At 49.1% G+C, this 576,716-nt stretch overlaps 1 protein-coding gene across 1 annotated transcript; it reads left to right on the top strand.

Moving 5' to 3' along the window:
- Positions 1–128,872: 128,872 nt before the first annotated feature.
- On the top strand, positions 128,873–402,862 carry SPAG8 (sperm associated antigen 8). The gene is made up of 8 exons (XM_086960019.1): positions 128,873–128,971; positions 158,134–158,224; positions 166,946–167,123; positions 209,142–209,187; positions 374,930–375,044; positions 378,831–378,893; positions 401,317–402,259; positions 402,358–402,862. Exons 1-7 carry the CDS (start codon positions 128,904–128,906, stop codon positions 401,437–401,439), a joined length of 684 nt encoding a protein of 227 aa, XP_086816145.1. The 5' UTR covers positions 128,873–128,903; the 3' UTR covers positions 401,440–402,259; positions 402,358–402,862.
- Positions 402,863–576,716: the final 173,854 nt, after the last annotated feature.

Raw genomic sequence — 576,716 nt, 5'->3', positions numbered from 1 at the left:
GGTCCCCCATCCTCAAGATGGCGGGGACTCGAGGTTGTGCTTCACCTCGCCTTCCCCACCCTAGGGGTGGAGTTGGCAGAGGTGGGAACACCACTCTTCCTCACTTTGTCTTTCCCGCAGGGTCTCCCACCCAAAGTGGGGGGTAGAACCAGTGGGGACCAGTTGCTGAGTACAGCAAGTGGTCTGGAGAGGCTCACAAAGTGGTATGCCTTTGTAGCTTCTCCTTCGTGAACCCTGCCCATCCCGGGGGAGGAGCCTAGGCACCTCGTCCCACTATGTTCATTGTTTCAGGCCCTCGAGAGCGGCAAGCTCTTGACCCAGGGGTCCAGAAACATGTCTGGGGATGGCAGCCTCGGCAGCCACTCAGTCAGGCCACTGGGAGTTGGTCGAGTTTCAGGGTGCATCTCTAAGATGCCCTCTGTCGTGCATTTTACATTAAATCCCACACTGGCATCAGTGTGGATTTAATGTGCTGAGATGAGAAGTTTAATACAAAACTTCTTAGTCTTCAGTGTAGCCATTATGGTGCTGTGGAGTTCGTAATGACAACCTCCCAACACCATATACTCTTAATGGCAGCACTGCACTTACAGTGCCCAGGAATGGCCCTGGGTACTGTAGGAGTACAGGGCTCATGCACCTGTACCCTCACCACTGGCATAGGGCACTCAGCTAGAGCGGTGACTGATATATGCCAGGGCAGTGTTTTGTGGGCATGGCACACAGGGATGTGTGCCATGTCGACTCTTTGTTTTGTTCTGCACCAAGACACGCAGCCTGCCAAGGCAGTGTGTGTGGGTCAGGGTACATGGCCTCTAAGGGTGGCACAATAAGTGATGCATCCCTTAGGGGCCTTCTCTGGTCACAGTGCCCTGGGTTCGTAGAGTACAATTTACCAGGGGCTGGCATGTGGCCAGAGATGCCAATTGGGTTTAGGCTTCAATGCAGTTTTAGGGTAGGAACACAGGCCCTGGGTACCTGATTGGCAGGAGCCCAGGGCACACTCAGTCAAAGCACATCAGCAATTCAACAAAAAGTAGGGGCATACCATGCAAGAAAGAGGGCACTTTCTCACACAACCCCCCCAAACGAAAGATGATGAGACTAACCTTGCCCTAGGGAGTCTTCATTATCTAAGTGGAAGAACCTGGAAAGTCCATCTGTATTGGCATGGGCAGCCCCAGTTCTGTGTTCTACTTCAAAGTCCTTTCCCTGTAGGGAGATGGACCACCTGAGTAGGTTAGTATTTTCTCCTTTCATTTGCATTGGCCATCTGAGAGGTCTGTGGTCAGTTTGAACAAGGAAGTGAGTACCAAACAAGTATGACCTCAACTTCTTCAGGGACCAAACCACAGCAAAGGCCTCCCTCTCAATGGCACTCCAATGCTGCTCTCTGGGGAGAAGCCTCCTGCTTATAAAAGCAACAGACTGGTCTTGGCCTTCATTATTGATCTGGGATAGGACCGCTCCTATCCCTAGCTCAAAGTCTGCACTATGAACTGCTTGGAATAATCTGGAGCTTTTAGAATTGGTGCTGAGCACATTGCTTCTTTCAGGGTGTCAAAAGCCTTTTGGCAACTAACTGTCCAGTTAACCTTCTTGGGCATTTTCTTGGAGGTGAGTTCTGTGAGGGGAGTCACAATGGAACAGAACAATTCACAACATTGGCAGTAGGGGAAAAGTGTGCGAAATAGTGTACCATTTTTCTTAATATTCCAAGATAGCATATGCTCAAAGGTAAGAATACAATCACTGCCAAAAGTTGTAAATACAGATAGACACAAGTCAATCCTAAAGCACAGACACAATTTCAAAACCTGAGCAACGCTAGCATAAATAAATGTACATATAATTAACAATACACTCTTCCAAAGAGTAAAGTTTCTATTCTTCTTTCTATTGTTCTATTGTTCTAATTTCATGATTTCTTCATATTAAATCAATTCTCAGTTCTTTCCAGCCACAGGGTAACCAAATTAGAGATTCTTGCCACAATCCATAGAAAAATTCTTCAGCAAATGGAAAGCCAAAAGATCTTGCCAACACGTGTTTCATCAGACGCCGCTTTGATACACGCGCTGTGGATCACTACTCCACTTTACACTCCGGTTTGAAATCAGGTGCTTACCCGGTTCTTTGATATATCTACTTGCTCTCCTATGATGATAGATGGCAGCTTCTTTTTATCGAGGAATTTGAATTAGTATGGGCGTATGGCCTTTGGACCATTCACTGTATTGCTCTGTCATCTGTTAAATAATACACGTATCTTTGCCCTGACGAAGTCTGTTGGCAGAAAAGCCTGATGAAACACGTGTAGTATCCAGTCTGTGAACTTTTCGGCAGCTTCATTTACATCTGTCGGTAGTGTAAATATAGAGGATGTGAGCCGATCCTCCAGTGCCCTTCCATCAAGCTCTTTCCAAGGTCTATACAGCTTGGCTGGCTTCCTATCCTGACTGGCCCTGACCAACTGGGGCATTTGAATGTTAAAAAGCACCACTGAGTGATCTGACCAGGCCATGGGCTCTGTATGACTAAAGTGTAGGTCCGGATTATTTGTAAAAATGCCATCTAAAGTGTGCCCTATTGTATGTGTAGCTCCCCTTACCACCTGAGTCAGTCCTGCCACCTGCATTACATCGACCAGAGCTAAAGTGTCTGGGTCTGCGTCTCCTTCTAAATGAAAATTAAAGTCTCCTAAAACTGTAAAGGACTTGGTGCAAAGGGCTTCTTCCAGAAAAGTACCCACCGTATCGAGGAACTGAGACCTAGATCCAGGTGGTCTATATAAAAGGCAGCCCTGAAAGGTATAATGATTAGATATGGAAAGCTTAAATCCCAGTGCCTCGTGGGTCTGTGAGGACGCCGCCTGAAATGATCCCTGGATCGATGCATGATAGATAATAGCAAGCCCACCCCCTCTTTTACCGGTTCTGTCCAGAACACGGCTACAATAGCCTGCAGGTGTTGCAATGACTAGATCCGGTCCCGATGCTGCATCTGTCCAGGTCTCCGTAATAAATGCAATTTTGGCCTTTTTATCCTGAATCAATTCTGCGATTCTGTACTATGTTTAACCAGGGACCTGGCATTAATGAGTATACAGCTGATTGTATTCTCCTCCCTATCCTCCCTGAGGTAGTGGGACCTAATGAGTCCCTTAATTGGGGTGCATAAAATAGCAGGTAGGCGAGAGCAGAATGCTGGGCAAACAATAGGTCCAGTCAGCATTTTCTTGTCTGGTATTATACAGGTGCAGTCATTCTCCACCCTTCCCCTTAGACTCAGTAGCAGTTCACGATTGTAAACTCTCTTGGACTGCTATTTTAGGAAAAAATGATCAGGGGTCCTGGCGCATGGCGCTGTACTGGCGCGGACGGGCGCAGACGGGCTTGCCTTTGGCGCGCGTTCGGTGCGCCACCGGCGTGCCCGCTGCGCCCGCCCGCTGCGCGGTCGGGTGGTTGAGGTCATTTTATAGGAGGGGAAGGAGGGTGGGAGGCAGCCAGCAGCTAGAACGCTGACCTTGGCGTCCACCCAAAATGGCGTCCACCCCTGTATCCTAACGCGTGAGCACGTAGTCTGCTACGCGAGGAGCGGGGTTCGAGATGGGGCAGAATGGTTATCAGCAGCAAGTAAGTTTTTATAATGAAAGTGAGCAAATAACATTAAAACAAAACGTAGCGTTTTAAAAACAATAGCGGTACTCTAGAGCCTATCCCCCGGCTTCCGCCTCTGGGGAGATATCACAATGAATCTAAGCGCCGCTGAAGAGCGCGATTTAAGTAGCCAGGAGGGGGGGGGCAGCCAGCAGCTAGAATGCTGACCTTGGCGTCCACCCAAAATGGAGTCCACCCCTGTCTCCTAACGCGTGAGCACGTAGTCTGCTACGCGAGGAGCGGGGTTTGAGATGGGGCAGAATGGTTATCAGCAGCAAGTAAGTTTTTAAAATGAAAGTCTTAATAATAATCAAGATATTTATTTTGACCGCTAAATACGTCATGCCTATCTTCTCTAGATTGTTTGATAATTGGTTCGGCCCGGACCGTTTATTAGAGGTCAGTCATCCGGCACCACCGGAGGGCACCCCTAATAAGGACATGTATGTAAAATACGGATTGACCGCTGTAGCTTATAGCAAACTATGGCATAAATGCACTAGGAAGGATCAAGAAAATCAGTTGCCACTGACGGGATCTTTCGACCCCGCTAAAATGGAAGCGCTAGAAATAGCCCTTCACCAAAAGAAAACTACACCGACTATGCTTGATAGCTTCGGTTTGTGGCAGAAAGAAGCAGCCCAACGAAAGAAAAGAGATGAAGCTAGAATAGATAAAGAACTACGAAAATCAGCTCACCTAGCCTGCAAAAAGTTAGAAGAAGATATAAAAGAAGAAGAAACCGCTAGACAGGAACAAGAGTCAAAGATTTCAGGTCAATACCCTGTTAGAACACCCTTGACTCTTTACCCCGAGTTACCAACGAAACAAAGAGTAGATGATGATTTGTTATTAGGCCCACCGATCATCTACATGCCACCTCCTTATGCCCCTACTCATCCTGAAGTACAATGCCAGGAATCCCAAAACATAGCAGAAGGTAGCACCATTGCCTCGGTCTCCACGGCCTCCGCGCCGACCGAGCCTCTTGTGCCTAATGCCTCATCAAAAGAAGCATCTACAGGAATTGAAGCAAAGGAGAAAGGGTTGTCGAGGGTCCCACGATTGAGTAAGAACGAACGAGCAGGCATAGAAAAAATAGTTAAAACCCTCGTAGATAGGAAGGAGACAGAAGAGTACATAACCGACATATGCAACTCCTATGTTGAGAATCATAAGCGACACTTTGTTGTACGTCTCTGTTACCACACTCTCACTGCGTACGAAGAAAAGTACAAGGATGTAGGGCCCGAACGACTCATGGCTCTTTATAAGAAAGTGGATACGGGAGATGAAAAGAACTGTGACGTGGCAGAGCTCTTCTCGTACACACTAGAGGTATTCCGCCACCTCATAGAACAAGGACGGGTAGTCAAGGACACGACATCTATAAAGACAGGGCCCCCGATAGAAAAACCAGACAACATGATGCTGATAAAGGAAGCTGCCCCTTATTGGGTCCCCCCTAGAGGGCAAGGGAATAATGACGATATAAACCACCAGGACGCTAAAGGGAGGGTGGTCTACAATTGGGTATGTCAACCCAGGGACTGACAGGACATTCTGACATTTCGTAAATCTTTACCGGATTTACGAAAGAATCCCACCGCATTTTACACTGAGTTAGGTACTGCTCTGGGATCAACCATCATGACCCTTGCTGACATCGACTTATTCTTTGGGCTATGTCTGCCAGCAGATGTGTGGAAACAAATCAGGAAAGTAGACCACAAAGAGCTGCTCGGCCATACCTGGGAGCAACTCGGTGTACTAGACAAACAACGAAACCCTGGCCAGAAACCGGTAAAAGCCATATTAGACCTCCCCGACAAAATAGTACAAAAGGTGAAGGCCATGATCCCGGAGAAAAAGATAGACTGGTCCATAGTAACTGCGTGCCGCCAGAAACCACAAGAGGATGTCTCGGAGTATTTTTCCCAATTCGAAGCGGTGTTCTCCGATTACAGCGGACAGGACATGTCCACTGCAACCGGACACCACTTGTTCGTACAGAATTACGTTAAAGGACTACTACCGGAGGTATGCAAGAAACTGCAGACCAGCGAAAGTTGCTGGGAAGCCTCTAAACCAGCGGCCATCCTCCAGATGGCCAAGTACTACGAACACCAGAAAAATGAAAATGATAGGGCTACAGAAAAGAAAAAGAAAGACTTGAAGGAAAGAGTTATGATCGCGCAGCTTCATGGGGTGAATACAGGGAGGGCCCAATACAAGGGAGGATATCAGCAGAATGCCCCTAGAGCGCAGCCACCCAGAAAAAATTAATTGACGCCATACCCAGGACGCCAAGACGTAGGACAGGATCAGTGCGCGTTTTGTAAAGAGTATGGACACTGGAAGTCCCAATGCCCGGTTCTGTTAGGAATTGGTAGGGGGAGAGGGGCGAGGGAAATAGTAAGTGGACAGAGAGGAGGGGGACGTGGAAAGGGGCGCATGAACGACGCTAGTGGGGGAAGGCCAGGAAGAGCGAATGCATTTGATCACCCCAGACAGAATCAGTACCAACAGTGAGATTACGACAACACGTACAACTTCGCATAGGACAGCCAAGGGCAAGGGAGGGATCCAGTCGAGCTCTATGTGGACCAGCAAGGCCCTTATGTTACCACAACGATCCTGGGCACAAAGTCGCCATTTCTGGTAGACACGGGAGCAACACGCAGTGCACTATCCAAACGACTGATTCCAAGAGCACCCTTGTCTGGCTCACATGTGACCTCAATAGGATTTGATGGTACGCCCTCCACCAACCCTTTGTCCAAACTGATCCCTTTCAATCTTGAAAATAATATTATCGACACATCATTCAACACTCCTCCAATACCCCAGACGCCATTATGGGTCTTGATCTGTTGAAGCATTTCCGTGCGACTATCAGATGTTCGCCGGACGGGGTACGAGTCATCTTATATGACAACCACCAACACCTGAGACATAATCCTTCCCAGCGTATGTATCCCATTTCCGAAGCAGACACGCCCCTACTGGACACTTTACCATCACACTTGTGGGCTAGGGCTGACTCAGACGTAGGACGAATGATGATTGACCCAGTGCACGTGACAATACGACAAGACGCAACACTACCGAAAGTACCGCAGTACAAGATATCACCAGAGGGTGAGAAGGCGCTTACAGAGATCATGGTAGAGGCAGGGGTGGTAGAAGAGGTAGTGAGCAATGTGTGTAACAGTCCTATTTTACCGATCATAAAGAGACAGGGGGAGGGAGATGGGAAAGCCTACCGCTTTATCATCGACTTGCGGGAGATCAAAAAGATTGTAGTGCCTCAGTACCCAGTCGTTTCCGACATCATCACCATTCTGACCCTCATTCCGTCCACTGCTACCACTTTCACCGTCATCGACCTCAAAAACGCGTTCTTCTCCATACCTATCCACAAGGACAGCCGCTATCTTTTCAGATTTACCCTAAGATCCCGCTCATATAGATTTTGTAGAGAACCCCAGGGGTATACGGAGAGCCCGAGCATTTATAGCCAGGCGCTCAAAATACAGTTGGATGCCGTACAAGTACCCGACGGAGTAGCACTGATACAGTATGTAGACGATATGCTGCTAGCAGCAGGCACCACTCCAATTGCTGTTGCAGCCACCATCCAGCTACTACATTTCTTTGCCGAGAATGGTCACAAAGTCTCCCGAAAGAAATTACAGTTCTGCAAACCACAAGTAACATACTTAGGTCACCTTTTATCGAAGGAAGGGAGAACACTCACACCCGACAGGATCCAGACAATTCTAGACACCCCCATTCCCAAGAATCAGAAACAAGTCCGCTCTTTGATAGGCCTCACCTCGTTCTGCCGACAATGGTTGCCGAACTTTAGCCTCATTGTCAAACCCCTTCTCTCCCTCCTAGCCAAAGACATCCCATCACCACTCCCTTGGACACCCGAATGCCAGTCAGCATTCAAAGAATTACGAGATGCCCTTTGTTCAGCACCCGTTCTAGGAACCCCAAACTACTCCAAACCATTCTCCCTCTACACCAGAGCTTTCTAAACTGTGTGTCCCGACACAGTACTGTGTCGCCTGCGAATGGTGGGTGTGTCGCGGGCACTTAGCACATAAGTGCTGCTAATTAAGAGAGGCATTCCTGACACTCTGCTCTATGGTCTTTTAAAGACCTGTGAAGTGCCCCGGTGCGGCTGTGTGTGTGCTCGGGAAGCTGGGATTAGGTGCAGATAAAATCCAGGAAGTTAAGTGCGGGACTTTACTCATTTACGTACAGTATGTAATGTTTGGGGTAGACTTGCCATGCAAGATCATGTTTTACCACCGGATGAGAAAGAAAATCCTAGTTCCGCTGAGATGGCGTACTTTCGATGGGTCACTGACAGCCCTGATGAAACTCACTGAGATAAAGATAGATCAAGATCACCCCTGTATCCCACAAAATGAAACGCTGCTAATGTGAAACATACAATAGAGGAAATGTTTTTTTTTTGTTATCGTTGCCTGGGCCATCTAGATCGTATGTAAGTTGGCACAGTCCATGTCCATCATTACTTTTTGCTCGTCATCAATACATTCGAGAGTCACCATCTCCACTTTCATACTGTCTACAGTAGAACTCGTGATAAAGGTCAAAAATTGTGGATTGCAGTTGCGATAAAAAAATGCCACTGCTGACTCGAGTATATACCCACCTGTATTCGCTCAAAGGTAGAACATTTGTTAATGAAAATTGCTTGTTATGAGAAATGAGAGATAGAAGAAACACAAAGTAAGCTTCGTACATGCTTGTCAGACCAAAAAGTAAATGCCTTCCTCGTTCCTGTAATAATGACGCTGGTAGTATAATCTCATTAAGACAAGGGCAGCGATTTTGCCACCCTCAGTGAAGGAGGTGCACTGGGCAGGGGATGGGCAGCGGATGGAGGCCCCCCCACCCACCCCGGGACCCCGGAATACACTCTTCATCGGAGCGGCCTGTCCTGCCACAGATCAGGGGGCACGGACATTCTCAACTGGTTCTTTTGTAAAGCGCTCTGACACCTTTGGGTAATGTTCGCGCTATATAAAATCACATGAAATAAATAACAAGCATTTGCAATGCAATGGTCTCGGCATCATTAAAGGTAGAGCTATTGGCATTGCTCATGACATTTTTTTTCTTTAAATCACAAATAAATGGCCATTGTCATTAACATTGCCAATACACAGCACTCTGCACTCAACAGCACACAATGCTCTGCACACTTGCTCTGCACACTCACTACTCTGCACACTCACTACTCTGCCCTCACCACTCTGCACACTCACCACTCTGCACTCACCACTCTGCACTCACCACTCTGCACTCACCACTCTGCACTCACCACTCTGCACTCACCACTCTGCACTCTGCACTCTGCACTCTGCACTCTCCACTCTGCACTCTGCACTCTCCACTCTGCACTCTCCACTCTGCACTCTCCACTCTGCACTCTCCACTCTGCACTCACCACTCTGCACTCACCACTCTGCACTCACCACTCTGCACTCACCACCATTTTGAGGATATACAAATTTCTTGGAAAGCCAACAATAAATAACATTCTTAGGTCGGTCCCCCGGGAATCGGTAAAATGCTGATCTGTACAAATAAGTCTTTACTTAAGTCTTTACTTTTGTAGCTCATTCTCCTTTGACAAGTGTAGTAAGGATTTGGCTCTTTTCAAAATTACACCGGAGTATCAATCAAAAAGTCCCCATTCTACGTCCGTCTTGTCGGGTCTTAAAGTTAATTCCTCTGTTCGTGGAAGGAGGAGCCACGCGTGTGACCAGGATGGCCGCGTGAGAGCTCGGCTCCGCCGACCTCCGTTACCAGCCTCCACATACTGGCATTAATCCTGTGCTATAAACCCGCTCCCGTAAAGATCTGGCAAAGCGACGACTCCCGCTGTTTACCCGGGCCACCTACGGTACTCGAGACCGAAGTTATACCGAGTTGTGGTCTGCGGCCTACTAGCATCTGAAGCAGGGGGCTTGAGTGGACGAGGAGCCCGTCACTAAGTGTAAAAACATTGGGGCCGCAAACCGAAGTCAGCGGTCCGGCCACGTGAACTACCCCAAATGCGCCTCCAGCGCGATGGCAGACCTAGCGGGAGTGAGGTGGTGGCGATGCGGCCATTGTGAGGCCGTGGCGCCGTGAACTCCTCCTGATTTGCCCTGTGAGGTGCACGGAGGGGGCTACCCGTCGTGGACATGAAGCACCCTGCTCCGGGGCGGCGAGCCAGTGCAGGCGGTGCTTCAGCGCTACTCTAGGGAGAGAGGAATCATGCACAGAGGCTCCGGTGAGCAGTGTGTTGGGGGTGCCCGTGCCGCCCCTCCTTGAGGCATATATAAAGCCCCATGGTGCCTGTGTGTAGCGAGGTGGGCAGGTTGCACAGTTGGTGCGCACTAAATTGGCTGTGTGGCGAGCAGTGGTGGCCAGGTTGGCGCCCTGTTTGGTTGTACAGAACTGTGGGAAAGCGGCTGCCCTGGGGACTTCCTTGTAGGCAATGCCCTACCTTGCTGCGGTGTGTCTACCCTGCTAGTAATGTTGTGGGGTGAGCCGGGCAGCTGATTGGAGACGCGGCGCACACACAACCCCAAGCATTACAGTCCCCGTTCCTTCCGCGCGTTCAGCCGGCGTTGACGGCCTCAGCCCCGGGTCTGCCGCGGCCGGTCCTGCAGTAATGGGCACGGCGCATGCGTAAGCCCGAAACCTTCCATTGGGCACGGCGCATGCGCAAGCAGCGGGAGGTATTGCTAGCGTCTCAGCTTCCGAGGAGGACAGCGCGTTCGCGTGCGCGTGGCCGGCGCAAATCGCCTTGCGCGCGGCCAGTGCTGTCGTCCTGGGAAGCTGAGCCGCTAACAATAAGGTCTCTGGCGAGAGCGAGCTTCGCTCGCTTCTAGCCGAGACCTAAAAAGGTGAAAAAGGGTGGCAGAGGGAGACGGAGGGAGGAATACAGAGGGAAGAAGACAGAGAGAGGGAGACAGATGGTGAGAGACAGAGGGAGGGAATCAGAGAGAGACAGATAGAGGGAGGAGGGCGACAGAGCGAGGGCGACAGGGGGAAGGCGACAGGGGGAGGGCGACGGGGGGTGGGAGACGGAGGGTGGGAGACGGTGGGAGGGAGGCAGAGGGCAACAGGGACTAGGAGGGAGGCGGAGGGTGACAGGGACAGGGAGGGAGGGAGGAGGGTGACAGAGGGAGGAGGGTGACAGATGGAGGAGGGTGACAGAGGGAGGAGGGTGACAGGGGGAGGAGGGTGACAGATAGAGGGAGGGCAACAGGGGGAGGAGGGAGACAGGGGGAGAAGGGCGACAGGGGGAGGAGGGCGACAGATAGAGGGAGGACGACAGATAGAGGGAGGCGACAGATAGGGGGAGGGGGACAGACAGAGGGAGGGCCACAGACAGAGGGAGGGCCACAGACAGAGGGAGGGCGACAGACAGAGGGAGGGCGACAGACAGAGGAATGGTTACAGACAGAGGGTGGGCGACAGACAGAGGGTGGGCGACAGACAGAGGATGGGCGACCAGACAGAGGAAGGGCGACCAGACAGAGGAAGGTAGACAGACAGAGGGTGGGAGATAGACAGACAGAGGGTGGGAGACAGACAGACAGAGGGTGGGAGACAGACAGACAGAGGGTGGGAGACAGACAGACAGACGGTGGGAGACAGACAGACAGAGGGTGGGAGACAGACAGAGGGAGGGAGGGAAACAGACAGAGGGAGGTAGACAGACATACAGAGGGAAGGAGACAGAGAGACAGAGGGAGGGAGGGAGACAGACAGACAGAGGGAGGGAGACAGACAGACAGTGGGAGGGAGACAGACAGAGGGAGGGAGACAGACAGACAGAGGGAGGGAGACAGACAGAGGGAGACAGACAGACAGAGGGAGGGAGAAAGACAGAGGGAGGGAGACAGACAGACAGAGGGGGGGAGACAGACAGACAGTGGGAGGGAGACAGACAGACAGAGGGAGGGAGACAGACAGACAGAGGGAGGGAGACAGACAGAGGGAGACAGACAGACAGAGGGAGGGAGACAGACAGACAGAGGGAGGGAGATAGACAGAGGGAGGGAGACAGACAGACAGTGGGGGAGGGAGACAGACAGACAGAGGGAGGGAGGGAGAAAGACAGACAGAATGAGGGAGACAGACAGACAGAGGGAGGGAAGAAGACAGACAGACAGAGGGAAGGAGGGAGGGAGGGAGGGAGACAGACAGACAGAGGGAGGGAGACAGACAGAGGGAGGGAGACCGACAGAGGGAGGGAGACAGACAAACAGACAGAGGGAGGGAGACAGACATACAGAGGGAGGGAGACAGACAGAGGGAGGGATGGAGACAGACAAACAGAGGGAGGGAGGGAGACAGCCAGAGGGAGGGAGACAGACAGAGGGAGACAGACAGACAGACAGAGGGAGGGAGGGAGACAGACAGACAGAGGGAGGGAGACAGACAGACAGAGGGAGGGAGACAGACAGACAGGCAGAGGGAGGGAGATAGACAGACAGAGGGAGGGAGACAGGCAGACAGAGGGAGGGAGACAGACAGAGGGAGGGAGACAGACAGACGGAGGGAGAAAGATAGAGGGAGGGAGACAGAGGGTGACAGAGGGAGGGAGACAGAGGGTGATAGATAGAGGGAGGGTGAAAGATATAGGGAGGGAGACAGAGGGTGACAGATAGAGGGAGGGAGACAGATAGACAGAGGATGACAGATAGAGGGAGAGAGACAGATAGAGGGAGACAGACAGACAGAGGGAGGGAGACAGACAGAGGGAGACAGACAGACAGAGGGAGGGAGACAGACAGACAGAGGGAGGGAGATAGACAGAGGGAGGGAGACAGACAGACAGTGGGGGAGGGAGACAGACAGACAGAGGGAGGGAGGGAGAAAGACAGACAGAATGAGGGAGACAGACAGACAGAGGGAGGGAGGAAGACAGACAGACAGAGGGAAGGAGGGAGGGAGGGAGGGAGACAGACAGACAGAGGGAGGGAGACAGACAGAGGGAGGGAGACCGACAGAGGGAGGGAGACAGACAAACAGACAGAGGGAGGGAGACAGACATACAGAGGGAGGGAGACAGACAGAGGGAGGGATGGAGACAGACAAACAGAGGGAGGGAGGGAGACAGCCAGAGGGAGGGAGACAGACAGAGGGAGACAGACAGACAGACAGAGGGAGGGAGGGAGACAGACAGACAGAGGGAGGGAGACAGACAGACAGAGGGAGGGAGACAGACAGACAGGCAGAGGGAGGGAGATAGACAGACAGAGGGAGGGAGACAGGCAGACAGAGGGAGGGAGACAGACAGAGGGAGGGAGACAGACAGACGGAGGGAGAAAGATAGAGGGAGGGAGACAGAGGGTGACAGAGGGAGGGAGACAGAGGGTGATAGATAGAGGGAGGGTGAAAGATATAGGGAGGGAGACAGAGGGTGACAGATAGAGGGAGGGAGACAGATAGACAGAGGATGACAGATAGAGGGAGAGAGACAGATAGAGGGAGGGAGACAGACAGAGGGAGGGAGACCATTTGCCCACTTTTATTTCAGAATTTTCTTCCGGGACGAGTACCCCCCCTCCACCCGCCGAACCCCACTTAGGTGGTTTGGGCTCACTTGCTCGCTACACTGCCTTACTGTCACAAAATTATGCATCTCCAAAAAGTGTGTCACCAACATGAAAAGTTTGGAAAGCTGTGCTCTACACACACGAAAGGCAGGAATGTGCATTATCTGTCTTGACACAGTCGATTGGTCGCAAGCAACGTCCCTGTGCATATTTCTCTGCCACCCTTGACCCAGTAGCTAGAGCGCTGCCAGCGTGCTTGCGCGCTGTAGCAGCTGCAGCAGTATTGATACGCCAGAGCGAGGGAATAGTGCTCTCCAACCCCATTACAGTGTTAGTACCTCACGCAGTCGACACACTACTGAACCAGACCAAGACGCAACACTTGACTAGCGCCTGACTGACAGGGTACGAGCTGACCCTGCTAGCACCACACATCACTCTGAAACGATGCACCAACATCAATCCCGCCACATTGCTACTGCTACCCGAAAACGACCCTGGCGTGGCTCCATTGCACGACTGCGTGACACTGACTGACGAACAGACAAAGAGTAGGGTAGATCTCCGAGACACAGATGGGGAATTATGGGTAGATGGTTCATGCATCAAACTCCCCGACGGCACCACCTCAGCTGCATACGCTGTCACCACAGCCCAGACAATCCTACAGACAGCCCGCATCGCCCAGCGATCCGCACAAGCAGCAGAACTCATTGCCCTCACACGAGCATGTATTTTAGCAGCTGGCACGACAGTGAACATATACACCAACAGTCAGTATGCCTTCGGGGCGGTTCACCATTTTGGGCTCCTGTGGAGAGAAAGAGGGTTCCTGACTTTACACGGTACACCATCCTGCATGGAGATCTGGTCTCCGCCTTAACAGAAGCAGTCCTCCTCCCTAAGCAGCCAGCAGTGATTAAATGCCAAGCACATAAGAAAGTGACAGAACTCATTGGACAGGGAAATGCACTAGCCGACGTTACTGCCCGAGCCGCAGCCGAAGACTGAACCACGACACGAATGTACGTGACCAGGTCACAAGCTGAACGATGGACTGACGCTAGAACTACTGTAAGGGATATACAAATGACAGGCAAACTGACTGAGTGGGCCCAGGTAGGACTAAAAGATGAGGAAGGCTGCTGGAGGACTAAAGAAGGAAACCACTGGCTATTACCGAATGCCTATTTGATCCCCATATTGACCTAGGCACATTTACCTGCACACATAGGATCTGCCCCCATGACCGAACTATTCACCAGGGTATGGCATAACGGCGGGATAGCAGACTCAGCAAAACGCCTAGTACAACAATGCATAGTATGCCTACAACACAACTCAGAGAAAGGGACAGTAGTGCCACAAGGAGGGGTTGGAGTCCCCGACCACCCCTTCAAAATCCTCCAAATGGATTACATCCAACTAGAAAGGTGCAATGGTCTGAAATATGTCCTCGTGATTGTGTGCGCCTTTAGCAAATGGGTGGAGGCATACCCCACCCGTGACAATACCGCCTTAGCTACTGCAAAGATATTGCTGAAAGAGTTCTTCCCCCGATATGGCCTTTGTCGAATTTTATGGAGCGACAATGGCCCACACTTCATAGCAGAAGTAATACAGAACATACTGAAGGGGTTGGGGGTAAAAAAAAGTTCGATGCCGTCTTCCACCCCCAGTCTGCAGGTCTGGTAGAGAGACACAATGCCACACTAAAGTTGAAACTGGCAAAAATAGTCGCCACATCTGGGTTGAAATGGCCCGACGCCCTCCCATTAGCATTGCTATCAATGCGCTCCACCCCAACCAAACAGAGACTGACCTCGTATGAAGTAGTCTTTGGCAGGCCTATGAACATTTGTGCGGCTCCAAAACCAACCTCCATTAATGATGCCCCAGGCATATTAATGTCTGATTATTTGTACAAGTTAACAAGTGAATTAACACTTATCCACCAACAGGTGCAGCAAGCCATACCAGACGTATCCAGGGGCCCAGGACATGATATCATGCCTGGAGATTTCGTGCTGACCTAGAATTTTCAAAGGACGAAGAGTCTGGAACCCAGGTGGACGGGCCCCTGGCAAGTTTTGATCACCACCCGAACTGCTCTTCGAGTGGAAGGAAAGCGAAACTGGCTGCATGTACATCATTGCAAGAAGATTTCCCCGACTCTGACAACCTGCGAGGAAGTGGACGTCCAAGAAGAGCTCTTGTTGAAAGATCGACCGGCCCTGAGTTGCTACCCACAAACAGAGACACTTGAACTGGCAGAGTTTCCCGACCCCACAGTACTATCCAAGAAGGGGTACAACTTGAGATCGATGAAAGGAGGGTGCTTCGACAAGCAGGCCACTAACTGAGTCAAAAGTTTCAGATCGGTAGCTAACACTGCAAATCCTGCCAGGAGAAACACTAGCCAAAGGTATGTGGTCCTGCAAGTCATCGAGCCCATTGAAGGTGATGGAAGAACCCGGACGAACCGCCGCCGCCAAAACTGCCAAACTGCACAGCACAAAGACAATTGCACTCATAGCCGCATCTCTCACCTGTCTCTTGCTAATGGTCACAGTCTGCATCATTGAAGAGATTGCTCCTGCATACAGAACAATGTCACCTACCATGCAACTAACCACTAAGAAAGAACACTACCTGGTATCACTGTCACCACGCCTACGAGAATGGCGCAAAGAATTCTGGAATAACTCTTTCGTCCAACTATTGCACTAGCACAACCTTGCCACAAATGCCACAAACTGTTATGTCTGTGGGCTGCTACCACATGCCACTGAACATTCCTTTCCTTTCATCCCTTCACCCTTCTCTGTTCATGGGTCCTGCCTCGCTTGGTTAAGGCTTCTAAAAGAGAGCTACAGAGACAATGCCACATCCGATGAGACAATCAAACAATTCTACAACAAGTTCTGGCTGAACAAAACAGGAAGAACAACCACTCCCTTTTGCCCTCGCAACTTTCCCAATGAACATCCCCACCAAAGAACGAGTAGAAATGCAAGTGTTCAACAACCCAACCAGACCTACCTTATCCTACTTAAAGAAAAGAACTGCCACAACCATGACAGTGGCCCTATCTGTGGTGAACGTTTCAGGCCTTGTCTGCATTGAAGGCCACAGGACAAAGATCGTGGGCCACAGCATTTGTCAAATAACAAGAACTCTGAACACTGCCGACCCCCCTTCATTTGTTGCATCACCCAATATGTACTTTGTCTGTGGTACAAAAGCCTACACCTTGCTCCCAAAAGGTTGGGGGCACGTGCTACATCGCCTTTGTTCTACCTCCAACCTACACAGCACTGGCAGGACCCCACTGAGAAAGGCACGGACCAAACTGACTCTGCCGCATCCCAGTTCCTCGATGCAGCGAAAGGACTTGTCCCACTCTGGGGTCCGATGGCAAACAGCCGGACCATTCGACATCTGTCCCAAGCAGTAGAGACAGCCTTGAACGTCACAGCTGGCATCCTCACCAACAACACTGCTGATCTTCAGGCGGTCCGCCTGGTGGCTTTAAACCTTGTTCTGGACGTGGTACTAGCAGATCATGGAGGAGCATGCTGCATCATCGGTGCCAGCTGCTGTACTTTTATCCCTGACGACTCACCCTCAGTTTACAAGGCAATTGAACATCTTCACAGGTTGGCATCAGAGATCCATCACGAATCAGAGACTTGGACACTTGGAAGCTGGTTTTGGGGTACTTTGAAAGAATGGGGTTGGAAAATACTGATGGTCCTCTTGGTTCCAATTTTTGCAATATGTGGCTGCTGTCTGGGGATATACTGTGTACCGCCCTTGTGCTCTCTTTGTCTAAATTCTTTATGCCCTAAGACTGTGGATACTCAAACAGAAAAAATGAAAGTAATGTCTTTTCAGAGAGATACAGAACATTATGGACATTGAAGTAAATTGACAAGCTGGCTAGGGTCTGTTCAAAGGGGCAACTGTTAAAATATAAATGACAAATATGAACATCGCCGGCGCCATCGTGCTTAGCGATAACTTCTGCGTGCGTGTAAGCGGCACCCATTTTAGACATCGCGGCCATTTCGTACTCTGTTGATCACCCATGTCTCACCCTGACCCCGCTATCATCCCCAGCGCTCTGACTAAGCATGACCAAGCGTAGTGGGGTTGTAAAACCTTGTCCTCATGACAAAGCCCCAGAGCTACTTCCCGCCCTAAACCCGTTTGTCCTTTCATCCTCCGCACGTGGGCAAACCCTTCTGATAACCTCCCTCACCGCACCTGGCTGCTCAATCCGGTCCCAGGAACTAACCGACCCTTGTGGACATAGTGTTATTGCCCCCACACGGCAGGACTTGTACTAACAAAGACGCCTGCTTTCATCAATAGAACTGTCAGATCTGACCGATCCCACACATTTTCGGATCCTGTCGGAAAGTCCAGCTGCGAGATAGCGATCATCTGTTACATCTGGGTAGGGGACGATTGCGGCTGGGTTTGTGTGGGAACCTGCTTGGAGCGGGAATTCTAAAGATGTTTGACCTACTAATAAACTGATGCAAATGTGTATAAAAGACCAAGCCACGGAGATGTAGTTAGAACACCTCCCGAAGACATTCCGTGTGTCCAAATTGATGTGTTCTCCTCTGGAGCAATAAACCTGTTTCTTGCCTTCCAGTTACCAGTGCCTGCCTCTTTATTTTTGATAGTTAATATCGAAGTGAATTAGAGGCGTCTTGCGCCGGGCAACTTTGTTATTCATAAGAGAGTTTGCTGCTTTTCACACAACTCCTTCTACTGACCCATCTTTTGGGCTGTAGGAGAGGAGATCAGGGAGAGGTTCAATCTCTGCTACCTGTTCCTCATCAGTCACCATCAGCATGGTGATATCAGCCCTGCCATTGTAGAGCTTGAGGCGGTTAACATGGATAACCCTTTTGGGTGTCCTGCTTGTGCCCAGGTCAACTAAGTGACCTCACTATTTTCCTCTAGGATAGGGCAAGGGCCACTCCATCTATCTTGGAGTGCCCTTGGTGCCACTGGCTCCAAAACCCATACCTGTTGCCCAGGTTAAAATTCAACCAGTGCAGTTTTTTGGTCATACCAGTGCTTCTCAAGATCCAGGCTGGCCTCAAGATTCTTGGATGCTTTTTTCATGCCCTTCTGGACCTTGGGCCAAGCACATAGTCCACAATTCTTGGAGAGGCCTCTCCCAGCCCTCTTTCACAGGACAGAGTGGTCCCCACCCTCACAGGATGACCAAAACAGAAGTTCAAAGGGGGAAAACCCTACTCCCTTCTGTGGCACTTCTATGTAAGCGAAAAAGGCCTGGCAACAGGACATCCCATCTCCTCTTGAGCTTTTCAGGGAGTCCCATGATCATGCCTTTCAATGTCTTGTTGAATCTCTCATCAAGGCCATTGGTTTGTGGGTTATATTATGTAGTAAACGTGTACTGCACTTTACACTTCTTCCACATGTGTTTCAGGTAAGCAGACATGAAGTTAGAACCTCTGTCTGAAACCACCTCCTTAGGAAATCCTACCCTGGTGAAGATACTCAGGAGGGCTTTGGCTACTGCAGGAGTTGTAGTAGTCCTAAGTGGAATTGCTTCACGGTACCCAGTAGCATGATCCAATACTACAAGAATGAATTTGTTCCCTGAGGGAGTGGGAGGTTCAAGTGGACCCACTATGTCCACATCTACCCTTTCAAAGGGAACCCCCACCACAGGCAGGGGGGTCTTTGGGTGGCCACCTGTCTTGCCACTAGCCTGACAGGTAACACAGGAGCTGAGAAAACTCCTTCCCCTTTTGGTGCATCTGAGGCGAGTAAAAGTGGCTAAATAGCCTTTCCCAAGTTTTGGTTTGGCTCAGATGTCCAGCTAGGGGGATGACATGAGCTAAAGTTAGGAGAAACTCCCTGTACTTTTGTGGCACTACCACTCTCCTGATGACTCCAGGATTGGGGTTTCTTGCCTCAGTGTACAGTGATCCCTCTTCCCAATAAGCCCTGTGGGTACCACTGACATCTCCCTTTGTTTCTGAAACAGCCTGCTGCCTCAGGCTTTCAAGAGTGGGACAGTCTTGCTGACCCTGACACAGCTCTTCCCTAGTGGGGCCCCCTGGGCCCAAGAGTTCAACCTGGTAAGGGTCAAGCTCCATAGGCTCAGTTCCCTCTGGGGTATCCAAATCCTCTCCCTGAGGAGAAGAGGGGTCCTGATTTGTTTGCTATACAGAAACTGGTCCCCCATGTCGTGTTGTGACTTCAATAACAACATACACATGGATATATATTTATAGGAACTTTATTGCTTGCCTCCATTCACGTCCCTGTCCCTACACTAACTGCCCTTTCCTTCCCAGTCTCCTCCTCTTCCCTTCACCCACTAACTCCGCCCACCCAGCTACTAGGCTGCTCACAACATCACATCTCCCCCTTTGTTAACAAAACAAACATGACTGACTTGGTCATAGTTCTTCACTTAGCCATCGTGGCCGTTGACTGTCTCGCTGAGGTCGGAGAGACACCTCCAACTTCAGAATCATCTCCTACTTGATTGTCCTGTCTCTGCACTACTGTAGCCGGATCAGGCCTTTCACTCTTCTCACTCTCCGATTGTCCAATCATACTCTGGAGAGACTTTCTCAGGTTCAGGGCAGGAGTCCACGTTTGAGAGTGCGACACATCTCTGGTGATACGTCTGCTTTCCGATGCCGCCGTCACCATGGTGCCTTTCGGATGAGCAATAGTCGAAACTTCCACTTTGAAACGAGACACATCTCCATTTCCTTGGTGTGGTTTTATCTTGCCTTGCTGGGAGTCTCCTTGTTTGCAGGAGTGCACCTTTTTGAGACTGCGAAATGTATCGTGTGTTATCCTTTTTTCCAATTTGTGGTGGTTTACGGTAAGTTTCTGGATCATCCACTCATTCCGAGGCGATCACGAGGGCCCCTGTTGAGGTGGCTGTGAAGGGCTTGTCGTGATAGTGACAGTTCATTTTCCTTTGCGGCCCTGATGCGATAGATGCTCTATATTCTTCATCAGTGTGAGCTGATCTGGTTCTCTTACCAGCACCCACATCTCGTTTTATCTCTCTTTGTCTTGTCTGGTTGAGGGCAGCACTGTCCTCCTGTCCAACGTCATGCATCCCGGACTGGGAGACCTCATTTGAAACGATAATTCTGGTTCGGTTTAGGGACTCAATCGCTTCCTCGGGTTGGCCCACCCATTCTCGCTCACGCCTGAGACTGGGGAGCCCTTTGCCTATATGAGGAGGTGTACGTTCCGTTCTCACCGGAGGATGACTTGTCTCTGTCAACACGTCAGGTTTCCTTCGTAGAGTGACTGGATAGTCGTTTGTTATCCAGTGTGTGACATCTGTTCTCTCTATCTTTGTTCGGTAAGTCCTTCTGGTCAACCTCACTGATCCCTTCAGGGGTGACGGTATATACTTTATGTTGTGATGTCCCGGCGACCGACATGACAGGTTGGCTTGTGTGGTTATGGAATGTTCAGGAACGTTGGTGTGAGGTAGGTTGCTCTTGACGGGAAGAATGTCATTCGGTTGCGTGAGGTGTTCGGGTGTTTGATGCCGTGGTCGTTGGCGGAACACTGACCCCGTCGACTCAAAGGATCGGACAGACATGCATTCGAAATCAGAGGAGTCTTGTGTTGATCCCCAGGATCGGACAGACATGTCTCCGGAGTAAGAGGAGTCAGGTGTCGATTGTCTTTGAGGACGTTCCTTGTAGAATGTTTTGACTGGTGAATCTCTGACGTGAGTAGGCCATGACAAATTGCTGTTCGCGTCAGAGTTATTTTTGGGATGCTTCTCCGCGTATCTTTCTTGAAGTATCTGCGGTGTCATTTCACTGGAGAAGTTGTTTGACAACCATGTATTTGTTTCTCGTGTTATATTCTCAGTTTCCCCGTTATCTCGGATGTCATGGATGCGAGAATCAGCCCAGCTTCTGTGCTTGACTTCTTCTTCCCCTTTGTTTTGTGCACTGCCATCTGCGCAGCGGGTGTGCTGTGTTCTCCAGCTGGATGTTTCTTCGTAATCATCTCCAGCAATTGGCAAACAGTGAGGTGCTCGGGCGTGGTCAGGTATCAACTTCCGGTGATGACATGACCGGTTCACTCTCTTATAGTTTGTCTTCCTCGCCTGCTTGGGGGGCAGACTGCCGTCTTGTCCATGGGTGCGATCTGTCCCACTTGACACTTCATCCTCTTCAGAGTATTTTGTGCCATACTTTGAATAACTCCTTAAGGTTGACTCATTCCTCGAGGTTGTGTCAGTGACACTATCACAGTCCTGTATTATCTCGGTCATTTGTGTTGTTGACTCTGAGCATTCTCTGTCATTTTGTCTCTCCCGCCGTCTTCTCTTCGATCTACCTTCATCCTACATCTTTCTGGTTTTGTTCGTTTCGGTGACTTTATTCTCAGACATAAGGGATGCCTCTTTCCTGGTATCTTTGGTTCTTGCAATAGTGTGCAATCCTTCCGATACGTACCCTGCTTTGATCCGCACTCCAACATCAGCTTTCCTGATGATTTCTTTTAGCAATGCCCTTGAAGGATCTTGTGTTTTGTGTTAGAGTCTGAACAGCCTTCGATTATCCGAGGCCGAACTGCTTCCTCATTTGTAAATGTGTTGAACTGGCACCCGTTTACCAGACTTTGCAGCCGGGTGATGAAGTCTGGCAATGGTTCTCCTGGTTCCTGCCGTGCTGTGTTGAAAGCGATGTGATCATGATCCACATCTGCCTGTGCATGGAAATGTGCACGTAACTTCTCTTAGAGTCTTTCATAGGTCTCCGTGTCCTTTTCAGAAAAGGTGTTGATCAGACGTCGGCCTTCATGACCCACCAGCTGGAGGAGTAGCATCAGACAATTTCTATCCCTTCATTCGCCGATTGTGCCGAGAAAATCATCCAGTGATTCCAGCCACCGGTTCCATTTGGGACTCAAACTCTGAGTGTCAGTCTGTGACACCGGGGGTGGTACTCCAAGGCAGGGAGTGGACCATTTGGTTGCTTTCCTCACCTCCATGAGGGAAAGAAATTCTGATCTCCTTTACTTTACTCTTTTACTTTGCTTCCCGTCTTCTTTGCTGACTCTCTTTAGCCGAGATCCTTGGTCTAGTCATTTCTTTGGGGTTGATAGGCTTCGCAACTATCTCGGCATGCGCCAGTGAATAGCAGCTTGAATTTCAGGAGTTCAGGATGGCCACCACTCAGCTATGCTATGCGTGACTCGTGGCTCACTTCCTTTAGAGTCGCGTGCTAGCTGCAGGTGAGTAGTGATTCTTCCGCGATGACGCCTGGCACATTTGACATCTCTTTTCTGGACGAGTGCAGGTTAGCCAATCACTTCGTTGACGGGAGAAGGCTCCCTTGGCATTCATCTACCCATGCTGCTGAATCATTTGTTTTCTTTGCTTCTGTTACTTTTACTTGTCTGTCTTCACGTGGTGCTGAACGCTTAGTCTGGCACTTGTCTTTGCTCGTGCTCATTGCATTCGGGATCTGCATGTGATTGGTGCATTTAGGATGTGCACTTGCTTGTGCTCGCTGACTTCAGAACCTATGTTCATCCGGGCTTGTTTACATTCGTTCTGGGCCTTTCGTAATTCCGCCCTCTTCGGGTTCTTCTCTGGGTTTTCTGCAGTTCTGCCCTCTTTGGGGTCTTCTGCAGGACTGCCCTCTTCGGGTTCTTCTCTGGGTCTTCTGCAGTTCTGCCCTCTTCGGGGTCTTCTGCAGGCTGCCCTCTTCGGGTCCTTCTCTGGGTCTTCTGCAGTTCCGCCCTCTTTGGGGTCTGCTGCAGGACTGCCCTCTTCGGGTTCTTCTGCAGGACTGCCCTCTTCGGGGTCTCCTGCACTCCTGCACTCTTCGGTTTGGGCTCACCGTTGTCTTTATCTATCTCTCGCATTAGCTGGCGCTTGGTCTCTTGCGCCTCTTGCGTTTGCTTCTCTTCGCCAATGTTTATTTGGTCTTTGCCAACATTTCTTTTGCATTTACCAATGCTTGTCTGCTTGTCTATTGGCTTCGCCAATGCTTGTTTGGTCCTCGCCAATGCCTGTTCATTTGCTGCTTGCTTTTGCCAATGCTTGTCCTTGCTGTACACTTACATTTATCACTGCTTGTTTTCTTGTTCACCTTCTGCATTCACTCGTGCTTGTTTGTTATTTCCCTGGCTCAACCAATGCTTGTTTGTCCTGTTCCAGTGCTTGTGTTGCAATTTTCAATGTTTGTTTTGTATTGTCCACTGCTGCCTGACTTCAAAATGGCCGCTTATAATTTCCACAGGGAACTGTCTTTATGGCCGCCTGACTTCAAGATGGCCGCCGTCATTGAAGTCTCAGTTTACACGAGACTTCCTCACTGCTCATTCTCACCAGGGCCAAATCAAATAGGACTCACCGGCAGCCGGTCTCAAAAGCAGCACTTTCCCAGGTCTCCACACCTTTTTCACAGCTGCCACGTTCAGGTAAGGTTGGGGTGGGCTCCCACCTTGCTTCTCTGGGTCAAGCGCTCACTCGGCGACAACTTGCCAAATTCCCCGCATCGGGGGTGAGATCCCGATGTCGTGTAACGCTCCACCTCAGTCTTTCTGGCGCTCGATAGCGCTGATCAGTGGGGCTTTCCTGGGGGCACCAGGCAACATCAGGGGGCACTCCTTCGTGGATTGTAGAGGTAGGCAGAGTCGGGGTGGGCTCCCGACCTCTGCTCGTTTAGTGCGTGCCGACTTGCACGCATCGGGGGTGAGTCGCGTTTTGGCGCGATCAGACGCACCTCTTCTAAGCGCTTATTATTTTCTGCTTCTTCTGGGCTCGACACAGTCGCCTAACTGTGGAGCAGGGGGCACATGCTGCTGGCCTCTCGATCTAGGCGGCAGCCTCGTTTCCCACAATAGCATTTTTTTCTTTTTATTACGCTGCTCGGGACAGGACACTCCTTCAAGGTTCTGTGGGTGGCATATGCACCAATCCCACCCTCGTCGCCAGTTGTCGTGTCGTGACTTCAATAACGACATACACATGGATATATATTTATAGGAACTTTATTGCTTGCCTCCATTCTCGTCCCTGTCCCTACACTAACTGCCCTTTCCTTCCCAGTCTCCTCCTCTTCCCTTCACCCACTAACTCCGCCCACCCAGCTACTAGACTGCTCAAAACATCACACCCCAGTCCTCTTACCTTTTCTCTTGGTGGGTTGGGCCTAACTTTCAGGCTCCAATCCTACTTTTTCCTCCTGCCTTTTGCTCTGTGCTCTAGTCTGTACACACACACCAATTCAGGGATACCCAGCATTGCTGCATGGGTTTTTAATTCAACCTCAGCCCAGGCTGAGGTTTCCAGGTCATTGCCAAGCAGACATATAGCTGGTAGGTTTGGAGAGACCCCTACCTGTTTCAGGCCAGCAACCCCCCCCCCCTCACCCCAGCCTAATGTCACCATAGCCATTGGATGATTAGTGGTAACACTATCAGCATTGGTGACTGGGTAAGTACGCCCAATCAAATATTGCTCAGGGAAACCAGTGTGTCTCTCAACTTAGTGACACTGGCACCTGTATCCCTCAGAGCTTCTATCCTAGTTCCATTGATCCAAGGGTACTGTAAGTATTTCTTTAAGTTTGGTGGCCACACAGCTACAGTGGCAAACTCAACTTCCCCCTCTGAAACTAGAGCTGCTTCAGTGTGCATCCTGATTTGCTCTGGGTACACCGTTGATCCCATCTGTAGACTTGCTACCCCAGAAGTAGCTGTACTTGTTGAACTAGGGGCCTTGTTTAGAGACTAAATGTCCCAACTTCTTACAGTTATTACAATAGGCCTTTGCAGGATCCAAGTTCTTCCCCCTATAGGGCTGAGGCACATAGGGAGTAGTTTGGGACCCACCCCCGTGTACAGGTATTTGGGGCCCTTTAGAAGACTCAGACTATTTTATCTTGGGGATTCTCACCACCTTTTCCCAGGGGAGGTTTTGTAACCACCTTCTTCTGGTCACCCCCAGTGGTTGTCCTTGTCACCCTAGTCTTGACCCAGTGGTCTACCTTCTTTCCCATTTCTTGGGGAGAAATTAGACCTAGGTTTACCAAATGCTGATGTAACTTTTCATTCATACAATTACTTAGTATATGTTCCTTCATAAACAAATTGTAAAGTCCAGTAAAGTCTTGCACATTGTGTCCAGTTAACAAACCATCCAGTGTCTTTACTGAGTAGTCTACAAAATCAATCCAGGACTGGTTCTGGGTTTTGTGAGCCCCCCTGAATCGAATTCAATACTCCTCTGTGGTGAGTTCAAATCCCTCAATCAAAGTCTTCTTCATAAAGTCATGGGACCCTGCATCTGGCCCAGAGAGGGCCAGAAGCCTGTCTCTGTAGTTACCAGAGAACAGTTCCCACAGGAGTGCCCCCCCCCCAGAGAGGTTTCTTCACCTTTCTCATGTCACAAGCCCTTTAAAAGGCTGTGAACCATTTGGTGATGTCATCATCATCCTCAAATTTAGGGACAATCCCTTTGGGGATTTTAGGACCATAAGATTGCTCTTTATCCTTATTATTTGTATTGCTGCCACCATTGATGGGTGCTAAACCCATCTCTTTCCTTTCCTTTTCCAGAGCCAGGAGTCTGGACTCTAGTTTTAATCTTTTGGCAGCCTTGCTAAAAAAGCTGTCCTCCTCATTGGGGTTTTCCCCAATGTCTTCACTGAAGCCTAAGCCACCTGTGGCCTCTAGGTCTGCAGGTGTTGATGAATGGAGTCAATGGTATGGGGGCCCTTGTGGTGTTTTCCTACATCTTTCTGCTCAAGTAATTTCCTTGGAACTTAGAATGTTGAACATCTAGTGTTCCCCACTGTCAGTTGCTCCTTGGTGGATGATGGATGAGGTGTTTATTATTAAACCTCTAATTCAAATATACATCTTCGTGTTGTGTTCATTGAGGACTTTTCACTGGCGACAAGCGAGGGATACGAAGATAGAGGGTTTCAAGAAAATAACACCTCAACATCACTCAGTTTCAGAAGGAAGAGAAAACTACTCAGAGAAGTTTTCAAAATCTCCCATGCTGTAAAGTTTTCCTGAACCTGTCTTTTAAAAATATATTGCGGATGGATCGGACCCACACTCTCCACACTTGTTTTTTTTCTGATTTATCAGGACCGTTTTGTGATATTACATTAACTCGTTTGTCATTAGAGTTTATATTTTGATATTGAGTGAAGAGGCTAAAGGCACATTTGTTTTCTAAACATTTGTGAGAAGATTTAAAGGCTCATATCATAATTAACGTCAGGCATGGTAAACGTTTCTACATGTGCCTGCAGAAGAACTTTGATGTGAATTCAGGAATGTTCTTGTAAAATTATTTCAGAAGTTGTGGAGGGAGTGCCATGAGGTGAAGGACACTGTTATTTTACAAAAAAGTAACTGCAACATATTTGCTTTAGTCAACGTCGCTGCACAGAACGTGGAGCTTCAGCGCGTCACGGAAGACAGGAGGTCTGACGGGAGCTTCAGAATTGTAAGCTCTTTGCGTGTCCTTGGGAACGGAGTAACCTCGGCGTGACCGCTTTTAAAAGGCTTTGTGTACAACTATTGAAGCGAAATAGCAGGCAGTATTGGCAAATAATTTTTACATTAAATAAAGTTAACTCACATTTCTTGGAGCAAAACTGATCGTCTTTTCAGCCTACTCTTCAGTTGTTTGCACTTCGACGATTCTTTTCTCCAATAGACTTAATTTGATTGGTTGCTACTGCGTGTCAGCGTGTCATGTGTTATCTCCACGATGACACGCACATCAGGAAGTGATTCTGGATGTAACAAAGAAGTGTGTCAACACCAGTTTCGATATTGGGTATTCTGTAATGCTGTTCTAGAACTTTGTTTTCAACATGACTTTATTGCTTATTAACGTGCCCATTTCTCACTCTTACGTTTTTTTTCTAATCTTTTATTTTGTTAAAGTTTACAGTGCTAGTAATTTTACAATATACAGCTTTCTACTCCAGTATTTATGAAAATTACCTTTTGGCATTTATTTTATTATTATTATGTAAATCATTTTGGAAGTTGGAGGGATCATGCAGAACTTTACTGCACCTCCATTTTTCTTAAGTAATCCAGTGGAGCCCCCATGAAATGGAGTAAATGGAAGAAGATTTTTGCACATTATGCAAAAGTTTGCGGTACAAATTTAAGTGCAGAAAAAATGTTCCCTGCTTTTACATTGTTTAGGGGGTGAGGAGCAAGTAGTTTTAGAAAATTTGCCAGCTCTATCTACACAAGAACAGCGAGGTTTAGATGAATATGAAATCTGTATTTTACAGTTAAATAGGCATTATTTACCTTGTGTCAGCACAATAATGGAGAGATACCATTTTGGGCTAAGGGTAAGGAGGAATCTATGGAAGATTATTTAACGGGGTTGAGGAAGTTAGCTTCTACTTGCAAATTTGGAGCTTTTACTCGCACCACAATTGGAGCGGCTAATGAAGAAAGAACTTGTGATCAATTTGTTCTTAAATGTAGAGAGGATAATGTTTGCGAAGAACTATGGCTTAAAGATGAGCAGCCTTTAGAAGATGTAATAGGGATTGCTAAAAAAGTAGAACACATGTTAAAATGTGTTATGGAATTAAAAGGGGAAAAAAGTAAAAGTCAACCTGTTGTGGAAGAGGTGCAGGAAAAAGTTTACTTGATTGAAAAGGAGAAAACTTATTTGAAGGAGTTGTGAAAAGATGATTCTTCTAAAGTAAATGTTGAATGTTTTCGTTGTGGAAGATCTGGTCACAAAGCCAACTCAAAGTCTTGTCCTGCTTTTAGTTTTGTCTGTCATGATTGTGGGAAGAAGGGTCATTTTATAAAATATTGTAAATCTAAAGAAAGAAAATTTACTAACAAAGATAACAAAAACGTTATATGCCAAGTCGTAGAGAACACATCTAATGATCATCCCATAGTTAAGGTAAAGATTGATAGCATTGATCTTGACATGACATTAAGCATGGGCGGAAAATCCGTTTCGCTCGCGGATTTTGCGGATTTTCGGTAAATTCGCAATCCGCGAGATTCGCGAATCTCCCGCAAAATCCGCAAATCCGCGAGCAGCGGATTTTGCTCGCACTGCTCGCACTGTTCGCGTGAGTTCGCGGCTTCCCAGTACAACTTCGCGCCCCGCGAATAAGTGCAAAATTGCAGAAATACGATTTTAGCAAAACTGAAACTACTTACCAGGTTCAAAAGTTCAGGCTCATCATTAGTAGCCATTTCCTGTAGTGCTTCCTGAGGGGCCCCTCCAGAGTTCAGTTGCCAGTTGCAACTATTATGTGACCCTGCTCTGAACCTCAGAATAGTTACACATATGCCACAAAGGTCCTGAATTACAGCTAAGGGAGACAAGCAGGAGCCAGGCTGGAAGTTCAAATCCATTAATCAGCCCCTAATTCATTATTGTCAGTTGGGGCAGGGCAGGTGTTGTAACTAATTTTGCAACAATGAAAGCACTTAGCAAGTACAAAAGATCACTAATCAGGAAGCACTAAGGAAGCAGGTGCCAGCTAAAAAAATATTCTGTGACACATTAATCAGCCCCAAATTAATTCAGGTCACTTGAGGCAGGGAAGGTGTGCTTGCGTTGCCACAATAATGTACACTGACTGGACAACCAGAGGGTGCTGTGATGAAACAGAGGGTGGCATGGGTGGGCCAGAGGGTGGCATGAGTAGTCAGAGAGTGGCAGTGGTGACAGAGAGTGGCAGTGATGAAGAAGAGTGTCCCAAACAGGCTGGACACGTAGAAACAACAAGTTCGCGAAACTTGCGACCCGACAGGTAAGTTCGCAATTTGCGAAAGTGTACAAAACCCTCGCGAACTGGCAGAAACCCGCGCAAACACAAAAAAAAAAAAATCCGCAAATTCGCGAGAATTCGCGGATTTTGCGGATTGCGAGTTCGCAAATCCGCAAAATTCGCGAACGCGAGATTCGCAAAATTCGCCCATGCTTACATGACATTTGACTCTTGCTCACATATTTCAATAATTCCAAAGGATACTTTTGTTAAGTGGTTTCAAAAGAAAAACATACTTTTTAGGATGGATGTAAATCCTGGAGTGTATGGAGGACAACCTATAAGCATGCTAGGATATTTTTGTATTGAAATGGAAAAGAAAATGATTGTTGGAAAGATTTATGTAGCCAAAGCAGGTGCAGCCTGTTTGGCTGGCCTCATAAGCGTTTGTTAGGTGTTATGTTGAACCCAAATGCTGAACCTCAAGTACAGATTCATTAGATTGGAAGTGAGACAAATGAGTTTGTAATTGAATTTCCTCAATTATTCAAGGAAGACTTAGGTTGTCCGAAAGGATACAAGGATTGTATCAAATTAAAAAATAGTGCAATCCCAGTCGTTGCCAAAGTGAGGAGAATTCCCATTGCACTCCAAGGAAAAGTTGAACAAGAATTTGATAAACTTCTACAGCAGGGCATAATTACTTCTGTTGAGGCATTTGAATGGTTGTCACAAGTTGTAGTCACTAACAAACCTAATGGAGACCTCAGACTTTGTAGTGATCTAAGGTCTCTCAATAAGGAGGTCGTTATTGACAAATTTCCCCTCCCCAATATTGATGAACTATTGTCTTCGTTAAGTGGTGCAAAAGTTTTTACAACCCTTGATCTCACTCAAGCGTATCATCAAATAGAACTGGCAAAGGAGTCTCGGGATCTGACGGCTTTCATCACCCCTATGGGTGCATTCAAGTACAGAAGGATGCCGTTTGGTCTGGTGTCTGCTGCGTCAGTTTTTAAAAGGATTATGTCTTCAATTTTAAAAGGTATAGGGTCTGTGAAATGTTATCAGGATGACTTGCTGATTTTTGGTCCCAACCGAGAAGAAAATGACAAAACTGTAAGACTAGTTTTAAAGAGGCTAGAAGAAGCTGGTCTCACATTGAAATATGATAAATATAAATTTTCGGTCCATGAGGTGAATTATTTGGGTCATTGCATTACTACCTCAGGTGTTGTTCCAAAAAAGGAGTTAGTTAATACCATTCTCAATTTAGCCTCTCTTAAGAATAAAGAAGAGATGGTTTCCTTCCTAGGTATGATTGAATATTATGGAAAATGTATATACAATTTGGCAAGTAAATCGAACAATATGAGAAAATTACTTGGTAAGAACAAGGAGTTTATTTGGTCGGATGAATGTCAGAATGAATTTGTGGAACTTAAAAAAGATCTGGTGAATGCGCCTAATCTGCAAGCATTCATTCCAGGTGATTAAACCACTGTTGTAAAAGATGCAAGTTCTAAAAGGGTTGGGTGCCATCTTAAAACAAAATAGAGGTGGCAAAGAACAATTGATTGCGTGTGCATCAAGAAGTTTGCGTGGGGCAGAATTAAATTATTTAGTAATTGAAAAAGAGGTGTTGGCCATTTTCTGGGCTCTTAATAAGTTAAGAAATTTTGTCTGGGGAATGCGTTTTAAGGTTTGTTCTGATCACAAGCCCTTAAAGGAAATTTTTATAAAGAGGGGTTTAGATTTTATTACATCACGTATAAGGAGATGGGTTATTGGCCTACAAGATTTAAATTTTTCAGTTCCTGGTGTTGACAATATGACAACAGATATTCTATCTCGTTTGGTTTGTGATATTGAAGAGGGACAATTTGTGGAAAAAGTTTTGGAAGATGAAGTTAGGGTATGTGAAGTTACCTCAGGGGTTATAGAAGAAGTTGAGTGGAAAGATGAAGTTAAAAAAGATTGCGAACTTAATAAAGTCATGAATATGATTAAATAAAAAACTCCTTTTGATAATTCTTTGTTGGAATTTTGGCGTATAGTTGCAGAATAATTATCTGTTGAAAAAGAGATTTTGTTAAGAGGTACTAAGCTGGTGCCTCCCTCCACTTTAAAAAAAAGGTTGGTGGAGGAGGCCCATCAGGGTCACTTAGGAATTGTAAAAACTAAAGAAAGACTCCAAACTTCGTTCTGGTGGCATGGAATGGATCTTGAAATTGAACGTGAAGTGAGAGGGTGTTTGCAATGCAAGTTGAGTGATAAAATTCTAACTATCCGTACTGTACCCATGGTATGTCGTAGTTTACCCAATGGTCCTTGGAAGGATGTTGCCATTGATATTGTGGGTCCCCTCAATGGAGAGCATCGTACTCCCTATCTTCTTGTTCTAATTGATCTCTATTCTAGATGGGTTGAGGTTTCTTCTGTTTCGGATGTCACATCTTCTTGTGTGATTTCATTTTTACAGGATATATTTAAGAGAGAAGGATTTCCCAAAACACTTCTATTGGATAATGGACCACAGTTCTCTTCTGGTCTTATGTCTGATTTTCTACTATCCTGTAGTATTGTGCACAATAAATGTGCGGTCTATCATCCTGAAACTAATGGAACAGTTGAAAGGTTCAACAGGATAGTAAAAGAGAACATTCAGCTCTCAAGGGTGAATTCCTTGAATTGGAAGGAAGAATTGCAAAAATGCATCTTAGCTCATCGTTTCTCCCCTCACACCTCCACACAAAAATCGCCATTTGAATTGTTCAAAGGCAGAGCTCCCAATACTCGTTTATGTCCTGGTTGGATAACTTGGGGAAAAGGTGTTAGAGACAACAGTATTGGTGCATGGAGACTAAGGGAAGAAAAACTTCAGCTAAAAACAAATTAAGATATGATGAAAGGAAAAATGTTAAAGAAGTTGTTGTAAAGATAGGTGATGTGGTGCGAGTAAAAGCTCCTGTAGGAGCTTTATCTTGGTCTAAATATACTGCTCCCATGCGTGTCATTAAGGGGCCTACTACGATGGCGGATTTCCCGCATCCTCTGGGCCGGCGGAAGCCACCACCGGCCCGGAGGATGCGGGAAAACCGCCGCGGATGCTTGAAAGACCCACCGCCAAATTTGGACGGCTGGTGGGTCTTGGAATCTGTCCGTCGCTTTTCCGCCGCTGTCGCCTTCCGACCGCGGCGGAAAAGCATTAACATGGCTGGCGGTGTCTATCAGACACCACCAGCCATATTATGATGGAGTAGAAAGTATGCTTTTCCACAGCGGCTTTTCCGCCGTGGAAAAGCATACGGACCTTCACTTCGGGGGCCCGTTGCGGGCCCCCTGGGTGAAGGGGGGGCGGGGGGTACACATGGGGGGTACCTATGGTACCCCCCTGCATTCGCGTGAACAAAGCGGCAGGCACCGCACGGTGCCTGCCGCTTTGTGCACGAAAATGCTGTGCATGCATTTTTAACATTGCGGCGGGTGCAGCTTGAAGCTGCACCCGCCGCAATGTTACAAATAGAGGATGTGACCGCCACCCTGGCGGTCACATCCTAATCTGCACGGAGGGACCGCCGCTGCCCCTGAGGACGGTCCCTCCTACTCTATGATGGCAGACGGACTCAGGTCCGTCCGCCATCATAATCGGCCCCTAAATGTTTTAAAAATTCTGTCAAATTAGAAAATGGCAAGATTTGGAATTTGAACCGTGTTGCTATTCTTAAGAACAATTCTTCCATGAATATGTCTGATTATAATATGTCTGCTGGTTCACGTGTCTCTACTAAACCTTACTCGAGGCATAGTGTTTGTAAGACATCTGTGCCAAGATACCTGAAGGACTATGTTGTTTAACAAGTATGAAGTGTTTGGTCTTTATTATGTTATATTTTTTCTACATTTGAATTCTATGAGGGTACAAGCTTATGCATCATTGGTGACTTGTTCTTTACATTTTATGTGTATGTACTTTTGTTATTGGAAGGGAGATGTGTGGTGTTTTCCTACATCTTTCTGCTCATGTAATTTCCTTGGAACTTAGAATGTTGAACATCTAGTGTTCCCCACTGTTAGTTGCTCCTTGGTGGCTGATGGATGAGGTGTTTATTATTAAACCTCTAATTCAAGTATACATCTTTGTGTTGTGTTCATTGAGAACTTTTCAGCCCTTTTCTTCCTAGTTATGAATGGAGGGGATCCACCTCCCTTTTCTCCTCTGACTGGTCATCATCATGCTCAGAGGGGTGGTCCTTGGCATACTCAGCCAGGAGCTCCTGGAGCCCTTGTTTGGTTGGATGCAGGCCCATTGGTATATTTTTTAGTTTACATAAGGACCTTAACTCGAAAGACAAGTGTAGATAAGGGGTGAGGGCGAGCTCCTCAACCAGGTCCTGCATGTTAGTATTATTTTCACAAGTAGCTGGGTTCTTTTGAGACATTCTAACAAAAAGTTCTAACCCCTCTATCCTTGACTATAGTGACTTTTATTTTTCTAAAACTCTAAAGGGACTTAAGCAAGGCCCTGACAAGACTTTTAATAGTTTGGAAAAAAAATGCCAAAACCAAATCAGAATTCTAAAGGAAATTTAAGAGTTCTGTTGTGTGATCAGATGGTAACCAAGTAGTCCATTAAATGCAAGTTTGGATCCCACCGCTGATCCACCAATGTAAGAAAGTGGCTCTGTATATACTGCACCAAAGTAAGGTACAGTCTGCACAGAGTCCAGAAGTCTCCAGAGGTTTGGCAGAGGCTAAAGTTAGATATAACCGTACTCTCTAAAGTGCTAGCTTGGTGGAACAATAAGGCACTGTCAGAGGACAGTGTAAAGCATTTGATGTACACACCCAGTCAGCAAATGGTCCCACACACTCAAGAACTGAACTCTGGGCCAATTGTTTTGTATAAAAACATATACTGTTGTTTTATTTCTAGAACCAAGCAAGCCTGGTACAGGTAAGCATCAAAATACTTTTCAGTAGTAAATTACTTGTATGAACACAGTTCAAAATAGCAGTGTACCTTGTACTGGTTTTGGTTACAGTTTTAAGAAAGCAGTTTGCAACACATTGCAGGTACAGTACATTCAATTGAATGGGCTTTTTAAGTAAAATGCAGTTAATTACTTTTCAGATTACATTTGCTAACACAGGACTGGATCCTGGATTCAGGCCTGGGATATTTCCTCTAAAAAGGTGAGTAAATGCGTTTTGGTTAAAGGTATGATTTTTAAGGAATATTATTGCATTTCAAAAGTTGACACTTAAAAACTTTTTCACATAGAATCACCAATTTTATCCTATGGGAGGAAATTCACTTAGCAGGTAAGTTAGGTTATCGTTACTTTTTCTTACTCAGTGCTGGATTCTGGATTCAGCACTGGGACATTTCCTGAAAACAGTTGAGAAAATGCGTTTTGGTGATTCGGCTGACTTTTAAGGAATATTTGCAGTTTTCAAAAGTCAACACTTAGAAACTTTTTGGGAGAAAAAGTGTCAATGTTATCCTATGAGGAAAAATGAGTTGTCTGTTTCAAGGTAAGTAATCGGTCTTTTGAGTTAGGGTTCTGGGGTAAGACCCAGGGGTCTCCCAGGGTCAGTGATGCACTGTTGTTGAACTTTCAGCGGCACTCGGGCAGCCAGATGCAGAGTGCTGAGGCCCAATGTTATCGAATGGGGGACAGGGAGACTCCGGTTAGTGGCGGCTGGCAAGAGGCCACAGGGTTGTGGGAGCCAAGCTCCTAGGGTTTAGCTCACAGCAGATTGGGGACCAAGTTAGCACCAAAGGGGCACCCTCAGCGGCGCAGGGTGCAGTTTTGAGGTCCGGTGCCTTGTTGTTTTCAATGGGATTTCTCCGGGACAAAGAAGCACTACAGGCTCGGGGACAAGGATCTTCCAAGAATGACCACCACTTTGAGGGGTAAGTTGGGATGTAGAGGGATGGTTAGGCACCGCTGGGTTGGGAACACAAGGCCGATGGGCGTCAGGTGCAAGGGTGCCTTTGAATTTCGGATTTTCTAACCCGCTCTGGTCGCGGTAGGAAGGGTCCTCTGGGATGAGGCTTCAGGTGTCGTCTGGAGACTTGAGGCAGGTCAGGGGTTGCCGTATCTCGGGTCAGGATCACCGGGGGACCTCCTCTGGGTGTTTGTTCACTCAAACACGGGCCGGGCTTGGCGGGTGCAGAGTTTGCTGGATTCACGGTTCCTGGTTGGCACCAGAAGCTGCAGTTCAAACACGTCCGGTGTTTACGGGAGAAACAGCTTGGGAAGTGAATGCAGGCAGGTCCTCTGGGGTTTGTGAGGTTGCTGGCCGCTGGACACGCCGGGATTTCGCAGGAGCAGGTACGAGGGAAGACAGGCCTGTAGGGCTGGGGCCAAGTCAGTGGGCGTCGTCCTCTTGTTAGCTCTGCACGGCTTCTCGTCCTTCTTCTTTTGATAATTCTTTGGGGCCATACCTTCATTATAAGTCTCACAGTCAACAGTAAGAGGGCCATATGTTCATTATGAGGTTTCACAGTCACCAGAAGGAAGAGACACGAGACGCAGAGAGACATCCCAGGAGACCGTATTTTCATTTTGAGGTCTCACAGTCACAAGAAGGAAGAGACACGAGACGCAGAGACACATCCCAAGAGACCGTATATTCATAATGAGGTCTCACAGCCAGCAGTCAGAGGACCGTACATTCATTTCTGACGTCTCACAGTCAGCAGAAGGAAGAGACACGAGATGCAGAGAGACATCCCAGGAGACCGTATATTCATTATGAGGTCTCACAGTCACCAGAAGGAAGAGACACGAGACTCAGCGAGACATCCCAGTAGACCGTATATTCATTATGAGGTCTCACACTCACCAGAAGGAAGAGACACAGAGAAATCCCAGGAGACCGTATATTCATTATGAGGTCTCACAGTCACGAGAAGGAAGAGACACAAGATGCAGAGAGACATCCCAGGAGACAGTATATTCATTATGAGGTCTCACAGTAAGCAGAAGGAAGAGACACGAGACACAGAGACAACCCAGAAGACCGTATATTTATTATGAGGTCTCACAGCCAGCAGAAGGAAGAGACACGAGAGTCAGAGAGACATCCCAGGAGACCGTATATTCATTGTGAGGTCTGTCACCAGAAGAAAGAGACACGAGACGCAGAGAAACATCACAGGAGACCGCATATTCATTTATGAGGTCTCACAGTCACCAGAAGGAAGAGACACGAGATGCAGAGAGACATCCCAGGAGACAGTATATTCATTATGAGGTCTCACTGTCACCAGAAGGAAGAGATACGAGACGCAGAGAATCATCCCAGAAGACAGTATATTCTTTATGAGGTCTCACTGTCACCAGAAGAAAGAGACACAAGACGCAGAGTGGCATCCCAGGAGACCGTATATTCATTATGAGGTCTCACACTCACCAGAAGGAAGAGACACAAGACATCGCAGGAGACCGTATATTCATTACGAGGTCTCACACTCAGCAGAAGGAAGAGACACAAGACATGAGACGCAGAGAGACATCCCAGGAGACCGTATATTCATTATGAGGTCTCACTGTCACCAGTACAAAGAGACACAAGACGCAGAAAGTCATCCCAGGAGACCGTATATTCATTATAAGCTCTCACACTTACCAGAAGGAAGAGACACGAGACATCCCAGGAGACCGTATATTCATTATGAGGTCTCACACTTGTGAGAAGTTGGCCTGATATGCAGTGCTCACTATTCTAGTGATCACTATGCATCAGTCCAAACAACCCTTATTGATGATTGGTTGTAAGTCAACCGATAGACCAGCTATCCTAGTAGCATGGACAAGAGCAGTCTTTAGGCTAGACTCTAGAGGGCGTGTTAAGCCAGCTGTTATACCATCACATATACCCCTTGAACACCAAGTGAAAGGACACCACACAAGTGTTATGAAAATAAACAGTGTATTTATTTAGATCACAACAGCCCTGTACTCTTTATGAGGACAGGGTACAAAGCACACAACAAAACTCTTACGAAAATACTTTAAGTTGCACAATTTACACAAATGCCCGAGGGGCACGAAAAACCATATACTACAAAAGTGGAATGCGAAATTACTAGCAGGTAAGTACTGGACTAATAGGCTTTGGAATCGCTAGGACTTGACTACTGAACCTTCAGATTACTAGCAGGAGGCCTAGGGGACTTGGGTGCAGAGTGTGCACTCTCACGCGGGATGCGGGACAAAGTCTATGGAGGCTAGTAAAAGCAAAGTTAAGGATATCGGACGAATCCGACTAGGTAGGCTGAAAACGAAAAAGGATCTGGACCCTTGGATAGTGAGGCTATGCTGGGGCACCGAAATGCCGAAGTTACCTAGCCCAGGGTCTGCGGCTGCATAGGTCTGAAAAGACGTCGGGAATCCTTGTTGCAGTCTATGGAGCCTGAAAGAAGAAGTTGCTGGCAGGCGACCAGTGAAGATTGTTTGGTGGATCCAAGCCTGAATCGAAGATGGAAGACACCTGCAAGCAGAGGGGACCAAGTTCTGAATCACTAGCCAGTGATTAGGTGGGCACCAGGATGGCACCGGCTGAAGTCACCTCGACCAGGTGAGTGGGCGACGCTGGGCTCTGCAGTCTCACGGACCAGGAGGCGTTGTCGGCAACCAGGATGGAGGTGCGAGCTGTCCCACGATGGTTGTTGCTGTCGACGTCGCTGGACCCAGGATTGGGGCAACAAGTCTTGGCAAATTCAAGCCCACGCGGTGGACCTAAAATGGCGTCTGGAGTGGACCAGGAGGGTCCGGGGTGCTCCTCTTTTGGAAGGGAGCTAGGGCCAGTCTGAAGCAACCAGACCAGCGGGGTTGATGTCGTCGGTCATCGTCGGGAAGGCCACAAGCCAGCGGGCTAGTAGCCAGACAACGCGGTGAGCAGCGAAAGGCAGAAGGGCCCCACGCAGATCTCGTGGATGCTGGGGGGCTGGACTTCGGTGCTGGAGCTGCTCAGGGTCGGGGCTTCTCGGACCCCAAAGCACTCACTCGAGGATCCCTCGGCGGTCGTGCTGGATAGAAGTCGTGCAGTTCTGATGATGGCCGGTCCCTTGAGGTCTCGTCGCACCTACGGTTCTCAGCTTAGCTGTATAGGTAGGTAGAGGTCAGAGGTGCCAGGGAAGCCGGGTCTCGTCGTGCTGGTCAGTCGGATTCCGGAGGAAGGACGTGCAGCAAACCGCAGTGTTCTTAGATGGTGCCTGCGGATGCAGGGTGACTACTCCTTAGTCACAAGGGAGAAATCTTGAGAAGAAGTCGAGAGTTCCTTTCGTTGAAAGTAGTTTCAGGATTCAAAGATGATCTAATTTGGAAGGGGGCCCGCTCCTATCTTTATACTAGGAAAAGGGGCTGGCACGCGACTAGGTCCTGCCCATGGGTGGGACCAGGAAGGGGGGTGGTTACACCCCTCTCCCATGCCGGACTTTCCCCAGCTCAGGGGCTGGTGTGCCCCTGGAACTGGTTCTAGCCGGCAGATGCATAGTGAGCACCGGGGTGCCACTTGCAGTCACCTTCCTCTAAAGCCCTGCCTACCCAGGATACACAAAACCCTGTCTGGGATGGTGCTAGCACCGCCCCTGACAGGAAACCCTTTGTCCAAGCTCCCCTCGCTGGAAGGACTCCCAGCTGCAGGGGGTCAGACTTGTGTCTGTGGTGGCAGCATCCATTTTGTGATGCTGAGGCTTGAGTTAACTTTAACCGGGGTTCACAGTTACATACATGTCGTGTCCCTCTAGAAGGGTGGAATGCTAACCCCGTCGCCAGAATTGGCGAGGGGTTAGTATTCCAATTCGTATGACACCTTACTCGACATGTTTTGATAAAGCAATACCAAAGATAGCATATAACCGCGAGGATTATAATGCACTTAAGAGTATATGGTATGCGTTATCATGGAACAGCTATTAGGACTTGGTTCCGCAAGCTGCAAACAGGCTCAGCTCATGCCAGAGCACCATCTCACACGATTCCAAGCACTCTGCCTTCAGGATTGTCAAGGCCTGCCATAGGAGTGACTGATAGGAATCTGTGTGTCCATTTTAGGGTTAGATATAGGTATACTATATCTAAAGCAAAGGGTGATTACACCACCTTGCCCCAGCTGTCGTGCAGCCAGTTGTGTCAGATTTAGATGGCCAGCCAGGGGTGGCATAATACATGCTGCAGCCCCTGGTAGGCCCTGGGTACACCTATGCCCTGAGTTACAGGGTCTGATAAGGTGGCCCAGTACCAATTGGATAATGCACCTAAGGTACACGTGTCAATTTAGTGAGCAAACAGCAAGGCTGTGGGTCTGATTAGCAGGCCCACAGCCAGAGAAGTCGTAAACCAGTGAAGCAAAAAGCAAAAATCTGGGGTGATCATAGGATTGCAGACCCTACTCTCCTACATGACCCCCCCCCCCCCAAACTTTGGGACAATAAACTAACCTTGACCAGGTGAGTCTTCTTGCTCTAAGTGGAAATACCTGGAGAGCCCATCTGCATTGCCATGATCCGTGCCAGGTCTATGCTCCATTGTAAAATCCATCCCCTGTAGGGAAATGGACCACCTAAGCAGTTTGGGGTTTTCACCCTTCATCTGATTTAGCCACAAGAGGGGCTTATGGTCGGTCTGAATCTTGAAATGAGTGCCAAACAAGTATGGCCTCAGTTTCTTCAGGGCCCAAACCACAGCAAAGGCCTCCCTCTCAATAGCTGACCAATTTTTCTCTCTGGAGGTCAGCCTTCTGCTTATAAAAGCAATGGGCTGGTCATGACCATCAAAATTCAGTTGAGATAGAACAGCTCCCACACCCAACTCAGAAGCATCTGTTTGGACAATGAATGGTTTGGAGTAGTCTGGACTCTTTAGGATAGGTGCTGTCACATGGCCTGCTTTAGGTCATCGAATGCTTTTTGACAGCTTGCTGTCCACTGAACTTTCTTTGGCATCTTTTTACTTGTCAGTTCATTAAGTGGAGTCACAATTGATCCATAATTTCTGACAAATTTCCTATAGTAACCAGTCAGGCCCAAGAAAGCTCGAACCTGAGTCTGGGTGGTTGGAGGAGCCCAGTCCCTGATGGACTGTATCTTGCTCTCCAGTGGCTGAACCTGGCCTCCACCTACAAGGTGGCCCAGGTATACAACCTGTGTCTGCCCTATCTGGCACTTGGTGGCCTTGATAGTGAGACCTGCTGCTTGCAGTGCCTCTAACACTTTCCTCAGTTGGACCAGGTGATCCTCCCAGGTGGAACTAAAGACAGCTATATCATCAAGATATGCTGCACAGAAGTCATCCAGCCCAGTGAGAACTTGATTCACAAGCCTTTGGAAGGTGGCAGGTGCATTTTTCAGACCAAAGGGCATTACCACAAATTGATAATGTCCACCAGGGGTTGAAAATGCTGTCTTGGGCTTGGCATCCTCAGCTAACCTGATTTTCCAATACCCAGCTGTCAGGTCAAATGTGCTTAAGTAGTTGGCAGAAGCCAATCTATCTATAAGCTCATCTGCCCTTGGTATTGGGTGGGCATCAGTCTTAGTGACTGCATTGAGACCTCTGTAGTCTACGCAAAACCTCATCTCTTTCTTACCACCCTGGGTGTGAGGCTTTGGCACTAGAACTACTGGACTAGCCCAAGGGCTATCTGAGGGCTCAATGACTCCCAGCTCCAACATTTTCTGCACTTCTGTTTTGATGCAGTCTCTAACATGATCAGGCTGCCTGTAGATTTTACTCTTGACTGGCAGGCTGTCACCAGTGTCAACCTCATGGGTACACCAATTGGTTTGACTGGGTGTCAGAGAGAACGTATGTCTGAAGGATTGAAGAACTTGTTTGCAATCCTTCTGTTGATGGTCAGAGAGGCTGCCACAAAAGACAACACCATCTACTGATCCATCATCAGGATTCTGAGTGAGCAGGTCTGGGAAAGGGTGACTCTCTTCCTCCTGTCCCTCATCTGTGGCCATGAGCAAGCTCATGTCCTTCCTGTCAACATATGCTTTGAGCCTATTCACATGAAGCACCCTGTGGGGGCTTCTGGGAGTTCCAAGGTCCACCAGGTAGGTGACCTCTCCCTTTTGCTCAAGGATTGTCTGGGGCCCAGACCATTTGTCTTTGAGTGCTGCTGGGGCCACTGGCTCCAACACCCACACCTTCTGTCCAGGCTTGTACACAGTCAGGACAGCCTTTTGGTCATGCCAAGCTTTTTGGAGTTCTTGGCTAGCCTCAAGGTTTTTGGAAGCCTTTTCCATATACTCAGCCATCCTGGAGCGGAGACCAAGTACATAGTCCACTATGTTGGTTGCAGGCTTTTTGAGAGGTCTCTCCCATCCTTCCTTCACCAAACACAGGGGTCCTCTTACAGGATGCCCATACAGAAGTTCAAAAGGGCTGAAGCCAACCCCCTTCTGTGGGACCTCCCTGTAAGCAAACAAAAGGCAGGGAATCAGGACATCCCATCTACGCCTGAGCTTTTCAGGTAGTCCATGAATCATCCCTTTTAGGGTCCTGTTGAACCTTTCAACAAGCCCATTTGATTGTGGGTGATAGGGTGTAGTGAACTTGTAGTTGACACCACATTCCTTCCACATAGCAGTTAAATAGCTTGACATGAAGTTTGCACCTCTGTCAGAGACAACCTCCTTAGGGAAGCCCACTCTGGAGAACACTCCAACTAGGGCTCTTGCCACAACAGGTGCTGTAGTGGTCCTAAGGGAAATAGCTTCAGGATACCTGGTGGCATGGTCCACCACCACCAGTATAAACTTGTGCCCTGATGCTGTCTGGGGTTCCATTGGTCCAACAATGTCAATCCCCACCCTTTCAAAGGGCACCCCCACCACAGGCATTGGTATAAGGGGGGCCTTTGTTGTGCCACCTGACTTACCACTGGCTTGGCAAGTGACACAGGAGCGACAAAACTCCTTGGCTATCTTCATTCATATGAGGCCAGTGAAAGTGTGAGACAATTCTGTCCCAAGTCTTGTTCTGGCCTAAGTGACCTGCAAGGGGAATCTCATGGGCCAAGGTGAGAAGGAAACCTCTCAGAGACAAGGGGATGACCAGCCTCCTGGTTGAACCAGGCTTGGGGTCTCTTGACTCAGAGTACAGGAGTCCATCTTCCCAGTATACCTTGTGGGCACCTGTGGCGTTCCCTGCAGCCTCAGCAGCAGCCTGCTGTCTGAGGGGTTCAAGAGAAGGGCAGGCTAACTGTTCCTTCCCCAGGTCTTCTCTGGAGGGGCCTCCTGAACCCAGAAACTCAACCTGATCAGGTTCAAGCTCTTTAGGCTCAGTTTCCCTCAGCTCTTTGAGGTCAGCCTCCTCTGAGACTTGATCCTCAACCTGGGGCAAGGGGGAAGGCAATGCCTTAACCCTCCTGCTCTTCTTCTTGGAAGGTGTCTGGTCCATTGTTCCAGGATCCAGCACCTGTTCAGTGGGGCATCTTCTGGCCTGTGACCTAGTCACAGCAAGCACATGTGCTGGCAAGCCTAACATTTCCATGTGAGTCCTCTGCTCCACTTCTGACCATAGGGATGACTCCAAATCATTGCCCAACAAACATTTAACTGGGAGGTCTGAACTAACAACAACCTTCTTTTGGCCACTCACCCCTCCCCAGGAGAAAACAACAATTACCATACTATGGTGGGTAGTGACATTGCTGGCATTGGTCACTAGGTACTCTGGACCTAGCATGATCTGTCCAGGGTCCACAAAGTTAGGTGTCACCATTGTGACACTGGCACAAGTGTCCCTGTAGGCCTGAGCCATCTTGCCATTGATAAAAGGTGTCTGTCTGTATTTGCCCAAATTATTGGGACTGGCATCAGGGGATATATCCACATCCCCTGTACAGACAAGGACAGCCTGAGTGAGTGTGCCAACTAAGTTGTCATACCCCTCAGAACCCAAGGTTAACCCAACTAATCCCTTGGGAGGTGCACTACCACTGCTGACTGTACTAGGGGGTGCAGGTGCCTTAGGGGCTGCAGTGGCAGGAGTTTGCCCTCCTTTCTTGGTGCACTCACTAAACCAGTGAGTTTTACTTTTACAGTATTGGCACCACCTTTTAGACTGGCCTTCTTAAGTCTTCTTCTTCTGGGAAGCCTGACCCCCACCCTCTTTGGTTTGTTGGGGACCTGTTGAAGACTTCTGGTCATTTTGTTCACCTTTGTTACCTTTACCCTTCTGGTCTGCTTTCTTCTGACCACCCTGGTTCTGGCCCTGGTTCTGCTTAACCCTTGTTCTGACCCATCTGTCTGCCTTCTTTCCCAATTCTTGGGGAGAGGTCAGATCTGAGTCAACAAGGTGCTGATGCAACAACTGGTTCTGACAATTGTTTAAAATCTGTTCCCTCATGATCAGATTGTACAATCCTGTATAATCAGTAACCTTACTGCCCAGCAACCAGCCCTCCAAAGCCTTAGTGGCACAATCTACAAAGTCAGACCAATCCTGAGACTGAGTTTTCTGGGTATCCCTGAACAGCAACCTGTACTACTCAGTGGTTAAGCCAAACCCATCTATCAGTGTACTTTTCAGGACTTGGTAATTGTTAGCATCCTCAGCTCTAGTAGTGAGGAGCTTGTCTCTACCTTTACCTTCAAAGGAGAGCCACAAGACAGCTGCCCACTAACTCTGGGGGACGCACTGGACAGTGCAGGCCCTCTCCAAAGCAGTTATCCATTTGTGGATATCATCCCCTTGTTTAAAGGGGGGCACTATCTTACTCAGGTGTCTAGTGTCTAAACTCCTGTCTTTTTCTCTTGGGAGAATGCTGCCACCCGTGAGATCTAACCCACTTAACTTTTGCTCTCTAGCAAAGGCAAGCCTCTCTTTGGCCAGGGCAAGTTCTTCCCTTTCAATCCTCAGATTGGCTTCCCTCATCTTAGCTTCATGCTCCCTTCTCTTAGGGGATGACATCCCTCTATGAGAAGAGGTCTGAGAGCCATTGGTTCGAATGGATCTGTTAGAGCCTCTAGATAGAGACCTAACTAGTCCATTCCCATTGTTAAGTCTGCCTGAGAGTGGCCCTGGGGGTCCCCCAAATCCATTCTCATGCCTACTTAAGTTGGTCCTAGTGAGTCTACTGACTTCTACCTGACCTTTGTCTGCCTCATCCTCTGATAACTCCTCTTCCTCCTCCTCCTCAGCATCATCTGCTGCCTGGAGGGGGTGGTCAGGGTTAGTAAAGGGTCCCTCTAAGGGGGGCAGATTCCCATCTGGATGAGAAGGACCTGTGTTGGCAGACCTCCTTGCATCATAAGTCTCTAAGAGACCAATCAGAAAAGGAATGGTAGGGTTAGAACCCTGTTTTAGCTTCCTGGATGTACAGATTTGTGTAATCTCCTGGAAGCTAAGAGCAGCATATCTGGAAGGGACCTGTGGAGGGTCCACATCCACAAGAGGGGTCTCTGAAGACTCTCCGTGGTTAGACATGCTTCTAGTGTGGTGTAAGTGATGCACCTACCTACACTATTTGTTTGCCTACTGATCCCTTGCTAAGAGTTGTAGTCAGGGTGTGCTAGGCCCTGTTAAAGTACAACAGCTGGTTCAGTAGAACTCAGAGTATTCTAAGCTAAGTTATATGTACCTTAAATACTTATGTGATCTTTCACAAAGATATTCTTAGAATACGTGTGGTAAAACAACAGCAAGCTCAAATCCCAACCGCTGCTCACCAATGTGAGAAGTTGGCCTGATATGCAGTGCTCACTATTCTAGTGATCGGTACACAGACAAAATATTGAGTTTTAAATTTCGATATACAATTATATCGAAGTTTAAATATCGATGGGACAAAATATCGAAGGTAAGTAATATCGACAGTCTTAATATCGATATTAGTATGATATCAGTAATATCGAAGTTTTAAATATCGATGTCAATAATATCGAAATAAATAACTTCGATGTTACTAATATCAATTTATAAATAAATTTAGTGTATATTATATTGTATTTATTATGTTTTATTATTTATTTTTAATGTAATTTAATTAAATATTGTCTTTTACTACTGTAGCGGGTTGTGGGTTTATAGGGGAATAGGGTGGGAAGTAATTTAATTATGTTAAATTAATTATTAATTAGTAGGAATTATTAATTAATTATTTGAGAATTAATTTTTAATTAATTTTAATTAATTGATTAATTGATAAATATGTTCTGTAGCGGGTTATGGGTTTATAGGGGAATAGGGTGGGAAGTAATTTAATAATAATTAATTAATTTATGTTTGTACATATTTTAATTAATAATTAATTGGTAATTAATTTATATTAATTAGTTAATTAATTAATATAATTTTGTACATATTTTTAATTATTAATTAGTTGGTAATAATTAATATTAATTAGTTAATTACATTTATTAGAGTAATTTGTTTTATATATAATTTTTTGTTATTCTTAATTAATTAATTAGGAAAAATAATATTAATTATTACATTAAATTAATTACAGCTAATGTGCTAATATATTTACTTTATTGTTATTGTTAATTAATAATTAATTGGTAATTAAATAATATTAATTATTTTTGGGTAAAGGAGTATTTTTAGGGTTCAGGGTCAGTTTTCAGTTTTTGGGTAAAGGGGTATTTTTAGGGTTCAGGGTCAGTTTTCAGTTTTTGGGTAAAGGGGTATTTTTAGGGTTCAGGGTCAGTTTTCAGTTCTTGGGTAAAAGGGTATTTTTAGGGTTCAGGGTCAGTTTTCAGTTCTTGGGTAAAGGGGTATTTTTAGGGTTCAGGGTCAGTTTTCAGTTTTTGGGTAAAGGGGTATTTTTAGGGTTCAGGGTCAGTTTTCAGTTCTTGGGTAAAGGGGTATTTTTAGGGTTCAGGGTCAGTTTTCAGTTTTTGGGTAAAGGGGTATTTTTAGGGTTCAGGGTCAGTTTTTAGTTTTTGGGTAAAGGGGTATTTTTAGGGTTCAGGGTCAGTTTTGGGTTTTTGGGGTACAGGGATATTTTTAGGGTTCAGGGTCAGTTTTGGGTTTTTGGGGTACAGGCGTACAGGGTAAAAATAAAAAAAAATTACATTAAATCAATTAAATGAAATTAAAAAAAAGAAAATTACATTAAATTATTAAGTGTTTTATTTATTTTAAATGTATATGTATTAGTTCTAATTTTGTTTTAATATTTTTATTTAATATTTGTAAAATTATATGTATTTTAAAATTATTTTTACATTATTATTAATAAATTTAAAAAAACAATATTTTTAATTTTGATATTTTTGTACTACGATATTATTTTTTCGATATTTTTGTACTTACCTTTATGAAGATATGACTCCGATATTTTTGATGTCGATATTTTTGTGCCGATATTTTTGTACTTCGATATTCTGTCTGTCGATATTATGTCAGACATTCCTAGTGATCACTATGTATCAGTCCAAACAACCCTTATTGATGATTGGTTGTAAGTCAACCGATAGACCAGCTATCCTAGTAGCATGGACAAGAGCAGTCTTTAGGCTAGACTCTAGAGGGCGTGTTAAGCCAGCTGTTATACCATCACATATACCCCTTGAACACCAAGTGAAAGGACACCACACAAGTGTTATGAAAATAAACAGTGTATTTATTTAGATCACAACAGCCCTGTACTCTTTATGAGGACAGGGTACTAAGCACACAACAAAACTCTTACGAAAATACTTTAAGTTGCACAATTTACACAAATGCCCGAGGGGCACGAAAAACCATATACTACAAAAGTGGAATGCGAAATTATTAGCAGGTAAGTACTGGACTAATAGGCTTTGGAATCGCTAGGACTTGACTACTGAACCTTCAGATTACTAGCAGGAGGCCTAGGGGACTCGGGTGCAGAGTGTGCACTCTCAAGCGGGATGCGGGACAAAGTCTATGGAGGCTAGTAAAAGCAAAGTTAAGGATATCGGACGAATCCGACTAGGTAGGCTGAAAACGAAAAAGGATCTGGACCCTTGGATAGTGAGGCTATGCTGGGGCACCGAAATGCCGAAGTTACCTAGCCCAGGGGCTGCGGCTGCATAGGTCTGAAAAGACGTTGGGAATCCTCTTTGCAGTCTATGGAGCCTGAAAGAAGAAGTTGCTGGCAGGCGACCAGTGAAGATTGTTCGGTGGATCCAAGCCTGGATCGAAGATGGAAGACACCTGTAAGCAGAGGGGACCAAGTTCTGAATCACTAGCCAGTGATTAGGTGGGCACCAGGATGGCACCGGCTGAAGTCACCTCGACCAGGTGAGTGGGCGACGCTGGGCTCTGCAGTCTCACGGACCAGGAGGCGTTGTCGGCGACCAGGATGGAGGTGCGAGCTGTCCCACGATGGTTGTTGCTGTCGACGTCGCTGGACCCAGGATTGGGGCAACAAGTCTTGGCAAATTCAAGCCCACGCGGTGGACCTAAAATGCCGTCTGGAGTGGACCAGGAGGGTCCGGGGTGCTCCTCTTTTGGAAGGGAGCTAGGGCCAGTCTGGAGCAACCAGACCAGCGGGGTTGATGTCGTCGGTCGTCGTCGGGAAGGCCGCAAGCCAGCGGGCTAGTAGCTAGACAACGCGGTGAGCAGCAAAAAGCAGAAGGGCCCCACGCAGATCTCGTGGATGCTGGGGGGCTGGACTTCGGTGCTGGAGCTGCTCAGGGTCGGGGCTTCTCGGACCCCAAAGCACTCACTCAAGGATCCCTCGGCGATCGTGCTGGATAGAAGTCGTGCAGTTCTGATGATGGCCGGTCCCTCGAGGTCTCGTCGCACCTACGGTTCTCAGCTTAGCTGTAGAGGTAGGTAGAGGTCAGAGGTGCCAGGGAAGCCGGGTCTCGTTGTGCTGGTCAGTCGGATTCCGGAGGAAGGACGTGCAGCAAACCGCAGTGTTCTTAGATGGTGCCTGCGGATGCAGGGTGACTACTCCTTAGACACAAGGGAGAAATCTTGAGAAGAAGTCGAGAGTTCCTTTCGTAGAAAGTAGTTTCAGGATTCAAAGATGATCTAATTTGGAAGGGGGCCCGCTCCTATCTTTATACTAGGAAAAGGGGCTGGCACGCGACTAGGTCCTGCCCATGGGTGGGACCAGGAAGAGGGGTGGTTACACCCCTCTCCCATGCCGGACTTTCCCCAGCTCAGGGGCTGGTTTGCCCCTGGAACTGGTTCTAGCCGGCAGATGCATAGTGAGCACCGGGGTGCCACTTGCAGTCACCTTCCTCTAAAGCCCTGCCTACCCAGGATACACAAAACCCTGTCTGGGATGGTGCTAGCACCGCCCCTGACAGGAAACCCTTTGTCCAAGCTCCCCTCGCTGGAAGGACTCCCAGCTGCAGGGGGTCAGACTTGTGTCTGTGGTGGCAGCATCCATTTTGTGATGCTGAGGCTTGAATTAACTTTAACTGGGGTTCACAGTTACATACATGTCGTGTCCCTCTAGAAGGGTGGAATGCTAACCCCGTCGCCAGAATTGGCGAGGGGTTAGTATTCCAATTCGTATGACACCTTACTCGACATGTTTTGATAAAGCGATACCAAAGATAGCATATAACCGCGAGGATTATAATGCACTTAAGAGTATATGGTATGCGTTATCATGGAACAGCTATTAGGACTTGGTTCCGCAAGCTGCAAACGGGCTCAGCTCATGCCAGAGCACCATCTCACACGATTCCAAGCACTCTGCCTTCAGGATTGTCAAGGCCTGCCATAGGAGTGACTGATAGGAATCTGTGTGTCCATTTTAGGGTTAGATATAGGTATACTATATCTAAAGCAAAGGGTGATTACACCACCTTGCCCCAGCTGTCGTGCAGCCAGTTGTGTCAGATTTAGATGGCCAGCCAGGGGTGGCATGATACATGCTGCAGCCCCTGGTAGGCCCTGGGTACACCTATGCCCTGAGTTACAGGGTCTGATAAGGTGGCCCAGTACCAATTGGATAATGCACCTAAGGTACACGTGTCAATTTAGTGAGAGAACAGCAAGGCTGTGGGTCTGATTAGCAGGCCCACAGCCAGAGAAGTTGTAAACCAGTGAAGCAAAAATCAAAAATCTGGGGTGATCATAGGATTGCAGACCCTACTCTCCTACAACACTCACCAGAAGGAAGAGACACAAGACGCAGAGAGAAATCCCAGGAGACCGTATATTCATTATGAGGTCTCACAGTCACCAGTAAGAAGGTCGTACGTTCATTTTGAGTCTCGCAGTCAGCAGTAAGCGGGCATACGTTCATTATGAGGTCTCACAGCCAGCAGTCAGAGGACCGTACATTCATTATGAGGTCTCACAGTCACCAGAAGGAAGAGACACGAGACATCCCAGGAGACCGTATATTCATTATGAGGTCTCACAGTCACCAGAAGGAAGAGACACGAGAGGCAGAGAGACATCCCAGGAGACCGTATATTGATTATGAGGCCTCACAGTCACCAGAAGGAAGAGACACAAGACGCAGAGAGATATCCCAGGAGACCGTATATTCATTATGAGGTATCACAGTCAGAAGGAAGAGACACGTGATGCAGAGAGACATCCCAGGAGACCGTATATTCATTATGAGGTCTCACATTCACCAGAAGGAAGAGACACAGAGACATCCCAGGAGACTGTATATTCAAGATCTCACACTCACCAGAAGGAAGAGACACAGAGACATCCCAGGAGACCGTATATTCATTATGAGGTATCACAGTCACCAGAAGATAGAGACACAGAGACATCCCAGGAGACCGTATATTCATTATGAGGTCTCACAACCAGCAGTCAGAGGACCGTACATTCATTATGAGGTCTCACACTCACCAGAAGGAAGAGACACGAGACGCAGAGAGACATCCCAGGAGACCGTATATTCATTATGAGGTCTCACAGTCACCAGAAGGAAGAGACAGGAAACGTAGAGAGGCATCCCAGGAGACTGTATATTCATTATGAGGTCTCACACTCACCAGAAGGAAGAGACACGAGACATCCCAGGAGACCGTATATTCATTATGAGGTCTCACAGTCACCAGAAGGAAGAGACACGAGACGCAGAGAGGCATCCCAGGAGACCATATATTCATTATGAGGTCTTACAGTCACCAGAAGAAAGAGACATGAGACGCAGAGAGACATCCCAGGAGACCGTATATTCATTATGAGGTCTCACAGCCAGCAGTCAGAGGACCGTACATTCATTATGAGGTCTCACAGTCACCAGAAGGAAGAGACAGGAGACGCAGAGAGGCATCCCAAGAGACTGTATATTCATTATGAGGTCTCACAGTCACCAGAAGGAAGAGACACGAGACGCAGAGATACATCCCAGGAGACCGTACATTCATTATGAGGTCTCACAGTAAGCAGAAGGAAGAGACGCGAGACACAGAGACATCCCAGGAGACCGTATATTCATTTTTAGGTCTTACAAAGGCATAAGAATTATATCCATAATATTGGCCCAAGACAAGTTTGTTCCCGCTACTGGAGGGGGCTGTTCGGCCGCAACACCGGCCGGCATTAGCCTGGGAACCTGCCTGCATTAAGTACCTAGGGGTCCATATTTACCACAAGGCGGCGGACTTGCTCGAGGGTAACCTGGGGCGATGCGTGTGAGGACTGAAGGGCTGTATGACCTTCTGGGCCACGTTGCCGCTCTCAGTGGCAGGCCGGATCTCCTTGTTGAAGATGGTCGCCCTGCCGAGATTATTATACTACTTTCGAACGCTCCCAATCTGGATACCTAGCTCCTTCTTTCGGCAGCTCCGATCTCTGATTACAACGTTCATCTGGGGAGCGGGGCGGTGCAGGGTGGCGCTGGCAATGCTTACCCGCCCGAAGGATGAAGGGGGACTGGCGGTGCCGGACTTTGAGCTTTATTATTTGGCGACCCAACTGCAGGTCTTCACGCAGGAGGTGGCACGAGTATTTCGGGGCCCGGAAGACGAAAGGCTGCAGGGGACGCCCCGACATGTCTTGGCGTATATCACCCTTCAACAGCGGATAGACGGTCGGGACTTATCACTGGAACAACGCACGTACTGTCAATGCTGGAATCGAGCGCAGAAGAGGGCAGGAATTCGGCACCCGTATGCACCGGAGATCCCTCTGGGCATGCTAACAGCGTTGCCACATGGCGGTGACTGGTCGCATCTACAGGGGTGGGAGGAGGCAGGAGTGCAGGTGATTGGGGACCTTTACGAAAATGGCACACTACTCCCGTTCCAAGCACTGCTGGAGCGCTTTGACCTCCCGAGAGGGGGATTTTTACTTCATGCGGCAGTGAGCAGAGCAGTGCAGGCCCACTGGGGCACGGGGATAGAAGAACCCGCGACGGCAGCTGCATGCCAATACGCCATGATGTCGGCGGGTACAATCAAGGCGGTGACGTGCCTCTACAGTAGAATGGTGAGAGAGAATCTCCCTCCTCTTATGTCGCTGAAGGCCAAGTGGGAGGTGGACCTGGGTAAAGACATACCTGCCACGACGTGGGCGCAGCTGGTCCGCAGGGCTCGCAACAGCACGAGAAATGCTAGATTTCAACTTATCCACTATTATGTACTGCATAGGGCGTACATGACCCCGGGGAGGATCAGGAGGTACTTCGGTGCGATAACGGCGGCCTGCCCCCGGTGTCCGGGAGAGGGGTTCGAGTTAGTGCACATGCTGTGGGCGTGTCCGGCCCTTCGGGGATATTGGCAGGCCATTGGTGACGTGCTGAACGAGGTCACTGAAAGATCCATCGATTTTGGACCGGCGGAGTGTCTCTTACATTGGTTCCCTCATACCCCCAAAACCAAAATCACGAGCAAGTTTATAGATATGGGATTGATGGTGGCTAAAAGAGAGATCACTAGGAACTGGAAGGCGAGGGTGGGTCCGACTCCCAGGCGGTGGCGGCAGGAGTTTCTGAAATCGGCGACCGCTGACAGCACGCACAGGTACCAGCTAGCACACAGGACCCCTAGCCAGAGCACGACTGAAACAGCGACTTCATGGGAAGTGTTGGTACAAGCCCTTAGAGATAGCGAGGAGGACGAGGTGGAGGAGGCCCCCGAAACGGAAAGGGTGGAAGGAGCAAGCTGATGTCCCGGGGGCGGCAGGAACACATGGTCGACAAAGTAAGCACCTTAGTAACAGAGGCAAGGTCGTTGCTAGGGCCTTAGACAGGTGGTGGGGGGGGGGATGGGGTGGGGGGGAGTTACAGGGTTAGCGCAGGGGGTGGGAGTTGGGGCTTAGCGCGTTGGTTAGATGAGGCATAAAAAGTAGTCATGCACACACTCCTGTAACTAGCTACTCCTATATCTTTAACGACAGGCATGGGGGAGCCACGAAATTATTGCCGCCCAACCCCCGGGTTGTGGGCACGAAGGCTGTGTATGGGACAACAGATGATATTATGTAACAGCTCAAACTTACGGTGATGTATATCTGTGCTTTGGCCTGCTCTGGCATGACTACAATAAAAATTATTTAAAAAAAAAAAAAAAGAATTATATCCATATTCAGTAATAGCCCATGCAGTCCAAAGCACAGCACGGCTACTCCCATCGACTCCTAGAAAGCACAACACGTTCTTTAAACAAACCAAGCCTCCAGCAGCCCGGGAAATTCCCCCCTGCTTTTGTTTTGATTTGAACAAGTACTCCTGGAGTCCAGCAAGAACTGTTAGTTCTTAGTGACGTCTTATGTCCAACCTTACGTCAAATCCGGCACCTTTCAGGTATAAATATACCAACGTTGATTTAAGCAAACACACAGTGGTGGTTTTGGAGCAGAGCGGCTATCTACTTGCCCGAGAGCCCAGCTGATACGAGAGCCCACGGAAGCCGCCCCTCCCCTTTGACGCGCTGGAGAAGCTACTTTTTCTCACGCTGAGAAAATCCAGCTCTGGTGTTCCCGAGTCACCCTTGTGGGTTGCTGGGAGATCGAGTCCGAAGAAAGAGATACCAGACCTCCCACATTCTATTACTAAGGTACGGAGCTGACTAAACCCTTGAAGAGAATTCTTGATTCAGATCCTTGGCAAAAACAATCTTAACCAACTTAACTTAAACTGCTACTTACTTACTCCTTCCCAAGTCTTAGGCTTAGGTCAGGTACATCGGGGTAGGCGTAGTTAGAAGCACCAGTTGAGTACATTAGTCAATGGTTTTATGTATGTATATATATTTTATCTATATTAAGTATCATATGGCTAAGAAACCATATCTATGCTTTTACAGTATTATTTCGTAATACTACTTTTACCCTACGCACTTTACTTCATAATAAGTATTGCAATTGTGGCAATTCATTTCTCTTGCATGAGAAAGAAGACTGCTCAATAAATTAATATCTTTTTATTGAAAACACCCATCTCTCTATTTCTCTGCACTCTGGTGAAACTAAGTATGCACGGTTGACTGAGTGAAATAGCTTCCTATTGTTTTCACACGACTCTAGAGATACACTCTATTCTGAGGGAGCAAAGTTGTCATGTTTGTACGGTTGTCAGAAGCTAATCCCTTCTTGTCTAATCCGGAGACTTAACTCTTTCCTGAACATTCGAGAAAGTTTCTAGTGACCTCTGAGCTAGCTGGCGAAACTAATTAAGTCTAATATAGTCAGTAGAGACCTAGTCGACCTCAGTCCTACGTCTACACTGCTGTTTATATTATTCCAATGCGCAGAGACTATTAGGAATATAGGAACTACACTACAACGAGACACAGAGAGACATCCCAGGGGACCGCATATTGATTATGAGGTCTCAGTCAGCAGAAGGAAGTGACACGAGACGCAGATAAACATCAAAGGAGACCGTATATTCATTATGAGTAGATTGTCCGGTTTTAGGTTTAACCCTATAATAACTGATAAAACCCCACTGAAAGGGAAATAGCCCTCACCAGTGTAAACATATAAACACTAAAAAAACAAAAACCTGCACAACCACAAACTAAATGCCATTCAAAGAAAGGTGAAGGGGAGGGAAAGAGTAATTTGTTTCTTCCTGCAGGGGCCAATACAAGTACATTTGTTATTCAAGCTGGCAGCAATAAAGAATGGGCTAACATTATTCTGCTTGGTTTTTGTTGTTTAGGGATGTCACTAAAATACTTTTTATTCTTCCTTTTCCTTTTTTTAGTTTTGTGGTCTTTGGTCTAAAGATGACAGGTTTAGAAGCATGATTAAGATCTTGTTTAATTATTTATAAACTGTAGAGAATCAGGATATGTCAATATCATATTTGATATTTTGGCTGTGATTGACACTTTCACTGATAGGTAAAATGACTGGTTTCATAAGAATCTTTCCCAATATGTGCCATCACATTTACCTACAGAGAGTGGGTAAACCCCCTTGATTCATCGGCCCCCAGTTTCTAGTGAGTCAGCATTGATAGCAGGTGAATTGACAACACCTCAGGCTTTAAACATTCAAAGCAAGGTATAGTGTCAAGTATATGTGAAAAGAGTGCTATCGCCAAGCATCTGGGATAGTGGTGAAAGCAAGACACCAGACGTTTGGAAAACATGGAACATAGTGTCACTTGGAATGCTGCTGCAAAAGGTTCTGTTCAAGTTCAACAAAGATTGGTGTGATATTGTTTATATGTGCAGTGATTCAGCTTCAAATATGAAAAAGTTGTATGAGGACCTGTGAGAATCGATACCTGTGCTGAAGTACTTCCCTGTAAGAGATCCTTGCCACTTGATAGATGGTATGCTGAGAGCATCTTTACAATCTTCAGAGTTAATGTAGAATGCTATTGACTTTTTATTCCATTCTGGTGCACTGTTTTGTTATGCACAGGAACTAAAACACAACTATTTCTCATTTTGTGCTTTGTGTGGCATCAAAGAAAGAGCCATCCCACCTGTTTCGCTTAGCTGGTGGTTCTCAGTCCAAAGAGCTGTGAATGCTATATTATCCATGTGGCAACCGTTTACAGAATGTTTGCTGAGTGATAATGCCAAAGGCAAGAAATGTGAGGATCTTTGGTCGCATATTGCTAGTGATGTAAAAAAAAAGTACACTGTACTGCATTCTTTGTTTTTTACAGGAAAACATGACTGCTGTAGTGGACATAATAAACAAACTAGAGTCTGAAAACACCCTTGTCTACCAAGTGTTTAGCAAAATTGGTGTATATGTGAAACATCTCCTTGAGAGTAGGCTGGGCGACACCTTGAGCGACTTTGGAACTGCAACATGTTCCATGTTAGAGTGCTTGCCTTTTGGTAAGCAAACGAATGTTCAGGAGCAATTCAGGATCTTTTATTTTACAATGTATGAGAAATGGCTTGAAATGATGCATAGAAATGTCCCTTCACCAACCATGGCATTTGAAGTCAATGAAACCTCACTGTGGTACTATGTACAAGTTCCAGATCCCTTCCGTAAAGGGGAATTTTTTCTAGTTTCAAAAGTGCTGCTTCATTTTTGACCGCTTCAATAACTCTGAGGGCATAGGAGCCCAGTTCAACACAAATGTTGCAGAACCTGCCCAGAGATTCGCAATCTTCAAGCTGTCAGTGGCCAGAGTTAGCAAATTGTGTACTGGCTGTTTTGGCTTTGCCCATCTCAAGTGCCAATGTTGAGAGGGCCGTTTCACAGAAAAAAGTTTACATAGGAAGGAAAGAGTGAGTGCACATGACCAAAGAATCACTGAAGAAGCATTGTATGGCCTACTACAATAAGTTAGATTTGGAAAAGTGTATTTGGACCTTATATATACACTGTACGTACACTGTCTATATACCATGCACTATCAGTGCCGAAAGCAAGCAATAATAAAAGCAAAACTTTCCATAAACACCGGAAAAAACACTGTTTCTGCTGTTTTTAATGGAAAGAAAATGTGTAACTACTGATAAACACTGTTTTTTGGGTATTGAAATCACTGGAAAATACTGAAAAAAAACCACCAGAATTTATCAAAAATAGAAACTGAAAACAGGAAAGCCTAATTATGAGTCTCACAGTCAGCAGTAAGAGGGCCATACGTTCATTATGAGTCTCACAGTCAGCAGTCAGAGGACCCTACATTCGTTATGAGGTCTCACAGTCAGCAGTAAGAGGGCCATACGTTAATTGTGAGTCTCACAGTCAGCAGTCAGAGGACAGTACATTCATTATGAGTCTCACAGTCAGCCGTAAGAGGGTCATACGTTCATTATGAGTCTCACAGTTAACAGTAAGGGGGCCATACCTTCATTATGAGTCTCACAGTCACAATAAGGAAGAGACACGAGACGCAGAGAGACATCCCAGGAGACCGTATATTCATTATGAGGTCTCACAGTCACCAGAAGGAAGAGACACGAGACGCAGAGAGACATCCCAGGAGACCGGATATTCATTATGAGGTCTCACAATCACCAGAAGTAAGAGACATGCGACGCAGAGAGAGATTCCAGCAGAGGACCCTACAATCATTATGCGGTCTCACAGTCAGCAGTAAGAAGGCCATATGTTCATTATGAGTCTCACAGTCACCAGTCACCAGAAGGAAGAGAGACGAGACGCAGAAAGACATCCCAGGAGACCGTATATTCATTATGAGGTCTCACAGCCAGAAGGAAGAGACACGAGACACAGATTCAGATTCCAGCAGAGAACCCTATATTCATTAATAGGTCTCGCAGTCACCAGTGGACAGGTTGGATGACACAAGACGGTGGTCCTTTGGTCTGGCTGCTTTGGTGAATGCTCACCCTCACATCCTAAAGGAAGCAGCGGATTCGTATAAACAGACAAGTTCAGTCACACAAAGGCCTATTGGAACCTAAGAGACCACTGTATGATTGTAACTGAAATTAAAATTCTTCATTCCATAAGCAATAAGATGTCTGAAATCTAAAACCTCGTTCCACAAAAGCACAGAGGTGGCAATGCCAATTTGCGAATGCACATCTGAATAACAAAATAATTGGAGAGTTGTATGCGTATCTATATGGTATATTGTGGTGCATTCAAAGCAATAATAAGTCTTCTTCCACCTCCAAAGAGACAATAAACTCTGACCGATTGACATGCCCCATAGAAAGGTGGGCGCCCGGAGCCCCTACCACCTTCAGGGCACATGCGTATGGATGCAGGGGGTTCAGCACGTGGGGGTTGGGGTGCCTGTACCCCATCTTCCACCAGTAGTAAACCCCCCTGAAGCCTTTGGTATGGCTGGCGTCCCATGCCAGGCTTGGCTAATGTCAGCCTGTGGGTGGGTCTGGGGTGGCAGTACCCCATCTTTTACCAGTAGTAAACCACCTGAAGCCTTTGGTATGGCCGGCCTCCCGTGCCAGGGTTGGCTAGTGTCAGCATGGGGGGGTCAAGGTGTTGATGGCTGCGGTGGCTGTACCCCATCTTTCACCAGTAGAAAACCCCCTGAAGCTTTTGGTATGGCTGACGTCCCATGCCAGGCTTGGTTATTGTCAGCCTGCGGGGGACTTCAGGTGAGGGGGGCTGGGGTGGCAGTACCCCATCTTTCACCCGTACTAACACCAGACATGCCAACCCTCCCGATTCAGGCGGGAGACTACCAATTTAAAGGCTAGTCTCCCGCTTACCGATTCAAGCATCTAGAAACCCGATTCCACAGGATGCAGCAGGAATTACAGAATGACCTGCTTGAAGATATGACTGTGTTTGCTCAACCGGAACAGAGGTCGAAAAGTAAACACTGCCATTAAGTCCTTAGCTAATTCTTGAAAAGGGGCTTGCGGCTACTTCTGGTACAGCAACATCATCAGCTGATCAGAGGAGGCAAAGGTTTCCCGATAAGGAGGAGGACCATGTTTCACACCCGTTGTCACTGGATTGGTCACAAATGCATCTTAAAAGCAGAAATGTGCCAGCACGGTCAATAAAAACACAATGCTGGCCAAAGATGCTACTGAGAAAGCAACAGTGGCAGTTCTTCTGGACTTTTAACAGCAACGCTATAAGATACAGCCTTCCGTGCTCTACTTCAGTACAAGAATCCATTCAACAACCTTTCAAAATATCAGTAGTGTTGGCTTTTGTATAGTGGAAATATTGTTTCATTGTTCGATACACAGAGCACAACATTCAGGTGCTTAAAATAACTCAAAGTTGAGCTAAACTGAGAGCTCAAAATGGTGTTGGCTGTCCAGCCTTTGTTTCCCTCCCCCAGGAAGACATGTGTGACCTCTTGGAAACAAATTTGGGATCACACTGCTTCACCTCCCAGCGGGTTCGCCCCTAAGCATTATGGGGGATGCAGTTCATCAAGCGGGTGCACTTGCACAAAAGTTCTTTCGAGTGTTTCACCAGGTTGGTGCAGATCAATGCTGGCCATCTCTAAACACGTGTCTCTGGATTATTATCCGTCATCGGTAGAGATTTGGCATGAAAATATTTGGGGTTGCTGAGCATGCTGCCGTATCCTTGGAACGTAGTATCTCTCCAGGCGCGCAGGTGCCTCTCCATGAGCTCGTCAGCTCAAAGTGTCTCCGGATGCCACAAATACGATTTAAAGGGTTTGTGTGTGCGTGAGTAGGTTTGAAAGTTTGTATGTTTTAGGTGATTTGTGTTTGGATGGGTGTTTATATGGTTTCTCTGTGCCCTTGTATGTGTGGGGGTATCTGTGATATGTGTATTTATTCCTTTAATATATGGTAGTTTAGGTTTATGTCATATTTAGGGTGATGGTTTTTCTTCCATTTCTAGCAGAATTAGATTTTTTTTTTAATTTACTTTATTAATGTTTGTCTTTCTCTTGTTAGTGTTATATCCGGTCTGCATTGATTTTCAGAGTGATTCTCTTGCAGTGCCCGCGAGTAGATTTGAGCCAGTCTGGGCAGTTGTACTGCTTGAATAGATGTGGGTGTAACTTATGAGCACTGGGGCTGCCTTACACATACTACTAAGTAGTAGGTCTACGTGTGCCTGAGTTCTGCTTGTAGTGGTAGGAGCCCTCTTAGAAATACAGCAGATTGTGGTGAAAATGTACAGTGTGGATTTTGGTAAATAGCACTTAGTTATTTGAGACGTAGTACTACAATAGTATTATTCTGAAACTCGCAAATCGCCTTGTAAATCGAACCTATTTATTTATTTATAAAGTTTTATATAGCGCGAACTTGATCCCGAAGGATATCACAGCGCTTTACAAATTGAGGCAAAGGTAACAAATCAGACCATTAGTCTTACATTGGGACTCTAATGGGCATTGAATGAACTAGAACAAACATAATAGAACGAATGGTTCATGGCTCCTCTTCCCAGTATATTTGGAAAGCTATGAACAGGTAAAGTTAACAACAACATGCACAACTTATGTTGAAGTCTCTCATTAGTGCCTCAATAAACAAAGCTCACTTCTTGTATGAATGTGTAAGCGCCTCTGGGCCATATGTAAGAAGCTTATTTGAGGCTGCAGTATTCGGACGCTTGCAACCACATAAATGCTTTTTTATGTACAAAAGTCAAATAAATCAGTAACTTGCTACCGAATTGCAATTTGGGTTTGCGCTTTTGTATTTGGAAATATCGATTTGCATTGATAAGTATCCTGACCGTCCAAAAGGAAACTTCAAAGTTTCATTTCGTTTTCCGTTAAGGAAAGCAGCTGCAATTCAAAAGAAATACTTTTGCTTTATTAAAAAATCAATCACAGACATGGTGGTCTGCTGACCCCAGCGGGACACCATCGCTATTATTGCTGGGATTTCTAGTGGATCACAAAGTCAGATCTAACTCATTAATATTTGCCAGGGGGGTTGAGTTGCCACCCCACTAGGAATCGCAATTTAAGGCGCAAACGTACATCTTATCATTGACCGTCAGAGGCAATTGGAACAATAAAGGACAGTCGCACAAAGCAAATTTGCGTCTTCATCCAAAGCAGTTGTGAATTACCTTCGGGTCGCGTTCCCACTCTAAACACGAGCACTCTTCGAAGTGCAGAGTGTCAGCGTCTATAGAGCGAGAACGCAGACCGGGGCAGAACATGTTTCTCACTCTGAAGCCACAGACCCTGCCACGCGTGACGCAGCTCTGAGACGCATACACACGGAGTGCCAGCACTGGGCCTGGCTTATGTTTCTGATGCTCGGCTCTGCTGGCACGCAGCCGTGAATATTGCTCAGAGGTGCGTGGCACTGGCAGGGCCTGGCTTCAGAAACATTTCAATCTACATGTTGTTATATGACATCCCTTTATTAATGTAATGACTGCACTTTCACAATTGCTTTATTAACCTTCTTGCTTCTTTAATTTCCTTGAAAATGCACCATTTACCCAGGGCTTTAAGTGGGCCGGGTCTCAAGGGGTCTGAGCACCAGCAGTTTTTTCAAAAGGGCCTCGAAACGGGTCTCTATCGGGCTCTGTTTTGAGCCCTGGCACAGACGGTCCGTTTTTTCCCGGACTGCAGTGACTCACTCCAGTCCGAAAAAAGAGCCAGGGCGCAAAACAGCCCGATAGAGACACGTTTACGAGAGTCAAGTCAAGTCAAGTCAAAGAATTTATATAGCGCACTACATACCCAGAGGGTCTCAAGGCGCTTAGGAAGGAGAGGAGGATTACTTGTCAAATATCCACGTTTTAAGTTGCTTTCTGAATGCAAGGTGGTTCTGGGTAAGGCGAAGGTAAGTGGGGAGTGAGTTCCATGTTTTAGCTGCGAGGTATGAGAAGGATCTGCCTCCCATGGTGGTCTTGTTGATGCGAGGTACAGTGGCGAGGGCTTGGCTGGAAGAACGTAGTTGGCGGGAGGGGGTGTAGAAGGACAGTCGTGAGTTGAGGCATTCTGGTCCGATGTCGTAGAGTGATTTGTGTGCGTGGGTTAGCAGTCGGAAAGTGATTCTCTTATTGACGGGTAGCCAGTGGAGGGCTTTCAGGTGACCAGAGATGTGTTTGTTGCGCGGGATGTCTAATATGATCCTGGCTGAGGCGTTTTGGATACGTTGGAGTTTCTTTTGGAGTTTAGCGGTAGTACCTGCGTAGAGGGTGTTTCCGTAGTCCAGTCGGCTCGTGACCAGAGCGTGGGTGACTGTTTTCCTGGTTTCGGTGGGGATCCAGCGAAATGTTTTTTTGAGCATGCGAAGAATGTTGAAGCAGGATGAGGATACGGCGCTGACTTGTCTGTTCATTGAGAGTGAAGAATCCAGGATGACGCCTAGGTTGCGTGCGTGGTCTGTCGGGATGGGTGCTTTCCCAAGGGCTTCCGGCCACCAAGAGTCGTCCCATGCAGAGGGGGATGTACCTAAGATGAGGACTTCTGTTTTATCTGAGTTCAGTTTCAGACGGCTGTGTTTCATCCATTCGGCAACTTCTTTCATTCCTTCGTGTAGGTTAGTTTTGGCGGAGCTGGGGTCATTGGTGAGAGACAGGATTAGTTGAGTGTCGTCCGCGTAAGAGATGATGTTGAGGTTGTGTTGGCGGGCGATGGCCGCGAGGGGGCTCATGTATACGTTGAAGAGGGTGGGGCTGAGTGAGGATCCTTGTGGTACGCCACAGATGACTTCAGTGGCCTCGGACTTGAATGGTGGAAGGCGGACTCTCTGGGTTCTTCCGGTGAGGAACGAGGTGATCCATTCAAGTGCTTTTCCTTGTATTCCGATGTTACTGAGGCGTTGTAAAAGGGTGCTGTGGCAGACTGTGTCGAATGCTGCCGAGAGGTCGAGGAGTATGAGGGCGACTGTGTCTCCATTGTCCAGTAGAGTTCGAATGTCGTCTGTTGCTGCGATGAGGGCGGTCTCAGTGCTGTGTTTTGCTCGGAAGCCAGATTGTGAGGAGTCGAGGGATTTGTTGGCTTCGAGGAAAGCGGCGAGCTGGTTGTTGACAGCTTTCTCGATTACTTTGGCCGGGAATGGAAGGAGCGAAATGGGGCGGTAATTTTTGAGTTCGGTGGGGTCCGCTGTGGGTTTTTTCAGAAGGGCGGTGAGTTCAGCGTGTTTCCAGTTTTCCGGGAAGGTGGCGGAGTTGAAGGAGCAGTTGATGACGTCTCGGAGGTGCGGTGCTATGACGGAGTCTGCTTTGTTGAAGATGTGGTGAGGACATGGGTCTGTGGGGGATCCTGAGTGGATGGAGTTCATCAGGCGGGTGGTGTCCTCAGTGGAGATTGGGTTCCAGTCGTTAAGGGTGTTCACGGGGGGGGAGTGTTCAGCATATGGTTGGGTGGGTTGGTCTCCGGGTTGGTTGTCGAAGCTGTTGTGGATGTCTGCAATCTTGTTGTGGAAGAATGAGGCTAGGGAGTCGCAGAGGGCTTGAGAGGGGGTGATGTCGTTGGAGTTGGCCGAGGGATTGGAAAATTCCTTGACGATGTTGAAAAGTTCCTTGCTGTTGTGGGCGTTGTTGTCAAGTCGATCCTTGAATGCTGTTTTTTTGGCCTTTCGGATTAGTTGGTGGTGAGTGCGGGTGGCGTTTTTGAAGGCGTCCTTGGTGCTAGTGGTTGGGTCTTTTTTCCAGGCCTTTTCAAGGGAGCGGCAGAGTTTCTTGGACTTCTTAAGATCATCGTTGAACCATGAGGCCTTCTTGTTGCTAGGTTTGCTTTGACGTTTTTTCAGTGGTGCTAAGGTGTCGGCGGTGTTGGATAACCATAGGGTGAAGTTGGCGGCGGCTTGGTCTGGGTTAGAAGAGTGGGCTGGGGTGTTTAGAAGGAGCGATGAGGAGATCTGGTCGATGGTGATTTTGATCCAGTTTCTTTGCAGAGTTGGTTGGAGGTGGTTGGTGGGTTTCGGCTTGTTGTAGGTGAAGTGAACGCAGCTGTGGTCAGTCCAAAGGAGAGCTGTGGTGTGGCTGAAGGAGACATGATTGCTGGAGGTGAAGATGGGGTCGAGTGTGTGACCTGCGATGTGGGTGGGGGAAGTGACCAGTTGTTTAAGTCCGAGGTTGGCGAGGTTGTCCAAGAGGGTGGTGGTGTTGCGGTCGTTGATCTTTTCAAGGTGAAAGTTGAGGTCTCCCAGAAGGATGTAGTCTTTGGAGGGGAGCGCGTGTGGAGTGATGAAGTCCGTGATGTCTTCACTAAATTTTGCGCGGGGTCCTGGTGGTCTGTAGAGGAGGGTGCCTCCGAGTGTGGTCTTGGGGTCGATGTGTGCGCTGCTCACACTGCTCACTAGCAGAGAAGTTACGGCATGACCGTGACGTCATGCCAGGTGAGGGTTGTGGGGAAAGGGAAATCCTTTTAAAGAGTCATTTTCTTTCATGATTTCCCTTCTCTTTCTGAAACGCAAGAGCAGCAACCTTGTGGTAGGTTCACCAGGGCTTTAATTGGAAGCTTTTTCAATATTATATGTAACGAGCCATAGTTGCAGCTTATTTATCTTATGCAACTAATAACAATTGACAAAGCCAATAGCCTTTACTTCTTGTAGGTAGGATGTTACTTGTTGTATCACATACCTGGATGCAATGGCAGAAACAGCAAAATACAAGTCGGGCGGCACACTATGCTAAACGCAGATTGTTAGCATAAGTTTTTTAAAGCCACGCCCCTAATTACACCGCCACGCCCCTTGAGAGACCCCCCCAGTTTTTTAATCCCACTTAAAGCCCTGCATTTACCCATCTTTTTTCAAAATGTTCTAAGGGGGAACCCCTCCCCCCCAACCCTCCTTAAGATATTCGGGCTTGCTCGCCATGGTGCACTCCGACCAGGGGCGCAACTAGGTCTTAATTTCGGGGGGGGCTAACATGGCAGATGAAGGGGCGTGGCTAATGTAAATCAATGGGGCGGAGCTAAAATGGCAGATAATCAGGATCGGTTAATGCTCAGCTCAAGCTGAGAAAAAAATATGGTGAATTCTGCATTTGAAACTGGACAACAATTAAAGCACACTTTTTTGTTAGTTTGATGCATTGCCCCCCAAAACCCATACTCACCCTGAATCTTAAAATTACCCCTGGCACACCAAAACACATACCCACGCTGAACCCTAAAATTAACCCCCTCACACCCTAAAACTCATACCCGCCCTGAAATCTATATTTACCCTGGCACCCCAAAACCCATACCCATCCTATCCCTAAAATTATCCCTCCCCGGCACCCCAAAACCCATACCCACCCCCTAAAATTACCCCCTGGCACCCCAAAACCCAATACCACCCTGAACCCTAAAATCACCCCCCTGGAGCCCCAAAACCCATACCCGCCCTGAACCTTAAATTACCCCTGGCACCCCAGAAACCATACCCAGGCTGAACCATAAATTCCGCCTTGCCCCCCCAAATCCAAACCCACCCTGAACCTTAAATTTACCCCAGGCACCCCAAAACCCATACCCGTGCTGAACCATAAATTCCCATCTGGCACCCCATAACCCATACCCACCATGAACCCTAAAATAGCCCCCTGACATCCCAAACCCACACCTGCCCTAAACCCTAAAATTACCCCTGGCACTATAAAACACATACCCACGCTGAACCCTAAAATTAATCCCATGGCACCTCAAAACCCACACCCACCCTGAACCTTAAAATTACCCCTGGCACCCCCAAACCCCATACCCATGCTGAACCTTAAATGCCCCCCGGCAACCCATAACCCACACCCTCCCTGAACCATAAATTCCCCACTGGCACCCCATAACCCATACCCATCCTGAACCCTAAAATTGCCCCCTGACACCCCAAAACCCACACCTGCCCTGAACCCTAAAATTACCCCTGGCACACCAAAACACATACCCACGCTGAACCCTAAAATGTCCCCTGGCACCCCATAACCCATACCCACCCTGAACCCTAAAGTAGCCCCCTGACATCCCAAAACCCACACCTGCCCTAAACCCTAAAATTACCCCTGGCACCCCAAAACCCATACCCACCCTGAACCCTAAAGTAGCCCCCTGACATCCCAAAACCCACACCTGCCCTGAACCCTAAAATTACCCCTGGCACACCAAAACACATACCCACGCTGAACCCTAAAATGTCCCCTGGCACCCCATAACCCATACCCACCCTGAACCCTAAAGTAGCCCCCTGACATCCCAAACCCACACCTGCCCTAAACCCTAAAATTACCCCTGGCACTATAAAACACATACCCACGCTGAACCCTAAAATTAATCCCATGGCACCTCAAAACCCACACCCACCCTGAACCTTAAAATTACCCCTGGCACCCCCAAACCCCATACCCATGCTGAACCTTAAATGCCCCCCGGCAACCCATAACCCACACCCTCCCCGAACCATAAATTCCCCACTGGCACCCCATAAACCATACCCATCCTGAACCCTAAAGTAGCCCCCTGACATCCCAAAACCCACACCTGCCCTAAACCCTAAAATTACCCCTGGCACCCCAAAACCCATACCCATGCTGAACCATAAACTCCCCCCGGCACCCCATAACCCATACCCACCCTGAACCATAAATTCTCCCCTGGCACCCCATAACCCATACCCACCTGAACCCTAAAATTGCCCCCTGACACCCCAAAACCCACACCTGCCCTGAACCCTAAAATTACCCCTGGCACACCAAAACACATACCCACGCTGAACCCTAAAATGTCCCCTGGCACCCCAAAACCCATACCTACCCTGAACCCTAAAATTGCCCCCTGGAACCCCAAAACCCATACCCGCTCAGAACCCTAAAATTACCCCCTGGAACCCCAATCCGTAACCCACCCGTAACCCACCCTGAACCATAAAATTACTCACTGGCACCCTAAAACCCACACCCACCCAGCAGAAATTCCTTTACAAAGGAAAAGCATCACCTTAACTGGCCATGCCTTCCCCCTGCTGTGCACATCTTCACACCCCATGCTCACAACCCATCAAGTGCTTAGGTGAAATCCCTGCCTTCAGGCAAGGATTTCACCTCTGCGCCACTCTAAAGTAAACACAAGAGGTCAGGGCAGGGGGGTTCACACGCTGAAACTGTTCAGAGGCTCGGGCTGAGGCTCGGGCTGCTGGGCCTCTCAGTAGGGTGACCAACTGGCATAGTTGCAAATTCAGGACAGTGAGTTTAAAAATTCAGGGCAAAGGGTGAAAATTCAGGACAAAAGGTCAAAATTCAGGACGGAAATTTCCGACAAAAAGTGCGTTTTCAGACACTTCAGAGGAGGTCGTACAATAGTAAAAGTAAGTAAAGAATCCAACATAAGTACATGTCAAAATACACACGCACACACATCACAGTGATCATTCCTGCTTTTATTTATGTGTTTGTTATTCTGCCCTGTGCTGATCTGCGAGTCACAGATCAAAGTTAAGAAGGGCCATGGACCACTAACCTGCAACTCCACCTCCCGCCCCCCACACTTCCTCCGGTGCTTCTCCACACATTTGGCCCATTGTCATTCTTTAGGTGAGAATCATCCACATCAGAATGACAATGGCCCGTACTTAGACTGAGCGAGGTCGGGGAGGGGCTGTTGCAGCCTCAGAGAAGTGCGAGCTGACTCTGATTGTTCCAGGGGAACAGCACAGCTGGCTGCCTTGCCATCCCAAAAATTACGGACAAATGGCGTCCGTGAAAGAAATGCTCACGGACAAGGGGCCCAAATAACGGGCAGTCCGTGAATTTTACGGACGGTTGGTCACCCTACCTCTCAGAAAGCATTTAAAAAATCACATCCTCGGATCGGAAGCGCAGCCTTCTTGCACCATTTCAGTGCGTGTAATCTTAGCCCGGGCAGAGGAGGCGACGGGGGGGGGGGCTGAAGCCCGGTGAGCCCAATGGGTGTTGCGCGCCTGACTCCGACACATGTTTACGCCACACCACTTTTAAATGTCACCAGCCGCCACTGCGATGCATTCCGTGTTACGCCTGACCCGTTTCGCATTATCCAGGTCTTTCCACCCACGCACATTTCTCCCTCTTATCGAAGTTGAAATGTTTCCATTTATGTAACACCCCCCTCTTCTGCAGAGGCTGAAGCCTCCTGTATGCCCGTTCCCTGCCCCCCCCCCCCCCCCCCCCCCCCCTGCCAAGCTTGGCTCGACGCCCATCCCTGACCTGGTGGGGCGACCTCGCCCCCTTGACACTTCTCTCAGTTGACTCACGGATCTTCCAGGGCATCACCAGGTCTTGTTGGGAATCAAAGACACCTCTTTATTTGGGGTGGGGCGCGGCGGAGCCCTCCGTGGGAACCCTCGGCTCACAGGCCCCGGTTGAATGTCTCTGGCAGCTGTGAATGCGTCCGTGCTGACCCCTGCGCCCTCCGGGGCTGAGGCCGAGCCCCCGGGGGTGGCACCGTGTCCTCCAGCCCCGGCGGCGCCACCAGCACAGCGGCCCCTGTCTGCCGCCTGCGGGTCAGATTCAACACGGGCACAGACGCGTCGGAGGGCGCGCCGGGACGGGCGGACACAGGCGAGGAAAGGAATACACGGAGACACCGAAGCAAATGCAAAAGAAGACTGCCGAGAAGAATGAGAAAAATAAATGCAGAAAAAATACAGCACAGAAACTGACACACATCCTGTGGCAGACAAACACAGAGGGAGGGTTAAAACAACCGGGGCCAGTGGAGGCTGAGACAACCCCAGGGGCGTCGGTGGTACTTACTCTGCCTGGGGTTGTGGCGTCGTCCGTAGGTTCCTGAGGGTCATCGAAGGGTTTATGAGGAGAGGACAAAAGGGAAGAGTGCAAGAAGCGATGACGTCACTAGGAATGGATGGTCCAGGTGGGGTGGCGGATGGGGTATAAAGGTTAGACATTAGCGGGAGGGGTGTGAGCGAATGAATTGAAAAGGAAATGATGGGAAATGGAAGATACATTTATAAAGCACGTTAGACCCAGGAGTATCTACGCGCTATAACGGAAACAGGGCTCAACCACAGCAGGTCTAAGAGAATTAAGATGAAAAAGGCCAAGTTTTCGGAGATTTTTAAACAAAGTGAAAGCGTCCAAATTGGGATATGGGTAGACAGGCAACTCCAGAGCCTGGGGCTCCACTGGTTGCCCCTATCAGGGTCTTCGAAATCCACTGGCTCCCACCAGAGGAGGGTCTGAGGGACCTGTCCGGATAGACCAGTCAAACAGGGCGAGAGAAGTTTAGACCAGTTGTGAAAGCCTAAGAAGACACCCTTCAAGAAGATGCGCCTTGATGCCGCCGACGCTTCGGGATATCAAGAATAGTGCGTCCAGCGCCTTGAGGCCCTCTCTAGCCGAGGACGCTTCGGGATATCAAGAATAGTGCGTGCAGCGCCTTGAGGCCCTCTCTAGCCGAGGACGCTTCGGGATATCAAGAATTGTGCATGCAGCGCCTTGAGGCCCTCTCTAGCCGAGGACGCTTCGGGATATCAAGAATTGGGCATGCAGCGCCTTGATGCCCTCTCTAGCCGAAGACGCTTCAGGATATCAAGAATAGTGCGTGCAGCGCCTTGATGCCCTCTCTAGCCGACGGCGCTTCGGGATATCAAGAATAGTGCGTGCAGCGCCTTGATGCCCTCTCTAGCCGACGACGCTGCGGGATATCAAGAATAGTGCATGCATCGCCTTGACGCCCTCTCTAGCCGATGATGCTTCGGGATAATAAGAATAGTGCGTGCAGTGCCTTGATGCCCCTCTAGCCGAAGACGCTTTGAGATATCAAGAATAGTGCGTCCAGCGCCTTGATGCCCCTCTAGCCGACGACGCTTTGGGATATTTAGAATAGTGTGTGCAGCGCCTTGATGCCCTCTCTAGCCGACGACGCTTCGGGATATCAAGAATAGTGCGTCCAGCTCCTTGATGCCCTCTTTAGCCGACGACGCTTCGGGATATCAAGAATAGTGCGTCCAGCGCCTTGATGGCCTCTGTAGCCGAGGACGCTTCAGGATATCAAGAATAGTGTGTGCAGCTCCTTGATGCCCTCTTTAGCCGACGACGCTTCGGGATATCAAGAATAGTGTGTGCAGCGCCTTGATGCCCTCTCTAGCCGACGGCGCTTCGGGATATCAAGAATAGTGCGTGCAGCTCCTTGATGCCCTCTCTAGCCGACGACGCTTCGGGATATCAAGAATAGTGTGTGCAGCGCCTTGATGCCCTCTCTAGCCGACGGCGCTTCGGGATATCAAGAATAGTGCGTGCAGCGCCTTGATGTCCCTCTAGCCGATGACGTTTCGGGATATGAAGAATAGTGTGTGGAGCTCCTTGATGCCCTCTCTAGCCGAGGACGCTTCAGGATATCAAGAATAATGCGTGCAGCGCCTTGATGCCCTCTCTAGCCGACGACGCTTCGGGATATCAAGAATAGTGCGTGCAGCTCCTTGATGCCCTCTTTAGCCGACGACGCTTCGGGATATCAAGAATAATGTGTGCAGCGCCTTGATGTCCTCTCTAGCCGAGGACGCTTCGGGATATCAAGAATAGTGCGTGCAGCTCCTTGATGCCCTCTCTAGCCGAAGACGCTTCAGGATATCAAGAATAGTGCGTCCAGCGCCTTGATGCCCTCTCTAGCCGAGGACGATTCGGGATATCAAGAATAGTGCGTCCAGCGCCTTGATGCCCTCTCTAGCCGAGGACGATTCGGGATATCAAGAATAGTGCGTCCAGCGCCTTGATGCCCTCTCTAGCCGAGGATGCTTCGGGATATCAAGAATAATGCGTGCAGCGCCTTGAGGCCCTCTCTAGCCGAGGACGCTTCGGGATATCAAGAATAGTGCGTGCAGCGCCTTGAGGCCCTCTCTAGCCGAGGACGCTTCGGGATGTCAAGAATAGTGCGTGCAGCGTCTTGAAGCCCTCTCTAGCCGAGGACGCTTTGGGACATCAAGAATAATGTGTGCAGCGCCTTGATGCCCTCTGTAGCTGAGGACGCTTCGGGATATCAAGAATAGTGCGTCCAGCGTCTTGATGCCCCTCTAGCCGACGACGCTTCGGGATATCAAGAATAGTGCCTGCAGCGCCTTGATGCCCTCTCTAGCCGACGACGCTTCGGGATATCAAGAATAGTGCGTGCAGCGTCTTAAAGCCCTCTCTAGCCGAGGACGCTTTGGGATATCAAGAATAGTGCGTGCAGCGCCTTGAGGCCCTCCCTAGCCGAGGACGCTTTGGGATATCAAGAATAGTGCGTGCAGCGCCTTGATGCCCTCTTTAGCCGACGACGCTTCGGGATATCAAGAATAATGCGTGCAGCGCCTTGAGGCCCTCTCTAGCCGAGGACGCTTTGGGATATCAAGAATAATGCGTGCAGCTCCTTGATGCCCTCTCTAGCCGAGGACGCTTCGGGATATCAAGAATAGTGCATGCAGCGCCTTGATGCCCTCTCTAGCCGAGGACGCTTCAGGATATCAAGAATAGTGTGTGCAGCGTCTTGAAGCCCTCTCTAGCCGATGATGCTTCGGGATGTCAAGAATAATGCGTGCAGCGCCTTGATGCCCTCTTTAGCCGAGGACGCTTCAGGATATCAAGAATAGTGCGTGCAGCGCCTTGATGCCCTCTTTAGCCGAGGATGCTTCGGGATATCAAGAATGATGCGTGCAGCGTCTTGAAGCCCTCTCTAGCCGAAGACGCTTCGGGATATCAAGAATAGTGCGTCCAGCGCCTTGATGCCCCTCTAGCCGACGACGCTTTGGGATATTTAGAATAGTGTGTGCAGCGCCTTGATGCCCTCTCTAGCCGACGACGCTTCGGGATATCAAGAATAGTGCGTCCAGCGCCTTGATGGCCTCTGTAGCCGAAGACGCTTCAGGATATCAAGAATAGTGTGTGCAGCTCCTTGATGCCCCATTTAGCCGACGACGCTTCGGGATATCAAGAATAGTGCGTCCAGCGCCTTGATGCCCTCTCTAGCCGACGACACTTTGGGATATTTAGAATAGTGCGTGCAGCTCCTTGATGCCCCATTTAGCCGACGACGCTTCGGGATATCAAGAATAGTGCGTCCAGCGCCTTGATGCCCTCACTAGCCGAAGACGCTTCGGGATATCAAGAATAGTGCGTCCAGCGCCTTGATGCCCTCTCTTGCCGAAGACGCTTCAGGATATCAAGAATAGTGCGTCCAGCACCTTGATGCCCTCTTTAGCCGAGGATGCTTCGGGATATCAAGAATAATGCGTGCAGCGCCTTGAGGCCCTCTCTAGCCGAGGACGCTTCGGGATATCAAGAATAGTGCGTCCAGCGCCTTGATGCCCCTCTAGCCGACGACGCTTCGGGATATCAAGAATAGTGCATGCAGCGCCTTGATGCCCCTCTAGCCGAGGATGCTTCGGGATATCAAGAATAATGCGTCCAGCGCCTTAATGCCCTCTCTAGCTGAGGACGCTTCGGGATATCAAGAATAGTGCGTCCAGCGCCTTGAGGCCCTCTCTAGCCGAGGACGCTTCGGGATATCAAGGATAATGCGTAGAGCGCCTTGATGCCCTCTCTAGCCAACAACGCCTCGGGTTATCAAGAATAATACATGCAGCGCCTTGAGGCCCTCTCTAGCCGAGGACGCTGCGTGATATCAAGAATAGTGCGTGCAGCGCCTTGAGGCCCTCTCTAGCCGAGGACGCTTCGGGATATCAAGAATAGTGCATGCAGCGCCTTGAGGCCCTCTCTAGCCGAGGACGCTTCGGGATATCAAGAATAGTGCGTGCAGCGCCTTGATGCCCCTCTAGCCGATGGCGCTTTGGGATATCAAGAATAGTGCGTGCAGCGCCTTGAGGCCCTCTCTAGCCGAAGACGCTTCGGGATATCAAGAATAGTGCGTCCAGCGCCTTGATGCCCCTCTAGCCGACGACGCTTTGGGATATTTAGAATAGTGTGTGCAGCGCCTTGATGCCCTCTCTAGCCGAGGACGCTTCGGGATATCAAGAATAATGTGTGCAGCGCCTTGATGCCTCTCTAGCCGAAGACGCTTCGGGATATCAAGAATAATGTGTGCAGCGCCTTGATGCCTCTCTAGCCGAAGACGCTTCGGGATATCAAGAATAGTGCGTCCAGCGCCTTGATGCCCCTCTAGCCGACGATGCTTTGGGATATTTAGAATAGTGTGTGCAGCGCCTTGATGCCCTCTCTAGCCGACGACGCTTGGGGATATCAAGAATAGTGTGTGCAGCTCCTTGAGGCCCTCTCTAGCCGAAGACGCTTCAGGATATCAAGAATAGTGCGTGCAGCGCCTTGATGCCCTCTCTAGCCGAAGACGCTTCGGGATATCAAGAATAGTGCGTCCAGCACCTTTATGCCCTCTTTAGCCGAGGATGCTTCGGGATATCAAGAATAATGCGTGCAGCGCCTTGAGGCCCTCTCTAGCCGACGATGCTTTGGGATATCAAGAATAGTGCGTGCAGCGCCTTGAGGCCCTCTCTAGCTGAGGACGCTTCGGGATATCAAGAATAGTGCGTCCAGCGCCTTGAGGCCCTCTCTAGCCGAGGACGCTTCGGGATATCAAGGATAATGCGTAGAGCGCCTTGAGGCCCTCTCTAGCTGAGGACGCTTCGGGATATCAAGAATAGTGCGTCCAGCGCCTTGATGCCCCTCTAGCCGACGACACTTCGGGATATCAAGAATAGTGCATGCAGCGCCTTGATGCCCCTCTAGCCGAGGATGCTTCGGGATATCAAGAATAATGCGTCCAGCGCCTTAATGCCCTCTCTAGCTGAGGACGCTTCAGGATATCAAGAATAGTGCGTGCAGCGCCTTGAGGCCCTCTCTAGCCGACGACTCCTCGGGATATCAAGAATAGTGTGTGCAGCTCCTTGAGGCCCTCTCTAGCCGAAGACGCTTCGGGATATCAAGAATAGTGCGTCCAGCGCCTTGATGCCCCTCTAGCCGACGACGCTTCGGGATATCAAGAATAGTGTGTGCAGCTCCTTGATGCCCTCTCTAGCCGAAGACGCTTCGGGATATCAAGAATAGTGCGTCCAGCGCCTTGAGGCCCTCTCTAGCCGAGGACGCTTCGGGATATCAAGAATAGTGCGTGCAGCGCCTTGAGGCCCTCTCTAGCCGAGGACGCTTCGGGATATCAAGAATAGTGCGTGCAGCGCCTTGATGCCCCTCTAGCCGACGGCGCTTCGGGATATCAAGAATAGTGCGTGCAGCGCCTTGAGGCCCTCTCTAGCCGAAGACGCTTCGGGATATCAAGAATAGTGCGTCCAGCGCCTTGATGCCCCTCTAGCCGACGACGCTTTGGGATATTTAGAATAGTGTGTGCAGCGCCTTGATGCCCTCTCTAGCCGAGGACGCTTCGGGATATCAAGAATAATGTGTGCAGCGCCTTGATGCCTCTCTAGCCGAGGACGCTTCGGGATATCAAGAATAGTGCGTCCAGCGCCTTGATGCCTCTCTAGCCGAAGACGCTTCGGGATATCAAGAATAGTGCGTCCAGCGCCTTGATGCCTCTCTAGCCGAAGACGCTTCGGGATATCAAGAATTGTGCGTCCAGCGCCTTGATGCCCCTCTAGCCGACGACGCTTTGGGATATTTAGAATAGTGTGTGCAGCGCCTTGATGCCCTCTCTAGCCGACGACGCTTCGGGATATCAAGAATAGTGTGTGCAGCTCCTTGATGCCCTCTCTAGCCGAAGACGCTTCAGGATATCAAGAATAGTGCGTCCAGCGCCTTGATGCCCTCTCTAGCCGAAGACGCTTCGGGATATCAAGAATAGTGCGTCCAGCGCCTTGATGCCCTCTCTAGCCGACGATGCTTCGGGATATCAAGAATAGTGCGTGCAGCGCCTTGAGGCCCTCTCTAGCTGAGGACGCTTCGGGATATCAAGAATAGTGCGTCCAGCGCCTTGATGCCCTCTCTAGCCGACGATGCTTCGGGATATCAAGAATAGTGCGTGCAGTGCCTTGAGGCCCTCTCTAGGCGACGGCGCTTCGGGATATCAAGAATAGTGCGTGCAGCGCCTTGATGCCCTCCCTAGCTGATGATGCTTCGGGATATCAAGAATAGTGCGTCCAGCGCCTTGAGGCCCTCTCTAGCTGAGGACGCTTCGAGATATCAAGAATAGTGCATGCAGCGCCTTGATGCCCTCTTTAGCCGACGACGCTGCAGGATATCAAGAATAGTGCGTGCAGCGCCTTGATGCCCTCTTTAGCCGACGACGCTTCGGGATATCAAGAATAATGTGTGCAGCGCCTTGATGTCCTCTCTAGCCGAGGACGTTTCGGGAAATCAAGAATAGTGCGTGCAGCGCCTTGATGCCCTCTCTAGACGAAGAAGCTTCGGGATATCAAGAATAGTGCGTGCAGCTCCTTGATGCCCTCTCTAGCCGACGAGGCTTCGGGATATCAAGAATAGTGCGTCCAGCGCCTTGATGCCCTCTCTAGCCGACGACGCTTCGGGATATCAAGAATAGTGCATGCAGCGCCTTGATGCCCTCTCTAGCCGAGGATGCTTCGGGATATCAAGAATAGTGCGTGCAGCGTCTTGAAGCCCTCTCTAGCCGAGGACGCTTTGGGATGTCAAGAATAGTGCGTGCAGCGCCTTGATGCCCTCTCTAGCCGACGACGCTTCGGCATATCAAGAATAGTGCATGCAGCGCCTTGATGCCCTCTCTAGCCGACAACGCTTCGGGATATCAAGAATAGTGTGTGCAGCGCCTTGATGCCCTCTCTAGACGACGGCGCTTCGGGATATCAAGAATAATGTGTGGAGCTCCTTGATGCCCTCTCTAGCCGACAACGCTTCGGGATATCAAGAATAGTGCGTGCAGCGCCTTGATGCCCCTCTAGCCAACGACGCTTCGGGATATCAAGAATAGTGCGTGCAGCACCTTGATGCCCTCTGTAGCCAACGGTGGCTCGGGATATCAAGAAGAGTGCGTGCAGGGCCTTGATGCCCTCGCTAGCCGACGACGCTTCGGGATATCAAGGATAATGCGTGCAGCGCCTTGATGCCCTCTCTAGCCGCCGACGCTTCGGGATATCAGGAATAATGCGTGCAGCGCCTTGATGCCCTCTCTAGCCGCCGACGCTTCGGGATATCAGGAATAATGCGTGCAGGGCGTTTTGGGTCGCTTGCAGCTTGTGCCATGAGGAGGTCTCGATGGTCAAATAAAGGGCTTCCATTAGTCGAGTCCAGACGAAAATAAAGCCATGACCACCCCATGGCGCAGTTCAACAGGAATAAAAGGAAAGGGCTTCCTGAAAGTCTTACAAATATAGAAAGAGGGGCTACTCGGCAGAGTGAGGCAAGATATGAAGACAGGATAGTGGAAGGGGTTCATGAGGACAAGTCCCGTTAATTTAACAGGAGCTGGTGTACCTCATGTGTGAGGGGTATTACCGCAGGGAGTGATCTCTAGTATGGGGCTTGTTGTATATATGGGGGCAATGGGTGGAGGAGGCCTGGGAATGAAGAGCTGGGGATTGGAAAAGGTGGTAGTAAAGAAGGGTGGTAGTTCTTCCTTTCAGATATGTTATGTCAGGGGTGTTACTTGTAGGTCGCTGGTTTCAGTTCAGAGGGTATGGAATGTGTATTTTACCCTAGGGGTAAATAAAAGTAATATATGAACTAAGCATGGTGTTGGTCACTACCTTAGTTGTAGCCCCAGCACCGCTATGCTTATCCTGAGTTTTGGGTTTCTTACCCTATGGAATAATGGCAGATGTTCATAGGTTGGTCAATGCGGTCCAGCTAGAGGAAGTCCTTGCAGCCAGGGTGCTCTCAGAGCCCCAGCAGAAGGTCACGGCCTCCAGAAGGTGAACCAGGAAACCAGAGCCCACTGTTGTGGGTCCATTAGTCCACGTAGGAGGGGGTGGATAGCTGCCCTGGGTGTAGCATTAGGACCACATAACACACCATAGTGTCCAGCATAAGTCCAGCAGATGTGAAATATCTGCTCCCTGGAGTATGACCACAGAAACCACAACAGTGGTTTACTACCAAGAGATTGACCAGTGAACCCATGGTAGGTCATCTGTGGAGTCCACCCAGACTCGGACATATCGCTGCCAGAGACTGAGCAGAGAACCCATAGCAAGCAGTTTGTTGAGACAACCCAGACTTGATATGCCAATACCCTAGAGGCGGACCAGAGAATTCATAGTAGGAGGTCTGTGGAGTCTACCCAGAACTTAACATGTTGTAACTTGTGACCGTAGTGAAAGACAACAAAACCCACAGTCGAAGGGCTGTGGGGCCCACCCCCAGAAGTTGAGATGTTACTGTCCTACAGACTGACCTGAAATCCCGGGGTAGGGGGGGCTGTGGGGCCCACCCAGAAGTGGAGTTGTCACTACTCCACAGCACGCACACAAAATCCAACAGGTTGCAAAGCATCCGCATGGAGTCGAGTCAGTAGGGAAGTTCACCAGAGTAGCCAGCTGTCCCAAAGTCCGGTGCAGACCAGGATCACCATCATAAGGCAGGACTTCAGTGGTAGTGCGTGGCCACAGCCCTGGACTCTCAGAGTTCTTCTGATGCTAGTAATGCTTCCTTTTCTCTTTCCTCTCAAGTTTTTCACATTTCCACAGTCTGGTCACCATTGTCATACCCCTACAAATTAGAGACAGGAGCATGTCCACTAGTCAGAAGTCACTAGCCACAAGCCTGGAACTGCAGATCCAAACACACAAGCAAGATGTGGACCGGGGTAGAGGAGGGGGGCGGGGAAGGGAGTCTACAAGGTCCATCACAGCTTCGGGAGGGAGTAGAATGCAGTAGGCACCAAATACACTCAACCCCATAACAGACCTAGCAATCAGCCAACACACAAGGCCTTACATACACCATCTGGAGAAAGCAGGAAACCCAACCTTAAACACAGCAAAGCAACACAAGAGGGGTACACATGGGCCAAGGTACAGTTTTCAACCATCTCCTTTTCACAGCAAATGAGACAACAGATCACATGAGATCTAGGGAGGCACCCAAAAGACCAAAAATACGGCACCCAAAATAGCCCAAAAAGAAGTATCTAGAAAAAAGGTGTTACCAAGTCGCCCGGCACCACGAGTGTCACACTGCACACTACATTCCAGGTACTAGAGGGGTACAGACTTGGCCTCGGGCATGCTGTGATCAACAACAGTGCTCAAATAGCGACACGCCCCCTCATTACACATCGTCTGGTGCACATGTAGGTCAAAAGACACGGCCCACACCAGTAGCGCCCCCATGCACACACTAGCAGAGAAGGACAGGGGACGCCCATATAAACCTAGCTAAAATTTATACTATCCTAATGTTCACAAGATCACCTCGCAAAAATCCTTCACCAGTCTGACGTCCAATTTGGTACGGAGAGGGGGGAGGCCTAACAACTCTTAAAAAAGAGTATATATATAACAAAACCCACTCTTTAAGGTAAACCATCAAAAATAGGTACCCCGAGTAGGGCACATGTAATAATACACTGTTTTCTAAACTAACAGATGAACGTAGCTCTTCTCCAACAGTTGGGCAAACAAATGCCCAAGTATATCACCTTTTCAGCTAACACATTAGCACCCCAAGAGGATCTACAGTGTGCGAATTGTGAACTACAAACTATATGTGAACTTTATGTCATGAACTTTTTAAACTAAAGAAACTCCCAATTACCAGAGGCCTACAGACACCTCCCCAGAATTCACCCCACGACCTGCAATGTGCAATAAGTTATGTGTTGTATAACCCAGGGCACTGAACGCCGCTCCGCTGGGGGAGTTTGCAGAATTTTGCATACTCCGTATTCCGCGGAGAACGCGAAGTTCCTGCAAAACTTCTGACTCCGCAGCAGAGCGGAGTTCAGCTCTGAACACTCCCGCCTCCCACCTAATGCAACAAATATTTTTTGACTAAAATTTACAATTGAAGGAAATTAAAAGTGCACTTACCTTTCTGACGCGTCCCAGGCTGCTCTCCTCCTCCTCCTCGCCCTAATCACCTACGTCAGCCATACGTCATGATAGGACTGCTCATGTGCATGCATGCGCAGCCTTACCATGACGTACGGGATACGGTTAGGAGGAGGGAAGTCCGGGAAGCCGCAGTAAGGTAAGTACGCTTTTAATTTCCTTTAATTGTAAATTTTTGTTAAAAAATATTTATTGTGGGACGGTGGGCGGTGCAGAGCGGAGTTCCACAGAGGTTTTGGGCAACTCCATGGACCTCCACATAGAGCAACTCCGCCTGCTACGGCCGGCCTAGTATTGTTGCACTTCTATGTACCCTCTGTTTAATATGGGTGTTGACGCATCCATTCATCACCAAAGACCTGCCTAGTCAAATGGAGTCCACCCAGGAGCTATTACAGCGCTCTCGTAGGGACCTCTCATTTATCACTTACATTTACACTGAACTCAACAAGATCATCCCACATGCACTACACATCACCCTCTTACATTACACATAGTATCAGAACATGACTGTTGTGGGGTCCAAGACATCAGCCAGGTCATGTTACTTCCATTCACTGATACAGGATGCAGTAGGTGTAGACAGACTTAACTTGTCCCGGGGTAGCCCCCTCAAAGGCAAAATGCCTTCTTTACTTATGTCTATGTGGGATTAGGGCCAAATACAACCCACCAAGGTATAACCCCATAGAGTAGTAGTGAATCTGACCCAGTATGAGATCGATGCAACAACATTGCACCTTTTCACCGAGCCTAGCAACATTCAAATTGAGCTAGATAGGATGCGCAGGAGGGGCACCATAGCGGAGGATACTGTTTGGACCTGAGACTTCCCAGAAGCGAGATTCTTGGAGGTAGCAAAACCAGTGCATGAACATGTCCGCCCTACTTCCATCTGTGGTCCTGTGTGGCCCTTAGCATAACTCGGGCAGTCTTCTTTAATAACAAATGGACCCAGCATGGAATTCCAGTGTAGGACCACCCATGTTGATGACACGAAGAGAAATTAGTCTCTTAGGGGAGGGCTTAACTACAGCTTAAATACCATACCCAATGTCAAGAAATCTGAGATACCTAGGTGGGTTGATATAAATGTCTAGAAGGGATGGGGCAGCCCCTAATTGCGTCGAAACTTACACTGTATTCCATGTGTTTCAGAGGTAAAGAAACAATTCCACTAGGCACAAATGAAAACTGTGGCACAATCCTGCACATTCAGGACATGCAATGGGGCACCTCCACGCTGATGGATACCTTCTGGCAGTGCAGCAAGTTTTCCTACATTCAGCACGTCCCTGGATGGCGAGACCCTTGCCTCTCATCGCAATACACACCCCAAACCTGGTAATTTCCGGAGACAAACTGTCAGATTTATATCAACACCCACTAAAGAAGAAGGGTTGTGAAAAATGAACTGCTGATTATTTTGGCTGGTTCAGTACAAGGACATTCCAGAAGAATTCAGACTATTCTCTGATGCATAAGTATCAGTGAGAGGATGCATACCCTTCTTCATCTTACAGCCAAAGCAAACGCCATTGGTTGCAGATAACCAGGTGGGAAATGCTTAAAATGATGAACAGCAATGAGCTCAGCTTTAATTCGATCAAGGAAGAAGTGAGAGCCATACGCCTCATGGTTCTGCAACATCGTTATGTGTTAGAATTAATGACAGCAATGGATGGAGGGATGTGTGCCAAGATCGGTACGTCCTGCTGCACATTTATACCAGGAAATAACATGGACAATGGGACTCTGGTTCTTGCCATCCAAGCACTGACCCACTTACAAAGAGACATGTGTGAGGAGGGAGATGCCCTCCTGAGCAGGAGTGGTACTCAAACTGTGGGACACCCCCGCGCCGCACGGCCACCAGCTGCTGCGTGTGCCCCAGCGCCTTGCCCTCTGCCTCGCTGCCTGCCTCGCTGCCGGTTGTCTCGGCTGTTGTTTGTTTTGGTTTTTGCCTTGTTTTTGTTCGCCATTTGTGCCTGTTTTTTCTGTAATATTTTCTGCCCGTGTTAGCGTTGTGTTGTTCATTTGTGCCTGTATTTTAATCTTTTTTTGCCCGTGTTAGCGTTTTCCTTCCTGTTTGCCCGCCTACCTCGCCGCCCTCCGCCTTCCCTCCCCGCTCCCCGCTCCCCGCTCCCGCCACCACCGCTGACCCCGCCCCTTTTTTCCTTCTGTTCCCACCCCGCTCCCGCCTCCCAGCTGCTCCGCCCACCCGCGCACTTGGCCTTATATGGCGACCGTGCGACGCAGGTGAGTGTGACCCACTTGTGGGACACCCCCGCGCCGCACGGCCACCAGCTGCTGCGTGTGCCCCAGCGCCTTGCCCTCTGCCTCGCTGCCTGCCTCGCTGCCGGTTGTCTCGGCTGTTGTTTGTTTTGGTTTTTGCCTTGTTTTTGTTCGCCATTTGTGCCTGTTTTTTCTGTAATATTTTCTGCCCGTGTTAGCGTTGTGTTGTTCATTTGTGCCTGTATTTTAATCTTTTTATGCCCGTGTTAGCGTTTTCCTTCCTGTTTGCCCGCCTACCTCGCCGCCCTCCGCCTTCCCTCCCCGCTCCCCGCTCCCGCCACCACCGCTGACCCGCCCCTTTTTTCCTTCTGTTCCCACCCCGCTCCCGCCTCCCAGCTGCTCCGCCCACCCGCGCACTTCGCCTTATATGGCGACCGTGCAAACGCGCAGCGGTCACGCGCAGCGGGCGCGCCGATTGTGCGCCGAAGGCGCGCCAAAGGTAAGCCCGTCTGCGCCCGTCCGCGACTGGATCGCGACCAGCGTCAGGACCCCTGGCCCACGACGACCCCGACCTACCCGCCTGACGTACTCCGCCGCCACCCTCATCGCACTCAATACCGGCCGACTCCCAGATTGCCACCAAGCCACTCCACGACGCACCCACGGACCCTTCAGCTGCCACGCCTGCAAATTCACCTGCATCCGGACCTGCCTCGCACCAGCACCCGCCAAGTCGAACACCAGCAGCACCCACCTCAAGTGCATCCTGCTCAACACCCGCTCCGTCCACAGACACGCCATCGAACTCTGGAACCTTCTAGACGCCATAGCCCCTGACGTTGCCTTCCTCACGGAGACCTGGATGAACGCCTCTTCAGCTCCCGACATCGCCATCGCTATCCCAGAGGGCTACAAGATCGTCCGGAGGGACCGCAACGCCAACCAGATGGGAGGAGGCATCGCCATCATCCACAGGAACACCATCCGTCTCACGACCAGCACCGACAACACCCTGACCAGCACCGAACACCTGCATTTCCAGATCCACACCAACCCGAACACCACCCTCAGAGGCACCCTGATCTACCGACCTCCGGGACCACGCACTCAATTCAGCGAGGACATCGCCGACTTCGTCAGCCCGCATGCCCTCCCCTCCGCTGACTACATCCTCCTGGGGGACCTCAACTTCCATCTGGAGAACAACAACGACCGCAACACCAGCACCCTGCTCGACAACCTCGCCAATCTTGGACTCAAGCAACTGGTGTCCACCCCCACCCACCTCGCCGGACACACACTCGACGCAGTCTTCTCTTCCAGCACAGACGTCGACTTCAGCCACGCCACAGAGCTTCAATGGACGGACCACAGCTGCGTCCACTTCACCTTCAAGAGAACGACGACCCACCACCACCAGCAACAGGCCGCCCGCAGAAGCTGGAACAAGATCACAGCAGACCAGCTCGCCACCTCCCTGAGCCAGCACCCTCCTGCCAGCTCAGCGAACCTCAGCCAGGCCGCCGACAACCCCACGAAGTGGATCAGCATCTGCGCGGACGAGCTCGCCCCGCTGAGGACCCCGCCCAGCAGACCCGGCAGCAAGAAAGCCCCTTGGTTCACCGATGAACTCAAGAGCTCCAAGAAGAACTGCCGAGCCCTCGAGAAAGTATGGAGAAGGGAACCTACACCGGACAACAGGACCTCCTTCAAGCTGGCCACCCGGAAGCACCACCAGCTGATCCGCGCCGCCAAGAAAACAGCATTCAAGGACCGGTTGGACAACAACGCACACAACTGCAAGGAACTCTTCAACATTGTGAAAGAGCTCTCCAACCCCAGCGCAGGAAACAACGACATCACCCCATCGCAAGACCTCTGCAACTCCCTCGCTTCATACTTCCACAACAAGATCGCGGACATACACAGCAGCTTCAACAACCAACCAACGCACACCATGACCGAACAACCACCCCCCACCACCACCCTCCACGCCTGGACCCCGATCAGCACCGAAGACACCATCCGCACGATGAACTCCATCCACTCCGGATCACCGACCGACCCCTGCCCTCACCACGTCTTCAACAAGGCCGACGCTGTCATCGCACCCCACCTGCGAGACATCATCAACACCTCCTTCGACACCGCCACCTTCCCGGAGAGCTGGAAGCACGCCGAACTCAGCGCTCTACTCAAGAAACCAACAGCGGACCCCACCGAACTCAAAAACTACCGCCCCATCTCGCTCCTCCCGTTTCCAGCTAAAGTCATCGAGAAGACCGTCAACAAACAGATGGCCGCCTTCCTCGAGACGAATGGATCCCTCGACCCCTCACAGTCCGGCTTCCGAGCCAATCACAGCACCGAGACCGCCCTCATCGCCGCCACCGACGACATCCGAGCCCTGATGGACAACGGAGAAACAGCGGCCCTCATCCTCCTAGACCTCTCCGCGGCATTCGACACTGTCTGCCACCGCACCCTAGTACAGCGCCTCAGCAACATCGGAATCCAGGACAAGGCGCTGGAATGGATCATCTCCTTCCTCGACGGAAGAACGCAGAGAGTCCGCCTACCACCGTACAAGTCAGAGGCCTCCGAAGTCATCTGCGGCGTCCCTCAAGGATCATCTCTGAGCCCCACCCTCTTCAACGTCTACATGAGCCCCCTCGCGGCCATCGCACGCAAACACAACCTCAGCATAATCTCCTACGCCGACGACACCCAGCTGATCCTCTCCCTGACCAACGACCCCGCCTCCGCCAGAGCCAACCTGCACGAAGGGATGAAAGAGGTAGCCGAGTGGATGACGACCAGCCGCCTGAAACTAAACTCTGACAAGACGGAGGTCCTCATCCTGGGCTCTTCACCCTCCGCCTGGGACGACTCCTGGTGGCCTCCCGCTCTGGGCACCGCACCCAAACCGACAGACCATGCACGCAACCTGGGCTTCATCCTGGACTCCTCCCTCTCCATGGCCAGGCAAGTCAACAACGTCTCCTCGGCGTGCTTCAACATCCTACGCATGCTACGGAAGATCTTCTGGTGGATCCCCACCAAGACCAGGAAGACCGTCACCCAGGCCCTCGTCACCAGCCGACTGGACTACGGCAACGCCCTCTGCGCCGGTACCACCGCCAAGCTCCAGAAGAGACTCCAGCGGATCCAGAACGCCTCAGCCAGACTCATCCTCGACATCCCACGAACCAGCCAAATCTCCGGACATCTGAGAGACCTGCACTGGCTCCCCGTCAACAAAAGAATCACCTTCCGCCTCCTCACCCACGCACACAAAGCCCTACACGACCAAGGCCCGAGCTACCTCAACAGCCGGATCAACTTCTACGCTCCCAAACGCCACCTCCGATCAGCCAACCACGCCCTCGCCTCCGTCCCCCGCATCCGAAGAGCGACTACAGGAGGAAGGTCCTTCTCCTACCTGGCCGCCAAGACCTGGAACTCCCTCCCGACCGACCTGCGCCTGACCCAAGACCACCTCTCCTTCAGGAAGAAGCTGAAGACCTGGCTGTTCGAGCAGTAGCGGCACCCCCCCCCCCCCCCCCCCCAGCGCCTTGAGACCCTACGGGTATGTAGCGCGCTCTATAAGTGTCATTGATTGATTGATTGATTGATTGTTTCTCCTGGCTCCCCAGTGGCTGTCCGGACTATGCAAATCATTGCTGCCCGTTTCATTATTGCTATTGTTTATGGGTGTTTTCCTCCAATTGAGGGTTCTCTGCTGTAAAAACACAGTCCTCAAATTGGGTAGGATACACCGAACAAGGAACGTAGTTATGATCAAAACTGAGGAACATCAAATCCCCAATCAATCAATCAATCAAAGACATTTATAAAGCGCACTACTTACCCGGAGGGTCTCAAGGCGCTTGGGGGGGGGGGGTGCTGCTACTGCTCGAACAGCCAGATCTTGAGCTTCTTCCTGAAGGAGAGGTGGTCTTGGGTCAGGCGCAGGTCGGGAGGGAGGGAGTTCCAGGTCTTGGCGGCCAGGTAGGAGAGGGACCTTCCTCCTGTTGTCGCTCTTCGGATGTGGGGGACGGCGGCGAGGGCGTGACTGGTTGATCGGAGATGGCGTTTGGGAGCGTAGAAGTTGAGGCGGTTGTTGAGGTGGCTCGGGCCTTGATCGTCTAGGGCTTTGTGTGCGTGGGTGAGGAGACGGAAGGTGATTCTCTTGTTGACGGGGAGCCAATGCAGGTCTCTCAGATGTCCGGAGATGTGGCTGTGTCGGGGGATGTCGAGGATGAGTCTGGCTGAGGCGTTCTGGATCCGCTGGAGTCTCTTCTGGAGCTTGGCGGTGGTTCCGGCGTAGAGGGCGTTGCCGTAGTCCAGTCGGCTGGTGACGAGGGCCTGGGTGACCGTCTTCCTGGTCTCGGTGGGGATCCACCGGAAGATCTTCCGTAGCATGCGCAGGATGTTGAAGCACGACGAGGAGACGGCGTTGACTTGTCTGGTCATGGAGAGGGAGGAGTCCAGGATGAAGCCCAGGTTGCGTGCGTGGTCTGTCGGTTTGGGTGCGGTGCCCTGGGCGGGGGGCCACCAGGAGTCGTCTCAGGCGGAGGGCGAGGAGCCCAGGATGAGGACCTCCGTCTTGTCTGAGTTCAGTTTCAGGCGGCTGGTCGTCATCCACTCGGCTACGTCTTTCATCCCTTCGTGAAGGTTGGCTCTGGCGGCGGCGGGGTCGTTGGTCAGGGAGAGGATCAGCTGGGTGTCGTCAGCGTAGGAGATGATGTTGAGGTTGTGTTGGTGTGCGATGGCCGCGAGGGGGCTCATGTAGACGTTGAAGAGGGTGGGGCTGAGCGAGGATCCTTGAGGGACGCCGCAGATGACTTCGGTGGCCTCTGACTTGTACGGTGGTAGGCGGACTCTCTGTGTTCTTCTGTCGAGGAAGGAGATGATCCATTCCAGTGCCTTCTCCTGGATTCCGACGTTGCTGAGGCGCTGCACTAGGGTGCGGTGGTAGACAGTGTCGAATGCCGCGGAGAGGTCTAGGAGGATGAGGGCCGCTGTTTCTCCGTTGTCCATCAGGGCTCGGATGTCATTGGTGGCAGCGATGAGGGCGGTCTCGGTGCTGTGGTTGGCTCGGAAGCCAGACTGTGAGGGGTCGGGGGATCCATTCATCTCGAGGAAGGCGGCCAGCTGTTTGTTGACGGTCTTCTCGATGACTTTGGCTGGAAACGGGAGGAGCGAGATGGGGCGGTAATTCTTGAGTTCGGTGGGGTCCGCTGTTGGTTTCTTTAGTAGAGCGCTGAGTTCGGCGTGCTTCCAGCTCTCAGGGAAGGTGGCGGTGTTGAAGGAGGTGTTGATGATGTCCCGCAGGTGGGGTGCGATGACAGCGTCGGCCTTGTTGAAGACGTGGTGAGGGCAGGGGTCGGTCGGAGATCCGGAGTGGATGGAGTTCATCGTGCGGATGGTGTCTTCTGTGTTGATCAGGGTCCAGGCGCTGAAGGTGGTGGTGGGGGGCATTGGTGCGGTCGTGGGGAACGTTGTGTGTGTGCTGAAGCTGTTGTGTATGTCAGCGATCTTGTTGTGGAAGTAGGAGGCGAGGGAGTTGCAGAGGTCTTGCGATGGGGTGATGTCGTTGTTTCCGGCGTTGGGGTTGGAGAGCTCTTTCACGATGTTGAAGAGTTCCTTGCAGTTGTGTGCGTTGTTGTCCAGCCGGTCCTTGAATGCTGTTTTCTTGGTGGCGTGGATCAGTTGATGGTGCTTCCGGGTGGCGAGCTTGAGGGTGGTCATGTTGTCCGGTGTTGGCTCCCTTCTCCAGGCTTTCTCGAGGGCTCGGCAGTTCTTCTTGGAGCTCTTGAGTTCGTCGGTGAACCATGGGGCCTTCTTGCTGCCGGGTCTGCTGGGCGGGGTCCTCAGTGGGGTGAATTCGTCCGCGCAGTTGCTGATCCACTTCGTGAGGTTGTCGGCGGCCTGGCTGGGGTTCGCTGAGCTGGCGGGAGGGTGCTGGCTCAGGGAAGCGGCGAGCTGGTCGGCTGTGATCTTGTTCCAGCTTCTTCGAGCAACCTGTTGCTGGTGGTGGTGGATCGTGGTTCTTCTGAAGGTGAAGTGGACGCAGCTGTGGTCCGCCCAGTGGAGTCCAGTGGCGTGGCTGAAGGCGATGTCTTTGCTGGATGAGAAGACGGCGTCGAGTGTGTGTCCGGCGAGGTGGGTGGGGGTGGACACCAGCTGCTTGAGTCCGAGGTTGGCGAGGTTGTCAAGCAGGGTGGTGGTGTTGCGGTCGTTGTTGTTCTCCAGGTGGAAGTTGATGTCCCCCAGGAGGATGTAGTCAGCGGAGGGGAGGGCGTGCGGGCTGTTGAAGTCGGCGATGTCTTCGCTGAATGGTGTGCGTGGTCCCGGGGGTCGGTAGATCAGGGTGCCTCTGAGGGTGGTCTTCGGGTCGGTGTGGATCTGGAAGTGTAGGTGTTCGGCGGTAGTCAGGGTGTCGTCGGTGTTGGTCGTGATGTGGATGGTGTCCCTGTGGATGATGGCGATGCCTCCTCCAGTCTGGTTGTCGCGATCTCTCCGGGTGATCTTGTATCCCTCTGGGATGGCGATGGCGATGTCGGGCGCTGAGGAGTCGTTCATCCAGGTTTCTGTGAGGAAGGCAACGTCAGGAGCTGTGGTGTCGAGGAGGTTCCAGAGTTCGATGGCGTGTCTGTGGACGGAGCGGGTGTTGAGCAGGATGCACTTAAGGTGGTTGCTGCTGGTGTTCGGCTTGGCGGGTGCTGGTGCGGGACAGGTCCGGATGCAGGTGAACTTGCAGGCGTGGCAGCTGAAGGGTCCGTGGGTGCGTCTCGGGGTGGCTCGGTAGCATCCCGGGACTCGGCCGGTGTTGAGTGCGTTGAGGGTGGCGGCGTTGTACGTCCGGCGGGTGGGCTGGGGTCCTCGGGGGCCAGGGGTTCGGGCGCTCGGCGCGGTCCAGGCGCGGACGGGCGCAGACGAGCTTACCTTTGGGGCGCCTTCGGCGCGCTTAGGGTGCGCCCGCTGCGCGTGCATGCTGCGCGTTGGCCACTCTGCCATATGAGGAGAGTGGGGGGGGCGGAGCGAGGGAGGGTCAGCTGGGAGGGGGAGCGGGGTGGCGAATGGGGATGGCGAGCGAGGGAAGGGGGCGGGGCCGCAGGGGGGCAGCGGCGGGGAGGTGGCGGGAAACGAAAAAGGCGGCGAAGCAAGCTGGTGGCAGGGGGCACAGGAGATCCGCGGACCAAGCGGATCGGCGGTCGGGGCACAGCAGAGGGCACAGCTGGTGGCAGGAGGCGCAGGAGATCCGCGGACCAAGCGGATCCGGCGGGCGGGGCACAGCAGAGATGCACAGGGCACAGCTCAGGGCAGAGGCGGCACCAGGGGACGGGCTCACTCACGGGGAGTGTGCTCGGGGGTGACCTGCCCGGAGGGACAGAGGTCAATAATGCGACTATTATGAAGTTGAAGGAAGTGGCCCGCTTACCAGGTACCAGCCTTCTATGACAAATGAAGAGTCAGAGAGACCGTGGAAAATATACACCAATAACTATTTATTTGTATACACTCAAAGCCGAGCCCCGTCTGCACAATCGCTTGAGAGAGCTATAGAGGGAACTGAAGACCCACAAGCATAGTGATACATTATGTACATTTCATATTCGGCTTAGAACAGGCCCATAGTGGAATTTTCCAGGCAGATGCAGCTGTACAGTAAAATACAAAAAAAGAAAAAGGTTCTGCTCTCGTATCTCACACAACTCAGCAAAGTCTAAGGCTGTTGCACCCTGAGCTGTGATCAAACTAGCAAACAGGTGGGAGAGGGCCTTTATCTAATGGCAAAGCTATGCGCAGAAACAAAACTAAGCAAACAACATTTCTCAGAAACGGTAAAGGATTAGTTTAAATTACCATTTAAAATGGAGTCTGAACAGAAAATAGCAAGGTGAATGCTCACTTATACAGGGCACTGCGTAAGCATTAACAGGCTTATTTTAACAATATGGGTTAGATAATGTAGTTGAAAATTCAAATAGAGGAGGAATGTTAATAATGAAAAAGTCAATGTCAATTTTAATAACGATACATTAATGATATATAAGAACGATATTGCATCTCTATTATCCAATTCACCCGTCATGAATTCTATGTCAACTCCGACTCAGAAATACATGTTTAGGTAAGCTTTGAGACTTAGGCCTAAGGTTACTGATTGACAGGTCACAAGTGGGGGGGCACATACCCGGCAGACAAACGTGCAAACAAGAAACACAGATCAATCCCACACCAGGATGGTCCAGGGAGATTGGCCCCAATAATACACACATGGCCAGACAGGTGTGCACATTCCCAAAAAACCATAAAGTCAGATGCCACATATAGTTAGGAACACACAGCCAATCAGGAGACAGCACACTTGGTACATGCAGTGATCATGAGCCCCTCATACTGGACATCTGGACAAGCTACCCACTGGCCCTCATTGTGTCCATGGAGGGTCAAAACCTACCTGTATTTGTTATCAGGGGCCTTATTTATGACTGCAAACATATCCAGATATAGTTGGTTCTCCTTTCATCTTTGTTGGTATATTATTAATTGTTGAAATCATAGTTATGTTTATAATTTTCTTACCTTAAGTCTGTACACTAGATTGCAAACACAAGCCCTGCATTCTTTTATTACCAAAAGAGGACAGACAGAAACATTTTATGATACCCAAAGAAATGTATAAAACCTTGCTGAGATTGATTGGACAGTCATCAGATCTGTTTCTGTAGCTGTACTCCCAGTCGAAGCGTTAAATTAAACCAACACTTCCTGTTTTGCAAAAGCGCCTCTTATCTTTTGTTTTTCAAGGTAAATTCATATTCAAGCAAAATGTGTTTTTCATTTGCTTCAGAAGCGTGGAGGCAAACGGGAAGGTGTGTTCTTTGGGTTGCAATGGCTGCGGGAGCAGGAGCGTGACTAGGGACATTGGAGCCTCAGGAGGATGAGGGTACCCCTTGCTGGTCTATGGCTCTATGATTGTCAGCGGTGCACCAGTTCCAAGACATGGAACTCCCTCCCCACCCACCTCCGGCTGACACAGCACTACCTCGCCTTCAGGAAACAACTCAAGACCTGGCTGAACTGAAAAAAAAAATTCTTTATTACTGATTCGTGGGCTGAAATAAGTTGGAGACAATACCCCATGAGCCGATCAGGAATGAGGGGTAAATGAAACTTCCATTCAACCTCGAGTTCTCCTCGCATCCTCCCTCGTCCGCGGCTTCCGTGATGGAAGCCGTGGACGAGGGAGGCAGCGAGGAGAACTCGAGGTTGAATGGAAGTTTCATTTACCCCTCATTCCTGATATTGTCTCCAACTTATTTCAGCTCACAAATCAGTAATACTGTTAGGGCTCTATAACCTGTAAATGAATCGCATACCACATAGGTATTAAAATATCCATTTCACCTGTATATACACATAACACACATTGATGGCAACATTAGTGAGTGATAGAGGGATCTGACCCCCATCCTGACCAAGAGGCAGGCAGCCTCGAAACATGTTGACACCATCAGGAGAACTAGCTCATTGACAAGCTGTGTTTTTCTCCGCCACACCAATTTTTAATAATACCAGCCTATGAGTAATAAAGAATTTATTTTTTCAAAAGGCCAGGTATTCTTTTAACCTCACTTTTCCTATCACTTTTTGACCCTACTTACACTCACAACAATACACCTCACATAGCACTTACAATATCTGAGTGCTCCAGCATAGTCGCTAGTCGTAGCACGCCCCGTCCTGCAGCGGGGCGGCAAGACCCCGATGATGAAGCTTGACACCAAGGGACCTTTTGGTGTGTGAGGGGTATTTTAACAAATACTGTGTATGCCTGTCATATATTGGCTCACAGGAAAACCTGTTAGAGGTGGATCTTGTTGTTTAAATATTCCTTATGTAACACAACTGGTCAATCAATCAATCAAGGAATTTGTAGAGCGCGCTACTCACCCGTTAGGGTCTGAAGGCGCTGGGGGTGGGGGTGGTTGCTTCTGCACGAACAGCCAGGTCTTGAGTTGTTTCCTGAAGGCGAGGTGGTCCTGTGTCAGTCGGAGGTGGGTGGGGAGGGAGTTCCATGTCTTGGCTGCCAGGTAGGAGAAGGATCTTCTTCCGGCGGTGGCTTTGCGAATGCGTGGGACGGTGGCAAGGGCGAGGCTGGTAGAGCGGGGCTGGCGGGTTGGTGTGTGGAAGGCGAGGCGGTTGTTGAGGTACATGGGGCCCGCGTCGTGGAGAGCCTTGTGTGCGTGGGTGAGGAGTCGGAATGTGATTCTCTTGCTGACGGGGAGCCAGTGCAGATTCTTCAGATGGGCGGAGATGTGGCTGTGGCGGGGGATGTCCAGGATGAGTCTTGCCGAGGCGTTCTGTATGCGCTGTAGTCGTTTCTGGAGCTTGACTGTGGTTCCGGCGTAGAGGGTGTTTCCGTAGTCTAGGCGGCTGGTGACGAGGGCCTGGGTGACCGTCTTCCTGGTTGCGGTGGGGATCCATCGGAAGATTTTTCGGAGCATGCGCAGGGTGTTGAAGCAGGACGAAGAGACAGCGTTGACTTGCTTGGTCATCGTGAGGGAGCAGTCCAGGATGAATCCAAGGTTGCGAGCGTGGTCTGTGGGTTTGGGGGCGTTGCCCAGGGCAGGTGGCCACCGGGAGTCGTTCCAGGCCGAGGGGGACGGTCCCAGGATGAGGAGTTCCGTCTTGTCTGAGTTCAGTTTTAGACGGCTGAGCTTCATCCATTCCGCAACGTCCTTCATTCCTTACTGTATTTTGTATTTGTATTTGTATGTGGATTTATTAAGCGCGATTGATGCCCGGGGGCGTCCAAGCGCTGGAGGCTGCCTCTGGCGGTGTCCGGGTCGTTTGTGAGGGAGAGGATCAGCTGTGTGGCATCGGCGTAGGAGATGATGTTGAGGTTGTGTTTGCGTGCGATGGCCGCGAGGGGGCTCATGTAGATGTTGAAGAGAGTGGGGCTGAGCAGGGATCCTTGTGGGACGCCGCAGATGACTTCGGTTTTATGAAAACCAATGGCCCTTGACACAAAAATAGAAGATTATAATAATTATAGGCCACAATGTGCGCTATAATAGCAAAAAAAGTCCAGCCGGACTTGCAGATTTATTCAATAATTCAGTAACCAATTTAAAGGGAACAATAAAACAGTGGGACACAGTCCTGTATCCACAACGCTTACACAAACTTAGGAGACAATACAAACATATAGGATGTATCAGGCATGTAAACAGCAATGGAGCAAGAAGGGGAAACTCTATAATACGCTTGCTTCACATATGTGGGGAACAAAACAGATTATGCACATAATAGTGAACTAGTGTTAAGCCCACATATCATGTCGACGGCGTTTCGATCCATTCAAAGATAGTGGATCATCATCAGGACTACCATTGTCTGCCTGATAAAAAGCATCAGGGCGAGGAGAGCTGCCACGCTAAGTCCAGAAGGGCTGGGGGGGACTGGGTCACAGCTAACTAGCCGTGGTGCGCCGGTGCGCTTGTACCGAGTGCCCTGGAAGGGATTGACGCAGTAGACTCGGCACCGTAGTTGCAAATAGTCTGAGGTATTAGTATTAAGACAGCTGTGCGGGGATCCTGGAGTTGCTACAGCTGGAGGCGAGGTCTCATAGGAGTTGCGGCGTGGGTCTGCGGGTGACCAGGATAGCGACTCTTGTGGAATTGAGGCAAGGTCGCTTGTAGGGAAATTGGAACCGATGGGGGTCCAAGGGAATAGGGGACCCGTATGGTCAGCTATTAATTGGGCTGAGTAGGTTCCTTCGTCCTTGGTGGAACGACAGGAGACGTCCCGGTGCACGATCGCGCCGTGGAGATACCCCAGGTCCTTGCCTACCTAGCGGGTTCCCTTGTTCTTTACAGCAGATGACTTCGGTAGCAGTGGACCGGAACGGGGGGAGGCGGAGTCTCTGGGTTCTGCCGGCGAGGAACGAGATGATCCATTCCAAGGCCGCGCCTTGGATACCAGTGTCGCTGAGGCATCGTATCAGGGTGTGGTGGCATACCATGTCGAAGGCTGCTGAGAGATCCAGGAGGATGAGTGTGGTGGTTTCCCCGGTGTCGAGCATCGACCTGATGTCGTCGGTAGCTGCGATGAGGCGGTCTCGTTGCTGTGGTTTGCTCAGAAACCAGACTGTGACAGGTCGAGGGATCCGTTAGTCTCGAGGCAGGTGGAGAGTTTTTGGTTGATGGTCTTCTCGGTGACTTTGGCAGGAAACAGGAGGAGCGAGATGGGTCGGAAGTTCTTGAGGTCCGTGGGGTCCGCGTGGGTTTTTTCAGGAGGGCGCTGAGTTCGGCATGCTTCCAGCTTTCCGGGAAGGTGGCTGATGCGAAGGAGCTGTTGATGATGTCGCGGAGTTGGGGTGCCATGATGGATTTGGCTTTGTTGAAGGTATGGTGTGGGCAAGGGTCGGTGGGGGAGCCGGAATGGATGGTGTTCATCGTGCGGGCGGTGTCATCGGTGTTGACTGGGTTCCAGGTGCAGAGGGTGGCGGTTGGGTGCGCTGGTTTGGTGGTTGGGTAGTTGGTCTTTGCGCCGAAGCTGTCGTGTATGACGGCGATCTTGCGGTGAAAGAATGAGGCGAGTGAGTCGCAGAGGTCTTGCGAGGGTGTGATGTTGTTGTTGTAGGCGCTGGGGTTGGAGAGCTCTTTAATGATGCTGAAGAGTTCCTTGCTGTTGTGGGTGTTGTTGTCCAGGTGCTGTTTGTAGGTGGTTCTTTTGGTGGTACGGATCAGTTGGTGGTGCTTGCGGGTGCCGTTCTTGAGGGCTGTCATGTTCTCTGTTGTCTGGTTTTGGCGCCAGGTTTTCTCCAGGGAGCGGCAGGTTTTCTTTGAGTTTATGAGGTCGTCCGTGAACCAAGGAGCTTTCTTGCTGTGGTGTCCGCTGGGTGGTTTCTTCAGTGGTGCGAGTTCGTCTGCGCAGTCGGCGAGCCATTGTGCGAGGTTGCGGGCTGCTTCGGCGGGGTCCGTCGTGATGGTTGGAGGGTTCTAGCTGAGGGAGGTGGTGAGATGGTCGGCGGTGATCTTGCTCCAGCTTCTGCGGGGTCCTGTTGCGGGTGGTGGTGAGTCATGGTTTTCTTGAAGGAGAAGTGGACGCAGCTGTGGTCAGTCCAGTGGAGTCCGGTGGAGTGGCTGAAGGAGATGTCCTTGTTGGAGGAGAAGATGGGGTCAAGCGTGTGGCCGGCGTAGTGGGTGGGGGTGTTCACCAGTTGCTTGAGTCCGAGGTTGGCGAGGTTGTCCAGCTGGGTGGTGGTGTTGCTGTCATTGTTGTTCTCCAGGTGGAAGTTGAGGTCTCCTAGGAGGATGTAGTCTGGGGAGGCGAGGGCGTGCAGGCTTACGAAGTCTGCAATGGTTTCGCTGAATTGAGTGCGTGGTCCCGGGGGTCTGTAGATAAGGATGCCTCTGAGGGTGGTCCTGGGGTCAGTGTGTATCTGGAAGTGCAGGTGTTCGGCGACTGTGAGGGTGTCTTCCGAGTTGGTTGTGATGCGGATGGTGTTTTTGTGGACGATGGCGATGCCTCCTCTGGTTTGGTTGGTGCGGTCCTTCCCGGTGATCTTGTAGCCGTCCGGGATGGCTATGGCGATGTCGGGGGCTGAGGAGGTGTTCATCCAGGTTTCCGTGAGGAAGGCGACGTCCGGTGTTGTTGTGTCTAGGAGGTTCCAGAGTTCGACTGCGTGTCGATGAATGGAGCGGGTGTTGAGCAGGATGCACTTGAGGTGATTCTTGCTGGTGGTAGGCTTGGTGGGTGTTGGCCCGGGATGGATGCAGGTGAATTTGCAATCTTGGCAGGTGAAGGGTCCGTGGGTGCGGTTCAGGGTGGCCAGGTGGCAGGTGGGGCTCCGGCCGGTGTTGAGTGAGCGGAGGGTGGCGGCGTCGTAGGTTCGTCGGGTACGTTGGCATCGTTGGGATCCAGGGTTCCTGGCGCAGGGCGCGGTCCAGGCGTAGATGGGCTTTCCTTTGGCGCGCCTTTGGCGTGTAATCGGCGCGCCCGCTGCGCGTGACCGCTGTGCGTACACGTGGACTCCGCCATAAGTGGCGTAGTGGGAGGGAGGAGCAGCTGGGAGGCCGGAGCGGGGTAGCGAATAGGAGGGGGAGAGGGTACAGAAGGAAAAAAAGGGGGCCGGCCGCAGGGGAGCAGCGGCAGGGAGCGGGGAGCAACAGCGGGAACAGGCGTCAGAGAAGCACAAAAGTCGGAAAAATACAGGGGCACAATGGTCAGACAAATAAGCAAAAAATTAGGCACAGAAGCAGGAAAAAACACAACCAAGAAGCACCTACGCCCTGGGGCAGCGGCGAACAGGCGGCAGCAGCAGGGGGAACCAGCGCGCTCAGGAGGTGCCATGCAGCGGGTGGAGCGACCGGCTCTGACAAGGTCAGGTCAGCTGCTATGTAAAGCGCTCTGATACCAGATACTATTGAGTCAAGTTCACGCTATATAAAACTAAAGTAACACAACATCAAATGAGAAGAACGCAATGTGGTGATGAACTGAGTGAGAGCAGGAGCGATAAAACAAATTAAGAGCTGCCAGGAGCCATCTTGCTAGTTCGCAGACTTTTTACAGGAACCAGAGGGAACAGTGATGGTTGTACTAGCCCTGACCCAGAACTGCTTATTCTTGACCCTCAGTGCCTCTGCTGGAGCTGCCGCTGGCAGCAGGACCTCCACGGCCTCCACTCTTTCCCCGATCAGTCTTGCACTTGCGTCTCTTTCAATGTTCCCTCTCGATGAACTCCTGCGAGCGATGGACTCTCGGGCAGCATTGTAAATAAATAAATCCATATTTGTAAAGCACAAACTACTCAGCCTTACGGGTCTCAAGGCACTGGGGGCCGTTGTGGAAATTGAGTGAGCTATTGCCCAGAGTCACATGGGCTGAGCTGAGCTACCGCCGGGGATCGAACCGTGAACCATGTGCTCCGAAGTCAGCTGCCCTGGCCACCACACCACGGCGTGGACCTCTCCACGCCGTGAAGGTCTCGTCCTGAGAAAGGCTTCAGATGTGACCATTCCTAATCAGCAGCCTCAGTGGGCACTTCTTTCCAGGCAGGGATGCATTCAGTTCTATTTTTGTGCCCAACCTTGTTTATCACTGGTGCAGGAGAGTGCTCCAGGAGGTCGCCACCTTTCCTTTTAGAGAAGCCAACTTTCCATTATCACTTTGCAGAACCATTTGCATGTCTACAGATGCTTTGAGTGCATAGAGAGATCAGAAGATGGTTATTGGGGCCGAGGGGGCTATGAATACATTATTTAAGTTTTATTCCACAATCTCCTCCTGTAAATCACACCCTTTAAAAAGAAATAATTCAGACTGATACAACTGTACCACCTACTGGAGTAAGCCTTGAAGTCTTGCTACTTGCGCATTAGGAGAAACAGTTTTACAAAATGAATATCTTCCCGCCCTCCCAAAGGAAGAAAATACTCTAAAAACCAAAAACACTAATGGTAAACAACAGAATCCACCATGTGGTCAGTAGGTGAAGGTCCCAGGCCAGCCTTCCTAATGGAGGCGGAGCTACCAGGGCGGCCTCCCTGATGGAGACGGAGCTACCAGGGCGGCCTCCCTAATGGAGGCGGAGTTACCAGGGCGGCCTCCCTGATGGAGGCGGAGCTACCAGGGCAGCCTTACTGATGGAGGCTGAGCTACTAGGGCGGCCTTCCTAATGGAGGCGGACCTACCAGGCCACCCTCCCTAATGGAGGCGGAGCTACCAGGGCACCCTCCCTAATGGAGGCGGAGCTACCAGGGCGGCCTCCCTAATGGAGGGGGAGCTACCAGGGCAGCCTTCCTACTGGAAGCGGAGCTACCAGGGCGGCCTCCATTTGGCGGCCTCCCTAATGGAGGCGGAGCTCCCAGGGCGGCTTTCCTAATGGAGGCGGAGCTACCAGGGCGGCCTCCCTAATGGAGGCGGAGCTCCCTGGGCGGCCTTCCAGATAGAGGCGGAGTTACCAGGGAGGCCTCCCTAATGGAGGCGAAGGTCCCAGGCCAGCCTTCCTAATGGAGGCGGAGCTACCAGGGCGGCCTCCCTGATAGAGGCGCAGCTACCAGGGCAGCCTTCCTAATGGAGGCAGAGCTACCAGGGCGGTCTTCCTGATGGAGGCGGAGCTACCAGGGCGGCCTTCCTAATGGAGGCAGAGCTACCAGTGCAGCCTCCCTAATGGAGGCGGAGCTACCAGGGCGGCCTTCATTTAGGCCGCCTCCCCAATGGAGGCAGAGCTCCAAGGGCGGCCTTCCTAATGGAGGCGAAGCTACCAGGGCGGCCTCCCTAATGGAGGCGGAGCTCCCAGGGTGGCCTTCCAGATGGAGGCGGAGCTCCCAGGGTGGGCTTCCTGATGGAGGCGGAGCTACCAGGGCGGCCTTCCTGATGGAGGCGAAGCTACCAGGGCGGCCTCCCTAGTGGAGAAGGAGCTACCAAGGCAGCCTCCCCGATGGAGGCAGAGCTACCAGGGCAGCCTCCCTAATGGAGGCGGAGCTCCCAGGGCGGCCTCCCTGATGGAGGCAAAGCTACAAGGGCGGCCTCCCTAATGGAGGCAGAGCTACCAGGGCAGACTCCCTAATGGAGGCGGAGCTACCAGGGTGGCCTCCCTAATGGAGGCGGAGCTCCCAGAGCAGCCTTCCTAATGGATGCAGAGCTACCAGGGTGACCTCCCTAATGGAGGCAGAGCTCCAAGGGTGAACTTCCTGATGGAGGCTGAGCTACCAGGCAGGCCCTCCCTGATGGAGGCGGAGCTACCGGGCGGGACCTCCCTGATGGAGGCAGAGCTCCCAAGCTTGCCTTCCTAATGGAGGCGGAGCTACCAGTGCAGCCTTCCTAATGGAGGCGGAGCTACCAGGGTGGCCTCCCTAATGGAGGCCGAGCTACCAGGGCGGCCTCGCTAATGGAGGCAGAGCTACCAGGGCGGCCTCGCTAATGGAGGCAGAGCTACCAGGCGGGCCCTCCCTGATGGAGGCGGAGCTTCCAGGGCGGCCTCCCTAATGGAGGCGGAGCTACCAGGGCGGCCTCCCTAATGCAGGCGGAGCTACCAGGGCGGCTTTCCTAATGGAGGCGGAGCTACCAGGGCGGCCTCCCTAATGGAGACGGAGCTACCAGGGCTGCCTCCCTAATGGACGCGGAGCACCCAGGACGGCCTTCCTGATGGAGGCAGAGCTACCAGCGGGGCCTCCCTAATGGGGCCGGGGCTACCAGGGGGGCCTTCCTGATTTCCTAATGGAGGCGGAGCTACCAGGGTGGGTCTTCCTGATTAAGGCGGAGCTCCCAGGCCAGCCTTCCTAATGAAGGCGGATCTCCCAGGCCGGCCTCCCTGACGGAGGCGGAGCTATCAGGACGGCCTTCCTAATGGGGACGGAGCTCCCAAGCTGGCCTTCCTAATGGAGGCGGAGCTACCAGGGCAGCCTTCCTAAATGGAGGCGGAGCTACCAGGGTGGCCTCCCTAATGGAGGAAGAGCTACCAGGGCGGCCTCGCTAATGGAGGCAGAGCTACCAGGGGGGCCTCGCTAATGGAGGCAGAGCTACCAGGGCGGCCTCCCTAATGGAGGTGGAGCTACGAGGGCTTTTCTAACAGAGGCGGGGCTCCCAAGCAACCACCCTAATTGAGGCGGAGCTACCAAGGCAGCCTTCCTAATGGAGGCGGAGCTACCAGGGCGGCCTCCGTGATGGAGGCAGAGCTACCAGGGTGGCCTCCATGATGGAGGCCGAGCTACCAGGGCAGCCTTCCTAATGGAGGCGGAGCTACCAAGGCAGCCGTCCTGATGGAGGCGGAGCTAGCAGGGCAGCCTTCTTAATGGAGGCGGACCTACCAGGGCGGCATTCCTGATTGAGGCGGAGCTACCAGGGCGGCCTTCCTAATGGAGGTGGAACTACCAGGGTGGCCTCCCTATTGGAGGTGGAGCTACCAGGGCGGCCTTCCTAATGGAGGCGGAGCTGCCAGGGCGACCTTCCTAATGGAGGCGGAGCTACCAGGGCAGCCTTCCTAATGGAGACGGAGCTACCAGGGCGGCCTCCCTAATGGAGGCGGAGCACCCAGGGCGGCCTTCCTAATGGAGGCAGAGCTACCAGGGCGGCCTCCCTAATGGGGGCGAGGCTACCAAGGGGCCTTCCTGATGGAGGCGGAGCTACCAGGGCGGCCTCCCTGATGGAGACGGAGCTCCCAAGCTGGCCTTCCTAATGGAGGCGGAGCTCCCAGGCCAGCCTTCCTAATGAAGGCGGATCTCCCAGGCCGGCCTTCCTGATGGAGGCGGAGCTATCAGGACGGCCTTCCTAATGGGGACGGAGCTCCCAAGCTGGCCTTCCTAATGGAGGCTGAGCTACCATGCCAGCCTTCCTAATGAAGGCGGAGCTCCCTGGCCAGCTTTCCTGATGGAGGCGGAGCTCCCAGGCCAGCCTTCCCAATAAAGGCGGAGCTTCCAGGCCGGACTTCCTAATGAAGGTGGAGCTATCAGGTCGGCCGTCCTAATGGAGGCGGAGCTCCCTGGGAGGCCTTCCTAATGAAGGCGGAGCTCACAGGGCAGCCATCCTAATGGAGGCGGAGCTACCAGGGCAGCCTTCCTGATGGAGGCGAAGGTCCCAGGCCAGCCTTCCTAATGGAGGCGGAGCTACCAGGGCGGCATTCCTGATGGAGACCGAGCAACCAGAGCAGCCTTCCTAATGGAGGCGGAGCTAACAGGGCAGCCAACCTTCCCCACTTTGCAGGTTTGTCCTGCAATCGGGGCTCCTGATGCCTTTACAATACAAATGCAAAAACCACAGTTGATGGACAGAATGCAGAACAATGTCATACATTCACCCCAGTACAGAGATCTGGGCCTAAATCTATCGTTTTTTTGCACTCCACACCACCCCAGTTCAGACATAGACATGGCCATATGCAAATCAGCCTTTACCCTGTGCCTCATGGGAACAGTCTAGCCCGAACTGCCAAGCCATGTCTTTCCTGGACCGGAATCAAGCATCCTAGGACCGGTTTCTGGCTATCAGCCGTCTTCAGCCAGGATAGCTTGACTCCAGTGGTGTGGAGAGCATGGGACTCACGTCTGAACATACCCATCCAACTCGGGGTAACAAATGCAAAAACCACAGTTGATGGACAGAATGCAGAACAATGTCATACATTCACCCTTGTACAGATATCTGGGCCTAAATCCATCGTTTTTTGCACTCCACACCACCCCAGTTCAGACATGGCCATATGCAAATCAGCCTTGACCCTGTGCCTGGATTCAAGATAGCCTGGCTGATGAGGATTATAAATCCGAAACCGGTCCCAGGATGCTTGTTTTCGGTCCAGGGAAGAAATGGCTTGGCAGTTCGGGCTGGACTGTTCCCATGAGGCACAGGGTCAGACTGATTTGCATATGGCCATGTCTGAACTGGGGTGGCTGAGTGGGCTAAAGAATGGTGATGGATTAAACCCAGATCAGTTGACTGGGGGTGAGTGTTTGATTTGCTCAAACGCTCTGTCCATCATTTCCTTTTGTATCGCTTTGTTCGCCCTAAATTGGCAGGGTATGCTCAGACGTGAGTCCCTTGCTCACTTGGCCACTAGATTCAAGACAGCCTGGCTGATGAGGATTATGAATCCGAAACCGGTCCAAGGATGCTTGTTTCAGGTCCAGGGAAGACATGGCTTGGCAGTTCGGGGCTGGACTGTTCACATGAGGCACAGGGTCAGACTGATTTGCATATGGCCATGTCTGAACTGGGGTGTCTGAGTGTGCTAAAGAATGGTGATGGATTAAACCAAGACAAGTTGACTGGGGGTGAGTGTTTGATTTGATCAAACGCTCCGTCCATCATTTCCTTTTGTATCGCTTTGTTCACCCTAAGTTGACAGTGTATGCTCAGACGTGAGTCCCTTGCTCACTTGGCCACTGGATTCAAGATAGCCTGGCTGATGAGGATTATGAATCTGAAACCGGTCCCAGGATGCTTGTTTCCGGTCCAGAGAAGACATGGCTTGGCAGTTCGGGCTGGACTGTTCCCATGAGGCACAGGGTCAGACTGATTTGCATATGGCCATGTCTGAACTGGGGTGGCTGAGTGAGCTAAAGAATGGTGATGGATTAAACCCAGATCAGTTGACTGAGGGTGAGTGTTTGATTTGCTCAAACGCTCCGTCCATCATTTCCTTTTGTATCACCTTCACAATGCAGGCATTACAACGCAGGTCGTTACCACGACTTGCGGTGGAGGACGCTGGACTTAGGAATAGTATGATTTACTATTCCAACTCCAGCCTATGTTACAGTAGGTAAGGTGTAGGAATAGAAAATCATACTATTCCTTAGCTTAGAGTGCAATCCAGTCCAAGTCATTGTAATGACTTGCGTTGTAATGCCCTTGTTGTAAAGGTATTGAGGTGTGAACACTGCGATGTAACCGATGTTTCCCAAAATATGTCCAGTTATTATGAATCAAGGGCAATATAAGATAATTAAGGGTGTTCCCCACCATCTCAACTTAGCCAATTATGTGCCTCCTTCCCGATGGGACTCTTTGTCACCAGTGTTATCCGTCACCACCATGCACCATAGAATCCCTACAGTTGCCCTCTCTGTGGACTACAACCACCATAACTGATATAGAAAATGCTTAGGCACTTGCCAGTAGCCATGACCCTCCTCTGGGGTTGTGGTGGTGACCCCTATAGCCCTTCTGACTCTCTGAGCCACCAGGTATAAGCAGGGTTTCCTGTGAGGTCTAGCAAGAAAGGCAGATCCTTTCTTGTCTCTCTCACACCCTCTCGGAAACTCATTAGTTTCAATTGCTCCGTCTCCTTTGTCCACTCGGTTCTCTCTTTCCTCACTCCAGTGTCTATTGTCTTCCACTATCTCCTCCTCTCTCGTCTCCTCCGCTGGCGTTTTCCCAGCATTCTTGAGGCTGCTTCTCCTCCATTGTGATCGGCAGCTAAAGCACTATCCTTTGCTGTTCCGTGGCACATGGGGACTGACCAAGTTAGACACTATGCAAGTGACATCTTGACGCATGCCATCACAGCACATGACGTCACGACGTAGCGCTATAAAGAAATAAAATATTGCTATTTAAGTTATTACGGTAAATACTGGGACAGACCACCACAACTGAGTCTTACAGTGTCTGCACTTATATACATGCATCTAAGGAGACAACGTGCAGGCGCCTCTGAATGTGTCCCTGTGTCTTACACCAGGACAGGCTCAGCATATTTCTATGGGACTCAACTTCTTGGCAGGGGGGACAGCATCCACCCCGTGAAAATAGTGGGTGGACGCCGTGTACCTGCGTGTACCACCGATTCGTGCCCTGGGCGGCAGCCATATTGGATTCCTCTGAGCCTGCTGACACATCACACACTGGTTTGGCTGTTGCCAGAGACCAGCAGTCCAGTGGCAACTGGACTTTTGCTGGACCAAAGAGGACTTCAAGGGACATCAACCCCCTGTGGCCATAGTCACCCCACCTGGACCGTGGATCGAGGAGTAGCCCCATGAAGTCCCCATCAACTGCAGAGCATCCTCAGCATCTACAACATCATTTATCCCTTGCATCAGGACCACTCCATTTAAGTGTAAGGCTGTCCACACAAAGAGGCTGACAAGTCATTAAAGTTGTTTGATAGACCCTCACAAACCCTATTGGTGTCATGCTTCATCATCGGGTCTCATCCTAGTCCCTTAAACCAGGTTGGGCTCGTCCATATTCCAGGGAGCACTTAGGATATTATGCTCGCAGGGTCTTATAATAAAAATACCTTGGAACACTTAGGTATCCCTTTATTAATGGTGTTCCTCAAATTACTAAAATTATATTTCAAGGGGGTGTCTATAGAAACAATGATCCTACACCCTGTATAAGAGTCAATATGTTCCTAAAATGTAATGGCCATATGGCCCAGGGCTTTTGTCAGGACTAGTTACTTCACCCCGGAAAAATGTCAGGGAAGGATGCCAAGGATGCCAAGAGACCTAACTAAGTTCAGCCAGATCATTGAGGGTCTTGACAACCTGTTTCAATCAATAAATCAAGGCTTGTAGAGCGCAAACTACTCACCCAGAGTGGATCTCAAGGCGCTGAGGGCTGGGGAGGAAGGAGAGCGGGGTCCACAACAACCTGGCCTTCTGCTCACTGAGTTCCATAGAAGAGTCAGGCAAGGCCAGACTGGGAACTGAAAGCAGCCATGCCAATCTTGGCTGATCACCCCCCCCGTCCGGCACATACCGAGCGAGCGTAGCGAGCAAGCCCGACCGCTACTAGGGGGGTTTTGGGGATTCTCCCCCCCAGAAAATTTTGGAAAACGACATATCAAAATGGTGAGTTTAACAGCACATTTTTAATTACATATTAAATTGTATCAACTTTCAAAGCACAGTAAATAGTAGATGATGACCTTAAAGAGCACCAGGTTACCCACCCAGTCATATGTACCCATAGACATTCTTTCAGAGAGCACCAAAAACACATGGTGTGTATCGAGCAAGCGCAGTGAGCAACCACTACTAGGGGTTTTTTTGTGGTGGCACTGCCCTTGTTGGTTTTTACCCCTGCACCAGGGGTAATGAAGAAGACAGGAGCAGAAAATAAACTAAGGAGGGGTTTAAAGGGCCTATTAGTGTGTGAAGTGCCCCATACCTGACGACTTAAAAAACTTTTCACTATAAGAGAGAGGAGGAGGGGGCATAAACAAGTAGAGGTATGGCTGGCGAGTAGCCTGAGAGCCACACACCTCTCTCTCCCCTAAAACTCTAGCAAAAGCTTCAGAGGCTGCCACTAATTTCCTAGGGAGGTTGCAACCCCCTTTAATGGACATCAGCAATGCCGAGCCTCCACACACAAGCTGGAAGGCTGCTCTGTGCAAGGTTTTCCAACTCACCTTGTCTAGCTCTATGATAACAGCTCCTCATGACCATGTGAAGGGAGCCAATAGTGTGACACACGCTCACAGAGTGTAAGGTAGCAGTTCTAGCTTCCACATCTGATCTTGCCCTTGCTGCCGCTGGGCCCTTAGGAGCAAGTAGGAGGCTCTTGAACGGCTTGGGCTGGGATCAGAGATCAACTCTGTGATGTCATCAGAGGATTGGTGATGTAATTTGCCTAACACTGCGCCTTCTGTAGAGAGCTCTGTGCAGCTAATTTGTTACAGATTGGAATCGATGCAAGGCAGACCCAGCCTTTTTAGCTTTTTGAGGCCTAAAAACATGAATACTATTTAGCTGGATATTCTGTTCCTTAGATATTGAAATAGAAACATCATAGAACACACAAGAATTGGTTATTATGAAACAGCAAGTCTCTTTCGAAAACGTCTGTGAGATTGCACACTGGGAACTGCAGCTACCGTCACTGTGACCCGATTGCATCTTTTAGAAGTGAATCCATCTGCTGAACAGTGAACACACAAGTGCGCATTTTTACAGCGCAAACTCCTTTCTTGTGAAATCTGGAGTGAAATCCAAACAATTTTAAAAAATGTAGGTCACAAACCAACTGAGCCAGCGTCACAGAAACGCACCGAGGGCTCCTAGAAATGTACACGTTAGCCTAAGCGGCAAGTGCCAGTGGCAACACCAGTGGCGAGTGGAAAACAAAATAAAAGGACTCGCTCGTGTAAAAAAGAAAGAAAAAAAACACTAGAAAGCCCTGTTGTCTGCTTAAAATATATTTTTCAGCCCAAGCCACAAGTTGGGGCTTGTGCTGAAAAATATATTTTAAGCAGACTTGCTGACCACAACCTTTGCCCCAGTTACAGCCCCAAGAGTCAAGCAGCACAGCGCCACCAAAGGGAGCACACAACATGTATCCTGCCTGCTGGCTGCTGGCTCAGAACATTTCAGCTGGCCTGGCCCTACTCGGAGTCTGACAAACACACGAAAAACAGGCAACACCTGACCCTGACAAAAAGAAAACCCATTTTTACACAATCTGACCTGAGCTCATCAGGGTTTGAGGTCAGTGCTGCACTGCTGGGGCAGCGGGCGGCCTGTGGGCAGTGGCAGGAGGAACCAAAGCAGACAGGCTACTCATAAATAAATCCACACTCAGGGTCCAGGACTCTAGTGCGCTGTGCGCCTGTGCAGAACCGGGCTGGGGATTAAACAAAAAGGTATAGGCCAAGGCCCAGGCTGGGCTTTAATTGAGTGTTAACATGCATTTCCCGCCTCAAATCTCTGTTATCAGATCACCATCTGCTTTCATTTCATTTTGTCTACTCCCATTCTGCTTTGTTGCCTATTTTAACGGGTCACCCAAGGAAGAGGTAAACAATACGGTTTTATTTATCCAGTCCGCATCACTAACCCGCACCAACCGTACGTTGCCATTTTAGAATGCGGTTTTGTTTGTTGACGTCTGATGGGGATCTGAGACCTATCTTGACATAATTTCCTGGACAGCGCCTTTAAATCTGCTGTTTCCCAGTGGATGTCAATCATTGTTGCATCAAAGGAGAGGATGTGGCGTAACAGCCAGAGTTGCTGACTTTGGAGCTGGGGAACCGGGTTCGAGCCTCGGTGTCAGCTCAATATCCTGTGATTCTGGGCAAATCACTTCATCTCCCCGTGCCTGCCAAAAATGAATGTGTTTTTTTGTAATGTGACTGGTGCTCAAGTAAAGGGCTCTAATACATTCGGGTTGAAAAACAAAAACTACGAAAAACAAGTAACCAACTTCCTGCTCTTTCGAAGAATTCCTCTTAGGCAGAAGGATATACAATACCATTTAGAAGCTGATAGTGTCAACAACACGTGCCAAGCAAATGAGATGTTATGATAGATTTTAGAGAGCCTGCCAAGTGGATGAACGTCATCGTGAACCTGTTTTGCAAAGGACATAAAGGGCTCTTTTGATTCGCAATAGTTTCTCTGCAGTAACATACAAACCTTATTTTACATTTATGAAGTGCTGCAGCTGATAAAGACGGCCGCCTCGCTTATTGTGTCGCTGTGCATGTTATTTAAAGTATTTGCCCTGTTTAAGGAGCATACCAGACTCAGAGACTCGCTGAAACTCTGAATTAGTAAATGAGCTGCAGGTAGTTTAGCACAGTTTGGAAGCAATCGTGGCTTAACGGCTAGAGCGGTCCGCTTTCTTTGAGGCTGGGGAACCAGCTTTGAATTTGGCTGGACGCTCGAGCATCCTGTGATTTTGGGCAAATTACTTAATATCCCCATGTAAAGCGCTTTCATATCTTCGGGTCGAGTACGCGCTATATAAAACTGCAACAATTTTCTTTTTTTTTTTAAATACCGCCTCAGCAATCATACCTACGTACTTCCAAGCTATGCTGACGTTTAGCTCAAGTTCTAATTTATACAACTCTTCCAGTTTAACTGAAAACAGGCATAATACAGTGCTCTTCAGCTCTTGTGCACAGCACCTTGTTCATGATGAAGCCCTGCGGGCCTTCGCTTGAACGCCTGCGCAGGCCCAGATCAGAGCTGTGCACCTGTGTCTGAATGTAATTACACTTTCTACAGTACTTGACACGTCATGAGTTAATTTACAACATTTCCAAGAAAGGCAAGATTTGTCAGTTCGTTCATGAGGTGCAGAAAGCAAAACTTGGAAAAACAGTGGTAACCACAGCTCAATATTTCTGAGCTGAAGCTCATGCAGTAGTTCCTTTAGTTTTCGTAGCTGGTCTGAGTTTGATCATAACAGGCGCACAGCTCCATTCTGCCAGGGGCAGGGCAGCCCCAGAGACCAGGGTGCAAGAGGCACTCTCATCAAAGTACATAGAAAAGAGAAAACAGAAATGTGGCGATGCGGTTGTGCAGAAAAAGCCGCCTCGTCGTTTTAGCGCTATGTTCACACCGCGCATAAACAGCATTCTTGATGAAATGCCAACTTAATGTTACAAAGGCAAACAATAAAAACGTGCAGACACACACACGATGTGAAATGATCTCATCTCCAATAAGCTGCCCCCCATAAATGACAATGGAGCTAATACAAAGAATGCACGCTTCGCTTCCTGTCCCACTGTGGCCCTCTGGTCTGAAGACTTCAGCTCTGCCCCTCCCGCGGTTGCCTACATGTACTTCAATCCTACGGTTAGCTACCCGCGTTGACCCTGCGCTCCTACTGCACCTTCTGCTGTGGTATTGTATAGTATATTATCTAATTGCAAATGCAAACAATTTGCAAAAATGCAAATGACATTCACCTGCGGGCGGCGGGCGGCGGGCGGCGGGCGGCGGGCGGCGGGCGGCAGACAGTCGGCAACAGGGACACTGGTACAGGCAGGGGGCAGGGCCAGGGCTAGAAAAGGAAATAATTGAATTATGGAGATGGTGCCGAGAGAGGGCCTCTCTCGTTGTCTGGCTTAGTTCTCTGGAATGCGGGTCACGTGCACTTTTTATTGTGCCAGCGCTAATGCGCATGTCACCAACAGCCGTGCAGGAGCATGAGAGTAGGGAGCGGATGTCCTATGTTGCCGCAAGCAGTGTGGTTTCGGTGCTTTGGTTCTTCCTGAAGCCTGATTGGGAGGAGTCGAGGATGTTGTTTTCTTCTACGAAGGCGGTGAGTTGGCTATTGACAGCCTTTTCAATGACATTGGCCAGATAGGGCAGCAGGGAGAGCGGTCTGAAGTTTTTGAGGTTGGTGGGGTCCGCTGATGGTTTTTTTCAGCGGAGGGTTGATCGCAGCGTGTTTCCAGTCTGTGGGGAAAATGGCGGTCTCGAAGGATCAGTTGATGATTAATTGAACCTCGAACGTTGATGTCTGCGGCTCTGCTGTAGACGTGGTGGGGGCAGGGGTCCGTGGGGGCCCAGGAGTGGGTGGTCTTCATCATCCTCAGAGTGTCTTCAATGCTGAGGGCGGTCGAGCTGTCTAGTGTAGGTTGCGTGGTGCTGGGAGCGGTGAGAGGGGGTTCCTCGTGGGGGTTATTGTTGTTGAAATTGTCGTAGATGGTCTTGATTTTATGATTTAAGAAGGCGCTGAGTCTGTCGCAGAGGTCCTGGAAGGGTGGGATGTCTGAGGTCTTGCTGTTGGGTTGGGCAAACTCTTTGATGATGTTTGGGACAAGCTTCACTTTTTCTGTGAGTAATTCCAGTATGGCTGCCGGATTGATAAATAAATATATAGGATGCATTGTGGTGGAGTGAATATAAGATGGGAGGACAGATCCTATGTGTTTCCTCTCCCTTCCACAGCATCAGCTCGACCTCTGGTCTCCGTGTGCTACCAAGGTTGTGGATACTTGGTTTGCCTATAGAGCCGGACCAGGACTTTAGCCTGCTTTGATGACAAGCTAACTGTCCTACTACTACTTATTGCCACCTGACTTTCTGTCTGTCAGAGTTGGTTGCCCATAGCGAGCTGGAGTAGCCAAACACACCTCTTTAAAAGTATTCAAAAGTTTTCAAACTTTGCAGTTACTGTAGGAGAGTAGGGTCTACAATCCTATGATCACCCGGACTTTTTGCTTTTGTTTCACTGGTTTACGACTTTCTCGGGCTGTGGGCCTGCCAATCAGACCCACAGCCTAGCTGTTCTCTCGCTAAATTGCTGTGTGTACCCTAGGTGCATTACCCAATTGGAACTGGGCCACCCTGTCAGACCCTGTAACTCAGGGCATCGGTGTACCCAGGGCCTACCAGGGGCTGAAGCATGTATTATGCCACCCCTGGCTGGCCACCTAAATCTGACACAACTGGCTGCACGACAGCTGGGGCCACGTGGCGTACTCGCCCGTTGCTGTAGGTATAGTATCTCTATACCTAACCTTAAAATGGACACCCGAGTTCCTATCAGTCACTCCTATGGCAGGCCTTGACAATCCTGAAGGCAGAGTGCATGGAACCGTGTGAATTGGGCTCTGGCACGAGCCGAGCCCGGTTGCAGCTTGCGGAACCAAGACCCAATGGCTGTTCCATGATAACGCGTATCATATCGGTAACTTCGGTATCGCGTTATCAAGACATGTCGAGTAAGGTGTCATACGAATCGGGATGCTGCCCCCTCACCAATTCTGGCGACGAGGTTAGCATTCCACCCTTCTAGAGGGACACGACATGTACGTAACTGTGAACCCCGGTTAAAGTTAACTGAAGCCTCAGCTCCACAAAATGGACGCTGCCACCACAGACACGAGTCTGACCTCCTGCTGCTGGGAGTCCTTCCAGCGAGGAGAGCTTGGACAAAGGGTTTCCTGTCAGGGGCGGTGTTCGCACCATCCCAGACAGGGTTTATGTATTCTGGGTAGGTAGGGCTTTGCAAGAAGGTGACTGCGGAGTGGCACCCCGGTGCTCACTACGCATCTGCCGGCTAGAACCAGTTCCAGGGGCGCGCAGCCCCTGACCTGGGGAAAGTCCAGCAGGGGGAGAGGGGTGTAACTACCCCCCTTCCTGGTCCCACCCCTAGGGCAGGACCTAGTCATGTACCCACCCCTTTCTTTAGGATAAAGGCCAGAGCGGGGACCCTTCCAAATTAGATCATCTTTGAATCAAGAACTACTTTCTACGAAAGGACATTCGAGACTCTTCTCAAGATTTCTCCCTTGTGGCTAAGGAGTAGTCACCCTGCATCCGCAGGCACCATCTAAGAACTCTGCGGTTTGCTGCAAGTCCTTCCTCAGGAATCCGACGACCCAGCTCGACGAGAACCGGCTTCCCTGGCACCTCTGACCTCTACCCTCATCGTCAGCTCAGCTGAGATCTGTGGGTGCGACGAGACCTCGAGGGACCGGCCATCATCAAAACCTGCACGCTTTCTTAATCCAGCACGACCACCGAAGGAATCCTCTGGTGAGTGCTCTGGGGTCCGAGAAGCCCCGACCCTGAGCAGCTCCAGCACCGAAGTGCAGCCTCCCGCCATCTCCACGATCTGCGTGGGGCCCTTCTGCTCGCCGCTCAGCACGTTGTCCGATCACTAGCCGCTGGCTTGTGATCTCCTTGACGACATCCGACAACCAACGCTGCTGGTCTGGTTGCTCCAGACCGGCCTTTGCTCCCTTTTCTGAGAGGAGCGCCCCGGACCCTCCTGGTCCACTCAAGACGCCATTTTAGGCCCACCACGTGGCCCTGAAATCTGCCAAGGCTTGTTGCCCCAATCCTGGGCCCAGCGACGCCGACAGCATCAACCTTCGTGGGACAGCTCGCACCTCCATCCTGGTCGCCGACAACGCCTCCTGGTCCGTGAGACTGCAGAGCCTAGCGTCGCCCACTCACCTAGTCGAGGTGACGGCCATCCGGTGCCTTCCTGGTACCCTCTGACTACTGGCTAGTAGTACGAACTTGGTCCCCTCTGCTTTCAGGTATCATCGACCTCTGATCCAGGCTTGGATCTCTACGAACTATTCTTCACTGGTCGCCGGCCAGCAACTCCTTCCTTCCGGCTCCTGGCTCGTCAGCGAAGACCCCCGACGCCTGTAAGACTTGTGCAGCTGCAGCCCTTGTGGCTAGGTAACTCCGGCATTTCGGTGCCCGCATAGCCTCCTTACTTAAGGGTCCTGAGTCCCTCGCTTCCGACTTGCCTTATCGGGTCCGCCCGAGACCACTAAACTTTCCGTGCCCTCGGGCACTTGTATTGATTGTGCACTTGAAGTATTTTCCTAAGAGTTTTGTTCTGTGCTTAGTACCCTGTCCTCATAAAGAGTCCAGGGCTGTTGTGATTCTAATAAATATACTGTTTATTTTCATAACACTTGTGTGGTGTCCTTTCACTTGGTGTTCAAGGGGTATGTGATGGTATAACAGCTGGCTTAACACGCCCTCTAGAGTTTAGCCCGAAGACTGCTCGTATCCACGCTACTAGGATAGCTGATCTAAGGTTGACTTACAACCAATCACCATAAGGGTCGTTTGGAACGATACATAGTGGTCACTAGAATAGTGAACACTGCATATCGGGCCAACTTCTCACATTGGTGAGCAGCGGTTGGGATTTGAGCTTGCTGTTGTTTTACCACGCGTATCCTAAGAATATCTTGTGAAAGATCGCATAAGTACTACAGGTACATATAACTTAGCTTAGAATACTCTGAGTTCTACTGAACCAGCTGTTGTAGCTCCTCAAGGCTTAGCACACCTTGGCTACAACTCTTAGCAAGGGATCAGTAGGTAAACATATAGTGTAGGTAGGTGCATCACTTACACCACACTAGAAGCAGCATGTCAGACAAAGGAGGAAACTCTGAGTCTCCCCTTGTGTCAGTCGACCTTCCACAGGTCACCTCCAGATATGCTGCACTTAGCTTCCAAGAGATGCGACAGATCTGTACATTTCGGAAGTTAAAACAGGGTGCAAACCCTACCATTCCGTTTCTGATTGGTCTCTTGGAGACTTATGATGCAAGGAGGGTGGGTAACACCGACCCTTCTCATCCAGAAGTGGATATGCCCCCCCTCGAGGGAACCCGAGGTGACCCTGACCTTATCCATCTCTCCGCAGAAGGTGAAGAGGAGGACGAGGAGCCAGAGACATCTGGGGACGAGGCAGACAAAGGTCCAGAGGTAGTTAGTCAGCTAACTAGGGACAACTTAAGCCGGCACGAGAATGGTACTAGGAGACCCCTGGGGCCTCTCTCAGGCCAGCTTAACATTGGGAGTGGACGAGTTAGGTCTCTATCGAGAGTCTCTAACAGATCCATTCAAACCAATGGCTCTCAAGGCTCTGCTCGAAGAGGGATGACATCCCCTCAGAGGAGAGTGTACGAAGCGAAGGAGCGGGAAGTCAATCTGCGGATCGAGAGGGAAGAACTTGCCCTAGCCAAAGAAAGACTCGCCTTTGCTCGAGAGCAAGAATTGAGTGGGACAATTCCCACTGGTGGCAGCATTCCCCCACGGGAACCCAGGAGTTTAGACACTAAGCACCTGAATAAGATAGTGCCCCCCTTTAAGCAAGGGGACGACATCCACAAATGGATTACTGCTTTGGAGCGGGCCTGCACTGTACAGTGCATCCCCCAGAGTCAGTGGGCAGCTATCTTGTGGCTCTCCTTTGAAGGTAAAGGTAGAGATAAGCTCCTCACTACTAGAGTAGAGGACGCTAACAATTACCAGGTCCTGAAGAACACACTGATTGATGGGTTCGGCCTAACCACTGAGCAGTACAGGTTGCTGTTCAGGGATACCCAGAAAACTCAGTCTCAGGACTGGTCTGATTTCGTTGATTGTGCCACTAAGGCTTTGGAGGGCTGGTTGCTGGGCAGTAAGGTTACTGATTACACAGGATTGTATAATTTGATCATGCGAGAACAGATTTTAAACAATTGTCAGAACCAGTTGTTGCATCAGCACCTTCTCGACTCGGATCTGACCTCTCCCCAAGAATTGGGAAAGAAGGCAGACAGATGGGTCAGGACAAGGGTTAAGCAAAACCAGGGCCAGAACCAGGGTGGTCAGAAGAAAGCAGACCAGAAGGGTAAAGATTCGAAAGGGGAACAAACTGACCAGAAGTCTTCGACAGGTCCCCAACAACCCAAAGAGGGGGGGGGGTCAGGCTTCCCAGAAAAAGAAGAATCAAGAAGGCCAATCGAAAAGGTGGTGCCAATACTGTAAAAGTAAAACTCACTGGTTTAGTGAGTGCACCAAGAAAGGAGGGCAGACTCCTGCTACTGCAGCCCCTAAGGCACCTGTGCCCCCTAGTACAGCCAGCAGTAGTAGTGCGCCTCCCAAGGGACTAGTTGGGTTAACCTTGGGTTCTGAGGGGTGTAACAACTTAGTTGGTACACTCACTCAGGCTGTCCTTGTCTGTACAGGGGATGTGGATATATCCCCTGATGTCAGTCCCAATACTTTGGGCAAATACCGACAGACGCCTTTAATAAATGGAAGAATGGCTCAGGCCTACAGGGACACTTGTGCCAGCGTCACCATGGTGACGCCTAACTTTGTGGACCCTGGACAGATCATGCCAGGTACAGATTTCCTGGTGACCAATGCCAGCAACGTCACTACCAGTCATAGTATGGCGATTGTTGCTTTCTCCTGGGGAGGGGTAAATGGCCAGAAAAAGGTTGTTGTTAGTTCAGACCTCCCAGTGGATTGTTTGTTGGGCAATGATTTGGAGTCATCGCAATGGTCAGAAGTGGAGCAACGGACTCACATGGAGATGTTAGGCTTGCCAGCACATGTGTTTGCTGTGACCAGGTCACAGGTCAGACGATGCCCCACTGAACAGGTGCTGGATCCTGGAACAACGGACCAGACACCTCCCAAGAAGAAGAGCAGTCGGGTTAAGGCCTCGCCTTCCCCCTTGCCCCAGGTCGAGGATCAGGTCTCAGAAGAGGCTGACCTCCAGGAATTGCGGGAAACTGAACCTAAAGAACTCGAACTTGATCAAGTTGAGTTTCTGGGCTCAGGGGGACCCACACGAGAAGACCTGGGGAAGGACCAGTTAGACTGCCCTTCCCTTGAACCCCTCAGACAGCAGGCTGCTGGGAACGCCACAGGTACCCACAAGGTATACTGGGAAGATGGACTCCTGTACACTGAGGCAAGAGACCCCAAGCCTGGCATGACCAGGAGGCTGGTTATCCCCTTGTCTCAGCGTGGTTTCCTCCTTACCTTGGCCCACGAGATTCCCTTAGCAGGACACTTAGGCCAGACGAAGACGTGGGACAGGCTTGTCTCGCACTTTCACTGGCCTCACATGAACGAAGATACCAAGGAGTTTTGCCGCTCCTGTGTCACTTGCCAAGCCAGTGGTAAGTCAGGTGGCACGACAAAGGCCCCCCTTATACCAATGCCTGTGGTGGGGGTGCCCTTTGAACGGGTGGGGATTGACATCGTCGGTACCATGGAACCACCAACAGCATCAGGGCACAAGTTTATACTGGTGGTAGTGGATCATGCCACCAGGTATCCTGAAGCTATTCCCCTTAGGACCACTACAGCCCCTGTGGTGGCAAGAGCCCTAGTTGGAGTATTCTCCAGAGTGGGCTTCCCTAAGGAGGTCGTCTCCGACAGAGGTGCAAACTTCATGTCGAGCTACTTAACTGCTATGTGGAAGGAATGTGGTGTTAACTACAAGTTCACTACACCCTATCATCCACAATGCAATGGGCTTGTTGAGAGATTCAACAGGACCCTGAAAGGGATGATTCATGGACTACCTGAAAAGCTTCGGCGTAGATGGGACGTCCTGATCCCCTGCCTTTTATTCGCTTACAGAGAAGTCCCACAGAAGGGGGTTGGCTACAGCCCTTTTGAATTTTTGTACGGGCATCCTGTAAGAGGACCCCTGTGTTTGGTGAAGGAAGGATGGGAGAGACCTCTCAAAAAGCCTGCAACCAGCATAGTGGACTATGTGCTTGGTCTCCGCTCGCGGATGGCTGAGTACATGGAGAAGGCATCTGAAAACCTTAAGGCCAGCCAAGAACTCCAAAAAGCTTGGCATGACCAAAAGGCTGTCTTGACTGTTTATCAGCCCGGACAGAAGGTGTGGGTGTTGGAGCCAGTGGCCCCAGCAGCACTCAAGGACAAATGGTCCGGGCCCTACACCATCCTGGAGAAAAAGGGAGAGGTCACCTACCTGGTGGACCTTGGAACTCCCCGGAGCCCCCACAGGGTGCTCCATGTCAACAGGCTCAAAGCATATGTCGACAGGAAGGTAATGAGTTTGCTCATGGCCATAGATGAGGGACAGGAGGAGGAGAGCGACCCTCTCCCCGACCTGCTCACTCAGAATCCTGACGATGGATCGGTAGACGGTGTTGTCTTTTGCGGCAGTCTCTCCGAACATCAACAGGAGGATTGTAAACAAGTTCTTCAATCCTTCCGGCATATGTTCTCTCTAACACCCAGTCAGACCAATTGGTGCACCCATGAGGTTGACACTGGTGACAGCTTGCCCGTCAAGAGTAAAATCTACAGGCAGCCCGATCACGTTAGAGACTGCATCAAAAGTGAAGTGCAGAAAATGTTGGAGCTGGGAGTCATTGAACCCTCGGATAGCCCTTGGGCTAGTCCCGTAGTTCTAGTGCCGAAACCTCACACCCCGGGCGGTAAGAAAGAGATGAGGTTCTGCGTAGACTACAGGGGTCTCAATGCAGTCACTAAGACTGATGCCCACCCAATACCAAGGGCAGACGAGCTTATCAATAGATTGGCTTCGGCCAACTACTTAAGTACGTTTGACCTGACAGCTGGGTATTGGCAAATCAGGTTAGCTGAGGACGCCAAGCCTAAGACCGCATTTTCTACCCCTGGTGGGCATTATCAGTTCGTGGTGATGCCCTTTGGTTTGAAAAATGCACCTGCCACCTTCCAACGGTTGGTGAATCACGTTCTCACTGGGCTGGATGACTTCTGTGCGGCGTATCTTGACGATATCGCTGTCTTTAGCTCCACCTGGGAGGATCACCTGGTCCACCTGCGGAAAGTGTTAGAGGCTCTGCAAGCAGCAGGTCTCCCTATCAAGGCTACCAAGTGCCAGATAGGGCAGACACAGGTTGTGTACTTGGGCCACCTTGTCGGTGGAGGCCAGTTTCAACCACTGGAGAGCAAGATACAGTCAATCAGGGATTGGGCTCCTCCAACCACCCAGACTCAGGTTCGAGCTTTCTTGGGCCTGACTGGTTACTACCAGAAGTTCGTCAGGAATTACGGATCGATTGTGACTCCGCTCAATGAACTGACGAGTAAGAAAATGCCAAAAAAGGTTCAGTGGACAGCGAGCTGTCAAAAAGCATTCGATGACCTAAAACAGGCCATGTGCACGGCACCTATCCTCAAGAGTCCAGACTACTCCAAACCATTCATTGTCCAAACAGATGCTTCTGAGTTGGGTGTGGGAGCTGTTCTATCTCAACTGAATTTTGATGGTAATGACCAGCCCATTGCTTTTATAAGCAGACGGCTGACCCCCAGAGAGAAAAATTGGTCAGCTATAGAGAGGGAGGCCTTCGCTGTGGTGTGGGCCCTGAAGAAACTGAGGCCATACTTGTTTGGCACTCATTTCAAGATTCAGACCGAGCATAAGCCCCTCCTATGGCTAAATTAGATGAAGGGTGAAAACCCCAAACTGCTTAGGTGGTCCATTTCCCTACAGGGGATGGACTTCACAGTGGAGCATAGACCTGGCACTGATCATGGCAATGCAGATGGGCTCTCCAGGTATTTCCACTTAGAACAAGAAGACTCACCTGGTCAAGGTTAGCTTATTGTCCCAACGTTTGGGGGGGGGTCATGTAGGAGAGTAGGGTCTGCAATCCTATGATCACCCGGACTTTTTGCTTTTGTTTCACTGGTTTACGACTTTCTCGGGCTGTGGGCCTGCCAATCAGACCCACAGCCTAGCTGTTCTCTCGCTAAATTGCTGTGTGTACCCTAGGTGCATTACCCAATTGGAACTGGGCCACCCTGTCAGACCCTGTAACTCAGGGCATCGGTGTACCCAGGGCCTACCAGGGGCTGAAGCATGTATTATGCCACCCCTGGCTGGCCACCTAAATCTGACACAACTGGCTGCACGACAGCTGGGGCCACGTGGCGTACTCGCCCGTTGCTGTAGGTATAGTATCTCTATACCTAACCTTAAAATGGACACCCGAGTTCCTATCAGTCACTCCTATGGCAGGCCTTGACAATCCTGAAGGCAGAGTGCATGGAACCGTGTGAATTGGGCTCTGGCACGAGCCGAGCCCGGTTGCAGCTTGCGGAACCAAGACCCAATGGCTGTTCCATGATAACGCGTATCATATCGGTAACTTCGGTATCGCGTTATCAAGACATGTCGAGTAAGGTGTCATACGAATCGGGATGCTGCCCCCTCACCAATTCTGGCGACGAGGTTAGCATTCCGCCCTTCTAGAGGGACACGACATGTACGTAACTGTGAACCCCGGTTAAAGTTAACTGAAGCCTCAGCTCCACAAAATGGACGCTGCCACCACAGACACGAGTCTGACCTCCTGCTGCTGGGAGTCCTTCCAGCGAGGAGAGCTTGGACAAAGGGTTTCCTGTCAGGGGCGGTGTTCGCACCATCCCAGACAGGGTTTGTGTATTCTGGGTAGGTAGGGCTTTGCAAGAAGGTGACTGCGGAGTGGCACCCCGGTGCTCACTACGCATCAGCCGGCTAGAACCAGTTCCAGGGGCGCGCAGCCCCTGACCTGGGGAAAGTCCAGCAGGGGGAGAGGGGTGTAACTACCCCCCTTCCTGGTCTCACCCCTAGGGCAGGACCTAGTCATGTACCCACCCCTTTCTTTAGGATAAAGGCCGGAGCGGGGACCCTTCCAAATTAGATCATCTTTGAATCAAGAACTACTTTCTACGAAAGGACATTCGAGACTCTTCTCAAGATTTCTCCCTTGTGGCTAAGGAGTAGTCACCCTGCATCTGCAGGCACCATCTAAGAACTCTGCGGTTTGCTGCAAGTCCTTCCTCAGGAATCCGACGACCCAGCTCGACGAGAACCGGCTTCCCTGGCACCTCTGACCTCTACCCTCATCGTCAGCTCAGCTGAGATCTGTGGGTGCGACGAGACCTCGAGGGACCGGCCATCATCAAAACCTGCACGCTTTCTTAATCCAGCACGACCACCGAAGGAATCCTCTGGTGAGTGCTCTGGGGTCCGAGAAGCCCCGACCCTGAGCAGCTCCAGCACCGAAGTGCAGCGTCCCAGCATCTCCACGATCTGCGTGGGGCCCTTCTGCTCGCCGCTCAGCACGTTGTCCGATCACTAGCCGCTGGCTTGTGATCTCCTTGACGACATCCGACAACCAACGCTGCTGGTCTGGTTGCTCCAGACCGGCCTTTGCTCCCTTTTCTGAGAGGAGCGCCCCGGACCCTCCTGGTCCACTCAAGACGCCATTTTAGGCCCACCACGTGGCCCTGAAATCTGCCAAGGCTTGTTGCCCCAATCCTGGGCCCAGCGACGCCGACAGCATCAACCTTCGTGGGACAGCTCGCACCTCCATCCTGGTCGCCAACAACGCCTCCTGGTCCGTGAGACTGCAGAGCCTAGCGTCGCCCACTCACCTAGTCGAGGTGACAGCCATCCGGTGCCTTCCTGGTACCCTCTGACTACTGGCTAGTAGTACGAACTTGGTCCCCTCTGCTTTCAGGTATCATCGACCTCTGATCCAGGCTTGGATCTCTACGAACTATTCTTCACTGGTCCCCGGCCAGCAACTCCTTCCTTCCGGCTCCTGGCTCGTCAGCGAAGACCCCCGACGCCTGTAAGACTTGTGCAGCCGCAGCCCTTGTGGCTAGGTAACTCCGGCATTTCGGTGCCCGCATAGCCTCCTTACTTAAGGGTCCTGAGTCCCTCGCTTCCGACTTGCCTTATCGGGTCCGTCCGAGACCACTAAACTTTCCGTGCCCTCTGGCACTTGTATTGATTGTGCACTTGAAGTATTTTCCTAAGAGTTTTGTTCTGTGCTTAGTACCCTGTCCTCATAAAGAGTCCAGGGCTGTTGTGATTCTAATAAATATACTGTTTATTTTCATAACACTTGTGTGGTGTCCTTTCACTTGATGTTCAAGGGGTATGTGATGGTATAACAGCTGGCTTAACACGCCCTCTAGAGTTTAGCCCGAAGACTGCTCGTATCCACGCTACTAGGATAGCTGGTCTAAGGTTGACTTACAACCAATCACCATAAGGGTCGTTTGGAACGATACATAGTGGTCACTAGAATAGTGAACACTGCATATCGGGCCAACTTCTCACAGTTACCAATGATTGTTTTCGTTTTTGAGTGAAAAGCTGAGACTAACGATTCACTTAAAAATTCATATCTCCAGAATATTGTTCATCTTGATTTTTAAATTGATTGCTGGTTTCTTTCATGATGTTTTGGTACTTCTAAATGATTTACACTTGTTCCTTTGTGTAAGCCTAACTGCTCGAAGCCACAGCTACCCAGGGTTGAGCTAAGATTTAGCAAACAAGCCAGACTGGACCCACGTTGGTTTTGTGAATGTATTCCACAGTGAGGTCGCACAACCACAACACTGTGGAAAATTAATACGGTTTGGTGAACATTATCTGCGCCATCTTCCCTTTTTCCCCGATGCCACACTCTTTGTCGCACACACCCGCCATTTTAGCTGCCTTGATCAGAACCACCCTCTGCACACCCCTGACCCCCAGCACGGCTCTTCACCCTCACAAGCACCCCCACGCACTGATCACTCCCGCTCTCACATGCCTTGCGCGTAAGCGGCAGCCATTTTGAGCACCATGGCCCCTCTGCCCCTCGCTGATAGCCAGCGCGTCTCTCACTCTCTCTTAGCCCCGCAGGTATCCCCCGCATGCTGACAACCCCCTCGCTCTCATATGCCTCGGGTCATAAACCCCTCTTCAGCGCAGCTCTGCCTCGGAATCCCATCCTGTTCCCAGCGCGACACCTCCCTCCATCCCTTTCATGGTCCCGGGTCCTTTGATACAAACCCCCTTTTCCTGTGTGCCAGTTTGTCTTCCTTGTTCCCAGGCCACCACCTGGCCCTGCAGATACTGTTTATTACCCCGTACAGTAGGGAGCTTCCCCTCCCCATTAAAGGACCCTCGACTTGATCAAAGCCCCCTCCCTATGAGATCCGATCAAACCTCACACATTCCGTGAATCGGCGGAATGCCCAGCCGTGCGATAATCACCACCTGTTGTGACCAGGGCAGGGACTTCAACTGTAAATGTGTGGGAACGGGCTTGAAGCGGGGATTCCTAGGATACCTTTCCGTACATCAAAGTACTGACAAGTATATGTTTCATGTAATAAAGCAATAAAACTGTGTATAAGAGGCCAGGCCTCAGAGATGCGGTTAGAGCACCTCGTGACGATACTTGCTGTCCGAATTGATGTGTTCTCCTCCGGAGAGAATAAACCCTCGTTTCCTGCCTTTCAGTCTCCAGCGCCTGCTTCTTCATTGATTAATATTTTGTGGGTAATAGAGGCGACACCGCCGGGCAACACAAAAGGGTCTTTGGTCACTGGTTGTCTAGCCGCCCTTTTACAAATTGGCGCCCAACGTGGGGCCCATCAGCGACTCGTGGATCCAGTGGGAGAGGTCCTGACGACAGAGTGAACGACTGCAACGATCGGGAGGTACCCTGTCCGATAGACCCTCGTCTGACAGCCGATCATCCGAACTTCACTGGTTCCGAACAGACCTCTCTCGAGTGATCTACGGTCCTGACTGGGAACCATCAGGAGTGCCGCGAGGGAAACGAAGAAAAGAGGATGATCGGGCGCTGGATTCGGAAGACAAGAAACTGTCCATACGGTCCGGGTAAGGTCGTGTAGGCACGACGAATTGCGAAATAATTGTTTGATTGATTGAAAAGAAAATACTAGTATTACCCTTTGTTGATTCATTTGGAGTTTCGCTGTCGGCAAACGGAGAAACAACCGGCTCTCTCTTTGCAAGCAGTGAAGGATAGGTAACGCACCCGTCGTACCTATCTTTCTCCCCCACTAATTAATTGCCCCCCCCCCATTGATTAACTGTTACGGATTATTTTCTGGAGATTCTCTGTCTGCAAACAGGAAAGAATAGGTTCCATCTTTGCAGATAGTGAAAGGGTAGGTGACGCAGACCTTTTTGCGGGCCTATTTATTCTCCCCATTGACCATTTTTGATTGATATTGGTTCATGAGGTATTCACTGCCTGCAAACAACGTAGAATAGAAATATTCTGTCTAGTCTTTGCACACAGTGATAAGATAGGTAGTGCTGACTATTGTCCCCATTGTGACCCGTCATGCCTGTCTTCTCCCCACTGATTGGTAGCTGGTTCAGCCCGGACCGTTTATTAGAGGTGGACCATCTAGCTCCGCTGGAAGGCACCCCTAATAAAGAAATGTTCACAAAGTATGGATTAATTACCATAGCCTATAGTAAGCTATGGCACAAGTATACCAAAGCAAATCAAGAGAAACAGTGGCCACTGATAGGATCCTTCGATCTTGACAAAATAGAAACGTTAGAAATAGCCCTCCGTAGTAGTAAGACAACGCCTATTATTCTCGACAGTCTCGGTATGTGGCGCAAAGAAGCAATGCAACGAAAGGAAAGAGACGAAGTCAGAGTAGGTAAAGAAACGCGACAGACAACCGTCCAAGCGTCTGGTAGGCAAAAGGAAGGGGCAGCGACGACACAGTTCCAAGGATTAGACCCAAAAAGGGAACAGTGTAAAGGGACGTACCGACAGGACAACCCCGAGACACAACGACCCGAAAGTAATCCCCCGACACTACGCACAGGACGAACAGACATAGGGCAGAACCAATGTGCTTTTTGTAAATGTTTCGGGCACTGGAAAGCCCAATGCCCGACTCTACGGAACATAGGTAAGAGCGGAGGGCCGACAGAAATAACAGGCCGGCAGAAAGGGAAAAGGCGTGAGACAAAGACGAATCAGACTAGCACGGACAGGACGGATAGAAACACCACGTTTGATTACGCCCGATGGCACAGATTTCGCCAGGCCGATTTTAGCGACATGTTTGAGTTCTCATAGATCGGACAACACTAAGACGGGAAATCCAGTCAAACTCTGAGCTACCCAGTAACGAACCCCGTACTACCGCTACTGTTCCCGAACACGAAAAGCTACCCTTTTGGATAACATACAGGAACAACGCACAGAGTAGTTTCGGACAGATTAGTATACATTCCATTAATGAACTCAAACTTCGAGTGCAATGGGACTGATTACTGTCTGTTTGCCCCCACTCTGTGAACAAAGCAATTACAGGCCTGCATAGACAACCCCCCATGCAGGAAATCTGTGCTTGTGGATACCCCGCCCCCACTACCCAGGCATAAATACCTACCCCCACTGTAATGAGGTTCTCGTAGTAAAAGGATTCAAGGAAGCCAAGTCTCTGTTATATAATTTAAGATTTAATTACAGTAAAGATAACACACAACCAACGATAAATAGAAAACTAGTAAAACATTCTGTAAAGTAAAACCGTACTAATAGGAACAATACAAAACATATTACGCCAACTCCGGAAGTTCCCAAAATGTAGCAGGTCACCGGTCCCGCCCATCCGGAAGGTGAAACACACAGCACGTGTGGGGCGGGGCCTGCCGACAGCCATAGACCGAAGAGGTCGCTGGTGAGATGTCCAGGAGGCCCCATGGGCCCGGCATGAAATGGTCTTCCCATCCTCTCCTTCCTGGGGCGGCGTCCCCCGGGCCACGAGTAGGGAGGGGGCGGATGCAGATGACCCCCTCCCTCGTATCTCCTGGTCCGGCCATCGCAAATACCTCCGCTGAACTGGTGCAGGGTGGGCTGGGAGGGAGAGGCGGCGCGAACGAGCCCCTCCCACCTCCACAGGTAGGAGGTTTCCCAGCCCCGGTCCGGCGCCGAAATCCTCCAGCCGGGCGACGGATATACCTGCGCAGCACAGAACATACAATGTCCGACGGACCTATTTCCGCAGCACAGAACATACAATGTCCGACGGACCTATTTCCGCAGCACAGAACATACAATGTCCGACGGGCATACTTGCGCAGCACCGGACATACAATGGTCCTCCAGAGTACTCGCAGAGTCAGGGGTGTAGGGTGGTCATCATGTACACCCCTGATTCGAAGGAACGGCGTGGGGTGCACTGGGAGAAGGAGGCGGCGCGAACGAGCCTCCCTCACCTCCCCAGGTAGAGGCGCCACAGCTGCACCCTAGCGCCCCGAGCCAAATGTCCTGCTCCAACGGCACGGTGTTCCATTTTTTCGCCCCAAGAAGTCTCTTCCACTCTTGAAGACACGACGAAGGGCGGCTGCTGCAGGGTCTCAAAATGGCGTCTGGGCCCCATGGAAGGCGGGTCTAGGCCGCTGGAGTAACTTTGTCCGGTATTGTAACTCGGGCACTTGCCCGCCTGGGCACGAGCCCCCACCTCCGACAACATCCCCACAGCTTTGAAGATTCTACCAAAGTCCCAGGAGCCCTCGGCATCCACAGGCTTCCGGTGGGGAACAACTGCCTTGATCACTAGCGAAACGACCACGACATAGCCACAAGATGGTGGTGCTCTCGTGTCAGCACCAGCTTCAGTCTGAACCATCCAGAAACATTGTGGGCTAACGAATTCGAGTAAGTTCCGGCTGAACCTCAATGTGACCTGGTAGGGAAGATTCTACCTCCCTCCCCTTTTGATTGACGGTCCACATTACCAGCCCCTCTGTTAGCACAGGTTTTTGAACTACCGAAAGGGACTCTGGTACAACCGCCGGTCATTGGAAACATTTTGCCCCTGATGTTACTCCCAGACTAACCCGGCCTCGCCCAAAATGGCGCCGGTGTCAATAGGAACTTACGAACACCTCGTGGTGTTTTTTTTTTTTTTTAGCTGATAAGACTTGATGTTCTGAGATATGTATGTGATCCCTTGTACACTCGACGAAAAAGGGAGGAGGGTTCACTTGGCGAACATTTAAAAGGATCCCGTTAAAATGTTGATTTCAATGTACAATTTATTGTGATATTTATTGTAACCGATACATAACGTCGCTCATGACGCACACCCACGGTATACATCTAGGAAATGTGATTGCAATTAGTCCGACTGTGTTTCCAATTATGAAGTGAATGCCCCTGATCCCTCAATTATTAATAGACGTTTTTTAGTTTCTTGCAAATAACTAAGTACGCCCTTTTTTAAAATGTTTTTTATACTGCAAAATAGCCCCCCCCTACTGAATGTGCTTCAGCCATCGCCATGTCCGGAAAAATACGATTGCACTCTCATATTTACTTACTGAACGATTATGCAAATAAAGGTTTTCCAAACTATGAACAGGTATCGCATACTTTTGTAAATGTGGGAATTAGCGGGAGGGTTTTTCTGTGTGCAACCGTTTTGCTCTCTTTTTAAGGTTATTAGAAAATGGCTGTTCGGCCCCGGATTGATGATCGAATCTAAGGTATGATACGCTGCCTCCAAATATGCGACTAAGCTCAGGAACTAACGCATGAAGAAGGACCTCGACTTCTGAGAATGGGTAAAGTGAAGTGGTGTGAATGATAGAATGTTATAAAGGTATGGTACTCGAAGGTACTAAGGAACAGGGTTGGCCGAAGAACTGATATGCCTTAAAACATCACAGCGTTGGGAATGATTTAAGGATCCCGATAGCTAGATACCTCTACAAACCGGATACCTTGCGCTAGACGCCCCTGATTTCTTTTTAGCGTTTCCTTACACACGATCTATAATGCCACACTCGGACCACCCCCTCCCCCATGAACAACCTATCGCTCGCCATCCTTACCACAATGCCCGCCCCCCCCCTTGGCTTCAGAAACCAAGACCCCAGGGATTATATCCCGAGGGGTTAAGACGAGTATGTGGTAAGTAAAGAACTTTCGTGCCCGTACCTTTGATATGCTCGAATGTTGTTCCCCCTCCCTTTCTTCCTTTTCCTCCCTCTACAGGTTACATTGGAATCACGACTAGGGTATAGTAAAGATCTGGAGCCACGCCATGTCCGATACATGAAGCGGACCTACGCTGCAAGATGGCACCTAAAGACACCCAACTCAATGCATGTCCATATGTACCCGGCCTAATGCTCTTCTGTCCCAAACTGCATGCTTTCTACATTCTAACACAGACCCGAAATGTCTCATGTTGGGTAATGCACTGAATAGCCTAAATAGTACACGGCCACTCTCCGTATCACACGTGTACTGTTTAGCCTATTGCTGCTCTCTCTCTCTCTCTCTCTCTCTCTCTCTCTCTCTCTCTCTCTCTTCCACGTTCTCACTCTTCCTAGCGACTGGCACCTAATTGGCGAACCACCACCCCTGGTGCACCACCTGATTGGCTCCAAATACCACAAGTATTTGCACAAATTTGTCTTAAATAAAACTACATCGATACCACGTTACTACCTCTCCTTTTCTGCTAAATACTGATGAAACCTAGATTGGCCGATAAGAAAGGGACCGGTAAGACGACTAAGGTTCCCTAATCTGACCCGTAATAAGGGAACTACTTGTCAGTGGCTTCTATGATAAAAATACCTCAGGTAACGCGACCTTCCCCGTCCCGAAATTATATCAATGCCCAAACAGTAAAAGTGATCGAGACATCCCCGATTTCCCAGAATGCCCCCAGTTTTGTATCAACTGCCCCGGACGAGAGTTTTGAAAACGTCCCTTGCCCCAGTTCGCTATGTTCCTAGTTGTTTTCCATAAGACCTCGCTCACCCCAAGGATGAGTTGAATAGTTATCGCAAGCCCCCGAGTTTTTAAATGAAGTAGCCAGGTTATAAGAAACTATGTAGAATTTAGAATGATGTTTGCGAAGTTAGAATTTAGTCACAAAAAAAAAATGATGAAAGAATTTGTTGCAAGTAAACCCTGTCGAAAGTAAAATGTTTAGCCGAAAGATAGGATGCATTGATATAATGGAAAATCGTTTAGCCTATGTTCATTCCTCAGAAAGATACCTATCAGACCATGGTGAATAGCACATTGCACTTTTTCCGTAAAATACAAAGCCCTGAAGAACGGCATAGCTTCATAAGACTCGTACTAGGAAAGTGGGTCTCTGCCAGAAGAACTGATGCGACTATAATAAAATGCAATGAATAGGTATCAGACCTCGTACCACGACAATGAATGTAATACCAACAAAAAGCCAAAGAAATAGACACGAAGGAAAGCTGTAGGGAACCCAGCAAACCTATCATCAATTATTTATACGTTGGCCGCAAACCTCAATGCAACGGATGCTTACCCAGTTGCTTGGTGTTGGGAGAGAAATAGATTTATGTGATTACCTTCCTCTGAAAAATCTCTAAAGACTGTCTTTTCAACTCATTTTAAGGGAACTACTGTCGGAGGAGAAAGAGACCGGATGTGGGAGCACGCGGCCTGACTGCAGATCGTGGAACATCAGCGACAGTGGCCAAGGCGAGACCGCAACAGTAAGGAGTCGCAGGACGAGGCACTGTTTCCGAAAAAACGAAAGGAAAGGGCTGACCTGAGGCCCCTGCTTTATGATCGACATGTGCCGAAAAGTCCCCGCACTCTGAACCCGGTTATGGACCCGCCTGTCTAAAATTTTCCGTCCCCCTGGTCTGTTCCCGATCTGGCCCTGCTCCATCCCCTCTTCCTCCGACCTACCATAAAGACTATTCACACCCCCCTCCTTCCACTTGAACTTTCAAAATCCTACTGTGCCATCCAGAGAAGGGTATTTCCTGCGTCAAAAGGGAGGGAGCTCCGACTAAGTAGACCACGAACTATGTTAAATCTCAGAACGGTGACCTAAACACCACCAAGGGTCGCCCCAAAGAGAAGCTAAACGAAGTCTGTGGTTCTGCCCGCTACCGAGCACCTTGAAGATGATGGAAGCAACAGGAAATACCCACTACAGAGACCCAAGGACAGACAGACTCCACAACTCAAAGATAATTGCACTCTTCATCACAATCCTTTTCTGTCTCCTCCTAATGACCATGCTCTGGATTATGGAAGAAAATGCACCTGCTCCAAAACCGTAACGCATTTCTCCCACGAGGTCTGGCGAAACAAAACAAAGACACACTCCTGCCCGCAGACCTCCAACGGCTCAACCCACATGGACATTCCTACTAAAGAACGAATTGTAATACAGGTGCTCAACAGTGCCAACAGAAGACGACAAAGAATGCTGAGAACTCACTAATAATGGTCCACGACCATAAGACACTGGAAACCCTGATTATTGTTTTTACTGTGTCTCATTTTCTCCCAGCCACCATTGAATTGACTATGCTCCAACTGAGTACGAAAAGAACTTACTTACGTGATAACATATCAGTTCCTATTCCGAATGACTATAAGCATCTATGATCTGTACCCAACGCTCTCACTGCATAATTTTTGCCTGATATCGCATTTCTATGACTTTCCTGCAACGAGCTTAACGATGAGCCCGCCCACTAAGATGAAAAGATTTTTAAAAAATGTGATGTTTATGTACAGTTCCTTCACCTGGGTCATCACTTCCTTACTTATGACCACCGCAGTAGACATAGATAGGAAATAGGCCAGCAAGATGTCATAGAAATGTTAAAGGGAGGACTGTGGAAAATTAATACGGTTTGGTGAACATTATCTGCGCCATCTTCCCTTTTTCCCCGATGCCACACTCTTTGTCGCACACACCCGCCATTTTAGCTGCCTTGATCAGAACCACCCTCTGCACACCCCTGACCCCCAGCACGGCTCTTCACCCTCACAAGCACCCCCACGCACTGATCACTCCCGCTCTCACACGCCTTGCGCGTAAGCGGCAGCCATTTTGAGCACCATGGCCCCTCTGCCCCTCGCTGATAGCCAGCGCGTCTCTCACTCTCTCTTAGCCCCGCAGGCATCCCCCGCATGCTGACAACCCCCTCGCTCTCATATGCCTCGGGTCATAAACCCCTCTTCAGCGCAGCTCTGCCTCGGAATCCCATCCTGTTCCCAGCGCGACACCTCCCTCCATCCCTTTCATGGTCCCGGGTCCTTTGATACAAACCCCCTTTTCCTGTGTGCCCGTTTGTCTTCCTTGTTCCCAGGCCACCACCTGGCCCTGCAGATACTGTTTATTACCCCGTACAGTAGGGAGCTTCCCCTCCCCATTAAAGGACCCTCGACTTGATCAAAGCCCCCTCCCTATGAGATCCGATCAAACCTCACACATTCTGTGAATCGGCGGAATGCCCAGCCGTGCGATAATCACCACCTGTTGTGACCAGGGCAGGGACTTCAACTGTAAATGTGTGGGAACGGGCTTGAAGCGGGGATTCCTAGGATACCTTTCCGTACATCAAAGTACTGACAAGTATATGTTTCATGTAATAAAGCAATAAAACTGTGTATAAGAGGCCAGGCCTCAGAGATGCGGTTAGAGCACCTCGTGACGATACTTGCTGTCCGAATTGATGTGTTCTCCTCCGGAGAGAATAAACCCTCGTTTCCTGCCTTTCAGTCTCCAGCGCCTGCTTCTTCATTGATTAATATTTTGTGGGTAATAGAGGCGACACCGCCATGCAACACAAAAGGGTCTTTGGTCACTGGTTGTCTAGCCGCCCTTTTACAACGCTCAATACACCACAATTCTACACAACTTCCCAAACAGATGTATTATGTTAATAGGTTTTTATAAAGCACTCGCATACCACCAAAGGGGTCTCATGATGCTGCGTAAGATAAATAGAGCGATCTGCGACTCCAGGCCACTACTTACAAAGCCGCCTTTCGATGGACCTACAAAACCTCTTGCGGTTTTTGTCTAATCGAACTGACTAGGGTTAGTTCTAGAGGGAGGAAGCCTGAATTCTGAATGCCTGTTCCCTAAGTCTGAGTTGACTGAAGGAGGCTCAATGAGTAAACAGAAAGTGATTTCAGATGACACTTAGGAATGTCTTGGTAAAAATAATCCATGGAAATGTTGGGATTCTGTGTAAAAATATTCCGGGAACAATGAACAGCGATTTCAAAGTAAGCACAGGCTGTGAGCATATCAAGTGGAGCCCGAAAGAAACATGGTTGTATTTTCTGAGCTTTAATAAAAAGGTTTCCGGACAAATTTTGGACACGTTGAGGCTCTGCAAGTGCCTATCCTGCGAGGCTCAGTTAACCCACCGACCTGTTCTGATTCAGCAATGAATGCTTGAAGAGGAGGAGAGTTAAGGTTTTCCGAGGCCAGATTAAATGCAGACTAAATCTGGGCCTCCAAGTAGAGATTGGAGGGCAAATGGATTCTAAAATGACTGGCAAGTGATGCAGAAGATGGACATTGGCCTATGGAGGCTATGCTAACAAGGAGCAGATGCTGCTTCTTTGCATCGTGTTGTTTAGCATGTGAACAAGTTCAGTGTTCTCCACATAGAAGAGATACTAAACACCATAAGTGTGAAGTGCCTCCACCAAGTGACCCCAGCAGACATTCAGGAGTAGGAGCGAGATAATGGAGCTTTGCGGTACTCTAGTAAGGCTTTTAATCTAGATACTGGAGCAGTCACTTGTTACAAGGGAACATTCATTGCAGGTGCTACTAATTCCCACAGGGGTCGGAGTTTGAGCTACAAATCCAGGCCAAATGGATAGCAAAGTTACTTCCTCTGTATGCAGAAGAGCAGTGGTCACTATTTACTTCAACAGGAAGTCATTACATCTGAGTTCTGCCGTCTTTCCTTTATAATAGATGACTGGGTGCATCACAACCATGAGGGCACAATAGAAAGGAACGAAATACTAACAGAGAGATAACAAAGGAAAAAAACAACGGCGTGAAAAGTACTTGAATAAGAACAGTCAAACTTAAATGAGGAACTTCAATTGAAAAATAAAATAGAGTGAAGCAAATTGTAGCACGTGAGTAACAATGGTATAAAAGCAAAGCTGCAAAAAGCTAAGATTGAGTAAAGCTATCTAACTATGATTCAAACATCTGAAATACAAGTGCTGTGCATTTCACAGCAGGTAGCACAATTACTTCCTAAACGATTTCACTAATGAATTAAATCCGTCACCAGCAGACCAATAACAGCCAGGGTATGGCTGAAAGTGTGTTATCTCCTCAGCTAGTCTGCCATCATAATTGTACAATGGGAACTATTATGGTTTGGGCACTGGTAGCCATTGGCTATAGCTAGTAGGTTAGTTCAGTGACTGGTTATCTCTGTCGTTGTAAACTGTGCACAACACTCAGATGACACGGCTGGGGGAGCTGCAGATAACTCTCCTTTCACTATCTTATACCAGTGCCCCCCCCCCTCTGGAGAGATAAAACGAACATTGCTGCAAACACACCAGAACAGTGAGTGTTAGTAGCCCGGGGCTACTAACCAGAGTAAGCCGGAGGTGGCGCGGCATAGAGTCTATGACGTCAGAGTTCGTTTCCCGCAGCCTATAGCGTTTGGTGGCTGGCGATCAGGGTGACGTTGAAGGGTTGCGCCACGCCTCCTCACGTGCAGTCTTGCAGGAAGTGACATCAGAAATGGGCGGGGCTTAGAGAATATCTGTCCAATCACAGTTTAGCTGTGCCGGTTTCCATGGGAACTGAGCACGCTGGGAAAGAAAGCTGTGTTTGTCGTTACTATGGGGACCGCGGTGGACTACGGTGCGCAGGCGCACTGCGGCGGGAGCGGAGCGCGAGACGAGCGGAGGTAAGAGACAGACAGCACGAGGATGAGACGGCGGGGCTGGGGCGGCGCAGGAGAGAGAGAGGGGAGACAGTATGATAAATAAATGAGAGAGAGGACAGGCTGGAGAGAGACAGGCTAGGAAGGAGAGCCAGGCACTGGGAGGAGGCAGGGGGGGCAAAAAGGGGACGGGGGGGGGGGGGGGAGCAACACAGGAGACGCAGGAAGGAGAGAGAGACTGAGACTGAGACTGAGACTAGGCTCGCTCGCTCGGTACGTCTCACGGAGTGACGTCACGGACACTGCTGCTCTGACGTCTGAGGAGCACGTCATCACCCAGGGCTGCTCGTCTTCTGCCCCTTCCCCTCGAGACAGGCCCGAGAGAGGCAGCTGAGGGAGGGGCGGGGGGCATAGACAGAGGACTGTGTGACGTCACGGACACTGCTGCTCTGACGTCTGAGGAGCACGTCATCACCCAGGGCTGCTCGTCTACTGCCCCTTCCCCTCGAGACAGGCCCGAGAGAGGCAGCTGAGGGAGGGGCGGGGGGCATAGACAGAGGACTGTGTGACGTCACTGACACTGCTGCTCTGACGTTTGAGGAGCACGTCATCACCCAGGGCTGCTCGTCTACTGCCCCTCCGCCCGAGACAGGCAGCTGAGGGAGGGGGGGCATAGACAGAGGACTGTGTGACGTCACGGACACTGCTGCTCTGACGTCTGAGGAGCACGTCATCACCCAGGGCTGCTCGTCTTCTGCCCCTTCCCCTCGAGACAGGCCCGAGAGAGGCAGCTGAGGGAGGGGCGGGGGGCATAGACAGAGGACTGTGTGACGTCACTGACACTGCTGCTCTGACGTCTGAGGAGCACGTCATCACCCAGGGCTGCTCGTCTACTGCCCCTCCGCCCGAGACAGGCAGCTGAGGGAGGGGGGGCATAGACAGAGGACTGTGTGACGTCACGGACACTGCTGCTCTGACGTCTGAGGAGCACGTCATCACCCAGGGCTGCTCGTCTTCTGCCCCTTCCCCTCGAGACAGGCCCGAGAGAGGCAGCTGAGGGAGGGGCGGGGGGCATAGACAGAGGACTGTGTGACGTCACGGACACTGCTGCTCTGACGTCTGAGGAGCACGTCATCACCCAGGGCTGCTCGTCTTCTGCCCCTTCCCCTCGAGACAGGCCCGAGAGAGGCAGCTGAGGGAGGGGCGGGGGGCATAGACAGAGGACTGTGTGACGTCACTGACACTGCTGCTCTGACGTTTGAGGAGCACGTCATCACCCAGGGCTGCTCGTCTACTGCCCCTCCGCCCGAGACAGGCAGCTGAGGGAGGGGGGGCATAGACAGAGGACTGTGTGACGTCACGGACACTGCTGCTCTGACGTCTGAGGAGCACGTCATCACCCAGGGCTGCTCGTCTTCTGCCCCTTCCCCTCGAGACAGGCCCGAGAGAGGCAGCTGAGGGAGGGGCGGGGGGCATAGACAGAGGACTGTGTGACGTCACTGACACTGCTGCTCTGACGTCTGAGGAGCACGTCATCACCCAGGGCTGCTCGTCTACTGCCCCTCCGCCCGAGACAGGCAGCTGAGGGAGGGGGGGCATAGACAGAGGACTGTGTGACGTCACGGACACTGCTGCTCTGACGTCTGAGGAGCACGTCATCACCCAGGGCTGCTCGTCTTCTGCCCCTTCCCCTCGAGACAGGCCCGAGAGAGGCAGCTGAGGGAGGGGCGGGGGGCATAGACAGAGGACTGTGTGACGTCACTGACACTGCTGCTCTGACGTCTGAGGAGCACGTCATCACCCAGGGCTGCTCGTCTACTGCCCCTCCGCCCGAGACAGGCAGCTGAGGGAGGGGGGGCATAGACAGAGGACTGTGTGACGTCACGGACACTGCTGCTCTGACGTCTGAGGAGCACGTCATCACCCAGGGCTGCTCGTCTACTGCCCCTCCGCCCGAGACAGGCAGCTGAGGGAGGGGGGGCATAGACAGAGAACTGTGTGACGTCACGGACACTGCTGCTCTGACGTCTGAGGAGCACGTCATCACCCAGGGCTGCTCGTCTTCTGCCCTCTTCCCCCCCCCCCCACCCCGACTGGCCCGAGAGAGGCCAAGGAGAGGCAGCTGAGGGAGGGGGGGCATAGACAGAGGACTGTGTGACGTCACTGACACTGCTGCTCTGACATCTGAGGAGCACGTCATCATCCAGGGCTGCTCGTCTTCTGCCCCTTCCCCTCGAGACAGGCCCGAGAGAGGCAGCTGAGGGAGGGGCGGGGGGCATAGACAGAGGACTGTGTGACGTCACTGACACTTCTGCTCTGACGTCTGAGGAGCACGTCATCACCCAGGGCTGCTCGTCTACTGCCCCTCTGCCCGAGACAGGCAGCTGAGGGAGTGGGGGCATAGACAGAGGACTGTGTGACGTCACGGACACTGCTGCTCTGACGTCTGAGGATCACGTCATCACCCAGGGCTGCTCGTCTTCTGCCCCCCCCCCCCACCCCCACAGGCCCGAGAGAGGCCAAGGAGAGGCAGCTGACGGAGGGGGCATAGACAGAGGACTGTGTGACGTCACTGACACTGCTGCTCTGACATCTGAGGAGCACGTCATCACCCAGGGCTGCTCGTCTTCTGCCCTCCCCCCCCCCCCCACAGGCCCGAGAGAGGCAGCTGGGGGGGGGGCATAGACAGGGGACGGGGTGACGTCACGGACACTGCTGCTCTGACGTCTGAGGAGCAAGTCATCACCCAGGGCTGCTCGTCTTCTGCCCCTTCCCCTCGAGACAGGCCCGAGAGAGGCAGCTGAGGGAGGGGCGGGGGGCATAGACAGAGGACTGTGTGACGTCACTGACACTGCTGCTCTGACGTCTGAGGAGCACGTCATCACCCAGGGCTGCTCGTCTACTGCCCCTCCGCCCGAGACAGGCAGCTGAGGGAGGGGGGGCATAGACAGAGGACTGTGTGACGTCACGGACACTGCTGCTCTGACGTCTGAGGAGCACGTCATCACCCAGGGCTGCTCGTCTACTGCCCCTCCGCCCGAGACAGGCAGCTGAGGGAGGGGGGGCATAGACAGAGGACTGTGTGACGTCACGGACACTGCTGCTCTGACGTCTGAGGAGCACGTCATCACCCAGGGCTGCTCGTCTACTGCCCCTCCGCCCGAGACAGGCAGCTGAGGGAGGGGGGGCATAGACAGAGAACTGTTTGACGTCACGGACACTGCTGCTCTGACGTCTGAGGAGCACGTCATCACCCAGGGCTGCTCGTCTTCTGCCCTCTTACCCCCCCCCCCCACCCCGACTGGCCCGAGAGAGGCCAAGGAGAGGCAGCTGAGGGAGGGGGGGGCATAGACAGAGGACTGTGTGACGTCACTGACACTGCTGCTCTGACATCTGAGGAGCACGTCATCATCCAGGGCTGCTCGTCTTCTGCCCCTTCCCCTCGAGACAGGCCCGAGAGAGGCAGCTGAGGGAGGGGCGGGGGGCATAGACAGAGGACTGTGTGACGTCACTGACACTTCTGCTCTGACGTCTGAGGAGCACGTCATCACCCAGGGCTGCTCGTCTACTGCCCCTCTGCCCGAGACAGGCAGCTGAGGGAGTGGGGGCATAGACAGAGGACTGTGTGACGTCACGGACACTGCTGCTCTGACGTCTGAGGATCACGATATCACCCAGGGCTGCTCGTCTTCTGCCCCCCCCCCCCCCCCACAGGCCCGAGAGAGGCCAAGGAGAGGCAGCTGACGGAGGGGGCATAGACAGAGGACTGTGTGACGTCACTGACACTGCTGCTCTGACATCTGAGGAGCACGTCATCACCCAGGGCTGCTCGTCTTCTGCCCTCCCCCCCCCCCCACAGGCCCGAGAGAGGCAGCTGGGGGGGGGGGGGGCATAGACAGGCGACGGGGTGACGTCACGGACACTGCTGCTCTGACGTCTGAGGAGCACGTCATCACCCAGGGCTGCTCGTATTCTGCCCCCCCCCCCCCCCCCCCCCCACAGGCCCGAGAGAGGCCAAGGAGAGGCAGCTGACGGAGGGGGCATAGACAGAGGACTGTGTGACGTCACTGACACTGCTGCTCTGACATCTGAGGAGCACGTCATCACCCAGGGCTGCTCGTCTTCTGCCCTCCCCCCCCCCCACAGGCCCGAGAGAGGCAGCTGGGGGGGGGGGCATAGACAGGCGACGGGGTGACGTCACGGACACTGCTGCTCTGACGTCTGAGGAGCACGTCATCACCCAGGGCTGCTCGTCTTTTGCCCTCCCCCCCCCCCCCCCCACAGGCCCGAGAGAGGCCAAGGAGAGGTAGCTGAGGGAGGGGGGCATAGACAGAGGACTGTTTGACGTCACGGTTACTGCTGCTCTGACGTCTGAGGAGCACATAATCACCCAGGGCTGCTCGTCTTCTGCCCCTCCGCCCGAGACAGGCCCGAGAGAGGCAGCTGGGGGGGGGGCATAGACAGGCGACGGTGTGACGTCACGGACACTGCTGCTCTGACGTCTGAGGAGCACGTCACGGACACTGCTGCTCTGACGTCTGAGGAGCACGTCATCACCCAGGGCTGCAAGTGTGCTGGCTCCCCCCTCCCCATGAGACAGGCCAAAGAGAGACAGCTGGTGAAGGAAGGAGAGATAGAGGAGGCAGAATAGGGACCCAGTCTGAGGGCCCAAACAGAGGAGGACAGAGGCTCCAAGAAGAGAGAGTAGATAGGGAGAGAAAAGGTGAGCTTCAGCTGAGCTGACATACACCGAGAAGAGAGACAGAATCCAACGTCGGAATCCAGGACAAGGCGCTGGAATGGGTCATCTCCTTCCTCGACGGAAGAACACAGAGAGTCCGCCTACCACCGTACAAGTCAGAAGCCACCGAAGTCATCTGCGGCGTCCCTCAAGGATCCTCTCTGAGCCCCACCCTCTTCAACGTCTACATGAGCCCCCTCGCGGCCATCGCACGCCAACACAACCTCAACATAATCTCCTACGCCAACGACACCCAGCTGATCCTCTCCCTGACCAACGACCCCGCCGCCGCCAGAGCCAACCTGCACGAAGGGATGAAAGAGGTAGCCGAGTGGATGACGACCAGCCGCCTGAAACTGAACTCGGACAAGACGGAGGTCCTCATCCTGGGCTCCTCACCCTCCGCCTGGGACGACTCCTGGTGGCCTCCCGCCCTGGGCACCGCACCCAAACCGACAGACCATGCACGCAACCTGGGCTTCATCCTGGACTCCTCCCTCTCCATGACCAGGCAAGTCAACAACGTTTCCTCGGCGTGCTTCAACATCCTACGCATGCTATGGAAGATCTTCTGGTGGATCCCCACCGAGACCAGGAAGACCGTCACCCAGGCCCTCGTCACTAGCCGACTGGACTACGGCAACGCCCTCTACGCCGGTACCACCGCCAAGCTCCAGAAGAGACTCCAGCGGATCCAGAACGCCTCAGCCAGACTCATCCTCGACATCCCACGAACCAGCCACATCTCCGGACATCTGAGAGACCTTCACTGGCTCCCCGTCAACAAAAGAATCACCTTCCGCCTCCTCACCCACGCACACAAAGCCCTACACGACCAAGGCCCGAGCTACCTCAACAGCCGAATCAACTTCTACGCTCCCAAACGCCACCTCCGATCAGCCAACCACGCCCTCGCCGCCGTCCCCCGCATCCGAAGAGCGACTACAGGAGGAAGGTCCTTCTCCTACCTGGCCGCCAAGACCTGGAACTCCCTCCCGACCGACCTGCGCGTGACCCAAGACCACCTCTCCTTCAGGAAGAAGCTGAAGACCTGGCTGTTCGAGCAGTAGCGGCACCCCCACCCCCCCCACCCCCAGCGCCTTGAGACCCTACGGGTATGTAGTGCGCTTTATAAATGTCACTGATTGATTGACAGGCATGAGAGAGTCTAGGGCGAGCGCAAGCAAGGATAATAAATCTCCTGGCGAGATTTCTCTACGCGGGTGGGTCAGGTTTCTCATTGCGAGATGTCCCGTATGCTCGCGATCGCTCACGTAGAGAAACTACCTATTCGCATTTAGAAAGCTGCTGCTTGAGTAAAAAGCTACTCGAGCGGCAGAAAGGAAAGCAGTGCCCACTTGCACGGTGCATGGTGCAGTTCGCAATAATAGCACAGTGCGGACAGGCATACGGCACTGAAAATCACGGCAAACTGTATATCTCTATCGCACTCCTCCGCTTGCGGATCTCTTCGTAGCGCAGCAGAGTTTTTACAGAGTTTCATGTAGCGCAACTCCGCAAACTCTGCTCAGGGTTACTTAGGAGGAACTGAACTGAAGAACTGGACTGGGAACGGGACAACAGCAGAAGAGGCAGAACATAGAAAAAGCCAAAATAATGGCTGAGCTAGATGAGGATAAGGAAATGATGATGACTGAGAGAGGTTAGGTACAGTCTGTTGGCAAAGGGGAGAAATATACTGAGAAAAGCCTTAGGTCTGTCAACTATGTGTTGTGAAAAACAGTTGACAGGAGTTGAGCAAGAATAATGGGTGAGATAAAGAGACAACAGAAAGGTCAATAATAACAGTAGGAGAGGCAGCTTTAGAAGTGGGTGAGGAGGAGAGACAATGACACTGAAGAGACAGACGCACAAACAGACAGCATACAAGGCACCTAGACCTCCTTTTCAGTTTTGTGAGACAGGTCAAAATAGAAAGCATAAGAGAGTAAGACGTAAAGACAAAAATAGAAACCGAGTGGAAGAAAGACAGAGAAGACAGGCAGGACAAATAAAAGATTGTTTGTAAGAGGTAATGGTTAATTCACTGTACAAGAACCAGATTTGCCAAATTACTAAAACGGGCACAAGAATTCAAAACAATGGTAAGAGTATTGAACATGTATAGAGGGGCATTCATTAGAGAAGTGAAAGGTCAAGGTAGTGTTATGTTATTTGCATTTTTAAAGCTCAACGGTTACCCGGGGGTGTTCCGGTGCTGATAGTGACTCTTCTGAGTTCAAGATTTCGGGGGCTATTATCAATGGGAAATGCTATATGTTAAAAAGCCAAGTTTTCAGTTCCTTTCTGAATACGAGGAGGTCAGTGAAGTTCCTCAGGTTCCAGGGGAGGTCATTCCAGGCCTTGGCTGCGCATGTGATGAAACATCTTCCCCCGCCAAGTAGCTTTCTTAGTGGGTGGTACGCTCACTAGTTTGGGTCCTAGTGAGCGCAGAGTTCTTTTGGGTGTACCATTGAAACCGTTGTTTCAAATATTCAGGACCCAGGCCATGTAAAGCCTGGAAAACTGTGCGTAAAGATTTGAAACGCATCCGTTTCCTGCTGGGCGGCCAGTGTAGTCTTTTGATTTCCTTGGAGACCAATACAAATTTGAATGTACCTGTCAGGTGTGTGGTGAGTTCACTCAGTGGAGGGGCTTCTGGTGACATGCTACTATGAGAATTTCTGTTAGTTGAACTATGCTATGTTTAAATACTTAAGTAATGTAGTGGGTGAAGAGGTCCATGGACCTTCCGCAGATGGGTAATCAAACGATTTCCTGCATTGTTCTGCATGGACTGGCAGTCCTTATTGGCCGCACACCTGTAGCTTTGCAAATGTTATTGGATCATTTTGCTTTTTTCATGGGAGAGTTGGGGCTTAAAGTCATTGTGGGTAAAACATTTATTATGACTTGTACTAGTGCTAACGATTCTCTTAGATTTTGCTTGAACAATGTGTCACTCAAGTATACCATTTATTTTCTTATCTGCTGGTTAACTTTGACCAGAAAGGCAGGTGGAAACAACACGTTAACGGCAGGAATGAGCAGTTTGTGAAGGCAACTTTGTCCCTTTTTGTGCTTTCCTTCGAATAAGGTCTTAAATCCTTAAAACAAATGTTTCCTTATGTCGGGCACAGTGCATCTCAGTGGCTGTTTATGAGGCTGGCATTTGGGAGGCGTGTTAGGGGGCCTGTGTTAGAAATTGGTGAAATGACCTGCCTCAGAAAATGTTGTCACTCCCTTAGAGTACAGCGTCATTCTTGTGCCCTTGAGAATTAGGTCTGCAGTCTATAGACTTCCTTATAAAACTTGGCCTGCTTTTAGTGTGGCATAGGGTCTGGACGAAAGAGGAAACTAGATTTAATAGGTCCATCAGAACGGACTGTTAAGCCCTCAACCGGGTCTTGAAATTCCATGGCTGAAGAACATGAAAAACCCGGGGAGAGCCGATGTATTCAATTAGCCATTAACTTTTGTTGGGATGAGCAAATCAGAAAACTTAAACATAAGGGTTTACGGCTGTTTGAGGAAGAGTGACCACCAAGCTGAACTACTGTCAACCCCTATCTCGAATGATCTCCCTCACTGGCTTTACAACTCTATTTGATTAATACCCAGGAGTCCCAACAGAGGTTCTTGTTGACTAGGTTTCGATTCAGCATGTTGCATCGCCTGGTGTCATTTCCTCATGGTGACGACTGGTCACTAATGTTAGGCACATGCCCATGTGATCCTTTCTCGACTCAAGGTACACTCCATTTCATGTTTTTCTGTCATTTTTATGACTGATCTAGAGCTAGTTTTATTAAGCCTCTGTTCAGGAGACACTTGTTCAGAAATTGTTTTCCTGCATTAACTTTTCTTCATCAACTAGAATCAGCCGAAGTATGGTCTACCATTTACACTGACCTGAACCACGTTCTGTGTATATGGAAACAGTTTGAACATATGGGTAGTCTGATAATGAGAGGATGTTGAAGTGATTGATGTCTTTCTAATTTTAATGGTTATAATATGCCTATCTGTTTTAATTTGCACTGTGTCTAGATGTACGGAGTATTTTTAAATGCTGTACTTTTATGGGGTTTTTTATACATAAAAACCGAATAAAGTTTTTGAAAGAAGTAATGTAATGAAAGGAGTAGACCCTGGGAGATCTTATTGCTTTCTTATCCCTCTCTGTCAGATCTGTGCATCCTGAGAAATAGCTCTGCTTTCGTGAGAGCTGAGAGCAGCACCTCTGGCTGAAATCTGTGTTTGTGAATTGTGTGCCACTGAGGGTATCTCCGTTATCCAAACCATGAATGTTATAGTTTTTTAAAAGATATAGTAATACTTAATTACCATACGTAAATGCAGCCTCGGCGGCACCCAGCCTTGGCTGTGCATGGCGGGGTGGGTGCAGGGCCTGGGTGCCAACCCCACACTACGCACGGCCTTTGGGGGAGTTGGCCATAGGGCTTGGCCCTGGGAACCCCATCCCCAAGGCTGTTATTTTTTAAAGGGGATTGGGCCACGCGGACTCCCTCCCGTTGCCCCAGGGACCCAACCTCTGAGCACTGTACATTTTACGCGGGAACGGGGCATGCAGCCAGCCTCTCGTATTTATTTCCTCCCCAGGGACCCCATCCCCTGGGGCCCGGCACATTTTGCAGCGGCCTGGCATGCCTATTTGGGGAGGAGTGGCACGTGGCCCCCTATATGAGCCAATCCTGGCCCCAGGGTCCCTATCCTCCGTAGCCTGGCCTGCTTGTTTGGAGAGGGGTGCACACAGCTCCTATCCTGGGGCCGAAATCGGCCCCAGTGACCCCGACCCCCGAGGCCCAGTGCACTTATTATGGGGAAGAGGGCACACCGCTCCCTCTCCAGGCTGATTTCAGTCCCAGGGACCCCATTCTCCCGGAGCACAGCACAGCACCGCTAGGGGTGGGTGCCCACTTGCAAGAAGCAGCTCCTAATGCTGCTCTTCGCAGGCGGGGGGCAGGTAAACAAATATAAAGTCTGCTCCCAGTGGAAGGGAGCATTTATGAAACTCCCGCCCTCTGGGAGCGGACTTGGTGTTTGCTCCCGCTTGGGGGGAGGTTTAAAAATGCTCCTGCCAAGCGAGAGCAACCACAGGTTTTCCTGCCCACACCCTAACATATGTCCTAGGGGTGGGCTCCCTGGGATATAGCCTTTGAGCAGGCCCAGGGGGCGTGGTCCCTGTGCCCAGTAATGACTCGGAGAGGGAGGCGGCTCCTCTCTCCATTTGCTTACATTTCGGCCCCAGGGTGAGCTTCCATTTCATAGTGTTTTGGCACCTGGAGTGGACTTCCCGGGGCCAATTTGAGGCTCATCAAGGGGCTGCATGGCCCGTTCCCCATTTTATAAAGTTTCTGTCCTAAGGGTCTACCCCCAGGGCCTCTCGAGGCTCTGGGAGGAGGGTCACCATTGCCCCCTCCCCATTTAATAACATTTTGGCCTTGGGTCTTTTGAGGCTGGGGGGGGGAGAGGCACACATTAATTGCCTTTCATTTTTTTTTTTGGGCCCCTCACTCAATGGGGCTTAGGGGGTCATGGTATCCATACCCTTCTCCCATCTATCTTTATGTGTTTTACAACTTCAGGACAGGCACTTGTAATGGCTGCCAGCAAAATGTTTCTCATGTTGCTGGCAGCCATTTACAACGCTCACTTTCACAGGAGTCTGATTACCATGGGAGTGAGATTGCCTAAGGGAAAGAAAGCTCCTTGAGCCGCAAGAGTCTCTGAGACTCTTGAAAGTCCAAAAATCGCAAAATCGACTGAACGAATTTACACCAAATCACAAGAAGCACAATCTGTATTCCAGGATCTAGCTTCCTGCCGTATTTGATGTTCCACCCTCTGTCCTCTGTAAGGGTTGTTGTGGGCTACAGATGACCCAAGATGATAGGAACAACTCAAGTGACAGTTCCTACTCTCGACCCTTGCTGCGTCTCCCCAGGAGAGCTCACATTCAGCCTGTTTCAAAACATCTGCTCTGGCTGCCAGTGAAAAAACGGGCTAGGTTCAAAGGCCTACTTCTAACTCTGAACGCTTTTTATTGTAAAGGCCCTCAATACCTGTCCAACAGACTTGTTCCGTATCAACTGGTTAGGTTACCTTGGTCCTCCAATTTCCTGTTGGTCATCCCTTCATTCAGAAGGAAAATGGGGAAGTAGCTCTTACTTCTGTTTGGATTCCAAGACTTTGTTTGCCATACGTTGAACTGCCTCTTCGGACCTGCTGCTGGGGATCCGCACCCGGTCTCTCCCTGTCGCCGCAGCAACTCCAACTCGTGCGCGGCCGCAGTGGGGGGGGTATTGAGGGGGACAACGGACTACACCTTCCAGGTGCCCTTGCGGCCAGAGTGCCGCTTCCGGGGGAGTACGCGCCAGGAGGCGCTTTAAATACGAACCTCCCATTGTTGGAGCGGGGACTTTGTTTGCCATACGCTGACCTGCCTCTTCGGACCTGCTGCTGGGGATCCTGTTGGGACGCGATCCTCTTTGCCCAGTTCAACGCCACACCCGGTCTCTCCCTGCCGCCGCAGCAACTCCAACTCGTGTGCGGCCGCAGTGGGGGGGGGGGACCGAGGGGCACAACAGACTACACCATCCAGGTGCCCTTGCGGCCAGAGTGCCGCTTCCGGCGGAGTACGCGCCAGGAGGCGCTTTAAATAGGGAAACATCATTAACAACGAAGGCATTACCACGCGTAACGTTTACAACGAGGCACTTACCACGTAAACGTCTTTTCAACGCGTATGCCTACAACGATAGTCTTAACCACGAAAAAAAAAACCCGTAGGATTAAAAAGAGGGGTTGGGGGGGGTCTCCCCCCCCATAAAAAAACGATCCCGCCGTGCCATAGAAATCCGCGTCGAAAGAGAGGAAGCGGAATAAACTTCCGCTTCCTCTTTAGAACGTAACAACGACGTGGAAAAGATGATGAGGGGAAAACGAATTCCGTGGTAACGCATGCGTGGAAAAGGCATGCGGTGCAACGGAATTCGTGGTAACGACATATAACCCTTTAAATACAAACTTCCCCTCCGCGTCGCGGGACGCGCGCAGGCTAAGCCCGGGTCGTCCGGGGACGGAGGAGGACGGGACGGGCCACCCCCCTAACTTCGTGTTATCCATGACCCAACAGTATTGGTGTTTATTTTAGATTCTCATTCGTTTGCATTGGTTTGGGGTAGGGGGGTACACTATTCTGGCTTTCGAATGCAGTTCCTATCCCGCGAACAATGACTAAAATTATCCGAAGGGGTGGTTGTGGTGTTGGGACAATGGACGCATTTCTTAAACAGGCTGAAGTGGAAATTAACAAGGAGACTCTCACTAGAGCCATTACAAAGTCAAAAATCTAACCCTGATTTAACAGTGTCCCCAGATGCTTCCGATAATATATGTCCTGACCCTGGTTACCCACAGGTGCTGGTACCGCCCTCCCTGGACGACAGTGAGGTAGTTTTACAAATTTCAAACTCAGATGGTTTATCTATATCTAGCCCCACAACCTCCCCTCCCTCTACACGTACTAGACAGTCACGACTACCTCCCGGGGCTAGAAAAAAAGACCAACCTATGAAGAGAAAAGCTCAGGGCCCCCCGAAGGGTAGCCGCCAAAAAGCAAAATTAGCAAAACACAAACATTCTGCAACTGAGTCAGGTGCAAATTTAGAAAACTCTATCCCTCAAATGTTTCGCCCAGTGCCTAATCCTAGGTCCGATACACAGTCCATTCCTTCAAATGGCCACATTGAAGGAACCATGTCCGATCTGATTGGGCACATGGAGGAGCTGTTCGGATCCCTTCTTCGTCCAGTAATGAAGAAACTTGAGATGATAGAATGTAGGATGGATTAATGGAAAATCATCTTAGAAGCAATCGTCTGCCCGCCAAAGGGGCTCAGAAAATATCAGCATTAAATGCCAAAACATCTCTTGCTCCTGTAGGTTTAAAGCCCAAAGACCCAGGAAGTTCAATTATCATTAGCACTAATGTTCCCATAATCCCGGATCCTCCCTTAGTAATACCAACCATTAATCCCCCAGCTAAATCTCCCCCCAAGGGCCCGAGTGGGAGATTATTCCCAAATGTGAGTAATTCCTCAAGGGAAGCTACTCTTCATCTACCCCCGGAGGCTTGTCCTTACACTGTCATTCTGGCTAATGTTCCCAAGCTTCCAGAAGGTGAGGTAGAGCACTGGTCATCGTTGAAAAATCAGGCCCTACATTTCCTGAGTATTAAAACAGTTTTGGGAGAACACTTATATGCTAATTTCAAGATGGTTCGCAGAGTATCTTGGTTGGGTCACTCCAAACAAGGGAATGCGGGGGGACTGTGTTATTGTAAATTTTATTTCGCCTGAATGGGTCCGACACATTCTTAGGCAGGCTGGATCGTTTAGGATTCATCAGGACTCTGTAAATGTCCTTCCACTGGGCTATTTCTACGAATTCTGCATATACACAAAGGGCCAGGGCTTGCCACTAGCTGCCCCCTTAAGTAGTACTCTTCCACTAAGTAATAGATTTGAGATTTTTAATTCTCTAGATTGTAATGACTGACTCCCTCTAGCTAAGGAGGGGGACCATGAGGAATTATGGCCTCTCAGAAATGTGATAGAACTTTGCCCCATGGTAAATATTTTACCAGAGGATTCCACCTTCCTTGGGACTGATGGTCTAGCAAAGAGTAGTACTGACTCAATTCATGAATTTTTAAAGGTCAGTAACTGTGGGGGTATTACTCTAAAGGAGGGCAAGGATAGCATCGGATCCTCTGTTCAAACCAACAGTACTAAACATCCATATGTATCCACCCCGGTCTCTTCGAATGTGGCAGGGTTGAGAAGTAAACTAACATCCCTGGATTGGCTAGCCTTTTTAGATACCAGGGATATAATCCTTCTCCAGGAAACATGGCAGGTGACCCCGGAATTTGAGCAAGGATATTTACATTTTTATATTCCGGCTAGTCCTAGTTTGCGGGGGAGACTCAAAGGAGGCCTACTTACATGGGTAAAGCAGGACAGTAGGTATTCTACTTCCCAGTTGGCTACTAATAGCCCAAACATTTTGCTAATAAAACTTAAATGTCCTGATTATAACGACCTATTAGTTTTTAATATTTACTCCAGGGGGCTACCAGGTGGTAAATCTACTGAAGCAGTTGACCAATTAGATGCTCTTCTTGAGCGCTACTGCTCAAAGGGTGATACTATTGTAGCTGGAGATTTTAATTGTTGTTTCGAACCTCTAGACCGCTATGACCTAGACCTTACGCTGGAAGAGGATTATATCTGGAATATCCCTCAGTTGATAATACCACCTATTAAAAGATGGACAGAGGCCGCGCTGCAACTTAAAGTCCTATGTGTAGAGCATGGCCTACGTGCCACAAATGGAAGAACGGGGTCTGACAAACAGGGCGCATCTACCTTTAACAATGGTGTATCCCATAGCCGTATAGATTATATCCTCACTAAAAAAGAGAATTGGGCTAGTATTGAGGATATGCGGATAGTGGAAAGAGTAGAGAGTGATCACGACCCATTAATCATTTAGGCTATTTGAATTATCCAAAAGCGAGGGCCAATTTGATTGTGGGCAAGTAGCCCTCTCAAATGATTATAGACGAGTTAGATGGGCTAATTGTGCAATGAATGAAGAAAGTATTGCTGCTATGAGGGATTTGACTCTTCAGGCTATAGAGGAACTTCAGAATAACTCCACTGTGGAGGAAATTGTATCAAATACTGGCCTAATCCATGAATTTTTTTAAATCAGTTAAGATGTTTTTTTATTAAAAAGGTGACTAAAAACAGAGTAGACCACTGAGGAAGGAAGACCAATGGTATGGCAAGACTTGTAGAGTAGCGTATAAGCCCTATCAGATGCAGTTAAAACCAAATTCATAGTTAGGATTAAGACTGCCCGAGTCATGTATAAACAAACCCAATATAAAGCAAAACGTGACTGGGATGAAGAATATTGGAGGGAATTGCTGAGCGCCAGTAGTGAAAGATCAATGTGCTCATTTTGGGATATGGTCAAATGGGGAAGGGGGGTTAAAAGGGGTGAACCTATTAATTATGTTTCACCTAATGCCTGGGTTTCTCACTATGCATCCCAGTTTGCGTCTACTGACAAAGAAGGTGATGAACGTGAGGTTTTTCCTAATATAACCCAGGGTACAAATCGTCTTTCCTTTACCAGAACAGATGTTATTAAGATTTTGGACCTATCACCATTGTGGGATGACCCAACAGGGAATGCCTTTCCACCTAGGAAAACATTTAGAGACCTGTACTGGAACATGCTTGAGGTAAAAAGATTTGGCCGTTGTATTGAACCATCATTTATGGCAGAATTCCTAGGACTGAAACACCCTCCAGCCTTTGAGGGTTACTGGGATTGGATTACCATCCCGGGGGACAGGAAGAAATACCATCAGTTCAGGGTGGGGACACTACCACTCAATGCCTTCACTGCGAGGTGGCACGGGGGTCAAGGCTTTGTCTGCCCCTTTTGCCCCACCCAGCGGGAAGACTTTGGGCACATCTTATTTGCCTGCCCCGAATATAAGGTCCCTAGATTATCCTGGATAAAACCCATTTGTGTTCAGTTAGGTCTCAAAACAGGTTGTGAGTCTGTCAGGATCCTTCGAACTGACAATTCCCATGCTGTGGTTATAGCTGTGGCTAAGTTCCTTCACTGGATGTGAATCATCCGATCCCGTAAAATGAGCTTACAGTGATATTTTAGTGGCACTTCCTTTTTCCCTAATGTTTTTTTTTATTTTTAAGGGTTAACCTTGAAATTATAGAATGTGTTTAATGATGAATTTATAAAGTTTAAAAATATTATTTTTAACTACAGAAATGGTTTAAAAAAATATAACTATAATAATGCTTTTTAACCAAATTTAATTAATATTTGCTTATATGTATGTAATTTATGTGTTAAATTATTGTTGGATGGCCAATAATTGATGGGGTGCTTAGTGGTTATTATTAACTGTTAATGGAGGGTAATTTTAAAATCTAAAAATGTAAGTATTTGAATATGACTAGTTGTTGTAAACGTCTTTTATGATCTAAAAATCGAAATAAAGACTTATGAATTGAATTGGAATGCTCTTCCATTACAACTCCGGGCCACAGGGGGCATTTTGCTTTTCAAAAAACTTCTCAAAACCTTGCTCTTTGGGTCTGCCTTTAGTCCTTTGCATTCATTTGGGCCAGATTTGACTTTTCGTGCCGCAGCACACTTGGAGTAGCTGCTGCGTTGTATACATCCCCAAATAATAATCATGTATCAATTAGGGCTATCAGTTGTGATGGAGAACAACTAGATGTTAGAGAGAGCCATCACACGGAGGGAATAGCTGTCTTAATGCCGGGGCTACACAAAGAGTTCCACGGACATCCACCACGAGTCAGGAAAACTGCAATGTGCTGTTTATGGCCAGAGAATGTCAAGGATGTCTACTGCACCGTGCCAGGGTTGGCCAACATCGAGCAGGAAAATGCAAGTGATGCTGACTAAGGTGTTCTTGATTGCTAAGCCAAGACTATGTTAAGATATCCGGTTCCATCAAGTCCTTTTGTAGCGCTGCAAGGCCCATCCGGAAAGAAAAGATTTTTCATTGATAGTTTACAGGTGTGTTGATATAAAGCTGCTGGTGCGTCACCGACAGATTCTTGCACCTGACGTGGACCCTAACAGCTAAAGGAAGGGGTCATAAGCAGCTCTGACAATGGATGCTCCCTGATTTTAAAACATCTGTACCCAGTGTACAGAATGTTGAGCCAGACATTGCAATAATCGTGCTTTGCCCCGTGGCAGCCCTAGCGCAATGACATTGAGTTAAGAAAAGACTGAAACATCTAAGCAGTGTTGGGTGGTTCGAGCAGGGTGATAACCAGTAGCATTAGCTGAGAAGCCACAGGCCCATCTAATAATACATAACAATGATGTGCTTACTCTATTATCAATGTTAATATTATTACAGCTGTTAGCGTTATTGCTATCATTACACCGGTTGGACGTTTAGACTTAGATTTCACTGTGGATGATGTTTCATACCTGGTGAGATCCGCAGGGAGAGCATCTGATCGTTGGAGAAGGCTTTGAGGGTCCATCGGTATGTGTGCAATAGAACACTCTGGCTGACTTCTGCATTTCATGAATGGCCATGGAGCTTGAGGGCCCATGGGCTCCGCTGGGTCGTACAGAGAGGGGTGTTTCGGTATTCTCTTAAGAACTCGTGGAGCCTCTGTTCCGGGTCTATTTGTTCTACAACCGCTATGCAAAACATCTTGTTCAGAGTGCGCATGAATCGTTCGACATCCCCGTTCGCCTGAGGCCACTGAGGGGTGATGCGGCGATGCGATATGCCTCGCTGTTGGAGGAACGTGGCAAACTCGGCCCTTTGGAACGGGGGACCATTGTCACTACGTACTTGAGGAAAACCAAACATGGCGAAGACTTTCAATAACACTGGTCCGACGTGGTTGAAAGCCGTAGATGCGACTGGTTCTACCACAGGATACTTTAAGTATGCATCTATGATCACAAGAGTGTGTTTTCCTCCTGGGAAGCTTCCAAAATCCACGCTTTCTTTGGACCATGGGACGGTGCAGGCCTCTTTGGTGATAACTAGGAGAGGTTTCTCCGGGCCGCTTGTTAGCTGACACAATGAGAATCTTCTGACATATTCCTCCACCATGTCCTCCAGCTCTGGGAACAAGACTTTTTCTCGCATCCGTGCTTTCATCTTGGTTATTCCTAGGTGCACTTCATGGGCTAATTGGACTGCCCGGTGCTTGATGCTCTGCGGGATCACTAGCCGGGGTCCCCTCAGCAGGATGCCTCGCTTGTAGCGCTAAGTTTGTGACGGACCGCCACATTCTTGTTAGGGTGTCTCGATCTTCTGGTGTCCATGAGTTGGCCTGACGAAGGTAGTTTGTCCACGAGCCTTCTTGCATGGCGCTTAGTGTCTTGTTGTAGACTGCATCAGTAGCCGCCACTTCTCGGTCATCGTCCACGGACATGCTCTGGGGGAATGCTGCCAGAGATACCAAATGTCCATATTGTTTGACGTCCTCGTCTTCTTCTTGCTTCTCTGACCTAACTGGGTGCCTCGAGAGGTTCTTTGACCCTGGGCGGTATACCACCTCCATTTCATACGGTTGCAACTGGACTGCCCAGCACTCAATGTGCGGGGGTGGGTGCGGTGCAGTCCCTTTGAAAAGGTGAACAAGAGGCAGGTGGTCTGTGACCATGGTGAACGGGCGCCCATGGAGGTACAGATGAAAGTGGCTACAGGCCCACTTGATGGCGAGCGTTTCGCGCTCAATCTGGGCGTACCTTGTTTCCGTGGAGTTGAGGGACTTGCTGGCAAACACCAAGGCGACCCACTGGCCTGGTTCACATTCTTGAGCCAATACCGCACCGTGTCCTACTGGGCTCGCATCAACCAGCACCTCAGTTTGCTTCTCACGATCAAAGTAGGCCAGCGTGGCCTCTCCCAGGAGGGCATCCTTTACCCCTTGCAATGCCTCTTCATCCTTTGGGCCCCAGTGCCAGGTCGCATCTGCTTTCATGAGGGCTCGCAATGGCTCACTCCGGGTGGCCAGACCTGGTATAAATCGCCCACCGTACGTGGCCATCCCCAGGAAGCTCCGTACTTCCCTCGGTGTCGTTGGTGCGGGGGTATTTTTTGATCGCTTGCGACTTCCTCGGGTCACCTGTATGCCTTCTTGGTTGAATACGTAGCCAAAAAACTCAAGGGAAGGTTGGAAAAACTGTCACTTGTCCTTATGTAGAGTGGCTCCGTATTCGCTGAGGCGCCTCAGTGTGCCACGGAGATGTTTGTGGTGATTGGCGGCCATTGCTGAATAGATGAGGATGTCGTCACTCCCGTTCAACACTCCAGGTAGGCCTGATAACAACTCCCATATTATGTTTTGGAACACTTCGGCTGCCAAAGATATTCCAAAGTTCAGCCGTTTGTATCTCTGAGCCCTAGGTGTGTGCTGAAAGTGGTGCTGTATCTGCTCTCCTCGGACAGGGGCAGTTGGTGATACCCTGCGTTCAAGTCAATTTTTGAAAACCGTCTGCCTTGATGGGTACCAATATCTTTCCCTTCAGCGGCAGGGGCGTGTCTGCCCCATACGCGTAGATTCTGGTTTTGGATGGCACCACAGGAGGGCGAGGGCGTAGGCTTTGGTATTGTTGTAGGCCCATGACGTTCACTGTTGCTCCTTTCTCGATGAGCGCTTTCACCTCCGTTCCCGCGACCTAGACTATGCACGACGGTTGTGGTCGGCAGCGTTGTTTGAGTTCCCTTGCAAAGGACACTATGTATACCTCTTCGTCGTCATCCTCGGAGGAATCTTCTACCGTTGGCAGGTGTTTCGCAGGTCTTCTCTGTGCGTGGTCGGGGAACGCGGTGTCCGTCACCGATAGTTGCCGAACGGCTCGCGTTGGGGGTTTCTGCCTTGGGAATTCTCAGTTCTTGTTGCTCCTTCTGCAGACGGATGCAAAGTGATTGGGTATCCCGCAGTTGGTGCAGGTCTCTCCTTGGGCGGGACAGTCTTTGGCAGCATGTGGCTCATGGCCACAGTATCCGCATCTTGATCTGGAGGCGTCTCCTCTTGGTCCTCTGAATGTGTCTCCTGTGGGCTTGGTTCTCACGGCATCAGCTCGCTCCGTCTTGACAGATTCCGGCCTCCTGTGGGGCTTGGTTAGGGCTTGATCCATCTCGTTTGCCCTAGCAGCGGACAGGTCATGTGATCTGGCTAGTATCAGTATGTCCTCTAGCGTGATTCTTGGTTTGCGCAGTATGAGTCCTCGTAAGGTCTTGTCGCGGCACCCCTGAATTAGTTGTGTCCTGATTTCCTTTGGCTGGTCTTTATCAGTGCACGTGCTGGCAAGCTCCCGGAGACGTGCGTAGAACATGTCCATCGATTCTCCTTCCCTCTGGCAGGCTTGTCCGAGCTTTAAGTCTTCGAAATCCCGGTTCAATTCTGTATCAAAATGGCCATTTAGCACTGTTACTCCTGCATCATAGTCGTCTGCTGCCCCTGTGTTAGGTAGATGCTTGAAGATTTCGTCCCCTGCATGGTAGAATAGCAATGACCTCTTTACCGCGTCGTCCGACAAAATAGTTGTTGAGATGTTCAATCCATATCTTCCAACGGGAGGAGGCTGACGTGGGATCCTCTAACTCACTGAAAGGAGGTAAGACTCCTGATGCTGCATGTTGGAACGGTATGCGGGCTGCGGCCTGGTCGCCGTCCCCCATTGCGTCTGACGGTTGGGCCTCTGGGTGTGTTTAGGCCAGTGGTGTTCCACGTGTTCTGGCAGAGCCTAGTGTAGGGTAGTGCAGGGTGTCCCACGTGGTGCTCTGTACTAGTATCAGTTTTGCCCTTTAGACTCTCAATGTGCTGGTTCCCCCTCCTTCTCCTTACTTGAACTACCTTTTCTTTTTCTTTCCTTCCTTTTAGCAATGCTTGTTAGGTACAGGAAAACAGCAGTGAAGAGTCTCTGTTCTGCCGTGTGGATTTCTACTTTTATTATCCAGGTGGGGCTTCAGGCAGTTCTTTCCCCGGGCAGGGCCCAGAGCTCGGCGGGGGTGTGGCCAGCGTATTCAGCCCGTCTCGGGCGAGGCACAGTGGGGCCACCGGTGAGGTCGCGTGCTGCCCCTGATGCTTCCTGCATCAAAGCGCGGCCGGCGCTGAGGCAGTGGCAGGCGCGCACAGGCTGCAGACGTCAGGCAGCCTTCAGCTCGCGCAGTGCACAGCCGCGATGGAGCGTGCTGGAGGCGGCCGTTTCAGCCGAATGGTGCTCGGTGAGAGCGAGGGTTGGGTCCCCTCCGCTCGTCGCCAGTGTTGTGTCTGACACCTGAGCTGGGCTACACCTGACGGTGGGTAGAAGGCCTAGCGCGCGGGCAGGAGCGTGGAGCAGAACACAGGGAGTCCACACCAGTATGCAAGTCGAAAGTGACTCACCCTGAGCGGCTGTCCTCCTTTTATTAGTCCCCGCAGGTCACGCCTGGCCTGCGGATGTGTGGGTGCATGAGTGTTGGCCACTAGACCGCCAACTATTACACCTGGGACATTGACAGAGGGACCTTTTGAGGGTCGCATCGATTTTACATCTTCCACACTGATATCTAGTTCCTCAGACCACGCCCCCAAGTAGCCAAGAGATCCAGCTGGACCCACAGGGCTGCTTCTTCCCTAGCCACACCTGCATCTGATCCTTCATCGAGCCCATGTGTCTGACCGTTGACCTTACACAAGTCTCTCCCCGTGCGAGGCCCACACCTCAGACCCGGTTCTATCTATGGGCCACCTTGGTGCCAGTTGGTCATGTGCCCCTTGTGAGTCTGCTTACCCTGTTTGTGATTCTGGGCACCTCCACTGTAGCATTGTTTGCAAGCAGGGTTGTTGAGGTGTGCCTGGCAGGTGGGTTACATAGGGATTTGTAGGTTTAGTGGGGCTATGTAAGTTTTACGCCATGGCCTTAGGGGCCCCTGTAGTTGTTGGGGTGCCCAGGTGCCTTGTGGGGTTCAGTTTCCCATGTTTATAGTCCTTACCCGCAGAGTATTGTATCATCCTAGTTTGCTGTGGCGTGGCAGCGTCTGCTTGGACAAAGCCATCACAAATTGTTCTTTTCGGCCGGATGCAGGATGCTTACTAGAAGGAGGAGCGGGAACACCTAGGCTTCTGGTTGTAATATGTGCGGGCTCCAGGTGGGCTAGAACTGCACAGCTGTGTCAGTGAACATCACCTCCTCGGGGTTTGCTGGACCACATGGCCGGCAGACTGGAAGGTGGCAGCATCAGTAGGGTTTCCGCTGGGCACGTGGTGGTGGCTGAAAGAGGAGGCTGGTTTGTGGTTTACTGAATGCAGGTAGTACACATGGGCAGCAGCAGAGGGTGAAGCTGCAGGCCTTGGAAAGACGTGCAGTGGTCATGCAGCACCCTGGGGTAGTAGAAGAGGGGCTAACACGAGGCCAGGTCTGCCCAGTGTTGCATATGGAGGCAAAGAAGCCTCTGTGGCTGCCACCGTGGTCTGGCTACAACAGAGAAGAGCGGCACACACACAGACCGTCTGTTAGGTCTGACACCCTCTTGAGGTGTCTCAGCCTCATTTATATGGGAGGTATTGTCACGTGCAGACCAGGTAGGCGTCCTCCTGCACCAGATGTTTTCCAGATGTCTTGCTCACTCACCTCTGCTCTGCGAGGTTGTTCTTTGTGCAGGAACAGCCAGTGCTCCATAGTACTGAGGACAGCATATTGTAAAAAAATATGTATGTATGTGGTCGACTCCTCAGACTATGAATTTGAGAAGTCCCAGGCGTTGGGTTTATGTAGAAGTAATGTTGCTGTAAATGTGGGTGCGTGCAGGAGGTTCTGGGCACAGAGCAGCCTCACACGACACCAAGGCAGGGCAGCTGCAAAGAGTGACTGCTGCACTAAAAGCATTTAAGAAAGAGACTGCCCAGCCCAAAAGAAATCTATTGTTGTTGTGACAGCCACAGCCAGCATCTCGAACAGGTTCAACACCAGGCATGGAGGAGAAACCTCCCGAGTATCTAGACCCCTGCTCTGCGTATCTTTGAAATGGGGAGGGCCATCTGTTTCAATGCTTTTATCACTTCCTGTCTGTATGAGCTTCCTGCACATGCACTGGGTGTAGTAGGTGCTCCCACTTTGAGATCTGTGGGGCTCCACTCACCTTAGGTTCTAGAGAAATTCAGAGTCTGAAATAAACACGCAGACCAAGTACTCACAATCTTTATTTTTTTTTTTTATTGGTGTTTTACACAGTACAAAAATAGAAACGGTGTGAAATATAAGGAATAGGAGGTTACATGGGCATGTCTGCAGGGATACACGATTTACATTTGTGTTTGCCCCTCATTTCTGCAAACGACTTTAGACATTTAACATTGAACATTTAGGTATTTGCGCCTGTGCTCGCGACACCATTGAGCATACGACGTAAAAATAAAACATATAGGTGTTTGGCGGTATAGTGCTAGACCTTCCCATCTCCGTTGGGTTGCTAGTGGCTGATCAGGCGTATGCAGTTGTTTATGGAGGTTTGTATGTACTGAGGAATGTATCTAATGTTGACCACATTCCTCGGTTGGGGTTTTTCCCTGGTGTCTGTCTTAATGCAGTGATGTCTGCCCCTCTGAGGAATCTGACCAAGTTTAGTCACCCCTTGAATGTGGCTTTGGTGGTATCCTTCCATTTGGCTAGTATCGTTTTGACTGCTGTCGTCCGGAGGAAGTCCAGGAGGTTTCTGTCTTGTGTGGTTAGATCTGCTGTGATGTGAGCGGTGGTTGTTGTGGCAAAGGAGTGTACTAGAGTACCTCCTAGGGCCTTGTTGGTGAAGCTGAGCACCTTTCCCCAGAATTTGCTGACCTTACTACAGTGGAAGATGAGGTGGGCGAGGTCTTTTCTTGCTGTGCCGCAATTCCAGCAGCTATCGTTATCTTTTAGGCCTAACGAAGCTAGGCGAGCAGGTGTCCAGTATGCTTGGTGTAAAAGCCAGAATTTAGTTTGTGCTAGCACTGGGGATATCATGTTTTTTGATGGGGCCGCCCACAAGGTTTCTAGTTTTTGTTCTGTGAGGTTGGAGCCAAGCTGTGATACCCAATAACTGCTGTTCTTTGCGTTTAGCTTGTAGGATACTGGGCGGAGGAGCTTGTACAAGTGTGAGACCTGGTGGCCTGCCCTGTTTATGTCTTCCATGTACTGAAAGATTGAGAGTTTGTGTTTGGTTAGTTTGGATTTTGTTAGGGCTGTTTTGATTGCTAAGAAGTTGTATAGTTCCATATCGGGGAGGTCATGTCGGGTTTTCAGGCTATTGAAAGTGTGGGTTGATCCTTCCTCTTCCAGCTGGGCTGGATATGAGAGACCTAGTTTTTTCCATGTTTGAATGTCAAGGGTCTTCCCTCTGTATTTAATCTTGGGGTTATCCCAGAGTGTTTCCCAGAGCACGTTTTTGATGCTGAAATCGAGCTTCCGGTCTACCTTGAGCAGCGTCTGCCTTGTGACCTTGAAGATCGGATTGTTCTTATGTGCTTGTTTGTTGGCTGTGAGGAGAGTTAGAGGGTCTGCATTCATCAGGATGGCTTCCTTTATAGAGAGCCAGGTTGGTGGGTACGGCTGTTTAGTCAGTACCCAGTGCATTCCTTGTCTGGCTATGAAGGCTGTCTGGAAGGTTCTCAGGTCTGCTGCATTCTGCCCCCCTAGGTTTTTCCCCAGTCTAAGTTTTTGGAAGCTAATTCTAGTTTTTTTGTCACGCCATATGCATTCGGTCACTCTTTTTGTGGAATTCATCTGTGAGAGCCAGGGGGAGCATACCAGCTAGGTAATTTACTATGGGGGTGATCATCATCTTTACAGTATCTACTCTGCCCCACCATGTGATGAACTTGGGTGACCAGGTATCTAGCAGTCCTTTGATTTTTTTCTAGAGTGGTTTTCTCGTTCTGTTCTAGAGTCGCTCTTAGGCTTCTACCAAAAAGGATACCTAGATATTTAACAAAACCGGGTTGCCAGGCCAGCCCGGAGGAACCCATTACTTATCTAGTTGTATGTATGTTGAGGGGCATACATTCTGATTTGTCTCTGAGTCTGTAGCCCGAGTGTTTGGCGGATAGTTCAATGGTGTGCATGAGTACTGGTATGGAGTGCGCGGCATCCTCCGTTATTATGAGTAGATCGTCTGCGTAGGCAGCGAGTTTGGCTGTGGTGCCATTAATATTTACGCCCGCTATACTGCTGTTAGCTAGGATATTTCTGATCAGGGGTTCAAGTGCTGGAAGGAACAGCAGCGGGGATAGCGGGCATCCCTGTTTAGTCCCTCTTTGGAGATTAAATTGGACTGAAGTAGACCCGTTGATCGCTATCTGTGCTTTGGGGGATTTGTATAATGCCATGACTTTCCGTGTGAAGCCCTTGTCCAGGTTATGCTCTATCCTGCTTTTCTCTAAGAAATGCCCGGATACTCTGTCGAAGGCCTTTTCTGCATCTAGCTTGATGGCTACTGTTGGATTAAGTGTTTTAGAGGAGTGTTCTATGACTTGGCAGAGGAGTCTTGTGTTGTCATGGGACATGCGGGTTTTTAGGTAACCTACCTGTGTATTTCCGATTAGCTGTGGGAGCACTTTGTTTAATCTTGTGGCTGGGATTTTGGCGTAAAGTTTGCTTTCTAGGTTTATTAGTGAAATAGGGCGGTAGTTTTTGGGCCACCGTGGGTCTTTGCCTTCTTTTGGAATGACAATTATGTTGGCATGTGACATGGATTCCGTTACTGCCCCTCCTAATCTTGAGAGAATAGGGACGACACGCAGTGTCATCGTAGAAGCGGGCCACATCTCCCTACAACTAACTCCATCTGGGAGAGAAGCCTCCTAAAAGAGTTGCTTCGAACACATGGCTCAGTGTGGACTGGGTGTGAGAACCTATTCCGGAGTCCCAGTGGAGAGGGATTACTGGGGCAGATTCTAACAGTCAAGGGTGTTTACAGCTGGTTCCCTGGGGCTTTACCCTACTACAGATCCCACAACTGAGCACCAGGTTCATTCCCTCTGACACTTGACCTTCAGTCCAAGTCTTACTCAGTGGGGTGGTGTAAGGTTAGGGACTGAGTGCAAACTAGAATATCTGTTGCCAACCAATGAATCAACGTTCAGGCAGTGCTTTACCTTGTGAAAGAAAAGATACTTTTATTCTAATACACAAGAAAATGCTGGTGAAACTCGTCAGAGAGCAGTTGAATTGGTGATCAATATGAAACTAAGAGTAGGGTGATTTGGTAGACACTTCATGCGCTCCTCTGTGAAGTGAACATTCAGTGCAAAGGTGACCTCAGCACTTCTGGAGGAGGGCCCAGTCCTAAACACACCCTCTGTACATCCCTTGGGCCAGAGGTCCCACAAATCTGTACTGACGTACCCAGAAAAGGGTAGTGTTAGGAAGGTAACAATAATATAAAAATACCTGCGAGAGAAAGGGAGAGAGAGGGCTGTTGGCAGATTCCTGGTCCCTTTCTTGCAGGAGAACAAACCGCAGACTCCTCCAGCATCCCCTTCACCTGCCCTTCTCCGGTGCAGCTAAAAGACAGACTACCATTGTCCCAGTTACCATCAGCACATGGGAAATCTGTGTACAACACCCAGCGATGTGGGTAGTTCTTGAGAAGCGGGGTTGGGGCAGCCCCAAAGAATCCTACTGAATGGTGAAACCATTACCCCACAATGACCACAAGGTCCGCGCTTCTGTGTGTTCACCCCCACATCGGGATGAAGTGATACATAAAATAGGGGGCGCTCAAGATCATGCCGCTGTCTTGGGCTCTCAATGTGCACCCCACCCCGCTGTTGTGTTGCTTTAAGACAAATGTGGGGGCTATTGCCAAATAGTGCAATAAACATGCAGTTTATTCAGACCACGTGGAAAAGTCTAGGAATTCCAGAGAGGAGAAGGCAGTTGTCGAACTGATCTCTGGCTCGGGTGTGTAGCTATCCTCATTTCAGGATGTTGAGACGACGAGCAGTTGTTTCGTGCAACTCTTAGCGCAGGTTTTGGGTTTGTGTAGAGCACCTGCCCTGTGTGTGTTGATACCCTAGTGGAACCTCCCCCACTCTGCAGTGTGTTGATTAATCCACAAATGAAGAGGGAGGAGGCTCCTTTTATCTTTATTCACCGAAATCATCTATCTGCGATTATTTCACTGGATTGACCACAATAACTATGCAACAATATTTTTTTACTTTTCAATTTTTCAAATTACATAGGCCAAAGGATGTTCCAGTCCTGTATACATCCGATTCGCAAAAGTAATCCGAGACAAAACCCAAACTTTATGACTTTCATTATTCTCAAAAGGCTTTTAGTAGTCGTAAAGTTAGAATTTTTCTTAGTTTAGTAGTCGTAAAGTTAGGAATTCTAACTTTACGACTACTAAATGCCTTTTGTGAATACCGAAAGTCGTAAAGTTAGGATTTTGTCTCAGATTACTTTTGTGAATCGGGCCCATCGTGATTTGAGTTGCCTTTATCTGCTTTTCCTTTATTTAACGCATAGCCTTTTTATCCCCAGTAACATTCTTTACACACACAAGTGAAAAACACAAAGCATCAGCAGTCCCTTTGAGTTATGAGTCCCCATTAGTTGATTCAGTCTGAAGAGGTTCCATGTGCTTGTTGATGGCGGTTCTTAGCCTGGGAACCATGGGTTTGAATCGGCGAGCATCTGCTGCGGTCTTAAGGGGGTCCCCTACATGTGGAGCATGCCCCATCATCCACGTGTCCGGCAGAAGAGTCCATGGGTCAATCAGAATGAACCACATGCGATATCCCCATCTTGAGATATGAGAGGCTGTGCTCAGACAGAGCCCTCCCTCCCACTGGACCTGTGAATCCTGAGGCTCCAGAGCGGAGTCCACAGTTCTTCGGGGTTGCCTTGTGGTCTGTCGGGTCTCACATTGATGACCTTTAACTATCGTTACTGAAGTATCCTCTGGCCAGACCTTCATCAGGTTGAACAGTGGTAGTTGTTGTTTTCTTCATGGTGTGCTCCTGTTGGGTCATTTCCATCCCTACCGCAGTGCGACTGGTGCTCTTGTTTGTACTATATTGGATCAACGCTATCGATACTGAGACACGATAAACATTTTTCATAAGTCATCAAACATCTGCTGGTACAGGTCAGATAAGAATCCCCTCCCTCCATCTAAAGTCTTAGGGCCTGACAAAAGGTCAGTCACTTTTTCTGACCCGCGGTAAACCCTGTTTATGCACGGGTTGGAATTATGAGTTGAGTGTTAGTTAACGCTTCCGATAATCATCAGATGCGTTAAGTACCGCCACCTTTGGCAAATTTTGGCAGGTCAGACCTGCTGCAATTTAACAGGGGAAAACCATATGGAATACTGAAAAATGTGGATTTGGTGCGCTCAACACCAAACTCTGCATGTTATTCCCCAGAAGCTAGTAACAGGTGCTATTTATCACATCCAATAAATAACGGACCCCATGGTATTGTTATTTACCAGATACAATAAATAGCACCTACACTTGTAGTCAGGCCCGAAGTAGGTTGGTTTACATTTCTTCATCGATGTGTTGTCTATGAGAATAATTTAATTTATGTTATTGAGTATGAATTATTGTCACTGTACAAAAGGTCTTCTCATGATGACTTTGATATTAATTTCTCTTCAAACCGCTGACTTGTGTTGTCACAATTCCCTCCCCGTGTTCTCATGCCCAGCAGAGAGGCCCACATGTGGCTCTTTCCAGTGTTCATAGAAGCTTCCAGATGTTGTACTATACCTTCTACAATACCCACACACTGATGTCCAGGCTCTTGGACGCTGCTTGGAAATGTTACTTTGTTGCTGAACCGTTCCAGATTTTATGGAAGCCTTTCTGCTTCTGCTAAAAGTCCAATAACTAGACTTCCCTGCTCACTGCTTCGTCCAAGGATGGCTGGAGGAATTCAGCACACTTGTGGCATGTAATCAGTGAGCTCTTTTAAGCCCCAGGTTCCGTCAGTCCAGAGTTGGTCATTCGAGTTGTTTTCCTGTGTGACTCAGAAGTGAACTTAAGTTAATCCTTGTTCCTTGAACTAACACCGCCTGCAGTGCTTCCTTGATTTCTGAGTCCGCATCCTCGACACTTGAACATTCTGTCCTTATGTAGTTACCTTGCACACAGTCCCTACCTTTCTTTCCCTTTCTCCTAGTTCCCGTTTCTAGTTTGATACGTTCCTGTTCCTGCTGTTTTAGCTTCCATTTGCCTTGTGTGGTGTGTTACTTGTGTTCTGCCAAGTGTGCCCTTTGTTTTCCCTTCTTTCCTGTTACGCACTCCTCCTTGCTAGCTCCTTGTCTGTTGTAGCTGTGTCTTTTGTTCTACTGCCTTGCTGTTACTGCCTTGCATGTTCCTGTTTGATCACCAGGCTCAGCTGACAACTTAGGTGGTGTTTGTTGTCCACTGTGAGTATTGTCTATGAGTTACTATTATAACATCACCATAGGTGTCAGCTCCACAGACCCGGCCTTTGCACTTATGTCCTATATGTGGGGATTTATCGTCCATATCTGCAACAGCAATTGTGGATGAGGAACTCCCTGAGCTTGAGTCTTACCACGTGGAACTCACAAGTGCTTTTTCCCCCGTTCCCTTTCTTGTTATTGTTGTTATACGTATGTCTTGCACATCCTTCCTAGGTGTTAGTTAGTCTGAATGTTAAATCAGCTCATGAGTGCCTGTTATTATGTCTGATATTTGACTTTTTTGTTCTGTATATTCTGTTTACTTTGTCTACCTTGCTACCCGTCCTTTCCAGAGTCCCTGGCGTGTTTATTCCATTGTTCTCTTTTTCTCACCAGACTTACCATCAACATGGAGGCCCAGGAGGTGCAGCACAAACCAGCAGTCATACCGCACTATAAACATCTGCTGGACAACTGGCTGGAAGAGGTAAACGAGAGGCACTCTTGTAGCGATTGAATACGCGACTTTACGACTCGGTATCAAGATCAGGGGCGGGACCTGGGTAGGGTCAGCCATGTTAGGCTAGGGTAAGACCACTCCTCATGTCTGATATTCCTTTAGTATGGTGTCAGTGGCGACTCATTTGCTAGGATCAGAGTGTTCTACTAAACCTGGAACAACATTTGTTCTTCCGCCCCACATTATTCTAATATCGACCTAGGAGCCTTTAGGTGTTCTCTTTCCTAAGTGCAAACCTGATAGATCAGTGTATGTTCAAATGTGCCCATCCCTAGTGGATTTTTGGACCACATGCCTTGTAAGAAGTTCCTTGTGTTGTGATAGCCCTTTCTGCTCCCAAGGACATTAGCTTCTCCTGTTTATGTAAGAAGACTAAACCTCATGGACAATGGCGCGCATCGCTCTCCCTTCGAAGATGTCTGTGGCCCTAGTTAGACATGACTCTGTAGCAACATTATCTTTGGAAGTGAGTTGTACATTCATCCACCCTTGCTCCTGTGGTCACTATGTCCCTTTCTCCTTGACTCAGGAGCCCTATCCTTTGCTTGTCTTTTATTCACAAGAGGACAGTGGGGGAGAGGCTGCTGTTTGCTGCTCAGCGCCCAGAAACTTCAGAGCCCATGTCACTCACAAAGATGCATCACACCAAGTGTGATTTGATTGGCGGAGACGGTAGGTGATCTGGGCAAATAAAATGCCCTAAATTGAGCATGTGGTTGGGCTCTTTGAGGGTTTAGTCTGAAGAGGTGTTTGCTAATTGCTGTCATGAGGCTCGGTGTGGAGGTCTTGTTGGTTTCCCTCCCACGCCCCCCATTGCATATAATGTCCCCTCCCTCCCACCCGGCCGCGCAGCAGCCGCGCGAAGCGGGAATGCCGACGGCACGCCAAAGGCAATCCTGTCTTCGCCCGTCCACGACCAGACTGCGGCCGGAGCCGACCACACTGCCCGATTAACCAGTCCGGTAAGGATTTTTTATAGTCGCAGCGATTTACTTACATTTCGACCAACGGGCTGCGCCCACCATCGAGTTACTCCTTTGAATCCGCACTGTGATCACATACTATGTATGCACTGTGGTTTCTCTTCTAATGCTTTGGTTGACCCTATTAAACCTCCCTCCCGGTTGCTCTCCTGGGGCCCTAAATTGGCTATACCCATTAAAATTGCTCTGATAAACTGCCGGTCTTTGGTTAAGCACTCTTTTTTGACATCCAGCAATCCCTATCGGATAACGACTGGGATTTACTGTTCTTAACCGAGACCTGGCTTAATGAGGACACCAACCCCGCCATCTCTTTGGCTGTTCCAGAGGGTTTTGGCATTATCTGTGCCAACCGTCAAGGCGGCAAGAAGGGGGGTGGAGTGGCCATTATTTACAAAAATAAATGGTGCATCTCGTCCACACAATTTGACCCTATTGACAGCATAGAAGGGCTCCCTTTCTGTGTCAAATTTTCTGCCTCGGTCTCCTTCACAGGTCTCTTACTTTACCGACCCCCCAACTCTAACCCCTCTCATCTCCCAGCTCTTCTGGATTACATTACTCATTCCTGTGCACGCTATGCCAATTTCACGGTTCTAGGGGACTGTAATTTGCACGCTGAAGATCTTTCCTGCCCGGTCCGCTCTAATTTTCTATCTACATTGGCTGCTTGCGATCTGCGGCAGCAAGTTGCCTGCCCCACCCACAGAGCTGGCCACATACTGGATTTAATCTGTACTAATCTCTTGGATATTACAATTGAAGATCCTCTTCCATTTATTTGGTCGGACTATTTTCTCATCCCTTTTTCTATCCTCCTAACCCGTCTTGATAGACCCATCTCCACTCCCCGAGCATTAGGAAGAAACTGGAGTATAATCTCCCAGACTTCTCTCGAGGAGTGTCTTAAAGATAGCAGTCCGCTCCCTGCGGCGAATCTAGATTCTCGCATCAGCAACCTTAACAAATGGATTTGCGAGGCAATCGATCCACTGGCTCCTCTCAGGCGGATAAAAACCTCAGGGCCTCACCTACAGCCCCCTGGTACTCAGACGAATTACGTCAACAGAAATCCCTTTGTAAAATATTGGAAAGACGCTGGAGATCTGGGTATTCTGCGGAGAGCAAACTGAAGTATTGCAGAGCTCTTAAAGAATATCGGAAACAGATCATTAAACATAAAAGAGGCTTCCTAGCCGAGAAGATCAATAAAACTAACAACACCCCGCGAGAGATCTTCTCAATTGTCAGATGTTATGTTATGTTATGTTAGTTACATTTTTAATGCGCACAGCTGCTCCAGCGAAGGAGCGTCCTGGCGCAGGGAAAGGTAGACACAACACAACACTAAATCCAGCAACAAAAAAGCAGAACACTTAAAACAGGGAACATTAAAACAAGAAGGTTTTCAGGGCCCTACGAAAGGATAATAAATCATCCAAGAGACGGATTTCCAAGGGGAGCGCATTCCAGAGGGTTGCAGCTTTCACTCGGAAGGAGCGACGCCCCATCCGACTAAGTCTAAAACGGGGGACAACCACCAAGGATTGTCCAAGGAATCGGAGTGAGCGGGTAGGAACGTAGGGAGAGAGCAGTTTGTTAAGTATCACAGGTGCCGACTCTCGAAGAATTTTAAAAGCCAGGCAGAGAGCCTTGAATTGAATTCGCTTGTTTATCGGGAGCCAGTGCAGGGACCGCAGAGTATTAGAGGTGGGGCAGGTCCGGGGCAAACCGACCACCGCCCTAGCCGCAGCGTTCTGGACTCGCTGTAAACGAAGGATCTCAGCTTGGTTCGCTCCTAAAAGGAGTGAACTGGCGTAGTCCAGCCGAGAGATAATCATTGCTTGAATGACCAGCTGTCTTGTAGGAGCATCAAAAAATCTGAGCAGGGGTCTTAGCCCGCGTAATACTCCAAAACAGCAGGCCGCCACTCTCTTCGTGTGGGTCACAAAGCTTAACGTGTGGTCAAGCCATACTCCCAAATTCCTGAGTTCCAGGACGGGGACCGGCGCTGATCCCAGCTCAGGAGGCCACCATCCGTCCCCCCAGTGGTCCGCATCCCTTCCAACGATCATCACCTCCGTTTTTGTCGCGTTCAGCTGGAGACAGTTGTTATTCATCCAGCTGGCCACCTCTCTCAGTCCACTTCGGAACCTGAGGGCATCCTGCTTGGCATCCCCGCTGATCGTAACCGCCAACTGAGTGTCGTCGGCATAAGAGACCATAGTTAGGCCCCATTGCCTGGCGACCTCAGCCAGCGGCTGCATGTACAGGTTAAAAAGCGTGGGACTCAGCGAGGAGCCCTGAGGGACCCCCAGGTCCAAAGGATGGTACTTGGACTGAAAAGGAGGGGTGGCAACGCAGAAGGAGCGATCACTGAGGAAGGAGCGGAACCACTGCAGAGCAGAGCCACAAATGCCAATGTCCTGCAAGCAGTGTAGAAGGATGCGATGGGAAACAGTGTCAAAGGCAGCGCTCAGGTCTAATAAAATAAGCGCTGCCGTTTGACCTGCATCGAGCACAATCCGCAAATGCTCAACCATTGCCAGAAGGGCCGTCTCAGTGCTGTGGCCAGCACGAAACCCATTCTGCGTGGGATCCAGGACATTAACTTGGGTCATATGCTCCGTGAGGGCCAGATTTACGTGGGCCTCCATGACCTTGGCCGGCCAAGGGAGCAAAGATATAGGGCGGTAGTTTTCTGGTCTCAGCGGATCCAAGGATGGTTTTTTTAGGATCGGGGAGACCACCGCTTGCTTCCACTTGGCAGGGACCAGGCCGGAAGTCAGGGAGAGGTTAATCAGAGAACACACTATTGTGCGTCCCTGAAAGGCAACATCCCTGAAAAGGGCAGATCTTACCGGGTCTGCAGGCGAGCCAGACTTGACTCGCAGGGCCCACTTAGCAAACTCCTCATTAGAAAGAGTGGGAAGGGAGTGCAGCGATGGACAGCTGCTGGAGCCGCTCCAGGGAATCACTGGTGGCAGTGTGCTCGGAAACGCCTGGTAGATTTTCTTAACTTTATCCAGAAAGAAAGTGGCTAAAGCTTCGCAGTGGGAGATGGAACTATCCAACTGCGGGGGAACTCTCTTTGCCATCAGGTCTTTTATGGTTTTAAAGATGGTTTTGGTGGGATTGAGGCTATTTCGGAATTCGGCTGCGTAAAACGCCGCCCGGGCCCTGCATATAGCTCGATGGTAGAGCTTAACTGAGGCCAGGTAGATGGATTTTTTATCGGCATCGTACGTCTTACGCCAGTCCCTTTCTGCCCGTCTACAAGAGGACTTCATGGCACGCAGCGCACTGTCATACCAGGGGCTAGCCTGCCGGGGACTGGACTTGCTGGAGATGATAGGTACCAGGGCGTCAAGTGCCCTGGTGATCCAGTTACAGAACCGGTCATAGCCCAAGGTGGCATTCAGCAGAGGACCTAGAGGCTCGGCACCCATAATGCGGTGAAGGTCCTCTAGCCTAAGTTTGTTCCAGTGGCGCCGAGGTATCCGCAAAGGAGGTGGAATAGTGGGAGTAGCAGGGATGGGAAGCCAAGCAGACACCAGATAATGGTCAGACCATATCACAGGATCAACCGCCACAATCTGGGCATCCGAGAGAGTCGTAAAAAACGGATCAAGAGTGTGGCCGGCCACGTGTGTAGGCTGAGAGACAAGCTGGATCAGCTGCAGGGCCTCTAAGTCAGCCAGAAAACCACTGATGGCCAGAGACTCTAACCTATCGAAGTGGAGGTTTAGGTCGCCTAAGATCGAGAAATTAGCGCAACCACTAGCCAATAGGCTCACAGCCTCTGGAAAAGCACCTCTGAAAGCTACATCGATGCCTGGGGGGCGGTAAACAACCATCCCTGACAGCGAGAACTGGGGGCTGATGGTAACCTTAAACAGCGCACTCTCACATCCAGCAATCTGCAGGACCGTCCAGGTACATTGAAAAACGGATTTGATAAATAGGGCGATACCTCCACCTCTAGAATGGCGATTAGATCTAAAACATAGATAGCCCGGGGGACAGGCAAGATTGACTATAGCATCATCAGTGTCTTGCAGCCAGGTTTCAGTTAAAGCCAGCAGATCTGGTGTCTCATCCAAAATAAGATCTGCCACAGACAGATGGTGTTTGACTAGAGATCTGGTGTTAAGATTTAAAAATCGTAGACCAGATCCCAGGCTACCCGGCACAGGAAAGACACCGGGAAGAGCTCGTAATGCGGGGGAAGTGGCGAGCTCGCGAATACCTACAGGCCGGTCCAACGACCATCTATTACAAGCACACTGACACGGGCCACACAACGGATGGTGAGATGTGGCAGAGCAGCGTGGGAGAGTATCTCTGATGGCATGAAGCGTGGCACTGGAATAAACCATCATCCTATCAAACCGACGGATGAGGGCATACAGTGATACAAAGAGAAGATAACCCCCGGCGTACCGCGCGTGCTTGGCGCGGACGGGCGCAGACGGGCAGACTCTGGCTCGACTCCGGCGCGAGTCAGGCGCTACCGCTGCGCGAGCAGAGTGAGCTTTAAGTAGCAGCTCACCTGGGCTACAGGAAGCGCTAGAGCGCTCCGGCAAATGGCACAAGGAGGTAGAAACCACCCCAAGATGGCGGCCAAGCGCCACGAGGAAGCTGCAGAAAACGGTAAACTCCGCGAAAAAACGCGGTGGGGGGCACAATTTAAAATGCAAGTGTGTGGGCAATCACACTTACCTCATTTCCTAAGATCATTTACCGACCCCCAGGCTTTGATCCAACAACAGCCCGCCTCTCAAGAACTCTGTTCCCAGCTGTCTAAATACTTTGAGGATAAGATTGCCCAGATCCATGCCTCGTTCCCCATCAACGAGAATACAGGGTCTACAGTGGATCCAACTGACACGAACTACTCTGGCCCAGTCCTCGCTGACTTTACAATGATATCTGAGGAGTCTTCCTTACAGGAACTACTCCGATGCAGGTCAGGATCCCCAGGGGATCCCTGGCCAGTAAAACAATATAAAGCCTTGGCATCCTTCCTCAACCCCTACCTCAACCCATTATGGAATTCCTCTTTGAGTACGGGCATTTATCCGGAAGTTTGGAAACAGGCCTTCCTTGTTCCTATTTTAAAAAAGGCTAACTTAGATCCAGGTAATCCCGCTAACTATAGGCCGATATCACTCCTTCCTGCCCCTGCCAAGATACTCGAGCGACTTGCCCACCAGCAAATTGTTGGTTTTATCGAGACCCATGGCCTTTTCCATGACTCCCAAAATGGCTTTCGTAAAGGCTATAGTACTGAGTCGGCCCTTATTGAGATGGCGGACTCTGTCCGTTGGACGCTAGACCGAGGATCAAGGGCGGTGTTGGTGCTGCTGGACCTATCAGCAGCATTAGACACAGATCCCATCCCCTCCTATTAAAAAGACTGAAGGCCTTGGGAATCCAGGGCAATGTCCTAAAATGGATTGGCTCTTTTTTGTCAAATCGTTCACAACTGGTTCATACCCCCCCTTCACTTCTACTCCCAGACCATTGAAATGGGGCGTCCCTCTGGGCTCGTCTCTGAGCCCTCTTCTTTTTAATGTTTATTTTTCCCCGCTAGCTGATATGATTTCCAAATCCGGCATTAAAACTACATCCTCCGCCGATGACATTCAGCTGCTTTTCACTTTTGAGGACCCATTCACTTTTTCTTTTGATCCCCTCAAATCCTGCATCAGAAACATTGCTCACTGGATGGATCTTAAATTCCTGAGATTGAACGCAACCAAGACTGAAGTGCTTTTCTTTAACCAGCCCTCCCCTCTAGATTCTAACATTTGGTTGCCGGAAGATCTGAGTCAAGCCCCCATCCCTAAGGACTCAGTCAGGAATCTTGGAGTTTGCTGGGACCAACAGCTGTCTTTAGGCTGTCCGGTTCAATCAGTCTCTGCTGCCTGCTTGTCAAAGATCAAAACCTTAAAAAAACGTATCAATTATCTGCCTTGCGCCAATAGGAAAACAATTGTTCACGCATTGATTATCTCCCACTTGGATTACGCGAATGGACTTTATTTAGGATTACCCTCTGGCCTTTGTCACAAACTTCAAATGGTCCAAAATGCTGCAGCTCGTTTGATTGGGGGCCTCTCGCGCCGACAGCATATATCTCCATACCTCTGCAAACTGCATTGGCTACCCATGAGCAAACGCATTGAGTTTAAAGCTATGATACTAGACTACTGTGGAGAAGTGTGGCTCACTGGTTAGAAGCGGCAGACCCTGAAGCAGAAGTCGGCCCGGGACCAGGGTTCAATTCCCGACGAGGCAGGGTCTAGGGTCAATGTCCGCGGACTCGATAATTCTCGCCTAGGTGGCTACGCTAACCATGGGTCCCACTCTGCAACTCTGGGCAATAGCTTGCTTAATCTCCACAACGGCCCCAGCAGCGCCGGGGATGCCTGGCTTCACCTTGGGGGTGCCCTCTCACAGGGAAAACCAGGACGGGTTCCCCAGCGGTATACAGCGCCAGGACGCCACGTAACGAGGTAACAGTGCGCTTTACAAGTATACATACATACATACATACTGCTCCACTCAGGGCAAGGGGTCTGCCCATCTTAGATCCATTCTTCGCCCTTACTGCAACCTTCGATCGCTTTGTTCCAACTCCAAATGCCTATTGGTTACACCTAGATTTAAAAAATCTCGTTCTGGTGGCAGAACATTTGAGTTGGGCGCTGCCCAACGATGGAACAAGTTGCCTCTCAACTTGCGCATGAGTAGAACTGAACCGGAATTCCGCCGCGCTTTGAAAACCTTTCTTTTCTGCCGGTAACTGCCTGTCTTCAGGTTTCTTTCTTTAGGGATCTCATCACAATCAATTAGCGCCCGGACACCCCGTTGGGGTAGCTGCGCGCTTTATAAAAGACACAAAATAAAATAAATAAATGTTGTGTGTTCCTGGTGGGTATCAGTCGGACTTTAGATACTTCGCCATCTTTAAGAGTTTCACCAGACTCCTGATGCTACAACGCAGCGCTAAGTTATCCAGATACAAAGGGAAGCAGTAACTTCCACCTGTGGTATGCTGCTCAATTATAGTATCAAGAATTTCAGTCCATGCTTGTGTATTTTCTTCCTTCGGTTATGCCTACATGCTGGTCACATTTCCCATAAAAGATTTCCTTACTTTTCTGAGGCAAAACGTACCTGGAAAAATCCTAAGATATGTGTTTAGCCACAACCTTTTAAATCCTGACTTTCCTGGTAACACCTGTTTACTGGCCATGTAGAGATTGACAAAGAATTCCTAATGCAAACCTTAGTCTGCAGCATATCCATTTCCTCTCCCCTATCACTTTCCCCTCTCCTGTGCTTCCGGTTTGGTTTTTAAGATAAAGGAAGAGAAGGATTGTAGATTTGTAACAAGAACCCTCAGTTGCAAACCTAGATTGTATTGTTACTTAATGTATTTTATACGTAGTGAAATTAGAGAATGTGTTTTATTTTATAACTAGAATAATATGTATTTTTAACATGACTGAAAAAATAGATGGCAACAAAAGAAACCCCATCCAGTTCCCTTGTGACCCAGCAAACGTCAGCACAATCTATCCTAAATTGTCCTTCCAAGTTTATTGTTCTTTGTACAGATTCTCCCTGTCTCACAAAGTTTAGGTTCCAACCAATCAGAAGCCATCTTCTTGATACTTGCCTATTTTTTTTTCAGAGAGCCACTGCAGAGTTGGACAGTGAGCCACCAGTCACTGAGAAGTTTGGCGAAGGGAATGTCCATCGCCATGGGCACCGCGGGCTACTCACTGTGGATCTTGTTTCCTCCATGTCTAACAAGACAACAACACGCGATGCCTACCGCAAGCCAGCAGGCGATGGAGTGGCCCATCAAGGTAAACTTCATTTATTTGTCACATCCAACAGTGTCCTAGCAAACTGCTCCGAGGAGCCTCCATCCAGCCTGGCTAGTTCCAGCTAGTCATTGGCATGCATGCCACCTAACCTCTACCTACCCTAAATTCTCTTGCTTGCTTCTTGGTGCCATTTCCCAGCCTGGCTAGGTCCAGCTAGTCATTGATATGCATGCCACCTAAGTCATACCTACCCTGAATCCTCCTGCTTCACTTGGTGCCTCTGCCCAGCCTGGCTAGGTCCAACTAGTCATTGTTATACATGCCACCTAAGTCATACCTACCCTGAATCCTCCTGCTTCTCTTGGTGCTCTGCAAGCTCCCAACTCTCCTGCTGGCTGCATCCTTCTCTGTACTATCCTTGTACAGCTTGTCCTTAACTTGCTGGGATTCCTCTTCTCTCCTTCATAGACCTGCCTCTTCTCACAGCATTTACTTCTCTCTCTAGGTTATCAACCTTGTTTATTTAGTATCCCTACTGACACCTGCACTAAATATCTTAGGTCTTTATTTTAAAACATAGTGCACATTTTCCAAATCACAAAAAGAAAAGACAACAAAGATGCAGTCAACATCCAATTCTGTCAATCAATTTGTTTCAATAAATTCACTGTGAGAGCACTGGATATTTTTGGGCCATAGTCATAGTCCAAGTGCTTCTCCTTCATACTACATTCATATTCTCATTTTACATGGCACACATTGAATCATACCACTTGTGCAGTATTCACCACAGAGGCACAGGAGTATGGCCTCTGTCCAGAAGAACATCTGTGCGGGGCAGAGTGTAAAGCGGTGGCTCCAGCTCATGAAGTCCTCTAATATCAGCGACTGCCAGTCATTTATGAGGTTTATTACCTGTGCAGGGCTGGGTAGGACGTGTATACCCCTCATCAATGGGAATTATCACCTGTGCAGGGCTGGGTAGGCGGTATATACACCCCTCATCGATGGGGATTATCACCTGTGCAGGGCTGGGTAGGCAGTATATACCCCTCGTCGATGGGGATTATCACATGTGCAGGGCTAGGTAGGCAGTATATACCCCTCATCGATGGGTGTTATTACCTGTGCAGGGCTGGGTAGGCCGTATATACCCCTCGTCGATGGGGATTATCACCTGTGCAGGGCTGGGTAGGCAGTATATACCCCTCATCAATGGGAATTATCACCTGTGCAGGGCTGGGTAGGCGGTATATACACCCCTCATCGATGGGGATTATCACCTGTGCAGGGCTGGGTAGGCAGTATATACCCCTCGTCGATGGGGATTATCACATGTGCAGGGCTAGGTAGGCAGTATATACCCCTCATCGATGGGTGTTATTACCTGTGCAGGGCTGGGTAGGCCGTATATACCCCTCGTCGATGGGGATTATCACCTGTGCAGGGCTGGGTAGGCAGTATATACCCCTCATCGATGGGGATTATCACCTGTGCAGGGCTGGGTAGGCAGTATATATCCCTCATCGATGGGGATTATCACCTGTGCAGGGCTGGGTAGGCAGTATATACCCCTCGTCGATGGGGATTATTACCTCTGCAGGGCTGGGTAGGCCGTATATACCCCTCATCGAGAGGGATTATCACCTGTGCAGGGCTGGGTAGGCAGTATATATCCCTAGTCGATGAGGATTATCACCTGTGCAGGGCTGGGTAGTCAGTTTATACCCCTCATCGATGGTCATTATCACCTGTGCAGGGCTGGGTAGGCAGTATATACGCCTCATCGATGGTCATTATCACCTGTGCAGGGCTGGGTAGGCAGTATAGACCCCTCATCGATGGGGATTATCACCTGTGCAGGGCTGGGTAGGCAGTATATACCCCACGTCGATGGGGATTATCACCTGTGCAGGGCTGGGTAGGCAGTATAGACCCCTCATCGATGGGGATTATCACCTGTGCAGGGCTGGGTAGGCAGTATATACCCCACGTCGATGGGGATTATCACCTGTGCAGGGCTGGGTAGGCAGTATATACGCCTCGTCGATGGGGATTATCACCTGTGCAGGGCTGGGTAGGCAGTATAGACCCCTCATCGATGGGGATTATCACCTGTGCAGGGCTGGGTAGGTAGTATATACCCCTCGTCGATGGGGATTATCACCTGTGCAGGGCTGGGTAGGCCGTATATACCCCTCATCGATGGGGATTATTACCTGTGTAGGGCTGGGTAGGCAGTATAGAAGTGCTATTTGTGGGATTTATCATCTGTGCAGGGCAGGGTAGGCTGTATATACCAGCCATTGATGAGGTTTATAACATGTGCAGGGCAGGGTAGGTAGTTGTGGACTGAATCTCGTGAAGCCCCCTGTGTCATTATATACCAGCCATTTATGAAGTTTATAACCTGTGCAGGGCAGGGTAGGGAGTTTATACCAGCTATTGATGGGTAATATTGCCTGTACTGTAAAAGTAGACCTCAGCAAACCTACCGGTGCTAGGTGTTCGCTCTTCTGTGCACTAGTCTTCAGACCAATAAATAGGGATTGGCACGGAAGTTGGAATACCAAAGAAAGAGTTTAATGAACCTCATGAGGTGGAACTACATCCATACACAACCCTTCAGCAGTGTATGAAGTAGCACAAGGAGTAGAAGAACTTGTGGGTCTTTTATACCCACACAGGAGCTCAAAAAGGGGCGGTACAAGTACACATAGGAAGAGTTACATACATAGATGGTCATACAGAGAATGCACAGTCAACAAAAGGGAGGAGCAATGAGTTGCTGACATTGGTTAAAACAGCCGGACATTTACAGACTACAGCAGGAGCATAGGCAGCTACAGACTTCTTCTGAGCATGTGCAGTGTAACAGGGGCTAAGTATTGACAGTCCTCTAGCAAAGCACAATGGTAATCAACAGCGACGACGGAAGAAGCACATGGCGAGCACATGGTCAGGTAAGATGGCTGCCAGAAACACTATGGCTTCAGCTCATGCCAACAGTAATCTTGGTCAATTTACAACAGAACAGGGCAGGTAGGCAGTGTATACCTCCCATTGATTGGGATTATCACCTGTGCAGGGCAGTGAATTCCTTACATACCACCCTTCGATGGGGATTATCACCTGTGCAGGGCTGGGTAGGCAGTATATACCACCTATTAAATTGGGATTATCACATGTGCAGGGCAGGGTAGGCCTTATATACCAACCTTCGATGAGGATTATCACCAGTACGCTAGATGGTAGGCTGTATATACCAGCCATTGATGGAGATTATCGCCTGTGCAGGGCTGAGTAGGCAGTATATACCCCTCGTAGATGGGGATTATCGCCTGTGCAGGGCTGGGTAGGTGGTATATACCAGCCATTGATGGGGATTATCGCCTGTGCAGGGCAGGGTAGGCAGTATATACCAGCCATTGATGGGGATTATCGCCTGTGCAGGGCAGGGTAGGCTGTATATACCAGCCATCGATCGGGATTATCGCCTGTGTAGGGCTGGGTAAGCCGTATATACCAGCCATTGATGGGGATTATCGCCTGTGCAGGGCTGAGTAGGCCGTATATACCAGCCATCAATGGGGATTATCGCCTGTGCAGGGCTGGGTAGGCAGTATATACCAGCCATTGATGGGGATTATCACCTGTGCAGGGCTGAGTAGGCCATATATACCAGCCATCGATGGGGATTATCACCTGTGCAGGGCAGGGTAGGCCATATATACCAGCCATTGATGGGGATTATCACCTGTGCAGGGCTGGTTAGGCCGTATATACAAGCCATCGATAGCATGGTAGGCTATATATACCAGCCAACAATGGGGATTATCACCTGTGCAGGGCTGGGTAGGCTGGAGTATATACCACCCTTCGATGGGGTTTATCACCAGTACGCTGTAGGGTAGGCCGTATATACCCCCCATCCATGGGGATTATCGCCTGTGCAGGGCTGGGTAGGCCGTATATACCACCCATCCATGGGGATTATCGCCTGTGCAGGGCTGGGTAGGCCGTATATACCACCCATCAATGGGGATGATCACCTGTGCAGGGCTGGATAGGCAGTATATACCACCCATCAATGGGGATTATCACCTGTGCATGGTTGGATAGGCCGTATATACCAGCCATCAATGGGGTCTATTGCCTGTGCAGGGCTGGGTAGGCCGTATATACCACCCATCCATGGGGATTATCACATTTACAGGGCTAGGTATGCCGTATATACCAGCCATCAATGGGGATTATCGCCTGTGCAGGGCTGGGTAGGCCGTATATACGTACCATCGATGGGGATTATCCTCTTTGCAGGGCTGGGTAGGCCTTATATACCAGCCATCGATGGGGATTATCACCTGTGCAGGGCTGGGTAGGCCATATATACCAGCCATCAATATGGATTATCGCCTGTGCAGGGCTAGGTATGCCGTATATACCAGCCATCGATTGGGATTATCGCCTGTGCAGGGCTGAGTAGGCCGTATATACCACCCATCCATGGGGATTATAACCTGTGCAGGGCAGGGTAGGCCGTATATACCAGCCATCGATGGGCATTATCGCCTGTGCAGGGCTGAGTAGGCCGTATTTACCACCCTTCAATGGGGATTATTACCTGTGCAGGGCAGGGAAGGCCGTATATACCAGACATCGATCGATATTATCGCCTGTGCAGGGCTGGGTAGGCTGTATATACCAGCCATTGATGGGGATTATCACCTGTGCAGGGCTGGGTAGGCCGTATATACCCCTCTTCGATGGGGATTATCACCTGTGCAGGGCAGAGTAGGCCATATATACCAGCCATCAATGGGGATTATCGCCTGTGCAGGGCTGGGTAGGCTGTATATACCACCCATCCATGGGTATTATCGGCTCTGCATGGCTTGATAGGCAGTATTTACCAGCTATCAATGGGGATTATCACCTGTGCAGGGCAGAGTAGGCCGTATATACCAGCTGTGAGAAGTTAGCCTGGCATATGATGTCCACTATTCTAATGGGCACCTTGCACCAGTCTAATAGACCCTTATTGATGGTGGTTGTAAAGTCATCCTTATAGACAAGCTATCCTAGTTGTAGCGTGGACCAGCAGTCTTAGGCTAAGACTTCAGAGAGCATGTGAAGCAAGCAGTTTTACCAATTATAATCCTCTGAATACCAAAAGGACACTGTAGGAACTGGGGTCCCCAGTTCCACGGGGGTACCCTGGCTCGAGCGGGTAGGCACCCGAAAGCTTAGGTGTTAAGTGACTACACAGCACACGCATTCACTGAAACAATAAATGCACCCAAAGACTGAGACCACACCAGTGAGGCTGATTAAACAAGGTACTTTTATCTAGAATAAGATCACGGTTGATAGTTCATTCAGGGTGGACAAGTCATCAAGGTAGCATCAACTCAATTCACATTTCCTTAAAAATCATACTTTTCATTACTCAGCCATAAATATATAAATACATAAATAGTAAATATGAAATAACTGTAGACCTAGCATCAGCCTTGCTCCTAGTCAGCACCTGCAAGAAATTCCTTAGTGGAAACCACCATCAATATTGCATTTAGCAGGGGCAGATCTGATGCATGAGGTCGCAGTCAGCTTCTCAATAAATAAGCAATATGAACATCACACCAGGCCAGGATAGACATTTCCTTACTTAAAGTAACCATTACACTATATAACTGTGGGCATTCAGTAAACCTCTCATGAAGCCAGAAAGAACATCTCATTGTCTGCAGTAGCAAGTACAGCTCTTTTAGTAACCCCTGGTAACATTTCCGGAGGTAACTCCACCAACCCACAGTAACGGGGGCCTACGGCATACTAATTCGTGAGCTAATTGGGGGCCAACGGGGCCCAGTCACTAGTTTTCCCAGGGGAGGGGCGCACTCGGAGCCTCCCGCCCGCCTCCCCGGGGATGACCTTTGCCTTCGGCCCTCCCGGGCCCTTGCTGGGCGTTACAGCGTGTTTGGCAGGGGGAGGGGGCTCACGCTGACTCCGGAGCCCCCTTGGTGGTACTCTCAGCCTTGACGGGAATTAGGCCGATCAGGGGAGGCCCGCGCAGCTCCGGCGCGGTTCCCGGGCCTCCCCACAGCCCCGATGTTGCTTCGGTGATCTGGAGTTTCTCCCGGCGTCTCTAGGCCAATCCCTGAATGTCCCTAGGAGGTGGGGAGCCGGCCACCAATCCCAGCGCGGCCGGCAGAGGAGTGCAGCAGGCCCAGCCAATGGCAGGGCAGCGGGGGCGGAGTCCAGGATGCACCCCCTCACCTGACTCAGGTCGCAGGCTTCAGGGCCTAGCGCGGCCTGTCAGAAATTCCGGCGGCCCTCTCCTGACACCGGGGGGGGGCCGCCGTGGGGGCAATGTTGACGGTGCTGGCCCCAAAGAGGGTGCGCCGGGCCGCGGCGCTGACTGGGGAAGCCCCGAGGACTCCTGGGCCTCAGCGGTGAGTCTGGCCTTGCCGCAGCACTTCTCAGCCACATCGCTAAGTTCCTCACAAGGCGGGGCAGTGATCAGGGCAGCGCAGGTGCAAGCAGTATGGCGCTGACAAATTATAGCGCCTCAGGGACAGTTCACAGCGCTTTGGAGATAATTGACAGGACGGCAGGCTGCAGCGCTTGGGGGACCAGTACAGCGTTTCTCAGGGCGCAGCAATTTCGGCAGTCCACAGCGCTTCTCAGGGGCTTCTCAGGGGCACAGTAGGAGAGCGCTGGGAAGCCAGATTAGCGGCCCAGTCAGTTCAGTCAAGGCAGGACAGGACACCAGAGGGGATGATGCAGGGCAGCGCAGGGGCACAGGGACGACCCTGGGGGCACAGATGGCACAGCCCGGTACCTGGTTGATCCCCAGTTGTCCTGGATAGCACAGGTGGTTTTCTTCTTGGCGCTTGGTGGTTCTGGCGCCCTTCGAATGTACTTGCATGAAGGTGGGGGGGGGGTGGGGGCAGTTGGAGTTGAAGGCTTGAAAAGTTTCCTCAGCAGGTCACTTCAGGTGGTCCCTGGGTTCCCCTCCCGCCGGGCCAGATCAGTGGGCTAGTTCAGTGTTCCTTACTCAGGTTGGTGGGCAGTGCCTAAACCCTGTTACCCGCAGTGGTATAGGTTTCTGACTAGGCCCTACCGCCTAAGTCTCCTGCGTAGGGTTCCCCAGGTCAGTGATGCCCCAACTGACTGGAAAGTTTCCCTCCCTTTTCTTTTATAGCCCCGGGTCAGGTGACCACTCTCTGAGATGGCAGTTGGTGACCACTCCCCTATTTCGGAAGGTTCCAAGAGCTTCCTCACTCTAGCTATGGGCAGGGAAGGTAGGCTGGTGTCGCAGCAATGTTTAGGGGTTCCAGCCAGATCCTGGCTACTAGAGTGCGTCTACAAAGACCACGCTGCAGTAGCAGGGGTCAGTGGCAGCCATATTGGGGGAAGTGTGCACCTGCGCCTTAGCATTGATTAGCAATAGGAAGGTGCTCGGAGACCTAAGGCCAACAAAAAAGAAGGTGAAAAAAAATGAGGCTAGGGCGAAACAAATAGGGAAAGACCAACCTAGGGCTGACAGGTCTAACATGCGTCCCCCCCCAGCTGAAAGTCGGGAGACCTACCCAACCTCTAGGGAGTTCTCGTCACTAAGGCGGAAAAACGAGGAGAGACCGTCCGCATTAGCGTGGTCAACTCCGGGTGGATGTTCCACCCTAAAGTCCATCCCCTGTAGGGAAATGGACCACCTCAGCAACTTGGGGTTTTCGCCTCTCATCTGCATGAGCCAGCGAAGGGGTCAGTGGTCGGTTTGAATCAGGAAGTGAGAGCCAAAAAGGTATGGCCTCAACTTCTTCAAGGCCCAGACCACAACGAAGGCTTCTCGCTCGATGGTACTCCATCGCCGTTCCCGAGGGAGGAGTCTTCTAGAGAAAAAGGCCACAGGTTGGTCTTGGCCATCGTTGAGTTGCGAAAGCACAGTGCCTATGCCGTGCTCAGAGGCGTCCGACTGCACGATGATCTCTTTCGAGAAGTCAGGTGTTGCAAGCACCGGAGCAGTGCGCATCGTGTGCTTCAGTGTCTCGAATGCCTCTTGGCAAGCAGCCGTCCAGATCACTTTTCGTGGCTGCTTCTTGGACGTCAACTCAGTCAAGGGGGCTACGATGGCACCATATCCCTTGACGAACCGGCGGTAATAGCCAGTGAGGCCGAGGAAAGCTTGGACCTCAGTCTGGGTTTTGGGGGGCTCCCAGGCCAAGATGGTCTCAATTTTGCTTGGAGGGGTTGCACCTTACCCCCGCCCACCAGGTGTCCCAGGTACACGACAGATCCCTGTCCAATCTGGCACTTGCTAGCCTTGATGGTCAGGTCAGCTCGTTGCAGAGCCTGTAGCACCTACTGGAGATGCTGCAGGTGCTACTGAAGATAGCTATGTCATCCAGGTACGCCGCTGAGAAGGACTCCAGGCCAGACAGCACATGGTTCACCAACCGCTGGAAAGTGGCCGGAGCTTTCTTAAGCCAGAAGGGCATCACTCTAAATTGAAAGTGGCCCTCGGGGGTGGAGAACGCTGTTTTCTCCTTTGCTCCGTTGGCCATGGCAATCTGCCAGTACCCTGATGTCAAGTCGATGGTGCTGAGGTACCGGGCTGCTCCCAGCCGGTCAATCAGCTCATCAGCCCGTGGGAACGGGTGAGCGTCTGTCTTGGTGACAGAGTTCAATCCCCGATAGTCCACACAGAACCGAATTTTTGGTGTGGTGCCCGGTGGGGCCGCTTTCGGCACCAACACATCCGGACTAGCCCAAGGGCTACTGGAAGGTTCGATCACCCCCAGCTCCAGCATTTTGGCCACCTCACCGTGGATGCTGTTCTTAACTTTATCGGACAGCCGGTAAGACTTGGTTTTTACAGGCGGACTGTCCCTTGTGTCCACATCCTGTGTCCACGTCCTGTGTCCACATCATGGGTATACAGATGTGTAATTCCAGGCGTGAGGGAGAACAACGAGGCGAACTGCTCCAACACCTGACGGCAGTCCCTCTGTTGCCCTGGGGTAAAGGATGGGGAGAGGACAAATCCCTCCACTGATCCATCTTTTTCCTGAGCCGCCAGAAGGTCAGGAAGAGGCTCACTCTCTTCCTCACTCTCTTCCTCCTCGCTCCCATCCTTCACTATGAGGAGAGCAAGCTAAGATCGCTCATGGTGAGGCTTCAGGCGGTTGTCGTGGAGCACCCGATGGGGCTGTTGGGGGGTCTTCAAGTCAACAACATAGGTGGTCTGGCCTCGACGCTCCCAAATCTCGTACGGACCAGTCCACCGGTCCTGGAGGGCACTAAACTCCCCAGGCTCCATGACCCACACCTTCTGTCCAGCGTCCAACTGCACCTTCCGAGCGTTGCGGTCATACCACTCCTTCATGACGGCTTGGCTAGCCTCCAAGTTGTCTGAGGCTTCCTTCCACAGCTTGGCCATCTGGCTGCGGAACGCCAGCATGTAGCTGACGACATCACGGGGAAGCTTCTTCGAAGTCTTCTCCCACCCCTCTTTGACAAGGCTGAGGGGCCCCCTAATGAGATGGCCATAGAGCAGCTCAAATGGGCTGAACCCGACTCCCTTCTGTGGTATCTCGCGGTATGAAAACAGCAGGCAAGGGAGGAGGACGTCCCACTTCCACCTAAAGTCCTCTGGCAGGCACCGGATAATCCCATTCAGAGTCCTATTAAAGCGCTCTTCGAGCCCATTAGTCTAGGGGTGGTAAAGAGTAGAGAACCAGTAGGTCACTCCGCACTCCTTCATCATGGCCTGCATGTAGGCCGACATGAAGTTCGTGTCCCTATCTGACAAAACGACCTTGGGGAATCCCACTCTGGTAAATATCCCCATCGGGGCCCGCGCCACCACAGGTCCTCAGAGGAATAGCCTCCGGGTACCGAGTGGCGTGGTCCACTAACACCAAGATGAACCGGTGTCCCGCAGAGGTCGGAGGGTCCAACGGCCCAACGATGTCGATTCTGAACCGCTCAAAAGGGGTCCCGGCCACCGGGAGCGGTTCCAAAGGGACCTTCACTTTAGTCCCCGTCTTGCCACTCGCCTGGCAAGTCTTGCAGGTCTTGCAATAGGTGTCGGAGGCAACTCTCATCCTGGGCCAATAAAAATGTGGGACTAGCCGCGCAAAGGTTTTGTCCTGACCCAGGTGTCCAGCGAAAGGTATTTCATGCGCCATTTTCAATAAGAAGGCCCGGTAGCATTGGGGGACCACTAAGGCCCTCGAGGATCCATGCTCCGGAACATTAGGCTCACTGTAAAGGAGGCCATCCTCCCAGTACATGTGAAAACTGCCCGTCTCCTGATTGGTCGCTTGGGCTTCGGCCTGTCGCCGCATGCTTTCAAGTGTGGGGCACTCTCTATGCGCCCTACAAAGTTCCTCCCGGGTAGGCCCTCCTTCCACATGCCACTCGGCAAGGGTCAGCAAGTCCCCCACGGGAACAACATCCACCTCCACGGACTCCGGGGGTACCTCCACATGTTCCCCATCCTTCACACGGGGTGTGTCCTCCACATCACTCTCCTCTTTGGGACCAGCATGGGGTTGGGCCGTTGCTTCAGGCTCCAATCCAGGTTGAGATTCCTGCCGGGCAGCCATGGACCTCGTGACCACGCAAGTCCATCCTGGTAACCCCAGTATCACAGTGGGGACCTTAAACTCCACTTCCTTCCAGGCGGTATGTTCCAGGTCATTTCCTAGCAGACAGTCCACAGGCAAGGCAGGGCTTATCGCAACTCTCAACGGGCCTTTCACTCCTCTCCACTCAAAGGGAACCTGAGCCACGGGATAGTAGCTCAGACTGCTGTCAGCCAACACGGCCGGATGGAATACATCAGGTACCACTTGCTCAGGGGACACCAGCCGCCTCACTACGGTGGTCATGCTGGCACCTGTGTCCCTCAGAGCGTCCACCTCCTCCCCATTGACCTTCACCCTCTGCTGGTACTTAGCATTGTTAGATGGTAAGGGCGTCACTGGGACCATCTCTTTATCCTCAAGTGAAACCAGGGTCAGGCCTGTCCACTCCCCTTCCCTATCTAGGGGCAGCTCCATCCCAAGCGCTACACTAGCCACCCCGGGATTCTTGCCTTCTGTGGGGGCTGGGGGTCATTTGCGACACTGGGCATCTCCCTTGTAGTGTCCAACCTCCCCGCATTCGTATCACCAGACAATTCTTGGCTGCTAACTCTTGTCAGGGTAAGTGGGCTTTGGGGAATGGGACTGAGGTGGGGTACCTACTCCTTTCCCAAACTGTCTGTTTTGTGGGCCTCGTGAGAACTCCTTTTTCTCTCCCCTCTCTTTCTTCTGGGGGAAACCCTGTCCGCCTTTTGGGCCATCTACCCCCGGGCCCTTGTGAGACACCCGGGTGCTAACCCAAGTATCTGCCTCCTCCTCAAGCTCAAGGGGATCAGTCAGCTTGCGGTCCACCAGATGTCGACGCACCTCCGGAAAACACTTATCCAAGAGGTGCTCTCTCAAAAATAAATTGTACAGGCCCTCATAATCTTGCACCTCGCACCACGCACCCAACCATCCAGAGCCTTACGGGCATAATAAAAAAAATCCACCCAATTCTGCGTGGACAGCTTATGGCTGCCAGGGAACTTCTGGCGATACCTTTCAGTGTTGAGGCCAAACTTTTTAAGTAGCGCCTCCTTCAGGGGGGATACCTGAACTGATCCCCCTTATCTAGGTACAGAAGGGTGTCCTTGACATTGGGGGGTATGTATCTGTACAGGCCACCTCCCCAGTGGCTCTCAGGCACCCATGGCCTGTCAAGGCCACTTCATACGCTTCCAACCACTTGGCGATGTCATCCCCCTGAGTTACCTCTTTGGGTAACCAAAACCTAGGCTCGTGTTGAGCTCCTGGTACGCTGCCACCATTGGGACTTCCTGGCGCACTCAATTGCAAGGCTCTCAGCTCCAACTCCTTCAGCTGAAGCTTGTGCGCCATCTTCCTTTCTTCTAATGCAAATTTTTTATCTTCCCTTTCTCTCTCCCTCTCGTGCTCTAGCTTGGCAAGCTCCCACTTCAATTGCCTCTTGTTAGACCTGTCAGCCCTAGGGTGGTCTTTCCCTGTGATTTTTTGCCCTTGCCTCATTTTTCCCACCTTCTTTTTGTTGGCCCATAGGTCTTCGGGCACCCTTTTCATGGCTAATCTGTGTTAGGGTGCAGGTGCTCTCTACTTCAAACATGGCTGCCACTGGCCCCTGCTACTGCAGCGTGGTCTTTTAGTGTAGCACCCTAGCTGCCAGGAGCAGGCTGGATCCCCATACAATGTTGCAATACCAGCCACCCAGCCCCTGTCCATAGGTAGAATGGGGAAGCTCCTGGAACCTTCCAGAAGGAAGGCGGACCTTACTTTTCCCGCCTTAGAGAGTGGTCACCTGACCTGGGCATATATAAGCAAGGGAGGGAACTTTTTCTAGTCAGTTGGGGCATCACTGACCTGGGGAACCCACGCAGGAGTTTTAGGCGGGAGGGCCTAGTTAGGAACCTATGCTACTGGGAGTGACAGGATTTAGGCGCTGCCTCTTAAGCTGGGTGAGGTGTCCTAAGCTAGCCCCCTGATCTGGCCCAGTGGTAGGGAACCCCAGGGTCCATCTGCAGTGACTGAGGAGAAACTCTTCAAGCCTTCAACTCAACCCCCCCCCTCCTCCCCTCAGCAACTTTAAGAAACCAACATCTAAGGGCGCAGAACCATCCAAGCGCCAAGAAGATTACTTTCCTTTGACCAGAGACTGCTGGGGTATCGACCAGGTATTGGACTGAGCTGCCCTGCGCACTCCCCGCGTTCATCTGGGCCTCTCTGTCTCCCCCCCAAACCCCCCCCCCCCTGACTGAACTGTGGGCAGTCTCTACTAAACTGTGTGAAGAGCGTGATCTAATGCCCCCTGTCCAGCGCTGCATCTGGGATTGCCTGTACGGTATAGCGCTATCACCCTGAGCTCTGCTGTGCCACAGGGAGCGCCCCCACCTCGAGTGCCTCGAGCGCTTCCCGGCGCTGTTCTGACCCACGCGCTTCATTGGCTGCGTATTTGCCCCCGGGGTGGTCTGGGACTGAAGTGCACAGCGCAGGTTGACTCACCGCCACGGCCCGGAGCCATCTGCGCCCACCTGGGGCGTCGAGGAATCTCCTCAGAGGTCGCGGGAACTCCCCCTCAGCGGCCCCGTATGCCAGGAGAGGGCCGCCGGAAACCCTGAGAGGCCGCGCTGGGCCGGAAATCATCTTCATTCGACTGCCCCGGCGCCCCTGTGGAGGGTTGCGTCATTGATCCCCCCTCGGCGGCCCCCGGTGTCAGGAGAGGGCCGCCGCATCGTAGCCACCAGGCCGCACTGGGCCCGAAGCCTCCCTCGGCCCGCACCACGTGACAGGAGCGCCGCCGCGTCATCGGCCGCATCCCCGCCCAGGACACGCACCCATTGGTCGGCAGCAAGGCCGGCACCCGGGGGAAGCTCTGGTTCACCGCGGAGGGGGGTGGAAGTCCACAAGAGCCCCCTCCGCTTGGCCCCACACGCTGTGCCTGGCCCTCTGCGGGCCCCAAGCCCCGAATACTCGACCCGCCTCGCCCCCGGCGCTGGTGCCCTGAAGCTGTACCTGCACCGCGCCGGGTCGAGTGAGGCTCCGGGAGAGTTGGACCCCCTCTCCTTCGCCTAGTGACTGCGCAAGGGCCCTGGAGGGCCGAAAATACAAGGTAACCCCCGGGGAGGAGGGCGGTAGGCCGGGTGAGGCCCGAGGTCGCCCATCCCCCGGGGTGAACTGTGACTGGGCCCCGTTGGCCCCCCCTCCTATTGTGCCTCGAGAGTTTGGAGGCTTAGGGGACAGGCACGTACCCCTATGATGAATTGCCAGTTTCTGGCCTGTAGGGCTTCTGTTTAGACCATATTTACAAGCCTGTTAATTGAAATGGGGGATTTGCACTGTGTCTTGAATTCCCTTGCAGGGGCGGGCTTCAAGGAATCCTGAAGGGATCAAACTGCGATATTTATTGATTCATTTTAATGGTATTCTGATGATCTGATCCTGGGTCGCAAAACGATCAGTGTTCACAAGAAGAAAATCTTGTGGCTGTGTTCTTTGAAGTTATCTGTTGTACTGAAAGTACTTGATGAAATGTTATATCTTTTTATATGAAGTGCAATTTAGAAGGTGTCCATGAGAGGTTTAATGTGGTACTTTACTGCAATGCTATGGTCGCTTCTTGTAGGATCCTCCAGGTTTATGAAAGTACCCTCTTTGCCTGCTGAAGAGTATGATGCGACAGGCTGTGCTATTTAATGTTTCACTGCTCAGATGAGCTGGTTATTACTTTAATGAGGTCTTACTGAAACTGCCTAATGAAATGCTTAAATGAAATACTAATTGTTGGACCTGCGATGGGCAAGCCCAGCACATAGGGGGTAGCTTGGCTCAAGTGTCAAGGCAAGTGAAGGCTATCGTGTTAAGCCGGCTTTGACCCAATAATATCTCTTTGTACAACCACCAAAAAGAAGGACACCACACCACTGTTGTAGAAAAATACGATTCCTTTATGCAAAAATTCTCTGTTGTGAATGGGGATCAATTAGGAAAGCACATACACATTTCTTTTGGTCACAATTTGCTGGGTTTCGATTTTGGAATAGATTCAATAAATAAACTTAGGGGTACAGTTCATCAATAAATGGAATGAATATCAGGAATAAATATTGACAATAAATAGAATAAATATCGGGAATGAATATCTTCAATAATTAGCATAAATATCACTTTCTGTTTAGCAGAATAAATATTGGTTCAGTTAAATAAACAACCACATATTCTTTCTGGTATCGCTGCCACCAATTAATTAGTTCAGGAACACTACATTTGTAAATACATTTCAGGTTGGAAAGATAACTCTTACAGTTTATGACGTTTTCACCACTAATGTACACAGGCTTCTCTGGGCACAAAAGGGAGTGCTGGGACTCTTTAAGAATTGCACGGGGGTTATGCGCGTATATCTAAAAGGCAAGGAAAACAGTGAACACTTCATTTACACTCGGCTGCCACCGGGTCGAGATCTCTGTTTGCCGGTGGGGGGTCTAAGCGCGCCTAGGGGTTTCTATCACCGCTAGCACTCAGGCGGCACCAGTTCCAAGTCTTTAGACTGCCAAACGGGGCTGCCGAAGAGGTCACACAATCTTCGCGCTCAGTCAAATAAATGCCGGTTCACAGTTCCTTTATAACAGCGCTTCCCACCTGAAGAAACGGGCCCACCTCACATCGGCTGCAATTGAAAAGCGATTCAGTGGGGTTCAGCACTTCTCTCGCCAGCGACGGGTTCTCAGGGGCTCCACGGACCTCCCTCCGACTTCCTCAAACAGGGATGGTTCCCGCCCACAGCTACAGCCGCCGATTCACTGGGGAGGGGCAGGGACAGTAGTCCCGCCCAACGAAGGCCGGCCTTTCCCCGCCCCGGCGCACCACCTCACCTCAGTCTGCGCAGGAAGCACTCTACGCCGGAGGCGCCTGTCACAAGGAGGCACAGAGGACGTTCTCGGTCGCGGCGAACTTGCTCTCGCCACGCGACCCGAGTCTGTCGTAATTCACCACCGGGGGGGTGGGGCGGGGAGGCACACGAAAACGGCCACAGTCTCTTGCGGAGGCACTCGCTGGGCAGGCGCTGTAGGCGCGAGGTCACCGCACACACAGCTGACTGGAACGCCAGTCAGGATCCACGCCAGTGACTCTTGCTTGCTCTACTGCCTGCGCTACCAGCCGCCTCAGGGGTCAGCAGGGCAGGTGTCAATCTGGTGTCAAGTCTGAAATCTCCTTCTTCACCTAGATCTGGAACATCATTATCCTATCTAGTCTTCTGGTCATCTAAAATGGCCGCCAGGGACTGGACCTTATATAGCCAGTGCCCTAAGGTGCTGGCTCGTGCCAGTAGGTTCTAGAACCTTCTTTGGGCTAGGCCAATGACATGGCACTTCTGGGGTATTTGGGACCCTAACAGCCACCATACTGGGGTTCTAGAGCAGCCATTTTGTGTACCTGAGGGAAATAAAGAAATTCCTGTCAGGAATGCGCTCCAAGTAAAAGGGCGCCAAAACCTTGAAAGGTCAAGGTTCATGGAGGCTCCAAGGGGAGTCACTCACATGAGGAAAAGGGACGGCCACCATTTTGAGGCCATTCATACAGGTTGCCAATCCCAGTCTATAATGTCACAGGTTTCGCCAGGTGTCTTGTGAATAGGTGCCAAAAACCTTGTGAACAACTGGGCGTCAAGGAACATCCAGCCCCATGAAACAGCACACAAAAGGTCCTGGTAGACAAAGAAAAGCGACAAATTTTGGGCGGTACAGGGGAACAAAAGAAATCATAGTGGTGAGGGGACTCTCAGAAGCAGACGGGTCTAACACTAATGATTAGCTAAATGCATTACTTGCTTGATCCAAGGTCTATATAAAAGAACTTGATTTACAAATACAACTACTGGTGTGGTCTCCATTATTGCGCCCACTGTGTGTCTCATTGGATGAGTGAGTTAAGTAGCTGCTTTACACGCAAGCCCCTGGCTGCCTTCCTGCTCGAGCCATGCTACCCCTCGGAGAACTGGTGGTCCCAGTTCTTACATTGGTGGCGAGAGGTGGGATCCAGGACCTGTAGCTACCTAACACCCTCCAGTGGGATAGAGTGCGCTGCAATTAATTGGACACCTGTGGTGCTGCAAGCAAACCTAATTGTCCACCACTGTCTAAGTCTGCAAAGTGTGTAGGAACCGGTGTTGACCCAGCATTGTTGCCTACGTCCAGAATTTTTCTTACAGGTTGTCTGGGTCCCCACCTGACAAAATGGAGTTCCAGCTGGCTGACCTTGATAAGTACACGGTAGTGCAGTTAAGGGAGTTTTGTCAGGGGATGGGGGTGCCTGTGGGAACGAGAGCTGTCAAAGAAGAGCTCCGTGCCGCCTTGAGGGCATGGGTAAGGGCCCACCCAGAGGAGGAAGAGGATGGGGAACAGGTCACACACGGGGAGGCGGACACTCAGGAAGACCCAGGCCTACTCAACATTGACATGTCAGACAATGTGTTGCCAGGAAGACGTTCCGGGGCAGGGAGTAGTGTATCTAGGGGGAGTGCATCGTCGAAGGAGTAGGAGGACAGGAGGGAGGAGAGGCGATTAAGGTGGGAGCTTGCCAAGTTAGAGCACCAGAGGGAGAGAGAAAGGGAGGATTAGCAGTTTGCTATGGAGGAAAGGAAGCTGGCACACGAGCTTCAGCTCAAAGAAATGGAGTTGGGTGTGCCAGGGAGTCCTAATGGTGGCAGCGTACCAGAGGCTCAGCAGGAGCCCAGATTCTGGTTACCCAAGGAGGTGATAGCGACCTACACCAAGGGGGATGACATTGCCAGGTGGTTGGAGGCGTATGAAGTGGCCTTGACTGCCCATGGGGTGCCCGAGAAACATTGGGGAGGTGGTTTGTACCAGTATATACCTCCTGACGTCAGGGACACCCTCCTGTATCTGGAAAAGGCAGACCAGTTTAGGTACACCCCCATGAAGGAGGCGCTTATCAAACATTTTGGCCTCAACCCTGAAAGGTATCGCCAGAGGTTTCGTGGCAGCCATAAGCTGTCCACACAGAATTGGGTGGATTTTTTTGAGTATGCCTGTAAGGCTCTGGATGGTTGGGTGCGTGGCAGCGAGGTGCGTTATTTTGAGGGTCTGTATAACCTTTTTTTGAGAGAGCACCTCTTGGATAAGTGTTTTCCGGAGTTACGCCAACATCTGGTGGACCGCAAGCTTACTGATCCCCGTGAGCTTGCGAAGGAGGTGGATACTTGGGTTAGCACCCGGGTGTCACACAAGGGCCCGGGGGAGATGGCCCAAAAGGCGGACAGTGCACCCCTCAGAAGAAAGAGTGTGGAGATAAGACAGGAGTTCTCACGAGGCCCACAAACTAGACAGTTTGGGAAAGGAGTAGGTGCCCCACCTCAGAGGAGTTCCCCAAAACCCACTTACCCAGACAAGAGTCAGCAGCCAAAGTGGTCCGGTGCTATGAATGCGGAGAGGCCGGACACTACAAGGGAGATGCCCAGTGTTGCAAACGGCCCCCAGCCCCCACTGGTGGCAAGAGTCCCAGGGTGGCTAGTGTAGCGCTTGGGTTGGAGCTGCCCCTAGATAGGGAAGGGGAGTGGACAGGCCTGACCCTGGTTTCACTTGGGGATAGAGAGATGGTCCCAGTGACGCCCTTACCATCGAATACTGCTAAGTACCAGCAGAGGTTGAAGGTCAATGGAGAGGAGGTGGACGCTCTGAGGGACACAGGAGCCAGCATGACCACCGTGGTGAGGCGGCTGGTGTCCCCTGAGCAGGTTGTTCCTGATGTGTACCATCCGGCCGTGTTGACTGACGGCAGTCTGAGCTACTACCCGGTGGCTCAAGTTCCCTTTGAGTGGGGAGGAGTGTCAGGCCCCTTGAGAGTTGCGATCAGCCCTGCCTTGCCTGTGGAATGTCTGCTCGGTAATGACCTCGAACATACCGCCAGGAAGGAAGTGGAGTTTAAGGCCCACACTGAGATGCTGGGATTACCAGGGTGGACTTGCGTAGCCAAGCGGTCCATGGCTGCCCGGCAAGAAGCTCAACCCGGGTTGGAGCCTGATACCACGGCCCAACCCAATGCCGGTCCAGAGGAGAGTGTTGTGGAGGACACACCCCGTGTGATGGATGGGGAGCCCGCAAAGGTAACCCTGGAGTCCATGGAGGTGGATGTCGCTCCCGTGGGGGACCTGCCGACCCCTGCCGAGTATTTACAACAAGGGGTGGTGAGGGACAGAGTCTCTGAATTAAGCAGAAAGCTCTCACCCAGTCAAGAGATCAGGGCTAGATCCAACACCGTTTTTTAGCTCACTGCACCATCCCAGTTTCAGAACCTGGCTGTATGCAAATTAGTCTGTTCCTGTCCCAGTGCATGATGGGAACAGGGCAAACCAAACTACAAAAGCCAATTCTTACACTGGGAAGGAAACAAGCTCCCGGGGACCGGTTTCTGGCATTACAGCCGTCTTCGGCCCGGTTTGCTTGAATCCTGATGGTGCAATGAGCAAGGGTCTCACATCTGAGAATACCCTTCCACGCTTAGGGTGGACAAAAATATTTACAACAAGGGGTGGTGAGGGACAGAGTCTCTGAATTAAGCAGAAAGCTCTCACCCAGTCAAGAGATCAGGGCTAGATCCAACACCGTTTTTTAGCTCACTGCACCATCCCAGTTTCAGAACCTGGCTGTATGCAAATTAGTCTGTTCCTGTCCCAGTGCATGATGGGAACAGGGCAAACCAAACTACAAAAGCCAATTCTTACACTGGGAAGGAAACAAGCTCCCGGGGACCGGTTTCTGGCATTACAGCCGTCTTCGGCCCGGTTTGCTTGAATCCTGATGGTGCAATGAGCAAGGGTCTCACATCTGAGAATACCCTTCCACGCTTAGGGTGGACAAAAATATTTACAACAAGGGGTGGTGAGGGACAGAGTCTCTGAATTAAGCAGAAAGCTCTCACCCAGACAAGAGATCAGGGCTAGATGCAACACCGTTTTTTAGCTCACTGCACCATCCCAGTTTCAGAACCTGGCTGTATGCAAATTAGTCTGTTCCTGTCCCAGTGCATGATGGGAACAGGGCAAACCAAACTACAAAAGCCAATTCTTACACTGGGAAGGAAACAAGCTCCCGGGGACCGGTTTCTGGCATTACAGCCGTCTTCGGCCCGGTTTGCTTGAATCCTGATGGTGCAATGAGCAAGGGTCTCACATCTGAGAATACCCTTCCACGCTTAGGGTGGACAAAAATATTTACAACAAGGGGTGGTGAGGGACAGAGTCTCTGAATTAAGCAGAAAGCTCTCACCCAGTCAAGAGATCAGGGCTAGATCCAACACCGTTTTTTAGCTCACTGCACCATCCCAGTTTCAGAACCTGGCTGTATGAAAATTAGTCTGTTCCTGTCCCAGTTCCCATGATGCACTGGGCCAGGGACAGACTGATTTGCATATAGCCAGGTTCTGAGCTGGGATGGTGCAGTGAGATAAATAACGGTGATGGATCAAGCCCTGATCTTTGGACTGGGTAAGAGTGGTCTGCTTAATTCAGACACTCTGTTCATCACCACCCCCTTTTCTGAATCGATTTTGGCCACTATAGGTGTGGCAGGGTATACTCAGACATGAGTCCCTTTCTCACTGCACCATCAGGATTCGAGCAAGCCGGGCCGAAGACGGCTGAAATGCCAGAAACCGGTCCCCGGTAGCGTGTCTCCTTTCTGGTGAAGAATTGGCTTGGTAGTTTAGTCTGCCCTGTTCCCATGATGCACTGGGCCAGGGACAGACTGATTTGCATATAGCCAGGTTCTGAGCTGGGATGGTGCAGTGAGATAAATAACGGTGATGGATCAAGCCCTGATCTTTGGACTGGGTAAGAGTGGTCTGCTTAATTCAGACACTCTGTTCATCACCACCCCCTTTTCTGAATCGACCCCTGCCGAGTGGCAGGTGGAAGGAGGGCCTACCCGGGAGGAATTCCGTCGGGCGCAGAAAGAGTGCCCCACGCTTGAAGGCATGCGGCGACTGGCCAAAGCCCAAGCGGTCAACCAAGAGACCGGCAGTTACCACGTGTATTGGGAGGATGGCCTCCTGTACAGTGAGCCAAGGGTTCCGGTGCATGGATCATCGAGGGCCTTAGTGGTCCCCCAGTGTTACCGGGCCTTTTTAATGCAACTGGAGCATGAGATACCCTTAGCTGGACACCTGGGCCAGGACAAGACCGTTGCAAGGCTCGTCCCACATTTCTATTGGCCTAGGATGGGGGTTGCCTCTGACACCTACAGCAAGACCTGCAAGACTTGCCAGGCCAGTGGCAAGATGGGGACCAAAGTAAAGGCCCCGTTGGAACCGCTCCCAGTGGTCGGGACCCCTTTCGAGCGGGTCGGTATAGACATTGTTATGCCGTTGGACCCTCCGACCTCTGCGGGACATCGGTTCATCCTGGTGTTAGTGGACCACGCCACTCGGTACCCGGAGGCCATCCCTCTGAGGACCGTTACTGCACCTGTGGTGGCGCGGGCCCCGATGGGGATATTTACTCGAGTGGGATTCCCCAAGGTCGTGGTGTCGGACAGAGGCACACATTTCATGTCGGCCTACATGCAGGCCATGTGGAAGGAGTGCGGAGTTACCTATCGGTTCTCCACTCCTTACCACCCACAGACTAACGGGCTCGTAGAGCGCTTCAACAAGACCTTGAAGGGGATGATCCGGAGTCTGCCAGAAGACCTGAGGCGGAAATGGGACATCCTCCTCCCTTGCCTACTGTTTTCATACCGCGAGGTACCACAAAAGGAAGTCGGGTTCAGCCCCTTCGAATTGCTCTATGACCATCCCGTTAGGGGACCACTCAGTCTGGTCAGAGAGGGGTGGGAGAAGACTTCGAAGAAGCTTCCCCGTGATGTTGTCAGCTACATGCTGGCATTCCGCAGCCAGATGGCCAAGCTGTGGAAGGAAGCCTCAGACAACTTAGAGGCTAGCCAAGCCGTCATGAAGGAGTGGTATGACCGCAACGCTCGGACGGTAGAGTTGGACGCTGGACAGAAGGTGTGGGTCATAGAACCTGGGGAGCTTAGTGCCCTCCAGGACCGGTGGACTGGTCCGTACGAAATTGTGGAGCGTCGAGGCCAGACCACCTACCTAGTTGACTTGAAGACCCCCTGTCAACCCCATCGGGTGCTCCACGTCAACCGCCTGAAGCCTCACCATGAGCGATCAGAGCTTGCTCTCCTCATGGTGACGGATGGGAGCGAGGAGGAGGAAAGTGAGCCTCTTCCTGACCTTCTAGCGGCTCAGGAGAAGGATGGTTCAGTGGAAGGAGTTGTCCTCTCCCCATCCTTGACCCCAGTACAACAGAGGGACTGCCGCCAGGTCTTGGCGCAGCATGCCTCGTTGTTCTCCCTCACACCTGGAATCACCCATCTGTGTACCCATGATGTGGACACAGGGGACAGTCCGCCAGTAAAAACCAAGTCTTACCGGCTGTCCGATAAAGTAAAGAATAGCATCCAGGGTGAGGTGACCAAGATGCTGGAGCTGGGAGTGATCGAACCCTCCAGCACCCCGTGGGCTAGTCCGGTTGTGCTGGTGCCGAAAGCGGGTCCACCGGGCACCACACCAGAACTTCGGTTCTGTGTGGACTATCGGGGGTTGAACTCTGTCACCAAGACAGATGCTCACCCGATACCACGGGCCGACGAGCTGATTGACCGGCTGGGAGCAGCCAAGTACCTCCGCACCATCGACTTGACATCAGGGTACTGGTAGATTGCCATGGCCGATGGAGCAAAGGACAAGACAGCGTTCTCCACCCCCGAGGGTCACTTCCAATTTCGAGTGATGCCCTTTGGGCTCAAGAATGCTCCGGCCACCTTCCAGCGGTTGGTAAACCAGGTGCTATCTGGCTTGGAGTCCTTCTCAGCGGCATACCTGGATAACATAGCTGTCTTCAGTAGCACTTGGGAGGACCATCTGCAGCATCTCCAGGAGGTGATGCAGGCGTTCCAACGCGCTGGCCTCACCATCAAGGCTAGCAAGTGCCAGATTGGACAGAGCTCTGTCATGTACCTGGGGCACTAGGTGGACGGAGGTAAGGTGCAACCCCTCCAGGCCAAAATTGAAGCCATCATGGCCTGGGAGCCCTCCAAAACTCAGACTGAGGTCCGAGCTTTTCTCGGCCTCACTGGCTATTACCGCAGGTTCGTCAAGGGTTATGGTACCATCGTGGCCCCCTTGACGTCCAAGAAGCAGCCACGCAAGGTCATCTGGACGGCTGCTTGCCAGGAGGCATTCGAAACACTGAAGCGCGCGATGTGCACCGCTCCGGTGTTGGCCACTCCGGACTTCCAAAAAGAATTCATCGTGCAGACAGATGCCTCAGAGCATGGTGTAGGCGCCGTGCTGTCGCAACTCAACGATGATGGCCAAGACCAACCTGTGGCCTTCATCTCCAGAAGACTCCTCCCTCGGGAACAGTGACGGAGTACCATCGAGCGAGAAGCCTTCGCTGTGGTCTGGGCTTTGAAGAAGTTGAGGCCATACCTTTTTGACTCTCACTTCCTAGTTCAAACCGACCACCGTCCCCTTCGCTGGCTCATGCAAATGAGAGGCGAAAACCCTAAGTTGCTAAGGTGGTCCATTTCCCTACAGGGGATGGACTTTAGGGTGGAACATCGGCCCGGAGCTGACCACGCCAATGCTGACAGTCTCTCCCGGTTTTTCCGCCTTAGTGACGAGAACTCCTAGAGGTTGGGTAGCTCTCCCCACTTTCAGCTGGGGGGGACGCATGTTAGACCTGTCAGCCCTAGGGTGGTCTTTCCCTGTGATTTTTTGCCCTTGCCTCATTTTTCCCACCTTCTTTTTGTTGGCCCATAGGTCTTCGGGCACCCTTTTCATGGCTAATCTGTGTTAGGGTGCAGGTGCTCTCTACTTCAAACATGGCTGCCACTGGCCCCTGCTACTGCAGCGTGGTCTTTTAGTGTAGCACCCTAGCTGCCAGGAGCAGGCTGGATCCCCATACAATGTTGCAATACCAGCCACCCAGCCCCTGTCCATAGGTAGAATGGGGAAGCTCCTGGAACCTTCCAGAAGGAAGGTGGACCTGACTTTTCCCGCCTTAGAGAGTGGTCACCTGACCTGGGCATATATATATGCAAGGGAGGGAACTTTTTCAGTTGGGGCATCACTGACCTGGGGAACCCACGCAGGAGTTTTAGGCGGGGGGGCCTAGTTAGGAACCTATGCTACTGGGAGTGACAGGATTTAGGTGCTGCCTCTTAAGCTGGGTGAGGTGTCCTAAGCTAGCTCCCTGATCTGGCCCAGTGGTAGGGAACCCCAGGGCCAATCTGCAGTGACTGAGGAGAAACTCTTCAAGCCTTCAACTCAACCCCCCCCACCCCCCCCCCCCCTCTCAGCAACTTTAAGAAACCAACATCTAAGGGCGCAGAACCATCCAAGCACCAAGAAGATTACTTTCCTTTGACCAGATACTGCTGTGGGATCGACCAGGTATTGGACTGAGCTGCCCTGTGCACTCCCGCCTTCATCTTGGCCTTTCTGTCTCCCCCACCCCCCCCCCGACTGATCTGTGGGCAGTCTCTGCTAAACTGTGTGAAGAGCGTGATCTAATGCCCCCTGTCCAGCGCTGCATCTGGGATTGCCTGTACAGTATAGCGCTATCACCCTGAGCTCTGCTGTGCCACAGGGAGCGCCCCCACCTCGAGTGCCTTGAGCGCTTCCCGGCGCTTTTCTGACCCACGCGCTTCATTGGCTGCGTATTTTCCCCCCGGGGTGGTCTGGGACTGAAGTGCACAGCGCAGGTTGACTCACCGCCACGGCCCGGAGCTGTCTGCGCCCTCCTGAGGCGTCGAGGAATCTCCTCAGAGGTTGCAGGAACTCCCCCTCAGCGGCCCCCGTATGCCAGGAGAGGGCCGCCGGAAACCCTGAGAGGCCGCGCTGGGCCGGAAATCATCTTCCTTCGACTGCCCCGGCGCCCCGGTGGAGGGTTGCGTCATTGATCCCCCCTCAGTTGGAACCCCTCTACTTCGCCTGGTGACTGCCCAAGGGCCCTGGAGGGCCGAAAATACAAGGTAACCCCCGGGGAGGAGGGCGGTAGGCCGGGTGAGGCCCGAGGTCGCCCCTCCCCCGGGGTGAACTGTGACTGGGCCCGTTGGCCCTCCTCCTATTGTGCCTCAAGAGTTTGGAGGCTTAGGGGACAGACACTTACCCCTATGATGAATTGACATATTTCCAGTTTCTGGCCTGTAGGGCTTCTGTTTAGACCATATTTACAAGCCTGTTAATTGAAATGGGGATTTGCACTGTGTCTTGAATTCCTTTGCAGGGGCGGGCTTCAAGGAATCCTGAAGGGATCAAACTGCGATATTTATTGATTCATTCTAATGGTATTCTGATGATCTGATCCTGGGTCGCAAAACCATCAGTATTAAGAAGAAGAAAAGCTTGTGACTGTGTTCTTTGAAGTTATCTGTTGTACTGAAAGTACTTGATGAAATGTTTTATCACTTTCTATGAAGTGCAATTTAGAAGGTGTCCATGAGAGGTTTAATGTGGTACTTTACTGCAATGCTATGGTCGCTTCTTGTAGGATCCTCCAGGTTTATGAAAGTACCCTCTTTGCCAGCTGAAGAGTATGATGCGACAGGCTGTGTTATTTAATGTTTCACTGCTCAGATGAGCTGGTTATTACTTTAATGACAAGTCGTACTGAAACTGCCTAATGAAATGCTTAAATGAAATACTAATGATTAGCTAAATGCATTACTTGCTTGATCCAAGGTCTATATAAAAGAACTTGATTTACAAATACAACTACTGGTGTGGTCTCCATTATTGCGCCCACTGTGTGTCTCATTGGATGAGTGAGTTAAGTAGATGCTTTACACGCAAGCCCCTTGCTGCCTTCCTGCTCGAGCCATGCTACCCCCTGGAGAGCTGGTGGTCCCAGTTCTTACACCTCTCCTCCCTCCTGTCCTCATACTCCTGCTTCGACACACTCCCCTAGATACACTACTCCCTCCCCCGGAACGTCTTACTGGCAACACATTGTCAGACACATCAATGTTGAGTAGGCCTTGGTCTTCTGAAGCCCCCCTCCCCGGTGTACCCTGCCCCCTCCTGTCCCCATCCCCTCTCCCCTCTGGGTGGGCCCTTACCGCCCTCTAGGCGGTACAGGGTTCCTCCTTTGCAGCTCTCCGCCCATCCGGCACCCCCATCCCCTGCCAAAATTCCCTAAACTGCACCACCGTATGCTCTTCAAGGTTGGCCAGCTGGAACTCCATTTTGACAGGTGGGGACCCAGATAAAATAAAGGGAAAGCACTAGGACGTAAGTAACAGGCTTGGGTCAAAACAGGACTCCACACACTCAGGTTAACAGTGTGTAGAGTCCTTGCTTGCATGCACGATAGGTGTCTAGTCCAATTGCGGCTCAATCTGTCCCTCTGGAGGGTGCTGTATAGTCACAGGTCTTAATCCCGCCGCTCGACACCAAATGTAGGAACTGGGGTCACCAGTTCCACGGGGGTACCCTGGCTCGAGCGGGTAGGCACCCGAAAGCTTAGGTGTTAAGTGACTACACAGCACCCACATCCACTGAAACAATAAATGCACACAAAGACTGAGACCACACCAGTGAGGCTGATTAAACAAGGTACTTTTATCTAGAATAAGATCACGGTTGATAGTTCATTCAGGGTGAACAAGTCATCAAGGTAGCATTAACTCAATTCATATTTCCTTAAAAAGCATACTTTTCATTACTCAGCCATAAATATATAAATACATAAATATTAAATATTAAATAACTGTAGGCCTGGCATCAGCCTTTCTCCTAGTCAGCACCTGCTAGAAATTCATTAGTGAAAACCACCATCAATATTGCATTTAGCAGGGGCAGATCTGATGCATGAGGTCGCAGTCAGCTTCTCAATAAATAAGCAATATGAACATCACATCAGGCCAGGATAGACATTTCCTTACTTAAAGTAACCATTACACTATATAACTGTGGGCATTCAGTAAACCTCTCATGAAGCCAGAAAGAACATCTCATTGTCTGCAGTAGCAAGTACAGCTCTTTTAGTAACCCCTGGTAACATTTCCGGAGGCAACTCCACCAACCCACAGTTACGGGGGCCTACTGCATACTCTGGCCCCAGTTCTGACTCATTCGTGAGCTAATTGGGGGCCAACGGGGCCCAGTCACTAGTTTTCCCAGGGGAGGGGCGCACTCGGAGCCTCCCGCCCCCCTCCACGGGGATGACTTTTACCTTCGGCTCTCTCGGGCCCTTGCTGGGCGTTACAGCGAGTTTGGCAGGGGGAGGGGCTCACGCTGACTCCGGAGCACCCTTGGTGGTACTCTCAGCCTTGACGGTTCCCGGGCCTCCCTACAGCCCCGACGTTGCTCCGGTGATCCAGGGTTTCTCCCAGTGTCTCTAGGCCAATCCCCGACGGACCCTGGGAGGTGTGGAGCCCTCCGCCAATCTCAGCGCGGCCGGCAGAGTAGTGCAGCAGGCCCAGCCAATGGCGGGGCTGCGGGGGCGGAGTCGCAGGCTTCAGGGCCTAGCGCGGCCTGTCAGAAATTCCGGCGGCCCTCTCCTGACACCGGGGGCCGCCGTGGGGGCAAAGTTGACGGCGCTGGCCCCAAGGAGGGAGCGCCGGGCTGCGGCGCTGACAGGGGAAGCCCGAGGACTCCCGGGCCTCAGCGGTGAGTCTGGCCTTGCCGCAGCGCTTCTCAGCCACAGTGCTAAGTTACTCACAAGGCGGGGCAGCGATCAGAGCAGCGCGGATGCAGGCGGTACGGTGCTAGTAAATTATAGTGCCTCAGGGACAGTTCATTTTTTTTATTTTTTTTTTGCAAACAGATGATATCACAAGTGCTCTGGGCAATTATTTGACAAAATTGGGCTCTCTTGCCTCTGTCGTTTAAACCTGCCACATTCCAACATCCTATGTTTAATCTACCCATTTGGTAGTACTATTTTTGGATCAATATTCATCAGCCTACGTTCCCTTTCAAGTATCAGTTTGCTCTTTTTTTTGTTTTTTTGCTCTCCCCCCCCCCAAACCGGGTGCACGGAGTGCGCCCTGTTTCCCACCCCCCACCTTCGTTTCTCCTCTTCTCCCTCCCCACCCCTTGCCCTCCCAGAGTAGGCATTGAGACTCCATCGGAGTCTACAGTGATGGATTTAGCCTACTCCGAACAGGACTAGTGCAGCATGCAATTTTAAAGTGCAGTAGTGACAATTACCGGAGACAGAAAAGAAAAGAAAAAAGCGATATTACCTATTGTAAACATATTTAAACTAGAAAAGATAATAAGATAATAGGTATATAGGAATGGGAAAAAAAAATAGAAAAATCAGTGATTAAGAATTGATTGGAAGTAAGATTGTGCTTGTTCAGTTTCTTATTTTCCTATTTTCAAGTGCCGCAGCTTATATTCAATTGCATCAACATAAACTAATGTATATTAGTCCATGTAAAATCAGTGGCTTCAGTGTACTTTCATCTCTAGTTTAAATCAGCTGTCCCTCCTGCCTACTCTTATGTGGGTTTAGTTGTTCTTTCATAAACTCTCTAGATATTCCTTGGCCTTAACTTCAGATGTAAAAAAATGTATTTGGCCCATATGTATCACTTTTAGCTTTGCGGGATTGTTCAAATATACTGTTGCTTTTTTCTCTTGAAAGGGTTTGATGAGTTGCCTGAGCCGCCACCTCCTTTCAACAGTCCAGTGACAAAAGTCAGGGCGCACGAAGTATGAGATTGAGTCCTTTTTGCGGTGTTTATCAGGAGTAACTTTCTCTGCAATGGCCTGGCGAAGTAGGAAATTTCCGAAGTATACCAGAATTGCGCGAGGATATTTACCTGTAGGTGCCGTGGGTTTTAAGGATATTGGAACCCTATGTGCTCTCTGCACCTCGTATCCCCAATCCCAGGTATTTAACTCAAGCAGGGTGTCACGGAACAGTTGTATTATATAGGTGCGACAATCCTCGCCTTCCATTTTTTCTGGAATTCCCAGTACTCGTAAGTTGTTTCTGCGGAGTCTGTTCTCATAATCTTCGAGCTTCCACCTTATGTCATGAACCTGTGCTTCGGTGGCTTCAAGTCGCTCATTTGTAGCTGCAGCCTCTGTCTCATTGACCACAATACGGTCCTCTATATCATTTAACCTTTCAGTAAATGCACCCATGGTTTTTGACAGTTTACGAACCACCCCTTGAACCTTTTGCAATCCGGCCCGTGCTTTACGGCTGTCTTTAGAAGTTTCTTCCCGATGTGATGCTATGGCCTGTAGCACTGTCTCCATTACTTGTGTTAAAGTAGTTCCTGAGGCCTCCAGAGTCTCTTTATTCTCATTTTGATCTAAAATTGGCCTTTGGGATCTTGGATTAGGAGTGTGGCTTTGGTTCAATGCCAAAACTGTTGGGGTATAGTCCCATGATAGCTCATTAGCTCCGTGGTGTCCAGATTTTTTCTTTTTAAGTATTGTTCTTTTTTTGTCGCGTTGTTCTTTTGGTGGATTAGGTTCGAGATCTGAACTTAGGTTAGAATCTGATTCGTTCTCCAGGTCATCAGCTTCGTCTATTTCATCAGTATCTCCTGACCAACTGATATCCTCGGAGAAAGAGTAGAAGTCAGTTATGTCTTTATCAATCTCTAGTACCTCTATAGCATCAACAGGGTGCAGGTCTATTGTAGAGCTGATTTGTGGTATTTCTAGGTCAGGGTTAAATATCTCCGTAGGCTTTAGGGTCTCCCCTTCCCTCGTCTCTGATCCCATGCTGGCCCCCCCTTGTGATATATGGGTTGCATCAAAGGGTGATTTTAGTCGTATAGCTGTTGTTTCAATCTCTGGTGAGGGATTAATGTGTATCTCTATATTATTATGGAGATTCACGGAGGGGGTCTGACCAGCAGCCTGGCCAACAGTCTCTTTGCTCGTGCTGCTTTCAATGCAAGTCGAAGGATTTGTATACTCTTGCTGATTGACATGTTGTTGGATGTTCTTATTTGTAGATACACTTTGTACATTGCAGTTATTATTCCTGCCCACCTCTTGATTTACTAGACTGTTTTTATCTGCAAAATTCTCGTTAGGGTTATCTTTTCCCGCCTGGCTGTTGGTACCAGTACCAGAACTGTTCGATGCAGATGCAGATACAGAAATAGTAGGGATAAGGTGGCTTACCTGCCCCGCGACAAGACTGAGTCTCTCGGATACACCACTGGACACCGAGACAGCCACTCGATTTGGCTCCAGTTGCATCTCCTGCGCCTCCTGTGCTTCCATTTGGCTCATTGCTTCATTATCATCTGCCAGTATTGATGCCGCGGGGCTTGTTGTGACCATTTTTTCTGTTGCTGCATTATCACTTCCTTTACCCCCAGTATCTGCTGATACACTGCCACCTTCAATGGGGGGAGCAGCTTGTTGTTTTCCATTATTCTCAGTGTTTTGTTGTATGTCTTTAGCCATCGTTCTTTGATTAGCGGCCCGAAACATTGTAGCCACTGTTGTGATATTTGCTGAGGCATTTTTAGCAGGCTGGGACATTGATGTTGTTTTACTAGAGGAGGCCCCCCTCCGGGCCTGTGTTTTCTCCGTCGTTTTTTCAGGCGCCGCTGCTGTTGTTTCTGTTTGTGCTCCTTGCCCTTGCACTCCCCCGCTGGTAACGCCCCGCTTCGTCTCTTGATCTCGCAGCGCCTGGCGTGCAGCCCTCGTCTTAGCTGCTGCCGAGGCTACCGCTGCTGCATTTTTCGGGGCCATTGGTAGTAGCGAGGCAGTCACACTTTGGTCGGGTTTCTGATGGTCCGTCTCAATCACGGATCCCACGGAGTTCGCTGCGGAGTTCACTGCTACAGCCAGCCAGCAGAGGGAGCGCAGTGCACGCGTAGTTCGGTGATTGCCGATCAGCAGCCTGAGTATGGCAAACCCGACCACGGAGGCAAGAAGCGTGTGCTTGTGCGGTGTCCCTGCAGAGGAGAGGTCCTCGACTGGTAAGGTTTTCAATCGCTTTTGCCGCATACCGAACTCCTAGAGTTCTGGCATATTATCCATCGGTTTAAAAACGTCCGTCTCCCAGGGTGTTCACTGCATGCTCCGCTGTCCTATTCGGAGCTGCTACCGGCGTCTAGCCTGACGCCGCCATCTTGCCTCCTCCCCTCAGGGACAGTTCAGAGGAGCTTTAGAGGCAATTGACAGGACGGCAGGCTGCAGCGCTTGGGGTACCAGTACAGCGTTTCTCAGGGCACAGCAATTTCGGCAGTCCACAGCGCTTCTCAGGGGCACAGTAGGAGAGCGCTGGGAAGGTAGGACAGCCAGATTAGCAGCCCAGTCAGTTCAGTCAAGACAGGACAGCAGAGGGGATGATGCAGGGCAGCGGAGGGGCACAGGGGCGACCCAGGGGGCACAGATGGCACAGCCCGGTACCTGGTTGATCCCCAGTTGTCCCCCAGGTCAGTGATGCCCCAACTGACTGGAAAGTTTCCTTCCCTTTTCTTTTATAGCCCCGGGTCAGGTGACCAATCTCTGAGATGGCAGTTGGTGACCACTCCCCTATTCCGGAAGGTTCCAGGACCTTCCTCACTCTAGCTATGGGCAGGGAAGGTAATCTGGTGTCGCAACAATGTTTAGGGGTTCCAGCCAGCTCCTGGCTACTAGAGTGCGTCTACAAAGACCACGCTGCAGTAGCAGGGGTCAGTGGCAGCCATATTGGGGGAAGAGAGCACCTGCACCTTAGCATTGATTAGCAATGGGAAGGTGCTCGGAGACCTAAGGCCAACAAAAAAGGTGAAAAAAATGAGGTAAGGGCGAAAAAAATAAGGAAAGACCACCCTAGGGCTGACAGGTCTAACAGACACCACATAAGGTATATATCAAATATATATGTATTTATTCTAAACACAACCCCTCTGCACTCTTTATGAGGTCAGAGGTCAAAATACATCACAAGTTACTCAATTAGCATACGATAAGTTGCACAAATACAGTTATACCCTAGGGTCCTCACAAACCATATACTGAAGAAGTGGTAGAAGAACCACGTGAGAGTTAGACAGCAGGCCTAGGGCCTGTAGAATCGCTGGGGCTACACTAAACAACCAAAGGTTAGGAAGTAGGAGGCCCACGGGAGACGCGTGCAGTGTCTAAACACAGTCGTGAGTTACCATTGACTTATAATGGGAAACAAAGAAGTTACAAAGTTACTGTTTAAGGACACTTCCGGATGGACTACGACAAAAACCCTTTAGACTAGAAACTTCGAAAGTTAAGACCCACAGGAGCACTGGAGTACTCGTGTTACCTCACCCAGGGAAGCCGGGTCCATAGGGGCCTTTTGGTGTCGGATTTCGTCGTCGTTTTCTATGGAGATCTGCAACGAAGTGCTGCAGGCGACCAGAGGAAAAGTGTCCGGGTGGATCCAAGGGTGGATCGGTGAGGTGAAGAACCTGAAAGCAGAGGGGACAGAGCCACTAGCCAGTGACCAGGAAGGAACCAGGAAGGAAACAGGCGATGTCGCGTGTGTGAAGGTGAAGAAGGTGAGTTTGTCTCTTCAGCTACGAGGTCCAGGAGGCATCGACGATGACCAGGAGCTGGACACAAGCTGTCCCACGATGGATCTAGTGGACTGCGGAGTCGGTATCCGGATGGGACTCAATAAGCCTTGGCAACCGCAACCCATGCAGGATGACAAGATTGGCTCTGTTGCAGACCAGCGAGGTCTGTGGTGCGTCTCCTTTGAAGGGAAGCTGGAGCAAGCCTGGAGCTACCAGGAAAGCAGTTTAGTTAAAAAGATAAGTCTTAAGGGGGCTCACTAGCCAATGGGCAAGGAACCGGGAAGACGGGACGAGCTTAAATGCAAAAGCAGGCCCCACGCGGCACTCTTGGAGGGTTCAGCTTTGGTGCAAATGGAGCTCGGATCTGGGGCTTCTCGTACCCCAATGCACAACTGCGAGGGTACCTCGGTAGTCGAGCAGTTAGCAAAATGCAGGATGTCCAGGGTGTCCGGTCCCACGTCTCTCGTGTCCGCCACGGGTCTCAGCTTTGCTGTGGATGTGGGTCGGAGTTGGAGAAGTCTGGGAGTCCAGTTCCTGTGTCACTGAGTCTTCGGGTTCCGGCGGGAGCGTCGACAAAGCAGACCGGCAAGTTACTGGTGGTGCCTGTTTGCACAGGGTGGTCCTGCCTTGACCACAAGGGAGATGTCTTCCATCTTCTAGTCAGAATAGAATGTCGAAAGTCCAAGAGTTCTGTATCAAAGTTTCTTTCCAGGATAATCTAAAGTCCTGGGGACACAGCTCCTATACTTATACTAAGAATGGGAGCTGGATTACCTGCCTAGGTCCCTCCGATGGGTGGACCTGAGAAGGGGGTTGTTACACCCCTTTCCCTTTTTCCAGTTTTGCGCCAGAGCTGGGGCTGGAGTGCCCCAGCAACTGGTTTGAACCGGGCTATTCATGGAGCACCTTGTGTGCCCCAGGCAATGTCTACATGCATTCACTGAATGCAGCCCTCCCTGCCCCAATACACATAACCCCTGTCTGGGGAGGTGCTGGCACCTCCCTGGACAGGAAACCTATTGTCCAGGCCACCCTTGCTGGAGTTTCTCCCAGCACCAGGTGGTCAGACTCGTGCCTGTGGCACAAGCATCCATTTTGTGATGCTGAGGCTCTGTTTAACTTTAACCGGGTAAAGCAGTAACATACATGTCTTTTCCCTCTAGAAGGGTGGAATGCTACCCCCCGCCAGAATTGGTGAGGGGGGAATAGTATTCCAAAGTGTTTGGCACCTTACACGACATGTTTTGATAAAGCCAAACCAAAGTTAGCATTAAGAGCGAGGATTTAAATGCACTTAAGAGTATATGGTATGGCTATATGATAGAACAGCTATAAGGAGATGATTCTGAAAGCTGAAGAGGAGCTCAGCTCATGCTAGGGCACCCTCTCACATAAAACCAAGCACTCTGCCTCCAGGATTGTCGAGGCCTACCATAGGAGTGGCTTATAGGTGTATATGTGTGTATATGTAAAGGTAGATATAGGTATACTATATCTAATTAAGGGGTGATTACACCACCTTACCTAAGCAGAGTGATCAGCCTGTGGTGTCAGTTTGGAGGGCCAGCCAGGGATGGCATAATACATGCTGCAGCCCCTGGTAGGCCTTGCATGCACCTATGTCCTGGGTACCTATGGTACATTATACAGGGGCTCACAGAGGTGACCCAATACCCAATCTGGTATGTACCTAAAGTACATGGTATCAATTTAGAGAGAGAACAGCTGGGCTGTGGGTCTGATTAGCAGGCCCACAGCCACACTAAAGTCGAAAAACCAGAAAATCACAGCAAAAAGTGGGGGTGACCATAGGAAGCAGACTTACTCTCCTACACCAGCCATCAATGGAGATTATCGCCTGTGCATGGCTTGATAGGCAGTATATACCAGCTATCAATGGGGATTATCACCTGTGCAGGGCAGGGTAGGCGTTCTATACCACCCTTCGATGGGGATTATCAACGGGTAGGCAGTATATACCAGCCATCGATGGGAATTATCGCCTGTGCAGGGCAGGGTAGGCCGCATATATACCAGCCATTGATGGGGATTATCGCCTGTGCACCTTTGCAGGGCAGGGTAGGCCGTATATATCAGCCATCGAAGGGGATTATCAACTGTGCAGGGCAGAGTAGGCCGTATATACCAGCCATCGATGGGGATTATCGCCTGTGTAGGGCTGGGTAGGCCGTATATATACCAGCCATCGATGGGGATTATCGCCTGTGTAGGCCGTATATATACCAGCCATCGATGGGGATTATCGCCTGTGTAGGGTTGGGTAGGCAGTATATACCAGCCATTGATGGGGATTATCGCCTGTGCAGGGCAGAGTAGGCCGTATATACCAGCCATCGATGGGGATTATCGCCTGTGCAAGGCTGAGTAGGCCGTATATATGTAAATGTGGGTGTACTTGTAAAGCGCACTGCGACTCCATGGAGTATCCTGGCGCTGAAGACCGCTGGGGAACTTGTCCTGGCTTTCCCTGTGAGATGGTCCCTTTCTGGGTATCTCCAAGGTGAAACCAGGCATCCCCGGCGTCTGTTGGGGGCCGTTGTAGAGATGAGGCAAGCTTAATGCCCAGAGTTGCCGCGTGTGTTTTCTGGTTAGAGTAGGCACCGAGGCGAGAATTATCGAGTCCGTTTTGACCCTGGTCCACGACCCTGCGGCGTCGGGAATTGAACCCTGGTCCCGGGCCATCCCTGCTTACAGGTCTGCCGCCTCTAACCGGTGAGCCACACCACTCCACTGACTATAGTACCAGCCATCGATGGGGATTATCGCCTGTGCAGGGCAGGGCAGGCCGTATAGACCAGCCATCGATGGGGATTATCGCCTGTGTAGGGCTGGGTAGGCCGTATATATACCAGCCATCGATGGGGATTATCGCCTGTGTAGGGTTGGGTAGGCTGTATAGACCAGCCATCGATGGGGATTATCGCCTGTGCAGGGCAGGGTAGGCCGTATATACCAGCCATCGATGGGGATTATCGCCTGTGCAGGGCTGAGTAGGCCGTATATAATCCAATCCAATCCAATCAGAAATTTGTATAGCGCGCTACTCACCCAGAGGGTCTCAAGGCGCTTAGGGGAGAGTTTGCTACTGATCGAATAACCAGGTCTTGAGTTGCTTCCTGAAGGAGAGGTGGTTCTGGGTACGACGGAGGTGGGTGGGGAGGGAATTCCAGGTCTTGGCCGCCAGGTAGTAGAAGGATCTTCCCCCCCATGGTGGCTCTTCGGATGCGTGGAATCGCGGCTAGGGCTTGGTTGGAAGATAGCAGTTGGTGGGTGGGAGTGTAGAAGGTCAGGCGGTTGTTAAGGTATCTGGGTCCCAGGTCGTGGAGGGCCTTGTGTGCGTGAGTGAGGAGACGGAACGTGATTCTCTTGCTGACGGGGAGCCAGTGCAGGTCTCTCAGGTGTCCGGTTATGTGGTGGTGTCGAGGTATGTCCAGGATGAGTCGTGCGGAGGCGTTCTGAATGCGTTGAAGTCTTTTCTGCAGTTTGGCTGTGGTTCCGGTGTAGAGGGTGTTTCCGTAGTCCAGTCGGCTGGTGACAAGGGCTTGGGTGACCGTCTTCCTTGTGTCGATGGGGATCCATCTGAAGATCTTCCGGAGCTTGCGTAGGATGTTAAAACAAGATGATGAGACGGCCTTGACTTGTTTGGTCATCAAGAGGAGGAGTCTAGGATGAAGCCCAGGTTGCGTGCATGGTCCGTTGGTTTGGGTGCGCTGCCTAGGGCCGGGGGCCACCAGGAGTCGTCCCAGGCAGAGGGGGATGATCCCAGGATGAGGACTTCCGTCTTGTCTGAGTTCAGTTTTAGGCGGCTGTTCTTCATCCACTCGGCTACTTCTTTCTTCCCTTCGTGTAGGTTGGTTCTGGCGGTGGTTGGGTCTTTGGTGAGGGAGAGGATCAACTGGGTGTCGTCGGCGTAGGAGATGATGTTGAGGTTGTGTTGGCGTGTGATGGATGCGAGGGGGCTCATGTAGACGTTGAAGAGGGTGGGGCTGAGCGATGATCCTTGTGGTACGCCGCAGATGACTTCGGTGGCCTCTGATCTGAACGGGGGGAGGCGGACTCTCGGTGTTCTTCCGGCGAGGAACGAGATGATCCACTCCAATGCTTTATTTTGTATCCCGACGTTGTTGAGGCGTTGTACTAGGGTGCGGTGGCAGACCGTGTCGAACGCTGCGGAGAGGTCCAGGAGGATGAGGGCCGCTGTTTCCCCATTGTCGAGCAGGGTTCGGATGTCGTCTGTGGCTGCGATGAGGGCGGTTTCGGTGCTGTGGTTGGCTCGGAAGCCGGACTGTGAGGGGTCGAGGGAACTGTGAGACTCGAGGAAGGTGGCGAGCTGACTGTTGACGGTCTTCTCTATGACTTTTGTGGGGAATGGGAGGAGCGAGTTGGGGCGATAGTTCTTCAGTTTGGTGGGGTCTGCTGAAGGTTTCTTCAGGAGGGCGCTAAGCTCGCCATGCTTCCAGCTTTCCGGGAAGGTAGCGGTGTTGAAGGAACAGTTGATGATGTCCCGGAGTTGGGGTGCGATGACGGAGTCGGCCTTGTTGAAGATGTGGTGGGGGCATGGGTCCGTTGGCGATCCGGAGTGGATGGTGTTCATCGTGCAGATGGTGTCTTCAGTGCTGATCGGGGTCCAGGCGCGGAGGGTGGTGGTGGGAGGTTTCGGTTCTGTGGTTGGGGGAGTGGTTGATCGCCGAAGCTGTTGTGCATGTCTGCGATCTTGCTGTGGAAGAACGAGGCGAGGGAGTCGCAGAGGTCTTGTGAGGGAATGATGTCGTTGTTGCCGGCGCTGGGGTTGGTGAGCTCTTTGACGATGCTGAAGACTTCCTTGCTGTTGTGGGCATTGTTGTCTAGTCGATCCTTGAATGCTGATTTCTTGGTGGTGCGGATCAGTTGGTGGTGTTTGCGGGTGGCGTGCTTGAGAGCGGTCATGTTGTCTGTGGTTGGGTTTCTTCGCTAGGCTTTCTCGAGGGTTCGGCAGTTCTTCTTGGAGTTCCTGAGGTCGTCGTTGAACCATGAGGCTTTTTTGCTACCTGGCTTGTTGGGGCCTTTTTTTCAGGGGTGCTAGGTCGTCAGTGCAGTTGGTGATCCACTGTGCGAGGTTGTTGGCTGCTTGATTGGGGTTCGTTGATCTGGCACGAGGGTTCTGGTTCAGTGATGTGGTGAGCTGGTAGGTGGTAATTTTGTTCCAGCATCTGCGGGGGACCTGTTGTGGGTGGTGGTGAGTCATGGTCTTTCTGAAGCTGAAGTGGACGCAGCTGTGGTCTGTCCAGTGGAGTCCCGTGGAGTGGTTGAAGGAGATGTGCTTGCTGGAGGAGAAGATTGGGTCGAGCGTGTATCCGGTGTAGTGGGTGGGGGTGTTCACCAGTTGTTTGAGTCCGAGATTGGCGAGGTTGTCCTTTAGGGTGGTGGTGGTGTTGTCGTTGTTATTCTCCAGGTGGAAGTTGAGGTCCCCTAGGAGAATATAATCATCGGAGGGGAGGGCGTGTGGGCTGACAAAGTCAGCAATGTCTTCGCTGAATTGTGTGCGGGGTCGAGGGGGTCTGTAAATGAGGGTGCCTCTGAGTGTGGTCTTGGGGTCGGTGTGTATCTGGAAGTGAAGGTGTAAGGTTGCTCTGAGGGTGTCGTCGGGGCTGGTCGTGATGCGGATGGTGTTCTTGTGGACGATGGCGATGCCTCCTCCTGTTTGGTTGATGCGGTCCCTTCGGATGATCTTGTATCCGTCCGGGATGGCTATGGCGATGTCGGGCGCTGATGAGGCGTTCATCCAGGTTTCCGTGAGGAAGGCGGCGTCCGAAGTTGTGGTGTCGAGTAGGTTCCATAGTTCAATGGCGTGTCTGTGGACCGAGCGGGTGTTGAGCAGGATGCACTTCAGGTGGTTGTTGTTGGAGCTCTGCTTGGCGTGTGTGGGTGCGGTGTAGGTCCTGATGCAGCAGAACTTGCAGGATTGGCAGGTGAAGGGTCCGTGGGTGCGTCCTGGGGCGGCTCGGTTGCAGTCGGGGAGTCGGCCATCGATGGGGATTATCGCCTGTGTAGGGCTGGGTAGGCCGTATATATGCCAGCCATCGATGGGGATTATCGCCTGTGTAGGGTTGGGTAGGCAGTATATACCAGCCATTGATGGGGATTATCGCCTGTGCAGGGCAGGGTAGGCCGTATATACACCAGCCATCGATGGGGATTATCGCCTGTGCAGGGTTGGGTAGGCTGTATATACCAGCCATAAATTAGGATTATCACCTGTGCAGGGCTGGGTAGGCCGTATATACCTGCCATCAATGGGGATTATTGCCTGAGCAGGGCAGAGTATGCCGAATATACTATTGTGTTTTTATCTAGGAACCGAATCAATATTGCTATTTTATGCACTTGTACGGCTATAATCAATAATATCCCTATAATGGCATAAGAATCAGATCCATATTTAAGTAAATAGCCCTTGCAGTCCAAAGCACGGCAGAAGCTACTTCCTTGGATTCCTAGAAAGCACAACGAGTTCTTTCGACACACCAAACCTCCAGCAACCTGGGAAATCCCCACTTGCCTTTGTTTTGATTTGTCATTGAACTCCTGCGAACAATAAAGGAACAGTCAGTTCTTAGTGACATCTTTATTGACGTCTTATGTCCAAACCTTACGTCAAACTCGGCACCTTTCAGGTATAAATATAACAACGTTGCCTTAAGCAAACACGCAGTGGTGGTTTTGGAGCCGAGCAACTATCTACTTGCCCGAGAGCCCAGCTGATGCGAGAGCCCACGGACGCTGCCCCTCCTCTTTGACGCACTGAGAGAGACGCTGTCTTTTCTCCTGCCGAGAAAATCCAGCTCCGGTGTGCTCAGCCGCCTTCGCGGGCTGCTGGGATATCGAGTCCTGAAAGAGAGATACCAGACCTCCTGCATTCCATTACCCACGTACGGAGCTGACTAAACCCTTAAAGAGAATTCTTGAGTCAGATTCTTGGCAAAACCATCTTATCTTAAACTGCTACTTACTTACTCCTTCCCACGTATTAGGCTTAGGTCAGGTACACCGGGGTAGGCGTATTTAGAAGCACCAGTTGAGTACGTTAGTCAATGTATTTACGTAGGTATATATTTTATCCATTTTAAAGTATCTTATGGCTAAGAAACCATATCAATGCTTTTACAGTATTATGTCATAATACTCCTTTTACTGTACGCACTTTACTTTACATTAAGTATTGCAATATGGCAATTCATTTCCCTTGCATGAGAAAGAAGACTGCTCAATAAATTACACCTTTTATTAAAAAACGCCCGTCTCTCTTGTCTCTGCACTCTGGTGAAACTAAGTACGCACATCTGACTGAGTGAAATAGCTGTCTATTGTTTTCACACAACTCTAGAGATATACTCTTATTCTGAGGGAGCAAAGTTGTCATGTTATATGGTTGTCGGAAGCTAAACCCTTCTTGTCTATCCAGGGAGGTTAAACTCCTCGTTTATTCGAGAAAGTTTCTAGTGACCTCTGAGCTAGCTGGCAAACCTTAAGTCTAATATAGTCAGTAGAGACCTAGTCGACCTCAGTCCTACGCCTTCACTGCTGAATATATTATTCCAATGCGCAGAGCCTATTGGGAATATAGGAACTACACTACAATACCAGCCATCGATGGGGATTAGCGCCTGTGCAGGGCTGGGTAGGCCGTATATACAAGCCATCAATAGGGATTATCACCTGTGCAGGGCAGCGTAGGCCGTATATACCACCCATTGATTGGGATTATCGCCTGTGCAGGGCAGGGTAGGCAGTATGTACCAGCCATTGAAAGAGAGAGAAAATCATAGAAAGAAGAGAGAACGCAACAGAATGGAGGGAGAACTATAGGAAGAGAGAAGCATACGAAGGCAAGAGATACATAGAAAGGAGAGGGAACCCTATAGAAAGGAGTGGAACTGTAGGAAGACAAGAGAGAAGCATATTAAGGAGAGGGAGAGAAACATAGAAAGAAAGGTGAACTCTATAGAAAGGTACCAGGAACTATAGGAAGACACGAGAGAGGCATATGAAAGAGAGAGAGAATCATTGAAAGAAGAGGGAACCCTATAGAAAGGAGGGAAGAACTATAGGAGGACAGGAGAAAAGCATATGGAAGAGAGAAAACCATAAAAAGAAGAGGTAACCCTATAGAATGGAGGGGAGAACTATAGGAGGACAGGAGAGAAGCATATGAAAGAGAGAGTGCAATATAGAAAGGAGAGGGAACCTCATAGAAAGGAGGGGAGAACTATGGGAAGACAAGAGAGAAGCACATGCAGGAGAGGGTGAAACATACAAAGAAGAGAGAACCCCATAGAAAGGAGGGGATAACTACTGGAAGACAAGAGAAAAGGATATGAAGGTTAGGGAGAATCATAGAAAGAAGAGGGAACCATATAGAAAGGAGGGGAACTGTTGGAGGAGACACGAGAGAGAAGCATATGAAGGAGAGAGAGAGACACATAGAACGGAGAGGGAACCCTATAGAGAGGAGGGGAGAACTATAGGAAGACAATAGAGAAGTATGTGAAGGAGAGAGTGAAACACTGAAAGGTGAGGGGACCCTATTGAAAGGAGAGGAGAACTATAGGAAGACGAGAGAGAAGCATATGAAGAAGAGAGAGAAACATAAAAAGAGGGAACCCACAGAAAGGATGGGGAGAACTATAGGAAGACAGGAGAGGAGCATCTGAAGGAGAGAGAGAAACATAGAAAGAAGAGGGAGCCCTATAGGAAGGAGTGGAACTGTAGGAAGACAGGAGAGGAGAATATGAAGTAGAGCGAGAAACATAGAAAGAAGAGGTAACCCTATAGGAAGGAGGGGAACGGTAGGAAGACCGGAGAGGAGCATATGAAGGAGAGAGAGAAACATAGAAAGAAGAGGTAAGGAGGAGGGGAACTGTAGGTAGACATGAGAGGAGCATATGAAGGAGAGAGAGAAACATAGAAAGAAGAGGTAAGGAGGAGGGGAACTGTAGGAAGACATGAGAGGAGCATATGAGGAGAGAGAGAAACATAGAAAGAAAGGTAAGGAGGAGGGGAACTGTAGGAAGACATGAGAGGAGCATATGAAGGAGAGAGAGAAACATAGAAAGAAGAGGTAAGGAGGAGGGGAACTGTAGGAAGACATGAGAGGAGCATATGAAGGAGAGAGTGAACATAGAAAGGAGAGGGAATGCTCTAGAAGGTACAGGGGGAACCATAGGAAGGAGAGGATACCCCATAGTTAAAAAGAGGAAGCCCTAGGAAGTAGAGAAAGATGCATAAAAGTAGAGGGATGCCTACAGGAAAAAGTGATAGATTTATAGGAAGGAGAGAGAGGACGTAGGAAGAGAGGGGATACCATAGGTAGGAGGAGAACCATAAGGAGATGAAGAACCATAGGAAGGAGAGCGGGAACTATAAGTAGTAGCTGGAGAACCATAGAAAGGTGAGAGAGAATCTTAGAAAGAAGAGAGAAGACTATAGGATGGAAAGTGAGAAAGATAGGAAGATGAGAAGAACCATAGGTAGGAGAGGGAGAACCACAGGAAAGAGAGTGAAACAGTGATATAGAACCATATGAAGCTGAGGGAGAGCCCTGGAAACGAAAGGGAGAATCACTGAAAGGAGAGGGAGTCCTAGGAAGGACAGGAACCCAAAGGAAGGAGAGAGAGATCCACAGAAAGGAGTGAGAAGACCATAGAAAAAAAAAAAAAACCAAAGGAGGAGCCAGAAAACCATAGAAAGGAGCGGGAAGACCATGGGAAGGAAAGGAACCCAAAGGAGGAGAGAGAGAACCACAGAAAGGAAACATAAAAGAGCAGAGCTATCATGAGCACAGTCAGGATTTATGGTAACTGTTAATGTGGGTGTCTCCTCTTCTTTCCCTACAGGAAAGCGGGAGCAGATGCTGCAGGAGTTTCTCTACAAGAAGTTCAGGTGAGCCCTTCTATATCTACCTATCTAGCTCCTAAAGGCGCAATATGTTGCTTCTTCAGCTGCTCTACTTCATGGTGCTGAACAGACTTTCTTTCCGTGGTGAAGGACCATCTCCATGGCCCTTAGCAGCAATTTCCTCCACAAGCCGGTGGTGTAGGAGGTGGGGGGCAATCAATTTTCACTGGATAAATGGGCTTACTGCTGTCCACAAACAGTGCAAATATACACAAGCTACAGACCCCCAATACGCCTCTCCTGCTGGACTCCAGAGGATGGAGCATCCCTTGCAGATGCCCACACATGAACGGTCTCCTTGTCACAAGGCAGGTTCCAAGATCTAAAACTTCTGGCGGCTGGTAATATGAGAAATATCACAACTGACTGGTTGTGAAGTCCTGAGCACTCTTCTCACTGCACTGCAAACTCTCACAACCATGTAAGGTCCCCAAACTTGAAATTTGGGTCAAGGACTTGACCTGGTGTAATATAAGCGCTGAAGACTATTCCTTATTTATACCTCAAAAAAACAAGACGCAGAGGTATCTGGGAACCAGTTTGTAGATATATAAGTTGCTAAGGGCAGCTGTAAGATATAAATAGATGATATTATATTGCACAGTATGAAGCAGATATTCCCAGTTGTCAATCCTCATATGTAAGGCCTTGTCAAGATGGTATAAAGCATTTCGAGTTGGATGTACAAAGTTATCTTGCAGTGCAAAGCCTGCTATTTGCAGGCTTTTTTATGGACAAAACTTATTTACGATCCGGTAACTCCTTACTGATTTACAAAATGGGTTTGCAAACCCATAACAAATCAGTATTAGGAGTTAAGTGTTAACTGCGTCCCTTTTAAATACCAATTCTTTACAGTATGTATCCATGTTTTACAACCGAAACCTGGTTGCAAAACTGTGAATTTATACCGACACCTCAAAGAAGGTGTTAACTTATTCACAAATGGAGAAGGGTCCTACTCTTTGTGAATTTATCAAAAAGTTTTGCGGGGGAGTAGGCTTTGGTCCCCTGGATTACTGCCCACTCTCAAACAATGGAACAAGAAAATCACTTTAAGGAAAAAAGGAATGTATTTAAAAGTAAAGTTGACTTTATTTAAAATGCAATCATAGTTATGGTGGTCTGTAGACCCCAGTATGTCACCATCCCTGTGATGGCAGCCAACTGTAGGGAGTTACAATTTATGACTTATCTCGTAAATATTCTGATTGCGACCCACTATTATTATGAATTTTGTGAACCGACCTATTAGTACATAGGTCGTTTTTTGTGAATGAAAATATCATATACCAACCTCTGTCCCATGTGTGATGTTGTCTTTCTTCAAAACAATTTTGAATTGTATTTTTCTTTTCTTTTCTTTGTGGTTAATCAATAAATGAAAAAAGATATACAGCATTGATGTTTGATAATCAGGCACACTTTGACATAGTTGCCAACATTTGAAAACAATTTCTAGGGACACTTTGCATAACAGCTATCAATTACTTACGTGAAATTTTACCACACCCACTGCCCCAAAGCTCCGCCCAACGCACATACTTAGCATATTTATTTTGCCTGCTTATCATAGTGCAGATAATAGCGTCTACTCGATAAAAAGAGAATTGCAGGGAATTGAGATGGGAATTTCAAATTTAAGGCCAAAGTAGCTGAGTTGGAAACATTCTCCCATTTAGTTGCATTGGAGAATTTTTCCAACTCGGCTACTTTGGTCTAAAGTCTGACATTCCCATCACTATTCCCTGCAAGACACTTGGCAGGGCTGGAAGTGCAGTTGCGGGGATTGTCCCAAGATAGTTGATTTTCCGGGACAGTCTCCAACTTGCAGGGTCTGCCCTGACAAAAGTGGGACAGTTGGCAGCTATGACTTTGCCCTCATTGTGTAATGCCATTAGTATACTTTAGGAATAACGCAGCTCGACGGTGGCTGAAACAAACAAGGCGGACTCATCAGTAAAGTGAGGAGAGAGAATGTTTTCAGGGAGGATTTATAAAAAAAAAAATCCAAGTCTCTGTAACATTCACTGCAGTTGGTAGCACTTACTCTCAAAGCATGTTGGCTGGCGCTGGTCCTCAGCACGCAGCTGTCAATCCTTTATTGATATTTTTATGGATCTGGCTGTATATTTCTGAAAGCTTCAAAGAGACCTGAGGCTACCGTCTTCTTCGAGAAGATCTAATTTATCGACAGGAAATACTCCTGCCCTTCTATTGCACCCTGTGAACCCTTCCCACAAGCCGGCCTTCCTTTCCCTGTCAATGGTTCAAACCCCCCCCATACAAACCACCCTCACTCCACCCCCATAGGACCACTTTGTTGTATTGCATTTTAGGACCCTAGTGCAATTTTCCCAATTCATGCCCTTGTGTAGGTATAAATCACCTTGTCCTTATATAGGCATAGAATTCATAACCATATTTAGACATAGGCCATGCAGTCCAAATACAGGCATGGATACTTCCACTAGTTCCGAAAAGCCACAACGATTACTTGGAAAACTCGCCTTCAGCAGTCAGGGACTTCCCCTTGCTTGAATATTGATTTGTCCAAGAACTCATGGAGTTTTCAAAGAACTACAATTCTTTAATGACGTTATTATGTCCATCTTTACGTCAAGCTCGGCACCTTCAAGGTATAAATTATGCCTTCACTTGCTCTGGCAACACATGGTGGTTTGGAGCAGTTTGACTATCTACTTGCCCGATGCAGCTCGCTATAGCAACTCACTGAGAGACTCTGTCTATTCTCTTGCGGAGAAATCCTGCTCCAGTGTTTCCAAGCTCCCCTTGCGGGGTATTGGGAAATCGAGTCCCGAGACAGAGAGATACCAGACCTCCTCCATTCTAAACCATGGTACGGAGCCGATTAGACCCTAAGAGAAATCTTGGATAGATTCTTGGCAAAGAATACTAAACTTATGCTACACCACACTTACTTCTTCCCTCATACTAGACTTAGGTTAGGTACACTGGGAAAGGCGCATTTTAGATCACCAGTTGAGTACTTTTAGTCTTTATTTATGTATGTATTTTATGGATTAGAAACCATACCATGCTTTTAGAGTATTATTTTATAATACTCTTCTTGCTGTACGTATTATACTTTGCAGCCAGTATTACGATTGTAGCAGTTCATTTCTTCTGCATGAGAAAGAAGACTGTTCAATAAATACTTTTATTGAAAACGCCTGTCTCTCTATTTCTCTGCACCTCTGATGAAACAAAGCATGCATGATTGACTGAGTGAATTATCTATCTATTGTTTCCACAACTCTGAAGATACATTTTATCTTGGGGAGACAAAGTTGTCATGTTTATGCGGTTGTCAGAAACTAATCCCTTCTTGTGTATTCAAGAAAGTTTCTAGTGACCTCCGAGTTAGCTGGCACTCACAAATAAGTCTAATTTATTCGATAGAGACCTAGTCGACCTAAATCCTCTGTCACATCTAAGGGATATATTATTCCAATGCGCAGAGCCTATTGTGAATATAGGAACTACATTACATGGCGCCCAACTTTTGGTAAGGCACTAATTTAACGCTAGATAGAGTAACTCAGTCGTGTTTTTCACAGAGAACCATTTTCCCCGTAAAAAACTCCAATAGACGTCTGGAGTGGGTGAAAGGATAAAATCCGCCATAGCTGAGTACTACGAAAAATCCTATGTATTAGTTTTTGGTTTGTTCAACGTTGAAGGATACAGTGTTCCAAAATATTGTGCACCTTATCTTTGTTTCCTTGAAACTTGCTCTGCAAACTTTCATTAAACAATGTCGATAAACGGCGACAACAACGCAACCGGTGGAGCTGCCGCTGCAGCAGCAGCAGCTGCCTGACCAGGCTTTGACTTTACAGGGTTTAATGAAGACGATGCGGATGCTATAATCATCCCAGAAAATTTAAGGAAAACCATCACTATAAAGCTTATAACAAATGGCCTATCACCAAGAGGTGGTAGGGTAATTTATGTCATAGAGGCACATGAATATCGGCAGATAGAGGTATTCTTTCATGGATTATCTTCCCAGAAGCAAATCCAAAAACACATGTGTTCCACTTCTACAAGATAGAGGAACCTCCAGCGGAAAACACTCCTTTCGAGGACATTGAAATTCCATTAACATACCAAGAGCATACGCTCTGGTTTAAAGGCGCCCTACAACATCAAAATCACATTACCAGGCTCGGTCCACTAGGTAGACCAGGAGCAACATGGCCAGTACTCGCCAGCTATACACCACATCCTGACATTGAAAGAATGACAGATGTAGAACTATTAGCTCAGCTAAAACAATTAATTAAAATACATAGACAATTGGTTCAATATGTCATGCGGACTCTAACAGTCCAACCTGCTATAAGGATTCCACAGCACACCCTCATCAGGGGAACACAAACAGAATTACACCACAGACTATACAATCGGTCATTGGCAAATTACCCGCAAAAAGGGAACCAATTCCATTCTGGTTAGCTCAAAAAATTACTCCACTCGAGGCAGTATTTCCGATAGTACACCTCATGAGAAACTCAGGATTCTAACCATCTGTTTACCAATGAAGATCGCACCACACCTGGAGGACTGTGACACTTGGGGTACAGTTTTTTCTGCAATCTGCATGAAAACACACGGTGTTCCGTCTATGGCGGTCATACCCGACATCCTGAAACACATTCAAAATTAATACAGGGCAGAGCCTCCTTTGAATATAGGTATGAAATTACTGAAAGATTTCAAACAGGTCTCAGCTAGAATATTAGCTAATAATAAAGGTAAAGCAGCATCCGTGGCAATCCGCCAAAAAATAAAAGAACTTGATGTAACTGAGCAACCGTATGAACTTACCAGAATAATAGAAAAACCCTATGAAGAACTAGGTAGAGATAGTTTGGGTGGGAAACCAGTAAAACCCCAACTAACAGAAAATCCTGAAAAGGTTTTTATTAAAAACACTCACACTACTCCTAAAAAGAAGTGGGAAAACACTGAACAGACACTTCCGAAAGAGAAGCGTTCTCAATCTTGAGGTAGGTCTCCTCAAAAGGAGCCCTCTGAAAGTATGTATAACCTCAGGAATAGGGATAATTTGAGAAAACCTGATAGATATCAAGATACTTATACACGTTCCTCTCATACCTTTCAGACTTCCTCACAGAAATTGGAAAGAAGAGGACGATCAGAACACAAGGAAGAACGCGTGAAGTCCAAAGACGATCAACAAGTTCCAAAGAATAAGAAACCCCAATTCACCAGAAAGAAGGTAGCAGGTCTTTAAATCAGACATGCCGAGGATCTTGAGGAGACAACTCAAGAACGGGGAGTGTGTTCAGACAGTGCTGGACAGCGCAGCAGAAGTTACCATCGCTCTCAAGATCCTGAAGGATCATCTGGAGACAGTGGACTTGAATGAATACATTCAAATTGAAACTGCTGATACTAGGGTTAGTGTACCCCATAAGTTATATGAAGTAACGCTCAGGATAGAGGGGGACATAACTAGAAAAATAAGAGCACTCTTTTGGGAGAAACTCTCTAAGGGTTACGACATTCTTCTGGCTGAACAACACTGGCCACCTGAATTTGTCAGGGAATGCCCATATGGCGAAGACCTCATTATGCCAGCCTTCTCAAATCATATTCCTATTAAAAAAATACACCTATGCCAGAAAATTGGCAGCAGTCCAAGCTCCAGCATTATATAAAAATCATGTGGGATGGGATGAGGATTCTCCTCCCCATAAGATCCAGTTAAAAAATCAACCAACTGCTCAGAGGCAGTATCCAGTTAAGCAAGAAGCTAAAAAACAGGTCAGGGAGATCTTCTATCAACTTGAATACCAAGGGGTGATTGAAACATGCACCTCGTCCATGAGCAATCCTTTGTTTCCTGTCTCCAAACCGGACGATTCATATCATCTAGTTTTGGACTACAGACATTTAAACTCCTGTTGCAAAACCTTTGCAGTACAAAATACACACAGCGCAGCACTGATGAATAACATTGTGTGCAGAAAATATAAAACCACATTAGATATTTCTAACGGTTTCTTCTGTCAAAACATTGCACCTGAAAGCAGGTACTTGACCGCTTTCTCAATTATGGGGACACAGCGTCAGTTCTGTCGTCTCCCGAGGGATTCAAGAATAGTCCAGGGTTATTTTCAGCCAGAGTAACAGAGTTATTACAAACGTATGATAATGAGGCATTATCTCATGTCGATGAAATCTATCTCACAGACGATGACTTGGATAGGCACTTGAACAGAGTGAACACCATAATACTTGGTTTCGTATCCGTAGGGTACAAATTCAACTTTAAAAAATCAAGAATTGCCCATCTCAACGTCCTATTCTTAGGATATGAACTTTCAAGTGAAGGCAAAAGCCTGGCAGCAAACTTTTTAGAAAAGTGTGCGCTGCTCCAACCTCGAAAAACGCTGAAAAACTTAGTCAATTCTAGGCTTCCTGAATTTTGGAAGAACTTACATTCTAAATTACGCAGAAAGGGTTAAACCTCTTACGAACTAATCAAACCTGATTTCAAATCAACTAATTGGACTCAAAAACACACAGAAATTTTGCCTACTGTGCAAACAGACATGTTAGCAACAACACATTTACAGACACGTGTATACATATGCAACCTTGTAATCAGAATCATCCCAGGGAGATGCGGATTCACATACTTAACCTTTAATGAATGTGAAAAGGTACCAATAGCTTATAAATCACACTTGTACACACAAGCTAAAATGAAATTTACTTCAACAGAAAATATTCTGACAGCAGTTCTAACTGCAGTAGCAAAAGAAAGAGCCCTTGCCCAGGGAAAATGCAAAATGGTCGTTACTCCTGTAGCTGCCTTAGAGGCAGTGACAAAAGCAAGCATTCCGAATGCAAAAGCTTTACATCTAAGGTGGATACAATGGGTTAATTCTCTTGCTGTAACAGACGTTCAATACGTTTTTGACCCTTACTTGATAACTCAAGAATTTCTACAATACGAACAAGAATGTCCTCTGCCCACTGAGATTCTGCCTCTAAAACATTACAGATGTATAATTTATACAGACTGATCAGCACAGCTCGCAATTGGGGTACACAAGCTTATAGTGCTGTGTGTGCGATTATTAAAGGTCGCTGGCGCAATGGTAAATTCCGACCTATGGTCACAAAAACACAATCCCTTGTAGACTGTACAGCTCAGCGAGCTGAACTACAGGCTTTCAAGATGGCGCTTGAAAATACAGATCGCGAATTCCCCACACTCATAGTGTGCGATTCGTATTACTGCGTTCAATCTTACAACAAATACTTGCAGAACTTGGTTCAAAACTGTTTCAAAGACGCAAAAGGTGGCACAATCAAGCATAAATTGCTTTGGGAACAAGTAGTTCAATTACAGAAATAACTACAGAAGACTCACGTGATCCATACACTGAGTCATCAGCGTGATGGCGTTCACGTTGCAGGGAATTCATTGGCTGATGAAGCCGCGAATGCAGCTATGCAAACGGCTACCGTAGCTACAATCACTCGTTCAAAAACAAAAATAGACAGCGAAATAATGCAGGCTGTCACCGCTTCCAACAAAGACAGCGGTAAAACATTACCAAAAAGGCTTTCCACTCAAGTACTCATATATAACTGATGCAAATAATGTTCTTTTGCTATAATCCCTGGAGTGGAGCATAGAGTAATTCCAAACATGGAACATAGATTAGTACTAATTTTGGCAGAACATGAAGGGCTCGCCTCTGCACACGTAGGTGTTTCTGCCACAGTGTCATTAATAAAACAAAGATACTGGTGGCCGCGCATGAGGAAACAGACCAGGAACTATGTTTTGGAATGTGAAATCTGCCAAAAACTGAAGGTTTTGACGTGAAACGTCCTGCGCAGACACTCCTTTTGATTTCAGATAAACCATTAGCGTATATATACCTGGACCACTGTGGTCCCTTACAAAGGTTTGTCAACTATAAATCTAACGGCCCCACCAGACCGCCGGGGATGCCTGGTCTCACCCTGGAGATACCCATTAAGGGACCATCTCTCAGGGAAGCCAGGAAGGGTTTCGCAGCGGTCGAAGCGCCTTGGGACCCTACGGGTAAGTAGTGCGCTATATATATGCCTATACATACATACATACATACATACATCATAGTCGCAGTGGATTCCTGCTCCAGATTCATTTGGATGTGGCCTCAGCGCTCGGCTGACGCCCGAACTGTTATAAAGAATTTGCGAGTCTTTATCGGCACATACGCAATCGGCACACTAAATTCTGACCAGGGTCCTGCGTTTAGCTCTCGAGCTTACAAGGAGGCCATGGCCAATCTGGGCGTTGCATTGTGGTACTCAAGTCCATTAAATCCTGAGGGAAATTCGGTAGTGGAAAGACAAAACGTGACATAAAGCAATCTACAACAGCTTGATATATAGTTATATGTAGCCTGAATACTGTGTTAAGTTAGCATGAGCTTTTTAGGAGTTTAAACGCCATTTTACCTTTCTAATGCTTTTGCACACAACACCTATCTACTGCTTTAGCTTTGAGCCTAGTAAAATGTTTTCGATTCATACGAGAATAATATGTTGTTGCACTGATATCAGCCTTGCTTGGCGAGCTGTGTCTGTACAGTGAGTTCTGAAACCTTCAAGGATATCTCAACACAGTAGTTGTTATGAGCACTGATCTTCGCACGTTCCTAGACATAACATACATGCAGCTGCAGCCAAGTTCTGGCTTTAGGCGCTTTTTTATATTGCTTTGCACAACCGCATACGAACACACTTGATGGTGCTTCGCATGCAGAGAGCTGGTTGCTGATGATGTGATCTCTTACCGCTAGGATCTTGAGGTATGGTGCCGCTCTGCTAAAACCCAAAAGAGACCTTCTTAGATATAATATAATATACTAGCTAGGGGGAGGTGAGAATTAGGTTTTGTTAAACCCTATTCATTTTAGCATAATACTATGCTTGCACCGTTAGTGTTCTATGGACTAGTGACTATGCTGATTACTTTGTTTCTTATAATATGTTTGCTTGTATTAGCTAAGATACTGCGCTTGAGAGCACTGCATTAGTGAATAAACATTTCAAATATGCACGTGTCCTCTTTTACTCCTTGTTCTGGATTGAAATGATTGTATAACAAAAGAGTGTTCATGTGTTCCACGTTACCTGAGGTGTACTAAGTTCATGTTCTGGTTTGTCTAAGCATTGGGAGTTTGTGATAACCAATGAGGCACTGTAGCTTGTCTGGTAGGGGATTTTTGGGTACTAAGGTGAGTTTTGGGACATCCTAATTCACTGAGGTTCCAAGCCTCTATGCACAGTTCTGTCTGAGCACGGAATCCCTACGATATGGCGCCCAATCTTTGGTGGTCTTATAGCACGATACTTGAGTAGTACATCATTCAGTACTTACCACCTTCACTATTGTTTCCGGTTAACGGTGGTGTCAGACAAACCTACCTATAGTAGTATAGGTCTTTTCAGGCTTGAATCTTTCTAAACGGTTTCCTTGAATTACTACCCAGTTGTGCTACAGGGTTGACTTTGTACCTTTTTCTTTCTGTGTCACTATGGCCACGGTGGACATTCCGCAGCATAGTCGCATTGCGGTGCACAATCATTTGCAAAATTATAATGTTCCCGTGGATGGCATGGCAGTAATAATGGTGGTTAGTGCAGAGGTGGCTTACCCATACAAAAGATTTTATTCGTGGATGACCTTCCCGGCTGTGGACGGAACTTCAGGTGTGTTCCATACGTACACTCCCACTGCTGTGCCAAATGAGTATACTCCGTATAGGGCACAAGAAATTCCTATTGAAACTTGGCAGCACTGCGTTTGGTTTAATGGCGCCCAACCCCATTCATCATCAGCTCTGAGGTTAGGTCCTTCGTCCATTCCAGGTGCAACTTGACCTGTCTTGGCTGGATTTACCTCTAACAAAAGAGAGGGACCCAAAATAACCAAAGGGGTAGGGTACCCAAAGACAAATTGTCAATAAAGTTTCCCCTTTGGGTGAACTTATAAGCTAACCACTGTTTAGACAAGCACATACACAATAAATTCAATATCACAAATTAGAAGCAGCAAATGATATACATGATACAGTCATACAAAAAATGTACATTTTATTTTGGTATATTAAAAGCCATGTTAAAAACAATACAGAATGATACACCATAAATAAATCACAGATAATGGGACACTACATAAGGAAAATGATTTCAATTAAAAGAGGGAAATACACTAGTCCGAACACATTACTGAATCACACTCCAAATTGTACGGTTAGTTTCTTAATTAGAGGAGTTTCTTTGTTCAATCGCTTAGCGTATCTCCACCCAACATTGCATCGACGCGTTTCGGTTATGGCAAATATTTATTTAAAGCCAAAAACCTTCCTCAGGATTAAAATAATAGTATCCCACTTTAACAATGTATCTGGAATAAAAAATACACAATATAAGATCTACATTGCATGACTGTTCAAAAAAGTACAAACATCATTTTACACAATTCTGCTCCTACACACTACTCCAAATGCAATATGCATCTCCTCATATACAGCGTTCTACTACGGTTTTATATCACCAATTAATGCTAAAATGACAAAATTTAAATGTGCAAGACATTGTCACATACTCGTCCATAGAATATTCGGGGCGAGGAGGTCTCACAACAAAATAGGGGCGAGCTCTTGTGGCTAATGTGCTTCTAATTCAAGTTACATAGCCAAAAAAGGACGTTATAAAATCAGCCAGTAGCAGGACAAATAGTATTCTAGAAAGAGTATCACTCCTAGATTCATAAGAAAAGTTTTTTTTGTATTTATCTTGATTAAGATCAACAAATAATCAGTGTCGATGGTGCTGCTATATTCAGCTATTTTCAGGTAGTACCTAGAAAGGCGAACCAAAATATATGCTTTATGTTTAAAACATTGTAAGCTCCACATTCACCTCGCTATTGATTTAAAGGTGTGAGGCTGATTTAATGAAACTACACACTTCCCATGTCCGCTATTAAGCTTGTGGCTAGATTTACGCCTCATCCTCAGCACGGAGCAAGTCCTGTGGCTGAGATCAGACGACTACATGTAGTCGCAATTAGCGTGATTAGGTCGTTAGTGCAATACATCACCCGCAATCTCCCGGGCGGGGCCCCGGGTGGTGCGGCGCTTCCTGCCGGACAGGGCGGAATGAAGCTCAGTGCCGTTATGGACAATGCTGTGATGGGCAAGTGTCCCCAGGAACAGGATGATTTTCCTTTCTGGCTTGCCGAGAAGTTTGACCAGCTGGAAGCTTTATTTCCTAACACGTCTCCTGGTGAAAAACACAGGATTCTGACAATTAGCTTACCAAAGGATTTGACCCCCGAAATCGGTGACTGTGAGACCTGGGGTAAAACATTTGCGGCTGTCTACGCGAGGTGTTACGGCACTCCGTCTATGACTGTCCTGCCAACGGTCCTTAAACGTGTTCAGGATGACCACGGACCGGAGGCTGCGGTTGAATTGGGCATGCGCCTCCATTGATGTGGTTTCCAATCTCATACTTGCTAATGTCAAGGGGGATGCGGTGAACTTTCAGGTTGCCAATGCAGGTGGTTCCCGATGCCGATAAACCCCGACAGTTGGCGAAAAGTATTGTAGCGGCTTATAAAACCGTGGGCCGCAATAGTCGGGGCCTCAAGCCTTTTTCTACTAAAGAGAAAAAACAACCCCAAGGGCAGAAGTCGGAAAGCGACGAACAGCCCAAGTCCAAAAAACAAAATTGGCCTAAAAAACAGAAACAGGGAAAACAACAGCAACAGCAGAAACCGGAGTCACGTCCTGCGTCTCCATTGCCTGCACCGACAGACCGTGTTTATGACTTGCGCGATGATAAAATCACCTGATCGTTTTCAGGTTTCTGATCAACGCTCTCCTCGTTCTTTTCAGGAGTCATCAGCTTTTTCTTCCGGTGGTGGAGGAGGCGGCAGGGGTCGGGCGGCCAGCAAGGACGCGACCAGCCCCGCCCGAAAGAAGGCAAAGGCAAGCAGGACGATTCTACACCGAAGAGACCCCCAATTTCAGAAAATGAAAGTCGCTGCTTTAACAGCACACAGATATGCCACAGATAGTAAGAACCCAGCTTTGGAATCAGACATGGGCTCTGACCTTGCTGGACAGCGCAGTGGAGATTACCATAGTGCTTGAGGCCCTGCGTCCACTACTGAAGGTGACAGCGACTGACCGTTATGTTGTTGTAGAGACAGCTGACACTAGAGTAGCTCCCCCTGACAGGATCTATGAAATTGTCTTATTCATTGAGGGTGACATTCAACGCACTATAGAAGGGGCATTTTGGGAGAATCTTACGACTACCTATGACATTTTGTTAGTGGAGGCTGACTGGCCCCCACCTTTTGTGCTCGCAACTCCGAGAGGGGAGGAGGTAATCCTCCCTAGTTTCGCGCACACAGTCTCGAAGGTGCAGGCGCAGAAGAGTGGGCTAAGGCTCTTGCGCCGGCTTTGTATCGTACACACTGTGGGTGGGATAAATTTTCCCCGCACCACGAAATTCCTTTACGGTCTATGCCACAGCCTCAACCTCAATATCCCATAAAGTGTGAAGCAAAGGCTTTCGTTGCGGAAATCCTTGAACAATTAGAATATTAGGGTGTTATTGAAACTTGTGTGTCACCAATGAATAACCCTTTTTTTACTGTAACCAAGCCTGACGGTTCATATCATTTGGTATTGGATTACCGGCATTTAAACTCGCATTGCCGTACTTGTGCAGTACAGAATACTCACGGCTCTGCTTTAGTGGATAGTCTAGTGCGTAAGCGGTTTAAAAACCACGCTTGACATTTCCAACGGTTTTTATGCCCACCATTTGGATGGTCTTCGTTCCCAATGGACCTCCTTTACTTGCGGCGGTGTCAAAAAACATTTCAAACGTTTACAGATGGGCTACAAGAATAGTCCTTAAGTGTTTGCTGCCTGCATAGTCTCTCTCTTAGAGAGGGTTGACCCAGATGCTTGTTCATATGTGGATGACATTTATCTCATGGATGACGAACTGTGGGAGCATCTGTGTCGCTTTGACCGCTTAATGTGTAGCTTTGCGGACTTTGGTTACAAATTCAACTTTGCAAAATCGCCCATTGCAGAGTACACAGTGTTGTTCCTGGGCTATGAGCTCAACAATGAAGGTCGAGGATTGGCTCCTCACTTCTTGGAGAAATGCGCACAGGTACGCTCTCCAACAACTCTGAAAAAATTACAGTCTTTGCTGGGATTTTTGAATTTCGGGAGGACGTACATTCCCGATTATGCCCAGCGTATCAAGCCTTTGTATGCTTTAATACAACAAAATTTTACAAACTCGAACTGGCTGCCCGAGTACTCGGCTGTACTGCAGTCTTTGAAAGCTGATCTGCTCGCTTCTAAATACTTATTGACTCGTGATAATCACACCAACCTGGTGATAAGAATCATCCCTGGGACGATGGGTTTCACATACCTTAATTTTAATGAGGGAGATACAGTACCTATTGCTTACAAGTCACACTTGTACACTTCGGCTGAAATGCGATTTTCCACTGTGGAGAAAGTTTTGACGGCTGTGCAGATGGCGATTCTAAAGGAACGCGCTCTGTCACGGGGAAAACGCATGTTGGTTGTTACCCCGTGTCCTGCTTTGGAAGCGGTTACAAAAGCCAGTGTACCTAATTCAAAAGCTTTTCACCCTCGATGGATACAATAGGCTGCATCATTGACGTCTCTGGATGTCACGTTCATTTTTGATGCCTCCTTACGGTCGCAGGAGTTTTTGCAATATGAGTTTGTACATCCTGCTCCTTTAGCTATGCGGCCTTTGGAGGATTTCCATTGCATAATTTACACCGATGGTTCGGAGCAGGTTGCGCATGGTTCTAAACACGCCTACGTTTCTGCTTGCACCATTGTGGTAGGTACCATGGTGAACGATGAGTTCAAGTCAAGAGTCGTGCATACACAGACTCTAGGGGACTGCACCACAAAATTGGCAGAGCTTCGTGCTCTGATCCTTGCATTGGAGTACGCTGAACCTAGTGTGACAACTCTTATCTTAAGTGATTCTTACTACTGTGTCCAGTCTTACAATGAAAACTTGTTCTTTTGGATTCAGAATGATTTTCGTGATTCCAACGGTAGCACAATAAAACATAAAATGATCTGGGTCCAAGTGGCTGAGCTTAAAGAGCAGTAGCCACTTGTGTTTGTAATTCATACTCTCGGTCACCAGAGCGTTGGAGTCCACGCTGTTGGCAACTCGCTTGCTGATGAAGCAGCAAAATCAGCGGTATCGACATATTTAGTTGCAACAGTCACACGGTCCAAAAGTAAGATTGATAATGAAATCTTGGCGGCTGTTGCTGCTACTGAGAAGGGAGATAAACATCCTACGGGGTTCCCTTCAAAGTACACATACCACTTAAGTCCTGATAAGGTTCCTTATGTGAAAATTCCGGAAGTTGGGGAGAGGTTGATTCCCAACTCTGATCGCAGACATTCACTGATCATAGCGGCCCATGAAGGGGTTGCTTCTGCGCATGCGGGCGTTTCAGCTACTGTGTCTCAGTTGCAACAACGTTTTTGGTGGCGGGGACTGTACAAACAGACGCGTGACTATGTCCTTCAATGTAACATTTGCCAGCAGGTTAAGCCTTCAACTGCTAGGCGTCCACCCCAAACACAGTTGTTAATTTCAAATAAACCGTTTGGTTGTGTTTATTTAGATCACTGTGGCCCTTTTTCCTCTGATACTGCGTATAAGTACATCTTAGTAGCAGTTGATTCATGCACACGCTTTGTTTGGGTCTGGCCTCATCGCAGCGCTGATTCACGGACTGTCATCAGGGATTTGCGTGTCTTTGTAGGGATTTTTGTCTGTGGTACCTTCCATTCGGATCAGGGTCCTGCTTTCGCCTCTAAGGCGTATAGGGATGCCATGAGTTCGATGGGGGTCCAAGTCAAGTTTTCGTCTCCATACCGACCTGAGGGTAATAGTGTTGTGGAACAAATGAACCGTGACTTAAAGCAATCACTGACAGCTCGAGTTATAGGCACTGGCAGAAACTGGCTGGCCCATCTCAATGGCGTGCAGCGTGCTCTTAATAACATCCCTAGAAGGTCTCTGGGTGGGCGGACCCCATACGAAATGGTCTTTGGTATCAAGATGTATGTCCCGGACCTTGACCGTCTAGACACGGTCGGTTCAGCTGCCTCCTTTGACGTAGATGAACATAGCAATGTTTTACAGACTCTACAAGAGACCAGAGACAGACTTGCAAAGGATCATTTGCCCTCCACCTTGGATGATGCATTGCAGATCCCGGTAGATGGCTGGCTACCCCAAGTTGGAGAACTGGTTCGGGAGAAGATCGATAACAAAAAGGAATTTGGTCCCTCATACCGTGCTCGGTTCCCGTGCTTCGAGTGAAGGGCACAAGAACAGTCCTTTTACTACCACTTCCAGGTCGTAAAGAGAACAGGTATATCTCCATTGACAACGCCAAAATACACAGAGTGACCGATTCTTCTTAGCATGACACTGGCAGTCTCATGTCCTTCGATGGTGAGAAATTCTGTTTTGGCCACTGCTTCGGATTGTGTACCGGAGGTGGTCCTCGAGATGCCTGCAGTTTCCAGTCCTTTATTGATTGCTTTGCCTGTTACTCACCTTGATGATACAGATTACACCTACCCAACTGACTTATTGATGCCTGATTTGCAAACTTGTTTAGCCACATAATCCAGATTTTCATTTGACACTGTTTCACGCACATCAGGGAAGCCCACAAGGCTGAGAGCCTATGCAACTTTGTTTAAAAAGCATTTTTTAATACCCCCTTGGACTTACATTTGGCTGGTGCTTTTTGCTCTCCATCTTTTTATGTCAATTAGTTTTGTGTTTTATTTTTTCCGATTTGTCAATGGACATTATGTCGAGGAGAGAACATGCATTAGACATCTGCATGGAACATTGGCTCCCCACTCCTCATCACATTCAGCCTACAGATTGAAAAGAGACTTGGCCTTTGTTAACATCACCGTGTGGCCTGTCCTGGATGGAATAGTCTTGGATGCAGTTAAATTTCAGATCCATGGCCCGACTGAAGTTGTTAATGTTCCTATTGTGCTTAGAGTTAATATGGGGGATGTGGTTCAACAAAACATAAGTTCTGATGATTGGGAAGTTCGGGCCGTAGAGACTTTGGTTGCTGATTTGAAATACTATGTTGCCTTTGATGCTGAAGATTTATATTTAGAATCTGCTAATTATGGTGATTTGTTTTGTTACCAACATTTTGGCAATCACTACTTACACAAAACTAATTCTAGGAGGAGTACTGTGAATTATACCCAGTGGGAACATTGCCCAGCTCCTTTAAGAGGCAGCTCAGACACATTTTTGAAAAAGTATACATATTTTACTGATTTTAATCAGTCCAATCCCGCTTCATTTTATTTTAAAATAACAGACAAATCCAATTCCAAAGTTAGACTTACCGATACTAAGTTACTGTATTCGAAGTCCTTTCTAGACCAACTAGCTGTTGGTGGCTACGAGTTGTGGAAGGAAACTATTGACCTTAAATCAGTTTGGGGTTCTAGAAGTTGGCAGGTACAAGGCACTGAGGCTTTGCACCGTGCATGTCTCATCCCAAATCAAATGTTGTTTTTGAATTCTACTATCTCACAGACAACATGCTTTGGATTGGCTACTTCTAAAAAATTGAATTCTCCTTCCTTCCTGGATTTGGAAGAATATTCGGGTTGGGAAAATTCGACTAAATTTTAAATTAGGGAATTGCAAACCCATTTGCTGAATTCATCATTTAACATTTCCAGTTTGGATCCCAAGGGTTGGTTAATGTGGCACCGAAGTGCAGATTCATGCCAGCTTCGTTTTTTGGGCCTAGCTGAGGGTTTTACACAAGTCAGAGAAGATCCCCTTTTTGAGAGTGACCATTCTGTTACCACTTATTCTGTAGGCAAATTATGTCAGAATTGGCTCAAGCACTCTACATTGGCGCCCGTTAAATTGCATTTATCTAAACTGACCGACGAGGTTGACTTGAATGATTTCATAAAGGGCCCGGCTAAAGGTAGATCTAAAAGATGGATCTATGCCATTTATAATGAACTCTGGAAAACATCACAGATTGAAGCGGCTACCCGCCTTAGGGCTATCGACCAAGCTAATTTAGAAAAAGTGCTTGCAGTTGTGGACAACAGCATTAATACCCTTTCCTCCCGAATTTACACATTGGATAATATTGTGTCATCTGTTGGTTAAATTGTACAGGATGAAGTGTCTGTTTTGTACCATGGTCAAAATCAATTGTGTTCTGTTATGCAGTTTGCGTGGACCTTGCAGACGCTGAAAAATGGAAAAGTGCCTTGGCCCTATGTTAATGTCACATCTCTGTTTGCACCTTTTAATTTAACTGAAAAACGTTTGCTTTCCATGAGAGATGCTTCTTTTTCAATGTTACACATTGAACGCTTAGAGTCTTTGCCCTTTTCAGTGGCAGAGGCCACGGCTGCAACGTGGCTAATACACGGGTTGATAACTTTACCTTTTGCGCTTTTCCAGTTTAAAAATTGCATGAATTATTTTGCCATTGGCAGATACGAGCATCTCGGTACCTCCTACTTACATGAAGCCTGGTCACTCCCTTTCACTTATAGATGCCTTAGGGACGGGAAAGAGGTATATCTGAATGGAGAAGAGTGTACAGAAACACCAGATCACTCATTGATGTGTAGACACATCCAATTGCATGGTTCCTGTAACCAAGACCGCCGTAATTTAGAATGTGTTTTGAAAGGTACACCGGTGCCTGCTATAGTCCAGAATTTTACCTTATTAGCTAACGGGAGTTATTTACTTTTAAACAATGAGGATTGTTGTGGGTTATTGAAAGGCATAGCTTATGTTGTAACAATCAGTGAGCGCGTGGTTTGCTCTAAAATGTGCTGTATCCACCCCCTGGATGTTTCCATCTGGCCGAGAATTCCGGCCTTGAAGTCAGAGTTCAGTAAGATGAGCAGAATAAGAGCCTTATTGTCACAAAAAGAAGTTGCCCTGACATCTGCTCGCGAAACATTTGTCCTCATGTGGCTAGCACCCGCACAGAAGTGCATGCCTTATTAAATACTGACCTTCCTTTACATTTTGGTGAGCTGATTCATACAATCTTTAACGTGTCCTCCTTCGGGGCAGGCTTATTTTTTTTAAAGTAGTGAGCGGTGGTCTAGTGACTTCTTTCCAAAAAATATTTGGAGTCAGTCCTGCTTTCTTCCACTCGATATTCTCCAGCCTATTTGGTGGACTTCCTGTTTTGCTGGCTCTGGCTGCTGGTTTTTAATTTCTATTTTGTTTAATTCAAAATGGATGCCTGTCCTGTGTTTGCAAACGAGCGGGAGCAGTTTGCACTGTTTCGCAACAGGATCCTTGAATACTATGGTGTGCTGCCACTTGCCACCTTGAGTGCATCATATGGATTATCGTTTCGATTTTCCTATTTCACCTGTGTCCAGTCTTTATTTCATTGCCTGAGCTCTGATTTCATGTGGGCCCTGGATTTGTGTCTCTGCAATTTGGTGTCTCAGAAGTGGATTATGATCATCTCGTGAGTCCCTTAGTTGCTCATGAATTGCTTTGTTCTGACGGAGGGAATATGGCCTTTGCAGCGATGCATGGAGTTCTGGGTCAGTGGAATATATTTGCAGTGGCGCCAGATTTCTTGGCGCACAGCTTCATTGAGAACCCACTGAGTTGTCCTCTGATGATACTAGAGGCTCCGGTAATTGAAGAGCATGTATGTTCTTTCTCTCTATTAAATTGGATGGCTGAATTGTTTTCGGATGATAACAGTGACTTCCTTTTGGAAGCAGTTGCTGCTTTTAACGCATATTCAGTTTTAGGCTGACTCCTATTGAGGCCTTTGATGTCATGGTTTTTTTTTTCTTCTCTCAAAATTTTTCCGAATTATGATGGACATTTTTTAATCAGACCTATTGGCTTTACTAACAGTGGACATTACAATGTCATGCTGGTGAGATTTTGGATTTTTAGGCGGACACATTTTTTTTTCCTCACCTACTCTATTTTGAACTGAACGTTTTATTGAACTCTGCTTTCAACAATTGAGTCTCTTTTCTTATCTTATCTTATCTGATACGTGCTCGGATCAAGGGAGGGTGATATATAGTTATGTGTAGCCTGAATACTGTGTTAAATTAGCATGAACTTTTTAGGAGTTTAAACGCCATTTTACCTTTCTGCTGCTTTTGCACACGACACCGATCTACTGCTTTAGCTTTGAGCCTAGTAAAATGTTTTCGATTCATACGAGAATAATATGTTGTTGCACTGATATCAGCCTAGCTTGAGGAGCTGTGTCTGTACAGTGAGTGCTGAAACCTTCAAGGATATCTCAACACAGTAGTTGTTATGAACACTGATCTTCGCAGGTTCCTAGACATAACATACATGCAGCTGCAGCCAAGTTCTGGCTTTAGGCGCGTTTTATATTGCTTTGCACAAGAACATACAAACACACTTGATGGTGCTTCGCATGCAGAGAGCTGGTTGCTGATGATGTGATCCCTTACCACTAGGATCTTGAGGTATGGGCCGCTCTGCTAAAACCCAAGGAGACCTTCTTAGATATAACATAATATACTAGCTAGGGAGGGTGAGAATTAGGTTTTGTTAAACCCTATTCATTTTAACATAATACTATGCTTGCACCGTTTGTGTTCTATGGACTAGTGACTATGCTGATTACTTTGTTTCTTATAATATGTTTGCTTGTATTAGCTAAGATACTGCGCTTGAGAACACTGCATTAGTGAATAAACATTTCAAATATGCACGTGTCCTCTTTTACTCCTTGTTCTGGATTGAAATGATTGTTCATGTTTTCCACGTTACCTGAGGTGTACTAAGTTCATGTTCTGGTTTGTCTAAGCATTGGGAGTTTGTGATAACCAATGAGACACTGTAGCTAGTCTGGTAGGGGATTTTTAGGTACTAAGGTGAGTTTTGGGACATCCTTATTCACTGAGGTTCCAAGCCTCTATGCACAGTTCTGTCTGAGCACGGAATCCCTGCGACAAGCTAGGGTATTAGGCTCAGGTGACGGGTGGGTCAAACATCTAATAAGTGTCCAACGTAGTTTAAGCAATCTGCTAAGAAATTCTCTGGGCGGAATCACTCCATATGAAATTCTTTTTGGTACTAAAATGATTGTCGAAGACCTCGATCGTCATACTTCAGTGGTAGAACAAAAACCCTTTGATATCAAAGACCGTTTGGCTGTTTTGCAGGAGTTAAATAAAACAAGACGAAATCTAAGCAACACATTACAGAAGCCAATGACCACTGAAGAAAAACCACCTGTCCCAGCAAGACCTGTCTGGATTCCAAAGATTGGGGATCTAGTCAGAGAGAAGATCGCGTACAAGAAGGAATTTGGACCTTCTTACAGAAAACCACTACCTGTTTTAGCAATCCTGGGATCAAGAACAGTTTTACTGCTGCCCCTTGCTGGAAGAAAGGAGAACCGGTCTGTGTCGATCGACCTGGTGAAACCACATCATGTGGCCGATAATAAGTAGTAGTCCCAGTGGACTCGAAAGATGTAGCAGAAGACCAAATCTTCCTACTATCCAAGAGGTTCAAACTGAGAGACTCATCACCTTTGGAAAAATCTGAAAAAAGAAAAGGACTATGCAACAAAGCCATGCCTCTTGAAACTCAAATAACAGTTTGTCAAGACACTCCTGACTACAGTGATATAGCATCTGACTATACTAATATGACAAGGGATCAAGTAGCTCCAGTGATTTCAAGTAATCCTGATGCAATACCAACAATTGACAGAACTGCCTCTGGCTATTTCATCAACTCTGATACGTTTTCTGAGGATCCCAGTGAACTTGAAACAACGCCAGCAAATAAAAATGTCAAGGAACATGTAACAGAACTTTTTCATCAACTTGCAAATACATATCTGGTATCACCATGGGTTTAACTTTGGATTGTGTTAGGCGTACTTTTTCTCCTACTTTGGCTCATTCTTGTATTAAGTTTGGAAATGCATATAAATGGGAAGTATAGTAAAATGGACACAGCAAGTAAGAACATCAACTTGCAGCTGAAGCCACACAAACCATCCCATCATAAACAGAGAGACTTGTCATCAGTAAATATCACAGCCGTTCCTCACCCATGCTATACAGAACTGATTATGAAATTTATGGTCCTGTAGAGCTGTTGAAGATTCCACATCAATTTAAAGTTTCCTTGAGTGACTTTGTTTCACCCAGCACGTTTTCTGATGATTGGGACTTTGAGACTGTTAATAACATGATGGCAGACTTATAAATGTCAGCAAAATTTACAAAACATGATTACTTGGAAGGTTCATCAGATTATGAACAAATGTATTGTTTTAATCATTATGGTCATCATTATTTGCACAAATCTGCAAACCCAAGAAATGTTTTTACGTATAATCAATGGGAACATTGTCCAACGCCACCAAAGGGTAGCTCAAAAACATTTTATGAAAAATGTCCATACTTCTCAGGTTTTAATGTCACAAATCCAGAAACATTTTACTTTAAAAATGTTAATAAGACATGAATGAAGGTGCAAGGTTTAGAAGCCTTATTCAGGGTCTGCATCATCCCAGAACAAATAATGTTTTTAAATGACACTGTTCAACAGACATCTTATCTTGGCTTAGCTAAGATAAAAGATTTAAACAAACCATCCATACCTAAACCCGCACCTGGTAGTAATGGCACTACAAGTGATGAGGAGTGTAGGAACTGGGGTCACCAGTTCGCCGAGGGGATAGCTTGGCCCTAGCAGGTAGGCACCCGAAAGCTTAGGTGTAAAGTGACCATACAGCACACACATCCACTGAGACAGGGAGTGCACCCAATGACTGAGACCACACCAGTAAGTTTTGATTCAAATCAATAAGTTTTATCTAAGCATCAAAATCACCGTAGCAATAACTCATTAAATCATTTCATCACAGGGTGCAGAGGGAGCAATTCAATAGTTACTTGCGGGCATTTCCTTAACCTTGCATTATGCAGGAGTCAGCATTTCAGTAGGGTAAAAACAAACATTTCATTAGGCAAAACCACCCATTTCCTGATGCAGGATTGGACCTTGCATTATCTCCGTCAAGCCAGCATGAGCATGTCATTAACCCAGAGTAAACATCTCGTTAGGCTAGAGTAAACCTTTCCTTACTCAGGGATAAACATTTCAAGAATCACTTAAGCATTTCCTTGATCAGGGCTACACATTTCATTAGGTGTAAAACATTTCATTAGTAGAAGTAAACATTTCCTTACACTAACCATCTGTAACACCCTTCTTTTAGAAGTTACTCAACATTTCATCAGGTAGGCAAACAGTGCATTAGGCCAGATTATCCATTGTAGGAAACAAAATTAAACACTTCATCTGAACAGGTCACGTCAGCAATTATCATTCCCCCTAGCAAGGGGTTACTCTTTTAACTGGGCAGTCACTGAATCCTCCCTGAGGGTTCTCCAGTTAACACAGGGTACCTGCCCAGTTCCACAACCCCTGCGGGCAGAAGAGCAGTCTCCTGCGGGGAGGGGCAATCTCGAGGCCTCCCCGGGGGTTTACCTTTTTGTCTTCGACCTGCTCGGCTGCGCTGCTCCTCCCGAGGCTGATGGGGGCTCTTGCGGCGGCTCCTGGCTAGGCGGGGGCTATGGCTCCTCTTAGAGCCCTCTAGTATGCCCCGCGCTGCAGTAGAACCAGTCCCGGCTCCCCCAGCCTGGGACCGGTCGGGGACACAGCGCGGGCAGCAGCACCAGCAGGACGGGCCCGGGCCTCTCTCTCGGCCTTGCTCGAGCCCCAGAACCAATCACCGGAGGCTGAGGGGAGGTGCGCCCGCGGCAACCAATGGCAACGCGGCCAGCGGGGGCGTCACAGCTCTCCTCCAATTACGGGCAATGAAGGCGGGGGTGCGGCCGATGACGCGGCACCCCCGTCACGTGATGGTGGGTTGAGGCTTCAGGCCTCGTCGGGCCTAGCGCGGACTGCAGCGGTGGTCTCCTCAGGGGTCCTTCCTCACAGGGCTGGGCCGCGACGGTGACTGGAGTTTCTAGGTGAACTGGCGGGCAGCACCTCTCCCGAACGCCTTCCCGGGTTGGGCAAGGCCCACAATGACACAGCGGTGGCTCTCTCTTGGCACCTGGGGCCGCCGGGGGCAGATAACGGCAGGCCGGAAGGCTCCGGGGGACTCTCGCACAGTAGCGGTAAGTCGGGCAGCCGCTTGCAGGACCGGACGGCGCGGGTCAATAATAGCACCTTGAGGCCACAACAGCTCACAGGGCACAGCGCTCGCAGGGCTGGATGAGAGCCCAGGAGTTTTGTGGCGCTTTGGGGGCAGTTATCAGTTTGGTTCAGTTTTAGGCAGGATGGAAGTTCAGGCCAGACAGGACAGGTCAGGGTTCCAGCGCTAAGGAAGAGCGCTTCTCAAGCAGTTAGACAAGGCAGGATGGGCCACACGACAGTGGCAGATCAGCAAAGGGGGCCCGGGTGGAGTCAGGGAGCGCAGGGAGTGACACAGCACAATACCTGGTTGATCCCCAGTAGTCCTTGGCAGTTAGGTTTCTTCTTTGCGCTTGGTGGTTCCTGCGCCCTTGGTAGACATTTACTTGAAGAGGGGGGGGGGGGTGGGTTGAGTTGAAGGCTGCTGACAAGTTTCCTCAGCAGGTCTCTGCAGGTGGTCCCTGGGTTCCCCTCCCGCCGGGCCAGATCAGTGGGCTAGTTCAGTGTTCCTCACACAGCTTGGTGGGCACGCCTAAACCCTGTCACCCCGAGTGGTATAGTTTTATGGCTAGGCCCTACCGCCTAAGTCTCCTGCGTAGGGTCCCCCAGGTCAGTGATGCCCCAACTGACTAAAAACTTTCCCTCCCTTCAGGTGACCACCCTCTAAGGCGGCAAAAACAGACTCCACCCCTATTCTAGAAGGTTCCAGGAGCTTCCCTAGTCTAGCTATGGGCAGGCAAGGCAGGCTGATATGGCAACAATGTTTAAGGGTTCCAGCCAGCTCCTGGCAACTAGAGTGCGACTAAAAAGACCACGCTGCAGTAGCAGGGGCCAGTGGCAGCCATGTTGGGGGGAAGAGAGTACCTGCACCTTAGCATTGATTAACAATGGGAAGGTGCTCGGAGACCTAAGGCCAACAAAAAAGAAGGTGCGAAAAATGAGACAAGGGCGAAAAAAATAGGGAGAGACCACCCGAGGGCTGACAGGTCTAACATGCGTCCCCCCAGATGAAAGTGGGGAGAGCTACCCAACCTCTAAGGACTTCTCGTCACTAAGGCAGAAAAACCGGGAGAGACCGTCAGCATTGGCGTGGTCAACTCCGGGCCGATGTTCCACCCTAAAGTCCATCCCCTCTAGGGAAATGGACCACCTTAGCAACTTGAGATTTTCGCCTCTCATCTGCATGAGCCAGCGAAGGGGCCGGTGGTCGGTTTGAATCAGGAAGTGAGAGCCAAACAGGTACGGCCTCAACTTCTTCAAGGCCCAGACCACAGCGAAGGCTTCTCGCTCGATGGTACTCCATTGTCCTTCCCGAGGGAGGAGTCTTCTGGAGATAAAGGCCACAGGTTGGTCTTGGCCGTCGTTGTTGAGTTGCGAAAGCACAGCGCCTATGCCGTGCTCAGAGGCGTCCGTCTGCATGATGAACTCTTTCGAGAAGTCAGGTGTTGCAAGCACCGGAGCAGTGCACATCGCATGCTTCAGTGTCTCGAATGCCTCTTGGCAAGCAGCCGTCCAGATCCCTTTTCGTGGCTGCTTCTTAGACGTTAACTCAGTCAAGGGGGCTACGATGGTACAATATCCCTTGACAAACCGGCGGTAATATCCAGTGAGGCTGAGGAAAGCTCGGACCTCAGTCTGGGTTTTGGGGGGCTCCCAGGCCAAGATGGTCTCAATTTTGGCCTGGAGGGGTTGCACCTTACCCCACCCACCAAGTGTCCCAGGTAGACGACAGAGAACGCTGTTTTCTCCTTTGCTCCATCGGCCATGGCAATCTGCCAGTACCCTGATGTTAAGTCAATGGTGCTGACGTTGCGGGCTGCTCCCAGCCAGTCAATCGGGTCACCTGCCCGTGGGATCGGGTGAACGTCTGTCTTGGTGACAGAGTTCAATCCCCGATAGTCCACACAGAACAGAAAGTTCTGGCGTGGTGCCAGGTGGGGCCGCTTTTGGCACCAACACAACCGGACTAGCCCAAGGGCTGCTGGAAGGTTCAATCACCCCCAGCTCCAGCATTTTGGCCACCTCACCCTGGATGCTGTTCTTAACTTTATCGGATAGCCGGTAAGACTTGGTTTTTAAAGGCGGACTGTCCCCTGTGTCCACATCATGGGTACACAGATGTGTAATTCCAGGCCTGAGGGAGAACAACAAGGCGTACTGCTCCAACACCTGGCGGCAGTCCCTCTGTTGCTCTGGGGTCAACCATGGGGAGAGGACCACTCCCTCCACCGATCCATCCTTCTCCTGGGCCGCCATAAGGTCAGGAAGAGGCTCACTCTCCTCCTCCTCGCTCCCATCCGTCACCATGAGGAGAGCAAGCTCAGATCGCTCATGGTGAGGCTTCAGGTGGTTGATGGGGAGCACCCGATGGGGCTGTCGGGGGGGTCTTCAAATCCACGCCATAGGTGGTCTGGCCTCGATGCTCCATAATTTTAGCTCCCCAGGCTCCATGACCCACACCTTCTGTCCAGCGTCCAACTCCACCGTCCGAGCGTTGCGGTCATACCGCTCCTTCATGATGGCTTGGCTAGCCTCCAAGTTGTCTGAGGCTTCCTTCCACAGCTTGGCCATCTGGCTGCGGAATGCCAGCATGTAGCTGACGACATCACGGGGAAGCTTCTTCGAAGCTTTGAGTTTTATTACCTGTGCTTTGAGACCGCAGTACCTGTGCTTGGAGTCTACAGTACCTGTGCTTTGCGTCTGCAGTACCTGTGCTTTGCGTCTGCAGTACCTGTGCTTGGAGTCTGCAGTACCTGTGCTTTGAGTCTACAGTACCTGTGCTTTGAGTCTGCAGTACCTGTGCTTTGAGTCTGCAGTACCTGTGCTTGGAGTCTACAGTACCTGTGCTTTGAGTCTACAGTACCTGTGCTTTGAGTCTGCAGTACCTGTGCTTTGAGTCTGCAGTACCTGTGCTTTGAGTCTGCAGTACCTGTGCTTTGAGTCTGCAGTACCTGTGCTTTGAGTCTGCAGTACCTGTGCTTTGAGTCTTTTATTACCTGTGCTTTGAGTCTGCAGTACCTGTGCTTTGAGTCTTTTATTACCTGTGCTTTGAGTCTGCAGTACCTGTGCTTTGAGTCTACAGTACCTGTGCTTTGAGTCTGCAGTACCTGTGCTTTGAGTCTTTTATTACCCGTGCTTTGAGTCTACAGTACCTGTGCTTTGAGTCTGCAGTACCTGTGCTTTGAGTCTGCAGTACCTGTGCTTTGAGTCTGCAGTACCTGTGCTTTGAGTCTGCAGTACCTGTGCTTTGAGTCTTTTATTACCTGTGCTTTGAGTCTGCAGTACCTGTGCTTTGAGTCTACAGTACCTGTGCTTTGAGTCTGCAGTACCTGTGCTTTGAGTCTTTTATTACCCGTGCTTTGAGTCTACAGTACCTGTGCTTTGAGTCTGCAGTACCTGTGCTTTGAGTCTACAGTACCTGTGCTTTGAGTCTAAAGTACCTTTGCTTTGAGTCTTTTATTACCTGTGCTTTGAGTCTACAGTACCTGTGCTTTGAGTCTGCAGTACCTGTGCTTTGAGTCTACAGTACCTGTGCTTGGAGTCTGCAGTACCTGTGCTTTGAGTCTACAGTACCTGTGCTTTGAGTCTGCAGTATCTGTGCTTTGAGTCTACAGTACCTGTGCTTTGAGTCTGCAGTACCTGTGCTTTGAGTCTACAGTACCTGTGCTTTGAGTCTACAGTACCTTTGCTTTGAGTCTTTTATTACCTGTGCTTTGAGTCTACAGTACCTGTGCTTTGAGTCTACAGTACCTGTGCTTTGAGTCTTTTATTACCCGTGCTTTGAGTCTGCAGTACCTGTGCTTTGAGTCTGCAGTACCTGTGCTTTGAGTCTGCAGTACCCCTGCTTTGAGTCTGCAGTACCCCTGCTTTGAGTCTGCAGTACCTGTGCTGTGAGTCTGCAGTACCTGTGCTTTGAGTCTGCAGTACCTGTGCTTTGAGTCTGCAGTACCTGTGATTTGAGTCTGCAGTACCTGTGCTTTAAATCTGCAGTACCTGTGCTTTGAGTCTGCAGTACCTGTGCTTTGAGTCTACAGTACCTGTGCTTTGAGTCTGCAGTACCTGAGCTTTGAGTCTACAGTACCTGTGCTTTGAGTCTACAGTACCTGTGCTTTGAGTCTGCAGTACCTGTGCTTTGAGTCTACAGTACCTGTGCTTTGAGTCTGCAGTACCTGTGCTTTGAGTCTGCAGTACCTGTGCTTTGAGTCTGCAGTACTCTGCTTTGAGTCTACAGTACCTGTGCTTTGAGTCTGCAGTACCTGTGCTTTGAGTCTGCAGTACCTGTGCTTTGAGTCTGCAGTATCTGTGCTTTGAGTCTGCAGTACCTGTGCTTTGAGTCTACAGTACCTGTACTTTGAGTCTACAGTACCTGTGCTTTGAGTCTGCAGTACCTGTGCTTTGAGTCTACAGTACCTGTGCTTTGAGTCTGCAGTACCTGTGCTTTGAGTCTACAGTACCTGTGCTTTGAGTCTACAGTACCTGTGCTTGGAGTCTGCAGTACCTGTGCTTTAAGTCTGCAGTACCTTTGCTTTGAGTCTGCAGTACCTTTGCTTTGAGTCTGCAGTACCTGTGCTTTGAGTCTGCAGTACCTGTGCTTTGAGTCTGCAGTACCTGTGCTTTGAGTCTGCAGTACCTGTGCTTTGAGTCTGCAGTACCTGTGCTTTGAGTCTGCAGTACCTGTGCTTTGAGTCTTTTATTACCTGTGCTTTGAGTCTACAGTACCTGTGCTTTGAGTCTGCAGTACCTGTGCTTTGAGTCTACAGTACCTGTGCTTGGAGTCTGCAGTACCTGTGCTTTGAGTCTGCAGTACCTGTGCTTTGAGTCCACAGTACCTTTGCTTTGAGTCCACAGTACCTGTGCTTTGAGTCTACAGTACCTGTGCTTTGAGTCTTTTATTACCCGTGCTTTGAGTCTGCAGTACCTGTGCTTTGAGTCTGCAGTACCTGTGCTTTGAGTCTTTTATTACCCATGCTTTGAGTCTGCAGTACCTGTGCTTTGAGTCTGCAGTACCTGTGCTTTGAGTCTTTTATTACCCGTGCTTTGAGTCTGCAGTACCTGTGCTTCGAGTCTGCAGTACCTGTGCTTTGAGTCTGCAGTACCTGTGCTTTGAGTCTACAGTACCTGTGCTTTGAGTCTACAGTACCTGTGCTTTGAGTCTGCAGTACCTGTGCTTTGAGTCTGCAGTACCTGTGCTTTGAGTCTACAGTACCTGTGCTTTGAGTCTACAGTACCTGTGCTTTGAGTCTACAGTACCTGTGCTTTGAGTCTACAGTACCTGTGCTTTGAGTCTTTTATTACCCGTGCTTTGAGTCTACAGTACCTGTGCTTTGCGTCTGCAGTACCTGTGCTTTGAGTCTGCAGTACCTGTGCTTTGAGTCTGCAGTACCTGTGCTTTGAGTCTACAGTACCTGTGCTTTGAGTCTACAGTACCTGTGCTTTGAGTCTACAGTACCTGTGCTTTGAGTCTGCAGTACCTGTGCTTTGAGTCTGCAGTACCTGTGCTTTGAGTCTGCAGTACATGTGCTTTGAGTCTACAGTACCTGTGCTTTGAGTCTTTTATTACCCGTGCTTTGAGTCTGCAGTACCTGTGCTTTGAGTCTGCAGTACCTGTGCTTTGAGTCTCTTATTACCCGTGCTTTGAGTCTGCAGTACCTGTGCTTTGAGTCTGCAGTACCTGTGCTTTGAGTCTTTTATTACCCGTGCTTTGAGTCTACAGTACCTGTGCTTTGAGTCTGCAGTACCTGTGCTTTGAGTCAACAGTACCTGTGCTTTGAGTCTTTTATTACCTGTGCTTTGAGTCTGCAGTACCTGTGCTTTGAGTCTGCAGTACCTGTGCTTTGAGTCTACAGTACCTGTGCTTTGAGTCTACAGTACCTGTGCTTTGAGTCTACAGTACATGTGCTTTGAGTCTACAGTACCTGTGCTTTGAGTCTACAGTACCTGTGCTTTGAGTCTGCAGTACCTGTGCTTTGAGTCTACAGTACCTGTGCTTTGAGTCTACAGTACCTGTGCTTTGAGTCTGCAGTACATGTGCTTTGAGTCTGCAGTACCTGTGCTTTGAGTCTTTTATTACCTGTGCTTTGAGTCTACAGTACCTGTGCTTTGAGTCTGCAGTACCTGTGCTTTGAGTCTTTTATTACCTGTGCTTTGAGTCTAAAGTACCTGTGCTTTGAGTCACCAGCACCTGTGCTTTGAGTCTTTTATTACCTGTGCTTTGAGTCTGCAGTACCTGTGCTTTGAGTCTACAGTACCTGTGCTTTGCGTCTGCAGTACCTGTGCTTTAAGTCTGCAGTACCTTTGCTTTGAGTCTGCAGTACCTTTGCTTTGAGTCTGCAGTACCTGTGCTTTGAGTCTGCAGTACCTGTGCTTTGAGTCTGCAGTACCTGTGCTTTGAGTCTGCAGTACCTGTGCTTTGAGTCTGCAGTACCTGTGCTTTGAGTCTACAGTACCTGTGCTTTGAGTCTACAGTACCTGTGCTTTGAGTCTACAGTACCTGTGCTTTGAGTCTACAGTACCTGTGCTTTGAGTCTACAGTACCTGTGCTTTGCGTCTGCAGTACCTGTGCTTTGAGTCTGCAGTACCTGTGCTTTGAGTCTGCAGTACCTGTGCTTTGAGTCTGCAGTACCTGTGCTTTGAGTCTACAGTACCTGTGCTTTGAGTCTGCAGTACCCGTGCTTTGAGTCTGCAGTACCTGTGCTTTAAGTCTGCAGTACCTTTGCTTTGAGTCTGCAGTACCTGTGCTTTGAGTCTACAGTACCTGTGCTTTGAGTCTGCAGTACCTGTGCTTTGAGTCTGCAGTACCTGTGCTTTGAGTCTGCAGTACCTGTGCTTTGAGTCTGCAGTACCTGTGCTTTGAGTCTACAGTACCTGTGCTTTGAGTCTGCAGTACCCGTGCTTTGAGTCTGCAGTACCTGTGCTTTAAGTCTGCAGTACCTTTGCTTTGAGTCTGCAGTACCTGTGCTTTGAGTCTACAGTACCTGTGCTTTGCGTCTGCAGTACCTGTGCTTTAAGTCTGCAGTACCTTTGCTTTGAGTCTGCAGTACCTTTGCTTTGAGTCTGCAGTACCTGTGCTTTGAGTCTGCAGTACCTGTGCTTTGAGTCTGCAGTACCTGTGCTTTGAGTCTACAGTACCTGTGCTTTGCGTCTGCAGTACCTGTGCTTTAAGTCTGCAGTACCTTTGCTTTGAGTCTGCAGTACCTGTGCTTTGAGTCTGCAGTACCTGTGCTTTGAGTCTGCAGTACCTGTGCTTTGAGTCTGCAGTACCTGTGCTTTGAGTCTACAGTACCTGTGCTTTGAGTCTGCAGTACCCGTGCTTTGAGTCTGCAGTACCTGTGCTTTGAGTCTGCAGTACCTGTGCTTTGAGTCTACAGTACCTGTGCTTTGAGTCTACAGTACCTGTGCTTTGAGTCTTTTATTACCTGTGCTTTGAGTCTACAGTACCTGTGCTTTGAGTCTGCAGTACCTGTGCTTTGAGTCTGCAGTACCTGTGCTTTGAGTCTGCAGTACCTGTGCTTTGAGTCTACAGTACCTGTGCTTTGAGTCTACAGTACCTGTGCTTTGAGTCTGCAGTACCTGTGCTTTGAGTCTACAGTACCTCTGCTTTGAGTCTGCAGTACCTGTGCTTTGAGTCTGCAGTACCTGTGCTTTGAGTCTACAGTACCTGTGCTTTGAGTCTACAGTACCTGTGCTTTGAGTCTTTTATTACCTGTGCTTTGAGTCTACAGTACCTGTGCTTTGAGTCTACAGTACCTGTGCTTTGAGTCTTTTATTACCCATGCTTTGAGTCTGCAGTACCTGTGCTTTGAGTCTGCAGTACCTGTGCTTTGAGTCTGCAGTACCTGTGCTTTGAGTCTACAGTACCTGTGCTTTGAGTCTACAGTACCTGTGCTTTAAGTCTGCAGTACCTGTGCTTTGAGTCTGCAGTACCTGTGCTTTGAGTCTACAGTACCTGTGCTTTGAGTCTGCAGTACCTGTGCTTTGAGTCTGCAGTACCTGTGCTTTGAGTCTTTTATTACCCGTGCTTTGAGTCTACAGTACCTGTGCTTTGAGTCTTTTATTACCCGTGCTTTGAGTCTACAGTACCTGTGCTTTGAGTCTGCAGTACCTGTGCTTTGAGTCTTTTATTACCTGTGCTTTGAGTCTGAAGTACTTGTGCTTTGAGTCTGCAGTACCTGTGCTTTGAGTCTGCAGTACCTGTGCTTTAAGTCTGCAGTACCTGTGCTTTGAGTCTGCAGTACCTGTGCTTTGAGTCTGCAGTACCTGTGCTTTGAGTCTTTTATTACCCGTGCTTTGAGTCTACAGTACCTGTGCTTTGAGTCTACAGTACTTGTGCTTTGAGTCTTTTATTACCCATGCTTTGAGTCTGCAGTACCTGTGCTTTGAGTCTGCAGTACCTGTGCTTTGAGTCTGCAGTACCTGTGCTTTGAGTCTACAGTACCTGTGCTTTGAGTCTACAGTACCTGTGCTTTAAGTCTGCAGTACCTGTGCTTTGAGTCTGCAGTACCTGTGCTTTGAGTCTACAGTACCTGTGCTTTGAGTCTGCAGTACCTGTGCTTTGAGTCTGCAGTACCTGTGCTTTGAGTCTTTTATTACCCGTGCTTTGAGTCTACAGTACCTGTGCTTTGAGTCTTTTATTACCCGTGCTTTGAGTCTACAGTACCTGTGCTTTGAGTCTGCAGTACCTGTGCTTTGAGTCTTTTATTACCTGTGCTTTGAGTCTGAAGTACTTGTGCTTTGAGTCTGCAGTACCTGTGCTTTGAGTCTGCAGTACCTGTGCTTTAAGTCTGCAGTACCTGTGCTTTGAGTCTGCAGTACCTGTGCTTTGAGTCTGCAGTACCTGTGCTTTGAGTCTGCAGTACCTGTGCTTTGAGTCTACAGTACCTGTGCTTTGTGTCTGCAGTACCTGTGCTTTGAGTCTACAGTACCTGTGCTTTGAGTCTACAGTACCTGTGCTTTGAGTCTACAGTACCTGTGCTTTGAGTCTTTTATTACCCGTGCTTTGAGTCTGCAGTACCTGTGCTTTGAGTCTTTTATTACCCGTGATTTGAGTCTACAGTACCTGTGCTTTGAGTCTGCAGTACCTGTGCTTTGAGTCTTTTATTACCCATGCTTTGAGTCTGCAGTACCTGTGCTTTGAGTCTGCAGTACCTGTGCTTTGAGTCTGCAGTACCTGTGCTTTGAGTCTACAGTACCTGTGCTTTGAGTCTACAGTACCTGTGCTTTGAGTCTACAGTACCTGTGCTTTGAGTCTGCAGTACCTGTGCTTTGAGTCTGCAGTACCTGTGCTTTGAGTCTACAGTACCTGTGCTTTGAGTCTACAGTACCTGTGCTTTGAGTCTTTTATTACCCGTGCTTTGAGTCTGCAGTACCTGTGCTTTGAGTCTGCAGTACCTGTGCTTTGAGTCTGCAGTACCTGTGCTTTGAGTCTTTTATTACCCGTGCTTTGAGTCTACAGTACCTGTGCTTTGAGTCTACAGTACCTGTGCTTTGAGTCTACAGTACTTGTGCTTTGAGTCTACAGTACCTGTGCTTTGAGTCTACAGTACCTGTGCTTTGAGTCTACAGTACCTGTGCTTTGAGTCTTTTATTACCCGTGCTTTGAGTCTGCAGTACCTGTGCTTTGAGTCTTTTATTACCCGTGCTTTGAGTCTACAGTACCTGTGCTTTGAGTCTGCAGTACCTGTGCTTTGAGTCTTTTATTACCCATGCTTTGAGTCTGCAGTACCTGTGCTTTGAGTCTGCAGTACCTGTGCTTTGAGTCTGCAGTACCTGTGCTTTGAGTCTACAGTACCTGTGCTTTGAGTCTACAGTACCTGTGCTTTGAGTCTACAGTACCTGTGCTTTGAATCTGCAGTACCTGTGCTTTGAGTCTGCAGTACCTGTGCTTTGAGTCTACAGTACCTGTGCTTTGAGTCTACAGTACCTGTGCTTTGAGTCTTTTATTACCCGTGCTTTGAGTCTGCAGTACCTGTGCTTTGAGTCTGCAGTACCTGTGCTTTGAGTCTGCAGTACCTGTGCTTTGAGTCTTTTATTACCCGTGCTTTGAGTCTACAGTACCTGTGCTTTGAGTCTACAGTACCTGTGCTTTGAGTCTACAGTACCTGTGCTTTGAGTCTACAGTACCTGTGCTTTGAGTCTTTTATTACCCGTGCTTTGAGTCTGCAGTACCTGTGCTTTGAGTCTGCAGTACCTGTGCTTTGAGTCTACAGTACCTGTGCTTTGAGTCTGCAGTACCTGTGCTTTGAGTCTACAGTACCTGTGCTTTGAGTCTGCAGTACCTGTGCTTTGAGTCTACAGTACCTGTGCTTTGAGTCTACAGTACCTTTGCTTTGAGTCTTTTATTACCTGTGCTTTGAGTCTACAGTACCTGTGCTTTGAGTCTACAGTACCTGTGCTTTGAGTCTTTTATTACCCGTGCTTTGAGTCTGCAGTACCTGTGCTTTGAGTCTGCAGTACCTGTGCTTTGAGTCTACAGTACCCCTGCTTTGAGTCTGCAGTACCTGTGCTGTGAGTCTGCAGTACCTGTGCTTTGAGTCTGCAGTACCTGTGCTTTGAGTCTGCAGTACCTGTGATTTGAGTCTGCAGTACCTGTGCTTTAAATCTGCAGTACCTGTGCTTTGAGTCTGCAGTACCTGTGCTTTGAGTCTACAGTACCTGTGCTTTGAGTCTGCAGTACCTGAGCTTTGAGTCTACAGTACCTGTGCTTTGAGTCTACAGTACCTGTGCTTTGAGTCTGCAGTACCTGTGCTTTGAGTCTACAGTACCTGTGCTTTGAGTCTGCAGTACCTGTGCTTTGAGTCTGCAGTACCTGTGCTTTGAGTCTGCAGTACTCTGCTTTGAGTCTACAGTACCTGTGCTTTGAGTCTGCAGTACCTGTGCTTTGAGTCTGCAGTACCTGTGCTTTGAGTCTGCAGTACCTGTGCTTTGAGTCTGCAGTACCTGTGCTTTGAGTCTACAGTACCTGTGCTTTGAGTCTACAGTACCTGTGCTTTGAGTCTGCAGTACCTGTGCTTTGAGTCTACAGTACCTGTGCTTTGAGTCTGCAGTACCTGTGCTTTGAGTCTACAGTACCTGTGCTTTGAGTCTGCAGTACCTGTGCTTTGAGTCTACAGTACCTGTGCTTTGAGTCTACAGTACCTGTGCTTTGAGTCTGCAGTACCTGTGCTTTAAGTCTGCAGTACCTTTGCTTTGAGTCTGCAGTACCTTTGCTTTGAGTCTGCAGTACCTGTGCTTTGAGTCTGCAGTACCTGTGCTTTGAGTCTGCAGTACCTGTGCTTTGAGTCTGCAGTACCTGTGCTTTGAGTCTGCAGTACCTGTGCTTTGAGTCCACAGTACCTGTGCTTTGAGTCTGCAGTACCTGTGCTTTGAGTCCACAGTACCTTTGCTTTGAGTCCACAGTACCTGTGCTTTGAGTCTACAGTACCTGTGCTTTGAGTCTTTTATTACCCGTGCTTTGAGTCTGCAGTACCTGTGCTTTGAGTCTGCAGTACCTGTGCTTTGAGTCTTTTTTTACCCATGCTTTGAGTCTGCAGTACCTGTGCTTTGAGTCTGCAGTACCTGTGCTTTGAGTCTGCAGTACCTGTGCTTTGAGTCTTTTATTACCCGTGCTTTGAGTCTGCAGTACCTGTGCTTCGAGTCTGCAGTACCTGTGCTTTGAGTCTGCAGTACCTGTGCTTTGAGTCTACAGTACCTGTGCTTTGAGTCTACAGTACCTGTGCTTTGAGTCTGCAGTACCTGTGCTTTGAGTCTGCAGTACCTGTGCTTTGAGTCTACAGTACCTGTGCTTTGAGTCTACAGTACCTGTGCTTTGAGTCTACAGTACCTGTGCTTTGAGTCTTTTATTACCCGTGCTTTGAGTCTACAGTACCTGTGCTTTGAGTCTACAGTACCTGTGCTTTGAGTCTACAGTACCTGTGCTTTGAGTCTACAGTACCTGTGCTTTGAGTCTTTTATTACCCGTGCTTTGAGTCTACAGTACCTGTGCTTTGAGTCTACAGTACCTGTGCTTTGAGTCTTTTATTACCTGTGCTTTGAGTCTGCAGTACCTGTGCTTTGAGTCTGCAGTACCTGTGCTTTGAGTCTACAGTACCTGTGCTTTGAGTCTTTTATTACCTGTGCTTTGAGTCTGCAGTACCTGTGCTTTGAGTCTGCAGTACCTGTGCTTTGAGTCTGCAGTACATGTGCTTTGAGTCTACAGTACCTGTGCTTTGAGTCTTTTATTACCCGTGCTTTGAGTCTGCAGTACCTGTGCTTTGAGTCTGCAGTACCTGTGCTTTGAGTCTCTTATTACCCGTGCTTTGAGTCTGCAGTACCTGTGCTTTGAGTCTGCAGTACCTGTGCTTTGAGTCTTTTATTACCCGTGCTTTGAGTCTACAGTACCTGTGCTTTGAGTCTGCAGTACCTGTGCTTTGAGTCAACAGTACCTGTGCTTTGAGTCTTTTATTACCTGTGCTTTGAGTCTGCAGTACCTGTGCTTTGAGTCTACAGTACATGTGCTTTGAGCCTACAGTACCTGTGCTTTGAGTCTACAGTACCTGTGCTTTGAGTCTGCAGTACCTGTGCTTTGAGTCTACAGTACCTGTGCTTTGAGTCTACAGTACCTGTGCTTTGAGTCTGCAGTACCTGTGCTTTGAGTCTGCAGTACATGTGCTTTGAGTCTGCAGTACCTGTGCTTTGAGTCTTTTATTACCTGTGCTTTGAGTCTACAGTACCTGTGCTTTGAGTCTGCAGTACCTGTGCTTTGAGTCTGCAGTACCTGTGCTTTGAGTCTGCAGTACCTGTGCTTTGAGTCTGCAGTACCTGTGCTTTGAGTCTACAGTACCTGTGCTTTGAGTCTGCAGTACCCGTGCTTTGAGTCTGCAGTACCTGTGCTTTAAGTCTGCAGTACCTTTGCTTTGAGTCTGCAGTACCTGTGCTTTGAGTCTACAGTACCTGTGCTTTGAGTCTGCAGTACCTGTGCTTTGAGTCTGCAGTACCTGTGCTTTGAGTCTGCAGTACCTGTGCTTTGAGTCTGCAGTACCTGTGCTTTGAGTCTACAGTACCTGTGCTTTGAGTCTGCAGTACCCGTGCTTTGAGTCTGCAGTACCTGTGCTTTAAGTCTGCAGTACCTTTGCTTTGAGTCTGCAGTACCTGTGCTTTGAGTCTACAGTACCTGTGCTTTGCGTCTGCAGTACCTGTGCTTTAAGTCTGCAGTACCTTTGCTTTGAGTCTGCAGTACCTGTGCTTTGAGTCTGCAGTACCTGTGCTTTGAGTCTGCAGTACCTGTGCTTTGAGTCTACAGTACCTGTGCTTTGCGTCTGCAGTACCTGTGCTTTAAGTCTGCAGTACCTGTGCTTTAAGTCTGCAGTACCTTTGCTTTGAGTCTGCAGTACCTGTGCTTTGAGTCTGCAGTACCTGTGCTTTGAGTCTACAGTACCTGTGCTTTGAGTCTACAGTACCTGTGCTTTGAGTCTTTTATTACCTGTGCTTTGAGTCTACAGTACCTGTGCTTTGAGTCTGCAGTACCTGTGCTTTGAGTCTGCAGTACCTGTGCTTTGAGTCTGCAGTACCTGTGCTTTGAGTCTGCAGTACCTGTGCTTTGAGTCTACAGTACCTGTGCTTTGAGTCTACAGTACCTGTGCTTTGAGTCTGCAGTACCTGTGCTTTGAGTCTGCAGTACCTGTGCTTTGAGTCTGCAGTACCTGTGCTTTGAGTCTACAGTACCTGTGCTTTGAGTCTACAGTACCTGTGCTTTGAGTCTTTTATTACCCGTGCTTTGAGTCTACAGTACCTGTGCTTTGAGTCTTTTATTACCCGTGCTTTGAGTCTACAGTACCTGTGCTTTGAGTCTGCAGTACCTGTGCTTTGAGTCTTTTATTACCTGTGCTTTGAGTCTGAAGTACTTGTGCTTTGAGTCTGCAGTACCTGTGCTTTGAGTCTGCAGTACCTGTGCTTTAAGTCTGCAGTACCTGTGCTTTGAGTCTGCAGTACCTGTGCTTTGAGTCTGCAGTACCTGTGCTTTGAGTCTGCAGTACCTGTGCTTTGAGTCTGCAGTACCTGTGCTTTGAGTCTACAGTACCTGTGCTTTGTGTCTGCAGTACCTGTGCTTTGAGTCTACAGTACCTGTGCTTTGAGTCTACAGTACCTGTGCTTTGAGTCTACAGTACCTGTGCTTTGAGTCTTTTATTACCCGTGCTTTGAGTCTGCAGTACCTGTGCTTTGAGTCTGCAGTACCTGTGCTTTGAGTCTTTTATTACCCATGCTTTGAGTCTGCAGTACCTGTGCTTTGAGTCTGCAGTACCTGTGCTTTGAGTCTGCAGTACCTGTACTTTGAGTCTACAGTACCTGTGCTTTGAGTCTACAGTACCTGTGCTTTGAGTCTACAGTACCTGTGCTTTGAGTCTGCAGTACCTGTGCTTTGAGTCTGCAGTACCTGTGCTTTGAGTCTACAGTACCTGTGCTTTGAGTCTACAGTACCTGTGCTTTGAGTCTACAGTACCTGTGCTTTGAGTCTTTTATTACCCGTGCTTTGAGTCTGCAGTACCTGTGCTTTGAGTCTACAGTACCTGTGCTTTGAGTCTACAGTACCTGTGCTTTGAGTCTACAGTACCTGTGCTTTGAGTCTTTTATTACCCGTGCTTTGAGTCTGCAGTACCTGTGCTTTGAGTCTGCAGTACCTGTGCTTTGAGTCTGCAGTACCTGTGCTTTGAGTCTTTTATTACCCGTGCTTTGAGTCTACAGTACCTGTGCTTTGAGTCTACAGTACCTGTGCTTTGAGTCTGCAGTACCTGTGCTTTGAGTCTTTTATTACCCATGCTTTGAGTCTACAGTACCTGTGCTTTGAGTCTGCAGTACCTGTGCTTTGAGTCTGCAGTACCTGTGCTTTGAGTCTACAGTACCTGTGCTTTGAGTCTACAGTACCTGTGCTTTGAGTCTACAGTACCTGTGCTTTGAGTCTTTTATTACCCGTGCTTTGAGTCTACAGTACCTGTGCTTTGAGTCTGCAGTACCTGTGCTTTGAGTCTACAGTACCTGTGCTTTGAGTCTGCAGTACCTGTGCTTTGAGTCTACAGTACCTGTGCTTTGAGTCTGCAGTACCTGTGCTTTGAGTCTACAGTACCTGTGCTTTGAGTCTTTTATTACCCGTGCTTTGAGTCTACAGTACCTGTGCTTTGAGTCTGCAGTACCTGTGCTTTGAGTCTGCAGTACCTGTGCTTTGAGTCTACAGTACCTGTGCTTTGAGTCTTTTATTACCTGTGCTTTGAGTCTGCAGTACCTGTGCTTTGAGTCTGCAGTACCTGTGCTTTGAGTCTGCAGTACCTGTACTTTGAGTCTGTAGTACCTGTGCTTTGAGTCTACAGTACCTGTGCTTTGAGTCTTTTATTACCCGTGCTTTGAGTCTACAGTACCTGTGCTTTGAGTCTTTTATTACCCGTGCTTTGAGTCTGCAGTACCTGTGCTTTGAGTCTGCAGTACCTGTGCTTTGAGTCTTTTATTACCCGTGCTTTGAGTCTGCAGTACCTGTGCTTTGAGTCTGCAGTACCTGTGCTTTGAGTCTTTTATTACCCGTGCTTTGAGTCTACAGTACCTGTGCTTTGAGTCTACAGTACCTGTGCTTTAAGTCTGCAGTACCTGTGCTTTGAGTCTGCAGTACATGTGCTTTGAGTCTGCAGTACCTGTGCTTTGAGTCTTTTATTACCCGTGCTTTGAGTCTGCAGTACCTGTGCTTTGAGTCTGCAGTACCTGTGCTTTGAGTCTTTTATTACCCGTGCTTTGAGTCTGCAGTACATGTGCTTTGAGTCTGCAGTACCTGTGCTTTGAGTCTTTTATTACCCGTGCTTTGAGTCTGCAGTACCTGTGCTTTGAGTCTTTTATTACCTGTGCTTTGAGTCTACAGTACCTGTGCTTTGAGTCTGCAGTACCTGTGCTTTGAGTCTACAGTACATGTGCTTTGAGTCTACAGTACCTGTGCTTTGAGTCAACAGTACCTGTGCTTTGAGTCTTTTATTACCTGTGCTTTGAGTCTGCAGTACCTGTGCTTTGAGTCAACAGTACCTGTGCTTTGAGTCAACAGTACCTGTGCTTTGAGTCTTTTATTACCCGTGCTTTGAGTCTGCAGTACCTGTGCTTTGAGTCTGCAGTACCTGTGCTTTGAGTCTTTTATTACCCGTGCTTTGAGTCTACAGTACCTGTGCTTTGAGTCTACAGTACCTGTGCTTTGAGTCTGCAGTACCTGTGCTTTGAGTCTTTTATTACCCGTGCTTTGAGTCTGCAGTACCTGTGCTTTGAGTCAACAGTACCTGTGCTTTGAGTCTTTTATTACCTGTGCTTTGAGTCTGCAGTACCTGTGCTTTGAGTCAACAGTACCTGTGCTTTGAGTCTTTTATTACCTGTGCTTTGAGTCCACAGTACCTTTGCTTTGAGTCCACAGTACCTTTGCTTTGAGTCTACAGTACCTTTGCTTTGAGTCTACAGTACCTGTGCTTGGAGTCTGCAGTACCTGTGCTTTAAGTCTGCAGTACCTGTGCTTTGAGTCTGCAGTACCTGTGCTTTGAGTCTTTTATTACCTGTGCTTTGAGTCTACAGTACCTGTGCTTTGAGTCTGCAGTACCTGTGCTTTGAGTCTGCAGTACCTGTGCTTTGAGTCTGCAGTACCTGTGCTTTGAGTCTGCAGTACCTGTGCTTTGAGTCTGCAGTACCTGTGCTTTGAGTCTACAGTACCTGTGCTTTGAGTCTACAGTACCTGTGCTTTGAGTCTGCAGTACCTGTCCTTTGAGTCTGCAGTACCTGTGCTTTGAGTCTACAGTACCTGTGCTTGGAGTCTGCAGTACCTGTGCTTTAAGTCTGCAGTACCTGTGCTTTGAGTCTGCAGTACCCGTGCTTTGAGTCTTTTATTACCTGTGCTTTGAGTCTACAGTACCTGTGCTTTGAGTCTGCAGTACCTGTGCTTTGAGTCTGCAGTACCTGTGCTTTGAGTCTGCAGTACCTGTGCTTTGAGTCTACAGTACCTGTGCTTTGAGTCTTTTATTACCTGTGCTTTGAGTCTGCAGTACCTGTGCTTTGAGTCTGCAGTACCTGTGCTTTGAGTCTTTTATTACCTGTGCTTTGAGTCTACAGTACCTGTGCTTTGAGTCACCAGTACCTGTGCTTTGAGTCTTTTATTACCTGTGCTTTGAGTCTGCAGTACCTGTGCTTTGAGTCTGCAGTACCTGTGCTTTGAGTCTGCAGTACCTGTGCTTTGAGTCTGCAGTACCTGTGCTTTGAGTCTGCAGTATCTGTGCTTTGAGTCTGCAGTACCTGTGCTTTGAGTCTACAGTACCTGTACTTTGAGTCTACAGTACCTGTGCTTTGAGTCTGCAGTACCTGTGCTTTGAGTCTACAGTACCTGTGCTTTGAGTCTGCAGTACCTGTGCTTTGAGTCTACAGTACCTGTGCTTTGAGTCTACAGTACCTGTGCTTGGAGTCTGCAGTACCTGTGCTTGGAGTCTGCAGTACCTGTGCTTTGAGTCTGCAGTACCTTTGCTTTGAGTCTGCAGTACCTGTGCTTTGAGTCTGCAGTACCTGTGCTTTGAGTCTGCAGTACCTGTGCTTTGAGTCTGCAGTACCTGTGCTTTGAGTCTGCAGTACCTGTGCTTTGAGTCTGCAGTACCTGTGCTTTGAGTCTGCAGTACCTGTGCTTTGAGTCTGCAGTACCTGTGCTTTGAGTCTGCAGTACCTGTGCTTTGAGTCTACAGTACCTGTGCTTTGTGTCTGCAGTACCTGTGCTTTGAGTCTACAGTACCTGTGCTTTGAGTCTACAGTACCTGTGCTTTGAGTCTACAGTACCTGTGCTTTGAGTCTTTTATTACCCGTGCTTTGAGTCTGCAGTACCTGTGCTTTGAGTCTGCAGTACCTGTGCTTTGAGTCTTTTATTACCCGTGCTTTGAGTCTGCAGTACCTGTGCTTTGAGTCTGCAGTACCTGTGCTTTGAGTCTTTTATTACCCGTGCTTTGAGTCTACAGTACCTGTGCTTTGAGTCTACAGTACCTGTGCTTTAAGTCTGCAGTACCTGTGCTTTGAGTCTGCAGTACATGTGCTTTGAGTCTGCAGTACCTGTGCTTTGAGTCTTTTATTACCCGTGCTTTGAGTCTGCAGTACCTGTGCTTTGAGTCTGCAGTACCTGTGCTTTGAGTCTTTTATTACCCGTGCTTTGAGTCTGCAGTACATGTGCTTTGAGTCTGCAGTACCTGTGCTTTGAGTCTTTTATTACCCGTGCTTTGAGTCTGCAGTACCTGTGCTTTGAGTCTTTTATTACCTGTGCTTTGAGTCTACAGTACCTGTGCTTTGAGTCTGCAGTACCTGTGCTTTGAGTCTACAGTACCTGTGCTTTGAGTCTACAGTACCTGTGCTTTGAGTCTGCAGTACCTGTGCTTTGAGTCTGCAGTACCTGTGCTTTGAGTCTACAGTACCTGTGCTTTGAGTCTACAGTACCTGTGCTTTGAGTCTACAGTACCTGTGCTTTGAGTCTTTTATTACCCGTGCTTTGAGTCTACAGTACCTGTGCTTTGCGTCTGCAGTACCTGTGCTTTGAGTCTGCAGTACCTGTGCTTTGAGTCTGCAGTACCTGTGCTTTGAGTCTACAGTACCTGTGCTTTGAGTCTACAGTACCTGTGCTTTGAGTCTACAGTACCTGTGCTTTGAGTCTGCAGTACCTGTGCTTTGAGTCTGCAGTACCTGTGCTTTGAGTCTGCAGTACATGTGCTTTGAGTCTACAGTACCTGTGCTTTGAGTCTTTTATTACCCGTGCTTTGAGTCTGCAGTACCTGTGCTTTGAGTCTGCAGTACCTGTGCTTTGAGTCTCTTATTACCCGTGCTTTGAGTCTGCAGTACCTGTGCTTTGAGTCTGCAGTACCTGTGCTTTGAGTCTTTTATTACCCGTGCTTTGAGTCTACAGTACCTGTGCTTTGAGTCTGCAGTACCTGTGCTTTGAGTCAACAGTACCTGTGCTTTGAGTCTTTTATTACCTGTGCTTTGAGTCTGCAGTACCTGTGCTTTGAGTCTGCAGTACCTGTGCTTTGAGTCTACAGTACCTGTGCTTTGAGTCTACAGTACCTGTGCTTTGAGTCTACAGTACATGTGCTTTGAGTCTACAGTACCTGTGCTTTGAGTCTACAGTACCTGTGCTTTGAGTCTGCAGTACCTGTGCTTTGAGTCTACAGTACCTGTGCTTTGAGTCTACAGTACCTGTGCTTTGAGTCTGCAGTACCTGTGCTTTGAGTCTGCAGTACATGTGCTTTGAGTCTGCAGTACCTGTGCTTTGAGTCTTTTATTACCTGTGCTTTGAGTCTACAGTACCTGTGCTTTGAGTCTTTTATTACCTGTGCTTTGAGTCTAAAGTACCTGTGCTTTGAGTCTTTTATTACCTGTGCTTTGAGTCTAAAGTACCTGTGCTTTGAGTCACCAGCACCTGTGCTTTGAGTCTTTTATTACCTGTGCTTTGAGTCTGCAGTACCTGTGCTTTGAGTCTACAGTACCTGTGCTTTGCGTCTGCAGTACCTGTGCTTTAAGTCTGCAGTACCTTTGCTTTGAGTCTGCAGTACCTTTGCTTTGAGTCTGCAGTACCTGTGCTTTGAGTCTGCAGTACCTGTGCTTTGAGTCTGCAGTACCTGTGCTTTGAGTCTGCAGTACCTGTGCTTTGAGTCTGCAGTACCTGTGCTTTGAGTCTACAGTACCTGTGCTTTGAGTCTACAGTACCTGTGCTTTGAGTCTACAGTACCTGTGCTTTGAGTCTACAGTACCTGTGCTTTGAGTCTTTTATTACCCGTGCTTTGAGTCTACAGTACCTGTGCTTTGCGTCTGCAGTACCTGTGCTTTGAGTCTGCAGTACCTGTGCTTTGAGTCTGCAGTACCTGTGCTTTGAGTCTGCAGTACCTGTGCTTTGAGTCTACAGTACCTGTGCTTTGAGTCTGCAGTACCCGTGCTTTGCGTCTGCAGTACCTGTGCTTTAAGTCTGCAGTACCTTTGCTTTGAGTCTGCAGTACCTGTGCTTTGAGTCTGCAGTACCTGTGCTTTGAGTCTGCAGTACCTGTGCTTTGAGTCTACAGTACCTGTGCTTTGCGTCTGCAGTACCTGTGCTTTAAGTCTGCAGTACCTGTGCTTTAAGTCTGCAGTACCTTTGCTTTGAGTCTGCAGTACCTGTGCTTTGAGTCTGCAGTACCTGTGCTTTGAGTCTGCAGTACCTGTGCTTTGAGTCTGCAGTACCTGTGCTTTGAGTCTACAGTACCTGTGCTTTGAGTCTGCAGTACCCGTGCTTTGAGTCTGCAGTACCTGTGCTTTGAGTCTGCAGTACCTGTGCTTTGAGTCTGCAGTACCTGTGCTTTGAGTCTACAGTACCTGTGCTTTGAGTCTACAGTACCTGTGCTTTGAGTCTTTTATTACCTGTGCTTTGAGTCTACAGTACCTGTGCTTTGAGTCTGCAGTACCTGTGCTTTGAGTCTGCAGTACCTGTGCTTTGAGTCTGCAGTACCTGTGCTTTGAGTCTACAGTACCTGTGCTTTGAGTCTACAGTACCTGTGCTTTGAGTCTGCAGTACCTGTGCTTTGAGTCTACAGTACCTCTGCTTTGAGTCTGCAGTACCTGTGCTTTGAGTCTGCAGTACCTGTGCTTTGAGTCTACAGTACCTGTGCTTTAAGTCTGCAGTACCTGTGCTTTGAGTCTGCAGTACCTGTGCTTTAAGTCTGCAGTACCTGTGCTTTGAGTCTGCAGTACCTGTGCTTTGAGTCTGCAGTACCTGTGCTTTGAGTCTTTTATTACCCGTGCTTTGAGTCTACAGTACCTGTGCTTTGAGTCTTTTATTACCCGTGCTTTGAGTCTACAGTACCTGTGCTTTGAGTCTTTTATTACCTGTGCTTTGAGTCTACAGTACCTGTGCTTTGAGTCTTTTATTACCCATGCTTTGAGTCTGCAGTACCTGTGCTTTGAGTCTGCAGTACCTGTGCTTTGAGTCTGCAGTACCTGTGCTTTGAGTCTACAGTACCTGTGCTTTGAGTCTACAGTACCTGTGCTTTAAGTCTGCAGTACCTGTGCTTTGAGTCTGCAGTACCTGTGCTTTGAGTCTACAGTACCTGTGCTTTGAGTCTGCAGTACCTGTGCTTTGAGTCTGCAGTACCTGTGCTTTGAGTCTTTTATTACCCGTGCTTTGAGTCTACAGTACCTGTGCTTTGAGTCTTTTATTACCCGTGCTTTGAGTCTACAGTACCTGTGCTTTGAGTCTGCAGTACCTGTGCTTTGAGTCTTTTATTACCTGTGCTTTGAGTCTGAAGTACTTGTGCTTTGAGTCTGCAGTACCTGTGCTTTGAGTCTGCAGTACCTGTGCTTTAAGTCTGCAGTACCTGTGCTTTGAGTCTGCAGTACCTGTGCTTTGAGTCTGCAGTACCTGTGCTTTGAGTCTTTTATTCCCCGTGCTTTGAGTCTACAGTACCTGTGCTTTGAGTCTACAGTACCTGTGCTTTGAGTCTTTTATTACCCATGCTTTGAGTCTGCAGTACCTGTGCTTTGAGTCTGCAGTACCTGTGCTTTGAGTCTGCAGTACCTGTGCTTTGAGTCTACAGTACCTGTGCTTTGAGTCTACAGTACCTGTGCTTTAAGTCTGCAGTACCTGTGCTTTGAGTCTGCAGTACCTGTGCTTTGAGTCTACAGTACCTGTGCTTTGAGTCTGCAGTACCTGTGCTTTGAGTCTGCAGTACCTGTGCTTTGAGTCTGCAGTACCTGTGCTTTGAGTCTTTTATTACCCGTGCTTTGAGTCTACAGTACCTGTGCTTTGAGTCTTTTATTACCCGTGCTTTGAGTCTACAGTACCTGTGCTTTGAGTCTGCAGTACCTGTGCTTTGAGTCTTTTATTACCTGTGCTTTGAGTCTGAAGTACTTGTGCTTTGAGTCTGCAGTACCTGTGCTTTGAGTCTGCAGTACCTGTGCTTTAAGTCTGCAGTACCTGTGCTTTGAGTCTGCAGTACCTGTGCTTTGAGTCTGCAGTACCTGTGCTTTGAGTCTGCAGTACCTGTGCTTTGAGTCTACAGTACCTGTGCTTTGTGTCTGCAGTACCTGTGCTTTGAGTCTACAGTACCTGTGCTTTGAGTCTACAGTACCTGTGCTTTGAGTCTACAGTACCTGTGCTTTGAGTCTTTTATTACCCGTGCTTTGAGTCTGCAGTACCTGTGCTTTGAGTCTTTTATTACCCGTGATTTGAGTCTACAGTACCTGTGCTTTGAGTCTGCAGTACCTGTGCTTTGAGTCTTTTATTACCCATGCTTTGAGTCTGCAGTACCTGTGCTTTGAGTCTGCAGTACCTGTGCTTTGAGTCTGCAGTACCTGTGCTTTGAGTCTACAGTACCTGTGCTTTGAGTCTACAGTACCTGTGCTTTGAGTCTACAGTACCTGTGCTTTGAGTCTGCAGTACCTGTGCTTTGAGTCTGCAGTACCTGTGCTTTGAGTCTACAGTACCTGTGCTTTGAGTCTACAGTACCTGTGCTTTGAGTCTTTTATTACCCGTGCTTTGAGTCTGCAGTACCTGTGCTTTGAGTCTGCAGTACCTGTGCTTTGAGTCTGCAGTACCTGTGCTTTGAGTCTTTTATTACCCGTGCTTTGAGTCTACAGTACCTGTGCTTTGAGTCTACAGTACCTGTGCTTTGAGTCTACAGTACTTGTGCTTTGAGTCTACAGTACCTGTGCTTTGAGTCTACAGTACCTGTGCTTTGAGTCTACAGTACCTGTGCTTTGAGTCTTTTATTACCCGTGCTTTGAGTCTGCAGTACCTGTGCTTTGAGTCTTTTATTACCCGTGCTTTGAGTCTACAGTACCTGTGCTTTGAGTCTGCAGTACCTGTGCTTTGAGTCTTTTATTACCCATGCTTTGAGTCTGCAGTACCTGTGCTTTGAGTCTGCAGTACCTGTGCTTTGAGTCTGCAGTACCTGTGCTTTGAGTCTACAGTACCTGTGCTTTGAGTCTACAGTACCTGTGCTTTGAGTCTACAGTACCTGTGCTTTGAATCTGCAGTACCTGTGCTTTGAGTCTGCAGTACCTGTGCTTTGAGTCTACAGTACCTGTGCTTTGAGTCTACAGTACCTGTGCTTTGAGTCTTTTATTACCCGTGCTTTGAGTCTGCAGTACCTGTGCTTTGAGTCTGCAGTACCTGTGCTTTGAGTCTGCAGTACCTGTGCTTTGAGTCTTTTATTACCCGTGCTTTGAGTCTACAGTACCTGTGCTTTGAGTCTACAGTACCTGTGCTTTGAGTCTACAGTACCTGTGCTTTGAGTCTACAGTACCTGTGCTTTGAGTCTTTTATTACCCGTGCTTTGAGTCTGCAGTACCTGTGCTTTGAGTCTGCAGTACCTGTGCTTTGAGTCTACAGTACCTGTGCTTTGAGTCTGCAGTACCTGTGCTTTGAGTCTACAGTACCTGTGCTTTGAGTCTGCAGTACCTGTGCTTTGAGTCTACAGTACCTGTGCTTTGAGTCTACAGTACCTTTGCTTTGAGTCTTTTATTACCTGTGCTTTGAGTCTACAGTACCTGTGCTTTGAGTCTACAGTACCTGTGCTTTGAGTCTTTTATTACCCGTGCTTTGAGTCTGCAGTACCTGTGCTTTGAGTCTGCAGTACCTGTGCTTTGAGTCTACAGTACCCCTGCTTTGAGTCTGCAGTACCTGTGCTGTGAGTCTGCAGTACCTGTGCTTTGAGTCTGCAGTACCTGTGCTTTGAGTCTGCAGTACCTGTGATTTGAGTCTGCAGTACCTGTGCTTTAAATCTGCAGTACCTGTGCTTTGAGTCTGCAGTACCTGTGCTTTGAGTCTACAGTACCTGTGCTTTGAGTCTGCAGTACCTGAGCTTTGAGTCTACAGTACCTGTGCTTTGAGTCTACAGTACCTGTGCTTTGAGTCTGCAGTACCTGTGCTTTGAGTCTACAGTACCTGTGCTTTGAGTCTGCAGTACCTGTGCTTTGAGTCTGCAGTACCTGTGCTTTGAGTCTGCAGTACTCTGCTTTGAGTCTACAGTACCTGTGCTTTGAGTCTGCAGTACCTGTGCTTTGAGTCTGCAGTACCTGTGCTTTGAGTCTGCAGTACCTGTGCTTTGAGTCTGCAGTACCTGTGCTTTGAGTCTACAGTACCTGTGCTTTGAGTCTACAGTACCTGTGCTTTGAGTCTGCAGTACCTGTGCTTTGAGTCTACAGTACCTGTGCTTTGAGTCTGCAGTACCTGTGCTTTGAGTCTACAGTACCTGTGCTTTGAGTCTACAGTACCTGTGCTTTGAGTCTGCAGTACCTGTGCTTTGAGTCTGCAGTACCTGTGCTTTGAGTCCACAGTACCTTTGCTTTGAGTCCACAGTACCTGTGCTTTGAGTCTACAGTACCTGTGCTTTGAGTCTTTTATTACCCGTGCTTTGAGTCTGCAGTACCTGTGCTTTGAGTCTGCAGTACCTGTGCTTTGAGTCTTTTTTTACCCATGCTTTGAGTCTGCAGTACCTGTGCTTTGAGTCTGCAGTACCTGTGCTTTGAGTCTGCAGTACCTGTGCTTTGAGTCTTTTATTACCCGTGCTTTGAGTCTGCAGTACCTGTGCTTTGAGTCAACAGTACCTGTGCTTTGAGTCTTTTATTACCTGTGCTTTGAGTCTGCAGTACCTGTGCTTTGAGTCAACAGTACCTGTGCTTTGAGTCTTTTATTACCTGTGCTTTGAGTCCACAGTACCTTTGCTTTGAGTCCACAGTACCTTTGCTTTGAGTCTACAGTACCTTTGCTTTGAGTCTACAGTACCTGTGCTTGGAGTCTGCAGTACCTGTGCTTTAAGTCTGCAGTACCTGTGCTTTGAGTCTGCAGTACCTGTGCTTTGAGTCTTTTATTACCTGTGCTTTGAGTCTACAGTACCTGTGCTTTGAGTCTGCAGTACCTGTGCTTTGAGTCTGCAGTACCTGTGCTTTGAGTCTGCAGTACCTGTGCTTTGAGTCTGCAGTACCTGTGCTTTGAGTCTACAGTACCTGTGCTTTGAGTCTACAGTACCTGTGCTTTGAGTCTGCAGTACCTGTCCTTTGAGTCTGCAGTACCTGTGCTTTGAGTCTACAGTACCTGTGCTTGGAGTCTGCAGTACCTGTGCTTTAAGTCTGCAGTACCTGTGCTTTGAGTCTGCAGTACCCGTGCTTTGAGTCTTTTATTACCTGTGCTTTGAGTCTACAGTACCTGTGCTTTGAGTCTGCAGTACCTGTGCTTTGAGTCTGCAGTACCTGTGCTTTGAGTCTGCAGTACCTGTGCTTTGAGTCTACAGTACCTGTGCTTTGAGTCTTTTATTACCTGTGCTTTGAGTCTGCAGTACCTGTGCTTTGAGTCTGCAGTACCTGTGCTTTGAGTCTTTTATTACCTGTGCTTTGAGTCTACAGTACCTGTGCTTTGAGTCACCAGTACCTGTGCTTTGAGTCTTTTATTACCTGTGCTTTGAGTCTGCAGTACCTGTGCTTTGAGTCTGCAGTACCTGTGCTTTGAGTCTGCAGTACCTGTGCTTTGAGTCTGCAGTACTCTGCTTTGAGTCTACAGTACCTGTGCTTTGAGTCTGCAGTACCTGTGCTTTGAGTCTGCAGTACCTGTGCTTTGAGTCTGCAGTATCTGTGCTTTGAGTCTGCAGTACCTGTGCTTTGAGTCTACAGTACCTGTACTTTGAGTCTACAGTACCTGTGCTTTGAGTCTGCAGTACCTGTGCTTTGAGTCTACAGTACCTGTGCTTTGAGTCTGCAGTACCTGTGCTTTGAGTCTACAGTACCTGTGCTTTGAGTCTACAGTACCTGTGCTTGGAGTCTGCAGTACCTGTGCTTTAAGTCTGCAGTACCTTTGCTTTGAGTCTGCAGTACCTTTGCTTTGAGTCTGCAGTACCTGTGCTTTGAGTCTGCAGTACCTGTGCTTTGAGTCTGCAGTACCTGTGCTTTGAGTCTGCAGTACCTGTGCTTTGAGTCTGCAGTACCTGTGCTTTGAGTCTGCAGTACCTGTGCTTTGAGTCTTTTATTACCTGTGCTTTGAGTCTGCAGTACCTGTGCTTTGAGTCTGCAGTACCTGTGCTTTGAGTCTACAGTACCTGTGCTTGGAGTCTGCAGTACCTGTGCTTTGAGTCTGCAGTACCTGTGCTTTGAGTCCACAGTACCTTTGCTTTGAGTCCACAGTACCTGTGCTTTGAGTCTACAGTACCTGTGCTTTGAGTCTTTTATTACCCGTGCTTTGAGTCTGCAGTACCTGTGCTTTGAGTCTGCAGTACCTGTGCTTTGAGTCTTTTATTACCCGTGCTTTGAGTCTGCAGTACCTGTGCTTTGAGTCTGCAGTACCTGTGCTTTGAGTCTGCAGTACCTGTGCTTTGAGTCTACAGTACCTGTGCTTTGAGTCTACAGTACCTGTGCTTTGAGTCTGCAGTACCTGTGCTTTGAGTCTGCAGTACCTGTGCTTTGAGTCTACAGTACCTGTGCTTTGAGTCTACAGTACCTGTGCTTTGAGTCTACAGTACCTGTGCTTTGAGTCTACAGTACCTGTGCTTTGAGTCTTTTATTACCCGTGCTTTGAGTCTACAGTACCTGTGCTTTGCGTCTGCAGTACCTGTGCTTTGAGTCTGCAGTACCTGTGCTTTGAGTCTGCAGTACCTGTGCTTTGAGTCTACAGTACCTGTGCTTTGAGTCTACAGTACCTGTGCTTTGAGTCTACAGTACCTGTGCTTTGAGTCTGCAGTACCTGTGCTTTGAGTCTGCAGTACCTGTGCTTTGAGTCTGCAGTACATGTGCTTTGAGTCTACAGTACCTGTGCTTTGAGTCTTTTATTACCCGTGCTTTGAGTCTGCAGTACCTGTGCTTTGAGTCTGCAGTACCTGTGCTTTGAGTCTCTTATTACCCGTGCTTTGAGTCTGCAGTACCTGTGCTTTGAGTCTGCAGTACCTGTGCTTTGAGTCTTTTATTACCCGTGCTTTGAGTCTACAGTACCTGTGCTTTGAGTCTGCAGTACCTGTGCTTTGAGTCAACAGTACCTGTGCTTTGAGTCTTTTATTACCTGTGCTTTGAGTCTGCAGTACCTGTGCTTTGAGTCTGCAGTACCTGTGCTTTGAGTCTACAGTACCTGTGCTTTGAGTCTACAGTACCTGTGCTTTGAGTCTACAGTACATGTGCTTTGAGTCTACAGTACCTGTGCTTTGAGTCTACAGTACCTGTGCTTTGAGTCTGCAGTACCTGTGCTTTGAGTCTACAGTACCTGTGCTTTGAGTCTACAGTACCTGTGCTTTGAGTCTGCAGTACCTGTGCTTTGAGTCTGCAGTACATGTGCTTTGAGTCTGCAGTACCTGTGCTTTGAGTCTTTTATTACCTGTGCTTTGAGTCTACAGTACCTGTGCTTTGAGTCTGCAGTACCTGTGCTTTGAGTCTTTTATTACCTGTGCTTTGAGTCTAAAGTACCTGTGCTTTGAGTCACCAGCACCTGTGCTTTGAGTCTTTTATTACCTGTGCTTTGAGTCTGCAGTACCTGTGCTTTGAGTCTACAGTACCTGTGCTTTGCGTCTGCAGTACCTGTGCTTTAAGTCTGCAGTACCTTTGCTTTGAGTCTGCAGTACCTTTGCTTTGAGTCTGCAGTACCTGTGCTTTGAGTCTGCAGTACCTGTGCTTTGAGTCTGCAGTACCTGTGCTTTGAGTCTGCAGTACCTGTGCTTTGAGTCTGCAGTACCTGTGCTTTGAGTCTACAGTACCTGTGCTTTGAGTCTACAGTACCTGTGCTTTGAGTCTACAGTACCTGTGCTTTGAGTCTACAGTACCTGTGCTTTGAGTCTTTTATTACCCGTGCTTTGAGTCTACAGTACCTGTGCTTTGCGTCTGCAGTACCTGTGCTTTGAGTCTGCAGTACCTGTGCTTTGAGTCTGCAGTACCTGTGCTTTGAGTCTGCAGTACCTGTGCTTTGAGTCTACAGTACCTGTGCTTTGAGTCTGCAGTACCCGTGCTTTGAGTCTGCAGTACCTGTGCTTTAAGTCTGCAGTACCTTTGCTTTGAGTCTGCAGTACCTGTGCTTTGAGTCTACAGTACCTGTGCTTTGAGTCTGCAGTACCTGTGCTTTGAGTCTGCAGTACCTGTGCTTTGAGTCTGCAGTACCTGTGCTTTGAGTCTGCAGTACCTGTGCTTTGAGTCTGCAGTACCTGTGCTTTGAGTCTGCAGTACCTGTGCTTTGAGTCTGCAGTACCCGTGCTTTGAGTCTGCAGTACCTGTGCTTTAAGTCTGCAGTACCTTTGCTTTGAGTCTGCAGTACCTGTGCTTTGAGTCTACAGTACCTGTGCTTTGCGTCTGCAGTACCTGTGCTTTAAGTCTGCAGTACCTTTGCTTTGAGTCTGCAGTACCTGTGCTTTGAGTCTGCAGTACCTGTGCTTTGAGTCTGCAGTACCTGTGCTTTGAGTCTACAGTACCTGTGCTTTGCGTCTGCAGTACCTGTGCTTTAAGTCTGCAGTACCTGTGCTTTAAGTCTGCAGTACCTTTGCTTTGAGTCTGCAGTACCTGTGCTTTGAGTCTGCAGTACCTGTGCTTTGAGTCTGCAGTACCTGTGCTTTGAGTCTGCAGTACCTGTGCTTTGAGTCTACAGTACCTGTGCTTTGAGTCTGCAGTACCCGTGCTTTGAGTCTGCAGTACCTGTGCTTTGAGTCTGCAGTACCTGTGCTTTGAGTCTACAGTACCTGTGCTTTGAGTCTACAGTACCTGTGCTTTGAGTCTTTTATTACCTGTGCTTTGAGTCTACAGTACCTGTGCTTTGAGTCTGCAGTACCTGTGCTTTGAGTCTGCAGTACCTGTGCTTTGAGTCTGCAGTACCTGTGCTTTGAGTCTACAGTACCTGTGCTTTGAGTCTACAGTACCTGTGCTTTGAGTCTGCAGTACCTGTGCTTTGAGTCTACAGTACCTCTGCTTTGAGTCTGCAGTACCTGTGCTTTGAGTCTGCAGTACCTGTGCTTTGAGTCTACAGTACCTGTGCTTTGAGTCTACAGTACCTGTGCTTTGAGTCTGCAGTACCTGTGCTTTAAGTCTGCAGTACCTGTGCTTTGAGTCTGCAGTACCTGTGCTTTGAGTCTGCAGTACCTGTGCTTTGAGTCTTTTATTACCCGTGCTTTGAGTCTACAGTACCTGTGCTTTGAGTCTTTTATTACCCGTGCTTTGAGTCTACAGTACCTGTGCTTTGAGTCTTTTATTACCTGTGCTTTGAGTCTACAGTACCTGTGCTTTGAGTCTACAGTACCTGTGCTTTGAGTCTTTTATTACCCATGCTTTGAGTCTGCAGTACCTGTGCTTTGAGTCTGCAGTACCTGTGCTTTGAGTCTGCAGTACCTGTGCTTTGAGTCTACAGTACCTGTGCTTTGAGTCTACAGTACCTGTGCTTTAAGTCTGCAGTACCTGTGCTTTGAGTCTGCAGTACCTGTGCTTTGAGTCTACAGTACCTGTGCTTTGAGTCTGCAGTACCTGTGCTTTGAGTCTGCAGTACCTGTGCTTTGAGTCTTTTATTACCCGTGCTTTGAGTCTACAGTACCTGTGCTTTGAGTCTTTTATTACCCGTGCTTTGAGTCTACAGTACCTGTGCTTTGAGTCTGCAGTACCTGTGCTTTGAGTCTTTTATTACCTGTGCTTTGAGTCTGAAGTACTTGTGCTTTGAGTCTGCAGTACCTGTGCTTTGAGTCTGCAGTACCTGTGCTTTAAGTCTGCAGTACCTGTGCTTTGAGTCTGCAGTACCTGTGCTTTGAGTCTGCAGTACCTGTGCTTTGAGTCTTTTATTACCCGTGCTTTGAGTCTACAGTACCTGTGCTTTGAGTCTACAGTACCTGTGCTTTGAGTCTTTTATTACCCATGCTTTGAGTCTGCAGTACCTGTGCTTTGAGTCTGCAGTACCTGTGCTTTGAGTCTGCAGTACCTGTGCTTTGAGTCTACAGTACCTGTGCTTTGAGTCTACAGTACCTGTGCTTTAAGTCTGCAGTACCTGTGCTTTGAGTCTGCAGTACCTGTGCTTTGAGTCTACAGTACCTGTGCTTTGAGTCTGCAGTACCTGTGCTTTGAGTCTGCAGTACCTGTGCTTTGAGTCTTTTATTACCCGTGCTTTGAGTCTACAGTACCTGTGCTTTGAGTCTTTTATTACCCGTGCTTTGAGTCTACAGTACCTGTGCTTTGAGTCTGCAGTACCTGTGCTTTGAGTCTTTTATTACCTGTGCTTTGAGTCTGAAGTACTTGTGCTTTGAGTCTGCAGTACCTGTGCTTTGAGTCTGCAGTACCTGTGCTTTAAGTCTGCAGTACCTGTGCTTTGAGTCTGCAGTACCTGTGCTTTGAGTCTGCAGTACCTGTGCTTTGAGTCTGCAGTACCTGTGCTTTGAGTCTACAGTACCTGTGCTTTGTGTCTGCAGTACCTGTGCTTTGAGTCTACAGTACCTGTGCTTTGAGTCTACAGTACCTGTGCTTTGAGTCTACAGTACCTGTGCTTTGAGTCTTTTATTACCCGTGCTTTGAGTCTGCAGTACCTGTGCTTTGAGTCTTTTATTACCCGTGATTTGAGTCTACAGTACCTGTGCTTTGAGTCTGCAGTACCTGTGCTTTGAGTCTTTTATTACCCATGCTTTGAGTCTGCAGTACCTGTGCTTTGAGTCTGCAGTACCTGTGCTTTGAGTCTGCAGTACCTGTGCTTTGAGTCTACAGTACCTGTGCTTTGAGTCTACAGTACCTGTGCTTTGAGTCTACAGTACCTGTGCTTTGAGTCTGCAGTACCTGTGCTTTGAGTCTGCAGTACCTGTGCTTTGAGTCTACAGTACCTGTGCTTTGAGTCTACAGTACCTGTGCTTTGAGTCTTTTATTACCCGTGCTTTGAGTCTGCAGTACCTGTGCTTTGAGTCTGCAGTACCTGTGCTTTGAGTCTGCAGTACCTGTGCTTTGAGTCTTTTATTACCCGTGCTTTGAGTCTACAGTACCTGTGCTTTGAGTCTACAGTACCTGTGCTTTGAGTCTACAGTACTTGTGCTTTGAGTCTACAGTACCTGTGCTTTGAGTCTACAGTACCTGTGCTTTGAGTCTACAGTACCTGTGCTTTGAGTCTTTTATTACCCGTGCTTTGAGTCTGCAGTACCTGTGCTTTGAGTCTTTTATTACCCGTGCTTTGAGTCTACAGTACCTGTGCTTTGAGTCTGCAGTACCTGTGCTTTGAGTCTTTTATTACCCATGCTTTGAGTCTGCAGTACCTGTGCTTTGAGTCTGCAGTACCTGTGCTTTGAGTCTGCAGTACCTGTGCTTTGAGTCTACAGTACCTGTGCTTTGAGTCTACAGTACCTGTGCTTTGAGTCTACAGTACCTGTGCTTTGAATCTGCAGTACCTGTGCTTTGAGTCTGCAGTACCTGTGCTTTGAGTCTACAGTACCTGTGCTTTGAGTCTACAGTACCTGTGCTTTGAGTCTTTTATTACCCGTGCTTTGAGTCTGCAGTACCTGTGCTTTGAGTCTGCAGTACCTGTGCTTTGAGTCTGCAGTACCTGTGCTTTGAGTCTTTTATTACCCGTGCTTTGAGTCTACAGTACCTGTGCTTTGAGTCTACAGTACCTGTGCTTTGAGTCTACAGTACCTGTGCTTTGAGTCTACAGTACCTGTGCTTTGAGTCTTTTATTACCCGTGCTTTGAGTCTGCAGTACCTGTGCTTTGAGTCTGCAGTACCTGTGCTTTGAGTCTACAGTACCTGTGCTTTGAGTCTGCAGTACCTGTGCTTTGAGTCTACAGTACCTGTGCTTTGAGTCTGCAGTACCTGTGCTTTGAGTCTACAGTACCTGTGCTTTGAGTCTACAGTACCTTTGCTTTGAGTCTTTTATTACCTGTGCTTTGAGTCTACAGTACCTGTGCTTTGAGTCTACAGTACCTGTGCTTTGAGTCTTTTATTACCCGTGCTTTGAGTCTGCAGTACCTGTGCTTTGAGTCTGCAGTACCTGTGCTGTGAGTCTGCAGTACCTGTGCTTTGAGTCTGCAGTACCTGTGATTTGAGTCTGCAGTACCTGTGCTTTAAATCTGCAGTACCTGTGCTTTGAGTCTGCAGTACCTGTGCTTTGAGTCTACAGTACCTGTGCTTTGAGTCTGCAGTACCTGAGCTTTGAGTCTACAGTACCTGTGCTTTGAGTCTACAGTACCTGTGCTTTGAGTCTGCAGTACCTGTGCTTTGAGTCTACAGTACCTGTGCTTTGAGTCTGCAGTACCTGTGCTTTGAGTCTGCAGTACCTGTGCTTTGAGTCTGCAGTACTCTGCTTTGAGTCTACAGTACCTGTGCTTTGAGTCTGCAGTACCTGTGCTTTGAGTCTGCAGTACCTGTGCTTTGAGTCTGCAGTACCTGTGCTTTGAGTCTGCAGTACCTGTGCTTTGAGTCTACAGTACCTGTGCTTTGAGTCTACAGTACCTGTGCTTTGAGTCTGCAGTACCTGTGCTTTGAGTCTACAGTACCTGTGCTTTGAGTCTGCAGTACCTGTGCTTTGAGTCTACAGTACCTGTGCTTTGAGTCTACAGTACCTGTGCTTTGAGTCTGCAGTACCTGTGCTTTAAGTCTGCAGTACCTTTGCTTTGAGTCTGCAGTACCTTTGCTTTGAGTCTGCAGTACCTGTGCTTTGAGTCTGCAGTACCTGTGCTTTGAGTCTGCAGTACCTGTGCTTTGAGTCTGCAGTACCTGTGCTTTGAGTCTGCAGTACCTGTGCTTTGAGTCCACAGTACCTGTGCTTTGAGTCTGCAGTACCTGTGCTTTGAGTCCACAGTACCTTTGCTTTGAGTCCACAGTACCTGTGCTTTGAGTCTACAGTACCTGTGCTTTGAGTCTTTTATTACCCGTGCTTTGAGTCTGCAGTACCTGTGCTTTGAGTCTGCAGTACCTGTGCTTTGAGTCTTTTTTTACCCATGCTTTGAGTCTGCAGTACCTGTGCTTTGAGTCTGCAGTACCTGTGCTTTGAGTCTGCAGTACCTGTGCTTTGAGTCTTTTATTACCCGTGCTTTGAGTCTGCAGTACCTGTGCTTCGAGTCTGCAGTACCTGTGCTTTGAGTCTGCAGTACCTGTGCTTTGAGTCTACAGTACCTGTGCTTTGAGTCTACAGTACCTGTGCTTTGAGTCTGCAGTACCTGTGCTTTGAGTCTGCAGTACCTGTGCTTTGAGTCTACAGTACCTGTGCTTTGAGTCTACAGTACCTGTGCTTTGAGTCTACAGTACCTGTGCTTTGAGTCTTTTATTACCCGTGCTTTGAGTCTACAGTACCTGTGCTTTGAGTCTACAGTACCTGTGCTTTGAGTCTACAGTACCTGTGCTTTGAGTCTACAGTACCTGTGCTTTGAGTCTTTTATTACCCGTGCTTTGAGTCTACAGTACCTGTGCTTTGAGTCTACAGTACCTGTGCTTTGAGTCTTTTATTACCTGTGCTTTGAGTCTGCAGTACCTGTGCTTTGAGTCTGCAGTACCTGTGCTTTGAGTCTACAGTACCTGTGCTTTGAGTCTTTTATTACCTGTGCTTTGAGTCTGCAGTACCTGTGCTTTGAGTCTGCAGTACCTGTGCTTTGAGTCTGCAGTACATGTGCTTTGAGTCTACAGTACCTGTGCTTTGAGTCTTTTATTACCCGTGCTTTGAGTCTGCAGTACCTGTGCTTTGAGTCTGCAGTACCTGTGCTTTGAGTCTCTTATTACCCGTGCTTTGAGTCTGCAGTACCTGTGCTTTGAGTCTGCAGTACCTGTGCTTTGAGTCTTTTATTACCCGTGCTTTGAGTCTACAGTACCTGTGCTTTGAGTCTGCAGTACCTGTGCTTTGAGTCAACAGTACCTGTGCTTTGAGTCTTTTATTACCTGTGCTTTGAGTCTGCAGTACCTGTGCTTTGAGTCTACAGTACCTGTGCTTTGAGCCTACAGTACCTGTGCTTTGAGTCTACAGTACCTGTGCTTTGAGTCTGCAGTACCTGTGCTTTGAGTCTACAGTACATGTGCTTTGAGCCTACAGTACCTGTGCTTTGAGTCTACAGTACCTGTGCTTTGAGTCTGCAGTACCTGTGCTTTGAGTCTACAGTACCTGTGCTTTGAGTCTACAGTACCTGTGCTTTGAGTCTGCAGTACCTGTGCTTTGAGTCTGCAGTACATGTGCTTTGAGTCTGCAGTACCTGTGCTTTGAGTCTTTTATTACCTGTGCTTTGAGTCTACAGTACCTGTGCTTTGAGTCTGCAGTACCTGTGCTTTGAGTCTGCAGTACCTGTGCTTTGAGTCTGCAGTACCTGTGCTTTGAGTCTGCAGTACCTGTGCTTTGAGTCTACAGTACCTGTGCTTTGAGTCTGCAGTACCCGTGCTTTGAGTCTGCAGTACCTGTGCTTTAAGTCTGCAGTACCTTTGCTTTGAGTCTGCAGTACCTGTGCTTTGAGTCTACAGTACCTGTGCTTTGAGTCTGCAGTACCTGTGCTTTGAGTCTGCAGTACCTGTGCTTTGAGTCTGCAGTACCTGTGCTTTGAGTCTGCAGTACCTGTGCTTTGAGTCTACAGTACCTGTGCTTTGAGTCTGCAGTACCCGTGCTTTGAGTCTGCAGTACCTGTGCTTTAAGTCTGCAGTACCTGTGCTTTGAGTCTACAGTACCTGTGCTTTGAGTCTACAGTACCTGTGCTTTGCGTCTGCAGTACCTGTGCTTTAAGTCTGCAGTACCTTTGCTTTGAGTCTGCAGTACCTGTGCTTTGAGTCTGCAGTACCTGTGCTTTGAGTCTGCAGTACCTGTGCTTTGAGTCTACAGTACCTGTGCTTTGCGTCTGCAGTACCTGTGCTTTAAGTCTGCAGTACCTGTGCTTTAAGTCTGCAGTACCTTTGCTTTGAGTCTGCAGTACCTGTGCTTTGAGTCTGCAGTACCTGTGCTTTGAGTCTACAGTACCTGTGCTTTGAGTCTACAGTACCTGTGCTTTGAGTCTTTTATTACCTGTGCTTTGAGTCTACAGTACCTGTGCTTTGAGTCTGCAGTACCTGTGCTTTGAGTCTGCAGTACCTGTGCTTTGAGTCTGCAGTACCTGTGCTTTGAGTCTACAGTACCTGTGCTTTGAGTCTACAGTACCTGTGCTTTGAGTCTACAGTACCTGTGCTTTGAGTCTGCAGTACCTGTGCTTTGAGTCTGCAGTACCTGTGCTTTGAGTCTACAGTACCTGTGCTTTGAGTCTACAGTACCTGTGCTTTGAGTCTTTTATTACCCGTGCTTTGAGTCTACAGTACCTGTGCTTTGAGTCTTTTATTACCCGTGCTTTGAGTCTACAGTACCTGTGCTTTGAGTCTGCAGTACCTGTGCTTTGAGTCTTTTATTACCTGTGCTTTGAGTCTGAAGTACTTGTGCTTTGAGTCTGCAGTACCTGTGCTTTGAGTCTGCAGTACCTGTGCTTTAAGTCTGCAGTACCTGTGCTTTGAGTCTGCAGTACCTGTGCTTTGAGTCTGCAGTACCTGTGCTTTGAGTCTGCAGTACCTGTGCTTTGAGTCTGCAGTACCTGTGCTTTGAGTCTACAGTACCTGTGCTTTGTGTCTGCAGTACCTGTGCTTTGAGTCTACAGTACCTGTGCTTTGAGTCTACAGTACCTGTGCTTTGAGTCTACAGTACCTGTGCTTTGAGTCTTTTATTACCCGTGCTTTGAGTCTGCAGTACCTGTGCTTTGAGTCTGCAGTACCTGTGCTTTGAGTCTTTTATTACCCATGCTTTGAGTCTGCAGTACCTGTGCTTTGAGTCTGCAGTACCTGTGCTTTGAGTCTGCAGTACCTGTACTTTGAGTCTACAGTACCTGTGCTTTGAGTCTACAGTACCTGTGCTTTGAGTCTACAGTACCTGTGCTTTGAGTCTGCAGTACCTGTGCTTTGAGTCTGCAGTACCTGTGCTTTGAGTCTACAGTACCTGTGCTTTGAGTCTACAGTACCTGTGCTTTGAGTCTACAGTACCTGTGCTTTGAGTCTTTTATTACCCGTGCTTTGAGTCTGCAGTACCTGTGCTTTGAGTCTACAGTACCTGTGCTTTGAGTCTACAGTACCTGTGCTTTGAGTCTACAGTACCTGTGCTTTGAGTCTTTTATTACCCGTGCTTTGAGTCTGCAGTACCTGTGCTTTGAGTCTGCAGTACCTGTGCTTTGAGTCTGCAGTACCTGTGCTTTGAGTCTTTTATTACCAGTGCTTTGAGTCTACAGTACCTGTGCTTTGAGTCTACAGTACCTGTGCTTTGAGTCTTTTATTACCTGTGCTTTGAGTCTGCAGTACCTGTGCTTTGAGTCTGCAGTACCTGTGCTTTGAGTCTACAGTACCTGTGCTTTGAGTCTACAGTACCTGTGCTTTGAGTCTACAGTACCTGTGCTTTGAGTCTTTTATTACCCGTGCTTTGAGTCTACAGTACCTGTGCTTTGAGTCTGCAGTACCTGTGCTTTGAGTCTACAGTACCTGTGCTTTGAGTCTGCAGTACCTGTGCTTTGAGTCTACAGTACCTGTGCTTTGAGTCTGCAGTACCTGTGCTTTGAGTCTACAGTACCTGTGCTTTGAGTCTTTTATTACCCGTGCTTTGAGTCTACAGTACCTGTGCTTTGAGTCTGCAGTACCTGTGCTTTGAGTCTGCAGTACCTGTGCTTTGAGTCTACAGTACCTGTGCTTTGAGTCTTTTATTACCTGTGCTTTGAGTCTGCAGTACCTGTGCTTTGAGTCTGCAGTACCTGTGCTTTGAGTCTGCAGTACCTGTACTTTGAGTCTGTAGTACCTGTGCTTTGAGTCTACAGTACCTGTGCTTTGAGTCTTTTATTACCCGTGCTTTGAGTCTACAGTACCTGTGCTTTGAGTCTTTTATTACCCGTGCTTTGAGTCTGCAGTACCTGTGCTTTGAGTCTGCAGTACCTGTGCTTTGAGTCTTTTATTACCCGTGCTTTGAGTCTGCAGTACCTGTGCTTTGAGTCTGCAGTACCTGTGCTTTGAGTCTTTTATTACCCGTGCTTTGAGTCTACAGTACCTGTGCTTTGAGTCTACAGTACCTGTGCTTTAAGTCTGCAGTACCTGTGCTTTGAGTCTGCAGTACATGTGCTTTGAGTCTGCAGTACCTGTGCTTTGAGTCTTTTATTACCCGTGCTTTGAGTCTGCAGTACCTGTGCTTTGAGTCTGCAGTACCTGTGCTTTGAGTCTTTTATTACCCGTGCTTTGAGTCTGCAGTACATGTGCTTTGAGTCTGCAGTACCTGTGCTTTGAGTCTTTTATTACCCGTGCTTTGAGTCTGCAGTACCTGTGCTTTGAGTCTTTTATTACCTGTGCTTTGAGTCTACAGTACCTGTGCTTTGAGTCTGCAGTACCTGTGCTTTGAGTCTACAGTACATGTGCTTTGAGTCTACAGTACCTGTGCTTTGAGTCAACAGTACCTGTGCTTTGAGTCTTTTATTACCTGTGCTTTGAGTCTGCAGTACCTGTGCTTTGAGTCAACAGTACCTGTGCTTTGAGTCAACAGTACCTGTGCTTTGAGTCTTTTATTACCCGTGCTTTGAGTCTGCAGTACCTGTGCTTTGAGTCTGCAGTACCTGTGCTTTGAGTCTTTTATTACCCGTGCTTTGAGTCTACAGTACCTGTGCTTTGAGTCTACAGTACCTGTGCTTTGAGTCTACAGTACCTGTGCTTTGAGTCTGCAGTACCTGTGCTTTGAGTCTTTTATTACCCGTGCTTTGAGTCTGCAGTACCTGTGCTTTGAGTCAACAGTACCTGTGCTTTGAGTCTTTTATTACCTGTGCTTTGAGTCTGCAGTACCTGTGCTTTGAGTCAACAGTACCTGTGCTTTGAGTCTTTTATTACCTGTGCTTTGAGTCTACAGTACCTTTGCTTTGAGTCTACAGTACCTGTGCTTGGAGTCTGCAGTACCTGTGCTTTAAGTCTGCAGTACCTGTGCTTTGAGTCTGCAGTACCTGTGCTTTGAGTCTTTTATTACCTGTGCTTTGAGTCTACAGTACCTGTGCTTTGAGTCTGCAGTACCTGTGCTTTGAGTCTGCAGTACCTGTGCTTTGAGTCTGCAGTACCTGTGCTTTGAGTCTGCAGTACCTGTGCTTTGAGTCTGCAGTACCTGTGCTTTGAGTCTACAGTACCTGTGCTTTGAGTCTACAGTACCTGTGCTTTGAGTCTGCAGTACCTGTCCTTTGAGTCTGCAGTACCTGTGCTTTGAGTCTACAGTACCTGTGCTTGGAGTCTGCAGTACCTGTGCTTTAAGTCTGCAGTACCTGTGCTTTGAGTCTGCAGTACCCGTGCTTTGAGTCTTTTATTACCTGTGCTTTGAGTCTACAGTACCTGTGCTTTGAGTCTGCAGTACCTGTGCTTTGAGTCTGCAGTACCTGTGCTTTGAGTCTGCAGTACCTGTGCTTTGAGTCTGCAGTACCTGTGCTTTGAGTCTTTTATTACCTGTGCTTTGAGTCTTTTATTACCTGTGCTTTGAGTCTGCAGTACCTGTGCTTTGAGTCTGCAGTACCTGTGCTTTGAGTCTTTTATTACCTGTGCTTTGAGTCTACAGTACCTGTGCTTTGAGTCACCAGTACCTGTGCTTTGAGTCTTTTATTACCTGTGCTTTGAGTCTGCAGTACCTGTGCTTTGAGTCTGCAGTACCTGTGCTTTGAGTCTGCAGTACCTGTGCTTTGAGTCTACAGTACCTGTGCTTTGAGTCTTTTATTACCTGTGCTTTGAGTCTGCAGTACCTGTGCTTTGAGTCTGCAGTACCTGTGCTTTGAGTCTTTTATTACCTGTGCTTTGAGTCTACAGTACCTGTGCTTTGAGTCACCAGTACCTGTGCTTTGAGTCTCTTATTACCCGTGCTTTGAGTCTACAGTACCTGTGCTTTGAGTCTGCAGTACCTGTGCTTTGAGTCTTTTATTACCTGTGCTTTGAGTCTACAGTACCTGTGCTTTGAGTCTGCAGTACCTGTGCTTTGAGTCTGCAGTACCTGTGCTTTGAGTCTACAGTACCTGTGCTTTGAGTCTACAGTACCTGTGCTTTGAGTCTTTTATTACCTGTGCTTTGAGTCTGCAGTACCTGTGCTTTGAGTCTGCAGTACCTGTGCTTTGAGTCTTTTATTACCTGTGCTTTGAGTCTACAGTACCTGTGCTTTGAGTCACCAGTACCTGTGCTTTGAGTCTCTTATTACCCGTGCTTTGAGTCTACAGTACCTGTGCTTTGAGTCTGCAGTACCTGTGCTTTGAGTCTTTTATTACCTGTGCTTTGAGTCTACAGTACCTGTGCTTTGAGTCTGCAGTACCTGTGCTTTGAGTCTGCAGTACCTGTGCTTTGAGTCTGCAGTACCTGTGCTTTGAGTCTACAGTACCTGTGCTTTGAGTCTTTTATTACCTGTGCTTTGAGTCTGCAGTACCTGTGCTTTGAGTCTGCAGTACCTGTGCTTTGAGTCTTTTATTACCTGTGCTTTGAGTCTACAGTACCTGTGCTTTGAGTCACCAGTACCTGTGCTTTGAGTCTCTTATTACCCGTGCTTTGAGTCTACAGTACCTGTGCTTTGAGTCTGCAGTACCTGTGCTTTGTCTTTTATTACCTGTGATTTGAGTCTACAGTACCTGTGCTTTGAGTCTTTTATTACCTGTGCTTTGAGTCTTTTATTACCTGTGCTTTGAGTCTGCAGTACCTGTGCTTTGAGTCTGCAGTACCTGTGCTTTGAGTCTGCAGTACCTGTGCTTTGCGTCTGCAGTAACTTTGCTTTCATTCTGCAGTACCTTTGCTTTGAGTCTTTTATTACTTGTGATTTGAGTCTACAGTACCTGTCCAAAGAGTTCTGCTGTACCTTTGCATAGAGTTCGCTGTACCTATGAAAAGAGCTCTGCTGTATGTATGTATGTATGTATAGGCATTTATATAGCGCACTACTTACCCGTAGGGTCCCAAGGCGCTTCGACCGCTGCGAAACCCTTCCTGGCTTCCCTGAGAGATGGTCCCTTAATGGGTATCTCCAGGGTGAGACCAGGCATCCCCGGCGGTCTGGTGGGGCCGTTAGTGAAGATGAGGCAAGCTAATGCCCAGAGTTGCCGAGTGTGATCGCTGATCAGAGTGGGCACCGAGGCGAGAGAATTATCAAGTCCGCTGACCCTGGTCCAGAAACCTGCCGCGTCGGGAATCGAACCCTGGTCCCGGGCCGTCCTCTGCTCTCGGGTCTGCCGCCTCTAACCAGTGAGCCACACTACTGTGCTAAGAGTCTGCGACTGCTGCTTTAATAGTCTGCGGTAACTGGGCTAAGATTTTGGAGTACCAAAACCAAGATTCTGATGCATTTTCTAGATTATCCACTAAAAGACAGGCCAGAATTTGTTTTTCTTGGCCCCCTTATACTAAGGACTAAGTCAATGTGCCATCCAGAGACAAAAAACTGGTTGGTCTGCAACCACCCAACAACCCACTGAGTAATATTTGAGGAAGATGTGTTTCAGGCAACAATGAATCCTATGAGAAATCGCAGGGATAATGAGTGGAACCCAGTCCCTCTTTTATTAATGAAACGCATGTTCAAGAACACTAGGAAACAGTGGATTTATTTTGATAGTTCTGTAATCAAAATGTTATTCTAATGCACTCAGTATGAAATGCAACTACAATAAAAACATTTTGTGCCAGATGTACGACGCACAAAATAGCGCCTCGCAACCAGCGAGTTTTTTGCGACTTGGTATTTGTGAGGCACTGTTTTGAATGTACAATAGTGTGTATCACACTGTTTGTGATTCCCAATAGGGTCGCAAATTGTGAGGCTCATAAATATTAATGAGGCAGTCGAAATTTGCGACCTTATTGTGAATGGCAGGCCTTCCCAGGTATGGTGGCCTGCTGCGCTGAGCAGACCTCCATGTCTGGGACTGCTTTTAAATAAAGCCGTTTTTTTTAATAAAGCCCGTTTAACGGAAAACAGGATGCATTTTAAAAAAACAGAAATGAAACATTTTCATTTCATTTTGTAAGGGCAGGTAGTGGTCCCTGGGGCCACTGCCTGCCCTTAAAATTTGATTTGGGGGGTCTCTAGTTCGCACAGGTAGGTACTTGTGACAAATAGGGACCCTCTCCTCTAGTCAGGATAAGGGGATTACACTCCTAAAATAACCCCTGCTCCCCCTCTATGTAGCGTGGCGCGAGCAGTCAAGGCTTATTTTGAGAGGCGTTGTAAGTTAAGCAGTTGTGACCACATACAGGAACCCAGTGACAACACTACAAATGAACACCACACAGGTTTTATATAAAAAATAAGTAGACTTTATATAGAGTTCCCACAAGACCAAAAATACACACTATGATTACTTTAAGATGGTAGATTTAAGCTTAGTTCAGTTCAGTTCTTAGATGCGACACGTCAATGTACCTTAAGTTGCGTTGCGCTTCCACGACAAGCAATGTCGCAGCGATGGGAAATGCGGCAAAGTTCAGATACAAAGAAATAAAGTCGTGAACATCCTCCAGATGCGGCACGCTTCTCGGGGATGCGAGAAGTTCTCGGTTCAATGCGTGGACTGCAGCGGCGACACCCTTACGATGCGTCGGCAGCAGCTCCAGCGGTGGCGCTCTTCTCCCACGATGCTTGAAGCTTCCACTCAATGCGACATCTACAGCGGCGACATCCAAGATACGACGGCAGCAGCTCCGACAGCAGCACGCTTCTTGGGGATGCGAGGTGCTCTTGGTCGATGCGGTGCAGTGTGACAGTTCCAGCGGCGACACCCTCCTTCGGAGTTGCGACAGCAGGCATAACGACGGCGACACGCTCCAACCTCGTTGTGAGATTCTTCTCCTGATGCGGTGCAGTGCGACAACTACAGCGGCGACACCCTCCTTTGGAGTTCCGAAGGCAGCAGCAGCAGCGACACTCTTCCTCTTCGTTGCGGCACGCTTCTCTCTGATGCGGTGCAGTGCGACATTTCCAGCCGCGACACCCTCCTTCGGAGTTGCGACGGCAGGCACAGCGACACGCTTCTTCTCATTGAGTTGCGCTTCCAGCTCCTTGCGACACATAGTTCCTCAGAAGGCCCAAAACAGCAGCAGGCACTTCCACAAGAACTCTGGGGAGCTGGGGGATGAAGTCTGTTGTCCCTGAGACTTCAGCAGGAGGCAAGATCTTTTCCAAGTTTCACAAGTTGAAAGCAAAGTACACAAAGTTCCTTTCTCCTTCATTTGGCAGTAAGGCAACCACTGCAGACCAATCCCCCAAGCAGCACTTCAGCTTGGGAATAGTCTCTCCTCAGTTTCTTCAGGTTCCTCTCCTCAGTAAAGGTTTCTTCTTGTAGTCCAAAGTGATCTAATTTCATGGGATCAGGGTCCCAATATTTATACCCCAAAATCCTTTATTCTCTGAGAGGAGAGGGGCCTTTGCCCAGTCCAATCCAGTGTAAATGTAAATGTATAGGCATTTATATAGCGCACTACTTACCCGGAGGGTCCCAAGGCGCTTTGACCGCTGCGAAACCCTTCCTGGCTTCCCTGAGAGATGGTCCCTTAATGGGTATCTCCAGGGTGAGACCAGGCATCCCCGGCGGTCTGGTGGGGCCGTTAGTGAAGATGAGGCAAGCTAATGCCCAGAGTTGCCGAGTGTGATCGCTGATCAGAGTGGGCACCGAGGCGAGAGAATTATCGAGTCCGCTGACCCTGGTCTAGAAACCTGCCGCGCCGGGAATCGAACCCTGGTCCCGGGCCGTCCTCTGCTCTCGGGTCTGCCGCCTCTAACCAGTGAGCCACACTACTCTGTTTACCAGACTTCACCTTTCCTTTCACAGTGCAGGGCAGGCACATCAGACGCCCCACAGGAGGTGGAGCCAGCATTGTGGAAGGCAAGTACAGTCCTGGAGCACTTTGTTTACAGGACTCCTCCTCTTCTTTCAGTGTTCAGGGCAGAGCCATCAGCCGCTCCCCAGGGGTGGAGCCAGCATTGTGGAAGGCAGTTACAGCCCTATTCAAGGTTCAGGTGCAACTCCTCCCTCCCATCTAGATGCAGATCTCTCTATTCAACACTGGGTGACTCAGCCTGTCTCCTGGAATTCCCCTGCCCTGTCACTCACAAAACCAGACATAGGAATACACAATCTAGCAGAGGCAGGTTTGAATGGTTAGACAAGCAAATACCTACTTTCTAAAAGTGGTATTTGCAAACATAGAATATTAAAATACACTTTACTAAAAGATGTATTTTATTATTCTGAGTTCCGGCATACTAAACTCGAATTTCTACCATGTTCTCTGAGACAGTTAGGATTATGAATTGAAATAACTCTAACAGCCCATTCTGGCCTATGGAGAACAGGTAGCCTTGCAATAGTGAAACACGAAAATGGCCGTAATTCACTATTAGGACATGTCCCACACATTAGGGCTTGTCCTACCTTATACTTAAAATGCACCCTGCTCTTGGGCCTACCATAGGGGTGACTGATATGAAGAAAGGGAAGGTTTAGGGACTGGCAAGTGGGTGCACTTGCCCAGTCAGCATGACAGTACCAGACTGTACACAGGCTCTGCAATGGCAGACCTTAGACACATTTTATAAGGCTGCTTCTGTGTGTGGCACAACCAGTGCTGCAGGCCCACCAGGAACATTTGGATTTACACGCCCTGGGCACACTCAGTGCACTAGACTAGGGTCTGACAAATAAACCAAATAGCCAAACACGGAACCACTGATTAATACATCAATTTACAGTAGGGAGCACTTGCACTGTGGCACTGTATAGCACTGGCACAGTGCCCAAAGCATCTAACACCAGAAAAATACACGAGGCAACAGCAAAAATGGAAGGGAGACCCAAGCCAATGGTGCCATGTCTAACACCCCTGCATTTGCAAAGGGCAAGGGGTCCCCTGAGGATCTCTTCCCTTTTGGGCGTGCATTTCCACCCTCTTGAAGAGGGTGGTAATTTGCGAGTGAGCCCGAAATTGTGGATGCAATACATTCATACATGGGCTTACGCTTGCTATTAGGAAGGGAACGCCCCTTCCTACTAGACAGTAAGTGGCAAAACCTATTTAGCGAGTCGCAAATAAATTGCAACTTGCTAAATAGGCTTTGTACGTGGCCCATGCTGCTTTTGCATAAGCAAACGGGTTCGCAAACCCGTTTGCACATGCAAAAAGGGTCGTACATCTGGCCCATAGAATGGTAACTGCAACGTTTTCTAAAAGCAGGAACAACAATAATTAATCTGTCACACTGACAGTGTGTTTTATTATAATTCCACCCTCATTTCTTTACTCACTGAGCTACTCTTAGTACCAAAAGAGGGCCTAATTTAAGTTTCAGATAGTACACACCCACATACCTGTTGTTTAAAGAATAAGGCTGTATGTGCAGTATAATAGCAAGGTCTGCTATTCTTGTCTGTGTTTGAAGTCCCTCTCTAACCCTTCACACCCTTCGCTGAGCTTATTTCATCGTTGAATCCTTGAATTCAGGACAAACATGGAGCAGAAAACTGAGCCATTTTACTTGTTTTCATTCCATGAGACTGTGTTCTCTGAACTGTAACAACATAAGAGACACAGTTATCAGCTTTCCAACGTAATAACAATGATTTAAAGCAGACCAGTCAACTCAGATTATATACTGTGAATATATTCGAATAGAGTACTTGATTTTCAACCAGCAATTGTAATTGCATTTGTATAGCGCTTACTGGTCCCCTCCCCAACGAGGCTTTAAAGCGCTTTTCAGCTAGTGGAACGCTTCTCTGGAGCCCAAAAAGGATTATAGGGAAATATGAAATTAATTTGAGCAGTGGACATGTTTTTTGGATTGAAAAGGGAAGGGTTTGAATGTATATATGTAAATGTAAATCCGTATTTGTAAAGCGCGAACTACTCACCCTTACAGGTCTCAAGGCGCTGACGGGCCTCGTGGAAATTAAGTGAGCTATTGCCCAGAGTCACACTGTTCTGAGCTGAGCTGCCGCCAGAGCCGGGGATCGAACCGTAAACCCTGTGCTCCGAAGTCAGCTTCCCTGGCCTCTGCACCACAACTCTCCACTCCATCTCTATATAGCACTTGCTGTGGCTGATGAGGTGTAGAACTTTACAATGCATCCAAGGAATGCACAGACCTTTCAGCACCCTTTGCCAGGGTTTCAAAGAAAGCTCTAAGCAAAAGCAGCTAATTGAGATGAAAGTCCATGGGCACCTTCAGAAGGAACCATGGGTTGGTAGGTAACAATACACTGTCTCTGCAGAAGGTAAGAAGCCGTAACAGTAAAATCATGAATAATAATAATAATACATTCCCAACCCTGAAGCAGATCATTTTCTTGTAGGCGGGTACATTCCCAACTCGAAGCAGATCATTTTCTTGTAGGCGAAGCAGATCATTTTCTTGTAGATGGGTACATTCCCAACCTGAAGCAGATCATTTTCGTGTAGGCGGGAACATTCCCAACCTGAAGCAGATCATTTTCGTGTAGGCGGGAACATTCCCAACTTGAAGCAGATCATTTTCTTGTAGGCGGGTACATTCCCAACCTGAAGCAGATCATTTTCTTGTAGGCGGGAACATTCCCAACCTGAAGCAGATCATTTTCTTGTAGGCGGGTACATTCCCAACCTGAAGCAGATCATTTTCGTGTAGGCGGGAACATTCCCAACCTGAAGCAGATCATTTTCGTGTAGGCGGGAACATTCCCAACCTGAAGCAGATCATTTTCGTGTAGGCGGGAACATTCCCAACCTGAAGCAGATCATTTTCTTGTAGGCGAAGCAGATCATTTTCTTGTAGGCGGGAACATTCCCAACCTGAAGCAGATCATTTTCGTGTAGGCGGGAACATTCCCAACCTGAAGCAGATCATTTTCGTGTAGGCGGGAACATTCCCAACCTGAAGCAGATCATTTTCGTGTAGGCGGGAACATTCCCAACCTGAAGCAGATCATTTTCGTGTAGGCGGGAACATTCCCAACCTGAAGCAGATCATTTTCGTGTAGGCGGGAACATTCCCAACCTGAAGCAGATCATTTTCGTGTAGGCGGGAACATTCCCAACCTGAAGCAGATCATTTTCTTGTAGGCGAAGCAGATCATTTTCTTGTAGGCGGGAACATTCCCAACCTGAAGCAGATCATTTTCGTGTAGGCGGGAACATTCCCAACCTGAAGCAGATCATTTTCGTGTAGGCGGGAACATTCCCAACCTGAAGCAGATCATTTTCGTGTAGGCGGGAACATTCCCAACCTGAAGCAGATCATTTTCTTGTAGGCGAAGCAGATCATTTTCTTGTAGGCGGGAACATTCCCAACCTGAAGCAGATCATTTTCGTGTAGGCGGGAACATTCCCAACCTGAAGCAGATCATTTTCGTGTAGGCGGGAACATTCCCAACCTGAAGCAGATCATTTTCTTGTAGGCGGGTACATTCCCAACCTGAAGCAGATCATTTTCTTGTAGGCGGGAACATTCCCAACCTGAAGCAGATCATTTTCTTGTAGGCGGGTACATTCCCAACCTGAAGCAGATCATTTTTGTGTAGGCGGGAACATTCCCAACCTGAAGCAGATCATTTTCGTGTAGGCGGGAACATTCCCAACCTGAAGCAGATCATTTTCTTGTAGGCGAAGCAGATCATTTTCTTGTAGGCGGGAACATTCCCAACCTGAAGCAGATCATTTTCGTGTAGGCGGGAACATTCCCAACCTGAAGCAGATCATTTTCGTGTAGGCGGGAACATTCCCAACCTGAAGCAGATCATTTTCTTGTAGGCGGGTACATTCCCAACCTGAAGCAGATCATTTTCTTGTAAGCGGGAACATTCCCAACCTGAAGCAGATCATTTTCTTGTAGGCGGGTACATTCCCAACCTGAAGCAGATCATTTTCTTGTAGGCGGGTACATTCCCAACCTGAAGCAGATCATTTTCTTGTAGGCGGGTACATTCCCAACCTGAAGCAGATCATTTTCTTGTAGGCGGGTACATTCCCAACCTGAAGCAGATCATTTTCTTGTAGGCGGGTACATTCCCAAGCCGAAGCAGATAATTTTCCTTTGGTCAGTACATTCTCAACCCGAAGCAGATCATTTTCTTGTAGGCGGGTACATTCCCAAGCCGAAGCAGATCATTTTCCTTTGGTCAGTACATTCTCAACCCGAAGCAGATCATTTTCTTGTAGGCGGGTACATTCCCAACCTGAAGCAGATCATTTTCTTGGAGGTGGGTACATTCCCAGCCCGAAGCAGATCATTTTCTTGTAGGTGGGTACATTCCCAACCCTGAAGGAGATCATGTTCTTGTAGGTGGGTATATTATCAACCCTGAAGGAGATCATGTTCTTGTAGGTGGGTACAGTCCCAACCCTGAAGGAGATCATTTTCTTGGAGGTGGGTACATTCCCAGCCCGAAGCAGATCATTTTCTTGGAGGTGGGTATATTCCCAGCCCGAAGCAGATCATTTTCTTGTAGGTGGGTACATTCCCAACCCTGAAGGAGATCATGTTCTTGTAGGTGGGTATATTATCAACCCTGAAGGAGATCATGTTCTTGTAGGTGGGTACATTCCCAACCCTGAAGGAGATCATTTTCTTGTAGGTGGGTACATTCTCAACCCTGAAGGAGATCATGTTCTTGTAGGTGGGTACATTCCCAAGCCGAAGCAGATAATTTTCCTTTGGTCAGTACATTCCCAACCCGAAGCAGATCATTTTCCTTTGGTCAGTACTTGCCCAGCCTAGAAGGCAGTTGTTTATGTGTAGGTCAGTACATACCCAGCCTCAAAGCAGATCCTTTTGCTTCTGGGTCAGTACATACCCAACCTTGAAAACCGATTATTTTTAGGAGGAAGGGCCTCTTTTCTCACAACGTGAGAGTGGAGAAAAGAGTCTTCCTTTTAACTAGATGTATGTATATGATGGTATTTCTATAGCATGGCCGTAGCTGGAGAGCTGGAGTACGTTTGAAGATCACATACAGGAGGCAAGTTATATTATGGTTCCTGTTGAGCTCTCAAGAGAAGGGTCTCCAGTTCCCTTATGTACAGTGGAGAGTTGCACCCAAACTAATGTGGACTGGCAGTTGCAGAAGACCTCCCGTTTCTGCCGTCTTGGGATACTTTTGGCTTGAACGTCCCTCAAGGGAAATATTTTTCACTGAGCCACCCTGCGCATCCAGGGTAAAAGCCCAAATGTAGTACCTCAGGCAGGCATCTTGTGATGTTGTCTCCACACAAAACCTTAGGGATATCTAGGGGAGGGAACAAGAGGCTACCGGGTATTCAGGATGAGCTGGCCTCCAAACCTATTCTGCACACACAAAAAGAAGCTACCCTGAATGAATGATTGATTTCAGAAAACTGACAAGCACTAGGCACTAATTAGTGGGGTGCTGGGCATCTAAAAAAATGTAAAAGACTGTCCTCACATACCACCAGTTGTCATTCTTCATCATTGGCAGCACTCGCTCTCTAGAAACTGCTTTTGGTAGAGAACCGGCCTACACCTGGAGACAGGGAGGCACTTCTAAAATCTAAGTGGGGACCCCTGAGAAAGTGATTGCTTAAAAACCTAAGTAAACGACAAAGTACATTTATTTGCTAGGTATTTACTTGATATTAAAAATCAGTGTGGTGATTTGGGGTCCGTGGCATTCATCACGACTATCATCGGGGGAGAGGAGTGGACGTATCTAGAACGGCGAGGGACTCACCTTCAGGCAAGTGTTACTACAGGGGTCCCTCTGACCCTCTTCCCAAGGGGCAAATAGTGCGCAGCCTTTGGGTTTAAAAGAAAAAAAAACAATTTAGGTAGACGACGACATAGGTAACCCTACATAGTGGTAAGATGGGAGCCCTAAGTTCCTTTGTCCTGATGAATGCCACGGACCCTTTGGACCAATATGGCAAAAACATGTTGACGACACTGGTGGTGATTGGGTACTACTTCCCCAAATTCCCACACTGATTTTTAATATCAAGTAAATGCCTAGCAAATAAAGGTATTTTGGTGTTTACATTAGTTTTTAAGCTATCACTTTCTCACTGGCCCCCACTTAGATATTAGAAGTGCCACCTTGTCTCCAGGTGTAGGCCGGCTCTCTACCAAAGGCAGTTTCTAGAGAGCGAGGAATGCCAATTAAAAAGCATGATACCTGGTGGTTTGTGAGGACAGTCTTTCACATTTTTTGAGATGCCCAGCACCCCACTAATTAGTGCCTAGTGCTTATCAGTTTTCTGAAATCAATCAACCATTCAGGGTAGCTTCTTTTTGTGTGTGCATCTTGTGTTGTTAGCCAATGCACTGTAATATCACGACATGACCCAAGTTCTCGAGCTAAAAGTATTATCCTTGATTTCTTGTGACCTCTCTGATGCTTTCTTTTACTTAACCTGTTGATTGGAAGATTGCCTCTTGCTCGACGGATTCAGCATCTCCCGCTTTGCGCCACTATTCTACTTCAACTGTGGATTGGAAGATTGCCTCTAGCTCAATGGACTCAGCATCTCCTGCTTCGCGCGACTTGCAGCAGCGTACGCAAGATTTGCTATCTTGAAAGCCTAACACAAAAAAGAAGTTGCATTGATTGAAAATAATGTCTGCATTTTGCAGTCATGGCAACCAGTCATTACACCAGATAGGGAGCCAGAGAGTAGCTACAATGACTACATTAGTCGTTATGACAACACGTCACTGGAAAATGGCAGTTTCAATGAAGAGTGTGCTGGAGGAAGACTCGTCATTGTGTTTTATTGGACTCTCTCTTTTGGACAGGTAGGCTCCCATACATCCATCAGTAAATCAGAAACGCCAGGTGCTATTGCATGGCATTTTACATATCCTGCCCTGGCCTTCCAGCCTCTCATATCCCTCACAGCTAGAAGCACATTCAACACCTTCACTTCTGTGTGTCCACCAGTTCATGGGCGTACCAGTTGTACTTCTGACCTGCTTTTCTAGTCTATTTAATGCCAAAATACATTTCCTATCTTTATACTGAATTAAAATGTTAAAATATATATTTTTTTTAATTGGGTGCCGCTTGGTCAGAGCAGCAGTAAAGTGGCCTGGTTATTCCAGAACTGATTATATTGGGCAACTGAGGTAGGAGCAGAGAGTAGTGAATGGACAACCCCATCCACCGGCAGGACCTTCACAAGTGTAGCTGCATGCTTGATCATTCATCAATGTGCCTGCGTGGCTGATTCTGCATGTCTGCTCATGTGCTTGACCTGACGGGAAGGTGAACCCGTGTGCCTGAGTGCCTGACCTTCACAGGTGTACCTGCCTGCCTGACCTTCACAGGTGTACCTGCCTGCCTGACCTTCACAGGTGTACCTGCCTGCCTGACCTTCACAGGTGTACCTGCCTGCCTGACCTTCACAGGTGTACCTGCCTGCCTGACCTTCACAGATATACGTGCGTGCCTGACCTTCACAGGTGTACCTGCGTGCCTGACCTTCACAGATATACGTGCGTGCCTGACCTTCACAGGTGTGCCTGCGTGCCTGACCTTCACAGGTGTGCCTGCGTGCCTGACCTTCACAGGTGTGCCTGCGTGCCTGACCTTCACAGGTGTGCCTGCGTGCCTGACCTTCACAGGTGTGCCTGCGTGCCTGACCTTCACAGGGGTACCTGCGTGCCTGACCTTCACAGGGGTACCTGCGTGCCTGACCTTCACAGGTGTACCTGCGGGCCTGACCTTCACAGGTGTACCTGCGGGCCTGACCTTCACAGGTGTACCTGCGGGCCTGACCTTCACAGGTGTACCTGCGGGCCTGACCTTCACAGGTGTACCTGCGGGCCTGACCTTCACAGGTGTACCTGCGTGCCTGACCTTCACAGGTGTACCCGCGTGCCTGACCTTCACAGGTGTACCCGCGTGCCTGAATTTCACATGTGTACCCGCGTGCCTGAATTTCACAGATGTACCTTTGTGCCTGAATTTCACAGATGTACCTTTGTGCCTGAATTTCACAGATGTACCTTTGTGCCTGAATTTCACAGATGTACCTTTGTGCCTGAATTTCACAGATGTACCTTTGTGCCTGAATTTCACAGATGTACCTTTGTGCCTGAATTTCACAGATGTACCTTTGTGCCTGAATTTCATAGGTGTACCTTGGTGCGTGACCTTCACTGGTGTACCCACGTACCTGATCTTTGACAGGTGTGTCCGCGTGCCTGATTTTTTCACAAGTGTATCCGCGTGTTTTTTCTTGAAGAGGTGCATCTGCGTGTCTGATCATGTCCCTGACCTACCCGTGCAGGTGTCCCGTGTGCCTGACATTCACAGGTGCACCTGGGTGCCTGACCTTCACAGATGTGTCCATGTGCCTGATCTTTGACAGGTGTACCCCCCGCCTGAAACTTTTCAAGAGTAACTGCGAGTCTCATCCTTCACAAGTGTACCCACATGTCTGATCCTTGACAGGTGTGCGTGTGTGCCTGCTTCTTGACCTGCACATGTGGTCCCAGTGCCCAGTTGCTTATCCATACTACCTGCCTTTAATTTCACCCCATAGAGTTCTGGTTTCCTGTTTCACTCATTCTTGTCATAAATTATAGCGCTATAATCTCAGGGTGCCGGGGTATTTACTTATTTATTTATGCAGTTGTATATCGTATGGACAATACCCAAAGCTGCTGAAGCACTTTACACTGAAATCAAGGAAGCCACATGAGGTCTAATATGACATAATTATGAAATGTCTTTCAGTTCAACATTAGTCATTATTTATAGTCCATAATTACGAAAAGGCAGAAAAGGTTGTTATGTTCCATATTTACAAATCTACAAAACATCACAGTGAAATGGAATTCCAACAGTTATATTCAGGTAGTGCTCAGAGGATCAACCATAGAGGGGAGATCCACAGAAAGGTAAGCTGAGATTCCCTTAACTGACATGTCTTTGAAGGAGAAGGGCTTTCTGCTCCTATTTGAAGAAGGCCAATGCGGTGGTGGTGCATCAGCTCTGAGGTAGGCAGTCCCATATTCTAGTTGCGTTTCCTGAGAAGTATTGCGCAACAAGTCGTTCATTGAAGACCGAAGGTTCTGGAAGCAGTTCTTCTTCATTTCGCGGGGTTCTAGTGCCTTCAGATAGCTTAAGTTTGTCCAAGAGGTAACAAGCAGTGGATGTGTGTAGGGCCTTATGGGTGACGCAGGCCGTTTTGTATGTGGTCATGGCTTCAGTGGGCAGCCATCGGCAAGTCAGCAGCATAGGTGATATGTGGTTACTCTTTTTAGCCCTGTCGACAAAGTGTGCTGCTGATGTAGTATTGATTTCAGATCGGTGGGACGGAGCTTGGGGAGATTGGTCAGCAAAGGGATACAGTATTCGATTCTGGAGAAATGAAACCTCGGGTAAAGATGGCCTCATGGGGACCCATGACACTAGTGTGTTTATATCTCTGCAGGATCTGCATTATTCCAGCTGAAATAGAGCTTTGGTAAAGATGGCCTCATGGGGACACATGACACTAGTGTGTTTGTATCCTCAGGATCTGCATTGTTCCAGATGAAATAGAGCTTCAGGTACAGAAGGCCTTATGGGGACCCATGACACTAGTGGGTTTATATCTCTGCAGGATCTGTATTGTTCCAGCTGAAATAGAGCTTTGTTAAAGATGGCCTCATGGGGACACATACCACTAGTGTGTTTATATCTCTGTAATCCTCATCTTAGGATCATCCCCCTCCGCCTGGGACGACTCATGGTGGCCACCGGCCCTGGGAACCGCACCCATACCTACGGACCACGCGCGTAACCTGGGCTTCATCCTGGAGTCCTCCCTCTCGATGACCAAACAAGTCAACGCCGTCTCATCCTCATGCTTCAACATCCTACGCATGCTCAAAAAAATCTTCCGATGGATCCCCACCGAAACAAGAAAGACGGTCACCCACGCACTGGTCACAAGCCGACTGGATTACGGAAACACCCTTTACGCCGGAACCACAGCCAAACTACAGAAAAAACTCCAACGTATCCAAAACGCCTCAGCTAGACTCATACTGGACATCCCCCGTCAAGCTCACATTTCCGGTCACCTGAAAGACCTCCACTGGCTCCCCGTCACCAAGAGAATAACGTTCCGTCTCCTCACCCACGCACACAAAGCCCTCTACGACCTAGGACCCAAATGCCTCAACACGCGACTGTCCTTCCCCTACCCGCCAACTACGATCATCCAATCAAGCCCTCTCCGCAATTCCGCGCATCCATAGATCCACTATGGGAGGAAGAACCTTCTCCTACTTAGCCGCCAAGACCTGGAATTCTCTCCCCACCCACCTCCGCCTTGTACAGAACCACCTCTCCTTCAGAAAGCAACTTAAAACTTGGATATTCGATAAGTAAAATACCCCTCCCTCCCCCCCAAGCGCCTTGAGACCCTCTGGGTGAGTAGTGCGCTATATAAATCTCTGAACTTGAACTTGAACTTGTTCCAGCTGAAATAGAGCTTCGGGTAAAGATCGCCTTATGGGGACCCATGACGCTAGTGTGTTTATATCTCTGCAGGATCTGTATTGTTCCAGCTGAAATAGAGCTTCGGGTAAAGATCGCCTCATCGGGACACATGACACTAGTGTGTTTGTATCCTCAGGATCTGCATTGTTCCAGATGAAATAGAGCCTAAGGTACAGATGGCCGTATGGGGACCCATGACACTAGTGTGTTTATATCTCTGCAGGATCTGCATTGTTCCAGCTGAAATAGAGCTTTGTTAAAGATGGCCTCATGAGGACACATGACACTAGTGTGTTTATATCTCTGCAGGATCTGCATTGTTCCAGCTGAAATAGAGCTTTGGTAAAGATGGCCTCATGAGGACACATGACACTAGTGTGTTTATATCTCTGCAGGATCTGCATTGTTCCAGCTGCAATAGAGCGTTGTTAGATGGGGACCCGGAGGGTCGGCCGAGCAAGGGGGAGAGGCCTCCTGGCGAGGGCCCTCTCCTTAGATCGTACGGACAAGTAACCACCCCCCCACACAGATGGACGCCACACAAAGATAGGTTCTGTACACTTTTATCGGTATTCTTAGGCAGGTTAAACGTGATGTTACAGCAGGACCAGGATACGATGATCCCTTCAATTCTAGTCTCTGGGGAAAGGGGGTAGCGGGACAGTCTCAGTACCGGTCCGGTACAGGGGTAGCCGGTGTATAGCTCTCAATCCTCGAGCTGGAGGGTTCGAAAGTAGGGGCCGCGGCAGCGCCAGCAGGCCTTCGAGGATGGTTTACGTAGAGGAGGCACGGCAGCGCCAGCATGCCTTCAAAGATGGTTCACGAAGAGGATGAGCCGCGGCAGCGCCAGCAGGCCTTCAAAGATGGTTCATGAGGATGAGCAGCGGCAGCGCAAGCAGGCCTTCAAAGATGGTTCACGAGGATGAGCCGCGGCAGCGCCAGCAGGCCTTCAAAGATGGTTCACGAGGATGAGCCGCGGCAGCGCCAGCAGGCCTTCAAAGATGGTTCACGAAGAGGAGCCGCGGCAGCGCCAGCAGGCCTCCAAGGATGAGTTTGTCTCGGTGTCTCTCGACTCCAGGATACAACTGCCTTCCTGCTCTGGAGCTACCCCAGTTATAGGTCTGGCGCCCTTTGATGTCCGGACCCTCGCACTTGGAGGTCGGGGGGTCCGGGATGAGGGAGTCCAGACACCCAGCAGGGGGGTGGAGCCAGCGCCCAGGGAGGCCGGGGGCGATCGAAACCAGGCGGAGGGGAGCCATCGACACTCCTTCTCCCATTGACTCGCCAAGTGGTCTCGTTACCCCCTGGGTGGATGGTGGTGCCTCGATGTCGGGGCCTGGCTGGGCCTGAGACTGAGGTCGACCCGAGGCCACGAGGCCTGGTCGTGGAGGGTCCAAGATGGCGGCTGGGCCGTGGACGGTGGTTCGGGAGGGGACCCGGGCCAGCCGAGAAGGTTGTGGTTACGAGCCTGGGTTCCGTCGGGGAAGAGCTGGGGGGTTGACCCGGCGGCTGCAGGTGTCGTTCTTGTCCGGGGAACAGGGGTCGTAGTAGTCAGAGACCCGCCATGCGGGGAGGGGTCGGGCCTGCCACGAGGTCTGTCCAACATGCGTCCCCCGCAGCTGAAGGCAGGGAGAGTCACCCATCCTCTTGGGTAATCTCCTCGCCGAGGCGGAAGAAGCGGGACAGGCCGTCTGCGTTGGCGTGGTCTTGGCCTGGGCGATGCTCCACAGTGAAGTCCATCCCTTGCAGGGAGATGGACCAACATAACAGCTTCGGATTCTCTCCCCGCATCTGCATCAGCCATTGCAGAGGTCGGTGGTCTGTTTGCACCCGGAAGTGGGTACCGAAGAGATAGCGCCGGAGCTTCTTGAGGGCCCACACCACGGCGAAGGCCTCTCGCTCTATGGTGCTCCAGCGCTGTTCTCGGGCCAGCAGGCGTCGGCTGATGAAGGCCACTGGCTGGTCAACTCCCTCTGTGTTGGTTTGGGAGAGGACGGCCCCAACGCCATGATCGGAGGCATCCGTCTGTACTATAAATTCCCGGCTGTAGTCGGGGGCTTGGAGCACTGGGGTGGTGCACATGGCGGACTTGAGGTTCTCAAATGCGGCCTGACACTCAGGGGTCCAGTGTACTTTCGGGGGGTTCTTCTTGGACGTGAGTTCTGTGAGGGGCCCCACAATGCTGCCATAGTCTTTCACGAAGCGCCGGTAGTATCCGGTGAGCCCCAGGAAGGCTCGGACCTCTGTTTGGGTGACCGGGGGCTCCCAAGCCTGAATGGCAGCGATCTTGAGTTGGACAGGGGCCACTTGTCCACTTCCTACCTGGTGCCCCAGGTAGGTCACGGACCCTTGGCCGATTTGGCACTTGCTGGCCTTGATTGTCAGTCCCACCCGCCGGAGTGCGGTCAGGACCTCCCGGAGGTGTTGGAGGTGTTCTGCCCAGTAGCGACTGTACACTGCAATATCGTCCAGATAGGCAGCGCTGAACTCCTCTAGCCCCGCCAATACTTTGTTCACGGGCCTCTGGAAGGTGGCGGGGGCGTTTTTCATTCCGAAGGGCATCACTTTGAAGTGGTAGTGGCCATCCGGAGTGGAGAAGGCGGATCGCTCCTGGGCGCCTGGGGTGAGGCTGATCTGCAAATAGCCCGCTGTTAAGTCAAAGATGCTCAGGTATCGGGCGGCCCCCAGACGGTCAATCAGTTCATCAGCTCGGGGGATGGGGTGAGCGTCTGTTCGGGTGACGGCTTTCAAGCCCCGGTAGTCTACCCAAAATCTGAGTTCTGGGGCGACGCCAGGGGCAGTGGCCTTGGGGACCAGCACGACTGGACTGGCCCAGGGACTGTCGGAGGGCTCGATTACCCCTAGGGCCAGCATCTTGGATACTTCTGACTGGATGCAGGCGCGTACTTGATCAGGCACTCTGTAGGCCCTGTGCCGGATAGGGGGGCTATCCCCGGTGTCGACATCGTGGAGGCACCAGGGGGTGACCCCAGGGGTGAGGGAGAACAGGTCGGCAAACTGCTGTAGCAAGTCTTGGCAGCCTTGGCGTTGTGCTGGAGTCAGGGCAGAAGAGAGGTGGACTCCTTCCACGGAGCCGTCTTTTTCGAGGGTTCTCAGGAGGTCGGGGAGGGGCTCGGAGTCCTCTTCAGCCCCACTGTCGGTAGCCATCAGGAGGCTAAGTACAGAGCGCACAAAGTGAGGCTTAAGTCGGTTGGCATGGAGGACCCGGAGGGGGTTCCGGGGGGACTCTAGGTCCACCAGGTAGGTGACGATGGGAAAGGGTTGCAGGGGGACTTTTAGTTTCCGGCCGCTCTTCCCGCTGGCCTGGCAGGTGGGACAGGCCCGGCAGTGGTTTATCACATCGTTCCGCATTTTAGGCCAGTAGAAATGGGTCACCAGGCGGCTGTAAGTCTTGTCCTGCCCCAGGTGCCCAGCGAGAGGCACATTGTGTGCCAGGTTCAAAAGGAAGTCTCTGAATCGGAGGGGGACCACCAGCACCGGGCTGGCCCCTAGTTCGGCAATCTTTTGCTCACTGTAGAGGAGCCCGTTGTCCCAGTAGATCCAGTGGGCCCCCGAGGCATCCCCTGCGCTCTGGGCTTTGGCTTGCTGTCGGAGCCCCTCGAGGGAGGGACACGCTCTTTGTTCCTGGCGGAACTGTTCCTGGGTGGGGCCACCTTCTTGGCGCCACTGGGCCAGCTCCGGGAGGTCTCGGAGTGGGTCAGGTTCTTCGTTGCTGGGCCCCGGTGGACCGGGTTCAGGGGTGGTCTCTTCCGTGGCGACCGGCGGTGGAGGTTCGGGCCACTCAGGTTCTTCAGTGGTGGGGATGGCGCAGGCGGCCATGGATCGGGTCGTCGCACAGACCCATTCAGGAAGACCAAGCATCCCCAGGTGCTCTCTTCGTTCAACGGCGGCCCAGGGGGAGCTCTCGAGATCGTTCCCCAGGAGGCAGTCCACGGGGGCATCGTCTCGGACAATCACTTTCAGCATGCCCGACACGCCCCCCCACTCGAAGGGGACGCGGGCCATCTGGCACAGGCTTTCGGAGTTGTCCGCAGACCGTACTGGACAAAGTACGTTGGGCAAGATCTGATCGGGGGTCACCAGATGGCAAAGGACTGCGGTCACGCTGGCCCCGTGTCGCGTAGGGCTTTGGCCCGGTGTCCATTAATGGGGACCCACTGGCTGTACTTCTGCGTGTTGGCTGGGATGGGGGCCCGCGGGACCAGGTCCCTCTCCCCTAGATATACCAGGGACATGGCTGCAGGTTCCCACTCGGTCTGGTAGGGTTTGCACTCTTCGGCTTCTTCTTCGCCTTGCTCTTCTCCGAGGGTGGCGGCGGTGATCTGGCGGTTCATTGGACCCGGGGCCTGGACTGACTGGTTTCTCGGACAGTTGGGGTCATTGGCGTAATGGCCGGGCCGCTGGCATTTGTGGCAGACGAGGTTGGAGCGGAATCCCGGTCGCATCGGAGGGCTTCCTCTGCCGGCCGGAGACGGGGGTTGCTAGTGGGGGGCACCGTGGCGGTGTCCCTGCCCCGACCCTGGCCTCCTCCTCCCCCTCGCGGACGGTGGGACCCCTGGGAGGCTCTGTTTTTGTACGCCCGGCCAATTCCGGGGGACCCGGGTGCTCTCCCATCGATCCGCTTCGACGGCGAGTTTCCGGGGTTCGGTCAGCTTGCTATTGAGGAGATGCTGCCTTAGTTCAACAAAACAATTATTGGATAGGTGCTCCCACACAATGAGATCGAATAATTGTTCGTAGGTGGTGACCTGGCTGCCTTTGATCCACCCCTCTAAGGCTCGGCTAAAAAAGTTCACATATTCCACCCAGGTGGTACCGGGGATTCTTTTACAGTCTCGAAATCGCTGCCGGTACATCTCGGGGGTGAGCCCATAGCGGGTGAGAAGGGCGGCTTTCATGTGCTCGTAGGAGGTCATCTCTGCGTCGGGGAGTTGTAGCAGGGCATCTCTTCCTTCGTTGACGAATCTCCCCCACAGCCCGGCTCCCCAGTCTTTTCGCGGAATCCGGTGGGAGATCATGGCTACCTCGTAGGCTTTGAACCATTGCTGGATATCGTCGTCCCGGTAGTACTCTCGGACGACGTCTTTGGGAATGTGGACCTTGGTGTCCGTAGGGGGAGCGGAGCTCAGGTTCTCGGGGACGCCGAGGTCCCTGTTTTGTCGTCGAATCTCAAGTTCTTTTAAACTGCGCTCGTGTTCGTACGCTAGTTTCTTCTCTTCAAGCTCCCTCTGGCTTTTTTTTTCTTCTTGTTCTTCCCGTAGCCGTAAGTGTTCGAGGGCTATCTTTTTTTCTGCTAGTTTTAGTTCCCCATCTAAGCGGAGTCGAGCCAGTTCCAACTCGTGGAGCCGGCTCTTCTCCCGTTCTCGGGCCTCCTCGGAAGAGAGGCCCGCTCTTCTTTCTTCTTTGGGTGTTGCAATTGTTTCTGTGGTCTCGATGCTTTCGTTTTGGGGTGGGGACGCTTATGTCTCCACCCAAGACTCCAAGGCGTGCTTGAGGTCATCTTTGGTGCTCAGTCCCGTGGTAGCGATGCCCAAGTCTATGCAGAATTGTTTTAATTCCTTGTGGCTGTATTCTTCTAGCCGTTCCATCTGGAATTTTGCGGTTGTTCCGGTCTCTTTTGTCGTCATTGTCGCTGTGTGTCGTGGGGTGAGTTACTCTCCGTACGATTATGCGTTGGCTCGAATTGCGCCGCTGGCAACCAATGTTAGACGGGGACCCGGAGGGTCGGCCGAGCAAGGGGGAGAGGCCTCCTGGCGAGGGCCCTCTCCTTAGATCGTACGGACAAGTAACCACCCCCCCACACAGATGGACGCCACACAAAGATAGGTTCTGTACACTTTTATCGGTATTCTTAGGCAGGTTAAACGTGACGTTACAGCAGGACCAGGATACGATGATCCCTTCAATTCTAGTCTCTGGGGAAAGGGGGTAGCGGGACAGTCTCAGTACCGGTCCGGTACAGGGGTAGCCGGTGTATAGCTCTCAATCCTCGAGCTGGAGGGTTCGCAAGTACGGGCCGCGCAGCGCCAGCAGGCCTTTGAGGATGGTTTACGAAGAGGAGCCGCGGCAGCGCCAGCAGGCCTTCAAAGATGGTTCACGAGGATGAGCCGCGGCAGCGCCAGCAGGCCTTCAAAGATGGTTCACGAGGATGAGCCGCGGCAGCGCCAGCAGGCCTTCAAAGATGGTTCACGAGGATGAGCCGCGGCAGCGCCAGCAGGCCTTCAAAGATGGTTCACGAGGATGAGCCGCGGCAGTGCCAGCAGGCCTTCAAAGATGGTTCACGAGGATGGGCTGCGGCAGCGCCAGCAGGCCTTCAAAGATGGTTCACGAGGATGAGCCGCGGCAGCGCCAGCAGGCCTTCAAAGATGATTCACGAAGAGGAGCCGCGGCAGCGCCAGCAGGCCTCCAAGGATGAGTTTGTCTCGGTGTCTCTCGACTCCAGGATACAACTGCCTTCCTGCTCTGGAGCTACCCCAGTTATAGGTCTGGCGCCCTTTGATGTCCGGACCCTCGCACTTGGAGGTCGGGGGGTCCGGGATGAGGGAGTCCAGACACCCAGCAGGGGGGTGGAGCCAGCGCCCAGGGAGGCCGGGGGCGATCGAAACCAGGCGGAGGGGAGCCATCAACACTCCTTCTCCCATTGACTCGCCAAGTGGTCTCGTTACCCCCTGGGTGGATGGTGGTGCCTCGATGTCGGGGCCTGGCTGGGCCTGAGACTGAGGTCGACCCGAGGCCACGAGGCCTGGTCGTGGAGGGTCCAAGATGGCGGCTGGGCCGGGGACGGTGGTTCGGGAAGGGACCCGGGCCAGCCGAGAAGGTTGTGGTTACGAGCCTGGGTTCCGTCGGGGAAGAGCTGGGGGGTTGACCCGGCGGCTGCAGGTGTCGTTCTTGTCCGGGGAACAGGGGTCGTAGTAGTCCGAGACCCGCCATGCGGGGAGGGGTCGGGCCTGCCACGAGGCCTGTCCAACAAGCGTTGGTAAACATGGCCTCATGGGGACCCATGACACTAGTGTGTTTATATCTCTGTAGGATCTGCATTGTTCCAGCTGAAATAGAGCTTTGGTAAAGATGGCCTCATGGGGACACCTGACGCTTGTGTGTTTATATCCTCAGGATCTGCATTGTTCCAGCTGAAATAGAGCTTTGTGTACAGATGGCCTCATGGAGACACATGACACTAGTGTGTTCATATCTGCTGGATCTGCATTGTTTACCAAAGCTCTATTTCCAGCTGAAATAGAGCTTTGGTAAACATGGCCTCACGGGGACCCATGACACTAGTGTGTTTATATCTCTGTAGGATCTGCATTGTTCCAGCTGAAATAGAGCTTTGGCAAAGATGGCCTCATGGGGACACATGACACTTGTGTGTTTATATCCTCAGGATCTGCATTGTTCCAGCGGAAATAGAGCTTTGGTAAACATGGCCTCACGGGACCCATGACACTAGTGTGTTTATATCTCTGCTGGATCTGCATTGTTCCAGCTGAAATATAGTTTCGGGTAAAGATCGCCTCATGGGAACACATGACACTAGTGTGTTTATATCTCTGCTGGATCTGCATTGTTCCAGCTGAAATAGAGCTTTGGTAAAGATGGCCTCATGGGGACACATGACACTAGTGTGTTTATATCTCTGCAGGATCTGCATTATTCCAGCTGAAATAGAGCTTTGGTAAACATGGCCTCATGGAGACACATGACACTAGTGTGTTTATATCTCTGCTGGATCTGCATTGTTCCAGCTGAAATATAGTTTCGGGTAAAGATCGCCTCATGGGAACACATGACACTAGTGTGTTTATATCTCTGCTGGATCTGCATTGTTCCAGCTGAAATAGAGCTTTGGTAAAGATGGCCTCATGGGGACACATGACACTAGTGTGTTCATATCTGCTGGATCTGCATTGTTTACCAAAGCTCTATTTCCAGCTGAAATAGAGCTTTGGTAAACATGGCCTCACGGGGACCCATGACACTAGTGTGTTTATATCTCTGTAGGATCTGCATTGTTCCAGCTGAAATAGAGCTTTGGCAAAGATGGCCTCATGGGGACACATGACACTTGTGTGTTTATATCCTCAGGATCTGCATTGTTCCAGCGGAAATAGAGCTTTGGTAAACATGGCCTCACGGGACCCATGACACTAGTGTGTTTATATCTCTGCTGGATCTGCATTGTTCCAGCTGAAATATAGTTTCGGGTAAAGATCGCCTCATGGGAACACATGACACTAGTGTGTTTATATCTCTGCTGGATCTGCATTGTTCCAGCTGAAATAGAGCTTTGGTAAAGATGGCCTCATGGGGACACATGACACTAGTGTGTTTATATCTCTGCAGGATCTGCATTATTCCAGCTGAAATAGAGCTTTGGTAAACATGGCCTCATGGAGACACATGACACTAGTGTGTTTATATCTCTGCTGGATCTGCATTGTTCCAGCTGAAATATAGTTTCGGGTAAAGATCGCCTCATGGGAACACATGACACTAGTGTGTTTATATCTCTGCTGGATCTGCATTGTTCCAGCTGAAATAGAGCTTTGGTAAAGATGGCCTCATGGGGACACATGACACTAGTGTGTTTATATCTCTGCAGGATCTGCATTGTTCCAGCTGAAATATAGTTTCGGGTAAAGATCGCCTCATGGGGACACATGACACTAGTGTGTTCATATCTCTGCAGGATCTGCATTGTTCCAGCTGGAATAGAGCTTTGGTAAAGATGGCCTCATGGGGACACATGACACTAGTGTGTTTACATCTCTGCAGGATCTGCATTGTTCCAGCTGAAATATAGTTTCAGGTAAAGATGGCCTCATGGGGACACATAATACTAGTGTGTTTATATCTCTTCAGGATTGGCAGCAGACCAGGACATTTTCCATTTGCTGGGGATGGTCTTCAAGGTCCATTCCCTAAAGAGTTGTTTAAGCCGGGGTGTTCACATATCTGAGATTCTGAGTTTTCCAGCACTCGGTGTGGGGGCGGGCCTCAAGGGAGATGATGCAAGGAGTCACGGTGACACTGCAGCCAGTACATAGCTGCACTGCATCTGCAGAGGGCCAGCAAACCTCAGTCCCTGAAGTGTAGCTTTGGATGGGGCGGTCTCCCTGGGATTCTGCAGGGCCTCACAAAGGAACCCTTGTGGATCCAGCTGAGATCTATCCCTTCCAGCATCTGCTTCTCCTTAGCAGCAGACAATGGAGCCTTGTGTGTCTGTTTATATCTCCTCTGCCTTGCCTTAGCTGGACAAGCAAACTTCTCAGGCTGCAGGAAGGAGACAGATCTTCACTGAAGTCTGGGTTTCTTTTCACTTGTTCTGCTACATTTGAAAGGTGGTGTTCCTATCCCAGACTTGTAATAATAACATCTGGCTGAACATGTAGCTGTGCACGTGAACTTTCTTTTCATTAGACCATGTCGTAGCTCAGTGGCCAACAGCTGTCCTAGAAGAATGATATGTAGACGGCTAGCACACCCGGAGCTTGGTCGTACTCAAGCGAGTGCAGACTTGAACCCACACTTGGCAACAAGGAAGCAAATGGATACCGGCCGGACAGGATAATGTTGAGAAGAGGTCCTATGTTTGACTTCTCCATGGAGGGCAGTGATCACTGTGTTCCGCCTTTATATGGGCACCTGTCTCACTAGTGCAGTACCACTGGGCAGTCGCTTTTACAACCTCTTTTTTTGATGTTTTGCCTACTCGACAGCTATCGAAAGCCGTTTTGTGGGTTCTATGGTAAACTTAGTGTTCTTAGAGCCCTTCCACTACTGCCATTAAGTGAGTTTGTTGTTACTCTTGTTTGTTTGTGTTCAGTCATTGTCTTTCCTTTCTCTTCCTTCTTCCTCTTGTGTTTGTTCCTCTTCCCACCAGAGTATACCTTCTTTACCATGCTATTAGATTGGCTGACATATCCTTCCACTGCTCACTTTTACAGAACAATTTTTTATTTTTTGTTAAGTGCTCCATGAGAGATCACATTTCTTTTAGCTCTCTACTTCATGTGCTTCTCACCCTCATGTTCAAACCATGTTGGTTTCTCCTTTTTCTGCTGCTTTCTCTCTTGTGTGCCTTGCTGTGTTCTCCCTCATGTGCTACTTTTCCCCTCCCCTTCACTTTCTTTCCAGCTTTATTTTTATTTTATCCATTTGCCCATTCCTCATTCCAGCCACCCACCCTTTCCTCTGTTGCTCCCCCACTCCTTGCGGTTATATAAATTTGGCATTTTAGGAGGGCTTTGCCGCTTCATTTGCTGCTGGGCTCTCTTACAAGAAAAGCGCTTTCGTGCACCTAATGTTCATGTTTTCTATTAGCTGATCTTAGTGACGTCTGCCACTTTAGGTCAGTCAGTAGAAAAAGTGACAATGGCGCTTGAGTCATCCTGTAATGGTATCCCCTTGCATGGTGATGCATGTATCATAACAAAGGAGCGCAACTACAGATCAACGTAACCATCAACAGTAGCCATGTAAGTGTTCCTTATTTTCGTGCCAATGCTGCACGGTATTGGCAAAAGCTTTAGCATGGCAATTATGCCTTTAAGGGACAGATTATTGGTTAGCCAGTGCTTGTTTTAAGTTTCTAAGGTGGTGCTCGGATTGGAACACACACTATGGTCCTTATTAGAGGCTGGTCGTTAAAGGGTTTGTGTCTGTCAATCTCTTGCATCCCGTGACTCATTTAGAGGTAAGGTGGCACTGTGGTACGGTTCTTACGAATCAAGTCAGACTGTGCATCCAGACAACATAAATGTATGAATATAGGGACTGAGTTAACTCATATCATCCGAGTATGTTGGCCCAATTCCGAGCTAGTGCACAGCGTGCCTTTTGGACCCCTAGCCTCACAGGGACTGGATGGTATCTGCAACCTCAGAACATGACCACTCTATTCCCCAAGGAGATTGTGGAAACAGATCTACCCTTTCATTGTCATTCAGGTATGCCCAAAGGGAGACACGAGAAATTTACAAACTGACTTTTCAAGCATTTATTTAAGCAATTGTATTCTTGTGCAAGAAACATGAGCTTCATTTATTAGCAAGAGGAAACAAAGCATTGTTACCAGCATTACAAGAATGGTGAACAATATGAACAGGCCAACCATGATGTCAATTTTGTATGATTATATGAATATATGATTATGCATATACTTTTACACCTACCGAACACTAGCTACATTATCGAGAGCATAGTGGGAGTACCCTCTGCCAGATCTCTGGGGACCTCCCAACCCCCATACCTTTGTGTGATGTATCAGGAAGCCGATCTGGTGTAGAGCAGGCCACTGTCCATAGCAGGATAGAGATTTGAGTCAGCAGGGCTGCATCTCATTCACAGGCAACCGTTCCAGGATAATCTGTAGAAGTTCTCCTCTGCCAAATGTAGCTCAGAGGTGGGTATTATCATCAAAGCATTGTTCTGATCGCACTGTGTCAGAGGCGCAGTGCTGATGTGATTCTTTCTTTTTCCGATTCAAAGCTGCCTCCAACCGGGCACCACAACAAGGGCATTGTGCTCCGTGTTACTTAGTCTTTAATAGAGTGTACACATGTCAAGATAAAATGCTTTCCAAGAAATGTGCTGCAAGCAAAGTACTTTCTAAATATGTTATATCATGGTCGTGCAAAGCATATAAAAGGTTATTGTCTAAAAAGATGTCAAATTTAAAAGCACAGTTCAAAATGGAGACTTTTTGCATGGGCCTTACAACAGTGCCTGCTCTGCTGCTGCACGTTGGCAACTGCTTATTTCAGGTTGCAGACACGGTATCAGAAGTACTGTCGAATTCAAGTCTATGGGTAATGAAGTTATGGCCATCGTGTTTTCTTTTCTTGGACATGGCAGTCTCAGGAAAGAAAATCAGTCAATGTCTCCAGCTCCCTGAGACAAAAATCCCACTGTATCGGGGACCCTGATCACACATTGAAACAAGCATTGGCAAAGCCAGTAGGTCTCGCCTAGGCAAGACCTCTTTGCTTTGCCAATATGTTTTAGCCATGTTGTACAGCAGCGTGGCTGCTGTTCAGCATGGTTAAACGTTGGTTACATAGAGGAAAGTCGCATTGGGTGGGGAAGGGTGGAGTAGAGTGTTGTGGAGTGTCACGGACTGAGTCCTGTGTCTTGGATTAGAGTGTAGAGGCATAGAGTGCAGGGACATAGAGTGGGATAAAGTGTTGTAGAATGGAGTGTTGTAGAGTGGCTCAGAGTGGCTTGGAGTACAGTGAAGTGGTGTAGAGTGAAGTGGTGCCGAGTGGAGTGGCATTGGGTGGAATGGAGTGGCATAGAGTATAGTAGAGAGGCCTAGAGAGAAGAGGCGTAGAGTAGAAAGACATGTAGTGGCATAGAGTAGAGTAGAGTAGAGTAGAGTAGAGTAGAGTAGAGTAGAGTTGAATGTAGTAGAGTGTCGTAGAGTGGAGTGGCGTAGAGTAGAGTGGCGTAGAGTGGAGTGTTGTAGAGTGAAGTAACGTAGAGTGTCACAGAGTGGAGAGGCATAGAGTTGTGGGGCGTAGAGTAGAGTGGAGTGGTGCAGAGTGGAGTGGAGTGGAGTGGAGTGGAGTTGCATAGAGTGGAGTGAGGTGGACTGCCGTATAGTGGAGTGTCATAGAGTGCCTAGATGAAGTGGCGTAGAGTGGAGTATTGTGGGTTTGAGTATTGTTTCAAGTCAATTAAAACTTTCTTTGGATTTGATTTAAAGCCATAAAAGTACATAGGGCGAAAAATAAACTCATATACTGACAATAGATTTATACATTAAGAAAAAAACATTAAAGTAGTTATAAATAGTTATATCATAAGATAAACTGGAAAAACAAAATGTCAGAAGTGCAAGATATATGGGTGATCCATAGTCCAAATATACCATAAACAATGTGTGAAGAGATTCCATCTAAGGCATCCTGTCAGGCAGGCTAAGGTGCAGATGGCATATGTGCAAAGCATGCAGCTAAAGAACAGTGTATTATAGGCAGGTAATCTTATGATTTCATAAAGAGCCACACATTAATTATAGTTCTGTATACATAACATTTCCCGTTACACATCTAGGGACAACCTCTTAATGTTGCCCTGAAGCATTTGACAATTTAATACTAAAAAAGAAACATTCATCTATTCCATAGGTCACATCATCTAAGTAAGTAAGATGCTTCTTTATTGCTTGGGAAATATATACAGAAACAGCCTGACACTTAACTTGGGTCTCAAGATGACATAAGCAGTTGAATGCATCTCTATGAGAAATAAGTTTCTCTGTTAGAAAATGGGGACTCAAGGGAGACCCTCAAATACCAATCTAAAATTTACAAAACAATATAAAATGCACTATAGATTGGGTCGCTTCCCCGTCGAACGGGCATTAGGTAGATCGTTCGTCCGGGCATCCTTATTTGGGAATGCCATCACTTGATGCAAGATACCCATCCGCCTTCTTGTCGAGTAGAATCTCTCCGGTGTGTTAGATAACATTACCAACTAGCCTTGAAGGTCTTGATCTATAGGTCCCACCATGTACGTTGACAGTCGTTTTTGGACATTCTTTTCTTTCTCTATAGATCCCTTGTTTCTTTAAGACATTTTGCTTTTAGTTCTTTTTGACCAAACTGCAACATACTAGCGGGCTCTTAATAGACATGTTTCCGGCAAGTTCTTAAAGTGATTTATCTATGGGTACGAGCCGGGGATCTTATCCTGGTGCTCAAGCGTTAGGCAGTCCGTAATCACGTCCCAAGTAAATTGTGTTACTTTTTTGCCCCTGATATCCCAGCCAGTAATTGCACTCACATAAATGGTATCTTTGAGTTTCCCTGTGCCTAATATATACTAGAGCAGAACGGGGAACAGCCAAAGGTCTGCAAAGGAAGGTATTATCTTGTGATTGCAATATAGGATTTTCGGTCATACCCCATAGGGCAGCCGGTAGGTAACAGTTGAGGGCAGGCGCATTTGCTCTTATATACCTGCTCCATTTCACGTATGGATTTGACAATGCCTCTATTGATCAAATGAAAGTACGTTTTGCCATTTCTGGATGAAGACCCCAGATGCCATTGTGTGAGAAAAGTATGACAAATAAGAACCACTTTGGACTTCTTCTCATTGGTGATCCCTCACTTAATGGGCCTTTTTCTCAACTTTCCCCTTTTTGCAAGCCGTCACAAAAGTTTCTGTCAGGTTTAATCTTAATTTAATTTAATTTAATTGCGGGTTTATATAGCGCTAGGAATCGACTCCCGGAGGAGTATCTCCGCACTTCGACCACTGGGGAACCCGTCCTGGCTCACCCTGAGAGATGGTCCCTAATGGGTATCTCGAAGGTGCGACCAAGCATCCCCGGCGGTCTGGGGGGGCCGTTGTGAAGATGAGGCAAGCTAATGCCCAGAGTTGCCGAGTGTGGTCCCTGACTGGAGTAGGCACCGAGGCGAGAATTATCGAGCCCGCTGACCCTGGTCCACGACCCTGCCGCGTCGGGAATCGAACCCTGGTCCCGGGCCGTCCTCTGCTTACGGGTCTGCCACCTCTAACCAGTGAGCCACACCACTCCCTCTGGTCATATATGAGGCAAATTAGGTAATCAAGGATTATAGTCCATTTGCGGTTGTTGATATCAGTACCACATCATCTTTATATATAGGATCAGAGGGATCGAGCAAAGTCCAACCTTCGCGCATCGGTGTCCATCTGTTATAATCTTCTGTCCACCCCATTAACATATAGCAATTATAGAAAGGGGGCGAGAACACAATCTTGTCTAATGCCTGTAGTGACCTTGAAACTTGAAATACATTCCCCTTCTAACTCGTTTCTTACCCCTGTGCTCAAGGGGGTGGGGGTGTACATTTGTGACAAGTGGGCTACGATTTCTACTGGTGCACCCATTTCTATCATGAAGTTCCATAATTTGGCATGGTTAACAAGATCAAATTCACTACTTAAAACAGCGAACCATAAATCAACTGATCCCCTCTTACCCAACGTATATTAACCAGTGAGGAGATTGAGGTTAATATATTGCTCTATCGTCCCGATATGCCTAGTGAATCCATATTGGGCATCTGTTAGATGCCCAGGCATCTAACCTGTCAAGTACTATTCTCCCCATTTTTTTTGCAGATGAATCCGGAAGGAATATAGTGTGGTAGCATTTAGCATCCCTCGTCCCCTTTTCAAAAATTGGTACTATTATACTATCTGTCCAGGTGGATGGGACAAAACCTCGGGCTGCTGCGTTACAGACCTTTGTCAGTATTGGAGCCCATAGTCTAGTATAAGATTTCCATGCACCCACAGGAACCCCACCGGGGCCACGGGCTCTTTCACTGGCAGACTTATCAATAGCTAATATCACCTCTGTTATACTGACCAGCTGCAGGGGGACAGTGGTTCTAGAGTTTAAGTCTCCTCCTGTGATACTTTAGTTATCTTTCTTGGGATTAGAAGTATTACCAAAGTGGGTGATACAAACGGACGGAAAGACAAGCATCTCCACCCTCAGTTCTGAGTCGTCCCTTAGAAAAGGGGAATTGATTATCTTTCAATATGGTATTGAACCTCTCATTTCGGCTGCCCGCTCCAGATTAAGCCTGGCCTTGGAATTCTCTCTTCCTCTGTTTGCAGGTAGTTCTTAGTTGTTTAGTCTCCTCTTATCCCTAAGGATTGACTGTAAGGCTTTTTATGGGTTCTGATTAGCTCGGGTACATTGGTGTATGAACCAACCTACATTCTGTTTCTTGGTGCCCTTGTAACTCACTTTTAAGTTGGATGCAATAGCTGAAGTGATCTTGCCAAAGGCTGTCACTATCATATTGGGGTGGCCTCGATTTCTGTACAGACAAAAACGTTTTCTTATTGCCTTTTATAACCTTTTCCAATAGGGATGCATCATTTATCCCAGTCCACTTGAGACTAATGCCATTATTCCTTACTACTGCGATATTGGTTGCTATAGATGCAACTTTACAACACTTACATTTAATATTAAGTAGAGTGGAGAGTCGCAGAGCGGAGCGTCGCAGAGCGGAGCGGCGCAGAGGGGAGCGTCGCAGAGGGGAGCGTCGCAGAGGGGAGCGTCGCAGAGGGGAGCGTCGCAGAGGGGAGCGTCGCAGAGGGGAGCGTCGCAGAGGGGAGCGTCGCAGAGGGGAGCGTCGCAGAGGGGAGCGTCGCAGAGGGGAGCATCGCAGAGGGGAGCGTCGCAGAGCGTTGTAGAGTGAAGCGTTGTGCAGTGGAGCGGCTTGGAATAGAGCAGCTTAGAGTGGGGTATGCATGGTGTGTTAGGGCTCGGCCATTACATGCAACACATTTTGAATTGAAAAAACTATTACATGTACCCATACAGTTTTACTGATAAAGCTATAAAGTGCACAAACGACAATGTGTGGAAATGGCATCCCCTATTGAACTGATTCGTTTTGATCATATTAAATTGCTTGTTTACAACACACTTATGAATTACAAAAAAAAAGTTTAATTTGTGCACTGCTAATTCTGATAACATTCTAAAATATTTGCGCAGTTTGTTTACAGACATTTAAATTCTGTGTGCTAGAAAAAACGTTTTCTTTCCAAGTACCGGACATGATTGCTAATTAAATCTTCTCAATTTGAAGTCCGAGAAAGAAAAGTAAACTCCAGACTCCCTCTGAAGACAGAGCCTGACATTTGACCTACGTCTTTGAACGCACAGCAAACGTGACAAAATAAGAACAACATTGAAAGGCCTGTTTACAGAAAGCGAGCACTTGTGGAAGGTTACAAGGAACGCTGGTGAACAAGCTTTGCTCCACGGGAGGAATGAAGATATACTAGACAGCCAAAAACAAAGCCAGCAAGTAGAAAGCAAGCAAATGTGAGTTATAAACCTCAAAGCCAATGGTAGGCAATGGGCGGATTGCATCCCCAGGGAAGCCTACAGAATGCCCACTAGCTGTGCTGTCGCGTAGGTTTTGACCAAAAAACAAGTTTTGAGAGTTAGTCTTTGAAGAATTGAAACAATTCCAGCCAGTCCATCATTCCCTATGGCATGGTGAATGACCAACCATAATGCGTGCTCACTGAAGCTGTGCCTGCTTTGGGGGAAGCACTGTAGGGTAAAGAACGGGCACTGCACTGACGGCAAAATCTTGAGCTGGCGTGTCCTGGCTGCTGTGCTCCCACCTGGCCGGCTTTATATTGGCGTGACTGGGATTTAATGTCCTTGTGGGTTGAAAAATATTGGAAAAGTCACCTAAAGCCACTATTTTTCATCCTATCAACACACACTTTAAACAATAAATCTTAGAAGAAAATCCCTTAAATGTGCTCTACAGCTGCCAATGACCCCTGACTAATTAACCAAACGAAGACAAAAAGCAATCCATTGTATTATAAACAAAGGTCGAAGTTGACGGGATGGGTGCCCATACTTTTTTAATTTAACAAAAACAGTTCCCCTACTTGTTAAAAAAGAAAGAACAACTTAATGGGGACAATTGAGATGCCTGCACTGAAGGAGAAAGGAAGGGAGTCTCCTGTTCTTTGAAGCTGGGGGAAGGACAGACAGACCGCTCATGCAGCCGAGTGAAGAAGAGTGCAGAGAGAAAGGAATGGGGTCTCCTGTGCCGTGGCGCACAGAGAGGGACAGACAGCTCCCGCAGCCCATGGAGGAACAGAGTGCATAGGGATAGGAAGGGGGTCTCCTGTGCTGTGAAGCCAAGGGAGGGGCAGACAGCTCCCACAGTCCATGGAAAAACAGTGTACTCTCTGTACACAAACACGCCATGGAAATCTGGAACCTACTCGACTCTCTCTCTCTTTTTTTTTTTTTTGGTCCTCATTAGCCTAGGTAAGCGCGAAGGCATAGAAAAATAGTCTTTTGCTTGCTTGACTTAAGTTGGATCACTCTATGCCTTGCTATTTCATACTCCGACCATAGGTGGCCTTATCCAGTGACCCGAGCCTTTCATCCCGACTACCACCACCGGAGTGACCAAGCAATTGATGGTATAGAGGCCTAATCATCGGACACAATTGATGGTATAGAGGCCTAATCATCGGACAGTTGTTCAGGAATATCAATACCATTTATCCAATTTTCTAGGAGAACCCAAAACTCATTTCGCCTGGTCGTTAGTACTCTATCCAGTGCAAGTATATATTTATTGAGGAAAACCATTCAATTTTAGTAGGAGGCATAGCATTAATCCATTTTTTACAGATTTCTCTATGGGCCAACAGTATTAAATATATATATATATATTTTTTTAACGTTTAAAGTAAGAGAGTCGAGATTCTCTGGTAATCTAAAAAATACAAGGGAGACGCTTACCTGGAGCTGTACTCCAATTACTGTACACAGTGTATTACTTACATCCCTCCAAAAAGCTTGCAATGCCGGGCACTCCAAAAACATATGCACATCATTGCTTCTTACTTCACCACATTTTGGACACTTCGAGATCGCACCTTTTGCAAATTTTGCTTACTTGTGGGGTGTCCCGTGTACTCTGTGAATACAAAAGAGGTTGTTCCGCCTTAGGTTTGCAGCACGCACTATGGAGTATAGGATGTTGCAAGATACTTGCCATGAATGTATCCACTGCTCTCCCGGCAAGTTCTCTTCCCACAGTGTTGCTGGTAGATTGAATTCTCCATTAGCGCTGTCCACCAAACTCCAATATCACCTTGCCACCTCTTTTCAGCTGGGACCTCTAGCCATTATTAAAGCTTCAGTCAGGTTCAATTTCCCCGCATCACGCCTCTCCGCGAGGCTCCAACTTTTCATTTGAAGATATTAAATCTTGACAAATTCCCCTTCATTATCTCTTGAGCCTCTTCCAAGGAGATCAATTCTCCGCTTCTCTCAGGCGACTTGCCAGACTGTCACTTAACTATGTAGGGGCAAATTCACTGTAATAGTTTATATTGCTCTCTCTCCTTATTTTAAACCAAATTAATGCGAAGCTCTGCAGGGTTTTGAGCTGTACCTTTTTGAAATAGCGCGTATCTCCATACTTTTGTACAAACCCCTTTTCTCCTCCTAGTATCCCGGATAACATTGCTCAAAACATCTTACCAGTCTCTGAGCTATCAGGGAGGCTCAACAAAGACTTCCCTCCTTTTAATAGAAAAAGCCAGGCGTAATACCTCAAATCTGGTAGTCGTAAGCCTCCTTTATCATATGCCTTCTGAGTTTTTTCCAGGCAATCCGGGTTTACCTCGATCCCCAAACAAAATTACCAAGTCTGGATTGTGTTTTTTCCAGCCAGCATTCTTTAAAGGCGATTGGTATATTTTGAAATAGGAATGTAAATGTAGGCAATATTGCCATTTTCACCAGATTTACTCTACCATAGATTGTTAGTGGGAGGTGGGCCCAGCTGAGTAAAAGTTTCCCTACTGCCTTATTCACCTTTTGATAATTCACTTCCAGTATCTGTTCTACCTTCTGTACCACTTGAATCCCAAGATACCTCATTTCCTCCTTAACACAATTTAGTCCTGAATTAGCATTCCATTCCATCACCACCGTTTTATTTTCATTAATTTCATATCCGGACAGCCGACCAAAACTTGTTGCCAAATCATACACTGCTGGCAGAGCAGTATTCAGGTCTGAGGTGTATATAATTAAGTCATCTGCATATAGACCTACTTTCTTCAACTAGCCCTGAAACCTAAATGGTTGGATGCCTCTGTGGGATCTAATTTTTTTCGCCAACGGTTCAATATATAGGTTAAAAAGCAGTGGTGATAGGGGGCACCCCTGCATGGTCCCCCTTTCGATATTAAAGCTGCTTGAGATATTCCCATTTACTACTATCCTGGAACTCGGTTTTTGTAGATAGGGAATAACTTCTGTAGGGCAGTAAAACTTAAGTTGGAGAGTTGTAAAGTGTTGGATGTCATATTAAATGAGGACCAAAAGGGATTTTTTTGCGTGGTAGGGGAATCAAAGACCTAATATACAATTTAATTGGGGCAGTAGATATAGCAACCACGTTCAAATTGCCCCTAGCTGCAATCACTGTAGATGCCACAAAAGCATTAGACCGAGTAAACTGGTCTTTTTATAGGAGATTTTACTACTCAACTCTCTCTCGCCCGACAGCGCCTTCTTCACAGAGACCTGGACCAACGCATCCTTCGCCCCCGACATCAGCACCGCTATCCCAGACGGATACAAGATCCAGAGGAACGACCGCCCCAACCACCCAGGAGAGTGCGTCGCCATCACCCACAAGAGCGCCCTCCTCCTCACCTTTTCCAGCGAAACCCTCCCCTCCACCGAACACCTGCACTTCCAGATCCAGACCACCCCCGAAGCCACACTCCGAGGAACCCTTGTCTGCAGACCCCCTGGCCCCCGAACACCCTTCGCCATTACTATCACTGACTTCATCGCACCCCACGACATTGCCTCAACAAACTACATTCTCATTGGACACCTGAACTTCCACCTCGACAACCCCAGCAACTCCAACTCCACTATCCTTCGTGACAACCTCGTCAGCATCGGACTTAAACAAGTCGTCAACACACCGACCCACAGAGCAAGACATACCCTCGACCCCATATATGCGGCAGGAAACAGCATCCAATTCAGCCACACAACACACGATTCATTGAAGAGAACGCTTTCCTCGATCCGTCCCAATCGGATTCCAAAGCAACCAGAGCACAGAGACCGCCCTACTCGCTGCCACAGACAACATCCGTACCCTCCTGGACCAAGGCCACTCTTCAGCCCAAATCCTACTCGACTTATCAGTGGCCTTTGACACCGCCTCCCACCGCACACTAGTCGCTAGACTACACGATGCAGGCATACAAGGAACAGCCCTGGACTGGATCTGTTTACTCGTCACCGGAAGAAGCCAAACGATCAGACTCCCACCCTTCCTTTCCGACCCCACGAAAATCACATGCGGAGTCCCACAGGATTCATCACTGAGCCCCACCCTCTTCAACATTTCCATGGCCCCCCTCGCAGCCATTGTACGACAATAAGGCCTCAACATCGTATCCTACGCAGACGACATCCAGCTCATCCTCTCCCTTATCAAAAACCCCACCACTGCCAAACTCAACTTCCAGAAAGGAATGCAAGACGCCACAGTCTGGATGACCAACAGCTGCGTGAAGCTCAACGCCTAGAAGACAGAACTCCTCATCCTTGGAACCACCCCTTCAGCATGGGATAGTACCTGATGGCCGACCGCCCTCGGAAGGCCACCTACCCCCTCAGACCACGCCTAGAACCTCGGCATCGTACTCGACTCATCACTCACCATGAACCGACAGGTCAATGCTGTCACCTCCTGAGGCTTCAAACCCCCTCCGCATCCACCGCAAGACCTTCAAGTGGGTCCCCCCTGAGTAAAGGAGGATAGTAACCCACGCACTCCTCACCAGCTGACTGGACTATGGAAACGCACTCTATGCCGGCATCAACAAGTACCTACTCCGCAAACGCCAGACAATACAGAACACTGCCGCCAGACTCATCCTAGGTATCCCCTGGCACAAACACATCAGCCAACACCTATAAAGTCTCCACTTGCTCTCCATGGAGAAAAGAGTCCCTTTCAAAATCCTCACTCACGCCTACAAATGCCTACACAACAATGGACCCAAATACCTCAACGGCCAAGACCTGGAATGAGCTACCATCAAACATCATACACGCCCCCTCCCTGAACACCTTCAGGAAGACCCTCAGGGAGGAACAGAGGGCATAGGGATAGGTAGGGGGTCTCCTGAGCCGTGAAGCTGAGGGAAGGACGGACAGCTTTGGCTGCCCACAGAGGAGCAGAGTGGAGGGGGAATGAAGGGGGTGTCCTGTGCCGTGAAGCCAGTGCCAGCTTTAGAGCTGGTGGCGCCCAGTGCGACAATCTATTTTGGTGCCCGCACCCCAGTGACCTTCGAGTCATTCACGGCCATCCGGAAAAATTGACCCATATCTCTCCATAGCCCCTCCCTCCCTCCCTTTCATTTGTTTTAAATCCCCCCTCTCAGCCATCAACATACCCTACAGAACGGTTCTTTGTCGCAGGCACAGTAACCCTCTGCGCTACTTCTGGGGAGTGAAAACTGCCACTAGACAGAGCTCCGATCTCTTTCTCTAGCAGAAACATTAATCACAAGACTTATCTTGACATTTTTATTGCTGCCTGAAAGCTGAGCAGCACAAGGAACTCTGCGGCAGGTTTGATTAAACCTTGAGTTTTTGCTAACACAGCGGCCCTGCCCTGAGGTCGGCGCCCAGTGCGGTCGCACAGGTGGCACTGCCCGAAAGCCGGTGAAGCGGAGGAGGGGCAGAGTGCAGGGGGCTAAAGAAACAGGCCTTCTCCCCAGGGAGCCTGCTACCTGGAAGAAATGCATATGTGCTCAGTTGGTTAATCATCCGATGTAAAGGGCTGCTTCAGAGCCAGTGTGTGCGTTAATTAATGGAGCCCCTTGAAGCTTTATGATGGCAAAGATTCCTTCTTTCTGAGAGGGAGGGTGAGGGGTCGCGAGCCGAGTTCTGGAGTACCCTGCTTTTATTCGAGACTTCTCTTTCCAATCGAGCCACAGTCTGTTCTATATTGTGTGTGTTCACAGTGCTTTTAATCACAGGCTAGGGCCTCGTAGCACTAAACATACACAAGGTGCTATTCACCATTGCTCCAGTCAGGTGTCAGTGCTGGGCCGCTCTGGTGACACCCCTAGACAGCTACAGTCACGACATTAACCAGGAGAGCCTTCATAATGTAAAATAATGCATTTCCCACTGATTAGTGTAGCTTCCTTTCACCTTTATTTCTCATTTAAGACGTCTACCTTATTTATGTGTAGTTGCCTAAAAGTGAAAGACCAGCAAAATAGTAACTCAATTTTTTTTAAAGCTAATACACCTGCCATCCCCACTAGCCGACCCCCACCCCCACTCACCGACCCCTACCCCCACTCACCGACCCCTACCCCCACTCGCCGACCCCTACCCCCACTCGCCGACCCCCACCCCCACTCGCCGACCCCCACCCCCACTCACCGACCCCCACCCCCACTCACCGACCCCCACCCCCACTCGCCGACCCCCACCCCCACTCGCCGAACCCCTCCCCCACTCATCGACCCCCACCCCCACTCGCCGACCCCCACCCCCACTCGCCGAACCCCTCCCCCTCTCACCGACCTCCATCACATTTCACTCAGGATCGCAGACCCCTTGCTTTTTTAGTGCATTTTAACTGCTGGGTAGATGATTGCACGTTATGTAGCGCTTACTATCCCAATACAGCATTGAAGCGCTTCATGATTACCAAAGGGGATGGGAGCTCAGACAGGCCCTGTGTTTATCATTCACATTTTGCACAATGTATGAGCTCAGGTCTCATGAGCAGAGTATGTGTTCAATGTGTTTAAAGCTCAGAAATAGACCGCAATTTGACCTTAATGAAAAATCATACAAAGTGAGAGTTAGGAGGCCTTATCTCCATAATACGAAAACATCAAGAGACCTGTGAACAGAGTACAGGTAGAGGGGGCGAGCCAGAGTGTCGAGCTCTGTGGGGTGCGTGTGCTAAAAGGAAGTCTGTGCATCTGGGTGGGGTGGCAGTGGGGGGGTCAGAAACCTCAGTCTAAACCTGGGGAGCTGGGGTAGAGGGTAGTTAATAGAAATCAATTATTTGTAGGGTCTTAGCCTGTCCATCCAGTTGCTTGAAAGTTGTTAAGACGCTCAGTACAGCTGGTGTGTTGAACGTTTCGGGGTGATTCGTCAAGTGGGGGCCGAAAAAAAGGTAGAGGGATCCCAAATACTTTTCCCAATCTTAATTCCCATAGACATTTTAAACACAACTACAGCCCAAAGCACGGGACGGAATTACACCAAAAGCCTGGGGTCATGTTCAAGGCCTGGGTGCGGTGGTCCCTCCTTTGTAAGCTGATGTTTAGGGGGGCACAGCGCAGTGTTGGCACGCTGCAGGGTGCTTAGACTTTGGTCCTGGGGCCCGATGAAGATATCATGGTAACATTCAAGCATTGAATTGGCGAGGTCCTAGGGCTCTCTCACAGGATGAAGATCATGTATGTCACTTGTAGGAATGGGAGGACCCCAGTAGTATCCTCAGACGGTAGATGGTGGCTTGGTCGCCAGATTCACTCGCGCACAAAGTGGGCCAGCATCTGTAGTTACACGAGGATCCCAGACAGTGTCCTCAGATGGTAGATGGTGGCTTGGTCGCCAGGACGGGCTAGCATCTGTATTTACCAGATGTTGGACCTGCGATGGGCAAGCCCAGCACAAAGGGGGTAGCTTGGCTCAAGTGTCAAGGCAAGTGAAGGCTGTCGTGTTAAGCCGGCTTTGACCCAATAATATCTCCTTGAACAACCACCAAAAAGAAGGACACCACACCACTGTTGTAGAAAAATACGATTCCTTTATGTAAAAATTCTCTGTTGTGAATGGGGATCAATTAGGGAAGCACATACACATTTCTCTTAGTCACAATTTGTTGGGTTTCGATTTGGAACAGATTCAATAAATAAGCTTAGGAGTACAGTTCATCAATAAATGGAATGAATATCAGGAATAAATATTGTCAAGAAAATAGAATAAATATTGAGAATAAATATCTTCAATAAATAGCATAAATATCACTTTCAATATAACAGAATAAATACTGGTACAGTTACAAGAACATCTACAGATTCATTCTGGTATCGCTGCCACCAATTAATTATTTCAGGAACACTACATTTGCAAATACATTTCAGGTTTGGAAAGATTACTCTTACAGTTTATGACGATTTCACCATTAGTGTACACAGGCTTCTCTGGGCACAACAGGGAGTGCTGGGACTCTTTAAGAATCACACGGGGGTTATGCGCGTATATCTAAAAGGCAAGGAAAGACAGTGAACACTTCATTTACACTCGGCTGCCACCGGGTTGAGATCTCTGTTTGCCGGTGGGGGTCTAAGCGCGCCTAGGGGTTTCTGTCCCCGCTAGCACTCAGGCGGCACCAGTTCCAAGTCTTTAGACTGCCGAACGGGGCTGCCGAAGAGGTCACACAATCTTCGCGCTCAGTCAAATAAATGCCGGTTCACAGTTCCTTTATAACAGCGCTTCCCACCTGAAGAAACTGGCCCACCTCACATCGGCTGCAATCGAAAAGCGATTCAGTCGGGTTCAGCACTTCTCTCGCCAGCGACAGGTTCTCAGGGGCTCCACGGGCCTCCCTCTGACTTCCTCAAACAGGGATGGGTCCCGCCCACAGCTACAGCCACCGATCCACTGGGGAGGGGCAGATACAGTAGTCCGGCCCAACGAAGGCCAGCCTTTCCCCGCCCCGGCACACCACCTCACCTCAGTCTGCGCAGGAAGCACTCTACGCCGGTGGAGCTCGGAGACGTCCGAGCTCCACGCAGGAGGCGCCTGTCACACAAGGGGCACAGAAGACGCTCGCGGTCGCGGCGAAGTTGCTCTCGCCTCGCGACCCGAGTCAGTCGTAATTCACCACCGGGGGGGCGGGGAGGCACACGAAAATCGGCCACAGTCTCTTGGGGGTGACGAGGCACTCGCTGGGCAGGCGCTGTAGGCGCGAGGTCACCGCATGCACAGCTGACTGGAACGCCAATCAGGATCCACGCCAGTGACTCTTGCTTGCTCTACTGCCCGCACTACCAGCTGCCTCAGGGGTCAACAGGGCAGGTGTCAATCTGGTGTCAAGTCTGGAATCTCCTTCTTCACCTAGATCTGGAACATCATTATCCTATCTAGTCTCTTAGTCATCTCCAAAATGGCTGCCAGGGACTGGACCTTATATAGTCAGTGCCCTGAGGTGCTGGCTCGTGCCAGTAGGTTCTAGAACCTTCTTTGGGTTAAGCCAATGACATGGCACTTCTGGGGTATTTGGGTCTCTAACAGCCACCATACTGGGGTTCTAGAGCAGCCATTTTGTGTACCTGAGGGAAATAAGGTAATTCCTGTCAGGAATGTGCCCCAAATAAAAGGGCGCCAAAACCTTGAAAGGTCAAGGTTCATGGAGGCTCCAAAGGGAGTCACTCACATGAGGGAAATGGATGGCCACCATTTTGAGGTCATTCATTCAGGTTGCCAATCCCAGCCTATAACGTCACAGGTTTCACTAATGTCTTGTAAATAGGTACCAAAAACCTTGTGAACAACTGGGCGTCAAGGAACATCTAGCCCCATGAAACAGCACACAAAAGGTCCTGGTAGACAAAGAAAAGCGACAAATTTTGGGAGGTACAGGGGAACAAAAGAAATCATAGTGGTGAGGGGGCTCTCAGAAGCAGACGGGTCTAACACCAGAGGATCCCAGTCAGTGTCCTCAAATCCCAGTCAGTCTCTTCAGATGATAGATGGTGGCTTGGTCACTAGATTTACTCACGCACAAAGGACAGGCTTGCATCCGTAGGTACGGCATGATCCCAGTCAGTGTCCTCATATGGTAGATTGTAGCTTGGTCGCCAGATTCAATTATGCACAAAGGACGGGCTAGCATCTGTACTTATGGAAGGATCCCAGTCAGTGTCCTCAGATGGTAGATGGTGGCTTGGTCGCCAGATTCACTCACGCACAAAGTGGGCCAGCATCTGTAGTTACACGAGGATCCCAGTCTGCGTCCTCAGATGGCAGCTTGATTGCCAGGATGGGCTAGCATCTGTAGTTACACGACGATCCCAGTCAGTGTCCTCAGATGGTAGCTTGATCGCCAGGACGGGCTAGCATCTGTAGTTACACGAGGATCCCAAGTCAGTGTCTTCAGATGGTATCTTGGTAGCCAGGAAGGGCTAGCATCTGTAGTTACACGAGGATCCCAGTTAGTGCCTTCTGACGGTTTCTTGGTCGCCAGGACGGGCTAGCATCTGTAGTTACACGAGGATCCCAGTCAGGGTCCTCAGATGGTACCTTGGTCGCCAGGACGGTCTAGCATCTGTAGTTACAGGATGATCCCAGTCCGTGTCCACAGATGGTAGATTGTAGCTTGGTCGCCAGATTCAATTATGCACAAAGAACGGGCTGGCATCTGTATTTACGGGAGGATCCCAGTCAGTGTCCTCAGATGGTAGATGGTGGCTTGGTCGCCAGGAAGGGCTATCATCTGTAGTTACCCGAGGATCCCAGTCAGTGTCTTCAGATGGTATCTTGGTCGCCAGGACGGGCTAGCATCTGTAGTTACACGAGGATCCGAGTCAGTGTCTTCAGATGGTATCTTGGTCGCCAGGACGGCCTAGCATCTGTAGTTACACGAGGATCCCAGTCAGTGTCCTCAGATGGTGGCTTGGTTGCCAGGACGGGCTAGCATCTGTAGTTACAGGATGATCCCAGTCAGTGTCTACAGGTGGTAGATGGTGGCTTGGTCGCCAGATTTACTCATGCACAAAGGACGGGCTTGCATCCATAGTTATGGGATGATCCCAGTCCATGTCCTCAGATGATAGATGGTTGCTTGTCCACCAGATTCAATTATGCACAAAGGACAGGCTAGCATCTGTAGTTACAGAATGATCCCAGTCAGTTTCCTCAGATGGGAGATGGTGGCTTGGTCGCCAGATTCACTCACGCACAAAGTGAGCCAGCATCTGTAGTTACACTAGGATCCCAGTCAGTGTCCTCAGATGGTGGCTTGGTCGCCAGGACGGTCTAGCATCTGTAGTTACAGGATGATCCCAGTCAGTGTCCTCGGATGGTAGATGGTGGCTTGGTCGCCAGATTCACTCACAAACAAAGGACTGGCTTGCATCTGTAGTTACGGGATGATCCCAGTCAGTGTCCTCAAATGGTAGATGGTGGCTTGGTCGCGAGGTTCACTCATGCACAAAGGATGGGCCAGCATCTGTAGTTACGGGAGGATCCCAGTTAGTGTCTTCAGATGGTAGATGGTGGCTTGGTCGCCAGATTCACTCACACACAAAGGACGGGCTATCATCTGTAGTTATGGGAGGATCCCAGTTGGTGTCCTCAGATGATAGATGGTTGCTTGGTCATCAGATTCACTCACGAACAAAGGACGGGCTTATATCCGTAGTTACAGGATGATCCCAGTCAGTGTCCTTAGATGGTAGATGGTGGCTTGGTCGCCACATTCCCTCACAACCAAAGGACGGGCTAGCATCTGTAGTTACGGGATGATCCCAGTCCGTGTCTTAAGATGGTAGATGGTGGCTTGGTCGCTAGATTTACTCTCACTCAAAGGACGGTCTAGCATCTGTAGTTACAGGAGGATCCCAGTCAATGTCTTCAGATGGTAGATGGTGGCTTGGTCGCCAGATTCACTCACACAAAAAGGACGGGCTAGCATCTGTAGTTACGGGAGGATCCCAGTCAGTGTCCTCAGATGGGAGATGGTGGCTTGGTCGCCAGATTCAATTATGCCCAAAGGACGGGCTGGCATCGGTAGTTACGGGAGGATCCCAGTCAGTGTCCTCAGACAGTAGATGGTGGCTTAGTCCCCAGATTCACTCACGCACAAAGTGGGCCAGCATCTGTAGTTACACGAGGATCCCAGTCAGTGTCCTCAGATGGTGGCTTGGTCGCCAGGACGGGCTAGCATCTGTATTTACTGGATGATCCGGTGAGTGTCCTCAGATGGTAGATTGTAGTTTGGTCGCCAGATTCAATTATGCACAAAGGACGGGCTGGCATCTGTAGTTACAGGATGATCCCGGTCAGTGTCCTCAGATGGTAGATTGAAGCTTGGTCGCCAGATTCAATTATGCACAAAGGACGGGCTGGCATCTGTAGTTACAGGATGATCCCGGTCAGTGTCCTCAGATGGTAGATTGTAGCTTGTAGCTTGGTCGCCAGATTCAATTATGCACAATGGACGGGCTGGCATCTGTAATTACACTAGGATCCCAGTCAGTGTCCTCAGAGGGTACCTTGGACGCCAGGATGGGCTAGCATCTGTAGTTGCATGAGGATTCCAGTCAGTGTCCTCAGATGGTAGATGGTGGCTTGGTCGCCAGGACGGGCTAGCATCTGTAGTTACAGGATGATCCCAGTCAGTGCCCTCAGACAATAGATGGTGGAGTGGTCGCCAGATTCACTCACGAACAAAGGACGGGTTTGCATCCATAGTTACGGGATGATCCCAATCAGTGTCCTCAAATGGTAGATGGTGGCTTGGTCACCAGATTCATCATGCACATAGGACGGGCTGGCATCTGTAGTTATGGGATGATCCCAGTCGTTGTCCTCAGATGGTAGATGGTGGATTGGTCGCCAGATTTACTTTCACACAAAGAACGTTCTAGCATCTGTAGTTATGGAAGGATCCCAGTCAGTGTCTTCAGATGGTAGATGGTGGTTTGGCCGCTAGGACGGGCTAGCATCTGTAGTTACGGAATGATCCTAGTCAGTGTCCTCAGATGGTAGGTGGTAGCTTGGTCGCCAGATTCAATTATGCACAAAGTGGGCCAGCATCTGTAGTTACACTAGGATCCCAGTCTGTGTCCTCAGATGGTGGCTTGGTCGCAAGGATGGACTAGCATAAGTAGTAATTGGATGATCCCAGTCAGTGTCCTCAGATGGTAGATGGTGGCTTGGTCCCCAGGACAGGCTAGCATCTGTAGTTACAGGATAATCCCAATCAGTATCCTCAAATGGTAGATGGTGGCTGAGTGGCCAGACTCACTCACTCACGAACAAAGGACGGGCTTATATCCGTAGTTACGGGATGATCCCAGTCAGTGTCCTTAGGTGGTAGATGGTGGCTTGATCGCCAGATTTACTCCCACACAAAGGACGGTCTAGCATCTCTAGTTACGGGATGATCCCAGTCAGTGTTCTCCAATGGTAGATGGTGGCTTGGTCACCAGGATAGGCTAGCATCTTTAGTTACAGGATGATCCCAGTCAGTGTCCTCAAATGGTAGATGGTGGCTTGGTGGCCAGACTCACTCACGAACAAAGGACGGGCTTATATCCGTAGTTACGGGATGATCCCAGTCAGTGTCCTTAGATGGTAGATGGTGGCTTGATCGCCAGATTTACTCCCACACAAAGGACGGTCTAGCATCTGTAGTTACGGGAGGATCCCAGTCAGTGTCTTCAGATGGTAGATGGTGGCTTGGTAGCCAGATTTACTCCCACACAAAGGACGGTCTAGCATCTGTAGTTACGGGAGGATCCCAGTCAGTGTCTTCAGATGGGAGATGGTGGCTTGGTCGCCAGATTCAATCATGCACAAATGACAGGCTGGCATCTGTAGTTACGGGAGGATCCCAGTCAGTGTCCTCAGATGGTGGCTTGGTCGCCAGGACGGGCTAGCATCTATATTTACAGGATGATCCCGGTCAGTGTCCTCAGATGGAAGATTGAAGCTTGGTCGCCAGATTCAATTATGCACAAAGGACAGTCTGGCATCTGTGGTTACGGGAGGATCCCAGTCAGTGTCCTCAAATGGTAGATGGTGGCTTGGTCGCCAGACTCATTCACGCACAAAGTGGGCCAGCATCGTGGTTACGGGAGGATCCCAGTCATTTTCTTTAGATGGTGGCTTGGTCGCCAGATTCACTCACACACAAAGGACGGGCTAGCATCTGTAGTTACGGGAGGGTCCCAGTCAGTGTCCTCAGATGGTAGATGGTGGCTTGGTCGACAGGACGGGCTAGCATCTGTTGTTACAGGATGATCCCAGTCAGTGTCCTCGGATGGTAGATGGTGGCTTGGTCGCAAGGACGGGCTAGCATCTGTAGTTACAGGATGATCCCAGTCAGTGTCCTCAGATATTAGATGGTGGCTTGGTCGCCAGATTCACTCACCAACAAAGGACGGGCTAGCATCTGTAGTTACAGGATGATCCCAGTCAGTGTCCTCAAATGGTAGATGGTGGCTTGGTCGCCAGATTCACTCATGCACAAAGGACAGGCTAGCATCTGTAGTTACGGAATGATTCCAGTCAGTGTCCTCAGATGGTAGATGGTGGCTTGGTCGCCAGATTTACTCTCGCACAAAGAACGTTCTAGCATCTGTAGTTGTGGAAGGATCCCAGTCAGTCTCTTCGGATGGTAGATGGTGGCTTGGTCACCAGATTCAATGATGCACAAAGGATAGGCTAGCATCTGTAGTTACGGAATGATTCCAGTCAGTGTCCTCAGATGGTAGATGGTGGCTTGGTCGCCAGATTCAATTATGCACAAAGGACGGTCTAGCATCTGTAGTTATGGGATGATTCCAGTCAGTGTCCTCAGATGGTGGCTTGGTCGCCAGACTCACTCACGAACAAAGGATGGGCTTATATCCGTAGTTACGGGAGGATCCCAGTCAGTGTCCTTAGATGGTAGATGGTGGCTTGGTCGCCACATTCACTCACAACCGAAGGATGGGCTAACATCTGTAGTTACGGGAAGATCCCAGTCAGTGTCTTCAGATGGTAGATGGTGGCTTGGTCGCCAGATTTACTCCCACACAAAGGACGGTCTAGCATCTGTAGTTACGGGAGGATCCCAGTCAGTGTCCTCAGATGGGAGATGGTGGCTTGGTCGCCAGATTCAGTTATGCACCAAGGACGGGCTGGCATCTGTAGTTACGGGAGGATCCCAGTCAGTGTCATCAAATGGTAGATGGTGACTTGGTTGCCAGATTCTCTCACGCACAAAGTGGGCCAGCATCTGTAGCTACACGAGGATCCCAGTCAGTGTCCTCAGATGGTTGCTTGGTCGCCAGGACGGGATTAGCATCTGTATTTACAGGATGACCCCGGTCAGTGTCCTTAGATGGTAGATTGTAGCTTGGTCGCCAGATTCAATTATGCACAAAGGACGGGCTGGCATCTTAGTTACGGGAGGATCCCAGTCAGTGTCCTCAGACAGTAGATGGTGGCTTGGTCGCCATATTCACTCTCGCACAAAGTGGGCCAGCATCTGTAGTTACAGGAGGATCCCAGTCAGTGTCCTCAGATGGTAGATGGTGGCTTGGTCGCCAGATTCACTCATGCTCAAAGGATGGGCCAGCATCTGTAGTTACGGGAGGATCCCAGTCAGTGTCCTCAGATGGTAGATGGTGGCTTGGTCGCCAGATTCGCTCAAGAACAAAGGACGGGCTTATATCCGTAGTTACGGGATGATCCCAGTCAGAGTCCTCAAATGGTAGATGGTGTCTTGGTCGCCAGATTCACTCACTCACGCACAAAGTGGGCTAGCATCTGTAGTTACACAAGGATCCTAGTCAGTGTTCTCAGATGGGAGATAGTGGCTTGGCGGCCAGGACGGGCTAGCATCTGTTGTTACAGGATGATCCCAGTCAGTGTCCTCAAATGGTAGATGGTGACTTGGTTGCCAGATTTACTCATGCACAAAGGACGGGCTAGCATCTGTCGTTATGGGATGATCCCAGTCAGTGTCCTCAGACGGTAGATGGTGGCTTGGTCGCCAGATTCAATTATGCACAAACGACGGGCTGGCATCTGTTGTTACAGGATGATCCCAGTCAGTGTCCTCAGATGGTAGATGGTGGCTTGGTCGCCAGATTCACTCACCAACAAAGGACGGGCTAGCATCTGTAGTTACAGGATGATCCCAATCAGTTTCCTCAGATGGTAGATGGTGGCTTGGTCACCAGATTCACTCACGAACAAAGGACGGGCTTCCATCCGTAGTTACGGGATGATCCCAGTCAGTGTCCTCAAATGGTAGATGGTGGTTTGGTCGCCAGATTCACTCATGCACAAAGGACGGGCCAGCATCTGTAGTTACGGGAGGATCCCAGTCAGTGTCCTCAGATGATAGATGGTTGCTTGGTCGCCAGATTTAATCATGCACTAAGGTCGGGCTGGCATCTGTAGTTATGGGATGATCCCAGTCATTGTCCTCAGATGGTAGATGGTGGCTTGGTCGCCAGATTCAATTATGCACAAAGGACAGTCTGGCATCTGTAGTTACGGGAGGATCCCAGTCAGTGTCTTCAGATGGTAGATTGTGGCTTGGTCGCCAGATTCTCTCACACACAAAGGACGGGCTAGCATCTTCAGTTACGGGAGGATCCCAGTCAGTGTCCTCAGATGATAGATGGTTGCTTGGTCACCAGATTCAATGATGCTCAAAGGATAGGCTGGCTTCTGTAGTTACGGAATGATTCCAGTCAGTTTCCTCAGATGGTAGATGGTGGCTTGGTCGCCAGATTCAATTATGCACAAAGGACAGTCTGGCATCTGTAGTTACGGGAGGATCCCAGTCAGTGTCTTCAGATGGTAGATTGTGGCTTGGTCGCCAGATTCACTCACACACAAAGGACGGGCTGGCATCTGTAGTTACGGGAGCATCCCTGTCAGTGTCCTCAGACGGTAGATGGTGGCTTGGTTGCCAGATTCAATCATGCACAAAGGACAGGCTAGCATCTGTAGTTACGGAATGATTCCAGTCAGTGTCCTCAGATGGTAGATGGTGGCTTGGTCGCCAGATTCAATCATGCACAAAGGACAGGCTAGCATCTGTAGTTACGGAATGATCCCAGTCAGTGCCCTCAGATGGGAGATGGTGGCTTGGTCGCCAGATTCAGTTATGCACAAAGGACGGGCTGGCATCTGTAGTTACGGAATGATTCCAGTCAGTGTCCTCAGATGGTAGATGGTGGCTTGGTCGCCATATTCAATCATGCACAAAGGACAGGCTAGCATCTGTAGTTACGGAATGATCCCAGTCAGTGTCCTCAGATGGGAGATGGTGGCTTGGTCGCCAGATTCAGTTATGCACAAAGGACAGGCTGGCATCTGTAGTTACGGGAGCATCCCTGTCAGTGTCCTCAGACGGTAGATGGTGGCTTGGTTGCCAGATTCACTCACGCACAACGTGGGCCAGCATCTGTAGTTACACTAGGATCCCAGTCAGTGTTCTCAGACGGTAGATGGTGGCTTGGTTTCCAGATTCACTCATGCACAAAGGACGGGCTAGCATCTGTAGTTATGGGATGATCCCAGTCCGTGTCCTCAGACGGTAGATGGTGGCTTGGTCGCCAGACTCACTCACGAACAAAGGACGGGCTTATATCCTTAGTTACGGGATGATCCCAGTCAATGTCCTCAAATGGTAGATTGTGGCTTGGTCGCCAGATTCACTCATGCACAAAGTGGGCTAGCATCTGTAGTTACGGAATGATTCCAGTCAGTGTCCTCAGAGGGTAGATGGTGGCTTGGTCGCCAGGATCAATTATGCACAAAGGACAGTCTGGCATCTGTAGTTACGGGAGGATCCCAGTTGGTGTCTTCAGATGGTAGATTGTGGCTTGGTCGCTAGATTCACTCACACACAAAGGACGGGCTAGCATCTGTAGTTACGGGAGCATCCCAGTCAGTGTCCTCAGACGGTAGATGGTGGCTTGGTCGCCAGATTCAATTAAGCACAAAGGACAGGCTGGCATCTGTACTTACGGGAGGATCCCAGTCAGTGTCCTCAGACAGTAGATGGTGGCTTAGTCGCCAGATTCACTCGCGCACAAAGTGGGCCAGCATCTGTAGTTACACTAGGATCCCAGTCAGTGTCCTCAGATGGTAGATGGTGGCTTGGTCACCAGGACGGGCTAGCATCTGTAGTTACAGATGATCCCAGTCAGTGTCCTCAAATGGTAGATGGTGGCTTGGTCGCCAGGACGGGCTAGCATCTGTAGTTACGGATTGATCCCAGTCAGTGTCTTCAGATGGTAGATGGTGGCTTGGTCGCCAAATTCAATTGTGCACAAAGGACAGGCTAGCATCTGTAGTTACGGAATGATTCCAGTCAGTGTCCTCAGATGGTAGATGGTGGTTTGGTCGCCAAATTCAATTGTGCACAAAGGACGGGCTGGCATCTGTAGTTACCGGAGCATCCCAGTCAGTGTCCTCAAATGTTAGATGGTGGCTTGGTTGCCAGATTCACGCATGCACAAAGGACGGGCTAGCATCTGTAGTTATGGGATGATCCCAGTCAGTGTCCTCAGACGGTAGGTGGTGGATTGGTCGCCAGATTCACTCACGCACAAAGTGGGCCAGCATCTGTAGTTACAATAGGAACCAAGCCAGTGTCCTCAGATGGTAGATGGTGGCTTGGTCGCCAGGACGGGCTAGCATCTGTAGTTACAGGATGATCCCAGTCAGTGTCCTCAAATGTTAGATGGTGGCTTGGTTGCCAGATTCACGCATGCACAAAGGACGGGCTAGCATCTGTAGTTATGGGATGATCCCAGTCAGTGTCCTCAGACGGTAGATGGTGGCTTGGTTGCCAGATTCACTCACAAACAAAGGACGGGCTTATATCCGTAGTTACGGGATGATCCCAGTCAGTGTCCTCTAATGGTAGATGGTGGCTTGGTCGCCAGATTCACTCACGCACAAAGTGGGCTAGCATCTATAGTTACGGGAGGATCCCAGTCAATGTCCTTAGATGGTAGATGGTGGCTTGGTCGCCACATTCACTCACAACCTAAGGACGGGCTAGCATCTGTAGTTACGGGATGATCCCAGTCAGTGTCTTCAGATGGTAGATGGTGGCTTGGTTGCCAGATTTACTCCCACACAAAGGACGTTCTAGTATCTGTAGTTACGGGAGGATCCCAGTCAGTGTCTTCAGATGGTAGATGGTGGCTTGGTCTCCAGATTCAATCATGCACAAAGGACAGGCTAGCATCTGTAGTTACGGAATGATCCCAGTCAGTGTTCTCAGATGGGAGATGGCGGCTTGGTCGCCAGATTCAATTAAGCACAAAGGACGGGCTGGCATCTGTAGTTACACGAGGATCCCAGTCAGTGTCCTCAGATGGTGGCTTGATCGCCAGGACGGGCTAGCATCTGTATTTACAGGATGATCCCAGTCAGTGTCCTCAGATGGTAGGTTGTAGCTTGGTCTCCAGATTCAATTATGCACAAAGGACGGGCTGGCATCTGTAGTTACAGGATGATCCCAGTCAGTGTCCGCAGATGGTAGGTTGTAGCTTGGTCGCCAGATTCAATTATGTACAAAGGACGGGCTGGCATCTGTAGTTACGGGATGATCCCGATCAGTGTCCTCAGAGTAGATTGAAGCATGGTTGTCAGATTCAATTATGCACAAAGGACGGGCTGGCATCTGTAGTTAGAGGATGATCCCGGTCAGTGTCCTCAGATGGTAGATTGTAGCTTGGTCGCCAGATTCAATTATGCACAAAGGATGGGCTGGCAACTGTAGTTACAGGATGATCCCAGTCAGTGTCCTCAGATGGTAAATGGTTGCTTGGTCGCCAGATTTACTCTTACACAAAGAACATTCTAGCATCTGTAGTTATGGAAGGATCCCAGCCAGTGTCCTCGGATGGTAGATGGTGGCTTGGTCGCCAGATTCAATTATGCACAAAGGACGGGCTTGCATCTGTAGTTACAGAAGGATCCCAGTGAGTGTCCTCAGACGGTAGACGGTGGCTTGGTCGCCAGGATCACTCACTCACAAAGTGGGCCAGCATCTGTAGTTACACTAGGATAACAGTCAGTGTCCTCAGATGGTGGCTTGGTCGCCAGGATGGGCTAGCATAAGTAGTTACAGGATGATCCCAGTCAGTGTCCTCAGATGGTAGATTGTAGGTTGGTCGCCAGGTTCAATTATGCACAAAGGACCGGCTGGCATCTGTAGTTACGGGAGGATCCCAGTCAGTGTCCTCAGAAGTAGATGGTAGCTTGGTGGCCAGATTCACTCATGCACAAAGCGGGCCAGCACCTGTAGTTACACGAGGATCCTAGTCAGTTTCCTCAGATGGTAAATGGTGGCTTGGTTGCTAGGACGGGCTAGCATCTGTAGTTACAGGATGATCCCAGTCAGTGTCCTCAGATGGTAGATTGTAGGTTGGTCGCCAGGTTCAATTATGCACAAAGGACCGGCTGGCATCTGTAGTTACGGGAGGATCCCAGTCAGTGTCCTCAGAAGTTGATGGTAGCTTGGTGGCCAGATTCACTCATGCACAAAGCGGGCCAGCACCTGTAGTTACACGAGGATCCCAGTCAGTGTCCTCAAATGGTAGATGGTGACTTGGTTGCCAGATTAACTCATGCACAAAGGACGGGCTAGCATCTGTAGTTACGGGAGGATCCCAGTCAGTGTCCTCAGAAGTAGATGGTAGCTTGGTGGCCAGATTCACTCACGCACAAAGTGGGTCAGCATCTGTAGTTACACAAGGATCTTATTCAGTGTCCTCAGATGGTAGATGGGGGCTTGGTCACCAGGACGGGCTAGCATCTGTTGTTACAGGATGATCCCAGTCAGTGTCCTCAGATGGTAGATGGTGGCTTGGACGCCAAGATGGGCTAGCATCTGTAGTTACAGGATGATCCCAGTCAGTGTCCTCAGATGGTAGATGGTCGCTTGGTCGCCAGATTCTCTCACACACAAAGGACGGGCTAGCATCTTCAGTTACGGGAGGATCCCAGTCAGTGTCCTCAGATGATAGATGGTTGCTTGGTCTCCAGATTCAATCAGGCACAAAGGACGGGCTGGCATCTGTAGTTATGGGATGATCCCTATCATTGTCCTCAGATGGCAGATGGTGGCTTGGTCACCAGATTTACTCTCACACAAAGAACGCTCTAGCATCTGTTTTTATGCAAGGATCCCAGTCAGTCTCTTCAGATGGTAGATGGTGGCTTGGTCACCAGATTCACTCACGAACAAAGGACGGGCTTGCATCCGTAGTTACGGGATGATCCCTGTCAGAGTCCTCAAATTGTAGATTGTAGCTTGGTCGCCAGATTCAATTATGCACAAAGGACGGGCAGGCATCTGTAGTTACCGGAGTGTCCTAGCCAGTGTCCTCAGTCGGTAGATGGCGGCTTGGTCGCCAGATTCACTCACGCACAAAGGACAGGCTAGCATCTGTAGTTACACGAGAATCCCAGTCAGGGTCCTCAGATGGTACCTTGGTCGCCAGGACGGGATAGCGTCTGTAATTACACCTGGATCCCAGTCAGTGTCCTCAGATGGTAGCTTGGTCGCCAGGACGGGCTAGCATCTGTAGTTACACGAGGATCCCAGTCAGGGTCCTCAGATGGTACCTTGGTCGCCAGGATGGGCTAGCGTCTGTAGTTACACGAGGATCCCAGTTAGAGTCCTCAGATGGTAGCTTGGTCGCCATGATGAGCTAGCATCTGTAGTTACACGAGGATCCCAGTCAGTGTCCTCAGTTCCCAGTCAGTCTCTTCAGATGGTATATGGTCGCTTGGTCGCTAGATTTACTCACGCACAAAGGACAGGCTGGCATCTGTAGTTACGGAAGGATCCCAGTCAGTGTCCTCAGATGATAGATGGTGGCTTGGTCGCCAGATTTACTCTCACACAAAGGATGGTCTAGCATCTGCAGTTACGGAAGGATCCCAGTCAGTGTCTTCAGATGGTAGATGGTAGCTTGGTCGCCAGGACGGGTTAGCATCTGTAGTTACAGAATGATCCCAGTCAGTGTCCTCGGATGGTGGATGGTGGCTTGGTCGCCAAATTCAATCATGCACAAAGGACGGGTTAGCATCTGTAGTTAGGGAATTATCCCAGTCAGTGTCCACAGATCGTAGATGGTGGCTTGGTCGCCAGATTCAATTATGCACAAAGGACGGGCTTGCATCTGTAGTTACACTAGGATCCCAATCAGTGTCCTCAGATGGTAGATGTTGGCTTGGTCGCCAGGACGGGCTAACATCTGTAGTTACAGGATGATCCCATTCATTGTCCTCAGATGGTAGATGGTGGCTTGGTTGCCAGATTTACTCTCACACAAAGGACGGTCTAGCATCTGTAGTTACGGGAGGATCTCAGTCAGTGTCTTCAGATGGTTGATGGTGGCTTGGTCGCCAGACTCACTCACGCACAAAGTGGGCCAGCATCTGTAGTTAAGGGATGATCCCAGTCAGTGTCCTCAGATGGTAGATGGTGGCTGGTTCGCCAGATTCACTCACACACAAAGGACGGGCTAGCATCTGTAGTTACGGGAGGATCCCAGTCAGTGTCCTCAGATGATAGATGGTTGCTTGGTCGCCAGATTCAATCATGAACAAAGGACGGGCTGGCATCTGTAGTTATGGGATGATCCATTCATTGTCCTCAGATGGTAGATGGTGGCTTGGTCACCAGATTTACTCTCACACAAAGGTCGATCTAGCATCTGTAGTTACGGGATGATCCCAGTCAGAGTCCTCAAATTGTAGATTGTAGCTCGGTCGCCAGATTCAATTATGCACAAAGGACGGGCTGGCATCTGTAGTTACCGGAGTATCCTAGTCAGTGTCCTCAGTCGGTAGATGGCGGCTTGGTCGCCAGGACGGGTTAGCATCTCTAGTTACAGGATGATTCCAGTCAGTGTCCTCAGATGGTAGATGGTGGCTTGGTCACCAGATTCACTCACGAACAAACGACGGGCTTGCATCCATAGTTACGGGATGATCACAGTCAGTGTCCTCAGACGGTACATAGTGGCTTGGTCGCCAGATTCACTCACGCACAAAGTGGGCAAGCATCTGTAGTTACGGGAGGATCTCATTGTCCTCAGGTGGTAGATGGTGGCTTGGTTGCCAGATTCACTCATGATCAAAGGACGGTCTAGCATCTGTAGTTACGGAAGGATCCCAGTCAGTGTCTTCAGATGGTAGATGGTGGCTTGGTCACCAGATTTACTCACGCACAAAGGACAGGCTAGCATCTGTAGTTACAGAATTTTCCCAGCCAGTGTCCTCAGATGATAGATGGTGGCTTGGTCGCCAGATTCACTCATGCACAAAGGACGGGCTTGAATCCGTAGTTACTGGATGATCCCAGTCAGTGTCTTCAGACTGTAGATGGTGGCTTGCCCGCAAGATTCACTCACGCACAATGGCAGGGCTAGCATCTGTAGTTACGGGAGGATCTCATTGTCCTCAGGTGGTAGATGGTGGCTTGGTCGCCAGATTCACTCACGCACAAAGTGGGCCAACATCTGCAGTTACACGAAGATTTCAGTCCGTGTCCTCAGATGGTAGCTTGGTCGCCAGGACGGGCTAGCATCTGTAGTTACACGAGAAAAGTTAAAAACATGTTTTTATTCTTTTTTTTAAAAGGGGTGGGGGGTGTGGTTGTGCATGAAGTATAATGGACCGCTCCATCTGAGGCGCTGGCCAGAAGGTCGGGGCAGTCGCCCATTGTGAGTAATTGTTACACTGACTGGCCAGGTTTGTTGCCACGTGGGCCTGATGTGCCCATGGCCACTAAAACAGCCTCTTCGGAGCACTGGATATAGAGTGCGTGGCGCTCTTGGACCTCTAACAAGGGTAAGCTGACCAAGCCCACTCGCTGCTCAATATATTAAGCAAAGCAATGTATAGACAGTGGGCAATGGTGCGGGCTTGGTCCCACGCATCCTGCGTGACTCGTGGCGCTCTCCGGAAGAGAGGGGTTTTTGTAGAGCAGCGCAGATTGCGCGTGAAGGCTTGTCTGTCCCAACAGAAGAGCTGTACTTCGTTGTTAGAAATGGGATCCCTGGCTGGCCAGGGCTCGCTCCAAAGTCAGTCAGAGGCCACCATTCCTAAGTCAGGGTACGGGAGGTACATGCCAAGATAACCCCTGCTCACCCTCTAGGTAATGTGACTCATCAAACCACATTCAGAGGTGCAGGGAAAGATCACAATTGCTCGAAACGCACATGAGCCACCACCTGTGGCAGTCCCTAGGCCAACTGGCCTCTCTAGGGTTAGGATGCCCTGTGTCCCAAAGTCAGGGTCCTAAACGGAGCAGCTGCCCACTAAGTGCTGGGCCGCTGTGTAAATAATAATGGCCAACGTTGGAGCCTCGCAGGCTTTGCGCCACTGACTGGACCCTCAAGAGCCTCTCTGGGCTCTAAACACAATGTGGGCTGTGAGCCTCTCTGGGCTCTAAAACAACAATGGGGCCCTGGAGCCTCGGGACTCAAAGAAATGCCACTGAGCCTCTCTGGACTCTGAAACCAACAAAATGCCCCAGAGCCTTGTGGCTCTGAACAATATCGTGCCTCGGGTAAGGGGGGGTAGTGGCCCGCTGCCAGTTAGGGCCACCCAACCCTCCCCTGGGCCTGTGTCTCGGTGGGGTCCCTCTCGGGGGACCCGTGAGCAATGCGGCACCTGCCTGGAGCCTCTCGGGGTCTTTCACAACTGGAGCGCCTGTCCGTTCGAGTCCCCCCTCTGGGGACTCGCAAATGCTAAGATGCTGCTGGAGCCTTGTTGGGCTTGAACCAAATACTGCCCCTGTTGGTGGAGTCCCCCAATGAATTCAAAAGTGGTCCCAAGAGGCTCTACACAACTGTCCTCACGCTGGAGGGGAGGGCGGGCACCGGCAATGTGCCCCAACGCCCTCCTCTTCCAGACTGGACCCCGGGCCCCACTCACCGGGTCGTAGGCTTCTTCTTTGCTCCCTCCTCTGCCGGCTCCTCTCCTGGGCGGCGGTAGGGGAAGCCTTCTCTCTTGGGCTGCGGGCTCTCTTCCCAACACGGGAACCTCGCAGCCGGACTCCTCTTTCTCCTTCCGGGTCCCAGGCGGCGTGGGCACTAGCAGGCAGAACGGGGCTCTCCCTCGCTCATGGGAGCCCCGGCGGTGACACAGCTATCCTCTTCCGGGTTGTGGTGGGAAAGGGAGGTCCTGCCCCTCTCTCGCTGGACATAGGCTGACTCGGCAGCCAATAGCAACGCGGCCTCCCTGACGAGCCTCCTCCCTCGGCTCTGGTCGCGCTGCTGAGCCTCAAGTCGGGCAAAATCACGGCAGAAACCAACACGGGGCAAAAGATGCCGGGTGGGCACCAGCCAAAGCACACAGAGCGCTCCCAAGCGCCAAAAACGAGCATTGCACCTCCAGGCGCTCCAGAGAAGAAATGAAGCGCTCCCAGCGCCAAAGACAAAAACAAAGCGCCACCAGGCGGCAGGGGTGAAAGTAAAGCGCTCCCCGGCGCTTAGAGAAAAATAAAGCGCTCCCCGGCGCTTAGAGAAAAATAAAGCGCTCCCCAGCGGCCAGGAGTCCCTAAAGTCCAGTCAAAGTCCTTCAGGAGGTGGGGGGGCAAGGCTGGGCCCAGAGCAAATCCCCAGTGGCGGTCCTCCTGGCGCCCAGCCACAGCAGCAGCCCCCCTCTAGATAGGATCAAGAAGAGAACATTTTCATGGGGTCACAGCCCCTCTTTTATACACCTTTTCCCTTTGTCTGGCTTCAGGGTGAGGGAAAAAACCAGTCGCAGCTGGTCTGGGAGCACCCTTGATGTGCTCAGCCCCTCACTCTATTCACTGGCAGGGCTAGGGTCATTAGACGCACCACAGGGGGCGGAGCCAGCATTGTGTGGGGAAAGCCCAGCCCTCTTCAGGACCCAGGTGCACTCCTCCCCAGCCATCAGCATGCTAATCTCCACACTCACCACCCGGCAGACCCATCCAGACTCCTGGAGCCAGGCTCACCAGCCAGCTCCAGCCAATCACGTGCCAGCACACTCACTGCACACGCACACCCATGTCTAGAAGCAAAAGCTTTGAGCTGCACTCCCCCGCAACCCAAGGAGCAAATCAAGATCCTGGGCTTCTGGCTTGACCACTCCCTCTCCTTCAACGATCAGGCTACCAATCTAGCTGCCACTTGCTTTGGGTTGATGAGACTGCTTCGCAAAATTCTCCCTCTCCTGCTTTTCCACTTGAGACGAATTATGGTTCAAGGATTGATCCTCTCCCGCCTCGATTGTGGAAATGCCCTATACCTCGGAGCACCCCAATTCACACTCAACAGACTCCAGGTTATTCAAAACTGTGCGGCAAGAATCCTCCTGGACATTCCTCGCCGAACCTCAGTAAGAGCCAGACTGAGAGACCTTCACTGGCTCCCGGTGAGAGCCAGAATCGAATTTAAGAGCATGTGCATTGCACATCGCTCTTACTAGGGAACAGGTCCCCCCCCATCAATTCCCCCCTTGTGAAAGCCTACCAGCCCACCCGTTCTCTCAGATCTGTGACCTCCCACCTCGCCTCAGTACCACGCATCAGGAAGGCCAGATGTGGTGGTCGATCGCTCTCCTACAATCTAGCCAGGAACTGGAACTCCCTCCCTCTCCACATCAGATCCGAACCCAACCTCCTCACTTTCCGGAAAACTCTCAAAATCTGGCTACTCAGCAAAACTTCGGCTTAAAACCTCACTCCGCCTCTCCCTTCCCACCTCTCTGAACCAGTTCAAGCTCTCTACAGCGCTGGGACGCCCCTGGGTAGCCAACGCGCTTTACAAATCCTCATTCCATTCCATTCCATTCCATTCCAGAAGCAGCACTTCCACACTAGACACATACACGCCGCACATTGTGCAGCATTCAATCACACGAGTTCGCACATACCAAACTCGAGCCTGCACACCTCACGCATCAGGAACTACCAGGGACACAGACATTCCCCATGCATTCCTATGGGAGGGCAGGCCAACCTTACTCCACGCACTCAGAGTGCGCACGCACTTTCCACTGGGACACAGTGAAAGTGCGCAGAAACCAAAAATCGCATTCAAAAAGCAAAAAGTTTAGGGGTGAACCTGCCAGAAGGGCCAAGTCCAACAATCGTGCTGACAGCAGATGGCCACACAGGGAGGCAAATGTCCAGTAGGGCTAACTCGGGTCATCCTCCAAGGACAGCACCTCCACGGTCCCTTCCATGCCCACCTTTCATCCAGGGCTGGTAAAAGGAAGTGCCCTTCCAAGTCTTGTGGTTCTTGTGGTCTGGGGAGCCCAGTGAAAGCAGGACCACTGCTCCTGTCTGCTGCAGGGCAAGAAGGATCTGAGCTCCACTGGGTTATTGACAAGACAAATTTTTGATCAGATTCTTTTTAGTAAATTCTTTTAATATTACTATGTGTTTTTTTCTTGTACGCTGCTTCACCATGGGTTGCCTGAAGTTCTACTCCGCAGCACGCCGGTGACGAGAAACGATGGTAATGCTCTCTAGATGTTGCTGTCAGTCCCTGAGCCTGCACTTTGCTAGACTTCCAAAGTTCTCGCTGTTCCTCATTGCATCAGGGCACGAGTCGTTGAATGGGCACTCGAAGCTCCATCAGTTGAGGCTGGGCTCGCCATGCCTGAGATGCGCCTTCGACGCGACAGCACATTATCACATTCGAGCTATCTATAGCCGCTTCGAAGCCTCACCTGTAATTGGGAGGCCGAGAGGACCCATCAGGGATGCACTTTCAAGCGGATCAAAATCTTGACGTAGCCATGGCAACGAGTGCTAATGAAGATGGAAAGCGTGGACCACATCAGCCTGGGGTGGGATAGGGTTCTCTAACCGGTGATGGATTCATTCCCTCGGTTCCTCCTCGCAGAACGAAGTCCTCCTGCATTGTGCTTCTCAACCACTTTCAAGTTTGGGTTGATTGCACCCGTTGACTTCAGTATAATTGGTTTCATGCTCAGAGTGCAGCAGGCAGCGCTTCTCTTTTTGAAGCCTTCTTTGCAAATGGAGCGGGAGAGCTTGCGTGGGAAACCTTGAGTGAATCAGAGCTTCCTACCTCATGATCAAAGCTTTCTGTTGTTGGACCTGGCCCTCTTGGCAGGGTCATCCCTGAACTTTTTGCCTTCCTCCAAAATTCTCTCTGTCCTGTTTTTGTTGGTTTAATGACTCTGGGCACTTTACCACTGCTAACCCGTGCTAAAGTGCATATGCTCTCCCTGTGCAAAATGTATATGTGATTGATTTCCATGATTGGCTCATTGGATTTACTGTCAGTCCACAGTAAAGTGTACCAGGAGTGCCAGGGCTTTGAAATGCCAATACTGCTAGTGGGCCTGCAGCGCTGGTTGCGCCACCCACAGAAGCAGCCTTTTAAAATGTGTCTAGGTCTGCCATTGCAGAACCTGCGTGCAGTCAGGTACTGTCATGCTGGCTGGGCAAGTGCACACACTTGCCAGCCTCAAAACCTTCCCTTTGCTTCATATTAGTCATCCCTATGGCAGGCCCTAGGGCGGGGTGCATTGTAAGTGTAAGGTAGGACAAGCCCTGATGTGTGTGACATGTCCTAATAGTGAATTACAGCCAATTTTGCTTTTCACTATTGTAAGGCTACCTGTTCTCTCAGACCAAGATGGGCTGCTGGAGTCATTACACCCTATAATCCCAGCACGCTCAGGGAACATGGTAGAAAGTCAAGTTTAGTATGCCTGAACTCAGAATAATAAATTACTTCTTTTAGTAAAGTTTATTTTAATATCCTGTGTTTGCAAATGCTACTTTTAGAAAGCTAGCATTTGCTTGCCTAACCATTTTAGCCCGCCTCTGCCAGGATGTGTATCTGACTGTCTGTGTTGTGTGAGTGACGGGGCTGGGGGATGACAGGTGGTGAATGCCAAAGATCTGGGTGTCAAAATTGACAAGGGTTTAACTTTTAAGCCTCAGATTCTCAGTTTGGTTGGCCAATGCTTTGCCCTGCTGCGTACACTCAGGAAATTTCTCTCTTTTCTCTCTGTCTCTCACAGGAAAATTATAGTCCAGGCATTGATCGGCTCTAGGCTTGACTATGCCAATGTTCTTTATCTAGGGCTCCCAGAGTACCTTCTAGCTCGCCTGCAAACTGTTCAGAATTCTGCTGCCAGTGCCATTTTTGGCCTTAGTCGTAGGACTCACACCTCAGCCCTTCTTGACTCGCTCCACTGGCTTCCTGTGAGAAAGCGTATACTTTTTAAGACCCTGACCATGATTTTCAAATCCTTGCATGGTATTGGTGCCGTCTATCTTAGGAAACGTGTTCAATTTTACTTTCCTTCCAGATCACTACGTTCGGCCACCCAAGCCTTGGCCATCGTTCCAACTACCAAGCTTGCCCGTATTGGGGGCCGCTCCTATAGATTATTGGCACCTCAGCTTTGGAATAAGCTCCCCCTTTCTCTCAGGAAACTAGACAATCTGTTGGCCTTCAGGAAGGGTCTGAAGACTTGGCTTTATGGCCTTTAGTCTGCTGTGTTTCTGGTCTCCTCTACAGATCTATATAGCGCCGGGACACTCTGCCTGAGTAGCCGTGCGCTCTAGAAGTAAATGTAAATTTATACTTGTATAGCGCACTACTCACCCGCAAGGGTCTCAAGGCGCTTGTACGAATACCGCTGTGGAACCCGTCCTGGCTTTCCCTGTGAGGTGTCCACTCCTGGGCATCCCCAGGGTGAAGGCCAGGCATCCTTAGCGTTGTGGGGGCCGTTGTGGAGATTAAGCAAGCTATTGCCCAGAGTTGCAGAGTGGGACTCTATGATTAGAATAGGCACCGAGGCGAGAATTATCAGGTCCGTGGAAATTTGAGCCCAAGACCCGCCGAGGCGGGGAATTGAACCCTGGTCCCGGGCTAGACCTCTGCATCAGGGTCTGCCGCTCTAACCATTGAGCCACACTTCTTCCTGGGGGTGACTTAAGTCACCCCCATAACATAACAATGTTAGGATTACACCTTGGTGGGAGTGCCCCTTGACTCTGAATAGGGATGTGCTCTGCCACCACAATGCTGGCTCCGCCCCCTGGGGAGCGACTGATGACTCAGCCCAACACCTGGCCCAGGAAAGGGGGAAGCCTGTCAACAAAGTACTCCTGGCTGCCCCAGTCCACACAATGCTGGCTCCACCTCCTGCGGAGCGTCTGATGTCCCTGCCCCTCACACTGAAAGGAAAAGCCAGGCACAGCACAACGGAGTGCTTCAAAACTGAAATGGGCTATGCAAAGGCCCTCCTGGCCAGAAAAGAGGAAAGAAACTGAGTATAAATATAGGAGCCCTGCTCCTAACAAACTAGATCTTCTTGAAGCCAAGAAGAAGCTCTGCCTGAGGAGGAGGCGCCGGTAAAGCTGTAAGGAAGAAGACTGTCCCTCTCCTGGGGACCAGCCTGCAGTGGTGACCTTGCTGCCAAAGGAGAGCAGAGAGGAACTTTTAACCCCTTCGCTGCTAGGCCTTTTCCCCTCCTGTGCTAAGCCCTTTTTTGGCGATTTGGGGTAGTGCGCGCTTAGGCCCTTGTAACTTTTTGACCACATAAGGTATCCATGCCAAATTTGCGTCCTTTTCTTCCAACATCATGTGGATTCTAAAGGCGCCCAGGGTTTGTGGATTACCTTGGAGGGGTCCCAGAAATTAACCAAAATATAGTGATTTTTTTGTTTTTTTCAGAAAAATGGGAAAAACGGGCTGCAAATGAAAGCCTCTGGGTTTTTCCCTGAAAATGTTATCAAAAAAGGGTTTGTGGGGCTGAAATCTCCATTTTCTCAGCTTTTAGGAAATGACAGTCTTTTGTCAGAGAACCGACATGTTTCACACAGTTTTGGCATTTTTCTGGGACATAGCCTATTTTTGCTATTTTTAGAGCTTTCCACCTCCTTCCAGTTAATGGTAGAAATGAGTTTGAAAACAATAATGGATCCTAGAAAGCTGTACATTTTCAAAAAGTAGACAAAATTCTGAATTCAGAAAGGGGTCATTTGTCTAAATCCATGAAGGTTTCTTTATAGAAACTAACAGTTAAATATTGGAATAATTGAAAAATTGTTGAAAAAAACAGCCTTTTGTCTCCACGTTTTCACCTATAACTTTTTTTAATTTTGACAGCTCTTGGAAAGCAATATACCGTTACATCCGTTAGACCTTCCTGGTTGTGGGGATATATAGGACTTGTAGTTTCACCTAGAACCCGACGAACCCAGATCCAAAAACTGAGCAGCAACTTGCAATGGTATTTTTTCATTTACTGGGTATAGAGCACTTTGTCTTGGAAAATGTATACATGGAAAAATCTGTATGAAAGACACCTATGTATTTCTGAATTGGGTACAAAATATAGAGTTCAGAAACAGTATATAATTGCTAATTTTCAAAATTGGGAATACTCATACTAGCATGAGAATTATTGGTCATTTTTCAAATGTTTTTTTTTTTTACACAATGTCTTTCATTGAAAGGGAGAAATGCGCAAAAGCTCAATTGGTAATAACAGTTGATTTACAAATCTGAATTACCCCAAGACTCCCGATAAAAACGGTACCTCACTTGTGTGGGTCGGCCTTGTGCCTGCGACAGTAAACGGCGCAAAATGCAACGTGGTGACACCTAAATTTTGCAGTTACAAATTGACCCTTTTTTAGCAAAGTGCCTACCTGTAGTTTTTGCACCCTAGCTCTGCCGGCACCTAGGGAAACCTAGCAAACCTATACATTTTTGAAAAGTAGACACCCAGGGGAATTCAGGATGGGGTGACTCGACTGCCTACCACCAGGTCTTGTTACCCAGAATCCCTTGCAAACCTAAGAATTTGAGAAAAAAAACACATTTTCCTCACATTTCTGTGGAGGAAAGTTCTGGAATCTGCTTGGATCAACAAATTTCCACCCACCCAGTGTTCCCCCAGGTCTCCCGTAAACAATGGTACCTCACTTGCGTGGATAGGCATAGTGGCTGCGACACGAAACAGCGCAAAACGCAACGTGGTTGCACTTCAATTTCCCATTGAAATCTTGCGCTCTTTGGACAAAGAGACTACCTTTTGTTTTTGAGCCCTAGCTCTGCCAGCACCTAGGGAAACCTAGCAAACCTATACATTTTTGAAAAGTAGACACCCAGGGAAATTCAGGATGGGGTCACTCGACTGCCTACCCCCAGGTTCTCTTACCCAGAATCCCTTGCAAAGCTAAGAAATTGGAAAAAAAAACGCATTTTCCTCACATTTCTGTGGTGGAAAGTTCCGGAATCTGCGTGGATCAACAAATTTCCACCCACCCAGCGTTCCCCCAGGTCTCCTGAAAAAAATGGTACCTCACTTGCGTGGGTAGGCATAGTGGCTGCGACATGAAACAGCGCAATAAACAACATGGTCGCACCTCAATTTCCCAGTAAAATTTTGCACTTTTTGGACAAAAAGACTACCTTTTGTTTTTGCGCCCTAGCTCTGCCAGCACCTAAGGAAACCTAGCAAACCTATACATTTTTGAAAAGTAGACACCCTGGTGAATTCAGGATGGGGTGACTCCTCTGCCTACCCTCAGGTTTTGTTACCCAGAATCCCTTGCAAAGCTAAGAATTTGACAAATAAAACACATTTTCCTCACATTTCTGTGGTGGAAAGTTTTGGAATCTGCGTGGATGAACAAATTTCTACTCACCCAGCGTTCCACCAGGTCTCCCGAGAAAAATGGTACCTCACTTGCGTGGGTAGGCATAGTGGCTGCGACACGAAACAGCGCAAAACGCAACGTGGACGCACCTCAATTTCCCAGTGAAATCTTGCCCATTTTGGAGGAAAAGACTACCTTTTGTTTTTGAGCCCTAGCTCTGCCAGCACCTAGGGAAACCTAGCAAACCTATATATTTTTGAAAAGTAGACACCCAGGGGAATACAGGATGGGGTGACTCGTCTGCCTACCCTCAGGTTTTGTTACCCAGAATCCCTTGCAAAGCAAAGAATTTGACAAAAAACCCACATTTTCCTCACATTTCTGTGGTGGAAAGTTTTGGAATCTGCGTGGATCAACAAATTTCCACCCACACAGCGTTCCCCCAGGTCTCCCGAGAAAAATGGTATCTCACTTGCGTGGGTAGGCATAGTGGCTGCGACAGGAAACAGTGCAAAACGCAACGTGGTCACAACTCAATTTTTCAGTGAAATTGTGCCCTTTTTGGGCCAAGAGACTACCTTTTGGTTTTTGAACCCTAGCTCTGCCGGCATCTAGGGAAACCTAGCAAACCTATACATTTTTGAAAACTAGACATCCAGGGGAATTCAGGATGGGGTGACTCGACTGCCTACCCCCAGGTTCTGTTACCCAGAATCCCTTGTAAAGTTGGGAAATTTGAAAAAAAACACATTTTCCTCACATTTCTGTGGTGGAAAGTTCTGGAATCTGTGTGGATCAACAAATTTCCACCCACCCAGCGTTCCCCCAGGTCTCCTGAAAAAAATGCTACCTCACTTGCCTGGGTCTGCCTAGTGCCTGCGACAGGAAACAGCGCAAAACGCAACGTGGTCACAACTCAATTTTGCAGTGAAATTGTGCCCTTTTTGGGCAAAGAGACTACCTTTTGTTTTTGAACCCTAGCTCTGCCGGCACCTAGGGAAACCTAGCAAACCTATATATTTTTGAAAAGTAGACACCCAGGGGAATTCAGGATGGGGTCACTCGACTGCCTACCCCCAGGTTCTCTTACCCAGAATCCCTTGCAAAGCTAAGAAATTGGAAAAAAAAACGCATTTTCCTCACATTTCTGTGGTGGAAAGTTCCGGAATCTGCGTGGATCAACAAATTTCCACCCACCCAGCGTTCCCCCAGGTCTCCCGAGAAAAATGGTATCTCACTTGCGTGGGTAGGCATAGTGGCTGCGACAGGAAACAGCGCAAAACGCAACGTGGTCACAACTCAATTTTTCAGTGAAATTGTGCCCTTTTTGGGCAAAGAGACTACCTTTTGTTTTTGAACCCTAGCTCTGCCGGCACCTAGGGAAACCTAGCAAACCTATATATTTTTGAAAAGTAGACACCCAGGGGAATACAGGATGGGGTGACTCGACTGCCTACCCCCAGGTTCTCTTACCCAGAATCCCTTGCAAAGCTAAGAAATTGGAAAAAAAACGCATTTTCCTCACATTTCTGTGGTGGAAAGTTCCGGAATCTGCGTGGATCAACAAATTTCCACCCACCCAGCGTTCCCCCAGGTCTTCCGAGAAAAATGGTATCTCACTTGCGTGGGTAGGCATACTGGCTGCGACAGGAAACAGCGCAAAACGCAACGTGGTCACAACTCAATTTTTCAGTGAAATTGTGCCCTCTTTGGGCAAAGAGACTACCTTTTGTTTTTGAACCCTAGCTCTGCCGGCACCTAGGGAAACCTAGCAAACCTATATATTTTTGAAAAGTAGACACCCAGGGGAATTCAGGATGGGGTCACTCGACTGCCTACCCCCAGGTTCTCTTACCCAGAATCCCTTGCAAAGCTAAGAAATTGGAAAAAAAAAGCATTTTCCTCACATTTCTGTGGTGGAAAGTTCCGGAATCTGCGTGGATCAACAAATTTCCACCCACCCAGCGTTCCCCCAGGTCTCCCGAGAAAAATGGTATCTCACTTGCGTGGGTAGGCATAGTGGCTGCGACAGGAAACAGCGCAAAACGCAACGTGGTCACAACTCAATTTTTCAGTGAAATTGTGCCCTTTTTGGGCAAAGAGACTACCTTTTGTTTTTGAACCCTAGCTCTGCCGGCACCTAGGGAAACCTAGCAAACCTATATATTTTTGAAAAGTAGACACCCAGGGGAATTCAGGATGGGGTCACTCGACTGCCTACCCCCCGGTTCTCTTACCCAGAATCCCTTGCAAAGCTAAGAAATTGGGAAAAAAAAGCATTTTCCTCACATTTCTGTGGTGGAAAGTTCCGGAATCTGCGTGGATCAGCAAATTTCCACCCACCCAGCGTTCCCCCAGGTCTCCCGAGAAAAATGGTATCTCACTTGCGTGGGTAGGCATAGTGGCTGCGACAGGAAACAGCGCAAAATGCAACGTGGTCACAACTCAATTTTTCAGTGAAATTGTGCCCTTTTTGTGCAAAGAGACTACCTTTTGTTTTTGAACCCTAGCTCTGCCGGCACCTAGGGAAACCTAGCAAACCTATATATTTTTGAAAAGTAGACACCCAGGGGAATACAGGATGGGGTGACTCGACTGCCTACCCCCAGGTTCTCTTACCCAGAATCCCTTGCAAAGCTAAGAAATTGGAAAAAAAACGCATTTTCCTCACATTTCTGTGGTGGAAAGTTCCGGAATCTGCGTGGATCAACAAATTTCCACCCACCCAGCGTTCCCCCAGGTCTCCCGAGAAAAATGGTATCTCACTTGCGTGGGTAGGCATACTGGCTGCGACAGGAAACAGCGCAAAACGCAACGTGGTCACAACTCAATTTTTCAGTGAAATTGTGCCCTTTTTGGGCAAAGAGACTACCTTTTGTTTTTGAACCCTAGCTCTGCCGGCACCTAGGGAAACCTAGCAAACCTATATATTTTTGAAAAGTAGACACCCAGGGGAATTCTGGATGGGGTCACTCGACTGCCTACCCCCAGGTTCTCTTACCCAGAATCCCTTGCAAAGCTAAGAAATTGGAAAAAAAAACGCATTTTCCTCACATTTCTGTGGTGGAAAGTTCCGGAATCTGCGTGGATCAACAAATTTCCACCCACCCAGCGTTCCCCCAGGTCTCCCGAGAAAAATGGTATCTCACTTGCGTGGGTAGGCATACTGGCTGCGACAGGAAACAGCGCAAAACGCAACGTGGTCACAACTCAATTTTTCAGTGAAATTGTGCCCTCTTTGGGCAAAGAGACTACCTTTTGTTTTTGAACCCTAGCTCTGCCGGCACCTAGGGAAACCTAGCAAACCTATATATTTTTGAAAAGTAGACACCCAGGGGAATTCAGGATGGGGTCACTCGACTGCCTACCCCCAGGTTCTCTTACCCAGAATCCCTTGCAAAGCTAAGAAATTGGGAAAAAAACGCATTTTCCTCACATTTCTGTGGTGGAAAGTTCCGGAATCTGCGTGGATCAACAAATTTCCTCCGACCCAGCGTTCCCCCAGGTCTCCCGATAAAAATGGTACCTCACTTGCGTGGGTAGGCATAGTGGCTGCGAAAGGAAACGGTTCAAATTGTACGGTGGTGAATTTACAATACCAAATTGCAAAACAACCTTGATTTTTGGGGGGGGCACCTGCGTTTTTGGCCCGGGGCTCGGTGGTTTTCTTTGGAAAGTACAAAACCCAAACAGTTCTGAAAAGTAGACCCCCGGGGGAGTCCAGGGAGGTATGGCATGCGTGGGTCCCCCAATGTTTTCCTACCCAGAAATCCCTGCAAACCACAAATTTAGGTTAAAAAAACAGTTTTCCATACATTTTTGCGTGGGATCGCCGTGTCGGCACAAATGTCCTACCACCCTGCGTTCCCCTTGTTCTCCCGAGTAAAATGATACCTCACTTGTGTGGGTGGGCCAAAGGCCTGTGTCTAAGGCAGAGGGGCTTAATTTGTAACACTGAAATACTACTTTTTCAAAATTCATTTTCGGACTGTTCTGCTTTAGGGCACCCACACAAGTGAGGTATCCTTTTACTCGGGAGAACAAGGGCAGCGCTGGGTGGTAGGACATTTTTGCCGGCACGGTGATCCCACGCAAAAAAGTTTGGAAAAGTGATTATTTTACCTAATTTTAAGGTTTGCAAGGTGTTCTGGGTAGGAAAACGTTCGGGGACCCACGCATGCCATACCTCCCTGGACTCCCCCGGGGGTCTACTTTTCAGAACTGTTTGGGTTTTGTACTTTCCAATGAAAACCGCCGAGCCCCGGGCCAAAAACGCAGGTGCCCCCCCCCAAAAATCAAGGTTGTTTTGCAATTTGGTATTGTAAATTCACCACCGTACAATTTGAACCATTTCCTGTTGCAGCCACTATGCCTACCCACGCAAGTGAGGTACCATTTTTATCGGGAGACCTGGGGGAACGCTGGGTGGGAGGAAATTTGTGTGAGCCCAGTGACGCCACGCTTTCCCACACAAAAAAAGTGTGTCAAAACTGATTTTTCCATCAAAAATTGAGGTTTGCAAGGGATTCTGGGTAAAGGAACGTTGGAGGATCCACGCAAGCCATACCTCCTTGGAAGCCCCCGGGTGTCTACTTTTCAGAAATGTGTGGGTTTGGTTGGTTTCCCTACATGGCCGTCTCGCACGGGGCCAAAAACCCAGGTAACCCCTCTTGCAAAAGCTGGTGGTATTGAATGTCAATCCCACCAGCTTTTGAAAGAGGGGTTACCTAGGTTTTTGGCCCCGTGCGAGACGGCCATGTAGGGAAACCAACCAAACCCACACATTTCTGAAAAGTAGACACCCGGGGGCTTCCAAGGAGGTATGGCTTGCGTGGATCCTCCAACGTTCCTTTACCCAGAATCCCTTGCAAACCTCAATTTTTGCAGAAAAAGTCAGTTTTGACACACTTTTTTTGTGTGGGAAAGCGTGGCGTCACTGGGCTCACACAAATTTCCTCCCACACAGCGTTCCCCCAGGTCTCCCGATAAAAATGGTACCTCACTTGCGTGGGTAGGCATAGTGGCTGCAACAGGAAACGGTTCAAATTGTACGGTGGAGAATTAAGTTTTCAATTTGAGAGCGTGTGATTCAAGGAAATTGTGACAGACAATTTCAAGTTTGCAGGAGATTCTGTATAAAAATCAATAGAATGCACCAGAAAGACATGACCATATACTTCCATGGTTTAACAATAATAACTAAATTTAGTACGTTATTTATAGCTATAATGTACACCGTAACAGAGTTACTCAAAAGTGAAACATTCAAGGCACGGCTAACTATTCCTCAAAGACACACACATACAGGTTGGATTTGGCACGAGGGCGAGTGATGGTTCAGTACATAAAATTTTACTAACAAGAACTTTCGAAAAATGAAATGCTCTGTCAATAAATAAATGCATAAAAACCGAACCAGTGACTCGCAACTCGTGAGCTGTAAAGCCACGACAAGGCACCAACCGTTTTACAGGCCATTCACGCGCCTTTCATACCTGATACAAACCAGACCATTGACACCATCCAGAAAGAACAGCAACACATTACAACAATCACAATAAGGGACAAGGTACATCCTACTTCAGAAAGAGATAAAAGACAAACATTACTGCACAGCCATCTAATCCGCAAGCACACACACATTCTGGTTGGATTTGGCACGAGGGTGAGTGATGATTCAGTACATACAATTGTATTCGCAAGTAATTTCAAAAAAATGAAATACACTGCGTATAATTGAAAGTATGATAAACTGAACCACTGACTCACAGCTCGTGAGCTGTAAAGCCACGTCAAGGCACCAACCTCTTTACAGGCCATTCATACACCTTTCATACGTGTGACACATACAAAACATTCACACCGCCAGCCGCGGACCCATCACATTTCGACACTCACACCAGCAGACAGCGCCATTCAAGGGCCCATCACTTTCACACGCCCAAATTTCTGACCTTGCAACAACACAAAATGATGGACTGCGTGGAGTGTCACTCACCTAGCAGTGTGTGTAGTGACCAACAAAAAGTAACTACTCGCACACCGCTAGCCGAGCGCCAGTCGACCCATACCACCATCCAAGCACCAGACCATGCACACCGCCAGCCAAACACCACTCAGCGCGCACCGACAGCCAAGTACCACTCCACACACACCGCCAGCCAAGTACCACTCCACACACACCGCCAGCCAAGCACCACTCCATGCACAGACAGCCAAGTACCACTCCACACACACCACCAGCCAAGCACCACTCCACACACACCACCAGCCAAGTGCCACTCCACACACACCACCAGCCAAGCGCCACTCCACACACACCACCAGCCAAGCGCCACTCCACGCACACCACCAGCCAAGCGCCACTCCACGCACACCACCAGCCAAGCGCCACTCCACGCACACCACCAGCCAAGCGCCACTCCACGCACACCACCAGCCAAGTACCACTCCACACACACCACCAGCCAAGCAACACTCCACGCACACTGCAAGCAAAGCGCCACTCCACACACACCGCCAGCCAAGCACCACTCCATGCACACCACCACTCCACACACACCGCCAGCCAAGCACCACTCCACACACACCGCCAGCAAAGCACCACTCCATGCACAGACAGCCAAGCCCCACTCCACGCACACCACCAGCCAAGCACCACTCCACACACACCTCCAGCCAAGCACCACTCCATGCACAGACAGCCAAGTACCACTCCACGCACACCACCAGCCAAGCACCACTCCACACACACCGCCAGCCAAGCACCACTCCATGCACAGACAGCCAAGCGCCACTCCACGCACACCACCAGCCAAGCACCACTCCACACACACCTCCAGCCAAGCACCACTCCATGCACAGACAGCCAAGTACCACTCCACGCACACTGCAAGCCAAACGCCACTCCACACACACTGCCAGCCAAGCACCACTCCACACACACCGCCAGCCAAGCACCAGTCCACACACACCGCCAGCCAAGCACCACTCCATGCACAGACAGCCAAGCGCCACTCCACGCACACCACCAGCCAAGCACCACTCCACACACACCTCCAGCCAAGCACCACTCCATGCACAGACAGCCAAGTACCACTCCACACACACCACCAGCCAAGCACCACTCCACACACACCGCCAGCCAAGCACCACTCCATGCACACCTCCAGCCAAGCACCACTCCACACACACCTCCAGCCAAGCACCACTCCATGCACAGACAGCCAAGTACCACTCCACGCACACCGCAAGCCAAACGCCACTCCACACACACTGCCAGCCAAGCACCACTCCACACACACCGCCAGCCAAGCACCAGTCCACGCACACCGCCTGCCAAGCACCAGACCACACACACCGCCTGCCAAGCACCAGTCCACGCACACCGCCTGCCAAGCACCAGCCCACGCACACCGCCTGCCAAGCACCAGCCCACGCACACCGCCTGCCAAGCACCAGCCCACACACACCGCCTGCCAAGCACCAGCCCGCGCACATTGCCAGCCAAGCGCCCATCCACACACACTGCCAGCCAAGCACCAGTCCAGACACACCACCAGTCAAGTGCCAGTCCATGCAGGCCGCCAGCCAAACACCAGTCCATGCACGCCGCCAACCAAACACCAATCCATGCACATCGCCAAATAATTTTTTTTTAAAAACAAAGAAAGAAATTACAAACCATTTGGAACTAGATATAAAACTACAACTACAAACAGCGTTAACTAAAAAACAAAATACTAATGCCACAGATGCAACTGAATAACCAATAAAAAACATTACAGACCAGGCAGTACACCATTAGACTCACGGTAGCTCCCAAAATTTCTTTTGAGTGTGATACATTTTGAAACATCTGGGCATACAAAGCCCAGGATTAGAAGGACAATCAGCACAGTGCATACAAGTATCGTTCCGCACATCTCTTCGATAGCAGACTTTACATCTCTTACAGGGATTGTTTTTTCTGGGCGTGGCAGGAATGTAATCAGCAAAGTGGCGATCTCGCAATCTAGCCACTTCCTCCACCACTCCGACTCTAGGAACATGTGCCTGTTCCACAACAACAAGGCTGCCTATCACAGACTCCTGAAACTGAACAAAAGTCGACTTTGACGCAGGAGAACACTCCTTGAACACAACAAAAGCATTAAAAGTTGCTAAATTGAACAGATGGATGGCCAACTTCTTATACCAAATATAAGACTTACGAATAGCAGTGTAAGGTTCCAACCTCTGATCAACTCTGTCAACACCACCCATGTGCTTATTGTAGTCTACAATGCACACAGGTTTACGCACTTCAGCAACAGCACCCCAAACAGGCATAGATGTAGTACTTTCATCATGGATGGTACTCAGCATGTACACATCCCTCCTGTCGACAAATTTTACAGCTAGCAGTTCATCACTACGCAAGGCACTGCACTGTCCCCTCTGAAGCTTTTTACAAACAAGCTCTTTCGGATAACCTTTACGGTTAGAGCGGATTGTGCCACAGGCAAAAGTGTCTACTTTCAACAACTCCTTAAACAATGGCAAAGCAGTGTAGAAGTTATCAAGGTACAAATGGTGGCCTCTGTTAAACAGTCCTCTAGCAAGATCCCAGACAATTTTCTCTGCCACTCCAAAAGTGGACGGACAACCAGGGGGGTCAATAGTGGAATCCTTACCAGTGTACACACGTAAATTGGAGACATATCCTGTCCTACTCTCAGACAACATATACAGCTTAATTCCATAACGTGCCCTCTTGCTAGGAATGTACTGCTTAAAAAGTAAACGACCCTTGAACAAGACCAAAGACTCATCAATAGAAATTTCTTTGCCTGGAGAATAGATCTCTGAAAATCGATCTACAAAATGATCAATAACAGGCCTAATCTTAAAAAGGCGGTCATAGTCAGGGTGATCTCTTGGCAACGCCAAATCATTGTCAACGAAATGCAGCATCCGAAGCAAAAGTAAATACCTATCACGAGACATAACTGCAGGAAATATAGACGTTGCCATCAAGGGACTGGAAGACCAATATGAAGCCAGGGAAGGCTTCCTTATCAAGCCCATCAAAAAAGTCAAACCGAAAAACCTATTCATCTCATCCAGATTTGTGGGAGTCCAACGGGTAGCTCTAGAGTGGGGCCTAAGTTTGGCACTGTTCTTCCTCAAAAACTGTTCCGCATACAAATTAGTATGCTCAACAATCTCAGCCAAAAAGACATCATCCATGAACAACTTAAAAAACTGTATAGGCAAGAAATTTTCACAATCCACTTTACACCCTGCATAACCAGTAAAGTCAGACAACACCGGCTGCACCATTTTTGGATCAACCCAGAGTCCAGCACTTCCAATGGGAATGCTTGCAGCACCAGGCTGCAAGCCAGATGTCTCTTGCTGCATCGGCACATCAATCTCCTCCTCTACAACAGGCACTTCGTCCGCACTGAGAGTGGATTCATCATCCGTTGATTCCATGTGGAGAGAAAACTCACTGCCTGAATCATCCTCTCCCTCAGACGCACTGTCAGTCTCATAATCCAGCTCAGAGGAAGATTCAAGAAGCAAACTAATCACCTGCTGAGCAGTCATTCTACGGCTAGCCATAATGCTAACTAAAAAAGATTATTTGTCAAACACGTGAACAACAAATCCTTTGAAAAAAAAGAAATAAACACAATGTTGCTTTATCTCACAGACCTATATACTCCAACACTATACCACTCACTTGACAGAAGCAGCTAGACTCAGCACCACCTACTCTGCACAGACACGGAAAGGATCAACAATATCCCACTAAAAAAGAAAAAGGTAAAAAAACAAATTACACATAAAACAACGCAAAAAATATCGCAATTAATTTCATGCTCAGAACACAAACAGAAATACAGCCATTATGACAGCACTTACAAAAAAAGACATTTATGCATAACAATAATACTCATTTGAAGTAAACCCTACAAAAATGTTTTTCTTACCAAATAAATGCAAATACGCAAAACTGCAGAACAACCACTGCCAAAACCACAAACAGGAATAACAAGCTTTACACTACAATAAAAAGGAGAAGAAAAAACATTACAATCACATATTCAAATAATGCACCAGTCAACACACAATACACCAAAAAAGCTAAGGGGTAAGTGGGCCTAAGAGTATAAATAAAATATTCACCCCTTGCCCTTGAGGCCACCCCCCACACATGGCTTCATTGGTGCTCCAGTGGGCCAATACATTATCAAACATTCAATGTACCAACATAAATTGCACCCTTTGGGGAGCAACCCTTGCCCAAGGGGCCTCTCCCCATACACATCCCTGGTGGTCTAGTGGCCAAATGGATACTGACCCTTGCCCTAGGGGTCACTTTCTTCTAAACATCCCTGGTGGCCTAGTGGGCCCTACAAAAAACAAAAATACCGACGTGATCTGCCTACCCCAAGGGGGCAGACTGCCAGAAACATGCCCCCAAGGAGAGTGACCCTTGCACAAGGGGCCACTCCCTATAGAACGCAAAATCTGTGGTTCAGGCAGGCAGGAAAATACAAAATATAAGGGGGGCAGACACCATAGACATATTTGCACCCCTTGGGGAGTGAGCCTTGCCCAAAGGGGCCACTCCCCACACACATCCCTGGTGGTCTAGTGGGCCAAAATGGAAAGTGACCCTTGCCCAAGGGGACACTCTCCTTATAACCATCCCTGGTGGCCTAGTGGGCTACAAAAAACATAAAGAATGGCTTGATCTGCCCCCCCACGGGGGCAGACAGCCAAAAGCATGCCCCCAAGGGGAGTGATCCTTGCCCAAGGGGCCACTCCCCATACAGAGTAAAATTGGTGGTCCAGGGGGCTCAAAAATACATAAATATATGTCCTGCCCCTCCCCCCCCAGGGGGCAGACACTGTAAAATTATATGCCCCCTTGGGGAGCGACCCTTGCCCAAGGGGCCACTCCCCACACACATCCCTGGTGATCTAGTGGGGCCTAAATGGAGAGTGACCTTTGCTCGAGGGATCACTCTTCTCCCTGGTGGCCTAGTGGGCTACAAAAAACAAAAAGCATGGCTTCATCAGCCCCCCCACGTGGGCAGACAGCCAAAAACATGCCCCCAAGGGGAGTGACCCTTGCCCAAGGGGCCACTCCCCGAACAATGTTGCATTGGTGGTCCAGTGGGCTACAAAAATCTAAAATATATCTCCTGCCCCCCCCGGGGGGGGCAAGCACAGTAAAATATTATGCACCCCCTGGGGGAGCGACCCTTGCTCAAGGGGCCGCTCCCCGAAACAGAAATCAATCGAAATACACAAAAATCGGAATATTCTGCATTCCTGCTGCACGACCGTGCAGCAGGAATGCAGAAAAGAGGCACCGGGGGGAAAGGCAAACCCTTTTCTGTCCCCCGGTGCCTCGCAAAGAAAGTTCGATGCAGCGAGATCGCTGTACGTACCTGTTTCCCCACCGAGGCGCAGCTTGGAAATGGCGGCCACCGGTGGGGAAACAGAAAGTAAACAAGTGCCGACGTCAGCGCGGCTCGCGCGCTGACGTCATCGGTGACGTAGGAGGGGGCGGGTGGGGGAGGCACGGGAAGGTCTTCCCCTGCCTCCCGCGGTAAAAAAAAAAAGATTGCGGACACACGGGTGGAGCTGCAGCCCTCCTCCCGCAGGTAGGCGCCATGACGGCCGGGAGCCGTCATCAGCACACGAGCGCCGTGTGCCATGACGGATCCCGCCCGTCATCAGCATCGAAGGGGTTAAAGACTTGCAGCATCTTGTTTATCTACAAAGAACTTGTGCTTATCAACTATCTCCAAGGGCCTAAAAGAAGAGCTTGCCCCCTGACCTGAGCCACAGGACCATCTGGCTCAACCTGCTCCCTGCTCGTCTGCAGGTAACTTTGAGGATTTCTGCCCCGCCAGAGCCATGACCCTGGTGCCCCCCAGCCCCTTCTTGAGGCCGTGACTGCTGCTGTTTGGTATTTCCCTCCGAGGAAGAGCCCCGCTCCGCTGAGCTGCTCTTCCCCCGTTGTGTCAGGCCGCATTGTCACTTCATCACTGGAGGCTCGCTGGTGTGCCCCCCACGCTCCCGCTTGAAGCCCCCACCGGACCCAAAGATCCAGAGAGCAGACGCCCCAAAGATCGGACGCCCCGGACGCCGGCCTCGCCCTGCCTAGAGCCGCCGTGCGCCCCGCATCCGCCTTCGCTGGGATCATCAAGAAGGAAAAAGGTACAGTGCGCACCGGACTCGGGGTCCGCAACGTCTGCCTTCCCCGTACTTCAGCATGTAATTACTTCCTGTGCGCTTCGTATCCTGCGCACTGGGTGCCTCATATTCTTAAAGAGAATTGAACTGACAGCATTTAGAAGTCCACCGCGCACACCTGATAAAGGATTGAACTGTGCGCTTCGTATTCACCAGAGTGCGCTGAGAACTGTGAGCTGTACACTCGTATCAATTCACTGTAGCTTCGTATATTCAATTGACTTGTGCGCTCCATATTGCCAGTGAAAACAGTGCGCTGTGTACTCTTGGTTAAAGAACAGAGACTTGTGCGCTGAAATCCCCAAGTCTGTAGCTGTACGCTTCCCATCTTCAGCGTTTACCTGTACGCTTCGTATCTCTTTACATAGATTGTCTGCCGCGTACGCTTGTTCACGCTAGATGCTGGAGCATTGGTAGGGCCTGGGGATTTCTCCCGAAAACAACGCCCAGAAGCGCTACGAACTGTCCAGCACTGGCCCCACGTATCTAGAAACCTGTGAATAATGATTTTTAAAGGAACTACCACATGGCTGAATGAACTGCACTTGCTTGAACGATTTTAAAAGAACTCTTTATTTTATAAGTATTATAGCCCACTTGAACAACGTTACTGGGTCTTGTAATAAGTCTGCTTAAGAATATATATATAAATACCATTTTTATTTAAAACCTGTTTGGTGTCCCTTTGTGGTGCAGTTGATGTGTTTACTCTGTGTATCTACAAATGCTTAACCTATAGCGCCTGAAGTTTAGCCTTGTCTGCTCGTGCCACGCACCTTGAGGGTGAGCAGGGGTAATTCTAAAGGGGTCTTCCTTCGCCCTGACTTAGAGGAGAGGGTCCCTGCTTGTCACAAGTGAATACTTGCGCCAACCAGAGACTCCCAATTCTAACATCTGTCCTCAACCTGTTCCAAGAGACGGTGGACATCAGCATCACAGCATGACCCCTGGACCAGGTAGGATCGCCCTTCACTTGCTATCTATGAGGAACAGGCTCAGAGACCATCCATGCTGATCTAACAAGGCCTTTGCTTCCATCATGGTAAAGGGTCATCTTCAAACTGGTTATGACTCAACATCCATTAATGGATCAATGTGCAGCTTCTCGTCAGTGTCTCGCCTGGTCCATAAGGGCGGTTTTCAGAACATCCCCTAAAGCAGAAACCGGTCCCCGGAAGCTTGTTTCCTTCCCAGTGAAAGAAAGGTTCTGAGCTGGGATGGTGCAGTGAGCTAAAAAACGGTGTTGGATTAAGCCCTGATCTCTTGACTGGGTGAGAGTATTCTGCTTAATTCAGAAACTCTGTCCATCACCACCCCCTGTTGTTTAAATATCTAAAGCAGTTATAGGCAGGCCTTTTAACCAATCAAACTAATCCTGGCAGCAGTGTATGAACGCAATCCAGGAACGCCTCAGGGATGCCAGGTTGAGTACAAAGACAAACCGAACCCTAGATGGCTAGGCATTGGCCAGAGAGGGGAAGCGGCCTCCTGACTCTCCACCTTGGTGGCCGAGAGGAAGATACAGATTTCAAGTGATTCTCTCTTGGTCACATGTCTCTGAGAGGACGGTGTTAGCTAGAAGCGATGTAGTTTAGTGTGTCCCTGCGAAGTACAACATGGAGTAGAACCAAACCTCAATCTGGCTCTTAGCAGTGAGACAGTCAAATCACTCTGGGCTGGTGTAGCCAAAAGAAGGTAAGAACTCTGGTAGGTGGCTCCCAAGGAGGGCTGATCGGAAACCCATGTCAATGTGTCAGCGACTGGTAGGTTGTCTGTGTGAATGGTGGAAAGAGGACCTGTATCACTGAACCGGTGGCTCAGAGGGGACCTGTGTGATTCGGCTTGAGACTCAGAGGGGACTGCATGAACTGGCCATGGGCCAGCAGCTGACAGGAGACCTGTGTGAGTGGGCCAGCAGCTGACCGGGTCACCTGTTTGGATGGGCCAGAAACTGACATGAGACCTGTATGGTTATAGCCAGCAGCTGACAGGGTCACCTGTGTGTATGGACCTGCAGCTGACAGGGTCACATGTACAGATGGACTTGCAGTTGACAGGGTTACCTGTGTGAGTGGGCCAACGGCTGACAGGGTCACCCTATGTGGATGACCTTGCAGCTTACAGGGTCACCTGTTTATGGACCAGTGGCTGACAGGGTCACCTGTGCGATGGACCTGCAGCTGACAGGGTCACCTGTGCGGATGAACCTTTCAGCTGACAGGGTCACCTGTGCTGATGGACATGCAGCTGACAGGGTCACCTGTGCGGATGAACCTTTCAGCTGACAGGGTCACCTGTGCTGATGGACATGCAGCTGACAGGGTCACCTGTGCGGATGGACCTGCAGCTGAGAGGGTCACCTGTGCTGATGGACATGCAGCTGACAGGGTCACCTGTGCGGATGGACCTGCAGCTGAGAGGGTCACCTGTGTATGGACCAGCAGCTGGCTGGGTCACCTGTATGGATGCACCTGCTGCTAACAGGTTCACCTGTGCAAATGGACCTGCAGCTGACAGGGTCACCTGTGCGATGGACCTGCAGCTGACAGGGTCACCTGTGCGGATGAACCTTTCAGCTGACAGGGTCACCTGTGCTGATGGACATGCAGCTGACAGGGTCACCTGTGCGGATGAACCTTTCAGCTGACAGGGTCACCTGTGCTGATGGACATGCAGCTGACAGGGTCACCTGTGCGGATGGACCTGCAGCTGAGAGGGTCACCTGTGTATGGACCAGCAGCTGGCTGGGTCACCTGTATGGATGCACCTGCTGCTAACAGGTTCACCTGTGCAAATGGACCTGCAGCTGACAGGGTCACCTGTGCAGATGGTCATGCAGCTGACAGGGTCAGCTGTGCTGATGGACTTGCAGCTGACAGGGTCACCTGTGTGGATGGGCCAGCGGCTGACAGGTTCACCTGTGCAAATGGACCTGCAGCTAACAGGGTCACCTGTGTGGTTTAGCTAGTGGCTGACAGGGTCACCTGTGTGTATGGACCTGTGGCTGACAGGGTCACCTGTGTGGATTGGCCAGCGGCTGAAATTGTCATCTATGTGGATGAGCCAGCGGCTGACAGGGTCACCTGTGTGGGCCAGCGGCTGACAAGGTCATCTATGTGAGTGGGCCCGCCGCTGACAGGGTCACCTGTGTGTATGGACCTGCAGCTGACAGGGTCACCTGGTTTGGCCAGCGGCTGACAGGGTCACCTGTGTGTATGGACCTGCATTATTATTATTATTATTATTATTATTATTATTATTATTATTATTATTAATAGTGTTTTGTTAAGCGCAGACAACCCGGAGGCCTCGTAGCGCTATATTGTCTGAGTCAAGAGAGGGCCAGAGAGCCAAGTTAGATAAAGAGGAGCGTTTTCAAGTCTTTCCGGAACTTCAGCAGGTTAGATTCGCCGCGAAGGATATCCGGCAAGGAGTTCCAAGCCTTGGCGGCATTCCAAGAGAAGGATCGCCCGCCCCATCTGGCCCGTTTGGTTCTGTTTACAGTGGCCAAGAAGGCTGAACTAGATCTCAAGGATCTATAAGGAAGATAAGGGGTTGCCAGAGAACAGATCATGGATGGAGCGGTCCTCCACATGGCCTTGTGCATAATGCACATAGATTTGAACAAAACTCTGGCCTTGATGGGCAGCCAGTGTAGTTCCTTCAAAGCTGCTGTACCAGATTCTCGCCGGCTCAGGCCTAAGAGGAGGCGAGCAGCTGCATTTTGGGTAATCTGGAGTTTCATTGTGGTGGAGATAGGAGCTCCCAAATATAGAGAGTTTCCATAGTCCAATCGAGATAGAATAATGGCTTGCACCATGATTCTGCGTGCTTGGAAGGGTAGAAGTGGCAACACTTTCCTAAGCATCCGCATCAGGCCAAAGCAAGTGGCGGACAGGACAGTAGCTTGTTGCTTGAAATTTAGCTTTGTATCCAGCCACATGCCCAGACTCTTTATTTGGGTTTTAGGTTGAGGCGGGTTTCCCATGCTAGGGGGCCATTCTAACATAGGACCAGGAGTGAGTGAGTTGCCCAAGATCATAAGCTCAGTTTTCTCGCCATTGAGCTTTAGGTGTGAGGAAGTCATCCACTGATTTATTGCTACTAAACATTTAGTGAGGTTAGGGGGGGAGGTATTAGGCTGGTTCATAGATACAACCAGTTGTGTATCATCGGCGTAGGTTACAATGTCTAGACCAAACGAATGCACAATGTCAGCGAGGGGTTGTAGATACACATTAAATAGGGTAGGGCTCAAAGACGAGCCCTGTGGTACGCCTTGATCAAGGGGCCAGATTTTTGAGTGGGCATTGCTCTCAACTACCTCAAACGAACGATTCTCCAAAAAAGATTGGAGCCAAAGTATGGCCTTCCCTGAGATTCCTATTTGGCGTAGGCGGTGGAGAAGAATGCTGGTATTGATGGTGTCCAAGGCGGCACTAAGATCAAGCAACATGATTGCTACAGTGCTGCCTCGATCCATCTGTTTCCTTGCCACCTCAGTCACTGTCAGAAGGGCAGCTTCCGTTCCTAACTTTGGGCGGAATCCTGCTTGGGACTCATGAAGCAGGAGGTTGTCTTCCAGATATTGAGTAATGGAGGCATTAATGTGTTTCTCCAACAGTTTGCTGACCCAGGGGAGAAGTGAGATTGGACGATAATTGGCCATGTTATCTGGGTCCAGGGTGGTTTTTTTTAATAGTGCTCTAACTTGTGCACATTTCCACGCCGTTGGGACTATACCTGTGGTAATAGAGGAATTTAGGACTTTAAGAATGACAGGCCTAATGATGTCTGTGATCTTAGTTAGATAGCAGGGGGGGGCAGGATCGCTGGGTGACCCAGATTTGACCTTCCGCATTAGGATATCAAGTGAGTCCTCATTAAGTGGAGGGAATTCATCCAGTGTCTGAGGCGTAGAATATGATGGAGTAGTTCTGTTATCAGTGGCCCCAGTGGCTGAATCAAAGTTGGAAATGATGTTCTGTATTTTCCTGTAAAAATATTCTGCCTGATTGTCACACCGTAGTTGGGTTTTATTGGGATTGGGGGGAATGGTCGGGGTATCTATGAGGAATTTTGCAATTTTGAAGATTTCACTTGAGGAATTAGAGGCACTGGTAATTTTGCTTTCAAAATAAAAGGCTTTTGAATTTCTAATTTCTGCTTTGTATTTTTTAATTGCCTCTTGATGGTTGAGTTTATCTGAATTTTTGCGGGAGAGCCTCAAAGTTCGTTCCAATTTCCTACAGCCTCTTTTCAACTCTTTGAGTTGGGGAGTGTACCAAGGTGAGTCTCTTGATTTAGTTTTTTCTTTGAGCTCTCTCAGGGGCGCGACATGGTCCAGAGCTGTATGCAACCAATTGGTATAATTGTCGTAAAGAGATGTAGGGTCTGTTCCCAATTGGGGGGGGGAGCAAGGGACAGGGATTCAGTCCACTGGTCCATGGAAATTTTTGACCATTCTCTCCCCTGCAAGACAGTGCGGGGGACAATTGGTGCTGAGATAACTGGTGTCCATTGTATCGGAATCAAATAGTGGTCTGTCCAGACGAGGGGCAGAGGTGTACCTAACTCTAGTCTTTGGTCATTGCTAAATACCCAGTCTAGGAGATGACCTTTTTCATGAGTGGGTTGGTAGCCCTTCTGTGTAATTTGAAGAGCTGCCAGATCATCTACCAGGGATCTGGCCATCATGTTGCAGGGGTCATCCAAATGGATGTTAACATCTCCTAATAGTGAGAAATGGGGATGAGTGATCACTAATTCAGCGGCTTTTGAGTGGAGTGAGCCGAGAAAATCTCCTATTTGGTTAGGGGGGCGGTAAATAAGAATGCCTGAGAAAGTGGCGGTGGGTTCAAAATCCAAGGAGAAGTACATACTCTCACAGTTGGATATCGTGATCGGGCTGACCCTACATTGGTAGTGGTTTTTAAGAAGAATGGCTAAGCCCCCTCCTCTACCTTGTGGTTTGTCCATCCTATAGAGGGCATATCCCAATTGCATAAGGGCAGTAATGTCCGGGTCAGATGCATCTTTAAGCCAGGTCAGGGTCACCTGTGTGGTTTGGCCAGTGGCTGACAGGGTCACCTGTGTGTATGGACCTGTGGCTGACAGGGTCACCTATGTGGATGGGCCAACGGCTGACCGGGTCACCTGTATGGTTTGGCCAGCGGCAGACCGGGTCACCTGTCTGAGTGGGCCCGCAGCTGACAGGGTCACCTGTGCGAATGGACCGGCAGCTGACTGGGTCACCTGTGTGAGTGGACCTGCAGCTGACAGGGTCACTTGTACGGATGGATTTGCAGCTGACCCGATCACCTGTTTATGTACCAGCTGCTGACGGGGTCACCTGTGTGAGTGGGCTTGCAGCTGACAGGGTCACCTGTTTATGGACCAGCGGCTGACCGGGTCACCTTTGTGAGTGGGCCAGCGGGTGACAGGGTCACCTGGGCGGATGGACCTGCAGCTGACAGGGTCACCTGTGTGGATGGGCCAGCGGCTGACAGGATCACCTGTGTGGATGGGCCAGCAGCTGAAATTGTCACCTATGTGGATGGGCCAGCGGCTGATAGGGTCACCTGTGCGGATGGACCTGCAGCTGACAGGATCACCTGTGTGAGTGGACCCGCAGTTGAAAGGGTCACCTGTGCGGATGGACCTGCAGCTGACCGGGTCACCTGTTTATGGACCAGCGGCCGACAGGGTCACCTGTGTGGATGGGCTTGCAGCTGACAGGGTCTCCTGTTTATGGAACAGTGGCGGACAGAGTCACCTGTGCGGATGGACCTGCAGCTGACAGGGTCACCTGTGTTGATGGACATGCAGCTGACAGGGTCACCAGTGTGGATGGGCCAGCGGCTGACAGGGTCACCTGTGCAAATGGACCTGCAGCTGACAGGATCACCTGTGTATGGACCAGCAGCTGGCTGGGTCACCTGTGTGGATGGACCTGCTGCTAACAGGTTCACCTGTGCAAATGGACCTGCAGCTGACAGGTCACCTGTGCGGATAGTCCTGCAGCTGACAGGGTCACCTGTGCGGATGGTCCTACAGCTGACAGGGTCACATGTGTGTATGGACCAGCGGCTGACTGGGTCACCTGTGTGTATGGGCCAGCAGCTGACAGGGTCACCTGTATGGATGGACCTGCAGCTTACAGGGTCACCTGTGCGGATGGACCTGCAGCTGACAGGATCACCTGTGCGAATTGACCTGCAGCGGACAGGGTCACCTGTGCTGATAAACCTGCAGCTGACACGGTCACCTGTGCGGATGGGCTCGCGACTGACCGGGTCACCTGTGCAGATGGGCCAGCGACTGACAGGGTCACGTGTGTATGGACCAGCGGCTGACAGAGTCACATCTGTGGATGGACCAGCGGCTGACAGGATCACATGTGCCGATGGACATGCAGCTGACAGGGTCACCAGTGTGAGTGGGCCAGTGGCTGACAGGGTAACCTGTGTGGATGGGCCAGCGGCTGAAATTGTCACCGATGTGGATGAGCCAGCAGCTGACAGGGTCACCTGTGTGGATGGGCCAGCGGCTGACAGGGCCACCTGTGTGAGTGGGCCTGCAGCTGACAGGGTCACCTGTATGGATGGGCCAGCGGCTGACAGGGTCACCTGTATGGATGGACCTGCAGCTGACAGGGTCACCTGTGCAGATGGACCTGCAGCTGACAGGATCACCTTTGCGGATGGACCTGCAGCTGACAGGGTCACCTGTGCTGATGGACCTGCAGCTGACAGGGTCACCTGTATGGATGGGCCAGCGGCTGACAGGGTCACCTGTGTTGATGGACCTGCAGCTGACAGGGTCACCTGTGTTGATGGACATGCAGCTGACAGGGTCACCTGTGTGGATGGGCCAGCGGCTGACAGGGTCACCTGTGTAAATGGGCCTGCAGGTGACAGGGTCACCTGTGTGGATGGGCCAGCAGCTGACAGGGTCACCTGTGCGGATGGTCCTGCAGCTGACAGGGTCACCTGTGCGGATGGTCCTGCAGCTGACAGGGTCACCTGTGCGGATGGACATGCAGCTGACAGGGTCACCTGTGTGGATGGTCCTGCAGCTGACAGCGTCACCTGTGCGGATGGTCCTGCAGCTGACAGGGTCACCTGTGCGGATGGACATGCAGCTGACAGGGTCACCTGTGTGGATGGTCCTGCAGCTGACAGCGTCACCTGTGCGGATGGACATGCAGCTGACAGGGTCACCTGTGCGGATGGACATGCAGCTGACAGGGTCACCTGTGTGGATGGTCCTGCAGCTGACAGCGTCACCTGTGCGGATGGTCCTGCAGCTGACAGGGTCACCTGTGCTGATGGACATGCAGGTGACAGGGACACCTGTATGGCTGGGCCGGCGACTGACAGGGTCACCTGTGTGTATGAACCAATGGCTGACAGGGTCGCATGTGTGGATGGACCAGCGGCTGACAGGGTCACATGTGCAGATGGACATGCAGCTGACAGGGTCACCTGTGCGGATGGGCCAGCGGCTGACAGGGTCACCTGTGTGAGTGGGCCAGCGGCTGACAGGGTCACATATGCAGATGGACATGCAGCTGACAGGGTCACCTGTGCAGATAGACATGAAGCTGAAAGGGTCATCTGTGCAGATGGACATGAAGCTGACAGGGTCACCTGTGCGGATGGACATGAAGCTGACAGGGTCACTTGTGCGGATGGACCTGCAGCTGACAGGGTCACCTGTGCAGATTGACTTGCAGCTGACAGGGTCAAATCAAATCAAAATATCTTTATTCGGGTTCCATATGTGAAAACCATAAAAGTACATAAAAACACAATAAATATTAAAAATCATTATTCATTCATTGTAGAAAAATTATTAAAACTATTACACATCATTACAGGTTCGTACGGTGCCTAATGCATAATTTTAGATATTGTGCCACAGATTTTGTCATCAAAGAATTTTCCAGAAGTTGCAGGGCTAAATAGGCAGGGCGACATCTACGGATGTTCATAACTTTTAGTAGTGGTAATATCCACCTCCTGCGTAGTTCCATATAAAATTTACAAAAAAATGTGACATGTATTGTAGACTGTGGGGACATAGAGTCACACGGACACACTGCAGTGTTATGAGTCCATACATTCTGAATGGGAAATAGAACCAAAAAATGATATATGTTAAGCCTGAAACGAGTGAGGAGTAACTTTTCATATTGCGACAAATGGTACTGTAAATAAGGTTGGATAGTTGGGACCAGCTGTATCATTAAGCATTGTTGTACTGAGGGTTTACCTATTTCACACAGCATTCGGAGTTCAGATAAATGTGACAGACAAAGTGTTTTTAGATCTTTTTTTGAAATGTCTGTTACAGATGGTGGGTCTTCAAAGAAACTCGGACGGCCGATGTCAGTGAAAAAAGATTTTACATATGCCAACCATTTTATCTTATTCATATGGTCTAGTTTCATGCAGTCCTCTATTATTGTTCTTGTAAGGTGGCATTCTTCTCTGGCCCAAATTCTACGCCATAGCATGATAGGCTGAATCTTAATGATGTCCGATATATAGTGTACTCCGAGTTCAAGGTGACAACCAAATGTGGTGGTGCTTTTGGGAACAGCCAATAAAAACTTTAGGAAGGAGTTTTCGATTTTTTGGAGTTGCTCTACATTAGTTGTACCCCAGACTCCTGCTCCAAAAGTGGCTGTGCTGATAGATTTTGCATTGTATATCTTAATCATTTCGTTGGGTGGTCTTTTTCCCAAACGAAGTGAAAATGCTTTTAAAGCGCCGACTGTTCTTATGAGAGCTAACTTTCTGGAATTAATTGCCTCTCTCCAATTAAACGCCTCATCAATAGTTATACCAAGATAAGGATAGATGTTAGTTCTTTCAAGAGGCAGGTTGTCCACAAAGATTTTTTTCTCTTTGTTCCCTCTGTTGCCAATGTGCATTACATAAGTTTTCCTTATGTTCACTTTTAGATCGAGACTGGTCATAAAGGTACAGTAATTATTTAGGGCCCTCTGAAGCTGGACAGGTGTTCTTGCCAGTATTACCGCGTTGTCGGCGTATAGTAACGCTGGAATCTGTCGACGACCGGCTTCCGGCAGATCTTTAACGCCCTTAAGCAGTGCAGCCTCTAAACCATTCGTATAAAGTGTAAATAGGAAAGGGGCCAGCACGCACCCTTGTCTGACCCCTTTCTGAATTGGAAAGCTGTTAGTTAGTTGTCCTGCTATTCCATATCTGACCTTTCCCGTAGCGCCAGAGTATAGCTCACGGAGGATGTCTACTATAGGTGGTTCTATCCCCATTTGTAGCATTATTGTCCAGAGCTTCGAGTGTCCCACACAGTCGAAGGCTGCTGTAAGATCGACATACACCATGTGTAGGCACGATTTCTTCGCTGTTACATATTTTCCTACAAGTAATGTTAAATTTAGGACTTGATCCACGGTGCTTAGCCCGGCTCTGAAGCCGTATTGGAGGTCTGAGAGTACCCCTTGCTCTTTTGACCACTCCTGAAGTCGATTTAGAAGTATACGCCCTAGCATCTTTCCAGTTGAATCCAAGAGGGATATGGGGCGGTAGCAGGTTGGACTGTCTCTGTTGCCTTTTTTAAAAATGGGGACCAGGATCGAGGTTGACCAAGAGTCAGGAAGGCCAGTGTCTTTTGCTGCGTTTAACACTTTAGTCAGAAGGGGAGCCCATAGTTCAGGTAGAATTTTGTAGAGGTCCATAGGAATAGAGTCTGGTCCCGGTGCTTTGCCATTTTTTGCAGATTTTATAGCATTAGTTGTTTCTTTGAGTGTGAATTGTATCTCTATCGGGTATTGCACCAACGGGAGAGGATCTTGAGAAGTTAAGTCTTCGGGCTCAATCTCCCCAAAAACCCCTGAGAAGTGCTGTACCCAGTCTTCTGCAGTTATAGCAACATCCAAAGAGGGGCCAGCATTATTATCAGTTAAAAAAGGAGTTTTAACTGTTTCCCAGAAGGATGTGCTGTCTTTTAGGGTACTGCTTTTTAGGAGTTGTTTCCAGAGGTTTACTTGTAACTCCTTTTTCCTTTGTTTAATTGCCTGTGCGTAAGTTTTCCTTAATTCGGTTACCTCTGCTCTGTTTCTTGGTTGTTTTGTTAAGGCTTTCTTTAAATTTGAGTATGCTTTTGTGCATTTTGTGTTAGGGTCACCTATGCTGATGGACCTGCAGCTGACAGGGTCACCTGTGTGGATGGTCCTGCAGCTGACAGGGTCACCTGTGCGGATGGTCCTGCAGCTGACAGGGTCACCTGTGCGGATGGTCCTGCAGCTGACAGGGTCACCTGTGCGGATGGTCCTGCAGCTGACAGGGTCACCTGTGCTGATGGACATGCAGCTGACAGGGACACCTGTGCGGATGGGCCAGCGACTGACAGGGTCACCTGTGTGTATGGACCAATGGCTGACAGGGTCACATGTGTGGATGGACCAGCGGCTGACAGGGTCTCATGTGCAGATTGACTTGCAGCTGACAGGGTCACCTATGCTGATGGACATGCAGCTGACAGGGGCACCTGTGCGGATGGGCCAGCGACTGACAGGGTCACCTGTGTGTATGGACCAGCGGCTTACAGGGTCACATGTGTGGATGGCCCAGCGGCTGACCGGGTCACATGTGCAGATGGACATGCAGCTGACAGGGTCACCTGAGCGGATGGGCCAGCGGGTGAAAGGGTCACCTGTGTGAGTGGGCCAGTGGCTGACCAGGTCACCTGTGCGGATGGTCCTGCAGCTGGCAGGGTCACCAGTGCTGATGGACATGCATCTGACAGGGTCACCTGTGCGGATGGTCCTGCAACTGACCGGGTCACCTGTGCAAATGGTCCTGAAGCTGACAGGGTCACCTGTGCTGATGGACATGCATCTGACAGGGTCACCTGTGCAGATAGTCCTGCAGCTGACAGGGCCACCTGTGCTGATGGACATGCATCTGACAGGGTCACCTGTGCGGATGGTCCTGCAGCTGACAGGGTCACCTGTGCTGATGGACATGCATCTGACAGGGTCACCTGTGCGGATAGTCCTGCAGCTGGCAGGGTCACCAGTGCTGATGGACATGCATCTGACAGGGTCACCTGTGCGGATGGTCCTGCAACTGACCGGGTCACCTGTGCAAATGGTCCTGAAGCTGACAGGGTCACCTGTGCTGATGGACATGCATCTGACAGGGTCACCTGTGCAGATAGTCCTGCAGCTGACAGGGCCACCTGTGCTGATGGACATGCATCTGACAGGGTCACCTGTGCGGATGGTCCTGCATCTGACAGGGTCACCTGTGCTGATGGACATGCATCTGACAGGGTCACCTGTGCGGATAGTCCTGCAGCTGGCAGGGTCACCAGTGCTGATGGACATGCATCTGACAGGGTCACCTGTGCAGATAGTCCTGCAGCTGACAGGGCCACCTGTGCTGATGGACATGCATCTGACAGGGTCACCTGTGCGGATGGTCCTGCAGCTGGCAGGGTCACCAGTGCTGATGGACATGCATCTGACAGGGTCACCTGTGCGGATAGTCCTGCAGCTGACCGGGCCACCTGTGCTGATGGACATGCATCTGACAGGGTCACCTGTGCGGATGGTCCTGCAGCTGACAGGGTCCTGTGTGGACAGGCTTGCAGCTGGGTGTGGCCTTTAGCTCCGGTGTTGTCGTGGAAGTCTGAGCCTTTTAGTGCCCGCCCTACATTGTGCATCGTCTGTACGTAAGGTGTTACTACAGTTTGTTTTAGCCGACCTTCTTCGCCCCTAAAAGGGCTTAGTTTGTTTGACTGCTGGACTGCAGCCTGCTCCGTACATTCAAACACCTCTACTTTGAGGACTTGGCGTTTCTTTCTAGGGTGGTGAGCATTGCACTGGTGTGGTATGTTTACTGAAAGGCCTGGTACATAGGGGGGACTTCTCTGAAAGGCGTGAACACAGCACAGCAGCATAAAAGGACAAGTGGAGGGTTCGGAACATTTCAGGTGACCGTAAAGATGTCGTGTCCATGCCGATGGACAGGTTGGAGAACGCCTGGTGCTCCGGCCAGAGCTGCCGACTTTGGAACTAGGGAACCAGCTTAGAGTCTCGGCGTTGGCTCAACATCCTATGATTATGGAGACACCATTTAATCTTCTGGTGCTGTAACAATGAATGTGACCCTTGTTGATGTAACCGTGTAAAGCGTCCCAATATCTTCGGGTCGAGTTCTCGCTTCATAAAACTGCAACAAAAAAATAATGGTGTGTTCTCTGTGAAGCTGTTAATGTGGGGCATATATACCCCCCCACCTATGACAAGCATTGACTGTGTAAGCGCCCCAACATTTGATGGTTGAGATGACTGCCCTGGTGGCTCTGAAGCTCATGGAAAGGTGACCAGGGGCGGGGCGTGGCCTCGTCTGACACAGGCGTCAGGTTAAATGTCACGTAGAGGGTCCGTCAACCATCGTTCTGCAGCAGGTACACATGGAGTGGTCCTTTCAAAGGGTCCCCAATATTGACATGGACAAGGAAAGGGCCAAAACACATCCAATGGATACGGAGAATGCCAAGCACCTTGAATTAACCTCAAAGTCCTGCTTTGCTGTTAGCAGCGACTGTCCAGAGCTGAGGGCATCTTTGGGAGCTCCTCAAAGCTAGGTCCAGAAGCCCTCAAAGCCATGCCCAGATGCCCTCTCGCTCTGACCCAGACTGGCGGGCAGGAGGTATGACCACTAGAAGGGATGCACACCCTACCCAGATGAAGAGGTGCTTCCAGAAGTACCAGGAGCCAGGGCGAGATGGTGTCTTACAACACCAGGCCACGCAAGGCCAACTATCTGGACAGAACCGGCGAGTACTGGGCCAAGGGGGAAAAGTGTGCACCTGGCCAGCGAGGTCTAAAGCAAGGTTCAGGATGAGCATCCCGGGACCAGGTGGTGAACAAGTGGTGATCAAAACGTGGATCTAAGAATACGCAGTACCATCTCCAACTACTGACCAGGGATAGGAGGGACGAACCTGGAACCAATACTACCGGCCAGGACACGGATATCGTAGTACACAATACCGTCTCAATCTACTGACCAGGGAAAGGAGGGACGATTCTGGAACCAATTCTACCCGCTAAGACACAGATATCATATTACAAAGTACCATCTCAAACTACTAACAAGGGAAAGGAGAGATGAACCGGGAACCAATACTACCGACCAAGACATGGATATCATAGTACATGGTACCGTTTCAATGTACTGGCCAGGGAAAGGAGGGACGAACCTGGAACCTAAACTAGCGACCAAGACACGGATATCATAGTACACTGTACCGTTTCAATGTACTGGCCAGGGAAAGGAGGGACGAACCTGGAACCAATACTATCGGGCAAGACACGGATATCATAGCACACGGTACCGTCTCAAAGTACTGACTAAGTAAAGGCGGGACGAACCTGCGACCAATTCTGACGGCCAAGACACGGATATCATAGCACACAATACCATCTCAAACTACTGACCAGGGAAAGGAGGGACGAACCTGGAACCTAAACTACCGTCCAAGACACAGATATCATATCACACGGTACCGTCTCAAACTACTGACCAGGGAAAGGAGTGACGAACCAGGAAACAATACTATTGGCACAGACAGGGATATCATAATACACGGTACCGTCTCAGTCTAATGACCAGGGAAAGGAGTGACTAATCTGGAACCAATACTACCGGCCAAGACACGGATATCATAGTACACAGTACAGTCTCAATCTACGGGACAGGGAAAGGAGGGACGATCCTGGAACCAATACTACCGGCCAAGACATGGATATAATAGTACATGGTACCTTCTCAAACTAATAAGTGAAAGGAGGGACGAACCTGGAACCAATACTACCGACCAAGACACATATATCATAATACACAATACCGTCTCAATCTACTGACCAGGGAAATGAGGAACGAACCTGGAACCAATACTGGCGGCCCAGACACGGATATCATAGTACAAGGTACCGTCTCAAACTACTGGCCAGAGATAGGAGTGATGAACCTGGAACCAATACTACCGGCCCAGACACGGATATCATAGTACACGGTACCGTCTCAATCTACTGACCAGGAAAAGGAGTGACGAACCTGGAACCGATACCACCGGTCAAGACAAGGATATCATAATACACTGTATTTCTTGAGGTGATGTAGTAGTGTCAATGGTCGCTAGCATGCCTAAGCATAGAGGTTGGAATGACTTCCTTGTGGTATTGAGGTACTCAGCTGAAGCTCCATACCAGATCACAGATGCAGCCTAGGAAGACTTGAGCCAAGCAAGAAGTGATGTCTTCGCCCCCCCCCCTCCTACACCCCACCCCCCAAAGGAGGGCTCTGGTCTATAACCACATGCCAACTACGGCAGGATCTTAGTCCCAAGCATGTCATCACAACTGCTATAAAGATGTTCTATGTGTGTGGGAACGGGCTCACGGCTCATCGCTGTCACTGGCGGTGGTTTCCATGATCCTTTGACTGCTTCTGGCCTTGTATTTTGTTCCTTGTGAATAGAGCTCCACAAACAACAAAATGTGCTCCAGAGGTAATCCAACAAGGACAATGTGCTACTGTTGAAAGCCAGTGGGCTCCTAGCGGATGCACTGCGCCCGCGAGCAGGTGGAAGCGGGCTCAGTGCCGCCTGCCAAGTCTTGCTTCAAACACCAGCACCAATGGTGACATAAAAGGATACAATTACTGTGTTTCTGTGGATTCCATACAATGTTGCGTTGTCTTGATATGACCTCCTCTGAAGTTTCCTCCTTCCTTTTGTTATGTTGACTCCCGCCCAACAATGGCTTCCTCTGCTTTTTTGAGTGGCAATCACTGATCATCTCTTCTGTTTGTCTTGCTGAGACCTCTTCTGGAGTTGCTTTGCTGTATTGTTTGTTGTGTTGACTCTCGCTCCGTCAATGGCTTCCTGTGCTTCTCTTCACTGGCAGCCACTGGTCATCTGTGCTGTCTGTCTTGCGAAGACCTCATCTGGAGTACCCTTCCTATCTTCTCCGGTATGTCTACTCTAGCCCCTAACATTGGCTTCCTGCGCTTCTAATCTCCACTGCCACTTTGTCTTGCTGAAAACTCTTCTGGAGTTTCCTTCCTGTCTTTTTTGGGTATCCTGACTCCAGCCCCCACATTGGCTTCCTTTACATCACTTCTTGTCTCCACTCTCACTTTGTCTTGCTAAGACCTCTTCTGGATTTCCTTCCTGTGTTTGTTGGGTATCTTGGCTCCGGCCCAACATTGGCATCCTTTCCAGCACTTCTCGCCTCCACTGTCACTTTGTCTTGCTGAAAACTCTTCTGGAGTTTCCTTCCAGTCTTGTTCGGTATCTTGGCTCCGGCCCCAACATTGGCTTCCTTTCCCGCGCTTCTTGTCTCCACTGTCACTTTGTCTTGCTAAGAAGCCTTCTGAAGTTTCCTTCCTTTCTTTGTTGGGTATCTTGACTCCGGCCCCGACATTGGCCTCCTTTCCTGCGCAACTCATCTACACTGTCACTTTGTCTTGCTAAGCCCTTTTCTGGAGTTTCGTTCCTGTCTTGTTTGGTATCTTGACTCCTGCCCCGACATTAGCTTCCTTTCCTGCGCTTCTTGTCTCCACTGCCACTTTGTCTTGCTGAGACCTCTTCTGGAGTTTCCTTCCTGTCTTTGTTGGGTATCCTGACTCCCGCCCCGACATTGGCTTCCTTTCCTGCGCTTCTTTTCTCCACTGTTACTTTATCTTGCTAAGACCTTTTCTGAAGTTTCCTTCCGGTCTTGTTCGGTAGCCTGACTCCAGCCCCGACATTGGCTTCCTTTCTCACGCTTCTTGTCTCCACTGCCACTTTGTCTTGCTAAGCCCTCTTCTGGAGTTTCCTTCCTTTCTTTGTTGGGTATCTTGACTCCGGCCCTGAAATTGGCTTCCTTTCCTGCGGTTCTTGTCTCCACTGCCACTTTCTCTTGCTAAGACCTCTTCTGGAGTTTCTTTCCTGTCTTGTTTGGTATCTTGACTCTGACCCCGACATTGGCTTCCTTCCTGCGGTTCTTGTCTCTACTGCCACTTTGTCTTGCTAAGACTTCTTCTTAAGTTTCCTTCCTGTCTTGTTCGGTATCTCGACTCCGGCCCGACATTGGCTTCCTGCGCTTCTCTTTACTGACAGCCGCTTGTCCTCATTCAAATGAAGCTATACTTTGTTCCATTTTTCTTGAATGATAATTCGCCATTTTGATTCATTCATTCATAAATCTTTATTTCAGTAATTTATCACCATAAAAGATATTAAGGAACCATTTCATAAAACTGTTAAGACATTTAAAACATTAAAACATTCCAAGGTCCATCGGAGTCCTTAAAAATATTTCATTAGTACAAGGTATCACATTTTTACTACAGTAAAGTTCAGTGACCGGCCTTAAGACACTGTCTTCTCAGGGACCACATCGCACCTAGATATTTAGCCACTGCAAAAACAATGTGATCCGACAAGTCTGTTTTCAGCACTCTAAACGCGGCCAGGCACTCTGCGAACCCCAAATTCCTGCATACAGGAACAATCCATTTCTTACGGGTCACGTTATAAGCCGGGCAGAAAAAAATTATGTGCAGCTCAGATTCATAGGCCACTCTGCAAGCCGGACATAGGCTGACTGCTGATTCACTCCACTTACTAGTAAGGGCTCGAAGTGGAAGTGTCCCGTGCCTCCATTGCAAATAGAGTTTCCTGAGTAAGGCAGGATATAATTTATCCAAGGCTGGTTCAAAGCTGTAGATGTCCTTGATGCGTAAAAATGACTCTGTGAATGTCCCAAGGTTTTGTCGACGACAGAGTGCCGCTAATTTATTGTCGTAGTAAACCTTTGCCAGTCTCTTTTTGGGAATTAATGGGCAAGTGGATAAAGGGTCAGACCAGAGAGTCGAAAGGCCTAGACCCTCCAACTCCGTTTTAATAAATTTAAACCATTTAATTTTCCCTACGTTAGGCATAGCAAGCACCTCCTGGAGCCCCAGCCTATAGCTAATCAGTTCTGGAACTGCCCGCAACCTACGCCAATAAGCCAAGGGACGCAATGCCAGTCCTTCATCAAGAGGTCGCATCCCCAGATCTAGCCTTAGTGGGACAAGAGGCGTACTGGGGGGAAGTGCTACCACCCGCCTGATGAACTTGTTCTCCTCTTTCACCAGGTCTGGAGAGACTGCGTGACCCCAGAGCTCACAGCCATACATGGCAGCCCCCCTTGCCTGTGCCCTATAAATCTGGAGAGGTGGGCCAACAGGTTGGATAGATGACCTGTTTTTTCCCACAAGCTTCATAATCCCACCGAGTACTGAGCCAATTTGAGTAGTGCTTTCTCTTGGTGTGTACACCAGGACATTTTCTCATTTAACAGGACTCCAAGGTACTCAAAGGTACGCACCCTTTCGAGTCTGCTTTGCCCGATCTTAGGGCTTGAGCGGAGTTTTGGTGGGGGATTGAAGACCATAAATTTGGTTTTAGGGTGTTAATTTCTAAACCATGTTCCCCACAGAAATCCACAAAGCCGTCAAGAATGCGCTGGATGCCCATTGGAGACTTTGAAAGCAGCAGGGTGTCGTCAGCGAACATAATCGCCGGCACCCTGCTGCTTGCCAGCTTAGGAGCGTCGGAGTTAGCAACCCCGTCCAGGTGGGAGATAACCCCGTTGACGTAGAGGCAGAACAGGGTCGGTGCAAGCACACAACCCTGCCTTACCCCCCTGTCAACGGGGAACCTGTTCGTCAGTGCCCCCTCCTTGCCACACCTCACCTGTGCAAAGTTGGCAGTATGGAGACGAATAATCATCTCCAACAAGCCCTTAGGGACCCCCAGTTTGGTCAACACCTCCCAGAGTTTTCTGAGGGGAACCAGGTCGAAGGCCGCCCTCAGTCCACAAATACATTGTAGAGGCTGCCACCCTCCAACTGTACCGTTTTCCAAAAGATGAGGGCGAGCCGGAAGACCTGGTCTATGGTGGAAACCTTCCTTCGGAACCCCGCTTGGAATGGACTCAGAATATCATATTCCGTCATCCATTCCGACAGACGATCCAGAATTAGCCTAGTAAAAAGCTTCTGAGAAACGTCTATCAGGCTTATTGGCCTGTAGTTGGCTGGGAGCAGAGGCGAGCCCTTCTTAAATATGGGGACTAGCTCTGCCCCCAGCCAAGTTGGGGGATCGTCATTCCATTCAGAATCGCATTGAACAGCACCCTAAGATACGGGGCCCAGATTTTAGCTTCATGCCTATATAGATCACCTGGGAGCTTGTCTAAGCCCAGCGCCTTTTCAGCAGCGAGGCCCATAATCGCCATAGTGAGTTCCTCCAAAGTGAACCCATCCATGGGGGATACACTTTCAGTGGATTGGGCCATTGATAGTTCGAGTGGGTTGCCCAATTGGTCCAAATCGGGCGCACTATACAGGGTTTTAAAGTGGTCCTCCCAAACAGCAGATGCAATATTTGCTTCTACTGCCGCTATAGGTTCAGCTGAACCATGCTTGACGATTTGCCAGAATTTCCGGGCATCTCGAAGTGCAAGGGCAGCCGTCATTTCAGACCAGTTGTCCTGGTCCCATTCCATTTTAGCATTGCGACATTATTTACCACTTAAATTTTCTTGATAAATTCTATTTTTCTAAAAAACACCCTTGTGCTTGTTGTTTATATGTTGTTTATATGTTAAAGACTCTGTTAAAGTCATTCAAAATACCGTATGTGGTGTATTAATTACATATAGGGATTAGTATATCATCCCTCTAAATCAATTTAAAATCAACAAACATCATTTCAAACGAATTCCCTTGAAGGCACTTTTTACCCTTTTATCTGTTTACATTAAGCCAATGGATTACCTTGTTTTTTAATGATCCAAAATCTTCCTGCTGTTGGTATGGAATTTCCGGAACCCTGTTAACACAACTACATACGGTCTTACATCTGGGGGAAGATCAACATAGCCCCTATAATGATTTTTAGTAGGTTTTGTTCTCTGTGGAGTGGAGTGGTATGTGTTGTGATCTTTGGCCCTCGGGATTGCCATGGCTTTCGGGGCTGGTGCAGGTTGAGTCGGCAGCTGATTTGTACCTTCCGCTACCCTGTTAGCAGAAGTGCTTGTAATAACCTTGTGCCGAAGTTTCGGAATGGGTTTAACCACCGGAGCTACTGGTGTAATAGCAGCAGGTACTAATGGGGTGTGAGTAACAACTGGTGGACTAGATGGTTTATTATCAGGTATGCTCAAGGTGGCTAGGTTTAGGATGCTTTTTTCTGTCTCGAGCAACTGAGTTTCTATTCGTGAAAGTCTAACTTCCAGGGGGGTTAGAAGTTTTGTCGCTAAAAATTCCACATCCTTTCCTTCTATTGTGCAAAGTGGTACCCCACCATTCTCACTTTCTATTACGAGATTATCATCATATTCGCTCACCGATTTTACTGAACTAGATTCTAATACTGGAGGGCAAGTATTTCCCATGGGAAGGCGTGCGTGGGATACCTGAGATAGTGCTTGAGAGGGTAACTGAGCCTTTGCAACCTTAGCCTTTTTCCTAGAATAAGCAGAAGTATTATTACGCTTTCGTTTATGGGTGGCACCCTTTTGGGGGGGTAAGGGAAATCCTCCCGCTCATTACCTTACGCTTAACAATCGATACTGTCTCCAAAGGGGCCCCCTCAACCCTAGCCTCAACCCCAGCCACCCCACCCAATGATGGACTAAGGATGGGAGGGGATGAATATGGAGACCCCACCTTCGATGCTGGAAGGGATACGACTGCTGGCTGGTGGATAACTGCCTGCGTCAAAATGGGAGCTGGACCCATTGGGCGGTCAGGTGTTTTGGCAAAGGCAAAGTGCCCTAAAGAGGATTTTTTGGCCAAGGCCAGCCCCTGGGATAGCTTTCTAGCTGCATCAAGTTCACTGGAGACCCTATGCTGCATTTTGTTGATCTCCATGTCTATGGCGGTATTGGTCCTGGAAATAAAATCATCAAGTGTCCCATTTTGCATGTTCCCTTTGGCTGCCCTACTTCTATACTCCCGCGTGGACATAGCACCTTATCTTCAGCAAGCGTCACTATCAGGTGGATTTGCTGTAGCAAGGTTAGGGCCAGGGGGTATAGCCCAGTCCAGTCTCCACCGGTCTCTAACGGCTTCGCCCCGAGCTCCGTCCCGCGCGCCTCCCGCGTCGCGGTGGAGCTTGCGTCAGTAATGTACGTGGAGGCGGGGGGCGTGACCGCCGGGGAAAGAGGCACCAGCTGCGCTGACTGAGGAATGCTGGGCCTCGCAGTCCCCCGGTCGGTTCCCTTCTAAAACACTCCCCACGAACCTCAACCTGCAAGGGCTTCAAGCTGGGAGCGATGACAAATTCCGCCGACTGCGGAATGCGCTCACACCAGCAGAAGCGCTTCAGGGAGGAGACGAAATTCACACCAGGGCGGCAAAACGATTGTGCAATCCAGTGACAGGCAACAGTAATCCGTGAGCGGCAATCGATTGATTCTGTTTTGTTTCAGATTTGTATTTTGAGTTTCAAATCTATGAAATAGCCAAATCTTTTATTCTCTCTTCTGACTTTGGCTTACTAAGAAGTTGCCACAGAACCGGAAGCCATCCACCCAACCCACCTCCTATTTTCCCTTACCCCATCACTACAACTGGTCCAGCATCATATCATACTTTACCACTTTGGCCATCTTTCTCATCCCAGTCCTTATGTGCTGAGTGAGAACCACCCTCTAATCAATTCACGTTATTGAATAAAGAATTATTTTTTTAAAAACCTCATCCCTTCCATTTGTGCACAACAAGTTACTTGGGGACTGGTCACATAGGGAGTGCAAACTTGTGCTGGAGCTCGCAGTCATGGCAGGGACCCGCACTTTTGGCGGGACCTCTGTTCTGCAGTTACCCATTAAAGAGGTCTTGCCACAAGTGACGGCCCCCACCATGACTACATCCGCACTTGACTTCTACAGACGGGTGTGGCTTTGAGGCTGGGCCTTTGAGATCTTTAACATGCCGCTTGTGGCATTCAAGAGCTGTTCCTCTTTCTGCTGTTCGACTTCTACAGACGGGTGTGTCTTGGAGGCTGGGCCTTTGAGATCTTTAACATGCCGCTCGTCGTATTCAAGAGCCGTTCCTCTTTCTGCTGTTCGACTGTACAGACGGGTGTGGCTTCGAGGCTGGGCCTTTGAGATTTTTAACATGCCGCTCGTCGTATTCAAGAGCCGTTCCTCTTTCTGCTGTTCGACTGTACAGACAGGTGTGGCTTCGAGGCTGGGCCTTTGAGATCTTTAACATGCCGCTTGTGGTATTCAAGAGCTGTTCCTCTTTCTGCTGTTCGACTGTACAGAAGGGTGAGGCTGGGCCTTTGAGATCTTTAACATGCAGCTCGTTGCATTCAAGAGCCGTTCCTCTTTCTGCTGTTCGACTTCTACAGACGGGTCTGGCTTGGAGGCTGGGCCTTTGAGATCTTTAACATGCAGCTCGTTGCATTCAAGAGCCGTTCCTCTTTCTGCTGTTCGACTTCTACAGACGTGTGTGGCTTGGAGGCTGGGCCTTTGAGATCTTTAACATGCAGCTCGTCGCATTCAAGAGCCGTTCCTCTTTCTGCTGTTCGACTTCTACAGACGTGGGTGGCTTGGAGGCTGGGCCTTTCAGATCTTTAACATGCCGCTCGTCGTATTCAAGAGCCGTTCCTCTTTCTGCTGTTCGACTTCTACAGACGTGGGTGGCTTGGAGGCTGGGCCTTTCAGATCTTTAACATGCCGCTCGTCGTATTCAAGAGCCGTTCCTCTTGCTGCTGTTCGACTGTACAGATGGGTGAGGCTGGGCCTTTGAGATTTTTAACATGCAGCTCGTTGCATTCAAGAGCCGTTCCTCTTTCTGCTGTTCGACTTCTACAGACGGGTGTGGCTTGGAGGGTGGGCTGCAACATGCAGCTCTTTGCATTCAAGAGCTGTTCCCTGTTTCTGCTGTTCGACTGTACAGACGGTGTGGCTTGGAGGCTGGGCCTTTGAGATCTTTAACATGCAGCTCGTTGCATACAAGAGCTGTTCCTCTATTTACGGCTCGCCTGCTGTGCGCATGCGCACAGCTGGAAGCTCTATAGGGGCTTATCCAGTGTTTAACCACCACTGGCGATTCCACTGGCGATTCCTTTGAGTGCATGTGCTTTTTAGGTCATTGCGCAAGCGCAAGTCCTAAAAAGCGCGTGCACAATGCCACCAGCCGCCTGCCTGCCTGCCTCACATTACCACATCAAAGGCAGCCCTCCCAGCGCATTTGTCACCCCCTAATTATTCATGGCCTGCCGGCCGTACTTTCAGTTTCGTCTCCTAATCTTCCCGTCCCTTGCTGCAACAACTGTTTATGCTCTGCTTGAAAACAAACATGGAATGCATGCTGTATCCTTTTCTGTAAAGATAAATGCCGCTCTGTCAGTAAAACCATTTTTTGAGTGAATCAGTGTGCCGTCTTTTGGGAACACATCTCCCCCAAAAATGTGCCTCAATAACTTAGGACCACGAATACCATGCTTCTTAAGAGGGCTTTTCGAAGTTTTGGTTTAAGTACTGAGTGCACTGTGTAGTAGCTAGCTAAGGCGCAGTTATGTTGCCATGTGCTGTTGCCGTGCCCAGACAACATTCATATATATTTTCTTTCCTTTCTGCACACATTGTTGCGATTTATTTTGCCCTGCTACTTATCATTTTCTAAGCAGGCCTTTAAAATTCGTCATTCCTTAAAATATAGTGTAGCTTCGGTATTAATTAAACACCGACAGGTTTAACAAAACCTTCTCCCAATGCAGATGTTAACAAACAAACCTCTCTCATTTACGGTTAGTACTCTTTTCTTTTCTGTGATTTAGTTTTCCTTCCAGAATAACGTCCTACATATTATTCTGCATGTATCTGTTGGAACAGTAGCAAGCACTTGTCATAATTTATCCAGCATCGTTAAAGGATAGAATTTTTTTGTTTTGAGAGTTGTAATTTCCGTTAAGGCTCCCACCACACAGCTTCACCTACACAGCTCCACCAAGGCACCCACCACACAGCTCCACCGAGGCACCCACCACACAGCTCCACTGATGCACCCACCACACAGCTCCACCGATGCAACCACCACACAGCTCCACCGATGCAACCACCACACAGCTCCACCGATGCAACCACCACACAGCTCCACCGATGCAACCACCACACAGCTCCACCGATGCAACCACCACACAGCTCCACCGATGCAACCACCACACAGCTCCACCGATGCAACCACCACACAGCTCCACCGAGGCACCCACCACACAGCTCCACCGAGGCACCCACCACACAGCTCCACCGAGGCACCCACCACACAGCTCTACCGAGGCACCCACCACACAGCTCTACCGAGGCACCCACCACACAGCTCTACCTAGGCACCCACCACACAGCTCCACCGATGCACCCACCACACATCTCTACCGATGCACCCACCACACACCTCCACCGATGCACCCACCACACATGCCCCCACCACACATGCCCGCACCACACATGCCCCCACCACACAGCTCCACCGATGCACCCACCACACAGCTCCACCGATGCACCCACCACACAGCTCCACCGATGCACCCACCACACAGCTCCACCGATGCACCCACCACACAGCTCCACCGATGCAACCACCACACAGTTCCACCGATGCAACCACCACACAGCTCCACCGATGCAGCCACCACACAGCTCCTCCGACACAGCCCCACCGATGCACCCACCACCCAACTCCACCGATGCACCCACCACACAGCTCCACCGACACAGATCCACCGATGCACCCACCACACAGCTTCACCAACACAGCTCCACCGAGGCACCCACCACACAGCTCCACCGAGGCACCCACCACACAGCTCCACTGATGCACCCACCACACAGCTCCACCGAAGCACCCACCACACAGCTCCACCGAAGCACCCACCACACAGCTCCACCGATGCACCCACCACACAGCTCCACCTACACAGCTCCACCGATGCACCCACCACACAGCTCCACCGATGCACCCACCACACAGCTCCACCGATGCACCCACCACACAGCTCCACCTACACAGCTCCACCGATGCACCCACCACACAGCTCCACCGATGCACCCACCATACAGCTCCAACTACACAGCTCCCCCGATGCACCCACCACACAGCTCCACCGATGCACCCACCACACAGCTCCACCTACACAGCTCCAGCGATGCACCCACCACACAGCTCCACCTACACAGCTCCACCGATGCACCCTCCACCCAACTCCACCGATGCACCCACCACACAGCTCCACCGACACAGCTCCACCGATGCACCCACCTCACAGCTCCACCTACACAGCTCCACCGATGCACCCACCACACAGCTCCACTGATGCACACAGCTCCACCGACACAGCTCCACCGATACACCCACCACACAGCTCCACCTACACAGCTCCAGCGATGCACCCATCACACAGCTCCAGCGATGCAGCCACCTCACAGCTCCACAGATGCACCCACCACACAGCTCCGCCGATGCACCCACCACACAGCTCCGCCGATGCACCCAACACCCAGCTCCGCCGAGGAACCCACAACACAGCTCCGCCGAGGCACCCACCACACAGCTCCACCGAGGCACCCACCACACAGCTCTGCCGATGCTCCAACTAAGCTCCACCAATGCACCCACCACACAGCTCCGCCAATGCACCCACCACACAGCTCAGCCGTGGCACCCACCACACAGCTCCGCCGTGGCACCCACCATACAGCTCCACCGATGCTCCAACTAAGCTCCACCAATGCACCCACCAAACAGCTACACCGATGCACACACCACTCAGCGCAACCACAGCATCACTGGTTCAAATATGTTCTTTCAATTTTTCAAGCTTTGACGCTTTATTACAAATCACAAAAAGATGTTAATATTTCACTTCTGTTCTTGGATTTTCGTCACAATAAAAAACACTGAGCATAATCTTCACAAATTTTATTTACAAAAGTTTAAACTATTGCCATTACAAATTAAATTAATTATTTAAGTATTAATTATTTAAAAAAATTAAAAGCCATTGTTATTTGTAATATCAATACATCTAAGTCACGTAAATACAAAACATGTTGCATTGCAAATGCTATAGGTGTCACATTTGCGAAAGTTATAACTATAGGCATTGTAAATGATAAAGCTATTAATTTAGCTATTTAAAAAAAAACACATAAATAAAAATAATTCATTTATAACACCAATAGCTCAAACTTTCCTAATGTGAGCCCTATTGCATTTTTGATGCTTTGCTGTACAGATGCGCGCGGGTTGTGGCTAGGCCACGACATGCAGCTCGTTGCATTTAAGAGCTGTTCCTCTTTCTGCTCTTCGGCTGTACAGACGGGTGTGGCTTGGAGGCTGGGCCTTTCAGATCTTTAACATGCACCTTGTTGCATGTAAGAGCCCTTCTACTTTTTGTTGTTCTGCGGTACAGGTGGGTGTGGGTTGGGGACTAGACCTTTGTTGTCTTGCCGTGCAGCTATGGAACGACCTACCAAGATCACTAACCATCACTGTTTCGGTTGGGCCCTTATGACCTATCTGTTTCATTCACTACTCTGGAATATGTTACCCATTGGCACCTACCTTGGTTTCATAATTCTATAGAAATTGCAATATTCACATTGGATTTGTACATGTTTCAAATTAGCAGCATTTCCTCTTCATGCGGAGCTGAATTGACCCCGAGTTTGGCGCCTGTGCATTGTGAGCAGCTTATGCAGTTTTTCTTTTGCTTTTTGTCACTTGTAGACCTTTATTCATAGTACAAAATGAACTAGTCTACAAGTACCAAAATTCAATTACAAAAATATGGCTGGACAGGTTGCCTTTCTCCCTGGCTCAGCCTGAGAGCTCCTATATGCTCTTTGTCTGCATTTGTGAACGTGTATCTGAATGGGAACCCACAAACTGTAGAGCTGTGGGCTGGTCCCACACCAACGAATGGTTCATCATGAGGTGTGCAGGAAGGAGAGCATAGCCAGGCCTGCTGTGGTAGAAGGCAACTGTGGGGAAGCAAGTCAATGCCTGTCCATGCTTGGAGGTGTGTGGGGGTACTGAGAGATGCCTTAACTGGCACATGCATCATGGCCCCATTGCTGTGGTAGCAGTGCCAGACTCAAAGTAAATATGTGTGCGTCACTCACAACTAGCAAAGGTTTTACAGCAGCAGTGGTTCCTGAATGCAGGATGTAGAACTGTCTGGCCACTGCACAGTGAGGTCACTTGCAAATGTAGTCACCACCGTTGAGTCCTGGTGCTCTACATTGAGTTTCTGTGCTGAGCCCTGGCAAACACCTGCTCAAGTTAAGCACTGTAAAAGCCCCTAAACTTTAAGAGTCTGTATCTCTGAAATCACAAGGCATAGTCGAGGGGTGGGAGACCATTAGGACTGCAAGAAATCACTGGACTCCACCGGTTTCAACTGGAAACTGGGTTTATTGGTTATGAACCAACGTGCGTCCAGGGTTTTGCACTGGCATTGAAACAAATGAAGATACATGAATGTCATGCAGTGTGTTGCCTCCTGCCAGGCTCTGTGGATTTCTCATTGCTGCACTCATGTTCATGTCTTGTGTTTTTGTCCTTTCAGTAAGGAATCATTTGATGAAATGAACCCACCTCCACCTGAACCAGTGAGAACATCCACCACACACAGGGACTACAATGCAGAGTGTTTCGAACCCACCCCTTGGCAGCCGACTAAAGTAAGTACCCTACCGTAGGCCAACAAAGGTAAACTCTCCAGCAGAGGCTGTCTTCAGTAAGTACCCTACCACAGCTGTCAAAGGTGAACTCTCTAGCACAGGCTGACTAAAGTAAGTGCCTTACCGTAGGCTCTCGAAGGTAAACTCTGTAGCACAGGTGACTAAAGTAAGTGAACCAAAAATCACAAAAAAAAACACAAAAAAAACCTGGTCCTAAGGGCAATTAATCTTATGGATCTGTGAGCATCTGTGGATTGCCAAAAGGTCATTCCAATCACACCTCTGATTCTAGAGATTATTACCATGTTCTAGTCTATTGCCAAAATAAAAAATAGCCAATCTCTGATAAACATGTAACCAGACAACACAGTACAAACATCCACTAGAAGGACAACATTTGAAAAAATGTGTAAATAGTTAGATGACACCTCACGGGCGCACCACCAATGGGACCCCTGGTTGGTACTCACCAGGATGGCCCTGTTCTCATCATCGGTGTCACCTAGCTTAACGTAAACGTGTCCGAAACCCAAAGGAAAAGGAGACAGTGAATGGTGCAGTGTACGCAAAAACTTATATGTGACAAGGACTAACAACGTTCAACATATAACACAACGACTACTGTGCATACAAGATACAGAAACCTTTTATTCGCATTCTCTTGTTGCCAACAGTAAACATATATACATAAAAAGGAGTGATGCGAATACTACCTATCGATTCGCACTCAGCTCACAGCCTGAGTGCGAATCGATAGGTAGTATTCGCATCACTCCCATTCACTGTCTCCTTTTCCTTTGGGTTTCGGACACGTTTACGTTAAGCTAGGTGACACCGATGATGAGAACAGGGCCATCCTGGTGAGTACCAACCAGGGGTCCCATTGGTGGTGCGCCCGTGAGGTGTCATCAAACTATTCACACATTTTTTCAAATGTTGTCCTTCTAGTGGATGTTTGTACTGTGTTGTCTGGTTACATGTTTATCAGAGATTGGCTATTTTTTATTTTGGCAATAGACTGGAACATGGTAATAATCTCTAGAATCAGAGGTGTGATTGGAATGACCTTTTGGCAATCCACAGATGCTCACAGATCCATAAGATTAATTGCCCTTAGGACCAGGTTTTTTTTGTGATTTTTGATTGACTGAGTGGAGGGCGACCTAGTCCTGTATTTCCCTCTTGACTCCTAATATTTGGATATAGACTAAAGTAAGTGCCCTACCGTAGGGAGACGTAGGTAAACTCTGTATCCGAGGCTGACTAAAGTAAGTGCCCTACCGTAGGCCGCCGAAAGTAAACTAGCACAGGCTGACTAAAGGAAGTGCTGTACTGTGGGAAGACAAAGGTAAACTCTCTAGCAGAGGTTGACTAAAGTAAGTGCCCTACCGTAGGAAGACAAAGGTAAACTTTGTAGTATAGGCTGACTAAAGTAAGTGCCGTACTGTAGGCTGTCGAAGGTAAACTCTCTAGCATAGGCTGACTAAAGTAAGTGCCCTACCGTAGGCTGACGAAGGTAAACTCTCTAGCATAGGCTGACTAAAGTAAGTGCTCTACCGTAGGCCGCCGAAAGTAAACTAGCACAGGCTGACTAAAGGAAGTGCTGTACTGTGGGAAGACAAAGGTAAACTCTCTAGCAGAGGTTGACTAAAGTAAGTGCCCTACCGTAGGAAGACAAAGGTAAACTTTGTAGTATAGGCTGACTAAAGTAAGTGCCGTACTGTAGGCTGTCGAAGGTAAACTCTCTAGCATAGGCTGACTAAAGTAAGTGCCCTACCGTAGGCTGACGAAGGTAAACTCTGTATCAGAGGCTGACTAAAGTAAGTGCCCTACCGTAGGCTGACGGAGGTAAACTCTCTAGCAGAGGCCGACTAAAGTAAGTGCCCTATCGTAGGCCGACAAAGGTAAACTCTCTAGCAGAGGCGGACTAAAGTAAGTGCCCTACCATAGGCTGTCGAAGGTGAACTCTCCAGCAGAGGCTGGCTAAAGTAAGTGCCCTATCGTAGGCCGACAAAGGTAAACTCTCTAGCTTAGACCGACTAAAGTAAGTGCCCTACCATAGGCTGTCGAAGGTGAACTCTCTAGCAGAGGCTGGCTAAAGTAAGTGCCCTATCGTAGGCCGACAAAGGTAAACTTTCTAGCATAGACCGACTAAAGTAAGTGCCCTACCATAGGCTGTCGAAGGTGAACTCTCTAGCAGAGGCTGGCTAAAGTAAGTGCCCTACCGTAGGCCGACAAAGGTAAAGTCTCTAGCATAGGCTAACTAAAGTAATTGCCCTACTGTAGGAAGACAAAGGTAAACTCTGTAGTATAGGCTGACTAAAGTAAGTGCCGTACTGTAGGATGACGAAGGTAAACTCTCTAGCATAGGCTGACTAAAGTAAGGGCCCTACCGTAGGCTGACAGAGGTAAGCTCTCTAGCAGAGGCTGACTAAAGTAAGTGCCCTACTATAGGAAGACAAAGGTAAACTCTGTAGTATAGGCTGACTAAAGTAAGTGCCCTACCGTAGGCTGCCGAAGGTAAGCTCTCTAGCATAGGTTGACTAAAGTAAGGGCCCTACCGTAGGCTGACGAAGGTAAACTCTGTATCAGAGGCTGACTAAAGTAAGTACCCTACCGTAGGCTGACGGAGGTAAACTCTCTTGCAGAGGCCGACTAAAGTAAGTGCCCGACCGTAGGCCGACAATGGTAAACTCTCTAGCATAGGCTGACTAAAGTAAGTGCCCTACCGTAGGCTGCCGAAGGTAAGCTCTCTAGCATAGGTTGACTAAAGTAAGGGCCCTACCGTAGGCTGACAGAGGTAAACTCTCTAGCAGAGGCTGACTAAAGTAAGTGCCCTACTGTAGGAAGACAAAGGTAAACTCTGTAGTATAGGCTGACTAAAGTAAGTGCCCCACCGTAGGCTGACCAAGGTAAACTCTCTCGCAGAGGTGGACTAAAGTAAGGACCCTACCGTAGGCTGACAGAGGTAAACTCTCTAGCAGAGGCTGACTAAAGTAAGTGCCCTACCGTAGGCTGACAAAGATAAACTCTCTAGTATAGGCTGAGTAAAGTAAGTGCTGTACTGTAGGAAGACAAAGATAAACTCTCTGGCATCAGCTGACTAAAGTAAGTGCCGTACTGTAGGAAGACGAAGGGAAACTCTCTAGCATCGGCTGACTAAAGTAAGTGCCGTACTGTAGGATGACGAAGGTAAACTCTCTAGCATAGGCTGACTAAAGTAAGTGCCCTACCGTAGGCTGTCGAAGGGAAACTCTCTAGCACTGGCCGATTAAAGTAAGTGCCGTACCATAGGAAGACAAAGGTAAACTCTCTAGCAGAGGCCGACTAAAGTAAGAGCCCTACCATAGGCTGACGAGGTAAACTCTCGAGCATAGACCGACTAAAGTAAGTGCCCTACCATAGGCTGTCGAAGGTGAACTCTCTAGCAGAGGCTGGCTAAAGTAAGTGCCCTACCGTAGGCCGACAAAGGTAAAGTCTCTAGCATAGGCTAACTAAAGTAATTGCCCTACCGTAGGGAGATGGAGGTAAACTCTGTATCAGAGGCTGACTAAAGTAAGTGCCCTACCATAGGCTGTCGAAGGTAAACTCTCTAGCAGAGGCCGACTAAAGTAAGTGCCCTACCGTAGGGAGATGGAGGTAAACTCTCGAGCACAGGCTGACTAAAGTAAGTGCCCTACCATTAGCCAACTAAAGAAAGAACTCTCCCGTAGGACCACTGAGTTAAGTGCACACTCTACGCCAACTAAAGAGAGTCTATTCATAGACTGATTCTTTCCTTTCTAGGACCACGATTACCGCAAAGAGCAACCAGTCACCTTCTGGAGTGAGCACAAGCACGAGGTGTCGGTGAGTGTACTGACAGGAAGTGCCCTGATCTGCCTTTGCTATGTGTGCAACGACTGAGAGTGCGCACTTTCTGCCTTTTCGTTGTGCAAAGTCACTGTGAGTGCACCGCTCTGCCTTTGCTGCGTGTGCAATGACTGTGAGTGTGCACTTCTGCCGTTCCATTGTGTGAGGTCACTGTGAGTGCTCCGCTATGCCTTTCATATGTGTGCAACAACTGAGTGGGCACCTCTGTCTTTCCGTTGCGTGAGGTCACTGTGAGTGCACTGTTCTGCCTTTCCAATGTGTGAAACGACTGAGAGTGCGCACTTCTGCCTTTCCGTTGAGTGAGGTCACTGTGAGTGCACCCGTCTGCCTTTCATATGTGTGCAATGACTGAGAGTGCGCACTTCTGTTTTTCCGTTGCGTGAGGTCACTGTGAGTGCACTGCTCTGCCTTTCATATGTGTGCAATGACTGAGAGTGCGCACTTCTGTCTTTCCGTTGCGTGAGGTCACTGTGAGTGCACTGCTCTGCCTTTATTTTATTTATACCATTTTAAAGCGCGCTGTTACCGGGCGGTGTCCTGGCGCTGAAATGATATGATTTCTCCTCTGTGTGGGTCGCTGGTTTCTACAGGTCAAAGAGCCATGTTGTAATGTTTTTCCTGAAAGCCATCAGGTTAGTGCTTTGTTTCAGGGCCAGGGGCAATTTATTCCAGATAGTGGAGGCTCCAGAAATAAAGCTACGTCCTCCCCATCGAGCTTTCCTGATCCGATCTGTCTTAACTAGCTATTTGTTTGCTGATCTTAGCTGTCTGCCTGGCGTGTACAGTTGAAAATGTTGTTGAAGGAAGGATGGACCAAGTCCATTCACTGCCTTGAACACCATACACAGTGATATGAACATTATACGTTTCCTAATTGGGAGCCAATGCAATTTCCTCAATTCCTGTGCCACCGGTGGAAACTTGGGTAGGCCAGTGATTAGTCGAGCAGCTGCATTTTGCAGCATCTGTAGTTTGTTGAGAATCCCTTGCTGGGCTTGCAGGAAAAGACTGTTGCAGTAATCAAGGCGGGACAGCACAAGTGCTGTCACCACCGTTTTCCTGCTACTGCTGGATAAAAAAGAGAGAATTTTCCTGATAGTTTTCATGAGCCAGAGAATGGAGGATGTTAGGGCATTAACCTGTGGTTTGAAAGACAGTTACCTATCAATAAGCATACCCAGGTTTTTTACTGTTGTTGCCGGAATGGGTGGAACTCCCATATCTTGGGGCCACTAATTGGGAGTCCAGAGATTAACGCCATTGCCAAAAAGAAGAACCTCAGTTTTTGAGGAATTCAGCTTGAGGCAATTGCCAGCCATCCATAAGCTCACTGCAGTCATGCAGTCCTGGAACCTTGCCGCTATTCCTTCTTCTCTCCCCGGGAGCAGAATACCACAATTTGTGTATCATCTGCGTAAGATGTTAGTTCAAAACCAAATGAGCGAATCACCGGGGCGAGGGAGGAAACGTAAATATTAAATAATGTGGTGCTCAGGGAAGAACTCTGAGGGACCCCTCCTGGGAGTTTGAATGGTCTAGATTCGAAATCTCCCAGGGCCACCACCTGTCGGTTAGGAAGGACTTCAGCATGCTCAGGGCTGTCCCTCGAATTCCGCAGCCTTCTAAACGATCCACCAAAATACTATGATGGACCGCGTCGAAGGCCACGGATAGGTCAAGGAGCACCAGGACTGCCCGTCCTCCTGCGTCCATCGCCTTCCTGATCTCGTCCGTGGACTTAATAAGGGCAGTCTCGGTGCTATGGCCCTCCCTAAACCCGTGTTGAGCTATGTCCAAGCATTGAGAGGACCTGAAAAAGTCACATAGCTGTGCATTCATGACTTTCTCAATGAGTTTGGCCGGAAGTGGCAGCCTGGCTATAGGCCGGTAGCTATTGGGATCTGAGATGTTGAGAGTGGGTTTTTTGAGCAGAGGAGCAATTGATACTCGTTTCCAGCATGTTGGGTATTCTCCACAATTAAAGATCCAATTAAATAGCTCAGTTAACATGTATGATATAGGGGTAGCTGCCAGTTGTGCCACTGAGGCTGGGCAGGGATCTTGAGGCAAGCCTGATTTTGTTCCTAAAAGCAACTTTTTTATCTCTTCCGAATTCACCGGACGAAACTCCAGGAGTTTCGCCTCGTGTGGGTTCACCAGAGTGGTCCTATGTGTTCCTTCAAGAAGAGACAACCCCACTTGATGTTCTAAGGCTGAAAAGATCAGCTCCACTTTGTTTAGAAAGAACTTGGCGAGGGTCTCGCAAAGTTCCAAACTTGGGGGAATAATGACTGATTTAGGAGTAACCAAACTGGCCACTGTATCGAAGAATTCTCTAGTGGAGTTTTTGGCTCCCTCAATTTGAGCAGAAAAGTACGTACTTTTAGCCTTCTTAATCATTTCTTTATATATCTTTTGACTGGCTTTAAGTTTAGTTTTATCTGCCTGCAGATAGTCTGAGCGCCATAGGCGCTCCAGTTTTTTACAGGTCACCTTATGGTCTCCTAACTCCTGGGTAAACCAGGGAGCAGATGGTGCGGTACGCGTAGGGCGGCAGAGTTTGGGCTGTGCTAGAGTAGTACATGCTTGATCTATCCAGTATGTGTACTTTTCGGCAGCTTCATTTACATCTATGGGTGGTATAAATATAGAGGATGTGAGCCGATCCTCCAGCGCCCTTCCATCAAGCTCTTTCCAAGGTCTATACAGCTTGGCAGACTTCCTGTCCTGTCTAGACCTAACCAGCTGAATCTCAAAAAGCACCACTGAGTGATCTGACCAGACCATGGACTCTGTATGACTAAAATGTAAGTCTGGATTATTAGTAAAAATGCCATCCAAAGTGTGCCCTATTGTATGTGTAGCTCCCCCTACCACCTGAGTCAATCCTGCCGGCCTGCATTACATCGACCAGAGCTAAAGTGTCCGGGTCTGTTCCTGCTTCTAAATGAAAATTAAAATCTCCTAAAGCGGTAAAGGACTTAGTACAAAGGGCTTCTTCCAGAAAAGTACCCCCCGTATCGAGGAACTGAGACCTAGATCCGGGTGGTCTATATAAAAGGCAGCCCTGAAAGGTATAATGATTAGATATGGAAAGCTTAAATCCCAGTGCCTCGTGGGCCTGTGAGGGCGCCGCCTGAAATGATCCCTGGATCGAGGCATGATAGATAATAGCAATCCCACCCCCTCTTTTACCGGTTCTGTCATATGTGTGCAATGACTGAGAGTGCGCACTTCTGTTTTTCCGTTGCGTGAGGTCACTGTGAGTGCACTGCTCTGCCTTTCCAATGTGTGAAACGACTGAGAGTGCGCACTTCTGCTTTTCCGTTGCGTGAAGTCAATCTGAGTGCACTCTTTTGCCTTTCCTATGTGTACAACGACTGCCCAGTAGGCGTGGGCGAAAAATCCGTTTCGCTCGCGGATTTTGCGGATTTTCGGGAAATCCGCGAGATTTGCGAATCTCCCGCAAAATCCGCAAATCCGCGAGCAGCGGATTTTGCTCGCACTGCTCGCACTGTTCGCGTGAGTTCGCGTGAGTTCGCGCCCCGCGAATAAGTGCAAAATTGCAGAAATACGATCTTAGCAAAACTGAAAGTAACTACTTACCAGGTTCAAAAGTTCAGGCTCATCATTAGTAGCCATTTCCTGTAGTGCTTCCTGAGGGGCCCCTCCAGAGTTCAGTTGCCAGTTGAAACTATTATGTGACCCTGCTCTGAACCTCAGAATAGTTACACATATGCCACAAAGGTCCTGAATTACAGCTAAGGGAGACAAGCAGGAGCCAGGCTGGAAGTTAAAATCCATTAATCAGCCCCTAATTCATTATTGTCAGTTGGGGCAGGGCAGGTGTTGTAACTAATTTTGCAACAATGAAAGCACTTAGCAAGTGCAAAAGATCACTAATCAGGGCGCACTAAGGAAGCAGGTGCCAGCTAAAAAAATATTCTGTGACACATTAATCAGCCCCAAATTAATTCAGGTCACTTGAGGCAGGGAAGGTGTGCTTTGCTTTGCCGAAAATAATGTACACTGGACAACCAGAGGGTGTGGTGATGAAACAGAGGGTGGCATGGGTGGGCCAGAGGGTGGCATGAGTAGTCAGAGAGTGGCAGTGGTGACAGAGAGTGGCAGTGATGAAGAAGAGTGTCCCAAACAGGCTGGACACGTAGAAACAACAAGTTCGCGAAACTTGCGACCCGACAGGTAAGTTCGCAATTTGCGAAAGTGTACAAAACCCTCGCGAACTGGCAGAAACACGGGCGAACACAAAAAAAAAAAAATCCGCAAATTCGCGGGAATTCGCGGATTTTGCGGATTGCGAATCCGCAAATCCGCAAAATTCGCGAACGCGAGATCCGCAAAATTCGCTCATGCTTACTGCCCAGGCAGAGGGGAGGGTGTTTACACCCTCTCCCACACGATGACCTGCAGAGTAGCATTCCAAGGCAGAGGAGCTTCAAAGAGCCCACCTCCCTTTGGTATGAGAGTTATGCTTCCCTCGCCTGAGAGAATGCTGCCCCCCCCCCCCCCTCCTTTGTCCTGAGCTCTTTGTCACCTGGCCAGACAGGAACATTAGTTAGTCAGATAGGCGTGTTCTCCCTCAGGTTAGTACCACCCCTAAGGTTGGCTACCTGAAGTGGAAGGGACTTTTCAAAGTTAGCCATCTTGGTGATAGCAAACGTAGGAATTCTGAGACAGGGTTATGCCTACTTCCCACAGGAAGTGGTCATATAGGGGGCCTAGTAACCCCAGAGATCAACAGCCCATTGTCTACCACCCTACACTCTCCTAACACCCTTAAATCCAGTATTTAGGGGTGCCCCTGGCACCAAAGAAACAGTTTCTGCTGACCTATGAAGAAGAACACTGAAGAGCTGCTAAAGCAAAGACTGAAGAAAAGCGATTGACTTGACACCCGCCCTCCCGGCCTGTCTGCTGTTACCCGTTGAATTGAGCCAAAGCCGTCTCGTCCTGCAAGCTGTTGTGCCTCCAAAAGCCTGAGAGGATTTCCTGCCTTCAATAAAGCTTCAAGCATTCTCATGGAGCAGCTCCGCTGCTCTGCTGCATCCTGCAGGCACCCCAAGAAAAATCATGAGGACTCCAGACCCGCCAAAACCCGACGCCGCCAAGCACCACTGCACCTGAGCCCCTAGCCCGAGTCGAAGTGGCCCAAGGGCATCAGCGTGGTTGTGCCCCTCCTGAACTCTCTGATGCCGCCTGCAGCCTCTATGTGCTGGCCCCCTTAACAGTGAGTTCTCTCGGATGAAGAAACCTAACACCTCAAAGACCCTCTGCACCCGGCCGCCCTGGCCAGAGGAGAAGAGTACCACCTGCGTCCTCACACCCCCTAGTATCCTAAGACTTGAGCACTCTGGCTGGTTCAGCCCTACTGGCCTCCCAGTCCAAACCTGCAGCCTCTATTCACGAAGACCGATCCCCGTAGACTAACATTGGGCCCATGATATTGTATTGCACCACTGCATCCGCCGCACTAGTGCCGCTGGAGGTGACCTGTAGGTGCTGCCTTCTACTTTTCCCCATACTCACTTTAAGTCCAGGAGATTGGTCTTGTAAGTGGTTGTACTCTACCTGAATGCTGTACTTGTTTTTCCTCCCATAGGATAACATTGCAGCTTCTGGAAAATGCACTGTCAACTTTTTAAACGTAGAAGTATTTCTCTTGCAAAACATACTTACCTGATCCTATTGATTCTGGCACCTAAACATATATAAAGATACGTGTCATTTCTTTAAATTGGTGTGGATCTCCTTCGTGAGTCATGTGCACCATTTATTGACTTTTGTGTATTTCCAGATGTCTAACACTCCTCTCTGATAAGCCTCAGGCTGCTCGACCACACTACTTACCAAGAAGAGCGCATTGGGATTGCTAGAGCAAGACCCTGTCCACTCATAAGGGAATACGTGGCCTCTTTGCACAGTTCACCACCTTTTAGTATGCTATATAAACAGCCAGCTTGCTACATTTGGTTTTATAACGCTGCAGAGGGCCGCTGCTTTGTTTTACATACATTGTTTAACGTCTGATGGTTTTAAACCAATCCTGGGTGTAGAGTCCACTGCTTTATTTTACGTCCATTGTTTAATATCTGGTGGTTTTAAGACAATGCAGGGCATAGAGGGCCTCTGCTTTGTTTTACGTACATTATTTTACATCTGGTGGTTATATAATAAGACTTCATTATAGTCCTTTGTTTGTTACTCACTTGCGAGGGAGCCATCATTAGAGTCTTGCTTCTGTTTCTTTATATAGTGAAGACTTCATTAGAATCCTGTGTTTGTTTCTCGATAGCAAGTGAGCCCTCATTAGAGCCATCATTAAACTCTAGCTTCTGTTTGTTTATATAATGAAGACTTCATTATAGTTCTGTGTTTGTTTCTCAATAGCAAGGGAGCCCTCATTAGAGGCTTCCTTCTGTTACTTTATATATTGTAGACTTCATTATAGTCCTGTGTTTGTTTCTCGATAGCAAGGGAGCCCTCATTAGAGTCTTGCTTCTGTTTCTTTATATAATGAAGACTTCATTATAGTCCTGCGTTTGTTTCTTGATAGCAGGGAAGCCCTCATTAGAGCCTAGCTTCTGTTTCTTTATATAGTGAAGACTTAGTTATAGTCGTGTGTTTGTTTCTCGACAGCAAGGGATCCCTCATTAGAGTCTTGCTTCTGTTTCTTCATATAGTGAAGACTTCATTATAGTCCTGTTTGTTTCTTGATAGCAAGGGAGCCCTCATTAGAGTCTTGCATCTGTTTCTTTATATAGTGAAGACTTCATTATAGTTCTGTGTTTGTTTCTCGATAGCATGGGAGCACTCATTAGAGTCTTGCTTCTGTTTCTATATATAATGAAGACTTAATTATGGTCTTGTGTTTTTTTCTCGATAGCAAGGAAGCCCTCGTTAGAGTTTTGCTTCTGTTTCTTTATATAATGAAGACTTCATTATAGTTTAGTGTTTGTTTCGCAATAGCAAGGGAGCCCTCATTAGAGCCCTCATTAAACTCTAGCTTCTGTTTGTTTATATAATGAAGACTTCATTATAGTTCTGTGTTTGTTTCTCGATAGCAAGGGATCCCTCATTAGAGTCTTGCTTCTGTTTCTTTATATAATGAAGAATTCCTTATAGTCCTGTGTTTGTTTCTCGATAGCAAGGGATCTCTCATTAGAGTCTTGCTTCTGTTACTTTATATATTGTAGACTTCATTATAGTCCTGTGTTTGTTTCTTGATAGCAAGGAAGCCCTCATTAGAGTCTTGCCTCTGTTTCTTTATATAATGAAGACTTCATGATAGTCCTGCATTTGTTTCTTGATAGCAGGGAAGTCCTCATTAGAGTCTTGCTTCTGTTTCTTTATATAATGAAGACTTCATTATAGTTCTATCTTTGTTTCACGATTGCAAGGTAGCCCTCATTAGAGTCTAGCTTCTGTGTCTTTATATAATGAAGAGTTCCTTATAGTCCTGTGTTTGTTTCTCGATAGCAAGGGAGCCCGATTAGAATCTTGCTTCTGTTTCTTTATATATTGTAGACTTAATTATAGTCCTTTGTTTGTTACTCACTTGCGAGGGAGCCATCATTAGAGTCTTGCTTCTGTTTCTTTATATAGTGAAGACTTCATTATAATCCGGTGTTTGTTTCTCGATACCAAGGGAGCCCTCATTGGAGTCTTGCTTCTGTTTCTTTATATAATGAAGAGTTCCTTATAGTCCTGTGTTTATTTCTCAATAGCAAGGGAACCCTCATTAGAGTCGTACTTCTGTTTCTTTATATAATGAAGAGTTCCTTATAGTCTTGTTTGTTTCTTTATAGCGTGGCAGCCCTCATTAGAGTCTAGCTTCTCTTTCTTTATAGAATGAAGACTTCATTATAGTTCTGTGTTTGTTTCTCGATAGCAAGGGAGCCCTCATTATAGTCTTGCTTCTGTTTCTTTACATAATGATGGCTTCATTATAATCCTGTGTTTGTTTCTCGATTGCAAGGGAGCCATCATTAGAGTCTTCTGTTTTTTTATATAATGAAGATTTCATTATAGTTCTGTGTTTGTTTCTCGCTAGCAAGGGAGCCCTCATTAGAGTCTTGCTTCTGTTTCTTTAGATAGTGAAGACTTCATTATAGTCCTGCGTTTGTTTCTCGATAGCAGGGAAGCCCTCGTTAGAGTCTTGCTTCTGTTTCTTTAAATAGTGAAGACTTCATTATAGTTTAGTGTTTGTTTCTTAATAGCAAGGGAGCCCTCATTAGAGCCCTCATTAAACTCTAGGTTCTGTTTGTTTATATAATGAAGACTTCATTATAGTTCTGTGTTTGTTTCTCAATAGCAAGGGAGCCCTCATTAGAGGCTTGCTTCTGTTTCTTTATATATTGTAGACTTCATTATAGTCCTGTGTTTGTTTCTCGATAGCAAGGGATCCCTCATTAGAGACTTGCTTCTGTTTCTTTACATAATGAAGAATTCCTTAAAGTCCTGTGTTTGTTTCTCAATAGCAAGGGAGCCAGATTAGAGTCTTGCTTCTGTTTCTTTATATATTGTAGACTTCATTATAGTCCTGTGTTTGTTTCTCGATAGCAAGGGATCCCTCATTAGAGTCTTGCTTCTGTTTCTTTACATAATGAAGAATTCCTTAAAGTCCTGTGTTTGTTTCTCAATAGCAAGGGAGCCAGATTAGAGTATTGCTTCTGTTACTTTATATATTGTAGACTTCATTATAGTCTTGTGTTTGTTACTTTATCGCAAGGAAGCCCTCATTAGAGTCTAGCTTCTGTTTCTTTATATAATTAAGACTTAGTTATAGTTGTGTGTTTTTCTCGACAGCAAGGGATCCCTCATTAGAGTCTTGCATCTGTTTCTTTAGATAGTGAAGACTTCATTATAGTCCTGCGCTTGTTTCTCGATAGCAGGGAAGCCCTCGTTAGAGTCTTGCTTCTGTTTCTTTAAATAGTGGAGACTTCATTATAGTTCTGTGTTTGTTCCTCGATAGCATGGGAGCCCTCATTAGAGTCTTGCTTCGGTTTCTACATATAATGAAGACTTAAATATAGTCTTGTGTTTGTTTCTTTATAGCAAGGAAGCCCTCGTTAGAGTTTTGCTCTGTTTCTTTATATAATGTAGACTTCATTATAGTCCTGTGTTTGTTTCTCGATTGCAAGGGAGCCCTCATTAGAGTCTTGCGACTGTTTCTTTATATAATGAAGACTTCATGATAGTCCTGTGTTTGTTTCTCGATAGCTAGGAAGCCCTCATTAGAGTCTTGATTCTGTTTCTTTATATAGTGAAGACTTCACTATAGTCCTGTGTTTGTTTCTCGATAGCAAGGGAGCCATCATTAGAGTTTTGCTTCTGTTTCTTTATATAATGTAGACTTCATTATAGTCCTGTGTTTGTTTCTCGATTGCAAGGGAGCCCTCATTAGAGTCTTGCGACTGTTTCTTTATATAATGAAGACTTCCTTATAGTCTTGTATTTGTTTCTTTATAGCAAAGAAGCCCTCATTAGAGTCTTGCTTCTGTTTCTTTATATAATGAAGACTTCATTATAGTCCTGCATTTGTTTCTTGATAGCAGGGAAGTCCTCATTAGAGTCTTGCTTCTGTTTCTTTATATAATGAAGACTTCATTATAGTTCTATCTTTGTTTCACGATTGCAATGAAGCCCTCATTAGAGTCTTGCTTCTGTTTCTTTATATAATGAAGACTTAATTAAAGTCTTGTCTTTGTTTCTTTATCGCAAGGAAGCCCTCATTAGAGTCTAGCTTCTGTGTCTTTATATAATGAAGACTTAGTTATAGTCCTGTGTTTGTTTCTCGATAGCAAGGGATCCCTCATTAGAGTCTTGCTTCTATTTCTTTATATAATGAAGAGTTCCTTATAGTCCTGTGTTTGTTTCTCGATAATAAGGGAGCCCGATTAGAGTCTTGCTTCTGTTTCTTTATATAGTGTAGACTTAATTATAGTCCTTTGTTTATTACTCACATGCGAGGGAGCCATAATTAGAGTCTTGCTTCTGTTTCTTTATATAGTGAAGACTTCATTATAATCCTGTGTTTGTTTCTCGATAGCAAGGGAGCCCTCATTAGAGTCTTGCTTCTGTTTCTTTATATAGTGAAGACTTCACTATAGTCCTGTGTTTGTTTCTCGATAGCAAGGGAGCCATCATTAGAGTTTTGCTTCTGTTTCTTTATATAATGTAGACTTCATTATAGTCCTGTGTTTGTTTCTCGATTGCAAGGGAGCCCTCATTAGAGTCTTGCGACTGTTTCTTTATATAATGAAGACTTCCTTATAGTCTTGTATTTGTTTCTTTATAGCAAAGAAGCCCTCATTAGAGTCTTGCTTCTGTTTCTTTATATAATGAAGACTTCATTATAGTCCTGCATTTGTTTCTTGATAGCAGGGAAGTCCTCATTAGAGTCTTGCTTCTGTTTCTTTATATAATGAAGACTTCATTATAGTTCTATCTTTGTTTCACGATTGCAATGAAGCCCTCATTAGAGTCTTGCTTCTGTTTCTTTATATAATGAAGACTTAATTAAAGTCTTGTCTTTGTTTCTTTATCGCAAGGAAGCCCTCATTAGAGTCTAGCTTCTGTGTCTTTATATAATGAAGACTTAGTTATAGTCCTGTGTTTGTTTCTCGATAGCAAGGGATCCCTCATTAGAGTCTTGCTTCTATTTCTTTATATAATGAAGAGTTTCTTATAGTCCTGTGTTTGTTTCTCGATAATAAGGGAGCCCGATTAGAGTCTTGCTTCTGTTTCTTTATATAGTGTAGACTTAATTATAGTCCTTTGTTTGTTACTCACTTGCGAGGGAGCCATAATTAGAGTCTTGCTTCTGTTTCTTTATATATAGTGAAGACTTCATTATAATCCTGTGTTTGTTTCTCGATAGCAAGGGAGCCCTCATTAGAGTCTTGCTTCTGTTTCTTTATATAGTGAAGACTTCACTATAGTCCTGTGTTTGTTTCTCAATAGCAAGGGAGCCATCATTAGAGTTTTGCTTCTGTTTCTTTATATAATGTAGACTTCATTATAGTCCTGTGTTTGTTTCTCGATTGCAAGGGAGCCCTCATTAGAGTCTTGCGACTGTTTCTTTATATAATGAAGACTTCCTTATAGTCTTGTATTTGTTTCTTTATAGCAAAGAAGCCCTCATTAGAGTCTTGCTTCTGTTTCTTTATATAATGAAGACTTCATTATAGTCCTGCATTTGTTTCTTGATAGCAGGGAAGTCCTCATTAGAGTCTTGCTTCTGTTTCTTTATATAATGAAGACTTCATTATAGTTCTATCTTTGTTTCACGATTGCAATGAAGCCCTCATTAGAGTCTTGCTTCTGTTTCTTTATATAATGAAGACTTAATTAAAGTCTTGTCTTTGTTTCTTTATCGCAAGGAAGCCCTCATTAGAGTCTAGCTTCTGTGTCTTTATATAATGAAGACTTAGTTATAGTCCTGTGTTTGTTTCTCGATAGCAAGGGATCCCTCATTAGAGTCTTGCTTCTATTTCTTTATATAATGAAGAGTTCCTTATAGTCCTGTGTTTGTTTCTCGATAATAAGGGAGCCCGATTAGAGTCTTGCTTCTGTTTCTTTATATAGTGTAGACTTAATTATAGTCCTTTGTTTGTTACTCACTTGCGAGGGAGCCATAATTAGAGTCTTGCTTCTGTTTCTTTATATAGTGAAGACTTCATTATAATCCTGTGTTTGTTTCTCGATAGCAAGGGAGCCCTCATTAGAGTCTTGCTTCTGTTTCTTTATATAATGAAGACTTCATTATAGTTTAGTGTTTGTTTCTCAATAGCAAGGGAACCCTCATTAGAGCCCTCATTAAACTCTAGCTTCTGTTTGTTTATATAATGAATACTTCATTATAGTTCTGTGTTTGTTTCTCGATAGCAACGGAGCCCTCATTAGAGTCTTGCTTCTGTGTCTTTATATAATGAAGACTTCCTTATAGTCTTGTTTTTGTTTCTCGATAGCAAGGGAGGCCTCATTATAGTCTTGCTTCTGTTTCTTTATATAATGAAGGCTTCATTATAGTCCTGTGTTTGTTTCTCGATTGCAAGGGAGCCATCATTAGAGTCTTCTGTTTTTTTATATAATGAAGATTTCATTATAGTTCTGTTTGTTTCTTGCTAGCAAGGGAGCCCTCATTAGAGTCTTGCTTCTTTTTCTTTATGTTTTGAAGACTTCATTATATTCCTGTGTTGTTAGAGTCATGCTTCTGTTTCTTTATATAATGAAGACTTCATTATAGTTCTGTTTGTTTCTCGATAGCAAGGGAGTCCTCATTAGAGTCTTGCTTCTGTTTCTTTATATGATGAAGACTTAATTATAGTCTTGTGTTTGTTTCTTTATAGCACGGAAGCCCTTATTAGAGTCTAGCTTCTGTTTCTTTATATAATGAAGACTTCATTATAGTTCTGTGTTTGTTTCTCGATAGCAAGGGAGCCCTCATTAGAGTCTAGCTTCTATTTCTTTATACAATGAAGACTTCATTATAGTCCTGTGTTTGTTTCTTGATTGCAATGGAGGCCTCATTAGAGTCTTGCTTCTGTTCCTTTATTTATTGAAGACTTCATTATAGTCCTGTGTTTGTTTCTCGATAGCAAGGGAGCCCTCATTAGTGCCTTGCTTCTATTTCTTTATGTATCGAAGACTTCATTATATTTCTGTGTTGTTAGAGTCTTGCTTCTGTTTCTTTATATAATGAAGACTTCATTATAGTTCTGTGTTTGTTTCTCGATAGCATGGGAGTCCTCATTAGAGTCTTGCTTCTGTTTCTTTATATGATGAAGACTTAATTATAGTCTTGTGTTTGTTTCTTTATAGCAAGGAAGCCCTTATTAGAGTCTAGCTTCTGTTTCTTTATATAATGAAGACTTCATTATAGCTCTGTGTTTGTTTCCTGATAGCAAGGGAGCCCTCATTAGAGTCTAGCTTCTATTTCTTTATACAATGAAGACTTCATTATAGTGCTGTGTGGTTTTCTTGATTGCAATGGAGGTCTCATTAGAGTCTTGCTTCTGTTCCTTTATTTATTGAAGACTTCATTATAGTCCTGTTTTTGTTTCTCGATAGCAAGGGAGCCCTCATTAGTGCCTTGCTTCTATTTCTTTATGTATCGAAGACTTCATTATATTCCTGTGTTGTTAGAGTCTTGCTTCTGTTTCTTTATACAATGAAGACTTCATTATAGTCCTGTGTGGTTTTCTTGATGGCAATGGAGGTCTCATTAGAGTCTTGCTTCTGTTCCTTTATTTATTGAAGACTTCATTATAGTCCTGTTTTTGTTTCTCGATAGCAAGGGAGCCCTTATTAGTGCCTTGCTCCTATTTCTTTATGTATCGAACACTTCATTATACTCCTGTGTTGTTAGAGTCTTGCTTCTGTTTCTTTATACAATGAAGACTTCATCATAGTTCTGTGTTTGTTTCTCGATAGCAAGGGAGCCCTCATTAGAGCCCTCATTAGAGTCTTGTTTCTGTTTCTTTATATAGTGAAGACTTCATTATAGTCCTGTTTTTGTTTCTTGATAGCATGGGAGCCCTCATAGAGTCCTGCTTCTGTTTCTTTATGTATCGAAGACTTCATTATATTCCTGTGTTGTTAGTCTTGCTTTTGTTTCTTTATATAATGAAGAGTTAATTTTAGTTCTGTGTTTGTTTCTCGATAGCAAGGGAGCCCTCATAGAGTCTTGCTTCTGTTTTTTTATGTAACAACGATTGGATGAGACGCGTTTTAAAGCTGATAGTAAATTGAGCATGGGTGGGGAGAAAATGTACAAGTGATATCTTTAAACAATTGTATATAGGTCATCATATTGAGGCAGCCTGAGTCCAAGATGGCCATCCTGATGTCATAAACAAAAGCACATTTAGGACGACGATATGTTAGGGTCATGCTCACACCTAAAAAGCTTTCCATTAAAAGGCAAAAAATAATATCATTTCTGAATACAAGGAGTTCATGAGATAGAGATCCGAATATCACAAACATGTGATGGTTCACTTTACATTTAAGATGCAAAATAGTCACTTGTGCATTGCAATGCAAGCACTCTACAACAGGGGAAGGAATACACAAAAACAGGCAATAGCATGAGGTAAGAGAGCCGTTCTCTTCAGTTTTATCAATGATTGATTGACAGTGTCTTAAGGCATTGGTGGAATGAGGTGGATTCAAATAAGCCAATTGTTGAATAGGCCGACCCGAACCAACTCAGTGTATATTGTAAGCAGCTGGTCTGATCATGGAAGGGTCTCTAAACACCTACCAACCAACAAGGGTCCCACAGGATGTGGTCAATGTGATATTCTAAGGACTCCTCTGCATTTCAGTGTCCTAGTCACTGGTGACTTGTGTTCTGAATATTTGTGTCTGAAAGCGACACAGATCAAGAATTAAAAAAACACAACTTAACGGTTTTTAGTGTTTTGCAAGTGGAAAGACTGAATTGTGGAAAAACACTCTATGAAGTCCTCTGTAAGCAGCTATCTTTAGGGGTCATTCTTTATTAAACTACCAGTTGTGGTGGAAAGTTTTCAGTGACTGGGGCACCCACAGGTTTGGGTATTCTTGAAACCCAAGGCTTGGCCATCTGCATTCACAAAGCTGATATTTGTGGTCCGAGAATGAGAGATGATGCAAATTGTTCCAGAATGAAGGCGACCTCTTCCAGCCCATGGAACTGAAACCACGCAGTGTCAGCGAAAGGTCTCCTGATTATTGTGGGCACCATAAGCATAAGGGGATTGTGAGGACTTGATTGTCTCCATGACCAAATAATGTAGACTTCATTATAGTCCTGTGTTTGTTTCTCGATTGCAAGGGAGCCCTCATTAGAGTCTTGCGACTGTTTCTTTATATAATGAAGACTTCATGATAGTCCTGTGTTTGTTTCTCGATAGCTAGGAAGCCCTCATTAGAGTCTTGATTCTGTTTCTTTATATAGTGAAGACTTCACTATAGTCCTGTGTTTGTTTCTCGATAGCAAGGGAGCCATCATTAGAGTTTTGCTTCTGTTTCTTTATATAATGTAGACTTCATTATAGTCCTGTGTTTGTTTCTCGATTGCAAGGGAGCCCTCATTAGAGTCTTGCGACTGTTTCTTTATATAATGAAGACTTCCTTATAGTCTTGTATTTGTTTCTTTATAGCAAAGAAGCCCTCATTAGAGTCTTGCTTCTGTTTCTTTATATAATGAAGACTTCATTATAGTCCTGCATTTGTTTCTTGATAGCAGGGAAGTCCTCATTAGAGTCTTGCTTCTGTTTCTTTATATAATGAAGACTTCATTATAGTTCTATCTTTGTTTCACGATTGCAATGAAGCCCTCATTAGAGTCTTGCTTCTGTTTCTTTATATAATGAAGACTTAATTAAAGTCTTGTCTTTGTTTCTTTATCGCAAGGAAGCCCTCATTAGAGTCTAGCTTCTGTGTCTTTATATAATGAAGACTTAGTTATAGTCCTGTGTTTGTTTCTCGATAGCAAGGGATCCCTCATTAGAGTCTTGCTTCTATTTCTTTATATAATGAAGAGTTCCTTATAGTCCTGTGTTTGTTTCTCGATAATAAGGGAGCCCGATTAGAGTCTTGCTTCTGTTTCTTTATATAGTGTAGACTTAATTATAGTCCTTTGTTTATTACTCACATGCGAGGGAGCCATAATTAGAGTCTTGCTTCTGTTTCTTTATATAGTGAAGACTTCATTATAATCCTGTGTTTGTTTCTCGATAGCAAGGGAGCCCTCATTAGAGTCGTGCTTCTGTTTCTTTATATAGTGAAGACTTCACTATAGTCCTGTGTTTGTTTCTCGATAGCAAGGGAGCCATCATTAGAGTTTTGCTTCTGTTTCTTTATATAATGTAGACTTCATTATAGTCCTGTGTTTGTTTCTCGATTGCAAGGGAGCCCTCATTAGAGTCTTGCGACTGTTTCTTTATATAATGAAGACTTCCTTATAGTCTTGTATTTGTTTCTTTATAGCAAAGAAGCCCTCATTAGAGTCTTGCTTCTGTTTCTTTATATAATGAAGACTTCATTATAGTCCTGCATTTGTTTCTTGATAGCAGGGAAGTCCTCATTAGAGTCTTGCTTCTGTTTCTTTATATAATGAAGACTTCATTATAGTTCTATCTTTGTTTCACGATTGCAATGAAGCCCTCATTAGAGTCTTGCTTCTGTTTCTTTATATAATGAAGACTTAATTAAAGTCTTGTCTTTGTTTCTTTATCGCAAGGAAGCCCTCATTAGAGTCTAGCTTCTGTGTCTTTATATAATGAAGACTTAGTTATAGTCCTGTGTTTGTTTCTCGATAGCAAGGGATCAAGGGAGCCCGAGCCCGATTAGAGTCTTGCTTCTGTTTCTTTATATAGTGTAGACTTAATTATAGTCCTTTGTTTGTTACTCACTTGCGAGGGAGCCATAATTAGAGTCTTGCTTCTGTTTCTTTATATATAGTGAAGACTTCATTATAATCCTGTGTTTGTTTCTCGATAGCAAGGGAGCCCTCATTAGAGTCTTGCTTCTGTTTCTTTATATAGTGAAGACTTCACTATAGTCCTGTGTTTGTTTCTCAATAGCAAGGGAGCCATCATTAGAGTTTTGCTTCTGTTTCTTTATATAATGTAGACTTCATTATAGTCCTGTGTTTGTTTCTCGATTGCAAGGGAGCCCTCATTAGAGTCTTGCGACTGTTTCTTTATATAATGAAGACTTCCTTATAGTCTTGTATTTGTTTCTTTATAGCAAAGAAGCCCTCATTAGAGTCTTGCTTCTGTTTCTTTATATAATGAAGACTTCATTATAGTCCTGCATTTGTTTCTTGATAGCAGGGAAGTCCTCATTAGAGTCTTGCTTCTGTTTCTTTATATAATGAAGACTTCATTATAGTTCTATCTTTGTTTCACGATTGCAATGAAGCCCTCATTAGAGTCTTGCTTCTGTTTCTTTATATAATGAAGACTTAATTAAAGTCTTGTCTTTGTTTCTTTATCGCAAGGAAGCCCTCATTAGAGTCTAGCTTCTGTGTCTTTATATAATGAAGACTTAGTTATAGTCCTGTGTTTGTTTCTCGATAGCAAGGGATCCCTCATTAGAGTCTTGCTTCTATTTCTTTATATAATGAAGAGTTCCTTATAGTCCTGTGTTTGTTTCTCGATAATAAGGGAGCCCGATTAGAGTCTTGCTTCTGTTTCTTTATATAGTGTAGACTTAATTATAGTCCTTTGTTTGTTACTCACTTGCGAGGGAGCCATAATTAGAGTCTTGCTTCTGTTTCTTTATATAGTGAAGACTTCATTATAATCCTGTGTTTGTTTCTCGATAGCAAGGGAGCCCTCATTAGAGTCTTGCTTCTGTTTCTTTATATAATGAAGACTTCATTATAGTTTAGTGTTTGTTTCTCAATAGCAAGGGAACCCTCATTAGAGCCCTCATTAAACTCTAGCTTCTGTTTGTTTATATAATGAATACTTCATTATAGTTCTGTGTTTGTTTCTCGATAGCAACGGAGCCCTCATTAGAGTCTTGCTTCTGTGTCTTTATATAATGAAGACTTCCTTATAGTCTTGTTTTTGTTTCTCGATAGCAAGGGAGGCCTCATTATAGTCTTGCTTCTGTTTCTTTATATAATGAAGGCTTCATTATAGTCCTGTGTTTGTTTCTCGATTGCAAGGGAGCCATCATTAGAGTCTTCTGTTTTTTTATATAATGAAGATTTCATTATAGTTCTGTTTGTTTCTTGCTAGCAAGGGAGCCCTCATTAGAGTCTTGCTTCTTTTTCTTTATGTTTTGAAGACTTCATTATATTCCTGTGTTGTTAGAGTCATGCTTCTGTTTCTTTATATAATGAAGACTTCATTATAGTTCTGTTTGTTTCTCGATAGCAAGGGAGTCCTCATTAGAGTCTTGCTTCTGTTTCTTTATATGATGAAGACTTAATTATAGTCTTGTGTTTGTTTCTTTATAGCACGGAAGCCCTTATTAGAGTCTAGCTTCTGTTTCTTTATATAATGAAGACTTCATTATAGTTCTGTGTTTGTTTCTCGATAGCAAGGGAGCCCTCATTAGAGTCTAGCTTCTATTTCTTTATACAATGAAGACTTCATTATAGTCCTGTGTTTGTTTCTTGATTGCAATGGAGGCCTCATTAGAGTCTTGCTTCTGTTCCTTTATTTATTGAAGACTTCATTATAGTCCTGTGTTTGTTTCTCGATAGCAAGGGAGCCCTCATTAGTGCCTTGCTTCTATTTCTTTATGTATCGAAGACTTCATTATATTTCTGTGTTGTTAGAGTCTTGCTTCTGTTTCTTTATATAATGAAGACTTCATTATAGTTCTGTGTTTGTTTCTCGATAGCATGGGAGTCCTCATTAGAGTCTTGCTTCTGTTTCTTTATATGATGAAGACTTAATTATAGTCTTGTGTTTGTTTCTTTATAGCAAGGAAGCCCTTATTAGAGTCTAGCTTCTGTTTCTTTATATAATGAAGACTTCATTATAGCTCTGTGTTTGTTTCCTGATAGCAAGGGAGCCCTCATTAGAGTCTAGCTTCTATTTCTTTATACAATGAAGACTTCATTATAGTGCTGTGTGGTTTTCTTGATTGCAATGGAGGTCTCATTAGAGTCTTGCTTCTGTTCCTTTATTTATTGAAGACTTCATTATAGTCCTGTTTTTGTTTCTCGATAGCAAGGGAGCCCTCATTAGTGCCTTGCTTCTATTTCTTTATGTATCGAAGACTTCATTATATTCCTGTGTTGTTAGAGTCTTGCTTCTGTTTCTTTATACAATGAAGACTTCATTATAGTCCTGTGTGGTTTTCTTGATGGCAATGGAGGTCTCATTAGAGTCTTGCTTCTGTTCCTTTATTTATTGAAGACTTCATTATAGTCCTGTTTTTGTTTCTCGATAGCAAGGGAGCCCTTATTAGTGCCTTGCTCCTATTTCTTTATGTATCGAACACTTCATTATACTCCTGTGTTGTTAGAGTCTTGCTTCTGTTTCTTTATACAATGAAGACTTCATTATAGTTCTGTGTTTGTTTCTCGATAGCAAGGGAGCCCTCATTAGAGCCCTCATTAGAGTCTTGTTTCTGTTTCTTTATATAGTGAAGACTTCATTATAGTCCTGTTTTTGTTTCTTGATAGCATGGGAGCCCTCATAGAGTCCTGCTTCTGTTTCTTTATGTATCGAAGACTTCATTATATTCCTGTGTTGTTAGTCTTGCTTTTGTTTCTTTATATAATGAAGAGTTAATTTTAGTTCTGTGTTTGTTTCTCGATAGCAAGGGAGCCCTCATAGAGTCTTGCTTCTGTTTTTTTATGTAACAACGATTGGATGAGACGCGTTTTAAAGCTGATAGTAAATTGAGCATGGGTGGGGAGAAAATGTACAAGTGATATCTTTAAACAATTGTATATAGGTCATCATATTGAGGCAGCCTGAGTCCAAGATGGCCATCCTGATGTCATAAACAAAAGCACATTTAGGACGACGATATGTTAGGGTCATGCTCACACCTAAAAAGCTTTCCATTAAAAGGCAAAAAATAATATCATTTCTGAATACAAGGAGTTCATGAGATAGAGATCCGAATATCACAAACATGTGATGGTTCACTGTACATTTAAGATGCAAAATAGTCACTTGTGCATTGCAATGCAAGCACTCTACAACAGGGGAAGGAATACACAAAAACAGGCAATAGCATGAGGTAAGAGAGCCGTTCTCTTCAGTTTTATCAATGATTGATTGACAGTGTCTTAAGGCATTGGTGGAATGAGGTGGATTCAAATAAGCCAATTGTTGAATAGGCCGACCCGAACCAACTCAGTGTATATTGTAAGCAGCTGGTCTGATCATGGAAGGGTCTCTAAACACCTACCAACCAACAAGTGTCCCACAGGATGTGGTCAATGTGATATTCTAAGGACTCCTCTGCATTTCAGTGTCCTAGTCACTGGTGACTTGTGTTCTGAATATTTGTGTCTGAAAGCGACACAGATCAAGAATTAAAAAAACACAACTTAACGGTTTTTAGTGTTTTGCAAGTGGAAAGACTGAATTGTGGAAAAACACTCTATGAAGTCCTCTGTAAGCAGCTATCTTTAGGGGTCATTCTTTATTAAACTACCAGTTGTGGTGGAAAGTTTTCAGTGACTGGGGCACCCACAGGTTTGGGTATTCTTGAAACCCAAGGCTTGGCCATCTGCATTCACAAAGCTGATATTTGTGGTCCGAGAATGAGAGATGATGCAAATTGTTCCAGAATGAAGGCGACCTCTTCCAGCCCATGGAACTGAAACCACGCAGTGTCAGCGAAAGGTCTCCTGATTATTGTGGGCACCATAAGCATAAGGGGATTGTGAGGACTTGATTGTCTCCATGACCGAAGCAACGATTTGTCTTTAATTCTCTCAGTCATCTGGGCTTTGCTGATCCCATGGATCCTGGGCAGCCCTGGTTACCTGAGTCATCAGGGTCTTGTGCAGACATTCCCAGCATCAGAACAGCTCCTGTCCTTTCCTTAGTGTTCCAGGTCAGGTCTGGTCTTTTTCCCGCAACAGGTCACAGCAGCAAAGGTTCTTGCAGGTGTCCAAGGTCACCCCAAGCCTGAGCAGAATTGAACCACAGCAGAGGTGTAATTCCTGGTAATGCGTTTGCTCTACATCAGTGGATCCCAAACTTTTGACTTCTACGGACCCACCACTTAATCCTTACTGGAACCCAGTGACTCAGTCAATATTAGAATCCTGGATCCCCTCTCCACAATTCATTACTGAAATGTTGATGATTTGAACTGCAAAATAATACACAAAAATACAGAAAAAAAATTAATCCAACAAATACACAAATGGCACATTTTTAATTAGCAAACACATATAAATAAAAAAGAAATCAAAATGTAATTTTAATAAAAAGGTTGGAGCTTTTCTAAATTCAACTGAGGCCATTCATCATCCTTACTATATTCTGTTTGATGCACTGCTCCTGCAAATCAATCTGAGGATGCTAATTGCATTTTTAGCCTCCAGTTTCAAATTCCTTTGCATTCACAGTAGGTTTTAAAATATTCAATTGTACATTTAGCTTCTATATTAATATCCACTTTCATTAATCTGTTAATATTATTTGATTTACAAAGTAGTCGCTGACCCCCTGAAGGGGCTTCGGGGACCCCCAGGGGTCTGCGGACCCCAGTTTGGGAACTACTGCCTAGATTTTCACATGATGTACAACCTATTGGCTCTAGGGCAACAGCATTTATTAAACTGGTTGCCAACGAAGGAAGTGTGACCAATGAAAGCGGAGTATTTTTCACATCGTCCGGGCTCCTCAGCCTATCTTGGAGAAGTGCTTCTACCTCTTTCTCTGTATTATTGTGGGTTTCCCAAGCAGAGAGTTGAAGGTCACGTCATGTTGAACTGGTGAAGATTTAAATGTGCAATATTCTCATTCTAAATCCAATAGTTGCTGACCAAGTGGCGGCAACACAGGGATAGAAAGACGTTCACCCAAAGCAGGGGGAAGGGGCACACACAGACACCCCCTCTCCAACCTCAGTGAAGGTTGGTACGCTTCCTGTAAGAGTGGGATCTCAGAGAGATAAGTCTACTCTGATGGTCTCCTCCCATGATGTCACTCTCCAAGCCCCACCCTAAGATCCTCCCCACTCCACCCTCACCCTGATAGGCTGCTCTGATGATGTCAGTCCTAGCCTTATGGGCTCCAATCATGACATCACCCTGTGTCCTCATTGGCTCCTCCTATGATGTCACATCCTCTGCCTCCCATGGGTTACTCCCCTGACTTTGTATTCATGTTCATCCATCTCATTAAGAGCAGAATGATTATTCATAAAAGTCAAATAAAAAAGTAAGGATCATGGAAAATGTATGTTTCTAGGTAATGTTCCAGCAGCCTAACATACACATGAGGGTCAAAACTTGTCATGCAGGCCCTACCCCACCAGCCACATGTTTAAGGCAGGCCTTGGATACACACTGTACAGGGCACACCCGTCCCTCCTACCAGTTGACATTCTTTGAGAAAGTGCCATAGGTGTTTTCTACAAGGTCCTCATCCTCTGAGCTCCATCCCAAGACCGTCTTCTCAACTTCTCATGGTAGTGTTTGTCTGTGTAGGTGCGTGTCATTAGTAGGGTTTGTCTGTGCGCGTGTTTGTCCTTAGTAGGGTTTGTCTGTGTGTCACTCTGTCCTCTTGGCTGGAAGAAGGAAGATATGGTTGTCTTCTGCACCTACATGCCTGGCACTTGTTCCTGTTGCAACATTTAGCCATTGAGTCCAAATTGTTGCTGATGTGCAGCCATCATCCTTCTTTTTGAGTGACCCCTGATTCTCTCATTTTCTTTTTTTTATTTACAGGGAGTTTCAACGATCAGGACAAGAGACACTCCCTTTAAGAAGTCTGCAACCTTCAGTACACCCATCAGTGAATACATGGATGAACCTATGCCCTACACCCTGGAGAATTACCCCAACCTCTAAACATGATCTCCCTGATCCTCCCAGCCCCTTTGAACCCTCGCACATCAGTGAATACATGGATGAACCTATGCCCTACACCCTGGAGAATTATCCCAATCACTAAACATGATCTCCCTGATCCTCCCAGTCCATTTGAACCCTCCCCCCTCAGTGAATACATGGATGAACCTATGCCCTGCACCCTGGAGACTTACCCCTCCTAAAAACCATCGCTTTCTGATCCTCTGAGACCCTCTCCCATTAGTGAATACATGGATGAACCTATGCCCTACACCCTGGAGAATTACCCCAACCTCTAAGCATGATCTTCCTTATCCTGGAAGACCCACTTAACCCATCAGTGAATTTGTGGATGAACAAAAACCATACACCCTGGAGTCCACAACTTTCAACAGCTTGACCTCTACAGCCCCTCTTAATCTACACCCAACAGCGGGTAAAGGGATGAACCAAGACCCTACACCCTGCAAAACCTACTCAGAGCATCTAACAGACTGACCTCTAAAGCCCTCTTAATCTGCACCCGTCAGTGGATACAGGGATGAACCAAGGCCCTACACCCTGGAGACTCTGCCTGGAGCTTCCAACAGCCTGACATCTACAGCCCTCTTAATCTGCACCCGTCAGTGGACATCGGGATGAACCAAGACCTTACACCCTGGAGACTCTGCCTGGAGCTTCCAACAGCCTGACATCTACAGCCCTCTTAATCCACACCAGTGAGTGGATACAGGGATGGACCAAGGCCCTACACCATGGAGACTCTGCCTGGAGCTTCCAACAGCCTGACATCTACAGCCCTCTTAATCTGCACCCGTCAGTGGACATCGGGATGAGCCTAGGCCCTATACCCTGGAGACTTTGCCTAGAGCTTCCAACAGCCTGACATCTACAGCCCTCTTAATCTACACCCGTCAGTGGACACCGGGATGAACCAAGACCCTACACCCGGGAGACTCTGCCTGGAGCTTCCAACAGCCTGACATCTACAGCCCTCTTAATCTGCACCTGTCAGTGGACATCGGGATGAACCAAGGCCCTATACCCTGAAGACTCTGCCTGGAGCTTCCAACAGCCACTGCCTGACCTCTACAGCCCTCTTAATCTACATCTGCCACATTTCCTGGAACATTTCTTTCAACAATTACTCTAAAGCCAACAGTGGGATGTACAATCACTATTCTTTGCACCAAACTGTGGATTATTGGAAATAAGTAGCATATTCTTTCATGTCAGCGTATGTGTGTGGTCTTTGTTCCTTAATGTGTCCAGGTGTCTGTTGCACAAATATCGCACTACTTTGGGCCCTCTTCAGACCTACCTATGACTAGGAACCTATGTTCAGTACAATATATATTGGATTCTTTCTGTATATCTTGCGTTCACTGTCATCATTTGGTGCTAATAAACAACCTGGACCAACTACGACTCACTCTGGTGAAATGTACGATTTATTTTCGAGCTCGTTCACAGTGGCACACCATTCCTACAACACCAGATTTGTGTCTAGGGATGTTAGAAGGTCCAAACAATTTGTTCTACAGGACAAACCAGAAGAGTGGACTGCATGACTCTTTGATAATTCACACTTGTCTTTGTTGAAAATGTCAATTTCCCTTTTCTTGGTAGTGTGCCCCCATCAAGTGGACCATTACAACCTCACTGTGCTTCAAGGCCCTGGGACACTACATGTAGTGGTCCCAACATGTGTTGGTGGACTTCCAGGTCCTTCTGAGTGGGGCCGCCCATGCCAAGGTTTGACCGGGGTGTAGAGGAGCAGTGAGCTCTGTTGACCACAGTGAGTGAGGGCTTCAGCATCTTTCTGTGTCCAGATTATCAGCCAAACTAATCACATAGAATTGTGTCCTCGCGACATAGCTCAGCCAAGAAGATGTTCCTTCATCAAAGATCTCCAGATCTTTCTCTGGAGACTCCACACACATGGTTGATAAAGCCACCCATAGAAGCTGTTGTGATGATAGTGTTCAGTGTTAAACAATTCTCTGCGTTTGAAGACATAGTCCCTGTAGCACATGCGTTACACCAATTTAGGCTACCAGGATTCTTTGCTTTTGACAACCTCGTTTTTGGACCTTGAGGGGCATATTTATTAAAGGGTTTCACCACACAATGGGGCACAAGAGAGATGCAATTCTTAATTTAACTTTATCAAGCCACACAGGGCCACTGTGGCCCTGCACAGCTTGATAAATCTAGAATGACTCAACGCAGCGCAAATTGCTGCGTTGCGTTACCTGGCGCTAGCGGGGCGTTCCATTGTGTGGAGCGCAGGTGTTCCCACACATCTCCCCATGGATTTTGGTGCAGTTCCAGATATACCATTAGTGGTAGATCTAGGAATTTGTCAAAATGCTCCGCCTCCCCGGTGGAGGCATAAGGAAGAGAAATATCTTTATTTCTCCTTGTTACTTCCTCTTTCTATGTGTACTGCATCCTGCAGCACACATAGAAAGAGAACATGCCTCTAGGGTTGATTTTGTGCTGGAAGGTGTCCCTTCCTTCACAAAAACAATTCTGCTCACAATACAGGCACCCTTGCATTGTAGTGCAACAGTGCATGCATTGTGCCAGCGCAGGAAAAAGACAGGAATGCGCTGTATAATGTTAAGTACAGTGCATTCCAGCCCTTTCCCTATCAAGCAGCGCAGCAAGGTGGCTTCCTGCGCTGCAGGAATATCTTAATAAATATACCCCTGATATACCGGAGCCTCAATCACATGGTAAATTCATGGTAATTGGACCGAGACAGCCCTCAGTGCCTCCACAGACGACATCCGACGCCAACTAGAGAACGGCGAAACCTCAGCCCTCATCCTCCTGGACCTGTCAGCTGCCTTCGACACTGTCTGCCACCACACACTAAGAACACGCCTCCAAGAAGCCGGATTTCGGGGAAAAAGCCCTAGACTGGACCACCTCCTTTCTCTGACAGAACCCAGAGGGTCCGCCTCCCACCCCACCGTTCCAAAGCTACCAACCTCATCTGCGGTGTCCCCCAGGGCTCATCCCCTTCAGCCCAATGCTGTTCAACATCAACATGGCCCCCGTCGCTCAAGTAGCCCGCCAACACGACCTGAACATCATCTCCTACGCTGATGACACCCAGCTCATCCTCTCCCTCACCAAGGACCTGCACACCGCCAAAACCAACCTCCACGAGGGAATGAAGGCCATCGCCGACTGGATGAGGAGCAGCCGTCTGAAGCTGAACTCAGACAAGACTGAAGTCCTCATCCTCGGCCCCACCCTGTCTGCCTGGGACGACTCCTGGTGGCCGACAACGCTAGGAACAGCACCAACGCCCACGGACCACGCAAGCAACCTGGGAGTCATCGTCGACTCCTCCCTCTCCATGTCCAAGCAGGTCAGCGCCGTCTCCTCCTCCTGCTACAACACCCTCCGCATGCTTCGCAGGATCTACAAGTGGATTCCGATCGAAACCAGAAGAACGGTGACCCAAGCCCTAGTCAGCAGCCGGCTGGACTACGGCAACGCACTCTAAGCAGGAATCCCGACCAAACACCTACAGCGACTACAACGCATCCAGAACGCCTCGGCCCATCTGATCCTCAACCTCCCCCGACGCAGCCACGTCACCCCCCACCTCAGAGACCTTCACTGGCTCCCCATCAACTAGAGGATCACCTTCAAGCTCCTCACCCACGCTCACACAGCACTCCACAACTCCGGACCAGCCTACCTGACAACAGACTCAACTTCTACACCCCCGCCCTCCAGCTCCGCTCCGCCAGCCTCGCCCTTGCCGACGTCCCACAAATCCAGCGTACCACCTCCGGAGGCAGATCCTTCTCCTTCCTCGCTGCCAAGACCTGGAACACCCTCACTACCCACCTGCGGCAGACCCAGGACCTGCCCACCTTCAGGAAGCTACTGAGAGTTTTTTTTTTACTGAGAGTCTTCTTTTTACTGAGAGTCTTCTTTTTACTGAGAGGAGTTTTCTTTTTACTGAGAAGAGTTTTCTTTTTACTGAGAGTCTTCTTTTTACTGAGAGTCTTCTTTTTACTGAGAGTCTTCTTTTTACTGAGAGGAATTTTCTTTTTACTGAGAGTCTTTTTTTTACTGAGTCTTTTTTTTAGTGAGAGTCTTCTTTTTAAGATAAGGCACGCGATGCAGCTAAGTTAATGTGCACTCGACTGGTTATACGTCTGCAGGATGCATACGTTAGAACACCGTTGTGCGCAGCCTGTAATTAGGCACAGATGGCATTACATAAAATGGACCCTGCAAGGATTGGTGCTGAACTCTAGTAGGCCTTAAAATAGTAGTGGGCATTTATAAATAGATCTGTAGGTCTTACTGGGAAATGTGTAGTGCTCTCACTGTATAATAAATGAAGGCAAAATCTGCCCTAAAGTACAGTTTTGCTCCACTTAGGCCTACAAGTGCTGAAAGGGTATCAAACTAGGGTAAAATATGTATGCCAAGTTTGACTTTGCAAATTCCAAAAACACATACTCACATCTTATGGGACTTCAAAAATTGTCATAGTCCACTGGCTTCGCTGAGAGGCCGATTTCAGGTGTTTGTACTGGGCCAAGTTAATTACTCTGCTGCCCAGCAGAGGGAGCAGAGTCCTCGCCTCACAAAAGGAGCAAATATCAGTAAATGACCCAGTTTCTGAAGAGGAAAGAGTGTTGGGCAGTCTAGGTTATCATGCTGCACCTGGGCTTGGTTATCCCAGGCTCAGTGAACAAAGGAGAAGTCAGACCACTTAAACCAAAGCAGGAGGTGCTCACCCTTGAAGTTTTGGTGGGAAGGGGTCAGGCAGGGATTTCAGCCAGGAGGAGAGCTGGGGCCCTCAGAGGAGCTCTTTCCAGAGAAAATTGTAAGTCGCCAAGATGGATTGACCCAAATTGCTTTGTAGGAGGGTTTGGACAGGGGTGCAGGAATAATGTGGCATCCTAGGAAAGGGAATGGTCGGATGTGTCTGGCATTTAGAACTTTTCACCCCGCTTAAATATCACAGCACAAGGGAAAGACTGTTCGAGAAGACCCTCGGAGGCAACAATGGTGAAAAGGCCTCATAAATCCTGCAGAGATTAACTAAGGACTTTGTCACCAGCTGACCCCTAGGATGGGTCTCTCCAGGGACATTAGCTCTTGGCCCCCTTAAGCCCCTTGAGGACCAGTTAGAGGAAAGATCTGAACTCCACTGCCCACAGGAGCTGTGCAAAACAGCCAGGAGGCTATGGGGGTTGCAGGCGGGAAGGTGCTATGCTGGCTGGTAGCAGAGGGCCTGCACGAGAGGAGTACCAGGAACCAGGCAGGAGACAAGACATGGCCACCAGGAGAAATATGAGCCAAAATTGGAGAGAATCGGCCAAACGGGGCAGAGATATACTGCTCTAAATATTTGCTTTGCTAAAACAGAAAAAGTAAGAAACCCAGCATGTGCGCTCTGCTGTCTTTCCAAACCCTACCCTGGGGTGGATCTGTGTCGGGGTCGGAGCAATTTTGGTATTGTTTCAACATTATTCCCTTTTGGAGAGCGGTGTGCATGGGGCCTGTCCCCGTTCTCACTTGTGCTCCATCCCGCCGGCGCAGACATTCTTTTCTGCGTCAAGGACCCCATCCTTTTAGACAGGGACACGTTGACTTGGTGCATTGAGGCATCCACGCACCTGTCCGGGATCTGGGGTGGAGGCGGCAGTGCCTAGCAAAACAGAGCAGCTCCCGCTACAGGTGGGAGGAGACAAGCTGCTCCTGTCTGAGGTGGAGGCGGCGGTGCCTATCGACACAGTGCAGCTCCCACTACAGGCGGGAGATAAGCTGCTCCTGCCTGGGGTGGAGGCGGTGGTGCCTAGCAACACAGTGAAGCTCCTGCTACAGGCGAGAGCGGGAGACAAGCTGCTCCTGTCTGAGGTGGAGGCGGCGGTGCCTATCGACACAGTGCAGCTCCCGCTACAGGCGAGAGCGGGAGACGAGCTGCTCCTGTCTGAGGTGGAGGCGGCGGTGCCTAGAAACACAGTGCAGCTCCCGCTACAGGCGAGAGCGGGAGGCAAACTGCTCCTGCTGCGGTAGCAGCTTAGGGAGTACCAGCTCCCATGAACTGCACCAGAGGTACGCGCGTAGGCTAGGAACCAGCGGTAGCATTGGAGTGGGCTCTCCATGCTGCCTCCCCCATACCTACTTGCACCTAGGTGCCCATTGGTATGGGTACCTAGGATACAAAGGAACAACTGCAGTGACAGGCTGAAACTAAAAAAAACTTAACGAGACAAAGCCTGCTAATGAAATATGCATTTTTCAGGCCAGAAGCTTCCCGTAATGCTTGCAAAGGCTAATTGTCTATTTGGTTCATGTAGTATCCCAGAAGAGGGTCACCACTAATTGTATGTTTACTTGCCGTTGGGGGCTGCAAAGAGTACCGCAGCCCCCCTAAAGTGTTTAAACAACAGTGGCCGGATGTCTTCCAGGACATAGGATGCATGACCTGGCGAGAGATGAAGCTTATTTGCTCCACTCACAGCTATTACTGCTGGTTCCTGAAGTGCGGGGGACCCCTCCCCCCTAGTGGTTTGTCTTTTGGCTGTGTTATATGGCCTGAAAAGGGTAAAGAAAGATCACTCAGTCTATGTGGTCCCTTGATGCATCATGGGCTGGGTGTTCTCCCTGTTTAAAGTAACGCTGACACCTCCGGCTCTCTCAATGACTTGTGTTGAGTCCGATGTGATCACTCGGTCTATGTGGTCCCTTGATCATGGACTCCATTTTCTCCCTTTTCAGATTGACATAGACCTCTCCAGCTCGCTTAATAACTTGCATTGAATCCGATGTGATCACTTGGTCTATGTGGTCCCTTGATGCATCATGAGCTGGGTGTTCTTCCTGATTAATGTAACGCTGACCCCTCCGGCTCTCTCATTGACTTGTGTTGAGTGAGATGGGATTACTCGGTGTATGCTGTCCTCCGTTGCATCATGGACTGGATTTTCTCCCTTTTCAGATTGACATTGACCCCTCCGGCTCTCTCAATGACTTGTGTTGAGTCCAATGTAATCACTCGGTCTATGTGATCCCTTGATGCAGCATGGACTCGATGTTCTCCCTTTTCAGATTGACATTGACCCCTCCGGCTCTCTCAATGACTTGTGTTGAGTCCAATGTAATCACTCGGTCTATGTGATCCCTTGATGCATCATGGACTCGGTGTTCTCCCTGTTCAATGTTATGCTGACCCCTCTGGCTCTCTCAATGACTTGCATTGAATCTGATGTGATCACTCGGTCTATGCTGTTGCTTGATGCATCAATGGCTGGATGTGCTTCCTGTTCAGATTGACATTGACCCCTCAGGCTCTCTCAATATATGTTTTTCTGCTAACATCTTACTCACTGACTCTACTCTAAATTGTAATCTATCAAGCTTAAATTGACCCAATGTAGCATGGAAAATGACACTAGACTCTTACAGATTGTTCAGAATTGTGTACCCATGTTTTTCTGACATGATTATTCTGTCTACATACATGTGATGCGCGTCTTCAAAATAACCAGACCTTCTAACCTGTAAGAAATTCAAAAAGCAAGTCCTCTGTTGTACAGATAATTACATTTCCAGTGTGTGCATCCTACGCATCTTGTGTGGTGGATCGCACACCTTACTGTCAAGTGTAGGGACAGTGCCTTCTTATGTGATGAAGAAAGAAGCATGGCTGCCTTGTCCACTGGTTCTGAAGCACAGCCAAGGACACCATCCTTGAAGACCCCACAGTCGTTGTTCTAAGCAGTAACTTTACAGAATTCCGCAACCTCAACGCAGTTTCATTCAGGTTCCCATAGGCCTCGCACCATGATCCACTTTCAGTGGTGCATTCCATCAACATCTGGATTCCAGATGTGGGCTAACTTCTGCTGGCATCTGGTGCCGTCTTGTATTACAGTGTATCACGGTGAATCTTGTCTTTTGGGTTTCAATTACACACAAATTGTGTATAGGTGTACACACTGTGGCTTGTGGCATGGAATTGTGTTATGGGCCACCTTTCCACATCTCCTGTACTTTAAATATCTTGCTGTCATGCTTCTGCAACATTCTCTCAGAATGGAAGTTCATTTGAACTCGTGGGTGCCAGTTGGGACCAGCTGCACTTATTTTTAGGGACCAGCACTTATGTTTTCCCATTAGATATTAACTGCGAGCAAGAGAGAGAAAAACACACAAAGCTTAAAGACAGTGAAAGAAAGGTGCAAAGAAGGTACTTGCAAGAGTGAGACAAAGTGGCAGTGGATAAAAGACAACTGAATTAGATTCAGTACTATGCAGCTTGATATCCGGGGTGCCGACGTTTAATTGCACCAGCCAGGGGAGTTGGAGTGTGGAGACTTCACAGCAGAGCTTTGGGCACCAACACTCATTCATTTACAAATAAAGCACTGGGAGCTATGTGTTCTGTTTTCCTTGCATTGATGGTGAGGCATGCTGCTGCTTGAAGGACATCCTTCAGACAAGCTGACGAGGCATGCTGATACATGAAGGATGTCCTTCAGAAGAGTTGACAAGTGTTACAAAGTCATCCTGAGCCCTGGGCACCCGCCAACTTTTTGCTGACTAATACTGATGGTAACTGACTCTGACTGACCCTGGGCTCTGCCTAACCAGGCCCAGGGCCAGTGCTATGCTGAAAGATACACATTAGAATACAGTTTAAATACGTACACACTGGGGTACACAATAGTATGGTGGGGTACCCATGTGATTGGCATGGCCACCCTATAAGCCCCTAGTATATACTATTGCAGGGGAATTGAAACTACCTAGAAGTCCCTATTACCCCAGCACATGGCAGTTTAGAGGCCAGCAGCTCTTTTTGCACTTGCATGTGTGCCCTGCTGAAGCCTGAGGTAGGACTGCTTTTAAAAAGTAAATTGTGCCCAAAATCGACTTTGGGGTTTAGTGCACTTAAAATCGATAACCTACAATGCTTTAGCATATTTGGAACCCCTGGGTCTCCCCTCAGTGTCCCAGGGGTGGGGGGTCATATAGTTATAAGGTACACCTTTATCCAATGAGTTTTATATGCGCTGGGTTAAGTGAAATTTCACATTTCACTCTCCACTTTGTGGTATAGTGCTGCTCAAATTCGGCTTTGATGCTAGGAGCACTGTGGAGGGAGGATCTGCAATATTTCTACAGATTCAGAACCCCTAAAGTCTTCCCTAGTTGCACGTGGGGTGAGGGTCCTGTAGAAATCAGTGAAGTACTTATAAAATGTTTTTATAAGCCCAAGTGCTGGAAAAATGGCCCAAGTCATTTTCCCTATTGCAAATCCCAGGCCACATAGGTTAACATGGCAAAAGGTTAGTAACTAATAACTCTTGATAGGAACAGGCTAGAAATACTATTCAAAGACTTCCCAGAATGGTATTAATAAATCCAACAATATCATATTGTTGAATTTTTTCTAAAGTGTACCTACTAGAAGTTATAAGACTTTCTTGTTTGTAAGTCCAAATTCAGACTTCCAGTGGTCTGCCCTGATGGTCCGAGTTAAGTGGATTAGCCAGGCTGCCTTGAAGAGGTGATTAAGAGCCCCTGGGGTTAAGCAGCTCTGCTGGGAGGGCAGTGTGGTGCTGCACAGGACTGCCAGAGCAGGGGGAGGAATCGTAAACCATGGTCTTCAAAGGCAGAGGGATGGCCACAGTGTCAGTTTCCACTCCACACTTTTGACCCTAAACAGACCCAGGATTAGTGAAGGTATGTTTAGATCAGGGGTCCCCAAACCGGCCCTGGAAGGCCGGATCCATGCCATATTTTGTGCATACATGTAGTTATTTTGAAAATCTGGCATGGATCCGGCCGTCCAGGACCGGTTTGGAGACCCTGGTTTAGATGGTAGGGGGAAGAGTCTATGGAAATAAGCCATCCTAGGTGATGTGTTTAGCCAGCTCTTGACTCTCTGCTGGGAAATCAACCATTATGAATTTGGAAGATCTGGTGCACTCTAGGACAAAATGATGCCACACTCTGCAGGATGTGGTCATATTTTTAGGGAGTTGGCCTGCTCCTATTGGTCAGCAGTGACCTCCTGCTTGACCCAGAGAACTGGGAATAAGTATCTGAGAGTGGCAGAGCCTCTCAGATCTGCTGCCCTGTTGAGAAGTGTTGCTGTGCAACGATTTCTAAGGCCTGACCTCTGAAGACTGCACCATCTGAAACTACAGCCCTGTGGATTATCTTGCTGAAAAAGAACTAAAGAGTGGACTCCCTGGAAGCTACAGGTTAAAAGAGCTTATCTGGAACATCAGCAACTAAATCACGTCACGGAGTGAGTAAGCCAGACGGGATCACTGAAATATTATCGACGGTCACATTATCGACTTGCTAAAATATCGTTGAAAAATTATCGACGACAAAAATATCGACTTTCTATACTTATTACACAAACTACAAAAATATCGAGTCAAAACTATTGACTCTTAAGAATATCGAGAACATAAATATCGCCTTAATAAATATCGACTACAAATATATCGTTTTACATGAAATTACCCCTAACACTACAAAAATATCGACAACTAAAATATAGACTACTAAAATATCATTTTCAAAAAAATATCGAGTTCATTTTTGTACCCTTTCATGTCTAATATACCATATTAATTATCAATAAAAGTCATTGCTCTGTACAACATACATTTTACATATAATACCTGTTACTTTTATAACATTCCTATTTATCTACATTTGCTATACATTCTATTAAATGCGTTCTATCATTTTAAAAATATTCTTTACATTTAACAAACATTTTCATTACTTATTTTCACTTACACATCTATTTTATTTAACAACTAACCTGCTTTAATGCGGAAATCACCACATACCACCATTCTCACATCAACAAACACACCAATTAACAAAAAAAAAATTCAAACTAGCCTATACAATGCTTCATTACATCCTACAACCAATCAAATCAAAGCACACAAAATACACATACTATAAAAGGGATACATGCATTCTACCATTTGTTGCTGCTAACTCTATAGAAAGAAGATGCCAACACTCTGAAGATTTTGTTCCTGAACAAACATCTTTAAAGATCCAGCTCACTAGCTAATTATTCAAGTAAGTTACAGTGCATTATTTAGAAATCTAAATTAGTAGTGTACTATTTTACTTATATCTCCTAACTCTTGCACTTATTTTATTTTTATCTCCTCCTACATTTCTGATAGAAACTACTCCAAATAAATTCCTAATACATGCTCATATTTCTTCACCTGGAAAATCAGATAGTAAGTATATATTAATGCTCTGTTATACACCAACTGCTGTTTTTAAACACTATTTCACAAGATTCATTCTTTATTTTAAACATTTTATTCACAGATATTCTGAGATTTTCCTATTTCTACACTATCAATGTATAAAACTACACTAATTAAACATGTAGGTATATATGTTTTTGTTATTAAACACCCAATATTAAAAATGCTATTTTCTAAACAACATATCTTGCATATTACATCTTCCCTACAGATCCTATGAAAACATCCAACATCAACTATACCAAAAGACAAGACTACCCTTGTAAAAAATGTAAGTATACTTGTAATTTGTACAAAACTTCCGAAAAAAACGCCAACTATGTTCTTAACACCATGTTATATATTTTATATTTCCTCTACAGATATTCTGAATACATCATACATCTATTCTACCTACAGCAAACAAAACTACTTATTTACAAGTTAGTATACTTTTAAATATTTCCCATTTCCCAACGGTTCCAAATATTATTCATAATAATTTACATTTATTTATTCTATCTTCTCTACAGATCTGAACTTTACCACCTTGATGTACTCCACCAAATACTACAACTCAACTATTTAAACAAGTAAGTATATGTAATGTTTACATCAAATGTACTACTAAGCAAAATAGAAAACTGCTTTTTCCTAGGAAAAACGTTTGTTATGTGTAAACATTAACTTAGCATTTCTATATTTTCATACCAACAGTAAATAAAGAAATACATACAAGAAAATCCTTCAAAATACAGTTCTGCATTTGTGATTACTACTTTTAGTAACTGTAAGTATAAATACATCATTAATTATGTTTGCACCACAAAGTGAAATATATGTTTTTTGATTTTGATTCTTTCTACTCTTTCCTAGAACAAGTAAAACAAAATGACAGAAGGTGCAGAATTTGTTATGTCACAGAAAAATAAATTACTGTTATGTTATATGGGTTATGTGTATAATCAGGAAAGACAAAGTGGTAGAAAAGTTTTTTGGAAGTGTACCAAATATTACTCAAACAAATGTTATGGGAGGGCTACTACTGAGGAAACTAATGTGTTATTTACCAGGGAACACAATCATCCCCCAAATGTCACAGCAATTGAAATAAGAGATGCTTTAGAAAGTATAAAAACTGCTAGCTCACAAAGTGATAAACCAACAACACAAATCCTTAAAGAAGAACTGTTAAAAGTCCCAGCCCATGCTTCAGGTCAACTACCCTCTATTGACTCCCTGAAACGCACAATTGCACGCACTAAAAGACTCACTAGCACAACCCAACCCAACCCTACTACTTTTGAGGAAATTATTATTTCACCAGAAATGTGCATCACACACAATAAAGACAAATTTATCCTTTTTGACAATGAAAGCAGTACAAACAGAATCATTATGTTTGCAACTGCAAGTAATTTAAGAAAAATCCAACAGTGTCCCCAATGGATGATGGATGGAACATTTAAACCATGCCCAAAACCTTGCTTTCAACTATATTCCATCCACGGTTTATACCATAACTATAACATCCCTTTCATTTACTGTTTGCTACCCAACAAACAGCAAAACACTTATACAGAAATATTAAATGTTCTCAAAACTGAAATCAATAATTATTTTCCACAAAAAATAATTATTGATTTCGAATTAGCTATGATTAATAGCATTTTGAGAACATTTCCCCACACAGCAATCCAGGGTTGCTATTATCATTTCAATCAGAGCATCTGGAGGCATCTCCAGAAATCAACTTTAAGTATTCTATACTCCACAGATAGCACCTTTGATAGCACTGGCCTACGTTCCTGTTACCGATGTAGCGGAACACTACAATTTATTAATTGACAGCACATATTACAAGAGGAATGAAGATAAACTAACCCCATTACTGGACTATTTCGAAGATACTTGGGTGGGAAGGTTGCACAGATCTGGACATCGACGCCAACCCAAATTCCAAATCCCTTGGTGGAATGTCTATCATAGTACTTTAAACCAAGAGGCTAAAACAAACAACAGTGTAGAAGGGTGGCATAATGTTTTCCAAGCTACCACAAGCAGAGGCAAACCCACATTCCATAACCTACTAGAAGCTTTGAAAAAAGAGCAAAGCTATCAAGAACTACGAATGGAACAATCTGTGACCCAGATTGGTCCAAAACTCACTAAACAAACTAAACAAATGTTCCCACTACTGCAAAGTCAAGTCACACTATATCCTACAACTAGAGGATTAGAATACCTGTCAATAATAGCGAAAAGCCTACTATAAAAATGTCTACAAAATATACTAATGTCTTCTTACAATAATGGTAAATTTAAAAATTATAAACATTTGTAAACAATTATAAATAATACATATTTGTTTTACAAACTTATCAAAATTTGGGACATTATTTCTGAACAAATATGCAATATTTATAATTACATCACACATACACATTACATAAAGATCGACATTTCCCACCCAATAAAAAAGTACTTTAAATACTTACAATTTTTGTAGATTAAAAAGACGTCATCAAGCAAAATACAATCCATACAATCCATTCCAATATAGGACAATTCCAATATGGTAAACCCTCAAAAACCCGAAAATTAAGTAAAAAAGAAATAAACGCTCTAGGAAATCCCGAAAACAGTAGTGTGGACACTTTAGTATTTAAAGTGATATACACACAACTTTTAAAAAACGGTCACGCATATCAATGTATCAATCCAATTCGAAACCCTCCAAAAACCCGAAAAAAGTTTAAAAAATATAAAAACCGCTCCTGGCAAACACGAAAAATAGGAGATACAGGTCAAAATATAACCATAATAAGTCATACATTAGTTTCTCCGGAAAAAAACACGCTTCCTTCCATGTAGTTTTCATGCGAGGAACCGGAACCTGTAAAAAAACAGACATAACGAAACCCACCCACAAATAGCCCATAACATTTGTAAATACACTCACAATTAACATTAACCATGTAAGAAGACATTTCCTAACACTTAAAATAACACTAGAACTTAACCATACACGACGCATCTATAACGACGACATTTCACCTAAACGCTACTTAAACAATTCATACATACACACAAAAACACTACACAGTTCGAATATACCCTCAAACATTACCACTCAGTTATAATTTGTATGTAAAATTAAGCTTACCTCTCTCCACGCGAAGCAACTCCCAACCGCGAGCTTCTCCAGTCCTGAATGAAGCGCAATAACCTTACGCGGTAAAAAAGTAGTCCCCTTAAACCATTTTTGAAAAGGTATCATATAAAATACAATGTTATAGTGAAAAAATATAATACATACACATTGTTATTTTAAAAAATTAATACACTAGACTCATTATAATTTAACATGTTTAAAAAAATATAAATATATTTAATATGAATTAATATATAATAATTATTATATATTAATAATATTAAAAAATTATGTAAGACTTGAAATAATATATGTAAATAATTTCTTATTGTGTACATTTATAGGAATAACTTTGTGTTTGTTTTTAACTAAACATTATAATTGTTTATGGTAATAATTAATAATAATAAATAATAAAACTTATTTATTGTTATTAATATCAAAATTAAAACCATTAAATATATAAACAATGCCCTGAAATAATGTATTTTGTTTTCTCTGAATGTATGTTTTTCTGAAAAGAAGAAATAAATGATTATGTTTAGTAATTAATAATAATAATAATAAATATATTTGTTATTATTTTTTATTAATGATTACAAAATGTTTTATAATAATTTCTAAGTATTATAAAAGTATATAATTGCATAAATAATATTTTGGCAATACATGATATTATAATTAAACATATTGTTCCCCTATACTGTTATAAAGTTTACAACATAATATATTTATATGTTTCATTTAAAAACAACATTGTCTGAAATATGTACCAAAAAATGTCTTAATTTGTATTTCCATTTCTTGATCAAATATAATAATTGTCATGTTACTTTATAAAAATGTAAATTATAAAATATATATTTAATAATATTAATATATAATATTAACATTATTAAATATAAATGGAAGAAGCTGAAAAAAACTTGTTTTTTATTTAATTCAATATAAATACTTGTTACTCAAAGTTAGTGATGAAAATATTTTTTATTTGCAGAAAAAATGTTGTTAAATAATTTTGTGTGATAATTTATAACATGTATATAAATGATAATGTGTTATTCTGCGAATACTACATTTCAAAATAATGTTATGTTATTTTTGTTTGTGATTGTATTGTAGTACACATTAAAAAATAAAAAATGTTTAATAAAGTTTTGTGAAAACATCCATTTTGCATTATTTTGTAATATAATAACACAGTAATGTAAAAATATATGCAAATGTGCTGGACACTGACCAATTCATATTTACTATTGCTACTCCAGTCAACCTAATATCATGGAAGGTGCTGGACACTGACCAATAATTATTTACTATTCCTACCCCAGTCAAGCTAATATCAGGGAAGGTGCTGGACACTGACCAATGATTAATTACTAATCCAACTCCAGTCTAGCTAATATCAGGGAAGGTGCTGGACACTAACCAATTAATAATTACTATATATATAATATTTGAAATCAATCCTGAGGGTACCCCAAAGTACTGCTGGATTGATCGCCCACAGGGAGTTAGGGAGGCCATATATAGAAGACCTGGTAAAACTGAGGCCCATTGTAGCCTGGTTAAAAATCTGGGTCAATCCTGATGCATCACTCAGTAGAGAAATCTTATCGGATTGTTTAGAGAGGGACAAATGTATGCGCATTCCCTGGCTCCATTATGTGAAGAACACCCTAGAGCAGAGGTCTTCAAACTGTGGGGCGCGACCCCCAGGGGGGTCCTGGAGTCTTAGGAAGGGGGTCGCAGTTTCCCAGCTTCACTTGTCCCTGTAAAAAGACAGCCGTCTGCTGTCCTGGGACGGCTAATTGAGATCGTTATCAGCTGTTAGCCTGAATGAAAGGAAATGCACTGGTAATCTGCAAGTGTAAAGGATGCTTGGGAGCAGTTCTGGCTCTTTGTGAAGACAAAGATGTGTGTTTTTTTGAGTTGAAGTGCAAAGAGTTAACTACTGGGCTGAGAAGGTTTTGCTTTTAGTTTTAACTGCATTTACACATCCCTTTGTGCCCCTAAAGAGGTGTTGAAGGGGCTGTTATGTAAAAAAAAGAAAACTGCATTACATATGGTCTGGTATTATTAAAACCTACATTTTAAAAGCACCTATTTATTGTAAAACTATTAACACGTTTCGCAGCATTCTATCATACCCTGTGTCGGTAATGCAAGTATAACAAATTGACTTGCATATTCACAGTGCTTTCTGTCACAGGCTGTGACTTTGTAGCACTAAAAATACACATCACTATTCTCCACTGCACCAATAAAGATGTAATTCTGTGCGTCTCTGGTTACACACAGAACTCTGCAGTGCATTAACTAATAGTTGTTTGTACTATAGTGCATTTCCCACTGAGCAATAACTTATTTTATTTATTTTTCATTTACACTGCCCATTATTTTATATGTAGATATCTGAAGGTGAAATACCTAAAAACATAAGAATATTTTAGGCTTATTTATGAGAGGCTTGCATCGCCAGAGCATCACTTTTTTTGATGCTGCAGTGGCGCAACCATCTCAACCATACCTATGAGGCAGTGCAAAGTCACCCTGCATGGCATTGCATTGCCTCATATGGAGTAACCAGTAAGACATAGCAGCGCAAGTCACTGCGTTGCTTTACTCTGCGTCAAGGCGGTATTCCATGGGCTTTGCATGGGAACCCCACGCAAAGCCCACAGATATGGATGCTGCCCCATATTTACAAAATCATGTAAACATGGGGCAGCTCCAAAAATTGACTCCTCTCCAGTGGAGGCATAATGAGGAGAAATGTTCTTTCTCCTCGTTTTTATCTCTTTCCTTGTGTGCTGCATTCTGCAGCTCTCATAGAAATAGGAAAAAACCCCTCAGGATTGCTTTGGTGAAGGAAGGTGCCTCTTCCCGTACAAAAACAGTTCTGCCTAGGTTAGTGCTAGGCAGCAATTTGTGAAGGGAAAAGAACTGGAATGCACCGTATTTCATAATTACAGTTTATTCCTGTCCTTTCACATTGGCATTGGGCAGCACCGCAAGAAGACTTACAGCGCTGTGCTTCGCCAATTCCTCATAATAAGGCCCTTTGTTTTTAGCTACACCTTTGGCTACACCCCTACGCTCAATGACATTTGGTTTGGATCTGCTCATATAATGTTATAAGTAAACTCCCATTCTATCCTATGGGACAGATAGCCTTTCCACAGTGAAAAATGAAACACATTGTAATTCATTACCAGAACATGTCACACACGCCAGTACATGTCTTATGTATAACATACACAGCACCCTGCCCACAGGAGTACCTTGGGCCTACCTAGGGGTGACGTGCATGTAAGAAAAGTGAAGATTAGGGCTTGGCAAGTGGGTGCACTTGCCAGGTCGACATGGCAGTTACAATCTTCCCCAGACACTGCAGTGGCAGGTCTTATAACCCTTTTAAGGGCTGCTTGGGTGAGTGGCACAATCAGTACTGCAGGACCACCAGCACCATTTGATTTACAGGTTCCGGCACCCTCAGTGCACTTTACTAGGGACGTACCAGTAAGTCAAACATGCCAATCATGGAAATACCAATCCATAATACAATATATAGTAGGAGCACTTGCTCTTTAATACTGAACAGCAATGAGGAAGTGCGCAGAGACACTGAACCAGCAAAAATAGAGTCAAAACCAGGTCAGAAAAGAAAAAAACAGGAGAAACATGCCAAAAGATGGCAGGTATAACAGGGGTATTTATAGTTATCGATATATGTTGATGACAAGAAGAACCAGTTTCTAGAACATTTTGTCAGAAGGGGGTCCTTACGCCTAAAAAGGTTAGACAAGGGGGTCTCGACATCAAAAAGTTTGAAGACCACTGCCCTAGAGGAACTAGGCTTTGGGAACCTTTTTACTAACCCTGCAACAATTGTAGCCCAGAATAAGTTGCAAGTAGGGAAAATTTTTCTAGAGTGGAAAAACCTATGCAGAGCTGAGGCTGAAGGGTGTAAAAAGACAGTGAGGGCCCATAACCTAGTGAAGAGCGTGGAGGGTATGGAGCCATATTTGTACCTCATGTATAACGTACAGGATAGGTTCTTGATGTGCCGTTTCAGACTGAACCTACTCCCATTTATGTTGGCATCACCAGCAGGATTTGCTACATCAATTGAACAGAAGGGGCCCTGCGGCTGCGACAACAGGTCTCCGCAGGACTCCCTTCACTTTGTCTTACTCTGCCCCTTTTATTCAATGCCCAGGCGCAGATTTCTTGTAAACCTCTTAAAAAAAAACAAATTGGTTCGCGCTAGGGAGGCACTAGTATTTTTACAGAAAGCTTCGGACGCCTTAACATTGTGTAGTATCATGAATTTTATTAAGGTAGCGGTCCGTTTAAGGCTTACTAGGGGAGAAGAATGAAATGTTTCTAATTGTATCCCTTTTAAGTGTCATACACTGTTTCACTGTTTGTTTTTTATGCTTTGTTAATACTCTGTACAAAGGATCTTGGGAATGTTTAATGACTTTTTACTATGTATATATGTGTGTGCTTTTATGGTGTTTTTTAATCACCGAATAAAGATTCTTTGAATTGAATTGAAAATAATTACTATTCCAACTCCAGTCTAGCTAATATCAGAGAAGGTGCTAATACATATACATTTAAAATAAATTATAAACTTAATAATTTAATGTAATATTTTTATTTTTAATTTCATTTAATTGATTTAATTTAATTTTTTTTGTTTTTTTTACCCTGTACCCCAAAAACCCAAAACTGACCCTGAACCCTAAAAATATCCCTGTACCCCAAAAACCCAAAACTGACCCTGAACACTAAAAATACCCCTTTACCCAAAAACCCAAAACTGACCCTGAACCCTAGAAATACCCCTTTACCCAAAAACACGAAACTGACCCTGAACCCTAAAAATACCCCTTTACCCAAAAACTGAAAACTGACCCTGAACCCTAAAAATACCCCTTTAACCAAAAACTGAAAATGAAATGAAATGAAATGAATGAAACTTATATAGCGCACGACTTACCCTGGGGCATCTCCGCGCTTGCTTAGGGAACCCGTCCTGGTATTCCCCTGTGAGATAACCCTGGCAGGGTATCCACAAGGTGAAAGCCAGGCATCCCACCGTGAGGGGCCGTTGTGGAGATTAAGCAAGCTATTGCCCAGAGTCGCAGAGTGTGAACCCGTGAGTCGAGAAGGCACCGGAGCGAGAATTATCGAGTCCGTGGAATTTTTGAGCCCAAGACCCGCCGAGGCGGGGAATTGAACCCTGGTCCAGGGCCGAACTCAAGCTCCAGGTCTGCCGCCTCTAACCCCTGAGCCACACTTCTCCACTCCTGAGCCACACTCAGGGGTGGACTGACCCTGAACCCAAAAAATACCCCTTTACCCAAGAACTGAAAAGTGACCCTGAACCCTAAAAATACCCCTTTACCCAAAAACTGAAAACTGACCCTGAACCCTAAAAAACTCCTTTACCCACAAACTGAAAACTGACCCTGAACCCAAAAAATACCCCTTTACCCAAGAACTGAAAACTGACCCTGAACACTACAAATACCCCTTTACCCAAAAACTGAAAACTGACCCTAAAAATACCCCTTTACCCAAAAACTGAAAACTGACCCTGAATCCTTAAAAAACCCATCTACCCACAAACTGAAAACTGACCCTGAACCCAAAAAATACCCCTTTTCCCAAGAACTGAAAACTGACCCTGAGCCCTACAAATACCCCTTTACCCAAAAACTGAAAACTGACCCTGAACCCTTAAAAAACCCCTTTACCCACAAACTGAAAACTGACCCTGAACCCAAAAAATACCCCTTTACCCAAGAACTGAAAACTGACCCTGAACCCTACAAATACCCCTTTACCCAAAAACTGAAAACTGACCCTGAACCCTAAAAAAAAACCTTTACCCACAAACTGAAAACTGACCCTGAACCCAAAAAAATACCCCTTTACCCAAGAATTGAAAACTGACCCTGAACTCTAAATATACTCCTTTACACAAAATTAATTATTATTATTTAATTACCAATTAATTAATAATTAACAATAACAATAAAGTATATATTAGCACATTAGCTGTAATTAATTGAATTTATTAATTAATTATTTGTCCCAATTAATTAATTAAGAATAACACAAAATTATAGATCATAAAAAATTGCTCTAATTAATGTAATTAAAATTAATTAATTACCAATTAATTAGTAATAAAAAATATGTACAAAATTATATTAATTAATTAACTAATTAATATTAATTAATTACCAATTAATTAATAAACAAAAAATTTACAAACATGTATTAATTAATTAATTATTATTAAATTACTTCCCACCCTATTCCCCTATAAACCCACAACCCGCTCCTAAACATTAACTACAATTTATATTACTATTAATAATAAATTATTTTTTTTAACCTTTTTTCTACATATTATCGATATTTTTTACTTTGACTATTTATCAATATTTTGTCTGGTCGATTTTTTGGAGTCAATATTTCTGTAATCGATATTTTTTTAACATTATTTTAGTCGATATTTTGACCAACGATATTTTTAATATCGATATTTTATTATTGTCGATATTTTTAACTCGATATTTTGTCCATTCGATATTGTGGAGTCGATATTATGTCTACTTACCAGCCAGACGCTAACGAACCAACCGCTGATGAAGAGCAACCGTAATAAGTACCTGGGGATATTGTGGACGCGTACACAAACCCTGGGAAGGTGGCTGCTGGTATACTATGTGGGGGAAACCACCAGGTACATGATTGCATTTCACAGTGTAGCGAGGATTGACACCAATTCCGAAGAAAATGCCGGAAAGTATTAAAAGGCAATGAAACATGTTGGCTTCTCTTAACAAACTGATGGAGCATGACAGTAGGTTTTGTTTTTAATGTGAGCAAACCCATAGCAGTGATTAAAATTGGAAATAGTGCCAGTGATTGTTTAGCTCGTTTTTAGGGCGAGCTTGTGTAAGCAGAGCAAAGAGCTGCTTTCCAGCGAAACCTCTATTGTTAGCGACTTGTTCTGGAAGTGGGACAGGGGATGGGCACGCGCTTTCGGCGAGTTCAGCATGTGCACGTGCACGTACAGCCACGCGCCGTGCACATTTCCTGTCCCGCTTCCGAGGCAAGTCAGCCTCCTGCAATCAATCAATCACACACACACACTCACACACGTCCCTCCCCCTCGCAACTAGCACACACATTTCATAATTTCCCCCAAAGCTCCCATCTTCTGTTCCCACTCTCTGCTCTACCTCTCCTCTCGGGCATTGCCCTCCCATACCCCATCGGGGGTAAACCCACCCCCCCCCCCGAATCCCCCATCTTCTCACCGGTCCTCGCTCTTTCTCCTTCCGTCGTCTCTTCTACGACATCAGCAAGCGGAGAAACGGCCAAGAGCACTCTGCGCCTGCGCGGAAGTGCGTGCCACCGCCTTACGTCACTCAGCGACTGTACGGTACGGCAGACAGTCGCGGGCCGCAGCCATTGACCCCTACGGACAACTGCCCTTTTCTATTCTCTCCCCCCGCCTTCCTTTCAAGGGTCACCTTCCTGACCATGCTTGTTCTGTCCAGGATTGTTCTGCAGGCCCAGCAGGTCGGGGCAGACCCGTGCCACCTATATTCCCAAGAAGAGCAGGATCTAGGCCTCTGGAGAGCAGAGTGAGAGGCCGCCATGTCTCCATGTGGTGCAGCACTGGTGGAACAGTCTGTTGGAAGAAAGCAACACTGCAGGCCGACGAATACAGGGAGAAGGTGAGGTGACGCCACCGAATGGGACCCTGTGCAGAATATGAGGAGGGGCCCCTTGGTTCTCTATTATTTCACAGACATTCATTGACCTCTTATTTGAATTGTCCCCCCCTTTGAAGAGTGCCTATGCAACACCTCCCACCCTTTGTTACGCCCCTGTAGTAGATGCTGCTCTATGTTTGTGTTCAAGCGTGGCTTCACTCTGAGCATGAGACTATTTGGTTCCTTGTTTAAAAATGTACATCTAAATATTGTTTTATCGCCGGTAGCTCCGGTGATCTTGCAGTATATGTAGGAGCCCATGTCCATAGGAAGTGGAGGTGGCGTAAACTCGTTTCACCCCCCCAGCCCTGTTCGAGCGGGCTTCCGTCGTAAACGTGGGTGGCTTAGGAACGCAGCCATTGGTGCTTTCTCAACCTTTGGATGGCGAGTGTGACGTGCCACAGGAGGAGGGGAAGCCAAGGTCTCGTGCTTGCTAAACAGATTCAAGGCTGCCCGCTCCCTCGCCTTACTCGAATAGCTGTCCCATGAAGTCAGCCGGAGAAAACTGGGACGAGAGAGGACAGACGGGGGCTGTAGAAGTGGCTCCGAGGCCATTGCTGCGCCAGTTGTCTTGCTATATATATATATATATATATATTTATACATATATATATATATATATATATATATATATATATATATATATATATATATATATATATATATATATATATATATATATATATATATATATATATATATATATATATATATATATATATATATATATATATATATATATATATATATATATATATATATATATATATTACCTACTGGCGGTAGCCAGTAGGTATATATAGTTAGGACGGTTTCCCATAGGAAATCCCCAACATTCTATTGGGAATAACTTTGGCCCTGGTTGATGAATCTTCGCAAATTTCTCAAAGAAGATGGCTCGCTCCGCTCCGCTCCTTCCCTGAAAGTTTGGGGGGGATTCGTCAAGTGGGGGCTGAGAAAAAAGGGGGGTCCCAAAACGTGTTTTCCCCATGTTAATTTCCATAGGACCTTTAGACTCAGCTACAGCTTGAACCGCTGAAGGGAATTACACCAAACTTGTCAAAATGGTAGTGTCTGGTATGCAGATCACGCTTTTGGTAAAATTGTGTAAATCCCTCCAGTGGTTCCTGAGAAAATTAGAAGAGAAATCAATTATATATCTATAAGCGCGAACGCGTGCGCGCACCCCGCGATTTTTCGCGATTTTTTTTGGGGGGGGGGCTTGGGGGGTTTGTCTCTTTCATTTTAATGTTTTTATTTTAATTTCGAGGGTGCCCACCCCTCGTTTTGGCCCCCGAGATCACCGCCGCCGCCCGAGCTGCCTTAAGATGGCTGCCGCCTGGTTGTGGGCGGGGCCGGCGAAGGAGCCGCGCTCCGATTGGTCAAGGAGCTCTGACATCATCAGGGGGCTCGCCTCAGGGCCGCGCTGGGATTGGCCCATCGTTCGACTAGGAAATGGGAAGGCAGGTTTTATTTTGCAGCGTATGTAAATTGTGATCGTTATGGGTCACCACTGGGGGCCTGCTGATGGTACACGAACAGATAACGGATGAAGATGTAAGACACATAGGCCTGATGAGTGAACAGTCGAAGAATAGTAATGTTTAGGCAACTGCTACAGAGCAAATTTGAAGATGCACTGTTCTGCATAATAGTAGGCATAGTAGTAGAAAAGTTAGCTGGGCATCAGGCAACCTATGAAAGGAGTTTACTGTATCGTTTAAGACTCCATAAAGTGGTCACAACGTTTTAAAGTGATCAAACACACTGTTACAAGACAATGGGCAACTTTAGTCCGGCATTGGTCTGGCGAATGTAGCATCGGACAAAACGTTCTTATATTTTGAGTGCATGTTGCAAACTCCAGTATAGATTGCATGGATGTTAGTACGGAACACTAGCATAGCTTTGAGGCGGAAGAATACTTGGGAGCAAGCTCACTCAAACCATTCACTCCCAATTCTAAATGTGCACTGGCTGCAGTGTCTGCAGTGCCGCGCTCTCTCTGTGCCTCTGACGTCATCAGGGGGCTCGCCTCAGGGCCGCACTGGGATTGGCCCATCGTTCGACTAGGAAATGGGAAGGCAGGTTTTATTTTGCAGCGTATGTAAATTGTGATCGTTATGGGTCACCACTGGGGGCCTGCTGATGGTACACGAACAGATAACGGATGAAGATGTAAGACACATAGGCCTGATGAGTGAACAGTCGAAGAATAGTAATGTTTAGGCAACTGCTACAGAGCAAATTTGAAGATGCACTGTTCTGCATAATAGTAGGCATAGTAGTAGAAAAGTTAGCTGGGCATCAGGCAACCTATGAAAGGAGTTTACTGTATCGTTTAAGACTCCATAAAGTGGTCACAACGTTTTAAAGTGATCAAACACACTGTTACAAGACAATGGGCAACTTTAGTCCGGCATTGGTCTGGCGAATGTAGCATCGGACAAAACGTTCTTATATTTTGAGTGCATGTTGCAAACTCCAGTATAGATTGCATGGATGTTAGTACGGAACACTAGCATAGCTTTGAGGCGGAAGAATACTTGGGAGCAAGCTCACTCAAACCATTCACTCCCAATTCTAAATGTGCACTGGCTGCAGTGTCTGCAGTGCCGCGCTCTCTCTGTGCCTCTGACGTCATCAGGGGGCTCGCCTCAGGGCCGCACTGGGATTGGCCCATCGTTCGACTAGGAAATGGGAAGGCAGGTTTTATTTTGCAGCGTATGTAAATTGTGATCGTTATGGGTCACCACTGGGGGCCTGCTGATGGTACACGAACAGATAACGGATGAAGATGTAAGACACATAGGCCTGATGAGTGAACAGTCGAAGAATAGTAATGTTTAGGCAACTGCTACAGAGCAAATTTGAAGATGCACTGTTCTGCATAATAGTAGGCATAGTAGTAGAAAAGTTAGCTGGGCATCAGGCAACCTATGAAAGTAGTTTACTGTATCGTTTAAGACTCCATAAAGTGGTCACAACGTTTTAAAGTGATCAAACACACTGTTACAAGACAATGGGCAACTTTGGTCCGGCATTGGTCTGGCGAATGTAGCATCGGACAAAACGTTCTTATATTTTGAGTGCATGTTGCAAACTCCAGTATAGATTGCATGGATGTTAGTACAGAACACTAGCATAGCTTTGAGGCGGAAGAATACTTGGGAGCAAGCTCACTCAAACCATTCACTCCCAATTCTAAATGCGCACTGGCTGCAGTGTCTGCAGTGCCGCGCTCTCTCTGTGCCTGAAATTAGTTGTGTGAGGCGCAATAAGCGCGCCTCGGCGCCTCACACACAGGAAATATTTTCAAAAATGTGTCCCAGTGGCTGCTACCGGAGTAACCGGACTCACCCGACCCAACGAGCGCCAGTTGTCAGTTTCTTAAGATGAATGTTGGAGTGGAGCGCGGCGCTGAGTGTTTGCACTGCCGGCTTATATGGTGCTGGTGCTTGCTGCAGCCTCTCTTCAAGGTGCTGCGGAGTCTGTACCGGGGTTGGGGGCCTGCTGCCGTCCTGGACCTGTTGCCTCTCAGTCCGGAGAGAAATTAATAGGTGTTTGCAGCCGTGCTTAATGAGTTCGGACCGTAACTGCCGGAGTCGAGTTTGAGGCCTGCCGCCTCTTAAATCTTGTCTGCTGTACCGTGGCGCTCACTCTTGGGGCCTGAGTCTACACAGAGGTAACGTAATTCCTAATTATATTTAATTTTAAGAATGAGCAAATGAGCAATATGTCATGTGCCGAGAGCCTGTTAACTCTGCTCACGCCATGTCTCACAGTGTTAAAAAGTGTCCCTGAGCCACAAGTTCAATACCGGCAAGGACTCTGAGGAAGAAGTGTGAACATGTTTCACAAGGCCTCGGGCTCTATAAAACCTATCTGAGTAAGGCTAGCAACTTGGTACGTCCACAGGGCGTGTGCCAAACCTCACTGTTAGTGCACTGTGTGCAAACCGGCATAGACAGGGTCAGCGTCATTTTAGCAACCAGGGTGTTTCTTGCAGGCCCGACCCCCACATCTGCATTGCAAATTTTAAATTCATATGATGACACATTTTAGTACCATTCTGACCCGTTGTAGATGATTCGTGCTATGATTTGGCAATGAGTGGTGTATGTTGTCGTTTGATACTCCATGCATGTTGGCTGATGCATCTTATTATGTCATGAATGATGTAATATGTGACATCATCAGCAGTGGATTGCGGGTGCGCGATATATAGTTATTGCAACTAACTATATATGGAATTTCATTGGGTTTTATGTCAATAAAATGTCCAGCTAACTAACTATATAGGAGGAATTTCAATGGTTTTTTATATGTTAATTCCTAACTATATAAGGCCTAAAACCTATGTTTTATTTAGTGAATATATATATATATATATATATATTCCAAAAATACTGCTATCTCACTCTCCTCGCTGGATACAGTATAACACAAACGTCAGTTTCGCACTCGCACTCGTGAGAAAGGGAATTCTTCCCGAAACGCAATAAATGCAGCAAATGTAAAGCGTGTAACCATGGCATCAACACTACTGATGTCAGTATACCGTTCAGACAAAAACCATACACCATAAGAGCACAATACTCTTGCAAAACCGAATTTGCGGTGTATGTGTTGACATGTGTCTGTGGAAAAAGATAGGTAGGTTCCACCATCCACCCAGCACATGTCAGAATTCTACAGCACCTGAGGGCAATAGCGAACAAAGACCCTTCATACCCAGTAGCTAGGCACATCAATCAGCTACATGAAGGAAATGCCTTGAACCTTTCATACTATGTCATTGACAGCGTGCCTAAGAATGCTAGAGGAGGCAATTGCAAACTAGCCCTTCGCCGCCTTGAGTCCAGATACATAATCCTTCTGAACTCAAAAATCCTGTTCGGTTTGAACGCAGATGAAGCCCTGAATGTACATCTATAACTAGTTTATACCTCTATCTTTCCTTTAAACCCATTCCTAAACATCTGCAGTTCATCTACTACTGAAATTGTTTTTAAACCACGAGCACATAAAAGCAACAAGATCACTATTCCTCAAATTTACCACCAAAAATCACTAAGAATCACCTTTTTTCACCTATCACTTCCCCAGGTACACTAGACAAGTTGCGAGCCAATACTCAACTTGGAGACGATTGGTGCCCATTGTGCTAAGCTTCAAATGTAAAGACTACGATAAGGATGTGACCATATGGCAACAAATTGATATATGATAGACCAAGCATGCGGAGTAATAATGTTGTGAATTAATTGGCAAGAATTTATAATACTAATAAGTATAAATGTCATGAACCGTGTGCTTATCAGGAAAATTGAAATATATACAGTGTGATTATAGAATAACACTATTTAGTGCTTACAATATAATGGAAAAAAGAGGTAGTCATCATACTGTGGTAGGCAGTAGTTAGACGAACACCTACCATGGTCCAAATCCGCTCAAAAATCATACGCGCGATAATCCCACAGGCAACTAACAGGATGTGGTACCGCGATTTTAGTAGTGACGACAACTACTATAAGCGCGATGAAGCTAGCCAATGGTATAACTACACGTGTGAAGTTTAAACTTGCAAATAGTGTCGGTGCACGTTTTAATTTACTTTAATATAATTTAGTGTTCTCATGACATAAATGTACGGGTGTGAATTAAACACACGTAAGAATATCGAAATTGATCCCAAACGCCATATGGCCACAATATTAACACAAAACTCATAGTCCCACTTTCCTCTTCATGTTATAAAGCCCTGGATGGGCATAAATCAATCATAATGTTGGCAACGTATCACAACCCTCAACGGAAAAAATTCATTAGAAATTCATTAATCATTCTAATTGAAAACCATTAGAGAACATAAAGCAATGTTACTGTCAATTCGATTCAAATCATCCCAGGTGTACAGCTAGATCCTCATGCATGTTCAGTCCAGTTGGCATTTCACTTAACAAGTCTATAATATATCTTGATTCCAACCGCCTTAACTTTAAGAGTCTGTCACCACCCCTGACACTCACAGGGACAGAATCCAAGCAGAAGAAAGTAAGCAATTCTCTGTTGCGTGCATGCTCTTTATCAAAATGTCTCGCAACAGGGTAACTGACATCTGCATTCTGGATCGCTCTCTGGTGTTCCAATATCCTTAGTTTCACTGGATTGGTTGTACTGCCTACATACCTTCTGCCACAAGGACATGTTAGACAGTACACCACGTAAGGCGTGGTACATGTGAGGAATTTTAAAATTCTCTTAGGCTCCTTTACACCTGGAATGCTGTACTGAGTTACACGTTTGCTTCCCTTGCACGCCTTGCATCGTCCGCAGGGAAAGAAACCTTTCATAGGTTCAATTTTAGGTTTGGGTTTCAGTTCATCATGGTGACTATGGACCAAATAGTCCTTTAGTGCTCTTGCTTTTCTGAATGTGATCAAAGGATAGGAGGGCAGATCTTGCTTGATAACATTGTCCGTCATCAGGATATTCCAATGTTTACGCAAAATGCGTTTGATGTCTCCAGAATTCCTAGAATACGTGGTTATTAGTCGGAATTGCCCAGTCTCAGAGTTCTTATCCTTTTCATGAGTTTTATCTTCCAGCAACTTGCTCCTATCAAGGTTCTCAACTTTGCTCAGTGCTTGTTTTAATGTAGTGGCATTGTATCCTCTTGCTTTGAACCTTTGTATACACTCGCCGGCTGCTTTTTTAAACTCATTGTCCTTAGTATTGTTCCTCCTTATCCTTAAAAGCTCACCATAGGGTATACTATTGACCAAACTCTTAGGATGCCCGCTGGTGGCATATAGTGTTGAATTACCTGCGGTGGTCTTGCGAAAGAGCTTGGTATGCAGATTGCCTCCTTCAATAAAAACAGTCAGATCTAAATAATTCACTTCCTTTTGGCTGATTTCTCCTGTAAACTTCAAGTTATTCTCGTTGTTATTGAGTACCTCCAGATATTCTTCAGCTAATTCAACTGATCCTTCAATGATGATAAACAGGTCATCTATATAGCGATACCAACATCTCACCAGTTCATTCCATTTGCTGTTGGTATTGGACCAAGCCACCCGCTCCTCCCAGTGCCCCACGAATAAATTCGCGAAGCTAGGGGCCGAGCAAGTGCCCATCGCCACGCCTGTTAGCTGCTTGTAGAGGTTCTTTCCAAAAAGGAAGATGTTATTCTTGAGGCAAAATCTTAGGAATTCCATCAGCATCTTATTGTGTTCATAATATTTCACTGGCCTACTCTCCAGAAACCAGGAAATAGCTTGTAACCCTTCTTCATGCTCAATGCACGTGTACAAGCTAGCAATATCGATGACCATCATAGTGTACCCCTCCAACCAAACCATCTTCTCAATACAGTTCAAAAAATGTTTTGTATCCTTAAGATAGGATTTCAAATTGACAACATGGGGAGAAAGAAAGGAGTCCAAATATATAGACAAGTTTTCAGTTAAGCTGCCCTGAGAAGCTACAATAGGCCTCCTGGGAGGATTCACCAGATCCTTATGTATCTTGGGTAGATAGTAAAAGGTCGGGGTTACTGGATTTAGACATCTCAGAAACAGATGTTCGTCACCATTTAGCATGTTATTATTGTACCACTTCAATATCATGTCGTGGTAGTCTTTGATGCTCTTATTATATATAGATTCGTTCACCCTTACATACGTGTTGAGATCATTCAATTGCCGCAGTGCTTCTTGTTCATACTGCAATTTGGTTAGCAGCACGATATTCCCTCCTTTATCCGAGGGTTTGCACACCAGGGACGAATCATCACAAAGCTTCTTTAGAGCTATTCGTTGCTTGTAGGTGAAGTTAGATCTCCCATGATCAGTTCTATGTTTGCATCTGAGAGTTTTTAAATCCTGAATGACAGCTTCAGAAAAAGTGTCTATAACGTCTGCTCCCATCATTGGCATAAAAGTGGAACTCGGTTTAAAGTTCGTTGCACCCCCTCTTTGCTGTACTTCCATATGTGTCACCATCTGTGTGTCTCTCAGGTTGACAGTGTCATCTTCTTCTATCTCCCTTCTCAATTCTTCCAGAGATCGAATACCCACAAGATCTTTACATAGCAACATACTTTCTTCTGTATCGCCAGCAGCCGCTGGTTTAGGTAAGGGAGGTTTCAGCTTGAAGTATTTATACAGCTTTAATTTGCGGGTGTACTTGAACAGATCTATACGTGTCTGTGTAAACTCAAAGTTCTTTTCAGGGCAAAAAGTGGGTCCCAATTTCAAGATATTTTGTTCCTCAGTAGTCAGGATTTTGGGTGTCAAGTTCACGATAGTGAGATTATCCTCAGTGCCTATGTTTTCTTCTTGTAGGCACTCTTCATGCTCCTTGTTACGGGTGGCTTTATAACATGAAGAGGAAAGTGGGACTATGAGTTTTGTGTTAATATTGTGGCCATATGGCGTTTGGGATCAATTTCGATCTTCATATCATTCTAACACTGTTATATTTGTATGATATAATTGCAATTTGCACCCACTCTGAATTGGCAGACACCGTCTGAATTATATTTGCCCATCCAGGGCGTGATTCTATGACCTTAGTTATACAGTCGCATTGTGTGTTGATGATGGCCTTAGTGTGCTTTTTCAATAATTGGATATACACTTGAGTATTATTGTTAGCATAAGCTATTAACACATTGCGACTACAACCACTCTAAGATGGCGACCGCCACTTTTTCAATTTTGATTTGTGATGGTAGTCCTATCTTTATGTTTACTACCCGTGCAACGCGGGTGTTTAAATGCAAGCTGATGTTTGTTGCCAGCGTCTCATTACTGACGAAGGCCGAGTGCCGAAAGCGCTTTGTGAGAGATTAAAAGAATTTTGTGTTACCTATCTTTGGAGTGCTGCCTCCTGTTTCCCGAGGATTGCGGGGAGGGATTGTTGGAGCAGACATTGACGTCTGGTGCACCCCCGACTGGCAGGCACCCTGAGTGCGACAGGCTGGTGCGAGTGGAGCGGATATATATATATATATATATATATATATATATATATTCAACGCTCCCAAGAGTGCCACAGACCGCAGCACCCTCACAGAGAAAAACGGACAGCAAGTCAGGTAGCGAGTGCAGCAGTGTCTTCTTTATTTTATTTTTTCATGTGTAGCAGGAGTGCCACGATCCGGACGCATTTCGGCGACCCTGTCGCCTTGCTCACCAGATACAAAGTGTTTGCCATCACACACAAAATATTAAAAAAGGAATACCACCAATCAAAACACTTGTTCCCATACCATGTGACCGCAAATTATGCCTCATAGAAATAGACAACAGACTTCATCTGGGTGAGTCGTCTACCATAATTGACGAATTTGTAGCATTAATACTATCTGCACAAGTACATAAATATGCTCCTAGGTATGTTCAAAATAACAATTACCCTGATCACTTTTGTAAATAGACATACACAGCCTATAACAGTACAAATACATGTTGTTCTACCCGTGTCACTAATACGCTTAAAATCATAAATATTACAAAATATGTCAATATAAAAAGCAATGAACAAATGGGCCTATTATTTGCATAGTGCAATGTCGTGGCTCAACACCAGTAATGTGATCATCATGGACATACCTATACATAACATCCATCATCGCCAATGTATCATGTGGGAGCATAATAATTGTCACTGTTTTAAAAAAAGGAAAAAGTGCTGTTGTGCCAATAAAGTGCAATGTGTAAAAAATTCTATATGCACAAAAAAGTTTTAAAATACAGGCTCCCCAGCCGGGGAATCCTGTTGGGGAAAGGACAGTTTCAATAGGAACAAATTATTTAACAGTTTTCACATAAGTACCATTGACCAGAGTCAGGGGATAAAGTGACTTGTGCATGATAATTCCACAATGTGCAAAATTGGGCATAGATAAATAAATTATTATTAATCCTATCTCAATACAAAAAATGACGCCAATAAATAGGATAAGACCATAAATTCGCAATAAATTCATGATAAAATCCACATTCATAAAACACCACCCTTTGGAGACATAAAATATAAATACCACACACATCGTAAAAGCATTACAATATTATGTAAACATCACTAAGAGAAATCACGTAAAGCCACTGCTACCACTGTCTAATGTCAATTATCATAAATAGTGGTGCAAATCTTCGCAGATGTTGAGACCTCTGGGACTCTTGGTATCTAATTCCAAGATATACTTGGTCTCCAACTGCCTAAGGGACTTATCTCTATCACCACCCCTTTTGTTTGCAGGCACACTGTCAATTACAAAGTAGGTCAAGACATTGAGGTTACCCCCATGCTCTGAGTTGACGTGTCTTGCGACGGGATATGATGGATCCGAATTGACAGTGGCCCTTAGGTGTTGGAGAATGCGAGCCTGCACAGGCAGTTTGGTGCTCCCTACGTAACGGAGTCCGCACTTACAGGTTAAAACATACACCGCATACTCCGTTCTGCAGTTAAAATTACCTTTGATCTTGACCTCACTTTCCCTGAATGCGCTTTGATATGTTTTCGTGTTAGCACCAAACTTGCAGGCTCTGCAACTACTGCACTTGTAAAAGCCATACTTGGAAGACAACCAGCAGTCCTTGTTTAGTATCTCTGGACTATTTTTGACTAAATCAGATCTCGTGGAATGAGCTTTCCGGTAAGTGAAGTCAGGCTTTACGGGCAAGACTTCTCTCATCACTCCATCTGTCAATGCAACGGGCCATTGGGAATTAATAATTTTCCTGATTGCTTGTGACTGTTTACTGTACATGGTGATGAACCTACACAAGGCTTCACCTGTGGGTTCTGCTGATGTTGTGACTATTTTGTTCAAGTTCAAGTTCAGGAATTTGTATAGCGCACTACTCACCCAGAGGGTCTCAAGGCGCTTGAGGGAGGGTGGGATGCATTACTTATCGAATAGCCAGGTTTTTAGTTGCTTTCTGAAGGAGAGGTGGTTCTTTGTAAGTTGGAGGTGAGTGGGGAGAGAGTTCCAGGTTTTGGCCGCTAAGTAGGAGAAGGATCTTCCTCCCATGGTGGATCTGTGGATGCGCGGAATTGCAGCGAGGGCTTGATTGGATGATCGTAGTTGGCGGGTGGGTGTGTAGAAGGACAGTCGTGTGTTGAGACATTCGGGTCCTAGGTCGTAGAGGGCCTTGTGTGCGTGGGTGAGGAGACGGAACGTTATTCTCTTGTTGACGGGGAGCCAGTGGAGATCCTTCAGGTGACCGGAAATGTGGGCATGACGAGAAATGTCCAGTATGAGTCTGGCTGAGGCGTTTTGGATGCGTTGTAGCTTTTTCTGTAGTTTGGCTGTGGTCCCGGCGTAAAGGGTATTTCCATAATCCAATCGGCTGGTGACCAGTGCGTGGGTGACTGCTTTCTTGTTTCGGTGGGGATCCAGCTGAAGATTTTTTTGAGCATGCGTAGGATGTTGAAGCATGAAGATGAGACGGCGTTGACTTGTTTGGTCATCGAGAGTGAGGAGTCTAGGATGAAGCCAAGGTTACGTGCGTGGTCTGTGGGTATGGGTGCTGAGCCAAGATCTGAAGGCCAACATGAGTCGTCCCAGGCAGAGGGGGATGATCCTAGGATGAGTACTTCCGTTTTGTCTGAGTTAAGTTTTAGGCGGCTGTTTTTCATCCATACGGCTACTTCTTTCATGCCTTCATGAAGATTGGTTTTGGCGGTGATGGGGTCATTGGTGAGGGACAGGATCAGCTGGGTGTCGTCAGCGTAGGAGATGATGTTAAGGTTGTGTTGACGCGCGATGGAAGCGAGTGGACTCATGTAAACGTTGAAGAGGGTGGGACTGAATGATGATCCTTGTGGTACACCGCAGATGACTTCGGTGGCCTCTGATCTGTATGGGGGAAGTCGGACTCTCTGAGTTCTTCCAGCTAGGAACGAGATGATCCAGTCCAAGGCTTTTCCTTTTATGCCGATGTTGCTGAGGCGTTGTATGAGGGTGCTGTGACAGAAAGTGTCGAAGGCGGCGGATAGGTCGAGTAGAATGAGGGCCACTGTTTCACCGTTGTCCAGTAGTGTTCAGATGTCGTCTGTTGCTGCGATGAGGGCGGTTTCGGTGCAGTGTTTGGCTCGAAAGCCGGACTGCGAGGGATCGAGGGAGTTGTTGGATTCAAGGAAGGCGGATAGTTGGCTATTGACGGCTTTCTCAATGACTTTGGCAGGGAATGGGAGGAGGGATATGGGGCGGTAGTTCTTAAGTTCAGAGGGGTCAGCTGTGGGTTTCTTCAGGAGGGCGCTGTCTTCGGCGTGTTTCCAGTTTTCTGGGAAGGTAGCAGAGTTGAAGGAGCAGTTGATGACATCATGGAGATGGGTGTGATGATGGAGTCTGCTTTGTTCGCTGGTTTTTGGGGAACATGGTTGAAGCAGAATATTTCTATCTTGGGAGTTAGCTTTCTTCAATGCTACCTCCAAGTTGTGCTTCCTATAACCTCTGGCTAACAGTCTCTTTTTAGCAATATATATATATACACACACATATATGATTTACTCTTCTGATTCCAAATTTCTATGTGGGCTTCAGAAGGCAGGGGCTGGTGTGTGAGACTCGGATAATTACTGCTCCTGGCAGGCCAATGCACCACACGTTTGTCCCGCTTTCCCTTCACTTTTCCTGCTTTTGTCTCAATAGCCCCACCCCACACACACACACAACCCACCACACACACAGAATACCACACACACAACCCCAAACACAATCCCACACACACACAACCCCACACACAATCCCACACACAACCCCACATACACAACTCCACACACAAACAACCCCACCCACAACCCCCCCCACAGACAACCCCCACACACACAACCCCCCCACACACACACCCACACACAAACCCACACACAACCCCCCCACACACACCACCCCCACACACTCCAAACACACACATTCCCCCCCCACACACACACAACCACCACACACACACAACCCCCCCACACACACAACCCCACACACACACAACCCCACACACACACAACCCCCCCCACACACACAACCCCCACACACACACCATGTATCTATCTAGGGCCCTCTATCTACCTATCGCCCTCACTCTATCTATTACCCTCACTCTATCCATCTATCGCCCTCACTCTATCCATCTATCGCCCTCTCTATCCATCTATCGCCCTCACTCTATCCATTTATCGCCCTCACTCTATCCATTTATCGCCCTCACTCTATCCATTTATCGCCCTCACTCTATCCATCTATCGCCCTCACTCTATCCATCTATCGCTCTCACTCTATCCATCTATCGTCCTCACTCTATCCATCTATCGCCCTCGCTCTATCCATCTATCGCCCTCACTCTATCCATCTATCGCCCTCAATCTATCTATCGCCCTCACTCTATCGCCCTCACTCTATCTATCGCCCTCACTCTATCTATCGCCCTCACTCTATCTATCGCCCTCACTCTACCTATCTATCACCCTCACTCTACCTATCTATCGCCCTCACTCTACCTATCTATCGCCCTCACTCTACCTATCTATCGCCCTCACTCTACCTATCGCCCTCACTCTACCTATCGCCCTCACTCTACCTATCTATCGCCCTCACTCTATCTATCTATCGCCCTCACTCTATCTATCGCCCTCACTCTATCCATCTATCGCCCTCACTCTATCTATCGCCCTCACTCTATCTATCGCCCTCACTCTATCTATCGCCCTCACTCTATCTATCGCCCTCACTCTATCTATCTCCCTCACTCTATCTATCTCCCTCACTCTATCTATCTCCCTCACTCTATCTATCTCCCTCACTCTATCTATCTATCTCCCTCACTCTATCTATCGCCCTCACTATATCTATCTATCGCCCTCACTATATCTATCTATCGCCCACACTCTATCTATCTCCTCACTCTATCTATCGCCCTCACTCTATCTATCTATCGCCCTCACTCTATCTATCTATCGCCCTCACTCTATCTATCTATCGCCCTCACTCTATCTATCTATCGGCCTCACTCTATCTATCTATTGCCCTCACTCTATCTATCTATCGCCCTCACTCTATCTATCTATCGCCCTCACTCTATCTATCGCTCGGCCTCACTCTATCTATCTATTGCCCTCACTCTATCTATCTATTGCCCTCACTCTATCACCCTCACTCTATCTATCTACCGCCCTCACTCTATCTATCTCCCTTACTCTATCTACCGCCCTCACTCTATCCATCTATCGCCCTCACTCTATCCATCTATCGCCCTCACTCTATCTATCTATCACCCTCAATCTATCTATCGCCCTCAATCTATCTATCGCCCTCACTCTACCTATCGCCCTCACTCTACCTATCGCCCTCACTCTACCTATCGCCCGCACTCTATCTATCTATCACCCCACTCTATCTATCTATCGCCCTCACTCTATCTATCTATCGCCCTCACTCTATCTATCTATCGCCCTCACTCTATCTATCTGTCGCCCTCACTCTATCTAATTCCCTCACTCTATCACCCTCACTCTATCTATCTACCGCCCTCACCTTATCTATCTATCGCCCTCACTCTATCTATCGCCCTCACTCTATCTATCTATCGCCCTCACTCTATCTATCGCCCTCACTCTATCTATCTATCGCCTTCACTCTATATATCTATCGCCCTCACTCTATCTATCTATCCCCCTCACTCTATCTATCTATCCCCCTCACTCTATCTATCTATCGCACTCACTAGCTTGCTTAATCTCCACTACGGCCCCAACAGCGCTGGGATGCCTGGCTTCACCTTGGGGGTGCCCGGTAGTGGACATCTCACAGGGAAAAGCCAGGAAGGGTTCCACAGCGGTATGCGTTACAGTGCCAGGACACCCCAGTTGGGGTATTAGTGCGCTTTACAAGTACAAATTACATTTACAATTACATTACACTCTATCTATCTATCACATCACCACAGCATCACTCAGCACCACCACGGAATCACTCAGGAGCACCACAACATCACTATGCGCTACCACAGCATCAATCTGTGCAACCATTCAACAACTGGTTCAAATATGTTCTCTCAATGTTTCAAGCTTTATTACAAATGTCACAAAAAGATGTTAATATTTCACTTCTGTTCTTGGATTTTCGTCACAATAAAATACACTGAACATAATCTTCACAAAAGTTATTTGCAAAAGTTAAAGCTATTGCCATTACAAATTACAATAACTTTTATTTAAGTATTAATTATTAAAAGCCACTGTTATTTGTAATATCAATACATCTAAGTCACGTACATACAACACATATTGCATTACAAATGCTATAGGTGTCACGTTTGCGAAAGTTAAAACTATTGGCTTTGTAAATGACAAAGCTGTTAATTTCGCTATTTTCAAAACCAACACATAAATAAAATATTTGTCATTTACAATACCAATAGCTCAAACTTTCCTAATGCGAGACCTATTGCATTGCAAATGCTTGTTATATGGCTCTTATAGTAGGGGGTCAGGGTTGATAGGCACACAAATACATTTTGGGGTTTACCGTTTTTCACACTTTCATTTCAATTTAGTTGTGCGCATCTTTTCACATATTTTTTCTGGTCTGGAGGCTGCCAATGATGATACGTGGAGCACACTGATGAGAACCTATCACTAGCTCCCTTGGTGGTGTTTCCGTGGGGCGCCTCCACATCATTTACAATTTTTTTTTTGTTGGACAGGATGTGAAAAAATGTTTGGGGTCAGAAACACCCACAATTTAACTCACAGAGGAAATAGACACACTTGAGAATTGTAAGCAGGGATAGGAGCACACAGTGTGTACAGCATTGATGAGCGAGTACCTAAGTAGATTAACCATGAATGGGTTGTGGGCATGCTCATTATGTTTATCCCGAGGCATAAGCAGGTTCTGTTGGTGAGAGAGTTTTGAGGGGAGGGTGACCTGTGTTATTCCCCTTGGTAGCTCCTTTTGTGAAGGGTTTTGAAGTTAGGCCTGGCTGCTCGCAGCCAAGCTACCAAGTGTTGAGCATAGGAATAATTTTCTAAGACCTATGCTGAGTCCTACCGTGTGTTAGTGGCATTATTGCCAGTGACAGACCTACATTTGCCCCCCACCAATAACCCACTTTCCAACAACGATGCATGCTGCTAAGCTGCTATTTGGCAACAACGAGGCATGCTGCTGAATGGATTATGGCATTTCAGAGGACCTGATGAGGTGTTCTGCTGTGTGGAAGATGGTCTTCAGTGAAGCTGATGAGTCATGCTGCTGTTGTTCTTCAGTGGACCTGACGAGGTGTGCTGCTACATGGAGTTAGGTCTTCAGTGGATCTGACGAGGTGTGCTGCTCTATGGAGGATGGTCTTCAGTGGAGCTGATGAGGCATACTGCTGTATGGAGGATGGTCTTCAGTGGAGCTGACGAGGCATGCTGCTGTATGGAGGATGGTCTTCAGTGGAGCTGACGAGGCATGCTGCTGTATGGAGGATGGTCTTCAGTGGAGCTGACGAGGCATGCTGCTACATAAAGAATGGTCATCGGATGACCTGACAAGGTTTGCTGCTGTATTGAAGATGACTTTCAACGCAGCTGATGAGGCAAGCTGCTGAATGGAGGATGGTCTTCAGAGGACCTGATGAGTTGTGCCGCTGCATGGAGGATGGTCTTCAGAGGACGTGACGAGGTGTGCTGCTGTATGGAGGATGGTCTTCAGTGGAGCTGAGGGGATGTGCTGCTGCATGGAGGATGGTCTTCAGTGGAGCTGATGAGGCATGCTGCTGTATGGAGGATGGTCTTCAGTGAAGCTAATGAGTCATGCTGCTGCGTGTAGGTTGTTCTTCAGTGGACCTGATGAGGTGTGCTGCTGTATGGAGGATGGTCTTCAGTAAAGCTGAAGAGGATGCTGCTAGATGGAGTTTGGTCTTCAGTGGATCTGACAAGGTGTGCTGCTCTATAGAGGATGGTCCTCAGTGGAGCTGACGAGGCATGCTGCTGTATAGAGGATGGTCTTCAGTGAAGCTGATGAGGCATGCTGCTGTATGGAGGATGGTCTTCAGTGAAGCTAATGAGTCATGCTGCTGCGTGTAGGTTGTTCTTCAGTGGACCTGATGAGGTGTGCTGCTGTATGGAGGATGGTCTTCAGTGGAGCTGACGAGGCATGCTGCTGTATGGAGGATGGTCTTCAGTGGAGCTGACGAGGCATGCTGCTGTATGGAGGATGGTCTTCAGTGAAGCTAATGAGTCATGCTGCTGCGTGTAGGTTGTTCTTCAGTGGACTTGATGAGGTGTGCTGCTGTATGGAGGATGGTCTTCAGTGGACCTAACGGGTTGTGCTGCTGCATGGAGGATGGTCTTCAGAGTTTCTGATATGGTGTGCTTCTGAATGGAGGATGGTCTTCAGTGAATTTGACGAGGCATGCTGCTACGTGGAGGATGGTCGTCCGTGGAGCTGACTAGGCATGCTGCTGTATGGAGGATGCTCTTCAGTGAAGCTAATGAGTCATGCTGCTGCGTGTAGGTTGTTCTTCAGTGGACCTGATGAGGTGGTGCTGCTGCATGGAGGATGATCTTCAGAGGATGTGATGTGGTGTGCTTCTGAATGGAGGATGGTCTTCAGTGAATCTGACGAGGCATGCTGCTACGTGGAGGATGGTCTTCAGTGGAGCTGACGAGGCATGCTGTTGTATGGAGGATGGTCTATAGTGCAGCCTACGAGATGTGCTGCTGCATGGGGGATGGTCTTCAGAGGATCTGACGAGGCATGCTGCTACATGGAGGTTGGTTTTCAGTGGACCTGATGAGATGTGCTGTTATGCGGAGGATGGTCTTCAGTGGAGCTGACGAGAAATGCTGCTGTATGGAGAATGGTCTTCAGTGAAGCTGACGAGGCATGCTGCTACATGGAGAATGGTCATCAGATGACCTGACAAGGTTTGCTGCTGTATTGAAGATGACTTTCAACGCAGCTGATGAGGCAAGCTGCTGAATGGAGGATGGTCTTCAGAGGACCTGATGAGTTGTGCCGCTGCATGGAAGCAGGAAGCACGCCTCATTTACCACCAACCCAAACATCACCACGTCCGTCCTTTACTTAAAGCCCTGCACTGGCTTCCTGTATCAGAGCGTTGTCAATTTAAACTAGGCTGCCTGGCCCACAAATCCCTGGCCGGCATCGGCCCCTCTTTCATCTTGTCGCTTCTGCACCCGTACGTCCCTTCCAAACCCCTTCGATCTTCCCACCATGCTCTCCTTCAGACACCCAGGTTCAGACGCAAAAAGCACGGAGGCCTCAGATTTTCTTTTCTGGCCCCCTCACTCTGGAACTCTCTCCCCCCGGAACTTAGACTTTCCCCCTCTTACCCTCACTTCAGGTCTCTCCTAAAGACTCACCTCTTCCGCGGTGCTTACACATAAGCTCCCTTGCCCTCCCTTCTTTGTCCCTCCTGATTTAGTGAACAGCGCCAAGAAACCGACCGGTGTATGTTGCGCTTTATAAATTGTTTTTACATTACATTACATTTACATTACATGGAGGATGGTCTTCAGAGGACGTGACAAGGTGTACTGGTGTATGGAGGATTGTCTTCAGTGTAGCTGACGTGGCATGCTGCTGTCTAGAGGATGGTCTTCAGTGAAGCTGGCGAGGCATGCTGCTGCATGGAGAACGATCTTCAGTAAAGCTGATGAGGCATGCTGCTGTATGGAGGATGGCTTTCAGTGGAGCTGATGAGGGATGCTGCTTCATAGAGGATGGTCTTCAGAGATTCTGACAAGATGTACTGCTGTAAGAAGGATGGTCTTCAGTGGAGCTGTTGAGGCATGCTGCTACATAGAGGCTGGTTTTCAGTGGACCTGACGAGGCATGCTGCTATATGGAGGCTGGTCTTCAGTGGGGCTGACGAGGCAAGCTGCTGAATGGAGGATGGCCTTCAGAGGACCTGATGAGTTGTGCCGCTGCATGGAGGATGGTCTTCAGAGGACGTGACTAGGTGTACTGGTGTATGGAGGATGGTCTTCAGTGGAGCTGACGAGGCATGCTGCTGTATGGAGGATGGTCTTCAGAGGACCTGATGAGGCATTATGCTGCTGTATGGAGGATGGTCTTCAGTGGAGCTGACGAGGCATGCTGCTGTATGGAGGATGGTCTTCAGTGGAGCTGACGAGGTGTGCTGCTGTATGGAGGATGGTCTTCAGTGGAGCTGACGAGGCATGCTGCTGTATGGAGGATGGTCTTCAGCGGACGTGACGAGGTGTGCTGCTGTATGGAGGATGGTCTTCAGTGGAGCTGAAGAGGCATGCTGCTGCATGGAGGATGGTCTTCAGTGGAGCTGACGAGGTGTGCTGCTGTATGGAGGATGGTCTTCAGTGGAGCTGACGAGGCATGCTGCTGTATGGAGGATGGTCTTCAGTGGAGCTGACGAGGTGTGCTGCTGTATGGAGGATGGTCTTCAGTGGAGCTGACGAGGCATGCTGCTGTATGGAGGATGGTCTTCAGTGGAGCTGACGAGGCATGCTGCTGCATGGAGGATGGTCTTCAGTGGAGCTGGCGAGGTGTGCTGCTGTATGGAGGATGGTCTTCAGTGGAGCTGAAGAGGCATGCTGCTGCATGGAGGATGGTCTTCAGTGCAGCTGACGAGGTGTGCTGCTGTATGGAGGATGGTCTTCAGTGGAGCTGACGAGGCATGCTGCTGTATGGAGGATGGTCTTCAGTGGAGCTGACGAGGTGTGCTGCTGTATGGAGGATGGTCTTCAGTGGAGCTGACGAGGCATGCTGCTGTATGGAGGATGGTCTTCAGTGGAGCTGACGAGGCATGCTGCTGTATGGAGGATGGTCTTCAGTGGAGCTGACGAAGCATGCTGCTGTATGGAGGATGGTCTTCAGTGAAACTGATGAGGCATGCTGCTGCATGGAGGTTGTTCTTCAGAGGATCTGCTGAGGTGTGCTGCTGTATGGAGGATGGTCTTCAGTGGAGCTGACGAGGCATGCTGCTGTATGGAGGATGGTCTTCAGTGGAGCTGACGAGGCATGCTGCTGTATGGAGGATGGTCTTCAGTGGAGCTGAGGGGATGTGCTGCTGCATGTAGGATGGTCTTCAGTGGAGCTGATGAGGCATGCTGCTGTATGGAGGATGGTCTTCAGTGGAGCTGACGAGGCATGCTGCTGTATGGAGGATGGTCTTCAGTGGAGCTGACGAGGCATGCTGCTGTATGGAGGATGGTCTTCAGTGAAGCTGATGAGTCATGCTGCTGCGTGTAGGGTGTTCTTCAGTGGACCTGATGAGGTGTGCTGCTGTATGGAGGATGGTCTTCAGTGGAGCTGACGGGATGTGCTGCTGCATGGAGGATGGTCTTCAAAGGATCTGATGTGGTGTGCTTCTGAATGGAGGATGGTCTTCAGTGAATCTGATGAGGCATGCTGGTGCATGGGGGATGGTCTTCAGAGGATCTGACGAGGCATGCTGCTACATAGAGGTTGGTTTTCAGTGGACCTGATGAGATGTGCTGTTATGCGGAGGATGGTCTTCAGTGGAGCTGACGAGGAATGCTGCTGTATGGAGAATGGTCTTCAGTGAAGCTGACGAGGCATGCTGCTACATGGAGAATGGTCATCAGATGACCTGACAAGGTTTGCTGCTGTATTGAAGATGACTTTCAACGCAGCTGATGAGGCAAGCTGCTGAATGGAGGATGGTCTTCAGAGGACCTGATGAGTTGTGCCGCTGCATGGAGGATGGTCTTCAGAGGACGTGACGAGGTGTACTGGTGTATGGAGGATTGTCTTCAGTGTAGCTGACGTGGCATGCTGCTGTCTAGAGGATGGTCTTCAGTGAAGCTGGCGAGGCATGCTGCTGCATGGAGAACGATCTTCAGTAAAGCTCATGAGGCATGCTGCTGTATGGAGGATGGCTTTCAGTGGAGCTGATGAGGAATGCTGCTTCATAGAGGATGGTCTTCAGAGATTCTGACAAGGTGTACTGCTGTAAGAAGGATGGTCTTCAGTGGAGCTGTTGAGGCATGCTGCTACATAGAGGCTGGTTTTCAGTGGACCTGACGAGGCATGCTGCTATATGGAGGCTGGTCTTCAGTGGAGCTGACGAGGCAAGCTGCTGAATGGAGGATGGTCTTCAGAGGACCTGATGAGTTGTGCCGCTGCATGGAGGATGGTCTTCAGAGGACGTGACTAGGTGTACTGGTGTATGGAGGATGGTCTTCAGTGGAGCTGACGAGGCATGCTGCTGTATGGAGGATGGTCTTCAGAGGACCTGATGAGGCATTATGCTGCTGTTTGGAGGATGGTCTTCAGTGGAGCTGACGAGGCATGCTGCTGCATGGAGGATGGTCTTCAGTGGAGCTGGCGAGGTGTGCTGCTGTATGGAGGATGGTCTTCAGTGGAGCTGAAGAGGCATGCTGCTGCATGGAGGATGGTCTTCAGTGGAGCTGACGAGGTGTGCTGCTGTATGGAGGATGGTCTTCAGTGGAGCTGACGAGGCATGCTGCTGTATGGAGGATGGTCTTCAGTGGAGCTGACGAGGCATGCTGCTGTATGGAGGATGGTCTTCAGTGGAGCTGACGAAGCATGCTGCTGTATGGAGGATGGTCTTCAGTGAAACTGATGAGGCATGCTGCTGCATGGAGGTTGTTCTTCAGAGGATCTGCCGAGGTGTGCTGCTGTATGGAGGATGGTCTTCAGTGGAGCTGATGAGGCATGCTGCTGTATGGAGGATGGTCTTCAGTGAAGCTGATGAGTCATGCTGCTGCTTGTAGGTTGTTCTTCAGTGGACCTGATGAGGTGTGCTGCTGTATGGAGGATGGTCTTCAGTGGAGCTGACGGGATGTGCTGCTGCATGGAGGATGGTCTTCAGAGGATCTGATGTGGTGTGCTTCTGAATGGAGGATGGTCTTCAGTGAATCTGACGAGGCATGCTGCTACGTGGAGGATGGTCTTCAGTGGAGCTGACGAGGCATGCTGCTGTATGGAGGATGGTCTTCAGTGAAGCTAATGAGTCATGCTGCTGCGTGTAGGTTGTTCTTCAGTGGACCTGATGAGGTGGTGCTGCTGCATGGAGGATGGTCTTCAGAGGATGTGATGTGGTGTGCTTCTGAATGGAGGATGGTCTTCAGTGAATCTGACGAGGCATGCTGCTACGTGGAGGATGGTCTTCAGTGGAGCTGACGAGGCATGCTGCTGTATGGAGGATGGTCTTCAGAGGATCTGACGAGGCATGCTGCTACATGGAGGTTGGTTTTCAGAGGACCTAACGAGGCATGCTGCTATATGGAGGCTGGTCTTCAGTGGAGCTGATGAGGCAAGCTGCTGAATGGAGGATGGTCTTCAGAGGACCTGATGAGTTGTGCTGCTGTATGGAGGATGGTCTTCAGTGAATCTGACGAGGCATGCTGCTACATGGAGGATGGTCTTCAGTGAATCTGACGAGGCATGCTGCTGCATGGGGGATGGTCTTCAGAGGATCTGACGAGGCATGCTGCTACATGGAGGTTGGTTTTCAGTGGACCTGATGAGATGTGCTGTTATGCGGAGGATGGTCTTCAGTGGAGCTGACGAGGAATGCTGCTGTATGGAGAATGGTCTTCAGTGAAGCTGACTAGGCATGCTGCTACATGGAGAATGGTCATCAGATGACCTGACAAGGTTTGCTGCTGTATTGAAGATGACTTTCAACGCAGCTGATGAGGCAAGCTGCTGAATGGAGGATGGTCTTCAGAGGACCTGATGAGTTGTGCCGCTGCATGGAGGATGGTCTTCAGAGGACGTGACGAGGTGTACTGGTGTATGGAGGATTGTCTTCAGTGTAGCTGACGTGGCATGCTGCTGTCTAGAGGATGGTCTTCAGTGAAGCTGGCGAGGCATGCTGCTGCATGGAGAACGATCTTCAGTAAAGCTGATGAGGCATGCTGCTGTATGGAGGATGGCTTTCAGTGGAGCTGATGAGGAATGCTGCTTCATAGAGGATGGTCTTCATAGATTCTGACAAGGTGTACTGCTGTAAGAAGGATGGTCTTCAGTGGAGCTGTTGAGGCATGCTGCTACATAGAGGCTGGTTTTCAGTGGACCTAACGAGGCATGCTGCTATATGGAGGCTGGTCTTCAGTGGAGCTGATGAGGCAAGCTGCTGAATGGAGGATGGTCTTCAGAGGACCTGATGAGTTGTGCCGCTGCATGGAGGATGGTCTTCAGAGGACGTGACTAGGTGTACTGGTGTATGGAGGATGGTCTTCAGTGGAGCTGACGAGGCATGCTGCTGTATGGAGGATGGTCTTCAGAGGACCTGATGAGGCATTATGCTGCTGTATGGAGGATGGTCTTCAGTGGAGCTGACGAGGCATGCTGCTGCATGGAGGATAGTCTTCAGTGGAGCTGACGAGGTGTGCTGCTGTATGGAGGATGGTCTTCAGTGGAGCTGAAGAGGCATGCTGCTGCATGGAGGACGGTCTTCAGTGGAGCTGACGAGGTGTGCTGCTGTATGGAGGATGGTCTTCAGTGGAGCTGAAGAGGCATGCTGCTGCATGGAGGATGGTCTTCAGTGGAGCTGACGAGGTGTGCTGCTGTATGGAGGATGGTCTTCAGTGGAGCTGACGAGGCATGCTGCTGTATGGAGGATGGTCTTCAGTGGAGCTGACGAGGTGTGCTGCTGTATGGAGGATGGTCTTCAGTGGAGCTGATGAGGCATGCTGCTGTATGGAGGATGGTCTTCAGTGGAGCTGAGGGGATGTGCTGCTGCATGTAGGATGGTCTTCAGTGGAGCTGATGAGGCATGCTGCTTTATGGAGGATGGTCTTCAGTGAAGCTGATGAGACATGCTGCTGCGTGTAGGGTGTTCTTCAGTGGACCTGATGAGGTGTGCTGCTGTATGGAGGATGGTCTTCAGTGGAGCTGACGAGGCATGCTGCTGTATGGAGGATGGTCTTCAGTGAAGCTAATGAGTCATGCTGCTGCGTGTAGGTTGTTCTTCAGTGGACCTGATGAGGTGTGCTGCTGTATGGAAGATGGTCTTATGTGGAGCTGACGGGATGTGCTGCTGCATGGAGGATGGTCTTCAGAGGATCTGATGTGGTGAGCTTCTGAATGGAGGATGGTCTTCAGTGAATCTGACGAGGCATGCTGCTGCATGGGGGATGGTCTTCAGAGGATCTGACGAGGCATGCTGCTACATAGAGGTTGGTTTTCAGTGGACCTGATGAGATGTGCTGTTATGCGGAGGATGGTCTTCAGTGGAGCTGACGAGGAATGCTGCTGTATGGAGAATGGTCTTCAGTGAAGCTGACGAGGCATGCTGCTACATGGAGAATGGTCATCAGATGACCTGACAAGGTTTGCTGCTGTATTGAAGATGACTTTCAACGCAGCTGATGAGGCAAGCTGCTGAATGGAGGATGGCCTTCAGAGGACCTGATGAGTTGTGCCGCTGCATGGAGGATGGTCTTCAGAGGACGTGACTAGGTGTACTGGTGTATGGAGGATGATCTTCAGTGGAGCTGACGAGGCATGCTGCTGTATGGAGGATGGTCTTCAGAGGACCTGATGAGGCATTATGCTGCTGTATGGAGGATGGTCTTCAGTGGAGCTGACGAGGCATGCTGCTGTATGGAGGATGGTCTTCAGAGGACCTGATGAGGCATTATGCTGCTGTATGGAGGATGGTCTTCAGTGGAGCTGACGTGGCATGCTGCTGCATGGAGGATGGTCTTCAGTGGAGCTGGCGAGGTGTGCTGCTGTATGGAGGATGGTCTTCAGTGGAGCTGAAGAGGCATGCTGCTGCATGGAGGATGGTCTTCAGTGGAGCTGACGAGGTGCGCTGCTGTATGGAGGATGGTCTTCAGTGGAGCTGACGAGGCATGCTGCTGTATGGAGGATGGTCTTCAGTGGAGCTGACGAGGCATGCTGCTGTATGGAGGATGGTCTTCAGTGGAGCTGACGAAGCATGCTGCTGTATGGAGGATGGTCTTCAGTGAAACTGATGAGGCATGCTGCTGCATGGAGGTTGTTCTTCAGAGGATCTGCTGAGGTGTGCTGCTGTATGGAGGATGGTCTTCAGTGGAGCTGAGGGGATGTGCTGCTGCATGTAGGATGGTCTTCAGTGGAGCTGATGAGGCATGCTGCTGTATGGAGGATGGTCTTCAGTGGAGCTGACGAGGCATGCTGCTGTATGGAGGATGGTCTTCAGTGGAGCTGACGAGGCATGCTGCTGTATGGAGGATGGTCTTCAGTGGAGCTGACGAGGCATGCTGCTGTATGGAGGATGGTCTTCAGTGAAGCTGATGAGTCATGCTGCTGCATGTAGGGTGTTCTTCAGTGGACCTGATGAGGTGTGCTGCTGTATGGAGGATGGTCTTCAGTGGAGCTGACGGGATGTGCTGCTGCATGGAGGATGGTCTTCAGAGGATCTGATGTGGTGTGCTTCTGAATGGAGGATGGTCTTCAGTGAATCTGACGAGGCATGCTGCTGCATGGGGGATGGTCTTCAGAGGATCTGACGAGGCATGCTGCTACATAGAGGTTGGTTTTCAGTGGACCTGATGAGATGTGCTGTTATGCGGAGGATGGTCTTCAGTGGAGCTGACGAGGAATGCTGCTGTATGGAGAATGGTCTTCAGTGAAGCTGACGAGGCATGCTGCTACATGGAGAATGGTCATCAGATGACCTGACAAGGTTTGCTGCTGTATTGAAGATGACTTTCAACGCAGCTGATGAGGCAAGCTGCTGAATGGAGGATGGTCTTCAGAGGACCTGATGAGTTGTGCCGCTGCATGGAGGATGGTCTTCAGAGGACGTGACGAGGTGTACTGGTGTATGGAGGATTGTCTTCAGTGTAGCTGACGTGGCATGCTGCTGTCTAGAGGATGGTCTTCAGTGAAGCTGGCGAGGCATGCTGCTGCATGGAGAACGATCTTCAGTAAAGCTGATGAGGCATGCTGCTGTATGGAGGATGGCTTTCAGTGGAGCTGATGAGGAATGCTGCTTCATAGAGGATGGTCTTCAGAGATTCTGACAAGGTGTACTGCTGTAAGAAGGATGGTCTTCAGTGGAGCTGTTGAGGCATGCTCCTACATAGAGGTTGGTTTTCAGTGGACCTGACGAGGCATGCTGCTATATGGAGGCTGGTCTTCAGTGGAGCTGACGAGGCAAGCTGCTGAATGGAGGATGGTCTTCAGAGGACCTGATGAGTTGTGCCGCTGCATGGAGGATGGTCTTCAGAGGACGTGACTAGGTGTACTGGTGTATGGAGGATGGTCTTCAGTGGAGCTGACGAGGCATGCTGCTGTATGGAGGATGGTCTTCAGAGGACCTGATGAGGCATTATGCTGCTGTTTGGAGGATGGTCTTCAGTGGAGCTGACGAGGCATGCTGCTGCATGGAGGATGGTCTTCAGTGGAGCTGGCGAGGTGTGCTGCTGTATGGAGGATGGTCTTCAGTGGAGCTGAAGAGGCATGCTGCTGCATGGAGGATGGTCTTCAGTGGAGCTGACGAGGTGTGCTGCTGTATGGAGGATGGTCTTCAGTGGAGCTGACGAGGCATGCTGCTGTATGGAGGATGGTCTTCAGTGGAGCTGACGAGGCATGCTGCTGTATGGAGGATGGTCTTCAGTGGAGCTGACGAAGCATGCTGCTGTATGGAGGATGGTCTTCAGTGAAACTGATGAGGCATGCTGCTGCATGGAGGTTGTTCTTCAGAGGATCTGCCGAGGTGTGCTGCTGTATGGAGGATGGTCTTCAGTGGAGCTGATGAGGCATGCTGCTGTATGGAGGATGGTCTTCAGTGAAGCTGATGAGTCATGCTGCTGCGTGTAGGTTGTTCTTCAGTGGACTTGATGAGGTGTGCTGCTGAATGGAGAATGGTCTTCAGTGGAGCTAACGGGTTGTGCTGCTGCATGGAGGATGGTCTTCAGAGGATCTGATATGGTGTGCTTCTGAATGGAGGATGGTCTTCAGTGAATCTGAGGAGGCATGCTGCTACATGGAGGATGGTCTTCAGTGGAGCTGACGAGGCATGCTGCTGTATGGAGGATGGTCTTCAATGAAGCTAATGAGTCATGCTGCTGCGTGTAGGTTGTTCTTCAGTGGACCTGATGAGGTGTGCTGCTGTATGGAGGATGGTCTTCAGTGGAGCTGACGGGATGTGCTGCTGCATGGAGGATGGTCTTCAGTGGAGCTGATGAGGCATGCTGCTGTATGGAGGATGGTCTTCAGTGAAGCTGACGAGGCATGCTGCTACGTGGAGGATGGTCTTCAGTGGAGCTGACGAGGCATGCTGCTGTATGGAGGATGGTCTTCAGTGAAGCTAATGAGTCATGCTGCTGCGTGTAGGTTGTTCTTCAGTGGACCTGATGAGGTGGTGCTGCTGCATGGAGGATGGTCTTCAGAGGATGTGATGTGGTGTGCTTCTGAATGGAGGATGGTCTTCAGTGAATCTGACGAGGCATGCTGCTACGTGGAGGATGGTCTTCAGTGGAGCTGACGAGGCATGCTGCTGTATGGAGGATGGTCTATAGTGTAGCCTACGAGATGTGCTGCTGCATGGGGGATGGTCTTCAGAGGATCTGACGAGGCAAGCTGCTACATGGAGGTTGGTTTTCAGTGGACCTGATGAGATGTGCTGTTATGCGGAGGATGGTCTTCAGTGGAGCTGACGAGGAATGCTGCTGTATGGAGAATGGTCTTCAGTGAAGCTGACTAGGCATGCTGCTACATGGAGAATGGTCATCAGATGACCTGACAAGGTTTGCTGCTGTATTGAAGATGACTTTCAACGCAGCTGATGAGGCAAGCTGCTGAATGGAGGATGGTCTTCAGAGGACCTGATGAGTTGTGCCGCTGCATGGAGGATGGTCTTCAGAGGACGTGACGAGGTGTACTGGTGTATGGAGGATTGTCTTCAGTGTAGCTGACGTGGCATGCTGCTGTCTAGAGGATGGTCTTCAGTGAAGCTGGCGAGGCATGCTGCTGCATGGAGAACGATCTTCAGTAAAGCTGATGAGGCATGCTGCTGTATGGAGGATGGCTTTCAGTGGAGCTGATGAGGAATGCTGCTTCATAGAGGATGGTCTTCAGAGATTCTGACAAGGTGTACTGCTGTAAGAAGGATGGTCTTCAGTGGAGCTGTTGAGGCATGCTGCTACATAGAGGCTGGTTTTCAGTGGACCTAACGAGGCATGCTGCTATATGGAGGCTGGTCTTCAGTGGAGCTGATGAGGCAAGCTGCTGAATGGAGGATGGTCTTCAGAGGACCTGATGAGTTGTGCCGCTGCATGGAGGATGGTCTTCAGAGGACGTGACTAGGTGTACTGGTGTATGGAGGATGGTCTTCAGTGGAGCTGACGAGGCATGCTGCTGTATGGAGGATGGTCTTCAGAGGACCTGATGAGGCATTATGCTGCTGTATGGAGGATGGTCTTCAGTGGAGCTGACGAGGCATGCTGCTGCATGGAGGATGGTCTTCAGTGGAGCTGACGAGGTGTGCTGCTGTATGGAGGATGGTCTTCAGTGGAGCTGAAGAGGCATGCTGCTGCATGGAGGACGGTCTTCAGTGGAGCTGACGAGGTGTGCTGCTGTATGGAGGATGGTCTTCAGTGGAGCTGACGAGGCATGCTGCTGTATGGAGGATGGTCTTCAGTGAAGCTAATGAGTCATGCTGCTGCGTGTAGGTTGTTCTTCAGTGGACCTGATGAGGTGTGCTGCTGTATGGAAGATGGTCTTCAGTGGAGCTGACGGGATGTGCTGCTGCATGGAGGATGGTCTTCAGAGGATCTGATGTGGTGAGCTTCTGAATGGAGGATGGTCTTCAGTGAATCTGACGAGGCATGCTGCTGCATGGGGGATGGTCTTCAGAGGATCTGACGAGGCATGCTGCTACATAGAGGTTGGTTTTCAGTGGACCTGATGAGATGTGCTGTTATGCGGAGGATGGTCTTCAGTGGAGCTGACGAGGAATGCTGCTGTATGGAGAATGGTCTTCAGTGAAGCTGAGGAGGCATGCTGCTACATGGAGAATGGTCATCAGATGACCTGACAAGGTTTGCTGCTGTATTGAAGATGACTTTCAACGCAGCTGATGAGGCAAGCTGCTGAATGGAGGATGGTCTTCAGAGGACCTGATGAGTTGTGACGCTGCATGGAGGATGGACTTCAGAGGACGTGACGAGGTGTACTGGTGTATGGAGGATTGTCTTCAGTGTAGCTGACGTGGCATGCTGTTGTCTAGAGGATGGTCTTCAGTAAAGCTGGCGAGGCATGCTGCTGCATGGAGAACGATCTTCAGTAAAGCTGATGATGCATGCTGCTGTATCGAGGATGGCTTTAAGGGAGCTGATGAGGAATGCTGCTTCATAGAGGATGGTCTTCAGAGAATCTGACGAGGTGTACTGCTGTGGGAAGGATGGTCTTCAGTGGAGCTGTTGAGGCATGCTGCTACATAGAGGCTGGTTTTCAGTAGACCTGACGAGGCATGCTGCTATATGGAGGATGGTCTTCAGTGGAGCTGACGAGGCAAGCTGCTGAATGGAGGATGGTCTTCAGAGGACCTGATGAGTTGTGCCGCTGCATGGAGGATGGTCTTCAGAGGACGTGACTAGGTGTACTGGTGATGGAGGATGGTCTTCAGTGGAGCTGACGAGGCATGCTGCTGTATGGAGGATGGTCTTCAGAGGACCTGACGAGACATTATGCTGCATGGAGGATGATCTTCAGAGGACTTGACGAGGTGTGCTCCTGTATCAAGGATGGCTTTCAGTGGAGTTGACGAGGCATCCTGCTCAATACAGGATGGTAGGATGGTCTTCAGAGGACCGGACGAAGTGTACTGCTTTGTGGAGGATGGTCTTCAGTGAATCTGATGAGATGTGCTGCTTTGTGGAGATGATCTTCAGTGAAGCTATCATGGTATGTTACTGCATGGAGTACGGTCTTCAGAGGACCTGACGAGGTGTGCTGCTGTATGGAGGATGGTCTTCGGAGGACCTGACGAGATGTGCTGCTGTATGGAGGATGGTCTTCAGAGGACCTGACGAGGTGTGCTGCTGTATGGAGGATGGTCTTCGGAGGACCTGACGAGATGTGCTGCTGTATGGAGGATGGTCTTCAGAGGACCGGACGAGGTGTGCTGCTGTATGGAGGATGGTCTTCGGAGGACCTGACGAGATGTGCTGCTGTATGGAGGATGGTCTTTGGAGGACCTAATGAGATGTGCTGCTGTATGGAGGATGGTCTTCGGAGGACCTGACGAGATGTGCTGCTTTATGGAGGATGCTCTTCAGAGGACCTGACGAGATGTGCTGCTGTATGGAGGATGGTCTTCAGAGGACCTGACGAGATGTGCTGCTGTATGGAGGATGGTCTTCGGAGGACCTGACGAGATGTGCTGCTGTATGGAGGATGGTCTTCAGAGGACCTGACGAGGTGTGCTGCTGTATGGAGGATGGTCTTCGGAGGACATGACGAGATGTGCTGCTGTATGGAGGATGGTTTTCAGTGAACCTGACAATAAATGCTGCTGAATGGAGAATGGTCTTAAGTGAAGCTGATGAGGCATGCTGCTGAATTGAGGATGGTCTTCAGAGGACCTGACGAGATGTGCTGCCTTGTGGATGATGATCTTCAGTGAAGCTATCGAGGCTTACTACTGCATGGAGTACAGCTTTCAGAGGACCTGATGAGGTGTGCTGCTGTATGTACGATGGCCTTAAGAGGACCTAATGAGGCATTGCGCTACATGGAGGATAGTCATCTGAGGACCTGACGAAGTGTACTGCTTTGGGAGGATGGTCTTCAGTGGAGCAAATGATGAATGCTGCGAAATGGGAATGTCCTTCATAGGGCCTGAGGAGATTAGCTCTTGCATGGAAGACGTGCTTCAGATGATCAAGGGCACCTTTGGAGCTGCCAGCCAGCAAATTATTCCCTTTGAAAGTACATGCTGCATTGATAGCCTTCATCACTCTACACCAGGACTTCTTTTTTCTGCCCTTCCTGTTTTTCACTGTGTGTGTTGCTGTCATTCCAAGATGCAGTGTCTGTTCCCATCTCTTTCAGCGACAATGGATTAAGAGGAGCAGAGTTCCTCCATATCTGAGCTGTCGCTCGCTTGCAAATCTAACTCAACTTTAGTTGCTGTCTGTTTCAGAGATCACATGTTCTTACCTCCCTAGTTATTGCTACTGTTATGTCCACGTGTACACTTCTGACACCAGGTTGGAACATGCTTTGGGTGACACTGCTCATGTGCTGAGCAGCCTCTGGGACAACCACATGCCAGAGTCACTGACAGTAAAACCTGAATGTGTCCAGGATGCTGATTGGCAAAGGCGGAAGCCTGTGTAACAGAGACTTGCTGCTAAGACTGCACTAAGTGCTGCTCAGCTGCACATACAGGTCTGGGCCAGCCTCCGCTTCTACTGGGTCCCTGCACTTATGTAGCAAGCAGTGTTATAACGCCCTACATGTCTCCTGTGGTTCCTTCCAAGCACTTGGGAGATTGGTGAAGGATGTTTAATGACAGGGAAGGCAGATGGAGTCTAAACACAAGCGTAGTTAACAGTGATGACCTTCTCCAGTGGCCATCTCTTGTGCATTGACCTCAGGTGAAGGCAAGTTCAATGGCCATCTCTTGTGCATTGACCTCAGGTGAAGGCAAGTTCAATGGCCATCTCTTGTGCATTGACCTCAGGTGAAGGCAAGTCCAATGGCCATCTCTTGTGCATTGACCTCAGGTGAAGGCAAGTTCAATGGCCATCTCTTATGCATTGACCTCAGGTGAAGGCAAGTTCAATGGCCATCTCTTGTGCATTGACCTCAGGTGAAGGCAAGTTCAATGGCCATCTCTTGTGCATTGACCTCAGGTGAATGCAAGTTCAATGGCCATCTCTTGTGCATTGACCTCAGGAGAATGCAAGTTCATTGGCCATCTTGTGCATTGACCTCAATGAATGCAAGTTCAATGGTCATCTCTTGTGCATTGACGTCAGTGAAGGCAAGTTCAATGGCCATCTCCTGCGCATTGACCTCAGTGAAGGCCAGTTCAATGGCCATCTCCTGCGCATTGACCTCAGGTGAATGCAAGTTCAATGGCCATCTCTTGCGCATTGACCTCAGGTGAATGCAAGTTCAATGGCCATCTCCTGCACATTGACCTCAGTGAAGGCAAGTTCAGTGTCCATCTCTTGTGCATTGATCTCAATGAATGCAAGTTCAATTGCCATCTCTTGTGCATTGACCTCAGTGAAGGCAAGTTCAATGGCCATCTCTTGTGCATTGACCTCAGGAGAATGCAAGTTTAATGGCCATGTCTTGTGCATTGACCTCAGTGAAGGCAAGTTCAATGGCCATCTCTTGTGCATTGACCTCAGGTGAATTCAAGTTCAATGGCCATCTCTTGTGCATTGACATCGGGTGAATTCAAGTTCAATGGCTATCTCTTGTGCATTGACCTCAGGAGAATGCAAGTTCAATGGCCATCTCCTGTGCATTGACCTCAATGAATGCACATTCAATGGCAATCTCTTGTGCATTGACCTCAGGTGAATTCAAGTTCAATGGCCATCTCTTGTGCATTGACCTCAGGTGAATTCAAGTTCAATGGCCATCTCCTGTGCATTGACCTCAATGAATGCACATTCAATGGCCATCTCTTGTGCATTGACCTCAGATGAAGGCAAGTTCAGTGGCCATCTCTTGTGCATTGATCTCAATGAATGCAAGTTCAATGGCCATCTCTTATGCATTGACCTCTGTGAAAGCAAGTTCATTGGCCATCTCTTGTGCATTGACCACAATGAATGCAAGTTCAATGGCCATCTCCTGTGCATTGACCTCAGTGAAGGCAAGTTCATTGGCCATCTCTTGTGCATTGACCTCAGGTGAAGGCAAGTTCAATGGCCATCTCCTGCGCATTGACCTCACTGAAGGCAAGTTCATTGGCCATCTCTTGTGCATTGAACACAATGAATGCAAGTTCAATGGCCATCTCTTGTGCATTTACCTCAGTGTAGTCAATATCAATGGCCATCTCTTATGCATTGACCTCAGGAGAATGCAAGTTCATTGGCCATCTCTTGTGCATTGACCTAAGGTGAAGGCAAGGTCAATGACCATCTCCTGCGCATTGACCTCACTGAAGGCAAGTTTAATGGCCATCTCTTGTGCATTGACCTCAGTGAAGGCAAGTTCAGTGGCCATCTCTTGACCATTGACCTCACTGAAGGCACGTTCAATGGCCATCTCTTATGCATTGACCTCAGGAGAATGCAAGTTAATTGGCCATCTCCTGCGCATTGACCTCAGGTGAAGGCAAGTTCAATGGCCATCTCTTGTGCATCGACCTCAGGTGAAGGCAAGTTCAGTGGCCATCTCTTGTGCATTGACCTCAGGTGAAGGCAAGTTCAATTGCCATCTCCTGCGCATTGACCTCAGTGAAGGCAAGTTCAGTGGCTATCTCTTGTGCATTGACCTCAGGTGAATGCAAGTTCAGTGGCCTTCTCTTGTGCATAGACCTCAGTAAAGGCAAGTTCAATGGCCATCTCTTGTGCATTGAGCTCAGGTGAATGCAAGTTCAATGGCCATCTCCTGTGCATTGACCTCAGGAGAATGCAAGTTTAATGGCCATCTCTTGTGCATTGACCTCAGGGGAATGCAAGTTCAATGGCCATCTCTTGTGCATTGACTTCAGGTGAAGGCAAGTTCAATGGCCATCTCTTGAGCATTTACCTCAGGAGAATGCAAGTTCAATGGCCATCTCTTGTGCATTGACCTCCGGTGAAGGCAAGTTCAATGGCCATCTCTTGTGCATTGACCTCAGGTGAATTCAAGTTCAATGGCCATCTCCTGTGCATTGACCTCAATGAATGCACATTCAATGGCCATCTCTTGTGCATTGACCTCAGGTGAATTCAAGTTCAATGGCCATCTCTTGTGCATTGACCTCAGGTGAATTCAAGTTCAATGGCCATCTCCTGTGCATTGACCTCAATGAATGCACATTCAATGGCCATCTCTTGTGCATTGACCTCAGGTGAAGGCAAGTTCAGTGGCCATCTCTTGTGCATTGATCTCAATGAATGCAAGTTCAATGGCCATCTCTTATGCATTGACCTCTGTGAAGGCAAGTTCATTGGCCATCTCTTGTGCATTGACCACAATAAATGCAAGTTCAATGGCCATCTCCTGTGCATTGACCTCAGTGAAGGCAAGTTCATTGGCCATCTCTTGTGCATTGACCTCAGGTGAAGGCAAGTTCAATGGCCATCTCCTGCGCATTGACCTCACTGAAGGCAAGTTCATTGGCCATCTCTTGTGCATTGACCACAATGAATGCAAGTTCAATGGCCATCTCTTGTGCATTTACCTCAGTGTAGTCAATATCAATGGCCATCTCTTATGCATTGACCTCAGGAGAATGCAAGTTCATTGGCCATCTCGTGTGCATTGACCTAAGGTGAAGGCAAGGTCAATGACCATCTCCTGTGCATTGACCTCACTGAAGGCAAGTTTAATGGCCATCTCTTGTGCATTGACCTCAGTGAAGGCAAGTTCAGTGGCCATCTCTTGCCCATTGACCTCACTGAAGGCAAGTTCAATGGCCATCTCTCATGCATTGACCTCAGGAGAATGCAAGTTAATTGGCCATCTCCTGCGCATTGACCTCAGGTGAAGGCAAGTTCAATGGCCATCTCTTGTGCAACGACCTCAGGTGAAGGCAAGTTCAGTGGCCATCTCTTGTGCATTGACCTCAGGTGAAGGCAAGTTCAATTGCCATCTCCTGCGCATTGACCTCAGGTGAAGGCAAGTTCAATGGCCATCTCCTGCGCATTGACCTCAGTGAAGGCAAGTTCAGTGGCTATCTCTTGTGCATTGACCTCAGGTGAATGCAAGTTCAGTGGCCATCTCTTGTGCATTGATCTCAATGAATGCAAGTTCAATGGCCATCTCTTGTGCATTGACCTCAGTAAAGGCAAGTTCAATGGCCATCTCTTGTGCATTGAGCTCAGGTGAATGCAAGTTCAATGGCCATCTCCTGTGCATTGACCTCAGGAGAATGCAAGTTTAATGGCCATCTCTTGTGCATTGACCTCAGGGGAATGCAAGTTCAATGGCCATCTCTTGTGCATTGACCTCTGGTGAAGGCAAGTTCAATGGCCATCTCTTGAGCATTTACCTCAGGAAAATGCAAGTTCAATGGCCATCTCTTGTGCATTGACCTCCGGTGAAGGCAAGTTCAATGGCCATCCCTTGTGCATTGATCTCAGGAGAATGCTAGTTCAATGGCCATCTCTTGTGCATTGACCTCAGTGAGTGCAAGTTCAATGGCCATCTCTTGTGAATTGACCTCGGGAGAATGCAAGTTTAATTGCCATCTACTGTGCATTGACCTCAATAAATGCACGTTCAATGGCCATCTCTTGTGGATTGACCTCAGGTGAATTCAAGTTCAATGGCCATCTCTTGTGCATTGACCTCAGGTGAATTCAAGTTCAATGGCCATCTCTTGTGCATTGACCTCTGGAGAATGCAAGTTCAATGCCCATCTCCTGTGCATTGACCTCAGTAAAGGCAAGTTCAGTGGCCATCTCTTGTACATTGATCTCAATGAATGCAAGTTCATTGGCCATCTCTTGTGCATTGACCTCAGTGAAGGCAAGTTCAGTGGCCATCTCTTGTGCATTGACCTCAGGTGAATGTAGTTCAATGGCCATCTCCTGCGCATTGACCTCAGGAGAATGCAATTTTAAGGGCCATCTCTTGTGCATTGACCTTAGGGGATGCAAGTTCAATGGCCATCTCTTGTGCATTGACCTCCGGTGAAGGCAAGTTCAATGACCATCTCGTGCATTGATCTCAGGAGAACGCTAGTTCAATGGCCATCTCCTGTGCATTGACCTCAATGAATGCACATTCAATGGCCATCTCTTGTGCATTGACCTCCGGTGAAGGCAAGTTCAATGGCCATCTCTTGAGCATTTACCTCAGGAGATTGCAAGTTCAATGGCCATCTCCTGTGCATTGACCTCAATTAAGGGTGAGCGCAAAACCCGTTCCGCTCGCGGATTTCGTGGATTTTCGGTAAATCCGCAATCCGCGAACTCCCGTGATTTTACCAAAAATCTGCGAAATCCGCGAGCGGCGGATTTGGGGTGCAAAAGTTCAAGTCTGTTGAACTTGTAACTATTTTAGGATGGCGCCGGCAAGCTGCCAGCGCCATCCTAAAACAGTTACTAAGTTAGCTTCAACAGGAAGCACTAATAGATAAAATAAAGCAGGTGCTCGAGCACCTGCTTTATTTTATCTATTAGTGCTTCGTGATGAAGCTAATTTAGTAATTATTTTAGGATGGCGCTGGCAGCTTGCCGGCGCTATCCTAAAATAGTTACAGGATGATGGGCACTGGCAGGCAGCTCACTCAAGGGACCCCTGCGCTCTACGGTGTGATGGCAAAGTTAATCAGCCCCCCCAAAAATGTGAGTTTTGTCGAGGCTGGGCAGGTGTGCGTTCTCCCCATATCTATTGTCGAAAATTACCTTTGATGCTTGATGGAGGCCTTTGCATTATTGACTTTCACGAGCTCAATACCTGTGCAGTTCCTGTGACCACGAGCTTCTCTGATCCGTGCTTGTCCTTTTATGCACACACGAGGCATGTGAACTCGCATATAAGCCTCTCCGTTTGGCCCTGCCCCTCACACTAGCGATGTGCACCGTTTTCCCGCCTGGCCTTTACCCACACAATCCGCAAAATCCGCGAATCCTCAAATTGGCAGGTTTTGCGGATCGCGAATTCGCAAAATTCGCCCATGCTTAACCTCAGTGAATGCACATTCAATGGCCATCTCTAGTGCATTGACCTCAGGTGAAGGCAAGTTCAATGGCCATCTCTTGAGCATTTATCTCAGGAGAATGCAAGTTTAATGGCCATTTCTTGTGCATTGATCTCAGGAGAATACAAGTTCAAAGGCCATCTCTTGCGCATTGACCTCAGTGAAGGCAAGTTCAATGGCCATCTCTTGTGCATTGACCTCAATGAAGGCAAGTTCAATGGCCATCTCTTGTGCATTGACCTCAGTGAAGGCAAGTTCAGTGGCCATCTCTTGTGCATTGACCTCAGGTAAATGCAAGTTCAATGGCCATCTCCTGCGCATTGACCTCAGGATAATGCAAGTTCAATAGCCATCTCTTGTGCATTGACCTCAGGTGAAGGCAAGTTCAATGGCCATCTCCTGTGCATTGACCTCAGGTGAATGCAAGTTCATTGGCCATCTCTTGTGCTTTGACCACAATGAATGCACGTTCAATGGCCATCTCTTGTGCATTGACCTCAGGTGAAGGCAAGTTCAATGGCCATCTCTTATGCATTGACCTCAGGAGAATGCAAGTTAATTGGCCATCTCCTGCGCATTGACCTCAGGTGAAGGCAAGTTCAATGGCCATCTCTTGTGCATCGACCTCAGGTGAAGGCAAGTTCAGTGGCCATCTCTTGTGCATTGACCTCAGGTGAAGGCAAGTTCAATTGCCATCTCCTGCGCATTGACCTCAGGTGAAGGCAAGTTCAATGGCCATCTCCTGCGCATTGACCTCAGTGAAGGCAAGTTCAGTGGCTATCTCTTGTGCATTGACCTCAGGTGAATGCAAGTTCAGTGGCCATCTCTTGTGCATTGATCTCAATGAATTCAAGTTCAATGGCCATCTCTTGTGCATTGACCTCAGTAAAGGCAAGTTCAATGGCCATCTCTTGTGCATTGAGCTCAGGTGAATGCAAGTTCAATGGCCATCTCCTGTGCATTGACCTCAGGAGAATGCAAGTTTAATGGCCATCTCTTGTGCATTGACCTCAGGGGAATGCAAGTTCAATGGCCATCTCTTGTGCATTGACCTCAGGTGAAGGCAAGTTCAATGGCCATCTCTTGAGCATTTACCTCAGGAGAATGCAAGTTCAATGGCCATCTCTTGTGCATTGACCTCCGGTGAAGGCAAGTTCAATGGCCATCTCTTGTGCATTGATCTCAGGAGAATGCTAGTTCAATGGCCATCGCTTGTGCATTGACCTCAGTGAGTGCAAGTTCAATGGCCATTCTCTTGTGAATTGACCTCGGGAGAATGCAAGTTTAATTGCCATCTACTGTGCATTGACCTCAATGAATGCACGTTCAATGGCCATCTCTTGTGGATTGACCTCAGGTGAATTCAAGTTCAATGGCCATCTCTTGTGCATTGACCTCAGGTGAATTCAAGTTCAATGGCCATCTCTTGTGCATTGACCTCTGGAGAATGCAAGTTCAATGCCCATCTCCTGTGCATTGACCTCAGTAAAGGCAAGTTCAGTGGCCATCTCTTGTACATTTATCTCAATGAATGCAAGTTCATTGGCCATCTCTTGTGCATTGACCTCAGTGAAGGCAAGTTCAGTGGCCATCTCTTGTGCATTGACCTCAGGTGAATGTAGTTCATTGGCCATCTCCTGCGCATTGACCTCAGGAGAATGCAATTTTAAGGGCCATCTCTTGTGCATTGACCTTAGGGAATGCAAGTTCAATGGCCATCTCTTGTGCATTGACCTCCGGTGAGGGCAAGTTCAATGACCATCTCGTGCATTGATCTCAGGAGAATGCTAGTTCAATGGCCATCTCCTGTGCATTGACCTTAATGAATGCACATTCAATGGCCATCTCTTGTGCATTGACCTCCAGTGAAGGCAAGTTCAATGGCCATCTCTTGAGCATTTACCTCAGGAGATTGCAAGTTCAATGGCCATCTCCTGTGCATTGACCTCAATTAAGGGTGAGCGCAAAATCCGTTCCGCTCTCGGATTTCGTGGATTTTCGGTAAATCCGCAATCCGCGAACTCCCGCGATTTTACCAAAAATCTGCGAAATCCGCGAGCGGCGGATTTGGGGTGCAAAAGTTCAAGTCTGTTAAACTTGTAACTATTTTAGGATGGCGCCGGCAAGCTGCCAGCGCCATCCTAAAACAGTTACTAAGTTAGCTTCAACAGGAAGCACTAATAGATAAAATAAAGCAGGTGCTCGAGCACCTGCTTTATTTTATCTATTAGTGCTTCCTGATGAAGCTAATTTAGTAATTATTTTAGGATGGCGCTGGCAGCTTGCCGGCGCTATCCTAAAATAGTTACAGGATGATGGGCACTGGCAGGCAGCTCACTCAAGGGACCCCTGCGCTCTACGGTGTGATGGCAAAGTTAATCAGCCCCCCCAAAAATGTAAGTTTTGTCGAGGCTGGGCAGGTGTGCGTTCTCCCCATATCTATCGTCGAAAATTAGCTTTGATGCTTGATGGAGGCCTTTGCATTATTGACTTTCACGAGCTCAATACCTGTGCAGTTCCTGTGACCACGAGCTTCTCTGATCCGTGCTTGTCCTTTTATGCACACACGAGGCATGTGAACTCGCATATAAGCCTCTCCGTTTGGCCCTGCCCCTCACACTAGCGATGTGCACCGTTTTCCCGCCTGGCCTTTACCCACACAATCCGCAAAATCCGCGAATCCTCAAATTGGCAGGTTTTGCGGATCGCGAATTCACAAAATTCGCCCATGCTTAACCTCAGTGAATGCACATTCAATGGCCATCTCTAGTGCATTGACCTCAGGTGAAGGCAAGTTCAATGGCCATCTCTTGAGCATTTATCTCAGGAGAATGCAAGTTTAATGGCCATCTCTTGTGCATTGATCTCAGGAGAATACAAGTTCAAAGGCCATCTCTTGCACATTGACCTCAGTGAAGGCAAGTTCAATGGCCATCTCTTGAGCATTTATCTCAGGAGAATGCAAGTTTAATGGCCATCTCTTGTGCATTGACCTCAGGAGAATGCATGTTCAATGGCCATCTCTTGTGTATTGACCTCAATGAAGGCAAGTTCAATGCCCATCTCTTGTGCATTGACCTCAGTGAAGGCAAGTTCAGTGGCCATCTCTTGTGCATTGACCTCAGGTAAATGCAAGTTCAATGGCCATCTCCTGCGCATTGACCTCAGGAGAATGCAAGTTCAATAGCCATCTCTTGTGCATTGACCTCAGGTGAAGGCAAGTTCAATGGCCATCTCCTGTGCATTGACCTCAGGTGAATGCAAGTTCATTGGCCATCTCTTGTGTATTGACCACAATGAATGCACGTTCAATGGCCATCTCTTGTGCATTGACCTCAGGTGAAGGCAAGTTCAATGGCCATCTCTTATGCATTGACCTCAGGAGAATGCAAGTTAATTGGCCATCTCCTGCGCATTGACCTCAGGTGAAGGCAAGTTCAATGGCCATCTCTTGTGCATCGACCTCAGGTGAAGGCAAGTTCAGTGGCCATCTCTTGTGCATTGACCTCAGGTGAAGGCAAGTTCAATTGCCATCTCCTGCGCATTGACCTCAGGTGAAGGCAAGTTCAATGGCCATCTCCTGCGCATTGACCTCAGTGAAGGCAAGTTCAGTGGCTATCTCTTGTGCATTGACCTCAGGTGAATGCAAGTTCAATGGCCATCTCTTGTGCATTGACCTCAGTAAAGGCAAGTTCAATGGCCATCTCTTGTGCATTGAGCTCAGGTGAATGCAAGTTCAATGGCCATCTCCTGTGCATTGACCTCAGGAGAATGCAAGTTTAATGGCCATCTCTTGTGCATTGACCTCAGGGGAATGCAAGTTCAATGGCCATCTCTTGTGCATTGACCTCAGGTGAAGGCAAGTTCAATGGCCATCTCTTGAGCATTTACCTCAGGAGAATGCAAGTTCAATGGCCATCTCTTGTGCATTGACCTCCGGTGAAGGCAAGTTCAATGGCCATCCCTTGTGCATTGATCTCAGGAGAATGCTAGTTCAATGGCCATCTCTTGTGCATTGACCTCAGTGAGTGCAAGGTCAATGGCCATCTCTTGTGAATTGACCTCGGGAGAATGCAAGTTTAATTGCCATCTACTGTGCATTGACCTCAATGAATGCACGTTCAATGGCCATCTCTTGTGGATTGACCTCAGGTGAATTCAAGTTCAATGGCCATCTCTTGTGCATTGACCTCAGGTGAATTCAAGTTCAATGGCCATCTCTTGTGCATTGACCTCTGGAGAATGCAAGTTCAATGCCCATCTCCTGTGCATTGACCTCAGTAAAGGCAAGTTCAGTGGCCATCTCTTGTACATTGATCTCAATGAATGCAAGTTCATTGGCCATCTCTTGTGCATTGACCTCAGTGAAGGCAAGTTCAGTGGCCATCTCTTGTGCATTGACTTCAGGTGAATGTAGTTCAATGGCCATCTCCTGCGCATTGACCTCAGGAGAATGCAATTTTAAGGGCCATCTCTTGTGCATTGACCTTAGGGAATGCAAGTTCAATGGCCATCTCTTGTGCATTGACCTCCGGTGAAGGCAAGTTCAATGACCATCTCGTGCATTGATCTAAGGAGAATGCTAGTTCAATGGCCATCTCCTGTGCATTGACCTCAATGAATGCACATTCAATGGCCATCTCTTGTGCATTGACCTCCGGTGAAGGCAAGTTCAATGGCCATCTCTTGAGCATTTACCTCAGGAGATTGCAAGTTCAATGGCCATCTCCTGTGCATTGACCTCAATTAAGGGTGAGCGCAAAATCCGTTCCGCTCGCGGATTTCGTGGATTTTCGGTAAATCCGCAATCCGCGAACTCCCACGATTTTACCAAAAATCTGCGAAATCCACGAGCGGCGGATTTGGGGTTCAAAAGTTCAAGTCTGTTGAACTTGTAACTATTTTAGGATGGCGCCGGCAAGCTGCCAGCGCCATCCTAAAACAGTTACTAAGTTAGCTTCAACAGGAAGCACTAATAGATAAAATAAAGCAGGTGCTCGAGCACCTGCTTTATTTTATCTATTAGTGCTTCCTGATGAAGCTAATTTAGTAATTATTTTAGGATGGCGCTGGCAGCTTGCCGGCGCTATCCTAAAATAGTTACAGGATGATGGGCACTGGCAGGCAGCTCACTCAAGGGACCCCTGCGCTCTACGGTGTGATGGCAAAGTTAATCAGCCCCCCCAAAAATGTGAGTTTTGTCGAGGCTGGGCAGGTGTGCGTTCTCCCCATATCTATCGTCGAAAATTAGCTTTGATGCTTGATGGAGGCCTTTGCATTATTGACTTTCACAAGCTCAATCCCTGTGCAGTTCCTGTGACCACGAGCTTCTCTCATCCGTGCTTGTCCTTTTATGCACACACGAGGCATGTGAACTTGCATATAAGCCTCTCCGTTTGGCCCTGCCCCTCACACTAGCGATGTGCACCGTTTTCCCGCCTGGCCTTTACCCACACAATCCACAAAATCCGCGAATCCTCAAATTGGCAGGTTTTGCGGATCGCGAATTCGCAAAATTCGCCCATGCTTAACCTCAGTGAATGCACATTCAATGGCCATCTCTAGTGCATTGACCTCAGGTGAAGGCAAGTTCAATGGCCATCTCTTGAGCATTTATCTCAGGAGAATGCAAGTTTAATGGCCATCTCTTGTGCATTGATCTCAGGAGAATACAAGTTCAAAGGCCATCTCTTGCGCATTGACCTCAGTGAAGGCAAGTTCAATGGCCATCTCTTGTGCATTGACCTCAATGAAGGCAAGTTCAATGGCCATCTCTTGTGCATTGACCTCAGTGAAGGCAAGTTCAGTGGCCATCTCTTGTGCATTGACCTCAGGTAAATGCAAGTTCAATGGCCATCTCCTGCGCATTGACCTCAGGAGAATGCAAGTTCAATAGCCATCTCTTGTGCATTGACCTCAGGTGAAGGCAAGTTCAATGGCCATCTCCTGTGCATTGACCTCAGGTGAATGCAAGTTCATTGGCCATCTCTTGTGCATTGACCACAATGAATGCACGTTCAATGGCCATCTCTTGTGCATTGACCTCAGGTGAAGGCAAGTTCAATGGCCATCTCTTGCGCATTGACCTCAGTGAAGGCAAGTTCAGTGGCCAGCTCTTGTGCATTGACCTCAGGTGAATGCAAGTTCAATGGCCATCTCTTGTGCATTGACCTCAGTGAAGGCAAGTTAAATGTAAATGTAAATGTAAATGTCAAGGCATTTGTAGAGCGCACTGCCACCAAGCGGTTTCCTGGCGCTATTACTCATACCGCTGTGGAACCCTTCCTGGCTTTCCCTGTGAAGTGTCCACTCCTGGGCACCCCCAGGGTGAAGTCAGGCATCCTAGCGCTGTTGGGGCCGGTGTGGAGGTTAAGCAAGCTATTGCCCAGAGTTGCAGCGTGGGGCCCATGATTAGAATAGGCTCTGAGGCGAGAATTGTCAGGTCTGAGGAAATTGAGCCTAAGACCCGCCGAGGCAGGAATTGAACCCTGGTCCTGGGCCAGAACTCTGCATCAGGGTCTGCCGCTCTAACCATTAAGCCACACTCCTCCACAATGGCCATCTCTTGTGCACTGACTCCACAGAATCACAGAAGGCAAGTTCAGTGGCCATCTCTTGTGCATTGACCTCAGGTGAATGCAAGTTCATTGGCCATCTCTTGTACATTGACCTCCGGTGAAGGCAATTTCAATGGCCATCTCCATTGCATTGACGTCAGTGAAGGCAAGTTCAATGGCCATCTCCTGTGCATTGCCGTCAGTGAAGGCAAGTTCAATGGCCATCTCTTGTGCATTGACCTATGGTGAAGGCAAGTTCATTGGCCATCTCTTGTGCATTGACCTCAGTGAAGGCCAGTTCAATTGCCATCTCTTGTGCATTGACCTCAGGTGAAGGCAAGTTCAATGGCCATCTCCTGTGCATTGACCTCAGGTGAATGCAAGTTCAATGGCCATCACTTGAAAATTTACCTCAGGAAAATGCAAGTTCGGTGGCCATCTCCTGTGCATTGACGTCAGTGAAGGCAAGTTCATTGGCCATCTCTTGTGCATTGACCTATGGTTACGTTACGTTACGTTACGTTAAAATTATTTGTAACGTGCACTATCACCATAGGTTTCTTGGCGCTCATTGACAAGTAACGTGAACCAGAGTGGGAGGGTTATTCATATGCGGATTGAAAGAGCAGAGTTTTCAACAGTCTGCGGAAACAGTCATACTTTTGGCAGAGACGGAGGGAAAGTGGCAGCGAGTTCCAGGTGGAAGGAGCCAGGACAGAAAAGCTCAGGCCACCGTGCTTTTTTCTTTTAAATTTGGGAACATCGAGGAGATTTTGTGATGCTGAGCGAAGGGCTCTAGAAGGGATGTGACGGGATAGGGCCGAAGAGATGAACGCAGGGGCTGCATCCGAGAGGGCCTTATAGGTTGTGCATGCCAATTTGAAGGTGCAGCGTTTGGAAACAGGGAGCCAATGTAGACTACGGAGGAGGGGAGTGACGTGCTGATGTTTGGGCTGGCGGAAGATCAGGCGAGCGTCCTGATATTGCACCAGCTGCAGTCGGTGAAGGTGACATGCAGGGATTCCTGCATACAAAGTGTTGGCATAATCGAGCCTAGAGGTGATGAGCGCAATAACAACTTGGGTCAGGGCTTCTTTGGTGAGAAACCTGCTGATCTTGCGGATCCGCCTGAGGTGGAAGAAGCAGGCAGAGGTGACCGCGTTGATTTGCGGTCTTATAGATAGATCTTCTGAAATGATCACCCCCAGGCTTTTGACTGAGCTCACGGGAGTGGGTGCTGTCCCCAGAGATGTTGGCCAGAAGGTGGAATTCCATGGATGATTGGGGCCTCCTACCAGAACGAGCTCAGTTTTGGTAGGGTTCAGCTTTAAGTGGCTGTGGTACATCCACTCCGCAATGGTCAGCATGGTGGACTGGAAATTCATACGGGAGGAAGGGAGGGAGTCTATGGGAAAAATTAACTGGAGATCGTCCGCATAGTTGAAAATTGTGACCGGGGAGTTGCGGAGGGAGGCTAAAAGAGGTTGGAGGTACAAATTAAAAAGAAGAGGGGAGAGTGCAGAGCCCTGAGGTACACCGCAGGGAAGGGAGGTGTAGGGTGCAGAAAAGGTGGAAAGGTGGACGGACTGAGAGCGCTGGTGCAGGAAAGATCTGAGCCAGTCAAGGGCTAATCCCTGAATGCCGGCGTTTTGGACACGGTCGATCAAGGTGGTGTGATCGACCGTGTCGAACGCCGCCGAGAGATCCAGTAGGACAAGGGCTTGAGGGATGTTTTTGTCAGTGCCCTTCCTGAGAGTGTCCATGACTGCTACTATGACCGCCTCGGTGGAGTGGAGGGGTCTGAATCCCGCTTGTTGAGGGTCTAAGAAGGAGGATTTCTCTATAAAAGAGCTCAGGCAGCGGGTAAGGTAGGTCTCCAAGATCTTTCCTAGGTAGGGGAGGAGGGAGATGGGTCTGTAGTTACTGAGAATTGAGGGGTCTGCATTGGGTTTCTTTAGAATGGGTAAGACTGCAGCTTGCTTGAAAGAGGATGGGACCTCCCCGGTAGCGAGGGAGTTGTTAAGTAAAGCTAGAGGGGGGCCTGGACATGCAAGAAAGGCTTCTTTCAGAATCTGCGGGGGACAGCAGTCATTGGGGGATCCCGATCTGATTTTATGAAGGAGAGAAGCAGACTCTTGTTGGGATATAGGTGGGAACTCTGTCTGGTGAAGGCAAGTTCAATGACCATCTCTTGTGAATTGACCTCAGGTGAAGGCAAGTTCAATGGCCATCTCCTGTGCATTGACCTCAGTGAAAGCAAGTTCAATGGCCATCTCTTGTGAATTGACCTCAGGTGAAGGCAAGTTCAATGGCCATCTCTTGCGCATTGACCTCAGGTGAAGGCAAGTTCAATGGCCATCTCTTGTGCATTGATTTCAGAGAAGGCAAGTTCAGTGGCCATCTCTTGTGCATTGACCTCAGTGAAGGTAAGTTCAGTGGCCATCTCTTGTGCATTGACCTCAGGTGAAGGCAAGTTCAATGGCCATCTCTTGAGCATTTACCTGAGGAGAATGCAAGTTCAATGACCATCTCTTGTGCATTGACCTCAGGTGAAGGCAAGTTCATTGGCCATCTCTTGAGCATTTACCTCAGTGTAGTCAATATAAATGGCCATCTCTTATGCATTGACCTCAGGAGAATGCAAGTTCAATGGCCATCTCCTGTGCATTGACCTCAGGAGAATGCAAGTTCAATGGCCTTCTCCTGTGCATTGACCTCAGGTGAATGCAAGTTCATATGCCATCTCTAGTGCATTGACCTCAGGAGAATGCAAGTTCAATGGCCACCTCCTGTGCATTGACCTCAGGTGAATGCAAGTTCATTGGCCATCACTTGTGCATTGACCAAAATGAATGCACGTTCAATGGCCATCTCTCATGCATTGACCTCAGGTGAATGCAAGTTCAATGGCCATCTCTTGTGCATTGACCTCAGGTGAATGCAAGTTCATTGGCCATCTCTAGTGCATTGACCTCAGGAGAATGCAAGTTCAATGGCCATCTCCTGTGCATTGACCTCAGGTGAATGCAAGTTCATTGGCCATCTCTTGTGCATTGACCACAATGAATGCACGTTCAATGGCCATCTCTCCTGCATTGACCTCAGGTGAATGCAAGTTCATTGGCCATCTCTCATGCATTGACCTCAGGTGAATGCAAGTTCAATGGCCATCTCTTGTGCATTGACCTCAGTGAAGGCAAGTTAAATGTAAATGTAAATGTCAAGGTATTTGTAGAGCGCACTGCCACCAAGCGGTTTCCTGGCGCTATTACTCATATCGCTGTGGAACCCTTCCTGGCTTTCCCTGTGAAGTGTCCTCTCCTGGGCACCCCCAGGGTGAAGTCAGGCATCCTAGCGCTGTTGGGGCCGGTGTGGAGGTTAAGCAAGCTATTGCCCAGAGTTGCAGCGTGGGGCCCATGATTAGAATAGGCACCGAGGCGAGAATTGTCAGGTCTGAGGAAATTGAGCCCAATAACCGCTGAGGCAGGAATTGAACCCTGGTCCTGGGCCAGAACTCTGCATCAGGGTCTGCCGCTCTAACCATTGAGCCACACTCCTCTACAATGGCCATCTCTTGTGCACTGGCTTCAGAGAAGGCAAGTTCAGTGGCCATCTCTTGTGCATTGACCTCAGGTGAATGCAAGTTCAATGGCCATCTCTTGTGCATTGACCTCAGGAGAATGCAAGTTCAATGGCCATCTCTTGTGCATTGACCTCAGGTGAAGGCAAGTTCAATGGCCATCTCTTGTGCATTGACCTCAGGTGAAGGCAAGTTCAATGGCCATCTCCTGTGCATTGACGTCAGTGAAGGCAAGTTCAATGGCCATCTCTTGTGCATTGACCAAGGGTGAAGGCAAGTTCAATGGCCATCTCTTGTGAATTGACCTCAGGTGAAGGCAAGTTCAGTGGACATCTCTTGAGCATTGACCTCAGTGAGTGCAAGTTCAATGGCCATTTCTTGTGCATTGCCCTCAGGAGAATGCACGTTCAATGGCCATCCCCTGTGCATTGACCTCAATGAATGCACGTTCAATGGCCATCTCTTGTGCATTGACCTCAGGTGAAGGCAAGTTCAAGGACCATCTCCTGTGCATTGACCTCAATGAATACACATTCAATGGTCATCTCTTGTGCATTGACCTCAGGTGAAGGCAAGTTCAATGGCCATCTCTTGTGCATTGACCTCAGTGAGTGCAAGTTCAATGGCCATCTCTTGAGCATTTACCTCAGGAGAATGCAAGTTCAATGGCCATCTCTTGTACATTGACCTCAATGAATGCAAGTTCCTTGGTCATCTCTTGTGCATTGACCTCAGGTGAAGGCAAGTTCAATGGCCATCTCTTGTGCATTGATCTCAGAGAAGGCAAGTTCAGTGGCCATCTCTTGTGCATTGACCTCAGTGTAGGCAAGTTCAATGGCCATCTCTTGCGCATTGACCTCAGTGAAGGCAAGTTCATTGGCCATCTCTTGTGTATTGACCTCAGGTGAAGGCAAGTTCAATGACCATCTCTTGTGCATTGACCTCAGGTGAAGTTAAGTCCAATGGCCATCTCTTGTGCATTGACCTCAGGTGAAGGCAAGTTCAATGGCCATCTCTTGAGCTTTTACCTCAGGAGAATGCAAGTTCATTGGCCATCACTTGTGCATTGACCTCCGGTGAAGGCAAGTTCAATGGCCATCTCTTGTGCATTGACTTCAGTGAGTGCAAGTTCAATGGCCATCTCTTGTGCAATGACTTCAGTGAGTGCAAGTTCAATGGCCATCTCTTGTGCATTGACCTCAGGAGAATGCACGTTCAATGGCCATCTCCTGTGCATTGACCTCAATGAATGCACGTCCAATGGCCATCTCTCATGCATTGACCTCAGGTGAATTCAAGTTCAATGGCCATCTCTTGTTCATTGACTTCGGGTGAATTTAATTTCAAAGGCCATCTCCTGTGCATTGACCTCAGGTGAAGGCAAGTTCAATGGCCATCTCTTGTGCATTGACCTCAGGTGAATTCAAGTTCAATGGCCATCTCCTGTGCATTGACCTCAGGTGAATTCAAGTTCAATGGCCATCTCTTGAGCATTTACCTCATGAGAATGCAAGTTCAATGGCCATCTCTTGTGCATTGACCTCAGTGAAGGCAAGTTAAATGGCCATCTCTTGAGCATTTACCTCATGAGAATGCAAGTTCAAATGCCATCTCCTGTGCATTGACCTCAATGAATGCACGGTCAATGGCCATCTCTTGTGCATTGACGTCAGTGAAGTCAAGTTCAATGGCCATCTCTTGTGCATTAATCTCAGGAGAATGCAAGTTCAATGGCCATCTCTTGTGCATTGACCTAAATGAATGGAAGTTCAATGGCCATCTCTTGCGCTTTGACCTCAGTGAATAAAGTTCAGTGGCCATCTCTTCTGCATTGACCTCCGGTAAAGGCAAGTTCAATGTCCATCTCTTGTGCATTCGCCTCAGGTGAGGACAAGTTTGAACAGTGAATGGTTCAGTTTATTCAAGGTTTTGTGAAGGGAATGTAGTCGTGCTTGGATCTCAGGTTTGGACTAAGGCCGTTCAGATTAGGTCTACGCCCAATCATCTTCCTCCATGTTTCTCTTGAATGATCGCTGATTCATCAAATGGTGGACACTGAATCAAGGTCCCTGGTTGGTGCATAACACAGCCCCCCTTTCTGTAGATCGGGAGGGCCTTTGACACAGTGTTCCCTATGGAGGGAACCAAGATCCAACGTGCAGTCCTGGCACCAAGAGGGGACCAGTGCAGAGCCACAAGGGGCGTTTGATTCTCTCCCACTTCCACGGGTTCGGTCACACATGGTTCTGCCTCCTTTCAGTCTGGCGTCAGTCTCTGTGGAGGGGACAGAATACACAATATTGCGGTAACCAAGCTATGAAAGGACCAGGGGTCCCTCTGACCAGTCCAGAGGAGTGTTAGGATTTTTCCAAGGATGTACAGCTCCATGTCTGCATTTTATTCATCCTATAGAAAGAGTAGGACACCCCACATGAATTAATGAAACGAAGGACTCATTATGTAATGAGATTCACAGTGGTGCATACACCACAAGAGAGAAGGCTTGTGAGGTTTACTCTTTGAAAACTACCAGAGCTGCACAGGAAGCGGGAGCTGAAGGCACCAGAGAGCATGCTGGATATACCCCCACTTTTGAATGTGCTGCTCTGCAAACAATACATAAATGTTCCCAATAGGCGAGGCCATCTGTTAAGGGAAGACAGGGATTAAGTCCCTGTACCTTTAATATATATGGTACATATCATTGCACGTGAGCTCTATATAGTGTCCGGAGACGGACACTTCGTCTCAAGGTGAACTTTAAAAACATCCCCAGCACTGATTCTGGGCTGGTTTCTTTTTTCAAACAGACCACAACCACAGGAGACCAGAACCATGTCAGACCTTACCCCACCCCTGAGTCTGTGAAGACAAGAAGGGGCGGGGCCTCCTGCAGCCTCTCCAGGGTATGTAAAGATCACATCTGCTGCAGAGGTCCCCTAAAGCTTTAAAAACTTTCAGGGGCTGATTGAGCGCTCTGCTGCCCCAGAGCGGCGGACCCTCTCGGCCTGACTCCAGCTCCACCTGCCTGACTAAGAGACGGAACCTTCAGTATATGTGTCGACGTCAGAGCCCACGTCTGCTGCTGCCGACAAGCACCCCCGACAGTCCAAGAGTGTGGGCCATGGGGTTAACACAACACCGCCACCCTATTTAGAGTGGATGGAGTTATCTGGGTTTTTTGGTGTTTTTTTTTTGCTGATAGTCTGTAAAACAGAAAATAATTAGGGTAGAGAGGGACAGATTTACCAGCCACTTGCGCCACTTTTGCGCCACTGTTGCATCAATTTTGTGACGCAGCGGCAGAATAAACCATGCGCCACATTGCGTCCTATTTACAACATGACGTATCTAGGGAATGCGTCACGTTGTAAAGCCCTGCGCTACATGGGACCTGTGCTAGGTTTAATGTGGGCGTTCTGGCGCAGGGGTGGGAGGGTGGAGTTCTGGCGCAGTAAAGCCTCGGTAAAGTGCCTGAGTGAAATCTACATGATTCCACTCAGTCACTTTTCCGATGCCGCTGTGTCAAAACCTTGCGGCTGCTTGAAGCAGACGTAAGGTGTTAGGCACCGCGTTGTGGATGGGCAGGCTACGAGCATTGCTGGAGTTGCGTTGCGCTTGCGATACGACTCCAGCGTGATGCATCTTACCTGGCGCATCCCTGCTGATTTGCAGAGATGTGCCAGTCGTCATAAATCTGCCCCTTAGTATTTTTGTTTTTAAAAACGAAATCCCACTTTGGAGTTTGTTTTTGAAAAATGGAACACTTTATAAAGGTTTGCCAGGCGGCCGTAATGTTTGACAGCTGTCTATCAAACGTTTACAGCATGGACAGGATCCTGCCAATTATTAGAGTCCTCTGATTGGTGGACAACTCTAGAATGGGCGAGCAGAGGTTTCTCAAGACTGGGGGTCAAAGTCCTCCATCATCCCGACGGAGTCCCCCCCTCCCTCCAAACCTAAAACCAGCCACATCGTTTGGAAACTAAAAGAACATATATTGTCACATATGTGTCTTCTTAAATACCCTGGCACTCTGCACCGTCGTGCTTTGTAGGAGTCCACGCTGTTCCTCTGGGATTCCATGTTCTCAACAGGTGCCCATCCTTGCCATGGCTTCTCATCTAGTTCCATGACATGTTGACATTTTGAAAAAGAGAGAAAGCTCCCCCTAAGCCTGGTACCTTTCACTGCAGATCTATTTTTGGACTGCTGGCGCGGTACAGGTGTCAGGTTTGTAGTGGGACCACTTAACATAAAGGTTTCCTTGTCCGCGCGCCCTGGTTGCATGCCCACCTTGGCAAAGCTTCCACTGGCGTGGTCAAGAATCACAGCCACCCCATGTTCCTCCGATGAGGAACCCACAGTCAGATTTAGTCTGGAAAAATGACCTCATGGCAAGCTTTTATGGCGAGTTCAGCACCTCATAAAAAAAGTCACTTCATATGGAGAGTGTGGAGGGCGGTGAAGAAAGCGCAATCCTTGTTGACGCTGAAGCGGGGTCCAGCTGGAATGTCAGTGGCATGCGGCGGCGCTCACACCTGGATGGGGTGGGGGGGCACGTTCAGCCCTCTTCCCAAACTAGGATCCAGTTCCCAGAAAAGCAGTAAAAGTGTCAACACTGGGCTGCGCATGACTTTTTTTCCAGGCTGGCAGAGCTGGGCTCCATCAATGCCAGTGTTTTCAGACTTCGCGGAGGTGGCGGCTTGGTATGTGGCATGCAGGGTTAGTGGCTCTCCACCAGCGAATCTTTCCATGACTTAGTGGGAATGGTAAGACAACTCTGCTGCCTTGAATCCCTGAGGGCTTCAAGGGTGCAACTACTTGCATGAAGGAAGGGTGGACTGGATGTGGGTGGAGGAGAGTGGAGTGGTTCTTCATGCAGCGCACTTGAGTTTCAAGACTGACGCCCAGTGCTGAGCCGTGCAATGTAGGAGTACCGAAGAGGAGGAGGCGGTCCGGTGTGCGACCAGTGCCATCGAAGCCACACTGGATGGTCCCTGTGTGTTTCCCATGTGTGCGTGCCTCAAATTACGCTTGTGGTCCAGTCTCCTCAGAGTGCAGGACATATATGTCACACATATATGTCCATGTGCAGTTCAGTATTACATGTCCTTGTTTGGATTTCATAGTAGGTTACCACGGTACATTCTTGGTTACTATGATACAGTACAGGACCGTGGTACTTTTCAGTCTGTATTTCATGGTTCAACTCAATTGTACATTCCTGTGTTCAATTGTTCCTACTGGGTGCAATGGTACAGTCCCATGTTTAAATATAATGCTAGAGTACAGTGGTACATTCTTATGTCCAGTTGTCATGGTACATTACAAAGGCAACATTTTGTGTATCTTATGCTGAAGAGGATTTGTGCATAACAAGTTCTATTCTTATGATACAGAACAATGGTACATCCCTATGTTTGAATATTATGCTAGGATACAATGGTACATCCCTATGTTTGAATGTTATGCTAGGATACAATGGTACATTCCTATGTTTGAATGTTATGCTAGGATACAATGGTACATTCCTATGTTTGAATGTTATGCTAGGATACAATGGTACATCCCTATGTTTGAATATTATTCTAGGATACGATGGTACATTCCTATGTTTGAATGTTATGCTAGGATACAATGGTACATTCCTATGTTTGAATGTTATGCTAGGATACAATGGTGCATTCCTATGTTTTAATGTTATGCCAGGAAACAATGGTACATTCCTATGATTGAATGTTAGGCTAGCATACAATGGTACATTCCTATGTGTTAATGTTATGCTAGGATACAATGGTACATTCCTATGTGTTAATGTTATGCTAGGATACAATGGTACCATCCTATGTGTTAATGTTATGCTAGGATACAATGGTACATTCCTATGTTTGAATGTTATGCTAGGATACAAGGGTGCATTCCTATGTTTGAATGTTATGCTAGGATACAATGGTACATTCCTATGTGTTAATGTTATGCTAGGATACAATGGTACATTACTATGTTTGAATGTTATGCTAGATTACAATGGTACATTCCTATGTTATGCTAGGATACTATGGTACATTCCTATATTTGAATATTAAACTAGGATATAATGGTATATTCCAATGTCCAGTTGCCATGGTACATTCCAATGGTACATTTTTCTGTGTTTCATGGTACAGTAGATGTGTACATTACCCGTTCTTGTCTTATAACAGTACAATGGTACATTCCCATGTTTGAATATAATGTTAGACTACCATGGTACATTCCTATATCTGGTTATCATGCTACATTATAATCATACATCCCTGTGTATCTCATGGTACAGTGCATTTCTGTATGAAATGTTCTACTCTTATGGTGCAGTTCATATATCCCCCTGCGACCAGCTTTGCCAGCTTTGGGCTCATGGGCACCGGAGGTTATCTTAGAACTGTACAAATCCAATAGGTCTCACCTTTGGGACCTTATGAATGTTTAGGTAGATCTATTGGCTTTGCCAATGTTTGTAAGCTATGTTATAGAGAAGTTAAGTATTAAAATGGTTAATAAGCTGTCATTGAATCCGGCTCTATTTTATTTCGAGATGGAAAGTTCCAGCTCTTCTCAAGAGTGAATTGATATTTTTAATTGGAGAGTACCAGCCCTTCTCAGAAACAAGCAGGCACCCTGATACAGAGTACCTGCACTACTATTTTTCCACTTCAAGCACTGGAGATACCAAGTCATTAATTTGTGGGGGGTTGAACAAATTCTCACTTCACGAATACTTTAAACAAAAAGGTAGCACGTCACGAGACAACACATCACACAGTGATCTTCCAATCCAAGGAGTGACATCACAAACGAGTGAGGGTCGGGGTGATGTAGCCTTGCGTCATCTCAAGTTCCCGAGGAACACAAGTAGGCGGGGACCCTGGTGGTGGAGGGTGCACTGAGTAAGAGAGAGAGAGCCAAGGCTCCGCACCAGCGTCTCGAACAAGAAGCAAGAATGGGGCAGAGTGACAGAGTGCAAGCTCCATTTTATGAACTTCCGAGGCTTGATATTATAAAGCAGAGGGCCAGTAAAACTGAGAAACTGCCTCTGTAACCTTGTTGTTTACCCTTTAAGCAAACCCTTTCAAACATAGAAGGTTCTAAGGCCAGCACCCTTGAGAGTACTGAGATACCGATGTTACCTATCCCTGAGGAGCCGGGTACATATGGGTCAAGTGATGTCGGAAACCTTCGTCATTTTCAATGGTGTGATGCTGAAAATCCTCTCCAAAGTGTCCTTAATCTTTAAAATTCCAACCCCGACTTTCTCATAGGATTGTACGGAGCTCGCACCTGTGTTCACACACTGCAACCATCCTCCGTTGGTCCCCTGTGTCACTACTTTGGGTGGTTCCTTGGGGACCCAGTGTTTCTACGTGCTTTAGGCACTGTGTCTAGTCAAGTCGTGGTTGTTATACCACTCTCTTAGTATATGGTTTGGGCTCCCCCTGGAGCTATTTACTGTCGTACTAGTGATTTAATATTGTGTACTTTGTGATCTAATCTCATAAAGAGATTAGTAGACAGTGTTTAGTAATAAATACATATATTTTATTTATCTCTTGTGTGGTTCGCCTTTCATTTGGTCATTCAGGAGGTTCTGATCTGGTAAAACAAGCTGCTTTACATTCCTTTGAGACTTAGCCTGAAGGCTGCTCTTCATAGCTACCACTAGGATAGCTTTCAATAAAGCTTGTCTTTAACCTAATCATCAATAAGGTTTTTTGGACTGGTACAAGGTCCCCACTTTAAATAGGTTCTCACATTGGTGTGCACGGTTGGGATTCAAGCTTGCTATTGTTTTACCAGATAAATCTCATTGAGTGATTAACTGAAAACCACTAAAGGTATTGGGTACATATAAATCAAGATTAGAATAATTAAGTTCTACTGAACTTGGCATTGGTAACCTGGAGTTGGGTAGTCAAGGGTCTAGCACACCCTTTCTCCAACTCAAGAGAGTTTAGTTCCCACTAGGTTAGGTAGGTGCCTACATCACATAACACTAGTATGTCCTCTAGGCCAGAAAACAGTGGGTCTCTGCCAACTAGTTATGACCATCTCACCTTTCAGGAATTGAGATATATGTGTACATCTAGGAAACTGAGGACAGGGAGAAGTGCAAGCACCCAACGTCTCGAGGAGATGTTGCTTTTAGATTACCTGAGAAAGACCCCAGGGTCTGATGAGGCAGGCAGGTTGGGTGGGACAGCAGATGAGGACACGACAGGAAGTGAACACTTCCTTGATCAAGAATCAAATGCTGACCAGGAGGATCAAGATGATTCTAACCTGGAAAATCCAGCCCTTCCTTCAGGTGGGGGAGACGGCCCCAGTGACCCTCTCTTTACTACACTAGGGAGAGCTAACACTTTACCAAGAAGATCAAGATCTCCTTCTCTGGAATCTAATGATCCTTGTACTTCTATAAGGACCTCTGCTTCTCATAAAAGGGACTCCTCTTATCAGAAGAAGTGTCAATAAATTGACTATGGTTGGAACAGACTCAGAATCAAGAGGGAACAATTGGCCTTAGACAGGGAATCTCTAGAAGCTCCAGAGAGCTTCTAGAAGGTTGGGGCTAGAGCCCAATGGTGGCAGCAACAGTGTCCCTAGAGCTAGAGAATATACTCATGAGCATAGGAAACTGAAAAAGATTGCCCCTCCCTATCCGAATGTAGATGACATCCACAAATGTTGTTGAAATCACACTTAAGAGAAGCTCAAGTCAGGACCTGCAGGGGGGCGGTGATAAAATGCCTTAGCGGGTCTTCGATACAACTTTCCTGCAAAACGATAACATTCCTGGCTTTCGCTGGCCAAGAGCTAGAAAAAATACAGCAATGAAAGATGATCTGGGCTTCATGGTCTCGCCGCGGCCGGTCCTGGACTCTCTCTTATTTTCTTAATAGACATTTTCCTCCCCAATCTCCCTGTAAATGCACTTTATCAGTCTGACCATGTGACAGTTATACTTAGTTCAATACAACCCCCTAAGCACTTTGTATCCTCTGCCACAGTATTCATTTGTTGGTCTAGATGTTTTAATGAGACAGTAACTCCTTCACAGAGGCATACCTGTGTGTTTTTTTGAATACTACTTTTATATTTTGTTGTATATTTGTGCAATGTAGCTAATGATCTGAGTCATTCTGTTGTGCCATGTTATGTTGTTTTTACATTGATTCAAAGATGTTGATGTTCATTGCATGGTGGTAAGATCCACCCTTTTATGATTTTTACAAATAAAATAAAGTAACATTATTACAGCGCATGTTAACGCTTGCCATGTACCACATGCATCTGTTGACTCTTCGCTCCAGTGATGGGGGCGAAATTTGCTGTTTATGAAGGTAATCCCATTTAAGTGAGCGGAGAATTAACAATTGCATAGTCAGGTGTGTCCCAACAGTCATCAAATCACAGTGGCCACTGACAGTAGTCAGGGCTGAGACCCAGGCCTTATGCCTCTCAGGGCCCTCAAACCTCTGTGGCGTTAAGGAGCGGGGGGCTGTAGCCCCAGGTGCTTGGCACCCTTTCTCCACTTTCCCTCCTGTCAGGTCAGATATGTCATCCTGGCACTGACCCACCAGCCCCAGGCCTGTACCTGGCGGCTGGAGCAAAGACTGGGGTGGGCTCTCCCACACCCGGTCCTCCTCCTTGGGGCTCTGTACCCTCCCACCTGGAGTGGTACCCCCTTCCAGAACTGTCAGGGCACCTGTGGCAGGTAGCCTGCACAATTCGCCCACCAGTTCAGGGGTGCTATCCTGCAACTGGGACACCAGGTCAGGGGGGACACCCGGCACCTGGCCCTCTATCCTAGGGTCTAAACCCTCAAACTGCACCGGGGTCAGAGGCAAGGACTCCCTCCCTCTGCACCCCCTTCCAGAGTACTGCCCACTCCCCACTGTAGTGGTACCCCTAGAAGTGACATGGGTCAGGACACTGATTACAGTGGTCCCACCCTCCAGGTCAGACAACACCTGAACCTGGCTCTCCAACTCAGGGACCCAACCCTGCAGTTGAACACTTGCCTGGCACACCAGGACTTCCTGGGGAGCACGCATGCCCCCCCTGAGGGTGGCACATAGCTCATGTGCCGTGCGACAGTCTGCCTGGCGCAGATCTCCCAGCCTCTGTCCCTCTGACAGTGCGGGAAGATCCCCCAGGACAGACGTGGTGTCCCCATGGTCATTCACTGGGGACGCAGCCCTGCTGGCTGGCCCCTGACCCACTGGTTCTTCCACTGGGGACTCTTTCCCCCTCCATCTGGACCTCTGCACCCTCCCAACTGGAGCGGTACTGCCAGATACCTGAACTACTGGACCTCTGTTTACAGAGCCTCCACGTTCTCTAGCCACTGGGGGATCCCCCTCAGAGGGTGACTCCTCCGGACAGCCTAGGCTCCCCACCTGGTGTTCCCTTAAAGAACCATCCAGGCTATGAGACTGAGGTTGGGCACTACCGGGCCAAAACCCATTCTCACTCCTTCCCCGTAAGGACAGGACGTGAGGCCCTACACCCCTCTCACTACTACAGGACCTAGCTGGGCTACTCTGCGCCACTTCCACCACTCTGGGCTGGAAGTTACCTGAGCCACTCCCCACAGGATCACACACCAATGCCTCTCCAGACCCATATCTCTAGGTGCGCGCGCTATGCTGTCAGCACTAGATACCTGAATGTTGCTGCCACCAGCTGAGCTGGACTCCACCTCCAACACAGCAAAGCTCCATCTGCGAGCTACACACATCTCTGGATGTTGGGCTGAAGCCCTCCTGGCTTCAAGCTCCAAATCAAGTTCTCTCATCCTTAAGTAGTGAGCTCTTTGGCGTTTTTGTGCCTCCATGGCTAATTTTTGGCTTTCCATTGCCAATTTTTGCTTGTCCATTTCCATTTGTCCTTTTAATTTCGCCATCTCCATTTCATGTGCCCTGGTTGCTGCCCTGTCTGCCAACTCCTCTGGCGACAGGCATCTGGTTGCTGCCTTTTCCATCCTCACTGAACCAGGCATGACGTCTTCAAAAACACATGGAGATCTCCCAGAAAAATTAAAAAAAATGGATATCTGTGGCTGCGTTATAGGTCTGCTCTCACTATGTGGTGATCAGCAATTCACTGTATGTCAACTACAAATGCAAATTCGCAAATCCTCACCGCTGCGTCCAATGTTAGAAATGGGATCCCTGGCTGGCCAGGGCTTGCGCCAAAGTCAGTCAGAGACCACCACTCCTAAGTCAGGGCAAGGGAGTTACACGCCAAGATAACCCCTGCTCACCCTCTAGGTAACGTGGCGCGAGCAGCAAGGCTAAACTTGGAGGCGATATGAGTTAAGTATTTGCGCACGCACCCCAGCAACAACACCCAAGACCCACCACAAAGGAAACTCCACACAAGGTTATATATAAAAATAGCCTTTGTATTACACCAAAACACATTATATAGGGAGAGCATATGCACTTTAGCACTGGTCAGCAGTGGTAAAGTGCCCAGAGTCATTAAACCAACAAAAACAGGTCAGAGAGAATATTGGAGGAAGGCAAAAAGTTCAGGGATGACCCTGCCAAGAGGGCCAAGTCCAACACATAGTGATATAAATTTGATGAAAGAGTGACCCGGTTGAAGTCTTGGGATTCATTTTGTTTGTCAAGCGTGTAAATATAAATGGAAAGAGATTGACGCTCACTCAGTGAAAGCGAGTTGAACAGTATGAACTTATGAACATGTCAACTTGTCCTTTCATCTAAAAAGAGTAAAGCTTTATTAGGAATAAGCATGGGCGGAAAATCCGTTTCGCTCGCGGATTTTGCGGATTTTCGGTAAATTCGCAATCCGCGAGATTCGCGAATCTCCCGCAAAATCCGCAAATCCGCGAGCAGCGGATTTTGCTCGCACTGCTCGCGTGAGTTCGCGGCTTCCCAGTACAACTTCGCGCCCCGCGAATAAGTGCAAAATTGCAGAAATACGATTTTAGCAAAACTGAAACTACTTACCAGGTTCAAAAGTTCAGGCTCATCATTAGTAGCCATTTCCTGTAGTGCTTCCTGAGGGGCCCCTCCAGAGTTCAGTTGCCAGTTGCAACTATTATGTGACCCTGCTCTGAACCTCAGAATAGTTACACATATGCCACAAAGGTCCTGAATTACAGCTAAGGGAGACAAGCAGGAGCCAGGCTGGAGGTTCAAATCCATTAATCAGCCCCTAATTCATTATTGTCAGTTGGGGCAGGGCAGGTGTTGTAACTAATTTTGCAACAATGAAAGCACTTAGCAAGTTCAAAAGATCACTAATCAGGAAGCACTAAGGAAGCAGGTGCCAGCTAAAAAAATATTCTGTGACACATTAATCAGCCCCAAATTAATTCAGATCACTTGAGGCAGGGAAGGTGTGCTTGTTGCCACAATAATGTACACTGACTGGACAACCAGAGGGTGCTGTGATGAAACAGAGGGTGGCATGGGTGGGCCAGAGGGTGGCATGAGTAGTCAGAGAGTGGCAGTGGTGACAGAGAGTGGCAGTGATGAAGAAGAGTGTCCCAAACAGGCTGGACACGTAAAAACAACAAGTTCGCGAAACTTGCGACCCGACAGGTAAGTTCGCAATTTGCGACATTGTACAAAACCCTCGCGAACTCGCAGAAACCCGCGCAAACACAAAAAAAAAAAATCCGCAAATTCGCGAGAATTCGCGGATTTTGCGGATTGCGAGTTCGCAAATCCGCAAAATTCGCGAACGCGAGATTCGCAAAATTCGCCCATGCTTAATTAGGAAGTAGATGCCAGGCAAGGTAATATTTCATAAATCCATTTATTTAAGTTACACGTTACAACACACTGGCAGGAGCGGCAGGCTTCTTCCATAACATATTAAAAGAGGAAAGTGGGAGATTTTGAAAAAAAGTCGGAGATTGTATTTTCCAGTTAATTTATATTGAAGAGGACGCAATTCTAGGCTGTAGACTGCCTTAATAAAACCGTTTTGGGCTTAAACAATCGGGAGACTTCCGCCTGAATTGGGTCTGTTGGCATTCATGCCATATTTGCCCATCCTTCTATTTTCTTGGTAGACTGTTGTTTTAAATATTTACATGTATATATAACTCATGCAACAAAACAGGTTCTGACACCTCATCAATGCTTTATCATATTTATTAAAGGCTACCGCAACACGTTTCAGCCGCGCTATCTGCCTTGTAACCTTGTAATGATGTGATTATTCCTTGTTTTTTTTTTTTTATTCTTACTCGATGTCGTCATTGCTCTTATGTCCTTCCTTCTATCAGTTTTGCAAAGCGCTCTGATATCCTTGGGGATCTCTTTTGCGCTATATAAAACTTTATAAATAAGACATCCACAAAAGGATAACTGCACTAGAGAGGGCCCGTAAAGTGCAGAGGGTCCCTCAAGAGCAGTGGGCAGCTATCTTGTGGCTCTCCTTTGCTGACAAAGGTAGAGACAAGCTCCTCACTGTAATAGAAGAGGGTGCTGATAATTACAAGGTATTGAAGAGTGCCCTGATTGATGGGTTTGGCTTAACCACTGAGCAATACAGGATTAAGAGGATCAGGGACACCCAAAAGGCACAGACTCAGCACTCGGTTGACTTTGTAGATTGTGCTACTAAGGCTCTGGAAGGCTGCTTACTTGGCAGTAAAGTGTGTGATTTTAAAGGATTGTACAGTTTAATTATGAGGGAGCAGATCCTTAATAATTGTAAAAATCAGCTGTTGCATCAGTACCTGGTGGACTTTGATCTGACCTCTCCCCAAGAATTGGGTCAGAAGGCAGACAAATGGGTCTGAACCAGGGTAAGGCAGAAAGTTCAGAGCCAAGATGGTGACTCCAGGAAGCAAGATTCTAAAACCTCAGATAAGGGTGGGGGGAAGGGTAAAGTCTTTTCAAGGGCCCCCAAAATCTTCATCTGGTGGGGAGTCATAATCAAACAAAGGTAAAGGCAAGAAGCAGCCATGATGTCCAATCATGGAAACAGAAGACCCATTGGACAAGTGATTATACAAAGTCCAGGGACTCAACTCCAGCCACCACTGCCCCTAAGGCAACTGTTCCCCCTAGTTCAGCTCAAAGTGGTGATACATCGAATAAGGGTGTAATAGGGTTAACCCTAGGATCTGAGATGGACTCTGGCCTAGTCAGAGTTCCAACTCTGACTGTTTTGATCTGTGATGGAGGCATGGCTATTGCCTCCTTATTTGTCAGTCCTAGTAATCTGGGCAAATACAAACAGCAGCATTTGATCAATGGAAAAGAGGCCTTGGCATTCAGGGTCACAGGTGCAAGTGTCAGAATGGTGACACAAGACCTTGTGGCCCCTGAGTAATTCATACTTGGTGAGATGTACCAAGTGACCAATGCAAGCAATGTTAGGACAGACCATTCCTTGGCAGTTGTGAATTTTACCTGGGGAGGGGTAACTGGCTCTAAGAACGTTGTAGTAAGTGCAGATCTCCCTGTGGAATGCTTATTGGTCAATGATTTGGAAATTTCAGCTTGGGCTGAAGTGGAACTCTGGACTCATGCAGAAATGTTGGGTTTCCCTGCATATGTGTTTGCTATGACTAGGTCACAGGCAGAAATGTCTTCCACTGAACACGCCCTGGATCCAGGAATAATGGACCAGGTGCCCTACAAGAGAAGGAGCAGTAGGGGTAAGGCAGTGTCATCCCCACTGACTCAGAGTACAGATCAGTCTCTTGAGGGAGATGATCTTAGTCCTGACGAAGGAACTGTCTCAGAGGGACTTGAACCTGATCAGGTTGAGCTATTGGGGACAGGGGGCCCTTCTGGGGCAGATCTGAGCCAGGAGCAGCTGAGCTGCCCCTCTCTTGAACCCCTCAGACAGCAAGCTGCTGTTGAAGCTGCTGGGAGTGCCAGTGGGTCCCATAGGATCTACTGGGAAGATAGCCTCTTATACTCAGAGTGTAGAGACCCCAAGTCTGGAGCTACCAGGAGGTTGGTTATACATCTGAAGTTTAGGGGCTTCCTATTGACACTGGCACATGATATCCCATTCGCAGGTCACCTCACTTTCATTGGCCACACATGTCAGAAGACACAAAGGAGTTTTGTTGCTCCTGTGTAACCTGTCAAGCCAGTGGTAAGGCAGGTGTACCACAAAGGCCCCCCTGATACCACTACCTGTGGGTGGGGGGTCCCTTTGAGAGGTTTGGGATTGACATTGTTGATCCCATGGATCCTCAAACTGCATCTGGGCACAGATTTATACTGGTGGTGGTAGACCATGCCACTAGGTTTCCAGACGCAATTCCCCTTAGAACTACCACAGCTCCTGTTGTGGCTAGAGCCCTCCTGTGAATCTTTTCCAGGGTGGGTTTTCCTAAAGAGGTAGTATCAGACAGAGATGCAAAGTTCATGCCTAGTTACTTGACTGCTATGTGGAAGGAGTGTGGAGTAAATTTCAAACTTACCACATCTTATCACCCACAATGCAATGGATTAGTTGAAATGTTCAACAAACCCCTCAAGGGCATGATTAAAGGTCTCCCTTAAATGCTCAGGCATAGATGGGACATACCTTTGCCCTGCCTTCTCTTTGCCTGCAGAAAGGTTCGTCAGAAGGGGGTTGGTTATAGCCCTTTTCAACTTCTGTTTGGACATCCAGTTAGGGGTCCTTATTTTCTAGTGAAGGAGGGATGGGAGTTACCTCTCAAACCTTATAAACAGGATATTGTGGACTATGCACTTGGTCTCTGCTCCAGGATGGCTGAGTACATGAAGAAGGCATCCAAAAACCTTGAAGCTAGCCAGGAATTGCAAAAGGCCTGTCATGACCAAAAGGCTATGTTGACTGTTTATCAGCCAGGAGAGAAAGTATGGGTGTTGGAGCCTGTGGTCCGAGCAGCCCTCAAAGATAAGTGGAGTGGTCCTCATACAATCATTGAGCAAAAGGGAGAGGTTACCTATCTGGTGGACCTTGGAACTCACAGGAGCCCCCATAGGGTGCTCCATGTGAACAGGCTCAAACCATATGTTGACAGGGCAGACATGGGATAGGAGGAAGAGAGTGATCCACTCCCTGACCTCCTCTCACAGAACCCATTCAGTTGATGGTGTAGCCTTGGCAGGCAGCCTCACTGACCAGCAGCAAACTGATTGCAGAAAAGTTCTGAACCAGTTTAGACATATGTTCTCACTGACTCCAAGGCAGACTACCTAGTGCGCTCATGAAGTGGCCACATGTGACAGTTTGCCTGTTAAAAATAAGATTTACAGGCAACCTGACTGTTAGACCTGTCAGCCCTAGGGTGGTCTTTCCCTATTTTTTTCGCCCATGCCTCATTTTTTCCACCTTTTTTGTTGGCCTTAGGTCTCCGAGCACCTTCCCGTTGCTAATCAATGCTAAGGTGCAGGTGCTCTCTTCCCCCAACATGGCAGCCACTGACCCCTACTACTGCAGCGTGGTCTTTTTAGGCACACTCTAGTTGCCAGGAGCTGGCTGGAACCCCTAAACATTGTTGCCATACCAGCGTGCCTTGCCTGCCCATAGCTAGACTAGGGAAGCTCCTGGAACCTTCTAGAATAGGGGCGTAGTCTGTTTTGCCGCCTTAGAGGGTGTTTACAACAAGGGGTGGTGAGGGACAGAGTCTCTGAATTAAGCAGAAAGCTCTCACCCAGTCAAGAGATCAGGGCTAGATCCAACACCGTTTTTTAGCTCACTGCACCATCCCAGTTTCAGAACCTGGCTGTATGCAAATTAGTCTGTTCCTGTCCCAGTGCATGATGGGAACAGGGCAAACCAAACTACAAAAGCCAATTCTTACACTGGGAAGGAAACAAGCTCCCGGGGACCGGTTTCTGGCATTACAGCCGTCTTCGGCCCGGTTTGCTTGAATCCTGATGGTGCAATGAGCAAGGGTCTCACATCTGAGAATACCCTTCCACTCTTAGGGTGGACAAAAATATTTACAACAAGGGGTGGTGAGGGACAGAGTCTCTGAATTAAGCAGAAAGCTCTCACCCAGTCAAGAGATCAGGGCTAGATCCAACACCGTTTTTTAGCTCACTGCACCATCCCAGTTTCAGAACCTGGCTGTATGCAAATTAGTCTGTTCCTGTCCCAGTGCATGATGGGAACAGGGCAAACCAAACTACAAAAGCCAATTCTTACACTGGGAAGGAAACAAGCTCCCGGGGACCGGTTTCTGGCATTACAGCCGTCTTCGGCCCGGTTTGCTTGAATCCTGATGGTGCAATGAGCAAGGGTCTCACATCTGAGAATACCCTTCCACGCTTAGGGTGGACAAAAATATTTACAACAAGGGGTGGTGAGGGACAGAGTCTCTGAATTAAGCAGAAAGCTCTCACCCAGTCAAGAGATCAGGGCTAGATCCAACACCGTTTTTTAGCTCACTGCACCATCCCAGTTTCAGAACCTGGCTGTATGCAAATTAGTCTGTTCCTGTCCCAGTGCATGATGGGAACAGGGCAAACCAAACTACAAAAGCCAATTCTTACACTGGGAAGGAAACAAGCTCCCGGGGACCGGTTTCTGGCATTACAGCCGTCTTCGGCCCGGTTTGCTTGAATCCTGATGGTGCAATGAGCAAGCCCTGATCTTTGGACTGGGTAAGAGTGGTCTGTTTAACTCAGACACTCTGTTCATCACCACCCCCTTTTCTAAATCGTTTTTGGCCACTATAGGTGTGGCAGGGTATACTCAGACATGAGTCCCTTTCTCACTGCTCCATCAGGATTCAAGCAAGCTGGGCCGAAGAAGGCTGAAATGCCAGAAACCGGTCCCCGGTAGCTTGTCTCCTTTCTGGTGAAGAATTGGCTTGGTAGTTTAGTCTGCCCTGTTCCCATGATGCACTGGGCCAGGGACAGGCTGATTTGCATATAGCCAGGTTCTGAGCTGGGATGGGGCAGTGAGATAAATAACGGTGATGGATCAAGCCCTGATCTTTGGACTGGGTAAGAGTGGTCTGCTTAATTCAGACACTCTGTTCATCACCACCCCCTTTCTGTATCGTTTTTGGCCACTATAGGTGTGGCAGGGTATACTCAGACATGAGTCCCTTTCTCACTGCTCCATCAGGATTCAAGCAAGCCGGGCCGAAGAGGCTGAAATGCCAGAAACCGGTCCCCGGTAGCTTGTCTCCTTTCTGGTGAAGAATTGGCTTGGTAGTTTGGTCTGCCCTGTTCCCATGATGCACTGGGCCAGGGACAGACTAATTTGCATATAGCCAGGTTCTGAGCTGGGATGGGGCAGTGAGATAAATAACGGTGATGGATCAAGCCCTGATCTTTGGACTGGGTAAGAGTGGTCTGCTTAATTCAGACACTCTGTTTATCACCACCCCCTTTCTGTATCGTTTTTGGCCACTATAGGTGTGGCAGGGTATACTCAGACATGAGTCCCTTTCTCACTGCTCCATCAGGATTCAAGCAAGCCGGGCCGAAGAGGCTGAAATGCCAGAAACCGGTCCCCGGTAGCTTGTCTCCTTTCTGGTGAAGAATTGGCTTGGTAGTTTGGTCTGCCCTGTTCCCATGATGCACTGGGCCAGGGACAGACTAATTTGCATATAGCCAGGTTCTGAGCTGGGATGGGGCAGTGAGATAAATAACGGTGATGGATCAAGCCCTGATCTTTGGACTGGGTAAGAGTGGTCTGCTTAATTCAGACACTCTGTTCATCACCACCCCCTTTCTGTATCGGCCTTAGAGGGTGGTCACCTGACGTGGAAATATATAAAGTAAGGATGGAAAGTTTTTAGTCAGTTGGGGCTTCACTGACCTGGGGGACCCTACGCAGGAGACTTAGGCGGTAGGGCCTAGTCAGAAACCTATAGCACTGGGGGTGACAGGGTTTAGGCGCTACCCACCAAGCTGTGTGAGGAACACTGAACTAGCCCACTGATCTGGCCCGGCAGGAGGGGAACCCAGAGACCACCTGCAGTGACCTGCTGAGGAAACTTGTCAGCAGCCTTCAACTCAACCCCCCCATCTTCAAGCAACTATCTACAAAGGGCGTAGGAACCATGTAGCGCCAAGAAGACCCTCTAACTACCCACAGGACTGCTTTGGGATCAACCAGGTATTGGGCCTTGCCACCTCTGCGCCCCGTGCATTAACCTGTGCCCCCAGCACTGACCTGCCTTGCCTGAACTGCCCCTGTGTTGTCCTACCACTGGTGTGGTCTCAGTCATTGTGTGCGCTCCCTGTCTCAGTGGATGTGTGTGCTGTATGGTCACTTTACACCTAAGCTTCGGGTGCCTGCCTGCTCGGGCCAAGCTACCCCCCGGGGAACTGGTGACCCCAGGTCCTACATTGGTGGCGAGCGGTGGGATCAGGACCTGTGACTATACAGCACCCTCCAGTCGGACGGAGTGCGCCGCAATTAGACTAGACACCTATCGTGCATGCAAGCCTAAGCAATTGACCCCTCACTGTCTAACCTGAGTGTGTAGAGTCCTGTTTTGACCCAATCCTGTTACCTACATCCTAGTATCCTTCCCTTGATTTATCTGGGTCCCCACCTGTCAAAATGGAGTTCCAGCTAGCCGACCTCGAAGAGTACACAGTGGTGCAGCTAAGGGAATTTTGTCAGGGGATGGGGGTGCCAGTTGGGCGGAGAGCCTCAAAGGAGAAGTTCCGTACCGCTTTGAGGGCATGGGTAAGGGCCCACCCAGAGGGGAGTGGGGATGGGGAACAGGAGGGGCAGGTCACACAAGGGGAGGCGGGTGCTCCAGAAGAACTAGACCTACTCAACATTGATGTGAGTTAAAATGTGTTGCCAGGAAGACGTTCCAGGGCAAGTAGTAGTTGGTCTAGAAAGAGTACGTCGTCGCAGGAGTATGAGGACAGAAGGGAGGAGAGGCAATTGAAATGGGAGCTTGCCAAGCTAGAGCATGAGAGGGAGAGAGAAAGGGAAGATAAAAAGCTCACAATGGAAGAAAAGAGATTAGCAATGGAGGAGAGGAAGTTGGCGCACGAGCTTCAGCTTAAGGTGTTGGAGCTGAGAGCCTTGCAATTGAGTGCGCCAGGAAGTCCCAAAGGTGGCAGCATACCAGGGGCTCAACATGAGCCTAGGTTTTGGTTACCCAAAGAGGTGATAGCGAGTTACACTCAGGGGGATGACATCGCCAAGTGTTTGGAGGTGTATGAGGTGGCCTTGACAGCCCATGGGGTGCCTGAGAGCTACTGGAGAGGTGGCCTGTATCAATACATACCCCACAATGTCCGGGACACCCTCCTGTACCTAGATAAGGTGGACCAGTTCAGGTATCCCCCCATGAAGGAGGCACTACTTAAAAAGTTTGGCCTCAATCCCGAAAGGTATCACCAGAAGTTCCGTGGCAGCCATAAGCTGTCCACACAGAATTGGGTAGACTTTTTTGATTATGCCCGTAAGGCTCTGGATGGTTGGGTGCATAGTCGCGAGGTGCAGGATTACAAGGGCCTGTACAATCTTTTTTTGAGAGAGCACCTCTTGGATAAATGTTTTCCGGAGCTGCGCCAACATCTGGTGGACCGCAAGCTGACTGATCCCTGTGAGCTTGAGGAGGAGGCGGATACTTGGGTTAGCACCCGGGTGTCTCACAAAGGCCCCGGGGGGGATGGCCCGAAAGGCGGACAGGGGGTCCCCAGAAGAAAGAGGGGGGAGATCAAAAGAAGGAGTTCTCAAGAGGCCCACAAAACAGACAGTTTGGGAGAGGAGTAGGTACCCCACCTCAGTCCTGTTCCCCAAAGCCCACTTACCCTGACAAGAGTCAGCAGCCAAGAATTGTCCGGTGCTACGAATGTGGAGAGGTTGGACACTACTAGGGGGATCCTCAGTGTCACAAGAGACCCCCCGCCCCCACAGGTGGCAAGAGTCCTGGGGTGGCTAGTGTAGCGCTTGAGATGCAGCTGCCCCTAGATAGGGAAGGGGAGTGGGCAGGCCTGACCCTGGTTTCACTCGGGGACAGAGCGATGGTCCCAGTGACGTCCTTACCATCGAACACTGCAAAATACCAGCAGAGGGTGAAGGTTAACGGGTAGGAGGTGGAGGCTCTGAGGGACACAGTTGCCAGCATGACCACCGTAGTGAGGCGTCTGGTGTCCCCTGAGCAAGTAGTACCTGATGTGTTCCATCCGGCCGTGTTGGCTGACGGCAGTCTGAGCTACTATCCCGTGGCTTAGGTTCCCTTTGAGTGGGGAGGAGTTAAAGGCCTGTTGAGAGTTGCTGTGAGCCCTGCCTTGCCTGTGGACTGTCTGCTGGGAAATGACCTGGAACATACCGCCTGGAAGGAAGTGGAGTTTAAGGCCCATACTGAGATGCTGGGGTTACCAGGATGGACTTGCATGGTCACGAGGTCCATGGCTGCCCGGCAAAGAACTCAACCCGGGTTGGAGCCTGAAACTACGGCCCAACCCAATGCCTGTCCAGAGGAGAATGGAGTGGAGGACACACCCCGTGTGATGGATGGGGAGCCCGTGGAGGTAACCCCTGAGTCCGTGGAGGTTGTTCCCGTGGGGGACTTGCCGACCCTTGCCGAGTTGCATGTGGAAGGAGAGCCTACCTGGGAGGAATTCTGTTGGGTGCAGAAAGAGTGCCCCACGCTTGAAGGCATGCGATGGCAGGCCGAAGCCCAGCAACCAACCAGTAGACCGGCAGTTATCACGTGTACTGGGAGGATGGCCCAATCTACAGTGAGCCTAAGGTTCCGGTGCATGGATCCTCGAGGGCCTTAGTGGTCCGCCTTCCTATTGGAATTGGCACATGAAATAATTTTGGTTGGACACCTGGGCACCTGGGACAAGACTTTTGCGCGGCTAGGCCCACATTTTTATTGGCCCAGGATGAGAGTTGCCTCTGACACCTACTGCAAGACCTGTAAGACTTGCCAGGCATGTGGCAAGACTGGGACTAAGGTGAAGGTCCCTTTGGACCCGCTAGGTGGTCGTGGTTGGGACCCTTTTTGAGCGGGTCGGAATTGACATTGTTAGACCGTTGGATCCTCTGTGAGACACCAGTTCATCTTGGTGTTAGTGGACCACGGCACTCTGTACCCGGAGGCTATTCCTCTGAGGACCGTCACTGCACCTGTGGAGGCGCGGGCCCTGATGGGGATATTTACCAGAGTGGGATTCCCCAAGGTCGTGGTGTCAGATAGGGGCACAAACTTCATGTCGGCCTACATGCAGGCCATGTGGAAGGAGTGCAGAGTGACCTATCGGTTCTCCACTCCTTACCACCCCTAGACTAACGGGCTCGTAGAGCGCTTTAATAAGACCTTGAAGGGGATGATCCGGAGCCTGCCAGAGGACTTGAGGCGGAAGTGGGATGTCCTCCTCCCTTGCCTGCTGTTTTCATACCGCGAGGTACCACAGAAGGGAGTCGGGTTCAGCCCCTTTGAGCTGCTCTATGGCCATCCCGTTAGTGGGCCCCTCAGCCTTGTCAAGGAGGGGTGGGAGAAGACTTCGATGAAGCTTCCCCGTGATGTCGTCTGCTACATGCTGGCATTCCGCAGCTAGATGGCCAAGCTGTGGAAGGAAGCCTCAAACAACCTGGAGCCTAGCCAAGCCGTCATGAAGGAGTGGTATGACCGCAACGCTCAGACGGTGGAGTTGGACGCTGGACAGAAGGTGTGGGTCATGGAGCCTGGGGAGCTTAGTGCCCTCCAGGACTGGTGGACTGGTCCGTACGAGATTGTGGAGCGTCGAGGCCACACCACCTATGTTGTGGATTTGAAGACCCCCGACAGCCCCATCGGGTGCTCCACGTCAACCGCCTGAAGTCTCACCATGAGCGATCTGAGCTTGCTCTCCTCATGGTGACGGATGGGAGCGAGGAGGAAGAGAGTGAGCCTCTTCCTGACCTTCTGGCGGCCCAGGAGAAGGATGGTTCAGTGGAGGGAGTGGTCCTCTCCCCATCCTTGACCCCAGAGCAACGAGGGACTGCCGCCAGGTGTTGGAGCAGTACGCCTCGTTGTTCTCCCTCACGCCTGGAATTACACATCTGTGTACCCATGATGTGTACACAGGGGACAGTCTGCCTTCAAAAACCAAGTCTTACCGGCTGTCCGATAAAGTTAAGAACAGCATCCAGGGTGAAGTGGCCAAAATGCTGGAGCTGGGGGTGATCGAACGTTCCAGCAGCCCTTGGGCTAGTCAGTTGTGTTGGTGCCAAAAGCGGCCCCACCGGGCACCACACCAGAACTTCGGTTCTGTGTGGACTATCGGGGATTGAACTCTGTCACCAAGACAGACGCTCACCCGATCCCACGGGCGGATGAGCTGATTGACCTGCTGGGAGCAGCCTGGTACTTCAGCACCATTGACTTAACATCAGGGTACTGGCCGCTTGCCCTGGCCGACGGAGCAAAGGAGAAAACAGATGTCACCACCCCAAGGGTCACTTTCAATTTAGAGTGATACCTGTCGAGCTCAAAAATGCTCCAGCCACTTTCCAGCGGTTGGTGAACCAGGTGCTGTCTGGCCTGGAGTCCTTCTCAGCGAGGTACCAGGATGACATAGCTGTCTTCAGTAGCACCTGGGAGGACCATCTGCATTATCTCCAGGAGGTGCTACAGGCTCTGCAACATGCTGGTCTGACCATCAAGGCTAGCAAGTACCAGATTGGACAGGGATCTGTCGTCTACCTGGGACACCTGGTGGGCGGGGGTAAGGTGTAACCCCTCCAGGCCAAAATTGAGACCATCTTGGCCTGGGAGCCCCCCAAAACCCAGACTGAGGTCCGAGCTTTCCTCGGCGTCACTGGCTATTACCGCCGGTTTGTCAAGGAATATGGTACCATCGTAGCCCCCTTGACGGAATTAACATCCAAGAAGCAGCCACAAAAAGTGATCTGGACGGCTGCTTGCCAAGAGGCATTCGAGACACTGAAGCACGCGATGTGCACCGCTCGGGTGCTTGCAACACCTGACTTCTCAAAGGAATTAATTGTGCAGACGGACGCCTCGGAGCATGGCATAGGCACTGTGCTCTCGCAACTGAACAACGATGTCCAAGACCAACCTGTGGCCTTTATCTCCAGAAGACTCCTCCCTCGGGAACGACGATAGAGTACCGTCGAGAGAGAAGCCTTCGCTGTGGTCTGGGCCTTGAAGAAGTTGAGGTCATATTTGTTTGGCTCTCACTTCCTGATTCAAACCGACCACCGACCCCTTTGCTGGCTCATGCAGATGAGAGGCGAAAATCCCAAGTTGCGAAGGTGGTCCATTTCCCTACAGGGGATGGACTTTAGGGTGGAACATCGTCCCGGAGTTGACCACACCAATGCTGACGGTCTCTCCCGGTTTTTCCGCCTTAGTGACGAGAACTCCGTAGAGGTTGGGTAGCTCTCCTCACTTTCAGCTGGGGGAGACGCATGTTAGACCTGTCAGCCCCAGGGTGGTCTTTCCCTATTTTTTTTGCCCTTGCCTCATTTTTTCAACCTTCTTTTTTGTTGGCCTTAAATCTCCGAGGACCTTCCCATTGCTAATCAATGCTAAGGTGCATGTGCTCTCTTCCCCCAACATTGCTGCCACAGGCCCCTGCTACTGCAGCGTGGTCTTTTTAGGCGCACTCTAGTTGCCAGAGCTGGCTGGAACCCCTAAACATTGTTGCCATACCAGCCTGCCTTGCCTGCCCATAGCTAGACTAGGGAAGTAGTGTGGCTCACTGGTTAGAGGCGGCAGACCCGAGAGCAGAGGACGGCCCGGGACCAGGGTTCGATTCCCGGCGCGGCAGGTTTCTGGACCAGGGTCAGCGGACTCGATAATTCTCTCGCCTCGGTGCCCACTCTGATCAGCGATCACACTCGGCAACTCTGGGCATTAGCTTGCCTCATCTTCACTAACGGCCCCACCAGACCGCCGGGGATGCCTGGTCTCACCCTGGAGATACCCATTAAGGGCAAACACAACACGGTAGAGGGGGACCTAGGGGAGATTTAAAGACCAAGCTCTGGGTACTATCCCCAACAGAACCAATATACAACAAAGGTACCAGAGGGTCTCAGGTAAGTGTGCCCATATACAGGAAACCAGACCAAAACTCACCCTTACAACCAGGTAGTGACACAGAGAGCTCTCCGTGGATGAGGACATATACCCATCAGTCACCATTCGGATCCGCCCTTCATCATTTGGGATTTTATCCATACCACCCGTCAGAGATAATCAGTACTCTCCTAGGAGGTCAACCCGGTGGTAGGGGGTAGCCTCACTAGAGAAAGGGGACGACAGTGTGGTGTACCACTCGATGTAGGTGAGTGGTAAACAAGATGGGACTGGGGTGTGCAGTGCAAAAGAAGATGTGAGAGAACAAAAAACCAAAAAGAGTGGATTTAAAATTGTTTAAGGCTAAGCACCCAACAATGATTTATTCCAATTGTGCTTACCGTACCAATGTTAAAAACGATACGCCCGCTGAATGACCAGTTACGTGGACAGCCTCAGGACAGTGTGGTCGACTAGTTTCAGCAATTCAGCGACTTATTTTGTCATTGCTTTCTTCAGGACCAATACAAATAAAAGCTACTACACCATGTGAGAAAAAGGCAACACCCTGAGAACACTCAACAAGTGCAAACAGTCACCTGAACGTTCTGGGTGTCCTTACAGTCTGTGCAGAACACTGTAGGAAGGGGGTGAGAGACAGGTTTACAATAAAAATGGGCTACATAGTCCAACCAACAAATATGCTTTGGACTGGAACATAACAGTATGTTGTTGAAAAGCACTACCTGAGTGCATACTTGATACAAAGACATTTGGGTAAAAAGTTTGTAGATGACAAATGTTAGTAAACTCTTACCTAGACATGTAAGGTAAGATGGCCTCACCCCACCTGGCTGTGGCTCAGGGGAAGAATGAAGCACCGCTCTAGAAGACATGTAGGAAACACATCAATACATAAATTGCACGAGATAAAAACAAAGACAAAAACAAGGTAGCCCCTGTGCCTTAAATAAGCAGACAGAACATGGTCAACTAGACCAGTTAAAGTAATTAAATGGTAAAGGGCAGCTAGCACTGATGTAAACCCACTAGCAGACAAACGAGAGTCCTCCTTACCTCACCGTCGGTACTCCTGGCCGGCGTCCTGGCCATCTGGGGAGGTACCGACCAATGGCGAGGTTTTGTTAATATACCCGATCGTGATAGGGAGAGAGGTCACGTGGGGTAACATGCTCGCGTATAGCTAGCACCGTTAAGCAGCGTGATGCGGTGTGGCAGAGTGAGCCTAGTAAACAAAAAGGCTGGAGGGAGCTAAAAATCACAACCGCGCTGCTATTGGGAGCGCGGTGGTGTGACGCGTGAGCCTCGCGTCTCACTCGCGTCTTCCAATTGGGTAACTCCTTATCACAGCCATGCTCCTATAGGCTGTACTCTAAATATGCGCCTATCAGGAGTCATGTAAGGCGCTCGTAACGGGACTGCCCAACGTCGCCATGAAAACGACGCTCTTATGCTCTGATATCCGAGCATAAGAGCACCATCCGTGGCCAATTATCTCCTGAGAAAAGAACAGAGATGGGTCCTTAAATTGAAGACACACAAAGAGGGACTTAATGATGACATCCCGTGGTCCTCCCTGTAACACACACACCCTCTTGCCATTTCTTTGATCGATATTACATTGCCTGAGCTACATAGAGGCGTAAGGAGAATAGTATCCCTGTCCATCTGTAAGGAAGATGCTATGCCTTGTGGCCCTCGACCGGGCAAGTGAACTTTTGCCTTTCAAGATCACATACACCTATTCTATAACGAATAGGCTACATTAATGCTATTAGTGTAATATGCCATCCCTGCTCTATTACTAGTGAGCTTTGATGAGACAGGCAGTAGTTTAGTCTCTATGTAATTTTGGCAACCAGGGTCAGGCCTGGCCAGCACCTACTGTTCTAACTCATTGGTCCCCAAAACCTGTAATTCCCGACCTGATATGATGCAGCCCTTTAACATCTGTTAGTAATTTAATGCCATTCCACCATCAATGTAGTCCTTTATCGTGCATGTTTAGCACGTGTTAATTCCTTGTCTATGTCACTCATGTTTGTTTACCCTCGTTTTCATGGCGACGTTGGGCAGTCCCGTTACGAGCGCCTTACATGACTCCTGATAGGCGCATATTTAGAGTACAGCCTATAGGAGCATGGCTGTGATAAGGAGTTACCCAATTGGAAGACGCGAGTGAGACGCGAGGCTCACGCGTCACACCACCGCGCTCCCAATAGCAGCGCGGTTGTGATTTTTAGCTCCCTCCAGCCTTTTTGTTTACTAGGCTCACTCTGCCACACCGCATCACGCTGCTTAACGGTGCTAGCTATACGCAAGCATGTTACCCCACGTGACCTCTCTCCCTATCACGATCGGGTATATTAACAAAACCTCGCCATTGGTCGGTACCTCCCCAGATGGCCAGGACGCCGGCCAGGAGTACCGACGGTGAGGTAAGGAGGACTCTCGTTTGTCTGCTAGTGGGTTTACAACAGTGCTAGCTGCCCTTTACCATTTAATTACTTTAACTGGTCTAGTTGACCATGTTCTGTCTGCTTATTTAAGGCACAGGGGCTACCTTGTTTTTGTCTTTGTTTTTATCTCGTGCAATTTATGTATTGATGTGTTTCCTACATGTCTTCTAGAGCGGTGCTTCATTCTTCCCCTGAGCCACAGCCAGGTGGGGTGAGGCCATCTTACCTTACATGTCTAGGTAAGAGTTTACTAACATTTGGCATCTAAAAACTTTTTAACCAAATGTCTTTGTATCAAGTATGCACTCAGGTAGTGCTTTTCAACAACATACTGTTATGTTCCAGTCCAAAGCATATTTGTTGGTTGGACTATGTAGCCCATTTTTACTTGTAAACCTGTCTCTCACCCCCTTCCTACAGTGTTCTGCACAGACTGTAAGGACACCCAGAACGTTCAGGTGACTGTTTGCACTTGTTGAGTGTTCTCAGGGTGTTGCCTTTTTCTCACATGGTGTAGTAGCTTTTATTTGTATTGGTCCTGAAGAAAGCAATGACAAAATAAGCCGCTGAATTGCTGAAACTAGTCGACCACACTGTCCTGAGGCTGTCCACGTAACTGGTCAGTCAGCGGGCGTATCGTTTTTAACATTGGTACGGTAAGCACAATTGGAATAAATCATTGTTGGGTGCTTAGCCTTAACCAATTTTAAATCCACTCTTTTTGGTTTTTTGTTCTCTCACATCTTCTTTTGCACTGCACACCCCAGTCCCATCTTGTTTACCACTCACCTACATCGAGTGGTACACCACACTGTCGTCCCCTTTCTCTAGTGAGGCTACCCCCTACCACCGGGTTGACCTCCTAGGAGAGTACTGATTATCTCTGACGGGTGGTACGGATAAAATCCCAAATGATGAAGGGCGGATCCGAATGGTGACTGATGGGTATATGTCCTCATCCACGGAGAGCTCTCTGTGTCACTACCTGGTTGTAAGGGTGAGTTTTGGTCTGGTTTCCTGTATATGGGCACACTTACCTGAGACCCTCTGGTACCTTTGTTGTATATTGATACCCATTAAGGGACCATCTCTCAGGGAAGCCAGGAAGGGTTTCGCAGCGGTCGAAGCGCCTTGGGACCCTACGGGTAAGTAGTGCGCTATATAAATACCTATACATTTACATTTACATTTACATTTACAAGCTACTGGAACCTTCTAGAATAGGGGCATAGTCTGTTTTGCCGCCTTAGAGGGTGGTCACCTGACCTGGGCATATATAAAGTAAGGAGGGAAAGTTTTTAGTCAGTTGGGGCTTCATTGACCTGGGGGACCCTACGCAGGAGACTTAGGCGGTAGGGCCTAGTCAGAAACCTATACCACTGGGGGTGACAGGGTTTAGGCGTTGCCAGCCAAGCTGTGTGAGGAACACTGAACTAGCCCACTGATCTGGCCCGGCGGGAGCGTAACCCAGGGACCACCTGCAGTGACCTGCTGAGGAAACTTGTCAGCAGCCTTCAACTCAACCCCCCCACCCCCCCCCAATCTTCAAGCAACTATCTACAAAGTGCGTATGAACCATCTAGCGCCAAGAAGACCCTCTAACTACCCACAGGACTGCTGGGGGATCAACCAGGTATTGGGCCTTGCCACCTCTGCGCCCCGTGCATCAACCTGTGCCCCCAGTGCTGACCTGCCTTGCCTGAACTGCTTCTGTGTTGCCCTACCACTGGTGTGGTCTTAGTCATTGTGTGCTCCCTGTCTCAATGGATGTGTGTGCTGTAGGGTCACTTTACACCTAAGCTTCGGGTGCCTACAGCTCGGGCCAAGCTACCCCGGGTAACTGGTGACCCCAGGTCCTACACTGACCATTTTGGGGACTGTATCAGGGCTGAAGTCCAGAAAATGTTGGACCTGGGAGTAATTGAGCCCTCGGATAGCCCTTGGGCTAGTCCAGTTGTCTTGGTACCAAAACCTCACACCCAGAATGGTAAGAGAGAAATGAGGTTATATGTTGACTACAGGGGTCTCAATGCAGTCACTAGGACTGATGCCCATCCAATACCCAGGGCAGATGAGTTTATAGATACTTTGCCCTCAGCCAAGTTTCTGAGCACATTTGATCTAACAGCTGGCTACTGGCAAATCACATTATCTGAGGATGCAAAGCCCAAAACAGCATTTTCAACCCCTAGTGGGCACTACCAATTTGTTGTGATGCCCTTTGGTTTGATGAATGCCCCTGCCACTTTTCAAAGATTGGTGAACAAAGTCCTTATGGGCCTGGAAGCCTATAGTGCAGCTTATCTAGATGATATTGCTGTCTCTAGCTCCACCTGGGAGGATCACCTAGTCCACCTGAGAAATGTTTTGGAGGCCCTGCAGAAAGAAGGCCTCACTATCAAGGCTATTAAGTGCCAGATAAGGCAGAGTCGGGTTGTGTACCTGGGCCAACTTGTGAATGAAGGTCAGGTTCAGCCATTGCAGAGCAAAATCCAGACCATCGTGGACTGGGTTGATCCAACCACCAAGACTCAGGTCAGAGCTTTCTTTGGCCTGACTGGGTACTATAGGAGGTTTGTCAAAAGATAAGGATCAATAGTGACCCTTTTTAAATGCCTTCACTTCCAAAAGAATGCCTACAACATTCAGTGGAAAGTTAGCTGTCAAAAGACATTTGATGACCTGAAGCAGGCCATGTGCACTGCTCCCATTCTCCAAAGTCCTGACTATTCCAAACAATTCATTGTTCAATCTGAGTTGGGGGTAGGGGCTGCGCTGTCACAATTGAATGCTGAAGGTCAGGACCAGTCAGAAGCGTTTATTAGCAGAAGGCTGAAACCTAGAGAGAAACGTTGGTCAGCCATTGAGAGGGAGGCCTTTGCTGTGGTTTGGGCTCTGAAGAAGCTGAGGCCATACTTGTTTGGCACTCACTTCACTGTTCAGACAGACCATAAGCCCCTCTTATGGCTAAAACAGATGAAGGGTGAAAACCCCAAACTATTGAAGTGGTCCATTTCCCTACAGGGGATGGACTATACAGTGGAACATAGACCTGGGAGTAACCATGCAAATGCAGATGGACTCTCCAGATATTTTCACTTAGAACAAGAAGACTCATCTGGTCAAGGTTAGTTTAATGTCCTTACGTTTGGGAGGTTGTGTAGGAAAGTAGGAACTGCTTCTCATAGTTACCCCCACTTTTTGCTGATGTATCACTGTTTTTGACTTAAATTGGCTGGGATCCTGCTATCCAGGACCCCTGCCTAGCTGCTTTCTCCTCTATATTGATTGCATGCACTTTAGGTACACTCCAGATTAGATTCTGGGGTACCCTTATCAGTCCCTAGTATATGGTATACTATGTACCCAGGGCATAGGTACCCCAGAGGCCACCCAGGGGCTGCAGCATGTATTATGCCACCCCTGAGAGACCATTTAAACCGCTCTCCTCAAATCCACCGATGAGATTAGAACCAGTTTAGATCAGGGAGGAAATGCAGCCTGATTATGTTGGATCTCTCCGCGGCCTTTGATACTGTCCATCACAGTCTAGTGATGGACAGGCTGCAAGAGATCGGAGTAGAGGGGGCAGCTTGGAAGCTGCTCAAATCCTTTCTTTCTGACAGAGTTCAGGTGGTTGCCCTTGGGAGGTTTACATTGAAAACTTTCACATTACCATGTGGAGTCCCTCAGGGATCTTCTATTAGTCCTACTCTTTTTAACGTTTATGTCTCTCAACTTGCGCCTTTGATCGAATCCTTTGGGTTCGTTTTAACATCTTACGCAGATGACACGCAAATTGTTGTGTCACTGCTACCGGACAGGTTACATGATACGGCCACCCACTTCCAAGACTGTTTAACAGCTGTAGGTTGCTGGATAAATCAAAATGGTCTTAAGCTCAATTCGAGTAAGACGGAGGTGGTTCTGTTTGGCAACAATGCGAATATTTGGTCTCCTGGCTGGTGGCCAGATAAAATGGGCCCTCTCCCTCAACCCGTAAGGAAGGTAAAGAACGTGGGAGTGTATATCGATAATAAACTCTGTCTGAAGGACCAGGTTGATGCAATGGTCTCATCCACATCCTTTACTTTAAGATCCTGCAAAAAAATTCTGCCTCTCCTTTCAACGGATAGTCAGAAAACCGTTATCACTGCCTTAGTTATGTCCAAACTGGACTATTGTAACAGCTTATACTTAAACATCCAGGAAGGACTTTTGAAAAGGCTTCAGCTTTTGCAGAACGCGGCAGCCAGACTGCTTGCTAAAACACCTAAACATGCTTCAATATCAGCGGAGCTAAAAAAACTGCACTGGTTGCCCGTTAAGAAGAGGGTTAGCTTCAAGGCTCTGTGCATGGTCCATACATCTCTCTATGGACGTAGTCCCCTGCATCTCAGACAGAACCTCCAGTGCCTAGGAGAACCCTGGGCTCGTCCGAAGCGAAACAGGTACTGGTGCCCTTGGTTAGAAAATCCAACTGGGAGGTAGACGTTTTAGGTTGGAGCAGCTAAGGCATGGAATGACTTGCCATTTCACCTTAGAGACATAATTAATCATCTGGAGTTTAGGAAATCCCTTAAGATGTGGCTGTTTCAGTCCAGTTAGTCGGCCTTCTCTTTTTGCTTAGACCTCTGTAGGACATTTGATCTCTCAGCGCCAGGACACCCGTTGGGTAACAGTGCGCTTTACAAATGGCATTAACATTAACACCACAGGTCTGCTGCTGCAGCCTGTGTAAGGTGGTGCATGCACCCTTTTCTTAAATATTGGTTCACTAGATCTATTCTAAATCACTGCACATATAAACCTATCAGTCACCCCTATGGCAGGCCTTATCAATCCTGAAAGCAGGGTGCTGGATTTTATGTGAGAGGGTGCACCTGCATGAGCAGAGCCCCTCTGCAGCCTACGGAACATATTTTACGGGTTTGTTTGCGATGCAGCCAACCATATATGCTTAAGTGCATTATAACCTCGCTGTAAATGCTAACTTTAAAATGGCTGCATAGAAACATGTTGTGTTTGGTGTTAAACACCTTGGAATCATACCTCCCTGCCAGTAACTGGTGAAGAGGTATGATTCCACCCTCTTACAAGGACATATGTGACATATCGGGCTACCCGGTACCCATTTTCTTGACCTGGGCTTCACAAAATGGATGCTGCCAGCCACAGCCACGAGTCTGCCGTCCTGCTGCTGAGCCAAGCTCGAGCAGGGGAAGGCTTGACAATAGGTTTCCTGTCACAGGGAGGTGTGACCACCTCCCAGACAGGATTTAGTGTATGGAGCTGAGTGGGTGCACTCTGAGAATGCTTTGAAGTCTGTACTGGTGTCCCTGTGCATAGTCCAGTTCAAACTGGTTACTGGACAAAGGTCATGGGTATAGCCACCCCTCTGTCCTGACCCTTCCATAGGTGGGTACCCAGAGTTTGTCCCACCCCTTCCTTGGGTATTAAGTAGGAACCCCTGACTTCAGGACTTTAGATTTTACCTGGACGAAACTCTGCTACAAAAACCAAGTACTTTGATGATCTGCACTATGCTGGATGACTGAAGAATGTCCCTTGGAGTAAAGGAGTTATTCCCCTGCAAGGCAGGCACCTTTAACGCATCTGACCAGTTTGCATCTCCCAAGCACCTGAGGACTCCCAAGATTTCTGCAACACAGGAGGTGGGTTCCCGAGCATCCCTGATGTTGATCTGACCTCTCAGCAATTCTGAGACCAATATCCCTCATGGGGACCGTGCAACCCGAAGCACTGTGCACCGTGTCCTTTTGCAGCAGCATATGCTTTTTGGCGATCCCTGAGACTTTGCTTTGGGCTATTTGTAGTCATGACCCTGAGCAGTAATTGCACGGAAGATTTCTGGCTTACACTCCACGAGTGTTCCGTGGGCTGGTATTTTGTGATTCAGTTCGAGGTACCTTCACAATCCCTGGTCCGTTGGCCTGTGGGTCCCTGTGAAAGTAACTTTGACTTTCAGTGGGCTTTCCTGGTTGCTCCAGACGTGCCCTGACTTTCCATTGCTTGGAGAGTCCCCAGGACCTTGCCGGTCCTCACCAAAGCTTATTTCCTCTGCTCGTGTAGGTTGCAGTTGCCAAGGCTTGTTGGTGTTCAATCAGGACACTGATCCCCCCAGCTCTCGACATCCTTCATGGGACAGCTCACCTTCAGACTTTGGTTATCATCAATGCCTCCTGGTCCCCATGGCTGCAGAGTCAAGCATTGCATCTTCTCACCTGATGCACCCGACATGGGTGGGCATTCCTCTGTTGTGCCCCTGGTCACCCTTATGTGACCCAGACTCTGTCCCCTCTTCTTTCAGGTTCTTCTCACCTCAGATCCAGGCTTGGATTCCACTGGACACTTTCCATCTTCCCGGCAGCAGCACTTTTCAGCATCACGCCATTCAAAACTACCAAGGTTTCTGACATCACTTGACCCCTATGCACCCGGCTTCCCTGGGTGAGGTAACTTGAGTACTCAAGTGCTCACATGGGTGCTGGCCCTAGAACCTTCTAAGTCTGAAAGGGGGTTGCTCAAAGTCCTCTCCTAAGTGTTCTTCATCTTTAAAATTCCAACCGCGACTTTCCCATAGAGTTCTACAGAGCTCGCTGCTGTGTTCTCACACTGCACATGTCCCCCGAGAGTCCCCTGCGCCACTACCTTGGGTGGTTCCTTGGGGTCCCAGTGATCCTATGTGCTCTAGGCACTGTGTCTAGTCAAGTCGTGGTTATTATACCATTTTCTTAGTATATGGTTTGGTCTCCCCCTGGAGCCCACTGTGTATTGTGCTATATACTGTTGTTCTAGTGATTTAATATTGTGTACTTTGTACTCTAATCTCATAAAGAGATTAGTAGACAGTGTTTAGTAATAAATAAATATATTTTATATATCTCTTGTGTGGTTCGCCTTTCATTTGGTCATTCAGGAGGTTCTGATCTGGTAAAACAAGCTGCATTACATTCCTTCGAGACTTGGCCCGAAGGCTGCTCTCCACAGCTACCACTAGGATAGCTTTCTATATAGGTTGTCTTTGACCTAATCATCAATAAGGTTTGTTTGGACTAGTGCAAGGTGCCCACTTTAATTAGCGGTCAGCATATACCAGGTCAACTTCTCACAGCTGGAATAGCTGTGCGGTAGCTGAGGGTGAAGAGGAGGGCCTCGGGCTGTTCTCAATGCTTTTATTTACTCTAGCCCTGACCTTTGACTTCAGCCACTGCAGGCCTCCCGGCAGTCATAAATAATCTGGGTTAATAGTGACCCGCTGCAACTGAGAAGGAGGAGTAGGAACCAGGAGAAGAGTGAGGAAGAGAGAACATGCGCAGAACGATTCTCCGTAGGAGTCTGTGCTGCACTATCGCGAGGGGATGCCTGCGGGTAGCTAAGCCCTCTACAAGTGCTTCATAGAATTGAATAGAACCAGCCAACACCCACGGCACGGGTACTTTAGGAATGTATTGTTTGACTAGTTATAAAGCACTTTCCATCTCTTTATGAGGACCAAATCCAGTGCAGCCTCCTTTATTCACAGAACAGGCAAACAGAGAAGCTTATTATCGTACCAAGAGTGACCCTCCGCATCTTCTAGCTTGGACGCCAACAAGTCCACGTCCTTTCGCAGCTGCTGAGGTTTGGCGACGAGGTCGGTGACAGTGGGTCTGAGTTGTGCTACAGTCGACTCTGCTTCCACCACTCTATCCGCCAGATTTTTTCATGGTCCGTTTGGCATAGGTCACATCAATCGCCACTGCCTTAGTTTTTTGTTCAAGGGGTCTTTGGTGTCACAAATCACCCCCAGGATTCTTGAGGTGTGGACCTCCAAGTCCTTCTCTGCCCATCCACCGGGGAATCAACTTTGGCGGTCCCTTGTCCTCCATTTGTATTTCGTCTCATAATGGCCCCCTTGGCGGTCTCCCCAATAAGTTCCACAAAGGCTGTTGAGCGCTATTTCAAGGGCAGTCCTGGAGTCTGGGGCCCACGCTCACCAGGGGACTCCGGGGAAGCAGTTGGCTCGACAGTCCTGGGCCCCCTCTTCAGGTTGATCCCCACTGATACCACAGAACAGGTGTGTCCAATATAAATTGGTGAGTGAGAGTGGCCAGAAGCCTCAACGCTACAAGCAGTCACAGACCCCTTTCGCTGTGCCAGGGTGCCCACTCAAGCCCTACGATCTCGAGGCCATTATCCCCCTAGCCTAGGCTTATCATTGTAACTCCATCCTTGACCCCTCGCAATCCAGATTCTGCAGCAACCACAGAATCCGAAACCGCCATACTGGCCGCCACGGACTACATTTGCACACTCCTCGACCAAGGACACACTGTGGCGCTGATTCTGCTCGACCTCTCGGCCGTGTTTGACACCGTCTCCCACCACAAACTCACCACCAGACTCCAAGACACCGGCATACAGGGAGCTGCCCTCGACTGGATCTGACCCTTCCTCACCGGCAGGACCCAAAGAATCAGACTGTCACCCTTTCTCTCTGAACCCACACATTCGGAGTACTCCAGGGATCGTCGCTCAGCCCCCCGCCCTTCAACATCTACATGGTCCCCCTCACCGCCACTGTCAGACAGCACAAACTGAGCATAGTCTCCTAAACCAACAACACCCAGCTCATCCTTTTCCCTCATCAAGGACCCTATCACCACAAGACTAAACTTCCAGGAAGGAATGAAGGATCCTAGATGGGCAGCAGTTGCCTGAATCTCAACTTGGAGAAGAGAAAGGTCCTCGTCCTCGGCCCGCCCCCTCTGCTTGGGACAACACCTGGTGGCCTGCCACCCTCAGCAGCCCTCCCACCCCCATGGGCCACACCCGAAACCCCTGCATCGTATTCAATTTCTCCCTCTCCTTATCCGTCAGGTCAACGACGTTGCATCCAGCTGTTTCAACACCCTGCCCATCCTTCGTAAGACCTTCAAATGGATCCCCCCTGAATCAAGGAAGACCGGCACCCACGCATTCATAACCAGCAGACTCGACTATGGAAACGCCCTCTACGTTGGTATCAACAAGTCTCTGCTCCGAAAACTCCAGAACATACAGAACAACAAGTCTCTGCTCCGAAAACTCCAGAACATACAGAACACCGCAGCCAGGCTCGTCCTCGGCATCCCTTGATAGGAACACATCACCCTACAACTGAGCAACCTCCACTGGCTCCTTGTTGGGAAGAGAGTCACTTTCAAGATACTTGCCAACTCCTACAAGTGCCTCCATAACACCAGACCCCAATACCGCAATGAGAGAATCTCCTTCACCGTACCCAAGAGAAACCTCCGATCCCTCGACCTGAAGCTCGCCGAAACACTGCGCATCCGCAGAGCCAGAACAGGTGGAAGAGTCTCTCCTACATCGCGGCCAAGACCTGGAGCGACCAGGCAAATAGGGGCGGGCACCATTGCCACTCCACGGAGCCCAGGTGGAGGAGTCCTTTTCTCATTTGCTACAAGAGCTTTCCTGATGTCGTCGAGAGGCACCTGGGGTGGGAGCTTTAAAGTGTTAAGAGGCGAGAGTTCTGCCTCGCTTTTCCCCACCGTGCACCAGCAGGGCCGCCTTTAACACTGGTAGCGCGGCTAGCGGCCTGTGCGACAATGTTTGTTGGCGCCCGCCAATGACCACCTTCACCACCCCCTCTAACGGTGCCCCTCAAGTTTCCTCCATCACCACTGTCTCTCAGATTTATTTAGCTTTAAAGCACAACTCGTACCAGTGTAGGTGTCAGAGCGTTTCACATCAGACACCCATTACACAGAGACAATCATACACGTGGTATTCAGAGACTTGCACCTCGTGAGCGCGCTATTCCCGCCCTCTCTTCATCCCCCACACTTGTCAACAGACCCGACTCAGGCGGGAAACTCCCTCTTTTCGAAGCCACAGGGGGCTTTAGTGGAGCTGCCTCCCGGGGAACCCGGGGAATGCTGCGTTCTCCTGGTTTCTTTCCCAAAATCACTTTCCTGCTCTGAAATGTTGGGATGTGTCATCTCCTCGTGTCTAAGAAATGAATATACCTTTGTGTCATGAAGTGGTGTCCGGATAAAGGGCTCCCAAGTCTTCGAGTCCAGTCTGAGCTCCACTAAACTGCAAAAACTAAACAAACCCCATCCAGCTGCAACACAGCCCTGGACGTGACACAACCTGGCGCTGAGGGTTCGCCACCGCTCCCCCGCCCGGGCACCGGCTCCGGGTCCAGGCACCAGTTTATTGAGCCCCAGAAGTGTTTAAAAACCCATAAAAAAACAAGTCTCATTCACTGTGACTTTAGAAGAAGGACAGGGGGGTGAGATGCCAGGCACGAGGCCAGCGCCAGGGCACAGGGCAGGAGAGCCTGTCAGGGGGCAGAGCTCTGTCTGAGTGGGCAGTGCCCGGGCATGTGAGGGATACCCCAGCTGCAGCAGAGAGCACCACTCCCCCCCCCCCTCCCTCCTCCCCCCTCCACCAGGGCACAGGGCAGGGGAGCCTGTCCGGGGGCAGAGCTCTGAGTGGGCAGTGCCCGGGCATGTGAGGGATTCCCCTACTGCAACCAAGAGCACCACCCCTCCCCCCCCCTTACCCCCCCCCCCCCTCCACCAGGACACAGGGCAGGGGAACCTGTCAGGGGCAGAGCTCTGAGTGGGCAGTGCCCGGCAGAGGTGCAACTCGGGGGGGTGGGGGGGGGGGGGGGCTTTGAAGCCCGGTGAGTCCAATGGGCGTTGCGCGCCTGGTGCCCGGGCATGTGAGAGATGTCCTGGCACTTGCTGCAGCAGAGTGCAGCCCTCTTCACCCCCTCAGGCCACAGAAAGACCCGATCAGCAGCCGAGAGGGGGAGGGGGGGCAGGGCTGGGCTACGCCTTATTTACAGTAGCCCTGACCTCTGACCTCAGCCGCTGCGCCTTCCGGAAGGGTCATAAATAATCTGGGTTAGGATGGACCCTCCAGGCGAGGAGGAGGCGGAGGACGAGCGGGGAGAGACGCCGAGCAGCATCCATGGGACACACCGCACACGCAGCCGGTGCATCATGGGATGTATGTATGGGGCCAGCCTTTATAAAGCAGCGTCATCACTGTATGGGACCAAAGCAGCCTCCTTCATGCACGGAACGTGCAGTCAAGGTGCGACACCACACACACACTCTCTCTCTCTCCACTCCGACCCCCACCCCACAGCAACTGAAGCGTCATGTGGGCATAAAAAGAACGTACACATCAGGACTGCCAGCAGTGTAAGGTTCCCAGACACACAGCAGAAGCAGCAGTACACGGTTCCCTGACACACACACAGCAGGAGCAGCAGCAGTGCACGGTTCCCTCACACACACACATCAGGAACAGCAGCAGTGCACGGTTCCCTCACACACAGACACACAGCAGGAGCAGCAGCAGTGCACGGTTCCCTCACACACAGACACACAGCAGGAGCAGCAGCAGTGCACGGTTCCCTCACACACAGACACACAGCAGGAATAGCAGCGGTGCACGGTTCCCTCACACACAGACACACAGCAGGAATAGCAGCGGTGCACGGTTCCCTCACACACAGACACACAGCAGGAGCAGCAGCAGTGCACGGTTCCCTCACACACAGACACACAGCAGGAGCAGCAGCAGTGCACGGTTCCCTCACACACAGACACACATCAGGAACAGCAGCAGTGCACGGTTCCCTCACACACAGACACACAGCAGGAGCAGCAGCAGTGCACGGTTCCCTCACACACAGACACACAGCAGGAGCAGCAGCAGTGCACGGTTCCCTCACACACAGACACACAGCAGGAATAGCAGCGGTGCACGGTTACCTCACACACAGACACACATCAGGAGCAGCAGCAGTGCACGGTTCCCTCACACACACACACACACACACAGCAAGAGCAGCAGCAGTGCACGGTTCCCTCACACACAGACAGACAGCAGGAGCAGCAGCAGTGCACGGTTCCCTCACACACACACACACAGCAGGAGCAGCAGCAGTGAACGGTTCCCTCACACACACACACAGCAGGAGCAGCTGCAGTGCACGGTTCCCTCACACACAGACACACAGCAGGAGCAGCAGCAGTGCACGGTTCCCTCACACACAGACACACAGCAGGAGCAGCAGCAGTGCACGGTTCCCTCACACACAGACACACAGCAGGAATAGCAGCGGTGCACGGTTCCCTCACACACAGACACACAGCAGGAGCAGCAGCAGTGCACGGTTCCCTCACACACAGACACACAGCAGGAATAGCAGCGGTGCACGGTTCCCTCACACACAGACACACAGCAGGAATAGCAGCGGTGCACGGTTCCCTCACACACAGACACACAGCAGGAGCAGTAGCAGTGCACAGTTCCCTCACACACAGACACACAGCAGGAGCAGCAGCAGTGCACGGTTCCCTCACACACACACACAGCAAGAGCAGCAGCAGTGCACGGATCCCTCACACACAGACACACAGCAGGAGCAGTAGCAGTGCACAGTTCCCTCACACACAGACACACAGCAGGAGCAGCAGCAGTGCACGGTTCCCTCACACACAGACACACAGCAGGAATAGCAGCGGTGCACGGTTCCCTCACACACAGACACACAGCAGGAGCAGTAGCAGTGCACGGTTCCCTCGCACACAGACAGACAGCAGGAGCAGCAGCAGTGCAAGGTTCCCTCACACACACACACAGCAAGAGCAGCAGCAGTGCACGGATCCCTCACACACAGACACACAGCAGGAGCAGTAGCAGTGCACAGTTCCCTCACACACAGACACACAGCAGGAGCAGCAGCAGTGCACGGTTCCCTCACACACAGACACACAGCAGAAGCAGAAGTGCACGGTTCCCTCACACACACACACAGCAAGAGCAGCAGCAGTGCACGGTTCCCTCACACACAGACACACAGCAGGAGCAGCAGCAGTGCACGGTTCCCTCACACACAGACACACAGCAGGAGCAGCAGCAGTGCACGGTTCCCTCACACACAGACACACAGCAAGAGCATCAGCAGTGCACGGTTCCCTCACACACAGACACACAGCAAGAGCAGCAGCAGTGCACGGTTCCCTCACACACAGACACACAGCAGGAATAGCAGCGGTGCACGGTTCCCTCACACACAGACACACAGCAGGAATAGCAGCGGTGCACGGTTCCCTCACACACAGACACACAGCAGGTATAGCAGCGGTGCACGGTTCCCTCACACACAGACACACAGCAGGAATAGCAGCGGTGCACGGTTCCCTCACACACAGACACACAGCAGGAGCAGTAGTAGTGCACGGTTCCCTCACACACAGACACACAGCAGGAGCATCAGCAGTGCACGGTTCCCTCACACACAGACACACAGCAAGAGCAGCAGCAGTGCACGGTTCCCTCACACACAGACACACAGCAGGAATAGCAGCGGTGCACGGTTCCCTCACACACAGACACACAGCAGGAATAGCAGCGGTGCACGGTTCCCTCACACACAGACACACAGCAGTAATAGCAGCGGTGCACGGTTCCCTCACTCACAGACACACAGCAGGAACAGAAGCAGTGCACGGTTCCCTCACACACAGACACACAGCAGAAGCAGAAGTGCACGGTTCCCTCACACACACACAGCAAGAGCAGCAGCAGTGCACGGTTCCCTCACACACAGACACACAGCAGGAGCAGCAGCAGTGCACGGTTCCCTCACACACAGACACACAGCAGGAGCAGCAGCAGTGCACGGTTCCCTCACACACACACACAGCAAGAGCATCAGCAGTGCACGGTTCCCTCACACACAGACACACAGCAGGAGCAGCAGCAGTGCACGGTTCCCTCACACACAGACACACAGCAAGAGCAGCAGCAGTGCACGGTTCCCTCACACACAGACACACAGCAAGAATAGCAGCGGTGCACGGTTCCCTCACACACAGATACACAGCAGGAATAGCAGCGGTGCACGGTTCCCTCACACACAGACACACAGCAGGAATAGCAGCGGTGCACGGTTCCCTCACTCACAGACACACAGCAGGAGCAGAAGCAGTGCACGGTTCCCTCACACACAGACACACAGCAGGAGCAGCAGCAGTGCACGGTTCCCTCACACACAGACACACAGCAGGAGCAGCAACAGTGCACGGTTCCCTCACACACAGACACACAGCAGGAGCAGCAGCAGTGCACGGTTCCCTCACACACACACACAGCAAGAGCATCAGCAGTGCACGGTTCCCAGACACACAGCAGGAGCAGCAGCAGTGAACGGTTCCCTCACACACAGACACACAGCAAGAGCAGCAGCAGTGCACGGTTCCCTCACACACAGACACACAGCAGGAATAGCAGCGGTGCACGGTTCCCTCACACACAGACACACAGCAGGAATAGCAGCGGTGCACGGTTCCCTCACACACAGACACACAGCAGGAATAGCAGCGGTGCACGGTTCCCTCACTCACAGGCCCACAGCAGGAGCAGAAGCAGTGCACGGTTCCCTCAAACACAGACACACAGCAGGAGCAGCAGCAGTGCACGGTTCCCTCACACACACACACAGCAAGAGCATCAGCAGTGCACGGTTCCCTCACACACAGACACACAGCAGGAGCAGCAGCAGTGCACGGTTCCCTCACACACAGACACACAGCAAGAGCAGCAGCAGTGCACGGTTCCCTCACACACAGACACACAGCAGGAATAGCAGCGGTGCACGGTTCCCTCACACACAGACACACAGCAGGAGCAGTAGCAGTGCACGGTTCCCTCACACACAGACACACAGCAGGAGCAGCAGCAGTGCACGGTTCCCTCACACACAGACACACAGCAGGAGCAGCAGCAGTGCACGGTTCCCTCACACACAGACACACAGCAGGAGCAGCAGCAGTGCACGGTTCCCTCACACACAGACAGAGAGCAGGAGCAGCAGCAGTGCATGGTTCCCTCACACACAGACACACAGCAGGAGCAGCAGCAGTGCACGGTTCCCTCACACACAGACACAGAGCAGGAATAGCAGTGGTGCACGGTTCCCTCACACAAAGACACACAGCAGGAATAGCAGCGGTTCACGGTTCCCTCACACACAGACACACAGCAGGAATTGCAGCGGTGCACGGTTCCCTCACACAGAGACACACAGCAAGAGCAGCAGCAGTGCACGGTTCCCTCACAAACAGACAGACAGCAGGAGCAGCAGCAGTGCAAGGTTCCCTCACACACAGACACACAGCAGGAGCAGCAGCAGTGCAAGGTTCCCTCACACACAGACACACAGCAGGAGCAGCAGCAGTGCACGGTACCCTCACACACACACACAGCAAGAGCAGCAGCAGTGCACGGTTCCCTCACACACAGACACACAGCAGGAGCAGCAGCAGTGCACGGTTCCGTCACACACACACACAGCAAGAGCATCAGCAGTGCACGGTTCCCTCACACACAGACACACAGCAGGAGCAGCAGCAGTGCACGCTTCCCTCACACACAGACACACAGCAGGAGCAGCAGCAGTGCACGGTTCCCTCACACACACACACAGCAAGAGCATCAGCAGTGCACGGTTCCCTCACACACAGACACACAGCAGGAGCAGCAGCAGTGCACGGTTCCCTCACACACAGACACACAGCAAGAGCAGCAGCAGTGCACGGTTGCCTCACACACAGACACACAGAAGGAATAGCAGCGGTGCACGGTTCCCTCACACACAGACACACAGCAGGAGCAGCAGCAGTGCACGGTTCCCTCACACACAGACACACAGAGGAATAGCAGCGGTGCACGGTTCCCTCACACACAGACACACAGCAGGAGCAGGTGCAGTGCAAGGTTCCCTCACACACAGACACACAGCAGGAGCAGCAGCAGTGCACGGTTCCCTCACACACAGACACACAGCAGGAGCAGCAGCAGTGCACGGTTCCCTCACACACAGACACACAGCAGGAGCAGCAGCAGTGCACGGTTCCCTCACACACAGACACACAGCAGGAGCAGCAGCAGTGCACGGTTCCCTCACACACACACACAGCAAGAGAATCAGCAGTGTACGGTTCCCTCACACACAGACACACAGCAGGAGCAGCAGCAGTGCACGGTTCCCTCACACACAGACACACAGCAAGAGCAGCAGCAGTGCACGGTTCCCTCACACACAGACACACAGCAAGAATAGCAGCGGTGCACGGTTCCCTCACACACAGACACACAGCAGGAGCAGCAGCAGTGCAAGGTTCCCTCACACACAGACACACAGCAGGAGCAGCAGCAGTGCACGGTACCCTCACACACACACACAGCAAGAGCAGCAGCAGTGCACGGTTCCCTCACACACAGACACACAGCAGGAGCAGCAGCAGTGCACGGTTCCGTCACACACACACACAGCAAGAGCATCAGCAGTGCACGGTTCCCTCACACACAGACACACAGCAGGAGCAGCAGCAGTGCACGCTTCCCTCACACACAGACACACAGCAGGAGCAGCAGCAGTGCACGGTTCCCTCACACACACACACAGCAAGAGCATCAGCAGTGCACGGTTCCCTCACACACAGACACACAGCAGGAGCAGCAGCAGTGCACGGTTCCCCCACACACAGACACACAGCAAGAGCAGCAGCAGTGCACGGTTGCCTCACACACAGACACACAGAAGGAATAGCAGCGGTGCACGGTTCCCTCACACACAGACACACAGCAGGAGCAGCAGCAGTGCACGGTTCCCTCACACACAGACACACAGAGGAATAGCAGCGGTGCACGGTTCCCTCACACACAGACACACAGCAGGAGCAGGTGCAGTGCAAGGTTCCCTCACACACAGACACACAGCAGGAGCAGCAGCAGTGCACGGTTCCCTCACACACAGACACACAGCAGGAGCAGCAGCAGTGCACGGTTCCCTCACACACAGACACACAGCAGGAGCAGCAGCAGTGCACGGTTCCCTCACACACAGACACACAGCAGGAGCAGCAGCAGTGCACGGTTCCCTCACACACACACACAGCAAGAGCATCAGCAGTGCACGGTTCACTCACACACAGACACACAGCAGGAGCAGCAGCAGTGCACGGTTCCCTCACACACAGACACACAGCAAGAGCAGCAGCAGTGCACGGTTCCCTCACACACAGACACACAGCAAGAATAGCAGCGGTGCACGGTTCCCTCACACACAGATACACAGCAGGAATAGCAGCGGTGCACGGTTCCCTCACACACAGACACACAGCAGGAATAGCAGCGGTGCACGGTTCCCTCACTCACAGACACACAGCAGGAGCAGAAGCAGTGCACGGTTCCCTCACACACAGACACACAGCAGGAGCAGCAGCAGTGCACGGTTCCCTCACACACAGACACACAGCAGGAGCAGCAACAGTGCACGGTTCCCTCACACACAGACACACAGCAGGAGCAGCAGCAGTGCACGGTTCCCTCACACACACACACAGCAAGAGCATCAGCAGTGCACGGTTCCCTCACACACAGACACACAGCAGGAGCAGCAGCAGTGAACGGTTCCCTCACACACAGACACACAGCAAGAGCAGCAGCAGTGCACGGTTCCCTCACACACAGACACACAGCAGGAATAGCAGCGGTGCACGGTTCCCTCACACACAGACACACAGCAGGAATAGCAGCGTTGCACGGTTCCCTCACTCACAGGCCCACAGCAGGAGCAGAAGCAGTGCATGGTTCCCTCAAACACAGACACACAGCAGGAGCAGCAGCAGTGCACGGTTCCCTCACACACACACACAGCAAGAGCATCAGCAGTGCACGGTTCCCTCACACACAGACACACAGCAGGAGCAGCAGCAGTGCACGGTTCCCTCACACACAGACACACAGCAAGAGCAGCAGCAGTGCACGGTTCCCTCACACACAGACACACAGCAGGAATAGCAGCGGTGCACGGTTCCCTCACACACAGACACACAGCAGGAGCAGTAGCAGTGCACGGTTCCCTCACACACAGACACACAGCAGGAGCAGCAGCAGTGCACGGTTCCCTCACACACAGACACACAGCAGGAGCAGCAGCAGTGCACGGTTCCCTCACACACAGACACACAGCAGGAGCAGCAGCAGTGCACGGTTCCCTCACACACAGACAGAGAGCAGGAGCAGCAGCAGTGCATGGTTCCCTCACACACAGACACACAGCAGGAGCAGCAGCAGTGCACGGTTCCCTCACACACAGACACAGAGCAGGAATAGCAGTGGTGCACGGTTCCCTCACACAAAGACACACAGCAGGAATAGCAGCGGTTCACGGTTCCCTCACACACAGACACACAGCAGGAATTGCAGCGGTGCACGGTTCCCTCACACAGAGACACACAGCAAGAGCAGCAGCAGTGCACGGTTCCCTCACAAACAGACAGACAGCAGGAGCAGCAGCAGTGCAAGGTTCCCTCACACACAGACACACAGCAGGAGCAGCAGCAGTGCAAGGTTCCCTCACACACAGACACACAGCAGGAGCAGCAGCAGTGCACGGTACCCTCACACACACACACAGCAAGAGCAGCAGCAGTGCACGGTTCCCTCACACACAGACACACAGCAGGAGCAGCAGCAGTGCACGGTTCCGTCACACACACACACAGCAAGAGCATCAGCAGTGCACGGTTCCCTCACACACAGACACACAGCAGGAGCAGCAGCAGTGCACGCTTCCCTCACACACAGACACACAGCAGGAGCAGCAGCAGTGCACGCTTCCCTCACACACAGACACACAGCAGGAGCAGCAGCAGTGCACGCTTCCCTCACACACAGACACACAGCAGGAGCAGCAGCAGTGCACGGTTCCCTCACACACAGACACACAGCAGGAGCAGCAGCAGTGCACGGTTCCCTCACACACACACACAGCAAGAGCATCAGCAGTGCACGGTTCCCTCACACACAGACACACAGCAGGAGCAGCAGCAGTGCACGGTTCCCTCACACACAGACACACAGCAAGAGCAGCAGCAGTGCACGGTTCCCTCACACACAGACACACAGCAAGAATAGCAGCGGTGCACGGTTCCCTCACACACAGATACACAGCAGGAATAGCAGCGGTGCACGGTTCCCTCACACACAGACACACAGCAGGAATAGCAGCGGTGCACGGTTCCCTCACTCACAGACACACAGCAGGAGCAGAAGCAGTGCACGGTTCCCTCACACACAGACACACAGCAGGAGCAGCAGCAGTGCACGGTTCCCTCACACACAGACACACAGCAGGAGCAGCAACAGTGCACGGTTCCCTCACACACAGACACACAGCAGGAGCAGCAGCAGTGCACGGTTCCCTCACACACACACACAGCAAGAGCATCAGCAGTGCACGGTTCCCTCACACACAGACACACAGCAGGAGCAGCAGCAGTGAACGGTTCCCTCACACACAGACACACAGCAAGAGCAGCAGCAGTGCACGGTTCCCTCACACACAGACACACAGCAGGAATAGCAGCGGTGCACGGTTCCCTCACACTCAGACACACAGCAGGAATAGCAGCGGTGCACGGTTCCCTCACTCACAGGCCCACAGCAGGAGCAGAAGCAGTGCATGGTTCCCTCAAACACAGACACACAGCAGGAGCAGCAGCAGTGCACGGTTCCCTCACACACACACACAGCAAGAGCATCAGCAGTGCACGGTTCCCTCACACACAGACACACAGCAGGAGCAGCAGCAGTGCACGGTTCCCTCACACACAGACACACAGCAAGAGCAGCAGCAGTGCACGGTTCCCTCACACACAGACACACAGCAGGAATAGCAGCGGTGCACGGTTCCCTCACACACAGACACACAGCAGGAGCAGTAGCAGTGCACGGTTCCCTCACACACAGACACACAGCAGGAGCAGCAGCAGTGCACGGTTCCCTCACACACAGACACACAGCAGGAGCAGCAGCAGTGCACGGTTCCCTCACACACAGACACACAGCAGGAGCAGCAGCAGTGCACGGTTCCCTCACACACAGACAGAGAGCAGGAGCAGCAGCAGTGCATGGTTCCCTCACACACAGACACACAGCAGGAGCAGCAGCAGTGCACGGTTCCCTCACACACAGACACAGAGCAGGAATAGCAGTGGTGCACGGTTCCCTCACACAAAGACACACAGCAGGAATAGCAGCGGTTCACAGTTCCCTCACACACAGACACACAGCAGGAATTGCAGCGGTGCACGGTTCCCTCACACAGAGACACACAGCAAGAGCAGCAGCAGTGCACGGTTCCCTCACAAACAGACAGACAGCAGGAGCAGCAGCAGTGCAAGGTTCCCTCACACACAGACACACAGCAGGAGCAGCAGCAGTGCAAGGTTCCCTCACACACAGACACACAGCAGGAGCAGCAGCAGTGCACGGTACCCTCACACACACACACAGCAAGAGCAGCAGCAGTGCACGGTTCCCTCACACACAGACACACAGCAGGAGCAGCAGCAGTGCACGGTTCCGTCACACACACACACAGCAAGAGCATCAGCAGTGCACGGTTCCCTCACACACAGACACACAGCAGGAGCAGCAGCACTGCACGCTTCCCTCACACACAGACACACAGCAGGAGCAGCAGCAGTGCACGGTTCCCTCACACACAGACACACAGCAAGAGCAGCAGCAGTGCACGGTTCCCTCACACACAGACACACAGAAGGAATAGCAGCGGTGCACGGTTCCCTCACACACAGACACACAGCAGGAGCAGCAGCAGTGCACGGTTCCCTCACACACAGACACACAGAGGAATAGCAGCGGTGCACGGTTCCCTCACACACAGACACACAGCAGGAGCAGCAGCAGTGCAAGGTTCCCTCACACACAGACACACAGCAGGAGCAGCAGCAGTGCACGGTTCCCTCACACACACACACAGCAAGAGCAGCAGCAGTGCACGGTTCCCTCACACACAGACACACAGCAGGAGCAGCAGCAGTGCGCGGTTCCCTCACACACAGACACACAGCAGGAATAGCAGCGGTGCACGGTTCCCTCACACACAGACACACAGCAGGAGCAGCAGCAGTGCACGGTTCCCTCACACACAGACACACAGAGGAATAGCAGCGGTGCACGGTTCCCTCACACACAGACACACAGCAAGAGCAGCAGCAGTGCACGGTTCCCTCACAAACAGACAGACAGCAGGAGCAGCAGCAGTGCAAGGTTCCCTCACACACAGACACACAGCAGGAGCAGCAGCAGTGCAAGGTTCCCTCACACACAGACACACAGCAGGAGCAGCAGCAGTGCACGGTACCCTCACACACACACACAGCAAGAGCAGCAGCAGTGCACGGTTCCCTCACACACAGACACACAGCAGGAGCAGCAGCAGTGCACGGTTCCGTCACACACACACACAGCAAGAGCATCAGCAGTGCGCGGTTCCCTCGCACACAGACACACAGCAGGAATAGCAGCGGTGCACGGTTCCCTCACACACAGACACACAGCAAGAGCAGCAGCAGTGCACGGTTCCCTCACAAACAGACAGACAGCAGGAGCAGCAGCAGTGCAAGGTTCCCTCACACACAGACACACAGCAGGAGCAGCAGCAGTGCAAGGTTCCCTCACACACAGACACACAGCAGGAGCAGCAGCAGTGCACGGTACCCTCACACACACACACAGCAAGAGCAGCAGCAGTGCACGGTTCCCTCACACACAGACACACAGCAGGAGCAGCAGCAGTGCACGGTTCCGTCACACACACACACAGCAAGAGCATCAGCAGTGCACGGTTCCCTCACACACAGACACACAGCAGGAGCAGCAGCAGTGCACGCTTCCCTCACACACAGACACACAGCAGGAGCAGCAGCAGTGCACGGTTCCCTCACACACAGACACACAGAGGAATAGCAGCGGTGCACGGTTCCCTCACACACAGACACACAGCAAGAGCAGCAGCAGTGCACGGTTCCCTCACAAACAGACAGACAGCAGGAGCAGCAGCAGTGCAAGGTTCCCTCACACACAGACACACAGCAGGAGCAGCAGCAGTGCAAGGTTCCCTCACACACAGACACACAGCAGGAGCAGCAGCAGTGCACGGTACCCTCACACACACACACAGCAAGAGCAGCAGCAGTGCACGGTTCCCTCACACACAGACACACAGCAGGAGCAGCAGCAGTGCACGGTTCCGTCACACACACACACAGCAAGAGCATCAGCAGTGCACGGTTCCCTCACACACAGACACACAGCAGGAGCAGCAGCAGTGCACGCTTCCCTCACACACAGACACACAGCAGGAGCAGCAGCAGTGCACGGTTCCCTCACACACACACACACAGCAAGAGCATCAGCAGTGCACGGTTCCCTCACACACAGACACACAGCAGGAGCAGCAGCAGTGCACGGTTCCCTCACACACAGACACACAGCAAGAGCAGCAGCAGTGCACGGTTGCCTCACACACAGACACACAGAAGGAATAGCAGCGGTGCACGGTTCCCTCACACACAGACACACAGCAGGAGCAGCAGCAGTGCACGGTTCCCTCACACACAGACACACAGAGGAATAGCAGCGGTGCACGGTTCCCTCACACACAGACACACAGCAGGAGCAGGTGCAGTGCAAGGTTCCCTCACACACAGACACACAGCAGGAGCAGCAGCAGTGCACGGTTCCCTCACACACACACACACAGCAAGAGCAGCAGCAGTGCACGGTTCCCTCACACACAGACACACAGCAGGAGCAGCAGCAGTGCGCGGTTCCCTCACACACAGACACACAGCAGGAATAGCAGCGGTGCACGGTTCCCTCACACACAGACACACAGCAGGAGCAGCAGCAGTGCACGGTTCCCTCACACACAGACACACAGAGGAATAGCAGCGGTGCACGGTTCCCTCACACACAGACACACAGCAGGAGCAGCAGCAGCGCACGGTTCCCTCACACACAGACACACAGCAGGAGCAGCAGCAGTGCACGGTTCCCTCACACACAGACACACAGCAGGAGCAGCAGCAGTGCACGGTTCCCTCACACACAGACACACAGCAGGAGCAGCAGCAGTGCACGGTTCCCTCACACACACACACAGCAAGAGCATCAGCAGTGCACGGTTCCCTCACACACAGACACACAGCAGGAGCAGCAGCAGTGCACGGTTCCCTCACACACAGACACACAGCAAGAGCAGCAGCAGTGCACGGTTCCCTCACACACAGACACACAGCAAGAATAGCAGCGGTGCACGGTTCCCTCACACACAGATACACAGCAGGAATAGCAGCGGTGCACGGTTCCCTCACACACAGACACACAGCAGGAATAGCAGCGGTGCACGGTTCCCTCACTCACAGACACACAGCAGGAGCAGAAGCAGTGCACGGTTCCCTCACACACAGACACACAGCAGGAGCAGCAGCAGTGCACGGTTCCCTCACACACAGACACACAGCAGGAGCAGCAACAGTGCACGGTTCCCTCACACACAGACACACAGCAGGAGCAGCAGCAGTGCACGGTTCCCTCACACACACACACAGCAAGAGCATCAGCAGTGCACGGTTCCCTCACACACAGACACACAGCAGGAGCAGCAGCAGTGAACGGTTCCCTCACACACAGACACACAGCAAGAGCAGCAGCGGTGCACGGTTCCCTCACACACAGACACACAGCAGGAATAGCAGCGGTGCACGGTTCCCTCACACACAGACACACAGCAGGAATAGCAGCGGTGCACGGTTCCCTCACACACAGACACACAGCAGGAATAGCAGCGGTGCACGGTTCCCTCACTCACAGGCCCACAGCAGGAGCAGAAGCAGTGCATGGTTCCCTCAAACACAGACACACAGCAGGAGCAGCAGCAGTGCACGGTTCCCTCACACACACACACAGCAAGAGCATCAGCAGTGCACGGTTCCCTCACACACAGACAGAGAGCAGGAGCAGCAGCAGTGCACGGTTCCCTCACACACAGACACACAGCAGGAATAGCAGAGGTGCACGGTTCCCTCACACACAGACACACAGCAGGAGCAGTAGCAGTGCACAGTTCCCTCACACACAGACACACAGCAGGAGCAGCAGCAGTGCACGGTTCCCTCACACACAGACACACAGCAGGAGCAGCAGCGGTGCACGGTTCCCTCACACACAGACACACAGCAGGAGCAGCAGCAGTGCACGCTTCCCTCACACACAGACACACAGCAGGAGCAGCAGCAGTGCACGGTTCCCTCACACACAGACACACAGCAAGAGCAGCAGCAGTGCACGGTTCCCTCACACACAGACACACAGCAGGAGCAGCAGCAGTGCACGGTTCCCTCACACACAGACACACAGAGGAATAGCAGCGGTGCACGGTTCCCTCACACACAGACACACAGCAGGAGCAGCAGCAGTGCAAGGTTCCCTCACACACAGACACACAGCAGGAGCAGCAGCAGTGCACGGTTCCCTCACACACAGACACACAGAGGAATAGCAGCGGTGCACGGTTCCCTCACACACAGACACACAGCAGGAGCAGCAGCAGTGCAAGTTTCCCTCACACACAGACACACAGCAGGAGCAGCAGCAGTGCACGGTTCCCTCACACACACACACAGCAAGAGCAGCAGCAGTGCACGGTTCCCTCACACACAGACACACAGCAGGAGCAGCAGCAGTGCACGGTTCCCTCACACACACACACACACAGCAAGAGCATCAGCAGTGCACGGTTCCCTCACACACAAACACACAGCAGGAGCAGCAGCAGTGCACGGTTCCCTCACACACAGACACACAGCAAGAGCAGCAGCAGTGCACGGTTCCCTTACACACAGACACACAGCAGGAATAGCAGCGGTGCACGGTTCCCTCACACACAGACACACAGCAGGAGCAGCAGCATTGCACGGTTCCCTCACACAGACACACAGCAGTAGCACCAGCAGTGCACGGTTCCCTCACACACACACACAGCAAGAGTAGCAGCAGTGCACGGTTCCCTCACACACAGACACACAGCAGGAGCAGCAGCAGTGCACGGTTCCCTCACACACAGACAGAGAGCAGGAGCAGCAGCAGCAGCAGTGCATGGTTCCCTCACACACAGACACACAGCAGGAGCAGCAGCAGTGCAAGGTTCCCTCACACACAGACACACAGCAAGAGCAGCAGCAGTGCACGGTTCCCTCACAAACCGACAGACAGCAGGAGCAGCAGCAGTGCATGGTTCCCTCACACACAGACACACAGCAGGAGCAGCAGCAGTGCACGGTTCCCTCACACACAGACACAGAGCAGGAATAGCAGCGGTGCACGGTTCCCTCACACAAAGACACACAGCAGGAATAGCAGCGGTGCACGGTTTCCTCACACACAGACACACAGCAGGAACAGCAGCAGTGCACGGTTCCCTCACACACAGACAGAGAGTAGGAGCAGCAGCAGTGCACGGTTCCCTCACACACAGACACACAGCAGGAGCAGCAGCAGTGCAAGGTTCCCTCACACAAAGACACACAGCAAGAGCAGCAGCAGTGCATGGTTCCCTCACAAACAGACAGACAGCAGGAGCAGCAGCAGTGCATGGTTCCCTCACACACAGACACACAGAGGAATAGCAGCGGTGCACGGTTCCCTCACACACAAACACACAGCAGGAGCAGCAGCAGTGCAAGGTTCCCTCCCACACAGCAGGAGCAGCAGCAGTGCACGGTTCCCTCACACACACACACAGCAAGAGCAGCAGCAGTGCACGGTTCCCTCACACACAGACACACAGCAGGAGCAGCAGCAGTGCACGGTTCCCTCACACACACACACAGCAGGAGCAGCAGCAGTGCACAGTTCCCTCACACACACACACAGCAGGAGCAGCAGCAGTGCACGGTTCCCTCACACACAGACACACAGAGGAATAGCAGCGGTGCACGGTTCCCTCACACACAGACACACAGCAGGACCAGCAGCAGTGCAAGGTTCACTCACACACAGACACACAGCAGGAGCAGTGCAAGGTTCCCTCACACACAGACACACAGCAGGAGCAGCAGCAGTGTACGGTTCCCTCACACACAGACACACAGCAGGAATAGCAGCAGTGCACAGTTTTCTCACACACAGACAGACAGCAGGAGCAGCCGCAGTGCACGGTTCCCTCACACACAGACACACAGCAGGAATAGCAGCAGTGCACAGTTTCCTCACACACAGACACACAGCAGGAGCAGCAGCGGTGCACGGTTTCCTCACACACAGACACACAGCAGGAGCAGCAGCGGTGCACGGTTCCCTCACACACAGACGGACAGCAGGAGCAGCAGCAGTGCACGGTTCCCTCACACACAGACAGACAGCAGGAGCAGCAGCAGTGCAAGGTTCCCTCACACACAGACACACAGCAAGAGCAGCAGCAGGTGCACGGTTCCCTCACACACAGACACACAGGAGGGACAGCCGCAGTGCACGGTTCCCTCACACACAGACACACAGCAGGAGCAGCAGCAGTGCATGGTTCCCTCACACACAGACACACAGCAGGAGCAGCCGCATTGCACGGTTCCCTCACACACAGACACACAGCAGGAATAGCAGCGGTGCACGGTTCCCTCACACACAGTGTTGGACTTGGCCCTTATGGCAGGTTCACCCTTAGACTTTTTGCTTGTAATGGTGACCTGGTGATGGTGATTTTTGGGTTCTGCGCACTTTCACTGTGTCCCCGTGGAAAGTGCGTGCGCACTCTGAGTGCATGTGATGAGATAGGCCTGCCCTCCCATAGGAATGCATGGGGAATGTATGTGTCCCTGGTAGTTCCTGATGCGTGGGGTGTACAGGTTCGAATCTGATATGTGCGAACTCGTGGGAATGAATGCTTCGCAATGGTGTGTGTTGCATGAGTGTGTCATATGTAGAAGTGCCACTTCTAGGAGTTGGCATATTAATATAAAATGTGTCTGGTGTGTGATTGGCTGGAGCAGGCTGGTGAGCCTGGCTCCAGGAAGGCTGGATGGGTCTGCCCGGTGGTGAGTGGGAGATTAGCATGCTGATGGCTGGGGAGGAGTGTACCTGTGGCCTGAATGAGGCTGGGTTTTCCCCAGACAATGCTGGCTCCGCCCCCCTGTGGTGTGACTGATGTCCCTAGCCTCCCCAGTGAAAGAAATGGGTGGTTGGGCCATCAAGAGTGCTCCAGAACCAGCTGCGTCTGGTTTCTCCCCCACCCTGCACCCTTAAACAAAGGATTTTACAGTATAAAGAAGGGGCTGTGTCCCCTTAGAAGATGTTCTCTCCTAGGATCCTGCCTGAAGGGGGCTGCAGCTGCTGCTGGGCCAGAGGACCGCCACTTGGGGTGTCTCCCTGCCTGGAGACCCAGTGTGCTGGCTCTGGGCCCAGCCTTGCCCCCCCCTGCCTTGCTGAAGGACTTTTTGTGGACCTTTACCTATTGCTAGCGCTGGTGAGCGCTTTCTGAGGTTCCTAGCGCCTGGGAGCGCTTCGTTTTCCTTCTAGCGCCTAACAGCGCTTTATTCTGGCTGGAGCGATTGGGAGCGCGTAATTGCCCAGCCGGTGCCCACCCGGCATTTGCTCAGGAGTGCTGAGCCCCTCGAGTGCCCACCTCGAGTTATTGTTTATTTTCCCCGTTGAGCGGCTGCCCACGCCGCATTTGCCTGTGGAGTCACCGCCGCAGCCCGGAGTGTTTTTAAAACGTTGCCGGGCCGCTGCCAAGTGCGACCCGGAAGTGCCCGCCTCCCTGCTCGGGGCCGCGCTGCCATTGGCGGACACCCGAGGCAGGAAGCCAGGCAAGTTGCAGCGTGACGGGGCCAGGCGGGGAAGCAGGAAGCAGCCTGAACGTCCAGCCGAGGCTCCCAAGTGAGGGAGAGCCCCGGACCTTCCACCAGCCCCAGAGGAGGGAGAGAGTCCTGCCGCCACCGAGGAGAGTCCCGAGGAGCGGGAGCTCTCCAGCCAGCCGCCAGCAGCCGGTGAGTGCCGAAAGGGGGGAGGAAGCCCCCTGTGTGCTTCGGTGCCTGCGAAAGGCACTGCAGTGATTGAAGCCCCCAAGGGCTCCGGGGGCAATTTGTGGTTTCTTTGTGCCCCGAGAGGCTCCAAGTATCCCGGGGGTGACAGAGCGGCCCCGGTTGGCAGCGGGCCGCTCCGACGTCCATTCCGAGTCCACGAAGGACTCCAACGGCCCCGCATTTTTAATTAGGAGCCCCGAGGCTCCTGGGGACAATTTTGTATTTTTGCAAGCCCAGAGAGGCTCAAAATCGCCACAGTTGTTTGTAGAGCCCACGAGGGGCTCAGGCGCACTATTGTTGGTTGAACCAGAGAGGCTCCTGGGAGGCTCAAGGGGACAGTTGTTTACTCAGAGCCTGTAAGGCTCCCCCATCGTGTTGGCCCCATCATTGTGCTACCCAGTTGCCCAGCACTTTGTGGGCAACTGCTCCGTTTAGGCCCCCTGACTTTGGGACACAGGGCGTCCTAGCCCTAGAGAGGCCAGTTGGCTTAGGGACAGTCACAGGTGGTGACCTACGTGAGTTTGGCGCAATTGTTCATTTTCTGCACCTCTGAATGTATTGTTGATGCATCATGTGTTATGTTCTTACACCCCTACAGGTAGTGTAATATGTAGGTGGTTGTTTCCTTCTTGCTAGTACAGGTGGTGCTAGCGGAGCCCAGGTTCCCTAGTGTAATCTCCTAAGATAGTGAGGGTTGCATAGGGGGTGCTCACCTGGTACCAGTAGTGACTGGTTGTATGTTATTTTTGCGCTACAGTAATAATTCTATGATCTAAAAAGTGCTATTTCTGAAAGGGTTACTTCTGATTCCTGACAGTGGTCCAGGTGGCCCTGTCTTGTAAATATCCCCTGTAAATTCTGCCCGTGCCTCTGGCACATTGTAAAGTGTGTGTTTTATCTAATGTGTTTTGGTGTAATACAAAGGCTATTTTTATATAACCTTGTGTGGAGTTTCCTTTGTGGTGGGCCTTGGGTGTTGTTGCTGGGGTGCGTGCGCAAATACTTAACTCATATCGCCTCCAAGTTTAGCCTTGACTGCTCGCGCCACGTTACCTAGAGGGCGAGTAGGGGTTATCTTGGCGTGTAACTCCCTTGCCCTGACCTTAGGAATGGTGATCCCTGACTGACCTCGACGCGAGTCTTGGCCATCCAGGATCCTGTTTCTAACATTGGACGCAGCGGTGAGGATGAGGATTTGTGTTTGCGTTGTACCACAGTGGCAACAGGCCACACTACAAAACTCTGCATTTTAGATGACCACATTTTAGGGGATTATTGTTCTTGAAGTTCCATTATTTTCTTCTCCTGAAGGTATCATTGTTTAATTGTGTCCAGTACATTTGTTCCCCTGCCCCGCGCCCAGAGTTTGGTACCTGTGTCACGTGTGGTCAGGTTGAGGTATCAGGGGTGGTAGAAACTGCCTTACCAGTCCGAGGGGGGGGTTGTGGGTGAATGAATGGTGTGTGGCACTAGGCAAGTGAGTGTGAGTTCTCTGGGAGAGGGAACTTGCTGAACCTTTGTGAATTGTGTACTCCTGTGTTAGCTCAGACCCCTAGGTTCCCTGTGTAATCTTTTCACCAGAACGTCTGCCAGAATGGAGCTTGTTTTTGATTTCAATGATCTAGCCACATACGGTGTGTGGGAGCTGAGAAAGTTCTGTGAAGAGAGAGGCATAGGGGCGGATCAGTCAGGCTGGTATGCACTTAGGAGATGCATGGTCAAATGGCAAGAGGATCAATGGGATCTTGAGCGCAGTGAGGAAAGGGCCTGGGCCTCACACCATGAGGGTGGTGGGTCTGTGGGGAGCCCTGAAGATTCAGAAGAGGAGGAAGAAAATGATAGCACAGGGACGCCAGCAGATAGTGAGGACCCCATAGATAGGGAGTCCCTTGCTGGGTCCAGCATAGGAGGCAGTGCCTCATCCCTTTCCCTGTCCCCAGAGGAGCTGGAAGATAGGAGGAGAGAAAGGGAACACCAGCTGGCCTTAGAGAAGCTCAGGTTAGAGCATGCCCAGGCTATGGCGCAGCTGGAGGTTAAGAAGCAACAGCTAGAGACTGAGAGGGTCTTAGCGCAGGAAAGGATAGAGGAGGCTGAGAGGGCCTCCACCAGAGGCAAAGTAGCTCTGGAGGGTAGACTATCCCCTGCGCGCAGTGTTGCTTGTCTGGATTCTCCAGGGAGGGTTGAGTCCAGTGGTGGCAGCTACATAGATTTCAGTGTAGGAAATCCCACTCCCAGTTCCCCGAGTATGGTTCCTGTTTCCCCAGAGGAGGAGAATAGGTTGAGGTTTAGGAACCTTAGGAAACCGTCTCAGCAGTCTTGGGAAGATTTTGTGGATGACTGTTGTGGAGCCCTGTGTGATTGGGTACGGGAGCCCACGAAATGTGATTGGGACATATTGTTTGATATGTTTCTCAGAGAGCAGTTGCTCAGTGTGGTTTATCCAGGATTGCGCCAACACCTAGTAGGGTGTGGATTGTCTGAACCATACGAGCTTGCAGAGGAAGCAGACCGCTGGGAGAGTGCCAGAGGTTCTCTAGAGTCATTAGGGAGTGACTCCAAAAGTAGTGGTTCAGGTATCCTCCAGCCCAGCGTGGTGGAGGCGTCTCAGTGTAGCCCAGCTAGGTCCCAGGATAGCGAGGAGAGTGTAGGGGCTCACTGCCTGGCTCAGTGGAGCAGGAGTGAGGGGGAGACCGAGGTTCCCCAGACGCCCGAAGCCCTGCCTCAGGACTTGGATGGTTTCTGTAGGGAACACCAGGTTGGGGACCTAGGCTGTCCTGTTAGTCCATTTGAGGAAGATCTCCTAGTGAGTAGAGGACCTGGAGCATCTGTAACCAGAGCTCCTGTGGTTCTAGAGTCTGGCAGTACCGCTCCGGTAGGGAGGGTACAGGAGTCCAGCGTGAGGAGTGATTGGGGGAGTTCCCCAGTGGAAGAACCAGTGGGTCAGGGACTACCCAGTTGGGCTAGGATCCCGTGTAGTGACCATGGTGACACCACTTCTGTGCTGGGGGATCTTTGCGCACTGTCAGGTGGACAGGAGGCGGGAGATCTGCGCCAGGCAGACAGTCACACAACATATGTGTCATTTGTTAGCCTCAGGGGGATGGTGTGTGAATCCCCAGAAGTCCTGGAGTGCCAGGCAATTGTTCCACCGAAGGTTTTAGACCAGAGGTTGGAAGGCCAGGTTCAGGATCAGCCTGACCTGAAGGGTAGGACGACTGTAACCAGTGTCCTGACCGGTTCTTCTTCCAGAGGAACTTCTCCAGTTGGGAGAGGGCAGACCTCTGGAAGGGGGTGCAGAGGGTGGGAGAGCCCACCTCTGACCCCGGTGCAGCATGAGGGGTTAAACCCTGTGTTGGAGTGGCGTTGTAAGGGTACCCCTCGCAGGAGGAGGAGGAACCCTAGAAGAAGAGGTAGGGGGAGGAAAGCCTTCCCCGAGACTCCTGGTCCGCCTGAGGTTGTAGACCCTAGGCTGGAGAACTAGTGGCAGTCTAGTCCTGTCTTGCAGGCAGGAAGAGTGGAGAATGGCTACTATGTACCAGGGGTTACTACCCCCCACTCTGTGAATAGGCAAGGACCGGTGGCACCTGGGTGGCCCAGGGCCTGGTCCTGGCCGCGGACAGCTCGGGAGTACCAGTGGGGTAGCCCAGTTGGTCCAGACAGTGTGTTGAGAAGGAATCCCATGGGTTCACCGTGGCGTAGAACAGGAGGGTGTCCCTGCAGTTGCGGGCCCGCGTCCGTGTTCTATCGCCCCAAGCAGGGAAGTCCATCACGGTGGTGATTGTTCTACCCTGCGTTTTGGCTGGAAGGGGGTTGTGTTGGACTTGGCCCTTATGGCAGGTTCACCGTTAGACTTTTTGCTTGTAATGGTGACCTGGTGATGGTGATTTTTGGGTTCTGCGCACTTTCACTGTGTCCCCGTGGAAAGTGCGTGCGCACTCTGAGTGCATGTGATGAGATAGGCCTGCCCTCCCATAGGAATGCATGGGGAATGTATGTGTCCCTGGTAGTTCCTGATGCGTGGGGTGTACAGGTTCGAATCTGATATGTGCGAACTCGTGGGAATGAATGCTTCGCAATGGTGTGTGTTGCATGAGTGTGTCATATGTAGAAGTGCCACTTCTAGGAGTTGGCATATTAATATAAAATGTGTCTGGTGTGTGATTGGCTGGAGCAGGCTGGTGAGCCTGGCTCCAGGAAGGCTGGATGGGTCTGCCCGGTGGTGAGTGGGAGATTAGCATGCTGATGGCTGGGGAGGAGTGTACCTGTGGCCTGAATGAGGCTGGGTTTTCCCCAGACAATGCTGGCTCCGCCCCCCTGTGGTGTGACTGATGTCCCTAGCCTCCCCAGTGAAAGAAATGGGTGGTTGGGCCATCAAGAGTGCTCCAGAACCAGCTGCGTCTGGTTTCTCCCCCACCCTGCACCCTTAAACAAAGGATTTTACAGTATAAAGAAGGGGCTGTGTCCCCTTAGAAGATGTTCTTTCCTAGGATCCTGCCTGAAGGGGGCTGCAGCTGCTGCTGGGCCAGAGGACCGCCACTTGGGGTGTCTCCCTGCCTGGAGACCCAGTGTGCTGGCTCTGGGCCCAGCCTTGCCCCCCCCTGCCTTGCTGAAGGACTTTTTGTGGACCTTTACCTATTGCTAGCGCTGGTGAGCGCTTTCTGAGGTTCCTAGCGCCTGGGAGCGCTTCGTTTTCCTTCTAGCGCCTAACAGCGCTTTATTCTGGCTGGAGCGATTGGGAGCGCGTAATTGCCCAGCCGGTGCCCACCCGGCATTTGCTCAGGAGTGCTGAGCCCCTCGAGTGCCCACCTCGAGTTATTGTTTATTTTCCCCGTTGAGCGGCTGCCCACGCCGCATTTGCCTGTGGAGTCACCGCCGCAGCCCGGAGTGTTTTTAAAACGTTGCCGGGCCGCTGCCAAGTGCGACCCGGAAGTGCCCGCCTCCCTGCTCGGGGCCGCGCTGCCATTGGCGGACACCCGAGGCAGGAAGCCAGGCAAGTTGCAGCGTGACGGGGCCAGGTGGGGAAGCAGGAAGCAGCCTGCACGTCCAGCCGAGGCTCCCAAGTGAGGGAGAGCCCCGGACCTTCCACCAGCCCCAGAGGAGGGAGAGAGTCCTGCCGCCACCGAGGAGAGTCCCGAGGAGCGGGAGCTCTCCAGCCAGCCGCCAGCAGCCGGTGAGTGCCGAAAGGGGGGAGGAAGCCCCCTGTGTGCTTCGGTGCCTGCGAAAGGCACTGCAGTGATTGAAGCCCCCAAGGGCTCCGGGGGCAATTTGTGGTTTCTTTGTGCCCCGAGAGGCTCCAAGTATCCCGGGGGTGACAGAGCGGCCCCGGTTGGCAGCGGGCCGCTCCGACGTCCATTCCGAGTCCACGAAGGACTCCAACGGCCCCGCATTTTTAATTAGGAGCCCCGAGGCTCCTGGGGACAATTTTGTATTTTTGCAAGCCCAGAGAGGCTCAAAATCGCCACAGTTGTTTGTAGAGCCCACGAGGGGCTCAGGCGCACTATTGTTGGTTGAACCAGAGAGGCTCCTGGGAGGCTCAAGGGGACAGTTGTTTACTCAGAGCCTGTAAGGCTCCCCCATCGTGTTGGCCCCATCATTGTGCTACCCAGTTGCCCAGCACTTTGTGGGCAACTGCTCCGTTTAGGCCCCCTGACTTTGGGACACAGGGCGTCCTAGCCCTAGAGAGGCCAGTTGGCCTAGGGACAGTCACAGGTGGTGACCTACGTGAGTTTGGCGCAATTGTTCATTTTCTGCACCTCTGAATGTATTGTTGATGCATCATGTGTTATGTTCTTACACCCCTACAGGTAGTGTAATATGTAGGTGGTTGTTTCCTTCTTGCTAGTACAGGTGGTGCTAGCGGAGCCCAGGTTCCCTAGTGTAATCTCCTAAGATAGTGAGGGTTGCATAGGGGGTGCTCACCTGGTACCAGTAGTGACTGGTTGTATGTTATTTTTGCGCTACAGTAATAATTCTATGATCTAAAAAGTGCTATTTCTGAAAGGGTTACTTCTGATTCCTGACAGTGGTCCAGGTGGCCCTGTCTTGTAAATATCCCCTGTAAATTCTGCCCGTGCCTCTGGCACATTGTAAAGTGTGTGTTTTATCTAATGTGTTTTGGTGTAATACAAAGGCTATTTTTATATAACCTTGTGTGGAGTTTCCTTTGTGGTGGGCCTTGGGTGTTGTTGCTGGGGTGCGTGCGCAAATACTTAACTCATATCGCCTCCAAGTTTAGCCTTGACTGCTCGCGCCACGTTACCTAGAGGGCGAGTAGGGGTTATCTTGGCGTGTAACTCCCTTGCCCTGACCTTAGGAATGGTGATCCCTGACTGACCTCGACGCGAGTCTTGGCCATCCAGGATCCCGTTTCTAACATTGGACGCAGCGGTGAGGATGAGGATTTGTGTTTGCGTTGTACCACAGTGGCAACAGGCCACACTACAAAACTCTGCATTTTAGATGACCACATTTTAGGGGATTATTGTTCTTGAAGTTCCATTATTTTCTTCTCCTGAAGGTATCATTGTTTAATTGTGTCCAGTACATTTGTTCCCCTGCCCCGCGCCCAGAGTTTGGTACCTGTGTCACGTGTGGTCAGGTTGAGGTATCAGGGGTGGTAGAAACTGCCTTACCAGTCCGAGGGGGGGGTTGTGGGTGAATGAATGGTGTGTGGCACTAGGCAAGTGAGTGTGAGTTCTCTGGGAGAGGGAACTTGCTGAACCTTTGTGAATTGTGTACTCCTGTGTTAGCTCAGACCCCTAGGTTCCCTGTGTAATCTTTTCACCAGAACGTCTGCCAGAATGGAGCTTGTTTTTGATTTCAATGATCTAGCCACATACGGTGTGTGGGAGCTGAGAAAGTTCTGTGAAGAGAGAGGCATAGGGGCGGATCAGTCAGGCTGGTATGCACTTAGGAGATGCATGGTCAAATGGCAAGAGGATCAATGGGATCTTGAGCGCAGTGAGGAAAGGGCCTGGGCCTCACACCATGAGGGTGGTGGGTCTGTGGGGAGCCCTGAAGATTCAGAAGAGGAGGAAGAAAATGATAGCACAGGGACGCCAGCAGATAGTGAGGACCCCATAGATAGGGAGTCCCTTGCTGGGTCCAGCATAGGAGGCAGTGCCTCATCCCTTTCCCTGTCCCCAGAGGAGCTGGAAGATAGGAGGAGAGAAAGGGAACACCAGCTGGCCTTAGAGAAGCCCAGGTTAGAGCATGCCCAGGCTATGGCGCAGCTGGAGGTTAAGAAGCAACAGCTAGAGACTGAGAGGGTCTTAGCGCAGGAAAGGATAGAGGAGGCTGAGAGGGCCTCCACCAGAGGCAAAGTAGCTCTGGAGGGTAGACTATCCCCTGCGCGCAGTGTTGCTTGTCTGGATTCTCCAGGGAGGGTTGAGTCCAGTGGTGGCAGCTACATAGATTTCAGTGTAGGAAATCCCACTCCCAGTTCCCCGAGTATGGTTCCTGTTTCCCCAGAGGAGGAGAATAGGTTGAGGTTTAGGAACCTTAGGAAACCGTCTCAGCAGTCTTGGGAAGATTTTGTGGATGACTGTTGTGGAGCCCTGTGTGATTGGGTACGGGAGCCCACGAAATGTGATTGGGACATATTGTTTGATATGTTTCTCAGAGAGCAGTTGCTCAGTGTGGTTTATCCAGGATTGCGCCAACACCTAGTAGGGTGTGGATTGTCTGAACCATACGAGCTTGCAGAGGAAGCAGACCGCTGGGAGAGTGCCAGAGGTTCTCTAGAGTCATTAGGGAGTGACTCCAAAAGTAGTGGTTCAGGTATCCTCCAGCCCAGCGTGGTGGAGGCGTCTCAGTGTAGCCCAGCTAGGTCCCAGGATAGCGAGGAGAGTGTAGGGGCTCACTGCCTGGCTCAGTGGAGCAGGAGTGAGGGGGAGACCGAGGTTCCCCAGACGCCCGAAGCCCTGCCTCAGGACTTGGATGGTTTCTGTAGGGAACACCAGGTTGGGGACCTAGGCTGTCCTGTTAGTCCATTTGAGGAAGATCTCCTAGTGAGTAGAGGACCTGGAGCATCTGTAACCAGAGCTCCTGTGGTTCTAGAGTCTGGCAGTACCGCTCCGGTAGGGAGGGTACAGGAGTCCAGCGTGAGGAGTGATTGGGGGAGTTCCCCAGTGGAAGAACCAGTGGGTCAGGGACTACCCAGTTGGGCTAGGATCCCGTGTAGTGACCATGGTGACACCACTTCTGTGCTGGGGGATCTTTGCGCACTGTCAGGTGGACAGGAGGCGGGAGATCTGCGCCAGGCAGACAGTCACACAACATATGTGTCATTTGTTAGCCTCAGGGGGATGGTGTGTGAATCCCCAGAAGTCCTGGAGTGCCAGGCAATTGTTCCACCGAAGGTTTTAGACCAGAGGTTGGAAGGCCAGGTTCAGGATCAGCCTGACCTGAAGGGTAGGACGACTGTAACCAGTGTCCTGACCGGTTCTTCTTCCAGAGGAACTTCTCCAGTTGGGAGAGGGCAGACCTCTGGAAGGGGGTGCAGAGGGTGGGAGAGCCCACCTCTGACCCCGGTGCAGCATGAGGGGTTAAACCCTGTGTTGGAGTGGCGTTGTAAGGGTACCCCTCGCAGGAGGAGGAGGAACCCTAGAAGAAGAGGTAGGGGGAGGAAAGCCTTCCCCGAGACTCCTGGTCCGCCTGAGGTTGTAGACCCTAGGCTGGAGAACTAGTGGCAGTCTAGTCCTGTCTTGCAGGCAGGAAGAGTGGAGAATGGCTACTATGTACCAGGGGTTACTACCCCCCACTCTGTGAATAGGCAAGGACCGGTGGCACCTGGGTGGCCCAGGGCCTGGTCCTGGCCGCGGACAGCTCGGGAGTACCAGTGGGGTAGCCCAGTTGGTCCAGACAGTGTGTTGAGAAGGAATCCCATGGGTTCACCGTGGCGTAGAACAGGAGGGTGTCCCTGCAGTTGCGGGCCCGCGTCCGTGTTCTATCGCCCCAAGCAGGGAAGTCCATCACGGTGGTGATTGTTCTACCCTGCGTTTTGGCTGGAAGGGGGTTGTGTTGGACTTGGCCCTTATGGCAGGTTCACCCTTAGACTTTTTGCTTGTAATGGTGACCTGGTGATGGTGATTTTTGGGTTCTGCGCACTTTCACTGTGTCCCCGTGGAAAGTGCGTGCGCACTCTGAGTGCATGTGATGAGATAGGCCTGCCCTCCCATAGGAATGCATGGGGAATGTATGTGTCCCTGGTAGTTCCTGATGCGTGGGGTGTACAGGTTCGAATCTGATATGTGCGAACTCGTGGGAATGAATGCTTCGCAATGGTGTGTGTTGCATGAGTGTGTCATATGTAGAAGTGCCACTTCTAGGAGTTGGCATATTAATATAAAATGTGTCTGGTGTGTGATTGGCTGGAGCAGGCTGGTGAGCCTGGCTCCAGGAAGGCTGGATGGGTCTGCCCGGTGGTGAGTGGGAGATTAGCATGCTGATGGCTGGGGAGGAGTGTACCTGTGGCCTGAATGAGGCTGGGTTTTCCCCAGACAATGCTGGCTCCGCCCCCCTGTGGTGTGACTGATGTCCCTAGCCTCCCCAGTGAAAGAAATGGGTGGTTGGGCCATCAAGAGTGCTCCAGAACCAGCTGCGTCTGGTTTCTCCCCCACCCTGCACCCTTAAACAAAGGATTTTACAGTATAAAGAAGGGGCTGTGTCCCCTTAGAAGATGTTCTCTCCTAGGATCCTGCCTGAAGGGGGCTGCAGCTGCTGCTGGGCCAGAGGACCGCCACTTGGGGTGTCTCCCTGCCTGGAGACCCAGTGTGCTGGCTCTGGGCCCAGCCTTGCCCCCCCCTGCCTTGCTGAAGGACTTTTTGTGGACCTTTACCTATTGCTAGCGCTGGTGAGCGCTTTCTGAGGTTCCTAGCGCCTGGGAGCGCTTCGTTTTCCTTCTAGCGCCTAACAGCGCTTTATTCTGGCTGGAGCGATTGGGAGCGCGTAATTGCCCAGCCGGTGCCCACCCGGCATTTGCTCAGGAGTGCTGAGCCCCTCGAGTGCCCACCTCGAGTTATTGTTTATTTTCCCCGTTGAGCGGCTGCCCACGCCGCATTTGCCTGTGGAGTCACCGCCGCAGCCCGGAGTGTTTTTAAAACGTTGCCGGGCCGCTGCCAAGTGCGACCCGGAAGTGCCCGCCTCCCTGCTCGGGGCCGCGCTGCCATTGGCGGACACCCGAGGCAGGAAGCCAGGCAAGTTGCAGCGTGACGGGGCCAGGCGGGGAAGCAGGAAGCAGCCTGCACGTCCAGCCGAGGCTCCCAAGTGAGGGAGAGCCCCGGACCTTCCACCAGCCCCAGAGGAGGGAGAGAGTCCTGCCGCCACCGAGGAGAGTCCCGAGGAGCGGGAGCTCTCCAGCCAGCCGCCAGCAGCCGGTGAGTGCCGAAAGGGGGGAGGAAGCCCCCTGTGTGCTTCGGTGCCTGCGAAAGGCACTGCAGTGATTGAAGCCCCCAAGGGCTCCGGGGGCAATTTGTGGTTTCTTTGTGCCCCGAGAGGCTCCAAGTATCCCGGGGGTGACAGAGCGGCCCCGGTTGGCAGCGGGCCGCTCCGACGTCCATTCCGAGTCCACGAAGGACTCCAACGGCCCCGCATTTTTAATTAGGAGCCCCGAGGCTCCTGGGGACAATTTTGTATTTTTGCAAGCCCAGAGAGGCTCAAAATCGCCACAGTTGTTTGTAGAGCCCACGAGGGGCTCAGGCGCACTATTGTTGGTTGAACCAGAGAGGCTCCTGCGAGGCTCAAGGGGACAGTTGTTTACTCAGAGCCTGTAAGGCTCCCCCATCGTGTTGGCCCCATCATTGTGCTACCCAGTTGCCCAGCACTTTGTGGGCAACTGCTCCGTTTAGGCCCCCTGACTTTGGGACACAGGGCGTCCTAGCCCTAGAGAGGCCAGTTGGCCTAGGGACAGTCACAGGCGGTGACCTACGTGAGTTTGGCGCAATTGTTCATTTTCTGCACCTCTGAATGTATTGTTGATGCATCATGTGTTATGTTCTTACACCCCTACAGGTAGTGTAATATGTAGGTGGTTGTTTCCTTCTTGCTAGTACAGGTGGTGCTAGCGGAGCCCAGGTTCCCTAGTGTAATCTCCTAAGATAGTGAGGGTTGCATAGGGGGTGCTCACCTGGTACCAGTAGTGACTGGTTGTATGTTATTTTTGCGCTACAGTAATAATTCTATGATCTAAAAAGTGCTATTTCTGAAAGGGTTACTTCTGATTCCTGACAGTGGTCCAGGTGGCCCTGTCTTGTAAATATCCCCTGTAAATTCTGCCCGTGCCTCTGGCACATTGTAAAGTGTGTGTTTTATCTAATGTGTTTTGGTGTAATACAAAGGCTATTTTTATATAACCTTGTGTGGAGTTTCCTTTGTGGTGGGTCTTGGGTGTTGTTGCTGGGGTGCGTGCGCAAATACTTAACTCATATCGCCTCCAAGTTTAGCCTTGCTGCTCGCGCCACGTTACCTAGAGGGCGAGTAGGGGTTATCTTGGCGTGTAACTCCCTTGCCCTGACCTTAGGAATGGTGATCCCTGACTGACCTCGACGCGAGTCTTGGCCAGCCAGGGTCCCGTTTCTAACACACAGACACACAGCAGGAGCAGCAGCAGTGCACGGTTCCCTCACACACAGACACACAGAGGAATAGCAGCGGTGCACGGTTCCCTCACACACAGACACACAGCAGGAGCAGCAGCAGTGCAAGGTTCCCTCACACACAGACACACAGCAGGAGCAGCAGCAGTGCACGGTTCCCTCACACACACACACAGCAAGAGCAGCAGCAGTGCACGGTTCCCTCACACACAGACACACAGCAGGAGCAGCAGCAGTGCACGGTTCCCTCACACACACACACACAGCAAGAGCATCAGCAGTGCACGGTTCCCTCACACACAAACACACAGCAGGAGCAGCAGCAGTGCACGGTTCCCTCACACAAAGACACACAGCAAAAGCAGCAGCAGTGCACGGTTCCCTTACACACAGACACACAGCAGGAATAGCAGCGGTGCACGGTTCCCTCACACACAGACACACAGCAGGAGCAGCAGCATTGCACGGTTCCCTCACACAGACACACAGCAGGAGCAGCAGCAGTGCACGGTTCCCTCACACACACACACAGCAAGAGCAGCAGCAGTGCACGGTTCCCTCACACACAGACACACAGCAGGAGCAGCAGCAGTGCACGGTTCCCTCACACACAGACAGAGAGCAGGAGCAGCAGCAGCAGCAGTGCATGGTTCCCTCACACACAGACACACAGCAGGAGCAGCAGCAGTGCAAGGTTCCCTCACACACAGACACACAGCAAGAGCAGCAGCAGTGCACGGTTCCCTCACAAACCGACAGACAGCAGGAGCAGCAGCAGTGCATGGTTCCCTCACACACAGCAGGAGCAGCAGCAGTGCACGGTTCCCTCACACACAGACACAGAGCAGGAATAGCAGCGGTGCACGGTTCCCTCACACAAAGACACACAGCAGGAATAGCAGCGGTGCACGGTTTCCTCACACACAGACACACAGCAGGAGCAGCAGCAGTGCACGGTTCCCTCACACACAGACAGAGAGTAGGAGCAGCAGCAGTGCACGGTTCCCTCACACACAGACACACAGCAGGAGCAGCAGCAGTGCAAGGTTCCCTCACACAAAGACACACAGCAAGAGCAGCAGCAGTGCATGGTTCCCTCACAAACAGACAGACAGCAGGAGCAGCAGCAGTGCATGGTTCCCTCACACACAGACACACAGAGGAATAGCAGCGGTGCACGGTTCCCTCACACACAGACACACAGCAGGAGCAGCAGCAGTGCAAGGTTCCCTCCCACACAGAAGGAGCAGCAGCAGTGCACGGTTCCCTCACACACACACACAGCAAGAGCAGCAGCAGTGCACGGTTCCCTCACACACAGACACACAGCAGGAGCAGCAGCAGTGCACGGTTCCCTCACACACACACACAGCAGGAGCAGCAGCAGTGCACAGTTCCCTCACACACACACACAGCAGGAGCAGCAGCAGTGCACGGTTCCCTCACACACAGACACACAGAGGAATAGCAGTGGTTCACGGTTCCCTCACACACAGACACACAGCAGGACCAGCAGCAGTGCAAGGTTCACTCACACACAGACACACAGCAGGAGCAGTGCAAGGTTCCCTCACACACAGACACACAGCAGGAGCAGCAGCAGTGTACGGTTCCCTCACACACAGACACACAGCAGGAATAGCAGCAGTGCACAGTTTCCTCACACACAGACACACAGCAGGAGCAGCAGCGGTGCACGGTTCCCTCACACACAGACGGACAGCAGAAGCAGCAGCAGTGCACGGTTCCCTCACACACAGACAGACAGCAGGAGCAGCAGCAGTGCAAGGTTCCCTCACACACAGACACACAGCAAGAGCAGCAGCAGGTGCACGGTTCCCTCACACACAGACACACAGGAGGGACAGCCGCAGTGCACGGTTCCCTCACACACAGACACACAGCAGGAGCAGCAGCAGTGCATGGTTCCCTCACACACAGACACACAGCAGGAGCAGCCGCATTGCACGGTTCCCTCACACACAGACACACAGCAGGAGCAGCAGCAGTGCACGGTTCCCTCACACACAGACGGACAGCAGGAGCAGCATCAGTGCACGGTTCCCTCACACACAGACTACACAGCAGGACCAGCAGCAGTGCACGGTTCCCTCACACACAGACACACAGCAGGAATAGCAGCAGTGCACGGTTCCCTCACACACACACACAGCAAGAGCAGCAGCAGTGCACGGTTCCCTCACACACAGACACACAGCAGGAGCAGCAGCAGTGCGCGGTTCCCTCACACACAGACACACAGCAGGAATAGCAGCGGTGCACGGTTCCCTCACACACAGACACACAGCAGGAGCAGCAGCAGTACACGGTTCCCTCACACACAGACACACAGCAGGAATAGCAGCGGTGCACGGTTCCCTCACACACAGACACACAGCAGGAATAGCAGCGGTGCACGGTTACCTCACACACAGACACACATCAGGAGCAGCAGCAGTGCACGGTTCCCTCACACACACACACACACACAGCAGGAGCAGCAGCAGTGAACGGTTCCCTCACACACACACACAGCAGGAGCAGCAGCAGTGCACGGTTCCCTCACACACAGACAGACAGCAGGAGCAGCAGCAGTGCACGGTTCCCTCACACACAGACACACAGCAGGAGCAGCAGCGGTGCACTGTTCCCTCACACACAGACACACAGCAGGAATAGCAGCGGTGCACGGTTCCCTCACACACAGACACACAGCAGGAGCAGGTGCAGTGCAAGGTTCCCTCACACACACACACACAGCAGGAGCAGCAGCTGTGCAAGGTTCCCTCACACACACACACACAGCAGGAGCAGCAGCAGTGCACGGTTCCCTCACACACAGACACACAGCAGGAGCAGCAGCAGTGCACAGTTCCATCACACACAGACACACAGCAGGAGCAGTGCAACGTTCCCTCACACACAGACACACAGCAGGAGCAGCAGCAGTGCACGGTTCCCTCACACACAGACTACACAGCAGGACCAGCAGCAGTGCAAGGTTCCCTCGCACAGAACAAACACAGCAGGAGCAGCAGCAGTGCATGGTTCCCTCACACACAGACACACAGCAGGAGCAGCAGCAGTGCAAGGTTCCCTCACACAGAACAAACACAGCAGGAGCAGCAGCGGTGCACGGTTCCCTCACATACAGACAGACAGCAGGAGCAGCATCAGTGCACGATTCCCTCACACACAGACACACAGCAGGAGCAGCAGCAGTGCACGGTTCCCTCACACAGACAGACAGCAGGAGCAGCGGCAGTGCACGGTTCCCTCACACACAGACACACAGCAGGAGCAGCAGCAGTGCACAGTTCCCTCACTCACAGACACACAGCAGGAGCAGCAGCAGTGCACGGATCCCTCACACACAGACACACAGCAGGAGCAGCAGCAGTGCATGTTCCCTCACACAGAACAAACACAGCAGGAGCAGCAGCGGTGCACGGTTACCTCACACACAGACAGACAGCAGGAGCAGCAGCAGTGCACGGTTCCCTCACACACAGACACACAGCAGGAGCAGCAGCCGTGCACGGTTCCCTCACACACAGACACAGAGCAGGAATAGCAGCGGTGCACGGTTCCCTCACACAAAGACACACAGCAGGAATAGCAGCGGTGCACGGTTCCCTCACACACAGACACACAGCAGGAGCAGCAGCAGTGTAAAGTTCCCTCACACACAGACAGACAGCAGGAGCAGCAGCAGTGCATGGTTCCCTCACACACAGACACACAGCAGGAGCAGGTGCAGTGCAAGGTTCCCTCACACACACACACACAGCAGGAGCAGCAGCAGTGCAAGGTTCCCTCACACACACACAGAAGGAGCAGCAGCAGTGCACGGTTCCCTCACACACAGACACACAGCAGGAGCAGAAGCAGTGCAAGGTTCCCTCACACACAGACACACAGCAAGAGCAGCAGCAGTGCACCGTTCCCTCACACACAGCAGGAGCAGTGCAAGGTTCCCTCACACACACACACACACACAGCAGGAGCAGCAGCAGTGCACGGTTCCCTCACACACAGACACACAGCAGAAAAAGTGCAAGGTTCCCTCACACACAGACACACAGCAGGAGCAGCAGCAGTGCACAGTTCCCTGAGACACAGACACACAGCAGGAGCAGGAGCAGTGCAAAGATCCCTCACACACAGACACACAGCAGGAGCAGTGCAAGGTTCCCTCACACACAGACACACAGCAGGAGCAGCAGCAATGCAAAGTTCCCTGAGACACAGACACACAGCAGGAGCAGCAGCAGTGCATAGTTCCCTCGCACACAGACACAAAGCAGGAGCAGCAGCAGTGCAAGAATCCCACACACACAGACACACAGCAGGAGCAGCAGCAGTGCAAGGATCCCACACACACAGACACACAGCAGAAGCAGTACACGGTTCCCTCACACACAGTCACACAGCAGGAGTAGCAGCAGTGCACAATTTGCTCTCACACAGACACACAGCAGGAGCAGCAGCAGTGCAAGGTTCCCTCACACAGAACAAACACAGCAGTTGTGGTTCTGTGGTTCTGCGGTCCTGCGATCCAGTGGTTCCGTCATTCTGAACCCGTTCAATGAAGGTCGTCGGATATAGATGATTTTGGTGTCAGCGGACCGCAAATGACGAGTGCGGTATGTACGAGTGTTTTCGTCATAACCGATCAATGAGAACACTACGTATTCAGGGATTTCGTTCGAACCCTCGGGTTCCATTTTGTGTACGGCAGCCATTTTGTGTGGTTGCCCTCACATAGGACGATGACTATGGCCGAACGAGTCTTTGGGACACGTACACCTTTAGCTGACTTCTGTGTGACCTGAACAAACTGACTCCCTTGCCCGAGGTTGACCTCGTTGAGCCAGTTCCTTGTTAAGCATCTGGTCAGATAGAGATCAAAGAGCAGGACATTGCTGAATTTATGGTACACGCACACACCCTTCTATCTTGCTTCTCATCTGCTTCTGTTCCTTCCTTTATGGCTTAATTATTGATTTGGGTTGAGGTCTCTACGAAGGGTTTGTCCTGCCCGTTCGAACAGGAATGTTGAATTTTGCTTGGTCATTTCTGGTGGGCTGGACAACGGAAAGTGGGATTGTCGTTATGCGATATGTTTGAAATGTCACTCTTCTATTGTCAGTTTGTATGTAATTGATGCTAGCCAGGAATGTGATTTTTAGCATAAAATACGATGCTCCGCTCCATGAATGTGTGCAGTCTCTAGCGAACCACCAGTGTTGTGCTTCGTAGATCTCTGTTCCTGGTTGCAGCCAATAAAATTTGGTCTTTGACGTCATCAAGAAGTGTCCTGTGCCTCTGTTTGCCGAGGCAGGGGAATCCGAAGACATCGGGCGTTATCCCTGGCGCCGCTGGGTTCTAAAACCCGGTTCTTCAGTTGGCGCCCAACGTGGGGCGACTTCAGCGGTACCGGTCCAAGCCTGAAGATCGTGAGGAGCTTTGTGTGAAAATTCTGGAGGAAGGCCTGCCACTTCATCGACCCCTGTATGTCGTCGTGGTCCGAAAGTCTTTGCTGCGAGGTTCCCCGCTTTCCGACGGCTACGAAGGACTGCTGCCCTGACTGTCACCCTGTCTTGGAGCCATTAGACGATTTGTAGAGCGAGACAATATACGGGTATTCTGGTGACGCCATCGACATTTCAGTTAAGTATGAGTAGAGCGTCTCCCAGTCCTTAGTTTTGTTTGGTATCCCTTTGGGATCACTTTGATTTGGTACCTGCAGGCCCCAGAGCCGAGGGACTCGTGTATTCACGAGACTATCGTTTTGAGATTTCCCTTGAAGTTTGAAGCTAGACTAGTGAGCGAAGATGCCTGGTCTTAGCAGACTTGGAAAGATATTTGGTTGTGGTTGTACTAGGGATTCCTGATTGGAGGATTCGTGTCCGGTTCCTCCGATTGGAACTCCGACCTATGAGTTCTACGTAAAACATGGAGTGGGCCCCATCGCGTATAATGAAATATGGATCAAATATACCTGGAAAGACGGTGTCCTACAGTGGCCCCGTTATGGTAGCTTTGAAACGGAGATTTTAGACAATCTCGAAGTTAAACTGTTCAAGAAGAAAGCCCGGCCGGCGATGTTTGACTCTTTCCGCTTATGGCGAAAGGAAGCCAAACAGAAATAAATTAAGCTAGCGAAGAAAAATAAACGAGAACGAGGTATGTCAATGGTGCAAGCTGCTATACAGTTTAGGGATAACGAAGAAGAACAAGAAAGCAAACAGATGCTTAGGCAACGTAAACTAGCGGTAGACAAGTGCTATCCAGCTTTGCCACCTCAACAGCAAGAAGAGAAGAAAGATCTTGTGAAAGATCATTTAATGTCGCACCTATTGAGTTCGCCACCCCCTTATGTGCAGAGTGCTACGGCACCCCCGCCACCTATAGTTGCGCAACCTCCGGTTGCTTTGCCACCTGTGATTCCTCAACAGCCAGCTCCTTTTCCACTGGGTCCTATTCCTTTGGCGCAGCCTTCTCAAGGGCTGCCGACTTTGCTACCTCCTTCGCCTACTACTCCTATACCTGTGTTGCCTGTTCCTTCTGTTACTGTTCCGACTTCGGTTTCTTCTCATTCTGCTTCGTCTCCTGTTCTTTTGTCTACTTCTCCTTCTGCTCGACAGAGAATGACTGATGCTGTTGCTGGTCTCTTTTCTCCTCTTTTGGGTTCATTGGGTATATCTCCTGTTGTAGAGCGTAAGCAATTGCGTAGCCAATTGCCTGATCCTAATGAACGGACAGTGTTAGATCACTTAGCGCGTAAATGGGTTACGTATCCTTCGCATTATGATCTTGAGGGTGTTCTGGATGTTTTCCATCAATGGGAAGCACCGAAAGAAAGATATTTTTTTGATATGATGTGTTCTTTCCTTCGTGAACAATGGGAAGATGGTGAGGTAGGACAAACTCCGCCTGAGTTGTACCGTATACGTTCTGAGTTTGCGAAAGGGACTGTTGTGGGTCTTGGGGTTGAGAAAGCGGTTGCGACGTTGTTGTCGTTTAGGAGTGAATCTCCTTCTCAGCGACTGTTTGAGCCTGATTCTTCAGTTAGGAGAAAGGCGCGTCAATATCCGATGCAAGAGGTTCTCCCAGTTTGGAGACCTGGTGATCCAAATGCTAATCAAGCTGTTCAGCCACACTTTCAGCGTGTTTGGGTACATGTTCCATGGAAGCGTGCTGAAGTTTTAGCTCTTAAGCAAACTTTGCCTGATCCGCGTAAAAATCCAGCAGGGTTTTATAAGGAGCTATCTCAAACTGCGGATTCATGTATTATGAATCTGGCTGATATACATATGTTGTTTGGGAATGTTGTTCCACAGCCTATTTGGGGAAAGATTCGTCACACGGATCATGCGCATGAATTAGGTGATACATGCAATAATCTTAGAGCTGCAGATGGTAGACAAGTAGGTGGTGCTAAGCCTGAGGATGTAATTGCTGAACTACCTGATAGGATTATTGATTATATGAAGACTTTGATGCCTGCTTTGCGTGTTAATTGGGACAAATTGTCTGCATGCAAGCAGAAGAAAGACGAAACTGTGTCCGACTTTTTCACTAGATTTGAAGAGACATTTTTAGACCACAGTGGTCAGGACATGAGTACAGAAGGTGGTCAACGGTTGTTCGTTGACAAATTCGTTCATAATTTGCTTCCAGAATTGTGCAATAGGTTGAAGGATTCTGAGAGTGCTTGGGCTGTTTCTATGTCAGCGCAGATTTTGGCTACTGCCCAGCACTATGAGAATAGGAACAAGGAAGAGACAGAGAAAGCGGATAAGAAGACTAAAGAATTGAAGACTAAAGTACTTCTTGTAGGAAGGTGGCTACCTGACTATGGTTACCCCAGATTTTTTGCCTTGTGTTTAGCTGGTTTTCGACTTAGTTGGCCTGGTTCCCTGCTAATCAGGGCCCCAGGCTATCTGCTCTCTCTGTAAAATGGATTCCATGTACCCTAGGTGCATAACTAGATTGGCTTGGGTCACCTTATCAGCCCCTGTACAGAGCACTATAGGTGCCCAGGGCATAGGTGCATCTAAGGCCTTACAGGGGCTGCAGCATATCTTTTGCCACCCCTGGCTGGCTATCTAAAATTGACACAACTGGCTGATCACTCAGCTGGGGCAAGGTGGTGTAATCACCCCTTACTTAGATATAGTATGCCTATATCTAAACCTAACTGGACACATATATACCTATCAGTCACTCCTATGGCAGGCCTTAACAATCCTGGAGGCAGAGTGCTTGGTTTTATGTGAGATGGTGCTCTAGCATGAGCTGAGCCTGGCTGCAGCTGTCGGGACCAATTCCCTAAGCTGTTCCGGGATAATGCCATACCATATACTATTAAGTGCCTTATAATCCTCGCGATTATATAGCAACTTTGGTTTGGCTTTATCAAAACATGTCGTGTAAGGTGTCATACGATTTGGAATACTACCCCCTCGCCAGTCCTGGCGACGGGGGTAGCATTCCACCCCTCTAGAGGGAGACAACATGTTACTTTGCTAAAACGCGGTTGATTTTAAAAGAGCCTCAGATCCACAAAATGGATGCTTCTGCCACAGACACGAGTCTGACCTCCTGCAGCTGACCAAAACTCAGCCAAGGAGGCCTGGACAAAGGGTTTCCTGTCACAGGGAGGTGTCACCCCACCCCAGACAGGAGATAGTGGATTGTAGCAGTGAGGTTTGAAAGAAACCAGACACTGCCTGGGGAACACAAGGCTACCCCTTGCATAATCCGGCCAAACCGGTTCTGGGGCACACCAGCCCCTGTCCCAGCGCGGCCTGGATCAAAGGAAAGGGGTATATCCACCCCACTTCCTGGGTCCCACCCATAGGAGGGGACCTAGCAGGTAATCCAGCCCCCTAGATTGGTATAAGAATGGGAGCAGTGCCAACGCACTCAGATTATCCTGAGGAAACATTTAAAACGAAACTCTGGACCCTTCGACATCCTACTCAACGTAGAAGACTGAAGAATCTCCCTTGTGGTCAAGGAGTGACCACCCTGTGCAAACAGGCACCATCCAGCACCTCGACGTCTGCTTTGTTGCAGTTCCTGCCAGAACTCGAGCGACAGAGATCGACGAGATCAAGCTTGCCTGCCTTCTTACAGCCCGATCCACAGTCCCTGCAGAGCTGAGACCCGTGGAGGTGACAAGAAGCATGGGGCACGCCATCTTGAAAAGACCACGAGACGCTGACCGTGCAGCCCACGAGTGACCCTCGAAGCTGTACACCGGGGTTTGAGAAGCCCCAACCCTGAGCCACTCTTGCACCGAAGCTCACCCCTCTACACTCGGCGAGTGCTGCGTGGGGCCCTTCTGCTTTCTCTGGCTCAACGCGTTGGCCCGGTCACTTGCCAGCTGGCTTGTGGCCCCTGTGCCGACGAAAACCTAAAACTGACTTGTGATTCTGGTTGCTCCAGACTTGCGCCAGCTCCTCTGAAAAGGAGCCCCCGCTCTGACCCTCCTGGTCTGAGTGAGAAGCAATCTTCCAGTCCTGCGTGGATTGCTCTTGCCAAGTATTGTTTGCTCCGATCTTGAAGCCGACAGCGCCGACGGTGAGAGCCTGCGTGGGACAGCTCGTGACCTGCTCCTGGACGTCGCAGATGCCCCAGAGCCCACGTGGCAGCGGAGAGAAGCTCCTCAACAACCACCTGATTACGCCCGACATTGCCTGGTTCCGTCCTTGTTCCACCCTGGTCACTGCTGAGTGACCCAGACTCTGTCCCCTCTGCTTTCAGGTACTTTACGACTCTGATCCACCCTTGGATCACACCGGACACTTCTCCTTCACATCGCCTGCAGCATCTTCAGCTTCAAGCACCAAGAACCTGCGTGACGAAACCCGACGCCACTTCGACCCTATGCACCCGCTTCCTGTAGGTGAGGTAACATTGCAACGCCGGTGTTCCCACACTGGTACACACCTCTAGGGCCTGTGTCTAAAGTTTTGTCCCTCTAGGTTCAGCGGAAGTATCCTTAAACTCTAACTGTGTAACTTTTACGCACCATTGACTTAACATTGGTGCATGCGTGTGCTTTAAGCGCTGCACCCAAATCCCGCTGGCTTTTCCCGACTTCAGCATTGCTTGTCCCGACTGCTCCCAGCAATTCCCTAGGCCTAACCACTGTTCGATTGGTATCTCTTATACCACTTTCTTAATATATGGTTTGAGTGGCCACCCGCCCTCATACATAATTGTGCAACTTTGTATGTTATACTGTGCTTTTGATTTAACGCTTGTGCCCCTTTGCTCATAAAGAGTACTGGGGATTATTTTTAGTAATAAACACATATATTTTTATAATATATACTTGTGTGGTGTCCTTTCATTTGATATTACAGGATTGTGATTGGTAAAACAGCTCGCTTAACACGACCTCTTGAGTTAAGCCTTTAAGGCTGCTTAGTCCATGCTACTCCTAGGATAGCTTGTCTATAAGGTTGACTTACAACCAGACACCATAAGGGATTGTTTGGACTGATACAAGGTTGTTCCAGAATTGGAAACATCATATATCAGGCCAACTTCTCACACTTCTACAGCAAGCTTATCCGCCTCGTAATAGTCAGCGTGATTATCAGCAACCTCAGCAATATCAGAGAAACTCGCAAAGGTTCGAGTCTTCTCAACCGCGTTTTCCCGTAGGCCCTAATCAGTGTGCGTATTGCAAAGAAGAGGGTCATTTCAAGAGTAGTTGTCCGGTTCTGTCACAGCGCACGAATGGGGTTTCTGGTGTGAGAGCTAGAGGTGTTCAACAAGCTCCTAGAGGTAGAGGTCGTGGTCAGAATGCGCGTTCTTTGCCTCCACAGAACTCTATGAATAGCTTTGATCAGCAGAATGGTGCGTCTGGTAGGACGGCACAGTACTATGGGGATGATTACTATGTCGAAGGTGAGAATGTGGATGGTAATGATTGCTAGGACAGCTATGGACAAAGAGAGGGAGTTGTTTCAGTTCCAGTAGATCAGAGTGGACCCTATGTTGAAGTGATTGCATCAGGTGTGTCAGAGCCTTTTCTGTTGGATACTGGTGCTGCGAAGAGTTCTATTATGCACTCTAAACTCCCTGGCGCACCTTTGTCTGGCCTAAAGAATGTTTCAGTAGGTTTTTCTGGCGCCCCGGTTACGAATCCGATTTATAATCCATTGTCTATTTCTGTTGGACCTTGTGAATTCGAAGCACCCCTCATTCTGACGACTGGTTGTGGTGAGAACTTGTTGGGATTGGACTTGTTAAAGAGATTATATGCGACGCTATATTGCTCTCTGTCAGGAATACACATTACATTGGGTAAAAGAGTGATCTCTCTGATGTACTTGTCTAAAGACCGACTTCCACCTGAATTGTCTTCTCTCCCTGATTCTCTTTGGGCTACTGGTCCTAATGATGTGGGTCTCCTAGAGATTCCACCATATGTTGTGACGTTGAAAGCGAATGCTAGATTACCACGCATTCCGCAATATCGCATTTCCAGTGATGGTGAAAGAGCACTTTTGGCGATCATCTATGATCTGATTGAGAAAGGTGTGATTGAGGAAATGAGAGGTAACGTGTGCAATAGTCCGGTTTTGCCTGTTCTGAAAAGAACCGATTCTTCACAGCCTCCTGTATATAGGTTTGTGATCGATCTTTGTGAGGTGAATAAGATTGTTGTTCCGCAATTTCCAGTTGTGCCTGATATCACCGCTTTACTGACTTTGATCCCGGCTACAGCCACGTGGTTTTCGGTGATTGACTTGAAGAATGCTTTCTTCAGCATCCCGATTGCCGTGGAGAGTAGAGATATCTTTGGCTTCTCTTTAGGAGGACAAAGTTTCCGGTTTAAGCGCGCTCCTCAAGGCTGTTGCGAGAGTCCAGCGATCTATAGTCAAGCTTTGAAAACACAACTTGACTTGCTTGTTTTACCTGATGGTGCTGCTCTTATTCAGTATGTTGACGATCTGTTAGTTGCTGCTGACAATGAAGAGATCTGCAAAGAGGCTACTTTGTGGTTGTTACGTCATCTGTCTGATTTCCATCATAAGGGTTCTCTTTCGAAGTTGCAATATTGTCGACAAGAAGTTAACTACTTAGGTCACCTCTTATCGAAGGAGGGAAGGAAACTGACCCCAGAAAGAATTCAAGCGATTGCGAAAATGAGTGTGCCTACGACACAGAGAGAAGTACGTGCTTTCTTAGGTATTACGTCGTACTGTAGACAGTGGATCCCTAATTTTTTGTTGCTTGCGAAGCCTTTGATAGCTCTTACAGTTAAGGATACTCCAAATCCTATTCCTTGGACTGACGAATGTCAGAAGAGTTTTTTGGAATCGCGTGATGCGTTGTGTTCGGCTCCTTTGTTGGGTACCCCCGACTACAGTAAGCCTTTCACATTGTATGTCCATGAGAGAGAGGGATGTGCATTGTCAGTTTTGACTCAACAGTTTGGTGATAAGCAGCGTCCATGTGCTTATTTTTCATCGACTTTGGATCCGGTAGCTAGAGCATTGCTGAGTTGTTTGAGAGCTACAGCGGCAGCGGCTGTTTCTATTCGACAGTCTGCTGGTTTGGTAATGGACAATACACTGATTGTGATGGTTCCACATGCAGTGGATACCTTTTTGAATCGTACCAAGACACAGCACTTAACTAGTGCTCGGTTGTCGGGTTACGAATTGACCTTGTTAGCGAGTCATGTACATATAAAGAGATGCAACACGTTGAATCCAGCTACGTTGTTGCCGATTTCAGACAGACGTTACCAAACAGCATGATTGTTTCCTTAGGACCGAGGAAGAAACGCAAGGGAGAATAGATCTTGGGGATACTCCTTTTCCAGAGTGTGATGGTACTCTATGGGTTGATGGTTCATGCTTTAAGCTTCCGAATGGTGATACGACTGCGGCATATGCTGTTACGACTTTGCATACGATTGTTGAAGCTGCACATATCCCACATAATTCAGCACAAGCAGCAGAGTTGATTGCATTAACGAGAGCATGTGTGTTGGCGAAAGGAGAACGAGTGACTGTGTATACCAATAGCCAGTATGCGTTTGGTGTGGCTCATAGTTTTGGACGTTTGTGGAGAGAGCGTGGGTTCCTGACTTCGCATGGAACCAAGATCCAGCATGGTCAGTTGGTGGATGAAATTCTTGAATCACTTACTTTGCCATTGCAAGTAGCGATTGTGAAATGCAGTGCGCATAAGAAAGTTACGGATGATGTTGGTCGTGGTAATGCGTTTGCAGATGAAGTTGCGAAAGAAACTACGAGAGATGTGATGAGTCGAATGTATGTTGCAGGTCCGGCGAGATGGGTTCCAGATGGAAGTATGTGTGAAGATACGATTGAGAGTGTGAAATCCATCCAAGCTGAAGCTACAGAGAAAGAGTTGAATGAATGGAGAGAGAGTAAGGGTAAATTGGATTCGAATGGTTGTTGGATTGATTTGTCAGAGCATCAGAGATGGTTGTTACCCGATGCGTATGTAGTTCCAGTGGTTACAATGGCACATGGATTGGCTCATATCAGCGTGAAACGGATTTGTAAGTTGTTGGCTCCGGTTTGGCAGAATGCTGGTGAGGTACTGGGTTTTTCAGAACCGGTATTAATCCGGTTACCCAGCGGTGTCAGGGCAACACCCAAAGACCCCGGATTCCCCTGTCTTGGCAAACAGAGACACGCGATACTTCTTGATGACGTCAAAGACCAAAGTTTATTGGTTGCAACCAGGGACAGAGATCTACAAAGTACACACGGGTAATTTGTCAGAGACTGCACACTTAGATCAACGAAACTCGGTCTTTTATGCCGAAAATTGTGCCTCAGGCAGCATTACAATTTACATTTGGTGCATACAAACTGACCAATAGCAACGTAGCATTTCAAAAGTAGCAAATGACGACAGTCAAAGACAATCCCATTTTCCGTTGTCCAGCCCACCAAAAACGATCGCACACATGCTTGGTTTCCTGTTCGATCAGGCCGGACAAACCCATCATAAACCCTTCAACCCAGATCGATGATCAAGTCGTAAAGGAAAGGCAGAAACAGATGGAAAGGAGATAGAGGAGTGAGAACGGTGTACCATAAAGTAGGACACGTCCTGCCCTTTGATCTTTATCGGGCCAGCTGTGGAATAAGGAACTGGCTCAGCGGGATTCGCCCCAGGCGAGGAGCCAGTTCGGCCAGGTCAAACAGAAGTCCGCTAAGGCGTACGTGTCTCAAGGATTTCTCGGCCGCAGTCATCGGGCCTATGTTAGGGCAACCACACAAAATGGCTGCCACATTCAAAATGGAACCCAAAGGTTCAGACTAAATCCTCGAATACAAAGTGTTCTCCTATATCGGTTCATACGAAAACACTCAGACACGTTACACTCGCCATTTGTGGTCTATTGAGACCAAAATCGTCCATTTCCGATGATCTTTATAAATCGGGTTCAGAACTATCGAACCCAATTCGGGACCACGGAACCACAGACCCTCCTTTTGCCCTATCATAGGCAATAAACCCAGACCCATTTTAATCTGAATCCGGATCTATATTCATCAGGTCATCGTAATGCTGCTGTAGCATCATCTTATTACTATGCATCTCTCTCCGGACAGGTTTCCGTACACACAAAGTAGCACAAAGGCCACAAATAGCCGGAGCACACTGTACACAGAGACAGAACATGAACAGAATTGCTAAGACCATTCCAATGACCATCAAAATCTTCCAACCCCAAGTGGATATCAATCCCCATAACCATCCCATCAAAGACCAATCTCCTTTGTCCAGATGGACAGAATAGGAGAGTTTGTGCAATTTGGAAATGGCCTGGAAGACCGATGGAGCGTTGTCTGTAATAAAAACACAGCAGCTTGATTGAATCAGTCTGCATACTCCACCTCGATCTGCTAGAATAACGTCTAGGGCAACTCTATTCTGAAGTGTTATAAGTCTATCCGACTGGAGCTCAGCAGTCAAGTTGCCAAGGGCACCGGCGGTCTCAACTATGGTGGACTCAACCACTCTCGTAAGCTGACAAATGTTCCTACTGTTAGCCATAGGTCCCCAAAACGGCAGAAAACCCTTAACGAAATCTCCCAATTCTTGACCTGCAGTGTCTTCTTGGCTAAAGACACCTCTAGCAATTCTCATCTTATGATAGTCTGCCGCAGCTGTAAAAGTGGGGGGTAACAGAAAGGAAACAAAGCATGTGCCCGAGAAGTTGGGGGGCAACCATGTATACGCTTTGTCATAGCAAACAAAGTAGGTACCCTTAGCAGCTAAGAACGCTGGGGAAGACTGAGACGGAAACACATAAGTCTCAGCGCAAACACTCTTCCCTAACTGAGCCTTCGGATTTTTACCATTGCCCTGCAGACAATAGTAACCTTTATGGGGCACTATCCAGATCGGTAGAGGACTTTTCACTCGCTGGTTACTCAGACTAACTCCATATCCAGTGACGTTCCAACCACTATATGGTAGCCTCTCATCTTTCGGAATAGTCTCAACTGCATTAGTCCCTTTGATCATGTCGACTTTACCTCTAGCTAGTGGATTATTCTTTGGATTGTCTTTCGGTGAACGTAAGGGGTGGACACTATGGGCATAGATGAACATGGTTCTGTAAGCTCGAATCGAACAATTTAGACTAAAGGGCAAAACTAAATAAGGAATACCTTTATCGGTTGTATGAGGCATCAAACCACAAATCCAGCAGTTCGTTGTATTAATCACTAACTGATGCTGGTGCAAAAGTTGTATGAAGGAATTATTAGCGAATTCCAGACGTCTGACTACCTCATATTCGGGCAAAGGATGGAAAGAGTGAGAAGAAATAGTAGGTGAAGGTGTAGGTTGCACAGTCAAATTAGACGTCATTTTAAAAACAAATGCTACATAACCAGCTATGAATATTACGAAGCTCAATAGCAAAAGCAAACATAGTATCAAAAAGCATTTCTTCGACATTATCTTACATATACGTTTTCCAAAAGTCAGTGTCTGTACAGGTCTCTCCAACTCAAAGAAATCCATCCTTAAACTAAAGGCGCTGCCCGCGGTGGTTGGTTGATTCTGCTTGAGAGTACCTCTGCTGCACCCAGGAAGGCTGCCTCGGGCCAACAGAACCCTCGACCTAGTGTCTCAGGCTTACACTCCCAAGACTGGTAGCAAAACTTTTGCTGTGGACAAAGCAGTATTGTCCTTAAGGGGGTAAGCTTCTACCCATCTAGAAAAAGAGCAAACAACCACTAACACATACTTTAAGTTGTTGCATCTTTCCATGTGGATAAAATCTAGCTGCAAAGCCTCGAACGGATACGTAGGAGGAGCAAAATGACCAGCTGGTGTTGGAGTTCCCTTACCAGGATAATGCATCAAACACACCATAAAATTCTTGACCAAATTCTCTGCACATCTGGGGATCCCTACATTCTGCCAAACCGGAGCCAACAACTTGCAAATTCCTTTCACGCTAATGTGTGCCATTCCATGTGCCATTGTAACAACTGGCAGCACATATGCATTAGGCAACAACCATCTCTGGTGTTCGGACAAATCAGTCCAACAGCCATTCGAGTCTAATCTACCCTTACTCTCTCTCCATTCATCCAACTCTTTCTCTGTAGCCTCACTCTGAATAACTTTCACGCTCTCGATGGTGTCTTCACACATACTCTTCTCTGGAACCCATCTCGCCGGACCCACAACATACATTCGACTCATCACGTTCCTAGCAGTTTCTTTCGCAACCTCATCCGCAAACGCATTACCACGACCAATATCATCCGTAATCTTTTTATGGGCACTGCATTTCACAATCGCTATTTGCAAAGGTAACGTAAGAGATTCAAGGAGTTCATTCACCAGCTGTCCATGCTGGATCTTCGACCCATGCGATGTCAAAAACCCACGTTCACGCCACAATCGTCCAAAACTATGAGCCACACCAAACGCATACTGACTATCTGTATACACATTCACTCGTTTACCTTTCGCCAACACACATGCTCTCGTAAGTGCAATCAGTTCAGCCGCTTGTGCGGAATTATGTGGGATACGTGCAGCTTCAACGACCGTATGCAAAGTCGTCACAGCATAGGCTGCAGTTGTATCACCATTCGGTAATTTAAAACACGAACCATCAACCCACAAAGCATCATCACAATCAGAAAGAGGAGTATCCCTCAAATCTATTCTCCCTTTGGTCTCTTCTTCGGTTCTTAGAAAACAATTGTGTTGCTGTTCACTATCATCATCTGTTTCAAGTGAAATCGGTAATATTGTAGCCGGATTCAAAACATTGCACCTCTTGATGTGCACATGGCTCGCTAACAACGTAAGTTCATACCCTGACAACCGAGCACTAGTTAAGTGCTGTGTCTTCGTACGATTCAACAAGGTATCCACTGCATGTGGAACCATGACCACTAACGTGTTATCCATAACCAAGCCTGCAGATTGTTGAATCGAAACGGCCGCTGCCGCTGTAGCTCTCAAGCAACTCGGCAACGCTCTAGCCACAGGATCTAAAGTCGACGAAAAGTACGCACATGGGCGTTGCTTCCCGCCAAACTGCTGAGTCAACACCGATAATGCACATCCCTCTCTCTCATGGACATACAACGTGAAAGGCTTACTGTAGTCGGGAGTACACAACACAGGAGCCGAACACAACGCATTGCGTAATTCAGAGAAACTCTTTTGGCATTCATCAGTCAAAGGAATCGGATTTGGAGTATCCTTAACAGTCAGAGCTATCAAAGGCTTTGCTAAAAGAGAAAAATTTGGGATCCACTGTCTACAGTACGACATAATACCCAAAAATGCTCGTACTTCTCTTTGCGTCGTAGGGACACTCATTCTTGCGATAGTCTGAATTCTTTCTGGGGTCAGTTTCCTTCCCTCCTTCGATAAGAGGTGACCTAAGTAGGTTACTTCTTGGCGGCAAAATTGCAATTTCGAGAGAGAAACTTTATGATGGCAGTCAGATAAGTGAGACAACAAGGACACAGTGGCATCCTTACATATGTCTTCAGTATCAGGAGCGACCAACAGATCGTCAACATACTGAATAAGGGCTGCACCCTCAGGAAAAGCTAACAAGTCAAGTTGCGTCTTCAAAGCTTGACTATAAATCGATGGACTCTCGCAATAGCCTTGAGGAGCGCGTTTAAAGCGGAAACTTCGTCCTCCTAAAGAGAATCCAAAGATATCTCTACTCTCTATGGCAATCGGAATGCTGAAGAAAGCATTCTTCAAATCAATCACCGAAAACCAAGTGGCAGAAGCTGGAATCAATGTCAATAATGCAGTAATGTCTGGCACAACAGGGAATTGCGGAACAACAATTTTGTTCACTTCACGAAGGTCGATAACGAACCTATATACAGGAGGTTGTGAAGAATCAGTTCTCTTCAGGACAGGCAAAACAGGACTATTACACACATTACCTCGTGTCTCTTCAATAACACCCTTGTCAATCAGATCATAAATGATCGCCAAAAGCGCTCATTCACCATCACTTGAAATACGATATTGTGGGATGCGCGGTAACTGAGCATTCGCCTTCAATGTCACAACATATGGGGGAATGTCTAACAGGCCCACATCATTTGGACCCGTAGCCCACAATGAATCTGGTAGTGAAGACAATTCAGGTGGGAGACAATCTTTCGAGATATATATTGGAGAGATCACATTCTCACCCAAAGTAAGATGTACTCCTGACGGAGAACAGTAAAAAGTTGCATACAATCTCTTCAACAAGTCCAAACCTAACAAGTTCTCATTACAACCTGTAGTCAAAAGAAGGGGTGCTTCAAACCTACGAGGACAAACAGAAAGAGGCAATGGAACGGAAATCGGATTCGTAACGGGGGAAACAGAAAAACCTATGGAAACATTATTAAAGCCAGACAAAGGTGCGCCAGGGAGTTTGGAATGCATAATAGAACTCTTCGTAGCACCAGTGTCTAGCAGAAAAGGCTCTGACACACCTGATGCAATCACTTCCACGTAGGGTCCACTCTGATCTACCGGAACTGAAACAACTCCCTCTCTTTGTCCATGGCTGTCCTAACAATTATTACCTTGCTCTTCGTCGCCTTCAACATAGTAATCATCTACGTAGTACTGTGTAGTCCTACCAGACGAATTCTGCTGTTGATCAAAACTGTTCATTGAATTCTGGGGAGGCAAAGGGCCCGCGTTCTGTCCGCGACCTCTACCTCTAGGCGCTTGTTGAGCACCTCTACCTCTAACACCAGGAGCACTATTTGCACGTTGCAACAGAACCGGACAACTATTCTTGTAATGACCCTCTTCTCTACAATACGCACACTGATTAGGACCATACGGAAAACGCTGTTGAGGAGGCTCGTCTCTTTGTGAGTTCCTCGAATACTGTGGTGATTGCTGATAATCACGCTGATTATTAACACGGGGTGGATAAGCTTGCTGTAGAAGAACTTTAGTCTTCAATTCCTTAGTCTTCTTATCCGCTTTCTCTAACTCATCCTTACGCCTATTCTCGTAGTACTGAGCCGTAGCTAAAATCTGCGGCGAAGTAGAAACAGGCCAGGCACTCTCGGAATCCTTCAACTTGGTACACAACTCAGGAAGAAGATTATGCACAAATTTATCAATGAACAATCTCTGGCCACCCTCGGTAGCCATATCCTGACCACTGTGGTCAACAAAAGTGTCTTCAAACCGCGAGAAAAAAATCTGACACAGTCTCAACTTTCTTCTGCTTACACGCCGACAATTTGTCCCAATTAACACGGACTTCAGGCATCAGAGTCTTCATGAAAGTAATAATTCTACCAGGAAGTTCAGTAATAGGATTGTCAGGCTTAGCACCTCCAACTTGTCTATCATCTGCCGCAACAAGGTTCACCCACGAATCACCCAATTCATTATCATGATCTGTATGTCGAATGACATTCCAGATGGGCTGTGGAACAACATTCCCAAACAGCATGTCTATATCCGCCAAATTCATAATACACAAACTCACAGTTTGCGTAAGCTCTTTATAATATCCCGCGGGATCCTTTCTCGGATCTGGTAAAGTCTGCTTAAGCGCTAACACTTCTGCACGCTTCCACGGGACATGAACCCACACTCGCTGAAAGTGCGCTAAAACAGGTGGATGAGCATTCGCATCAGCAGGTCTCCATACTGGAGGAACCTCTCACATTGGATATTGACGCGCATGTCTCCTAACTGACAAATCGGGCTCAAACAGCCATTCAGTAGGGACATCGCTCCGAAGCGACAGTAACGTCGACACCGCTTTCTTGATGTCATGTAGACTCACAATCGTCCCTTTAGCAAATTCGGAACGCAATCGGAACAACTCTTCAGGAGCTTTACCCACTTCATCCGTACATTGTTCATGGAGGAACGCACACATAAGTTCAAAAACATAACGCTGCTTTGGTGCTTCCCATTGCCGGAAAACATCCATAATACCCTCTAGATCGTACTGGGACTTATACGTCACCCATCTACGTGCCATATGATCCAAAACCACTCGCTCATCTGTATCAGGCAATTGGCTACGTAGCTGTCTGCGCTCATTCACAAGAGACATACCCAATTGTCCCAACCAAGGAGTCAAGAAACCAGAAAAAGCAGCGGTCATCCGCAGTCTAGGAGAAGGAGTAGTCGGAAGGACAAGAGGAGACGAAACAGTAATAGAAGAATTCACAGTCGGAACAGGCATAGAGGCCGTAGTAGCAGGAAGAGACAAAGTTGGCGGCCCCTGAGAAGGCTGTGCCAAAGGGACAGTAGCCAACGAAGGAGCTGGCTGTGGAGGAATCACAGGAGGCAAAGCAACCGGCATTTGCACGGCCACGACCGGTGGCGGTGGTGCCGTAGCATTCTGCACGTAAGGTGGCGGTGAATTTAACAAATGCGACATTAAAGGGTCTTTCACAAGATCCTTCTCGTCTTTCTGCTCTTTAGACGGCAAGACTGGGTAGCATCTGTCTACCGCTAACTTCCTCACTCTAAGCATCTGCTCACTTTCCTGCTCTTCTTCATTATCTCTGTATGCAATGGCAGCTTGCACCATAGACATACCCTTCTTATGTTTCTTCGCTAACTTAATTTCTTTCTGTTTGGCGGAAAGAGTCAAACATCGCCGGCCGGGCTTTCTTCTTGAACAACTTCACTTCAAGGTTATCCAAGACTTCTGTCTCAAAACTACCATACTACCATAACGAGGCCATAACGGGGCCACTGTAGGACACCGTCATTCTTCGTGTATTTAACCCAAATCTCATTATAGCTAATAGGACCCACACCATGCTTCACATATAGGTCGTAGGTAGGTAGGAGTTCTAATCGGAGGAACCGGACACGAATCCTCTAACCGGGAATCCCTCAAAGTACCACAACTAAACACATTCCTAAGACTGCTAAAACCAGGCATCTTGCTCTCGAGTCTAGCTTCAAACAACAAGGGGAATCTAAAATCGATAATCTCGTGAATACACGAATCCCTTGGCTTTGGGGCCTGCAGGTACCAAATCAAAGCTATCCACTAAAGGATACAAAACAAACTGAGGACTAGGAGACGCTCCATTTATACTTAACTGAGTTGTTGATGGCGTCACCAGAAGACCCGTCAGTCGTCTCGCTCTACAAACGTCTAAGGCTCCAAAACAGGGCGACAGTCAGGGCAGAAGTCCTTCGTAGCCGTCGGAAAGCGGGAAACCTCGCAGCAAAGACTTTTGGACCACGATGACATACAGGGGTCGATGAAGTGGCTGGCCTTCCTCCAGAATTTTCTCACGAAGCTCCTCACGAACCTCTGGCTTGGACCGGTACCGCTGAAGTCGCCCCACGTTGGGCGCCAATTGAGGTACTGGGTTTTTCAGAACCGGTACTAATCCGGTTACCCAGCGGTGTCAGGGCAACACCCAAAGACCCCGGATTCCCCTGTCTTGGCAAACAGAGACAGGGGATACTTCTTGATGACGTCAAAGACCAAAGTTTATTGGTTGCAACCAGGGACAGAGATCTACGAAGTACACACGGGTAGTTCGTCCGAGACTGCACACTTAGATCAACGGAACTCGGTCTTTTATGCCGAAAATTGTGCCTCAGGCAGCATTACAATTTACATTTGGTGCATACAAACTGACCAATAGCAACGTAGCATTTCAAAAGTAGCAAATGACGACAGTCAAAGACAATCCCATTTCCTGTTGTCCAGTCCACCAAAAACGATCGCACACATGCTTGGTTTCCTGTTCTATCAAGCCGGACAAACCCATCATAAACCCTTCAACCCAGATCGATGATCAAGTCGTAAAGGAAAGGCAGAAACAGATGGAAAGGAGATAGAGGAGTGGGAATGGTGTACCATAAAGTAGGACACGTCCTGCCCTTTGATCTTTATCAGGCCAGCTGTGGAATAAGGAACTGGCTCAGCGGGATTCGCCCCAGGCGAGGAACCAGTTCGGCCAGGTCAAACAGAAGTCAGCTAAGGCGTACGTGTCTCAAGGATTTCTCGGCCGCAGTCATCGGGCCTATGTTAGGGCAACCACACAAAATGGCTGCCACATTCAAAATGGAACCCAAAGGTTCAGACTAAATCCTCGAATACAGAGTGTTCTCCTATATCGGTTCATACGAAAACACTCAGACACGTTACACTCGCCATTTGCGGTCTATTGAGACCAAAATCGTCCATTTCCGATGATCTTTATAAATCGGGTTCAGAACTATCGAACCCAATTCGGGACCACGGAACCACACTGGAATTCCTAAGTGTGCAGAGAATCTGGTTAAGAACTGTATGGTGTGTTTGATGTACAATCCTGGTAAGGGAATTCCAATTCCAGCTGGTCATTTTGCTCCTCCAACGTATCTGTTTGAGGCTTTGCTGCTAGATTTCATACACATGGAGAGGTGCAACAACCTGAAGTACGTGTTAGTGGTTGTTTGCTCTTTTTCTAGATGGGTGGAAGCCTACCCTTTGAAGGATAACACTGCCTTGTCCACGGCGAAAGCCCTTATTAAGGAGTTTTTTCCTAGGTATGGTTTGCCGAGAATGATCTGGAGTGATAATGGGAGTGAATTTGTGGGTCAAGTAATGAAGAGAGTATGTGATGGATTAGGTATTCGGCAAAAGTTCCACGCTGCAAATCACCCCCAATCAGCTGGTCTAGTCGAGTGCTACAATGGCACTCCTAAACTGAAATTAGCCAAGATGCAAGCGAGCTCTGGCCAGATGCCTTGCCTCTAGCCCTTTTGTCCACTAGAATGACTGTGCATTCACGAATGAGTTTGAGTCCATACGAGGTAGTTTTTGGTCGCCCGACAAATGTTTGGCGAGTGCCGCGGCCGACAAAGTTTAGCGAAATAGAATATCCTGTGTTGCTTGACTACCTGTATGAATTGACGGCTAAATTGCGTGTTTTGAATCAACAGGTTCACGATACATTGCCACAGGCTTCTGAAGATCCAGGACACGCCATTGAACATGGCACGTGGGTGCTTGTGAAAAACTTTCAGCGGACCAAGAACGAGCAGCCCCGCTGGAACGGACCCTATTTGGTGTTATTATCCACCCGTTCTGCAGTACGAGTGCACGGTAAAAAGAACTGGATCCACGGTGTACATTGGAAGAGGGCCCCTTTGCCTCTGCCATACGACCGGTGGGTCCAGAAAGGACTTCCTGATTCTGAGACTGAGACCGTGCCTCGTTTTCTGCCTTTCAGCGATGCCCGTTTGATTGGAACGAACACTGAGCAAGAAAGTGATAATCTTCTCCAAGAAGCTGTGCCTCCATTGAATCGTTTGAACACTTCTGAACCTGAGCTCCTGTTCCGAGAACAGACATTGCCTGGCAAAGACCTTTATAATTTGCGACCGAGAGTCGCGGGACAAATAAAGTGAAATTCTTTCTTTTTCTGATTTTGAAGGTTAGCTCTCCTCCGAGGAACTACTTTGATATTTGTTTTTCGAACTGCCATCCGGGTTCAGCTGTAGGGTCGCGGTTGTCAAGTCTTTGGAGTGCAAGCCGCAGACGTTAGGTCGACGGTTCTGGTTGGTCTAAGGGAGTTGCCCTGGACAGACAGAAGCATTCCTTAGCATAGAACACCCTACCGCCGCAAGCAGCAATTAGAGAGGATGGAGTTTTTCGAGATGGAGAGACCTGTTGAAAGAATATGCAAAAACAACAGGTGATGGACCGAATGTGGATCAATGTCACACACTCACCCCAGTCCAAAGATCTGGGCCCAAATCCATCGTTTTTTTGCACTCCACACCACCCTGGGTTAGACAATGGCGATATGCAAATCAGCTCTGACCCTGTGCCCCATGGGAACAGTCCAGTCCGAACTACAAAAGCCATGTCCTTCCCAGAACGGAATCAAGCATCCGAGGATCTTTTGACTGGGTGTGAGTGTTTGATTGATTCAGATGCTCGGTCCATCACCACCCCCTTTTGTACCGCTTTTGGCCACCATAAGTGTGGCAGGGTATGCTCAGACGTGAGTCCCTTGCTCACTTTGCCACTGGATTCAAGCAAGCCGGGCTGAAGACGGCTGGAATGCCAGAAACCGGTCCTTGGAAGCTTGTTTCCGGTCCAGGGAAGACATGGCTTGGCAGTTCGGGCTGGACTTTTCCCATGAGGCACAGGGTCAGACTGATTTGCATATAGCCATGTCTGAACTGGGGTGGCGAGTGGGCTAAAGAACGGTGATGGATTAAACCCAGATCTTTTGACTGGGTGTGAGTGTTTGATTGATACAGATGCTCCGTCCATCACCACCCCCTTTTGTACCGCTGTTGAAAGAATAAGCTTTAAGAGCAAAATCTGTAAATTGATGAGCCGAAAATGTTTTTTAATATTTTGTTTGTTTATGTTGCTTAGCTTAATGATGTTTTTAATTGGATATGTGACATTCTCTTTTCAAGTGACGTTCATGCCCACTACGCAACCTATACCTCCTCCTACTGTTTCTTCTCATTCTTTTCACCCTTTGTCCGAACATGAAATCGTTAGAAGACTGGAATTTGCTAATAATTCCTTTGTTCAGCTTCTGCACCAACACCAGCTAGTAATGAACACAACAAATTGTTGGGTTTGTGGCCTTATGCCCCATACGACCGATAAAGGTATTCCTTACCTGGTTTTGCCTTTCAGCTATAATGGTTCTATTTGGGCATATAGAACGATGTTCATTTATGCTCATGGAGTCTATCCCCAACGTTCCGTGAAAGATAGTCCGAAGACTAGTGCTCTGGTCAAGGGTATAGTCGACATGATAAGAGGAATTAGTTCCTATGAGACTATCCCGAGAGATGAGACACAAGCATACATTGGTTGGAAAGTTACTGGATATGGAGTTAGTCTGAGTGTTAACCAGCGAGCGAAAAGTTCTCCACCGATTTGGATAGTGCCCCATCAGGGTCATTATTGTCTGCAAGGTAATGGCAAGAATCCGAGAGCGCAGTTAGGGAAAAGTGTCTGCACTGAGACATATGTATTTGCGTCTCAGACTTCCCCGGCGTTCCTAGCAGCTAAGGGTACCTATTTCATAACTATAAAGCGTACACATGGTTGCCCCCTGACTTCTCGGGCACATGTTTTGTTTCGTTCTTGTTGCCTCCCACTTTTACAGCTGTGGCAGATTACCATAAGACGAGAGTTGCTAGAGGTGTCTTCAGTAAGGAAGATACCGCAGGGCAAGAATTGGGAGATTTCTTTAAGGGTTTTCTGCCGTTCTGGGGACCTATGGCTAACAGCAGGAACATTCGACAGTTGACGAGAGAGGTTGAGTCCACCATAGTCGAAACTGCCGGTCACCTAAGTAACTTGACTGCTGAGCTCCAGTCGGATCGCCTTATGACACTTCAGAACAGAGTTGCACTAGATGTCATACTTGCAGATAGAGGTGGGGTTCGTAAATTGATTCAATCGAGCTGCTGCGTTTTCATTCCAGACAACGCTCCGACAGTCTTCCAGGCCATTTCCAAGCTACATAAGATCTCCGAGTCTGTACATATATACGAGGGAGATTGGTCGTTGATGGGATGGTTTTGGGGATTGTTATCCACATGGGGATGGGAAATTCTGATGGTCATTGGGATGGTCTTAGCTATCCTTTTCCTGTTCTGTCAATGTGTACAGTGTGCTCCTGCTATATGTGGCCTCTGTGCTACTTCGTGTGCGAGGAGACCTGTCCAGAGAGAGTTGCTAAGTACTAGGATGATGCTACAGCAACATCTTGATGATCTGATGAATATAGACCTGGATTCAGACTGACATGGGTTTGGGTTTATTGCCTATGTAAGGGCAAAAAGAGGGTCTGTGGTTCTGGTTCTGTGGTTCTGCGGCCCTGTGGTTCCGTCATTCTGAACCCTTTCAATGAAGGTCGTCGGATATAGACGATTTGGGTGTCAGCGGACCGCAAATGACGAATGCGGTATGTACGAGTGTTTTCGTCATAACCGATCAATGAGAACACTACGTATTCAGGGATTTCGTTGGAACCCTCGGGTTCCATTTTGTGTACGGCAGTCATTTTGTGTGGTTGCCCTCACATAGGCCGATGACTATGGCCGAACGAGTCTTTGGGACACGTACACCTTTAGCTGACTTCTGTGTGACCTGAACGAACTGACTCCCTTGCCCGAGGCGGACCTCGTTGAGCCAGTTCCTTGTTAAGCAGCTGGTCAGATAGAGATCAAAGAGCAGGACATTGCTGAGTTTATGGTACATGCACACACCCTTCTATCTTGCTTCTCATCTGCTTCTGTTCCTTCCTTTATGGCTTAATTATTGATTTGGGTTGAGGTCTCTACGATGGGTTTATCCGGCCCGTTCTGACAGGAATGTTGAATTTTGCTTGGCCATTTCTGGTGGGCTGGATACCGGAAAGTGGGATTGTCGTTATGCGATATGTTTGAAATGTCACCCTTCTATTGGCCAGTTTGTATGTAATTGATGCTAGCCAGGAATGTGATTTTTAGCATAAAAGACGATGCTCCGCTCCATGAATTTGTGCAGTCTCTAGCAAACCACCAGTGTTGTGCTTTGTATATCTCTGTTCCTGGTTGCAGCCAATAAAATTTGGTCTTTGACGTCATCAAGAAGTGTCCCGTGTCTCTGTTTGCCGAGGCCGGGGAATCCGAAGACATCAGGCGTTATCCCTGGCGCCGCTGGGTTCTAAAACCCGGTTTTTCAGTGTGCAAGGATCCCTCACACAGAGACTACACAGCAGGAGAAGCAGGAGTGCACAGTTCCCTCACACACAGATACACTGCAGAAGCAGTGAAAGGATCCCTCACACACAGACTACACAGCAGGAGCAGCAGCAGTGCACAGTCCCCTCACACACAGACAAACAGCAGAAGCAGTGCAAGGTTCCATCACACAAAGACACACAGCAGGACCAGCAGCAGTGCACAGTTCCCTCACACACAAACAACACAGGAGCAGCAGCAGTGCACAGTTCCCTCACACATAGACACACAGCAGAAACGGTGCAAGGTTCTTTCACACACAAACACAGTAGGAATAGCAGCGGTGCACGGTTCCCTCACACACAGACACATAGCAGAAGCAGAAGCAGTGCAAGGTTCCCTCACACACAAACACAGCAGGAATAGCAGTGGTGCACGGTTCCCTCACACACAGACTACACAGCAAGAGCAGCAGCAGTGCAAGGTTCCCACACACACAGACACACAGCAGAAGCAGTGCAAGGTTCACTCACACACAGACACACAGCAGGAGTGCCAGCAGTGAAAGGATCCCTCACACACAGACTACACAGCAGGAGCAGCAGCAGTGCAAGGTTCCCTCTCACACAAACACTGCCGGAGCAGCAGGAGTGCACAGTTCCCTCACACACAGTCACACAGCAGGAGCAGCAGCAGTGCACAGTTCCCTCACACACAGTCACACAGCAGGAGCAGTAGCAGTGCAAGGTTCCCATAGACACACAGCAGGAGTGGCAGCAGTGCAAGGTTCCCTCACACATAGACACACAGCAGGAGCAGCAGCAGTGCACGGTTCCCTCACACACAGACAGACAGCAGGAGCAGCAACAGTGCACAGTTCCCTCACACACAGTCACACAGCAGGAGCAGCAGCAGTGCACGGTTCCCTCACACACAGACACACAGCAAGAGCAGCAGCAGTGCACGGTTCCCTCACACACAGACACACAGCAAGAGCAGCAGCAGTGCACGGTTCCCTCACACACAGACACACAGCAGGAGCAGCAGCAGTGCACGGTTCCCTCACACACAGACACACAGCAAGAGCAGCAGCAGTGCAAGGAACCCTCACACACAGACACACAGCAGGAATAGCAGCAGTGCACGGTTCCCTCACACACAGTCACACAGCAGGAGCACCAGCAGTGCAGAATTCGCTCACACACAGACACACAGCAGGAGCAGCAGCAGTGCAAGGATCCCTCACACACAGACTACACAGCAGGAGAAGCAGCAGTGCACAGTTCCCTCACACAGATATACAGCAGAAGCAGTGCAAGGACCCCTCATACACAGACTACACAGCAGGAGCAGCAGCAGTGCACGGTTCCCTCACACACAGACACACAGCAGAAGCAGTGCAAGGTTCTATCACACACAGACACACAGCAGGATCAACAGCAGTGCACAGTTCTCTTGCACACAAACAACACAGCAGGAACAGCAGCAGTGCACAGTTCCCTCACACATAGACACACAGCAGAAACTGTGCAAGGTTCCTTCACACGGAGACACACAGCAGGAGCAGAAGCAGTTCAAGGTTCCCTCACACACACACACACAGCAGGAATAGCACTGGTGCATGGTTCCCTCACACACAGACTACACAGCAGGACCAGCAGGATTGCAAGGTTCCCACACACATAGACACACAGCAGGAGCAGCAGCAGTGCAAGGTTCACACACACACAGACACACAGCAGAAGCAGTGCAAGGTTCCCTCACACACAGTTAGACAGCAGGAGTGTCAGCAGTGAAAGGATCCCTCACACACAGACACACAATAGGAGCAGCAGCAGTGCAAGGATCCCTCACACACAGACTACACAGCAGCAGCAGTGCAAGGTTCCCGCACAGAGAACAAACACAGCAGTGCAAGGTTCCCTCTTACACACACACTGCAGGAGCAGCATCAGTGCACAGTTCCCTCACACACAGACACACAGCAGGAGATGCAGCAGTGCAAGGTTCCCTCACAAAGAACAAACACAGCAGTGCAAGGAACCCTCACACACAGACTTCACAGCAGGAGAAGCAGCAGTGCACAGTTCCTGTTAGAAATGGGATCCCTGGCTGGCCAGGGCTTGTGCCAAAGTCAGTCAGAGACCACCACTCCTAAGTCAGGGCAAGGGAGTTACACGCCAAGATAACCCCTGCTAACCCTCTAGGTAATGTGGTGCGAGCAGCAAGGCTAAACTTGGAGGCGATATGAGTTGAGTATTTGCGCACGCACCCCAGCAACAACACCCAAGGCCCACCACAAAGGAAACTCCACACAAGGTTATATATAAAAATAGCCTTTGTATTATACCAAAACACATTAGATAAAAACACACACTTTACAATGTGCCAACAGGCACGGGCAGAATTTACAGGGGATATGTACAAGACATGGCCACATGGACCACTGTCAGGAATCAGCACTTTTTAGATCATAAAATTATCACTGTAGCACAAAAATAACATACAACCAGTCACTACTGGTACCAGGTGAGCACCACCTATGCCACCCTCACTATCTTAGGAGATCACACAAGGAACCTGGGCCTCGCTAGCACCACCTGTACTAGCAAGAAGGAAACCTCCTAAGTATCGCTATACCTGTAGGGGTCTAAGGAAGGAAACACATGATGCATCACAATACATTCAGAGGTGTAAAAGCAACAACACACATGATGAATAAACTACCCATTCAGAGGTGTAAAGGTAAAGCACATGAAGCATAACATACAATCAGAGGTGCAAGGAACAGCAACACAATAGCGCAAAATCCACATTAGCCACCCCCTGTGGCAGTCCCTGTGTCCCAATGTCAGGGCCTAAACGTGGCAGCTGCCCACAAAGTGCTGGGCAGCTGTGTGAAGGTTGGGCCCCCGCTGTAGCCTCGCAGGCTCTGGCCAAAACAATGTGGGCAAGGAGGGAGCCTCTCAGGGCTTTAAAATAAATGGGGGCTGGGAGCCTCGCAGGGCTCTAAACAAATGGGGCACTTAAGAGCCTCTACCAGGGCCCTGAAAGAAAGATGCGCCCCTTGAGCCTCTCCGGCTCAGAATACACAATGCCCCTCAAGAGCCTCGCTGGGCTCTGCAAAGAACTGGCACCTCGAGCCTTCCCTGGGCTCTCGAAGCAAAGTTGCAGCCGGTCGTTGGAGTCCTCTGTGGACTCGGAACAAATGTGGAGGCCGGTGGAGTCCCTCCTGGACTCGGAACAAAAGAAAATGCCCCTAGAGCCTCGTGGGCTCTTCCAACAACTGGGGCGCCTGGAGGAGCCTCTCCAGCTCTGAAAACTAACGGGCACCCAGAGCAATGTTGGAGCGGCCATCTGATCGGGCGAAGCCGCTCGACAGCCAGGCCGCACCCCCCTCAGGAAGAGAACACTCACCGGGTCCGGCGACTGGAGAAGGAGAGCTCCCGCTCCTCGGGGCTCTCCGAAGTCGCGTCCTCCTCGCTCTGCTCCGGGGTGCTCCCTCGCTCCTGGGAGGCCCCGGGGGTGGACCGGCGGTGACTCTTGGGCAATGCAGGACTCTTCCTCCCTCCTTCTCGGGGAGTGCACCGGGGCGCAGGGTAGGCTCCTGCCTGCTCCGGTGCTTCAAAAACAGCCGCGACTCTCTTGTGGGAGGCGGGGTAGGCTCCCGCCCTCCCACTTCCTGTCCCGGTTGTCCCGGAGGCCCGCCCCCGGCCTGCCTGACTTCCTGATCGCGGGCCGGGCGGCGATGCGGGGACAATGATGGCACAGAACTCGGGGTAAAAATCACCGTAGGGCCCCTGGCGGGTGGGCACACGTCAGGGGTCAAGTGCCAGGGGCAAGGTAGGACAATCTGCGGCGGGGCAACCGCCAAGGCAGAAAATAAAGCACTCTCAGCGCTACAAGCAAAACGAAGTGCTCCCAGGCGCTAGGAAAATCAGGAAGCGGTCCCCAGCGCTAGGGACAACAAAGTCCAGAAAAAGTCCTTCCAGGGGGGCAGGACCTCAGTAGTCCAGGGGCTGGGCAGGGCCCAGGGAGGGCAAGCCTTCCCATGGGCCCCAGCAGCAGCATGCCCCTGGCAGATTCAAGTGTCAACAAGAACAAGAACATTTTCATGGGGTCACAGCCCCTCTTTTATACACCTTTTCTTTTGTCTGTAGGTGCAGGGTGGGGGCAGAACCAGTCGCAGCTGGTCTGTGAGCACTGTTGATGGCTCAAACACCCCTTTCATTCATCAGGCAGGCTAGGGTCATCAGTCGCACCACAGGGGGCGGAGCCAGCATTGTGTGGGGGAAACCCAGCCTCATTCAGGACACAGGCACAGCCCCTCCCTCACATCAGCATGCTAATCTCTCCATTCACCACCGGGGCAGACCCACACAGACTCCTGGAGCCTGGCATCCCAGCCAGCTCCAGCCAATCACACGCCAGGCATATTTTACATTAATATGCCAACTCCTAGAAGTGGCCCTTCCGCACAAGACACAGTCATGCCACATACATCGTTGCGAAGCATCCAATCACACGAGTGTGCACATACCATACTTAAGCATGCACGCCTCACGCATCAGGAACTACCAGGGACACAGACATTCCCCATGCATTCCTATGGGAGAGCGGGCCAATCTCACACACGCACTCAGGGACCGCACGCACTTTACACTGCGCCACAGTGTCAAAGTGCGCAAAGACCAGAAGTCACTAGTCAAAAAGTTCAGGGGTGAACCTGCCAGAAGGGCCAAGTCCAACAGTTCCCTCATACAGATACACAGCAGAAGCAGTGCAAGGATCCCTCACACACAGTCACACAGCAGGAGCAGCAGCAGTGCAGAATTCGCTCACACACAGACACACAGCAGGAGCAGCAGCAGTGCAAGGATCCCTCACACACAGACTACACAGCAGGAGAAGCAGCAGTGCACAGTTCCCTCACACAGATACACAGCAGAAGCAGTGCAAGGATCCCTCACACACAGACTACACAGCAGGAGCAGCAGCAGTGCACAGTTCCCTCACACACAGACACACAGCAGAAGCAGTGCAAAGTTCCATCACACACAGACACACAGCAGGATCAGCATCAGTGCACAGTTCTCTTGCACACAAACAACACAGCAGGAACAGCAGCAGTGCACAGTTCCCTCACACATAGACACACAACAGAAACTGTGCAAGGTTCCTTCACACAGAGACACACAGCAGGAGCAGAAGCAGTGCAAGGTTCCCTCACACACACACACAGCAGGAATAGCACTGGTGCATGGTTCCCTCACACACAGACTACACAGCAGGACCAGCATGAGTGCAAGGTTCCCACACACATAGACACACAGCAGGAGCAGCAGCAGTGCAAGGTTCACACACACACACAGACACACAGCAGAAGCAGTGCAAGGTTCCCTCACACACAGTCAAACAGCAGGAATGTCAGCAGTGAAAGGATCCCTCACACACAGACACACAATAGGAGCTGCAGCAGTGCAAGGATCCCTCACACACAGACTACACAGCAGCAGCAGTGCAAGGTTCCCTCTTACACACACACTGCAGGAGGAGCAGCAGCAGTGCACAGTTCCCTCACACACAGTCCCACAGCAGGAGATGCAGCAGTGCACGGTTCCCTCATAAAGAACAAACACAGCAGTGCAAGGAACCCTCACACACAGACTTCACAGCAGGAGAAGCAGCAGTGCACAGTTCCCTCACACAGATACACAGCAGAAGCAGTGCAAGGATCCCTCACACACAGACTACACAGCAGGAGCAGCAGCACACAGTTCCCTCACACACAGACACACATCAGGAGCAGTGCAAGGTTCCCTCACACACAGACACACAGCAGGATCAGCAGCAGTGCACGGTTCCGTCACACACACACACAGCAAGAGCATCAGCAGTGCACGGTTCCCTCACACACAGACACACAGCAGAAACTGTGCAAGGTTCCTTCACACAGAGACACACAGCAGGAGCAGAAGCAGTGCAAGGATCCCTCACACATAGACACACAGCAGGAGCAGCAGCAGTGCAAGGAACCCTCACACACAGCCACACAGCTGGAATAGCAGCGGTGTACGGTTCCCTCACACACAGACACATAGCAGGAGCAGAAGCAGTGCAAGGTTCACTCACACACACACAGCAGGAATAGCACTGGTGCATGGTTCCTTCACACACAGACTACACAGCAGGACCAGCAGCAGTGCAAGGTTCCCACACACACAGACACACAGTAGAAGCAGTGCAAGGCTCACTCACACACAGACACACAGCAGGAGTTCCAGCAATGAAAGGATCCCTCACACACAGACACACAATAGGAGCAGCCACAGTGAAAGGTTCACTCACACACAGATTACACAGCAGCAGCAGTGCAAGGTTCCTCCACACAGAACAAACACAGCAGTGCAAGGTTCCCTCTAACACACACACTGCAGGAGTAGCAGCAGTGCACATTTCGCTCACACACAGACACACAACAGGAGCAGCAGCAGTGCACGGTTCCCTCACACACAGCAGGAGCAGCAGCAGTGCAAGGTACCCACACACACAGTCACAAAGCAGGAGCAGCACCAGTGCAAGGTTCCCACACACACAGGCACACAGCAGAAGCAGTGCAAGGTTCACTCACACACAGACACACAGCAGGAGCAGCAGCAGTGCAAAGTTCCCTGAGACACAGACACACAGCAGGAGCAGCAGCAGTGCACAGTTCCCTCACACACAGACACACAGCAGGAGCAGCAGCAGTGCAAGGTTCTTCCACACACAAAACACACACAGCAGCTGCAGTGAAAACTTCCCTAACACACCGACCACACAGCAGGAGCGGCAGCAGTGCATGGTTCGCTCACACACACAGCAGGAGCAGCAGCAGTGCAAGGATCCCTCACACACAGACACACAGCAGGAGCAGTGCAAGGTTCCCTCACACACAGACACACCACAGGAGCAGCAGCAGTGCACAGTTCCCTCACACACAGACACACAGCAGGAGCAGCAGCAGTGCAAAGTTCCCTGCGACAGAGACACACAGCAGGAGCATCAGCAGTGCACAGTTCCCTCACACACAGACACACAGCAGGAGCAGCAGCAGTGCACGGTTCCCTCACACACAGACACACAGCAGGAGCAGCAGCAGTGCAAGGTTCACTCACACACAGCAGGAGCAGTGCAAGGTTCCCTCACACACAGACACACAGCAGGAGCAGTGCAAGGTTCCCTCACACACACACACACACACACACACACAGCAGGAGCAGCAGCAGTGCACAGTTCCCTCACACACAGACACACAGCAGGAGCAGCAGCAGTGCACAGATCCTACACACACAGACACACAGCAGAAGCAGCATCAGTGTAAGGTTCTTCCACACACAAAACACACACAGCAGCTGCAGTGAAAGGTTCCCTAACACACAGAACACACAGCAGGAGCGGCAGCAGTGCATGGTTCGCTCACACACACAGCAGGAGCAGCAGCAGTACAAGAATCCCTCATACACAGACTACACAGCAGGAGCAGCTGCAGTGCATGGTTCCCTCACACACAGACAGATAGTAGGACCAGCAGCAGTGCAAGGTTCCCTCACACAGAACAAACACAGCAGTGCACACTTCCCTCACTCACAGACACACAGCAGGAGCAGCAGCAGTGCATGGTTCCCTAACACACAGACACACAGCAGGAGCAGCAGCAGTGCACGGTTCCCTCACACACAGACACACAGCAAGAGCAGCAGCGGTGCACGGTTCCCTCACACACAGACACACAGCAGGAATAGCAGCAGTGCACGGTTCCCTCACACACACACACAGCAAGAGCAGCAGCAGTGCACGGTTCCCTCACACACAGACACACAGCAGGAGCAGCAGCAGTGCGCGGTTCCCTCACACACAGACACACAGCAGGAATAGCAGCGGTGCACAGTTCCCTCACACACAGTCACACAGCAGGAGCAGCAGCAGTGCATGGTTCCCTAACACACAGACACACAGCAGGAGCAGCAGCGGTGCACGGTTTCCTCACACACAGTAATACTATACATCCTGGCGTTCACAAGCTGAATTAGTAATAAAGAGGCCTAAACATTTTCTTTTCATATTTTCACATTTGCTGTAAATGTATGGACAGAGGTCAAAAGTTAGGCTCTGCTTAAAAAAAATGTTTATTTTAAAGGGAGTATGGTGTTTGCCTTTCTTTCTCTGACTTCAAAATGAGAGGATTTATTTGGCTGGGTCGGAGAATGTTAAAAGACCAAATGATTTTTAGGCCTCGCCTATTATATCCCGCAGGGATAAATAGGTGAGATTATAGTAAGCGGAGAAGAAAAGTCTAGCTAGACTGCGGATCGCGTACAGTTCATTTGAGCTATGCGTGTGCACAGAGCCAGCCACATCACACACCACCATTTGTCTGTGCCTCTGCATCAGACTTCAAAGGCTGCCGCTCCCCTGCCCCCCGCGTGCACATTGCACACCACCATTTGTCTGAGCCTTGGTATCAGACTTCAAAGGAATGCTCTCCCACCCCCCCGCCACAGCAATGCCAAGAGCTTGGCTTTTTTTGCATCCATTTCGCAGGGAAGCTGTGTTTTTTTTCGGCATTCTCTGTACATTTCTCGTTTTTTGTTCTGGACAAAAGTGAAAGCCTACCGTGCTTGTTTACAGTAGCCTTGCTCCTCAAATGCTGTTGCTGTTTTGCCATCTCTTTAGGGACACTCAGCAGCTTGAAAACACTCGACTTGCTAGCTGCAATACTACATCCGCTATGCTTTGCCTCTAGACACTTTGATCCCTCGCAGACTGTGCTGACTCTGCCCCTCCTGATTCTGAAATATATCAACGCAGTCACAACACAGTCTCTTCTCTCTGTCTTATGATGTCTGCCCTGCCACCATTTACTTCAGACCTTCACCCTCACACCTCCTCACCCTCATACACCCTATCACCCTCACACACCCTCACACACCCTCACCCACCCTCACACACCCTCACTCACCCTCACTCACCCTCACCCCCTCACCCTCACAACCCTCTCACCCTCACTCATCCTTACTGCCTCACACCCTCACACCCCCTCACCCCCCTCACCCTCACACCCCCTCACTCTCACCACCTCACCCTCACACACCTCCTCACCCTCACACCCCCTCTCTCACACCCCATCACCCTCACACCCCCTCATCCACACCTTCACCCTCACACACCCTCACCCTCACACCCCCTCACACCCCCTCATCCTCACTCACCCTCTCACCCTCATACACCCTCTCACACCTTCTCACCCCCTCTCACCCGCACACCCCCTCACCCTCACATCCCCTCACCCTCCCTCACACCCTCACACTCACACCCCCTCACCCCCCTCACCCTCACACACCCTCACCCTCACTCACCTTCTCACCCACCCTCACCCACCCTCTCACCCTGACACACCCTTCCACCCTCACACACCCTCTCACCCTCACACACCCTCTCACCCACCCTCATCCACCCTCACACCCCCTCACACGCCCTTACCCTCACACCCCCTCACCCTCACACACCCCCTCACCCTCACACACACTCTCACCCTCACACACCCCCTCACACCCCCTCACTCTCACACCACCTCACACCCACCCTCACACCCACTCACACTCACCCTCACACCCCCTCACACACCCTCACCCTCACACACCCTCACCCTCACACACCCTCTCACCCTCACACACCCTCTCACCCTCACACCCCTCACCCTCACACCCCCTCACCCTCACACACCCTGTCACCCTCACACACCCTGTCACCCTCACATTCTCTCACCCTCACACCCCCTCTCACCCTCACACACCCTCACCCTCACACACCCTCACCCTCACACCCCACACCCTCACACCCCCACACACCCTCTCACCCCACACACCCCCTCACACACGCTCTCACACATCCTCTCACCGTCACACCCCCTCACCCTCACACCCCCTCACCTTCACACACCCTCACCCCGTCACGCTCACCCTCCCTCACCATCCCTCATCCTCTCACCCTCACACCTTCACCCTCACACCCTCTCTAAAAGGTGGCTCAAATGCCCTATGTCCCGAAGGCAGCGAAGGTCAAGGGTGCGCCACTGTGTAAAACCTAAACGTTGCAGCAGCCCACTACTTGCTGGGCAGCTGAGAACAATAACATGGAAGCCTAAACAATGCAGCTGGCACTAAGTGCTGCGCAGCTGGGGAAGGCCTGGCACCTCTGTGCCACTTATGTACCTCTCTGGGACTCTCTTGAGAATTGCGCCTAAATGGTGCAGATGCCCACTACTTGCTGGGCAGCTGCCCTCTCAACTATGGCCTCGGCACAACGACGTGTGCAGGGAGTGTCCCCGTCCACCATGGGGACTCCCATCAAGGTTGCCTCTCCATCGGCCCCACTAACAGGGCCTCGGGCAGGAGTTCCTGTAATCAGCGCAGAGGGGCAGGCACCGACAATGTGCCTCGTGCCCCACCCGCAAGACAAAAAGGCTGCACTTATTCACCCGGGCCCGCTCTTGGGACCCGGGACTCTTCTGCTAAGCTCTGGGAGGCGGGGTGGGCGCCTGTTCTCCCTCGCTGTACATCCCAGGGCTCCCATCAGCTCAAAGGAGACCCGCACCAACGACACACAACCTCCGGTCCTGCAAAGGCGTGACTTCCGCTTCCGTCCAGCGGGCCCAACCACAACCAGGCAGGCCGTGGACGCGGCAGCGATCTTGGTGGTTTTCGAGGGGTAGGCTCCCTCTAAAGTGCAAATAAAGGTGAAATGTGGGGTGGGCACCCGTTAGGATTCTAATAAGTGGGGTGGGAACCCGCAGCAATTAAAAAAACAAAAAAGAAACGAAGACGCAGGGTGGGCACCTGCGCACCAGATCACCACATAAGCGGGGTGGGCACCCGCAGGGCTTAAGAGGAGGGGGGAATCCCTACGAGGGGGACTCCCTCGGCCAGGGCTGCAGCGCCATGCTGCTCAGCTCCATACTCTCAAGGCAATCTCAAAGAAAGCAAGCAAAGCGCTCCAAGGGCGCAAGGGCAGCCTAAAATCCATGAGGCTAGCAAAAGGGAAGCACAACCAGGATCCAAGAAGGCCTCCAGGCATCCAGGGGCAGGGCAGGGCCCAGGGAGGTAAGCCTTTTCCTGGGCCCCAGCAGCAGCACGCCCCTGGTAGATTCACGTAGCAAGACAAGAACATTTACTTGGGGTCACATCCCCTTATTTATATAGCGGTTTCCTGTTGTGACACAGCACAAGGCAAGGAGAGAACCAGTTACAACTGGTTCAGGAGCACTTGAGCACTTTGTTTCGCTCAGCTCCTCTCCTCTATTCACAGGACAGGCCAGGGACATCAGACGCACCACAGGGGGTGGAGCCTGCATTGTGGAGGGAAGGCCTAGCCCTATTCAGGTCCCAGGTGCAACTCCTCCCTCCCATCAACATGCAGATCTCTCCACTCACCACCGGGGCAGACCCATCCTGACTCCTGGAGCCAGCCACACCAGCCAGCTCCTGTCAATCACAAGCCAGACAGTCAATTCACATTCACTGCACACAGAAATGCCAACTTCTAAAAGTGGCACTTCTCCACTAGTCACATTAAATCTGCGCACACCATCGCGCAGCATTTAACCTCACGAGTTTGCACATACCAAACTCGCCCCTGCACTCCCCACACATCAGGAACTACCATGGACACTCATATCCCCCATGCATTCATATGGGAGGGCAGGCCAATCTCACCACACGCACTCAGAGAGCGCAC

The sequence above is a fragment of the Lissotriton vulgaris genome, chromosome 3_1, assembly GCF_964263255.1.
Source record: "Lissotriton vulgaris chromosome 3_1, aLisVul1.2, whole genome shotgun sequence".
Lineage (NCBI taxonomy): Eukaryota > Metazoa > Chordata > Amphibia > Caudata > Salamandridae > Lissotriton > Lissotriton vulgaris.
This window is presented reverse-complemented; position numbering and strand designations above follow the sequence as displayed.

Bases quoted from the DNA above. Each gene is read 5' to 3' on its own strand.
- SPAG8 (XM_086960019.1), top strand. From the start codon at position 128,904: ATGGGGACCGCGGTGGACTACGGTGCGCAGGCGCACTGCGGCGGGAGC. The intron at 128,972-158,133 runs GTAAGAGACAGA...TTTTCTCACCAG, and splicing joins GGAGCGCGAGACGAGCGGAG to ACTTACCATCAACATGGAGG. The intron at 167,124-209,141 runs GTAAACTTCATT...CTTTCCCTACAG, and splicing joins CGATGGAGTGGCCCATCAAG to GAAAGCGGGAGCAGATGCTG.